Genomic DNA, 576,716 nt, shown 5'->3' on the forward strand with positions numbered 1-576,716 from the left:
CGACACAATCGGTTTCCTGTTGTAACTGTCTTTTGATTTCCATCGGATCATCGGGTTATCACCGAAACACTTACACCGATGTTCGATGGCAGTTTACAACTTACTTACTTTTTTATCGGGTCATCAGAGTAGCCTCAAAACACTTACTCTGATGTCCGATGAGATTTTACACTTTGCGTACTTCCATATTAGTTTCTATCGGGTCATCGGAGTAGCATTAAAACACTCTTACCGATGGTCGATGGTGCACTCCCAACAGAATGCTTCCTTATCGGGTTATCGGTGTAGCCCCAAACATGTTTTGTCGATGGTTGATGATACGCTCCAAACCTTCTACCTTCCCATCGGGTTATCGGTGTAGCTCCAAACATGTGATACCAATAGCTGATGGTGCACTCCAAACTCACTCTGCTCGCTCCAACCGTTGGCGAATTCATCGGGCTATCGAGGTAGGTATAAAACAGTCCCACCGATAGTTGATGGGTCCACTCTAGTCTTACGCATTCTCATCAAGGCATCGGGATAGGATAAAACCAGTTGTTCTGATGGCTGATGGTTGTGCTTCATGTGTTGGGAGTGTCATCGGGGTAAGTCTCGCCGAAAACATACCCTCCAAAAAGAAAACAAAAAAAATGCACTCCAAGCTCCAAACAGACAACCTAATGGACTAGAACCAATCCTTATGCCAAAATTGAAAAGGGTATTTTCTCACCCTTAGGTGCTCCTGCATGATCCACCTCGGTCTGACCTTAAGCATTTAATCTTCAATCATGTCTTTGTCTCAACTTTAGCTTTAAAGGTTTTAAACTTTTCAAATGCTTCAAACTTCTCCTTTAAAAAAGTAACCCACTTCATTCTTAAATAGTCATCAATGATTAGCTTGAAATATCTATCACCCTAAAAAACTTTTGATTCTAGTAGGACCACACAAATCAGTATGAATAAGATCAAGAACATCATTCGATTTGTCTTGTATACTCTTAAAATAAGTTCTTACTTGCTCTCCCATTTGACATTCCTTTCATATCGGATTATAGGGCTTTATAATCTTAGGTATGTCTCTAACTGCCTTAGTAGAGCTAATTTTTACAATGCAATCAAAATTCACATGACACAACCACTTATGCCATAGCCAACTCTCATCAATTTGTGAAATCAAACATGTCTTCTCACCAGAGTTCAAATGAAAGATGTTACCTTTAGTCTATGTACCAGTTGTAATCTTCAATCCAGATCTATTGATAATCTTGCATTTTCCATCCTTGAACTGTAACTGAAATCCCTTATCCACCAACTGTCCTACACTCAAAATATTATGCCTTAAACCTTGAACATAATAAACATTATCAATGTTATGCTTACCATCCAATGATATTGTTCCTCTTCCCTTAATTCTTGCAAAGATAAGAACTTCCTTCTATCTCTAGTCATATGATGTGAACATCCACTGTCAATCACCCATTCATCCTTGTCTTCAATTTTACCAACAAGGGCCTTCTCTTCAGGTACTGAATCATCTTCCTTGATAGCAAAAAATACCCATTCCTTTTCATTGTCGGATCCACTAGCTGAATATTGTGTCGATTCTTCGTCATAATTAGTCACACCTTCCTCATCATCAAAGTAGCATGATTTGTCTTTCTTCCTCTTGTACTTATGCTTATTTTGAAAATCATGGTTAGGCCTAAAAGATCTTCTAGATCTTTCTTCAAATCTTGAATTCCTTTCAAGGCATCTAGATGCAAAATGACCTATCTTATTACATGCAAAGCATTTAAAAGGTGATTTTCCTTCATACTTACTTCCTGTCGGCCCTTTAGATTCTCTTCTAGCAAATAAGGCTTCAAGCTTCTCAAACTCTTCATCTTTTTTCTTCATGTCCTTTAGTTCCTTCACATATAAATCTTTCCAATCACCCTTGTTGGTAGATAATGCATATGCATGAAAAGCAGGTTCAGATTTTACAGCTCCAGAAGGTCCAAATTCCTCAAGTTCAAAAGAAGATAACTTCTCAACCAAGGTATCCCTATTAACATAGATGTTTGCCATAGTTCCCAACTCATTAATTGCAGTATCCTTCATCTTATAAGTCGGTGGCAAATCTCTCAGTACTTTAGAAACTACTTCATCTTCGCTCAGAGATCCACCACAACATTAAATTCCCATAACAATCTCATTAACTTTCTCCATAAAAGCAGTAATCCTTTCATCTAATTCCATCTTTAGGTTCTCATACCTCACCCGGTAACCATCAAGTTTAGCAATTTTAACAGTAGGGTCACCTTCATTCAGAGTCTCCAATTTGTCCCATATAGCCTTTGTAGTTGATTTGTCGGTTAGTCCCTTAATTTCCTAATCAGAAAGTGCACACGAAAGGGCTTCTCTAGCTCTACAATCATTTTCAATGTCCTTATCCAAGCCTTCCGAAGGAGGATTGCCAGATGTCAGATTAGAAGGGGTAACACCTTTCTCAATGTCACCCAAATTTCCTTTCCAAGACATCTCAGATGAGTCTCTATCTGAATCTTCCATACTCTGTAATTTGTTCCATCGAGCCTAGGAATTTCTCTCTAAAAAATAGTTGTAGATGTATTTGATGAACTTGAATTGTTAGATGAAGTTTGGTTTTAGTGAGGGTTGGATTGATTGGGTAAGAAGTTGCATTATCACCCCGAAGTTCTCCATTATAGTAAATGAAAATCCTCAAGATTTATTTTAGACAAATAGAGGATTGAGACAAGGTGATCACCACTCACCGCTATAATTTATTATAATAGCAGAAGTGATGGGAAGACTAATTACGAAGTTGAGGTTAGAGGGAAAATGGCAAGGAATTACAATAGCCCCAAATATGCAAAACACCACGCATCAACAATTTGTTGATGATACAATACGCTTTGAGGAGTCCCCATTATGGAAATCTAGGTGCATTAGGCAAGAATTGGACAAATATTGTCTTGTCTTTGGACAAAAAGTGAATTGGAATAAATAATATATCTTTCTTTTTAACACAAATATTAACAAGCAGATGAAAATTTCAAGAATTTTGCAGATCAAATCAAGGAAGCTTTTGGGAAGATTTTTGGGTACCCCATTGTTTTCAGGAAATAAAAAACAATCTATGTGGAATAGACTAGTAGACAGTTGTCTAAAAAACTTAAGAGGGTTGGAAAATCATACGGTTGACAGCTACTAGAAGAATCTTAATGCTAAAAGCAGTAGTTTCTACAATTTCAATTCATTCAATGATGTGTTTCAGGGATTCAAGTCAAGTGGTAAAACTATAAATCAAAAAATGCAGAAGTTCTTCTGGAATGGCACAAATGAGCAAGAAAAAATTACACTACTAGCATGGGATGCAATTTGTAAATCAAAAGAAGTAGGAGGTGCTAGTCTCAAAAATTAGAGTTTAATGAACGAAGCAATGGGAGCTAAATTAGTTTGGAACATATATTTGAAGCCAAATAAAAAATGGACATAAATTTTGAGGAATAAATGTTTAGATAGTGATAGATATGATCGTGTTCTGACTATTCATAATCCACCAAATGGGTCCGCCATTTGAAAAATTATTATTTCTTGTAGATACCTGATAGTGGATCGCATCTCATGGTAGATAGGAAATGGCGAAAGTGTGGATTTATAGATGGACTCATGGGAAGGACATAAGAAAATGGGTGATGCTCCTAAGTGAGACTCAATTAAGAGTGTAATAGTAGGCAAATGGGGAAGGAAAGTGAGGGATTATGTGGATTTATTTCCTAAGGAAGGAGAAATTAAATGGAAATGGAAATGGAAAGAAATAAGATACCTGAATCTTTCTCTATAGAAGGAGGAATTATTTAAGAAACATCTAGTGAGTAGGAAAATCATTTTTAGTGGGGCTAAAGATAATATTTTTTAGTGTGGGTGAAAAAATAGGAAATATATTCAGTCAAAGTGGGTTATCAATCGCTAGAACAAGAGGTGGGGGAGGCCTCTTGGCCTCACAAGCTCCTCTAAAACAAATGATGTCTTCCAAAAGCAAGATCATTTGCATGGTTAGCAATAAGGGGAAGGATATTAATAGGGCAAAGACTAATAAAATTAGGCTTGAATGGTTCATTTATGTGTTGGATGTGTAAAGAATTTTTCCTACATAATGTTGAAATTTTGTGTTGCAAAGGCTTGGATGGCAAACCCCATGCCCAACAAAATTACTTGAGTGGCTCACTAGTTGGAAACTAGACAGTACAAGATCCAATTATTCATGCATTTGGTATATAGTGCCTTCTTTAGCCATTTGGGAAGTATGGAAAGAGCATAATAGGAGAATTTTTCAAGGGAAGGAGGAACCCATTCAAATATTCCTTATTAGGCCAGAAATTGTTATTTCAAAAATGGTCAATATTGCTATCTCTCAACATAATTTTCAGAAACATCCAATGGATATGGGAGACAAGCTAATTCAAGCTCAGTGGCCCATGTTGAACTTCAAGCCTATTCATGGGCCTCTTTAGGTCGATCCTATCTCATTGTTGATGAGAAAGGTGTTATGGGAGACCACGTAAAGGATGGGTGAAGGTAAATTTTCACGGTGCTTCCAAAGGAAACCCCAAAAGATCCGATGTTGGGTGTGTTGCATGGAATGAATATGGAGTAATCTTAGTGATTAAAGGACAAAGATTAAAGGATGGAATAAATAACCAAGTAGAAACACAAGTACCTCTACTCATGATAAGGCTAGCTATTCAAATTGGTGTCTATAAAATTCACCTTGAGGGTCATTCGCCTATTGCGGTAAATGCAATGGCCAGAGGAGAAGCTCAAAATTGGAAGATTAATAAGTACATCAACTTAATGTTGAATTATTTAAAACATTTCAAGACTTGAAGTGTCCCATATCTTAAGACAAGGAAATATACAAGATGACAAAGCTTCAAACTGGGGGTGTGGATTATACAGCAAAGAGAAGATAAAATGGTGGGATGATTTAAAAAGAGTTTATTTCTCCTTAGGAGAGGACATCAACATTACAAAAGGTATGAATGCAAAGAATTTTTAAGGGGGATAATAACCCTTAAGACTTGGTGGATGGGATAGAAAGGGTTCAAATTCATCAAATTACTCTCTTTGTCAACGGTTAGAGAAGGACGGATTGATTGGAAGGGATAGACATAATGTATGCCAACTTTTTCAGCATTGGTAGAGGCTTGGTTTTTAAGGGAGAGTCTTTTAAGCTATAAAGTGATATCTTTTAACAAATCAAGTAGATAGCAGGTGCAAATCCTGATGATGAACTCATAGGAAGGTGTTTGGTTACAAGGTGAATACAATGTAAGCAAATTTTTCTTTAGGAATTGCAAAGAAATAGAGTGCCTTCAAAGGCATCATTGTTGGATACGGTTGGTCATTACTTCTGCTAGGATATGTTGTTGTCATTGATGTCAACATATGCTTCTGATTTATTTCGGTGTGAATGGGAAGATTTCCTGATCCAATTTTGTAGCTTGGTTTTGCTAATCATTATTTTGCAGAGTCTGATATTTCCTCTGGTATATTCCAGTGTGATCAAATCTGGTGTTAAGACTTTGGGATATTATTTTGGTTGGTCTTGTGTATCTTCATTTCAGATGGTTCATGATTTGGTACTCTGCAAGTAATCTTTCTTCATGACAGTTGTTGATTGGTTGTGTTCTTGAGCTTCTAGACGTTGACAAATAAAGATTTGAAAAGTGGTGTTGGTGCAACTGTTTTGGATGATTCTAACATGTTTGTTGGTATTTCCTAGTCGTATCCTATTTGTTTTGGTGATTTGCATTGATCATTCTATGATTTTTTGGTGGTTTTCATCAATCGGTTGATTTTTGTGTTATGTAGTATTTCTAGTGGTGTAGCATGTTGCGGTTGATCTTGGTGTGATTTCCGGTGGAGTTGATCATTTGGGAATTTGAATTAGGTCCATACTATGCTATGTAAATAATTATATTGGTCTGGTGGTCGATCTTTGTATCATGTAATGTAATTTTGTAATTGAAGGTTGAGGGTTTATTCGACCTTGTTATCAAGGTTGATGAATTGTATATATAGGTGAGTTATTCATGTAGTTTTGGTTTCGATGTTGTGTCTGCATTATCAGAGAGAGATTTGTGTGCGAACAAGTGATTTATCTTTTGGTGTTGAGTTTGAGGTGAGATTGGTGTTGCAGGGCAGATATCTATGCTTAATTGGAACTATAATTAGGCATTTGGAGATGTTATTCATTTAGTTCACTTCTTCTGGATTGTAGTCTGAATCTTATTGTAAGTCAGTGAGACTTCCCTGAGGGTTATAGCCTTCCGGGAAAATATCGTTTGAACAGTGAGCTCTAGGCAGTGTTCCTGAATGCATGTGCATTCTCCATTGTAATATTTTCACATACTCCTGAAGAGTATTATCTTACTATGGGTAGGTTACCACTACAGTTTTTCCCTTAACCGAGTTTTCTATGTCAAAATCTTGGTATTGTGTGTTGTGTTGTTAATTTGCTTATATGTTTATTGTTGCAGTTTGTTAGATCTATTGTTGTGCTTAAACTTATATAATCCAGTCAAGAATGATTCACCCACCACTCCCCCTCTCAGTTTTCCTTCTTGGTTTCTACTAACAATTGGTATCAGAGCTAGATCCTCTGGTAGAAGCTTAATCGATTGAGGAGATCCAGGATGGCAGCTCAAGGTATTCTTTTCAAGAAGGACAGTCCAAGGTTTGATGGAAGCAACTATACTATATGGAAGAACTAGATAGAGGTGCACTTGAAATGTCTTTGAGAAGATTACAAAGAATCCTTATGTTGTTCCTCAGAATGGACCATCTACTTCTAATGAGGTTGAGGAAGAAGAATACAATATTAGAGTGAAGGAAGCATTGCTTAGTGCCCTAACTGATTCAAAGATGACAAATGTTATGGGACTTCAGACCGCACATGAGATCTAGGAGAAGCTTGAGATCTAGTATGAAGGCGATAAATAGGAGAAAGTTGCTAAGTTGCAGAGTTTGAAAGGAAAATATGAGACATTGAATATGGGAGATGATGAGAACATACATTCTTTTATGGCTAAGGTGAATGATCTTGTCCTAGGTATCATATGTGTCGGTGGAAGCATTGAGGAAGATGAAATTGTTGCTAAGGTGATGAGATCTTTTTCTCCTACTTATAAATATAAGGTTGCTACTATTAATGAGATCCAGAGTGTGACTACAATGACAAGAGATGTGTTGGTTGGAAAGATTGTTGCATTTGAGCTGAGTGAGTTTGGAGAATCACATGGAAAGTCTGAGACAACATTATTAGCATCTACATCTATACTCGGTAAGAAGAAGTATGATCCTAATGAGTGCAGAATATCTAGATATGTGTGTGTGTGTGTGTGTGTGTGTGTGTGTGTGTGTGTGTGTGTGTGTGTGAGAGAGAGAGAGAGAGAAGAGATTGAAGAGCAAGAAAGAAAGCTTGATGAGCTTGAAGCACTGATTGATCAGAGATTGCCTAAAGGTGTCAGTAAGTATGATGGAAAGTTTCCTTTGAAATGTTTCTCTTCCAATAAGATAGGACATTTTGCTTCTAGATGCTCAGAGAGAATGGCTAAGTATGACATGCATGATAAGTTTGATAAGCATGATAGGAATGATAGATATGAGAAGCATGAGAATTATGATAAGCCTTATAAGTCTAACCAGAAGTTTAGGAACCAAAAGAAATTTGATTATGCTACAGATGAAGGTGTTACTGATGATGAATCAGAAGGAGATGAAGTTGTGTTTATTGCCATTAAAGAGGATAGACATGTACCTATTGATTCCACTAGCTATTATGTTGACGAAAAAGCTTTGGCTGCTAAGGTAGAAGAAAATGATGAATGGGTGATTGACAGTGGTTGTTCACATCATATGACCGGTGATAAGAGAAAAATTGTGAGCATGGAAAGGTATGATGGTGGAATAGTTATATTTGGAGATGACAAAGCCTATGTAATTCATGGGAGAGGTTCTATTTCTTTTGATGGTAAGAATAACATTGATGATGTCTTGTATGTTGAAGGTTTGAAACATAATCTTTTGAGTGTTGGACAAATGGTTGATAGGGGTTATGATCTACAATTCAAGAATGGGAAATGCAAGATCTTGAATGCCTCCAGTATAGAGATTGTATCTGGGACTAAGACTGAAGGTAACATTTTTCATTTGAATGCTAGTGAGAAAGTTGTTTGATTGATAAAATAAATGAGAGATGATTGTGGCATAGAAGAATGTGTCATGTAAACTTTGATTCAATGATTAAGATCTGTTCTACACAAGTTCTTAGAGATCTTCCTAAGATTCTTAAGCCTGCTGATCCAGTATGTAAGGAATGTCAGTTGGGTAAGCAAACAAGAATTTCTTTCAAGAGCAAATAATATACATTTGATGGACTGCTAGATCTTGTGCATACTGACCTATTTGGCCCTACAAATTTTAGAAGTTTGTAGGGTGATAGATATTTTATGCTACTAATTGATGATTATTCCAGGATAATGTGGGTTGTCTTTTTGAAAGAGAAATCAGAAGCATTTGACAAATTCAAGATATTCAAAGCAAAGGTGGAAACTGAGTCTGGATTGAAGGTGAAATGTCTGAGATCTGATAGAGGTGGATAATTATGTTCCGATGAGTTCAACTCATTATGTGAGATGCATGGAATTAGAAGACAATTATATTCTCCTAGAACCCCTCAGCAAAATGGAGTTGTTGAGAGGAAGAACATAACTGTTTTGGATGTTGCAAGGACTATATTGATTGAAGGAAATATTCCAAAGATCTACAAGAGAGAATCCATTAGCACTATTGTTTACACATTCAACAAAGTTCGCATCAAAGGTGATATCGGTAAAACTCCTTATGGGCTTTGTGTTGGTCATGTTCATGGGTGAACTCACAATATTGGTTCCCACTTTTTGACCAACTTTGACACTTAGATGAACATTTTGAAAAAAAAAATCGCATTCTAACACCTATAACTTTTAAACCATTAAGAATTTGAAGATGATGTAAGCTAGTGATTTGTAACATCTTGTCTGTGTATTCTAAATATATTTTTTTAACTTTCTTTGAATAAAATTTTATTTATTTTTCCATCTCCCTCGAAAAGTAGTTTTTTTATAGCAAACAACATTTTTTAAGAGTGATGTGCATCCTGAAATGCACATCTTTTTTTCCATAAATGATAAAAACTCAATTCTTTTAAATTTTGGTTTGTGATATCAATACCTAGGGCATGTAGTTGGTTTGATAGTGATATGTTGAATATTTTTTATTTTATTAAGTTTTGAAGTCCGATTAATTATAATTTAGATATAGGTGTATGTTTGAACACATAACTTGTTATATATATTAAAATTCAATTTTATTTATTTTTTGTTAAAAAGAAGACGTCAATACCTAGTGCATAGATATTTTTCATAATTTTTTTGAATTAATTTACTAATTTTCCCAATGCGTTGAACAAAGAAGTTCATGTTCGGTGAAAAACTTACATTTATAAGAAATAAAACAAATATACATTAATGAAATTAAATATATTAAAAATTATACTATTTGGAAAGCTTATAATAAGGACTAAATACTTAAAAAAACAAAACTTCTAAATGAATTCATTTGACCCCCCAAAACCTAATGTAAAATTGGTTTTTTATCAGCATTTGATAGATGCAAAGGATACTCCATTGCAAGTATGATTTAGAAGTAGAGAGTTTCTATCCAAGAAATTTTGATCTAAGAGCCTTTGATCTAACTCTCTTCAATTAATTACTTCAAATAGGACCTTTTAAAGCTTAAATCATTATATTTTCTACAAAATGTATGATTTCAGCAAAAATCAAGATGTACTAAAAAGTGGGAACCAGTATTGTGAGTTCACCCTCCTACTATAAGATATTTTTGAGTATTTGGTAGCAAATGTTATATCAAGAGAGATGAGGATATAGGAAAATTTTATGCTAGAAGTGATGAAGGTATCTTCTTGGGATATTCACCTAAGAGCAAAGTCTGTCGGTGCTATAATAAGAGACTGAGAAAGATAGTTGAGAGTGCAAATGTGAAGCTGGATGAGAACCTTGGGAACGAGATCAGAGCATGTGGTTATGATGATGGTCAACATGTTGTTTTGGCTCTTGTTCAGCCTGAAGAACCTAAGTAGAATGATCCAGTAGAGACTGCTAATCTGGATGTTGTTACTATCGGTGATGAAGTACAGGAACCTGAGAATCGGAACAATCAGAAGACTCTGAGGTATGTAAGATTGAATCATTCTAAAAATTAGATTATTGGTGATAAGGATGAGGGTGTGATGACTAGAAGAAGGTTAGTTGTTGAAGAAGTATGTTTGATTTCTAAAGTTGAACCTATAGATGTTGTTGAAGCTTGTAAAGATAAAAGTTGGATGAGAGTTATGGTGATGGACTTGAAAAGCACTAAGAGCGGGGGGTGAATCTATGACTCCAAAACAAACACTACTTTAAACACTGACCGATAGATGAATTTAACCAAGCAGTTAAACAAAATACATGCTATCCAAAATGAAATAACAACATCCGCATAAAGTAGAACATCCACCATAACACAAGTGTTTATACGTGGAAAACCCAAATAGGTAAAAACCATGGTGATATGGAACTCACAAGTTAACTATCTGTAGTAATAGAAAATTGACCGGTTAAGGTCTTACAAAGAGCTCTGCTAGGAGCAAATCTTGTTAGAGATTCCAAGCTTGATTAGAAGCTTATACCATGTTAAGAGTACTACCCTGTTAAGAGTAACCTTACTGAAGAATTTTAGAATCCAAACTAATGGATCACCTTGTTAGAGGATTTGTACAATGAAGCTTGTTAGAGCTTAGCCGGTTAGGGAATTTAGTTATGTTGTAATGATTAGAAAACAACAAGAAAGACTTGATCTATTCTGAGTAGCACAAACTTGCTTGATCAGATCATTCTAAGTACATTCAACGTTGCTCTCCATCTAAACACTTATTGCTCTTCAATAAAAGTATTCGCATAGATTACTTCTACTATATATGTTCTCTCTTTTTCATCTCGCACAAAATGCTTTGCTCAGATGTCTTTAAATAGGCATTTAGACCTTATGTCGGCCATAGGAACACAATTTCCTAGGTGCAGTGTATCTAGACATTTAAGCATAACTCATCACAAAAATGACCGTCAAACAAATGGTGTCGGTAACTCATCACAAAAATGATATACCGGTTAGAGCAGTTGATATCGATTGGAATAAAACTAGTGAATCGTTGTCCAGGAATCTTCCACTTGATCTTCACCTTCAACTTCATCTTTACTTTGATGTCGTCTTAGTGTTACCACATGTTATCTCTTAGGCACATACCGGTTGACACAAAGTACCGGTTAGAGATAGACCTTAAACATACCGGTGGGTAATAAAAACCAATTGAAGTTATACCGGTAGTCAATGTTATCATATGTGTGTGAGAGTGTTTCATCAATGACAACAAGTGATGAATACATTACAATCATCATCAAGTCAACATATGGAAGAAGAACTAGATCATATTGTAAAGAATGATAAATGGGAACTTGTGCCTAGACCTAAGGATAAGAATGTTATTGGTATTAAATGGGTATTCAGAAATAAATTGAATGAAGCCAATGAAGTTGTCAGAAATAAAGCTAGACTGGTTTGCAAAGGGTACTCACAACAAGAAGGAATTGATTATGAGGAGACTTTTGCTCCAGCTGCTAGACTTGAAGTTGTTAGACTGTTCCTTGCTTATGCTGCTTATAAAGATTTCAAGGTATATCAGATGGATGTCAAATCAGCCTTTTTGAATGGTGATCTAGAGGAAGAAGTTTACATTGAACAGCCTAATGGATTTTCACTGTCGAATGATGGAGACATGGTATGTAAGTTGAAGAAATCACTTTATGGATTGAAACAAGCTCCTCGAGCCTGGTATGCTAGACTAGACAAATACTTGTTGAAATTGGGATTTACTAAAGGTACTACTAACATTAATTTATATTTCAAGATTGAAAATGATAACATCCTGATTGTTGAAGTCTTTGTTGATGATATTATCTTGGATGGTGATGATAACTTGAGCATGAAGTTTGTAGGTGATATGCAGAAAGAATTTGAGATGTCTATGATTGGTGAGATGAAATTCTTCTTAGGTTTGCAGATTCTACAGACATGAAAATGAATATTCATATCTCAAACTAAGTATGTGAAGGAATTGTTGAAGAAGTTTGGATTAGATGACTCCAAACCAGTTGGAACTCCTATGGTGACTAGTTGTAAATTCTCTAAAAATAATTAATCTTTGAAAGATAATCAAAGTTTGTATAGATATATGGTTGGTGGACTGCTATATCTTACTCAGACTAGGCCTAGTATTATGCATGTTGTGTGTATGGTTGCTAGATATCAAGCTGATTCGAAGGAGAGTCATATCAATGTTGTTAAGAGGATATTTAGATATCTAAAGGGAACTGTGGACTATGGTTTATGGTATTTGACGAATGATGATTTCATGTTGTTTGCCTACACTGATGTTGACTAGGTTGGTGACGTAGATGACCGGAAGAGCACTACCGATGGAGCATTCTTTTTGGGTAAAAAATTGGTTTCATGGGCTAGCAAGAAACAAGATTCAGTGTCTTTATCTACTGTTGAAGTTGAGTACATTGTTGTTGCTAGTAATTGCACTCAGGTGGTTTGGATGAAGCAAATGTTGAAAGATATCAGAGTTATTCATGATGAGCCTACTATTATATACTGTGATAATTCCAGTGCTATCAACATGTCAAATAATTTGGTTCAACATTCAAAGACTAAGCATGTGTCAATCAAATAACATTACTTGAGAGAGCAAGTCAGTAAAGAAAAGGTGAAGTTGGGGTATGTATCTACAAAGGAACAAATAACTGATATTTTTACTAAGCCTTTGCCTGTGGATACATTTGTCTATTTGAGAGACAAGTTAGGGGTATCCACCCCTACTGATGAGAACTAGATAAATTGAGTTGCATCGATCCGATGGATTTCAGAGCTTTATTTTTTATCCAGGTTGATGAGTTGGTGATGCTCCTCTGCTAGAGTAGTTTGTATTTTGGGGAGAGAGATTTATGTTTCTATTTTGTAGAGAGTTTGGTTAACTATTTTGGAGATCTTTGCCATTGTTGTCAAAGGGGGAGAGAGAACATGTGAAAAACTGTTTTATCTATCGTGATCTTAGGAGGAGTTTGTTGGTGATATCTTCTTTCTTTACACTGTCTGTTTTTCAAATTCATATGTTGTCATCAATGCCAAAGGGGGAGATTGTTGGATATGGTTGGTCATTGTTTCTATTGGGATATGTTGTTGTCATTGATGTCAACATATTCCTATGATTTATTCTGGTGTGATTGGGAATATGTCTTGATCCAGTTTTGTAGTTTGGTTTTGTTGATTGCTATTTTGCAAAGTTCGATATTTCCTCCGCTATATTCCGGTGTGATCAGATCTGGTGTTGAGACTTTGGGATATTGTTTTGGTTGGTCTTGTGTATCTTCATTTCAGATGGTTCATGATTTGGTGCTCCACAAGTTATCTTTTTTATGACATTTGTTGATTGGTTGTGTTCTTGAGCTTCTAGATGTTGACAGATGAAGATTTGAAAAGTGGTGTTGGTGCAACTGTTACGGATGATTTTAGCGTGCTTGTTGGTGTTTCCTAGTCTTGTCCTATTTTTTTTGGTGATCTGCATTGATTTTTGTACAATTTTTTGGTGGTTTTCATCAACCGGTATTGATTTTCGTGTTATGTGGTATTTCTGGTGGTGTAACGTGTTGCGGTTGATCTTGGCATGATTTTCGGTGGAGTTGATCCTTTGGGAATTTGAATTAGGTCCATGCTATGCTATGTAAATCATTATATTGGTCCAGTGGTCGATATTTGTATTATGTAATGTAATTTTGTAATTAAAGGTTGAGGTTTTAGCCGACCTTGCTATCAAGGTTGATGAATTGTATCTATAGGTGAGTTATTCATGTAGTTTTGGTGTCGATGTTGTGTCTGCATTATTAGAGAGAGATTTGTGTGCAAACAAGTGATTTATCTTTTGGTGTTGAGTTTGAGGTGAGATTGGTGTTGCAAGGAAGACATTTGTGCTTAATCGGAACTATAATCAAGCATTTGGAGATGTTATTCTTTCAGTTCACTTCTTCTGGATTGTAGTCTGAATCTTATTGTAAGTCAGTGAGACTTCCCTGAGGGTTGTAGCCTTCCAAGAAAATATCTTTTGAGAAATGAGCTCTAAGTGTGCCTGAATGCATGTGCATTCCCCATTGTACTATGGGTAGGTTCCCACCGTGGTTTTTCCCTTAACCAGGTTTTCCGTGTCAAAATCTTGGTGTTGTGTGTTGTGATGTTAATTCGCTTATCTGTTTATTGTTGCAGTTTGTTAGATCTATTGTTGTGCTTAAAGTTATATAATCCAGTGAAGACTAATTCACCCCCCCCCCCCCCCCCCCTCTCAGTCTTCCTTCTTGGATGTTGCTAACAATCATTATAAAGGAACACATGATGAACATATTCAAAATTCAAGATCCTAAATTGCTTAGCATGGTGGACATGATGTTAGGAGAAATATATCAAATCTTTCTTCAAATTCAGAACAAATGTAGATGTGGCCTTCTTCTTTTGGGCTTGGTGTTTGGTGTTGGGTAAAAAGGAGGATGTGAAGTGGGTGATGAGAGAATGTCTGATTAGAGGAGTGGAAAGAGGGTCTCAATACCTTCTTAGTGATGGCAAAGCGAGGTGAAGTTGTTGTGACCAAGAGTGTTGACTAGGTGCATGTGGCTGAATTTGAGCCACCATTGAGACCATTCTTAGTCAGGGATGTTGATGATAACAGGGAAGTAAGTAGGGTTGAAGTATAAGATGGATGGTGGCATATCAAGGAATATCTCAGAAATAGAGAAGTGGGCTTACAAGACCAAGAAGGAGAAGATGCCAAGAAGAAGAACAAAAAGAAGTCATACTTTAGGAAATAAGACTACTACCTCAACAGAGGTATGAGCGAAGGGGGGCCATCTAAACAGTAAAGATTACGGGTTTCTTTTTATCAAAATGCATGCATCAGCCCTGAGGAAGGTCATTTGTCATCTATTTTTTATATGCACAGATTTTAGAGGATGTGGTTAGAAGATTGTATGTTGGTTTATTAGGTTAGCATCATGACTAGGTGATAGGGGAGGAGGAATGGTGTAATATGTATTGGGCTAGAATTTGTATTTGAACAAAGTTGTAATACTTATATTACTATTTTAATAGAAATATCTAACTTTTATCAATCCAAAAAAAATTCCCTTTTCCCAAATTAAATAAATATTTTATTTTTCTAATTTATGTGCCCCCCTCTATTAATTAAATAAGTTTTTTAATTTATTTAAATAATTCATCTATCTTTTTCCCCTCATTTATCTTTTTTACTCCCTTTATTTTATTATTTCCTCTACCTACCCTTCAATCTAAGTCGACCATCTTTTATCCAAACTCTTAATCATATCCCTCAATTTTTAAGATATTCTCTATATAATAGGGTTCTTCCCCTCTCTTTTCTATATATCATACTTGGAGCATACTTACATTTTGTCAAATTGACTTTAGCCTACACCAAGCTACATCATCACAACCACATCCAGTCACCATTGAGCTCTTGTGCAAGCATAAAATCTGAGAGCAAACATATCAAAGAAAAAACAATGTAGATAGAAGAACAATGAAGATCAAACCCATGTGAATGTGTGAAGGTATCATTTGAGTTATTTTATCATTTTGCATGTTTGATGATTATTCATTAATGTGTTGTTGAATTTTTATTGTAGATCTACGGTTTAGTGGTTTTAACTAGGATTCAAATTCAACATATACATTTTGACACACGTGTTGGGACTTGGATCTCTATTGGATACGTATTTTTGTAGCTTTCCTAACCTTATATTATTATTTTATTCAAAAAAATTAGAGAAAAACCTTTTGCAACTAGGGTTCAAGACACAAGCTTAGGGTTTGGAAAGATTTGATCATATCTCTCAAACAGACGTGAATTTTTGCACAAAAAATTTTCTGCAGGTTGAGGATGGCATAAAGAGATCTTAGTCTGAAAAATCAAATGTTTCTCATCACTTGTGACCAATTTACAGCTTTTCAAGCATTTTCATGAAAAATTGATTTTGGGAGAAAATCAACGTATTTTTCAAATTTTTCTTATATTTCTAGAAATCTCTTAGAATTATAGAGGGGATATGATATTTGTGCTTTTAATTTTGATGAAACATAATTAACAAAAAAAATAGATCATTGAAAATTAGGGTTTTGGAACAATTTGATCATATCTCTCAAATGGCTATGATTTTTTGCACAAAACTTTAATTGCAAGTCAAAGATGGTATCAAGAGCTTGTAGTAAAAAAATTAGAATTTTTTGATCATTTTTTAGTGATTTATAAAAAAATTTATGACTTTTCATTAAAAAAAAAAAAAAAATTGGTAGCAAATCAGCGAATATTTTTAATTTTCTTATATTTCTAGAAATCTTTAAGAATTATAAGGGGGGTTTGTTCTTTAAGTTTTTTATTTTGGCAAAAAATCATTAGCAAATTTAAATCCGATCTTTGAGAATTAGGGTTTTTCAATAAATCTACTCTTTAGGGCTCAAATCAAGGAATGCTTTTAAATATTTTACATTTTTAGCAAGGTTATCTTCTTTGCATTTTAATTTTTGGAGTCAAAATCACTGGAAAAAAAAAACATTTTGTTGACTAGGTCAAAAAGCAAAAAAAATTGTAATTTTTTTTTTTTGCATTTCTAGATTTTTAGCTAACCCTTGCTACTAAAAAAAGTGGTGCATCTTTCTTTCTCTTGTAGAAGGCCCATTAAATCATTAACATTTGTCTTGTAGGAAAGGGGTTATTTTTCCAACTACTAACCTATGATTTTGCAGGGGTAGCTAGTTGAGTGTTTGTGTTTTGTTTTCATAGTGTTGAGCACTATATTTAAAAAATAAAAATATAAAAAAAAAATGTATGTTTCCATAAGCATGAAGACTAATGGATATTTCGACCAGCAAACTGTATCGAGCATTGCAGAGGAAGTTTCATCGAAAGAAGTGTTTTCATCGACACAAGCACTAAGCAAAGGTATTTCGGCAAAAGGTTACCTTCGATGAACGTAGAAAACCACTCATCGATACTCTAAGTTTCATCGAAAAAGTGAAAACAAAAAGGCAAAAAGGTGATTTCGAAGGAATATCATTACCGAAGAAACTCAAAAGGCATTCATCGAAATACAAGTTTTCATCGATGAACATGACGTCGAGCAAAGGCAAAATTGTTTCATCGATAAAAAGGTATCGATGAAAAAGGGATATCGATGAACATACATAGGCCTTCACCGAAGAAAGAAACTCACCGAAAAGAATGATTTCGATGGAAATTACATGTGACTTATCGAAAAAGGGGACTATCGATGAAAGAGTGATTTCGATGAGTCTTAAAAGCGGCTTCTCGACGTAAGCTTTTCACCGAAACAATAATATCGAAGAAAATGAGCTTTCGATGGAAGATTCAAACACTCGGCCGAAGACAAGGGTTTCATCGATAACTTGAGATATGAGCATTTTGAGCGAACTGTACTTCCCGCGAAAGAGTTAAAGGCCCAGTTGAAGAGTGTCACATCTGCAATTAAGTTTAAAACACTTGAGTAGCCGTTATAGATGCAGAACATTAACTGTACACAAGTTGCCCATACGATTACAGTTGAACTGAGTGAATTTTCGTAAGAACCAGATCGATGCTAAAAGATTGAAAATTGCAAAGAACTTGCGGAGACTTGCGAACGATAACCAGAAGAATTGAGCATTCCACCAAGTAAGTGTTGTCTCTCTTATTTACTGTGATTATGGAACCTTCGTCTTCTTCTTCTAAAAAGAGTAGAAAAGGAAAAGAGCTGAACCCTGAAGAGAAGCCCAAGAGACAGAAGAAAGAAGGGAGAGCTCTGACTCAGGATTTGTTAGACCAGTGTCCATCGTCTAGTGTGAGGTCCAAGAAGATTAAAAGTGAAGAAGAAGGATTAGAGGACAGATTTGAAAATCTAGGAGACATTTGGACTGAGATAAGAGGGCATGAATTATTTTTGTTTTGTTACAAAAGAAGGGATGCACCTGAACCCATAAGCAATCTATGGAAGAAGAATTTAGGCAAACTAGTAGTCCCAAATGTGTTTGTAGATGTAGAATTAATGAAAGCTCTGGTAGATTGCTACAACCCAAGAACCAAAACCATATGTGATTACAGAGGGAATACATTAGTAGTAATTAACAAACAGACTATTGATATGGTTTTTGATTTGGACTGGGAAGTAGAGGAGAGTATCGATATGAAGAAACTTTCACAAGAATTCTTTAGTTTGGAAAATATCTACAGGACTTGGAGACTACCTGTTCACAGGCCAAAAGTGGGTGGGTCATTTGTTCAGTTCGGCAAAAATGACAAGGTGTCGTTTGATGTCAACCACTTCCATCCATATTTCAAGTATACATATTATGCTGCAGCCCAAGTACTAGGCCTAGAGGCTCATCCACTCATGGATATTGGGGTTATGGTTCTGTGTGCCGACTTGCAATCAAAAGACCCTAGGTCATTTGATTTTGCCACTTATGTTGCAGATGCCTTGAATCATGGGCTGGAGAAATTGAAAGGAGACCTTGTGAATGTTCATTTTTCATTATACTCCATGTTAATGCATATCCTTTTTTATTGTGGACAAGAAATTAACTTCTGGCCAGATGAGTTCAGCATTAGATCTTATGATAAGAATGGTCTGAAGAAGCCGGTTCAATTATGGGTATCAACATGGGACCAGAGGTTCATGAATAACCAATATTGGCATTTTCAAGAATACTTTGTGAAACCTCTCAGTGCAGCTTTTGGGCAACACAGGGATTACACTTTGTCTCCTGAAATCAAGAGATTTCTCAGACCAAAGGACTTCTCTCCAGAGTCACAGATTGAACATAATTGGGGTGATTGGTATTGCCATGATAATTACACAGAAATAAGGGTATTTGGATATGAAGGGCAACCCCATATGCTTCCAATTACGGTACCAAACAGAGTGGCTAGCTTGGAGATTATAAGGCAATTGTCTATTGCCAGTGCTAAACACTTAACTGATTTCGGTAAACAATCTATTGTTCCAGGTTTATTAGTTTTTTCTGATTTCATTGTCAAAAGTTCAAAAAGTTATCATTTACTTCAGAATAAATTAGACTATTATGGTATGACTCTGGGTGAGCCTAGGGAGAATTTTGATCCTGAAGGATATATAAGAGCCGCCAGAGCCTCACAGAAACTCAAAGCTGGAATACATGTGGCCAAAATGCCAGATGACCTGATCAAGAACCTTGAACGAGAGGAGGCCAAAGCTTTAAAAGGAAAGAGTGAGTTAGTCTGGGAGGCCTACAAATGGAAAAGGGCAAGGGGAATGATAGATGGAGACCTAATTGGAAATCTCCAAGATCCTCTGGAAGTAGCTAAAAGGCTGCTTCAACATGAAGCAGAAATTATGCACAGAGTGCCTTCGCAATTCCTTCATTTTATTAATACTGAGAAGGACAGTCAGCCCCTAGCTCACATGTCACCAAAGTCGACTGCCAGTAGTATCCCACCTGATTCTCCTAGGGAAGATTATCCCCCTGGTTTTGAAGCAGAAATGAATATGGACACTGGCGAGATTAACATCAAGGATGTTGTTGATATCAGAATGACTGAGCATGAAGACTTCGTTGCTGATGATGGATTTGCCTCTTCTAGGGAGTTCCTCTCATTTTTGTACCAATACAAAGGAGCTCATGTAAAACGAAGCATGGCTGGAAGACCAAAGGAGGAACAAATGAAGAGATTACAGGATGAAATTGATGTCCTCATGAAAGACATGACTCCTGAGAAAGGGAGGAAACTATTAAAAGAGGCCGGTGTAATCATCTTCTCCGGTTGGGATATTAACTCAGCACTCTTATTTGATGGTTTCCTGAAGAGACAAGATTTGAATCAACAGGTGTTACCCCAGGAGGTAGATAAATTGTTCCTAGGCTCTGGATATGATCCAGACAAGAAAGCTCTCCTACAGTGGGCACTATATCCAAAGGGGAAGAGGCCTATCATTGTAGACATTGAAGAAACCTTTGGACACCTCATGGTTCATCAGGTTGGGAGAACTGATCCTAGGGTCACTGCAAAGCTCAACTTGGATGTTGCAAGATTGAACCTGGACCAGACAGAGTTTTTGATCAGAGAGAACGTCACATATAAGGGACTGTATGAAAAATCTAAGGAGGAAAATCAGAAGCTGCAGGCAAAAGTATTGCAACTAGAGACGGGGACTCCTATCAGCGAATACACTTCATACCCCGCGGGACGCAGCTTGGACGATGTCTCCGATGCTCTGTACTGGAAGTATCAAGTAGAAAAGGCCAATAAACGCGCAGACAATATCCAACAAAAGATGGACAAATTGGTCAATGACATCATAGGACATCGGTTTAACACCATGCTCTTACAGGTCGAACCATATTGGATAGTATACAACAGAACGATAAAAGCGCTAACAGAGCATGAAAGGTTAAGAGCACGATTGCAGGAAGTACTAAACAATGTCGATACCATGACACCAGAGGAAAAGGCTGAGGGGAATGCGTATATGGAAAATCATGTCAAACTTGAAGATACGCTGAGAAGAGACTTAAAAGAATTAGATGATGAGAAACCTGTTGGAATGCCCTCCGTCTACAAAGAAGGAGAAGTGATATCTTTGGAGGATTTGCGAAAAGAGCTTACCAGCGTCAAGGATTGGGCCTTATCAGAGATAGATCGGAGTAAAGATATGGCCCCTACTGTCAACCAGATAATATTCAAATATTTGTCGCTGGGAGATGAATTGAAAAAACAAACTCCTCGAATCAAAACCTTCAGAGACGACGACTATATTCATCATCTAGGACTTCTAAATCTCTTTTTGCTTAAGTTTAGAAACACTCAAGTTAACGACTAATATTTTGAAAAGTCATGTCTCTTCGTGAAAAGCCTTCATCCTCATATATATATGAGAATGATTTTTGTAATGTAAGGGGAGAGATTAAAAAAAAAGAAAAAAAGGGCGATGTATGACAGCCTGTAAGTTTTACAAATTTCGATGGAATACATGCTATGAACTATTGTTTTTCTTTGCGTATGTGTTGTGGATTATTTCACTTTGTCTTGGCAATCGTCTGTGATATTATCTAAAGTGATAAGGTTATTCATATTCTTGAAATCAAATCTGTGCTTCATGTTATAACGTTGAAATAAAAGTTTTGCTTGCGAATTGTAATTGTTCCTTGCAGTACTTCATTGATTGGTCCCTTAAAGGTAGGGTTAAAATTCATTCAATCAACACATGATATAAGCATTCAAATTGATCTCAAAAGAAATAATAACCGACAGGTCTACAAAAGGGTGGATTAAAAAACTGTCTCACAGGCTCACATAATAAGTCCTGAAGAAAGTGCAATGACTCTGTAGCCCAAACAGCAAAGAAGGCACTGGTCAAAACAGATTACACTCATCATTATATTTCACCATTTGTTATTTTAAAAAGCAAACAGAAGTAGTTAGGAAACATCGATCGAATAGCTTCTACAACAACAATCTTAAACTCATCTGCTATATCTCCATCCAAGGAACTCATGCCATTTCAAAGATCAGGAAACATCAGATTAGGATAATACATCTGCTATAAAAAGCACTGATTATCGGAGACATTCAGTGAATAGGTATACCCGCCTAGGTCCTGCAGAGCCTAAAGTGAGAGAGTTAGCAACCAAACAGGTTCACTCTACATGTTGGCCAAGTCAATTGGAGGGTTTGATCATAGGAGTTGGCATTTCCTTAGAACCTATCCAATCTGTTGATTTGAGACCCAACAGATTGGCGACTCTGCTGGGGAAGAATTATTAGGACTCTGCTGTGGGAGAGAACTCAGAAGAAAAAATAACACATATCCTCTAGGAAAGAGGTGGCGACTCTGAAATAAGAATATCAATGCACAGAACAAGATCGGTTGCAAAAGGACAATCTTTATCCCAATTAGATTTCCCTCAACGAAAGAACAAAAATAAAGAACCCATGAATGATTCCATGAGAGAAAGATACAACTAGTATAAACATGAAAGTAGCCAACATTCGCCCTTAAAAGAACAAGATAGAACAACAACTTCAAGCCCGGTGAATGAAGATTTGGTTGCAGCATATAAAGCTCAAAAGGGGCAATGCCAAATTCCCCCTTGTTTTGAAAATCATGAAGCACGGTCCAGACAATACACACCACCTCCATCAGGATCAAGTATGGCAGACCCTGCAGATAGATTCACAGATTTAACTAGACAAATGATGGAGGCAGCTGCTGAGATGAGAGATTCAGGAAGGACTCAGGAATGTTTGGAGCTGTGTGCCAAGTTGGGCATAAATGTTGGTGAGGATGACTTTAATAAAGATGTAAACAACTACAAGAAAACATATGCTCAGGGAGTGGGTAAAACAAAAGGTAATGATTTCAAAGCTTATGAGAATCCCTTGTTTGGTAGCAAAAGGGATGATCATGTGCAATCAAGTGCACCACCAGTCCAGCAAAATTCACATACTCATAATCAGTACCCACCCCCTGGTCAATTTTATAACCAACATCCACCCCCTAATCAGTTTCAATATCAACACCAGAATCAATACCCTCTTCCTTATCAAAACCAAATACCCTTGTATGGTAATGTGAACCAAAACTTTGGGAATCCTCATGGAGGGCATGGACTGATAAATATGGAGCAAATGAGGCAATTTGATTTTTCAGGAATGATAGTATACCCATATCCTATCCCAAATGAAATCAGGACAGCGATACCAAGGTTCACAGGAAGTAATGCAGTTTCAGGTGAGGCTCACTGTAAAGCCTTTGACGCAGTAATTGAGGATTTTGGGTTACCATATGAAGATGTCAAGATTAGGTTGTTTATGCAATCATTAATAGAGGATGCAAGAGATTGGTTTAGGACGTTGCCTGACGCATCCATTAGAGATCTTGCAGGATTCAAAGATTTGTTCCTTGAGCAGTATGGAGACCATAACAGCCCTGAGTTTGCTTTGCACGAAATCATTAGTATAAAAAAGGAGCAAAATGAATCAGTGATAGATTTTAACAAAAGATTTAACAGGGTTTTAAACAAAATCCCCAATAGGATGAAACCAGTACCTGAGGTGAGCATTCTGTATTATATCAATGCTTATGACAGTAAGACAAACTATGAGCTAAGAACCAGAAATCCTAGAGACCTCCGGGATGTTATGAAAGATGCTATTATTATAGAAAACAACAGGAAGGCTGCTGGTAAAGTGGGAAAGAGAGAGGATGCAAGGTTATACAATCCTAGAGCACCCAAGGCTAATAGAGATGAAGATAAGCTTGACAAAGTTTTAAATGCCCTGAAAGATTTATCTGTAAGAGTAAACAAAACAGAGAAGCAGCAATACTACCGTCCTGAGAGACCTAGACTACATGACATGCCTTATAACACCACATGGAAGGATGGAAAACCAATAGACAGGAACCACAGAGACAATCAACAAATTCCAGATCCTTTAAAAAGAATAGTGAATTATACTCAAGACGATGACATGTGGTGTTATGCTTGCAATATGCCACACGCTTCTTCTTTGTGTGCAGTAGCAAAAGGATTGCAAGAGGAAGAGGATAGCTATGAAGAACATGTGGATGATTCAACTGTTAATATGATATCATTTAGTCAGGAAGGAAGGTCAGATTCTATCAATATTGATCAATGCTCTGTCTTGCCTGTGACCACCAGCAAAAATGAAAGTGTTAAGCTCAGAATCCCTACTGAGGAAGAAAAAAGAAGAATTATAGCTTATGCTGTTGCACAAGCAAAAAGGACTTATGATTTAAGGAATAGGGTAGTGAATCCAGAGCAAGGTAAACCTACTAGTCTTTTTATGAAAGAAACTAATGAGACACTCAAGCGAATAAACAAAGGAGCCATGATTAAGGAGGTTGTACCGAAGAATAACAAGAAGGGTCCTAATGTTCAAAAGGAAGAAACAGTAAAACTCCCTTCATCACAACACTCTACCTCATTTGATATCTCAACTGCATTAACACAATTAAAAGTTTCTGTTCCATTGATGGAAATAATGAGGTTTCCTGAGTATAGAGAAAAAACTTTGGAGATGATTTCAGGTGTCCAAGAAGAAAAGATTAATGAACAGAAACAAGAGGTCCCAACAAGTGACAACAATGAACAAATGGCTTCAGTTATATACTTAGGGTCCACTATAACTAAAAACCCAACACAAGTAGACCCATTTTATCTCACTTTGGTGATAAACAACAAAAGGGTGAAGAATTGTATGATCGATTCAGGAGTAGCCATAAATGTCATGCCTGTTGGGGTGATGAAAGAATTAGGATTGGAAGTTGATACTACCTTTGGGAAGTGCTATGCCATGGACAATAGATCAGTCCCAGTGGTTGGTATCATGAAGGATGTAGAGTTCAGATTAGCAGCCTGTCCAGAAGCATCATATAAAATAGATATCACAGTGGTGGATGTTCCACCAAACTATGGAATGTTGTTGTCTAGACAATGGTCGAATATGATTGGTGGATATGTGCAACTGGATTTGTCCTATGCTACAATTCCAATAAATGGACAGGAAATAAAAATTGACAGGGAACCTCGGTCCACATATATCATAGAAGACATGGAAGAAACAGTGAACCAAGTATGTTTTTTGCAAACTGATATGGACAACTTCCAGGTACAGTTGACAAAACCTAAATTTAAAGAGTGGATCCCCATTGAGTCATGTCTAACTAAAAAGGATGGTCAGATATGGAAAATGTTCTTTGATGGGTCTTGCAGCAAAGAAGGGAGTGGGGCTGGAATCCTTTTTATTTCACCCACAGGGGAAACTTACGAATACTCTTTCAAGTTATTATTTGAATGTACAAATAACATTGCTGAATTTGAAGCTCTACTCACTGGTCTTAACATAGCAGTCAAACATGGAATCAAATTGTTAAGTGTCTTTGGTGATTCAGAACTAATAGTCTCACAAGTAAAGGAAAGATATGCCTCGAAACACTTAAGACTGAAACAATACAGGAATGTTGTATGGGATACCATGGAGCTTTTTGATGCTTTTCAGATAACTTGGATAGATAGATCAAAGAACATCATGGCAGATTTTTTAGCAAATATTGCACTAAAAGGCAATGATATAACGCTAACTGGGATATCTGAAGTAGAGATGAAAGTAAGACCATCTGTTCCTGACAACTTGTATAATTGGGAAGTGTTTCAAGATGATGCAGATCTGCTGAACTTTTTACAGTGTGTTGATCATTATCAGGCTCAAGCTATAAATTTTAATGACTTTGTGGAAAAAACTGAAGGTAAGGAAACTTTATTTGGACATGAAATTATACAACTAAAGTCAAATAAATTACCAAGAGGCCTAGTGGCATTAGAAAGAACTTTTAATGCTCAAGATGTGATTGAAACCAAAGGGTCAGCTGTTAAAGAGAGTGATGTTGAACAAATCAACCTAGGAAATGAAGGAGCCCCCAGAAATGTTTTTATTGGAAAAAAATTAACTCCTGCTATGAGGCAACAACTGATAATGTTGCTAAAAAGATACAAACATGTGTTTGCATGGTCTTATGAAGATCTCAAAGCTTATAGGGAAGATCTCTTTCAACATGAGATACCACTTAAGCCAGAGGCTAAGCCATTTAGGCAAAAGCAGAGACCTATTAATCCTACATTGTTACCAAAAATGAGGGAAGAAATTATAAAGATGAAAGACGCAGGAATAATTGAGCCATGCAGATACTCCACATGGGTTTCTAACTTGGTACCAGTCAGGAAGAAAAATGGGGATATTAGATTATGTGTAGACTTTAGGAATCTAAACGTATCATCTCTAAAAGATAACTATCCATTGCCAAATATGGATAACATGCTGCAGAAGGTAACAGGGTGTGAGTTGTTGTCTATGATGGATGGATTTTCAGGTTACAATCAGGTGAAAGTTAGAGAAACTGAAAAATATAAGACAGCCTTCACAACTCCATGGGGCACTTATGTCTATGCACGAATGCCATTTGGATTGACCAATGCTGGAGCTACTTTTCAAAGGGCAATGGATGTGGCTTTTGCAGAATTGATTGATGTAATCATGGTAGTATACCAAGATGATCTGACTGCGTACTCAAAGAAAGCTGATGATCACTGTGAACACCTTGAAAAGATATTTAAAAGGGCCTTAGAATATGGGATTTCCTTGAATCCTAAAAAATGCCACTTTGGTGTTGAAGAGGGAAAGTTACTTGGACACATAGTATCCAAGGAGGGAGTAAGAATTGACCCTGAAAGGGTAGCAGCTATTAATGAGGTTCCCATCCCCCGAACTATCAAAGCCATTCAATCATTCTTGGGACAAATTAATTTTGTGAGAAGGTTTATTTTGAATTTTGCAGACATAGTGAAACCTATAGTAAGGATGTTAAAAAAAGAGGCCCAGATAGATTGGACTGAAGAAGCAATTGATTCCTTTGTGGCAATCAAAAGGGCAATTACCGAGGCACCAGTACTAATTTCCCCAGATTTTGGTAAACCTTTTATGATATTCTCATTCGCTTCTTGTCACACTATAGCAGCAGTGTTGTTACAGAAAAATTCAGAAGGGTATGAGTAGCCCATTGCATATTTTAGCAAGTCTCTAAGCCCTTCAGAAGTAAAATATGATCTGAATGAAAAGCAGGCCTATGCTTTGGTCAAAGCAGTGAAACAATTTAGACCATACTTAGTAGGGGCTGAAGTCATTGCTTATGTCCCCAATGCAGCAGTAAAAGATATCTTCAGACAAACTGAGGTCACGGGCAAAAGATGCAAATGGATCAATCAGATACAAGAATTTATGTTGAGCTTAAAATTTCATAGGTTATCAAAGGACAAGGGCTGGCCAAACTCATGACAGGAACTGAAATTGAAGAGTCTGGTGTGAATCAGGTTGGATGGGAAGAAGCTAACTTCAGTATTGAGAAAACAGCATGGTACACTGATATCATGTATTACCTTAAGCACTTAAAATGTCCAGATGCTATGACCGATAGTCAGAAGAGAGCTTTGAAGCTAAAATCAGCAAGATATGTGATTATCAATGGGGACTTATATTGGAAAAATAGAGATGGGATATTGTTATTATGTCTAGACAACTACCAGGCAGACAAAGTTCTTCATGAAATGCATGATGGGGTTTGTGGTGGCCATTTCTCAGCTAAGACTACAACACATAAAATATTGAGAGCTGGATATTATTGGCCATGTGTCTTCAATGATTCTTATAGATATGTCAGAAAGTGTGAAGCTTGTCAAAAGTTTTCAAACAAAACAAAGTATCAAGGATCGCTCCCATTGAGACCAATGTTGGCTGAGGAACCATTTCAACAGTGGGGAATAGACTTTATAAGGGAAATATCAGAAAAGTCCAGTGGAGGACACAGGTGGATATTGGTTGCTATAGACTATTTTACCAAATGGGTGGAGGCAATACCTACCAGACAGGCCACTAGCAAGGTGGTGATAAAATTCTTAATGGAGAACATTATTACTAGATTCGGTGTTCCTGCAAGGATCATCTCAGATAATGGCATGTCCTTCAGATCAGAGGAATTCAACACTTTTTGTGAAGAATATGGCATTAAGATATCACATTCTTCTCCTTACCACCCCCAGGGGAATGGGCAAGCTGAATCAAGCAACAAGAATATCCTAAAGATCATTAAAAAGATGTTGGGACAGAACAAAAAAGCATGGGATTCGAAGTTGAATCTTGCACTATGGGCAGACAGGATAACTGTGAAAAAATCCACAGGAAAGTCTCCATTTGAATTGGTTTATGGCAAAAGGGCCAGATTACCTTCGGATAATCTCTTGCCTATACATAGATTTATGATTCAAGAAGAGATAGATGTTGAAGATCCATCACAAGAAAGGATAATGCAGTTAGTGGAACTTGATGAAGTCAGGGCAGAAGCTCAAAGGCAGAATATCAGGATTCAAAATCAAATGAAGAGGTTGTATGACAAGAGGACATCAAACAGAAAATTTTGTGTAGGAGACTGGGTTTTAATATGGAATGCCAGGAGTCAACACAAAGGCAAGCATGGTAAATTTGAAGCCTTGTGGATCGGCCCATATGTGATCATAGACAAAAAGGGGGAGGATTCTTATTTGCTTCAAAACGCGACAGGGGAGGTCCAAGAATTGCCAATACATGGGCAGTTCTTAAAGAACTTCTTCTCCTGAAGCATTCTGTATCACCTGTACAGTAGATTAGGATCCATTTACATTGTAAATACCATCATATCTGCGCTAACCAGAGATTCTGGATTCTTGAAGACATATTCAATATGCCTCCATCCTCAGTCAGAGCCGCTGTTGAGCACTATATTTAAAAAATAAAAATATATAAAAAAAATGTATGTTTCCATAAGCATGAAGACTAATGGATATTTCGACCAGCAAACTGTATCGAGCATTGCAGAGGAAGTTTCATCGAAAGAAGTGTTTTCATCGACACAAGCACTAAGCAAAGGTATTTCGGCAAAAGGTTACCTTCGATGAACGTAGAAAACCACTCATCGATACTCTAAGTTTCATCGAAAAAGTGAAAACAAAAAGGCAAAAAGGTGATTTCGAAGGAATATCATTACCGAAGAAACTCAAAAGGCATTCATCGAAATACAAGTTTTCATCGATGAACATGACGTCGAGCAAAGGCAAAATTGTTTCATCGATAAAAAGGTATCGATGAAAAAGGGATATCGATGAACATACATAGGCCTTCACCGAAGAAAGAAACTCACCGAAAAGAATGATTTCGATGGAAATTACATGTGACTTATCGAAAAAGGGGACTATCGATGAAAGAGTGATTTCGATGAGTCTTAAAAGCGGCTTCTCGACGTAAGCTTTTCACCGAAACAATAATATCGAAGAAAATGAGCTTTCGATGGAAGATTCAAACACTCGGCCAAAGACAAGGGTTTCATCGATAACTTGAGATATGAGCATTTTGAGCGAACTGTACTTCTCGCGAAAGAGTTAAAGGCCCAGTTGAAGAGTGTCACATCTGCAATTAAGTTTAAAACACTTGAGTAGCCGTTATAGATGCAGAACATTAACTGTACACAAGTTGCCCATACGATTACAGTTGAACTGAGTGAATTTTCGTAAGAACCAGATCGATGCTAAAAGATTGAAAATTGCAAAGAACTTGCGGAGACTTGCGAACGATAACCAGAAGAATTGAGCATTCCACCAAGTAAGTGTTGTCTCTCTTATTTACTGTGATTATGGAACCTTCGTCTTCTTCTTCTAAAAAGAGTAGAAAAGGAAAAGAGCTGAACCCTGAAGAGAAGCCCAAGAGACAGAAGAAAGAAGGGAGAGCTCTGACTCAGGATTTGTTAGACCAGTGTCCATCGTCTAGTGTGAGGTCCAAGAAGATTAAAAGTGAAGAAGAAGGATTAGAGGACAGATTTGAAAATCTAGGAGACATTTGGACTGAGATAAGAGGGCATGAATTATTTTTGTTTTGTTACAAAAGAAGGGATGCACCTGAACCCATAAGCAATCTATGGAAGAAGAATTTAGGCAAACTAGTAGTCCCAAATGTGTTTGTAGATGTAGAATTAATGAAAGCTCTGGTAGATTGCTACAACCCAAGAACCAAAACCATATGTGATTACAGAGGGAATACATTAGTAGTAATTAACAAATAGACTATTGATATGGTTTTTGATTTGGACTGGGAAGTAGAGGAGAGTATCGATATGAAGAAACTTTCACAAGAATTCTTTAGTTTGGAAAATATCTACAGGACTTGGAGACTACCTGTTCACAGGCCAAAAGTGGGTGGGTCATTTGTTCAGTTCGGCAAAAATGACAAGGTGTCGTTTGATGTCAACCACTTCCATCCATATTTCAAGTATACATATTATGCTGCAGCCCAAGTACTAGGCCTAGAGGCTCATCCACTCATGGATATTGGGGTTATGGTTCTGTGTGCCGACTTGCAATCAAAAGACCCTAGGTCATTTGATTTTGCCACTTATGTTGCAGATGCCTTGAATCATGGGCTGGAGAAATTGAAAGGAGACCTTGTGAATGTTCATTTTTCATTATACTCCATGTTAATGCATATCCTTCTTTATTGTGGACAAGAAATTAACTTCTGGCCAGATGAGTTCAGCATTAGATCTTATGATAAGAATGGTCTGAAGAAGCCGGTTCAGTTATGGGTATCAGCATGGGACCAGAGGTTCATGAATAACCAATATTGGCATTTTCAAGAATACTTTGTGAAACCTCTCAGTGCAGCTTTTGGGCAACACAGGGATTACACTTTGTCTCCTGAAATCAAGAGATTTCTCAGACCAAAGGACTTCTCTCCAGAGTCACAGATTGAACATAATTGGGGTGATTGGTATTGCCATGATAATTACACAGAAATAAGGGTATTTGGATATGAAGGGCAACCCCATATGCTTCCAATTACGGTACCAAACAGAGTGGCTAGCTTGGAGATTATAAGGCAATTGTCTATTGCCAGTGCTAAACACTTAACTGATTTCGGTAAACAATCTATTGTTCCAGGTTTATTAGTTTTTTCTGATTTCATTGTCAAAAGTTCAAAAAGTTATCATTTACTTCAGAATAAATTAGACTATTATGGTATGACTCTGGGTGAGCCTAGGGAGAATTTTGATCCTGAAGGATATATAAGAGCCGCCAGAGCCTCACAGAAACTCAAAGCTGGAATACATGTGGCCAAAATGCCAGATGACCTGATCAAGAACCTTGAACGAGAGGAGGCCAAAGCTTTAAAAGGAAAGAGTGAGTTAGTCTGGGAGGCCTACAAATGGAAAAGGGCAAGGGGAATGATAGATGGAGACCTAATTGGAAATCTCCAAGATCCTCTGGAAGTAGCTAAAAGGCTGCTTCAACATGAAGCAGAAATTATGCACAGAGTGCCTTCGCAATTCCTTCATTTTATTAATACTGAGAAGGACAGTCAGCCCCTAGCTCACATGTCACCAAAGTCGACTGCCAGTGGTATCCCACCTGATTCTCCTAGGGAAGATTATCCCCCTGGTTTTGAAGCAGAAATGAATATGGACACTGGCGAGATTAACATCAAGGATGTTGTTGATATCAGAATGACTGAGCATGAAGACTTCGTTGCTGATGATGGATTTGCCTCTTCTAGGGAGTTCCTCTCATTTTTGTACCAATACAAAGGAGCTCATGTAAAACGAAGCATGGCTGGAAGACCAAAGGAGGAACAAATGAAGAGATTACAGGATGAAATTGATGTCCTCATGAAAGACATGACTCCTGAGAAAGGGAGGAAACTATTAAAAGAGGCCGGTGTAATCATCTTCTCCGGTTGGGATATTAACTTAGCACTCTTATTTGATGGTTTCCTGAAGAGACAAGATTTGAATCAACAGGTGTTGCCCCAGGAGGTAGATAAATTGTTCCTAGGCTCTGGATATGATCCAGACAAGAAAGCTCTCCTACAGTGGGCACTATATCCAAAGGGGAAGAGGCCTATCATTGTAGACATTGAAGAAACCTTTGGACACCTCATGGTTCATCAGGTTGGGAGAACTGATCCTAGGGTCACTGCAAAGCTCAACTTGGATGTTGCAAGATTGAACCTGGACCAGACAGAGTTTTTGATCAGAGAGAACGTCACATATAAGGGACTGTATGAAAAATCTAAGGAGGAAAATCAGAAGCTGCAGGCAAAAGTATTGCAACTAGAGACGGGGACTCCTATCAGCGAATACACTTCATACCCCGCGGGACGCAGCTTGGACGATGTCTCCGATGCTCTGTACTGGAAGTATCAAGCAGAAAAGGCCAATAAACGCGCAGACAATATCCAGCAAAAGATGGACAAATTGGTCAATGACATCATAGGACATCGGTTTAACACCATGCTCTTACAGGTCGAACCATATTGGATAGTATACAACGGAACGATAAAAGCGCTAACAGAGCATGAAAGGTTAAGAGCACGATTGCAGGAAGTACTAAACAATGTCGATACCATGACACCAGAGGAAAAGGCTGAGGGGAATGCGTATATGGAAAATCATGTCAAACTTTAAGATACGCTGAGAAGAGACTTAAAAGAATTAGATGATGAGAAACCTGTTGGAATGCCCTCCGTCTACAAAGAAGGAGAAGTGATATCTTTGGAGGATTTGCGAAAAGAGCTTACCAGCGTCAAGGATTGGGCCTTATCAGAGATAGATCGGAGTAAAGATATGGCCCCTACTGTCAACCAGATAATATTCAAATATTTGTCGCTGGGAGATGAATTGAAAAAACAAACTCCTCGAATCAAAACCTTCAGAGACGACGACTATATTCATCATCTAGGACTTCTAAATCTCTTTTTGCTTAAGTTTAGAAACACTCAAGTTAACGACTAATATTTTGAAAAGTCGTGTCTCTTCGTGAAAAGCCTTCATCCTCATATATATATGAGAATGATTTTTGTAATGTAAGGGGAGAGATTAAAAAAAAAGAAAAAAAGGGCGATGTATGACAGCCTGTAAGTTTTACAAATTTCGATGGAATACATGCTATGAACTATTATTTTTCTTTGCGTATGTGTTGTGGATTATTTCACTTTGTCTTGGCAATCATCTGTGATATTATCTAAAGTGATAAGGTTATTCATATTCTTGAAATCAAATCTGTGCTTCATGTTATAACGTTGAAACAAAAGTTTTGCTTGCGAATTGTAATTGTTCCTTGCAGTACTTCATTGATTGGTCCCTTAAAGGTAGGGTTAAAATTCATTCAATCAACACATGATATAAGCATTCAAATTGATCTCAAAAGAAATAATAACCGACAGGTCTACAAAAGGGTGGATTAAAAAACTGTCTCACAGGCTCGCATAATAAGTTCTGAAGAAAGTGCAATGACTCTGTAGCCCAAACAGCAAAGAAGGCACTGGTCAAAACAGATTACACTCATCATTATATTTCACCATTTGTTATTTTAAAAAGCAAACAGAAGTAGTTAGGAAACATCGATCGAATAGCTTCTACAACAACAATCTTGAACTCATCTTCTATATCTCCATCCAAGGAACTCATGCCATTTCAAAGATCAGGAAACATCAGATTAGGATAATACATCTGCTATAAAAAGCACTGGTTATCGGAGACATTCAGTGAATAGGTATACCCGCCTAGGTCCTGCAGAGCCTAAAGTGAGAGAGTTAGCAACCAAACAGGTTCACTCTACATGTTGGCCAAGTCAATTGGAGGGTTTGATCATAGGAGTTGGCATTTCCTTAGAACCTATCCAATCTGTTGATTTGAGACCCAACACATAGAATGGCTCACATTTCTTTTGATGCATTAAAATGAACCCTTGTTTCAAGTATCTTTTGTTCTTGGATGATTTATGTTGTAGAACCCTAAGGTGTTTGTGAAAGTAACCTTTCCTCTCACCTTTGCAGATCTTGGATGTAAGAGAAATCAATAAACGTCTTGTTTTTTTTCTTTTTAGAAGGCTTGCCTCTTCAAAGAAGTGATCACTCCAAGTGACCAAAGTGATTTTCCTATTTGAGCCATTATATAAATGTGTAGCAAGCAAAACCTTTTCCAATTTGGTGCATATGGCATGGGTGCAATCTGAATTTGGTAGCCTTTGAAAATCAAGGCCCGATAAGGGTTGTAAAAGCTTTAAGTACCTTGCCCAATTAATCTGTATGTAGCTTTATCCCTTGAAAAATGACTAGAAACCTTATTTTAGAGACCCACCATATTGATCGAGTTGTTGGTGTCTTGCTCAATGCAAGGGTGTAGCATTGCACCCTTAAGTCATTCATCATAAGGCTCTTATGATTTGACACAAAAGTCCTCAGCTTTGCATTAGCTATACATATCTTTTCGGTGGCAGGGTGATTGGGTCATTTTTCTAGTCCTCAAAGCCACTACCTACTCTTTTCATGCAAAGGCAAGAGTGACCAACCCTCCTTAAGGGGATTGATTACTTGAGTTGATGGAGATTCCTAGTTGTGGGGTTGAGAGTAGCTATCATTGGAAATTGACCTTAGGCATAGAAAATGTTTGGTGTGTTTTTTATTGTGATAAGACTCGTGAAAATTGGGGCTAAATTTGGCCTTGAACATGCGCATTCACATAAAATTTGGCAATCACACAAATGGATATTGTGTGTTCTTATTTGCAATGTTTTCTTGTCACATTTATCATCAAAATTTTTAATTTGGTCACATTGATACCCAAAAGAAATATTTATATTTGGGCAGACATTAGGCAAAACACATTTTTTTCACCAAAAAAATGTATTTGGTCATTATTATCACACCTATGACATTTTATGGTGCATATCTGAGACATTCTTGCATGTTTCTAAGACTTATTATCACATATTTGGTTCTATTAAACTACATATTTGATCACTATCAACGCATATTTGGACATTCTTTTCATGTATCTAAAATTTTATAACACATATGTGACATATAATACCGCATATCTGGTATCTTCCTATGTATTTGGTCACAAAGATTAAAAGATATTTTCATTTGATTCCTTAGGATCCTCGATCAATCAACCACTAGATCATCATTATTGCCTTTCCATTTTCAGCCTATTTAGACCTCCATTCATCCAAAAAATATTTTCAAAGTCAAAAGGTTGTCTTTTTGTCCTCATTAGCTTGTAGTCAAAATTTATTATCGCTTGGTGGTCTCCCTCTTAGATCTAACATCCAGGGTGACATTATAGTTTCTTGACTTAGGATACCTTACCTTGGAATTTGTCATCTCTTAGGATTTCATATCTTTCTTGAGCTATCAATTTGTGGCTATCTATCATAGTCCTAATCTTATCATCATTTGAAACTTCACTTTAGGACCTTTTCAAGACAAACTCTCAATCTTTGGTCATTGTTGCATCTTCCCTCCATTAATCTTGGTTATTCACTCATCCACCCAGGTCAAACCTTTATCCTTATATGGTTGAAACTCTACAAAGACTTAGAAGAGAACCTAAGCAAGCTCCAAGATATCAAGACAAGGATACTTACACATATGATGAAGAAGAATTTTACAATACCAGGACTTTTGAAAACTGCAATAGTGTGCAAGATTTGCATAATGATTCAATTCAAGGCTCAACAAGGTACTTGAGATAATTTTACACAAGAATCCGCAACATTATTTCATTTAGCACAAGAGTGTGTCCAGTTACCTTCCAATTTTGATGTATCTCAACTTTTGGGAAAAAATCACAATCAAGAAGATATTAGTGTTAGCAAAGGTAGACATAAAGATATCCCTAAGTTTGAGTCACCTTCATCCCTTTTACAAAAGCTATATACTTATCTGCACACACACTAGACAAACCCATGAGAAAACTCATACCAATGACCATATGGTTGAACACCTACTAATACACATACTAATGACCAACATCAAGATATCAATCAAGGTCATAATCAGGGTTGTGCTTCCATTAGAAAATCATGTACTACCTTTGATGAGCATATCCAAGTTCAAATTCAAAGCCAACATCAAGATACCCACCATAGCCATAATTGTGGTCATGGTTATACTAGGAAACCCCATGTCACATTTGAAGATCAAAACCAAGGACATGATTTTAATGACAATCATACTCATGGCCATGGTTCTCACACTGGTCCAAGGCCTTATAATCAATACTACAATTATAGTCCATGTGGTTACATTCCTCCACCTAGCAATTGATATCCTGGTTACATTCCTCCTCATGGTGGTCCTCATAATTATTTTATTTCTCCTCCTCCTCCACCCAGTCACTTAAGCCAATGGATAGATCAAATAAATACAACACCTCCTAAGGATGATTTGGAACAAGTGAAAAAATTACAAAAACAAATGGCTAGCAGAAATACACATGTCAAGAATTACACACTTCAATACATTTGTCCTTATCCTTTCAATAGGACTATACCCATGCCACACTTTCCTCCTAATTTTGATAAACCTAAATTTGACAAGTACAAAGGAAAGGGTGATCCCAGGAACATATTAGATAATTCTTTGGTGCTTGCATAGAGGTTGCTCACGAGGATTCTTACTTAATGTGCATCTTCCCTTACAGTCTAGGGGGACAAGCTATGGAATGGTTTCCACAATTACCACCCAAGATCCATTCTTGGGGTACTGGCTGAGAAATTTATTCAACACTTCTACAATATTGAGCATCAAATTTCAATGACAACTTTGTGTACCAATAAATAACAAAATGGAGAAACCTTTTCATCATTTTTGCAAAGATGGAGAAGCTTGGCTAGTTGTTTCTCTTGTCATGTGCCACAAAAACAATTGGTTGAATGGTTTACACAGAATATAAATAGAGAAATTGTGTATGAACTTTAAAAACCATTCCTAAGCATATTTCAGGAAGTTGTTGAAAAAGGTCTATCCATTGAGAAGACTCTTCTTGAGAAAGGTCTTATCAAAAATAAAAATAAAGAGATTAGAGATGATCCTAATACAAAGGAGAAACCCCACTTTTGGAACAAGAACAAGAATATCATTGATGATGGGGTTGTGGATGCAAACTTGGTAAACCCTTAAGTTTTCCTGAAATCGGCTTATCAAGCAATCAAGTGAACAACCAAAGGGCAACAAGGCCTATTCCATAAAGGAAATACATACCTTTTGGAAAGCCAATTAAATCAACATTGTAAAAGTTGGTTGCAAATAAGCTTATTACTTTACCAAAGAATAGACCTTTTGAGCCAAAGGTTAAGCCAATATGGTGGAATGACAATGAATTTTGGGAATATCATAGAAACAAAGGGTACAAGACTAGTAACTGTCATAAGCTTAAGAATCTTCTTCAAGATCTCATTGAGAATGGTGCAATTGAGGTTGAGGGTCACTCTTCCAATGAAGAACATGTGATGTTTAAGGATCCTTTTCTAAAATATGATAAAGGAATAGCTTTGAAGAACAATTTTGATACCAATACCAATTATGTCAATGTTTCTTATGAATATATGGTTAACCACATTTCTAATATGGGCTATCATGTGTCTACCATAACTATCAAGGACAAAACCCCTAAATAAAATATAATAAATTGTCGAGGTAAAATCACTCTACAAGGAACCACATCCAAACCCTCTTCAGCCTCAAACTAGTATGACCTCATTGAACAACTTGGAAAAACACCAACCCACGTATCTATCCTTGACTTTTTGTGCATATCTCCTTCACATAAGGCTATCCTAAATAATACATTGCAAGAAACCTTCGTGCATATCGACCTAAATATGGATCAATTTCAAGCCATGATGGGACATTTATCTTCACCTTATCATCATACATTCACCAAGCAAGATGACACATCTCCTAAACAACTTCACAATGCACCTCTCCACATTGAATCTCTTGTCCATAAACATTGAATAAAGTGATTATTGATAGATGGAGGAGCAAGTCTAAACATATGCACTTTGAAAGCTGTTATAACATTGGGATTCTTTGAAGAGGTTATAGGTTCTAAAATAAAGATTACAATAAAAGCCTATGATGATGAAAAACTCTCATCCAAAGGAATAACCACCTTACTAATCAAAATTAGGCTAGTATTATAAGATGTAGTCTGAAAAGTTTTGAACCTTGATCTAACACACGACATCATTTTAGAATGTCCTTAGATCCATGCCATGTGAGTAGTCCCATCTGCATACCATCAATGCATCAAATTTCCACATAATAGAATTTAAGTTACCATTTTCATAGATCTAAATCTATATATGTATTGCAAAAGCATTCATCCTAAGATAGAAGCTACAATACCTATAAATTAAGAAGCTAGTTCATCTTCATCATACATTAATCTAGAGTCATAAAACCTTCTACTTCCAAACAACCCTTGATCAAGGCTAAGGTCAAGAATAATGGAATGAGAGAATCTAATTTGCAGCAATCCATGTATCTTACACAACTTATGGAATCCCCTAAGATTTATGGTAGACTACAGTCTTCACAACCTATGACAGTAATTACTATCAAATGGGATCCCAAAACATTTACTAGATGGGGTGAAATGGAAGGTGAAGACCTTTTTAAGATGCTATTCAAGGACCCATAAGAACAATTAAACATTGGTGATATCAAGATTAATGTTGAGAATTATGGAAAAGGATTCAAATTTCTATAAAAAATGGGATATGATGGTAAAGGTCATCTTGGCTTGCAAAACCAAGGAATCGTGGAACCTATCCAACCAGAACTAATACCTAAGAAACAAAGGACCCAAGGACTAGGATATGAACCCTTGTAGTTGTGTGGTTCTAGACCTCAAGAAACACTACAAATTGATCCTTCAAGTTCCACTAATGATACTAAACCACTTGAAGAACATCGTCCATCTACAAATTCTAATGAATGGGATTGGAGCTCTAATAAGTCATCTAACTTGGCTATGATCTTGAGGAAACTTTTAGAGAGTACAGTGAACCCACCTTTGAAGAAAATTTTAGAGTTAGTCAAATGTCAATAGGTCAAACACTCCAAGATAAGAATGGTAGTGGTGAAGCATGGATAAAAACCTTTTGGGATCCCCATGGATAAAAACCTTTTTAAGATGTTATTGAAGGCCCTCGAAGAACAACCAAGCATTCATGATATCAAGGTACCTGTTGAGAATTATGGCAAAAGCTTAAAATTTCCACATAAAATGGGATATGATGGTAAAGGTCCTCTTGGCTTCCAAAAACAAGGAATCATAGAACATATCCAACCATAATTAATGCCTAAGAAATAAAGGACCAAAGGACTAGGATATTGACCCTTGTGGTTGCATGATTATAGACCTCAAGAAACACTACAAATTTGTCCTTAAAGTTACACTAATGATACTACACCACCTCAAAAAAATTGTCCATTTACAGATTCCAATGATTGGGAATGGGGCTCCAATAAGTCATCTACTGACTATGATCTTGAGAAAACTTTTAGAGAGCCTAGTGAACCCACTTTTGAGGAAAAGTTTAGAGTTGGAAAAACGTCACCAACTCAAACACCCCAAGATAAGAACGCTAGTAGTGAAGCATGGATAAAAACCTGTTGTGATCCCAAATCCTCTACAGTTATACCACAAAAAGTTAGAACTCCCATTGTTGAGTGTCCTTATAGTAGTGTCTATCAAAGATATTTAACAATCAAAACTGATGAGGGGAGTACAAGTGATGACCCTAATGACATCATTGACATACATGAAGACTCGTAAGTCTTTAATCTTGCCACTTCTGATCTCCATCAAACTAATGTCCTTCCACTTGTCCATCACCAACTAAATGATAGACCAACAAGGGTCTCCACAACTTGATACATTCCAAAATGATGAGGCTATCATTGACTACCTTGGACTGCAAGATGATTTTATTGTTAAGGACCATAGAGTAGGATTTTTCATTGAACTCGACAACATGACTTACTTTGCAGAGGGTTTCAAGCCTTTCAGTCATGAAAATATAATAAATAATAAATAATAAATAATAAAAGGTCTTCTACTGAAACCCGTACTGTGATGCTTTTAGACCACAAAAAAAAGTAAAAATAAAGGTCGTACCTAATGGTGAAAACCTCTTCGAGGTGCTAGAGGCTGGAAGGCTTGACACTATCCTCTTAACATCATATCATGAGATATCACTAATCTTGGTGGAATAGACAATATAAAATGATGCTCTGCAAAATACCCAAAGGTTAGACTGGAACCTGTAGTCGTATAACACACAAAAACACACAAGAAATCGTTAGTGTTATTCAACCAAAAACTAATCGAAGCAGGCATATCAAAAGAGATACTAAGATCATGCTAACATATTTAACAAATGACACAAATATAAGAAGGCATCTCCAAATGCCTCTTAACATGTTCTTAGCTCCTTCTCCTTTGTTCCTCTCCTCTCCAAGTTCCAAAATAGTGTAGCTCTCAGCAGCTTTTTGCACTATGGATGCTTATGGAGATTCAAGATTGTAGATGATCTCAAGCTTATGCTATGCAAGTGTAAAACAAACTAATTAAACATATTATGACAAAAGAACTAAGATTTATTTTAGTCCAAGATAACAATAGATTAGTGATTTATGCTAAATGCTCTCTTAAATTCACTATAGATTAAATGCATACAAGTTTTCAGGATTATGACTATGAATGCTAAAGCTTGAGGATTTTTGAGGATTTGAAAATGAGGAATGTGAGCTCTATTTATAGGTAAAATGGAGCAATGGATGGTTGAGATTGAGTAATCTCAACAAGGGTCAGGATTGAATGATTTGAGATCCATGTGAGGGCTTTCAACCCAATCCCTGGTTGACAAGTGTCAATGCGAGATAGGTTGAGAGGGGAGGGAATAAGCATTAAATGTTTGACATGACCTGAGAGTTAACTTAGGGGTTAGGGTCAAGGTTGGGTTGAGTGAATAAATTCTTTATTCAAAGAATAAAGCTTTTATCCAATGGATAAACTCTTGTGCAAAGGCAAAAGGGATAACCATGGTCAAAGCAATAAATGCTTAAGGAGACACATGAGAACAAGTTGAAATAACCATAAATGGTTATGTAAAAGCCATAAATGGTCATGTATGAGCCATTAGTGGTTTTGGAAGACTTTGGAGGTTAAATTGTTGAACACACAAAGCGTTAAATGCTTTTCAAAGACTTTGAAGTCTTTGAGAAGTGACTCCAAGTTGCTTAGGAATGTGACAATAATTAGGGGATGGATTAGGCTAATTAGGAAGGGGTTATAAGAATCTAGAAGGGGGTTTAGGAATGCAAGTGGATTTGGTGGGTGAGGGAAAATAGGATTTTAATTAAAATAAAATTCATTTATTTTAATAAATGTGTGCAAGTTGCATTTGTAGGAAAATGCAAGTTGTGGGGGGAGGGGGCGGGGGGTGTTTATGATTTAAATAAATGTTTTATTTAATTTATTTAAAAGAGGAATAGGGGATTAAATGAAATAAATATGATTTATTCATTTAATTGATTGTGAATTTGGTTTAATAAATTGAATAATTTATTTAATTAATAGGAGAATGTTTTGAAGATGAATTAATTAAATATTAATTTAATTAACTGATGGCTAGAGGATTTTTAATCAAATAAATAGGAAATATTCATTTAATTAAATTGGACAGATTTATGTGATTACACAAACTAATCTTGGGACTGAAGAGAAATTCATATATCATCTATCTTATGATATCATTGACATAACAAGAATGTCTCAAGCTAATCAAATTCTTCAAAGAATGCCAAATAAATTTTGCATGGTCATACACTAATATTCCCAATTTAGATCTTAATTTGGTTATACATCATCTAATGATAGCACCAAGCACAAAATCATTCAAATAGAAATTGAGAAAAATGCATCCACAAGTGGCACTTTTAGTCAAAGTTGAACTTGGCAAATTGTTAGATGTCTATTTCATCAGACCTATTGATTATCTAGAATGCATTTCCAATATTGTATCTATTGGTAAACTAGATGGTCATATCTGAGTGTGTACAAACTTCAAAGACATCAACAAAGTTTATCCTGAAGATGAATTTTCACCACCCAACAAAGACTTAATTGTTGATATTATAGTTGGACACACTATGGTATCACTCATGGATGGATTCTCTAGCTATAATCAGATTAGGATCACACTTGAACCAACATAACACTACTTTTACATGTACTTGGGAAACTTTTTGTTGGAATGTCATGTATTTTGGCTTAAAGAACGTACGTGCTACCTATCAGAGATCTATGACCACAACCTTCCATGACATGTTGCATACTTTGATGGATGACTATGTAGATGAACACTTGGGAAAATTGCTCACCAAGAAAGCCATTTGGATGTTTTAGACAAGATTTTTACACACCTAGAGAAATACAAAGTGTAATTAAATTCTAGGAAATGTGTCTTCACAGTAACCTTTGAGAAGCTCCTTCGATACATAGTGTACCAATGAGGAATTCAAGTTGATCTGGAAAAAGTCAAAGCTATTCTAGATATGGCTCCACCAAAGAATATTAGTCAACTAAGATCATTGCAAGGGAAGCTATAGCTAATCAAAAGATTCATTGCCCAACTTGTAGATAAGTGCCAACCATTCACATATTTGTTACACAAGATCATCAAATTTAGATGGGATGATGAGTTTCAACAAGCTTTTCAAATGCTCAAAGACTACTTCATGAATTCTCCTTTTCTCATGCCGCCAATCAAGGGAAAGCCCTTACTTCTTTAAATATCAGCAACAACAACAACACTGGGGGCTTTTAGCACAATAGGGCTATGAATGAAAAGAAAGACCATTTACTACATTAGTCACATATTTGTAGGATATGAGTTGAATTATGCTCCTATCAAGTGTGCATGTCTTGCCATAGTTTCTGCCTCATAGAAATTGCAATACTACATGCTCACTTGCAAAACAAAGCTCATACAAAAGATTGATACCCTCAAGTACTTGCTCACAAAGCAATTTTTACAGACAAATTGGTGGAAATGGTCATGATCCTTAGTGAATTAGATACTGAATATATCAAGAGAAAATCGATTAAAGGATAAGTCATTGCAGATCAGTAAGCACATACACCTATAGATAGATTTTATGTCAACTTCGGCCCTGAGAAAATTCGGCTTGAGATAGACTAGACTGGTTAAAACCCTACCAAAAACTCCTAATGAAGCACTAAAACCCTAAACCTTAAGGATTATTTGCCGTAAAACCTTCTTTCACCCTTGATTTATATTTTTAATTTCACCAGACAGGGCAGTCAAAGTCACTTAAGTGATTGGTTGGAGGGTCATTAGTTTCATGCCGGGGCCAGTCTCTTTTTCACAGCAACCGACAGTGTATTTTTCCCATCATCGTGTTACCACAACACCCAATGTCCCCTTTTTTAGCTTCCTTATGGTATGGTGATAAGTGTTTTACTCACCGCGCTACCACAGTAGTTGGAGCCCATGGCAGGCCCCTCCCCGCGTGTTTGCGGTGATGACTGCGGTACCACTTGGATGCTTGTCACACTACCACAACGGCTCGATTGGAGGGTTAGGGTACCCCTATGGTATGGTGGTAATGTTGATGAGGCTTGAAAGAAGATCAAGTGCAAAGTGTTTTCATTCCTTGTAGTACCGCGGTAAAGGAGGTGAAGATGATGGGTCCGACTGACCTTTAATGAGTGATCTTAACTATCCATTTTCACTAAAGGGGCCAATCGACGACCATGTTTTAATCTTTTGTTGACCCTTTTTGAGGGTTTTTTGGTGCGATCTAGGACGTCCATCTACACGCAAGGAGAGAGATTGAATGGTTGAAGTTCAAACTTACAGTAAATGTTAGAATTTAAATATTGCCTGGGGGTGGTTGCAGACTTTAATAGTCGACAATCAGTTTTGACCTCGTTGGCAGCCCAAATTTGATCCAATTGCAGCTCAACCACTTTAAGACAACCATGGGACTATCATCATAACTCCAGACATGACTATGCAAGTTCATTTCAAAAGCCACCCATTGGCCATTCAATGTAGAATGGATACTTTCTTGGCCTACAAACGCAATACAGATGCATTGAACGCAAATATTTCCCCTTTTTCTATAGGGATTTTGTTTATTCCCGATGGGGGAGGATATTTTCAAACATTTTATACGTGTAAATCAAATCAATTTTTTTATTTGATCCTCCTGATATTTTGTAACCTAACCCTAAGTAGGGTTAGGGTTTCTTAACTGTAATTCAATCAGAGTTATGCCTGAACTATAAAGGCAATTTTGTAACCCTATTACAAGGATCTTCTTTTCTTTTTCTATTACAGAATACATGTTTTCTTCAATTGTTAAAAATTGTTCATTTTCAATCTAGGTGCAAACCTTTTCCCTTTCAAGCATTCCTTCTTCCTCTTTTCCCTCCCTAAATTAATAGATTAGGATTTATATGTTTTGGGTTAGACCAACACCTGCATCTAAATTGATAAGGAAGTTGGCCTTCTTCGGAGACTCAGACTCAATTATGCAAGGTTCCACACTTGGAGGTTGTTTCAATGTATCGCAAGGTTGATGATCAAGGGTGTTCATCAAGCGGGCAAACTTTTGTGACAACAACACTCATGATAGATGATCATCTATTGATTTTAAAGTATCCTCATGAATTCATCTTAGCAGTCACAACTTCAATTTATGGCAACTCTATTTTGATGGATCATTTACACAACATGGAGTCGGTGTTGGAATCCTTTTTATCACACCATAAGGGTGTTGAACACCTGGTGGGACTGAGAGGGGAGAGAATTTTTCTGAAACTTCAAAATAGATTATTAATAAACAACAATAACTTACTTAGCAATAACACATTAATCACTAGCACATAAGCATCAACCATCAACACATGAACACTAGATTTACGTGGAAAACCCAATCAGGGAAAAACCATGGTTGAAAACTAATTCACAATATGAATAACAATGTTTACAATATTTTAGGCTTACTGTCAAGGAGTACCAACACCTTAAAGGAATTGCAAAGCTAAGACATACAACCTTAAGCAAGATACAAAGAGGACTTGTTCAACTGAAGATCACTTCTTTAGGACAAGATACAAACCGTTGCCAAAGGACTCACTATCAGTTAATAACAAATGAAATAGTTGAACTCAAATTGAGAAGGATTCTCCTGAACATGAAATTGTCCTTGAATAATTGGATCAAGCGACCAATATCATGGAAAACATCTTTGATAATATTCACTAACATAGTATAGTATCTTACAAAATATATCACCTTCAAATCTCTTCTCAAACTATCTTTCACACAACTACAAACTCACATTTACTTGTAAATAATTCTTATACACTTCTCACACAATCCACTTTTCATCACTCAACAAGTCATCCATTATCACATTTTAAATATGAGATACAACATTGAAATCCTAGTTAAGGGTCAACCAAAACAAAATAAGCAGTATTACACAAAATAAGCCACCCAGACCTAAAATAATCAAATCGATCCACTCTAAGAGAAAGAGGGAACAAAAAAATATTACAATACATCCTTCCAAGATTAATCCAATGATTTGCACACATCAATGATAAACTTATAAGGCACTAATAGGGGGGTTGAATCAGTGCAAGCAAAAACAATATGAATCCAATCACCAACTTAAACAACTTAAAACTTAACAAGCATAAGAGGAATGTCACCACATAACCTAACGTCCAATAAAACAAATTCCACATAACACAAGAGATTTATACATGGAAACCCAAAAGGGAAAAACCATGGTGGGAGTTAATACCCACAAGATTCATTATCTACAGAATAGAAATCTTGACCGGTTAAGGTCTTACAAATATGCCCTGTTAGGAGCAGACCCGGTTAGGAGTCACCAGGTTAAGAGATTTAAATGATGAGCCCTGTTAGGAGCTTTGACCTATTAGGATCAACCTTAAAAGAGGATTTAGCACTCTGATATAGAGCTACCTAGTTAAGGGATTTATAATATAAGGCCTGTTAGGACCTACCCAGTTAAGGGATTTTGCTACTATAACTATTAGGATAACAACAGTTCAAATGATCTTCATGTAACACCTCAGTGTCTGATAAGATCCACTTCAGATCCTCAAAACTTCAACAACACATCAATACACAACTTCACTAATCACCGCATAATCAACTTCACCTTATTCACCTTCGATCTCATCAACATACGCATGTCTATCTCATAACTCATCACACTTTTTATCGACATCAACTTAGTCGGCTACAAGCTTGGAACAAACTAACATTGCACGTTGAACTGGCTGACATAACAAACTAAAATCTATGTCATTTTACCGATTTAAGTGACTTTATCACTACCGGTTAAGTGTTCATCAAAATGCCTGCTCTATACATCAAATCTCACTTGTCCGGTTGAATCTGCCAATGCAGTCATGAACATAGCTCTGACTACCTATCTTTGGCATTGCACTAAAACCACATCATTCAACTCTTCATCAATCATCTGTACTGGTTGCATGAATGCAACTCTATCTTTTTTTACCGGTTAAGAACCTATTTCTCGGTTCACTGGTAAACTGTCATCTATGTACCACTTATACCTTATCGGTTGGCTTCCAACACTTAAATGACTACAAAAACATTGTTGCCATCAATGACAACACAAGACTTAGTCATCAAACATGAATCTCAATCTCTTCATCGCATTTACCAATCAATCATCTACCGGTTCCAAATCACCAACAGTCTTTACTGGTTCAGTCAAATGCCAACAACCAACACATTCTCTAAACTATTACCAAACATAACATGTAGATATAACAAAAAGTCAGCCAAATAACCTCTTTCGATGCAAAAATACACAATGTGGATCTCCACATGTCATGGTGAGACCCAAAACAACATCTCAACGCATCTTCTAACACATATCCAGACAAAAATAATATGATCCACTGAATCACAACATATCTGGAGGGCACCAAAAGCTTTTCGGACCATCGTGAATAAAGGATGACACAACCAACACCAAAAACATTAACTACAACATAAACCATTATTTTGCACTAACCAAGAGAGTATTCAGATCAACATCTATCTGGATAACCAAATTTGACATCAATAACAACTATACAAGCTCATGCTTCCAACAATCTCCCCATTTGTCATTAATAGCAACACCAATACAACTCTTGACAACACCAACACATCACTTGATCATAATATTCTCACAACAACTCTCTCCACAATCTCACAAATCTCTCCCCCTTTAACAACAATGACAAAGAGCACTTCAAAAACATACTGACCAACTCACACCATTGCTCCCCTAAGAGCAGTAACAACAATACAAGAGACAAGGATAAGTGTTAAGTATTTCCATGGAAAGATGCACCACTGAAAAATGCATCTAGCTAGAAAAAGGAGGGGAAATAACCCCCAACTTCTGTCTGAGATACTCAAAAGTATCATTTGTCAATGCCTTAGTAAAAATGTCTACTACCTGCTTTGTTATAAAAATGTATTCTAGTATGACTTATTTCTCTGCAACCTTCTCTCTTAAGAAATGATAGCAGATTGAGATATGTTTAGTTCTTGAATGTGTAACCAGAATCTTTGAAATGTTTATGGTACTGAATTATCACACATAATAGGAATTGATTTCATCATATACTACTTTGATATCCTTAACAGTCTACTTCATCCACAAAACTTGAGTACAACGAAATGTTAAAGCAATATATTTAGCTTTTACAATGGATAATGACATTGATGCTTGTTTCTTACATATCTATGAATCCAATCTATCTCCCAAAAATAATTCACCACCACTAGTTTTCTTTATCTCATCAATACTTTCATCCCTATCAGCATTTGTATATGCTTTCAACATTAAATATCTATCCTTCTTGTACCATAAGTCAAAGTCCCGAGTTCCTTTGAAATAACTAAAATCCTCTTCACTGCTTCATCATGAGTTGCTTCAAACTAGCTTGAAATATCACAACCAAACATACAACCTGCATAGTATATGGTCTAGAAGTAGTAAGATATAACAGTCCTTCATTCATAAATGTGCACTTCTTCTGATCAACATCTAAAGATGTAGCATCTTTGCCTAATTTTCATCCAATAGCTAAAGGGGTAGAAACAGGTTTACAATTTTCCATATCAAACTTCTTTAACATCTCTTTGACATACTTGGCTTGAGAAATAAAGATTTCATCATCCAACTAAGAAACTTGAAGATAAAAAAATGGCATTTCTCCAAACATAGACATCTCAAATTCTTTTTGCATCTCTTCTATAAATTCTTTACACAAGCCATCACTTCCTTCAAAGATAATGTCATCAACATAACCAACAACAATCAACAACTTGATGTCATTATTGGCAATTGACACTCATCTAATGACTTTCGATGCTTGATTCATGGTTTAGGGTTTTCATTGATGGGAACTCTTCTTGCTGATTCGATCTGATGGTCATGATTTATTTTATCTGGAAGCAAGAGTTAACTGGTAGCCAATTAACCGGTAAATCGAGATTATTCCAATACAGTTTTGGACCGGTAAGATTTTAGGTGATTACGATAATTTTGGTGACTAAGTTTGAGGTGCAAATGATGAGGCCGACATTGGTAAAGAACTTTGGAAAATTATTTTGATATGGTGCTGTCTTGTTAGAGATTGAAGTTGACTTGAAGGTACACATTACACTTTTGATAGTTGACTTGGAGGAGATTATTTTTTATAAGACCGGATATATAAGATTGAATTGACATTTGGTTTTCGGTGTATTAATAGTGTGGTAAATTATTTTGGTGCGATTGAGCGTAGTTTCATGTGCGCATTTGGTTCATAGATAATCTGATAGCTGACTAAGATAGAACAGAGTATTTGCAGAGCGAGTATAGTCAGAGATCTAGTGCTTAACCGAAACTCATTCATGCATTGTCATATGCTACTTCAGAGTTCATTTCAATGTATTTCATTATTGTAATCAAATTGTAAGTTAGTGAGACTTCCCTGAGGGTTGTAGCCTTCTAGGCAATTATATTTGAGCAGTGAGCTCTAGGCAGTGAGCCTGAATGCAAGTGCATTCCCTATCTATGTAATATTTATGTACTCTTGGTCATAGTATATGAATACTATGGGTTTCAGCCCCACCGTGGTTTTTCCCTTTTCGGGTTTCCATGTGAAAATTTTGGTGTTATGGATATGTGGTTTATTTATTGCTTGTTTATGTTCTTTACTGCTATACATTGCTAACCGGTGGATAAAGAATAAAATTGTGAATTTTATTTCCAACATATTACTGATGCACTCCCCCTCTTAGTGATCCCTGATTCTAACAATTGGTAATTAGAGAAAATAAGGTGAAAAATGTATAGATCGATTGTGTATGGAGTGTATAGTTCGGTGGTGCATATTTCTGGATTGTTGATCTAAGGGAGAGCCTTACAATTCTTTCATTCCTGATTCGGTGTACATGTGTCTCAAGTTTTAACACTTAGCCATTTTTCATGAGTGTTGCCATCAATGCCAAAGGGGGAGATTGTTGGCAATTGACACTCATCTGGTGACTTTTGATGCTTGATTCATGGTTTAGGGTTGTCATTGATGGCAACTCTTGTAGATTCAATACGGTGGTCATGATTTCTCTTATCCGGAAGCATGAGTTAACTGGCTATCGGTTAACTCTTGCTTCCGAATAAGAGAAATCATGACCACCGGATTGAATCTGCAAGAAGAGTTTCCATCAATGACAACCCTAAACCATGAATCAAGCATGAAGTCACCAGGTGAGTGTCAATTACCAAAAATCTCCCCCTTTGGCATTGATGGTAACACTCGTGAAAAATGGCTAAGTGTTGAAACCTGAGACACCTCTACACTGGATCAGGAATGAGATCTATAGTCGATGGATTACAGATGGCAGAAGTTAACCGATAAATCGACATTATTCGAGTACAGTTTTGGTCCGGTAAGATTTCCGGTGATTGCAGTGATTTTGGTGACTAAGTTCAAGGTGCAAATGATGAGGCTAACATTTGTAAAGCACTTTGGAAAATTATTTTGATCTGGTGCTATGTCTTATTAGAGATTAAAGTCGACTTGAAGCTACACATTACACTTTTGATATCCAACTTGGAGGAGATTATTTTTTATAAGACCGGATATATAAGATTGAATTGGTGTTTGGTTTTCAGTGTATTACTGGTGTGGTGATTCGTTTTGGTGCGATTGAGTGCAGTTTCACATGTGCATTTGGTTCATAGATAATCTGGTAGCTAACTAAGACAGAAATAGAGTATTTGCATAGTGAGTACAATTAGAGATCTATTGCTTAACTGGAACTCATTCATGCATTGTCAAATGCTACTTCAAAGTTCATTTCATTGTATTTCATTATTATAATCAAACCGTAAGTCAGTGGGACTTCCCTGAGGGTTGTAGCCTTCTGGGCAATTATATTTGAGCAGTGAGCTCTAAGCAGTAAGCTTGAATGCAAGTGCATTCCCTATCCATGTAATATTTATATACTCCTGGCCATAGCATATGAATATTGTGGGTTTCAGCCCCACCGTGGTTTTTCCCTTTCTGGGTTTCCACGTAAAAAATTTGGTGGTGTGGGTCTTTGGTTTATTTATTGCTTGTTTATGTTCTTTATTGCTATACATTACTAACCGATGGATAAAGAATAAGTTTGTGAATTTTATTTCTGGCAGATCACTAATTCATCTCCCCCTCTCAGTGATCCCCGATTCTAACAAGATTGTCGTATGTAGTTCCTTTCTTGAAGTTTTGTTGTAACAAATATCTGTCCAATCTTGCATACCACACTCTAGGTGTTTTTTTGAGTGCATATTATTGGCAATTGACACTCATCGGATTCATTTTGTTGTCATTGATGGCAACAATATCAAATGGAAGTCATATACTGGCATTAGGAGGCATATACCGACAGACACTGACATTAGAATATCCAATATTATACTGGCACCAACACCGACATCAGTACTTCAAGGAAGCCAACATCAAGAAAGATTTATTTAGAAAATCATTTTGTAATTATTGTCAAGGACAACATTAAATATCTTTTGTAATGTATTGTAAGCTGACATAAGGCATATTGTTTGTAATGGGTATATAGGTCAGTCTGCTAGGTCATTTTGTAAAGTGTGTGACATAGGAGAATATAGCATAGCTATATAATGTGAAGGATATGTATGTAGATCATTTGTATGCAAATATTATATCATGCAATGATTCGTAGATAGTTTGGAAAACATTCTTGGGGGAGAAGAGATATCGGTAGTAGTGTTTAGGGATTATGAACTAGTACAAAGCAGAGCTAGAATAGGAACTCTATTTGTCATAGCAGATGCATTTCTGAGTTCATTTTCAGTGTTTTACTTCAGCAGAAGCTTATAGTCAATGACTCTTTAGTGATGAGCAGTGTGCTCTAGGTAGTGTGCCTTCTTGCATGTGCAGGCCCCCATTATATGTAATAACCTTTCATATGGCTAGTGAACTAATATTGTGGGTCACAAATCCCACTATGGTTTTTCCTCTTTGAGGTTTTCCACATATAAATTCTGTGTGTTATGGTGTTCATTTATGTGGATGGTTTATTTGGTTCAAGTTGTATGTTTATTTGTTTATCGGTTTATATGTATATGGTATAAAAGGATAAAATCTTATCTTACCGAAAGAACACTGATTCACCCCCCCCTGGCCCCCGCCCCCCCCCCTTCTCAATGTTCTTGGATCCCAACAATTGATATCAGAGCCTAGTACCTCCAAAGAAGTTTAAAAACTTGAGGAAGATCCTGAAACTAGAATCTTTGAACATGGCTATGGAGAAGCAACTTGAGATGGCCCTTGAGGATTATGATGCTGAAAGGATGAAGAACTTGAAATTGCAAGATGAATTGAATTTTGCAAATGAATTCATTATTATCCTACAAGAAAGGTTATCATTTGCTCAAGCAAAGAGAAAGGAACTTTTGCAAAACTCGAATGATGAGGAGAAGAATGCACTTAAGGAACAATGTCAGAAACTAAGTAGAGAAAACATGCTCATGAAGAATGAAATGCAAGATCCGACTATGAGGTTATTAAAAGATATTGAGGATAGAAAGAAGAAGGAAGATAATCTTGTTATATCTCTGAACAAATTTGATGAATGTGGTAGATGGACTCATGAGAATAATCTATTGAGAACTGATTTGGCACACTCCTGAAACAATGAACAAGAACTTGAAAGACAAATAACTACTCTAAGAGATGATTTGACTATTGCAACTGAGTATAAAGAAAAATTCAGGATTAGTGTTGCACAATTGGATGACTTATTGAAAATACAAAGGTAGATTGATGATTCTAGAGGACTTGGATTTGTACAAGGTGAAAGCTCTGGTACTGCAAATGAAGATCAGACAACTGGTATGCAGAACTCATTAGAATAGGGGAAACCGATAAGGCAATCTAATGCTTATAAATTCAATGGTAGATGTTTTTTGTTTGCAATAAGTTTGGGCATATGGCTAAACAATGTAGAGATAAATCAAATCAAAACTACAATTCTATTCTCGGTCAATGCACAAATTGCAAGAAATATGGTCATAGATCAAAAGATTGTAGAATGAATGTTAAATATCATGCATGTGGAAATTTTGTACATTTTGCTAATCATTATAGGTCAAGGAATGACACCAGATATGTCAAAGAAATTCAAAAGAATAATGTTACATGTTATGCATGTAACAAAATAGGTCATACTACTAAGTATTGCAGAAGCAAGACTCAACCGATCAGCAATGGTAAAAATAATGAGAAAGGAAAATAGAAGTTAGATGAAATACAACAAGATCACACCAAGAGATGGGTTAGAAAGTTTTACATACCAAGTGGAGCTGGATCTACACCGGTAACTCCATCGGTAGAACAGAGCATTCCTGCACTGGCAGGAAATTCCACCGGTAACTAGGGCATAGGCATTAGGGGTTGGTAAATTCATTGCAAATATTGCTTATTCCCTCTGAGGAGATCATAAGAGATCTGGAGAGTTGATTTCATCATTGTTGAAAGTTCACCTGACATAAGACCGTGAAATCGACATTCGATAGGGTACATCGCGAAGCATTTATGACAGAGAAAGATTAGGGTTTTTTATTCGCTGATAAAAAGGGAAATTGAATTCATTTTCACTCACCCCGCATTCAAGAATTCAAAGTGAAGTGAAGGCAAATTTCAGGTGAATTAAGAGCGAGCAAAGGCATTCTAAAAGGATTTTGAGCAGTTATCTAAGAAGCACTAAATCTTTCACCGGTGTTCACTTTTAGGTATTCTTCAAAAATGGCATCTAGATCTTCAGCTCCTACTTTCATTCCAAATCCAACCATTGTTGAAGTTAAGGATAGGCTAAGGCCCGTATTCAAAGAGGTTCCCCTGATTGCTAAGAAAGAAGACTCTGCAGGAGCATTTTCTAGGGTTCGTGACAGCGTGATGTATGTTGCAGATGTGAGGGAATACATTCACTGCACCTTGGAGGATCTAGGCATAGAGGAAATAAAAAGCATGTATCAATCCATGATATTGGGCAGCTTTGGAACCGTCAAGTCGGAATACAAAGCAATTGACAATCTAGGGTTAACCGTTATTCTATACATATCGGAATTCAAAGATGAGATCATCAGATACGTTCTGAGTAGGGCTCACAATGAGTTCATCTGGCTGGATTGGCCTTACATGATCACCAAGGAGGCTATTCAAGAAGTCATCGGCTTACCCAAAGTCGGACAAGAACCTGGAAAGAAAATTTCCAACACTAAGGTTGAGAAACTCACCGATGCAACTCCTGATAGCAGATCAATGAGGATTAGCACAATCACCAACACTGATGTAAAATTTGCAAGCATGATAATAGGTTATAAGGTAACTCAATCTAATTGATTGAATTCTATTACTAGTTCTTGCATCCATGTTGTATATCAGATGCTAAGGAATAATGCAAAATATGATTTATGTGAATGGTTGAGGAGTGAACTGATGTTGAACCTTGGAAAGATCAAGGGAGTTAAGAAAGGAACTTTAAGATACGAAAATTTGATTGTTTGTTTAATGCTTTACTTCCTGAATGAGCTACCTGGTCTAGGGAAGAAGCGATGGTATCATGACATATGGGTAGGTATGCAGATCAAGGAAGCAATCATTGGTCTTGGTACCGGTAGAGATGAGAAACTTTAGGGTTATTTCAAAACATTCCAAGAAAACATGAGGCAGAGGGAGATGTTATCAAATAACATTGTGGAAAAGTACTCCACTGATATCTGTTTCATGGTGAAGACTGATGAAACCCTCATGGAAGCAGTTGAACCAAGGACCATATGGGTTACAAAACTTGGATATGAGGTAGATGATAACATTATGGACCTCTATGCAAAGATGTTGTTAGGTGCCCCATTGGATGACAAAACAGATCATTTTGGCATGACAGAAGAGAAGGTCTTTGAAGTCAAAATTGGCTTTAACAGGAAGAGAAGAGAGAAGAAAATAGAAAATATGTTTGCATATGTATAGGACGTAATTCATAAGATAGACACTCAATTGGGTTCTGGATCCAAACCGATAGCAGAACTAACAGTGGCTAGTACTGCAAAAGTAAAGAAGCCTAAAGCTTACATTTCTACCATCACTTCTGATTCTGACCCCGAGGACAATGAACCTCTAGCTTTCAGAAGGGTATGGAGGAAGAAAGTAGATAAGCCATTGGTAGAGAGTAAGAAGGTGGAGCCTAGGAGGAGACTTGATAGAAAGGCAACTAAACCTACTGCACCACCACCTCCGGCAAGGAATCTTATACATAAGAGAAAACCAGTTACATCTACTCCAACAACCACAAGCAAAAAGAAGAAGAGTGATGATACTGAATCTATTAAGACCACAAAGACCTGTGCTGAATTAATTGATGAAATTACAAAGGATGGAATGTTGAAAAATGTATCTAAGTATTATGAAGATTTAGAGGATGATGAGCAAAATGCGATTGAAGAGGCAATTTTATTGTACATGGATATATATAAGAAATCCTTAGTAGAAATTTTGAAGGAAATTCCTCTACCACTGTACAATAAATTAGATGCTAGAAGACTTGATGCAATCAAGAGGGATAGAGAAATTAAGGAAGTAAAACTTTTGGAAATGTGTGGTGCTATAAACAATGAGGAAATGAAAAGATGCATAGATGTTGCAAACATAACAGTATTTAGTAGTAAACCCCGACAAATAAGCCTAATGATGGGCAAAGTTAATGAGGTGATAAATGAGACCAGTAAGGGTCGGAATAAATTCTTCTAGAAGAATCCAGATTTTCTTAAGTCTCAAGAAGAATTTGCAAAAGCAACAACTTCCACCATTCTAGATAAATCAAAAGGGAAAGGTATTTTGGGAAGTTCAACTCCAATTTTGATTAAACCAACAGTAAAGGAAAGTGTACAGTTTGTACCGACACAAACTATTTTTGAGCAAGGCAATGTACAAGACATTGTGAATATTATGGATAATACTCCACTGGTAGTAATTGACACTACACCAAGTGGCGAAGCCACCGGTGCTAAAGATGATAAGATAAAGGGAATTGAATCTACACCAGCAGTCCATATTAATTCCCCGACAAAGGTTTTGGCAATTGACACTTCTCAAGTTGAGAAGAAACTAGTCACTGAGATGAGTCCAACTGAGTTAATGATGATGGCTACTCAGAAACTATTAAAGGAGGGATCTGCGGATAAGGGAATAATAGATCAATCAGTTATAGTGTTGAATAAATTAATCCTTGATTGTCAGATTGAGAATGAAGAAAGCCCGTTCGGCAAGCTTAAAGCATTAACTGAGTACATATCTAATAATTTTCAATCACTGCAACAGATATCAGACCGACAGGCATTAGAAAGATTTATTGTGGCTAAGAAAGTCGCCTTTGACAAGATCATTGAAACAGAGAAAAAGAAAATTGAAGCTAAACTCATTCTTATTGAGAACTGTTTGAAACAATGTACAAATATCTACAGGGTTTGTTGTAACATAGGAATTATTACAACAAATGTAAATAGAAGATTAAAGGAATTACATGATAAGGTAGCTAGCATTGCTAATTATTTTGATGGATTAACCACACTGACAACATCTGTTGATGGACAAATTTTGTCTTTAGAGAACCAAATTTTTGCTTTTGATAAAGAGAAAGATAAAATCATTAGGAGAGAAAGGAGTCTTAGAGGATTGGTGAGTCCCATATTGGATTCACTGGGTGTACATAAAAGAGAGTGTATGGATATGATTGCTAAACCCACACCGACAAAATTCAAAGAGAAGGAAACACTGGCACACTTAATAAGTGGACTAGCATCCATATCTGATACCTTCAAAACCGACTGGGACACATACCTGCAGTTGTTGGACAAGGTTTACCCGTAAATTTTGAAGTTAGTCAAGCTCCAATAAAACAAATAGTACTTATTCATTCTTTTGTTCTGAATTATTTCAATTCTTTCACCATTCTTTAGCATTGATGCCAAAAGGGGAGTGTATATATATGAAAAATATCAGAAAAATATCAAACAAGAACATGTGGGAAGGACATCAGAATATTAGAAGGAGTGTATTGCTCGAGGGGAGCATATTTCAATTGAACCAGTAGGGAATCCATTTTTCACATAAGTGTTGACATTAATGCCAAAGGGGGAGGTTGTTGGCAATTAACACTCATCAGATTCATTTTGTTGTCATTGATGGCAACAAGATCATATGGAAGTCATATATCGGCATTAGGAGGCATATACCGGCAGGCACCGACATTAGAGTATCTAGGATTATATTGGCACTGGCATCAGTACTTCAAGGAAACCAACATCAAGGAAGATTTATTTAAAAAATCATTTTGTAATTATTGTCAAGGCTGACATTAAATATCTTTTGTAATGTATTGTAAGCCGACATAAGGCATATTGTTTGTAATGGGTATATAGGTCAGTCTGCTAGGTCATTTTATAAAGTGTGTGACATAAGAGAATATAGTAGAATCGTATAATGTGAAATATATGTATGTAGATCATTTGTATGCAAATGTTATATCATGTAATAATCTGTAGATAGTTTGGAAAGCATTATTGGAGGAGAAGAGATACTGGTAGTAGTGTTTAGGGTTTATGAACCGGTATAGAGCAGAGCTAGAACCAAAACTCTATTTGGCATAGCATATGCATTTCTAAGTTCATTTTCAGTGTTTTACTTCAGCAGAAGCTTGTAGTTAGTGAGACTCTTTAGTGATGAGCAGTGTTCTCTAGGCAGTGTGCCTTCCTGCATGTGCAAGCCCCCATTATATGTAATATCCTTTCATATGGCCAGTGAACTGATATTGTGGGTCACAAATCCCACCATGTTTTTTCCTCTTTCAGGTTTTCCATGTATTAATTCTGTGTGTTATGGCGTTCATTTATGTGGATGGTTTATTTGCTTCAAGTTGTATGTTTATTTGTTTACCGATTTATATATGTATGGTATAAAAGGATAAAATCTTATCTTATCGGCAAAACATTGATTCACCCCCCTTATCAGTGTTCTTGGATCCCAACACATACAATGCCTTCTTTAATCTGCAAACCATGTTCGAATCTTTTGACAATCTAAGTCCACCAAGTTTCTCAATGTATACTTCTTCTTCTAGTTCTCCATTCACAAAATTTGACTTAACATCTGTTTGATATACTTTGAAGTTCTTGAAGACTAAAAAAGTAAGAATTATTCTAATAGATTCCATCCTAGCAATTGGAGCAAAATTTTCCTCAAAATCAATATCTTCTACTTGAGAATAGCCTTTACATACCAATATTTCCTTGTTCCTTATGACTTGTCCTTTTTCATTCAATTTGTTCTAGAACGCCCACTTAGTTCCTATCACATTTTTGTTCACCAGTCTAGGTACTATCTCCCAAGTCTCATTCTTTTGTATCTGATTAGATTAATCTTCCATTTCTTTTACCTAACTTTCTTCTTTGCTCGCTTCTTCATATGATTTGGGTTCAATGAGTGAAATAAAATAGCAATTAGTTTTCTCATTTACCTTTGTACACTTCTTCTTATCTGAACTCCTTTGTTCTTGTCTCCAATTATCTGATCTTTTGAGTGATTCCTCTACACATATTTTGAGGTCTTGATTGCTTGCTCTAGTTCTTTTTTATCTTCTTTAGTTTTATCTAATTTTTCCTCATTATTTCCTTTTGAATATGTCTTTTCTTCTACAACAAGGAATGATCTCAAATTTAATCTTTTGAATAGGTTTAGGGGTAGTTTAATCTCATACCTCACATACTTTCACATTTGTACTCTCCACTATCTTGTTTAATCTCTTATTGTAAAGTAGGTAGGCCTTGCTATTCGTAGCATATCCCAAGAATATTCTTTCATCTACTCTGGTATCAAACTTTATAAGGTCATTATCATCTCTTCTAATATTAGCACTTACTCCCAAAGATTTTTAAATATTTTACAATAGGTGGTCTTCCATTCTGCAACTCATAAGGTATATTAGTATGATGTACTCTTATCTCAACCCTATTAAGAATGTAAACAACAGTATACACAACTTCTTTCTAGTACACAATAGCCAAGTTACCATCCTTCATCATAGTTCTAGCCATCTCAATAACAATCCTATTCTTCATTTCTACCACACCATTCTACTATAGAGTTATCGAAGCAAAAAGATGTCACCTCATACCATATTTATCACAAAAATTGCCAATTTCATTTGAAGTAAATTCTCCACCTCTATTAGATCTCAAGCACTTGATTCTATCATCAACTTTATTTTATACCATTGACTTGAAAACTTTAAATATTTCAAAAGCTTCATATTTTTCTCTAAAAAATGTAACCCATGTCATCCTAGAATAATCAACAATAACTAACATAAAATTCCTTTATCCATTAAGTTTTCTTGTCCTTGTAGGGCCACACAGATCCGCATGAATTATCTCCATTGGATATGACATAGAATTCTCCTTGTTCTTGAAAATTCTCTTTGTCTACTTCCCTAACTGACATTCCTTACACACAATATCAATATGCTTGATAATCTTTGGTAAATATCTCAATGCATTACAATTACTAATCTTCATCATGTTATCAAAGTTAACATGTCCCATCCTCCTATTCCATAACCAACATTCATTGGTCTGACTTAGATAACATCTATTTCCACTTTTGTTCTTTATGTAATAAATATTTTCCCTTGTCCTAATTCTTTCTGCTACCAATTTTCCAATTTTTTCCTTTTTGATCATACATCTGGTATTAGTGAACACAACTTCATAACCTCTCTTGCAAGTCTAACTAATACTCAACAAACTATGTCTCAAACCTTCTACATAAAAAACATCATTAGTTTTATGCTTACCATCAATCAAGATACTTCCTATTCCACAAATTGGCGCAGCTTCCTCTCTTGCAAAGTTCACTAATCCACCATCATACTTCTTGAGATTGATAAACTTATCTTTGTCTCTGATCATGTGATTTGAGTTTCTAGAATCAATGATCCACGATCTTGGTTCAAATTTAGAATGTAGTGTGGTCTTCTCTTCCAGTCTTCCAGACCTATCTTGATTCTTCTCTTCTATAGCTAGGAACAAAGCTTCTTCATTTGAGCCTTCAACATCTTCTACTTTAGATGAATGTGCCTCCATAGAGAAAAAAAAAATCTATTTATCTCTATCATTTGTTATTTTCTTAAAATTGTGTCTTTTATATCTACTTTTCTTTTCATCGTCATTGGATTTTTTGTATTCTTCTTTCTATATACATTTAGAAGCATAATGACCAATTCTTCCACAATTAAAGAATTTCAAGGGAAACTTACCTTTGTAATTTTCGATTCCTCTCTTTATTCTTCTTACAATGTTTGCTTCAATCTCATCCAAGTTCTCACTTGTTTCTGGTTCATCTCCTAATATCCTTGAAACATTAAATGCATCTTCTACCTGATAGGATTTTATATCTTCCATCTGGTAGAAAATGTTTTTGATTAAGGTAAAAATAGGTTTTGAAGGGGCCCCAAAACCCTTTACAAACAGAGCTTAACAGAAAAAGCAACAAGAGACAAAAAGGAACAGGCCAACGAAAAGCCAGCAGAAAACCATAGAAAACCAACTAAAGCCCCACAAAGCCAGCAAAACCAACCAGACCCAAGAAGAGAAACTAATTGATTTTTTTCAGGGCATTAGCCAGGGTGTTGCTAATCCCATGCAGATCTTTGATGTTATCCCTGAGATTTGGGAGATCCTTAGTAGAAGCAGCCACAACTTTCTTGACACTCGCCCTAGTCCTCTTAGCAGCACCACCAACCGGAAAAGCTTCACCACTGCCAATCTGGATAGTCTCATCATCCATGTCAAGTTCCACCACCGGTTTAGGAGAGCTGGTATGATCAAAGACCTTAGCAATATCCTCCAAGTTTTTAGTGACAACTGACAGAATATTCGGGATAATGCCCAACAAAATTTTCATGGCTTCTCTCCCTTCTTCCAGCGATTTAACCTTCTCCTCCATATCCTGCTTCCATTTTATCTGCTCCCTGTCGTCATTCTCCCTCTTCTCATCCATATTTTTCCCCTTTTTTTCCAGGTTCTTCAAGAGTTCATATGTCCATCTGTCATAATCCAGTCTTGCCTCAGTGAGTTTTTTAAGGTTATCCAGGGATAATCCTTTATCCGCACTTTCCTTGTCCTCGCTTAAACTGTCCTTAGTCATATCCTTCTCAAGTTCCTTGTTCCTTTCTCTCTCGGAATTCACATCTATTTCCTCATTATCCTTGTAATCCACATCCTCCATAGGATGGTTGTTGTCCTTGCTAGGGCAGTCACTGTGGATAGGGCTTTCATTGTCAGACTCATTATCACCACTTTCTTCCTCAATACCCACCTCCTCATCTTTCCAGCTATCTTCACCATTGGAATCATCCGTCTCCATTTCACTGCCTTCTTTTTCAATTTCCTCTGTTTCCATCCCAGGGGCACTCTTTCTTTTTTTGCTAGAAGATGCCTTCTCCTTGCCAGAATCACCTCCCTCCATCTTTCTCTTCCTCGGAGAGGTGGATAACCTCTTGTTTTCCAGTAGGGTGAGGGTTTTACAGTGCTCATAAATGAGCAGCAAAAGCCCATAGTGGAGAACCAGACTTGAGGGATTCTTACTGTGTTTATTGAGGGACCTAGAAAGGGACCTGAAAAGGTAGTAGGGCAGGGATACCTTTTTGTCGTGTCTGAAATGGTTTAAAAGAACAAAGTGGTAGGTGTGGGCCCTAGAGAATCGGTCCTAAACCGTGATATATTCCATTATAGCATTCAAAACCCAGCCCCAAATTTTCTTGATATTAGCAGCTTCATAGTAACCCCCTTGTGGCTTTGCCAATTCTATCCCTCTCTTTTTCCTTCAGTGGGAACAAATTAACCGCGTTGTTGGAGACTTTAAGGTCTCTAAAAAAATTAAGCCTAGTATGGGGCATGCTAGTCACAGTAGCTATGAGGCCCGCGTCCAACTTGAACTTAACCCCATAGATTTTAAAGGATCCATTACACCAATTTTCAAAATTTTTGGAAACGGCGAGATTAACCCTACCTTTGTCATAATCTACTAGCTTCTCCATAAAGCTTGTGAGGAACCCTTTTTCCAGTTTTGCCCATACTTTCGGCATCGCTTTCCATGTTGACGTATTATCTGGTTCCTCCCTCCTTAAATCTCCTCCCACCTTCGAATTTGGATTATCAGCTTTGTTCCTCTGCAAACTTAGCACTTCTTTCCTATAGTTACTCGAGATTTTGAATTGGGTGACCCACAAAGTGTGCGGCGTATTATAAGAAATAGTTGGGGATCTGCCGCTTTGCCAAGTAATAATTACCTTTCCATCAAGGCATAAATTATTCATATTCTCTGTCATGATTATGCAGTCCTTCCCTCCCCATATATTTGTCCTTTCTAAGGAACTCTTTAATGTTTATGTTGACATCTTCCCCATGCCAAATCATTTGGGAATCAGAGTTAACACCTAGGTTTGCCAGACAGTCCGCCACCATATTTTTTTTCTCTAAAGGCATGTTGAATTATAATATCTTTAAAACTAGCAATAATTTCCCTAGCTTTCATGATAATATTTTCAATTGACCATGATGGCTCCGACTCCCCCTTCAAACACAATAATATTAAGTGAGTCTCCCTCGAGCCATAATTTATCATGATTAAGCTTCTTGGCTATAATTAAGGTGTTCAGGGTAGCTGAGGGTTCAACAAAATGACTTGTTTGACTCCCTAAAGGACCAACCACCGCCACTAAGAAACTTCCAGCAAAATTCTTGATAATGCCCCCATATCCAGCTTTACCCGGATTCCCCTTAGAAGCCCCATCAAAGTTAGCCTTAATCCACCCCTGAGGAGGAAAACACCAAACGAGACCTTCTCTTCCCTTCTCCTTGCTAGTAGTAGTAGTAGAGAAGTTCCACCTATCTTTGAAGTCTTCTTTAGCAGCTGGTCCATAATCAGTACCATAGATACATTCAAATATACTCCTGTAAATTTTATCCGCCACCACTTCAGGAATAGCACTTTTATCCCTAAAAATCCTATTGTTGCGCTCTTTCCAAATATTCCAGATAACATTCAGAAGAGTAAGTCTCCAAGTCTCCATAATCTTAGGATTAGAATTGGGGCAGTGCCATTGCTGCCAGGATTCCCCTAGGGAGTTCGGAGAAACCTAGCTCAAGTTCCACCTGCTTAAGATGATTTTCCAGATTTCCTGACTAAAAGTATAGTGATTAAGAATATGGTAGGCGGTCTCTTCTTCCCTGCAACAAAGAGAACATCTGTTAGGAAAAACAAAACCTCTCTTTTGAAGGTCGTCCAGGGTTAAAACCTTGTTTTGGATGAAAATCCGAAAAAAGATATTAACCTTAGGAACTAACTTTTTGTTCCAGACTTTAGCCCAAATAGGAATTTCTTCCACATATTCATTATGGATAGCCACAGCTGAGGAAACAGAGTATTTTCCATCTGGGGTTTCCCTCCATATTAATATGTCATCTTTGTTGTCTCTAGGAACTTTAGCAAAGAGAACAATATGAAGGAACTTAAGCCTCAGACACTGCTGGCTAAAATCAATCCAATTCCCATTTCTCCAGTAGTCTCTGACCAGCTCCCCAAACCTGCTTTTGAACCTGTCTTTCCATTCATTAAGGATTGGAACTTCCTCCAGAGGTTTGTCCAATATCCACCTATCTTCCCAAAATCTTATTCTCCTACCATCCCCAAGGTTCCAAATTCGTCCAGCAATAGCCCAACTTTTAGCTGATTAAACAACATTCCATATAGCCGAACCTTCAACAATAAAAGAATCATTTAAGAATTCTTCCTCAGAAGGTTGCATATAAAGATATTTGTTTTTCTAGATAGAGTTCCATTCTCTTTCCTCCCCTTTCATTCTCCAAATTTGTTTTGGCTAATAAAGCCTTATTCATGGAACTAATATTCCTTAAACCCAACCCACCCGAGGCCTTAAGAGAATAGATTTTATTCCAGGCAATAAGGGGAATTTTGTTTTTGACTTCCACCCTCGACCAAATAAACTTTTTTTGGATTATTTCAATAGCTTCCGCAAATTTTCTAGGGATTTTGAACAAACTGAGAGCATAAACAGGTAGGTTTTGGAGAGTGGCTTTAAGCAGAGTAACTTTGCCCACTTGACTAAGGACAACCCCTTTCCAACCAGCAAGTTTTGAGTTAAATCTGTCCACCAGCTTATTCCAGAAAGAATCCTTAGGCTTAATACACAGAGGAAGCCCCAAATAAGAAGAGGGAAGCTCATAAATTTTGCAACCAAGAATTCTTTCAATCCTTAGTTGCCTTTGACAAGGGTGTTGATGAAGAACAAAGAACTTTTATCACAATTATTTTTTTGACCAAAGGCAGATTCATAAGTATTCAACACCTTCTTCATGTTTTTAGCTTCCAAGATGGAAGCTTCCCCCATAATATTAGAATCATCAACAAACTGTTCATGAGAAAAAGTGACATTGGATGAAGATGGTTTCAGACCCCTAAGATTGCCATCTTCCACATTTTTAAGAATAAATCTACCTAGGCATTCAGCTAAAATAGTAAACAAGATAGGGGATATGGGGTCCCCTGTCTAAGGCCTCTAGAGCTTTTGAAGAAACTAGATGGGGAACCATTGACAATAATAGCAGAAGAGGAAGTTTCCATAAGTTGAAAGCAAAGCTGAATAACTTTTTCACCAAAACCAAATGCTTTCATGATCCTTAGGAGAAACTGCTAGTTCACTCTATCAAAAGCTTTAGCCATGTCTAACTTCAGGAAGAAACCCTAATTATTCGCCACTTTCAGGGAGTGGATATTTTCATGAACAGATATGATGGAATCCAGAATCTGTCTACCAGGGACAAAGCCATTCTGCTGGACGGAGATAATTCTTGGAAGAATTTCCAGCAACCTGGAAGTCAGAACCTTGGATAAAATCTTGTACACAAAGTTGCACAGACTGATGGGTCTAAACTTATTGAGAGAGTCAACACTTGGGATCTTCAGAATAAGTACAATGAAGGTAGCATTCAGTTGCTTTAGGAGCCTTCTAGAGCCAAATAATTCTTTAACACCATTGCAGATGTCAGCCTCCACGCCGTGCCAAAATTTTTGGAAGAAAAACATTGGAAAACCGTCCGGTCCAGGGGATTTATCTCCCTGAAAAGAAAACACCGCCTTTTTGATTTCCTGATTAGAGGGAATACAGGATAAAAAGTTATTATCATCAACAGTTAGGGTAGAAAATGTTTCAATAAGCTGATCAATTGAGTAGTTATTCAGGTCATGACATTCTTAAATAGCACATTTCTTTGGTTTGTAGGGTTTGGTCAATATAAACAAGATCTTTATGATAACATCACTTTCTTCTAGCACTCCACCAACAACTCAAATATCCTCCATGATATCATTTACTCTATTAATGCAGCTTAACGAAATCATCAGCCATTTTGAAACCTTCAAATTTCTACTTCAAGTTCAAAAGTCTTTCTTTCTGGGTCTTCGAATCACCTTCATATACATAACATAACTTGTTACGGATTCCCTTAGCTTACTTCAATCCTTTAAATTTGCTAAATACTCCATCACTTAGACAACTAATAAGTATTGTTCTAGCTTTTGCATTTGTCTCCTGAGCCTTAATTTCATCCAGAGTCGATGGTCCATTTTGAAGTTGTTGGTAACATGTCTAAATAATCTCCCAGATTCCATTATGCAATGCTTCCAAGTAAGCTCCATTATTTCCTTCCAAACAGTAAATTTTGTTCCATAAAACATTAGTCCTTTAACATGAAGGTCTTCTGCCATTTCTAGATCTACATCAAGTGGTTAAGATTTTCACAAAGGAACAAATCTCTGATACTAGTTGTTGAACACCTGACAGGACTAAGAGGTGGGAATCATTATAAAACTTCAAAACAGATTATTAATAAACAACATAAACTTAATTATCATAAACACATATAACATATTATACCTCATAGATTCTTCTCATAATATCTTACATAAAGAATTCATCTATTGCATTCTATATAAATAAAATGAAACAAAGTACAAACTGCGATAGCATCCTAACATTATAAAAGAAAAAAATAGAAAAAATAATAAGAAAACTAAAAAAATTGTTAAGCATTACATAGCAATATTTTCTTTTCTTCAAAGCCAACTCAATCAAATGGACGAAATACTAATACTATACACAAATAAATAATGAATTAATTATAAATAATATAACATAAATTATCCTTAATAAACATGTCACTTATATCAAGCAAATTTCTATAAATTTATGTAATCAATTCAATATGAAATTCATGAGATTCCTTAAGGGACAATCACAAATTATTTATCACACGGGGCCACCAAAAGAATGGTTCTCGTTACTTTTAAGTTCAATTATTCAACCAGATTTACAATGCATCAGGTCATGCCATCATTCAAGTTGTTACATGGACACTACGAAATACCTACATTGCAAGCTATGAAATCCAATGTTGACAACTAAAATTCGAACTCTTTTTGATGACACTGAAAATGGACGGTTATTGTTAGTGCATAAATGGTTAATTGATTCAAAAAATATTTAAAAATTTATTTGACAAATAATTTAAATCTATTTACACATTGTAACTATGACTACATTCTATTGACACTATTTTATTAATATTGTATGAGAGTTATTACTATTGACACTATTTTATAAATATTGTATGAGAGTTATTATTACCACATAGATAATTAACTAAGACTAATTAATTTGTTTTCGACGTGTTGGTTGTCTTGGTTCTTATTTTAGATTATATTTCTTATTATTTTTGTCTTTGAGGCTATTGTTAGTTTTTTTTTTTTTAAAACTTTTTTCTTTGTTTTTGGATGACCCTTTTTTAGTTTTTATCTCCTTGCTTTTTTTTTTGTGTGTGTTTATATATAATATATATATATATATGTATGTACCTATGTATATTTTATTTCTTGTTTAATTTATTGGTTTTTATTTATTAGGTTATTTTTTATATATATTTGTTTACCTTTCTTATTTTGTTAAATTTTTGTCTTTTAAGTTAGTTTTTTGACTTCCTTTTTACATTTTTGCTTATTTTATTGTATTCTTTTTGGTCCTCTTTTTTTTTCTTTTTCTTTTTTCTTTCTAAGTATAGCTTGAGTTGGCCTAGTGGTGGAGAACTTTTGCTTCCACCTCTTTAAGCTTCCACATGCTTTTACTTAATCAAAACTAACTACTCTTAACTTTTTTGTACACTTCGTTCCTAGTGCAATTAGGAGGAAGATTTTTTAATTTTTGGTTGTAGTTTATTATTATAATTTATTGTTGTCCTTAGCTTATTTTTGTCTATGTTTCTTCTTTGTCTCCTTGTATTTTTTTTTCTTTTTTGTCTTTCTCTCTCCTTTCCCACCTTTTTAAGCTTCCCCTGATTTGCAACTAGCCTAGTCATCCTTTTTTTGCTTCTTGTGCTATCAATAATCTTAGGATGGATAGGAGTGTGATCCAAAAAATTGATTTAAAAATTCACACACAATTGATTTTTAGAAACCTGCTTACCAAAAATTCTATAGACTACAAAATCTTATTTCCTTAAAGTAAAAATAATTGAAACTTTACAGAATTACACACAAACTCAAATGACTCTTATTTCCTTAAAGTAAAAATAATTGAAACTTTACAGAATTACACACAAACTCAAATAACTCTTACAAACTCAAATAACTCTTGTACGCTTTGATGTACCTTCTGCACTCTAAACTCTGGAGAAGGCAATTCAAGCTGTGAGGAATGCATCTAGACCTTCCACGGTTCAGTTATATTGGCTCCTAGATTACTGCGCTAGACTTCTTTAGTGATGAAGATGGATGATGGAGTAACCCGACCTTCAAAACAACAAACCGGACATGACACAGTTTTATAGGAACTTGATTAACGATGTGAAACTCGATGTTAATGGTACCCTTAAAGCACGCGTGAACAATAAATATCAAACTTATTGGAATGTTTTGGTTAGAAATGTAAGTGTCAGAAGGGGGAAATACTAATCGATTCACATGCCCTTCCTAAAGGTTCCAAGGTTTAACATCAACAGCACATATATATATATATATATATATATACTGCGCATCCTTTAATTAAGTTGAGGATGGGTAAGAATGTACAACTTACACGTGTTAGAAGTTGGAGCAACTTTTAGTGTTGTGTACCTCCCTACTCCGGTTTTTCTGCAAAAGAGCCACCCTATGTCATCGGATTTTTCATATATACGGAAACCTGCTATTTCGAACATTGCATGCGAAACAAGAACTGAGAGTGTGGTATACAGAGAGTAGGGGTCCCGAGACTGACGACTAAGCAACTGTTTTCATCACAATTTTATTACTGCAGTTCCAGCTGACGCAGTCGGAGAATTACATTTAGATATTGCATTGCTTCAGCGGCGTAAATATTCTGGGGTTTTCTTTGCTTTATGGCAGATGGACATTTCTTGTGTTGCTTGAACCCTGGCTTGGCTTGCTAAGCTATTTTAGTGGATTTGTGTAGGGAAGCATTCAAAGATGTCGCAAAGAGCGAAGAGGAAGCGGACGGTCACAGAGGACGCAGAAGCCGTCTTTTCGAGAAGAAAGAAGGAGCCAGAACGACAAAATGTGGAGAAGAAATTCACATACAGGGTCTTGCTTCCTAACAGCTCCAATTTGACTCTTACTTTGGAGAACCCCGACGAAGAGATGAGCGTGGGGAACTTCATCCGTGCGGTGACGAGAAAGTACGAGAATGGGGACACGGATAAGGGATCCAGGCATATCCAGTGGACTCAAGCATACCTGGAAGATACCATGGGGAATAAAATTAAAGACGGAAAGATAATACCCCTCGCTGCCGTTAACAAAGCTGCCACTATAATTCTACAGGTTTGCCAATTACCACGCCATATTCGTTGGCTGCTGTTCCTGTGTTATGCTCTGCGTGTGGTTGTATGATTTTACTTGTTTTTAGTGTCAGAAATAACTCTGTTTTTTTTTTTCATACTTGATATTGGTAAATGGTTGTGTTCCCCTTGTTTAACACACGAAAGCACACTATGGAGCTGAATATATTATCTTTATCTTTCTTTTTTCCATCGTATTTTTTTGGTTCTGATGAATTAGCATTGCTGTCACCTTCTTGTCTTTAATGCAGCAGGACATACGCTATTAAGCTTTTAAACTAGCGGCTAGACTCTGAGATTTGTACTATTTTCTGTAGTGACTAAAGGATGAGATTTGTAATATATTCCCTTTGGCGTGGTACATAATGCACTAAGAAAAACACTAATAGTCCTAGATAAGCGCATTTTATTGGATGCATTACTTTATGCTAAATGCCCTAGTCGGTCTTACTATTATTTCAACTAAGCAGCATGTTATCGAACTTTTTTTTTTCCCTTGTGGTAAAACATTCAATTCTCATGTAAAAAATTGAAGTTGATTATATGCTTTTCATAAGTTATTTCAATTTTTATGTGTTTTTTTAAATAAATGGTCATTTCAAGCTTCGATTAGTAACCGACTTTTTATGGCAAATTTGTAGATGTTGTCACTGGTATTTTTAATCACTTTGATAAATTGATAATGCTTCTACTGGACCTCCATATAGTGCACCAATAAACATATTGACTTTTAGATATTTTGTTGGCTTAGAAGTCATGTTCGAGGGATCTAACATTGTCTGAGGGATCGACCATTCTTTTCGGTTTTATATCGTGAAAGGTCAACCGGGGCATTGTCATGGTCTCGGTGTTCTTTTTGAGAGGTAGCAATAAAGGGGGGATGAGCATGGGCTTGAAACTTGTGCAATCAGCCAGAGGACTAAATGCTCCAAAGGAAGCCGTACGAAATTTACACGCAGATGACTAAATGGACTACTGAAAGCTAAATGCGTTATGTCGGAATTTTCCAGCTGGAATAGAAGTTAACATAGCGTTACTGAAACTCTGCTTAGCTGAAGGATGCACAGAATAGTGTTTACAAGAACGGAAAATATTGTATGAAGCAGGTTTCTTGGCAGGTAATGATGACACGAACACTTGTGCAGTGTGAAGCAACTTTCTTAGCAGTTTACGAGAGATGGACTCAATGCAAGTGATTATGTATTCAAAATTTTGATAAAATAAAAATACACGAAATAGCCAAGATTTGAATTTTTATGTGCACACCTCTGTTTTAATTGTTTCTGGGATACGGCCTTACACTAACTTACACCAGCTATTATTCCATGCAAACCGTGGAGATTAGAGAAATACATAAAACATTTGCATGCTATTTAAGTGGTTACTTCTTACACAAGGGTTGCCTATACTTGTTTGGATGACAAAGAAACAACATATATAGCAACTATATTAGCAAAAACCAGACACTTATAAGTACTTGATGCAAAGAACTTCTAATAATGCCTATTTACAAATAGTAATCACTTGTACAGTGAGGATTAGAATTAAGCACTTGGGTCAATGTTTTCTTAGGCAACATTTTTAAAATCAAATGGGAAGGAAGCCTTTCAGAAACTCCTTCCCCAGATTTGCTATAATTCTAAATATATAAATATCTCATGAAGCAAGCCATGGAGACCTCCATGTTTTTTATCAGCAATCTTCATAACCTCCTTTAGCCATTTGCATTGTTTATTGATTAAATTTGACATTGGACAGGGCTTAGGAATCCTATCACTTAATTATTTTGGTGACTAGTCTCTAGGCAACTTGAGTATTCATTTCCAATGTCTCCTCTTGGAGTTTATCATTTCTATTTTTGATGATACTCTCTCTCTCTCTCTAGTAGCTCACTTATCCAATTTTATTCTCTTCTTCCTACCAATTGCATGGATGACCCTTGAGTGGGAGGTGATAGTTGTCTTCTCATGCTTTCCTTATTCTTCTTCTTAGCCATAGAGAAACAATCCTAGGTGAAGCTCTTTCTTAGGTCGATAAGAGATAGAGATAGCTCACAAAGTCCCAAAGAGAGTTTAGATTCAAGGAGGCTTTGTACTTATATTCCAAACATTTGACTTGAGTGTGACCATTAGGATTTTCATGATTTATAATCTTATTAGGAATGCAATCCACTCCTTTTGCAACAACATTCACCCAAGTGAGAGGCTTTCTTGTTGTTGGTCAAATAAGCATTGAAAATTGAAGTGTTAGTATATACCATAGTAGCAAAAATCATTTGGGGAAAAATTGGCAAACCAAAGTATAAGATTTTTTGAAAAAATCGGGAAATAACTAGCAAAAAATAGGAAAAAATCGTATTTTATAAAAAAAAAAACATAAAAATTTGTAGAAAAAGAGAAACTATTATTTTAAAAAACTTAAGGGCATTTCATAGCATAGAGATATAAAGAGCAAATAAAATATAGTTTAACCCATGAATAGTAGAAAATAATTTTTCGTTGTTTATATTCATATTGCTGATTACATAGAGGCAGTTACCAAATACACCAAATAGTTGTCCAAGTCTGAGATCAAATATTAGCTAAGTCTATGAAGTAACTGAAATCAAAAGTTAATAGACAAATAGTAAAAGTGGAAGCCATTTTGAAGTGATCCAAGAATTTCATTGTGATTCAGGCAAGGAGTTTTGTAGGGTTGATTCAATATTTTAGAAAGCTTATCAAATCATATTCCACAATTGCAATGATTTATATTATAGCAACACAAATCATTTGGGGAAAAAATTGGCAAACCAAAAGTACAAGATTTTTTGAAAAAGTGGGTAAATTGGATTTTAAAAAATCATAAAAAATTGTAGAAAAATAGACACAAACTACTTTTTTAAAAACTTAAGGGCATTTCCATAACATAGAGATATATAGAGTAAATAAAATAGAGTTTAATCCATGATTGTAGAAAATTATTTTTGTTGTTTATATCCATATTGCTGATTACATAGGCAAATATTCATTTGGGCAGTCACCAAATACACCAAATAGTTGTCTAAGTCTGAGATCAAAGATTAGCTAAGTCTATGAAGTAGCCGAGATCCAAATTTATCAGATAGAGATCCAGCCATTGTTAGGAATTTAGTAAAAGTGGAAGCCATTTTGAAGTGATCTGAGACTTTCATTGTGATTGAAGCAAGGAGTTTTCTAAGGATAGTTCTATATTTGAGAAAGCTTATCAAATCATATTCCATAGTTGCAATGCTTTATATTCCCTGATGGCAATTGGTAAGTTGCAATGCTTTATATTCCCTGATGGGAATTGGTAAGTCTTTTATATGGGGTAGAATTCAACAAAAGGCATTTGTTTAGCTGAAGTAAAAGATTAGCAAGCCATTGGTTTTGGCAATACCTAGCTTGCAACTACTATTTTAGGTAGACAAAAATTTTAATGATTGTGTGCTGGATGCTCTTTTATTACAACTATGTAAGCTTGTTTGCTGTCATTCAGATATATTTCGTGGAGCGCTTTGGATATATTGCTCACATAATGAATTGTATGTCTTTGTTTGAGCAAAATTTAACTATATCAATTATAAATTAAATATCATATATCTATATCTATATATATTATATAAGTCTTCAGACGTTTAGTGTTGTGGTAGAAACACTCCATTGGTGAGGTAGCCACCAAGGTTCAAACCCCTACTGGGCCATTGAGCTTGTGGGCTTTCTGCCTTTGTTGGGTCGTTGAGCTCATGGATTTGAACAAGTGAAGTGTGGGGAATGATGAACCCCTCATAAATGGACAAAATAACAAACTTTTTCAACGTTAATTCCACATTGACTTTGATTTCGTCCCGAATCAACCCTATTTCTAAGCAATTCAGTAATTTCACGAGTTTTTCTAGGGTTTTGCAAGTTTTTACAATGGTTTTTTTTTAACTTTTTTTGCCATTTTTTTGGGTTTTTAACATGATTTAAAAGTGATTTAAATGCAAAACATTGTTGAAATTTGGGTCAATGATTTTTTTGTGAATTGGGATGTTTTCAGGGAATAAATCGGTTGGCTCCAGGATTCATGATTAATCAGGTATAATCGTGATTTTTTGCAAACTATTGCCTCTATGGTCTATACATTTGAAAATGACCTTAAATTATTTTGTTTAGTTAGGACTTGGGCAAATTAATGGCCCAAATAGGGGGATTGGGGTAAGCACTTGTTGAGAGGTGTGTTGTTGGTCATTATTATTGCATCTTTCCCATTGGTGCTCTTCTTCATGGCTAACACTTTTCTCTTAGTTTCCCTCATTTTGACTTCATTCTAGTCAATAAGTGTGTTGTGGGTCCTTGTTGTTGCATGTTAGTTGCATTTTAGTTCCCATCATTTTGGCCCAACACTTTTTGCCTAGTTTTCTTTGATTTATCCTCATTCTTGGCTTTTGCTCCCCCAAAATCCCTTTGTTCCTTTGTTCCCTTTCATCTGTATTCATTATTCTTTATTGTCAAACATCACCAACTTGATTAGTGATGTGATTATTCCTCCTTGACCCATCAACATTGAAGGTTGGGTTGATGATTTACAAACCAATTTTATGCCTTAGCTAGGTTGGGGATGTGGGCTGTTTGAAATGTAGATTTTAGCGTATTGATCCCACCTTTTCATAGGTTCCTTGTTTTCATTTCGGAAATTAGAAATGGACTTTTTTGCTTCACTTGCCCTTAGAGGACTCGGGGAAGGAGTACCATATTATAGGAAGGCAAGTTTAAATGCAAATATCTTCAAAGATCAAGGATAAGAGTTCTACCTCAATTGTATTCCAGGTCCTTGATTTCTCAGCAGTGGTCTAATAGGGTTTTTTCAATGTGCCTCAACTTTACCTAGAAAAATCTCTCCACAAGTGCTAAAGCTAAGGGGTTGGTTATTGTACCTACAAATTGGTCTTACGTGAATATCTCTCTACCCTATAGTTTAATTTCCATTATATTTAGTTACTTTATGATTGAACATTATTTATTTTATTGTTTTATTCTACATTTAGCTTGTGTTTAATTGTACTTTACCTTATTGCTGTACATTTGGCCCCTAGCGTAAACATCTTGTATGTTGTTGACCATATTCCGTTTGTACAATACAATGTCTAGCAATTGTCCATCTTTAAATCTTCCATATAAGCTGTCAATTTGTGTCCACTAAGAGAGGCTAACTTTATCCTAGTTAGAGACCTTTATTGCATAGTACTACAAATGACCAACTCTCTTTTATTCTATTGGTAGCTCCAATCCCAAAGTACGAAAATTTTCAGCATGCTCATTTAGATAACTTCAAGGTTCCGTGATATCTTCTTACGGAGTGGTTAAGAGTAATGCTTCTCAAGTATGTACTTGATCCAAAAAGAATTTGAGAGATCAACCATTTCTATAGATTTAAATACTTTCTTCATTTAAAGGAAGATATATGGGCAAGAGCAAGAGATTAAAAAAAGAGAACTGAAATTTGAGACCCATGTTCAAATTTCAAGGAGATTTTTTGTGATAATATGTGTAAACGAGTGTTGTAATTGGGTAGACTACCACATCCAATTTTCAATGTGGTTTATACTCACTTTATACCAATGAATGAGCGGAAGTTCAAGTGTTGGGAGAATTTGATAAATACCTCCAGTTGTGACATCTCAATTTGAGGGACCTAATATTTGGGGTGTTTTTGAAAAGGAAAGGGGATATATGCTCCAAAGAAGTCCATGCTCAACCTTATTATACAAACCTATAAGAAGGTAGAATGTAACACCATAACTAAATGTTGGCAAAATGAATAAAAAGAATTCCTATCAAAAGGATAGGAGCAACACAATAAATGGATGGCACAAAAAAGAAATAAAAATAGATTAAACACGTCCATGACTCCAAAGAGCAAGTGACACATGTTTGATGCAATGCACTTGAGAAATATTTTTATTGCCTTTAGGCTAGGGACTACCTGATAAAAAGGATTGGTAGAGCATGGAGGAGGGTAAAGGTGAAACACCTTGTGCACCTTTTATCATTGCTGCCCCTCAAATCCATTAGGGTCTCCACACCCAAACCCCCGCTAATTATTGAGTATGAATTATGAGATTTCAAATATTGAGTGTTTGAAGATCATATGACTCGTGTAATGTTTGAATTATGACAAATTGATAGTCAAATTAGGCTTTTATGTTCTCTAAATACATTATTTTTTTTTTTTTTTTTGTTGTAAAAAAGTATGGTTTTATTTGCTGAGTCCTAGCCTAGCTTTTTTTGGCATGTCCATGCCGAGTCATGAGTCCGAGTCCGAGTCCTATTTTGGGCTGCCAAGTCCACGCCATCCGAGTCCTAAAACTTTGTTCCTCAGCATCTGTTCAAAAGTTTAATGCTAGTAAATCGAAAATCTATATCTTTAACACCTCTAACCTTCTTAAAGAATAACCAATACTTTGGGGTTTCAAATAGTAGATCTCCTGTCTAAATCTCTGAGAATTGCTTTTTTCATGGGTGCAATGAGAACTGTATATTGGAATAAATTGATCCAAATTATTGAAAATAAGATCTCCTCTTGGAAAGGAAGGTGGTTGTCCCTTCCTGTCTGGTTACAGATGATTAAATCAGTGATTTCAGCCATTCTGAACTACTTTATGGTGGTTCTTCAAGCCCCAAAATCAATAATTTTTGAAATAGAAAAGGTCATCAGACAATTCCCATGGAAGGGAAACATTGATAACAAGAAAAAGATCCCTTGAGTTTCATTGGAAAACATATGTAATGACAAATTGAAAGGTGGAGCAGCAGTACACAACTTAAATGCAAGAAATCTTTCTTTGGGGCTAAGATTGTATGGTTAATGTATACAAAGCTAGAGACAAAGTGGTGTCAAATCATGCAAAGAAAATATCTAGATTCTACATATCGTTCTAGAATTTTCACAATTTCAAACCCTCCCTCAGGTTCAGCTATGTGGAAATTTTTGCTTTCATGTAGAGAGATTTTAACTCCATATTTATCATGGCAGGTCCATAATGGGGAAAAGGCCCTATTTTGGGAGGATTCTTGGAATGATTATCCTCCTGTTCAAAGTTTGCAACAGTTAACCCAAGCAAAAGTTGTTCTTTCCTTATCTTGGGGCTCAAAAGTTAAAGACTAACTGCAGCCAGCTGATCCAAATACTCAAATTTTGACTTGGAAAGATTTTTCTGCTCCTCCCATTCCACAGGACCAAATAGAGGCCTTGCAAGAGCTTCTAAAACATAGAATCATTTTCAAATCAGATGATCCAGATAAAATTATCTAGGCCTCATCCAAATCAGGAGCCTACACAGTAAAACAAGGGCATAAATCCCTAACCAGTCAAGGTGATCATTCCGAGAAGCATAGAGCATATTCCTTTTGTTGGAATGATATAATTCTACCTAAAGTGGGCTGTTTCACATGGCTGGCCTTGAAGCAAATGGTCCTTACTAGCTCAAGATTGGCTAAACTAGGCCTGGCTGAACCTTTCCTTTGTTTCTGTGTTGGGGGGGGCGGGGGGGGGGGGGAATCTCTAGAGGATACTGACCATCCACATCTACAATGCCCCTTTGCTCAAATTTGTTGGGTTTCAATCAAGAAAAAAATAAACTTGTATGGCCCATTTCCCAATACTTTATGGAACTTATTTTCTAGCTGGCCATTGTTGAATAGAGGATCTCTTTATGCTAGCATTTGGAGGATAGCCCCCTTGCTGATAGTATGGAATATCTGGTGGGAAAGAAACTGCAGGATTTTCAGAAATGAAAAAGCAGATGTCATCCAAGTTTCCGTCCAAATAAAACTCATTTCTGAAGTTGTCAATGCTTATGTTAGAAAATTTAAATCAGTAAGCTCCTCTTTCACCATCTGGGATGTGCATTCATCTTGAAGGAGTGGGAAGACATCAAGTTACCTTTTCAAGGCAGCTACTTTCAAAATACTAAATCTAAGTTAGACAGAAGTATAATAGCCTGGATTCCTCCTCCGAAAGGAAAATTAAAGCTAAATTTTGATGGGGCATCTAAAGGTAACCCAGGTAAATCTGGAGGAGGTTGTGTCTTGAGAGATCATTCGGGAAACACCATTAGTGCCATTGCTATTGATCTTCACAACGGAACTAATAACTTGGCAGAGGCCCAAGCTTTGTACCATCAGCTTGTCGAAGTGTCATTTTTACAAATTTTTAATGGCTATCAGATGTAGTACAAGCATGTAGAAAGTGGTCATAAATATATTTTGGAATCACATCATTCAGTATTTTAATATTTTGTGAGCATACTTGGGACTAGTGATGGCAAAGGTCTATGATGCTGCCTTGTTGTAGAAGTATGCTTTCGCATAACATACCAAATCAAAAGCAGTGTCTCTGATACAGATTGCTATGTCTGTACGTGGACTAGAACTTCAATTAGCTAATTATAGAGCAAAATATCAAGGGCTTCCAAAATGAGATTTTGTCAATGTAATTTACTTCAATTTTTATGGATGTCTTTTAAATTTCTATAATACAATTCAATATCTCTCTCTTTCTAGGAAACTTTGACATGATTCTTGTTCTTGTCTATTTGTTGTTATAGGTATCACGTTTGGCTAGACTATAAATTAATGTATTGTGTATTGCATTGTTTGTGGATTACTGGATCTGGTTTTTAAAATAATTTGTGGATATGATTTTAAAAGTTGGGTAGCAATGACCTTTCAAAATGAGATTTTGTGACTGTAATTTAGTGCACTGTTTTTTAGATGAAATTTTTAGAAGAGAATATGTCTCTCTTGCTTGTTAGTTTATTTATTGATGTATGCATTACAATTTGTGAGACGATAGATTAGTGTTTTGTATTGTTGGCGAATATTGTTAGGTCTGGTTTTTAAAATAATTTATGAATATGATTATCATAGCTGAGTATGGAGTTGGATCATTATGCCACTAAGGGGAGGTTGAATATAGGGTGGTTTGACTTATTGCTTGGTTTTTCTTTTGTGATTTTGATGTTGAGGTTTATCATATTACCTGTGGTTTTGGTGTTTATTTTCTCTATAGTTTATTCTTTTTGCTTGAAGAACTTAATAGATTTCGGTCTTTTGAAAATGTTAAAAGTGACATTTTTATGGGCACCATGGTTTTTATCCATTGTGGAAGAATCTTAGTGATGATTATATTCACATTGTAAATTCCAATGGATTAATGTGGATGCAAGTAGAAATGCTCAGCATGTAGTTGAAGAGAGAGTTTGTAATTTGTACACTGTAGGATTGGGATCTACTACTTAGGAGAAAGATTGTCTCTATTATACAGATTTAAATATTATTGCAAATGTAATATTTGCTTTCTAATTTTGAGTATTTTAATTTTATCTTATTCTACATGTTTATTTTTCATTTGCATTTATGACTCTACATTTTTTTCAGGACGGTGGCATCGATACTGTACATACTTATCAGGTACTTTTCTTTCCACTTTACATAATACTATAATAGTATTTAACAAGTTCTTAATTATGATTGTAACAAGTAGCTGATTGAAAGTGCAAGACTTTTGTAAAATTTGGAACATTCACTTGTAACATGTAAATGCTAAAAGGGTTGTTGGTTAAGGGAAAAACTGAAGCTTAGAAATAAAAATTTCCACACCAATGGAATAAATAATAAATAATTGACATTCAGGGAAATCTTTCATTGTCGATTTGCTTGGCAGGACATGTGGGATGTGACTCCAGAACCACATCTTTTGGTGGCTTTGCCTCAGGATTACTCTACAGAGACGGCTTTGGCTGATCTAATTGTATGTCATATTTGAAGGCATATTGAATTTCTTATGTGCCTAGAATTACCAATTTATTTTATGTCCTTTATATTATTGTTATCATTTGCATGCTAAAGTGTACAAACACTTGTTTTTGTTTATGTAGGACAACTCTTTACAAGCTGTTTGGGCTAATGCGTCTGGTGAAAGGTGTTTAATAAGGTAAATCAAGTCTAGCAAATAAAATATTTCAAGGTGATTCCATTTTTTTAATGTTGAATGTAGTTCATGCATTTAAATTCAATTTTTGGAGGTGGTGTTCATCAAGATATTTTTTTCCCCTATGCTTGTTTTATTAGTGTAATTTAAGTTCGTGTTCTGGTATTTTTTCTCATGTCTAACTTTGTGTTTTGTTTTTCTATGGTGAATTTCATTATTCACTAATGTTCTGTTGGTTTGTTCTCTGTCGGTGTTAGTTTCTTTAATTGTGGCACATTTGATTCATGTAGTTTCTTCCTTGTGAAATTTGTTATTTGCTCATGTTGAGGTGGCCCATTCTTTATCGGTGCAAGTTTCTTCAATCGTGCCAAAAGTGTAACTTTATTGTCTGCATAATTCCATAGGTGGTTGTTGGTTTGAAACATCTAGTACTTCTTAATTGCCTTCTTGGTGGGTATTTAATTTTAGATGCCTTGCGTCTTGATGTACATCCTTCAATTGGCTAGTACAAATCTATGTTATTATTAGGCACCTTTTCTTTCCATCAACTTCATTGTTGAGGCCTTAATTAACAAGTTTTTTGTCACTGATTTTTCCTAGGCTTGTTTTTGGTGCAATTCAATTTCTTTTTTCCATGGTACCATCTTTTAAACCGGTCTTGTTTGGAACAGCTTACGTTCTAAAGCACATTCTTTTGGATACATTGCACATGTATTAAAAACCTTAACATTTCAAATCCATCTTTAGGACCCATCATTAGGAGAGAAAAGATCTCAAGTTCGCAAAGAATATTAGGACACTACATAATGATCTTGAACATATTACCCTATTTTATTTCTTGTTTTTCATTAATTGTAATAGGGGATGTAATAACCCCATAGGGCATTAGCCCAAATCCTAATAATTTTCTTGCAGGAAAGGTAAGAGTATATAGAGTAAGAATGAGGACGAGGAAAATTAACTGCAAAGTGTCGACGACAAGCTGCCCAACTTACAATTTAAACAATCATAGAATTTCTCTGGCCAAATTGGCTAATAGTGAGTGCAATTGAAGTTGCACTAATGCCAAAATGGCAGATTAACTCACATGTTCCAATTCATGCCATGTAAGGCAGAGTAGATAGAAAATAAATGGGATCTGGTGATACTACTGTCGAAGGATCTTTGTACTTAAAGGTGAAAGAATCTGAAGGAATCCCTCTCAGATTATTACAATGATTAATTATATTCATTCACAAACATATTTGGATCAAATTCAGATACATCTTTCCAATATCTTGAACATGAGCATTTTGTCGAACTCTTGGCAAACAATCAGCTGTAAATTTAAAGCACCTGGAATCATAATTAGTATGTTTGATGGATGAATATATGCTGAGGTTGAACCAAAGTCACTGAAGTTCTTGGTATGAACATTAAGAAGGAATATAACCAAGCCGGTATACTATGAAGACTTCAACACTGAATTTATTCAATTTGCTGATTATCATCTATAAATATGAAATACAAAAGAATTGGAATAATAGGAATTTGTTTAATAGCTTTTTAAAAAAAAAAATTAAAGCTTGAGCTTGATGAAACACATTATCAGTCTCAACGAGCTTGTTGTTGAGGACTGATTTTCTTTTGTTAGCGGTGTATATTTCTTTTACAGGCATGGTTGCACGACAAAGGTTTCAAGGTGCAAGGCATGAACATAGAAATAGAGAGTGACATAAGTTGTTGTGATGGTTTGATGGATCATGGATGCATAGCTTGGTAGTGGCATGGACCTACAAGCTCCACAAAGTTGTGACTCGCGACCCTCCATTTCTATTTTGAGCTTAGTTTTTCTTTTGTTTTTCTATATTTTATAAAAATTTAAACATGCATTTCGTATTTATATTTTTAAATTAAAATATTGATAGTAATAAAAAATTAAATATTGTTTTATTTATATTAAATTGTGGCAAGGACCTACAAGCTGCACAAAGTTGTGATTCGCGACCCTCCATTTCTATTTTGAGCTTACTTTTTATTTTTTTTTCAAAATTTAAACATGCATTTCATATTTATATTTTTTGATAGTAATAAAAAATTAAATATTGTTTTTTTATATTAAATTTTTATAAAAATTAATATTTAATTTTAACATATTTAAAATTTAGTATTATTTTACTTAATAATTAATATCTTTTCTAAGTAGCCCTTGTTAATGGGGCTAGTGGTGTTGAGGCCTAGAATGTCAAAGAAAATGCAAGGTGGCAATCGTTGCAACATGATTAGTGCAAACTCAACTTTGATGGCGCTTCGAAGGGTAATCCTAGCATATCGGGTGCTAGTTGTTGCATTTGTAATTCGAAAGGTGATGAAATTGCCCACCTTTCCAAGCCTTTGCCAATAGGGATAAACAATCTTGCAGAGTTCCACACACTTTTATGGGGTTTAAAATTGGCACGATAGCTAAAGATTGACAAGCTGGAGATTGAAGGGGACTTAGCGATCATGGTCGATGCTCTTTGAAATTGGTTCACTTTGAGTTGGCTATTCAACACTTTGCTTGAGGTAGTGCTTGAACTTTTAAGCGGGGTTTTCGACTTCGTGGTATGCCACGTATATTGTGAGGCCAATTTGGAGGCAAATTGACTAGCTAATTTGGTTGCGGATGGGATTGATGAAAAGGAGATTTATGGCTTTTCAGACCCTGACGTGACTTGACTTGGCCAATAATTATGGCACACACTGCCTCAATGACGAACATATGATTCCCACCTTAATGGTCAGAACCAGAGCTCGCAGATTTAGCCACCTTAATGTGGCCAGTTGTCAAATATTCACAATGGTGGGTTGATCAGCTAGTCCAAGTGCTAAGGCGAAGAATTTGACCCTCACTTATAACTTGATGGGCGAAATGGAATCATATTCTTCAAATGCAGAAGCGTCCCAAAGTGCCGAGTGAAATGAAAACGCTAATTCCAGGAAAAGGAAGGAAGCGATTGAGAGCTCTTCAAGGTCAAAGGGGAAGACAGTTGTGAACGAGGAACTTGCCCAGAAGAAGCATAGATCAGAGCCATCCCATTCTGCCATGTCCAAAAATGTGAACGATGTATTAACTATTGAGGATGAATCATTGGCTGAAATAAAGATTCCTTCTCCAATCCATGAGGGAAATATGGAGTCAATCTAGCAGGAAGACGAAGAACCCCCATCTCCTATAGGCACGAAGATACTTGAATTAGAAAATGAAATGGATATTCTGGGCGAGGAATTTCAGAAGGGAATAATTTCCGCTCTTTGAGGAGGTTAGGATATTCCATGTGAAGAAAGTAATCAGGAAGAAGGCATTGAACAACCTATATGATTCCTAATAGGTTGAAAATAAAAGTACCTATGGAAGTAGTCCAGGAAGAAGCTGACATGATCGATTTCTTGGCCAGATTAGGGAAGTTTGCTACACCTAAGTCAGCCAAGAGGTTTTCCACAATTTAGAGGGATGAAACTAGCTGCCGTATAGTTCAGATTGTTGTATCGAAAGTGGATAAGGCAAAGGAGGATATTAATCCTCAGGAGTATGAAATCACCACCATCGACTTAGGACCAATTACAAAGGGTCAAGAGGTCGAGGACTTGGATAATTCAGTTACTTCCATGAAAGTGAGATTGGAAAAGGAGATATGAAAGAAAAGAGAATACAAGAGGGAAGTTGAGCGCCTAAAGGAATATATTCAACACTTGACCAAGCCTCTTAATCAAGGTGATGCAGAAGCTCCTCCGCTTTTGAGTTACTCACAGGAAGCAATCAAAGATTTTGAAGAAGAAAAGGTAACAGCCAGAGAGGCTAAGGAGTGGATAGCGAGCAAAAGTGAAGAAGCAACCACATTTGTGGAAAGATTAATGTTGGCATATGGATAGGCTTCCTTTTTGCTCTCCAGGATTGCGAACATGGCAAAAGTGTGGGATGACCTTCATGATGTCAAGGACAGAATTATCCCATGCCTTAGAGTGTTGAAAGGAATTCCTAAGCAAGATTTGATTGATGGAAAAGTAATCGCAGCAGGGGCTGCATATGATTTCAACACATGGTACTGGGCATTGGTTGCACAAAGTGAAGCCCTAGAAAAAGTGAAGGTTGATAGTATTAAGGCTGAGGAGCAGATTAGAGAAATTCAAAACAAGATTTTCCTTGTAGCTGCTGATCAACTTGAGAAGGAGACAATATGAGAAAATGATATGCAAGTGGAAAGTCTAAAACTCAGAACTCAGGAGATTTTCTTCGCCATCACTGGACCAGTCCTGAAGCAGAATTTTACTAAGGCATCGAATTTCTTGTCCATCCGGGATGCCTTCGAGAAGCAAGAGTTGGAACGGGAGATTGCTTTTGCCGCATGTGCAGATGACTTGGACGGATTGGAATTCAAGGTCAATATGCTGCCACATGTCACAATGGAGGTCAATTTGATCATGTCCAGGGTCATTGAACATACTGCCACTCGAGAAGATAAGGATGCAACTTCCTAGGAGATTGCTCCTCGCGCCACTTGTCCTTCATGCATTTGTTCTTGATGTTATTTTGGGAAACCCTAATTGGGGGGTTATGTTTTGATCATAGCTGTTGATCTTAGATTGATCTCGACCTTTCATTTGTTTTCTGAAACTCTAAATAAACTCCCATTCTCTCATTTTGTTGTGTGGAGAGATTTATGAAATTGTTGCTAAGAGCTCCTTTGGTAATATAAGTTCATTTGCAGTTTGCTTTGAAACCTTATTGTTATCACGTGGTTGCATGGTTGCATATTTTCTTCAATAATAGAATAGATTCGGTTAGGGTAAATTTGCTTTTTCAAAGTTGTTAGATGAATGAACGATTTGATAGTATAGATTGGTGAAACAATTGCTCATGCTTTCTTTGAATGAATGATTTTTGTTCAATGTGTAAATTGCTTGAGCTTATCATTGTGGATGCTTTAGCTCTTACTTTGGATAAATATTGTTCGTTGGATGGTATTATTCATAGTATAGATCCTTTAGCACAACCCTAGAAGATTGCACTTGCTTTGTGTAGTTGTCCTTAGAGTGGCGAAGCAAAGTATTGTTATTGGTTTCACCTAATCTTTACCATCTGTTGAGTTATTAGGAGTAGCATAGAACTTCTAAACCCTTGTCCTTTTTATCCTTTTTTGAAGTCTAAATCTGAAAATCCAAAAAAGAAAGAGAGCATTCACTGTCAAATTCGTCTAAGTCCTAACATGTGAATGATATTAGTTGAGCGTAAGGCCCCCTTGTATTTCAGCATACATAACCAAGGAAGCTATCCAACATAAAGTCTCCCGTTCGCACATATAAACCCTGGAGTTGCCGTGTGGTCTTTCTTTGCAATCTTGGCATATGTAGTGATTTTGTTCAAGAGAGGGTAGAGTGTCCTTGACATTTCATTCTAATGTTCGATGAATGATAAAACATATGTAATGTCCCCACTCCTTGAGTAACTTATCAGGAAAGGAAATTCACCTGACACTCATCTCTACAGGTGAATTCTAGTGTTTGGGGATGGTCTACTTGCCAAAGGGAATCTTATACTTAGTCATTTTTATGACTTTGGTAAGTGTTGACGTGTATTTTGTACACAATCATACACAGAATAAAATACCCAAGGGTACCTTATCCTCTCTTGAATAAAGTCTTTGATTGCTGAAGATGTCGCAAAAAGGATCAATCAGGGTGACTCCAATGTTCTTTTATGTAGGGTCTCTACGTGTGGATAAGCACCAGTGGTCGTTGTGATTGCTGTTTCATCAAGGGGACTTACGTATCCGAATTGCAGGAACAAGATTTCCTAATACTAATGAATTCCAAAAAAGATCAAAAGGGTAAGGCTTGCAAGAGATAAACTCTAATCTAATCCTAAGAATGACTCAATGTAGGCTAGACTTGGCAAGATTCTACGAACTTCAGTATTGCCAAGGAATTACAACTTTACTGAAACTGATGCGATCTTCTAAGGTGAATAATGATTTTCAAATCATCAAGAATCATAGGCACTACCATGAAGGTACATGTCAATGACTCAATAATGAATGAAGGTTTATGCAATCCAAATATTTCCAGTCGACCACACAAGGCGTCCTTACAATCAGTAAGAAGCTAGTGGTTTGGAGTATGAATCTCACCAAAGATCAAGCCCAACACTTAGTCCTTCAAATTTAAATACTACTTTGACTGAGAATGATTCAAGAGAATAAACAACCATGAAGATAACCACAAGAATTGCAATAAAACACCATAACTTCAATATTTTATTGATCTCAAAGCCATCATAAACAACAATTGTTTGAAATTCCTTCTTCAAAGCTCAATCTTGCTACAAAATAACTTGCTTCTCAAAAACTCTAACTATTTCTTATTGCTCTCTCTTAATTCTAATTTCTCCTATCTATATCAAAATGAAAATGAATGAGGGTATATATAGCATCCTCAATTACAATGAACGGTCCAGATCAAAAGAAGATCAATGGCCAAGATTATGACACCTAAACCCTAATTAGGGTTTATTACAAATAGCCCCCTTTTTATTGAACAATATTAAATGCATAGCCAAATATTAAATTTGGCACAAAAACCTAGGAGACATAGACCAATGACAATTAAGGTGCCACATCATCTATAACAACCTTTCTTCTAGAATCTTATTCCCTTTCCAATGCTCCTTTTTAGCATATGCAATGAATCTAGACACGATTCCTTCGATCTCAGCAATTGGAATCTCGGGAAGATTCCTCATTCGTTCCTCCAAGTGGATGACCTGATCGAAAGCCTTGAGCAGAGCAGTGTCCCATCCAGGTTCAAGTTCTTTGATTTTCTCAATCAAGAGCATGGTAGCAAACATCTGATCCCGTTGCTCATCTGTAATAACATTCTCATCTTTGCAAAAGATGACCTTGACTCTATCTTCTAATTCTTGCAAATCCACATCTGTCTCAACTGCAATCCTCCTGCCAAGAACAGTACATAATACTTCAAACACCCTGTCCTGGATCGGATGGATAATCTCTTCAACTTGATTGCATTTGTTACTGATGTCCTCAAAAAGAACTTCCTTCATCTGGAGTAAAGTTGACCATTGGAGTAAACTATGAGGTCCTCCATCCATTATCTTTTCTTGTGCTAGGACCTTCCTTGATGTTTGTCTGATTACTTGCAGGACATGAATGATAACATCCTGAGTATGAGCAAAAGCAGCTACAGTTATCATTAGGTTGTGGATGATCTCAAGAACCTGAATAGCTCGGTGAATGGTCTGCATCATCCTTGTTGCAAATTCAATAGCAACTGTATGGGATTTGTCAATCCAAGAGCTCATAAGCTGGACCAAACTCTTGACTCTCTCTGCCTCGCCAACTGATTCAAGGGGAAGTGCCTGTGCAGGAGATACCACTGGATCCTGACGCCTCAAAGGCTGATTGAGATGGCTAAAGTAGCCTCTCCAAGCACTAACCTCTCGCTCAAGCTTCCTATTGTTTTCCATTTCTTCTCTAAGCTTGTCCTTAAGTGCCTCAAATGAATCAGTGGCATCATCCAACGTCTGCTCGGCTGTGAGTGGACCAAGCTCAAATGTCTCTACATCATATTCCTCTGCGAGGATCTCACCTTCATACTTGTCCACTGCTGGTGTAGCTATCTGCAATTTCCTGGATCCTGTCTCATCTCTGATCATCTTGGACATCTTAGTGGCCTTCCTCTTTTCTGTCACTTCCTGAGAATTCCCAACAAGGCTCTCTAAATCAATCACATTATCCTCGTCCTCGATCACAATCACCCTTGTTAGTCTCTCTTTTAACCAATCTGGAATGGCAGATCTTGTTTCTCTAACCTGTATCTCCTTAAGCAATGTTTCTTCTTCTCTGAGAGGAGATGTCACTTCGTCATCGTTCTTGTCTTCATGTAACTCATTAACTCGGAGAGATTGGCTTGATGAACGTTGAGGTGCCTGTCCTTCTTCCTGTTTATCGTTCTGTACCATTGATTCCATAGATTCCTCCATTTCAAGTGTCCTCTTCTCCTGCCGAGAAGATGTGCCGGATGAACGATCTCTGTTGGCTTCTTGCTTCTTCTTGGAGGATTCTCTTTTCTCGGGTCTCTCTTTTCTCTTTGAGCCTCTAGGATGGGGGTTGCCTTCACTTACGCTTCGAAGGTTGCCTTCACTTGTGTTTCTGGGATTAGGATTACCTTCACTTACACTTGCTCCTCCTTCGCCTGGCCTTTCCTCCAAAGTAAAAGTCATAGATATGCCTTGCTCTCTCAACTTTTGATGTTGCACATCAACCCATCTGCGAGTACAAGACAAAACTGGAGCCATCAAGGCATCTAGATCCAAAATTTCAGGTTCATTCCAATCTAGCTTAACTGCTTTTTTCTCTCGGTCATAAGATGATTGGAGATGTCTGCCACTGTCCTGAGCTTGGTTGGCCACTCTGTAAATTTTGCATTTCTTGATAAAGTCTAAAGGCAATCTGGAATGCATCTTTCTTTTCACTTCAAGATCATCTGAGAGATTCATCACAAAGTCCTCTACCTGAGGTTCATGTCTGTATTTCCTTCCGACTGTCTCTTCTATATACCCATAAGGATCAAAACTCTCTCTCATGGCAAAGAATGAAAATGAATATAAATCTAACTCCTTTTCTGCATCATCCATGGCTAGAGCATTAGGACATACCTCAACTGAATTTCCTAGTATGATAGGAACAGGAACTCCATTTCCATGCCTGTGTTTGAATGCCTTTGCATACGCTGCCAATTGTCTAGTTACCTCAAGTAACACTATTTTGTCTGTCGGATATCTCGGCAACATGTAGGGAGGTGAAGGACATCCATGAACTCTAATATATGTAAACTTCTGAAATTGGATGAACCAAGCACCGTACCTCTTTACAAGCTCTTGTGCATCTTGAGATAGCCGATTGTGAATCCCGCCTTGCAATGTCCTGGTGATGTTCATCGTGAAGGTATCATTGACCAACTTGTAGTCACTTCCTGGAGGATGATGCAAATGAACATAGGAATCACAAACTCTGACTTCCCCGTGCCCTCTTCCGATCACTCCTTTGTGAGGTAGTCCTGCATATTCAAAACTCCTTATCAAGGCATATACGATGTATGAACTCATGTGGAAAGACTTGGTAGCCTTCAGTCTTCTTAACTGCACGTCCAAGCAATGGCTAATCATTCTAGCCCAATGAATTGTTCCTTTTCCTTGAACTATCACTTGGATGAAGTAGAACATCCACTTCTCAAAATAGAAGGCTTGAGGAGCCCCTGTAACTCGGTTGAGTAATGTTATCAAATCTCTGTACTCCTCCTGGAAGTCGATCCTATGTGGTGTGTTCGGAATCTTGCTCAGGCGAGGACGACTCTTGAGTAACCAATTCTTGTTGATGATGCTCAAGCAAGTGTCTGGATCATCTTCATACATGGACCTGGCTCCTTCTAAGCTTTTATAAATCATATCTTTATGTTCTGGCAGGCGAAGAGCTTCACTGATAGCCTCCTCTAAAAGATAAGCAAAAGTGTCTCCTTCCTTGGACTCTATCGATCTGGACTGTGGATCATAATGGCGAGCACACTCGATCATCAACTCATGGCACTGGACTGCTGGAGGGAAGCCGACTGCCTTGATAATGCCACTTTCAATTATTCTCCTTGCGACAGGTGATGGCTTGCCAATGTAAGGGACCTCTCGAAACTTCTTCACACTGAAGTTTCCCAAGTTAGTATCTCCAATGTTGCTCCACTTAGACACGATCTTGGTCTCCAATTCTTCGTTCTTTTGATCTTCCTTCATGAGGGCTGGACGACTGGTAGATGCTCCTACCTTCGGGGTCGCCATCGTGACACCTACACAACATTTCATAATGATTAACAGATTTTGCAATATAGAAATATAGATTAAAATTTAAATTTAGGAAACTTCATGATAAATCCTTGAATTATCATTTCCTAAATATAACGATGCAATTTTGGAATTCAAGATTCAAAATTCAAAATTCAAAATTGAGGCTAGGACGATTCAAAATTCAAAATTTGGACAAGGGAGATCTTGCCATACCTTTCTTGAGAACTAACTCTAAAAAGATGCAAAATTAGGAAATTCGCCTAGGCAAAATGAAAATTGGAGTCTTCAACGTGAGCTTCTCCTAGCAAATGCGCCTCTTTTATCAACTTCACCACCTTTGGGGTCTTCAACGTCTTGAAGAGAAAATTCGCTCCAACTCTAACCACAAACAAAGTTCGCACTCCTCCTTGGATAGAAATTTCGCTCCTCTCCTTTGGATCAAAATTCGCATGTAACAATGATTGAATGATGTTTTAAAATGCTTGAAAGTACCCCTCTTATATAGGCGCTCACCTCCTTAATTGCACATAGGCCGACTTTTGGAAATAAGGTAAATAATAAATAAAATTTAAATAAAATGGAGGCCGACTTTCATAAAAATATGGAAATATAACCCCAAGCGCTCTCCCTTTTATTTAATTTAATAATTAATTAATTTAAATGCCTTTGTAATTAATAATTTCGATTTTTTAAAAGGCCCAATCAATTATTAAATGCCTTATGCGCTTATTTTAAATGCCAATTTAATTAAGTAATTCAAAGTTTTTATCGAATTTTAGCATTTAATGCACTTCAAAATTTATTGGCGCCAAAACATAAGAGATATAAGGGATACTAACCACATCGCTCTGGTCCCTGGGAGAGGGACAGGAGCGCCTTAGCCAACTTGGATTGATTTTCACGTTCAAAGTCACTTCTATTACGTCCAAACTGGGATCTTCATTTATAACTTGGAGTTTGATCTATTCAATTTTTTGAAATGAATGCCCCTTAGACCATTTTCGCCCTGGTCCCTTGGTGAGGGACAGGAGCGATTTTTGCTTTTACTCCTTGGTCCTTGTCTTTTGAATCGCCAAATCAACTTGCGAGGTAGGCAACGATCATCTTTGTTTGTTCCACGCATGCCAATCTTGTCCTTTGCAAAGCAAACTTGATTTTTGGAGATTTTCTCGCTGGCCCCTGACTGAGGGACAGGAGTGAACTTTACATTTTAGCCAAAATTTGCCGAGCCTTGGGGTCAATTCCTTGTTTATCATCTCCGAAAGGCACTCCCTACTTTGCACAATTCTTGCACTGGCGTGATTCTGGAGGGAGATGTTTAATTTCATAGAAATCGCTCTGGTCCTAGACTGAAGGACAGGAGTGCCATTTTGTTCTTTGTGTGAACCCTTGATCATATCAACTTCAAATTGTCTTCAAAGCGAAAAACGTTGTTTCTTATTCCTTCTTAAGTCTTGCAAACGATAGTAGTACTCCAAAATTAGGCACACTTGAAGAGTTCGCTCTGGTCCCTTGGAGAGGGACAAGAGCGCCTTAGGCAATTTGAGCAAGTTCTGTGGTGCTTTGCAACTTCGTTCCTCTTAGAGACATCCCAAACATCATTTTGACTCTGTATCTTCTCTTGGACTCGACCAAATTCGGAAGGGAATGCTAGATAATGCATATTTCGCCCTGGTCCCTTGGAGAGGGACAGGAGCGAACTTTCATTTGTAAGCTCATTTGTGTTTTGCCAACCTTCAAGATTATCTTCAACGGATTGGTTGGGTCGCCTTTCCTTCATCTCAAATTTGAAATTCGCTTTTCCTTGGTCCAAAACTTGTCCTTTGAGAAAATCGCTCTGGTCCCTTGGAGAGGGACAGGAGCTATCTTTAAAATTCGCCTTGGTCCCTGACAGAGGGACAGGAGCGAACTTGACTTCTTGGGTAGATTTTCTCCTTAGGGGTCCATTCAAGTTATATTCAATAGGCAAAACGTACCTTCCTTGATCTCTTCCAAATCGCGAAATCATTTAATCCTGCAAAAATAAGGCAAACTTGGTGTTCAAGCTCCGGTCCTTCAGTGAGGGACATGAGCGATTTTGTCATTTTAGCATATTTCCTTGTTTGCAAATTACTTCAAATTATCTTCAATGGATGAAACACGTCCTCCTTGATCTCCTCGAATCAAAAAATTGTCTTGGCCCTGCAAGGACAGTGCAACTTTGAGAAACAAGCTCCGGTCCTTCAGTGAGGGACAGGAGCGATTTTTGTCCTTAAGGTCAAAACTTCAACTTTTCATTGCAAACGACTAAGTCTAAATACTCCATCATGTTGTTTTCACCCCTTATTGCGTCCTTGACACTTCAATTTGATCAAGTAAGGCCAAAAATGCCCTAAGTAAGCTATTTCGCCCTGGTCCCTGGGAGAGGGACAGGAGCGATTTGGCCTTAAAACTTAAAAAAATTTGCCATTTTGAGTCTCAAAAAATCTTCAAAACCTTCAATTTATGCTCGATTGCATCTCCTGGCGACCCTGCACAAGACAAATGAAACAAGTCAATAACCAAGATGCATAAAATACCAATTTCGCCCTGGTCCCTTGGAGAGGGACAGGAGCGATTTTGCCTCTATAGGCCAAAATATCAAGAATTTAGGCTTTCGGTCACTTCACAAGGCATAATTAGATCATCTCCAAGGCCAGGGGTCAATTATCAAACTTTCCAAAATTTGGTCAAAATTCACCTGGACAAAATTGCACAATTCTATCACTAACACTTAGGCAAAATTTGAACTTGCTTTCAAAATTCCTACTGGACCTAGTCAGACACACCTGACACCCTGACAGACTCATCCTATTTCAAAATTGCAATCCATGCGAGAATGCTCAACAAACTTTCAAAATTTGACTGGACTTCGGCTTGAAAATATCAAAAAAGGAAACCCTAAGGCTTAGCCCTAGTCCAGACGACTCACTCACTTACCCAAAACCCTGAAAGCAGAGAGAAGAACAGGCAAACCAAGCAAAAAAAGAGGGGGTCCCCATTTTAATGGGGCGATGTGTGAAATGGTCACAACAGTAAGTTAATAAAGTAACTTTATAAATTAAAGTTATAAAAGCACCTTTTCTAAAAATAGAAACGGTTAAGTTGCAAGTTATTATAAAACGACTTTATGAAATTACCTTGGCACATTTACCTAGGTTGTTTTATAATATTTCCATTGGCCCCTCTTTAATGACAAATAACCCCTCGAGTTGGGCGTACAAGTTTGGAAGATTAAGATTCCATTTGGAATCTTAAAAGATGCTTTTATGGGGTTTGTATTAGGGCAAGAGGATTAAAAGAGATGGTAAAGGATTTTGGAAGGCATTATGCATTTGTTAAATTTCAGCATTGGTAATTTGCGGGTCTGCAACTTTCCTGAGATCTTCAAGTTTGGGACGATACCCTCAAATTTGGCTTCAGAAGGACAAAATCCCTTCTACAGGCACCACGTGGGACACATTAGAAGCTTGTTTCAGGCCATTGAAGGGCCCATTCAGCAAGGAAACCCGGGAATCAGTATTTCTTGAAAACCACGATCAGATCTGGGCAGATAATTGTGAGTTTTCAGTCCATATTTGAAGGCTATGCAAGCCGTACCATTTCCCCATGCTGGCGGTACCATTTCAGCAGCTTGGGGTTTGCAACAAAATAAATTAGAAGGTTTCAGTGGCAGGGTTTGTGTGCAAAATCATTGTCAGGCTATAGGGGAATCAGTTGGTTGATCAGATTGATCATATCTCAGCTTATTTGGGAGCTATCAGTAATTCATTGGGAATTTGGTGCCAATTCCTGGTGGTTCTCCTGGCAAGAATTTGGGAAAAGCTTCATCTCTGCATTCCACTTCCTTAATTGTTTTTGTTATTTATTAGAATGATGAATAAAGCTTATTAAAGCTGTTGATGAGCATTGGAGACTCTTGTAGCAGCAGTTGTAGTCAATAACACAGCCTCCAGGCAGGGCGGGGGACCTCTTGTAGGTCATATTTGACATTAATGTATTGACATCCAATAATCTTGTTGGTTGAAAATTTTGTACACTTGGGGAAATATACAAAATTGTGGTTTCAACCATAGCACACGAGTAAAAACTCTCCTAATTAAGGGAAGGCTCCCCCTATCTAACTACAACTTGGAAAATAAAATGGGATGGGACAACAATCTTTCTTCTTTCTTCAAGAAAGACAATATCCTTTTCTCTTCACAGAAAAGAATAGCGATTGAATATGAACAACAGTAACTATTTTCAAGTGAAATGAGAGAAAGGAAATGAAGTTTCCTGAAAGCGCAAAGACTTCCGTCACTTCCTTCGGGACGGGACAACAATATCAAGCTCAAAGACTTGACTATTGGAAGTCCTATCTACCCTTTGCTATACTAAATTTTACAACGAATAAAAGACAAAATCTCAAAGACTGGAATAATTTATTCTTTTAACACAAAGACAAGAACTAATGCAAGCTCAAAGACTTGCTGCTATTTCTTATCAAACAGTAATTTTCCTCAAGAATAGACGCAAGCTCAAAGACTTGCTGCTCTTTCTAGAGATTTTCCTATTTTAATTAATCTTCTCTACTTGCAGCTCAAAGACTTCAAATCAGATTGGACTAAGCTCCTTTAGAAACACTTTGCATAGAAGATATAAAAAGATTCAAACTCAAACATGTAGCTCAAAGACTCAAAACTTGAGTAATCCTTCTTTATTATCCTTCAAAAACTTTCAATCCACATACATAAGCTCAAAGACTTCTTGCTGTAAATTTGGTAGAGTTTTTGCTTGCCTTCCAAAAGATAAAAATTACAATAGACTCCTCCAGTATTTATAGAAGAGGAGCCTTGAGAAAAAGGTGGGAGGATCCTAACTAACTTGAGAGATTCTCTCAACCACCAAGACTCATTCAATAACTAACTGAGACTTCATTAACTAACTAAGAGTTACTCCAACTAACTAAGACTTATTCCAACTACAGTCCTAATCGGACACAACTTGTAGTTGTCTTACATGTAATTACAAAAGTGCAAGTAATGTGTAACTTGCATTTTACAAAAAAATACTTTTACATGTAACTTGTCAAAACGAAATTACAAATGCATAACTAAAACTATTCCATGTGTCTAAAGACACGACTCTAACTGCATCATCCTTTGTCTGTGATGATCTTCATGTCGCTTCAGGATGCAAGAACTTGAAGTATTATAGATTGGTAAAGACATCTTGAACCGGAACGGGAACTTGCATCCTTGTCTTCTTGCTTGGGGTAATACTAGCTTTTCAAGAGGGAACGGGCTGCCTTCCTCTTTTCATGTCATGACCATCTTTGTCTTGAAAGCATTTTATGCTCTCAACCATGAATTGTTGTTGTATTTCTTCTTTGTATCATCCTTCATTCTTGAAATTTGCTTGCAAAATAAAGCCCATGCCTTAATCCATTGATTTGGTAGATCCTGTGTGCAAACCAGACTGATAAGGGAAGAGAGAAATTGATGCAAAAACGGGCTCACCGGTGAATTTCGGGTTTTGGAAGTTGCATTACATGTGTGGGAAAAACAAGAGCATTAACTTGCAAATGTGGGAACAAACATGCAACTTCATATGTGTAATGGGTAACTACAAGTTTGCACTTGTAATTGGACCTTTAAAACTCATTTTCAAGTGTTTTTTGAGTGCATTTTGGATCAATTTCGGGTTCTGGATGGCTGACTGCAGGTAGACTTTAAATGGGGAAAACGAATAAAAGTGTGAAATGAGTGGATGAAATGGTATGTACGGATGATGGAAATGAATATGAAAATATTTTGGGAAGATCATCTTCAAGAAAATGAGAAGAACTTTCAACGTGTAATCCGGTTCTAAAAACCCGATTATGAAAGGATAGGTATTTCTTATCTTTGCAACTTGGAATTTCAACAAAAGATGGTTAAATCTTTTATCCGTAAGGGAAGAACAATGATTTTCATCCAACTTGTAATCGGGATTTAAAATCCCGAATACAAGTAAAGAGGGAAAATGGGGAAGAACAATGCAATTCTAAAATTGCTATCAAAGGGGAAAATCTCTCTCACAAAAAACCGATTTTTGGGGAAGAACCAACCATTTACAAATTTACAACTAGAAAGGAAAAACAAGAAAACAAGAAAAATGAAACAAGAAGAAAATAAATCTTACCTTTGCTCCAATCTGAAAATGCCTCTCCAAAAGATGATCAATCTTTGAAATAAAGAAGAATATCTCTTAAAAAGAAACTAACCGTATTCCAAAACCCTAGCCACGTTTTTGAAAAAATGCCCAAAACTGAAAAACGTGGCAGCAAATGCATGAGAAATGGCATGGAAAATGGCCAAGACTCTTTCTAACCTCAATACCTTAGCATACCAAGCCAAAACGATTCATAACATTGCTGATTCGTGGCATTTTTAATGAAGAAAAACGTGGTTTTTTGGCAAAAACGTGTTTGCTGTTATAAAGCTAAAATCCAGCAATCTTAACCTCCATGTGGCGTGAAAGGTGTTTGAAAATGCATAAAAATAGTGAGGAATCCAAAACGCCTTCTATCTCCCAAAAAATCTCCACAAAAATTTGCTAAAAATCCTCAAAAAACATGTTTTTCTTTGCAATTCGGGTTTTTTGGAACAAATAGCAAGTTTAAAATGTATGAAACAATGAAAATCGGGTTTTTTGGAGGATATGACAAGTTTAAAATTTCACTTTTTCAACATGTTAGGCAAAATCGGGATTTTTTGGCCAAATAGCAAGTTTAAAATGCACTTTATGAGCAAAATCGGTTTTTTTGGACCAAAGTGCAAGTTTTAAATTGTTAACTTTTTCACTTACAAGGCAAAATCGGGATTTTTAAGACAAATAGCAAGTTTAAAATTCACTTTTTCACTTACCAAGCCAAAATCGGGATTTTTTGGACAAATGACAAGTTTAAAAATTGTCAAAAATGCACTTGCCAGGCAAAATCGGGTTTTTTGGAGCAAACTGCAAGTTTTAAATACTTGTAAATGGGAAATAAAATCCCTACAACAAGTTATACTTGCTTGCACATATGTAATGGGGATTTAAAATCCCTATTACATGCAAAAACCATTAAAGTAGGGGTTTTTTGACCAAACTGCAAGTTTACTTGCACATATGTAATGGGGATTTAAAATCCCTATTACATGTGAAAACCATTAAAGTAGGGGTTTTTTGACCAAACTGCAAGTTTACTTGCACATATGTAATGGGGATTTAAAATCCCTATTACATGTGAAAACCATTAAAGTAGGGGTTTTTTGACCAAACTACAAGTTTATTTGTAGTTGAGCCAAAAAATCTCTATTTTAACTAAAAATGACCAAAAAACAATAAAAAGATAAAAACAACAAAGGGGAAATTTAAAATAAATTACAAGTAACATATTTGAAATAAAAGTGCACATGTAATTGGTCAAAAATTCCCCTACGAAGACCAAAACAATGAATATCATTAAAACTTGCAGTTTGAAGAAAATTCTCCACTTGCAGTCGGAATTTTAAAACCTGAAATTGAAGAAAAAACATAGCAAACGAACCTAGAATTTGACGAAATTCGAAACGTAGTTCGAGGATGGACTGAGGATTAAGTCAGTCTAAGGATTAGTCGAAATTCTGCCTCGGGAAGCGTGCCATAGAGTAAATTTTTTCTTTTTTTTTTTCACAAAAATTTCATGTAATGGTCCTTCATTTTTGAAAACAAAAATGAGGACAACAAATCTCTTGCATTAAGTATTTGGTGTTAATAAAATTAGAAATCTGAAAATTGATTTCAGTCAGTTGTTTCTTTGTGTCACATTGTTATTTCCTTTATGCATTGTCAAAAACCCATGAACAACCAAAAACTGGAAAAGAACTTACAAAAATCCGAAAACACATTCGCTGGTCAAAGTACCAAAATTCCAAACATTCAGTAGTTTGGATCAGAATTATAAGCAGGGATCTTTCAACATACACCAACAGGGTTCCCATGATCACCTAAAAGAAAATAATATATTGGCATCTTAAAAGAATGCAACAATATTTCGGTATCTTCAATGTAGCATTAGCTCTCTTGCAAAGTCAGCTTAGGGTTTAGGGCATGATATTATGTCTTATGGCCAATAATCATGCAAAATGTTCGAAAAAATGATGTCCATGGCTGGATATCACCACGAAAAACACCCGAGAATCGCCTTGACATAGTTAGAGTCATGCATGGATGATTATACATGAGTCTGTTTGTAAAAAAATGTGCCTGGCTAAACCCTTAGGTGAATCAAATCTGATTCCAATTCCAAAATGAGTCGTGCGCAGAAACATTTAGATTTATGGCTGATTTGCTAACACGGTATAAAAGGTATGATAGTCATCCTTACTAAGCATTTAAATATTTACAGGTATGACAGTTATCTGTATAGACACACAAACATATACACATAAATACATATAACCAGATTTTCTTGGCTTTAGGATGGGACCAAGGTGCAATAATCATAAATATGTACTCTTCTCACATGATATGGTCAAATCTTAATTACAAGGCGCTTCCTGAGGCTAGCATATTTATGAAGCCATTGATTGCTCTGCCATTGTTCTATATTTGAGCTTCCCCCATATACTGAAATCATTCAAATATTAAGCACAAGTCATTCATGGCTCTATAATAGGGTTTCTTTTCAAAACCAAAGCAATTTATTAAATATGTAGAGTGACAGCTGAAAGATTCATGCTGAATGCTCTAGCTAACAAGCTGACTTTGATACCCAAGACTCCACACACTATCCACAATCACAAATTTTCCTTTTCCATCCAGTCCTTCATCTCTTCACCTGATTCCCCAAAATTGGAGGATAAAAAGAAAAGCAAGAACCTATTAATCCACTTACACAACACCTGCATGAGCTGCCTTTTCAAAACTTTCTTTCCATGTATTCCTCCAAGCAATAACTTTATAATGATTGGTAATTGCTTCCTTAATGCACTATAAGGTTGGCTGGGTTTTGCCCAATTTCATTTTCACCACTTTAAAAAATAATTCCCCTAAAAAATAAGCTATTTCAAAATGTTTCTGAAACTTTACCTGCTCAAGCAAACTACTGATATTCTCCAGTATGGTATTATAAGCTCTTACAAGAGAACACAAGAAATGTGAAGTTCACAAACATGAGTACAACAAAAAGTCATTACACAAGGTGATACAACTGATAAACAATATAAATCAACGACTGAACAACCATGAACCCGATTAAATGTTGACAGCATATATTTTTCAAGAAGAGACAAGAAGCAACATTCCTTGATGAACTCGTAAAGCAAATGAATAGATGTTACCCTTTAAAATCTGACTATAGATTGCAATCAATACAACAGATCTTGCAAGGATGAACTAGAGAAATTCTTTGCAAAAAGGTCAAGTCTTTTGTCCATGATTGTACACTAATGTGGCAGTGTCCACCCTCATGATGCTCTCCCTTGATAGGGACTGCCTCGTGCACAACCAAAAGAGAAACAGTTCAGTAGTCAACAATTCAACAAGTATAAGTCTACATCATACAAAGCATATACAAATCTGAATCTTAATATTAACACTAATTACATTGCTTAATGGTAAATTGCAAGTGAATAAAGCTGTCACAGAAATCAGATTTGGTAACATTTGACAATAATAATTTCTCTCTAATGAAAGTAATATATGAATATGAATTCATCATATCTTGACAACTGACCATTATTAATTCATAGTTATTACAAGCCAAAATATTAAATGGTCCAAAAATGAGGTGTTAGAGTTAGGCAAAGGCAAGATGGGAGTGCGAAAGCATATCCCATGAGAGAAATAACTTTCCAGTGAGTTATCGATGGCTGACAAGTTTTTCGAGGTGGAGAGGTTGAATGCCAAAAGTGCAGTGAAAATTGAGCAGCCTAACCCAAATAGGAATCAGTCTAAAGGTCTCAGAAATGATGAAAAGCATGCTACAGTGAGGCTGGAGAAGATGAGTAGCAGCATGCTAAGGAAGTGATAACAAGAGACGTTTTTTTCGAAGTGTCTCCCAAGTTTTCTTGATTTTAACAAATTTAATGGATTTGAATTTAATTCTAGGTTGCCAGTTCGGGTTCGGGCACCGGTTTGGGTTCGAAGAACCGGTATGCCGGTACGGCAAAATTTTGAAAAGGGGTTTGGGTTCGTTAGTACAAAAACAATATAAAATTTAAAAATTATATATATATATATATATAATTATATATATAATATATATAATAATATATAATATAATATATATTATTATATATATTATATTATATTATACAGTAATATATAATATAATATTATATATTATATTATATTATATTATATAGTAATTATATATATTATATTATATTAGATAATAATTACAAGTGTTTTCATCGATTACTTTCCGACTCCTTCCTTTCAATAAGAACTGCTGAAAGCCTGTAAGTGGGAAATCCTTCTCTATTGCGGTTTTGGGGATCAGAAGCCAAGGGTAAGCCCCCGAAAGCAGAGATGCAGAAGAAGGACCTGACCCAGACAGATAGATGCTGCGTGCGACTAAGGGACAGATAGATGCTGCGACGGATTGGGGCTACCCAGCCGGGAAGAATAGCTCATTTGTCCACTTACAGCAACTGCAACTGTTTTGACTTTGCTGACTGCTGTTTTGAACCGAACCAGACGCGAACCGAACTCAAACTAGGACCCAACTCGAACCCGGACCAGTATTTGGGTCTGTGAGTGCCGAACCCAGTAACCCAGATTTAATTAGATGTTTGTGATAGTACTATTTAGGTTTAATTTTTTTGTGATAGCTCGATATAGACAGCAGCCTTCAATCCTCTTATGAAGACATCTGACAAACCCATCATGATATGAAATTGAGAGTTGTAAAATTTTATTGTGGTATGAATGATGTTTAATTTCATACTGTAATTGAATTTCATTTGAGCTAGAATTTTTCATATCCATAACGTTTAGCTTGGCTGACAATTTCATGTTTGTTTTTACAGTGTCAAAATAGGCAATCGAGAGATATCAATTTTTGATAGTGGCCAAGGCATGGACGGAAGCAAAGAAAATTCTATTGCAAAATGGTTCATATTCCTCCTCTCGTTTCAGTTGTTTTGATTATGAATTCTGTGGTAAATACAATTGAATTTGTCCATAATCTGTTTTAGTCATGATAATTTGCATTTATAATCAAGTGTCTTACTCTTGACATTTCTTAGGGAAATTGTTACTGTGTATTGCAGGGATAATGTGTTTCTTGTCTTATGTGACCAGGCTTTGACCACGCTTTTTCTCATAGCTAGCTATATAGTCACTTCATTCTTTTTGAATTTGTGGCTGGAATGGTAAAAAAAAGCTATAATATGTGTTGTATAGGAATGCTTACTTTTAAAGTATTTTGATATTTCTTAGGTGAATTGTCAATGATTATTGCACGCAGTTGGACAATATTTTTCTTGTCCAATGTGGTCAGCTCTTTTATCATGCTCTTTCTCATAACGATGTAGCCATTTTATTCTTGATGAATTTGTGGCTTCAAGGGTAAACCAAACTATGGAATGTCGTGTATAAGAATGCTTAATTTGAGGATTTGAATGTGGTGAGGCATGTAATATTGTATTGGAATCCATTATAGGTTTTTTTTGGCATTTAAAGGTTTATGCTTATGTTTCACTAATTGAATTAGGTTTGGTATGTAAACATAACATGATAGAAAGAATTGAAAAATCAAGTTTTAGTGTGAAATAAAGCAGATTAAGGACTGAAGATTCAGAGATCTTTATTTTATTGCTTATTCTAAACATGAATTGTCTTTTTTAAAATTTTAAAAGTTATTTTATTAAAAATATAAGATATTAAACTGTATCATCCATAGTTGAAAAACGACCTGGCAATGACTTGGCTAGTCCAAATCTTTTAAAAAACTTGGGACTCGTCAAAAAACTTGGGAAAAACCAGCACATTTGAAAATATATAATTTCTTAAAAATATTCTTTCAAAACACACATACACTGAATTTGTAGAATTTTTTACTGATTTCCAAATATATAAAAATTTAATTATAAATTAAAAATAAAATATATATCAATATATATATATATATATATACATATATTAATTTTAAATTAATATATATATTAAAAATAAAATATATTACCAAATATTTATTCATTTTTACATACACAAAATAAAAAGAATGATTAAATACATTATAATTTTTTTATTAAATTCTTTATATTTGTTACCAAATACATCATATTCTTTATCGAATACATTATAAATTTACCGAATTCTTTATACTCTTTGCTGAATACAAAATAAGAAATGCACATTTTGCCCAACACAATACTCGATTTATATTATTTGTTTTTGACACATTATTAAAGGCACGGTGAGTGAACAGAATCACATACAACTCGATGAAGAGATTTAGATCACCAACGTTGCCGGCAAATTGCGAGTTTTTAGGCAGATACTATGGTCGTTTTTACACGAGTGTTTCATTTTTAAATAATCCAGAAAGTAAAAAGGCGATTTTCGGCAGTTTTTTGAGCAAAGAATCATAGGGATTTTTATTAAAAATTGTTTGCAAGTGACTTGCTAGGGTTTCCGACCTGTGAGTACTCACGATTTCAGTGTTTGTTGTTGGTCTTCAGTGGCTAGGAGTTGATTATGAATAAATATTTAAATATTAAAGTTAATATAATGTTAACTTAAATGTTTTATATAAATAAATTAAAGTTATTTTATTATAAAGTGACTTTATAAAATAAAGTGATTTTTATAATAAATTATAAAGTGACTTTATAAAATAAAGTGATTTTTATAATAAATTATAAAGTTACTTCATAAAATATCAGTAAAGTGACTTTATTAAGTCACATGAATTTATCAATAAAGTGGACACCCATGTCGATAATTATTTCATTAAATAATAAAGGGCATTTGAAATAAAGTTTTAAAAGCATTGCGAATTCCAAAATGTGCATGGATTTGAAGGAAGGATAAAGGCAATTTGGGTGCCCATTTGGGATTATTATTGGAATTGTGCAAACTTTGGTGCCTTGTCGAGAACAAGGGTTTTAGAAGGAAAATTAGACTTTGAGAACAAAAACTCTCAGAGGATTGAATGCTTGCAGGCAAGAAAGATCATGCAAGGGCATTGTTTACAGGTGCTCCATTCAGAGGTTACAGGTGTGCTTTAATTTTCAGAATTGGGGAAAGAATCCACATGGATTGATAGAGGAATTGTGGGTAGATTGAAAGAAATAAATTGTGCATGAGTATGGCAGATTGTGGACTTCAAGAATTAAGGAGGTTTATCTTCCAGCCTGGCCATACTCTTTCTAGGGCCAGTCGTACATCAACAGGAGGGCTGTGTGGGAGTTTGTGCTACATTTTCAGGGCAGAATTGATGCATCTCTAGGCCATACCAGTCTGTCCTTTCTAGCTGTCCCCTGTCTACATCATTGCAATCACCCTGGAGGCATGTTGGAGTCATTTGGGCCAAGCTTTGTGGAATGTGGGTTTTGGAGCAAGAGATTAGCAAATTTCAGAATTATTAATCTTCCTGTGGAATTGTTTAGAGTTGTATTTATTTCTTGTCAGAATTACCAAGCATTTCCAATTTCTTGCATTTATTTTCCATAGTTTAAAAACAAAGAAAAAAATCAGAAAATTACAAACACAAAAAAACCAGAAATCAGAAAAGAGAACCAAAAATTCAGAAGTCATATCTCTAGATTAGGGTGGGTCATTTCAGTGGTATTAGAGCTTAGATTTTCCTGCCATCTTGTGAAAAAGATGGCTTTTTTTTTATGTGCGACAAAGAGTTCCAGACTTATAGTAGGGAAGAACATCACATCCAGTGGCAGCCACTACAGGTTCCAGAGGGAGAATCAGTTTCTGGAATTTTTGCTATTAATAGGACTCTTTCTAGTGATAGTGAGAGAATCACAAGAGCCATGGCTGAGAAGGGCAAAGGGCAATACTAGGTCCCTTAGTCCAAATTCCCATGTATAGTGTAAATTTGACACCATGATCGACATGATTTTTACAGTTGTTGGAGTAGATGAGGCAGTATATTGTTATGCAACATACCTCTTAGCACAACACACATAATGGTGAGTTCAGTGGGACTCAGTGGTGGTCAGAATACTACCCAATCTACAGGTTCAGTTTTGAGACTGTTACTGTTAGTTTTTTAGTGATCAGATTAGCAGTATAGAACAGAAAATCAGAATGCAAAGTAAATCATACACATAACACACATGTACCCTGGGAAAACCTCCCTCTTGGAGGAAAAACCCAGCAACCAAAGATCTCAGATCTGATTAGATTAGGTATAGCAGCAGATTACAATACTGCCCTTCTAGGGCATACAAAGAACTTATGTGAATCACAGTTCAGGTCACATTTGAACAATCGCCAAGATTGTTGATTGCAGATCATGTGAGGGAGTTCGCTTGCCCTAGAACAGATGTAGCATAGCCTGAAGTAAGTTCAGCAGTGTTGGAGCAGGTTCGACAGCTTGGGGCAGGCTCGACAGACCTAGGAGCATGTTCGGCAGACCTAGGAAGATGTTCGCCCAGCCAGAAGACAATTTCGCTGACTTCAGAATGTAGTTCGTTGATCTTTTGGAGCAGAACAGATCGCATTAAGGGAGATGATATTCGCTTATGTTATATCACTTGTGACCTCAAGTCACTTCCTTTATATACATGCCTAAACCCTTATGCCTAGGTTGACTTTGGCACCAAATTACAAATTCACAAGTTACATTATAGGGTCAGACCCATTTATAACCACAAGTTACATTCGCCATTATAGGGTCAGACCAATATCACAAGTTACATATTAATAGGTCCTGACCTATTGAATTTACAAGTTACACAATATCCCAAATAGGCCCATACACAATAAATTTTAAGGCCGAAGGCCACATTAAAATTTACCAAGCTAGGTCGGCCCAATCAAGGGATACGACCTAGCTACATTTTCAACAGTTACAACCTACCTTTACTCGTAGGGAGACATCACCAATCACACCAGGGCCACATGGATCATTGGCAGATGAGATCAGGCTTCACTATGTAGAGTAAATGACCCTTCCGCTTGAGGTTAGGGACATGTTGCCATTGGATCAGTTCCTAAATTAGAAGTGGAGACTAGGTACAATAGCTAGAACAAAGCATAGAGCACCATAGGGTCAGAGGGACTTACAATAGGTTGTGAGAATGCTTAGCTTGCTACAGTTTGAGGGCAGTGATAGGTGTACTGCAAGATCATTGGTAACTTTAATGTTATCCAATAAAGCACATTTTATGGGTAACTTTATTTAATTAATTCAATAAAGTGGCAAAGTGACTTAAGTGAAAAATTAAAAGGAAATATTAAAGTCAGTTTATTAAGTGGGCATTAATGAATTATTTAAAAGTGGGAAATTGAAAAGGCTTTTGAGAAAGTTCTACGTTTCATTCCTGTAATATCCCTTGGTAAATCTGACCCTGTTGTGATGATATGAGCTCCAAGGGATATTGTCAAACACTTGTCTTGCAAAGTCTGTACTTGCTGTTCTTGTTTCAGTTTGTTTGGTTTTGTTTGGAATGGTGTCACATGTTATTTAAATGCTTTCAAAAGATTACTAAGATGTCTAGGCAAAGAACTAAATTGTAAGTGCAATTCTTTTGTCTTTTTGAATGCATATAGATGACCCACGCTATGTAAATATGCACCTACAGCAACTAGACATTAACTCAAACAGTTGGCATGCAAACTATTATGCTGTCTATGAAGATTATAACCATAGGCACTAAATAACAACTTTTGGGTCCAAAAATCAGAACTGAGAAAAGCATTTATTTGACTGATATAAATGTTCTCAGACTGAAATATACATCAAATCAGCTTCATACATTAATTAGGCGAGTATACACATCAATTTTTACATACCCAGATATGATTACTTGAACTGACCAAAGAATGTAAAGTTTGGAGCTGAATACAATCTGATATAAATTCTGAGAATTCCTGGGACTGATAACAGCCAATTAGAACCCTAGGGAATGTGCCAAACACCTCCAAATGAAGCCGTACAAGCTGATGATGAGAAATATAAGCCCTAGGCTTGATATGGATGTGAAATGAGGACTAATTGATGGCCAAAACCCTCCCAGAATTTTCTGAGTAAGTCTTATCACAAAATGCAACTTAAGTCTTATATCTTCAAACCCTAGTCACCCAAATATAGCAAATTCATATTAAATCATAGGCTGCTTCGAAAATTATAAAACCACCATAAAAAACTTCAATTGCACTCTGGTACCAAAACACCCTAGCTGGAAAAGTTAAATAAATCGCCATGTCTTCCAATTCTGCCTGAGACTTAAACGAGTTCTTACAAATTTAGCACAAATAGAGCCTCTGAATAAAGCTCTCTTGTAAGCCAAATTCAATGGATATTTCAACACCTGAAATATCCCCTTACTTTTTTTTTCAATTTTTTCCAGTTACGGACATTACAAGCATCCGTTAGGATTAGAAAATGATAATCAAAATACAGCTGAAAGGTAACCTTTCCACTTTTTGATCACCACGAACCCAATGTGGGAGGGTGAGAGCATACCGTGATAAGGGGATCGTTAGCTTCAATAATCAACTGGAAATTACAATGCTGGGCGGCAAGCCAGCCCCTTTCGTTTATCCAGCGGTTGAGAGATTTCAACAGCAGTATTGCGGTATGAGAAGCCAATTATAGAATCCAAGAAACTGAAATAAGCAACAATCACTCGATCACTTGTTCAGCGGGAGGACAGAAAATGAAAATTACAATCTACTCAACTGCGTATTTAGCGGGAGGACAGAAAATGAAAATTACAATCTATTCAACTGCTTATTTAGCAGGAGGACAATATTACAATAAGATAAGATAGGTGGCAAAGCCAGCCTCTTCCACTTATTCAGTGGGTAATGAGTTACAATCTAGAAAGAAATAACTGTTAGTACTACTAATCAGCTTTACATTATATAGCATGAGATTTCAGAATAAGAACAACATTGTCCATCGTTGCAATTGATAAGATATGCACTCCAAACCACCAAAGACTAATCACTCCAAAAAAGCACACTTCTCACTAACAACTTCAGATTCTGATATGCAAACAGCAAGCTGGATATATGCAGACCGACAACTACAAAACTGACAAAAAATGCTCACAACTTTGCCCACACTCAACGAAATGACGCCATATCAGATGCAAATGAAATCTTGAAGATAGGCGATGAAGCTAGGACTGATAAAACACATCAAACAGACCCCAAACTATTTTGCGCGCATCCCAAGGCAATTACAATAGGGTACAACTAGGCAGAAAATTCGTTTTGCATTTAAAAATTCAAGACTCAAAGATAGGCACTAAAAACTTATAGATACGATCGCCTATAGCATAGAGAAATAATGAGCCGACACCCAGAATGAATGGACGCACGGGGAGAGATATGAATGAAAATAAGCTACAACCACACCAAAACCAGCAACCTGGAACACACACACAACTCTCCAAAATCAGAAAAACTCGAACACACTTTGCAATGAATCCATCTATTCTTTTGGGTGAAGAACAATCCCAAATCTCAAGTAGTCTCTATCTTTCAAGCGAAAAGCTAAGCATACAGTCTAGGAGGTAAGCATTCTTCGAAGCATTCCAATAGCATCTCGGCAGCACTTCGTTATAATATTCATGGATAGTCTCAAATGAAGGCCAAGGCACTTATTTATAACCTTCTCCCAAATTGAACCTCCTTTTCCCTCTAATGTGGGACTAAACAATGACATTCAAATTCACTTTAATTTGCATTTCATTTCATCCCTTCACCAAGTCGTCCCATTTTGCCTAGACAAGACACTTTATTAAAATGCAAATAACACATAATGTGAGCGCCCAACATATAATTGAGAAAATGACTTTAATATAACTTAAGCAATCCCTTTAATAAATTGTCCATATTACCTTAAGTTATAATCCAACTTTAAACAACATTTTCCAACAAATCGACCCCCTCAAGGTAGCAAATATACTTCATAAAAATATCAATAAAGTGTGTTATGGTGTCCAAGGTAATAAAGTGAATTATTTCATAAAATTAACTTATTTCTTTCTAAGGCGTCCATCATGCCTTATAAATAATTCACTTCGAAAATATTTTTCCTTAAAATTATTTCATAAAATTAACTTATTTATTTCTAAGGCGTCCATCATGCCTTGTAAATAATTCACTTATAAAATATTTTTCCTCAACCATGAAGTTGCGCAACATAAGCTCAGACTTGCCAAAATAGCTCCAAAAATGCTTGAAGACCAATTGCTCAAACTGACCTACCGGAAATAGCCATTTGAATTGACCTACTGAAACCTTGCTAAAAATAGCATACTGCTAAAAATAGTAAGTGTGTCCAAATGCATTTTAACCATAATCTGAGCAATCGTCACAACTTACTAAAAATAGTAAGTCTGGAAAAACCTTCAGATGAGCCCAAACCTCCCCCCCCCCCAAAAAAAAGCTGTCGTGGTCCCCACTTACTAAAAATAGTAAGTTCGGAAAAGTCCTCAGATTCAGTTGCATGTCACACCATTGCGAAGCTCTCTAAAAACCCCGAAGGAATCCAGAACCAGAATTGTAAAATTCCAACATGCAAGCCACCAAAAAATGCAAAAACATCCTCCCAGAAAATAGGAAACCCTAATTCTGCCTCTAATTGACCAATGAGTCTCGGAATTGGCCAACAGTCCCCAAAACAAACTAGAGCGGAAAAGGGGACATTACAATACCTCAAATGGCTGCAACACTGAAGAATCATCGTTCTCCAATGGCTGGTTGAAGATGGAAACCCTTGGCTCCTTGCAGTGAAAACTCATGAAATAGATGCACAAAAGAATTGCACTTACATTTTAGTTCTTTGCCTGGACATCTTAATAATTTTTTGAAAGCATTTAAATAACATGTGACACCATTCCAAACAAAACCAAACAAACTGAAACAAGAACAACAAGTATAGACTTTGCAAGACAAGTGTTTGACAATATTCCTTGGAGCTCATATCATCACAACAGGCTCGGATTTACCAAGGGATATTACAGTGGTATCAGAGCGGTTTCCTGCCGTCCTGTTGGGGTTTGAATTAAATTTTTATTGAGCTCACATAGTTGATATTTAAGTGTCCAACACGCATTCACTTCTTAAACTACATTATTTTTCTAGTCAAGTTTTAAAATGAGTTCAAGTAGTGGAGAAATAATGGAACCAGGTGATGGAAAAAGGTTAGCCAGGATGTTATATGAATAGGGTAAAAAACTTAGCAAATCATCACAATCCAGATTTGATACATTGTGTATTTTGAGTAGTATGGAAGAAATTTTAAGTCTCGTAGAACAGTCACCTTCAACATTGCTTCAGATAGCAATGGGATCTGCAGTGACAGCATAGGTACTTGAGGCATAATGATAGTGAGATCAGGCTTGCTGTTGCCCTATGCTACAGTCAGTTCATGAGGATCATAGTTCCTCTTGTTCCTTATTCTGGTAACACCATGAGAGGTTTTTCAGCTGATCATTGATTGTATGGTTGGGATTGGAGACATTGGGAGTCCTACTTATGCACAGAAGGTTAAGGTCTTAGAGCTAATGGCACAAGATAGATCATGTGTTGCCATGCTTGATTATGATCAGCATGATCTTGTGTTGTAGTTATTCAGGCTCTTAGTAGAGTCCATTAGTTCGGGGCATGATAGGTGTATACAAGACTACATGAGAGATATCATGATCTCCATCGTGGATAACATTGATAGCATATCTCAGCCCATTATGACACTTATTCTAGCAGTACGCAGGCATGAGAAATCAACATCTCCAGCTGCCTGTGTTGGCATGCATTGTCTTTGATCAATGCAAAGACAAGTTGGAACCTTGTTTGGTTGAGGAAAAGCAAGTACACGAAAAGGGGGTGAGATTTGTGGAAAATGTGGTGATTATTGACACTCAAGAAGTTGTTATAAGTCATGATAACAAGTCTGATTTTTCATGACAGCAGCTTTCCACTTGAGAGTAATGATGATTTGAAAGTAATGGTGAGTTCAGGAAGTGTTGTGGGAGTGACCTTGAATATTGGTACTCATAATACAAGTGTCAAGAATGAGGATTGCATGGGAATTTTGACTCATAACAGTTCTGATTTACATGGCAGCAGTGGCAAAACTTTGCATCAGCATGAGACAACAATGACTTCATATGTGCAAGATGCTACTATTGAGTTGTCACATGAAAGTACTCAGGAATTAGGTTCTAATGATGCATTGTATGCTGTGGATTCATGTCATGATGAGTCTGATTTCTCAAATCAGACCTTAGAAAACAAGTTAGAAAATTCATTGGTTGGCATTGAATCCAAGGATTGTGAGTTGGATGCTGATACAGTTGCACTGGAAGTGGAAGTGTGTAAAGATAATGTTAGATCAGCAACTTCTTCCTTATTAGTTGAGCCACCCATTGAGGGTCAAAGCAGCAGTACCTTAGATGTTGAGGTGTGCATGGACTATAGCACACTTGATGCTGTTGATCATGAGGTGAGTGATGTTGATTCAGCCTCATACAATAGTGCAGATTTGGGTGGAAAGAATGAGTCATAGGGGTATCATCATCTGGTTGGGCAGTTGAAGGTTAGTGATGATATGATTGCTACAACTTTGAAGCATTTTGATGTTGCTCGACAGATGTTAGCGATCTATGGTTGGAGTACTCCTGAGACAGATGAGCACGGTGATAGTAGCCTTTCCCTAGCAGAGTTCCACGCTCTTCGAGAAGCCATTGGAATAATGAAACATAGCTATTTACAGTTGCTAGCTGATAGAGACTATCTTCTCGAGTGGGATTGCACTTGCTATGATGCCTTGAGGGGGAAGGAAGAGGAGGTTGATGAGCTCACCCATGAGCTAGAGGTGACTATGGACTCATTGCGGAGTGCCTAGTTGGCCCTTCATGAGTCGTAGTCACGATTGGAGGATCTTATAGTGGAGTTGAGTCGGGCACAGTCTCCACCAGCTGCAGATATAGTACAATCTCCTATAGTGGCGGTTGGTGAGGATTATTTATCCACAAGTTGTAGTGAGGATGTGGTTACATCCATCACGGATTCTAGTGTAGTAGTCTCAAATGGGATGAGTACTTGGATTGAGAGCAGCAGATAACCACATGTTGCATCAGGTTCTCTTGAGGTCAGTACTCTGTCAGATGGTGCAGGTCGGATTGCTAATAGCTCTTTTGTGGCAATGGTGGATTCTCTCGAGAGTTGTGTTATGGTACACAACGCTACTCCATCATCTTCACAGGAGATGCACAGGGGATTCACAGGGTGTCATCTGGTTGGGAGTATGGCTCTCATGTTGATTTGTTTTCCTCTCCTAGAAGCAAATCTATTACTTCATCTCATGCAACTAATGGTGATAGATAACTTGTTGTGTCGCAGAGTCAGAGTCATCAGTTGAAGATTGCTTTAAGGGTTGGCTACATACAGTGGTCATATTTGAGCATATTGGTGAAGAAATACAAAAGATTATTTGAGGGTTTCAAGATTATATGTTTGTAGGTTTGAAGATTGTGGAAGATTAAGAGTTAATCATTTGCAAATCAAAATTTATGTTGGTTGCTACAGTGGCATGAACAGTAAAATGTTACCGTACTTTGGCATCAAGGAGTGCTCATTGCATGAGTTAATGCTGCCACCTCTTCATCGGATATGGGCACTTATTTACACTAGGTTCTTCATGATTTTTAGATGTAGTTTGCATTGTCATATCAGTCATAATAGCTTGCTGTAGATGCACATTAGTTTACATGCCAAGTGTTTGTAAAAATGCTACATGGCTGTAGGTATGCATTTTACCTTGGGAACTCATGTATTTGTATTTGAAAAGAGTAAAAACAAGTGCATTTTATTCTCAGCTCATTATTGGATCTTTTGACATTCATTTCAAAGCATTTGCATCATTTCTACTTGATTTTAAGAGCATACACAGCAAACTGAAATCCCTATCAGCAAGCTACAACTTCGCTTGCAAAGTGTTTGACAATATTCCTTGGGGTTTGTTGACGTGTCTGAAATCGTATTGCTGCAAAATCCATACGGCCAACGCAGAATAGAATAGCCAATTGATTATCCTACTCTCTCTTGAGACTCTAATGCTGTTTTCTAAGTTTGATCAAAGGAGACAACCTCAAGGTTTCTTTTGTCAGGCCTTGACTGCGGGATTTTTCAGTGGCTTGATGTGTTTATGTTGGAAACACAAGGGGGACTTACGTTGAACTGACAATTTATAGATAAGTTCCCTGGAACTTTTACGATCTTTCTATCGGATGATTTCGGTTAATTTGATACTGTTTCAATAAGACTGCAGATTTTCTGAATAAAAAAGGGGGAAAAAGGAGGGAAGGATAGAGAGAGGGAGAGAGAGACATGCAATGTAAATTCTAACTAAGATAGCAAATTCAGTCAAGCAGACAGACACCTCCAGGAAACTAGATTAAACATCACCAGCTACTTAAGCACAATGTTTGCATAAATCCAGTGCAATCTTCAAAGGAGAAACTATATTTTCATATTATCAAGTACGATATTAGAACTTCTACATTCATAGTATGTATTTGATAACCGAACTAAGCATGAAAAGGTCCAGATTAACCATGCGGAAAGAAAGGCAATCAGCCGTTCCCTAATGGTGTGGACTGCAAGGATTCTATTAGATGCTTGATTGAAAAATGCTATGTAAAATAAATAGACATAACTGAAAGATTTCTAAATTAAGTGAGGAAGGAGACCATGCACTCACAAGGAAACTTGAAAACAGTCTTAATTCTTGTAAATTTCTCTAGAGTTTTCGCAACAATCCAAGAACTTCTTACAAAAAGAGGGAAAACCAGTCCCTTAAATAGGCTTCAAAAAGGATGAATGGCCTAGATTTAATCTAAACAAGTGGCCCAGATTCATCCATAAAGCATGGCTGCCCATACCCATAAATGGGAGGCAAATATCAACAACCACCCCAAAATGGGCAATAACTACCCAAAAAGGGATAATTACAACAATTTGAAATAATCCAAAAAGGTGCATCAAATAAAGCTTTACATTTGTTGACCAAAAGTCAACTGTCACCTTTTGTGCAAAAGTGCACTTTTAAGATTTAGAGGGAAAAAAGCACTTTTGAGAAATTACTTTCTCAATTTCGGTCTCACACTCCTTTTCTAGAAATTGATCCTCGCCATGCAGGTATTCTCGCCATAAATCACGACTTGCTGCCCGTTCCTCGCGAACGTATTCCTGGAACTTGATGCACAACTGGAAGAGCAGACTAAATGGGGGCATGGGAGGATGGCAAATTTTGTATTGCATGCCTTCGAGATATTGGTCCACGAGTTTTAAACCGTCCTTCTAGTTGGAGCGATTACGCTCAAAACATAATATGTCAGAATGGAACTGACCAACAAAACGCAAGTCCTTAGTGGAATAGGAAATCTTATCCGTCCCCAATCTTTCTTCCCAGTCTGGTTGGATTGCATCATCGGACAAGTCGTTTATCCATCCTGAAACCATTGATCGGAGGATGGTCTTACCTAGTTCTTGCATGTTTCCTAGAATCACTTCACATGCGTCACTTTCTTTATCAATAATTTCTTTGGTGTCGTTTTTCATGGTGATGGTCCAATACCACTCCTTAAGAACACTGATGCTATGAGGATCTAGGACGGCGGACAATGTGGGAATTTGCGCGTGTCCAGAAAAGGGCTCTCATGAGGGGAAGGATGGTGGCTGCCACTTCGTGCATGTGAAGGGATTCCTTCTTTACCTCCAATAACTTGACTAGAGTGAGCTCTCGATGGAGGGCCATTTCTTTTACTTCCTTAAGGATCTGCTCTCCCTTTTTCTTGATTTCTTGCATCCATTCCTTGACGGCCTTTGCGGTGTCCTATACTCCTTCAAATTCAGTTGTGGTCCTTTGCGCCAATGCTGTCGGGGGAATATGGGATTCAGAGGGATTGTGCAATGGCCTTAGGAGTTGATCGATGTATCCTTCGACTTGCTCAACACGAGCCCGATACATGTCCTTTTCAGCTGTGATCTCTTCGAGCTGCCTGAGTATATTCTGCACTGAATCCTTAAACTCTTTTTTTTCTTGCTCTTTGGTAGCTCGTCCGATGGGGACAGTTGTGATGCTATAATCTGCCAGTGTTATCTGATCTGCTAGCTTGTCTACGGGTGGGGTGGCAATATGAAGAGTGCGGTTCCTATCTTTGGTCACTCTAGAATATGCCCTGGGCTTTTTCTTCTCCTTAGCTTTTGCTTGATCTATACGCGAGAAGATATCCTCTAGATCAATGGGTGGTTTGGTGGCGGCCTTGCGCTGGGCTCTGGCAATCAACCACTCTTGAGGCACTGTTTGGGTTGATGATAAGGTCAAGTCAGCATTCTGTTCTCTGATGTTCTCAACCGATTGGCCACAGATTCGCAGCTGCCCTGCCACTGGAGGAGTGAACGAGGTGTGAAGCCCTTTGCTTCCAGCTGAATTCTCCCCTATTTCGCTGAACAACTGCCTGACATCTTCATGTGAAGGACGTTCTTCAGCTCTTTCGAGCTCATGAGTCTCATCTACCCTTTGTTCTCCTTCGATGGTGGAGTCATCTTTGGCTGTATTGTGGAGCAGCAACTCGTGACGGCTCTGTTGAGTAGGTTCATGCACTTTGACCCCCGGGGTGGATGGGATCTCTCCTCCTTCTATTTGGTTACCCAGTTCGGTCAATTCGAGGGCTCTTAGCTCAGTGTCTAGCACATCAGGCACAGGAGGATCATTGGCTTCAAATGCATCGATGTCGCTTTGGGAAGGCGGAGCAGGTATACAATCCAATTCTACAGCATCGTCGGACGAACTGGGATCTTTTGAAGATGAAGTGACCTCTGGCCTCTTTATAGGAATCTTTTCCCTTCTTGTTCTTTTGGACGTCCGAGTCCCTCTGCAAGCCTTAGCCTTCTTTCTTTTCTCTGGTTTCTCAATTCCTTCTCGGGGTGCACTAGATGTTCCTTCATCTTCTGAAGACTGAGAATCGAGGTTGCCCATTAAATGGTAAGTGAACTGGACTCCCTCATGGATTAGCCTCTCAATCTGCTGATGTAACCACTGATTTGTGTACCTTGCCGGGGCTGCCATGACTGCCTCGAAATCAGTGATTGGGTCCTGGGACCAATCAACGCCTGGCAAGAGATGCCTTACTGCTTCAAATTCTCGGACTTGGAGGCAATTCCCTGAGTCTGTGAGCTGATCTGGGACTCGACGGTATTCAAAGAGTCGCATCTGCTGCACACTCAGTCTAGAATATTCCTGTCGCCTGACCTCGTAGTCATCAAAGCAATTCTTCCAATAGTCTTCAACTGACTCCTTTGCTCTGTACCTTCGACCATAGGCTCTTTTTGCCAGATTATCATGATCGAAGTATTTTCTTGGAAAATGGTCCTGTAGGCCATAAGAGGCCAGCTCTGCAAGGGATTCCTCTGCTAGGGTAGGGGTCTTCAAGTGGACATCATGGTTGCCTATGATCATAGGAAATGTGAATCCAGCCTGCTTACTTTCTCGGAGTAAGATGTTGGCCGGGCGTGACTGCCTTGCAACCTCCATAAGAATTACTTTGTCAGTTGGATACCGTGGAAGTCGGAGGGGAGCACCATCGAAGCTAGCTATTCAGATGTAGGAAAACCTTGGGAACTGAATGAACTAGGCTCCATACCTCTGCACTAAAGTAGTAGCTTGCTCTGAGAGCCTTATGTGTAACCCTCCCTGCATTAGCCTGACCAGGCGCATTGTGAAGGCATCATTGACGCGTTCATACTGACCAACTGCATAAGCTGGGCTGTTCTTTTCCCTTTGAGCTATATTTTGGTAGTGCAGTTGCGGGTAACAGTCATAGACTTTCACCCGACCGGGCCCATTCCCGATTTCACCTTTCATTATCAATCCTGGCAGTGGCTGGTTCTTGGTGAACATATAGACCAAATAAGAGGTCATGGTGAAGTACTTCTTCGTTTCGAGCTCAATCAGCTGAGTGTGGATGTTATCGCTTATGATCTGGGCCCAGTCAAACTTAGACTTTCCGGCGAAGACCTGCTCTGTAAAGTAGAACATCCACTCTTCAAAGTAGCTGGACTTAGGAAGTCCCATGACTCGGCCGAGTAAGGTGACCATATCCCCATGTTCATTATGAAAATCACTCCTGGGGGTCTTTTTCACAATTCTGGCGCTTGAAGGCCTTTTCTCCTTGAACCATTCTTCGTTGATCAGTGCCTTGCATCGGGCCGGATTCATATCATATGCCCCTTGTGCTTCATCTATGGTTGTAGCTGTGGGATTGTTTGGAAAGGTAATGTCAAATGCATCACCAATGGCCTCAGGGGAGAAGTCGGCGATGGTCATATTTTCGAGGAGCACTAGTTTGGAATTCGGTTCATAATGTCGGGCAGCCTCCACTACTAATTCATAGTTCTGTATCGCTGGAGGAAATCCCGCTGCTTGGGCGATGCCACTTTCCACCATCTGCTTAGGCCCGCCATATGTGTTGGGTGAGAAGACTCGATTCCTGAAGTCCTGAATATTGATATGGCCAAGGTCGGTATCGCCAATGTTGTCCCAGACGCTCTGAACCTTCGACTCCCTCAATCCTCCCCTTTGATATTGATACTTCATCCTTTCAACCTGACGCGGGATATCTGATTTGGATGCTCGTGAGGTCTCGGCTGCAGCGAGCGTTTTTGATGATTCCACCGTCAATTTAGGCATTTATCCTGCACAGTCGGACGCGAATTACGAGGTGATACAAGAAAAGTAATGTGGGTTAGATAGCAAAATGCTCTAGCATGCCGAGATTAATTTAAAATTTAGATTGGACATGGGGCGACGTTTCTAGCTAAAAGGGCTTGATCAATTTTAAACACAACATTCATGAAGATTTTTGATTGCGCATTTATACTTAACATTTCCTAGATTTTAGACCAATTTTCAACAAAGACAAAGCATGAAAATTTTCCCAAGTTTGAAAATGCGATTTCTGGCTAAACATTAGGAGTGAATTCTAAATTTCGAGTGCTTTGAACAACGTTTAATGAGCAAAAGAGATGCAGATTTCAAGAATTCAAGCATTTTGATCAAATTTCACGCATTTGTCTATTCGATTTAAGCATTTATAGACGATCATACAAGACAAAGCGTACTTACCTGATGAGAGCGGATGGCGAGAGATTGCCCAACTTTGTTGCGTGAAATGAATGGATGATTCTGCAACGTTTTGAATTTCAACGGTTATCTCTTTGATTTAAATTTTCGCGGTTGTTGGACAAAAGAGAATTTATTATTTTTAAATGGTTTTACCCTGGGTAATTGGCAATCTGAATTTAAATGATTGGGAAGAGTTAATGCAGCGTTTTACCTTCTTATTTTTGGACCTTGGAGAGTTTGGAGACCCCTTTGAAATTTAAATTTTGCCTTCTATTCAATCCCAAGGGCAAACTTTGGAGTATTAACGCTTTCTTCTTTGCAAGTTTCGCAAATTTCGCATTTTACATTTAGCGATTTGCAGGCTTCGCAAATTTCGGAGGTCACCGCCTTGGCAAAAACTTCGGAGCTAACACCTCTTCTTTTGCAATTTGGTAAGTTTGCGATTTTCATCTACTGGGGCTTTGGGTGTTTGGCGGTTTTTGGAGCACCGACACTGTTTGCAAGTAAAACTTCGTACTTAAAAGATGATCCTGCAAATTTCGAGGCTTTGAATGTTTTTAAACTCCCTTTCGCGATTTACAGATAAACTTCGGAGATCAATGCGCTTCTAACATTTCAGAGCTTGGAGCCTGTGGTATACTACGCGATTTTAACCTTCTACAGCTTCGGGCGTTTGGAATGCACTTCGCGATTTTGAGACAAAACTTCGGAGCTCGACGCCTATGGAAAACTTCGGACCCCAAGCACTATGTTGCCGTCCGCACCAACTTTAGACCTCACCGCTATACGCAGCTTTTACGTTAGATGTTTTCGCTATCTAAAAGAAGGGGTTTTTCGGACCTAAATGCCCTTCATGATGACTTCGGACCTCAAACGCGCCTTTCACGTTTCCCACCAACTTCGGACTTAAAAGGCGATTTGGCAAGTTCGACATGTTTGAAATTTCAGGGCTAGGGTTCGAAAATGGGCATCTAAATCGAACTTCGGACTTGGAGGAGGCTTTTACAACTTTCGACGCTTTTTAAAACTTTCAATTTCGCTCCATGGTCCGAAAATGGGCGTATTAAGTGATTTTCGGAGCTGGAAGCACTTTTGGAATATTTTGCGATTTCACCGCTTCACATTTTCGCCCCAGGGTCCGAAAATGGGGACTTAAGTGATTTTCGGGGCTTGAAGCGCTTTTGGAATACTTCGCACTTTATCTCTATTTTTTATATTCGCTCCAAGGTCCGAAAATAGGGATTTCAAGTGATTTCGGACCTGGAGCTATCTTTTGCAACACTTAAAGGCATTTCACATTATTTTCGGACCAAATGGGAAACATCAAATTTTGAAATTTTTGCCCTAGGGTCCGAAATTCGGCCCCCTGGGCGATTTTGGCAAGTTTAACTTAGTGAAATTTTAACCCCTTTGGGCCTCTGGGTCCGAAATTTGCCCCTAAGGCAATTTTGAAAACTTACGTGAAATGTCGGACCTCAGATTAGTTTTTGCCAGATTCCACAAATTTGGATTTTGGAGGCTTCGGAATCCTAAGGCATTCAGGCAGGCTTCGCGACTTCAGCACTTTGGTCAGGGAGTTTGATCCTTCATCAGCGGGTCAAGATCATCTCTCATTTAAATCCTTACAAACATTCGCGGGAATAAACCTTATGCAATCCACTTCGTAGCTCTTGTGCGAAAAACGACGATTTTGGTCTTCATGCGACCTTTAGGCGCACTGCTCTTGCTTGGCGGGCTTCGCCAATTCCTACTACCTTACGCCTACCCAAGGCGATTTTTAAAACTTGGAACAAACTCTCGGCACTCACGCATGAGGGCTAGACTAGCCGAGAGGATTCATCGGCTCATTTCTCTGACATCATCACTTTATGGACTAGTCGCGGACTCGCTCGAAAAGATGCGAGAAACTCTGCGCGAAACTCAGCAAGGCAAAGACGAAAAGCTCAAAAAAAATAGGAAGGGGGACCCTGTTGGTGACAGGGAGTGTGTGCGACGCACAACAGGGTTCAAATATGCAAAACAGGGTCAGACTAGCCAAGGGATACTACAATTCCTCAAAAAGGCACTTGGGCAACATGTTACATCATCACTTGAGCTACCACCATTGGATGAGGGGGGCAGATTGGTTTCAGTTCTTGAAGCTATTTTGGGTGTCAGAGAGAGGAGATTGAGGAGCAGGGTAATTAAGGGGTATATTATTAAGTGGAGAGAGAAATTGAAATGTCTTTTAGGAAAGTTCTACTGGTTTTTATGAAAGGTAATTTTGGAGCTCATTCCTTCATGCTTGGGTTTTTCTCTCCATTTTGGAATTTGGAGAGCTTCTTGTGGAGCAGATTTGCTAGGATGAAAACCCCAAGGGAAATCGGTTTCGGTAGTGAAATATATACCCTTGCTGGTTAATGGTGGAGCCCCTTATGTTTCATAGGATGATTCAATGATTGATGATAATGACTTTTGCAAAGTTTAGTGCCAAAGCAAATTTTCGAGTTTGAAAGATTGAAAGTTGGACTAAAGCTGGACACCATGATAGTTTATTGTTGATGCTGGTTGTTGAGTTGACAAATCTTGGATGCCATTGTTGGTGGGATGTGGGTTATTGGAGATTGAATGTTTATCTACATTCAGTGGTATGCTGGACATTAATCTTATCCTATGAGTGATTGGATTTATGGTGTCTCCTCTCATTCTTGCTGTTGGACGTACGTTTGAAATGAGAGCTGCCCTTGTGACTATGTCATTCATGCTTGGTGGCATGACAGTTATTGGGCAGATCAAGGGGTTTGAACACCTCTTTATTAGTGGAAAGAGTTGTTCTGGCAGCCTTGTGTACCTTAAGGAAGCAATTCGATTCATAGAAGGATAAATAAGCTGCAAATTGCAGAGATATCCGTTATTGCTGGTCTGAAACTAGTAGCGTGAGGTTTCCTTGGATGACTGGGAAACAAATATTCTTTTTCTGTTCAAGATGTCTTGCTGCTGTTCGACCTCAGGACTGAGTATGTATCTGCCTATGAGGTCAGAATATGATTAACTGTATCTCTGTTCTAGATTAAATTGATGAATTTTCTGTTGTAACAACAAAAGGGAATTGACTGAAATATATAGTATTATAGTTAATATCTGGTATTGCAACTATTTATGTTTCTTATATGAATATCTTATACGGTGATAAATGGATAAAGAATCATCATCAAATAAATTACAAACCAGAAAACTCTGCATTCCTACATTCATGCAATCTGTTTGACAAAATGCTCATGTGGAAGAGGGCAAAAAATTGGTGGAATTAGGAAGTTTTTTTACAAGCCCAGCATATCCAATTTAAGAATTCTGGTATTGAACCAAAAAATAAGTGAAAATAAAGAAGAATTCTCAGTTTGGCTTAATTAATGTTTAGTATCTACATATTTGTATTACAGTACAGTCGCAACAAAAAAAATTAAAAATATGATATGCAGCATGGAAAATTAGTTTTGGTTATTTATTGACTTAAACATATTGAATTATTCTAGTTTGTTTTGATTTCTTGCTTAGTCAAGAATCCAATGCCAAAATAGGCCTGCTAGGTCCACATCCCAAACTATGGTTTGTAAATCATGATAAGCATAGATGGACTACTCACCAAGTACTCGGCGAGTAGTGAAAAACCTGCGAGTTTTTGGCCTAGTGGGTGTTTTTGCCATTTACTCACCAGAAAAACTTGCTGACTTTTTGCCAAAAACTTGCCCGCAGCAGCAGTTAAAGGCAGAGATGTCAAAAAGTGCCTTCTCCAACATGATTTGCATCAATTTTAGTCAATTAGAAGTGGATTTGGAGTGGATTTCGAAGCAAAATTGGAATTCCCAGGTAGGTTTTCTGATTTTTTTTCTATTTTTTTTAGAACATTTAATTTCTTTTTTGTTGCATCTAGGTAATAGAAAGTCAACAATGGCCTTTCCTAAATAGTCTAAATTGATTTAGAGTACAATGGACAAGATTTAACACCATTTGTTGACAATTTTTATTGCTTTTTTCACTTTTTTTTCAAGAATCTCTACTTTTCCAAAAAAATTCAAACCCTAACACTTTTTTTTAAACTTTCAATGATGTCTAAAATTATTTAAACTAATTTAGTTTGTTTGCTAATTTTTTTAATTAAAATATTAGCTGTGTGTTTTTCACTTTGTATGTGTAGGTTAACCATTAATTTATAATGGCAAATAGAGAAGGTTCTACAGTTGGTTCAACTTCAGGGTTTGCTCCGTTAGTAGATGATGCCCATCTGGATATGTAGACACTCGTCCTAAAGGTTCTAGAGACAAGGCTTGGAAGTATGCCTTTGAAAGACCAGAACTTGGGTCGGTAATATGCATTAAATGTGAAAAAATATTTCATGGAGGCATAATCCGCGTGAAATACCACCTTGCAAGCATTGGTAATCATGATGCTAGGGGATGTCCTGGGGCCTCAAAGGAAATAAAAACGAGAAATGAATGCCATAGTTGCAGTTGGGGAAGAGAAAAAGTTGCAAAGGGAGAAGGCAAAATTAGCCATGAGAGCATCCATAGTTGAATCTCAAGGTTCTTCAATCGATCTTGAAGAAGCAGCAACACTTCAGGGCATAGTGGGCTCTCTTTGTGCCGCATGTATCCGCAAATCCAACACCACTTCGGCCATCACTTCAGCTACTTCTAGTAGAGCACTAGCTACATCACCATCAGTGTCATAGTCTATTGGTGATTATTTTATGCCCAGGAACACAATTGGAGCACAACCATCATTAGAGGCAATTGGGTCGAATACAGAGGTGCATGAGCAAACAAACATTGCATGTAGCGATTTTTGGTACTTAAACAATATCACATCCAATGTGGTAGACAATCCTTATTGGCTTAATTTGGTTATTGCATTGACAGTTTCAGGAAAAGGATACAATGCCCCTTCTCACAAGGATTTGGGTGGGAGGTTAGTAACTCAGTCTGGTTGTTTTAATTTTTAAATGTTTTTCTTGTTTTTTTATCAAAATTGTGTATTAAGACTTAATTTCACTTTGTACTTGTAGGTTGCTCACAAATGTAGTTGATAGGGCAAGACAAGTGGTGGAAGACCAAAGAAAAGAATCGAAAAAATATGGCTACGATATTCTTTCTGATGGGTCGGCAAATGGCAAAAATTGCACCGTCATTAAGTTTTTGGTTGCTTGCAAGAATAATGTGGTGTTCTTGAAATCGGTGGATGCCTCCAGCAAGGTGAAAAATGTTGAAACTTTGGCTCTAATGTTGGAGCACATTGTCATGGAGGTGGGAGTTGAAAATGTGGTGCAAATAATAACTGATAATGCAGCAACATATGTGGTAGCAGGTAGAATACTCCAAGAGAGACACCCCACTCTTTTTAGGACACCTTGTGCAACACATGTCCTTGACCTTCTTTTGGAGGACATAGGAAAACTTGATTGGGTGACACCAGTTTGAGAAGATGCAAGAAGGATCACAAAATACATCTACAATCACTGTTGGGTTCATCACTTGATGAGAGAACACACCCAAGGGGAAGAGTTGGTAAGAGTGGGTGTCACAAAGTTTGCAACGATTTTCTTAACGTTGCAAAGCATTCTTGGTGCATTGACGGATTTGAAACAAATCTTTGTGAGTCAAGCATGGCTAGACTCACCTTATTCAAAGAAGCTTGAGGGAGAGGCTATTGCATGGATAGTCTTTGACAACCTATTTGCACAAAGAGCTGTAGAGATTGTGAAGTTAACTTCAAAACTTGGAATATTTAATTATTTTCGATTCAAGTCTCTCATTATTAATTTGTAACTTTAATGATTAATCTTTTTGTAATTTGTATTTTTCAATTGTAGGTGTCAGAACCCTTGGTTAGAGTTCTCTGCTTGGTAGATGGGGATCAAACCCCAATGGGGTATGTTTATGAGGCCATGGATAGGGTCAAGGAGTCTATCAAAAATTACTACAAGGGGGATAGAGTCAAATTTGATCCCATCTAGGAAATTATTTATAGGAGGTGGAACAATCACCTCCACCAACCCATATGCAGCATGATATCGACTCAACCATTGTTTTAAGTTCGAGGATACTTACTCAGATCCCAATGGAGAGGTCATGGAGGTCCCTAGGTCATGGAGTTCCTCGCTACATGCATTTAGAGGATGATACTTGAGGTTGAGGTGAGAGACCTTGTTGTGGCCAAATTCCAAAATTACGAGGAAGCAAGCATTAAACTATTCTCTTCAGAGATGGCCAAGAGAGGAAGAACCACTCAAACCCTAGGTATAATATTTGAAGTCTTTCACATGTATATTACAAGTTACAAATTTGAAAAGTTACAAGTTTTCAAGTTACAAGTTGTAACTTACAACTATTGATAATTTGATAAAATATGTTCACTTTGCTTTCTAACTCTACAATATTTTATCTTGCAAATGCTTGGTGGCGAAGTTGGGGTGAAAATGCCCCAAATCTCCAAAAATTTGCCCTTAGAATCTTATGTCAGCCTTGTAGTTCATCTAGTTGTGAGTGCAATTGTAGCTTGTTCAAGGCCATCCACATGAAGAGAGGAAGTTAGCTCAAAAACGCTTCAATGAACTTGTCTTTATGCAGTATTATCTTCGTTTGTGCACAAGGAAGGTAGAGGAAGGACCAGTTGGTCCAGTTGGTTTGGATGATATAGATCCTTACAGTGATTGGACATCGCAGGAGCAACCTCCATGTTTACCGAGGATGACATCTATGATTTGGAGAGGCAGGCTATGGAGGAGAAGGGGGGTAGATTTGGATTCACATTGGATGACATTGAGCAAGATGACGACGATGAGGAGTCATTGCTAGTGCCAGGTGTAGCTAGAGGCAGAGGCAGAGGCAGAGCTACAACTAGGATGGAAGTTGAGCCACAACTAGTCGTGCTGAGTGAGGAGGCACAAGCATATCAGACTCCTAGGAATAGATCCTGTAGTTCTACCTCTCCCCTAGTTTTTACTAGAGTTGGGAAGAGGAAGATGTAATTGTATTGATGTATTTACTTTTAGTTTTACAAAATCTATTTACTATTTTGTTTCTAGCCATCAACATTCCTCACAAGGTTGCAATTCTATACCCATTTTGCATTTAAATCAATTAAATATATCTAGACTTAGCTTGTCTCTTTTGTGTACTCATTTAATGACTCATTGGATGCATCTCCTCATTGAATTTTAAAAAACAAAAACAAAACATTTCTAATTAAATTTAAGCAATTTTCTAAGCTCCCGAGTGAGTTGCCTAGTTTTTGCCAAGTTTTCACCAAGTTAAATTTTTGGGCCTTGGCGAGTGTGTTGGTGTAAAATTAGGGTTAGGGCTAAATTAAGATAATAAAACCACTAAATTACCTAATTAACCAATACATTAAGGAGAGGAATCTAATAGATCTAGCCTTGATAGACCAAGGAATCTCTATCAGATTCTAGGCTCCTTTGATAGGGCTCTATCCTCCTTGAATTGAATTGAATTGAATTGTTGAAGATTAGGGCAAAATAATGAACTATTGAAGCAATCTGATAGAAACAGTGAGCTACAAATGTCGTACGGAGCCACCAACCTGGATTTGAGCAAAATACGATGTTTTGGATCCATTCCTAGAAGTTTGGCCTGATTTTTCGGGACCAGGTAGTATCATTCGCCATGGTCCTCCGAATTTTCTGTTGTCAAAAGCTAAACCTATTAATCTTTGTGAATATTTTCGATCCTCTTGAATGCAGCTCTGTACCTATTCTTGCACAAGTGAGAAGGAGAAATATGTTGGGAATAGGGGTTTTCTTTAAGTCAAACCCTAATTTTGGAATTAACCATGAAATTGAATTGAAAATGTAAATGAAAGACTGCAGTAAAATGCTTTTCTTTTGAGGGAAAGGTTGAGAATGAATGAAACACTAATGATATGCCTTTTATGAAGTTTTTTTTGACTCCACAAAAGGTTGTCTTCATAAAACATAGAACATGAATGCCATCTCCAATGCTTGAATCTTGACTTGACTTCTCCTCCAATGCTTCATAGAAGACTGATTGCTTGCTCACTTGAATTTGCTGGAGTGTAATTGAGATCTTGAATTTATGGATTAGGATTGATTAGGTTTAAAATAAGAGGGGTAGACCTTTTATACTTGCTTGTCAAAAATCCGATTGAATTTCCACAATAAGGCGACACGGGGCTTGATTTCCCTCTCATCAAAGGTGACCATTAGAGGGGGCCAATTTGGGGCCAGATTAGGAAGCCTAAAGCGTATATGCCTTGGCTTGATTTAGGACCAGGATGTGGTACGTCTTGGTCTTGATATGGGAGCAGTATGTGGTACGTCTTGGTCTTGATTTGGGACCAAGGTGTGGTACATCTTGGTCTTGCAAATCAGGACTCCGAATTGGTGAATAAGCTGGAAATTTGAAGAAAATGTGAGGTAAATGAGTGGTGTGAGCAGAATTAGTGTTGCAATTAGGCCTTGAAGGACGGAATGCCAAAGTGACGCCTAAGTGAGGATAAAATTGTAGGTGAGTACAATTTAGGATGCTACATCGAGTTTTGGGTTTTGGTGAGTAGTTCAACTATGATAGTAAGTTCCATAATATTTGTATGCTAATGCCTAAATTATGCCCCTTTGTAGTGACTGTGCAAAGATTCCCTCTTATGCTCTGTGGTCTTGGAGTTTTATGTTCTTTCCCTGCTGATATTGCATGTGTGAAGTTAATGGTTTGCTGCATAAGTTATAATCATTGCCTTTTGAGAAAGTTTTGTAATAAATGATCTATGCAAAGAGGAAAATCTTAGTTTTGTTTTTTGTAAATTAATTATGAAGTTTGCCATGTAGTTTTGTTTCTCATAAGTTAACTATGTAGTCTTGTGCATTCGGCTTAGCCCTATTAAATACACATAAAATGGTTTCCTTGCAAAGGTGTATGATTTTTATGATGTGACAATAGTATGAGGAGGTGCAGTTAGCTGATCGCAGTGTTTTCATATTAAAGTTTTGGGGTATAACAAGGTTTTCTTCATAACCGCTTTAGTGGTTACTGTATTTTTATCAAAATCATTTTCCTTACCTCTATGTAGACAAATTTGAACTTTTCTCTCAATTGTTCCCACTTTTTTGTTCATATGGTATTGAAAAATAAATTGAATGAATGATTCAATAATCGGATAATCTATTCAACAATATACAAGCGTATATAAAGAGATTACAAGGACGACATTTTAAATTAAGAACACTTCGTTTAAAGTGAACTGCTAAAAAGCTAAACGCTAAATAAAGCTTAAAAGCTAATTAACTAAAAAGAAAAAGCTAAACGCTAAATAAAGCTTAAAAGCTAATTAACTAAAGAGAAAAAGCTAAATGCTAAATAAAGCTTAAAAGCTAAATAACTAAAAAGCTAAATGACCATTTAACAAGGAACTAAATATAGGTGGCTAAAATATAATTAAATATTCTAATACCCTCCCTTAATGGTCATTCTATCTACTAACTACCCTACAAAAGACACTGCAGGTCTTTTGATCACAAATGAAAAGAACACTCTGTTGCAGTGGAGACCCTCCCTGGATCTGAAAAGTGTTAATGACCAAGAATACCAGAATCCATCCAACCTAACGTTGGGTAACCAAACTGAAAACTGAAACCATGATTTTGAGGAAAATCGGCAAACCCTTTTGCAGAAGAGTATCAACTCCAAAATTGACTGCAAGATACCACGGTTGCAGATGTTCGCCCTGGCAGGTGTGACCCAAACTAACTGCAACAAAGCACGATTTTGAGGTAAAAACCGTCAAACCCTGAAATAGGAACCCCTCGAAAAGAGAATTTACGATTTTGAGGAGAAAATCGAAAAACCAAGAAATCTGAGGGTTACAAATCATTGTTTTTGTGGAAAAAAAGGGTAAAACCCAAATAACTAAAATCTTACGCGAATATCATGGATTACAGATGAGATAATTTCTAAGGGAAAATTATAAATCCTGCGAACAATTTTTGAGGAAAAAATAGTGAAAACCCTCCCATGATTTTTTGTGGAAAAAATCAGAAAATCGATAGACAATTTTTCAGGAAAAAATCGTGAAAACCCTGGGACCTGTAAGACGAGGTCTGACCTAAATCAATCTGATCAAGGTAATGATATTCAGATATCGTGAACATGCACTGTTTCCAGGTGTTGTGGTTGAGGCCACTGAACTTTTGACTGTGTTCCAACATGATGTTGGTCAAAGATGCCATCACGGAAATCGAGGTTGAATGAGGTCAACCAAGTGAAAGCAAGAGATAGAAGAATCTGATTTAAAAAAAATCAGAATAGAAGTAGCTGCACAAAAAATCTGAAACCCTGAAGAAGAATTCTGGCACGAATTCCAAGGCGCGAATTTCGAGGTTTGGAAGAAACCTAGAAATTAAAATTTTTCTGCAAACTTAAAACCTGAAATTTTTCCTGAAAATAATAAGAAAAAATAATAATTTGCAGAAAATAAAAAAATACCCATGATTTTTTAAGAAAAATATTGATGATTTTTTTTCCCCAAAAAACGCAAAAAAAATAGTGCAGAAACCCTAGGTCGGATGTATAGCATAAACAGTGCCCACAGAATTAGCAGAAATATTGACTGTTTTTAAATTCCAAGGCAAATTCGCTAGCACAAAATTTGAGGCACGGAAAACGAGGCAACCAGAAACATTTGAGAATAACCTAGAAAAGCTCTCAAAAAACCCACCAAGAATCTAAAATCAGAGTACAGATTCGACGGCTCAAAAATTGAGGCATGGAAAACGATGCACCCAGAAAAATCTGACGACAACCCAGTTGAGGTCTCAAAAAACCCACCAAGAATCTGCAAGCAAAATAAAATTTTGACTTGAAGTAAAGGGTCAAAACCCTAGTCGAAAATTGCAGAAACCTTGGGAAAATTTTCAATCTACAAAAAAACTCCAGGTTGTAGGCCCGAAAATCTCCAGAACTCTAAAAAAACATGAACTGCTGCCCAATACAGAGATTCGCCCACGAACCAGAAGCCCTCAAAACCCTCAAAAAGCCTTCAAAAAAGCAAAATCGTTTTTTTAATAAAAAACAATAAAAAAATCTGGCAAATATTCCAGAAAGAAGGCCATGAATTTTTATTAAAAAATTCGCCAAACTTTAAAGAATCCCATCGACCCGCTCTGATACCATGAAAAATAAATTGAATGAATGATTCAATAATCGGATAATCTATTCAACAATATACAAGCGTATATAAAGAGATTGCAAGGACGACGTTCTAAATTAAGAACAAGTTGTTTAAAGTGAACTACTAAAAAGCTAAACGCTAAATAAAGCTTAAAAGCTAATTAACTAAAAAGAAAATGCTAAATGCTAAATAAAGCTTAAAAGCTAAATAACTAAAAAGCTAAATGACCATTAAACAAGGAACTAAATATAGGTGACTAAAATATAATTAAATATTCTAATAGGTATGCCTTTATCTTCAAGCCCATGTTCTCTAGAAGGCCTCATTTTAGATTCATGTGCATCAACAAATTAGATTGTCAAGTGGATCTAACACGGTGATTTCTCATCCATTTTCAATATGGTTTTTATGACAACAATCTGAAAAGATAACTTGTCTTGTTATTGTCATTAGATATTGGCTTCTTGAATGCACTTGTTGCACATTATAGGAATGTGATATACTTAGCATTCAATGCATAGATAAAGTCTGTGATGACTATTTTGTGATGTTAAAATTAAGATTTCTGTTTTGTATAAATACGTCAAATGCTTTGATTACGTAAACAGACATTGTCCTCTTTTACTGTATCACTGACTAAAATACGGCTTTACACAATTATCTAACTTCAATTTTCTATTGCTACATAGTGAAAATCATCTTAATCATCAAATACAAAGACTATTGTTACCTCACAGTAGCATTCCATTTACACAGCTTTGACATGGCATTGTTAATGGAATTCAATTATCTAGATACTTAAAACAGGAAAATATCTGCAAAAACTTGGGAATTAAATAACGATATACTGTTTGTTAAAAGTTAAAACAGAGAAATCTAATTTTGCTATTTCATGTGAAATATAGTGCATATAGATTAAAAAAGACAATACACATTATAAAAATGTAATAATAAAAAATTGTGAATGTTTAGAGAGTCTATCTTACTTTCACCTAAAAGAGTTTATCTAGAAAATTATGTGTTTGCCCTAAATTGGCATATCATGCTGTCATGAAGCATGGCCAACTATTTTAGTGGGTAGCCACGTGCTGCTTGAGGTGTAACTTATAGTAAATTTCTTTAAGGGTTAATATTTAGCATGTAAATTAAATCTATCCGAAGTAAAACATAAAGAGAATTTAAAATAGTTATCCTTAACTCTATATGAAGAATGTTCAATCTGCCTTTTCTTGTAAATATGTATATAAATATTTTGAAACCACTTTTTGAAAAACTTAGGAATATTGATGAAATGGCATGACAAATTTGGTGGGTTTACTATTTAGGATTAATTGAGGGTTTTTTGAGTGTAAGGCTGCAATGATAAAATAGTGATAATCAATATTTGTTAGTCAAAGGCATACTAATCAATACATTCAAAAGGTTTTTGTGAAGGTGGTGAGAAAATATGGCAAGATAAATCTCATGTTTTCTTCCATTAACTTAAATATGCCTTCAAAAGATTCTTTTCTTATTTAAAGTTTTCTTGTAAATTGTGGTTATTTACTGCTAGATGGCAATATTACATAATACTATCATCTGTTAAAAAAAATTATATCTTTTTAGTGAGAGTTAGATGTGTTAGTTTCCTTAATCTAAACACTTGACATTTGTACATTTCAGCATTTGACATGTATCTTTGGGATTTGAACACGAGTCTCTACTATGAAAGCCGCAGTTGTCTTGCCATTTGAGCTCAATTCATTTGACTTCAATTTTCATTTGTAACAAATATTTTTATTTTAATTAAATAAATGGACAATTTTGAATGATTACATTTGAATAATGATTTGTTGATTATTTTATAGGGGGACCATGGGCTCCTCTAACCATAGTTTTAACTAAATAAATGGACAAATTTGAATGATTACATTTGAATAATGATTTGTTGATTATTTTATAGGGGGACCATGGGCTCCTCTAACCATAGAGCTGCTAGATGTGAGGCAGTGGGAGGAAAACCACCGTATTTAAAGGTGAGTATGATAGCGAATTTGAGTTGGTTGTTGTTAAGTTGTTTCTTACATCATAGCTATTAGTTATGTTGCTCTTATATCATAACTATTAGTGTTTCCATTTTGATTTTATGGCTTGTTTAAACCAATTATTGTCTAATTATTCATTCTTTGTTTAAATATTTAGCAAATTTTTAAGCTCTTTAAGTTCTTTTTTTCTTCACCTAGTTTTTAGGTGCTGTTGTAAATTTGCATACATCTAATTTGTCTTTTGTACTATATCGTTTGTGGACATCGACATGATTTCTTTTGTTCCTTTATTATGTTTAAACATCGAAAAATCTTTTTTGTTAGAAGCTAGTCAAAACTTTATATGATTTTATTCTTTGTAAGAATGATGTTATAGTTATAAGTGTTCTAGTGCAACTCTGGTGTAGCACCTTGTAACCAAGTGGAAAAGGTAATGATGGTTTAATGATTTGTTATCAGCTTGATTTAATTTACTTTTCAAAATGGCATATAAACTTTCATGCCATGGATAATAGTACGAGATTGTTGACGCATCTAAAGTCGCATTGCTGCAGACTCCATCCAACCAACGCAGAATAGAATGTACTCGCTGAGTATCCTATCCTCTCTTGAGATAAGGAAATCCCTAATGCTGTTTTTCATTTGATCAAAGGGGACGACCTCAAGGTTTCGATTGTCAGGTCTTGACTGCGGGATTACTCAATGGTTTGATGTGTTCTTGCTGGAAACACAAGGGGGCTTACGGTGATATGAATAATTGTTGGATGAGTTCCCTAAAACTTTGACAGTCTCGTTATCGATTGATTTCAGTGGCATGATACTATTTCAGCAGGACTGCGGATTCCTCTTGGTAAAAAAGGAAAAAAGAGGGATAGGGAAAGAGAGGCACAAAAAGCCTAAATTATTTAACTAGGATAGCATATTCAAAAAACAAACAGACACCTCCAAATAACTAGACTAAACATTACCAGCCATTTAAGCACAATACTTGTATCAATCTAGTGCGATCTTCAATGGAAAATTGAGTTTTCATGCTACTAAATACAACATCAGAACTTTAACATTCATTCAGTGAGTATCCAATAACCGAACTAAGCATATGAAAGGTTCAGATTAACCATACAGAAGGAAAGACAATCAATCATCCCCTAATGGTATGAACAGTGAGGATTCTATCCGATGTTTATCTAGAAAATGCTATAGAGAAATGAAAGAAACATGACTAAAAATTCTAAATTAATGAAGAAGGAGACCATGCACTCACAAGGAAACTTGAAACAGTCTTAACTTTGCATTAAATCCTGTAAATTTTGCCAGAGCTTCAGCAACAATCCATGAACTTCTTACAAAATGAGGGAAAACCAGTCCCCTTAAATAGGCTTCAAAAATGGATGAATGGCCAAGATCTAATCTAAACAAGTGGCCCAGATTCATCCTTTACAAAAGAGTACCCATACCCATAAATGGAGGTTAAATATCAGCAACTTCCCCAAAGGGAGCAATAACTACCCAAAAAGGTAATTAAAATTTATCCAAAATAATCCAAAAAGGTGCACACACATAAAGTTATAATTACAATTGACTTGGAAGTCAAATATGACCCTTTGGCCAAAAAGTGCACTTTTCAAAATTCAAAAGAAAAAAGCACTTTTGGAAAGCACTTTCTCTTTTCCAGCTTCACATCCTTTTTCCAGGAATTCATCCTCACCATGCAAATATTCTTGCCAAAGGTCCCGACCTGCAACACGTTCCTTATGAACATATTCCTCGAACCTGATGCACAATTGGAATAGCAAATTGAATGGAGGCATAGGAGGATGACGAATTTTATACTGCATGCCTTCAAGGTATTGGTCTACGTGCTTCAAACCATCTTTCCATCTGGAATGATTACGCTCGAAGCACAACATGTCTGGATGGAATTGACCAACAAAACTCAAGTCCCTAGCAGAATAGGTGATCCTATCCGTCCCCAGTTATTCCTCCCAGTCCGACTGTATCACATCATTGGATAGGTCATTTCGCCACCCCGAAACCATTGATCGGAGGATCGTCTTGCCGAGTTTTCGCATGCCTTTAAGAATTGCCTCGCATGCATCGCGTTCCTTATCAATGATTTCTCTTGTGTCATTCTTCATGGTGATAGTCCAGTACCACTCTTTGAAAATGCCGATATCATGGGGTTGCAGGATGTCGGAGAGTGTAGGGATTTGTGCTTGGGTCCAAAAGAGAGCTCTTACGAGGGGAAGAGTTGTGGCAGCCACTTCGTGAATTCTGAGGGATTCCCTTTTTACCTCTAATAGCCTAACCAAAGTGGTCTCTCGATGGTGGGCCATTTCTTTTACTTCTTCAAGGATCCGTTCTCCCCTTCCTTTGATGCCTTGTATCCATTCCTCGACGGCCCTTGCAGTATCCCGTACTCCTTCAAATTTTGTCGTGGTTCTTTGTGCCAATGTTGTCGGGGGAATGTGGGATTCGGAAGCATTGTGTAATGGTCTCAGGAGTTGATCAATGTACCCCTCGGTCTGCTCAACACGAGCTTGATACATGTTCTTTTCAACTGTTATCTCTTCGAGTTGCCTGAGTATGTTCTGTACTGAATCCCTGAATTCTTCCTTTTCCTTTTCCTTAGTGGCTCGTCCGATAGGGATAGTTGTGATGCTATAATCTGCCAGTGTAATCTGATCTGTTGGCTTGTCTACAGGCGGGGTGGCGATGTGAAGAGTACGGTTCCTTTGCTCATTCTTGGTTATTCTGGAATATGCCTTGGGCTTTTTCTTCCCCTTGGCTTTAGCTTGGTCTATGCGTGAGAAGATATCCTCCAAATTGATGGGTGGCTTGGTGGCGGCCTTGCGCTGAGCTTGGGCAATTAACCATTCTTGAGGTACAGTCTGGGCTGATGCTATGGTCAAATTTGCACTCTGCTCTTTGATGTTTTTAGCCGTCTCATCACAAATTTGTAGCTGTTCCGTTACAGGAGGAGTAGAGGAGGTGTCAAGTTCTTTGCTCGCAGTCGAGTTTTCTCCCACTTCACTGAATAATTTTCTGGTGCCTTCGTGTGATGGTTGTTCTTCAGTCTTTTCAGGTCCGCGGGTATCATCTGTCTTTTGCTATCCTTCAACAGTGGAGTCGTCCTTGGTAGTATTATGGAGCAGCAATTCATGGCGGCTCTGTTGGGTGGGTTCATGTACTTCGATCCCCTGAGTGGATGGAATCTCTCCTTCCTCTATTTGGTTATCTGGTTCGGTTGATTCAATGACTCTTAGCTCGGATTCCAGCATGTCGGGTGCAGGTGGATCGTCAGCTTCGAATGCGTCAATATCACTCTGAGAAGGCGGAGCAGGTATATAATCTAGTTCTACTACATCATTGGACGAACTAGGGTCCTTTGATGATGAAGTGACCTCTGGTCTCCTAATAGGGATCTTTACCCTTCTTGTCCTTTTGGATGTCCGAGTTCCTCTGCTGGCCTTAGCCTTCTTCCTTTTCTCAGGCTTTTCAATCTCTTCCTTAGGTGCACTGGAAGTTCCCTCATCTTCGGAGGACTGAGAATCAAGGTTACCCATCAAGTGGTAAGTGAACTGGACTCCCTCATGTATCAGTCGCTCAATCTGTTGGTGCATCCATTGGTCAGTATATCTTCCTCGGGCTGCCATAACTGCCTCAAAATCAGTGATCGGGTCTTGCGACCAATCAACACTTGGTAAAAGATGCCTTACTGCCTCAAATTTGCGAACTTGCAGGCAATTTCCTGAATCTGTGAGTTGATCTGGGACCTGATAGTATTCAAAAAGTCGCATTTGCTACACACTCAGCCTTGAATATTCGCGTCTTCGGACTTCATAGTCATCAGAGCAGTTCTTCCACTAATCTTCAACTGATTCTTTTGCTTTGTATTGCCTGCCATATGCTCTCTTTGCCAGATTGTGGTGATCAAAGCATTTCCTTGGAGAATGCTCTTGTAGGCCATAACAGGCCAGCTCTGCAAAGGATTCCTCCACCTGGGATGGGCTCTTTAGATGGACATCCCGGTTGCCTATAATCGTGGGGAATGCGAATCCAGCCTGCTTCCTGTCCCTGAGCAAGCTGCCTGTCGGACGTGACTGCTTTGTGACCTCCATAAGAATTATCTTGTCGGTTGGGTACTGTGGAAGTCGGAGAGGGGCACCCTCAAAGCCAGCTATCCGGATATAGGAGAACCTTGGGAACTGGATGAACTAGGCCCCATACCTCTGCACTAGAATAGTAGCTTTCTTTGAGAGCCTTATGTGTAATCTTCCCTGCGTTAGCCTGACCAGGCGCATTGTGAAGGCGTCATTGACGTGCTCATATTGACCAACTGCATAGGCCGGGCTATTCTTTTCTCTGAGTTATATCCTGATAGTGTAGCTGTGGGTAACAATCGTATGCTTTTACTTGATCAGGTCCATTCCCAATTTCACCTTTCATTATCAAACTTGGCAGTGGCTGGTTTCTGGCGAACAGGTAGACCAAATAGGAGGTCATAGTGAAGTACTTCTTTGTGTCAAGTTCGATTAGCTGAGTGTGGATGTTGTCGCTTATGATCTGGGCCCAATCAAACTTGGATTTCCCAGCGAAGACCTGCTCTGTGAAGTAAAACATCCATTCTTCAAAGTAATTGGATTGGGGAAGTCCCATAATTCTGCAGAGCAATTTGACCATGTCCCCATGTTCGTTGTGAAAGTTGCTTCTAGGGGTCTTTTTCCCAATCCTGATGCTGGAGGTCTTCTCTCCTTGTAGCACTCTTCATTCATCAGTGTTCAGCATCTGGTGGGATTCATATCATATGCCCCCTGCGCTTCATCTATGGTCGTGGCTGTGGGATTGTTTGGGAAGGGAAATATCAAATGCGTCGCCAATGGCTTCAGGAGTGAAGTTAGCGAGGACCATGTCCTCGAGGAGCACCAATCTGGAACCTGGCTGGTAATGTTGGGCAACCTCTACTACTAACTCATAGTTTTGCACTGCCGGGGAAAATCTTGCCTCTTGGGTGATGCCACTTTCCATCATCTGCCTAGGCCTGCCATAGGCATTAGGGGAGAAGACTCGGTTTCTGAAATCTTGGATATCAATATGGCCCAGGTCAGTATCACCGACATTGTCCCAGACACTCTGAACTTTTGATTCCCTCAGTCCCCCTCTTTGATACTGATACTTCATCCTATCGACTCTGCGAGGGATATCTGATTTGGATGCTTGCGATGTCTCGGCTGTAGCAGGCGTCTTTGATGATTCTACCGCCGATTTAGGCATTTATCCTGCACAGTCGGACGCGGATTTATACTTAGGCACTTTAGGATCAATTTTCAAAATGGACAAAGCTTGAGAAATTTTCCTAAGTCTGAAAATGCATTTTCTAGCTGATTCTTAGGAGTAAATTCTGATTTCAATTGCTTTGCATGACGCCTTATAAACGGAAAAAAGATGCGATTTTTAAGACAATCATTTTAAATTTATTTTGCACATACATTTATATGATTTTGCAAATATTTCAAACGATTTTAAAAGAGGTGAAGCACACTTACCTGGCGAAAATGAATGGCGTGAATTCGCACAACTGACCTTGCAAGAATGAATTCCAAATTTCGGATGGGGGAGTCTGTGATTTGAATTTTAACGGTTAATTCCCTATTCAAATTTTCGCGCCCATGGTTTGGAAGGAAAATGCAGATTCAAGCACTCAGACTTAGCAATTTTACCTTGGTAATTCTGACTTTTGTGTTTTCTTCAATGGCCTTGAATCTGGGCATTTTAGAGCTCTTTCTTTAAACTTCCAACCTCTGCGTGATTACTATGGCGCTGAGAACGGTGTTTATGGCGTTTTCACTTCACAAGGTTCATAAAACTTCGCGATTTTACCTTACGTGATCTTTAGCAAACGGAGGGGGTTTTCAAACTATTTATCGTGCGATCTGGGGAGCCTTTTTCGAACTCTAAACCTTCTTCACTTATCCTTCTAGGTCACGATTCTTCGGAAATTTGCTGATTTCGGGAGTTTCATGAAAAACGCGATTTTCTCCTACAATACAAACTTCGGGTTTTCGAGTTGCCCTTTTCGAACTTCTAAAGAAATCGCGATTTTCGGCGATTGGGAGGAGTTTGCAAATTTTACTTTTTATGCACCTTACCCTAACTTCGGGTTCCTAAGGCAGTTTGCAAACTTAGGATTTTTGACGTTTATCCCTTATTATGCGAAAATCGGAGTTTTGGAGGGTTTTGCGAGCTTCATTTTTCACGCACCTCTCTTCACAATGCACCCTCGCCAATTTGAAGAGGTTTTTTAAACTTTTATCTTCCACGCACTTCACCCTTGTATGGCGAATTTCGGACCTTTAAGTGCGTTTGCAAAGTGCGGCACTTTGACCCCTTTTGCCAATTTTCAAACTTTACTTTCCTCGCGCTTTTCGGGGCTATGGAGGCTTTTAAAACTTTCACTTAAAGTGCGAACTTCGGCGATTTGGGTGTGTTTGCCAACTTCGGACCTTTTAGGCATTTTGCAAATTGCGGACTTTTGAGTGCTTTTGAAAACTTCGCTCCTTCACTCACTTTGCAAACTTCGGACTTTTCAGTCATTTTGAAAATTTCGGACCTTTTGGTCACTTTGAAAATTTTGGACCTTTTGACAATTTGAAAATTTCGGACCTTTTGGTCACTTTGAAAATTTTGGACCTTTTGGTCACTTTGAAAATTTCGGACCTTTTGACAATTTGAAAATTTCGGAGCTTTTGGCAATTTTGCCAATTTCGGATCTTTTGGCAATTTTGAAAATTTCGGACCTTTTGGTCACTTTTGCCAATTTCGGAGCTTTTGGCAATTTTGAAAATTTTGGACCTTTTGGTCACTTCGAAAATTTTCAAATTTTACTACGTGTTCACTAAAAAGTGCGAGTTTTGGCACTTGGGTGAGTTTTGTCAATTTTGGCACTTGGGGCACTTTAAGGCTTTCGCTCCCTTTTTACCTTTCAGCTGGTGAAAATTGCCATTCATACAAATCCTGCAAACTTCTAAAACCATCATGTAATCTTTCTCATTTAGTGCGAATTTCAGGATACGGAGGAGGTTTTTTGAAAATTTACACCTCTGCACCCTCTTATCTCTCTTATATCCTTATGCGAAAATCGGCGTCTTTGGGTCCTTGTGCAACTTTCAGACGCTTTATCCTTTACTTGGCGGATTTCGCTAGTCTATATCATCCCACGCCTATCTAAGGCGATTTTACAAGTTTAGATAATCTCTTGGAATTCATGCTCGAGGGCTCAACTGACGTCATGGATTCACAGGCTCCTCTGTTCAACATCATCTTCTTACGGATTGATCGCGGGCTCGCTCAAAAGGACGCGAGACACTCTGTGCGGAACTCAACAGGGCGAAGACAGAAAGTCCCAAAAGGGAAAGGGGACCCTGTCGACGACAGGGAGTGTGTGCAATGCACAAGAAAGATGAACACAAATAATTTTGTAGGAAGTCCATAATTTTTAGGAACACTTGGGTGTGATGTGACATTAATTAATTACTTAAAAACTAAGGTATCAATGTGGTTGCAGGTGCGGGTGCTGGTATTGAAACCCAATACAGCGATACAATATTTTTTTCCTAGGGTATGAGTATGTTAATATGCTCTCAAAATTATAAATTATAAGAACAGCAATACTTATAATTACCAATAAAAAAAATATTTAAATACGTCATATTCATAATTCGCAAAAATAAAAATTTTCAAGTCTCAAAATGTCATTAAAATTCAAATTACAATTGATATTTAATAGTCTTAATATTCTTCTTTATCAATAGCATCAAGGTCAAGATTTTGGTTCAATTTCATTTAAACTGCAATCAACTAGATTGCCACTCCCAGTAGTTGTGTCAAGTGTAAAGTTGCCAGATCTATAGAGACTTTGGCAAGCTATGCAATTGTAGCATCTAAATTAGCACACTCAAGTGTTAGATCCCAATTTTTTGTCACACAATCATTTTTTAGGTTTCTTATGTGACTAGAGACGAAGGTTGGAATGTATATAGACCAAATCCTTTGCTTTCTTTAAATCAAAACTGTTGCACTTGATTGAGTGGATGGAGTATGTACTCCGATTTCGCTTAGTTGCAGAATTTGAAACCTATTGTGTTTGCATACAACATTCTGAAGAGCACATAGAAAATACTGAGAGGGCGAGGGGGGGGGGGGGGGGTGGGGGCGAGGGGGGGGGGGGGGGGGGGGTGGGGGTGGTGTTGCATAAATCAGTATTTTAGAATCTTTAATGCACACAACCACATACAACCTTAAGGAGAAAAAAAACACCAAGATGGCAATACAAGATTTCTCGTGGAAAACCCCTTCGGGTGAAAAACCACGGCATACAATAGCTTTCATTAACTGAATTTGGGCACCAACCTAATGTTTCAAATGTGAGCACCAACCCACAAAGAGCACTAACTCTCAAAGAGCACCAACTCAGATCAATAGAGGCACCAACCTTTATTTGTGCAGCAACATAAATGATATAGAATGAAACTCACAACTTCTATACACACACTCACTCAAAAGAATATGCTTATGTTTTAAAACTTCGTTTCAGATTTTAGACACACTCATGGACTGCAGATTTACTGCTCATATCTGTGCTGACTTTCTTTTTAAAAAGATCTTATTCTGTAACAAGAAAATCTCTTTCATACAAGTGTGGGAAATAATCTAACATCGTTAATCAGCAACCAACTTAAACACTTTTGCTCTCCATAACAGCTTGATTACCTTTTGACTCTATACTCCCCTCATAGTATAAATGTTTATAACATCAAGAGCTTTGAAAAACAGAAACTCTATCCCACTATTTTCATATTATAGAAATTCTTTATAAGATCTCCTCCCCATAAGCTTCGCACATGACCGCAGCCAAAGAGAATGTTTTTGTCGATGATTAATCCTAGATCACATACCTTTGTTCTAAAGTGAAGACTCTAGTTGTTGACATCTCACAAAATAACTCATGCCTGTTGTGACCTAATTCACACATCGCCCCATCGCAGATCGGGACCCCCAATTTTTCGCTTTTTAGGGTTTTGTCCTAGCTCTGTAGTTTCATAAGCCCATTTTTGAGAGAGTTTTTGAGTTTGAGTTTTTGAGGTCATCCCGAGCCAAGTTGAGAAATCATGTTCAGAAGCATGTATGAGTGTGGTCAAAGTGCTTAGAAGGTTTGAAGGATGAGGATCGAAATTGCTTTGGGTCATTTCTGACAACTTTTTATTTTTAGAAATTTCCGCTTTTTTGCTTTTTTCTGCTTTTTTGAAAGTGGAACCTAGGTTTTATTCCTTAGGTCATTCGGTCAGTGCCCATTTTGTCAGAATTTGAAAATCTTGTCTCTAAGTATAAAAAGCAGGGCTTTGAAATTTTTGCTTTTTTGAGATTAGGGTTTTGTTCTTTTGGCCATATTATTAGTGCCCATCTCTTCATATTCGAAATTGTTTGCCTCTAAGTACAAAAAGCAAGGTTTTGATTTTTTTGCCTTTTTTCGGAATTAGGGTTTTGATCCTTGAGTCATATTACTGCTACCCATGTTCTCATAATTTGAAAATTTGGTCTTTGAGGGTAAAAAGCAAAATGCAGACCCTAATTAGGGTTTTGTTCCAGATGAACCAGCATAGCATCAACATGATTTGAACACTGCTGATCAGGTATAAAGGTAACAATGGGAGAGGCACATGGCAATCGAAGTAAAAAAATTCGCCTAAGTTAGAAGCTCAAAGGCATAGCACATGAAGCATGAAATCTGTACAAGTATGTTGATGAAGAATGGCGAAGGCAAGATAAAGAATGTCTAATGAAGTTCAAAGTCCATCTAGGCACAATGAAGCTGTCCAATGAATGCTAAACTCCTACCAATGGTTAAGTAACTCATGGTAGTGGTGAATCAAACTCCTACCCGAGGTTAAGCTGATTCATACACAAGGGTGTTTGACAGTCTTCTAAGTCCGCCTCATGGTCAAGCAAAAATTTCTGACACATGTTAAACTCCTATTGTTAGTTAACAAACTCATGGCAAGAGTCAATTAAACTCCTACTTGAGGTTAGACCAAGATGGATGGAGAGAAATAAACTAAGGCGTGGGAAGTGAAGAAAGAGCAAATTGACAAATCAACATCCAAAGTTTGCCTAGCATAAAGCAGGGTTGGCGAGGCCTTTGCCAAGTCTGCCAAGACATGGCAAGAGTCACTCAAACTCTGCCTTGTCTAGAGGAAAGCAAAGTCCGCCTAAGCAAAGGTTAGCATTAAAGCATGACATAAGGTAAAGATGGCAATTTGGAATAAAGCAAACAAAGCAAATCAAAACTTGTCCAAACTTCTAAGAAGATAAAGAAGAAAGCATGAAAGTAGCCAAGCATACATAAGAACCTTCCAAGTTCGCTCAAGAGATAAAACAAATAAAGCGAACAAAGCAATAAAGCATCATTTCTAGAAGCTTCCAAGTTCATTGAAGGCAAAAGGGATAAAGCATAAAAACAAAGTTCCTTGGCAAAAATTCCTTAAAGGTTGCAAGAAGAAAGTAATCTAAATTCGCTAAGATGGAAGATAAAGAAACATATGCAAGGGTTTGAAAGCCAAAACGGAATTGGCTTAATGTCATCAAAGTTCGCTCAAGGCATGAGGAGGAAGTTAAAGCCAAACAAAAAAGCATGGCACGTAGTCTTCCAAGTCCGCCAAAAGGAAGGATGGTAAACCACATTCGAAGTCCGCCTATGCTAGACCGAAGTAAGCAATCAAACTTCAAACTACGCCCAAGCTATGTCAAAGCTTGTCCAAACACTGATAAACTCCGATCTGTAGTTAATGAAGGTAGCATGGGTTAGTCAAATTCGCACCTAGGGTTTGAGTTAGCAGCAAAGATTAAAGTCAAACTTTCCAAAAAGAGTATAAAGCAATCAACCTCTAAGCACATACGAATTCAATAGGGCATGAAAGTTGCAAGCAAAACCAAAGTTGGCATAGGATTGTCCAAACCCGCCAAGGTTGAAGGAAGGATGGTTAAAGCGAATAAAGCAAAATAAAACAATGTCAAGAGAACTCCAAACTCCTCAAAGAAAGCATGAAAGCAAATTTGCTCAAATACAAGTTGGCAATCAAACATCCAAGAGACATGTTCGCCTAAACAACTTGGCAAAGATACACCCAAGTCTGCCATGATGAAGATAAAACAAAGTAGGCAAGGAAAAGGATTTTGAATTGTAAAAGCCAAAACAAAGTTGGCAAGCATCATGCCAACTCCGCCCTATCCTTGGTCAAGCAAACATGACACAAGATGATCAAAGTCTACCATGAGGAGAGAAATAAAAACTTGTCTTGATCACTTCAAGTTTGCCATATAAGCAAAGAAAACACTTCAAGTCTGCCATGATAGAAGAAAGAAAGGGGTTTGGAATAACAAAAGGGCTTTCCAAGTTCGCCAAAGATGACTGTCCAAACACCTTCAAACTCCGCCCAAGGAAGAAAAGCAAGAGGTTTTGGCAAATAAAGCACAAGCAAAGAATAAAGGAACATCACTGTCCAATTCGATCAAACACAGACATTCCAATTATCCAGGCATAAATGGAATATGTGAAGATGCCTGACAAGGAATCAAATTTCAAGCATGAAAACAATCAACCTGACATACCAAAAGAAGACAAATTTTGACAAAATTCACATGAAATCAGATCAGCAAGTTGGAAAATAAAATTTGACACATGAATATTTTAAATTATTTTCCAACACTGATTTGGCAATAGAGGAAGTGAACACCTAAAACAAACAAGTAAGAACCTCAAGTTGACAGGCAACCAGCTAGGCCACACACACAGATTGCTGAACCAGACAGGTATGTAGCTGAAGTACGCAAGCAAGCAACCAACTCAAGTAAGCAAGTAGGGAGCTCAAGGAGCTCAAGCACTCAACTGAGACTGCAATCCAAAACATTTTCGCGAGGCACAACAATTGACATCAATGACAAAATCTGCAACAAATTCCCCCTTTGTCATTGATGGTAACTCCATTTGCAAAACCCTGAAGCCAAAACAATGCTGCTCCCCCTTTGACATCAATGACTGATTTTTAATCTACAAAACTGAATTTGGTGCATAAAATAGAACAAATAATACTCCCCCTAAGTATGACAGCTCTTCAATGATGGAGTGAAATCACTACTAACTTCTATCTCAATCATTCAAAGGCATCTCTTGCCGAAGGCTTAGTGAACAAAATTGCAATCTGCTCGAGTTGAAACTTGAAACATATTCCAATTTAATCTCCCAAATCTCATAGTAGCTAAAATCGTTTGGGGAAAAAATCGGCAAACCAAAAGTATAAGATTTGTTGAAAAAATCGGCAAAAAAGCAGGTTTAAAAAAACACAGAAAAAATTGTAGAAAAAGAGACAAAAACTATTTATAAAAAAAACTTAAGGACATTTCCATAGCATAGAGATCTAAAGAGCAAATAAAATAGAGTTTAACCCATGAATTGTAGAAAATTATTTTTTGGTTGTTTATATTCATATTGCTGATTACATAGGCAAATATTAAGTTGAACTTTTTAAGAGGGCAGTCACCAAATACACGAAATAGCTGTGTAAGTCTGAGATCAAATATCAGCTACGCCTGTGAAGTAACTGAGATCAAAAGCTAATAGACAAATAGTAAGAGTGGAAGCCATTTTGAGGTGATCCAAGAATTTCATTATTATTGAGGCAAGGAGTTTGGTAGGGTTAATTCAATATTTTAGAAAGCTTGTCAAATCATATTCTACGATTGCAATGCTTTATATCATAGCAACAAAAAATGTTTTGGGAAAAAATCGGCAAACCAAAAGTATAAGATTTTTTGAAAAAATGGGTAAAAAATTGGATTTCAAAAAATTGTAGAAAAATATAAACAAACTACTTTATTTATAAACTTAAGTGCATTTCCATAGCATAGAGATATATAAAGTAAATAAAATAGAGTTTAACCCATGAATTGTACAAAATCGATTTTTGAATTGTAAAAAATGTTTTGGGAAAAAATCGGCAAACCAAAAGTATATGATTTTTTGAAAAAATGGGTAAAAAATTGGATTTCAAAAAATTGTAGAAAAGTATACACAAACTACTTTATTTATAAACTTAAGTGCATTTCCATAGCATAGAGATATAGAAAGTAAATAAAATAGAGTTTAACCCATGAATTGTACAAAATAGATTTTTGTTGTTTATATTCATATTGCTGATTACCAGAGTAGCTGGAAACTCCTTTGTCCCTCCTTGGGCGTGCATATCCCCGTATCCGAAACGGATATGTATCCAATACAGCCCGGATACACATTGGATACTGTAGCCACGCGCACCCAAAAGACCTTGATTTTCCAAATGTGCTAGATACTATGTGATTTGATTTTTTAAAATTTGATGTAAATCTTTCTATATTTAATTTAAAAAATCTTCATTCATGCAAACTCTAAAAAAAAACTTGGTATAAACAAAACCTACACCAAATGAGAAAGACAATTGAAATGTTTTTTCTATTTTAACAACCAATTTTTTTTGGTATCTTCCAATGCAACTCTACTATTTTTGCATATTATTGATTTTTAAATCAACTTATAATTATTTATGTAGCAATTATGTGTCTATGTTGCTTTTGAAGCAATGAAAATCTCCTCTAATAACTTAGAAAATTGTGTTAAATATATGTGTGTGTTTTTAATGAATGTCGTATCCAACCGTATCCATATTGTGGGTCTTAAAAAATGGCCGTATCCGTATCCAATACTGTACCCATAATTGTATCTGTATTCGTATCCGTATCCATGCAACTTTGCTGATTACATATTCAAATATTCATTTAACTTTTTAAAGGGTAGTCACCAAATACATCAAATAGTTGTCAAAGTCTGAGATCAAAGATTAGCTAAGTCTATGAAGTAGCTGAGATCAAAATTTATCTGACAGAGATCCAACTATTGCTAGGAATTTAGTAAAAGTGGAAGCCAATTTGAAGTGATCCAAGACTTTCATTGTGATTGAGGCAAGGAGTTTTCTAAGGGTAGTTCAATATTTGAGAAGCTTATTGAATCTAATTCCACAGTTGTAATGCTTTATATGCCTTGATGGCAATTGGTAAGTCTTTTACATGGGGTAGAATTCAACAAAAGGCATTTGTTTAGCTGCAGTAAAAGACTAGCTAGCCATTGGTTTTGGCAATACCTAGCTTGAAACTACTATTTTAGGTAGAAGTTTTTAATGATTGTGTGTTGGAGACTATTTTACTACAAGTATGTAAGCTTGTTTGTTGTCATTCATATTTATTTCGTGGAGCACTTTGGATATATTGCTCACATAATGAATTGTATATCTTTGTTTGAGCAAAAGTTAACTATATCAATTAAAAATTAAAAATCATATATCTATATGTACATATATATTATATATGTCTTTGGATGTTTAGTGTTGTGGTAGAAACACTCCATTGGTGAGGCAGCCACCAAGGTTCAAACCCTTGCTGGGGCATATTGAGCTCGTGGGTTTTCTGCCTTTGTTGGGTTGTTGAGCTCGTGGGTTTGAACAAGTGAAGTTTGGGGAATGATGACCCTCCAAAAATGGCCTCATGGGAAGAGATCCTCTATAAGTGGTCTCTTTGGGATCTGACCAAGCTCTTCCCTAGTTTCCTCCATCAAAAAATATATATCATATTAAAAATTAAATATGTATATTTTAAATTTTACATTATTTTTTATTTATAGTTTACTATATAACTATTAATATATATTTATAGTCTATAATAGTTTAAATTTTAATACTTTATAGTATTAATTATAAACTATAGGGGTTTGCTCCTTCCTTGTTAGAATGCCATATATAATAGCACATAATAGTATTAATTTTAAAGCTAGTGTACAATATTAATTATATACTTGTTCACATTAGAATCCATGGGCTGGGGTGTGTAGAGAGCTTGAGTCATATAGAAGCTGCAATTTAGAGAAGATTTTCCAATTGCTTCGATGCTATCTCATATGGCCCCCACGATTTAGGATGATTGAGGCCCTTTAAAATTTGGTTGATGACCACCATTGCTCCTCCCACTCCTTTATTTTGGGATTTTTAGAGGTTAGAAAGAAAACTAAGGGACAAAGTAACAAACTTTTTCAACATTAATTCCACATTGACTTTGATTTTGTCTCGGATCAACCCTATTTCTAAGCAATTTAGTAACTTCACGAGTTTTTCTAGGGTTTTGCAAGTTTTTACAATAATTTTTTTCACTTTTTTGTCTATTTTTTTGCATTTTTTAACATGATTTAAATGCAAAAAATCATTGAAATTTGGTCAATGATTTTTTTGTGAATCGGGATTTTTGGTTGGCTCCAGTATTTAGGATTAATCGGTTATAATTATGATTTATGGTAGACTATTGCTTCTATGCTCCCAATTACTCACTTGTTCTCTAAAGAAATGATACTTTATAGGAATATGCTTTTTCCTAGAGTGCATAATTGGATTATTGGAATTATTAATGGCACTCGTGTTGTCACATAAAATAGAGATAGGATGATTAAACTCTACCTTTATGTCCTTGAAAGTCTGCTTCATCCAAAGAACTTGTATGCAACATGGCACTGCTGCAATATACTCCGCTTCAGTTATAGAAAAAAAGAAGAAACTTGTTTTTTACTCAACCAAGAAACAAGACAACCACCAAGGAAGAAAGAACCTTCACTTGTGCTCATTCTATCATCCATTGAGCCACCTTGTCATTTCCCCAATTTTCGCCCTTCCTTAGTGACAACATTTCTAGCAGGGTTGATCTATTACTTGGTCCCAAACAGAGTGTGAAGGGAACCAACTCAGGGGCTTAGAGAGTCATGCATGACCCTTTTAGGCAGTTTGAAGTAGTTGATAGCAGTTTCCTAAAATTTAGGAGGGATCCCTATTTTTTAGGGATTGATTGGGAGTGGTCTAGGGGGCATCCAGAGACATCTGGGAACGTTTTGGAGACTTTGAGTCAGAGTTCCGTGACTTGCCATGTCTCACCAAAACTCGGCGAGTCACGGGCCGAGTGACCCTCGACGAGTCCTGGGTGGCTCGGACTCGGCAAGGCTGACCGACTTGCTCTAGGCAAAAATCACTAGAAATTGGTTTTTTTGCCGAGTTCTACCGAGTTTTTGCCGAGTCCTGTCGATTTTTTGCCGAGTCTCGAGTCGGGTCAGCCTTGCCGAGTCCAAGTCTTGTTTCTTTGCTTTGAGTGCATCTCCTATTTTTTAGGAGGTGCTCCTATTTTTTTAGGAGGAACTCCTAGTTCACTGACAGACCTTCTAGAGGTGCACATAGTAGAGGAGGACCATTGGGGTTCAGTTTCAGGCTGACAGGGTTAGTCTCCTACTTTTTAGGAGCATCCCTAGATTTTAGGGGAAAACTACCAGTTGGCTTATGGTTCAGGCATTATCCACAGGTAGGTGGCTTCAATCAGTTTACAGTTCTGAGTTTATTTGAGCACTTGATGAATAAAATATTTAATATTTCCTAAGTTGATTATATAATAAAAAGGTGATTATATTAATCACCTATCTTATTATATTATTAAATAAAAGCCATAACACCTTTCCTAGGCATGGCAACTTGGAGGAGTTGGTTTAAGTGATTTTTGCCCCATTCAATGAGTAATTGACCCCTCTAGCCAATCGAACTTCTAAATAAAATAAAATAAAGTAGAAGACCCCTCTAGCCAATCGAACAAATGTAGAAGATAAATGAAATTTTTTTAAAAAACAAAAAATATTTAGAATCCAAAATACCTCTTCAAATTTGCTTTAACTTGACGATAAGCTGCTCTATATCAATGGTTGGCTCTTCCAAATGGACCATAGGCTCCTTTAGATGCACCAAGAGTTGCTACAAACCTCCCCATATTGTAGTAAATGGATGTTGTTTCACTTGTTTGATGGTTTTTTCTTCTATGGCATGTAATTTTGGCTCTAATGCTCCTATTTTTTTAGTCCTCGTACTTGCAAATGAGATGATTGTGCTTTTGGATTCTAAGAGGTGATTTTAGGTGATTAGGTTTTACCTTATTTCTTTTTCTTTTTTGCTTGTTGCTGCAGTAAATTCTATCCAATGGAACTCATCAAATCCAACAAGTCATGTAGACTTAGACTTGCTAGTACTTGGGTGATGAGTGCTTTGACCTTGTTTCCCCCTTAGGACTCGCTGATTTTGGGTGAGTCTAGGTCAGTCCTATTTGTATCTATGATATTTTTATGCATGGAAATGTAAAGACCCCTGTCCTTTTTAAACTCAAATTTTCAGTTTATATGATTTGGTTAACAGTTGGCATGTAATCTTTTGAAGTGTGATTTTTTCTGAGTTTCAATGTGATTTTTCTGATTTGCTTGAAATAATAAAGCACAACACAGAATAAAAATAAATGCAGAAATATGTATATGAATGTAACCAAACTACAGCTGGTAATGTTGTCTGAGCACTTGCCTTCCTCTATCAAATATATTTAGTGAACACAAAAGATTAAATACTGCACAGTATGACAGTAATAACTTATTGATTCAGTTCGATTACTTTGAAATTACAAGGTGCTTGCATAAAGTGTTTTTCCAGTTATGGTCTCAGGGCAGCAAGATGTATACAGCAGCGTTTCTTTACCAAGACTCCCATGTCCACTTCCAGTAACTCCCAAATCAGTACAACACCTTCCTCCAGCTAGTACGGCCACCTTAGAATCACTTCCCAGTTCTGTACAGCCTTGTAGATGGAAGTTTCAGCAAGTCGGCCCCCTTTAGTTCCTGCAACAGACTGGTATGTCCCTTCTCTTGTGCAAACACAGGCCTGTACGGCTCTGTCCCTAACTAATACAGCCCAGTCTAGGTAGTACGGCTCACCAAAATAAGTATGGCCAGCAAGAGAGATTCTACAGTGAATAACCCAGCTCTCACCTTATGAAGTTCTTCCAAACCCAAAATATTCATCCATAAATCTGATTTTGAACTAAAATCTGCAAAATCACTGTAGCGAAGTAGTGTAGCAACTTTTTATTCTTTCTTTTTTGGTTGCCACAAATGCCCTCAAATCTGCTCTAACAATCTGTTGTGACGTTTTCACACATCGCCCCATTGCAAATGGGGACCCATGTTTTTTTTTGCTTTTTAGGGTTTGTTTTCTAGGTCTTTTAGGGTTTTGTTAGTTAGCCTTTGCATTTCGAGTGTCGCCCAGGGGATCACATGGATAGCAAGTCCGGCTTGAGTGATGTCCTGATCCTGAAATTTGGCTAAGTCTGGAATGTCTTGATCCTGAATTTGACTAAGTCTGGAAACTGAAAAACCTCAAAAAACTAGATTTTGCAATATAACTCCTGGAGGTTTGAAACCACTCTCAAACATCCTGAAAGTATATATGGAATATAACTTAAAGTATAAGATGTCACTTATACTTAAATGTTATATTCCATGAAAATTATCCTGATAGAGAGTTCGAAAAGTCAAATTTCGCTCCTGTCCTTCACTGAGGATCTAGAGCGAATTTCGCTTCTGTCCCTCCTAGGAGGACCAAGGCGAAGCGCTCTTGCCCCTCACCAAGGGACCAGGGCAATAATACTTATTTGAGCCATTCCTGACCTTGTTTGGACGAATTGAGACATCAAAGGCATGGTGAAGGGCAAAATGAGCATGATGGAGCATCCAGACTTGATCAAAGGCAATGAAATGATGAAGTTTTTGCCTAGAAGGTCAAATTCGCTCCTGTCCCTCACTGAAGGACCAGAGCGATTTTCTTTATATGCACAATTTTAGACTTTTTTTTGGACATTAACTTTTATTCATAGCATGAAGCAGGATGATATCTTCCCTAGCAAAGACATTTCATGGTGAAAAGTGAAGCATTTGGGCCTGGAGGACAAAAATCGCTCCTGTCCCTCACTGAAGGACCGGAGCTTGAAATCCAAAATTGCCTTGTCCTTGAAAGTTTTGAACAATTTCGCGAATTGAGAAGATCAAAGGAGATACATTTTATCCGTTGAATATAACTTGAAAGCGCAATCATGAGGAAAATTGACCCTAGAAGCAAAATCGCTCCTGTCCCTCTGCCAGGGACCAGGGCGAATTTAAGTGATAGCTCCCGTCCCTCTCTCAGGGACCAGAGCGATTTTCCCTATAAGACAGGTTTTGGGCGAAGATCAAGTAAGTGTTAAGTTTGAGGCAAGAAAAGGAGGCGTAACGAACTTGTTGAAGACAAATTGAAGATTACAAGATACCAAAGTGAGGCCCAAATTGGCCTAGGCGCTCCTGTCCCTCAGTCAGGGACCAGAGCGATTTCTCCCTTAGGCCAATTTCTCACCAAGTTAGAACGAACTCCAGGCCAAGGATGAATGAAAGGGGGCACAACGAGTCCATTGAAGATAAATTTGGAAGTTGGCAAAGTGTAATTGAGCTTGCAAATGAAAATTCGCTTCTGTCCCTCAGCCAGGGACCAGGGCAAAATGTTAGTTATCTTGCCTTCCACTCAAGTTTAAATCACTCCAAGTCAGGATACAGGGTGGCAAGGACGTTTTGAGGTGTCTCGACGAAGAACGAAGTTGCAAGGACCACCAAAGATGAAGGATTTACACTAAAATACCCAAATTCGCTCCTGTCCCTCTCCAAGGGACCAGAGCGAAATGTTCGAATGTGTCCAAATTTAAGTTGCCACTAACATTTCAAGTGTTCAAAAGGGAGTAAAGAACATCATTTTGCACCGTGAAGACAGTTGCAAGTTGATATAAATAATGAAGACCCAAGGAAAAAGGCAAGTTCGCTCCTGTCCCTCACCAAGGGACCAGGGCGAAGGTACTTTAAAGCACACTCCTTCCACAAAAGGGACGAATTAAGCTCAAGATTCCCAATTAAAATGCTATTTTGGACGTCTATGACATGACTCTGAATGTGAAAAACAAGAAAAACAAGGCCAAAATGAAGGAGTGCTCCTGTCCCTCTCCCAGGGACCAGAGCGATATGGTTAGTGTCCCTTATTCCTCCCATGCTTAGGCGCCAATATTTTCGAATTACATTAAAATGCCAAATTCGATAAAAATGTGAAAGATTTAATTAAATTGGTATTTAAAAATAGCGCATGGACATTCAATAATTAATTTAAAGCCTTTAAAAAATCGAGGTTTTTAATTACAAAGACATTTAATTAATTATTATTAAATTAAATTTTAAAAAAGGGGAGCGCTTGGGGTATTATTTTGCAAGGTCGGCCCCCTCTTTTATTAAATTTTATTTGTTTTTTGGGCCTATTTTCCAAGTCGGCCTAGGGGCAATTATCAAGATGAGCGCCTATATAGGAGGGGTGTGTTGAGCATGTTAATCCATCATTTAATCATTTGTCCAAGTGCGATTTTGAAGGAGCAATAGAGGTGCGAGTTTTGATTCAAGAGGGAGAGCGAACTTTGTTGAAGGCTAGAGGTGGAGCGAATTTTCCTTAAAGCGTTGAAGACCCCAAAGGGTGGTGAAGTTAAAGAGGAAGCACATTTTGAAGACTTCGATCCACATTTTGCCTAAGCAAATTTGCTTAATTTTGCATCTTTTCTTAGATTTAGTTCTCAAGTGGAGGTATGGCGAGATTCTCCTAGTCTCAATTTTGAATTTTGAATTTTCAATTTCAAGTGGCTTAGTTAAATTTAGGAGATGATAATTCAAAGATTTATCATGAGGTTTCCTAATTTAAAACTTAAATCCTCTTTCTAGTCTATATTTCCACGTTGCAAAATATATTACTAATTTTAAAATGTTGTGTAGGTATCAAGATGGCGACTCCAAGCTCGAAGGATCTGCAAGTCGGAAGGTTCTCCTCAAGGAAAATCAAGCCAGATCAAGGACGGTCTCCTCAAGGACGATCAAGCAAGGACAAGGGCGGCCTCCTCCAATCCAGCGTTTCAAGGCGAGGTACATCATCATCCTGCAAATCAAGGACACAAGAAGTCAAAGCAAAGGGTTCGTTGAAGAAGCAGATAGTTCCAGAAGAATTAATTAAAGCTAGCTTCTCAACAACATCATGTTGAATATTTACCCCAAGTTACAAGTGTCAGACGAGGTGGCATCCTAGTCATCACTTCTCCAGTTAGTGTGGTCCACCTCAGCATGTCCAGATTCAATGTACCTAACTCATGGAAGGTGGCACAAACTCCGATGTACCTACCTCGGCTATCCATTGGTCGATTTTTCTAGAGAGGACATGTGTCCAAGCAATACAATTTTATCATTGGTCAAGCATTAAATGTTATGTAATGGTTGTAACAAACCCTAATTAGGGTTTTCATTGTTGAATCTTGGCCATTGATCTCGAATTGATCTAAGCCATCGAATTGTATTGAGGGCACTATATAAGCCCTGACATTTCATTTTGTAAAGGCATTAGGAATTAGAGAGAATAGGTTAGTTGGAAGAGTTAGAATATAGTTGATAGAATAGCAATTAGAGTAGAGTAGAGAGAGAAGGCAAAGATTGTTGCCAAGATGTTGTTGTAAAAGACTTGTAACTTCATTGAAGAAATGGTGAAATTTATGGGTCGATTCGACAATTTGCATGGTCTTTATACTTCTCATATTTGATTTCATGTTATTAGATGAGTGGAAGAAATATGCTTGATTGATGGTGAAATTCGCATATCCATACTACTAGCAGTTTGTTGATTGCAGACTTGCCTTGTGTAGTCAACTGGAATCGTTCAGCTTAAGCTTAACTTCAATTGTCGCTTCTTCATTGATATGCATCAACCTGATGGTGTCTATGCCTGCAGTGATGATTTGAACATCATAAAGCTTCCCTTCGAAGATCACACTAGCCTTGTGGAGATGGTCCTGCGATGTCAAAACAAGACCTAGTTAGAGTTTCATCAAAGATCAATCATTGCTCCTACATTCTTAGTATTAGGATTAGATCCTCTCTTCGCCCTCATCTTTTTTCCATTTTTCAAATCTAAGGCAGTAAGATCCTGTGTTCCAACAATATTCAAAGGCAAATCAGAAGTTCAATCATCAAATGTAAGTCCCCTTGTGATTCCAGCAAATCACATCATACCACTGGAGCTTATCCACACGTAGAGACCCTACATACAAGAACCTTGAAGTTTCTCCGATTGATCCTTTTCGCGATATCTTCAGCATTCGGAAACTTTATTCAAGAGAGGATAAGGTACCCTTGGGTATTTTATTCTGTGTTAGGCTGTGTACAAAATACACGTCAACACAATCTTTCTCCAAATCTGCCCTTCTCTATTTGAAAATTCTAAGACTTTCTAAGCCCAATGTGTTTCCTGAATGAAAACAGCAATAATCCTCCTCACAGTGTCTTGCAACAGCGAGAAGAATGTCATTCATGAGGGATTTCGTCCTCACAAACCCTTGTGTTGTGCGTATTGCACACCTCGCCCCCTTTCTCTTAAAACGGGGACCCCCGTCTCTGAGATCTTCGCAGTAGAAAGCCTAGGTCAAATGCCGCTAAAGCCAAATTCGGCCTCTGGGGCCAAATTGCGAGCTCCAACCCCGAAATCGTGTTTGGAGCTAATTGTGAGAGAAGCTAAAATCGGGAGGAATCATTTTTCTAGATAAATCACATGAGAAAGCGAAATACAAACTAAGTTTTTCAAAACCCCCGTCTAGGCCAAAAAAGTGAGTGTCAAAACTCTTCAATAGCCCGAAGTCTGTTAAAGATCGCATTTTTAAGGAACGATAAGGACAATCTTGCATTCTCACCTCTTAAGCCGAAAACCCCCCAAAAGCATAAATTCGCGCAAAATAACCAAATAGGCCGAAAATCGCGAAAATGCGAAATGAAGGGAGAACGCTTAAACTTAAAACTTTTCAAAATTCCCTTCCAGGCCAAAATTTCGAAAGGAAAGGCATTTATTTTTAAAAAACTTTTCAAAACGCCTCTTTGGCCCGAAAATGGAGAGTAAGTAAAAAAAACTAATTTCCGCATAAGTTTGCAAAAGGCCTATTTAGGCCGAAATTGCGAAAGGTAAGGCATTTTAAAACTTAAAAAAAAACCTCCTTGAGGCTGAAATTGCGGAAATATTGAAAGAGCGTTTAACTTGAAGACATTTTCGAATGCCTCTCTCAGCCCGAAAATAGGGCCTTGCGTGTTTTAAGAGAAAGGGGCGTTGTTCTTTTAGCATTTAACAAAACCTCCCCCAGCCCAAAAAGGAGAAAACGCGGAGGAAGCGGGAAAGCGTTTAAATTGAAAACTTTTCAAAACCCCCTTCCAGGCCGAATTCGCGTGAAGTAGGGGCGTTTTCAATTTCTAAATTTGCAGAGACCCTCCCAAAACGTGAAATCGCCTGTTAGGGAGTGTGAGACAAGGGCGTTTTAACTTCATAACCTCGCACAAAGGCCCTTGCATTCCGAAGTCGTGAGGAAGGTGTGATTTTGCATTCACCTCCTTTGTGCCGAAATGCAGAATCGCGCGAAGAAAGGAGAGGCGTTTGACGGACAAAGACTTTGCAAAATTGCCCAAGTGTCACAAAGAGCCAGAATCGTGAGTTACATTCTTAAGTGAGACATTTAAAGCTACATCTCACAAAGGGCTTCTTGAGCTAGACGTTTAAAAAATTTAATGTTTGTTAAATTAATTTAATTAATTTTTCAAAATTGATTTATTTAAGTGAAATCAATTGTTTACAGGCTGCAAGACGTCATCGGAAAGAACCAAGAGAAGGCCTGAAACGTGAAGGAGCCAGGCATTGAAGGCTGAAGAAGATTTAGGAACGCGCTACAGGAGCGTGAGATCTGAACTGGGCATTGGGAAGCATGTCGCTGAACAACAAGCTAAAGTCCGTCACCGGGACCAAAGACCAAAGAACACCTCGAATGCAACAATCATGCGTTCTCAAGAAAAGTGCACAACTCGATTTAATTCCAGGAATTCAGTTTTAAGAACTGAAATTGTTTTATTGTGAAACTGCTTGTGGGTCCCGCGCAAGATATTTTAAAACAGAGGGGACACATGTCAGTTATGTCCAACTACCGGATAGACCCAAATTAAAGCCAAATAGTGGTAGGCAGTTGGGATAGTAGTTGAGAGGATAACTGAAAATTGAGTGGGCATGGGTTAAAGCTGCCAACTTCTGGAAGGCAGGTGAATGACCCTTGGATGTAGTCCATCCTAGCCGCTGATTCATATTGTAAAAATTTATAAAAGGCAGAGGCCTTTCTTTTGTAAAGGGTTAGAAGGTTAGATAATTAGAATTTTTTAGTTAGTTTTTAGAAGTTAGAATAGGTTAGATTTTAGCAGTAGCATATAGATGTTGCAGAAATTGTTGTAATGGTAGCTGAAGCAAATATATGAACATTGAAATATGGTGTTTGTTGTCTTTGTTTTAGTCTATTTGCATGTTTTCTTTCAGCTGGTTAAATTTTAGAGTGCATGGATTTTAATGGTGAAGTGTAGAGGGGTATTTGATGCATTTCTAGTTCATACCATTGGGGGTCTGCTGATTGTAGGTCACCGTGCATGGTTAGTCTGAACCCAAACTGTGCTTAGTTCAACTGCAGGTGTTCGTCTTAGGCTGCGCCAGAATTGGGTGCTTAAAACGAGTGTCTCCGGTCTGAAAATCCTTCATCCCCTGGAGCTTGCACCGTTCTTGTCTAGTTGTGAGGGTGTCTCTAGCAAAACAAGAACTGGTTTATCGAAATCTGTCTACCCGCTGCATCAACTGTTATCATCCTTGTCCTTGGGCTCCCTGAACCCTTTCCTTTTGATTTTATTTCGCAGTCCGAAAATCACAACAGACTAGCTTGTTGCAAAATGTAAGACCCCTTGTGCTCCCAACAAATCACATCGACTGTTGAGCTATCCTGCAGTCAAGACCTGACAATCGAAACCTTGAGGTCGTCCCCATTGATCAAATTGAAACAACATTAGGGATTTCCTTATCTCAAGAGAGGATAGGATACTCGGCGAGATCATTCTATTCTGCGTTGGCCAGATGGAGTCGTAGCAATGCGATTTTAGCCATTTCAACACCTTGCAGATGAGCTCTTCAATTAATTCACAAATTATCCATTCAACCCAGCATGCTGAAAGAGCTCTCAAAACTTCTATTTATTCACTTTCCAAGGAAGTCAACTCAACACATAGGCAATGTGGGATAATAGAAATTACTTTTTATTTTAATATTATAATCTCCCCATTAGGGAACCCATGTACCTTTAAAAGAAAGAGGACATTTGATACTTTTAACACTTAACTTTATGGTCCCACTAAAGTTAGTAAATAACGATGAAGTTAAATATTTTAATTTAACTTTATAACTTAAATTTTATCATTAAATAATAAATATCTCCAATTAGAATTAAATTACCCAGTCGGTATTCAACGATCATCACTGACATTGTTGCCATTCATGAATGCATTGAAAATGTCGAGTCACTGCCCTAGCTAGTTGACTTACTAAAAATAGCAAGTTCCACAAAACTGCATCAAATCAACTGGGATTACCCTGAATGTCATGTCCCCATTTTTCGAATGATAGCTCAAGAATCTTAGATTTGCCTGTTAGCCGTTTTCGTAGCCAAATGATGGGGTTAGGAGATGCTTGGTTCACCAAGAGGAGCTATATTTAGCAAGTTTTGGAGCATGGTGAAGAATTATTAAATAAAGTTTATAATAAAAGCTTATAAAAGCTTATAAGAGTTTATAAGTTACTTTTTTCTATTATTAGAAAATTTTAATAAAAGTAACTTTATAATGTTATAAGTTTATTTACCCCTTGGCTCAATTCCCTTGGCAAGTGTTATAACTTAAAAAGTGGTCAATTAATCATGAGAGAGCAATCCTCAAGGTGGGCGAACTCTTATGAGGGGATAAGATTCCAATGGAATTTTAAAAAGATGCCAAGAAGAGTTCGAATTAGGGCAAGGAGCATAAGAGAAGGCATTGGGGGTTCATTTTGCATTATGTGATTGAGAATTTTTGAGAAGAAAACTATTTTGCAGGTCTGCAACGAATTTTGCAGGTGTGCGGATTGGAATTGGGGACGTAGACCTCCATTTTTGAGTGAAAGGATGAAAACCCTTTCATATTTTGTCAATTTGGAATGGTGGGAATGCTTATATCTCTCCAACAAGGGGACTAATTAGAAGAATTTTGACACTTACAGCAGCAATTGAATATGAGAATCAGATCAGAGAAGTTAGAGGGCAGATTTTGGTGAAATAATGCAATTTGTGGCCAGCCATGCCTCTCCCAGCCTAGTCGTACACTTCTAGCTTGCCTGGGAGTTTACAAAAAATAATTTGGGAGGGTTTACATCTGGTTTTTTTGTGCAAATCTCATTGTCAGCATTAGGAATAAAGATTAGAATCATTCTTTTAGGCTTATGAAGTCCTTGGAGAGAGATATGAGCAAATCAGTGTGGAAAATTGACCATTTTCAGTGAAGTCTCCTGGGGGCTTTAGGGAATCAGCAGCAGTTTGGTCTATTTGTGTTAGATTTGTTTTTGGTAATTATTATTTAGAGGAATACAACTCATTGGAGTAGTTAGGACACATTTGTAGCTCTTGTAGCAGCATATGGACTCATTTAAGCTATTAAAGTAGCCCTCGAGGCAAGGCGTTGGACTCTTGGTAGGCCAATTTTGGCATGTCATTGATGAATTCCGTTATTTATTGGCATCTGATAATTGCTGTTAGAAAATCAGTCAATCTGAAATTTAATTTCAGTCATTAGTTTATGTTTTATCATTTTTATTGAATTGCATTGTCTAAATTGCAAGGCATATATATATTGCGAAAACACAAAACAAACATAAAACCACAAAACAAACATATAAAACCAATTCTCTCTATTGCTGGCCAAAGAAATCAGAATCAGAAAACTAAGTCAGATTGCTACATTCAGTAGTCGGCATCTTTCACTGAAATTGGAAATGCCTAGGCATAATAACCTCTGGATCCTTTCAATGTCCAAGTTAGCCCACGAGACCATGGAGAAATAGGCTAACGACAACATCATACAACATGTGCTAGAAAGGGGACATTACAGGAAATGATATTGGAAAAGGACCTTGTGTATATCATTTTGTAATAAGATCTCTGCATAAAACATGTCATTAGGACATGATTTGTATTGTTCTTGAGGCGAATGGTCTATTGGACATTTTTTAACAAAATAATCATTTGCTTTTCTTTTTCAGTAATTTATTGGGGTTATATTGATGTGGGCCCTACCTCAACTACTACTAACACCTTACAACATGTATACTGATACCAGCAACTCCTTAAAACCAACAATTCTACCATAGAATCCAATACATCAGTACTATCTAAATTGTTAAATTTTATTCCATTGATTAACTCAGCAGGCCTTACTGCTTTTACCGTCTTGTCATTTTCTCGCAAGATGTCAATCTACCATTTTCTTTGTTACCATCTGAAGATCTTGAAAAAAATTCTCGTGTTTGGATCTTCATCATTAAAGTTTTAACTTTCTTATGTATAGACGTAATGCCACCCTTGTAACTCCCAATGTTGCTTTACCCTTGTCAGATAAGGGTTGCATATGTTTTCTTCTGCCACAACCTCCTCAAGCACATCCTCCTAGGATAGACTAGTTATTACCTCGTATGGATACTCTCATGTATCTCAATATCTTACATAACTTGCTTAAATTCCATTTAGAATCTTCTGAAATGGAGGTTCTCATTCACACCATACCATTGTCAAGTAGATGCCTTCATATCACCAACATTCTTGCAATTAAGTTATTTTCGTAGCCTATAAATAGTGACTTTACCTTGGGAAAGAGGATCCCAAGAGCTGTTGTCAGCTGCCATTAACACAATATTTCCGACCAAACATAGGAACCACCAATGTTTCTTGTTGTAAACACAACCAAACAAATGACACAAGATATGTACCTCACCACTATACCAAGTCTGCCCATTGTAAATATCTTAGGCACAACACCACCATTCCATGTACTAATGAGATTTCACATTGAAATTGACCTTGACACCATATATTTGCAAATGGACAGCTGCACTGAACACACGATATCTTATAAACTTCAGTTTTTATGACCAACTATGGTGGTATTGTTAGTTAATAATTCAAGGTGGACAATCATATAGGAGGAGGTTGGATAAATTTATTCAATCCTTAACATCTATACTTATAATTTTTCAATCTCTGTCTTATAGATTCACTGCCCAAATAATCTGCAACATAGTACTGCTTCCTGCAGGAATGTATCACGTGGAAGCTTTCAAATGTCTTTTTAATTTAATGCTATTTCAAAACTTGCCCTGAGCTTTCAATTTCCTTATTCACTGCATTCACTATTTGTGAGTCTCTTATCACCAAATTCATATATCCAGACAGATATGCAGCCCAAACTCCTGCAAGAAGGGCCTTACATCTACTTCATTAATGGTTTTAACATCCAAATGTTTTGAGCTCCCAAGTATAAAGTCACCTTTTGAGTCTTTTTGCACAAACCCTGCATGTTCAATACCTGGTTCCCTTTCAAAACCCCATCAAAATTCAATTTTATACCCTCCTTTGGTGCCGACCATTTCTCCAGTCTTATATTACTGTTAGGAACTAACAACCCTTGAACATGAAAGATTTCTTATGTTTTAAGACATTGCTTATATAAATGACTATGTTAAAAACAAAAACAGTAATTTATTTTGCTTATGTTCCAACAAGTTTTCTATTTTTTTAAGTGCGATTGGGAACATCACCTTGCATACAGTGACTTTAGGAGTAACATGCTCTAGTTTTGAATGTGAAAGTACACATACATCTTATCTTTGAAATTATGGGTTGCATTATTACAGTATTTCGATTTGAATGTGTTTCACTTTGTTTACAAATGTACCTTTTTATCAATACACCACAACCCTATGAATGTTCCAAGAGCTTTGGAAAATCTATAAACAAATTGAGGAAGTTCTTCCTTGATATTTGTAAGGCTAGGATAAATAAGAAAAGAATGCTCCTTGTATTCAATTTCTGTGGACTATCATAATTTACAAATTTGCTCTTCCCAAGGTTTTATAGGCTTAATCTCATCATAAATGATACGATAGATATTATGTGAACTGTAAAACCCTAAACACTGAAGGATGACACAATAGATATCATGTGAACTGCAAAACCATAAACACGGAAGGATTTATAATAACGTAACCATTTCAATGGATGAGTTAGAAGATAAATTTTAAGTCATCCTTGTAAGAAATAAGTGACAGAAATATAATGTTTCACATCTTTTCACAATTTTTTGTCTCCTTTTACCACTGGTTTTGAGCAATAAGAAAGGTTTGGTCCACCAAAGCAAATTGGAAGCTAACAGAAAAGTGAGGGGTAGAAATTTGTAGTCAATGAGAAAAGAATGAATTGGCTTCTATTTTTTAGTTGATATGTTGTGGAAGTGCTTAAATAGTTAATTTTGGATTTTTAACTGTTGTTGAGGATGTAGGATTTTGAGGAAGTGCAAGGTTAACAACTAAACTCTGTTGGTCTGTACTAGTCCTATTTGTTTCTTGACTCTCAACTTTAAACAAAATTTTACAATGTACATATTCATTTTTCTGTATCTCTGTATTTATCTGCTAGAGTATACTTTGAAACTATATGTTTATAGGGAATACACAGTAATGAATATTTAACCTCTTAGCTTATATTGAAGTTTGGTACTGTTGCGACGATCTATTATCTTTGATGCAGATTTCAAGGTAGAGATTTTTCCACGTGCAAAACAATAATTCTGTTATGTATTTCTGAATTGAAAGATGACTTTGTGAAGTGTAAAATGTTTAGATACTTATTATTCTTGTACTTGATCATTATAGAATTATTTGGTTTCAGGATTCTATACTTGTTTTAACTATTGATTTACAGAGTTCCTGTAGTACATTTGATTTAAACATAATTGATACTAACAAAATATTTTAGCTGAAATTGAAATCTGTACTCTTGCAACACTTTGTGATCTGTGATGGAGGTTTCATGGTAAAGTTTTTTCTGAGCTTAATAACAAGAATTCCGTTATGCAAAATCAAAATATAACATCGTGAAGTGTATTTTTAATTCTTAGATATTTCTTTTAATACCTGAAGGTAATAAAATTCTCTTGTTTCGGGGAATACCATTCCTTTCAAGTTTCAACTATTGATTTACAAATTTCCTGCAGTATAGTGACAGATGTTATCACATGCCTGTTTTTCTTACAGCCTTTCTTTGGAATGTATGGATTTGGGGGTGTTGCAGCTTCCATGCATCTGGGAAGGTATGGCTTGATATTTATAAATTCTGTGCAAATAAGTATTTTCTTGGTAAAATAATGAAAAAATTGACAACCAGACAATGATTTCCTTTGATGTTTTAAATGTTGACTTTTCCAGTGTAGTTATGGTGTCATCCAAAACAAAAACATCAAAGAAAGTTGTCACCCTAAGGCTGGAAAAGGATTCGTTGGTACAGAGGTCAAAATCAGATCGAATCTGGAGGGTAAGAACCTTCCATCTGGTTCTGTTGCAAGTGAAAGGATAGATTTGTGTGTTTTATTTTCTAGAGGTAAGAACACAAAAGCTTGTTAGCCATTTCTGTCAGCATGAAAGCTGGAATATGAAATTAGTGGTTTCTTGCATAGTTCCTGGAATATGGAATAGATGTATATTCTGGGTTGTTTAGGATAAAAAATTACAGATAATATGTTTATTTTTGCATTGTTATCCATCTTGAATTTTGTATTCAACTATATAGATACGAGTAAGATATGTTAATGGCTTCTAATAAGCAATGTACTTTCAGACACCAGGGGAGATAAGAGAGGTTTCGCAAGAAGAAAGAAAAATGTCTCCCCATGGTAGTTTCACTAAGGTATGTATATTGTAGCAATATGGCAGTTTGATTTGAAAAGTTTTTTCAAGTTAGACAAGACTTACTGTTTATTTTATCAATGTTTTCACACAAAGTTGGTCTATGTGGCTAACTTTTATGTTGAAATGTTTTTATTAGAGCTATATTTGTTACAGTTATATTTGTGTTTTGAATATACATCTTGAGACTGCTCAAAATTGTTTCTCCCAGTATGACTGGCTTAGGCCGTGGCTCGTCCTCCATTCTGGATGTAGCTTTGCCTCTAGCTGCACTTGGCAGTGACAATGACTCCTCATCCTCCTCAATGTCATCCAGTGTGAAACCAAATCCACCCCTCTCCTCCTCCATAGCCCACTTCTCCAAATCATTGTTGTCGTCCTATGTAAACAATGGAGGTTGCTCTTGTGATGTCCAATCACTGTAAGGATCTATATGATTCAAATCAGTTGCACTAGTTGGTGCTTCCTCTACCTTCCTTATGCACAATCGAAGATTATATTTCACAAAGACAAGGTCATTGAGGCGTTTTTGAGCTAACTTGCTCCTCTTGTTTGTGTGGATGGCCTCAAAGAAGCTCTAATTGCGCTCACAATTGGATGAACTACAAGGCTGACATAAGATTTTGATGGCAAATTTTTTGAGATTTGGGGTATTTCCACCCCAACTTTGCCCCCAAGCATCTGCAAAATTAAATTAGGTTGAGGGTAGCACCCCTCGGGGGTTCTGAGGGTGAGAAGTAGAGGCGTAGAGAGATAGGTCTAGATCTTGGGGGAGCGAGGAGAGAGTGAGATGGAGAGTTGTAGAGAGGGGGATAGAGGAAGAGTGATAGGGAGATAGATAGGTCTAAAATTCTGGGCATATAAAGTGAGAGAGATAGAGAGAGCGAGAGAATGCTGAGAGTAGCATACTAATTACCGAAATTTGACCAAGTCTGAAAATTTGAAAGATCTTTTAAAACCTAGAATTTGCATTATAACTCCTAGAGATCTAAAACCACTCTCAAACTTCCTGCCAATATATACATGAAATATAACTTAAAAGTTTAAGAAAGGAAAAAGACTTATACTTAAATGTTATATTTCATGTTTATATTCTGATGAAGAGAATGAGACTGACATGAGAAAAAAAAATAGATAATTTTTTGATATGTTTGGGCCTCTTTTTTTAATGCAGCCAAGTTTTTTCTAGAAACCTGCCAAAAACTGGGTGAGTTTTTCCCAAGAACTCAGCAAGTTTCTTTTGTGAGTCAGTGGTGTTACTACTCGCCGGCCAAAAAAACTCGCGAGTTTTTAGAAACTTGTCGAGTAGTCCAATTATGTTATAGAAGATAGCTTTACTATAGTTTTCCAGTGCAAATAAGCTTTCACTATTTGGTCTTTGTTTATGGGTAACATAATAGGTTGGGATATATAAAGTGTCTTGGTTTGAAGTCATTGCTGGTTATGCTAAAGGTCTGAACAAGAAGTCAAGCTGGGAAAGGTCTTCCCCCCTTGTTGGTACATATTGTGGTATTGACTCATTCCAGCTCAACAGGGTGCAACCAAAGCAAAAAGACAAAGGCAAAGGCAAAGAAAAGCTGAATAATGGAGGACAAAATGATGAGGAAGAGAATGAAGAAGGATAATGATAGTGAATGAACATGCTTTGTAATTCATTTTTCTGAACTCTTATACGTATGCCATGATGTACTGATCGATATATATTTTGTTTGTAACCTGTGTATTGCCTGGTTGGGGATTAGTTGATGTGACCACCCTGGTCACAAAATTGTAACCAAACTTATCTTTTTTGGATATTGATTTTCAATTAAAAAAAATGAGAACTATTCACGGTGTAAGAGCCTTGCATATGTGGGCTAATGCAAGATCTCATTGTTAAGTTCTTAGGAGACACACATATTACAGTTGTTGTTGCAGCTGCATTCCTTTTGTTTCCTAATTCTCAGCTCATATGAAGTAATGAGCACATTAGCCAGTTGTATAACCTCAGACTCTGCTTTATCACATAGGAAATTATCGCTTATAGGAACCGTTGCAACGTTAAATTTGAGGCCAAATAAGCAGTTGTACATGGCCCCTTGAGGTTTTATGCTCACAAGCAGGATTCGTAGCCTAACCACCTACTTTCCGTTTCTTGATTCCAAATCTCAAACAAAATCTGATTTTCAAACCGTATCAAAGACCCCCCAAAAAGAAGGGGAAAACCAAAAAATAAAGATAATACAAAACAAACTCTAGCTATGTTAAGTAACCAAAAAAGTAAAATAATAAAACCCTATAATAAGAGGGAAAAATGAACAAAATTTGTAAAAAGAAAAAAAAGGAAAATAAGAAAAGGGATGAACCTTTTAAATGTTGACAAAAAACTGAAAGGAAATTTACAGCCATGTAGGACTACTTCCACATAATCCAAAGAGAAAAATTCATACAAACAAGTATTTAGAATCCACATGCAAAAGAACATAGACAAACATACCATCAAGATTACACGAGATATACCTTGCGAAAACTATCAAGAGGGAAAATCTCAGCCTCCAAAAGCATTCATCCTCATCTATTATCTCATGAACAATGATTATCATACATTTGTATAGTCATTGTGAATACATTTGAAACATCAAGCTCTCTAAATGCACTCCATGTGAACAAGCAAGTTGCAATCATTACATCCCACAAAACCACCAAGTAGTATGTAATATCCTCAAAACCACCAAGTAGTATGTAATATCCTCTAACAATTTTTTTTGGATTTTTCAATAAGATTAGAAGCACAACAACACTTGTTAGGGTTAGAGGAATGCAATCCAAATCAACTGAAAAGAACCTTACACCTTTTGATCATCGAGAGCCCAAACTGGGAGGGTGAGAGCATATGGTAGGAGGGGATTGTTAGATGCCAACTGCTGAAAGAACTGATTACAATGATGGGTGGTAAGCCAACCCCTTCCACTTTTCAGCGGGATAGAAAACTATAAAGCTTGGTGATAAACCACCCAAGGTGCAACAAGAACAGAGCCAAGCTACGAATCACTCTACCGCGTATCTCAGTGGGAGGATGAACACTTACAATAAAGCTCAACTCAACCGCTTATGCTGTGGGAGGATCATTACAAACAAATATCACTCGATCGCTTATGCAGCGGGAGGACTAAATTACAAATATCAAAAGTAGGCGGCAAGCTAGCCTCTTCCACTTTTTAGTGGGTATGCTTTACAATCTATAAGTGGTTGATAGTACTACTATTCAACCTTACAAAAAGAGAGGAAAGATACAATAGAAGAACAATGCTGATCACAAAAGATAACTACCACCAAAACCAGCTCAAACTACACTCACTCGCAAGAACTCAGTCAAACATCAACTTTCGAAAATCCGATATAGATAACAGCAGGCTGGAAATGCATAATCAGCAACCCCAAACCACACCAAAATGCTCCCAACTCGCTCCAAACTCACCCAAAACACCTCACGACACACCTAAACTGACACTAGGCATAAAGCGACTAAGAACAAATTGGAAATGAGCTTCAATATGCCCCCAAACACATAGCAGACATCCCAATGCACCCACAAAAAGTACGCCTATGCTGGAAATGTACGATTTGTATTATAAAATTAAAGACTCCAAACCAGGGGCTAAAAACTTACAAATCATATTGCCAAATGCACAAAAATATTTCGAGCCAATACCCAGAATGATAGGTCGCACAGGTAGGGGGTAAGATCGAATCTTTGCTTCAACCACACCAAAAACCAGCAACATTGAAATCCACACCACTCACAGGAAATATGAAAAATGTACATTCAAACTACACCACAATCCAACACTCAGCTAGGTACTATGTTTCAAGTACGAAATTGGCTAAACTAGGGAGCCACAACTTCGAAGCTCAAGTTCACTCACAATTCGGACAACATAACAATATGATTTCTTTAAGATGCCAAAAATGAGAGCCCAAGGCTCTTATTTATAACTTTTGTTGAACCAAATTCAAATGCAAATGCACACCAAATACGCCTAAATCACATCTCATTTCATTTCACCCCAAAGGCGCCCAAACCCATCTGAATTTCATTTCATTTTTCCCTTCAAAATGGCGTCCCCTTCCATCTAGGCAAGTTCAAACTTTGCCTTGGAAAAATCTTGCAAATATAAATATAATAAGCTCATGAAATAAGCTTTATTTCTCTTATGCCATTGACTTAGGGAAAATTAATAAAATCATTTAAATAAAATAAGCTTCTATTTCCCAAAGTCACCCAAATAATAATAATTAAATATTAACCTTAGAATGCAGTGTTAATATTTAATAAATCATTCTGCAAGCCAAATACTATTCAATACCAAATGAATTGAGGATTGAAGTGCTGAACCAACAGTTGGACTAAACTGGAGCTCTGAATTGCCCTGCTAAAAATAGAACTACTTGAACTGATACTTACTATAAATAGTAAGTCATGAAATCATCTCCGAAAGACATGCTCCTCGAACCTAGTGAGAGAGCTCAACAACCCTAGAAAACCCTCAAAATCTGGTCAGTTGCCACCAACTTACTAAAAATAGTAAGTTCAGATGTCCTCTCAGAACTGAATGCATGCCATATCATCGAGTAGCTCTCTGAAAACCTAAAAAAACTTCCCTAATAGAAGTTCCAAACTCAAATTGCTTCCCACTCAAAATCCACTCGAAAGTTGGAAACCCTAATTTTGCCAAAAATAGCCTATGTGCTTTCTGAATAGGCTATTCCCCACCAGGAATGATCACTGGCTAGAAGGGGACTTTACATAGTATTACGTAAACCATGTGACTATTACCTTGAGCTTACAAAATCATTTCTTCCTTCATTTAATTTTTGGTACTAAGTTTTCCCAATATTAAATATTTTTTTCGTTATGCAAATCAACATTACATATTTATCCCAATGTTACATACAACATATGATTAGAAGAAAATTTGAAATATTTTTATATATATTTTTTAGTTTTTCTATATGTTAGTAATTGTCAATTTTGAAGGCCTTCGGGGCATTTTCAGCCTTTGAAAGTTTGGCGTGTCGGACTTCGCTCCTAACTCTTGGAGACCTTTCCAATGAGTTAAACGGCTCGTAATTTCGAGTCCTGAGCAGAAAGTTGTGCCTAGTTAAAGTTAGGATAAAATTTCATATAGTTTGTTTGAAATTTTCGTAGTTTTTAGATTTTATTATGTAATAAACAAATGTGACTGTTGGGCTTTGATTCTTAAGGGGTTTGTGTGACCCTTGGAATCTCATGAACTACTATATGTTTGATTTTCGAATGGAATAGATTACTTTTTGGCTTGCTTCAATTCTGTGCTATCTTGTTCATCCACAATACCGCAGGTTCTCACTTAGGTGTTGTCGCCTGAATCCATAATTCGGATCAGTGGTATCAGAGAAAGTTCGCTCCTGTATGTCATATCACACGCGATCAATATATCAAAGATTGGGGTTGGAAACAAGGAATCCTTCTGACTACCTTCCTTTGAGACGCACAAGATCGCAGATGGCTAAGTTGCAGACTGTCGATGACATTAAATCATTGGTTGCAGATGCACCAACAAAACAACGAGAAGAAATGATGGAGTAGTTCAAGCAGATGCTGGAAAGTCGTGGGTCACCTGCAAACCCACCATTCACAGGGTATACAACATTCAAGGTGCAAGTGAATTTTGATATACCCACCTTTCAAGGAAAGATTGATGCAGATGCCGTTGATGACTGGGTTTCAAAACTGGAAAGGTATTTCTTTGTCCACCAGTTCTCAGATGAAGAGAAAATAACTTTGCTCCTCTCAAAGATAAAAATCATGTGAAAGATTCTTGGGAAGCGAAGTTGGCAACCAAGGCAGCAGAAACGGGCACTACGTTCATCTTTGATCAAAAACCCACATGGGGAGTGTTCATGGAGCACATAAAGAAAGAATATTTTCCTTTAGATACATATGAACATAAATATATGCAGTGGCAATTGCTTCGACAGAAAAAAAGAGCAAATTCTTCAAGAATATACTAATCTGTTTCATGCTTTAACAACAAAACTTGGCATCAAAGATTGTGAGAAGCACTGGGTTTTAAAATATCAGAGTGGACTCCATAGGTATAGTCAAACCGAAATGGAATTCCTGAACATAGAGACTTTACCTAGTGCATATAAATTTGCTACAAAATTTGAGGAGAAATTCAAACAGAAAGGAAGAAGGGATAACTTCGCAAATAACAGATGGAAGAGTGAAGGTAGCAAAATTACGTGGAAACAAACCTCCAAGGAATCTTCTCCTAATTCACCAACGAAAAAGGCATGGAGTATGAAGAAGATGCAAGAGAACAATATGTGGTGTGAATTCCACAAGAGTCCCTCTCACAACACAAAAGATTGCAGAACCATAATGTTGTCCTCATTTTTGGACCATTACATAAAAATTTTGTGAAAAAATGAAAAAAATTACTCTATGGCACTCTTCCCGAGGCAGAATTTCGACTAATCCTTGGACTGGCTTAATCCTTAGTCCATCCTCGAACTACGTTTCGAATTTCGTCAAATTCTGGATTCATTTGCTATGTCTTTCCTTCAATTTCGGGTTTTAAAATCCTGCTGCAGGTGGAGAATTTTCTTCAAACTGCAAGTTTTAATGATGTCCATTGTTTTGGTCTTTGTAGGGGAATTTTTAGCTTATTACATGTGCACTTTTATTAAAAAATGAAAACTTGTAATTTGTTTTAAATTTCCCCCTTGTTGTTTTTATTATTTTTATTGTTTTTTGGCTTGTTTAGTTAAAATAGGGATTTTTTGGCTAAATTACAAGTAAACTTGTAGTTCTCTCCAAAAACCCCTACTTTAATGGTTTTTACATGTAATAGGGATTTTAAACCCCTATTACATATGTGCAAGTAAGTTATAACTTGTTGTAGGGGTTTTATTTCCCTTTTACAAGTGCATAAAACTTGCATCTCTCTCTAAAAATCCCGATTTTGCTTATAAAGTGCATTTTTGACAATTTTAAACTTGCTATTTGGCCAAAAAATCCCGATTTTGCCCAACATGTTGAAAAAGTGAAATTTAAACCTGTTATATGCTCCAAAAAACCCGATTTTCATTGTTTCATGCATTTTAAACTTGTTATTGGTTCCAAAAAACCCGAATTGCAAGGGAAAACATTTTTTTTTGAGGATTTTAGGCAAATTTTTGTGTTGATTTTTTGGGAGATAGAAGGCGTTTTGGATTCCTCCCTATTTTTATGCATTTTCAAACACCTTTCACGCCACATGGAGGTTAAGATTGCCGGTTTTTAGCTTTATAACAGCGGCCACGTTTGTTCAAAAAACCACGTTTTTTTGCCATTTGGAATGCCACGAATCAGCAATGTTATGAATCGTTTTGGCTTGGTATGCTAAGGCGTTGAGGTTGGAAAGAGTCTTGGCCATTTTCCAGAGGTTGAAGTGCGAATTGGAGGAGCGAAATCTAGCTAGAGTGGAGCGAATCTCTACTAAGTGTTGAAGATCAAAGAGGGTGGAGTCTATTCTTTTTGAAGCTAGAGGAGGCACAGTTCATCCAAGGGAGAATTTTGATTTAAATTTTGCCTAGCAAAATCCTTTTTTAACATCATTTCTTAGAGTTTAATACTCAAGAGGAGGTATGGCAAAATTATCCTAGCATCCTTGTTCAAAGTTTGATTTTTGGGCATTTGTTTTGGAAAAATCTAAGTATTGCATAGTTAATTAGGAAATGATAACTCAAGATTTATCATGAAGTTTCCTAATTAAAATCTTAAATCTTCCTTTTAAGTTTAATTTCTAGACTTCAAGATATATTACTAATTTTGAAATGTTGTGTAGGTATCAAGATGGCAACTCCAAAGCTCGGAGGATCTACAAGCCGACAGGTTCTCATGAAAGACGATCAAGCAAGGACAAGGGCGACCTCCTCCAGTCTAGCATCAACAAGGATGGCCTTCTCCAATCCAGCATTCCAAGGCGAGGTACATCATCATCCTGCACATCAAAGACAAAGTAAGTCAGAGCAAGGGTTCGTTGAAGAAGCAGATAGTTTCAGAAGAGTTAATTAAAGCTAGCTTCTCAGCAACATCAAATTGGCATCAACCAAGTGTCAGACGAGTTGGCATCCCAGTCATCACTTCTCCAGTCGGTGTGGTTCACCTCAGCATGTCCTGATTCAATGTACCCAACTCATGGGAGGTGGCACAAACTTCGATGTACCTACCCCAGCTATCTATTGGTCGAATTTTCCAGAGAAGACATGTGTCCTTAAAATGTAATTTTATCATTGGTCAAGCATTAAATGTTATGTAATGGTTGTAACAAACCCTAATTAGGGTTTTCATTGTTGAATCTTGGCCATTGATCTCAAATTCATCTGAGCCATCGAATTGTATTAAGGACACTATATAAGCCCCAACTCTTCATTTTCTAAAGGCAGTTGGAAGCAGTTAGAAAGAAGTTAGCGAATAGAGAGTAGTTAGAAGGTGATTAGTCAGTTGATAGAATAGCAATTAGAGTAGAGTAGAGAGAGAAGGCAAAGATTGTTGCCAAGATGTTGTTGTAAAAGACTTGTAAAACTTCATTGAAGAAATGGTGAAATTTATGGGTCGATTCGACAATTTGCATGGTCTCTATACTTCTCATATTTGATTTCATGTTATTAGATGAGTGGAAGAAATGTGCTTGATTGATGGTGAAATTCGTATATCCATACTACTAGCAGTTTGTTGATTGCAGACTTGCCTTGTGTAGTCAACTGGAATCATTCAGCTTAAGCTTAACTTCAATTGTCGCTTCTTCATTGATATGCATCAGCCTGATGGTGTCTATGCCTGTAGTGATGATTTGAACATCATAAAGCTTTCCTTCGAAGATCGCACTAACCTTGTGGAGATGGTCCTGTGATGTCAAAACAAGACTTAGTTAGAATTTCATCAAAGATCATTCATTGCTCCTATATTCTTAGTATCAGAATTAGATCCTTTCCTCACCCTCATCCTTTTTCCTTTTTTCAAATCAAAGCTAGTGAAATCCTGTGTTCTAGCAATATTCAAAGCAAATCAGACGTTCAATCATCAAGTGTAAGTCCCCTTGTGATTCAAGCAAATCACATCATACCATAGAGAGCTTATCCACACGTAGAGATCCTACATACAAGAACCTTGAAGTCATCCTGATTGATCCTTTTCGCGACATCTTCAGCATTCGGAGGCTTTATTCAAGAGAGGATAAGGTACCCTTCAGGTATTTTATTCTGTGTTTGGCTGTGTACAAAATACACGTCAACAGATGGGTAAGTCAAGGGAGAGATATCCAAGTGCACCAGCAATGTCGCATTTCCTTCTCTATAAAGCCTTTTAAAGATGAAGTAATCTGTGTTGTGGCTCCTTTAGACGTTTGTGATGTTTTGTTGGGACAACCATATATGTACCAGCGCCATGGTGTCTATGAATCCAGACTTCGCAGCGTGACAATCAGATTAGGTGAGCAGAAATACCGAATACCAGAGGTAAGCCCTGCATACACTACCTCTTTGATTAGTGCTAAGCAATGTAGGAGGTTGGTTGCCAAATCAGGAACATTCATATTATTAATGATTCGTTCTGAAGAAGAAAGGAAGTCTGTATATAATTCCAATACCATCACAAACACCACAACACAAAAAAAAAAATCAATGGACGAAATTTTGATAAAGTATGGGAATTTGTTTAAGTTGCCAATTGGGGCACCTACACACTGCCAAGTAAGACACACTATTGATTTGATACTAGGAACTCCATTGCCTAATGAACCAGTCTATCGTAGATTAGTATTAGAAAACGATGAAATTAATAGGCAAATACAAGAATTGATTGAGAAAGGACATATTCGTCCAAGTGCATCACCCTGTGGTAGTCCCATTGTTCTGGCAAAGAAAAAGGATGGAACTTGGAGACTTTGTATTGACTATAGGGCCTTGAACAAAATTTCAGTCAAAAATAGGTATCCACTTCCCCGGATAGATGACCTCTTGGACCAGCTTAGAGGGGCCCGATTCTTCACAAAAATTGATTTGAAATCGGGATACCATCAAGTACCAATTGACTCAGCTGATGTGTGGAAGACAACTTTCAAATTTAAAGAGGGACTGTTGGAGTGGCTAGTGATGCCTTTTAATCTAACAAACGTCCCAACATCATTCATGAGAATGATGAATGATGTACTCAGGCCATTCACTGATTTTTTCGTGGTGGTATATGTGGATGACATACTCATTTTCAGCAAAACTTGGGATGAACATTTGCAACATGTGGAAAATATTCTCTCAACTTTACAAGATCATGGGTTTTATGCAAACAAAGAAAAGTGCTCTTTTGGTATGCAGAGTATCAGATACTTGGGATATGCTATTGACAGTGAGGGTGTCCATGTTGACCCGAAGAAGATACAAGTAGTTAAGCACTGGCCATCTCCTAGAAATCTCACAGAGTTACGAAGTTTCCTTGGATTGGCAAACTTTTATCGCAGATTTGTGTTGGGATTTTCCCATTTGTCTTGGCCTCTAAATCAATCATTGCGGGGAGGAGCACAGGCAAAGTTTAAATGGACAAGTGCTCAACAGGAAGCATTCGAGGAGTTAAAAAGAAGATTATGTTCTGCACCAATTTTATCTCTTCTTGACGTGCAACAGTCATTTGAAATACAAACTGATGCATTAGAGTATGCCTTGGAGAGCTGTCCTTATGCAGCATGGTCACCCGGTTGCATATCATAGTCAGACTTTTTCTGATAAAGTGCGTCGATATGCCACTTACGACAAGGAACTGTATGCTATTGTTCAAGCCTGTAAGCAGTGGAAACATTATATTTTGGGTAAGGAGATTGTCATCCACACAGATCACAAACCTCTTCAATTCTTAACAAACACAAGGGAAGTTGCAGAACGATCGACACCAACGATGGTCAGCATACCTGCAACAATTTCATCTCAATATTCACCACAAGAAGGGAAGCACTAACAAAGTAGCAGACTGTTTGAGTAGGCCTCTGATTGCAGCTATCAGTATGGTATTGGACTCGTGTGGTTATCAAACTGAAGCCTGGGCTTGCTTGTATGAGAATGATGTTGAATTTGCAGATGTTTATAATCAATTGTTGAAGGGACATCAAGTGAATGATTTCTATTTGTAGGATGGAATGCTTTGCCACCTTGGCCAAATCTATGTGCCCAATGCAGAACGCAAAAAGTTGATATGGGAGGCTCACTATAGTAAGGTTGCTGGTCACTTTGTTATAGGTAAGACTACTGCTATACTTCAGAGGTATTTTTATTGGCCAAAGTTGAGAAATGATGTCATTTCATATATTCAAGCTTGTACCACATGTGCTATAGCTAACCCTGCCAATCGTAAACTTGGATTGTATTCACCACTTCCTGTTCTTGAAAAACCTTGACATTCCGTTTCTATGGACTTAATGTCTGGTCTTCCTACCACCAAAAGAGGCCACGATTGTGTGTATGTTGTGGTAGATAGGTTCTCAAAAATGGCAGTAATAGTGGCTTGTACAGAAACAATTTTTGCAGAGGATACTGCAAAGCTTTTCTTTGAACACATTTGGGTTTATTTTGGTTTGCCGAATACCATCATTTTAGATAGGGACAACAGGTTTCTTAGTAAGCTTTGGTCCAAATTATGGGAAAAGATGGACACAAAATTAACAAAGTCTACTGCTTTCCATCCTCAAACAGATGGCCAGACAAAGGTAGTGAACCGGATGATCATTCACATCCTATGCATGTATCACTCAAAACATCCCTGCACATGAGATGAAATTCTTCCATACGTTCAACATAGCTACAATAGGGCAATCCACAGTTCCATTGGTCATGGTCCATTTGAGGTTTGTCTTGGTTATCAGCCACTTACACCCATGGATGTTGCCATACCACTTATTCAACCTGATCTGCTTCCACGTGTTGGTAAGGAGGAAGATAAGGCAGCTGAGTTCATTGATAGAATTCATCATCTGCAACAACATGTCCATGAAATCTTGGAGCATACCAATAAGAAATATAAGGAGAGACATGATGAGCATCGTACTCATAATTTTGAAGTCGAGGACAAGGTGTGGCTGCATATTCAGAAGGAACGATTGCAAGGTGCCAATAGGAAGCTTCGTCCTTTGTGTTATGGACCATACACAATCATCAAGCAAGTTGGTGATAATGCTTTTGAGCTTAATTTACCCCCATTTCGGGGTCTTCATCCAGTCTTCAATGTGGAACTTTTGAAGCCATATTTTCCTCCACTATTAGATGTTGCAGAAACAATTTCCACTACAGAATTGAATCCAAGTGCAGCTTCTCCATTCCAATGTAATCAGATTGTGGACACCATGGTGAAAACACTCAAACAACATCAGATCTATCTATACAAAGTGGTTCGAGCAAGGCAGATCGCTCAACAAGTAAAGTGGTTTACCAAGGAGCAACTTCATATTCGTTTCCCTCATCTCATTCAGAGTGTAGATGCAATGGAGCCCATTGCTCTCCAAGGAGGGAGTAATGATCAGAAGAAAATTTGAAATATTTTTATATATTTTTTTTTTAGTTTTTCTATATGTTAGTAATTGTCAATTTTGCAGGCCTTCGGGGCGTTTTCAGCCCTTGAAAGTTTGGCCTGTCCTTTAGAACATTGCCGTAGGCAGGTTCTTGTAGGACTTCGCTCCTAACTCTTGGAGACCTTTCCAACGAGTTAAACGGCAAGTAATTTCGAGCCCCGAGCAGAAAGTTGTGCCTAGTTAAAGTTAGGATAAAATTTCATATAGTTTTTTGAAATTTTCATAGTTTTTAGATTTTATTATGTAATAAACAAATGTGACTGTTGGGCTTCGATTCTCAAGGGGTTTGTGTGACCCTTGGAATCTCATGAACTACTATATGTTCGATTTTCGAATGGAATAGATTACTTTTTGACTTGCTTCAATTCTATGATATCTTGTTCATCCACAATACCGCAGGTTCTCACTTAGGTGGTGTCGTTGGAATCCATAATTCGGATCAACATATAAATCTGCCCCCAAAATGTATAACTCATGGATGCACACATCCTTAGATTCCCTAGGTGCACCACAAATAATATAAATTTTTCATCATAACATTATGCAAAATGTATTACACACTTTTTGCCAACAAAACCTTGTCCAATGAGCTCAAAATCACTAAAAGTCCACTCAAATCATTTGATATTGCAAGGAATGTTGTCAATGTTTCAAGAAGTGAGATCTCAAAGAGTGAACTTGTGAAAAATGAACTGGTTTTTGCATCACCATGGTCTGATGTTTTGTAATTTCCCCTACTAGGGTTTGGTCTATTTAACCTATAATTAATCTATTTCAACGTACTTATGACTTAAACAACTTGATTAAGAGCCAAGTCTATCTTAACATGAATCAAATCTATGATATTCTATTTTTCTTTAGTCTATCAAGTACTTGATAATTTACCATACTAGATAATTAATCTTATTCTGATTCATTTATATATAATTTGCATATTTATTAAATACTAGATACATAAATTATGATGTATTACTGCAGAGCAGTTTCTAAAAGATATTATATTAATTATAATTATTATATTAATATCTATTATTATATTAATATTTATATTTATAACCCTTATATTATTCTTTATTCTGATTTGAGTATATATATATATATATATATATATATATATATGTAAATGAATTAAACCATATTACCAATAATTTATGTGTTAGCTAGTAACCTACTATATAAATTATTAATGCTACCACTGCCTAAAAGCACTAATTATATTTAGTGGCTGTAAGAGCCGACAGATCTGACATGTGTCAGATCTGATCTACCATTTTATACAAAATTAAGAATGACTATCATACATATTGTAGTCTATATTAGTAGTACTATTAAGTTCTGCATAAAAACATTATCAGACTTATATATCAAGGACTCATATTAAGCACATCACCATAAATACCATCAAGAACAAGGATGTTTACTGTCGTTATCCCCTTTTCAATCTGCTCTTGATTCACAATCTTTTTTCATATCTCCCCTCCTGGATTGAGAAAGATTGATTGCCTATTTATATCTTGTAAACGGAATGATAGGTTGCGTCCTAAAGACATATCCAATGTCTATTCATGATCGCCCTTTTAATTATATGGTAATTGCACCTCATAACATATAATCGATTTATCTATAAATTGTACCCTTCAAATCGATGTCCTTTTCTTTTTATACTGATCCCACCTCTTCATTATGGTAATTGCTCCCTTTTGTTATAATTTATGTCTTCTTCATAACCCAACGATAACAATCATAATCGCTGTCCCTGTTCTTATATTCTCTCTTATTAACGTTTAGTGGTTATACGGTATCAGCTTTCTTAACTAATCGTTTTTGTATTAGTTATCAATATTATATGTTGTCTTCTATGAAATGAGTATATTAAATACGTTAAGCTGACTAAGTTCATATCATTGTTCTTTCCTTGCTGACGTTGACTAGATCGCTGCCTTAGCTAAACGCTATCGTGCCTTCTTAATGGTAATATCATAGTCGCTGCCTATATCATTGATGTCTTTTATAATTAAAACGAAGGAGCATCCACCTATACGAAGGGTTTAGAAACTAATTTGCAGCTCCATACCCTATTCTTACACAACCCTTCTTGTTGGTAGGCTACGTTGGAAACTCTATGTTGTTAGGTGTATAGAACTTCTTATTCATATTTCACCTTCCCTTATGCCACGTAACAAACACATTATCTTCTCACAAATCACATGCTTTACCAAATGATTTGTGGTTCATGATATAGTTTATTTTGATCCTTTAGGAGTTTTATTTGAATCGCAGTATATACGTGATGTCTAAATAGGCTGTTACCCAATACCTGCATAGACTATTCTCCTTGATCGCTGTATTAGATTTAGTGATTCTTATTAGTCATTGTCCACTCTTTTGCATTTTGATTGTATTATTAATATATTATTATTTATAATTGAATATATAAATTATATGTTTATTACATAATATTAATTTATTTTTATTTAAATATTTCAAGATATTTCTAGTAATGAACATTAATAATATTAATTAAATAATAATATTTAATAAATAAATAAATATCAAATAATCATTCTTTGGTAATTGTTATATTAATTAATATATATATATATATATATATATATATTATATATATATATATATATATATATATATATATATATATATATATATGACGATCAAGGAGGGGACGTGACATGTTTTGTATTGGTTGGTGAGTTTTGGGGTGGACACTCAATAAATACCGACTTTTAATAAAAAATAGCCCTCGAGTTTTAGTGCAAGCGACTTGGGGGTAATATGCCTAGCAATACTCATGAGTTAGGCAAGATTTTTGTTAGTTTAAAATCAATGAAATTATTAAATAAATGCACAAATAAGCTTAATTAATGCATGCGAAGCGTAAAGAATGATTTTTTTTTTCAATTGAATATCGATTACAAATATCTTGTTCATAGGAGTATCAACATTAGACCAATACAAGATCCTTATGAGAAAACACATTAGAAATCCACTTTTATTTAGAAACCACCTTCTATGGAAGATCAAGAGTCACAACTTCGAATTCCACTTTAGATGTCCAATGAGGAATTCAACTTCGATAGCCACAATGAGAACCCAACACTTTAACCTATTAATCTCAACCCCTTGGACTAAAGAATGAATTTTGAAAACGTGGAAGCCTATTTAGATTATAGTGTCATTACTTGCAGTCAGTATCAATTTGGCAAAACAAAAGTATATAGGAATTTAATTATGCTAGATTTGATTGGGAAAGCTGAAGTATTCATAAGAAGATATTTTTTTTTGTTATTTCAAGCCAAATAAACGGAAGATAATGCTTCTTTTATTGGTGGATCCACGAACTGAATTTGCAATGCCAAACCAGGGTCCAAATGTAATGTCCCGTTCTCAGCAATAATCAACTTAGTTGACCTTTAGCCTATTCCTGAGACCCGTAGGTTAGTCGGAAGCAGAAATTAGGGTTTCCTAACTTTGGGAAGAGGTTTCAGCATTTTCGAAGGTTTGCATGTTTGGGTTCTGGATTCCTTCTGGGTTTTCAAAAAGCTTCGCAATGAGGGTACATGCATAGCAAGCAATGGAGTTTGACCGACTTACTATTTTTAGTAAGTGGAGGCGAAAGAAGCTAATTTCCCTGGGTTTTTCTGGGTTTTCTGAGAGCTCAGCGATGGTATAACATGCAAATCAATTTGAAGACCTTTTCTGGATTTACTATTTTTAGTAAGTTCGGCAACTGCTCAGAATGTGGTAACCACTTTGGAAACACTTACTATTTTTAGCAGTATGCTATTTATGGTAAGTACTATTTTTGGTAGTGCTATTTTTTGGTAGGGGTTCTGTAGCTCAACTCAGATGACTATTTTCTGCAATGCAGTTTGGTACCTTGGTCTCAGCTCAGTTTGGCAGTTTTCAGTATTTGGAAGTGGAAGTATTTTTTAATACTTTATTTTTCTTCATGGCCTAGGCGTAATTTGTTTATGACTTCAAGGGGTCGACATGGTGTTACAATTAAATTATAACTGAAGGCAAGATCGGTGATTTTCTAAGTAAGTTTGCCTAAGTTATATTATTATTTCAAAGTCATTGTTGGGTGCCCACTTTACTCATTATTTTATGAGTTATATTTATCAAAAATGGCGATTTAGTTTGAAATGAAATGGCATTTGGTTTGGGCGCCATTTGGAGAGCATTTGAATATGAATTTGGCTTAGCAAAAGTTATAAATAAGGGCCTTGGGGCTCGCATTTTTGGTATCCATTTGCTATGATAATGGAGTGCTATTGAAATATTGTTAGACTCTTTCTTCGAGGGATGCATACCTCCTAGTCCCTTCAGTTTTGTGCTTGAGAGATAGCACCTAGTTGAACTTGTGACTGTTTCTCAATCACAGGAGCAGATTTTTGTGGTTTTCTAGATTTTTGGAGTGCTATTAGTGTGTTTCCAGGTTGCAGTTTGCCAGTGTACCTGAAGGTGTATGTTGCTCATAAGTTTCTATGTGGTTTCCTGATGGTTCTGGGTATTTTCTTGACCTTTCCCTATGCCTTGGGTGATTCTTTTTGTAAGTTTTTAATGGTTATTTTAGAGTAATGAATTTTATCTTGCAAGTCGAACTTTGTGCTATGTACGCCCTATGCTGGGAGGTGTTTGGGGTTGCGTGTTATGCGATTGTGCATTGTTAGTGCTATTTCTCAGTTCTCTCTTAGTCGCTTTATGCCTTGGGTCTTTTTCAGTGTGTTTTGGAGTTGTTTGGTTGTGATTTGAGTGAGATAAAAGAGTTTTTGTGGGGTTCAGTGCCTGTTCATATATATCAGATTCTGGTTTTCGAGGTTGGAGTTAATTTTCAGGTGTGTTAGTTCATTGGTATGGTGAGAAAGCTCTTGGTAATTAGTTGCAGCTGTTGGTTTGGTTATTAGCACTTGAGTATCCATTTTAATTCATCTTGTAATGCTGGTTAGTAGTACTAACAACAATTCTCTTGATTACTCTTAGGCCCACTGCTTAAGTGGAAGAGGCTGGCTTTGGCTTTGCCGCTTATCTTTGGACAGTGATATCTCATAATTTGAAAATCTATATTGTGCATTGTAAAGCTTATTAGTAGTACTAATAGCTATCTATTTTGGATTGTTGCTCTTAGTCCCACTGCATAAGTGGAAGAGGCTGACTTGCCACCTCCTTTTTTATTGTAACACTGTCCTCTCGTTGAATAAGCGGTCAAGTTGATTGCAATTTCATTTTCAGTCCTCCCACTGTATAAGTGGTTGAATGATTGTTGTTATTTTCAGTTCTAGTAATCTTGTAATTGGCTGGTTGCACTGCCAAACTGCTGTAGAAGTTCTCTCACTTGTTGGATAAGCGAAAGGGGCTGGCTAGCCGCCCAGTTTTGTACTTGCATTGTAATTTCCAGCAGTTTATTATGCTAACGATCCCCTTATCACTGTATGCTCTCAACTTCCCACATTGGGCTCTTGGTGATCAAAAAGTGAAAGTGTTTCTTTCAGCAGTGTTTGATTATCATTATCTAACCGTAACGGGTGTTTGTGTTGATTGTAATTGTGGAAAAATCCAAAAAAATAAAATTAGGGGTATATTTCACCAAACTAGAACCAGTGACATAGGCTATTTGCTATAATGAAACGAAGTTGCATGCTGTTTGCAAAGTCCTGTAAAGTAGGCATTCAATATTCGAAATGCAGATTTCTCCATGTTAATGACTCTCTTCGTAAAACGTACATAAGTGGCAAGTCTGGAAAAATCAATATGAGGATTGGAAAGGACTCTTTTTCTCTGCCTTAACAATGTACAACATGAGCATTGATGATTATAATCAGCCCTATTAATTTGGAAAGTTACCCTACTGTATGACATTAGCAATAGGTCGGATTTTTGCATGTTAATACCTTTTTTCCAAAGTCTTACATAAGGTGTAAGTTTGGAAAAGTTAAGTATATTTGAATTGGAGATAGCTTTCTCTCTTTTTCTCCACCTCATCAATGTACAACAAAAGTTCTGATGACTATGAGCAGCCCTATTAATCTGGAAACTTATCCCACTGTTAGACATCAGCCGCATTTAGTTGATTTCATTTCTCCCAGACATTTGTCTATGTTGAAAAAAATCGTAGATCTTTATCAATTCTCCTCCAATCAATGGATACTATGCAATAAATCTCTTACCTTCACTAGCATGGTGGACTGCAAGATTTGCCTTGCAATAGCCTTTTTGGAACTAAGCTTACATTTTTGTGCATTTACATGCTATTACTATCTCTTTTCAACCATTGCTCTTCCAACTTATGCTATTGCTTTGACTGGTCCTTGTGTTTCTAGTTGTAGGTTTGGGCAATTAGCTTTCTTTGTTTGTGATTTGGTAATTGCCAATTACTCCTTTATAGTCAAATTAATCATATACAATTTTTTTGAAGAGGTTGAATAGTTCTTGTTTTGCTACTGTTTGAAGTAGAGCAGTCACGTTCACCAGTTTTGAGCATGAGGATATCTTGTTCTCACATTGAATATCCATTTCATTGTTATACATATCCTCATAAGATGAAGGTGGGATTACCTTCATCTTCCTTTATAATGAGGGTATCAACTGTTCAATGAACCACCACTTCTTTTGAACATCAACTAGTTCCTTTTGGAGTCTTCTCAATAGTTATTTAAGCATCCTATCACAGGCTTATAGATTTTCATGTTTTCTCTATCGAATATTATAGATCTCTATGGCAATCTTGATGTTGTCTTTGAGGAGTTTGAACTATTTCTTGAATGCATTCCTAAGTTTTTCTAAAGTGACTTTATCAAGGGTTGGGATATTTGTTTATTAATCAATCGCCACATCTTGAAGAGTGGTCAAAGGAAACTCCACTAGCATTGCTTGTGTTTTCACATTGGAAGTCTAAATTATAATACATGTCCTACAATGGTTGACATGATCTTTAAATCGATTGCTAGTAAGTTTTAGCAACTTACATTTTTGGGAGATGGAGTTGGGTCCTTTTTTGGGAGATGAAGTTGATGGGTTAACCTGTAATGCCCCCTTTTGGATATTCCTAAATTTCGCCCTAAAACAACAATTTCAATTAAAAATAGGGAATGTAATGCCTTTTAGAATATAATTTTACCAATTGAAATGTGCTTTATAAGATTTATTGGTTTTGGTCCTACACACAATATTAGTCACTGGAAATTGATAATAAACCATAGGCCAAGATAACATCTATTTTGACTAAGCATTATTATGCATCATGATATCATATAATGTTATAAGCATTATTCAGGTTAAAATCCAATTAAGGTAATAGCCATTCCAATGTGGATTCCTATTATAGTCTCATTAGGAATTTGTTGAAACATTTGCAACAGCAATGTCAAGGTTGGTTGCCCTTGTATTGCAAGAGCATGGAAGGTGGGTTGCCCTTCCATCCCTCAAGTGACCTTAGAGGCTGGTTGTCCACCTTGATGAAGCCCAAGAGCATGGAAGGCCAGTCTTCCATTCCATCTCCTAGCCCATGAGCATGGAAGGCTGGCCATCCATTCCAACTGTGGCTAGTGTAGTTGATTAGAGCTTGTAGGCCGGTCTTGCTTCACCTCTCATGAACTCAGAAAGTTGGACGTTTTTCCTATTTGTAATTGCTTTCTCTAAATTCAAAATGGATTTTCATTTGAATCTATTCTGGTCCTTCCATTTATTGATTCCCTCCTTCAATAAAAACAAAATTATTGAGGGACTAGAAAACGAAATTGAGCAACTAGAAAAAACATTAGTTCAAACAGGACAATTTGATTTCTCTTCAAGATCAGAAGATTCCATAATTTCAGAAAGGGAAGAAAGAGTTGAAGAATTAAAAAAGTGCAGAAAATAAAGGAAATAAGGGAGAAATGTAAGAAAATATTGGAAGAAATGTTCCAAGAAGAAATGGAACAAGAAGAATCAGATCAAACAAGAGAATTTTATTTCTTTTCAGAGTTGGAATTTTTTAAAGGGTTGTTTGATGATTGGTCAATAGATTAATCATCTATAATTATCGATTATACTAAGAAACCCAGTGAAAAATTCAAATAGTTGAAAGGGCGACAAGACCAAGTCTTTGATACATTTATTGCTATTTAAAGAATAATGGTCATATTTGGCATAACAGTTTTGCATTACAATGTAGTGACTAACAAGGAGTCGGAGTAAGTGATCAAGCAATCTATCAACTTTTGTTGTGCCAAATTGTTTTTGATCAAAATCTTGTGGTACTTGATTTCTTTTGGAATCTTCTTTAATGTGTTTATGTACAGAAAAGTCCCATAAATACTTGAAGTCTCTTGTCCAAATGTGTTCCCTTTCTTGGTTGGTTTCAAGTTTCAACTGCTTCTTCAATATGATGGCCCATTTATGTTGCCATCGTTTCAGTATTATCATCAATAGTTGTTGTTTATTGACTTTTCCTTTAAACTAGTTTCATTGATCTATTTTCACAAAGGCAACAATGCCAAAATGTTTGTGAATTAAGTTATATAGTACAAGAGAATATAATTGCAATAGAAGCAGAAGTAATTGCAAAGCACCAGGAATATGGAATAAATTAATAATTAAAGGTTTCATATATAAATAGAGTCTGATACAAATTTCTTGGTACAGGGTGCTGGAATATTTGTCATTGGTGTCAAAGGCTTGATTGAATTTGATTATGAATTTTGGTTGAGCTGTCTACTTGTCTATCTGGTTGAGCAGCTTGAGCTGCTTGCTTACCTGCTTGAGGTGCTTGTATGCTTGCTGGAGCTGCCTGGGTGTCTGGTTGAGAGGGGTTTGTTTCAGCTTCAGCTAGTTGGTTGCCTACTTGTCCTTTTATCAGCTGCTTAGTCACGTTATGCCATGTCATATATTCCATGTCATCAGTTGAACATCACTAGTATTGAATGTCAAAAGAAGTATTTCTTTTTGGAATCGAATTACTTAACCTCTTGTGGTTGTGTCGTGGGCTTTGACTGAATCATGAAGTGCAGTGCATATGTCAGATCGTGGGTGTTTTTAATAGAAGTGCAGCACTGTATGTGAAACGCAAGACTATTTTTATCATCTATTCTTTGCCACCATTAAAAAAAAGAGAAAGGGCTGCGTTTTTCTATTGCATTAAGGGAAATGGCAGGAGACGTGGGCCACAAACTTGAGTGGAGCATTCATGCGTTGGTGAGTAAAAATTGACACCCATAAATAATGTGTTGTTGGATGTAGTGGAGAGTTGAAGTGCTGCAGTGATAAGTGAAAAAAAAAACTGGTTTTTAGTAATGTTGTCGGGTAATTAAGCATTAAGGTAAATTGTGTTAGCGTCGGCAGTTAACCTGTCGGTTGTCGGCAGTTGGCACCAGGTAACTGACCAGACTCCTTTATATTGTATCTGTTTCTAGTCTTTGGACATGCTTAGTCGAACATATTGCTATCATTGTATGTACTGGTTTATTATGAATCAATAGAACACTTGTGAGTTCCATATATTCTATGTACTTCTGTCATTTATGCAATGTCTTAACCTGACACCCCAAGGGGGAAACATTTGGTGCCGTTGCCTAAGTAAAAACCTGGGAGCAACGGGGAAAAGGATGTACTACATGGATAATGGGACAACCATTACCAGAAGGAACGAGTGACCCTGACAGAGAACCCGAAGAATTGTTCGAGGGGGAAAAGACACTCATAAATGATTTCTCCTGCATCCACAGGCGGCAATCGAAACACACGTAAGGAGGGAAGCCACAACCGAAGATGTCCCAGAAGATGCTGTGTGGAATTTGCTCGAAGTAAGCCCCGCTGTGAATCGGTTGATGAGCAAACTGCCTAACCTTTTGGCACAAGGATTTTTGGCTCTCCAGAACCGAAGGGAAGACATCTACCGAGAGAACCGACGGCAGCAAATTCTACGGGAATTTAGGGAGCTCCAAGAAGATGAGCGCAATACATGAACTCTGACGGCCAGGGAGAATAAATAAGAACGCCCCCATTGTAATAAGTATGTCAGTGACATACATTATGTATGAGGGATGAAGTAATAAATTTTGTTTTTTTGTGTTTTGTGTACATGGTGTGTGCGTGCTGTGTACGGAAGTGATTTATGCCCAATATACTAAATAAGGACAAAAATAAAAAATATACAAAGTGACGAATGGGAAGTAGCACAAAGAGCGCTGAGTCTCAGACAACAGATAGAATGAAGGCGTAGGCTAAGGCAGCTTGCCGACGGACGATCGACCGAGGGGTTGCTCGAAGGGAACCTAGGAGGTGTCACGGAGGTTGCGGAGGCAGAGATAGACAAAGAGAATTATGTTATCGGGAAAAAGTGTATAGTTAGTAATGTTAATTATCAATAGTTAGTTAGCCGACGGGTAGGTAGTTGGAGTCGCGACGGTTGGGTCGCACCCCTTCGGCAGTCATATATTGTACCACCTTCGGGTGTTGAGACAGGGAATGTTAGCCGTGTCAGATGTAATGTTGACGATGGATATAATATGAACATCCTTTGACATTAATGGAAAGCTTATTCTGGTACTTCTTTTATATTTGCATTGTACATTGTTGTTCGATTTCTGTATTCTTCCTGTTTACCCAGTGAGGTAAACATTTGGCGCCGTTGCCGACACGAACTCGAAACAGGAGACAAGGAGACACGGATGGCGCACAGACACAAGGGGGTACCACAAGAACTTTGTGTACATCGGATCCCTCTGGTTCCCGGAGCCGTGCCCGTACGGAAGAGGCCATACAGAATGAACAAAAATTATGCGGCCAGGGTAAATAATGAAATTGACCGCATGCTGGAATCAGGGATTATCTTCAAGGTCCAGACGAGTGAATGGGTATCACCCATTGTGATATCTTTGAAAAAGGAGGCCGATCAGATAAGAATCTGTGTAGACTTCAGGTGTTTGAATGCTGTCACAATTAAAGATCCGTTTCCCATACCATTCACAGACACCATTCTCGAGGAAGTCGCGGGTCATGAAATTTATTCGTTTATGGATGGATTCTCCGGATACAATCAAATTTCCATTGCAGAGGAGGACAAATTGAAGACCACCTTTGTCGTAGAAGATGGCGTCTATGCATACAACCGGATGCCATTCGGGTTGTGCAACGCGCCAGCTACCTTTCAACGGATAATCCTCCATATCTTCGATAAAATGTCCGTAGGAAACTTCAAAGCATTCTTGGATGATTGGTCCATTTACAGCACGGAGGAGGCACATCTGGCCGCACTTGGCGAATGCATGGAGAGATGCCGACGAGCCCGCCTCGCCCTAAATCCCAAGAAATGCAGATTCATGGTGCCTCAGGGCAAGTTACTAGGGCACATCGTCTGCAAGGCTGGACTGAAGACGGACCCTGACAAAATACGAGTCATTGTGGAGATGGAGGCGCCCGACGATGTCACCGGCGTTAAGTCATTTCTTGGACACATCGGGTATTATAGGCGGTTTATTAAGAAGTTTGCCCAAATATCATACCCACTTGATAAGCTGACACGAAGGGGGGAGCCGTACGTCTGGGGGACGGCCCAAGAAGAGGCTTTTCAAGAGTTAAAATCACGATTGGTGGGTGCGCCAATCTTGACATACCCAGACTGGGACAAAGAGTTCCATGTACATGTCGACGCATCCAACTTCGCCATAGGGGCCACCCTGGCACAGGTCGGCAGCCACGGGCTGGACCACCCAGTATATTTTGCAAGTCGACTCTTGTCAAACGCGGAGAGGAACTACAGCACGACGGAGAGAGAAGCCCTCGGCATGGTATACTCCGTCCAAAAATTCCGACATTATTTATTGGCGACACCATTCACATTTTATGTGGATCACCAGGCGTTGATGTATTTGGTGAACAAGCCAATCATCCAGGGGCGGATTAGTCGATGGCTGTTGCTGTTACAAGAATTTACGTTCAACATCATTGTCAGACCTGGCAGGAGCCACGTCATAGCCGACCAGCTATCACGGATCAAGTCGGGAGAGCCGGCCGAAGGCATTAGCGAGGATTTTCCGGACACCCATCTTTTCCGCATTGCCATCCTTCCTCATTGGTACACGAGTGTGGGTGAATATCTGTCAACATCAAAATTTCCGAAGGAAATGCCACCAGGTGAAAGACGGAAACTTGTATTAAGAAGCCGAACATTCCAACTTATAAATGGTCTTCTCTACAAAATGGGACCTGACCAGATCCTACGACGATGTGTCTTGGAAGAGGAAATCCCAGGAGTATTGAGAGAAGCCCATGAAGGGGCTGCTGGAGGACACATGGGACCGGATACGACAGCAAGGAAGGTCCTACTAGCTGGCTTGTGGTGGCCGACACTGCATAATGACGCCAGAGAATGGGTGACAAGTTGTGATACATGTCAGCGGGCTGGGCGACCATTAAAAAGAGATTTCATGCCACTTAACCCGGCGCATGCTCAAGAATTGTTCGAAAGATGGGGCTTAGACTTCGTTGGTCCATTGAAACCAAGTCGCGCCCGACGATGTAGATACATTGTCGTGGCGACAGAATATTTGACCAAATGGGTGGAAGCGAGGGCTTTGGCGGACAACTCTGCCGTCAATACGGCGAAATTCATTTATGAACAGATTATCACCCGGTACGGAATACCTATTCAACTGACAAGTGATAGAGGGGGGCACTTTGTAAATCATATTGTTCGACTACTGACAACCGAGTTCAAAATTTTTCATTCTCTATCGAGTCCGTACTATCCCAGGGCAAACGGTCAGGCTGAGGCAACCAACAAAATCATCGTGTCGGTAATTTATAAGTCCCGTGGGGTGGAAAAAGAAGACTGGGAAGAGCGTCTGCCTTCGGTACTTTGGGCGTACCGCACAACTTACAAAGTAACCACCGGGTAGACACCTTTCCAATTAATGTATGGCCAGGAGGCTGTGGTACCGATCGAATTCATGGTGCCAAGTCTCAGAATCGCTATTGACAACAAGCTAGGCGACATGGAAAGCCTTCGAGAGAGACTATACGCCTTAAATAAATTGGATGAAAGACGGACAATGGCACAATGGGTGACAGACGTGGCCCAGCAACGCAGGAAATACTGGCATGACCAACACATTCGGCGGGCGAGGTTCACGCCGGGCCAATTAGTCCTAAAGTATAACGGAAGGAACGAGATTAAGCCCGACAAGTTCAAAGTGAAGTGGCTAGGCCCTTACAGGATCCGAGAGGTCGCAGCCAATGGATCCGTCAAGCTCTCGGCCCTCGACGGACAGGAAATCCCAGAGGGCGTCAATGGGTCGAAACTGAAAGTGTATCACCAGAGGGTGGAAGCGCGCAGGAGCAGCCCGACAGGAGGCGCACAGTCGCAGTCAGGCAATAAATGAAAATGAAAAAAAAAAAAATTTTGAAAAAAAATTGAAAAAAATTGAAAAAAAAAAAATTGAAAAAAATATATAAAGGAAAAATTGAAAAAAATTGAAAAAAAAAAAAAATTGAAAAAAATTGGAAAAAGGGAGAAAAAGGCACCACCGTGCGGTGGCCACGTAGTGGCACCACCGTGCGGTGGCACCACCCACGGTGGGAACCACCGTGCGGTGGACACCACCCACGGTGGACACCACCGTGCGGTGGCACCACCGACGGTGGGACCACCAACGGTGGAAGCCACCGTGCGGTGGCAGCCGCGGGTTGTAAAAGCCGCACAAAGCGCAAAGGATATAAAACGGAGAACACAGCACGCGAAGCACAAAGCGAAAAGGATATAAAACGGAGACACCGCACGAAGCATAGACACCGCACGAAGACAGAGGCACCGCACAACGAAGCAAAGGAAACAAAGGCACCGCACAGCGAAGCACGCGAAGCAAAGGAAACAAAGGCTCCGCACGAGATAGAGGCACCGCACAGCCACGCCTGCACCAGACAAGCTACCGTGCGGTAGAAGGAAGAATTTTGGGCGAAGGAGATAGCTACCGTGCGGTAGAAGGAAGAAGGGGGATTCTGTCGTGAAAAAAAAATACGCACCGCACAGTCTTCGTTCTTCGGTGCTTGGAGGCAGTTAGCCGTTTTTTTACTACAGCTAAAATCAAGAATCAGTTACAGGAAGCTAATGGAGTCGGCGGGAAAAAGAAACTGGAAAAAACAATTGTAGGATAGCAGCCATAGGAAGCCGGATGCACGTATTCTCCCTTCAGGTGTTCGAATAGCAGGCGGCACGATGGAAGCCAGGCAGAAGAAAAAAACACCACAGTAGCCCACTGTACGAGGGAAGAACACCTCCACTTCACAGAATATCACTTTTGAGGGATTGAATGGGGTGGAATGTCGGAAATGGTGGCAAGACACGCCGGATGATAATTTGGTGAAAACAAGTCTTCGCCGAGCAGGGGTAGAATGGGCTATACGGATGCCTGTTTCGCCATTCGCGAGTACGAGGGAGCATTGCGATATATGGTTGATACCTTTGATAGCCGCTCACGGACGAGCACATTTGAGTATTTTGGGAAGGATATCACCATATCCTTCAAACCTGCAGATTTCACCAGAGTATTTGGCATCCCAGGCATACATGGCAAGAAAGTGGACTTGAAGCCGAAGAAGATGACACGGGAAGAAAAGGAACATTGGATTAGGCGAGTGTCCCGAGACTTGACCCCCGCAGAGTTGGCGAGCATCGTAGACGCCACGAAGGGTCGTGGGATGCGCAGGTCCTTTGTCGTAGAGGGTCACTGGCGATGCATTATGGACGTCATCAAAAGCAGGTTGACAGGGTCGGGTAGGGCATCAGACATCGCTCTACCACAGATAGTATTGATGAACGGGTTGATGAACGGAGTCGTCTATGATTGGGCTACCTTGTTATCCGAGCGGATGTGCGCCTTCTTGATGATGGAGCAGCGCACCTTTTACATGCCCCACTATGCCATTGGACTATTCTTGGAGGCTACGTGGGAAGCAGTGCCAGAGGCTGAGTTGGAGGTACGGCCACAGGGACCCTTGGCGGAGGGTGAGCCTCCTATCATGCATTGGCGACATCTGGATATTGGACACTCTTCCGCGAAGCGGAAACGGGTATTAGAGACCACCGCAGCAGAACCAGATAGTGGGCGAGAAACTTCTAGCAGTGCAGAGGATTCCGAGGATTCAGAGGATGAGGACGACAGTAGTAGTCGGGCCACAGACGAGGGGAGGATGGAGCCCGCCGGAGAGCGAGTGTTGTTTGCACCACCCACACTCCCACTTGGCACACTTGTGGGGTCGTCCGCGGGCAGTACTTCGATTCCGGCATTTGGACAGAGCCGCACGCCCGTTACACTCAGGCCCATGCAGTCGGCCGCAGCACCTTCCGTCATACCAGCCGCAGGACCGACTCCCGCAGAGGCATGTACCGACAGCACGGCAGAGTTGTGTGGTCCACCGAAGGGAGGCGTGGCAGAGGAGATGGTTGAGACGGAGCCTCAGGTACGACTGGACGTCGTGGGATCCGATGCAGTAGTGATGGTTGCTGCCTCCTTGTTGGAGGAGCCCATCGCGGGACATGTTTCTGAGGGGGAGAGAGGGTCGGAGGTGTTGAGTGCAGTTCCATCGCTGGCGGCTATGGGGAGTTGGCTGACCCGGAGATTCCAGATGACAGTGACGCCACCCGTAGGAGCAGCTGTACTGTCACCTCGGCGAGAGCCTCCCACTGAGGTGGTGGATCTGGAGGATTCCTCGGCGGAGACGCAGGCACCAGCAGAGGGACAGGTCCTTGGAGAGGGTGTTCCTACCGGCCCAGAGCAGGCGACTGCTACACTTGAGGGGGCGGGGGAGACACCATTGGGCCAGCAGGATGCAGTTGGTGTGGTTGAGGAGACTTTTGAGTTACCCCGTGGGCTTCCTGTACCTACATCGGGGCTAGATGGAGAGGATACTGAGGTTTATCTGGCAGATATGGTGACGAGGGGTCGGCGAGTGGTGGCCACAGCTCAGACACGGGCTCTACAGCAGGTCGTGGAGGAATTAGAGCAGGTCCTCCAGTTTATGCGAGAGGGCTGTCCCGCAGCTTTCACCTCATGTTTTGAGGCATGAGGGTGGCCAGTTACCCAGACGGATGCGATGTTGGAGGCTTGGCGCGTGCCTCAGCCCGTCGTGGAGAGTAGAGTGACGACTCTCGTCCGGGAGATTGAGCAGGTTTACAGGGAGGCCTACTATGCCTTACGCCAGACACAACATGAGTCCGCGGTTCGCGAGGCTGCTCGCGTGGAGTTGGAGCAGGACATGGCCAGGCAACGAGCCTCATGGGCAGCCGAGAGATCAGAGTTGGTCGCACAGCTTGAGGCAGCCCGCGCAGAGAAGGTTGCGGTGGACGCCCGTCTTTCAGAGGAACAGAGTGCGCGGAGTCTAGTCCAGCAGGAGTTAGATGTTGTTCAGGCTCAGTTGGTTCGCATGACGGAGTCCGCCGATACCAAGGAGAGGGAGCTACTGGAAGCTGCGCTTATGGTGAAGACTGCCTTAGAGAAGGTGTTGGTAGCAGAGCGGGATGTGGCAGCGCGCACCCAGCAGGTCTATGAGCTCCGCGCCCGCCTGGCAGCCCAGACACCTGCATCTCACCCTTCGACTTCAGGGACGCTTCCTCAGCCCCCTCCTTGACTTCCACTTGGTTGTATATTTATATTACATTGTCTCCATTTTGTTGTTAGTCGTCGGAGACTTCTTCTTTTTTTGGGGGGGATGATGTTATCGGGAAAAAGTGTATAGTTAGTAATGTTAATTATCAATAGTTAGTTAGCCGACGGGTAGGTAGTTGGAGTCGCGACGGTTGGGTCGCACCCCTTCGGCAGTCATATATTGTACCACCTTCGGGTGTTGAGACAGGGAATGTTAGCTGTGTCAGATGTAATGTTGACGACGGATATAATATGAACATCCTTTGACATTAATGGAAAGCTTATTCTGGTACTTCTTTTATATTTGCATTGTACATTGCTGTTCGATTTCTGTATTCTTCCTGTTTACCCAGTGAGGTAAACAAATTACACTCTCTACACTGTTGTAGGGTTGCCCGAAGGGAACCTAAAAGAAGTCATGGAGGGTGCCGAAGGAGAACTCTACAGTTTGCCAGAATACCACCATAGGATAAGAAATCGCGAAGAGTTGGTGGAACAAACAAGGCGAAATCTAAACCTGATCGACGCTACCAGAGACCTACTAAAGAACTTGTCCATTTCGGAGGACAACCAGAGGGAAACAACCAACCGGAGGGAGACGACCGAAGGTGACGGTACGGCCGAAGGTGCGGGGGAGCACAAGGGTACTGTACGGGAGGCAATTTGTTGGGTTCGGGGTCAACCTTCTCTAGAGGACCCACTAGTGGAGGGTCAGGTGTAGGAGGCGGAGGCGGAGGATTACCAGGTACAAGCACACAAGGCATCAGAGGATCGAGACCCAGCGGTGGGATGGCAAGTAAACAAAAATTGCCAAAGTTCACAGGGGACGGCAAGGAAGACCGTGTACGCCACTGTCGTATATGTGAAACTAATTGGTCCGCCAATGGAGTGACGAACCAGGATGACTGGGTACAACAGTTCCCAGCCACGTTAGGTGGAGTTGCCATAGATTGGTACTCCGATGTTGACAAGCAAAAAGTGGTCCCGTGGGCCAATCTACAGAAGGAATTCAAGGAGTTTCGGTTGCTCCATGATGACAACGAAATCGTAGCCGAGATATACAGTACCAAACAAGGTACCAAGGAGACAGTACGGGCATACAGCAGGAGGTTGAAAGAATTGTTGGGTAAAATGGAAAGCCAACCCGCAGATGGATTGAAGAAACGATGGTTCGTTGAAGGGTTGAAATCCTCCCTACGGAAGAAGATGAAAATTGTACCCCCGATGTCATATGACGACGCCTATAATAGGGCGATGGACCTAGAGAGTGAACACAAAACGTCAAAGAAGAAAAGTAATAAATACTCATCTGACAATGATGAAGACTCTGACAGGGAAAGTAGCAGAGGTGGCGAACCGAGTAAAAAGGTGCACGCGCTCCAAAAGGACATGGAACGAATGCTGAAAGAATTCAAAGCCATGAAGGGGAGTACAAGTAAGACTGAAGAAAACGACGTGTGGTGTACGGACTGTAGGAGTGACGAACACACCAAGGGGTCCTGCCCCAAGAAGGCTTTCTGCGACATTTGTTAGATTGCCGGACATTTGACAAAGGAATGTCCCTACAATATGAAAACCAGGAGCCAACAAGTTCTCTTCACGCAAGAGCAGCCGACCGTCGGAACTTTGCAAACCACCAACAATAATGCATCATCTGGTGGATATCGAAACAACCGACGAGGGGGGAAGGTCAATAATAACAATAATAATAGGAGCCGGATCCAATATGATGTGAAGGGACGACCAATGATCCTGTGCCTAGCCTGCAATCAATGGGGCCACTTTGCCAGGGAATGCACCTCAAAAGAAACTCCACAAAAACTATGCAAATGGTGTGGGCTTGAAGACCACGATGATGGAACTTGCCCAAAGTCTGGAGTGAACCTGCTCAACATTGACAGGACGGAGGAACGGGTATTGGCAATCACACAGTCATAGGCAAAGAAGGCCACATACCTGGACCCTCGCACGGAGAAGCAGCGGGCGTTGGAGGCGAAGGCTGAAGTGGCGAAGGAAATGTTGGCACAAGGGAACACTTAGGAAGCGGCAAGTACTTCCCGCTCTGAGGCTGAGGAAAATATCCTGAAGCAAATGTTGCAGATTGAAGTACCAGTGAAGATGAAGGACCTCCTAGAAACAATGCCGCAATTATGTACGACACTCCTACGTACGGTGCAAGTAACTCCACAGAGTTGGGTGACCTGGAATACGGATGTTCCCGGTGGAACACCAACAGACCCATTGGTCCTAACAATATACAGTGGTCGACACCCGACGGTGGTAGAAATGGGAATACTTGACACCATTTTGATTGACACCATTGTCGACGGCGGGTCGGGAGTGAATGTGCTTCCGGAAGAAACCTGGAAGAAGCTTGGCAAGCCGACACTATGGCCGTCAACCTTCAACTTACTGGGAGCGGATCAACATGGTATCAAATCTCTTGGAACGCTCATGGCGCAACAAGTGACCATCGGGACACAACCATTTGTCCTCGACTTCGTGGTGATTCCGCTCGCCAAGAAAGGATACGATGCCATTCTTGGTAGAGGGTGGTTGGTGGCGGCCAGAGCGAATCACAATTGGAAGCGTAACACGCTGTCCATGGAGAAATCCGGGCGAAAATTTATTATTGACCTGAAAACACAACTCGTAAGTGAAGAACTTGCGTCAGAATTGGAATCAGACGACGAGGGTGGAGTTGACGAAGGAAAGTATGGAAGGGAACCGGATGAGGAAGGCGTCCCGGGAAACCAAGGATGTTCGGAAAATGAGACCGATTCCCTTAGTGGGCTCTTCCACTGGCAAATGGAAGACTACGAGCTGCTGTATGGGTGCAACATGTTGGAGGTTGACGAGGAGCCGAACGAAAATGAATTTCCGCCAGCGTACGGGGAATACACGGAAGGGGATGCTCCTGTCAACGAGACACCAACATATAGGTTTGACATGACGAAACCAATCCGGTACGAAGAGTCCGTAAAACCTATGAACCTCGGCACGGAAGGAGAGCCAAGGAACATCCTGGTTGGCGACAATTGGAATCCAGTCTTGAAAGGCGCCGCGTTTAAAATATTCATGGAATACAAGGATGTATTCTCCTGGATGTACAAGGACCTCAAAGGGGTGCCGCCAGAATTGTGCATACATCAAATTTCACTCGTACCTGGGGCCGTACCTGTACGAAAGAGGCCGTACAGAATGAATTAAAACTATGTTGCGAGAGTGAATGATGAAATCGAGCGTATGCTCGAAGCCGGGATTATTTTCAAAGTGCAGACCAGCGAGTGGGTATCGCCCATAGTGATATCCCTTAAAAAGGAGGCAAACCAGATCCGAATTTGCGTGGATTTCAGATGCCTTAACGCGGTCACCATAAAGGACCCATTTCCAATACCATTTACGGATAGCATCTTGGAGGAAGTGGCCGGTCATGAAATTTATTCATTTATGGATGGATTTTCTGGGTATAACCAGATATCCATTGCTGAAGAGGACAAATTAAAAACGACCTTCATAGTGGAAGATGGCGTGTATGCGTATAACCGAATGCTGTTCGGGTTATGCAATGCGCCAGCGACATTCCAACAGATAATCCTTCACATGTTTGAGAAGATGTCAGTAGGGAACTTCAAGGCATTCCTTGATGACTGGTCCATCTACAGTAATCAGGATGCACATCTGGCCGTACTTGGTGAATGCATGGAGAGATGCAGGCGAGCCCACCTAGCACTCAATCCCAAAAAATGCAGATTCATGGTGCCTCAAGGGAAGTTGTTAGGACACAGTGTGTAAGGCTGGACTCAAGATTGACCCAGACAAGATTCGGGTGATAGTGGAAATGGAGGCACCAGCAGATGTCACGAGAGTCAAATCCTTGCTAGGACACATAGGGTAATATAGGCGGTTTATCAAAAATTTTGCTCAAGTATCTTGCCCTCTGGACAAGCTAACAAGGAGAGGTGAACGATACGCATGGGGGATGGCTCAGGAAGAGGCCTTCCAAGAATTGAAGTCACGGTTGGTGGGTGCGCCAATCCTAACATATCCTGACTGGGACAAAGAGTTCCACGTACACGTTGACGCATCCAATTTCGCCATAGGGGCCACAATGGCGCAGGTTGGCGATCACGGGCTAGATCACCCGGTCTACTTTGCAAGCAGATTCCTGTCGAAGGCAGAGAAAAATTATAGCACCACAGAGAGGGAAGCCCTCGGGATGGTGTACTCCGTCCAGAAATTTCGACATTACTTGCTGGCCACCCCGTTCACATTTTATGTGGACCACCAAGCGTTGATGCACCTGGTAAACAAGCCAAATTATCCAAGGACGAATCAGCCGATGGTTGCTACTGCTTCAAGAGTTTACATTCAACATTATTGTAAGACCTGGGAAGAGCCATGTGATAGCTGACCAGCTATCGAGAATCCAGTCAGGAGAACCAGCCGAAGGAGTGAATGAAGATTTTCTAGACGCTCACTTCGCATCGCCGTTCTCCCTGCCTGGTACACAAGTGTGGGGGAATACTTGTCGACATCACGGTTTCCGAGGGAGATGCCACCAGGAGAAAGAAGGAAACTGGTACTGAGGAGCAGAACATTCCAACTCATTAATGGCCTCTTGTACAAAATGGGACCCAACCAGGTCCTACGGCGATGCGTCCTGGAAGAGGAAATTCAGGGTGTCCTAAGGGAAGCACATGAGGGGCTCGCAGGTGGACACATGGGCCTTGACACCACGGCCAAGAAAGTTCTCTTGGCAAGACTGTGGTGGCCGACACTACATAATGACGCTAGAGAGTAGGTGACGAGCTGTGATACATGCCAACGGGTCGGATGGCCATTAAAGAGGGATTTTATGCCCCTCAACCTATCGAATGCCCATGAACTGTTTGAGATATGGGGGTTGGATTTCATCGGACCATTAAAACCAAGTAGAGCCCGACGATGCAGATACATTGTAGTGGCGACAAAATACTTGACGAAGTGGGTCGAGGCACGGGCTTTGCCGGACAACTCGGCGGTCGATATAGCAAAATTCATCTATGAACAAATCATTATGCGGTAGGGGATTCCAATCCAACTGACGAGTGACAGAGGAGGACATTTTGTAAATCATATAATCCGGTTGCTAACAACGGAGTTCAAAATCTTCCACTCCTTATCAAGCCCCTACTATCCGCGGGCGAACGGGCAAGCCGAGGCGACCAATAATATAATCGTGTCGGTGATTTATAAGTTTTGCGGAGTGGAGAAGGATGATTGGGAGGAGCGCCTATCGTCAGTACTTTGGGCATACCGAATGACTTATAAGGTAACTACAGGACAAACTCCCTTCCAGCTAATGTATGGACAAGAAGCCGTGGTCCCAATTGAATTCATGGTGCCGAGTCTCCGAATCGCCATCGATAATCGACTTGGTGACATGGAAAGCCTGAGAGAGAGACTGTACGCTTTGAATAAATTGGATGAGAGATGAATGATGGCTCAGTGGGCGACAAAGACGACACAACAAAGGTGGAAGAGTACTGTATCCAGAGCTGGGTATGGAAGAAGGCGTAGGTGGTACAGTTGCCCTCGGCCAGATACCGAAGGGGATGTGGGGACTGCCAGGAAGAAGAGTGGTCTGACCTACAGGTGTTCAGACAGGGAGGCTAGTATATGCACCTGCTGTGTCGACTACAGATGGGATCGTGATACCATTACCAGCAGCAGGAGTGACAGTGGGAGCCATATCAGCAATCCCTGTGTCGGGGTTTGGTCAATTGCATCCTCTTCCCTCCCTCGGGCAGATTTCACAGGTCCCTAGCAGTAGTATAGTTTAGCTGAGAGACACAACCCTTATTCGGACAGAGCCAGTGGATGGAGGTGGAGAGATCAGGTTAGACAGGGGTGACGTTGAGGGAGATGATATAGACTCATGGATGGAGCAATACTCAGCGCAACCGAAAGCCCCAGTAGGACCCCCGCCTGCCACACCTCACTGTCAAGAGGTGGTTGATTTAGAGGGCAGTGACTCTACTCATGAGATGCGTGCACATGGGGAACCTACGGACCTAGTCCAGCACATGGGTGGTGCGGAGGATACAGTGCCACAGGTAGACATTCCGATGCCTAGTTCTATAGAGAACAAGCCCACTGCCTTGACTCAATTTTTGGCAGCAATAGAGAGTGAGGCACGTAGACCTTTGGCCTTGACGGAGGAAGGGACCCTAGGGCAGCCAACGTTGGAGGGTCTCCTGGCATTTGCTACCGGAGGAGTTGTTGAGGCGTTTCAGCGGTGCTTTGTTGATAGAGGATGGCCTCACGTGGATCTTCCTGTGATGTTGGAGGAGTGGCAACACCCTGGACAGACTGGAGAGAGTCAGGTGCAGGGCCTACTTAGGAGGATCGAGCAGGCCATACGGGATAGTCATTTGGGGCACATCATCGTGCTCAGCAGGAGGCAGATATCACTAGGGAGACACTGGAGTTGGAGTTGGCTCAGCAGAGAGCCCGGACAGGGAGTATGGAGGAGTTGGCTCGTGTCTGCGCCGAGTTAGCAGCAGCCTCAGCCGCACGGGTGGCAGATAGGGCTTTGTTGGAGGCTAGTCTGAGTAGTATGAGGGTAGAGCTAGATAAGAAGCATACCGAGCTGATGGAGGCCGTATTCAGAGTGCAACGGTCTCGGGAGCGCCAGTTGGTGGCTGAGAGGGATCTTCGCCACCGCACAGAGCAGGTGTTGCAGCTGCGGGAGGAGTTGGCCTCTTCCTCATCCACGGGACCATCAGGGACGCCATCTCTACACCAATCCCAGTAATCTGTTATTTTGGGGTTTCAGTTTTGCTTGTACATCATTCTCATTTTGGTTGTCTGTCGTCCGGAGACGACGTTTCTTTTTGGGGGGGATGATGTTGTCGGGTAATTAAGCATTAAGGTAAATTGTGTTAGCGTCGGCAGTTAACCCGTCGGTTGTCGGCAATTGGCACCGGGTAATTGACCAGACTCCTTTATATTGTATCTGTTTCTAGTCTTTGGACATGCTGTTGTAGTCGAACATATTGCCATCATTGTATGTACTGGCTTATCATGAATCAATAGTACACTTGTGAGTTCCATATATTCTATGTACTTCTGTCGTTTATGCAATGTCTTAACCTGACACTCCAAGGGGGAAACAAGTAACAAGCATCAAGTTTTGTTGAGGAGATAATTTTTGCATTAAAGTGAGCTGGAAAGGTGGTGGTTGAGTGTTACTGGAGCTGGGTGTTAAAGCTGCATCTTTTGTTTCTTTGAAAATAATCGAAGATATTAAGTCATTTTTTTTTTCCGACTGTGACTTCGTGGGCTGATGAAGGTATGACTTGGATGCGAATACCAGATGTATCTGAGCCGTTTTTGAAATCATATTAGAGCCAATATTGCTGACGGAGTGGTACAAGTTAAATGCCGCATTTTTGAAGTAAAGAGCTTGAAGAAGTTATAAATATTTTGCTTTTATGACTTCAATTTTTTGATGTGGTGAATGGTTTTAAAAATTACACGTGATGAATGAACTGAGAAATGGCTGTGTATGCATCGCATGGAATGTATAGAGGTGGATAGAGACATTTTACAAAAAATATATATTTCAGTTCTGCGCGGTTGTATTCTGAGCGCTCTTTTTGGAGTGTGAGGTCTTGAGTTTATTGGTAGAAGACAAGCAAGAGGCAGTTTGGAAGACAGATAAATTTTAATGTGCTGCTGGGACGCTGTTAGTTGTTTTTGTGTGCTTCTATCTCTTGTTTAAGAGAGTTTGAGATGCTACAGAGTGGAGGTTATATTTTCAATATTACAGAGATTGCTGAGTGAATGCAATCTGGGACTCTTTAGTAGTCCTGTGCTGAGCATGTAGTTACAGGGGTATATGTTAAGTTGTGATTTCAAATTTCTGTGGTAAGCAGTTCTGTGTATGGTTTTTTTTGGAGATTGAAAAATAGTTTTTGAAGCTTTGAAACTGAGAGTATTCTGAACTTATATTTGAAAGACATTCATAAAACTTGAGGTTGGTGCCTTCTTGATGGAGTAGGTGCTTCGTCATTGTTGACCAGGTTTTTTGGATAGTTGGTGCTCTCAGAAAACCTTACTGTAATCAGGGTTGGTACCTATTTTAAGTTTATAAAAGCTTTTTGGTGCCATGGTTTTTCACCCGTAAGGGTTTTCCACGAGAAATCTTGTGTCTTTGTTTTGCTGGTTGTTCTCTTTATGTTTCATTATGCAAATTGTTTTAAAAGGTTTTGAAATACTGATTCACCTCCCCTCTCAGTATTTCCTGTGTGCTTCTCATAGGGAGTTCTGCCGATACAACTCGTGTCCTGATATAAGACTCTATTTGAATGAAAAGACTAAAAGTTATTCATACAACTTTTCCTCAAGTCAGTACATCGCTACCTAATTTCGACAAGGATTAAAATAACAAAATATAATCGCATACAAAACACCCATTTATGGTCTGTGAGTGATCCCACTATCCAACGTCAGCAGCAGGAGTTGTTTGAAGTTTCCCTGTCTTTGATACATTTGCTGCTGTTTAAAGAATCAGTGTAATCTCTGTGGAGTGTGCCATATAGGGTTTAAGTTTGTACGTTCTGCTGATTATTTGAAAGGGTCTCAGAATACCTGTACTTACTGTTTTCATTCAGCACAACAACACTCTTTCCTTCGCATGTTCCGAATGTATGCTATCTACCACCAGTATTATCACTGGAACTCCTATTTCCAGGCCATTCTCCAACGAGGCAGTGGTTGACTAAGATGCTAGCAGCACACCCTTTAATACCACCACCATCTTCCAAAACTAAGTGCCAAATTGCTCTAAAACATAGAGGGAGGCCCTCTTTTTATATCGACCTGGCCAATATTAATTACTGCCTGCAAGGGTTATTGGCTTCTCTGGAAGCCAAATAAGTTGCAAACAACATTATTAAAACTGAGTCTCAGTTCATTCTGCAAGAGAGCTTCACCAAAAGATGAATGTTTTGACCTGTTCCAAAGTAGAGTTGAAGGCAAAGAGGAAATTCTCACTGCGGAGAGACAGAGGCACAAAATCATGGATGTAATGCAGCATGTTCGTTAGCAGATGTCTGCTTGCTATGCAACTAATGGGTTGGCTTTTCCTCAAATGCTGAATAATGCTGGCTGACAAATGCTTTTACCATCCTTAGCAACAGGAAACTGTGGCAATAGGATGGACTTGGACACACTATGAACATGATGTGAGTGACATGGTTTCATCACCATGGCATTCTTTAGGAGATAAATTGATCCTATTTCATGTCAATATTTTGCTTATTGCTTCACTGTATCTCAACATATATATCATGTTATATTTACAGCTACTTAATAGAGCTGTTTCATCAGTGGCTGTTAGCTTAGGATATCCATAGTTGTTTTTGCTTGCCTTCTTGTCTGCAATCTTCTGTCTCGTTTTCAATGTTCTTCACTTAATGGTTTTTCCCTCTGCTCCGCTACTGATTGCTTTTGTACTATTTTATAAATAATAATACAATTAGCTTTTATTGGTTAGAATAATGGAAGCTTATGATATTATATTACCACAATAAAATTGGCCGTCTGGAGAATATCAAAGTTGCCAAACGAAAGCTTGGTTATCAAATCTAACAGTGTGAGTGATAACGATTTTGAGCAAAGGTGACGGTGCTTTTTTGATTCATAATAATTTTCAGGTCAATCTCATTATGGCTGACTTGTGGGCAATGCAAGATTTTTCTTTTTGATAACTTATGGCTATATCATTATCAATAATTATTTGCTGAACTTGATGTACAAATTTTTGTTCTTTTAGTTTTTGACAAATTATGATATGTTTTATGAATTAAAAAACAAACAAACTATTTCTTGTAATTATGACAGGTGCATATATCCAGCTTAAAGGCACAGTATTGGAACGGGGATCAACTTAAGTGCATGCTAAAAGACATTTACTTTCCATACATTCAGGCATGGCTTATTTTATCTTTTGCCTTATGTGATTATTTCTCATATAGGAAGATGAATATGTTGTCAATAAGCTTTAGTCTATGCTTACAGTGATGGCAACAGATCTCTTGAAGAACTCTCTAATTGTAGTGTTATCATCACCCTTGAAATTCATATGTGAGTGGTTCATCAGGTCCCATACATGTTTCCCAATCCTTGTTGCCTTGTGATTAATTATTCTGTTTATAATTTTATTCCATAATATAAAAATTTATGATGGTCCACACATCTACTCCCAACTACTGAAATGTAATTTTACTTGTTCAGCCTCTGAATTTATATGTGTAGGTAAATTTTCTTTGATTAAACTATGCAAATTTTCCATAGTTGTCATAAATTGTCACTGTAAGTATATTGTCAACAATAAACCTTTGTCCATTCAAATCTTCCTCATTGTGCAGATCATCCCCGAGGTTGTGCAGGAAATCAACCCCTTTTTGACAATTGGCTGAGTGTGGTAACAGAAATTTTCAACCCTAGTACTGGGTTTGAAATTTGAATCTTGCTCAATGTCCTTTAGTGAGCAAAATTTGGATCCATTCATGTTTAAGATCTAGTGCATGAAGTAACATTGCTTTGCATGCACAATGGGAAGTGCGTTATCAAGATCTTTAAAAGTGTTTGTTGTAATTTGCTACAATTTAAGCTTCAAACTAGTGGTGGAGTTCTCCTCCTGAAGTCTGCTAATCTTGTGTTCCTCATTGCCTGTACCTGGAAGGGTATTCCTGTTATAAGCTTTGAGAGCTAGCTATGAGCACATTTCATAAGTTTTTTACCTTATGATTAATACTCTCAGATTTTTGAATTGTCATCGTCTTTTGCCCGGTTTTTGTGAAAATATCAACTGGTTGCAGCGATAATTGTAACATCTGCAATTCAAGTTTTTAAATCACAATGGCTGTTTGGATTGTCTAGACTCTAGTTAATAGTCTTTATTGGCGTAATCGCTGAGATTTCAATCTCTGCAAGTTTAGGGGTGGATAATCCTGATTTCCATTTCTACATATTTTCCTTGCATATTTACCTCCCTATTTGAAAATGGTACAACAGCTGTCTTTTATCACCATCTTATGAGGGTTGCTTTTGTCATTCTGTTACTGCATGAAATGATGATTTTGAGATGCCATTTCAGTTCGTTGGCTATGCTTTTCAAAATGCATGGGTCTCTAGGAGTGATCCATGGTTAACTATCATGATTAACAATTACTGCATACTAAACCGCTCTCATATCAATTGCACCTTTTAAACTGATTCTAGTATATGCAATAATTAGAAGGCCTGGAAATCGAAATTCCTAATTATGCAAGTTTCAGAGTACTCTTAAAATATTTATATTTTCATTCATCTTTGAATTTTCTTGAATGTGGACCATTTACTAATAAGTTATTTGATTGACCTGTTTTCCTCTATAGAATGATGGATCTGATGAAGCTGTTCGGACAAGTACCCCAGTAGAATTTGAGGTAAACTCTATATAGTATGTGCTTATTTCTAATTTTGACGATTTAGAGTTATTCAATACTGCTGACTTTAGATAGTACATCCATATGGTTGGGGTTAGTATACTAAATGTTTAAGATTTGTTTTATTAAATTATATTGCTGTGACCATGCAGAACATTCTTTAGTTGCACATTGATCAAACAAGTTTATATTGAAGGGAGCAGTGGTTGAATCAGTATACACAATCCTTGTAACTTTTTCAAATCAACCAACCACAATAATAACAGCTTCAAAATATCAGCAATTAGGAACACAAGAAGAACTCACGATTTACGTGGAAACCCTTTTGTGAGAAAACCACAGCAAAAAGATTTGCTTATATATAAGCAGTGGTTATAACACAATCCTTGTAACTTTTTCAAATCAACCAACCACAATAATAACAGGTTCAAAATATCAGCAATTAGGAACACAAGAAGAACTCACGATCTACGTGGAAAACCTTTTGGTGAGAAAACCACAGCAAAAAGATCTGCTTATATATAAAAACCTCACTTTATATTTTGAAAGATCCCCAACCAAATCTGAGCTAACTTTTTCTTATTCTGACGTTTGCTGATTGGAGGTTTTGGAATAGTTTTCAAGTGTTTTTGTTTGCGTTTGGATGCCAATGTTAGAACAAGGTTTTAACATGAAGTATATGCCAATGAAACAACGCCAAAATTAGCCACAAGGTTTGAACAAGGTTTTAACATGAAGTATATGCCAATGAAACTTTGGATTCTAATGCCCTAATTAGCCACTTTTAATTGGGCTTTCAAGTTCAATTGTGGTGCCAATACCTAGGTGGCGTCCAATTTGAGGTAATAAAGTAACTTTAAATAACCTTATAATTTAACTTATTATCTTCTTTTAACTTATAACTTAAAATTATAAAGTTACTTTATGATTTTCATAACTTGCCATAAATAGTCACTTTAATGATATTTTGCTATTTTTAGCAAAAAATGACTTAGCCATAAAATTACATTATTTGCGTATAAATAAAGTCAACCAATTGACAATCTCTAGCGTATAAAGTCCTCTCGTGCTAGGAATAACATCTTCTATCCACTGGATTTGCCTTCAAAACTCTTCACATACTCTTCTTGTATCTTCTCCAAAGAGGGGGACCACATTGAAAGACACATTGATTGTCAAAGGAGACAATCTTTAAATTAATATGCACCTTTTCATGCTAAACATGGGCGCTAGACATGGGTCGGCCTATTCTTTATTTCAAATCTATTTTTTAATTTTTCATTTACATTCACCCAAAGTTGGGCAATTGGCCAAGGAAGGTTGGACCTATAAATAAATATAGATTTATTTATTTTTAATTCAATTTAACCGCTTATTTTGGGCACTAAAATGAGTTGGCCCAAAGTGGGTAAAACTGGCTAATTATAATTCCAACTTGCAAGGTATAGTCAGCCTCCAAATAATATTATTTCTTCCCAACGATAGAGGGTTTGATTACGCTCAGAGGATTCATCACCCTTTCCATTTTCTTCTTGTGATCATTGGTGTATAGACAGGATTCCAATCCTCCATCCTGAATTTCTTCAACATCTCCTTAATATACTTAGTTTGTGAAATAAATATTCCTTTATCTAATTGAAAAATTTGCATCCTAAGGAATAAAGACAACTCACCAAGCATAGACGTTTCAAAGTTCTTTTGCATGTTCATGGAAAACTCTTGACACATCTTATTACTGCTACCTCCAGCAATAATATCATCCATATAGACTACAACAATCAACTGATGATCACCTTTAGTTTTAATATATAGGTTGTTGTTAGCAATACCTCTTTTAAAACCTTCCTGTTGTAGACAATTGTTGAATCTTGAGTACAAGGCTCTTGTTTCAATCCATAAAGTGCATTCTTTGATTTGCATACATAGTTCTTATTCTCTGATAGGGTGAACCTTTTAGGCTGCTCAATGTACACTTCTTCTATGCGACCGTTTAGGAAGGCTGATTTGACATCCATTTGGTAGACTTCGAAATTTTAGAAACTTGCAAATGCTAAAAACATCCTTATAGCCTCTAGAACAGTGTGATGCCCCCTGGCAGCCTGCAAACCAACTTTGTGAAGTCTATAAGAGACAAAATTGCACAATTTGATGGTCCGTATTCTACAGTTAACAGAGTAGTAGAAGACGACCCGATTACACTAATCCTTGCTGTTAAAATGAATTCAGTAAACCACTAATTATAAGGCCGTTATAATACTAAGCCCATTTCTTGACGACTTAAGGCTACATATGGAATGGTGCGATTTTGATTAATTGTGTTAGCAACTAGACATTATTATTACAAACAAACAATTCATAGCATACGTCTTTTAAAGGAAAAGAGGCAAGACTGAGGGGTTCCCACTCCTCTCCCAAGAGGCATGTACATGTATAAAACATGCATCAAGTCTATTTGCAAAGGGGGAGAAAAAGGAAAGAATCAGAAAGACTACCCAAATTGATATAGAAGAACAAGAAGGATATAAATTATACTTTGACTGCCAGTATATATATATATATATATAGACACATACACACACACACACACTCATTCCTCTTTACACACGATATATATCTATTATCAGATCGTATTTGTCTATAGTAAATCCAATTTCATAATTGGACTGTTCTCAAACAGTTCTCTGCAATTTATCAATTCATTGATCTGTCAAGAAAGGAAACTTTTATAGAGGACATCTCGGTGGTATCAGAGCTAAGTATCCTGCCATCTTGTGGGAATTCAGTTAATGCAAACTTATCAACGTAGAAGGGGTCAATCAGCCATGGCAGAACAATTGGCAAATGAACTAAGAACATTAATGGAGCAGACCAATGACAAATTTGAGAAGACAAACTAACTGATGCTCCGAGCTATCCAAAGCATGGACAGCAATAATACAAGGGCTAATCTGAATCATGGAAGAGATACCCACTCCAATTATTCCGAAAACAAACACTCAACTCAAGCTTCTATTCTTAGACCCACCATGCCATCATTCTTGCCTAGAGAAGAACCTATGCCTGATGAAGACGAACCAATGACTGAAAGTCTAGAAGAACTAGCAGAAATCTATGCAAGATTAGATCCGGAAGTACAAGGACGTATTCCCTTTAAGGAGAACCATGAGTTCGAGACACGAGTTAACCCCAATAGCAGAAGAAGACACCTCGACAAAGATCTTAAGGCAAGGATAAGTAAAATGTTCTTGCCTAACATTGATGGTTCAAGAAAATTTACTACCTAGTCTTGTGTCCAAAAACTAGACACATATCTATCACTAAGCCCTATGATGGTGGAAAACGCCATCAAGTTTGCTACTCTTCATCTAGCCGGGACAGCACGATTGGTGGCATCACGGCCTTACCACTCAAGGTAATCAAAACATCACCACCTATAGTGAATTCACTCAAACGCTCATCAAGAGATTCAATCAAAGGCACCTGGAATGGTATTTCAAGGAATTAACTATACTCACTCAACAAGGAATTGTAGAAGATTATGCCAATAAATTTCAAAGGTTAGTAGTTATGGTTCCCAATCTCTCTCAACGAAGGCTTACCTATCTATTCATGGAAGGACTCAAGGAGTCAGTTAAAAATATAGTAAATCCCTTAGATCCCCAAAGCTTGGGTGAATACAAAGGGCCATTAAGGTTGAAGCCAACTACTCCAAGGAAAAACCAAAATATATGGCATCCAAAGCATACCTAGAAAATCCTTGTAGAAAGAAGACTATAAAGAGAAAGAGACACCATGCTATTTTTACAAAGAGTTATGGAAGCTTGGACATAGATGCCAAACAAAAGATTGCCTAGGCCAAAGAGAAGACTTAAGAAGGAAGAATCTATGTTACAAATGCAAAGAACCATACGGACTTGACCATCAATGAAAAAGAGGTCAAATGCATCAAATAGGAGGAGCCGAAGATGAGGGAACTAAAGGAAGTTTGCTCAAAAGGGAAAGGTTCGAAGAGGAAGAGCATGGGACATTAGCATTTATTTCACATGAACATGAACATAGACCTTTAAGACTTAAAGGGACTCAAAAAGGGCAATAAGTGATTTCTTTGGTGGACAGTGGGGCCTCCTACAATTTCATAAATCAGAATTTTGTGGCAAAAAGGAAGCTGAAAACGAAAGAATTTAAAGGGTTCAAGATGGTCTTAGCAAATGGAGCCATAACACAATTTACCACAATGATTCCCCAACTAGAAATTAAGGTGGGAGATCATGCAATACAAGGAAAGTTCTATGTAGTAACATTGGGAAACGATGTAATACTTGGGACACCTTGGATCAACTCCTTGGGGCGTTTCACCATGGATCTCCCAAATCTAGAGATATGCTTCTAACATGATGGATAGGATGTAACATTGAAGGGACTACTGAACGGAGCTCCAAGAGTAGTTTCATGCAAAAGCATGGAAAGAATCATTCGACACAGAAAATGGGAATGGATTGCACAATGTGTGGTCCTAGACAAATCTTCCTCTCTCAAACTAATGATCCATATAGACATCCAACCCATTTTAAGGAAGCCTAAGGTCTTTGAAGATATCCCTCCAGGTGTTCTGCCTAGAAGAGGGTTTGAACACTCCATAGAACTCGAATCACCACTTGCTACAGGCATCCTCGAAGATTCAAGGAAGAGATTGAGAAAACTATGAAAGAGCTACCGGAAATGGGGCACATTCAACCAAGCTACACCCCCTTTGCATCTTTATTTGTTCTAGTTAAGAAGAAGAGCAACACTATAAGAATGTGTATAGATTACTGAGCCCTGAACAAAAGAACAATGAAGAACAGGTACCCTATACCAAGGATAGATGAGTTGATTGATGAGCTTTATGGAGCACGATATTTCTCAAAAATCGATTTACGTTCAGGTTACCATCAAATAAGAATGAGGAAGGAAGATGTACCCAAGACAACCTTCAGGTGCCATTATGGGCACTTTGAATTTTTAGTTATGCCCTTCGACCTTACAAATGCACCAGCTACCTTCCAATCCTGTATGAACCATATTTTCTATCAACAATTGAGGAAATCCTTGTATTTTTTGATGACATTCTCATTTGTAGTAGAACTTGGGAGGAGCATCTCTAACACATTGAAGAGGTCCTGAGCATATGAGAGACTATCCCTATACGCTAAGGTATCAAAATGTGAGTTTGACATGAGGGAAATACTCTACTTAGGCCATAAGATTAATGAAGATGGTGTGAGCGTTGATGAGGAGAAGATCAAAGCTATTAAGGAGTGGTCCATACCCAAAACTTTGACCCAACTTAGGGGGTTTGTTAGATTATGCAGCTATTATAGGTGCTTTGTCAAGGGATTCTCCAAAATTGCAGCCCCTCTCACGGACTCGACTAAGAAAGGAGTGTTCATGTGGAATGATAAAGCACAACGAGCATTTGAATAGTTGAAAGAAACCATGAGTTCATGCCCAGTTCTAGCTATTCCTGATTTCACCCTACCATTCGAATTACAATGTGATGCTTTGGGGGAAGGAATTAGAGTAGTCCTCATGCAAAGGAATCATCCTACAACATTTCAAAGCAAAAAGTTGACGGAATTTGAAAGACACTACGATTTATGATAAAGAGATGCTAGCCATCATGCATGCCTTAGCTAAGTTGACTATATCTAGTATGTGGGAAATTCCATGTCAAGACGAACCACACTAGTTTGCGCTACTTTACAAATCAAAAGGATTTGAATGATCGCCTACAGAAATGGGTAAGGAAGATCCAAGCTTATGATTTTGACATTGAATATGATGAAGGATCCAATAATGTGGTAGCAGATGCATTGTCAAGGCGACCCTGCCTAAACACCATTACTAACATTTTAGAAGGGTGGAGGATTGACATCATCGTAGAGTATGCCAATCCCCAAGCAAATGAAATATTATAAGGAAAGATGCCAGCCAAATACAAGGTATGTGAAGACATTATCCTATACAAGGGAGAGTATACCTTCCATCACATTCAAGGATGAAAAGTAAAGTCTTGAAGGAATACCATGACAATCCCTTGGTAGGGCATCGGGGCTACTACAAGACATACAAACAGATTAGGGAAAGATATTCATGGAATGGATTAAAGAAGGATGTCCTTAAGCATTTGTAAGAATGTATGACGTGCCAAAAAAATAAAACGGAACAAGGCCACCTAGCAGGTCTGCTACATCCACTACCCATTCCAAACTAGAAGTGGGAAAGCATTTCCATGGATTTTATAATCGGATGATTACATTGAACGATATACACACGTATATATAGAGGTTACAAGACGATGTTCTACAATTAGAACATAACGTTAAAGTAAAAGATTAAAGAGCTAAATGCTAAATTAAGCATGAAAGCTAAATTAAGCTTAAAAGCTAAATAAAGCTTAAAAGCTAATTAACTAAAAAGCTAAATGAGTTCACAACTAAAAATAGAAGATGACCACTAAAAATAGAAGACCATTATAGAAGATATTAATATTATTTTAACACCCTCCCTAATGGTCATCGTACTCAATACCCTACAGCAGACACTGCAGGTGTTATGATCACAGATGCAAAGAGCACTTTGCTGCTATGGAGACCCTCCCAGGATCTGCAGAATGTAAATGACCAAGAGTACCAAAAGCCATACAAGCGAATGTAGCCCTCACACGCGAATTAGAGATCTAGCACATGCGAATTACTGAAGCCTAAAACCATGATTTTGAGGAAAAAATCAGCAAACCCTTTTGCAGAAGAGTACCAATGCAAGATACCACAGTTGCAGATGTTCGCCTTGGCAGGTGCGACCCAAACTAACTGCAACAAAGCATGATTTTTGAGGAGAAAAATTGATCAAAACCAGAGAACTTCCGGAATCACAAATCCCACACGAACTTTGCGTATTACAGATAATTTTTTAGGAAAAAATCGTAAAAACCAGCAAACAATTTTTTAAGAAAAAATTGTGAAAACCTAGAAATCCCAAGCAAGCTTTGTGGATGACAGATAACTAAAATCTTACGCGAATATCGCGGATTATAGATGAGATAATTTTTAACGTATCAAAGGATGATTGAGATGGCTAAAGTAGCCTCTCTAAGCACCGACCTCTCGCTCAAGCTTTCTATTCTTTTCCATTTCTTCTCTAAGCTTGTCCTTAAGTGCTTCAAACGAATCGGTTGCCTCATCCAACGTTTGCTCGGTTGTGAGTGGACCAAGCTCAAATGTCTCTACATCATATTCGTCTGCGAGGCTCTCACCTTCATACTTGTCCACTGCTGGTGTAGCTATCTGCAATTTCCTGGATCCTGTCTCATCTCTGATCATCTTGGACATCTTAGTAGCCTTCCTCTTTTCTGTTACTTCCTGAGAATTTCCAACAAGGCTCTCTAAATCAATCACATTATCTTCGTCCTCGATCACAATCACCCTTGTTAGTCTCTCTTTTAACCAATCTGGAATGGCAGATCTTGTTTCTCTAACTTGTATCTCCTTAGGCAATGTTTCTTCTTTTCTGAGAGGAGATGTCACTTCATCATCGTTCTTGTCTTCATGTAGCTCATTGACTTGGAGAGATCGGTTTGATGAACGTTGAGGTGCCTGTCCTTCTTCATGTTTATCGTTCTGTACCATTGATTCCATAGATTCCTCCATTTCAAGTGTCCTCTTCTCCTGTCGAGAAGATGTGCCGGATGAACGATCTCGATTGGCCTCTGGCTTCCTCTTGGAGGATTCTCTTTTCTCGGGTCTCTCTTTTCTCTTTGAGCCTCTAGGATGAGGATTACCCTCACTTACGCTTCGAAGGTTGCCTTCGCTTGTGCTTCTGGGATTAGGATTACCTTCACTTACGCTTGCTCCTCCTTCGCCTGGCCTTTCCTCCAAAGTAAAAGTCATAGATATGCCCTGCTCTCTCAACTTTTGATGTTGCACATCAACCCATCTGCGAGTACAAGACAAAACTGGAGCCATCAAGGCATCTAGATCCAAAATTTCAGGTTCATTCCAATCTAGCTTCACTGCTTTGCTTTCTCGGTCATAAGATGATTGGAGATGTCTGCCACTGTCCTGAGCTTGGTCGGCCACTCTGTAAATTTTGCATTTCCTGATAAAGTCTAAAGGCAATCTGGAATGCATCTTTCTTTTCACTTCAAGATCATCTGAGAGATTCATCACAAAGTCCTCTATCTGAGGTTCATGTCTGTATTTCCTTCCGACTGTCTCTTCTATATACCCATAAGGATCAAAACTCTCTCTCAAGGCAAAGAATGAAAATGAATATAAAGCTAACTCCTTTTTTGCATCATCCATGGCTAGAGCATTAGGACATACCTCAACTGAATTTCCTAGTATGATAGGAACAGGAACTCCATTTCCATGCCTGTGTCTGAATGCCTTTGCATACGCTGCCAACTGTCTAGTTACCTCAAGTAACACTATTCTGTCTGTCGGATATCTCGGCAACAAGAGGGAGGTGAAGGACATCCATGAACTCTAATATATGTAAACTTCTGAAATTGGATGAACCAAGCACCGTACCTTTTTACAAGCTCTTGTGCATCTTGAGATAGCCGATTATGAATCCCGCCTTGCAATGTCCTGGTGATGTTCATCGTGAAGGTATCATTGACTAACTTGTAGTCACTTCCTGGAGGATGATGCAAATGAACATAGGAATCACAAACTCTGACTTCCCCCGGCCCTCTCCCGATCACTCCTCTGTGAGGTAGTCCTGCATATTCAAAACTCCTTATCAAGGCATATATGATGTATGAACTAATGTGGAAAGACTTGGTAGCCTTAAGTCTTCTTAACTGCACGTCCAAGCAATGGCTAATCATTCTAGACCAATGAATTGTTCCTTTTCCTTGAACTATCACTTGGATGAAGTAGAACATCCACTTCTCAAAATAGAAGGCTTGAGGAGCCCCTGTAACTCGGTTGAGTAATGTTATCAAATCTCTGTACTCCTCCTGGAAGTCGATCCTATGTGGTGTGTTCGGAATCTTGCTCAGGCGAGGACGACTCTTGAGTAACCAATTCTTGTTGATGATGCTCAAGCAAGTGTCTGGATCATCTTCGTACATGGACCTGGCTCCTTCTAAGCTTTGATAAATCATATCTTTATGTTCTGGCAGGTGAAGAGCTTCACTGATAGCCTCCTCTGAAAGATAAGCCAAAGTGTTTCCTTCCTTAGACACTATCGATCTGGACTGTGGATCATAATGGCAAGCACACTTGATCATCAACTCATGGCACTGGATTGCTGGAGGGAAGCCGGCCGCCTTGATAATGCCACTTTCAATTATTCTCCTTGCGACAGGTGATGGCTTGCCAATGTAAGGGACGTCTCGAAACTTCTTCACACTGAAGTTTCCCAAGTTGGTATCTCCAATGTTGCTCCACTTAGACACGATCTTGGTCTCCAATTCTTCGTTCTTTTGATCTTCCTTCATGAGGGCTGGACGATTGGTAGATGCTCCTGCCTTCGGGGTCGCCATCGTGACACCTACACAACATTTCATAATGAGTAATGGATTTTGCAATATAGAAATATAGATTAGATTAAAGATTGAATTTTAGGAAACTTCATGATAAATCCTTGAATTATCATTTCCTAAATATAACGATGCAATTTTGGAATTCAAGATTCAAATTTCAAAATTCAAGATTGAGGCTAGGACGATTCAAAATTCAAAATTTGGACAAGGGAGATCTTGCCATACCTTTCTTGAGAACTAACTCTAAAAAAGATGCAAAATTAGGAAATTCGCCTAGGCAAAATGAAAATTGGAGTCTTCAACGTGAGCTTCTCCTAGCAAATGCGCCTCCTCTATCAACTTCACCACCCTTGGGGTCTTCAACACCTTAAGGGAAAATTCGCTCCAACTCTATCCTCCAATAAAGTTCGCACTCTTCCTTGCATGGAAATTTCGCTCCTCTCCTTGGATCAAAATTCGCTCCCTGTATTGCTCTTCCAAATTCGCATGTAACAATGATTGAATGATGTTTTAAAATGCTTCAAAGTACCCTTCTGATATAGGTGCTCATCTCCTTAATTACCCATAGGCCGACTTTTAGAAATAAGGCAAATAATAAATAAAATTTAAATAAAAATGGAGGCCGACTTTTATAAAAAATATGGAAATATAACCCCAAGCGCTCTCCCTTTTTATTTAATTTAACAATTAATTAATTTAAATGCCTTTGTAATTAATAATTTCGATTTTTTAAAAAGGCCAAATTAATTATTAAATGCCTTATGCGCTATTTTAAATGCCAATTTAATTAAATAATTCAAAGTTTTTATCGAATTTTAGCATTTAATGTACTTCAAAATTTATTGGCACCAAAACATGAGAGATATAAGGGATACTGACCACATCGCTCTGGTCCCTGGGAGAGGGCAAGAGCGCCTTAGCCAACTTGGATTGATTTTCACGTCCAAAGTCACTTCCTTTACGTCCAAACTGGGATCTTCATTTGTAACTTGGAGTTTGATCTATTCAATTTTTGAAATGAATGCCTCTTAGACCCTTTTCGCTCTGGTCCCTTGGTGAGGGACAGGAGCGATTTTTGCTTTTACTCCTTGGTCCTTGTCTTTTGAATCGCCAAATCAACTTGCGAGGTAGGCAATGATCATCTTTGTTTGTTCCACGCATGCCAATCTTGTCCTTTGCAAAGCAAACTTGATATTCTGGAGATTTTCGCCCTGGTCCTTGACTGAGGGACAGGAGCGAACTTTACATTTTAGCCAAAATTTGCCGAGCCTTGGGGTCAATTCCTTGTTCATCATCATCGAAAGGCGTTCCTCACTTTGCACAATTCTTGCCTTGGCGTGATTCTGGAGGGAGATGTTTGATTTCATAGAAATCGCCTTGGTCCTTGACTGAAGGACAGGAGCGATTTTGTATTTATGGCACAAAATTGTGGATTTTTGACGTTAACTCCTTGTTCATCATCTTGTTAAAGACATTTGGGATCTTGCGTGACCTTGCCTTGACGTAGTTTTTGAAGGGAACGGTTGACTTTATTGAAATCGCTTTGGTCCTTGACTGAAGGACAGGAGCGCCACTTTGTTCTTTGTGCGAACCCTTGATCATATCGACTTCCAATTGCCTTCAAAGCGAAAAACGTTGTTTCTTATTCCTTCTTGAGTCTTGCAAACGATAGTAATACTCTAAAATTAGGCACACTTGAAGAGTTCGCTCTGGTCCCTGGGAGAGGGACAGGAGCGATTTAGGCAATTCCATCAAGTTCTGTGGTCCTTTGCAACTTCGTTCTCCTTTAAAGCATTCCAAACATCATTTTGACTTCGTGTCTTGACTTGGACCCATTCAAATTCGGAGGGAGAGGCTAGATAACCAAGATTTCGCCCTGGTCCCTTGGAGAGGGACAGGAGCGATTTTGCATTTATAAGCTTATTTGTGTTTCGCCAACTTTCAAAATCATCTTCAACGGGGTGATCACGCCTTCCTTCCTTCATGTCAAACTTGAAACTTGTTTCGCTCTTGCTAAAAACTTGTCTTTTAAGAAAATCGATCTGGTTCGTTGGAGAGGGACAGGAGCTATCTTGAAAATTCGCCCTGGTCCCTGGGAGAGGGACAGGAGCGAACTTGTGTCTTGGGTCAATTTTCTCCTTCGTGGTCCATCCAAGTTATATTCAATGGAAAAAACGTACTTTACTTGATCTCTTCCGAGTCGTGAAATCATTTAATCTTGCAAGAATAAGGCAAACTTGGTGTTCAAGCTCCGGTCCTTCAGTGAGGGACAGGAGCGATTTTGTCATTTTAGCATATTTCCTTGTTTGCAAATTACTTCAAATTATCTTCAATGGATGAAACATGTCCTCCTTGATCTCCTCGAATCAAAAAAATTGTCTTGGCCCTGCAAGGACAGTGCAATTTTGAGAAACAAGCTCCGGTCCTTTAGTGAGGGATAGGAGCGATTTTTGTCCTTAAGGTCAAAACTCAACTTTTCATTGCAAACGACTAAGTCTAGATACTCCATCATGTTGATTTCACCCCTTATTGCGTCCTTGACGCTTCAATTTGATCAAGGCCGGCCAAAAAATGGCCCAAGTAAACCATTTCGCCCTGGTCCCTGGGAGAGGGACAGGAGCGATTTGGCCTTAAACTTTAAAAATTTGCCATTTTGAGTCTCAAAAAATCTTCAAAACCTTCAATTCATGCTCGATTGCATCTCCTGGCGGCCCTGCACAAGACAAATGAAACAAGTCAATAACCAAGATGCATAAAATACCAATTTCGCCTTGGTCCTTGACTGAAGGATAGGAGCGATTTTGCCTCTATAGGCCAAAATATCAAGAATTTAGGCTTTCAGTCACTTCACAAGGCATAATTAGGTCATCTCCAAGGCCAGGGGTCACTTATCAAACTTTCCAAAATTTGGTCAAAATTCACCCGGACAAAATTGCACAATTCCATCATTAACACTTAGGTAAAATTTGATCTTGCTTTCAAAATTCCGACTGGACCTAGACAGACACACCTGACATCCTGACAGACTCATCCTATTTCAAAATTGCAATTCACGCGAGGATGCTCAATAATCTTCAAAATTTGACTGGACTTCGGCTTGAAAATGTCAAAAAAGGAAACCCTAAGGCTTAACCCTAGTCCAGACGACTCACTCACTTACTCAAAACCCTAAAAGCAGAGAGAAGAACAGGCAAACCAAGCAAAAAAGAGGGGGTCCCCATTTCAATGGGGGCGATGTGTGAAATGGTCACAACAAGACTGTGATGGCCCCTAGCAGCTTGCAAACCAACTTTGTGAAGTGTCTAAGAGACAAAATTGCACAACTTATATGGTTAGTATTCAACAGGTAACAGAGTAGCAGAAGAAGACCCAATTACACTAATCCTTGCTATTAAAACGAATTCAGTAAACCACAAATCATAAGGCGTTATAATGCTAACCCGATTTCTTGATTACTTAAAGGCTACATATGGAATGGTGTGATTTTGATTAATATTGTGTTAGTAACTAAACATTATTATTACAAGCAAACAATTCATAACATACGTCTTTTAAAAGAAAAGAGGCACAACTAAGTGAGGGGTTCCCTCGCCTCTCCCAAGAGGCATGTACATGTATAAAACACACATTAGGTCTATTTGCAAAGGGGGAGAAAAAGGAAAGAATCTAAAAGACTACCCAAATCGATACGGAAGGAGGAGGATATAAATCAGACGTTGACTGCCAGCATATAGAATTCAAACTCCGTCGCAGCCCAAGTGTGGAGAAAATCAGAACGCCAAGCCGTGGATAACAAAATCGTGTATGCAGACTAAGACGACCGTGTGCTTACAGATACTTCGGATTGTGTGGATCCATGAAATTGAATATATATTCCCGAGACAACGATTTATTGGCAAAGAGATTTAAGACATTATATATGTATTCTCAGACCTTTTAAAATAAAAAATAAAATAATGCCTGGTAAACTTTTTAACGTGACCGACGACGCTGGCATGACATGCCCTTTGGCTCCACGTGAAACACTTTTGACCTGGAGCTATGAACCGGTGAGGCCACAACCGGGGGACCTCATCCCCAGAGTTCACTTGTTCAAACCCACGAGCACAACGACCCAACGAAGACACAACTCGCACAATGGCCCAACAGGGGTTTGTACCTTGGTGGCCGCTTCACCAATGAAGTGTTTTAATCGCGACACTACATGTCCGAAGACATATATTCTCAGACCTTATTTGTATGTAGTAAATTCATTTTAATTGGACTGTTTTGAAATGGTTCTCTACAATTTATCAATTCATTGATTTGTCAAGAAAGGAAACTTTTATAGGGGACATCTCAAACAATAACAGGGGAAAATGTTTCTTTAAAATCAACACCTTCAACTTGAGCACATCCCTTGCATACTAATCTTGTTGTGTTCCTCACAACTTCACCATCCTCATTTAGTTTGTTTTTGAATAGACACTTAGTGGCAATTTCATATTTATCCTTAGGTCTTGGGACAAGTTCCCAAGTTGCATTCTTTCTGATTTGATCCAATCCCTTTTCTGTAGCTTTATACAGTACTTGTCTTCTTGAGCTTCTATAAAATTCTTGTGCTCCACTTTAGAGAGTAAGCATGGATTTGTATATTTTTATGTATAGGCTAATTTCCCTCGTATTTGAACTTTTGTATCTTTGTCACCGAGAATTATATATTTTGGATGAGCCCTTTGGACAAATCTTGATTGTGTCTTAGACGATGCCTTTGATGGTGTCTTTGTATCTATTTGCTCAACTAACTCATTTTCAATTTCTTCATCTACTTCCTCTTGTTGGTAGGGTTATTCCTTTTGACAATCAACTTCTTCTGCCTTTACTTTGTGAAGGCTTTCCTCATCTCCTCAGACATTTGCACTTTCAATAATTTTGTTCAATCTCTTATAGTAACAATTGTAAGGTTTGCTCTCTGAAGATTAACCAAGAAAAATACCTTTATCAAACCTAGAGTCAATTTTTTTCCAAACTTCCATATCTCTTTTTATATAACATTTACTCCCAAAGACTTTCAAATATTTTATAGTTGCAGGCCTTACCTTTCATAGTTCATATGGTGTTTTATTATGATTGACTGTGATTTGTGCTTGATTCAAAATGTAGAGTGTTGTATGGATTTCTTCACTCAAAAATGTGTTTGATAGCTTGGACTCATTTAATATGATTCTTGCCATTTCTTGGATAGTTTGATTTTTTCTTTACACAACTTATTTAGCTTTGTACACCTTGCATTAGAAAGATGTCTTCTAATATCATGTTGTTCATAGAATTCTTCAAATTCATTGAAGTATACCCACCTCTATCAAATCTTTAGGCATTTGATTTTTATTCCTGTTTCATTTTCAACTAAGGCTATGAATGCCTTCGACATCTCAAAAGATTTAGATTTTTCTTTTAAAAATGTGACTCAAGTCATCCTTGAATAGTCTTCAATTAACAACATGAAGTAGCTCTCACCTTGCATGCATTTTGTTCTAGTTGGCCCAAATAGACTAATATGAATAAGTTCCAAGGGTTTAGGTGTAGAATATTCCTTGGTCTTGAAGCTCAGCCTTGTTTTCTTTCCATATTGGCGTTGCTCAAAAATGGTATTTGAAGTCTTTGAAATCCTTGTCATGTCTTTCATTGCATTCTTAGTTTTCGTTTATCCATTATATAGAGCAAGATTTTCGTTTTTCCATTATGTAGAGCAAGAGTACCTTTTTCTTTTATATTTATTGTAGCACTGATGTCAAATTTCATCATCTCTTCATTCACTTTCTTCAAGTCGAGGAATTTGCTCGTCATCAGTCATGTGGCTTGAGCAACCACTGTCAATATACCATTTGTCTATGTCTTTTCGAGCATGTAGAGCAGTTTGCAGTTGCACAAACATGGATCTCTCCTCCTTTTCTTTCTCGTTCTTTTCTTTGCATATTTTGTTACTTTCCTCCTTTTGCTTAGTCATGGTATCCTTCTTCTTATGCTTGGGAAGTTCTACAAAATCACTAATACAAAAACGTCTAGTGTGCTTAGAATTATTGCATTTATAGCATATAATATTGTTGCCTACTAGAGGGGCAAAAGAGTTATAGTTCCTATTTGTAAAACCATAGGGACTTCTATTCTTATTGCAACGAAAAATTCTTGCTTGATTGCTACAATCTATTGCTTTATGACCAAATTAATTACATAAAAAGCAATATCCAAAGAAAGAGTGTTTGAACTTGGTTATGTGTGCTTTCCTTGGAGGAAAGGATTTTCTGAATTTGTCGTTGTTAGATTTTGAAGGAGTGCCTATTTTTGTGGATCTTGACTCTCTTTCTTTGTGTATTTTCCATTTTTGATGGGACTTTGAGGACATCAACATAGCTTTTTTTTTTTTTTTTTTTTTCATTCACTTTCTTTGGTGACTTAGTGCCTTTATAATTTGAAGCTTCTTCTTTATACCCAATACTTGTCTTAGATGGTGAACTTTGCTCATTTATAATATCATTCAAGACTTAGGTCCTCTTTTTAAACTTGAGGCTCTTGTTCAACCGAGCCGTTGTTTTCTCTAATTCTTTCCTTAAGGAGACAATTTTGGATTCAAGCCTCACAATTTTCTTCTTTTTCCTTTAAATGTATTCTCACTTCTTCCTTGATTCGTTTTGCCTCTTCAATTTGAATTTTCAGATTGATGATCATTTTCTCTGTCTCTAGACTTTGCAACATTTTCTTCTTAGATTTATAGTCCTCTTGAAGGTGTAACTTTTGCTTCAAATTCTTCGTAAGTTTCTCTATTTCATTTGGAGCACAAATAATTTCCTCTTATAAATCTATTTCTCCATTCATTTCATCATTCTCTTCCCTTTCTGTCTCTTTCTCTACCTTTTCTTCACTTTCTAAGACATCATATTTTGTTTCTATCACCATGAAAACGATGTCTTCTCTATTGGAGCAACTTTTATTAAAAGAACTACTTTCTTCTTTGGAATAGAATCTTTTCTTGTTCTTGTAAGATCTCTTTTATTTCTCAGATTTGTAATGTTTGTGGCCTTTTCTATAATTTTTGTCACCTCTCTTTTCGTTATTCTCTTCTTCGTCTTCTTCACTAATTTTTGTTTTTGCATATGGGCATTTGGCTGTAAGTTGTCCTACTTTTCTACAATTAAAGCATTTCAAGGGTAACTTGCTTTTAAACTTCCAGTTCCTTTCTTTAGCTTCCTCACAAAATTAGCTTCCTCTTTGTCTGATTCATTGTTGAAACTATTGATTTGCTTGGGCTCCTCCTTCATCTTTTGCGGTTTGAAGGCTGCCTCTTTCTTATATGCTTTCTCCTTTTCGGTCTTCATTTTGTAGGCTGTGAGAATCTCATGCAACTCATCCATTTTGAGTATATCGAGATCCTTCAGTTCTTCGAAAGCGGAGACTTTGGCATCAAACCTTAAGGGAAGAGATATTAATACTTTTTGCACAATTATTTTATCCTCAACTTTTTCTTCAAGGCGTTTGATAGGATTAACAATTTCATCTACACAAAGTAGATAGGCTGCAATGTCTTCATCATCATTTATTTGTAAGCTTTCAAATTGCCTTCTATGTGTTTGAAGTTTGGCTTTCTTTTCCTTATCATCTCCTTCATAAGTCTTTTGAAGTCTATCACACACTTTTTTACAGACAAATTCTCATTCCGATAGTCCACACAAAATTTCATTTATAGCCTTGGCATTGTCTTCACTAGCCCTCTTTCCATCCTTATTCATTGGCGGAGAACCCAGAGCAATATATCCACTTGCCACATATTGCCAAATATTAAATCCAAGAGCAATTCAGGAGGTGTGCATCCTTATTCTCTAGAAAGCATAGTTTGTATTATCAAATAAAGGAGCCTTGTTTGAGGAGAATCCTTCTAGATAGGCCATGTGTTCTCCTAAGATCTTCCTTCTAGCAGTTAAGCTATGCTGCTATACAATGAAGGACCCTGCTCTTATACCAATTGATGAGCACAGACTGATATTGATAGGTGGGGATTCAGTATAAGACAATCCGTTCAACTTTTTCAAATCAGCCACAATAATAACAATTCAGTATAAGACAATCCTTTCAACTTTTTTAAATCAACTACAATAATAACAACTTCAAAATATCACAATTAGGAACACAAGAAGAACAAATGATTATTTTCTTTAGTTGTCTGGAGATGTCTCTGAATGTCTCAAGGATGTCAAGATGATCCCAAATAGCCCCTCTAGATGTCCCAGGCAAGCCAACAAAATTTCCAAAAAGCAGAGGATCGTAGAGAGCATGGGATCCATACCTGTTAACACAAAAAAATCAAAATAATCCCATGCTTCAAAGAATTTTGTTCTTTTGAGTCTTAGAATCATTTTTATGCCAATATAGGTTTGAATTTCAATTCTTGCAGTAACATTAGTTTTCATTGTTGTTTGGAAAGCATAGATATGAGAGTTTAAATTGAAATTTTCAGGTAAATGGTACTAATCTGACTGAGGTAAAAGGAGGAGAAGTGGTTGCAACAAATTTGGCAGCTTGTAATGCACCACCATTTATCCTTGAGCTTCATTTTAAATGCCACCCAGAGACTGGTAAACCATCTGGCCTTCATTTATTTTTATTAATTTTGGAATAGAATAACAAATTGAAATGATGCTTTTATTTTCTCTTCTATTTTCCATGGGTACTAGCTTGTTTAGAATAAAGTTGGCTGGACTCTGAAGTTTTAATTATGGATGGCATTCTGGTTACATTGGCAGACATGAAAGTGGTTACTGCTGTAGAAGAAGCTAATGCAAAGCTCTCTTGCTTTTATTTTCCAATTATTCAGGTATACATTCATAGATTTAAAGCAACAAGGTGATTTTATTTCTTATCACCAAATATTGATAGTAAATTTTCTTGTTTCAGGGGAAAGAAAGTATTGATGCTATTTTGGAAAATCTTGAATCAGAGAAACGTGGTTTGGGGGAGAACTTTGAGAAATTTTGCCGTGTTTCCATAAGGCGCTTGGGGCGTTTACTTCCTGATGCACGCTGGGTTAGACATTTTTTCCATCTTAAAACATATGTACATTTGTTCGTTTTGAATTCAAGATTTTGATGTTTGAACTTTGAACTGATGTATTGAATTTCTCAAATCAAACCATCAAAATTCAGAGCTGTATTTGAAAGGTTGTTTGACAATGCTACTGGTTGTCTTGAGAGTAAGTTTAGTTGAGTTCTATGAGCACACAGGAACATAAAATTAGTGTTTGTAAATTTTATCTGATGCAGCATGTCAAAATACCTGGTTAGTGTTAACCTTTTCCTTTCTAAACAAGTAAATTTTTTAGAATCACTATAGCTTGAACTTACATTTGGTTTCTAGTCCTTGGAGGATTACCTTGGAAGGAATTTAGCTGTGGTCTACTTTTAATAAGGATTAATGTTTCTATAGATACAGTTTTGACGTCTGAAGAAGATATGGACTTTATTTGAAGGAGTACTGATTTCTTTTCTTATGAATATCTTGGAAAACCTAAAGATAAAGATGTTTTTGGTGGGATGACATTGAGAACCCAAAAAGCACAGAAAAATAAAATATAGCTAATGTTTTTAATATATCAACTTCAAGACATCCTACTTGAATAGGGAGTGAGTGAGTGAAAGTAAAGGAGAGTATACTCCGTAAATTTTGAAATGTTGATTTTGCTCATTAATATTGAGATCACTAATTACAGCACAGACAGTATTAGCCACATAATGTCACTTAAGCTTCCCCAAGGTTATTTGTCATCAATCCAAGTTCCAACTGAATTAAAATGACACCTCTCCAAGGTAGTGGTGCCGTAGGTCTCTAGCTACTGAGAGATTGGAGTTTTCTCTAGGTGCACCATCAAAATTAAATTTTCCCTGAGAATGGAGATCTCCAACATATTCTTGTAGAGTCTATTATAGCAAAGAAGGGAATGACATATTGGAACTATAGTTTTACTTTGGGTCAACGCTACATTTGTACAAGATGGTTTGCCCTAGTTCGGCAGCTACTAAGGGATTGGAGTTTTCTCTAGGTGCACTATCAAAATTTAATTTCACCCAAGAGATTGGAGATCTCCAACATATTTTTGTAGACACTATTTTGGGAACCTTTTCCTTATGGGAATGGCATGTTAGAACAATAGTTTTACTACTTGCGAAGTACTCGCTAGATTTTTTTTAACCAAGTCTTTTTAGAGTAAAGTTGTGACTTACCATCTCTGACTTTAGAAGATTTTCTTCCAAGTTTTTGTGAGTTGCTGCTGAGTACACGGTGAGTTTGTGGGAGATATGTGGAATGTAAAAAAATAAAAAAGGTATGGACATTTAGAAAAAGTGGAAAAAAATGTTATAAAGGATTGTTCACAATTGTAAATTAAATTATGCAAAATAACCAAGTGACTTATTAAAATTGGGCTCACAACTCCGTAGGAATAGTGAAAGCTCCAAAGGAAATAAGAGGATTATTAGAGTATGAATATTCATTTAGATACCCAATTCTGGCTTAGTCTGAAACAAACATTCATAGTTAAACTAAGAGCAATGGTAGGTTCAGACTAACCATGCATAGGGACTTACAATTAGTAAGCCGCGAATGGTATGAACTTGAAATGAAATCAAATACCCTCACACTTCACCATTAAGGTCACTGAAGTCCAACTAACTTGATGAAAAGCAACATGCAGACAGGTTAGAGCAAATGGCAAAACACCACACTTCAATGCTTTATTCATTTGTTCTGACTCTATTACAACCATTTTTGTCCAACAATTCCTACTCTATTCTACTTCTTCTAACTGTCTAACTTTGAAATTCTAACACGTTACAATAACAGGGGCACTGACCTTTTATAGATTTTACATTTTGAATCAATGGCCAGGAGTCCATCCATCCAATGGCTTTGATCTGCCTTCTAAAAGTCATGATAGATTTTTGGTTAATGATCTCAACAACCATCAACCAACTTTTCAGCTACTTTCAACTTTTTTCAATTAATTCCACTAAAAGACAATTTCATGGGGCTTAAGGCACAAAAAGGTAAATTTGGTAGCTGGGAAATAACTAACTTGTGGCCCCCTTTTGGACTGCATTAAATTGATCCAACAAGTAGTTATTTTACAATAAAATAATTGCTATTACAATAAATTTATTTTGTCATCTCCAGTTGTTCTTTTCCTATTTTTGCATGTCTTGTAGTATTCTGTTCCTGTCACTGCCTTCCAAAATTTTGGAAACATCACCAATTGGCTTTGCAACACATTGCTCTGTGATCCTTCTTTCAATCTCATGCCCTGACTTTTAACTTGTTGCCATGCTAATGGTGGTAGTGGCCTTTGCTCATCCAACCCACTCTTACTTTGCCCTTGGCTATGTTCACTAACATCTTTAGGGTGCTAGCATGGAATTCTTCCTTTAGCTCTATCTTGGGAATCCCTTGGAGGGTAGTGTCGCAGAGCCTTCTTTGTCCCAAGCATCTCCACATGGCCTCCGTTGAGTCCTCCATCCTGCATGAACATTATAATGTCCCTACTAGTTAGCAAATCATTGTCCTGCAAAACAGATTTTTAGAACACAACAAAATCTATACATAACTAATCTAATTTGCAATTAAAGTTCAATTACTTAATTAACACTAATTTCAATTCTTAAAAGGATACAAGTGCAGCATTGGGACATGTCCTTAGGCGGTTGTGGAGCTCGCCTTCTTGGAACCCATGTGGTTCCAAGCCATATCAGGAAATCGAAGGTTAATTCGATTCTTGTCTTGGATGCAATTTCTTACATCCAAGCCATTGAAGAAATCAAAGGTTAATATGATTCCTATCTTGGATGTAACTTCTCACACCCAAGCCATCTAGGAAACCGAAGGTTAATTCGATTCCTGTTTCTTACACTCAAGCCATACAAGGAAGACCATATGTCAATTCCTTGCCTTGGATGATGCATCTCATCATCCAAGTCCTCAGAGAGGACCGGCCAGATCCGTCTCTTCTTGGATGAACTTAGTCAACCAAGCCATATATATGCATATAGATATTTAGTATATACTGCTTACCAGGGATTATCATAATCCCTGAATTAGGCTACGGGGGTTTCCTCCCAATAGCCTCCATCATATAATCATATTATTGCCATTCATTGATATATAACATTTCATAACAATTCATTTTATCAATGTCATTATAATTCCTATTATCATTATTACTTAAATTATAATATTGTGACATACAACATTATGCTAAAATTCTGTACATACAACATTGTAATAATGATGACATAATTTTGTACATACATATTATAATAATTATGTCATAACTATTAAAAACACATTATAATAATAATGACATAACTATTAAAAACTACACGTATATTTACATGTGTGTGTGTGGCACACACATCCACACAGATATACGTACCTGTGGCACCTCTGCTGTTTCCTTCTTTTACTCTTTCCTCTGTCTACACAGCAGTAATTCCTATCTTTTCCTATGTTCTCCAATATATTTTCCTATATCTGCATTTTCAACATTTTAATAATTTTCTTTTAATTCTTTAACTGCAGATCTGAATATTTATTTTATCTTCTATTCCTCACGTCTTCACCACATCTACTCTTATACAGCACACTTTTTAATATGGTCTGTACATTAAATATATTATCTGGTTGACTTGATACACACAGCACATATGCACAGGTTGTCCTTTTTTAATCACAATTTCTGCATTACACATTATAAGCTCACCTCACACATACACTTATATATCTCTTCCCTCCCCCTCGGAATAAGAAAAATAAAATATATATATCCCGTAACCTGAATGGTTGCATCCCTTGACCATAAGAGACATGTATTTCCCTAATCGTGACTTTTCACAGTTCACACAGATCGCATCTGATAATGATTATTGTATTCCCTTAATCATGATCGATATCATCATTTAGATGGAAATAGATGATCCATACTTAACGATTATTAATTGAGCCTTGACTTTATACTTATCATTATCGTAGCTGTGTTTAAACACTTCATTATTATAACAATTCAAGTTGCGGATTCGTTGTTTGCCTTTAATCTTTAATAAGTGCTTGGGTATTATGTTCTAGTTCGATTTGGTAGATAATGTTTTGTATTTGCCTTTATCATTAGTATCGTGCCAATTCATTATTATTGATGAATATAGTAACTTTCATTGCTATCAATAAATGCATGAACCGAAAAACGATTATATTCGATTTATGGAAGCATTGTTATCACCGATTCTCCCTAATCATTATTTTGAGTCCTTGTTCCTTTGGGGGGCTCTTTCTTGTATACGATCTCTACATAGCTGATTGTATTGCCAAGTAGGAAGATTATGTGTCAATATGATTAATGACATTAATACCGTATTTGCCCTCACATAATATCAGAATCTCTTAAGAAATTATTGCAGACTATGGTCAACGGAACTGGTCCCCTTAAAACAGTATTTGTGTAGGGTATCTTTTGTATGATGGGTCGTTCATGAGCCTTAGGCATTACACCCCATCTTCCCTCTTTGCTACGTAGTTTCCCTTGTGTGTTTTTGTTGCAAAGGCAGGCAGACAAATCTGACATGTGTCAGATTTGGTCTGCCACTGTGTTTCTTAAATAATTATTTAATAGTAATCAATATTAATTGCAAATTAATATTTTATTTAATAATTTATTATTATAGATATTCATGATTATTCATTATTGATGATAATAAATGGAGGATTAATCAATATTAAATAAGTGTATTGATATTAATTTTTATGTTTATTCTTTTGTATTTCAATTGTATTATTATTTATTATTGAGTATATAAATTATGTTGATAATATATAATATTTAAATCATGTTCATAAATAATATTTAATTAATGAATTTTAAATAATCATTCATTGGTAATTATTATATTAATTAATAATAATAACTTCTTCATTTAGGGTCTCTCTCTTTCTCTCCGTATATATGTAACGATCCAGGAGGGGACATGACAAACATGTAGGTCAAAGATCAATTGTCATTTCGTCTTGTCATTCATTCACTATTCACTCATTCCCTGAAGGTACTCAAATTGATTACTCCCTTTGTGATTTGACATTTGAACATTACTCACAATCGTATCAATGAGGGTCTTTTGGGTTTGAGGAAGTGGTCCGGGAAGTGCTAAGGTTCAAAGTAGGCATAAGGAAGTGCCATTCGATAAGGCCAAACCAAATCCAACACTCTATTCTCAAATTTGGAGAGCTTGTTCAATAGTTCGGCTTGAACATAGGCATTTGCAATGTTGAAAGAAACAAGAGTTGTTTCTGATTTCTGAGAAAGTGATGAACTTTGGCCTAAACCTCGGCTTGGGAAGCACCTTGGGAATGAAAACTTTTCCTAACTTTGAGCTTCATTCAACAATGATTTTGGAATGCTACCTTGTTTGTCTAGGAAAGGTCCTTGATGCCCTAAATCCCACCTCCTTGTGACTAGAAAATCCAAACTTGAGAAGAAAACTTGGGAATGAACCTTGGCATTTGGAGGATTATTAGGAACATCACTGAATTTTGGCACAAAATGAGAAAGTTCGACCTGGACCTCGGCCTTGGAAAGAGTATTGGAAATAAGATTTTATTCGCACCGAAGTTTGGAAAGTCATGCATGAATTTCGGCCTCAACTTCGGCCTTTTCAAGGGGATTGGAATGGCAAAAGTTCAGAAAACAATGATTTTTTTTCAGGTTTTGGTGAACTTTGGCTTGAACTTCAGACTTTTTAGGTATTTTGGAAATAAAGCTTGTCACCTTTTCAGTAGCGTACACTGAAGTTTGATCTGCAATTCAGCTTCGTACTTTGTTTCTATTTCATTTCCTTAGTCCATAGCCTTCTAAACACACTGATTTTTTTATGTAACCCTTTGCTTATGCTCATGAGGAAGCCTTGATGCACAAAAAGACGAAAGCTCATCCCCTTTTCCTATTGCAAACATATGAACTTTGGAGGGAATTACATGATCTTCAGCCTGTTGCCAACACTGAAGTTGTTGAGTTTTGGGAACTTCAACTTGAACTTAGGCCTTTTCAAGCATTTTGGGAAAAAGGCTTATTCCTTGTTTTGTTGCTCACACCAAAGTTTGGAAGCTCAGATGAACTTTGGCCTTTTCTTAGGCATTTGCAAGGGGATTGGGAAAATATTTATTCTGAATCTTGGGCTTATAAAACACTGAATTTGAGTTGCCTTTGGTCTAATTTGGCCTAGGACTGCCTTAGCTTGGGCTCAAGATGTAACTTATTGAATGATTTCAGCAGATAGATTCTCTTTGGCAACAATGCTTATTCCTTTTCACTTGCCTTGTTCTTCTTATGCTTAAGCTCTCAAACTCCTATGTTGCAATACAAATACAGGTCGATGGGCCTGAGTTCATCTTATTTACTCATGCTTGGACTTCACCTTGACTCCATATACCACCAAGGCTCTCTTTCTCTCTCATGGCTAGCAAGGCAAAAAGGAAGGGGGTTCCCTGTCGGAGACGGGGGAGTCTGTGCATACAACACCTTGTACCCTCGTTTCTCCAAGTGTATGCAAGACATGGGGAAGTGCCTTCATCGGAAATCTGTGAAGCAAGGAAGTTGCAAACTCTGTACTAACTTGATCTTCTTGTGTCTCGGGCACACAAATAAGATGTTATGCTTGTCTCCAAAATGAATGCCAAGAACAAAAGAAGACTTCTTACTATCATCTTCATTAATTATTGTTGCCAAATGAAGATTATGCTGAACCCAATGACTGTTGTTCCAAATCAGAAAATCATAAACACTGTCATACCTCTCCATAGTGTCTCCACTCTCCTCAAACATCTTCTTCCTCTTTGTTGCATCAATTGTGAAACTAACATGAGTATCCCAAGGGAAATCACAAGCCTCTAGACTGATTCTCTTGGGTGGTATATCACAATGATACAAAGGTAAGGAACTGCTGTCATACATAAAAAAATTAGCCCTTATCTCATGCCCATGTGTGACAGCTCCAAGTGAAAATCATGTGTATCATGTGTCACAAACTCTGTCCCATAGCTGCAAGCTGACTCGTCATGTGTATGTGTCTCCTCTACCTTCACACCTTCATCAAATGACCCTTCAAGTCCTTCCTCAATGTCTCCACTTTTTGCCCTCTTCATATTGCATTGTTTTTCATTCGGTGTGGCTGACCTAGAAGTCTGAAATTTTGCTATGTATGATGAACAGTGTGCTATGACCAACTTCTCATCAAGCTTACCCATGCCATCTCCTTGTCTTCTCAAGGCATCAAAGTATATCTCACCAAGTGTGAGGAGATGATCTCTATCCACAAGTGTAGGCAGTTTGATTTCACTACTACCAAGGCCTCCTTGAGCTTGTGTAAGTCGGCAAGAGATGGACCTCCCTCCAAACCATCATGATTCCCTAAAGCCTTTCAACACAAACCTGCCATCATCTTATGAAGATGATCAAAATGGTTTAGAGCTGCCACAACCATACCTTCATTTAGCCTTAGTTGACCTTCCAAAGGATGTAACTTATGAGACCCAACTCATCCATGCAAAATTTCTGATTTGTCTTCATAATCATGCACCTTCAAATCAGCTCCCTTCTTGGTCCCTTCTCCAATACGCGCGTGTGTGAAAGTTGGGGTATCATCATGCTCTATTAAAAGGTCACGATCAAAATAATCATGATCTTCCTCAATAGCTGATCTAGGCAGTGTATGGACACCTAAAATCTCTTTTAGGGGTGAAAACGTATGTTAAGTACGAATAATAATTATAAGTGTGTTGTGTGTGTTTATGTTTTGCTATTGCCGAGAGGTTCCTGTCTGGTAGTTGGGAGTTGGTGACGGTTGGCAACTTGGCCAACCGTCGGGTCTATATAGTGGTTGGTTGGAACCTCGGCAGGGGATTATGTATGAACCATTGGAGACATTGGAATAAAGATATAACTTTCTGGTTTGATTATTATCATCTGTCATTCGTGTTATGATGTACAATTATTCTGTTCTATGAATGCTTAGTATATGCAGGTACTGCTGGGTTATTGATTATCCACCACTATACGTTTAGGACTAAACATTTTGGCACTGTTGCCTGAACGAATGTGGAGATAACCATGGCGGCAGGCGGAAGCAATTAATGGGCCAACCATTTAACCAGGAATTAATTGTCGTGGACAACGACATGCACGAAGAGAGTACCGCGGAAGAGGAACGAGAGGATCAGTTGACGGCAGACTTGGTGGAGTTGTGGGACGTGTCGGTCACGCAGTACGTACGGCGAGAGGCTCAGGAGAGAGCCGTCTCGGAAGGTACGGTACGTGGTGAACTCACCGTCAGCACCCTCGTATTTGACCTACTCGGAAGTATTCCAAGGTTACTCACCAGGAATTTGATTGCACTCAAAGACCAAAGGGAGGAAACGGCATAGGAACTTCGACGGCAACAAGTTCTCCGACGGTACGAGGAACGAAGTCGTAGGGAGGAAGAGGAGAGGGAGGCCAGTCAGCGCCGTACCTCTGGCACTTGATGCCCCTACGGCCGAACAAAGACAGACGTACCACTGCTACCGAAGGAGTAAACGAGGGAACTGTACGGCGATCCCTCTGCATAAAAGAACAGGCCAACAGGTGACGACGACTAAGAGAGGTTGCCGATTCAAGGAGTCCGTAGAAACACAACAGAAGTCTGAGTGAGTTGGAGTCGTAGTCAGGAGAGGCAAAAACCGTGTACGTGGAAGGAGTTGGCCGAGGTCGCCAAGAACCTGCCACTTCCAGACGTAGCGGAGGAAGATCTCCCCGACCAGGCCCCACACTCGACGTCAAGTGAAGAAGACTCCGGAACCGAATCACAAAGCACCCAATCGAAATTTTCCGAACAAGGAGAGGAGGCGGTACGAGACTTGCACAAGGAAATCGTCACTATTTTCGAAGCGACATTGTCCGGCATTAAAAACTTGTCATTGTCAGAGGGCATCAAAATAGGAAGATCTGACCCGGAAACCCCGGGAAGGAGGGACTATAGAGGTGAAGGTGACCGAAGCCCGGTTGGCAGGGACCCAACCAGACCATGAGCGTACGGCACCACCCGGACACATAGTACCTTCCTGGCATATAGCCATTTCGAGGCACTACATAAAAAAGCACAGAAAAGAACGATGGCACACACCCCGGAGAAACAAAAACTTCCACAATTCATGGGCGACGGATCAAAGGATCCCGTACGACATTGCAAGACATGCGTTACTATCTGGGAAGCAAATGGCCAGGACGACCGGGACTACTGGGTGAAGGCATTTCCAGCCACCTTACGAGGAATAGCGATTGCCTGGTACACAGACCTTGATGCACAGCATAAAACATCCTGGAGTAATCTGAAGAAGGCCTTCGAGGGAGAATTCAAACTCCTACGGGACGACAACAAGATTGTGGTGGAAATTTACAACACCAAACAAGGAAAAAACGAAAGTGTACGCGCATATAACAGACGACTGAGGGAACTACTGAACAAAATGGAGAACCAGCTGGTGGATGGCCTCAAGAAGCGGTGGTTTGTAGAAGGATTGGTACCATCCCTGAGAAGGACGATGAAAGTAGTACCTCCGCTATCGTACGATGAAGCATAAAATCGTGCCATGGATATTGAAAGTGAAAACAAGACATCCCGAGGGAAGCGACGGAGCAGCGATGGTGACAGCACGGACGATGACAACGACGGAGGATCAAAACCACTGCAAGGACTCCGCAAAGATATGATGAGGATGATGAAGGAGTTAAAAGGTGACAAAGAAAGCGGTAGGGAAGGAAAAGAACTATGGTGTACTGACTGCAAGACTGAAGGGCACACTAAAGGAGGTTGTCCTCGAAAAGTCTTCTGTGACATCTGCCAAATAACGGGACATTCCACCAAGGAATGCTCATACAACTTGAAGGCACAGAGCACACAAGTGCTCTATGCCCAACCTGACCAAACGATAACACCAACAACACCTCCAAGGCCAACAACAAACCCTGATGCCTCACCCGGAGGATACAGAAACAATCGACGGGGGAACAATAGATCCAATAATAACACACCAAGGAGCAGGATTCAATACGACGGGAAGGGGCGACCCATGATTCAGTGCAGGAAGTGCAATGAATGGGGTCACTTTGCTCGAGAATGCCAAAACAGAGGTGATGTAGGAAGTTTGTTGTGCAGATGGTGCGCTCCAGGGAATCATGAGGACATAGATTGCCCAAAACAAAACGGGGTGAACATTCTCGATGTAGAGGGATCAAAGGAAGACGTGTTGGCAATCACAAGGTTGCAAAATAAGAAAGCCATGTAGTCGGACCCTCGCACAGAAAAAGAAAGACTTTAGGAGGCAAGGGCAGATATCCAGTGGGCGATCGCTGGAGAATGGATGGCCTCGCACCTGGCCGCCGATACGTCGGTCCGACCGGAACTAGAAAAAATTATCATCAAGCAGATGTTACAAACCACAATACCTGTACGGGTGTACGACCTTCTGCAGACCATGCCACAGATAAGGATGGCTTTGACAAATATAACCATGGACACTACCCTTGGACAGGAACACCAAACAGTGGCGGACCCATGCAGTACGGACCCAGGAAAGGAACCTGGTACGGATGCCATGAATCCTATGCTACTCGCGGTGGGCATTGGGCGGAAACCAGCAGTAGTAGAGATGTATATAATGGGACAGAAGCTTACTAACACCATTGTTGATGGCGGGTCCGGAGTCAACGTACTATCAGAGGGAATTTGGCAAAGCCTTGGTAAGCCTACCCTCTGGCCACCAACCTTCCACCTGGTCGGTGCTTACCAACACGGTATCAAACCCCTCGGCACCCTCATGGCACAAAAGGTGGTAATTGGGACGCAGCAGTTCATCCTGGATTTTCTAGTCATTTCGATGGAAAGGAAAGCGTACGATGCTCTTCTAGGAAGGGGGTGGCTGATCATGGCCAAAGCTAATCACAACTGGAAAAGGAATACGCTCTCAATCGAGAGTGACGGTCATAAGTATGTAATTGATCTCAGGAACTAGTCCGTCAGCAAAGAGCTCGCATCATCAGACTCCGATTCGGAAGATTCCAATTGATGGGAGTGGGGCTCTGAAGGAGGCAGAGGCGGGAAAGAACCTGACGAAGGAGTACTGGAGTTAGACGGGTGTTCGGAGGATGGAGCTAGCTCGATGGCAGGACTTTTTCATTGGCAAATGGAGGACTATGAGGTCTTCCATCCGGAATGTCACATGCTGCAAATATGTGAGTTAGGAGAAGCAAGCGGGGAGACGGAGGAACAATCCTTTCCCCCAAAGTATGGTAGATATCAAGAAGGAATGGCAAGAGTGGATGGCACGCCAGCACACCAGTTTGACAGGGATAAACCCATCAAGTATGAGGAACGAGATGTGGAGAAGATTAATCTAGGCAACGAAGCAGTACTGCAGATGATACTGGTAGGAGATGATTGGAACCCGGTACTGAAGGCAGCAACCTTCAAGATATTTCTGGAATATAAAGATGTTTTCGCCTGGACCTACAAAGACTTGAAAGGAGTACCGCCAGAGCTGTGCGTACATCGCATAACCCTCGTACCAGGGGCCCAACAGGTACGAAGGAGGCCGTATAGGATGAACAAAAACTACGCAGCCAGAGTCAATGAGGAGATCAACAAAATGCTAGAAGCAGGGATCATATTCAAAGTGGAGACAAGTGACTGGGTTTCCCCAATAGTCATCTCCCTTAAAAAAGAAGCTAATCAGATAAGGATATGTGTGGACTTCAGGTACCTAAATGCAGTAACCATAAAGGATCCATTCCCGATCCCATTCACTGACAGTATTCTGGAAGAAGTCGTCGGGCACGAGAGGTACACATTCCTAGATGGATTCTTTGGGTACAACCAAATAAGTATCGCGGAAGAAGATAAGCTGAAGACCACATTTGTGGTGGAGGAAGGAGTGTACGCCTATAACCGCATGCCCTTCGGTCTATGCAACGCGCCCGCGACCTTCCAGCGAATAATTCTGCACATTTTTGACAAGATGTCAGTAGGAAATTTCAGAGCATTCTTGGATGACTGGTCGATTTTCAGCGATCAGGACACTCATTTGAACGCCTTGGGAGAGTGCATGGAGAGATGTCGGAAGGCTAGGCTAGCTCTGAACCCAAAGAAGTGCAGATTTATGGTACCACAAGGGAAACTCCTGGGCCACATCGTCTCTAAGGAAGGATTGAAGACAGACCCAGACAAGATAGGAGTAATTGTCAACATGGAAAGTCCAACGAACGTAACAGGGGTGAAATCATTCCTTGGCCACGTAGGCTACTACCGGAGGTTCATCAAGGGCTTTGCACAGGTGTCGTGGCCATTAGATAAGTTGACAAGGAAGGGAGAGCCGTTTGTATGGGGTACGGAGCAAGAAGAAGCCTTCACGGAATTAAAAGACCGACTAGTGAGTGCACCGATATTGGTATACCCAGACTGGAACAAAGAATTTCATGTGCACGTGGACGCCTCCAACTTTGCAATTGGTGCTACCCTCGCCCAGGTAGGGACACAAGGACTAGACCATTCCGTCTTCTTCGCAAGTTGACTCTTGTCAAAAGCAGAAAGGAACTATAGCACAATAGAGCGAGAGGCACTAGGGATGGTGTATGCAGTTCAGAAGTTCCGTCACTACTCGTTGGCAACACCGTTCACGTTTTATGTGGACCACCAGGCACTAATGTACCTAGTGAATAAACCAATCATTCAAGGAAGGGTAAGTCGGTGGCTACTGCTTTTACAAGAATTCACCTTCACCATTGTCGTACGGCCAGGGAAGTCCCATGTGATTGTAGATCAGCTATCAAGGATCAGATCAGGAGAACCGACCGAAGGAGTAAACGAAGATTTTCCAGATGCACACTTGTTCCAAATTGCAATACTACCAGCCTGGTATGAAAAGATAGGGCAGTACCTATCTACTTCCACATTTCCAAGTGAGATGCCTCCAGGGGAATGGAGGAAATTAGCACTAAAGAGCAAAACCTTCCAACTAATTAATGGACTTCTATATAAGATGGGCGCCGACCAAATCTTGAGGAAGTGTGTCATGGAGGAGGAAGTTTGCAGTGTACTAAAGGAGGCACACGACGGATTGGCAGGTGGACATATGGGACCAGATGCAACCGCTAGGAAAGTGCTCCTCGCAGGGCTATGGTGGCCAACTCTACACACGGACGTCCGAGAGTGGGTGATCGGATGCGACACTTGTCAATGAGCTGGAAAACCTCTCAAGAGGGACTTCATGCCTCTCTTTCCTTCCCAGCCGCAAGAACTATTCGAACGATGGGGTCTAGACTTTGTGGGACCCTTGAAACCAAGTAGCCTACACCGGTGCAAGTACATTGTGGTAGCCACAGAATACCTCACTAAGTGGGGAGAAGCTAAGGCCTTGCCCGATAACACAGCTTTGAGTACGGCACGGTTCTTGTACAAACAAATTGTCACCAGGTACGGGATACCACTTCGAATCACTAGTGACAGAGGAGTGCACTTCGTCAATCAGGTAATCCGTACCATGACCGTGGAATTTAAAATATTCCATAACCTATCCAGCCCATACTATCCCCGTGCTAATTGACAGGCAGAGGCAACCAACAAAGTATTGGTATCAATAATTTACAAGTCATGTGGGGTGGAACAAGAAGACTGGGAGGAAAGACTACCAGCTGTACTATGGGCTTACTGTACAACATACAAAGTCACTATCGGGCATACACCGTTCCAACTCATGTACGGCCAGGAGGCAGTGGTACCAGCTGAGTACACCGTGCCAAGCCTTCGGGTGGCGGTAGAAAATCGATTAGGGGACACTGAAAGCATGAATGCAAGGCTGGATGGGTTGGTAATGCTGGATGAACGGAGACTGATGGCACAATGGGCGACTGAGGTGGCACAATTTCGGAGGAAGCATTGGCATGACCAGCATCTGTGGAAAGCCAACTTCCGATCGGGACAGTTAGTATTGAAGTATAACGGTCGGAACGAACTTCGACCGGGGAAGTTCAAGGTCCGGTGGCTCGGGCCCTATAAAATCAGAGAGGTCGGCAGTAACGGATCAGTGAAACTGGCAACTCTGGACAACAATCCGATCAGGGACCTTGTGAACGGTTCCAAGTTAAAAATCTATAGGGAAAGAACTAAACCTGTGATTGGGATCAACATGCTAGGATGTGCCACGAGAGGAAATTGGACCATTGGTCAAGACAAGGAGATCCAGGAAGATCCAGTAGTACAAGAGGAACCCTACAGGAGGGATGATGATTGGGCAAAGCCCTTAACGACTATAGAAGAACGACTTGTATCAAAAAGGGTGGAAGGTGTAGTAGTTCCCTGGATTCACAAACATCTCACGAATGCGTATTTCGGAGACCCAGCTGTGTGGGTACGGGTCTCAGGATATTGGAAAAAATGGGCGCCATACGAAGGAGCTCGGGAAGGGTACGTCGCATATGACATCGACGAAGAATTAGAAGCTCGGAGGAAAACTGGGAACCCACTTACAGAAGTGGAGCCGAGAGACCTCGAGGACGAACTCAACCTGGAAGAATGTGGGGCAACCTTGGGACCATGTTTAAAAATGGTACTGAAGGCAGAGGATCTATTTGTCATCGCGTCCAGGGCAGGCGAGATGGAGGCTGGACCTAACTCATTATATCGAGTGATTCCCAACCCAGCTAGACCATCGGAGATCGAAGGAGAGAAAGTAAAATGGTACCACCAATACGGGGCTCGATACATTGACGATCGCTACAGGGGTGTGGGACCCGCCCCACTGGTGGACAAAATATGGGATCTGGAGTACGTAGGGACCTGCTGCGGCCAAGAGTGCTACAGAAGATTACCACATGTGTGTACTTGGTTGCACGACTCATAAATAAAAGTAAGGACACCCAAAAATACACGGAGTGAAAAGGAGCAACGAGGAGAGAGACCCGGAGCCAAATAAGAAATGGAAGGAGGACAAGGGGAGGAATGATGTACTAAGGAAGGAATGGAGGAAAAGGTAGGGTAGAAGGCTGGGGAAAAGAAAACAAAAAAGACAAGGGAATTTCTTGCACGCAATAAACTCGATCAACCAGCCAGGGGTCCACATCAGAAGGCACAAGCAAGCCAAGCAGTACTGAGGTAAACTTAAGGCAAGGAAGCTAATATTGAAAAAACTGTGCCAGACAAAAGAAATAAGACGACTTGTAAAACAAGGGGTCTTAAAAGTTGAAGAGGGAAAATGCAAGGAAAAAGCAAGGAAGGCCAAATCTGTAGGCATTAAAAAATTGGAATGTCAGGCAAGTATAAGTAAATGTAGTAAGGAAAAAGTAAGGTTACTGAAAAAGCAAGTATTTTATGTCAAGTTAATAAAACACATTTACCTAACCCTAACCCTCAAAAAGGAAAGTGCTTATAAAAGTTGCCAGGAGACCCCATTAGGCACAACGCAAGAAAGAGAACCCACGAGCCAGACAGCATTGAGCAGAACTGTTGGTACGGACGCAGAAAGAGGGCCGAAGGGAGTGACCAATCCGTACGGTGTACGGATTACGCAGTCTGGAAGGCAAGAGAGCCAGGGAGCTGGGCCGTACAGTGTACGGATTACCCAATAAGTTATATCGTACGACGTACAGATTCAAGACACAGAGGGTAGGAACCATTGTACGACGTGTGCACAGTCTGGAAGGCAAGTTGAGCCGTACGGCGTACGGCTTGCAGAGGTTCTACCGTACGACGTACGGATTCAAGGCGCCGGCAAGTTAAACAGGAATCACCGTACGAAGTACGACACCCGGAACATAGCAAAAAGGAAGACGTACTTGTACGACGTATGCAGCACGAGGCACAAACTGATATTGTCGTACGACGTACGACCTTCCTCCACTGTACGTGTACGACATTCAGCGCATGGTGTTGGTGTGTACGAAAAATGGAGCAAGAACAAAAGGGACCCATCGTACGACTTATAGCCTAACTGTACGGACATGATACAAGGTAGGGACACACCTTCACTAAATGGTGTACGGACAACACAAACCAATGCATGCAGAAGCAAGGGAAATTCGTACGGTGGCAGACAAGGAAGTAGTACGACGGCAACAACCGGGCCGTACGATAGGCATTTGACCGGGCAATCAAGGCACGAGGGTATAAGAGAGGAAGTGCAGAACACAAGGAAGGGACCGTACAACGGGGAAACTGAAAGTAATACAATGGGCTGTACCAACTGGCGAGATAATCTGGCAGACGGTTATAATAAGGACGCAAGAAGGGGTTTAGTCAGAAGAACGGGGAAAGGCAGTTGCAATACAATCATGGCTGCCACAGAGCCTGCTAGCAACAGGAAAACCAGGAGCAGACCGAAGACAACAAAGGACCCGGAGGAACTCACCGCAGCCAATGTAGCATTCGAAAGTGTGACTCGCAGTGAATGCCGTACCTGGTGGGAGGAAAACCCTCCAGATCATGTGATGAAGGAATCACTTAAAAAAGCATAGGTCGACCACGCTGTGCAGATGCCCATATTTAACATTAAGGAGTTCGAGCCAGTCCTACAGACCATGGTATCCGGTTATAACCCTCATGAGCGTGCTTCGGTCATCCAGTTTCAAGGGCACACAGTGCGGGTTTCATTCAAACCTGAGGATTTCAGGCGCGTTTGGCATACCAGATAAAGGAGCAATTGCTACCAAACCAACCAAAAACCTTACCAAAGAAAAGAAAAAGTGGTTGATAGACATGGTGTGCAGAGACGACCTTACAGAAGAATAGTGGAAGAGCGTCTGGGTCGATAGTAGAGGAATGAAGTGTAGTTTTATCGCACCAGGAGAGTGGAGGATGTTAATGGACCTGGTTAAAAGCTGCCTGACAGGGGCCAGTCGGGCTTCAGATATTGCCATATGGATGATTGGGTTAATGAACGGGGTTAGATGCGGGAAAGTGTACAACTGGGGACAACTCCTGGCAGAACGCATCCATGACTTCCTGAGATTAGAACACAAAGCATTCTACATGTGCCATCATGCCATCAGTTTGTTCTTAGATGCAGTACGCCTACAGGTACTGCCAGAGGGTTGGGGGACGTTCGTACCTCACAGACGGGTGGAACCAAATAAACCCACTATGTACTACTACATTCACCTGGACACCCTTGGCGACACAGCGTAGCCCACACGGAAGAGGAGGAAGCTAGACACATCTGTGGAAGTGGAAGAGGGTAGCAGTACTGAAGGGTCTGAGGAAGCGGAAGAAACAAAAGAACTGGAAAGTGGGGATGAAGGGTTCCATCTATCGGAACACACCACCGTAGAGGAAGATGAGGAAATAGAATCATGCCAGGAGGAAGAAGATGAAGAAGAGGAGCAACAGGGGGGATTGCGGGCACAATGGAAGAGCACGAGGGTAAAGTTTACGCCCTCAAAATTAGCCTCGGCACACCTGGTACCTCAGGAGGCACTTGTAGTCGCCAACCTCGTAGGAGATGTACGACCTGTGGGGGTACTATTCTAGAAGATTAGCGGAGGGGAGCTGCCGGCACAACGACGAGTATCGTTGCCACAGATCAGTTTAGCCGTATTGGCAGCAGAAACTGGTACGACGGAAGTAGGAACTGGTATGATGGCAGCAGAGACCAGCACAGCGGCAGCAGGAACTAGTACGGCGGGAACTGGTACGAGGGCAGTAGAGATTGGTACGACATCAGCTAACTTAGAGGCAGCCCTGGGTACTATGACAGATGAGGATATAGACGTGTCGTTGGACGGGTGGCTAGGACAGTTCGCGCTTGCCCCACACCTGCCCCCCTCCCCCGTACCACATAACATGGCTATCAGGCCTGACGTGACTCCAGATAGCAAGGTCACGATCTCAGATGAGGAGAGGCCCACTGATCAGACGCAGTAGGGAAAGGACGAGCAGAGCAGTGGCCTGGAGGGGATCAAGTATGAACCATTGGAGACATTGGAATAAAGATATAACTTTTTGGTCTGATTATTATCATCTGTCATTCCTGTTATGATGTACAATTATTTTGTTCTATGAATGCTTAGTATATGCAGGTACTGCTGGGTTATTGATTATCCACCACTATACGTTTAGGACTAAACAATCTCCTTATCTTGAAATGGTAGGTTAGATTTATTATCAATGTTCGTAACGATGCCGTCAAAGTTAATGCCATCAAAGCCGTCCCTGATGCTCAACTATGTAGATGAAGTAGGAACCATTGTATGGTCATAAGCAGATTCATCACAAGCAAGATCCACATCATATGTAGGGACCATCACAACTGGATCCCAAGAGCAAAAATGTTGATTCCGATTCAGCTATGGGGCTACTTGAAACATGTGTTTCTCCTTACCCTCTCGTGTGTGGGCCACAACACTATAAGTGGACAAAGGTCATGACATCACTCCTGCTCTCTTTTGGAATGTACGACTAGAAGCATGTGGTTGGCTCTGCTAAACTTGTGTCCTAGGAGACAAAGTGGTATGCATTGCAGCTGCATTGTCATTAGAAATCCCAAAGGTTGTTGATCTCAATTCTATATTTGACGTTTGCAGCTTTTTCCAGAAAAGAACACCCCTCCACACCTTTTCCTCGAATAAAAAGGAAGTGTGCATTTGTAATATCCCCCTTAATTTTTCCCAATTTTTTTCCACAATTACATTCAACACAACACTTGTTATGGTTAGGAAATGAAAACTAAATGCTGCTGAAAGTAACCCTCCACTTTCTGATCACCGAGAGCCCAATTTGGGAGGGTGAGAGCATACAGTGTCGAGGGGATCGTTAGATGCCAATAATTGAAAATGATTACAATCTTCCGGTGGCAAGCCAAGCCCTTCCGCTTATACAGCGGGATAATGAAAACAATGCAATCACTTGGTGGTAAACCAGCCAAGGACAAGCTAAAGAACTGAATAATGCAATCACTCAACCGCTTGTTCAGTGGGAGGACTAGAAATGAAATTACAATCAACTCTACCGCTTATGCAGCGGGAGGACAGTATTACAATATTCAAAATAGGCGGCAAAACCAGCTTCTTCCACTTATGCAGTGGGACTAAGAGCAATAATCCAATTAGATAGCTGTTAGTACTAGTAACCAGCTTTACAATGTTGGATTACAATTTAAGGGAAATCACTATTCCAAATATAGGCGGCAAGGCCAGCCCCTTCCACTTATGCAGTGGGACAAGAAAGAACAATAGAAACTGCTGTTAGTACTACTACCTGTATTACAATATGAATCATAGCATATAAGAGTGATGAACCAAGTGCAATAACTTGACCAACAACTGTAAATGAAACCAAGTCCTTTCTCTTCACACCAATGAACTCACACACCCCAAAACCAACTCCGAACACCCAAAACTCTTAATTCTGATATACTCCCAACACGCTGAAAACACACAGACCAGAAACACCAAATCCCACTAAAACACTCACAACTCACCCAATTCCTAACCAAATTACATGAAACTGAAAGCAAATGATCACAAGGAGGTAGGCGATCATTCCTAGGACAAAAAAAAATGGCAAACCAACCCCAATAATTTATGCATGCATTCCAAAGCGCTCAGCCACATGGTACGGTCAGCTAAGGTACGATTTTGCAAAAATAAAATCCAACACACCATTTTAAGCTCTATAACTTGAAAAATGAATCGCCTAAACCATAAAGAAAGATTGATGAAATACCCAGAACAAGGGGAATGACACACTGAGACCTGCGACCCGGAATCCACTTCAGCACAGTCTGCGACTAGCAACAAGAACACACTACAACACTCCCAAAAATTAGAAATCTAATATATAAATCTGCAACATTATCTTCCATCCACTCCTCTGAATGAAGAGCAGTCTCTAGCTCAATTAGTTGCTATATTGCAAGGAAGAAATCAAGCTATGGCTAGGAGGTAAGCATTCCCCAAAGCTTTCACTCTACATTTCGGCAGCATTTTATTATAAAAATTCTTGGATGCCGAAAACAAGAGCCCAACACTCTTATTTATAGACTTTGTGTCTCCAAGTTCAAATTCACATTCCCTCCAAATGAACGCCAAACCCAAATACACATTCACTTCACATTATTTTGAAATTACATTTCATTTCTCCTTTCTCCAAATCGACCTTTTCATAGGAGCATATATACTTTATAAAAATGACAATAAAATCATAATGTGGCATCCAAGGTAGATAAGTGAACTATATTATAAAATTAAGTTATTTCTCCATAAGGCGTAATATTCCACTTTATAAAGTATTTTTCCTCAACAATAAATCGCCCAATATATAATTAAGGAAATGACTTAGATATCAATATAACTTAAGCAGTCCCTTTAAATTAAATCGTCCAACCTTTGCCTTAAGTTATAATTTAATTTAAAACACCATTTTTCATCAAATACTGAACTTGCCAAAACAAGCTCCAAGGATATGGGGAAACAAGTTGAGAGAATTGCCTTGCCAGAAATAGTCACTGAACTGAGTTGAAGAACCCTTGCCAAGAATAGCACCAAAAAATGCTTGGAAGACCAATAGCTCAAACTAACTTGCCGGAAATAGCCGTCTGAACAGGCCTGCTGACATCTTGCTAAAAATAGTACTTACTAAAAATAGCATACTGCTGAAAATAGTAAGTGTTTCCAAAGTGATTTTAACCACATTCTGAGCAGCCGTTGCACTTACTAAAAATAGTAAGTCTGGAAAAAGTCACCTGATGCAGATGCATGTCGAACCATCTTGAAGCTCTTTGAAAACCCATAAGGAATCTAGAATCCAAACTGTCAAACTCCCACATACACCCCCTGAAAACACCAAAGAATCCTCCTAGAAAATAGGAAACCCTAATTTGTGCTCCTGACTAGCCTATGGGCCTCCGAAATAGGTTAACGGCCAACTGAACTAATCACTACGGAGAAGGGCACATTACAGCATTAACTCTACTAATTCTGCCATACCATTCTATACCACAAAAGTTGCATTTCTACTTCCTTATGCCACCACATGCCCTTGACGGGCATGGTATTTTTGTTGCAAACTATTTGAGAGGATACTTATGATCAAAAGGATCCTCAGCATTCTTTGCGAGTAATTTGGAGGGGCACTCTATGCTAGCTGCTGCATTTGCTATGAAACTAATTTGGGGTTCATGATCAGCCCCGTGGGGTTTATATTCTGATTTATTTTCACTATGAGAATGAATTTCTATCTCATGGGAGCTCATTGTGGCAATGCATTTCACCACATAAATTCATAAGCTGCTAGTTTGAGCCTAGTTTAACAAATTTGAAAATAAAATTTAATATTTGATGTTGAATCCTGATGTCAAAATGGAGAATGAACAATGTTACGTTGAAATGAATGTATGAAATGGTGAAATATTTTATTAATATTGCAGTTTGTGATATCTAATGGCACAACTACAAATGGGAGGTTGTTGGCACATGCATAGAAGGCACAAGTAGTTGCAAATTTGTGGGGAGTCAAGAAGTAGTGCATTTGAGTTGAAGGCAGAGAATGTTTTGCTGTAATATTGCTGCAAATACATTCTATAACTTCACGCCATATAAATAGTATTTAAATAAAATTCAACCAGCGCGTAAAAATAGATGAATGAATTGTTCAAGAAAATTTTCAATGTACACATTGTATAAATCTTTCAATTGAAATTATCAAGGTAAAAAATGTTAAATCTATTTTATTTTGGTTGAGCCTCCATCCAAAGCGATAGTATTTTAATGTTATGACAAGTGAATGGTCTATATTCTGAGGTTATATCTTCACTTGTTGTTCATACTTCATATTTTGTGTCTAGCATGGTTTGATTTTATCTATATTCAGATGATAGGATTTCTATTGATATTGTCAACATGCTGTCAGACATGGTTTACTTTTATTTCTACTTGTCTATGTTTAAATGTTAAATAAAATTTGTAATGTGCACATCACAAGGAAATTCAAATTATCAAGATAAAAGTGTTAAATCTCTTTTATTTTGGTGAGGCTTCCATCCAAAGAGAGTAATCTATTGTTATGGTGGGTGAATGGTCTATATTTTGATGTTATATTTTAGTTCGTTGTGTCTAGTTCATATTTTATGTCTTGTTTATCAGGTTTTATTTTGTGTCTACTTCTTATCTTGATTTTCTGTACAGCTAAATTGTCATTGTGAAGTTTGGTTGGTTATTTGGTCCAAACAACAGTTGATGACCTATCTTTTTTCTATAGTGATAGCCTTGTAAATTAGTCTCATGAAAGAAATAATCCATATTCTTGGCTAAATGGCTTGAATTTAATGCTAATTGAGGCTCTCTATCATATCATTGCTTTGCTTGATGAATATGCAATGCTATAGTTTCACTTTTTTACATAATCTCATTACTAGAAGAGAAGAGGTAATGTTATGTGTAGGTCATCTTTTGTCTTCATAACATTTTATCATTCTCTCAAGTTGTGTATGCTTGGCTGAATAAAACATCAGCTTGATGTTTATATGTAACCTAGTATTGCACCATGATGTCAAATCTTTGTGACATTAAAAGCTTGGCTGAATAAAACATCAGCTTGATGTTTATATGTAACCTAGTATTGCACCATGATGTCAAATCTTTGTGACATTAAAAACTTGGTCATCGTGATTTTGTATGCTTATATTGATATTTTGCATATTTATCCTAAAATGTGTTGTGTCTACCTTCTACTTCTACTTTATATGATTCAGTATTTTGACTTGAAGGTTTGGTTTAATAGCAAAGCTTTTGATTGTGACTGGTTTTTTACTTTGAATCTTTGAAAATGCATAATTCATGCCCATTTGACTCTACTTGTTATAAGAAATGGTTTCACTTTTATCAATTGATTATAGTTTTTTTGGACGATATATTCTTTGAAGTTTCCAACTTGAAAATTTTGCATTGCTAAAATGCTCCTCTTTTATACTACTTAAACACAAACATGTTTATTGTAGTTGTTATGAGGTCTTACTGAGTTTTCAAAGTTTTGAGAGTTTGTTATGATAGTACAGTCTCTATGATTAAACATTCTTTTGATATTAATAATAATTTGAAATGTAATGTTGTAACATTTTATCATCCGCTCACATCATACAACAAGACTAGAGGTGTACTCACATATCATTCAACTGTTTTATTGTTAACTTAGCATTAACTTCATGAAATTCATACACAGCTTACCAAAGAATCACTTAGTAGCAAAGTTTATCTGTTACACCGCATTCTACTAGTTTAGACAAACTTTTCATTTGGACAGTTTTTAATTGTTTTTTAAATCCAAAATTTCCCTGATTTTTCCCAGTTTAAATCCTGATTATTTCAAAAAATCTTGTACTTTTAGTTTACTGACTTTTTCTCCAAAAGATTTTTGCTGCTTTGATTCAAATAATTGTGTTCATGTGAGTCATTATGTTTATAGAAAGTTGAGACAATGTCCAATTGTTCATCTGGCCAAGTCGAGGCACAAGAACTTGCAATTCATTATTTTATCTGAGTTGATTTGTGTGCCTTTACCTGACTTGAAAGATTTGTTTTTTTAACCTGCAATGGCTGATTCTTTTTCAATATCAGTTTTAGTCTGGGAATTGGGAGTTTATTTTTGAAAAAACTAACTTCTATCCTTTATTTCTGCTAACATGCTATATTTCTGACAGAAGGATTTTGTTTCTACTTTGGGGTATAATTTCAAACACATTACAAGTATATGCATTGATATTGATAGTTTTTCAGGTTGAAATTTTTCCTACAAGGAGTTGGGCAACCCTAGCACAAAAGTATAGCTATTTTGTATGTGACATTGAGTGAGTTATCAAATCAATCAATACATAAAGAAGATTAATAAACCAACTCAACGTTGACCACTTTTTCGATTTAAAATATCATTTTTCTTTAGTAGATAGAGAAAGCGTGTCTTGGAGGAAAAAGTGTAGTTTAAAAGTGTTTGTCATTAATCGTTGTTATAGTTTATTCTATGTTTGGTGGACGGCATCTAAGCTACTGCAGTGTGTGTGTGTGTGTATATATATATATATATAGTCATGCGTTTAGTATTTAATTTTGATGCCTGAGGTTTGAAACCATTTGTCTATTTCTGTTTGCATACTAATGGATTTTTCATAACAGGGTCGGCTTCCCTTTATGGAGCCTAAGCGCAGGCGGACAGAGAATGCACTAATTCCACAACAGTGTTATAAAAGGGTCAAATGTTTTGTTGGTATGAAGCATTGTTACTTGAAAATTGAATCTTCTATTGGTGTTTGACAATTGAGTGTCTTCTTGTTTTCTGTTATAAATAACTCCTTTATTTTCTTATTCCTCATCCCATTGGATGAATGCCTCTCCCTCCACCATAAAAAACGTTCAATTATCTTTAGAGATCATCTGAAAATTGTAGCATACAAAACTGCAGTGTAATTGTTGATTATTTGTATGTGAATCTCTGTCATAAATTCCACATTTTATTTTTTAATAACTAATCTAGGGATGACTTAATTTCTTTGGGAATATGAGCTGAGATGCTGATTTAGTGGTGATACTGTTTGGAATGAGTGCAGAGACAGATGCTGGATTTTCACCTACAACTTCTAAAGTGAGTCTAGTAGATATTATTTTGAAGTTTTTTAAAATTGTATTTTAAACAAATCTTTCAGATTTAGGCTCAGAAATTAGATTCTTTTTAATAAATGTTGGTCTTTCTTCTTTGGTGTAGATGGGAATCAATGCTTTATGAAGTCTGTTTGTCTTGATACCGAGTAGTATATAAGAAGACAGTAATTGTAGGAATATTCCTTTTGTCATTTTGAATAGTGGACACAGAATTTCATATTCTAGAAGGCATCCAAGACAACATTGCATCAATAGGGATTTGTCATATAAGATATGTTCCATGGGGAGCTGTTCTCACCCCCTAGCACTATCTCCGTATTGTCACTGGTGTTCTGGGGACAGCATGGGATGTTGCCTGGCCGTTCCCCGTCCAATTGGGGACACACACCCTTTTTAATTTTTTAATTTTTTTTTTCACTAAGAGTCAGTTTAAAGGAGAAAAAACAAAGAAAAAAGTGTGTAGTATTTGTCAGTGTTTTCAATTGTGTTCTAAACTGGGAACATGTTGATCCCACTTTCATCAAAATTACAATTTGGATTGTTGGTAATATTATTGAATTGTTTGGTTTGTTGGAGAAACAGATTGGGTGCATCATATTTTCAATCTTTTTATTTTATCGTGTTCTAAACTTGGAATATGGTGACCCTATGCTCATCAAAAGTACGATTTGGATTGTTAGGTTGTATTCTTAAATTGGTTGGTTTTACAGAGTAACAAATTGAGTGCATTGTATGTTCAATGCTTTTATTTATTTTGTAAAAGTCGGGCCACTGTAATAACAAAGTACACATGTGTTAGTCTTCTTAAATATTCACTGTAAATATACTGAGTTCTTTTGTAGTCTGATATTTTAAATCTTTATGAAATGTAATATTTGAGAAAGGTTAAACCTTATCTATTGAATTTCCAGTATAGATGCATATACTTTCGTTCCCTGCTATCCCCACTAAATGGCCTCCTGGAGTGCTGTCCCCAAAACGTTTTTGCACTGTAGCCTTTCTGGAAATGCTGAGGCACACACACGTGCACTTTCTTCCCCTGCCATATGCTATAAATGGTCTCCTGGACTGCTGTCCCCAAAATGTGTCCCAACGTGCGCATTCTGGAAATGCTGTGGAACATAGTGTATAAGTAATTCATATACTTGGTGGTGGTTTCTTTTTTCACTTGTTTTTCTGATATATGCTCTGTTAAAGTGAAGTAAGATTTTATTTTTTGTTCCCATCTTGTTTCTGTTGGATTCTGGATCTTCACAGATTTAAATTTTGAGGAAGAAAACGGAGGAAATGCTAAGAAAAGTATTTAGTTTACTCTCCACCTCATGACACTGTTGCTTCCTTCACATAAATCTGTAGGTTGTAGTATGATAAACCAACCTAACCAACCTAACCAACCTGATTATCACTAAGAGGCAACCTAGCTATCACTAAAAAGTAACATATCAACAAATATTAGTATTAAATGTTTAACATTATAATGCATGATAATTACTAACATTCAAACAGCTTGTGACAATGGTATTCCTCTGAACTGATCTTTCACTGTGAGTCTGTAGCATATATTTTTTTAAAAATCTGGTAATATTCTTTATGATATGTCAAACAACATATTCAGTTCACTGTTCAAGTGAATATGCTCTTTTTGAATTGAAGCATATGTTTGGTATAACTTTGGTAACATTCTTAAAAATCAGTTATGCATTTCGTATTCATGTTTACTTTGGCATATGCTGTAATTGAACTAACAATTTAGTCAGGGAGCGTTGGGTGAAAAATCAGTCTGTAATTGAACTAACAATATAGTCAGGTCTTGTAAGCTTTTCACTTTGTAGAATGCCCAAATGGGTATCTATGGTTCAGATTTGGAGGATATTGGAACAAAATTGGCCAGGCAAAGGTCTTCCTAGCTCTAGGAACTTCTAGGAACCACTAGAACCATTTGTAGTTCTTAGTTCCTCACTTAGGTCTGATCATTGACAAATGAGCTTGGAAATGAGCTGCAATCTTGGAGAACCCTTTTACAAAATGTCTATTGTAGCTGCATAGTCCCACAAATCCCCTTAATTGTGTTAAGGTTCTAGGGGTGGGCCATTCCTTGATGGCCTTGATCTTTTCTTCATCCACACTTACTCCGGCCTCACTAATTTTGTGTCCCTAGGTAGATGATTTCTTTCATCCCAAATTCGCATTTGGAGACTTCGGCATATAATGATTCAGACTCAAGAATATTTAATACTTCTTCAATGTGCCGAAAATGTTCTTTCCATGTCTTGCTGTAAATAAGTATATCATCAAAAAATATTAGAAGAAGTTTCCTCAATTGTTGCCTGAATGTATGATTCATACATGACTAGAAGGTGGCCGAGGCATTAGTGAGACCAAATGGTAGGACCAAAAACTCAAAATGTCCATAGTGACATCTGAATGCTGTTTTGGGAATATCCTCTTCCCTCATTCTAATCTGATGATATCCTGACCTTAGATCAATTTGAGAAAAATATCTTGCTCCGTGTAGTTCATCCATTAGTTCGTCAATTCTCGGAATAGGGTATCTATTTTTTATAGTCTTTTTATTCAGGGCCCGGTAATCTATGCACATTCTCATTGTCCCGTCTTTCTTTTTGACCAATACCACTGATGAAGCAAAGGGGCTGCTGCTTGGCTGGATGTGTCCCATTTCTAATAATTCTTTCATGGTTTTTTTAATCTCCTCTTTGAATTTGTGGGGGGTGGCAATAAGGAGTGGTAATGACAGGTTTTGCTCCTTCTAATTCAATGGAGTGTTCAAATTCCCTTTTTGGGGGTAAGCCCAAAGGAATGTCTTTGAAGACTTTTTTGTGCCTCCTAAGGATGGGTTGTATATCACTATGAACGATTTGACCTTCGGTCGGAGATTTATCCAAGACCATACATTGGGCGACCCACTCTCCTTGATCATGCCTAAGGATTTTTTCCATTTTATTGCATGATACTATTTTTGGAGAGCCATCGGGGATTCCTTTTAATGTTATCTCTCTCCCTTCATGTTGGAAGCATATCTCCCGATTTGGACTGTCCATTGTGAATCATACCAATGAGTTTATCCATGGCATTCCCAAAATGATGCCGTTCTCTAGGTTCACCACAAAGAAGTCCCTCTTAATTGTATGCCCTCCTAGGGTGACTTCCAATTGAGGTATAATCTTAGTGCACCTGTCTATGACTTCGTTGCCCATGATCACTTCAAATCCTCCAAACTCTTGAGTTTTTAACCTTCTCTTTGCTGCTAAGTGTTTGCTAATGAAGTCATGTGAGGCTCCTATGTCTGCCAAAGCGTTTACTTTCTATCCTTTGATAATCCCTTTGAGTTTGAAGCATCTATTCTCACTTACTTGGGTGATGACTGCCAAGGTACCTGGTTCGTTGCTTTCAAACCTGGCCCTTTTATAGGGTCTTTCCTCATCTAGTATCTCTTCTGTGTTATTTAACTGTCCTGTTTTACATTCATGGCCTTTCCCCCATGGGGCCTTGCATTTGAAACATAACCCTTTCTCCATGAGTTCCTCTCTCTCCTTACATCGGTGATTCAAATCCCAAGGTTTCTTGCAAAAGCGGCAGGGCCTCTCCTGGCGGTCCTTCTGGGGTCCCTCATTCCTATGCGGTGTTTTGGTTGAGATGTTCTTGGGGGCATTAAATTCGACCATCCTAGTGTTCTCAATGGCCTCTACTAAATTCTGTGGTTCCAAGGGTTTTAGAAAATTTTTAATAGTCTTTTAAGCCTTCTAAAAACATGTAAGTAAGCCTTCTCTGGGATAGGTCGGGGACCATTACTGATAGGTTTTGGAATTGGTCTATATAGTCTTCAATGGTTCCTGATTGCTTAAGGTGTGTTAACTCTTGGAAGTACCATTCAGAGTCTTTCTGGTCAAACCGGCTGATGAGCTTTTGTGTTAACTCATTATAGGTGGAAATATTTTTGTGTCCTAGGGTAATGAGTCCATTATGCCACCAATTATGAGCTGCTCCAGTTAAATGGAGTATGGCAAATTTTATAGCATCTCCTTCGGTCATGGGGTTGTATGAAAGGTATGTATCTAGTTTTTGGACCCAAGCTTGGGCGATATCCTTCCCTGACCCATCAAAGCATGGTAGGGACATTTTGTTGACTTTAGCTTTGAGATCTTTACCTATAGGCTTTCTCCTTCTACCTTCATTAGTCTTGGACTCATAGAAGTCCCTGAAGGAGACTACCCTCTGAACTTCTGGCTCTAATCTGGTGTAAATTTGGGCGATTTCTTCCACCCCAAGTGTGGCTTGTTCCTCTTCATCTCCCACAGGTTCTTCTCCAGGAAGAAATTCGGGAATTGTTTGTCTAGAACTTTGAGGAGATCGTTCGTTATTGGTGTGATTAGAGTGTCTCTCTTCTAGGGTTTGAAATATCTCTATTATTGCTGTTTGTACTTTGGAGGATTAATTGGCTCATTCTTTCGAATTTCTCATTGGTTTGCTCCATGAAAGTCTGAAGTTGTTTGGCTAATTGATCGGTCATTGCTTTCGTGCCTTTCTTTCTCTGATATGTGATCATAAACTAAGAATCCTTTCCACGGGTTGGTAGGATTATGCTTTGATACCATTGTAATGTCCGTACTAGTTAGAGACCACTGTCCTACAAAACAAACTGTTAGAATGCAACAAATATATATATGTAACTAATCTAGTTTGCAATTAAACTTCAATTTTTTAAAAACTAATCTCAGTTCTTATTTAATAAAAGGATATGGGTGCAGTACTGGGACATGCCTTTAGGTGGCCGTGAAGCTCGCCTTCTTGGAACCCATCTTGGTTCTAAGCTATACTAGGAAATCGAAGGATAATTCGATTCCTGTCTTGGATGTGACGTCTTACATCCAAGCCTACCAAGGAAGACCATCATATATGCTCAATTCCTTGCCTTGGATGATGCATCTCGTCATCCAAGTCTACCAGAGACGACCGGCCAGATCCGTCTCTTCTTGGATGAGTTTTATCACCCAAGCCATACATATATGCATATAGATACTCAGTATATACTGCCTACCAGGGATTGTCATAATCCCTCCATTAGGCTAAGGGAATTTCCTCCCTATAGCCTCCATCATATAGTTACATTATTCATATTACATTTTACAATTCATTATCATTTTCCATTCCATAATTTACGTCTACATTTACATATTCTTTAATCCTCTTTATTGATCCTAGATAAACATAAATATTCTGCATATACACCTATATTTATTGCCACATACATATAAGTAAACATTCAATAATATATATATTCGTAAATATGCATTAATATATGTGTGTGTGTGGCACACACGTCCACACACATATATACCTTATGACTCGTAACACCTCTTACCTGTATGCAGTTCACAACCTGCTGTTGAAGTTTGTAAACCGTAGTTTCCGTCTGCAGATTGAAGTCCTTCCGTCTTCCTCTTTGCTACCTCCCTTTTGCTCTATGGAGGTCTTTCTTTATACCCTGTGGAGGGGGAGGGTCGCGACCCACCACGGGGTCCCTTCCGCAGGAAGGGGTGTGACGGTGGTCGCAGCTTTCCCGTGGTGGGGGAGGGGGGGGGGGGGCACCGTTGTGGTCTTCCTTATATTATGTCACCGTTTTAACTTTTAACATTTTATTTTCATTGACACCTTAATTTAATAATACTTTTCTATATTATTTTATATATTAAATATATTAACATTTTAATCATTTATTTATATTTAACTTTTATTTAACATAAATAAATGGTTTAACATAATTTAACAATATTTAGTGATTTATTTCTACTTTTAGTATATTAACATTATTTAACAAATTTACATCAGGTGATATATCTGGGTTTATCACAGCATCTTCCACAACTAGAGTCACCCACTCAAGTTTCTCTGTGTCGTCCAAAAGAAGGTCAAGGACATGTGCTTCACAACGTGTCCAAAAAAGAAGGTGCCACCTCCATGACAACGTGCTTCAGTATGGTCAAGGACATTCTCTACTCCCACCTCCATGACAACGTGCTCCAACATTCCAGCCAATGTTTCTGCATTTTTCACCTTATTGGAGGAATCAACCGATTTCAAGAACACTACATTGTCGTTGCAAGCAACCAAAAATTTAATGATGGTGCGTTTCTTGCCATTTGTCCACCCATCAGAAAAAATGGTACAACCATATTTTGTCCATTCATTTTTTTGGTCCTCCACCACTTCTTTTGCCCTAGCAACTGCATTTGTGAGCAACCTACAAGAACAAAGTGAAATTAGGTCTTAGTACACAATTTTGATTTAATAAACAAGAAATCTAAAAAACAATTAAAAATGAAATCAAGTGGACTATTTAGTAATTTTCTAACCTCGAGAAGGGGCCTTGTACCCCTTTCCCGCAACTGTCATTGCGGTCACCAAATTCAGTGAATAAGGATTGTCTGCCACATTGAATGGAATGTTGTTGAAGTACCAAAAATCAGTTGCTGCAATGTCAGTTTTCTCATGTGTCTCCCTATTCCATCCAGTGGCCTCTAATGATGGTTGTGCTCCAGGTGTGTTCTTGCGCACAAAATAATCACCTATGGACCCTGATTGTGATGCACCAGTGCCCCTGCCAGCCCTAGGTACTCTACTAGAAGAAGCAAAAGTGATGGGCAAGGTGGTGGTGGGTTTGTGGATATGTGTGCCACGCTGAGAGCCCACTATGCCCTCAGGTGCTTTTTGTTCTTCTTCAATGTTAATAGAAGCACCTTGAGATTCAGGTATGGCTGATCTCATGGCTAGCTTTGCCCTCTCCCTTTGCAATTTCTTCTCTTCCCCAACTGCAAGTAGGCCATTCATTTGTCTTTTTATTTCAGGATTGGTCCCTTGGCATTCTCTAGCATCATGCCTGTCTATGCCTGCAAGGTGGTATTTGAGGCGGTTGATGCCTCCATGAAGTATTTCTTTACACTTTATGCAAATAACTGACCCAGGATCCACTCCCTCATAGGCATACCTCCGAGCCCTATCTCTTGCACCTTTAGGATTGGTGCCTATATATCCAGATGGGCATGGTTCTAGTGGCCAATCAGAACTTGCCATAATTAATGCTTAGTTAACCTACACATACAAAGCGAAAAAAGAAAGTTAACATTTTAGTTAAACAATTTAGCAAACAATCTAAATTAGTTGAAAAAAAATTAGACATCATTCAAAGTTTAAAAAAAAAAAATATTAGGGTTCAATTTTTTTCGAAAACTAGAGATTCTTCAAAAAAATAGTTAAAATTTAACAAAACTTGTCAAAACTAGTGTTAAATCTTGTTCAAATAACTTAAAAAGATTTTAGACTACTTAGGAATGATTTCAAGTTCATCTAGGTGCAACAAAAAATAACAAAATGTTTTAAAAAAGCATAGAAAAAAAAAAAAAAACCAACCTGGGAATCTGATTTTTCTTTCAAAACCACCTCAAATCCCCTTCAAATCCACTTGGAATTGGCAAGAATAGCTGGAAATCAGCTTGCAAGAGTGTTGGAGTCACTCTTCCCCCTTCTGAGCAAAAACCCCACACTAAAATGATGAAATACAATGTGTTTTTGTCGTTTTTCTCTATTATGCTTTTGCGGCCGAGTCTTTGTCTTGGACTCACCGAGTTTTTGACAAAAACTCTGCGAGTAAAAGTCTTTTTTACTGGTAGAGCTTGAAAACTTGGCGAATTTTTAAAACTCGCCGAGTACTCTGTGAGTGGGCCATCTATGATTGAAATGACTACTCTCAAGGCCTAATAAAATATTTCCTTGATTATACTTTGATTCATGATGTGCATAGAAAACCACTTCTGCTTCTAGACTACTAGTTAAGTATTTGCTCATTTGAGGAGTATGATTGTAATGTCCCTTTTCGACCCATTCTAACATTCTTGGCAAGGTTCTTGGAGAACACCAACTTTATCAGAAATTTAGTATGATAGTGGTTGTGAGTCCAAGAAATCAAGATGAGTTTAATGCCACTTTTCAAATGTGGTTTCGACATTTTGGGAGCTCTCCAAATTTCTTGTAGAAGATTACTAGTTTTGGAAAGCACCAACTTTCATAAAATTTGATATCCGAAGTATTAAAGGTTATTTTGGTTTGGTCACAATTCATATTTGGAACATTTTATTATTTCATGCAACTTGGTGGTTGTGTGGAAATATAATTTTTTCAATTAAAAAGTGACTCATTTGATTTAAAAATAAATTAAAATAAAAAGTCACTATATTATAAGGATCGAAAATATGATTTTTCTAGAAAGTTATTAAATGGTTATAAAATATAACTTGTGGAAACATTCCAAAAGGGGTTTAAAAAACTTAAACTTATCAACCAATTCAAAGGAAACACTATGCACATTAGATATATGTAGTGTTTAGCTATTGGGATTCATTTTGGTGGGGGGGTTGGGGTTATAGTCTTTGAGTGCAACATTCACTAGAAAATATTCATTGCACCTCTCAAGGAAGTCACTTGATAAATGTTAGCATTTTAATTTGTCCTTTGGGGAAGAACAAAAGGCCAAACAATATATAAGGTAAACTGTAAAATCTATCTTCAGAGTATAAGGGAAGCTAGCTAACATCAAAATTGACCCTAAACACTAAGAGATAGAGAAAATACATAGTAGCACTAGCGAATATTTTCTAGGGAGTTTTATAATAATTAATTAACTATTTGGCTATCTTCTTTCCTTAGGTATGAGCACAAGATTAGTAACAACTCTTGTCACGCAAGCTATATTTTTCAGATTAGCAATAAATACTGTCTCACATGCAATAATTTTAAAAAAATTAATTGATATATTTATTAATTAAATATCTTATGGTGCGGTTATACATATGTTATAGTAAAAGGTCTATACATTATATTTAGAGTCTTACAAATGCTATTCAAGACCACTTATAAATGCAGGAGTTAATGGTGGTTTCTCAACACAAAAAAAACTTCTACGAGAGAGAAAATGACAAGAATAGCTTTCTTCATTATGCAAGATTGAATATTGGATGAATATGAAATATACAATGAGATGGCCATGCTTATAAAGACAAGGTTGAGACATAGAATTAAACAAGATTATGATGTCTTAATACTATGTTATTAGACAACTAAAGTGCCAAATATTAAATAGCATATGTAATGAGAATTAAATAAAAGTCATAAAGATAAGATATGATAAGTTCCAATCTCGACAACAAAGACTTCTAGAATGACACTTAGAACCTAAGTAAACTTAATTCGTGTGAATAAATCCCCAACTAGTAACTTGCTAGGTACAAAACCTTTATTCACACCAACAAGAAAAGGGTGGGCCACTGATAAATAGTTTGCTATAATGTTACCCCGTAATGTTTATAGTGGTTGTAAGCTAAATTACTGGTTCAGGTTTGGGAGCGGGTTTGAGGATGCAAACTTGGCTCGTGGGTTCAAGCAATTTTTTTTTGCCTTTAGGGTTTGTGGGTTGGGTTCATTCGTATATATATATATAAAGAAATATTTTAAAAGGATTTTTTTTTAAATTTTTTAATGTTTAAAAGTCATTTTGATGTGACTTAACCTAGCTGGTCGCTTGGGTTAGCGTTTGGGTTCGCCCACGTTCGGCTAGGGTTCACCCTAGGGGCCTTGGGTTCCCTCACCACGAACCCACAAGGAACCCAGGGCCCCTGGGGTGAACCCTGGCCAAACCAAGCACGAACCAGGACCCCACGTGAACCCAGTTCGTGTTAGGTGCCTCAAACAGGTGAACCCGACAACTTAGGTTTTAAGTTGGCGGTTTCTTTTAAAAAGAAAAAAATGAAGTTCCTTAGTAACATAGGACTTCTTTGACAAGCATACCATGAGGATAAAATACATGCAATGATAAAGATCATGTATTTAGATTACATGATAAACTTTTTGTTATAATTTGAATCCTAGTTTTCTCAATGATTCTACAAGGTGGTCTTAGAAAATTTCTTATTGGAGTTGTAGGTCTATAGATAACAACCTCCTGCCCGAGGTCTTTACATAATGTCCATAGGTTCTACACACAATGATTTTTCAAGTAAAAGAATAAATTTAGTGAAAAAATACACAATGCTCATAGATTGTACATGTAGTACAATTGTTAGTCATTGGGATGTCAGTGTCATGTACACTCCCCTTCAACAGCAACTGCTTGAGACTCAATATTGCTCTGGATTTAGAAAGTTTAATAGTTCACAGATGTTTTATAAACATATCTGCCACCTGATAATCAATTTGATAGAATTGGAAAGTAGTTTCATTATCAATAATCTTTTTTCAAAAGAAATGCTTATGGACTTCAACTTGCTTTGTTATTTAATGTTGAATACAATTTTGGCAAGATCAATACTATTTAGGCTCACATAATAAGGTGGTACTTTAGTTATATCCACATGAAGTTCATCTAGTAATCTTTTGAGCTATATTGATTCCTTTGATATTTTATTGCATTTCTATATTCAATCTCAATGGCTGAAAGATCAATAGTAGGTTGATTTTTTGTTGTTTTTAATTCCAACTGATAGTAACTGCATCATATTTAAAAACAACCAGAACTAGATTTCCTATGAACATTATCATCAGTATGGTCAGCATCACACCATATAAATCGACATTTTGGGTGAACAAATAATAAATATAATATTGAAGTGTACCTTTAACATACCTTAATATTCTTTTTGCCATAGTCAATCTTTCTACTAATTTTCTATATAAATTAGGATTGGTCTTTTTTCGTAGAGGTTAGGGATCAACCTTAATACCCAATTTAATAGAAACAGCGACAAGCTTCTGGTTAATCATATTGAAAAAGTAGGATTGGCCTTTTTACTTAGAGGTTTGGGGTCAAGTTTAATACCCCATCTAATAGGAATGTCAGTAGGTTTTTTACGTAGAGGTTTGGAGTCAAGTTTAAAATGCATTCTCAGAGGAATAGATCCAGGTTTAGAGCTTATTATTTTGAATTTTTGAAGCAAATATTGTATCTCGCATGAGATAGCACCATAATTAATGATGGAATATATCCATTCCAAGAAATGATGAGTAAAACCCAACTCAATCATTTCAAATGGTTGATTTAGTGTGTTTTTATACTTGTAGATTAAAAAATTGAGACTTTGTAATAAGTCATCTACATATAACACAAATATAATGATTTGACGATCTTCAATTTTAACAAAGAAACCATTGTAAGAATAGCAAATAGAGGATCCAAAAGATTGAAATATGCAATTAATCTTTGTATACTAAGCTCTTGGAGCTTGTTTGAAATCATGTAGAGATTTTTTGAGTTTACATGCATAGAATGCTTTGTTTGGTTTGTTCAAACCCTTTTGGTTGAGTCAAAATAATTATCTCTTAAAGATGACCATTTGAGAATGCATGTTTCACATTAATTTGATGTATAAACCTACTTTTTTTGGCTGCTAAGGCATAAAGTATGCTAATGATTCTCATTATTGCCATAGGGGTAAAGGTTTCATTGTGATCAAAGACTCTAAACTATGTTGCTAAGGAAACCTCTAGCGACTAGTCTCACATCATATTTGTCTATTTCACCATTCGAGTTCATATTTAACTTTATATAAACAATGGGAATCAATAATGCTTCTTTTTTTAAGGATGTGGGCACAAGATTTTGAAGTTTGCTCTTAATTAGAGTGTTATACTTTCATTACATTGGATCCCTCCATTTTTTAATCTTTGTTAGCTTCATATTTTTGGGGAATACTTCTATAGAAAGTCATTAATACATAATATTTATGTGGACTTTTAGTCATTTTAGGAGATTTCTGTAGGTTAACTTCTCAAATTAGGGTTTGAGTCCATTTGGATCTTTAAGTTTGAGGTTTATTTGATTGCCCATCCCCCTTAAATTTATTATTTTCATTATTAGTTTTAGATGCAAGATAATTTTTTTTAAATAGTATTTATTTAATATGATATTCCTTTTGAAAGATCATATAGCCTTGGGCCTCTTGTTTTTCCTATACAATTAAAGGAAGATAAGTTAAATTCCTTCCTTTTGAATTTGGGAATGAATATAGAAATAGGGCTTTGAAATATTCATAGGTGGGAGAGATTAGGTTGCAAGGGTGTTGTCAAATTCAGTGCCTTTAAAGGCAATCTATTTATAATGCGAATTATTCTATTCATTGCTTCAGCCCATAGAAATTTAGGTGCATTGGTGAAATAGAACAAGGATCTAACCATTTCCATTGTAGTACAATTTTTCCTTTTGGTAACACCATTTTTTGAGAATAGGGACTCGTGAGATCTCTCTGAATCCCCCATATGTACTCTTTTGTGTGTTAGTGGCTCCTGACACTTTTATTTATGTTAAGGTATAGCAATGGGGAATTGGGGGTTTGAAATTCTGAAAGAATGTATGCATTGATTTAAAATGGCCCAGTTCAGTTATTTATGTAAGGCTTAGCCTAGTGGAACTGGATTGCAGTCTCTTTCAAGTAGTCATTAGACTTTTGAAACATGCCTTTCTGTTTAACTATCATTTAAATGATAAATCTGTAAAGTTCAATGGTTGGAAAAATAATTCTTCCTAGAGATGCTCTGAGAATTTCTGAAGTGCTGTCCATTTGTTCATCGTGCAGACTGATCTTGCTCACAAACATCAATTCACTCTTGCATTAAAAAGTCTTGGGCGGAAACCTGATGCTAGCTCTCCAAGTAAGTAGCTAGTTTAGGCAAATATTTCTTTTAATTGCCTTTTGTCTTTGTTATTGTACTAGTAGGTCTAAAGATTTCAATGTTTGATATGGTCTGTTTTCAGCAATACATGTGGATATAGAGAGAGATGGTAAGCCACTGTCACTAAATCAACTGGATAAGGAATATCAAGAGTGGTTAAGGGCAATGCATGAGAGTTTTGATGAAGAGGTGGAGTGTTGTGACAACCAGGCAGTGTTGATTTTAAATCCTAGCAATGGGAGAGATCTTGGGATTTCACATAATGGTAAGGTGAATTTAGGTGTTGATTTTTGGCCAGCTATTTTGTTGTGTGCTATGATATTTGTAATGTCCCCTACCTGATTAACATAATTAATCTATTTCAATATACAAAAATTGATTGAGAGACTAATCATGAAGCTAGTCATTGATATTCTTCAATTTATTAGTTATTAACAAGTGCTTATTTATTTTTCTCATTAGATTATTAATTTCATTATTCGTAATTTCATAGTTCTTAATATTGATTTCAGAACCAGCTACTACTTCAGTTTTAAGTGAGAAGGGTCTATGTATGTTACCAAAGTGCTTAGAGACCAAATACAATAGGTTCCCTCAAAGTTTACAGATCCAAGCCCTTACCTATCTTGGGTCTATACCCTCAAGGCTTATGGGTTGCTGATCCCCACCCTATCTTGGGACTTAAACTATTGCTTGGATTTAGACTGCCCCTCTTTGGAACATCTCATCCCCATCTTCTTAAATACTGGCAGTAATAGCATGATTTGCAAACTATAAGTATACTAACTTCTCATGTATTATGAATATATATGAAATTAAGTATGACTGTCATACATATTGCGGCCTATATTAATATTACTACTACTAAATTCTGCATAACAACATTATCAGGCTTCATGTATTAAGCATACATATTCAGCACATCCCCATGCATACCACCAAGAACAAAGATGTTACTGCTTGTAACTTAATAACAGTTCTGATCTGATCCATTCCATGGCGATGTTGCCGGATGCTTTGATTCCTTTCCTTTATATCTCTCAATGTGAGGGAGAGGTCACACCTCTTCATCATGCATGGCCTGTGGCAAGAGACACACCCTTTCACCATTAGCACCTTTTAAAAGAGTGCAACTCTTCATTATTTCTGCCCTTTGAAAGGGACATAACCTTTCATAATCAGGTCTGCACTTCTTATTTAAATCAGATGTGCACTTCTCATTTCCCCAATACCCCCTCTCAAATGAGGTTCTCTTCTCCCTTTTATATCTCATATTTGGGGAGTCACAACTTATCGCTTCATATCTTTTGACCATTCATTAACTTAATTAAATTTTAATTCATTATATTCAATCATTTTCTTTTATATTTGATTAAATTTTTAATATTTAAATTTTATTATTATTATTTATTATTAAATTCTATTTCAAATTGGGGACATTACAATCCGCCCTTCCTAAATTTGCTTGTCCTCAAGCAATGTCGATTTTAATTTTCTCAAACTGAGTCATCTACCAATATTAATCAAACACGGAGCATACACATGGATATATGCAAACACAGAGCATACACGTATTGTTAGATTTCTTCTTATTGACTAGAATGATTCATTGATTCATCTTTACGTTGCAGTGTGGTAGGATCAAAGCTCTAATACTATTTGTAATGTGCCCTACTCGATTAACATAATTAATCTATTTCAATATACTAAAATTGATTGAGAGACTAATCATGAAACTAGTCATTGATATTCTTCAATTTATTAGTTATTAACAAGTGCTTATTTATTTTCCTCATTAGATGATTAATATCATTATTCATAATTTCATAGTTCTTAATATAGATATCAGAGCCAGCTACTACTTCAGTTTTAAGGGAGAAGGGTCTATGTATGTTACCAAAGTGCTTAGAGACCAAATACAATAGGTTCCCTTAAAGTTTACAGATCCAAGCCCTTACCTATCTTGGGTCTATACCCTCAAGGCTTATGGTCGCTGATCCCCTCCCTATCTTAAACTATTGCTTGGATTTAGACTGCCCCTCTTTGGAACATCTCATCCCTATCTTCTTAAATACTGGCAGTAATAACATGATTTCAAACTATAAGTATACTAACTTCTCATGTATTACGAATATATATGAAATTAAGTATGTCTGTCATACATATTGCGGCCTATATTAATATTACTACTACTAAATTCTGCATAACAACATTATCAGGCTTCATGTATTAAGCATACATATTCAGCACATCCCCATGCATACCACCAACAACAAAGATGTTACTGCCTGTAACTTAATAACAGTTCTGATCTGATCCATTCCATGGCGATGTTGCCGGATGCTTTGATTCCTTTCCTTTATATCTCTCAATGTGAGGGAGAGGTCACACCTCTTCATTATGCATGGCCTGTGGCAAGAGACACACCCTTTCACCATTAGCACCTTTTAAAAGAGTGCAACTCTTCATTATTTCTGCCCTTTGAAAGGGACATAACCTTTCATGATCAGGTCTGCACTTCTTATTTAAATCAGATGTGCACTTCTCATTTCCCCAATACCCCCTCTCAAATGAGGTTCTCTTCTCCCTTTTATATCTCATATTTGGGGGAGTCACAACTTATCGTTTCATGTCTTTTGACCATTCATTAACTTAATTAAATTTTAATTCATTATATTTAATTTAATTTTTAATATTTAAATTTTATTATTATTATTTATTATTAAATTCTATTTCAAAGTGGGGACATTACAATATCACAAGCCTTACCTTGCAATAGTGCTTTCTTTGTAACAAAAAGATGTTCATAGTTGAAAAATTGAAAGAGAAGGCAGGGTGCGATCTAGCTTCTTGGGTTAACGTTGATAATTGCTGGGTTGTATCCCTTTTAAGCAGATTTTTGCCCAAGCAGTCTTATAGATAAAAATGAAGTTCCCATTATGCGATGTGATTATGAACTGTGTTGCTGTAAACTTTGCTGCTGAAGTCTTGCAATAATATTTAGAACATCTATCTTTTGTGTCAAGCATGATGGAGTTTATTTATTTGTTACTCACAGATGATTCACATAAATGTTGTCTATGATCAGTAAACATAGATAAAATGACATCTATGAAATCTTTCAAACAGATCATTCTTATTGCTCAGACATCTCTTATAAGCTGTTTTTTGTCAAACTGATTTTAGAGGAAAAAAATAAAGTTTCCATTCTGATACATAACTCTGGAGGATATCATCTGTAAAGTTTGCTGCTCGGGGCTTGTGATAATAAAATGATGGGGTTCTATTAGTCTTCCTTCGTAGATGGTAAACAACACTACATGGTTGTTTATCACTAAGAACAGTGAAAAACTGAACTGTTTTCATCTTTTCAAGAATCTGGAAGTGAATTGAATCAATTGATAGATGAGACTAGCCTGAAGTATCAAATGTAGATGATTCGAACCTTCTGCTGAATGTCTTAACTGTTTTTCACAACTGTTATTTTTCACTTTATATACATTCTTACCTCATAAATAATAGACAACATTGCATGGTAGTTGGTCAATAAGGGTGGATAAAACAAGCTGATTGGTTTTCTCAGGATTTTGGAAGGGAATTGATTAAAGAGTCTGGTGTGAGATGTCAATACAACTCATTTCGACCTTGTGCTAAGGGCACTTAACCAATTTTCACATTTTGTGTTTCTTACAAGTTGCCATTGTTTTCTTAGTTCGTATAGTGTGATTTAATCGCTTTAAACGGAATATATATAAATGCATCTCATAATGCTTCGGCCCTTGTGCAAGGGAAACAGAAATCATGGAATATTAGTACACAAATACTTTCCCATTTAACATCATAATGCTATTAGTATATTTCCATTCATCGTTGTATCTGCATTGGAATGCATTTGAAATAGTGAACTTGAGGACAATGTTTTCAAATATCTACTATTTTATTCTTTTCAATTGTGGATTTGCATAACCAATAATTTGTTTTAATCAGTCTCCACCATCTAGGAGATTAATCTGTCATCTCCGGTTTAGTTGCAAATGATTATGGAAACATTTTGCTTGGTCTGGGAATTATGAGCGGGGAGTAGAGAGTGTATTTGGGTTGGTGTCCGTTGTGTCTGGCTTTGGTTGAACCCATCCCTGAAATTGTTGGGAGTTCCCCTGTGCCTGCAGTCATCTGGTCTTTTTTTTCTCAGGAGAGTTCTTTTTGTCAATGGATTGGTAGTCAGGCATCGGCTGTGACCTTGAGAGGAATTGTAAATGAGGACCTAAAATTGTGAGATAGAGTTTACTGCAAATCGGTTTACTTGAAGGTACAGTATAACCTTATTCATAAAGAATCCAGTGACAGAGGCTTTGGTGTGTTATAATTCTACATCGGAACTACATTAGCTAGGGTAAAATATCTGTCAAGTCTTGCTGGAAATTTAAGATAGTAAAGAGCACAATTGAGTATTCCTAAAGCTAAAATATCATTAATTAAGAAAAAAAGATGAAACAAGCAGTGGGTTCACAGCCATAATTGTGTCTCTATTTCTATGTTCTGTCTTTGCAGAGTTGAGTACATCTATTCCGAAGGGGATGCTGAAAGCCGTTATGTAATTCGTACCATGGCAGCAAAAATCCTCCAAATTGTGAAAAGAAAACTATATTGATTTTTTTTTCAATATTTTGGTTGTATGTATTTTAACCTGTGTTACATGGCGACATGTCTTAACCTCTCAAACCCCTGTTCCTGTTCCTTGATGTGTTTCTAGGACCAGGGTATGTTAGGGGATGTCCTAGATGTTCTCCCTAATATGAGAAAATCCAGGAATGCCCTGGAATGGGTTTCCAAAACCAGGGACAGCAGATAACATATAGGAGACACCTGGCTGTCCTCAAGACAGTTGGGGATGTGTTAGAGGTCCCTTGTCCGTCCTAGGGATTGCCAGGTGTCCCCTGCAGAAAAGCAATTTATTTGATAATGTTGAAAAATAAAGAGTTCATAACATTAAAAAGGGGGCTGTTAAATTAATAAATACATCATGACAGCATTATAACTCGAGTATAACATGACAGCATTTGTAACAGCAGCAATAAATACATCATGACAGCAATTAACTCTCTCTCTCTCTCTCTCTCTCTCTCTCTCTCTCTCTCTCTCTCTCTCTCTGCCATCCCCCCAAAATAGCCCTCGGACTGCTGTCTCCGATACGCATCTCCTGATGTCTTGCCATCCCTATCCCTGAAATTTAAACATCATATTAAAAATTTATTCTGTCTATTTTCTTCTGATTGTGAACAGAACATTCCATATGAAGATTTACGTTCCGTGGAAGAAAGAATGTTCGTTATCATTTTATTTTATTATTTTCCCAAACTATGATTAATAGCAGATACGTATTGCATTGCAGTAACAAAGTAAAATGCAGACAATTAATTCTGAAAAAAATGATTGAATAACCAAGCTTTTTCTCATATGCTATTACTAGGCATCAGCTAAGAAGAGTTTAAGGCTCAAAATAAAGAAAATAAAAAGAAAACTAGTATTGCTGAAAAGAAATGATGTAATGGTCAATGTTTTTGAAATTTTCTAAAAACAGATTTAAACTAATTGCACCAGTATTTAAAATATCTTTTGTGATGAGAATTAATCACCGAACCCTATGGGGACTGTTATGATTTGATGGAACTTAGATATTGTAATTTTTCATCAATACGACAATGTGGTGTGATAGAAAGGGAAGGGCATCTTTGGATGTGTTTAGGAGAACTCGGTTCAATTTATTTTTTAAAGATGGTAGCTATTTTTGGCAAGTTTGTGAGGAGTAGGGCTTTAACTGATGTGAATTATTTTGATCTTTTAGTGATGCGAGTAATTACTCAGATACGAAGAAAAGGACAATTATGGAAGGCTTGTCAAAGAGTAAAGATTGTTAAAGGAGCTCCTGGTGGGAAGGATCTTTATGCAACTTTGGAGTATATCTTGTGTGGGGGTTTAGAAGGTGATCCAGGTATGATTGATTATTGTAATTACTTTTGTTCTTTCTATACTTTGTATAAGATTATAGGATGATATATCTATATACTAAATATCCAATGTTAATGAGTTTGGATTTGATACTGATATTTTACTGAGATTTATTTTCATTTGCTTGAAATTGTAACATCCACAACCATTTGTTGTATTGCAGGTGAAGCTCGAATGATCTGCAGGTTCTTATCCTTTTCATTAAATCCATTCACCTCACTGTCACATAGTAGCACAGTGATTTAAATGCCATTTTGTAAATGTGATGTATACAACATGCAGGCCAATGGAATGCCCTGAAGAGAGGGGGAGCAAGTTAGGTATCAACAATGGAATTGCAAGCTTTGAACTTGGGATTTCCAAATCTTTTCCCCTGGATTGGACATCATCTGGAAAGGTAAAAGCCTACAATGTTGTTTTCTTGGTTGTACATTTGCCAGAATTCTGTAAAATATTCAGTAATATACTAATATGTCTGAAAAATGATATGCATGGTCTGTATTAGGTGGCAAGATGTTTGTTTCCTAGTTTGCATGTCAACATTATTGGTCTTATTTTGTTTGTCTTCAGTGTCTGGCTGTGGATGATGAAACATGGACAAAACAGCTTGAGAAAAAGAGGCTCAAAGCTCCAGCATTTATTGACATATTAAACACAGAGCATGTACAAAAATTTGATGTTGATAAGGTGAGGGACTTTGGATTCATGTATGATAACAAAAAAGACAAAGTGATTTGGTACAATGTGACTGAACTTTATAAAGTCTTACTCTGTTTGTAGCCAAAGTCGTAGCTGTTTGTTATGGGATACCAGTGATTGTTTGTACAAATTGAATTGGGTATTTCTCTGATAAGTAGGTTCTTTTCAATATTATTACATTTATATTGTTGCAAAGAGCGATGGAATAGAACAGAAATATATATTTGTTTAGATGTTATCAACATTATAAATGTCTCGAGAATATTTCAGGTGTTTTTAATTATAGGTCTGGCCTTTTTTTTGTTTCAGGGATTTCCTAAGGGAGAAACAGTTCAAGCAGGATTTGACTTACCAAAGGAAATTATAGCTGTTGTAAGGCCACATTCCTTTACTGCAGATAAAAGCTTAGATGTTACTGATCAAAAGCATATTGTCAAGGATAACATGGAAATGAGAATGGATATTAGAGATGTCAGAGAAAATGGCTTTGCTCCAGAAAAATCAGCAGGAACTGATGTGAAGTATACAATGCAAACGAGAACTTCCTCTCGGAAAGGAGTCCATGGATTGTATTGCTTCTCGATGGAAGGATCCCGTTTATTGGAGATGTTCACAAAAGCAGGACGATACAGATTTACATTTTCTCTAGTAAGTTTTTAATTCAGATCATTTCATATCTTGACTACAGCATATGGTGAAATATTTTCAATTTAATTTCAAAAATTATGAAGGGGAAAATTACACTTTACGATATTTAGTTACAATTTCAGCTATCGTATATCTATAAGGAGAATATCTTATATTTTTTATGTTCAATGTGTTGTGATTTAATGGTATGTTGTCTGGAGGTAAAGTAAGTAATATAATTTGTCCTTCACAAGTCAACCGAAAATGTGAGGTAAAACCTCTGTTCAACTTGGAAGGGAAAGTTCGCTTGTAACTGAAACTAACTCTAGATGCTAGACTATGGACAGAATCTACAAAGACTCACACTAATCACAATAATTCTTGTGCTTGTGAGGATGAGACATGTTAGTGCCTCTTTTCAATCATCCATTATCATTAATAACTAGTTCAGAATTAAATAAAGTATGTTTGTACCATGCATTAAATTGGATATATCAAGGTTATTTTGTAATTACTATTAAATGTTTCAATTTTAGGTGAACAGTTCAGATGCAAATCCATTGTGTAGAGAAGAATATTTATGTGTTGAGGCATCAGAAAAAATTGAGCATTGGAAACTAAGTAATCAATTGTCAGATTCAGAGGGTGTTGAACTTAAGCGACTTGAAGGAAGGTAAGGAAACCTTGTTTTGAAATTACATTCTGGTATTATTGTAGCTTTACGTGCCCTGATAGGCAACCTTTGAACCTATCATAATTCTCATAACCTTTTCTTTATGGATGATTTCTCAACAAAAATGTAAACCAATTCCTATGTACGCTATATCTTACCTCATTTCGGTTAAATAGGTGTGCTTGCAATTATCACTTGGACGAGAAGGTTAGACATTCATCTTTTATGCTTGTTACTTTGTGATCATGTTGTTTAATTTGTGTGATAATTTTTTCTTTGGATTGCCATGTTTAAATGCCATTTTAAACTCTTGCTAATTAGAAATTGTATGATGGATTCCAATGTGAAATGAACAGTTAATACTTGTAGAATATACATGAGTGGCCATGAAGATACATTCTTCCTAAGTAGGGGAGCATACTTGATTTGTTGATCTATGATTGCTCATTTCCATCAGGTTTATTGAACTGTATTGTGTTGCACATCTTGTTAATAGTATATCACCTTAAATAGATTTACTTAGATTTATTTTACAAAAACGTAAATTAATCATCAATTTTGATGAATGATACTGGCGTCAAGCTTGGAAATATATAGAAAACTGCAAGCAGTTTGTAGACAGTTTCAATGGTCTGCAAAAAAAATAGATGCATTCAAATGTGAAAAATGTGGGTTTTGGGTATGAAAATAGACTATGGTTGTGAAGACAGTTGATCATAAAATTGATAATACTATACGTTGTAATTAATAGTGTTATAATTCATAATCTAACATGATGATTTTTATATAGAAGAATGATTTGTATTTTGAGATAAGATCTAAAAATTGTATTATAATACACAAAGTGAGATAATCTAATATTTTTATATAGAAGAATGATTTTTATATAGAAGAATGATTTGTATTTTGAGATAAGATCTAAAAATTGTCGTATAATACACAAAGTGGTATAAGGACTTTACATCAAACATATAATACGAAGAATGGTGTGTACTTTGATATTATATCATCTTAAGGTTGTTTGACAATGCACAAAGGAGCATGATGAATTTATATTGAACAATGTATAGTACCAAAGGGACAATTGAGACAATATTGTTTGTATATACACAAGATTTTCTTTGACACTAAGCTGGTTGATGCCATAATGCAATATTGAGATGAAAGAAGTCTTACAAAACAAAAACTATACAAAATTAGTAAATGTCCATTCTTCAAAATCAAGTTTGCAGTGGAAAACTTGCATCTCTGTATTCTTTGTGTATGCTTCATAAAAGAACTAGAAAATGTTCCTTTTAATTAATTGTCTTTTGTTAATTCCACACATTTGAAACTACAAAGGCAAGACTTTAGAAACCTACATTTGTTGAAATTATTGAAACATATTGTAATGTTTCTTTTTAGATTTCTAATTAAATATGCAATGTATTATGCTACCAATACATGCAACATAGGGCATAAACACATTATTGAATAACAACAACATGAAATTAAATGATAAAACCCTTAGATCTGATAATATGGCTTGTGGTGAGGCGATATAAATTTGTTGATGGAAATGGCAATAGTGCATATTGTCTAATGAGTTCGGCCAAAAAGCTTGTGAGGTTGTTAATTCATGATACTATGGATTAGCAATGCTTCTTGTATGTATTGGTCATTTCTTGTACTTGTTGTGTTTTGTGTTGTGTGTATCATAGTTGAAAAACTCGAACTTGGCAATGACTTGGCTGACCCATCATATACATCGAATTTGTAGAACATATACTATTTTCCATCATATATAAATCAAAGTTTGAGTTAAATACATAGCATAGACCAAAAAACAAGTGCAGCATCTGAATAAAATTGAGTTCAATACATATCATAGACCATAAAATAACTACAACCTTTGAATACATATTAAGTTTAAGTATTGGTATCAATGAACATTAGAAATCATAAATTGCATTTAGGACTAAAGCTCGAAAAAAATTGTTGCTCCTGAGTGGGTGGTGCTGACAGCAACATGCTCAATAGGTGCCTCATCCATAGTGATAGGTGCCTCAACAGGTGCCTCTGCTGTATGACCAACCTCACATTCCTTCTCACATGCTGCCACTTCCGCATCCCATTCAACTGTCTCCCTTTCCAAATCAGCTAAGTGATCGTCAGTAAAGAGTGGATGCACATCAACATCACCATCATCAGGTGCAACAATCCAAATTGTTGAGTATGGATCAATGTTATCAAGGTTAAGTGCTTCATGTGAACCATGCCCTTGTACCTTATTTTCATGCAATCAGAGGTTTTACCCGGTGATGTGTTTTTTAGGACACCTCGAATACAAAATAAAAGGCCAAGGTATTCTATCCTCTTTTGAACAAAGAAACCTCGCATGCTAAATAATATGATCAAGTGGGACAACTCGAAGGTTTACAATGCAAAGTCTATGCGACTTAAATGCTGTGGATAGACTCAGTGAAATTGATGTGATTTTGCTGGAATCACAAGAGGACTTACGTTTTACTTGAACTCTTCTAGAACGTGTGATCTTACTAACTTCTTGGAAAAAGTAAAGATTAAAGAGACAAGGGTTTAGAGGTCCTATGCTAATCCTAAGAACAATGACAATAAAGGTTGATGCTTTGATAGACAGATTCCTTTTAGAGACAAGTTGAGAATCATCAGTAGAATGTAAAGGACAGATCTTATTTAGCAGATGCTTTGTTATGAATTGAAATTGCTCTGACAAGAAGACACCTAGTGACATTTCTGTAGACAAGAAGGACATGTGCATTGTTTTATGCTAATAAGCAGTATGAGTGAACCTCATGAATTGTTGATCAATCCTTTATGAGATTTATAGAAGAATGGAATGGTAAAAGAGAGAAAGGAATAACATAGAGAAAATGAATGAGATGTAGAAGCTCACAAGATTATGACCTTATCAACTTCATAAATTTGTTTTCTTTAAACTTGTTTAACATTCTTTCAACTACTGTTGTTAAATATACCATCTAAACCAGAAGCACTCAGATTCACTAATTTGCTTAGTTAAACTCAATTTGAGTTGGCCTCACTCCAACATTTTTTGGTCTCTGATCTCTTACCCTGTTGACCTTGATGCAACAAATATTATTGTTGCTCTTTGTTTTCACTGCCAATTGTAAAGATGGGTTGTGAAACAAGAATTGAAATGCCAAAATTTCTAAATCAAAACATTAAGAATCCAGAAAGCATTGTGGAAATAGGAAATAAAATCTTTAGGGACTATTCATAGTTCTGATGCTGTAAGTTTATGTATTTGTGTTGTTACTGTTTTCCTTGTGTGTGAATGTAAATGAAATTGGAAAACATAATTCTAAGAGTCGTAATTTTGTTTAATGAAGTTTATTCTTATCAAAAGTGTAGTCAATATGCTGTATTATTTTCTTTGATTGCAAGCTAATACTACTGTTTTAGGAGATAGAGCTAAAAGGAATGGTCATTTGCTACTAAAAGTTATTGCGAGGATTGAGAACGCCATTATTTTCCTTCCTCTTTTGCAGGCTGGGATCTGAAATTGGACCAATTTATATATCCTGCTTTGATATCTATTATAACTGGATTGCTTTTAAGACCTATCCAAAGATTCAAATACAAGTTCGGAAGATGGGAAAGCCAGTGGGAATTGATATAGAGAATGCATCTGGAAATATAACACACGACAAAATGCATGTGCGAGTGGTATGCTTGGGATGCTTTTATTTAAAGTGAAGAACTTACATCTGTACATCTATTCCTAAAAATATTTATATTAATTTCTCAATTAGAAAATAAATTGTAGGGTTGGTTTGCATGGAAGTTGAATGCAGAATGCATAATATTGGAATGATGTATTCTTGTTGTATCATAGCTTTTATTACATTTATTAAAGAAACATTTACACACTGTGGATGCAACTTTTCTTAGAAAAGCATTATAATTTTTTCCTATTTGGAGATGTATATTTAAATATAGTTCATGATTTGCTGCAGAAAGTTTTGTTAGGAGGCAAGCTGAATTTGTTGCGACCTAGTTTTGAAGCATCTTTATGTGTTGGTATTAAGGAGCCTTGTTATGCTGAAATGCCAATAACAGGTAAAATATTTAACTAATGCTAGACTGAGGATTTATGAAGATATAATTATGATTGCATGTGCTTAACCATTGCTTCATTTATGGTTAATTTCCAAATTTTCCTGTTGTTAACATTATTTCAAAGATAAGTTTGTTGTCTTCATCAGTGTTACCGGGAGATTTGTCTAAAGTGGAGATCTTGAGTAAGCAGGAATTGGACAACTGCTTGCGCCCTGAAGATGTGATTCATGACTTTGAAATGCAGGTAATAACTTATAGGACTTTGTTTAGCATTGACATATTTAAATGCAGCAAAAAACAAATTTCAAATCAATATCAATATCTATAACATTATTTTTCCAGTGTTAATATCAATACTTCTGTCATTTTTTTCCTGGTGTTAAGTATTATTGTGAATAGGAGAGTTGTAGAAGAATGATGTGAAATCAAGCATATATTATAGTAGAAGTGAGAGGTCTACTTTGAGTAATTGTTTGACAAAATCCTTTTTGAATTCATCTTCAAGCTTGATTAACATTCATGAAAAATTACAAATACATATGAGCTTGTTATATGCCAAAATTACAAGATTCAGAAAATATTTCAAAATCTCTTGGTTCTAATAAAAATGCTAGATTGGGAATGAAAAAATGACCAGCTAACTTAGGGTAATAACCTAATAAGTAAGAATTTACCCTGGTTACTTTTAGATGGGTTTAAGTTAAATGTGTACATATTAAAACCTGATAATATAGTATATTCCAACTCTAAAACCTATACTATACCCTACTAAATCCTTGTCACTCTTCCAAACAATAAAGGCATTGGACTCTAATGCGCCTATAAGAAAAGGAAGAAGCATGATTGAAATTTCTTTAGAAATCCATTGGATTGAGTGGAAGCATCACAATAAGGGAGGTTGGAGTAGCAGCAAACAAATTAAACAATGTTTGAATGAAGTGAGGAATGATGGGTTGCATAAGATGTGAAGAGAAGAAATACTGTGGGTGATGAGGTATATTCTAATAGAAAGTATGCTTCCTTCCAAAGAGAACTTTGGAGAAGATGTAATACAATTGACATGACAAGAGTGTAGGAAAACTCTTTCTCTAGATAGAAACCTTGATAGGGTGCCTCATGTGAATAATTTTTTCTTGGTGGAGATTACTGTAGAGTTTTACCAAAGTTTGTATTGACTACATACTATGAAATTCAAGTGTGAAAGGCTAAGAGTGGTTGTGACATTCAAAGAGTGATCCAAGGAAAGGAAGTCTCCAACAGTTTTCAACAATGGTGTGGTCACCTAGTTGTATAGGATGAGCACAAGAAAATGTTGTATATGGTGAATCCTCATTGGATGCCTAACTCTTTCATTTGTTGCTAGATTAAAGAAAATGGAAAGGGAAGTGGTTTTAAGAGCACTTAGTTATACTGAGAGGGGGAAGGAGGGAAGGGTGTTGGATGTTTTGTCATTGATGTCCAAGTGTTGAGCTATTTGATTGTGAGCTTGAGCTACTTCCCTATTTGCTTGAGCTACCTACTTACCTGGTTGAGCTACTTGTCTGTCTACTTGAGGTAATTCGATGTGTGTTTCAGCTACTTGCTTGCTTGGATCAGCAATTTGCCTGTTTGGTTGAGCTGCCTACTTGTCTACTTAAGCTGCTAGCCTCTTTTCTTACTTGCCATGTCACCTGCTCGCTGGCTTGTTTGGCATTGTATCTTTTTGATAATAATCAACGAATTTCATTAAAGGTTTTAGTCTGCTTGTGGTTACCCATTGTGGCACTTAAAAAAATTCAATTACTCTGTTTTATTTTAGATGTGGTGTTTTGTGGCTGCATTGTTTAACTTTATGTGATTTTCCTTTCTTAAATCTGGTGGTCGTATGAGAATCTTTAAACAATTTGTTTGGTAGCCAAGTTCGTGTGTTCCTTCTTTAGTTCACATTTCTTTGTTGACTTTAATTTGTTCCGAGGATGTCGGCTTTAACCCTGTAACAAATCAAACACTCATGATGTGAGAATGACACAGGTCGTTATTTTTTGGAAGATGGCATAAACACGTTTTTTATGATAAGATCTATGTTGGCGTAATTTTTCTGGAGAATGTTATCTACAGGTTGCAAGAGATAATGTGGTGATTACATTTTTTAAGAAAACTGTTTTCGAATGAACTGTTTTTATTGGTGCTCAACACCGTCGGCTCATTTTTTTTCAAGAATTGTGCCTCTTTATGGTTAGTTCATAATGTTCTTCTATTGAAATCGCAAGTAATACGAATCAAGTGAGCCATTTACTACCTTGGTCAGATATTTCATGAGTTGGGTTTTTATTTTCTGTTGATGCTGAGCGTTACATTATTTATCACTTGAAATATGTGCAATACAAAAGATGTGGAACAGGTAGTATCATGTTTTCTTTTTGGGTGGATGAATAGAAGGTTGTCATCATTTTTGATATTGTAAAAAATGCTTATGTATGCTGCGTTTTTTTTGGAAAAGTAAAAAACATATGATTGGGTTGTTGTAAGTATACGCAATGATTGGAGAACAATGACAGTGATGAAAAAGCCGTATTTGGAGAGTTGTTTTTGCTATGTTGGTGATCGCAGGTGATTTGTTTGATTTTTGGAATGAGATACGACTTTGTATATCCAATGTGTAGAATGGTTTTTCAGAGATGAGCTCTGCGAACTCGTGAAAACATAATACTATTCAATATAAGAATAATGAGCCTCATCCCTAAACTTATACTGTGAAAAATGTAGGTTGATTCTTTGGGTAATATGAGTTGTGCCACCAGTTTCATAAAAGGTGTGTATGACAAACGTTTTCATTTTAGTGTGAAAGAAGTCTATTGAGAATCTGTAGACGGTATTGTGAGGGATGTTGTTTTTTGAACAATCTTCGGAGTTTGTCTTTTAAAAGGATGAACTATCGTATTTTAGCAGATTCAATTGTTTTGATTTCCTTGAATAGAGTAATCTGCCTACTTATCACAGCTACCCAAAATAAAGTTGTAGTTCCTTGTGGGTTAGACAGAGACTTGGATAGATTTGGAGTAATTCTTTAGAATTTATAATTTATAATTTCTGGAGTTGATGTTTACTTTTGTGCATCAGAGGTTGGTGCCTCTTTGATAGGAGTCGGTGCTCTTAGTGAGTTGATGCTGACTTATGTAAACTGAGTTGGTGCTCGTTGGGTTGGCGCCCATTTTGTTTTTGAAAGCTTTTGTGTCGTGGTTTTTTTCTTGAAAGGGTTCTCCACGAGAAATCTAGTGTGTACATCTTAATGGCTATTCTTTTTTAAGTTTTTATGTGATTCTATGCTTCTGAAAGTTTAAAAATCTGAAATACTAATGTCACTTGGTTTTGATGTTTGGAATAGTGTTGTATTTGGTTACACAATTCCTTCAGTTCCTCCAATGGATGCTAATGAGAAGGAGGAATTCAAACATAATGCAAAAGCCATGAATGCAATATTATGTTGCTTGTGAGAGATTGAATCTGTAAAAGTCATGCATTGTGAAATTGCTCATGAATTTGGGAGAAACTTCAAAAGGCATATGAAGGAGAAGATAAAGTTAGAAAGGCTAAACTTCAGACTCATAGAATGCAATTTGAAAGTCTTAGATTGTGAGAAGAACAAAACGTTGCTACCTACATTTTGAGAGTTGGAGTTGTAAACTCTTTAAAGGGCTTAGGAGAGAAGATTGAGGACAGTAATATAGTTCTGAAAATTTTAAGGTCTCTACCCTTGAGATTTGGTGCAAAAGTTTCAGCAATAGAGGAGATGGCTGATCTTGACAAAACGACTATTGACAAGCTCCATGGTATTCTAACTGCCTATGAGATGAGAACAAATACTGAGCCCTATTCTGAAAAGGATACAGCCTTTAAAGCTTCAAAGAAAGGAAAAGAAAAAGAATATGCGTGAAGTGTTGATTTTGATAGTGAATCTGATTTTGAAGTGGCTCACTTTGTGAGAAAATTAAAAGGAGGTTCTGGAAAATATAAATGTAAGCTGCCTTTAAAGTGCTTTAATTATGGCAAGATGGGACATTTTGTAGCTTAATTTCCTTATGAGAAGGATGAGGACAACAGTTATGAAAAGAAGCATAAGTCTGGTAAAAAGAAATACTTTGGTAAGGAAAAGAAGACTCATAACTTCAAAAGAAGTTTCTAGTCTAAGGAGGAAAGTTGTTCATCGGATGTGAGTGAAGAGCAGTCCTTAAATGATGAGATTTAGTTCATGGATTTAGAAGAAGCTATTTTTGAAAATCAAGAAGAAGATGACTACTTTGATGAAGAGGAAGAAGTTGATCTTAAGCAAGACTTGATAAGTGCTCTAAATGAAATCAATAAGCTAAGAAAGAAAAATCAGAGCTTAAAGTTGCTCTTTAAAGAAGAAAGTGAAGAAAAATCTATGAAATCTCAAGTCCTAGAGGATGTGGAAAAGTTGATAGTGGATATGAAGGTTCAGGTTGAAGAAGCAAAGAGAATAGAAGAAGAAATCAGAAGTTAACTCAAGGTTAAAGAAGGAAACTGTGAGAATCTTGAAGCTGAAATTGGCTCAGTCAGAAAGTTAGATAACTCTTCTATATTGTTGAATAATGAGAAGATAAATCAGAATGGTTCTATGTCATTGGATGACCTCTTAGGCTTACAAAAACAGCCTACTGATAAAGGTGGAGTTGACCTTGAAGAAGGTCAATATTCTAAATCTATAGAAGAACAACGGACATTCAATTGTGATAGCTCAAAGGATTCTCTTTCAAAATTCAGAAATAATGCTTACAAATGGCCTCCTATTTCAAGACAAGTGCATATGACCAGATCGAACAACTCCTTCTTTAATGGTTATTGTTATACTTGCACTTATTTCAGACATAAAACAATCAATTGTAGAGTGTTTGTAAGAAATTAATTCAGACTCATGAATAGGAATTTTTATGCTCCTTTGAGAAATTACAAAATTATATGTTATAACTTATAAGTGTAATAACTTTGGACAGATTGCTAGATTTCTCTAAGAAGGTTGTGTTGTCATTTTATGACACCCTTTGTCCATCGGTGAGAATCGGTCAGAGATATGTTCTATGGACCAGCGCTGCCCCAGATGATCAAGGAGAAAAGCAATGGAATTATGAAGTGTGAAGTGTTGTCTTGTCTCGAGGAAGTTTCTTCCCTTTGCTGCCTTTTCGCTTCCTTTGCCTTCTCTCCAGTTTCCCGAAACTCCGGAACCCCGAGGTTCCGAAGTTCCCTCCTTGCCTTCTTCCTTTCCCCGGAACTCCGGAATCTCGAGGTTCCGAAGTTCCTTCCTTAGCCTTCCCTTTCTTTTCTTCGAGACTCCGGAACCCTGAGGTTCCGAAGTTCCTCCCTTTCCTTAGCCCCTTTTTCCCTCTTTCCTGGAACTCCGGAACCCTGAGGTTTTGAAGTTCCTTTCCCTTACCCTTTTTTTTTTCCTTGGAACTCCGGAACCCTGAGGTTTCGAAGTTTCTTTGTTAAGTCTCGCCTTTTCCTTGCCTCCTTCTCTGTTCCCCAGAACTCTGGAACCCCGAGGTTCCGAAGTCCCTTCCTTGCTGTCCTTCTCTATTCCCCGGAACTCTGGAACCTCGAGGTTCCGAAGTTCCTTTCCTAGCGTCTCTTTCCTCTTCCCTTGGAACCTCGAAGTTCCTTCCTTGTCTTCCCCACTTCGGGAACCCCAAAGTTAAATGCTCCGACAACTTTGGTGACTTGTACACCTTTTGTGGAGCTACATGGGTGCATTTAATGATTTTGCAAGATTTCCATCAAGAGAGGTACAGGGCCATGCTTATTTGTTGTTACTTATGTCATGCTTGCATGCTTTGACTTTGGAATGTCAGGCAATCCACCTTCTGGAAGTCCCTTTCTTCTTGGGATTGCATTGTCAGGGTATGGCCAGGTTGCTCGCATGTACACAATGTCAGGGGCATGCACTTCCCTGCATTCCTTGACTGACATTTCCCTGCACACACAAGGGTCATGATCTCTCCTATGCAACCGGTTTTCTATATAAAGGTTGTGTATGTTTCCTTACCTTCATCATAGGTGTATGTTTTGTGGCTCTTCTCTCATATATGTCGTGTTAATTTATTTCTGAGTGTGACTTGTGGAAATCTTCTCCCTTTTGACATTTAGCAAATTCTAACCTCCATACATTCATTGGGGTCACTCATGCAACTGAAGTATCCCTTGGGTATTTCAGTTGATTCTTTGTGCCATTTCAGGTGGGGAGAGAAACATCTCTTATCTTGGTGCATCACCTCCTTTCATTTTAAGCATCCCTCTCTTCCCTTTTCCTCTGCAAGCTGTTAGGATAGGCTTAGAAGTAAACTTTGAAGTGTTGAGTTGGTTCAACACCTGCACCTGGATTGAGAAGGAAGTCGGCCTTCTCCGGAGACTCAACACCCTTGCGCAAGGTCCCACACTTCGAGGTTGTTTCCATGTTTCACGAGGTTGCTGAGTTGATAGCTCAGCAAGGGTGCAAGCTTTTGTGATAACAGGTTGATACAAAGCTGAGTACCAAAGTTTGGAGGAAAAAGGAGAAACAAGTCCTAGAGAAATTTTAATTGTGCAAACAGCCTTTCTAGCACAAAATGAGGACATTTGGTATGTTGATAGTGGCTGTTGTAGACATATGATTGGAGATAAAAGTAAATTTCTAACTCTCAAGAAGATGAATGGAGGCAAAGTTAGATTCAATGGTAACTCTTCTGCAAAAGTAGCAGGTAAAGGCACACTTATTCTGAATGATGGTGAGTCTAAAGTAGAAAATGTTTTATATTTAGGTCTCAAACACAATCTGTTGAGTGTAAGTTAGTTGTGTGATTAACGACATAGCTTGGTTTTTAATTCAGATTGTTGTGAAATCAGCAGAGATTGTCAACACATTGTTCTTGCTAGTAGGGCAGCTAACAATTTGTATATTCTTGATGACATTAAGAGTGAAAAGTGTTGTTTAAGTCAGCTAGATGAAGCTTGGCTATGGCGCAAAAGATTTGGACACATGAGTTTTGGTAATCTTATTTAGACCAACAAAAATGAAGCTGTTAGAAATATGCCACATCTTGCTAAACCTTCAGATATTGTGTGTAAAGAGTGTCAACTTGGCAAACAAACAAGGAATAGCTTCAAGCCAAAGGAGTATTCAGGCACGAAACCTCTTGAGCTGATACACACTGATTTGTGTGGACCTACAAGGACTACAAGCTTGCAAGGTGAGAAATTCTTCATGCTTCTAAGTGATGATTATTCACGTATGACTTGGTTTACCCTTTTAAAGGAGAAATTCGAAGCACTTGAAAAGTTTAAGGCTTTTAAAGCTCTAGTTGAAAATGAGAAGGGTTTGAAAATTAAATGTTTACGTTCAGATAATGGAGGTGAATTTATATCCAATGAGTTTATAAATTTTTGTGAGAAAATTGCCATAAAGACACAGTACTCAGTTGCTAGAACACTTCAAAAAAATAGTGTTGTTGAGGGGAAGAACATGTTAGTCCAAGAAATGGCTTGAAGTATGATGAATGAATCTAAGGTGAGTGATTCTTTTCGGAAAGAGGCAATGCATACTGCTCTTTTTATTCAGAATAGAGGGCTAATGAGAGAAAAGAATAACAAAACACCATATGAATTGTGGATGTTGTCGAGTAATTATGTCATATTGTAATTAGAATGTTACGTGTATTAAGGGTCGGTGGTTACGTGACGGTTGTCAGTAGTTGGCACCGGACAACCTGTACCGACACCTATATGTATGTACTTGGTTTCCTATTTCAGTGTGTAGATATTGTGGAAGAAAGTTATGCTTTGAATGTACTGGCATTTGGCATTGATGAATACAGACATATGAGTTCTTTTGTTTACTTGCATTGCTGTATACTGTCACATTTCCTACATTTCTGTACCGTTATGCACTATTAAACACACACACCCCTCGGGGAAAACATCTGGTGCCATTGCCAAATTAAACTTGGAATGATGGGAACATACTACATGGCGCGATGATAATGGGGCAACCAGTGAGCGAGGGGACAAGTAGCAATCCCGAGGAAGAGCCAACGGAGTTGTTCGAAGGAGAGGGAGCTTTGGCAAGGGGTTTCACCTGCATCCTACAGGCATCCATCGAAACTTACGTAAGGAGTGAGGCCACGACTGAGGACGTCCCTCAGATCGCAGTGTGGAGTGCCCTTGGCATAAGTCCAACTGTAAACCGGTTGATGAACAACTTGCCTAGCTTATTAGCATAGGCGTTCCTTGCTCTCCAAAATTGCCGAGAAGAAACCTACCGCGAGACCCGTCGACAACAAATTTTGCAGCAATTTGAAGAAAAGAGTCTACGAGAGGAGGAAAAGCTGTTGACGAACCTTTAACTCCACGGCAAGAAGGAATTGATGCCCGTGACGCTGAACAAGTATAGAAACCATGTGTCAAAGGGACAGGAAGAAGACGCGTATGAGGTAGCTGCGAGGACATTGAGGTTAGAAGAACAAGTAGAACGCCGACGATGACTAAATAAACTTGTTGAAGAAAGCGCAACTGGCAATGATGGCTCGGGTGTTGAGGGCCTAGTTTCTGTACTGATAGAAACCACCAGAAAGCGGTTGGGGGACCTATCCCTGACATTGGAAGAGATTGGTGATGGGAGTATAGTAGAGTCGTACACGCCATACAGAAGTGTCGAGACCAGGAGGGAAGAGGAGACAGAGACCGAGAACAGAGAGGTGGAGGATACCAGTGCGACCGAATGTGTCGGGAGGTCACAATGTCACGGTAGTAGAAGCAATATGTTCGGTTCAGGCTCATCACACCCTAGTAGTCAGAGTAACTTGGTGGGGCCCAACGTACCAAATCTCGGCAGAGTACCTTCTAGAGGACCAGTGTTTAGAGGAGTTCTTGGAGGGTCGAGTTCGAGTTTCAGAGGGCAGACTCGTCCGCCGCCAAGGAGCATGATGGCGAATCGACAAAAATTGCCTAAGTTCAATGGAGATGGGAAAGAAGACCCGGTATGACATTGCCGTACATGCGAAACAATGTGGTCGGCCAATGGCGTGACCGACAGGGCGGAATGGGTGGTGCAATTCCCCGCCACCCTATGAGGGGTAGCCATCGATTGGTACTCTGATGTTGATAAAACGAAGCTGCCAACTTGGGATGAATTACATAAAACCTTCGAAATAGAGTTTCGACTTCTCATAGACAGCAATGAAATTGTGCCGAAAATCCTGAGTACCAAGCAAGGGAAAAGAGAGACCATCTGAGCATATAGTCGGCGCCTGAAGGAATTGCCAGGAAAAATGGACAACCAACCCGGTGATGGATTAAAGAAAAGGTGGTTTGTGGAGGGTTTGAAATCGTCCCTCGGGAGGAAAATGAAAGTTGTACCACCCACCTCCTACGAAGATGCCTATAACTGGGCAATGGACCTGGAAAGTGAAGGCAAGACATCCAGGAAGAAGAAAGACATCCTGTGGGGAGGACGACTCCTCCGAGGGAAGTAGCAGCAATGAGGGTTCGAGCAAGAAGGTGCAAGCTCTCCAGAAGGACATGCATCGCATGATTTAGGAATTCAAAAGTATGAAGTGAAGCACCAGTAAGAATGAGGAAGTGTGGTGCGCGGAGTGTAAGGAGGAAGGTCATACAGAAGGCTCCTATCCTAAAAAGGCCTTCTGCGACATTTGTCAAGTGTTGGGACACAACACCAAAGAATGTCCCTACAACATGAAGACACGAGGGAATCAGGTGCTCTTCACCTAGGAGCAGCGGTCACCCTCCTTTACAACGGGCACATCCCAGCCTTAAGCCAATACCACAACATCATCTAACAGTTACAGAGGTAACCGAAGGGGAGGAAGAGGCAACAATAATAATAACAATAATCGGAGTCGAATGCAATATGATGCCAAAGGACGGCCCATGATTCAATGTTGGGCCTACAACCAGAGGGGACACTTTGCGCGGGATTGCCAGAAAGAGGAAACACCCCAGAACTTGTGTAGATGGTGTGGTCCTGGAGACCACGACGACACAAATTGCCCCAAGCTAGGGGTTAATCTTCTCAACATTGAGAAAACCGGTGATGATAAAGAAGTGCTGGCAATCACCCATGCTAAGGCCAAGAAGGCCACTTATCCCGACCCTCGTACGAAGGAGAGATTACGGGAGGCAAAAGCCAACATTAAGCGGGAGATGACGGCAGAATGATGAAAAAATTTAGAGATGGTTAGTACATCATCCCATACTGAAGCAAAATAGAACATAATTGGGCAAGTCTTGCAGATGGAGGTGCCGATAAGGCTGAAGGACCTTCTGGACACAATGCAACAACTAAGGACTGCCATTCTTAGTATCGTACAAAGCACTGCACACACACCTTCAAGTGTGACTCAAACGGAAGTCCCGGTCAGCCCTTTGGCTGATCCAATGTTGTTGGCCTTAAATAGTGGTCGACAGCCTGCGGTAGTGGAAATGGGTATCCTCGGGGCTAACCTCGAGGATACCATCGTGGACGGAGGTTCTAGGGCGAATGTGCTGTCGGAGGATACATCGAAGAAGCTCGGGAAGCCAACACTATGGCCAGCCACATTCAATTTGGTGGGAGCAAACAAACACGGTATCGAGCCACTCGACATCTTGATGGCCCAGCCCGTGACCATTGGCACACAACCCTTCCTACTGGATTTTGTGGTAATTTTGGGGCGGAAGTACATTATTGATCTGAGGACCTAGGTTGTTAGCGAGGAGCTTGCATCATATGACTCTGATTCGGTAGACTTAAACAGATGGGAGTGGGATTCCTACGAAGGCAGAGACGAGATGGAACCAAATAATGAAGGAGTGCTTGAAGTCAATGGCTGCTCGGAAGATGACATCTGCTCATTGAATGGACTCTTCCATTGGCATATGGAAGATTATGAAGTATTCCATCTTGCGTGCCACATGCTGCAAATTGAAGAAGAGCCAGGCAAGAAAGAGGAGTTACCGCCAGAATACAGGGAGCATAAGGAGGGAGACGCCAAAGTGAAGGATATTCCGGCATATGAGTTTTCAAAGGACAAACCAATGCGGTACGAAGACCCCACCGTGAAGGAGACAAACTTAGGAGACACTGCCACCCCTCGAAATATCTGGGTAGGAGACGATTGGAGCCCGGTGCTGAAGGTTGCAGCATTCAAAATTTTCATGGAATACAAGGTCATTTGGTCTTACAAGGATCTGAAAGGGGTCTTGCCCAAATTATGCGTCCATCGGATACCATTGGTCCCCGGAGCCCAGCCGGTACGAAAGAGGCCGTACCGAATGAATAAGAACTATGCGGCCAAGGTGAATGAAGAGATCGAACAGATGCTAGAGGTCGACATATTTTGGGTGGAGACAAGTGAGTGGGTCTTGCCGATCGCGATCTAGCAGAAGGAGGGCAACCAAATCCACATCTGCTTGGATTTTCGGTGAGTCAAACGCAGTCACCATCAAGGATCCGTTCCCTATACCTTTCACAGACGTCATCCTGGAGGAGATGGCTAGGCATGAAATGTACTCATTTCTGGACGGCTCTTCCAGATACAATCAGATTTCGATAGCTGAGGAGGACAAGTTGAAGACCACCTTTGTGGTGGAGGACTAAGTCTATGCGTACAACTGAATGCCGTTCAGTTTGTGCAATGCTCCGACAACATTTCAGAGGATAGTCCTTCACATCTTCGATAAGATGTCTGTGGGAAATTTTAAGGCCTTTTTGGGTGACTGGTCGATTTTTAGTAGCGAAGCCACTCACTTGGTGGCATTGCGAGAATGCATGGAGAGATGTCGAAGGGCCAGGTTGGCCTTGAATCCGAAGAAATGCAAATTTATGGTACTGCAAGGAAAGTGGCTGGGCCATATTGTTTGTAAAACTGGATTGAAAACTGACCCGGATAAGGTACGGGTAATTGTGGAAATCGAGTCGCCCATTGATGTAACGGGAGTAAAGTCCTTCTTGGGACATATAGGATACTACCGGAAGTTCATCAAGAACTTTGCTCAACTTTCATTCCCACTAGACAAACTGACAAAAAAGGGCAAACCGTACATATGGGGACTGGCGCAGGGGGAAGCATTCGAGGAACTCAATAGGCGACTGGTGGCTGCACCCATTCTGGCCTATCCAAACTGGGACCGAGAATTCCATGTACACATGGATGCCTCAAACTATGCCATTTGGGCTACGCTAGCACAGGAAGGGGGACATGGGTTGCACCATCCCGTCTATTTTTCCAGTCGCTTGATATCGAAAGCCGAGAAGAATTATAGTACCATCGAGAGGGAAACCCTCAGAATGGTCTATGCCGTACAAACATTTCGACACTACTTGCTGGCGACACCTTTCACTTTCTATGCGGACCACCATGCGTTGATGTACCTGGTAAATAAACCTATCATCCAAGGCAGAATAAGTAGGTGGCTACTGCTCCTTTAAGAGTTCACATTAACAATATTTGTACGGCCAGGCAAGAGCGATGTGATCGCTGATTAGTTGTCCCGGATTAGGTCGGGACAGCCGCCAGAGGGAGTTAATGATGATTTCTCTGACGCACATTTGTTCCAAATTGCGGCACTACCGTTGTGGTATGCGAAGATTGGGGAGTACTTGTCTGCCTCTCGGTTCCCAGCCGAAATGCTAGCGAGTGAGAGAAGGAAGTTGGTCTTGAGAAGCAAGACATTTCAACTAATTAATGGGTTCCGGGAGTGCTTCGGGAAGCACACGAAGGGCCCGCAAGAGGCCACATGGGTCCAGACACCACCACACGCAAAGTATTGCTGACCGGACTATCGTGGCCCACCCTGTATAACGATGCACGAGAATGGGTGGTGGGTTGTGATACTTGCTAGAGGGTAGGGAAACCACTAAAGCGGGACTTTATGCCCCTCAATCCATCCCATGCCCAGGAGTTGTTTGAACGTTGGGGTCTGGATTTCATTAGACCTTTGAAGGCCAACAGAACACGCAGATGTCGTTACATTGTGGTGGCGACAAAATACCTTACGAAGTGGGCTGAGGCACGAGCACTGGCGTATAACTCAGCTTTGAGTACAACCCAGTTCATTTATGAACATATTATTACAAGGTACGACATCCCAATCCAATTGACGAGTGATCGCAGTGGGCACTTTGTGAATCATGTTGTCAAGCTGCTCATGACGAAATTCAAGATTTTTCATTCCTTGTCAAGCCCATACTACCCGAGGGCCAACGGGCAGGCTAAGGCCACTAATAAAATATTGGTGTCTGTGATCTACAAGTCTTGCGGAGTTGAATAGGAAGATTGGGAAAGAGAAGCTGCCATCCGTACTATGGGCATATTGGACCACCTACAAGGTCACCACAAGCCAGACACCCTTTCAATTAATGTACGGCCAGGAGGCCATTGTGTCGGCATAATTCATGGTTCTGAGTTTAAGGATTGCAATTGAGAATCGCCTAGGAGATATGGAAAGCCTGCGGGAGTGACTGCACGCGTTAGGCAAGTTGGATGGTTGGGGCCATGTAAAATCTGCGAGGTAGCTACGAATGGAGCAATTAAGCTGTCCACATTGGGTGACCAACCAATAAAGGAAACGGTAAACAGGTTGAAATTGAAAATTTTACCATTACAGGCAGCAGCGGAATGACCCAGTTTTTCTAGACAAATTGAAAAGGTAACTACTTAATTTTTGTCTGGAAAAAAATTTGAAATATTGAAAAAATAAAAGATGTTTTGAAAAAAAAAAATAATAATAAATTAAAATGTAGAACCCACCATACGGCCTCTTCATTAAAACCGTACAAACATCCCATAAGTCGCAGAGCAGATAGCATGACTTCCATTACGAGATTAGAGTCCGTACAATCGAATTTGGGTGGAGTTGAAATCCGTACGGTGGCAGAGAGAGAATCCGTACGGCTAGAAGCAGACCAAAGAAGACTCCATGCAACCACGCAGGCAAGAAGGACATCGTACAGTTGAGGAGGGACGAAGGGTTGTACGACAACCCAAGATAGAATCCGTACGACAGACAAGAAATCTGTACGGCTGAGGGGAGACAGAAGACCATACGACACATCAAACATGATCTGTATGGCCCAAGCAGATTTTCGTACAACCATAGGAGGAGACAACCATATGGCCACGTGAATAGAAGGACGTCATACGGTGAAGAAAAACGGAGGGCCGTATGGCAACATCATATACAATTCGTATGACCGAAGAACATAAGCCAGCGCCATACATGAAACTTGTACGGTCGAGTAGTGATCCTGCGCAATGTAAAAAAAGGCCGATAGAGCGTTGTTCTGTACAAATTCCATAGCAACTGAATAGGTGCAGTCGGTACATCTGTGATAGCTGAATACAGAAGACCGTTCAAGTAGTTCAGGGCATTGAGGAGGCCGTACAACAATCCGTACAACGTGCATAAAAAAAAAGAGAAGCACTGTACAAGGTAAAACCATAACAGAATTTCAAAAGTTTATTAAGTGTTGGCGCTGGCAGTTAAATCATTCAAATGGAATTAGGAAAACTGAGATTAGGAAAGCTGGATTGGAGAAAATGGTTGCAGAAGTTAGACCAACCGTCTAAGTCAAGGAAAATGACAGAAGGAAGCACGACAACCAAGGACAAGGGTAAGTGGGTGTTGCAATCTGGAGTAAAAGTTGCAGGGCCAACATATATAGGAAAGGCCAAAAAGAAGACAATGCCGGAAAAAATCACACCTGACACTTTTACATTTGAAGGATTGAGTGGAAATGTATGCAAGATCTGGTGGCTGGAAAACCCAGATAATTATGTAATTAAGGAATCTCTTAGGAAAGCACGGGTGCATTGGGCAATTCAAATGCCCATTTTTGCCATTAGGGATTTCGAATTATGTCTACGAATGATGGTGGTTACATATGACAGTGCGACGAGGGCATCGACTTTCTCTTACTAGCAGAGCACTGTGACCATCTCCTTTGCACCTGACGATTTTGCTAGGGTATTTGGCATACCAGATGAGGGAAAGAAAATGGTTTAGAGTAGAGTTTTTTGTAGTCCTTGTTACATTAAGAGAGATGAAGACAATCTTGGTAAATTTGATCCTAGGGCTGATGAAGGTATCTTTTTGGGTTACTCTTCTAAAAGTAAAGCATATAGATGCTTTAACAAAAGACTACATAATATTGTTGAGAGTATTAATGTAAATGTTTAGGAGAACTCGAACACATGATAAGCTAGAAAATAGTGATGATAGCTCTTAAAAAGATGAAATAGAAGGTGCTGTCCAACAATCTTCTTCACATGTACAAGCTGGGACAGCGAGTGGAAGTCCTAAAAATATATCATAAAGTGTTCAACATGAGACAAAAGATACTCCAATCGAGAATGTACCTTCTGATATTTAGTTTGGGACAAGAGATGCAACCAGCAAAAATGAACCTGAAATTGGACAAGGTAAGACCGCATCTAGAACGTTTTTGAAAATTCTTAAGTTTGTTCAAAAGAATCATCCTATTGATCAGATTTTGCAAGATGAAAGACCTAGAGCTACAAGAAGAAATGTAAATTATTACGAGGATGAAGATATATCTTTGTTGTACATGATTGAAACTAAGAATTTTGAAGAGGTAGCTGAAGACAAACACTAGGTGGTAGGCATGAAAGAGGAGCTTGATCAAGTTCAGAACAGTGGAACTTGGGAACTTGTTCCTAGGGCCAAAGACAAGAATGTGATTGTCACAGGGAGGGTCTATAGAAATAAATTGAATGAAGATGGCCAAGTGGTAAGAAACAAGGCAAGGCTTGTGAGCAAAGGTTATGATTAAATTCAGTGCTAAGTCTGTTATCCATTTCTGCTCAAAGGCATAATACCAAATTATGATTAAATATGTAGTGCTGCTATTTAGTACTTAATTCTGTAGAAAAGCATACGAGGGAAGACTATTTAGTACTTAATTCTGTAGAAAAACATACTTAATTTTGTATGTTTCCAATCAATTTGAAACTTTTTGAGAAAATAAAAAATCTAGTTTAAGATGGTAAATATTTTATATGAACCCACTGCTTCTGGTTATCACCTAGCTATATTGTTCAGTTTATACACCGAAAATTGCTACTTGATTTGAATGTATTAACTATTCAGGCTCTTCAAAATGTGTGAATTCAACTATAGAAATTTTCAGTGGTTTAGTCTGTAGAAAGTAAGATCATAGACAGTCATTCTTGTTTCAAATTTTTAGATATTCGTATAGAAACATTGTCTAAAAGTTTGAATGTGGAATTTATAATGATGCTATGATAAATCTGAAATATTAGAAGAGTGTTGTGCTTGAATCATGTATAACATATCTTTATCAAATATTATCGAGAGAACATACATGAATAAATTTCTAGTCCTGCTATTTGTTGTATATATTGATGTATTATTTATAAAATTTTATAATATTTATTTATTTTTAACACACGCAACTGTACCAAACTGTACTGAAACCTGGCTGTAAAAGGTTGTTGTACCAGCAACTTTTTAATTTTATTTTCTGCACTCTTTTTAATGATTATGCTACAAATGTAACTTAAATGACTTGTATGTACTAATTTTGATTGCTAATGCTTCGTTTGTTCAATGTTGTGATGCTGTACACAATCTGATACAAGGTTTGTCTCTTGAGTTGTAAAGTTTGGAGTTACAATGGTATGCACAAGGAATTGTAAATTTATTATGTATGTAAAATTCAGCAAGTTAAACTGGTTATAGTAAAAGACCTTAAATGATCTTTGTCCTTTTATGTATTGTATCATAGCTTTGTTGAACTGGGTTATGATTAAGCCACTGTAGTATTTTGAACTACTACACATGGTCCTCTTGCAAACAATATTCTTACATATTCATTAGAAATGATGATAAAATTTTAATCATGTTTTATGTTGTACTGTTTCTTTAAGCCCATTTTCTATTACTGTTATTGTTACCTTGGATGGCATCTAAGTATCAGATGTGGGGACACTTACTTTTCAATCCTTTTATGAGTCTGACGATGATAATTTCTCTGCTCTCTTCTTCACTTTTTGTTTCTTAATAAAGGCAATGGATACTTATGGAAATCCTGTTGAGAAAGGACGAAGAGTAAAGGTGGAATTGGCAGGGCTCAAGTTCCAGGACCAAAGTGATTTGTATCGTAAGGTATGACTGTCTTATTCATTGCTTTTGAATCCTTTATGCAAGTACATTTGTTAAAGTCACCATCACACCCAATTGTAAGTAGGAATGTACATTTTCATGTCTTGAAATAAATTTGAAGGATTTGAAAGCTTTATCTCCATGCATGGGTATGGGTTTGATGGTTTCGAGTCTTGTGCTAGGGTCAGAACTTCTATTAACTCTGTCTGCTGTCTCTCTTGTAGAAAGTCCATTTTATCATAGATAATCTTGTTTGGCCTGTATGTACAATGCTCATCATAGAACTGTGGAAGTGCCTGAAATGTTTCCTTCCAATTCCTCTTGGATTACATAATTAGCCAAAATCAATGGTACTCTTGCTTGGCTTGTTTTTAAATTGGAAGGAAACGGAACATATATTGCATTTTATGGCAATACATTTTCCTTCTTTGCTCACTTTTAATGTAAAAGGACAATCAAATCATGCTACCAAAGAGTGGGAGAAAATAAACGGAGTATATAAATTAGTCAGAATTTAATTATTGACACATGCCTAAGAGGTAGGAGGCCATGGGTGTGATTTTAGTGGAATAAAAGAATAAGAGATGTCTTACCAAAGCACTTTAGCAATAAGATAGGAAAGTACCACTAAAGGACAATAGATGGTCTATCTGAGTCCCATGGAATCAGCAGCTCCAAAACCCTAAATGTAAATGTGGAATTCTGGTCACCTTCCTTCGAAAATCTTCACAAGAGCCCTATAACAAAGGATCATACATACTAAAGGCCCATACAATTGAATTCTCTTTTACATATGCTTGAATTAAAAATTTTATATTATGGTTTTTAGTTATGACTTTGCATATTCTACTTTTTAAAATGGCTTAATAGCTCATCATTGTACACGCTTTTCTTCATATTTCTTTTCTTGAGGCAGTTTTTATGAATTTATGTGTGCTTATGCCTCTTGTTTTTTTCGGGATTTAATAGGGCATTATGCAAATCTTTAATATTGTTTTTTTACTTCAATTTAATGGTACCTTTTATTAAAAAGACCTATGTTCTGGAGCCAAGGATGGAGATGGGGAGACAATAAGGGACGCATTTTGGGATGGTAGTTTGAGGGCCCTTGTTTTGGGGATGGTGAGGAGACACCGATAAATAAATTTTTCAATGTGTGTGTGTGTTTGTGTTTGTGTGTGTATGCATGTGTGAATATATATATATATATATATATACAAAGAGAGAGAGAGAGAGAGAGAGAGAGAGAGAGAGAGAGAGAGAGAGAGAGAGAGAGAGAGAGAGATGTCAATAACATATATATATATATATATATATATATATACAAAGAGAGAGAGAGAGAGAGAGAGAGAGAGAGAGAGAGAGAGAGAGAGAGATGTCAATAACCGATAATAAAAATATCAATATGTAAATAGATCATGAATACAGTAGTATAATGGTAGTATTAATTTCAATTAAGTAGTATAACAACAATATAATAGTAGTAAACTATAAAAAAAACAATAAAATTAATTATGAGATTCATGACAACAGTATTTTTTATTTTTGATCAGTAAGGGGCACTTTTTAAGGTGCCGAACACTATTGCTGTTCAATTCCGTGAGCACACCAGCCCAACAAAAGCACAAACCTTGCGAGCATAGCTCTCCGACGGGGATTTGAACCTTGGTGGTGGTTTCACCAAGCAAGTGTTTTAACTGCTGCATTACATGGGTTACCCATGACAACAGTAGTAACTATTAAGTATTTGCTTGAAATGGATCATCCAAAGGTAGCCCAACCATTCCTGTTTGCATTTCCTCCTTGTCAATCTGCTTAACATCTTTAGGATCGACATTCTAACACCTTGTTGGAGTTTGTTGATACTCATTAGTCTGTCAATCTTGAAGTCTCAAGGCAATATGAATTGCAACTAGTTTTTTCTGCTCATTTTGAGGTACGCCTATTTCTCTTAATGGAGTTGATGAAGCCATAGGTTGACCAGACATCTCAATTCTCTGCTAGAGTTTGTTGATATTGAATTCTCAAGGCACTATGAACTGCAACTAGTTTTTTTGCTTGTTTTGAGGTAAGCACGTTTCTCTTAATGGAGTGGATGAAACCATAGGTGGACCATTTTTATTTTTTTTGCAGAGGAACATAGCAAGCTATTTCAACTTTGGTGTGTCCTTCCCATGAAATTTCTACCCATCCAATGGGGTTTTTTGGTGCAAAAGTGGTCCTATACGTGCTAGCCTCTGATTTGTTAAATATAGGACTCTAAAGATCAAAAAATTGAAGCCACTTTCTCTCGAAGTGTGGTTACCTTCTTGATGCTATACATTTTATGAAAGGCTTCTGTAAGCCCCTCCATCATTTGGCTAGGCCTAGGTGTATACCATTTTGGATTAAAAGCATAGGTAGCCATATGAAGAGGGGTGTTCATTGTCTTTGTGACAATTGGCCTAATATGCTCCTCATATAATTGCAATCCAGGATCCTTGTCAAGAATTGCTTGCTTCATTTGATTAACCATGCTATCAAAAGGCTCATAAATCTCTGGAAGGCTAGGAGAGTCTTTCTCGGAATAACTGATTAGCATCACAATAGGTGATATGTTAGAACAAATATATCTACAAGCAACGTTTTAAATTTTTTAAATTAAAAATTATGAGATTAACACTATTAATAGCTGAATTCAGTAGTATTGATCAGCCTTCATTTAGTTGCATTTTACATTTTGTATTCCCACTGAAAAGTGGAAGAGGATGGCCTAGCCGCCTATTTGTTACTTTCAGAAGTTTTCATAGTCCTCCTACTGAATAAGTGGTTGAGTGATCTATTTCCATGTTTGTAATAACTGTCCTCCTGCTGAATAAGTGTTTGAGTGATCTATTTCCATGTTTGTAATAATTGTCCTCCCGCTAGAAAGTGGTAGAGTGATCTATTTTTCAAAATTATAATGATTGTCCTCTTGCTGAAAAGTGGTTGAATGATTCTTCTTAAGTTGCTCTTGCTCGCTGGACAAGCAGAAGAGGTTGGCTTACCGCCCATCATTGTATTAACAGTTGATTATTGGAGCTAAACGATCCCCTATTCACTGTATGCTCTCACCTTCCCACATTGTGCTTTTGGTGATTAGAATGTGGAAGGATTATCTTTCAACAGTATTGTGATTATCTTTCGTAACCTTAACTGGTGCTTTGTGGTGTTTGGAAATTGGAAAAAACTAAGGGGGACATTTCAAATGCTTCCAAAGTTTCAAAGGGACTGTCAACCCAAACAATGAAACTGTCAACCCAAGGTCCCAAACAATGAGATTGAAACTTCCGTGAACCTCTTCAAATATGATTCCAAACTGTTCTGCAAAGGTTTGCAGCAACAAGACTTCCCTATTATCCTGCTAAGGATGGAATAGGAGCTCCAAATACCACACCTAATAGAGGAAGAGTATCTGCCCATCAAGTACTCTCAAAATCTGAAGATTCGACCTAGCCCTTCCAAAGCTAGCAAGACTCAAGCACTCAAATAGCTATAGTAATCTCATGCTAGCTTACATTTGCCCAGAAATGCTATCCAATTTGCCCAGGGCACAAAAAACCTCCCAGCTATTTGCTCAAAGCTTCAACTTCAACCTTATAAAGCCTATAGAAAATCCTCACGACACCAATTACGATGCCAAAGATAAACAAACATTCTAGCAGCTAGGTAAGATTTAAATCTCCAATGCCCCAAAAGACTCACAACTATAATTGCTTCAAAATACAAAAGGAAAGTTTAGCATAGGCATCCAACCTCGAGGCATTGTAACAACTGTAGAGCTACCTACAAATAAGTCACTGGAAGCAACCATGCATAAATCTCAAACTAAATGAACTGTGAGATACCTTAATGATATCTCCAAGAAATACCAGCTAGAATAATCTTCAATCAAGGAAATTGATTTCCAAAATAGGATTTTCATTCTCTAGAGGTTCCGAATGAGTCTCGTCTCTTGGACTCGGGCAGGCTGAATTTTTTTTTTTAAAATCTCAATATTTAAATGTTTTTTTGGTTTTCTGTCACGCCCCTAGAATATACATGAAATATAACATGATTTATCTTGCCATCTTTGTCTTCGAGTCAGTCTCATTCTCTTCATCAGAATATATACATGAACTATAACATTTAAATATAAGTCAGTAAAAAGACAAAGGGAAATGTGACTTATACTTTTTTATATTTCATGTATACATTGGCAGGGTGTGTGGATTCAGATTTCTAGGAGTTATAAGTAATCAGCAAGCTCCTATCAGCATTCTCTCGCTCTCTCTATCTCACTCACTTTATCTACCTTGAACTCTAGACCTATCTCTCTACCTATCACTCTATCTCCTTTCTATACCTCTCTCTGTCTCATTCTCTTCTCTCTCCCCCAAAATCTAGGCCTATCTCTCTACCTCTCTCTCTCTCACCCTCAGACCCATGTGAGGGGTGCTACCCTCAACCTCATTTTGGTGTTGCCCCCAAACCCTATGAAACTATAAGTCTAAGTGAGTAGTAGGCCAGTCATGAATCATGATCATAAAAATCTACATAATACATATCACTTGTTGTAAATCTTTGCATATTCATATCTAAAAAATATTATGGCCGCTACATCATCTACGACCTACCTTAGATGCATTCGTAGGAGGGATGCAAGCTTCTCTGAGCCATTGACTTCTATTTACTATTTTGATATTTATTTGGAACATTTGATGTCACGTATTTCATATTCTATGAGTTTAGTGTACATTTGACAATATTTATATATCTAAGTGTGTTATTTCCTTCAACTACAATTTGTGTTTATACTTATGTGATCGATGTATACTTGTGTATGTGATCAAAATAGCTTCTATTTGATGATGTTATTGTTTCTTCAAGTTGTATTTAATAAAGGGTGCATGAAACAAGTTTTTAATCCTTAAAAATCTCTAAATTTCTTGGGTTTCTCATTGGCCGAGTCTTTGCTGAGTCTGTGTTGAGTATTTTTGTTGAGTCTTGAGTTTGGAGTTGACTCGCACTCTCCAAGTCCACGTCGAGTTTGAGTCTCGTAACTATGGTTTTGATAGTTTAATGTACCATTGCTTACATTTAAAATACCTCAAGGAGTATACACATGATTGCATAGTATTTGATAATAATAAGAAGCTCAAAAATTCTATGTAATGTTGTCAACATAAATTGATTTTAAATTAATGTGTATGCCTAAAAGGTTTATGATGTTAAAGTAGAAATGCATGGAGTTAATTATTTTCAATTTTGATATTATAGTAGAGATGGATGGTGTTGGTTATTTTGTTGTTATATCATATGGTTATTTGCTTATTTAAAACAGATTTTTTGGGTTGGATTTTCACATCGTTAAAAAAACATAAAATTTCCAATTTGTTTGATTCTTGTGGTTAGTTATTCTTTTTATTATTTCATGACAAATTTTTAGGTTGTACTTTTCATATGGTTATTTGCTTATTTGAAATAAAATTTCCAAGTTGGAGTTTTCACATATTTAGAAAATATAAATTGGAGTTATTAATTTAGTTTTCCAATTACTTATTGTATCAATGAGAAGTTTTCTCCAATGTAGGTTGATGATCAAGGTCGTCTAAATTTTGGAGGATTACTCAAAGTAATAGGGAACTACGGCACAAAAGGTATTTTGAAGGTTTGATTAGGATTCTCAATCTTTAATGGGCCGAAGCTGGTTTGGCATTCTTTTTGTTAATACATGCTAACCTTTTTTGTTAATTATAATATTTGATTATTGCTGGCGTTACATAGGGATGCCATCAAAATTATTCCTCCCCATGGCATGGTGTCCTTGCATTATGAGGATGGTAAGCGATGCTGTTTGGAGTTGCCTTGCCCCATGGATCCTTGAAATATGGTGTGATGGGGCCCTATCTCTCATGGAAGTGAACAAATTTGCTTTTTTCCTTCCTTGGGATAGTAAATAAAAAAGAAAAAAGGAGCTAGGGGACCTTATCAAAATCAATTTGCTCTTATGCAATTGTGATTAAATCAACAAAAGTTAATTTTTTTTGCTGCTATACTTGAATGAATGAACATTGAACCTTGAAACTTTAATTAATTTGATACATTATGTTAGTGTCTAAACTTGTGTACCATTAAATTTATAAATACTTGAATTTACACACACACACACAAATTGTCAACCCTCACAAAATGCATCTTGCAATCACTTTCTATCCCCTACAAAAATATCGTTGTCAATATACATTTTTTATATTCCTTTAATTTTGAATCTTTAGAGTCAAATTATATCTATTTGTCTTCAACCTATTCACCTTGGAAGAATCTTTAGGCAGACTTTATATAGCCATAGATTGAGATCCCTCAGAGTTTCCACTTTATGTTGTGAGAGATACGCATACTTAGCTCTTTCCTCTTTAGAGAGGATTGTATCTCTAGACCCCAGTGGACACTAATATTTTTGGTATTTTTAGATTAGTTTACTCCTTCAGTCTATTGACATCTCGATGGATAGCATGACTACTTCCTTACGTTTACTCCTTGAGTTGCCGTTGTTAACTCCTTTTCTCTGAGGAGGTCATCACTAAAGCATCAAGAGAGGATATATAAAGATAGTATATCCCAGTCATTTGGACCTCTCCATTTGAGTTGCTTAGTGCCAACTTTGCTTTTTATGTAGAACTTATCCTACATGTGGTGGATGGTATCATTCATCATCCTCACTATTTTTTATTGCATTGATGCCATTGGTCCCACGGGTTGAGGTTTCCCCTCTGCCAATTGAGAGTGTGCTCTCACTTGCTTTCAGTTCAGATTGATATTTATATTCTTTGCTAGGACTAGATCCATCATCTTTGCTCTCTTTAGGAGGTATAGATTGAGAACAATTAATTTTTGTATAGGCCATTTTGTATGAGATCTAGGGGGAGATATTATTGCACTCTACAGTGTAATATGCCTTTTTCAATTAATTCCAACATTCTTAAAGGAGTTACTAGAATCTTGGAGAGCACCAATTTGATCAGAAATGAGTTCTGACAATAGCAGGGAGTACTAGTGACCAAGAGGAGTTCAATGGTTCTTTCAAAATGTAGTTTCAACTTTTTGGGAGCATTCCACAGTTCTTGGAGATTTCCAACATCATTGGTGTCTCCAACTTTACCAAAGACTTTCTGATGTGTGGAGAAAAGTAATTAAATATATAATTTGTCCAGGGTAATAATAAAATCTAAAGGGATAACTTATGTTTGTTTATTTATTCAAATTAAAGAAGGGTGGTCACACTATAAAGTGTTTTTAAAATAGGGCCAAAAAGTGTTAGAACAAGGGATGGGGCACAAGTGATTTAAAAGGTTAGTATCTAATCTCATATTACAGTTAGGAACTATGGTGAACATATATCTCTTTTTGATTTTAACATGTTTGCCACCTTTGGAATACATTATACGAGGATTATGCAGCTCTAATTCCATGCTATGCTATTCACTTTTTTGAAAATTTCTCATGGTGCCATTGGCTTCCTGAATAGAACAAACATTTCTTGCATATCTCCTTGACGTATCATATTCTGTAGCCAATAGTTGTGAGAACTTTGAAACGAAAAATATACAATATGAAATGATTCCTTCTAAAGTTTATCACAATCTTTGTGAGTTCTATCCATCCATACAAAAGCCCCTTCATTTCTCATGTTGTCTAGAATCCTAGTGATTAATTTTTTGTCTCAAATCATACTCTTTTACTTTGCTCCACATAATAGAATCATCAAAATATATCAAAAATGAATTGTTCCAACTGATCACTATATACCTGATTCACCAGGGATGGAAAAGTGGCTGATGCATTAATCATATTAGATGGCATGGCCAAGAACTCAATATATCCAATAAGGCACTTGAAAGTTATCGTTTGCCCATAACCCATGCAAACAAATATCTGATGATAACTTGATTTCAAGTTAGGCTTTGAGAAATAAAGAACAAAGTTCACATGCTCACAAACCAATTTCAAATCCTATTGCGTGCTGACATTCCCTACCTGATAGTGATCTTGGGAACATATTATTGAACACCATACTATTCTGAATTGAAAGTTTATGAAAATCAAAATAAAGACCATATCTTACCACAACCTAAAATGGTACGCATATTCTCCAAGACTAAGCAACTTGATGCCCCAACAACTTGTTCCAAGTACGAATCCCCCTTATCCTTGCAATCATCTAGCATCAAACCCCTTGATGTGACTATCTCCCTTTGTCCATCACCCATAATTTTTTCTTGAATTGTGGTACTTGGTTCTGCAAGCTATGAATATTGACTCTTCACAAGGCAATTGGAATGCACAATGAATCCCGTAAGTTTTCTTTCACTCGAAATGTGAGAGATGAAGTACTCAACAATCATATCAAGGCATGTATCCATTTTGAACCTCAAAATATTACTAGGATTCCATATGTAAAAAGGATATTGAATTTGAATCAAAGAATCCACATGTCCTATAGGGAGAATTATAACACTTGTTCCATCACCCTTGTTAGCGTGCTTTCCATGATGACTAGAACTCTGCAATGACATAAGAGGAAGCAATGAATATGAAATTTGATCATTATTTGCATACCTTAGGGCTTAGGCTACCAACAATGAGCTCAACCTCCTTTGATGAGGTAGGAATACCCTCAGTATGTGTATCCTTCTAACTCAAAACATTTTCTTCAAATGCATGTCTATCCATAATGCTACTACGAAAATCAATAAATGGATCCTCCTTTGAGAGTATAGAGGATATGACACATTCCTTCATATTGAACTCCTCAAATCGAACAAGTAAAGCTCTTTCTTACATGACTTTATCACTGTTTTGCTGGCACATGCTATCACCAAATGTTAATAAAATATTTTCTATGACCAAATGATTTTAACCTACTACTTATATGTTGGATTTGCTTGAAAAACTAGGATCCCAGAACATCATTCATGAGATATTTTGAAGTTAAGAGAAGGGTTTTCCTTCAACTTCGCACCCTTCATCTTATTTTCCTTATTAGAATGCTTCCCGTGATGATAAACATGTGCAATGATTTGGAACCAAGTTGATGTAATAACTCTTCTCTACTACTACCTTCTTTATTCCTTGAACTATAATGAAAGAAACAATTGATGCTTTTACCTTCCTTTGCTGATGTGAACGTCCTCAAAATAATAGTAACAACACATTCATCCTTGAAATAAAATTTATTAGTAAATAAAGATTCATCTGTAATGCCCCCATTTTTGCGCCTTCCGAAGCATCAGTTATTTCTAGAGGTTAGCCTATTATCAGTGGTCGTTGTAGGTTAATGTGGTGATTAGGGGGCTCTTAGAGGATAATTTAGGCTTCTTCACCCTAACACTTTTGTGTCTTTTCTGGTGTTATCCAGCTCAGTTCAAGTTCATCAGTTGGTTCATGGATTTGCCTTCTAGGGATCATTTAGAGCTATTTGATAGATAGTTACTATTTTTAGCAAGTCACTTGGATGGTGGGATCCATACTTACAATATATAATAAGTCACCAGGGATGATTAGGAGTACTATGGCTATACCTAGGAAGTTGGTGGAATCAGTTGTTGGTTTGATATTTGGCAATTAATTAAGATTAATAATTCAATTTAATTGATTAAAGTTTAATAAAGCATTGTTCTTAATCAATTAATGAAATTAAGTGACTGTATTTTAAGGGGATATAAGGGATCTTTTTTGCAGTAATTATATTATATTTCTTAATGATATAGTCATTTTTTAAGCCTTTATGAGACTCCAACTTACATTTAATGACATCAAGCAAATGAAATAGAATGTTTTTACTTCCATATGGGTGGAGGGTTTTGGAGAGATATGTATAAAGGCTCATTGAAGGTAAGATCAATGTTTGTAGGTGTGGATGATCACATAAGGTTATTCTTTGATAGACTCATTTAAAGATTATAAGTGTGCATCATTGGATTTAGTTTTATAGAGTTGATAGGGCATCTTGAGGTTAATTGAAGGCAGATTGGGCAAGATTTTATTACAGATTTGGAAGTGAGAATTGCTTCACAGGCTAGCTGTACCAATCAAGGTTGCCAGAGATCCATGTGGGATTTGTTTTACTGATCTGATCATTTTCAGATCAGAATTCTCCAATATTCAGGCCATACTAGGCATGATTATTACCAGTCGTCCCATATTTATTTGTCTTCAACATCCAACTGGGTGATGGATTTTGAGCTTGCTGTAAGACCCTAGGCGTGGGATTTTGGGGTCCTGTATGCACTTTCAGATTTGGAGTTTACTTGTATGCTTTTGTTTAAGATTGTTGATTAGATCATACCGTTATTATTTGCCTAACCTTTCCTACCTGGCTAAGGTGCTGGACTTTGTATGTGCAGCTCATTTTAGAATTAACGAAATGGAGTTAAGGGTTTGTGAAATTAATTGTTTTTAATGATAGAAGTTATTTAATTTAACATTTTCCTACATTTATTTTCCAATATTCCCAATAAACACAAAAAATCAGAAAAACATAGAAAACTAAAAAACAAAACTTAAATATCCAGAATAGGGTGGGATATTTCAATGTTATCAGAGCAGAGTTTTTTGCTAGCCATGGTATTTGATGAGTGATAAAGAGTATCAGACTTACACTAGGGAATGACAACATAATTAGTGGTGGCCACCACAGGTTCTAAAGGTGATTCTATCTTTAGAGATTTTGGGTATAAATAGAAGTTTTTCTAGTGAAAGTGATAGTATTTTAGGACGAATGGTAGAAAGGGTCAAAGGACATGCTGGGTCCGAAATTTCGAATACCAGAGCAAAGAGGAAGTTTGACAATATGATGGACATGATGTTGCAACTATCGTCTAAGCTTAATCAGAATATGACTCTACAATATACAGGTGAGACGAGTGACTCCAATAAAGGAAATGATCAGCATACTACAGAGAATAAGAGGACTGCTATAGGTTCAGTGTCCAAATCTCTACAACCGACTCTTGCTCGTAGGGATGCTCCACAATTTCAGATGCATGAACCGCTGGTTTCCATGATTTGAGGAAATTAGGTTACATTACATGGAGTATATGACCTTGCCACCTGAGATCAGAGATATATTGACTTTGGAGCAGTTTATGAATCAAAAGAGGTAGAGATCAAGTGCAGTTGGTAGGATAGAGTACAGGGTGACTTGGGGATAGAGAGACTTCCAACAAGCAATAAGGAGGATAATGTTGGAACACTTTGATGGTAGTGAAAGATGTACAGCACATGCCTATGTACAAAAACTTGACAATTACCTCTCCTTGAGACCTATGCTTGAGGAAGAGGCCTTCAGATTTGCCACTCTACGCCTTGACAGTTTGGCTCATGAGTGGTGGCATCACGGGCTAGTCACACTTGGGCACAACTTGATCACTACCTATGATGAGTTCACCAATATACTCATGGAACAATTTGATAGGAAGGATCCAAAGATGTATTTTAGGGAGCTTGCTTTAGCTCAAACAGTACGGTTCTTTGGAGTCTTACATTTCAAATTTTCAGAGACTATCCATGATGGTTCCTAGTATCACGGAGAGGAGACTTGTGATCCTATTTAGTGAGGGACTTTTGGAGCCCTTACATGAATGGATCAAGGCATTTGACCCTCCCACTTTGCAGGACGCCATGAGGAAAGCTAGGAGCATGGAACTTGCTGCCCCTAGTAGCAAAGTGTCATCTAATTCCTTTCCCTCTAATAAGGACAAGAAACAGTTACAAGAAGGAACGGATCGGCCTAAGAGACCTCAGAAAATTGATTTTGAGTTTAAATGACTTGAGAAGGAAGAAATTGTGCTTTATATGCAAGGGTCCTTAGGAACCGAGTCATAAGTGCCCTATGAAGGGTAAAGTTAATTGAATGGAATAGTACTAGCTGATGAAACTAGTTAAGAAAATTCTGATCAGCAATCTAACTTGTAGGCAAAAGAGGTAGAAAGTGCATTTGATGAGTCAAATAGAGAACCAGAGGAAGTGGCTCCCATAGCACAACTCTCTAGCATTCAAAAAGAGAGTTCATTAATCATTAGAGGAGTCTTGGGTGGACAGCATGTGATTACTTTGTTGGACATGGGGACCACACATAGCTTCATTAAAGAAGGGTTAGTGGCTAGGAGAGGATTCAAAGTTGAAGAATTTGAAGGATTTAGGGTGAGAGTTGCAGATGGCTTCATTCTCACTTGTAACAGGTTTCCCAACTTGACCATTAAATTGAGTGACTACGAGTTTCAAGCAGATTTCTATGTGGTTAGTTTGGGAGAGATGGATGTTGTGTTGGGCATGACATGTTTTCGGTCTATTCGAGAATTCTACCTCAACTTTTGAATGTTGGAAATGAAGTCTGAGGTTGATGGAAGAAAGCATGTGCTCAAAGGAATGTTTGATGGGAGTGTGTGTAGAGCCTCATTTAGAAGAATGGAGCAACTCATTCAGCATGCGCCAAAGGAGTGGGGCAGCTTTGGAATCAATGATGACATGTGTAAGTTCTGAATTTGGTGTTCATCATAGTGGCAGTTTACTTTCTTTGAATGATCACTATTGGAGAAGCCAATTTCTAGTAATTGTTGGTAACCCTTTATTTGAGATGGGTGCTGACTTGGCTCATAAAAATCATCGTTTCGAGTTGGAATGTGATTTCCAATTTGATGTTGAAGGGTATTGTTGTGACCATTTCACACATCACCCCATCACAATGGGGACCCCTCTTTTGCTTTTAGTTTAGGTTTTAGATTAGATTGCCGGATGTGTTCCTTTGAATAAATGAGTGTGAGGTGAAGCTTACACTTGCATTTTGAGATGTCAACAATTCGCCTTTGATTGCTTAATTTAAATGAGATGAGGCAAATTCAGCTAAGGCAAAAGAATTCAGGGATCCTTGAGCTAAGGATATTTTATCCCTAGGCTAAGAATATCACCCCCTTAAGAATTTCATGCCATCCTTGAGCTAAGGATATCACCCCCTTAAGAATTTCACACATCCTTGAGCTAAGGATATCGTCTTGCAGCGTGACGGTAATGTCACAAGCGCCGGAATGGGGAGGTCTTTGGTTCGACTCACTTTCCTTGCAATCTGCTAAGGCATTAGTGCTCTTCCATGAGTACGAGTGGTGTCGATACCAAGTTAAAGGCTCAGCGGATGATTGATTGGCAGATGTCTGACAGGCTGGACTTACCATGTAGGAACACACGGGAGTAGATGCAGACCGTTGGTGGTAGATTAAGGTTGGCGCCATGCACCAAATGGAGTCAACATTGCCTTGATTGAAGGACAATGGAGTGATAAGGGTTCGTATGGAGAGATAAGGAGTGCCCGTAGATGGAGAGATAAGGGAAGGCTAACGGAGTGATAAGGGGTGCCTCATGGAGCAATAAGGGGTGGTGAAGGAAACATAAGGAGTATGGCAAGCTTGGTGTAGTGGAGAGATAAGGGTGGTGTACGAGCAGGGAGATATAAGGAGATTGGAGGGATAAGGAGTAAGGAGTATGGTTAACTTTGCAAGAGTCAAATCGAGGAGGTGTTAATACCTCGGAAATGTAACCACAAGGATGGGATCCCCCAATGTGATCCCACTAGTTCAAAGCTCCAGTCAAAAGCGTAAGACCCAAATACCGATAAAAAAAAAACCATTAATTCATTAAATAAAATTACCCATAGAATGAGTTTGTTGGATTATATTAAATAATTAAATTATTGAATTCCCTTTTCTGACTATAGCCTATGGAAATTAAATAGGCTAATTAGTACTACTAGATTACTCTGCGGAAAGGAGACATCACAATTTGACACTTTTTTTCCCCAAATTTTCTAATATCTTAAAATATTTCATGTATATATGCATACACAGTCTGACATGGAGGAATACAGATAAAGCTAATATTCTGTTGTCAATTTGGCATATGAGACACACCCTTGTAAATTCAACTTTTGTTAATTGCTTCAAACTTATAGCTCCTTTGATTGTAACTTGTAAGAAAGTTCTGAAATAAACTGAACTTCCCAATTTCCTTACACGCATTCTATGCTTTGTATGCAAGACAAACTTTCTGTTGCTTTATACACACATGTTGTTGGATTATGTTAACCATGTAATCTGGCAATATGGTTGTGTTTGTGTGAATTATAAGCAAAATGATTACATCTTTATTATTTTATTGTCATATGTGGCTCTTTCTGAAATTTTATTTAGTTATTCACCTTGATGCATATCTTATATTTCTGAATGGAAGTGATGTAGTTGCTTTTGGTTAGTAAGGTCTGCATACAGCATACATTTCAATTTATAGTTTAAAGCTTATTTTTGCAGGTTATATTCGTGTTTCTTCAGACTCTCAGATGTTACTAGAGAAACATTTTCAACTTCTAAGTAGGGAACTGAAAGTGATGTCTGGGGTATGAGATGGCCAGAAACAGTTATTCTTATCCATTTCATTATAATAAGTTATTCCTACCATTTCATTATGTTAGTTCCTCTTTATGTTCAGTAGTTGGTATCAAAATGCAGGTGCCAGAGCCAGAGGAATTTTATGCAGGTTCTACCATAGACAATCTTGTCTTTGGAATTTTTGATGAAAAGGGACAAATTGATGAAGAAATGAATGGTCGCCAACATTCATTGATGATCGATCCATCTCCGCAAGATGGAGTTCAATATCCCTTCAGAATGGGAATATGTAAAATTCCCAAATTTACTCTTCCAGCAGAACCTGGGACTCTGGAGTTTAAAGCTTTCCATTCATTCCATCCAGAACTTTATGTGCATTTTAAGGTTTAAAGATCACAGCCAATATAAGTTTTTACTGTCATATTATTAGCACTCGTAGATTAGAGCTCTTTTAACAGTGTAATGCTTTGTCCTTGTAGATTGTACCATTAGCAATGGTCATGTTGCCAGAGAAAGGATTTGACGATGGTGCCGTATATCAGGCTTTAGATGAATCTGTGAAATCGGATCCATGTCCAAGTGATGAAATGACTGCCGATTCAAAGATAAGGTCACATGGGATATCTCTTTTAAATAACTTAAAGGTGAGATATTGTGGGATTCTCCACAGAACTAAACATTTAAAAACAGTTAATTTTGTCTGAAAACCTTGAAGACCAGCAGATTTCATTGCCTTTGACTAGAATTAGATAACACGAGTATCTATATATATGCTCTTGCCTTCTAGTGATGTGTCTATACTCACAATGTATGCATGTATATAGCCTAATTACAGTTTGTAAAAGAATGCATGTACACATCTATGTAGAAGTGAATTATTCAGTACATTTCACTAGATATTGATAGATCTGTTGGTATGGGTTATTTATGCAGGTGTGAATTAATGCAGAATTGGTTGGATATATAATGATCATTTGCTACACTTATTTTATCTTGGAGAGAATTCAGGTTGCAAAGAAATATATAAAATTATCCTAAGAGTTATATTTAAGAAGTGATCAACTGAACCAACAATCATTTTATATTTGAAAAAGTTTTGGTTGCAAAGGGGTTTAGGAGGGTTAGATTTAACAAGTGATCAAATGAATTGAAAATTATAGCCAACAAACTTGGACTTAGCAATTACTTGTGTAATGTCACCATTTTTAGCAAAAGTATTTTCTGCACGATTAGTCTAGTTTTCAAGTTCTTCCAAAGGCTAAGTGGTGAACTTGGGAGAACTCCAAAGTTCTTGGAGTGCACATGTGCAGTATTCCAGGATTTTTTCATTTATGTAAATAAACTTAGTTGGCAATGTGGATTATCACTTTCAGAAGTTATTTTTGACATTTGGTGAGATCTACAAACTTCTTGGAGGAGTAGTCTATGTTTAGTAAGTCACATAGTTGGTTTCAATCATCATTACAACACTTTAGTATCATATTGGTGTGATCAGAGTTTGATTTTGATGTTCTTTAATTGCTTTCTGCAACTCAAGTAGAATAATTTAAATATTCATTTAAGTTCCTAATGTTATATTATTAAACTGGCAACTTAAGTGTAATATCTTTCTAAAAAGGTATAAAGTAACCTCAAAAGTGGATGTCTAGGACATGGGGGGAACTTAAGTGTAATATCTTTTTAAAAAGGTATAAAAGGATAGACATTTTTTTTTAATACCATTGATATTAAATTATTAGTAGATATATGTGAATAACTAATAGATATTAATATTGATATTGATATTAAATATCAATACGTTAGGGATGAAGTGAGGGCTAGTTATACAGAATATGTTACTCTTCCATTGGAGATCCGTGACATTTTGTCACTTGAACAATTCATGAATTAGAAGAAGAAGAGAGATGTTGGAAGAGTAGAGAACAGGACTTGTGGTGCATAAAGACAATTCCACAAGCTTTGGGGAAGGTGGCTCTTGCACATTTTGATGGGATCGATAAGTGCGCTGCTCTGCCTGGATATAGAAATTGGACAACATTTTTGTCTTTAAGACCAATGCCAGAAGAGGATGCAATCAATTTTTCCACTTTGCATTCGGATGGAGCCCCCCATGAATGGTGGTATCATGGCTTGGTGACTCAAGGCCATAACCTTATTAGCACCTACGATGAGTTTACCGATAAGTTTATTGAGAGGTTTGATAAAAATGATCTGTAATTGCAGTTCAAAGAGCCAACACAGTTGAGATAGCATGGGAAGGTGGATGCTTATACTGTTGATTTCCAAAGACTCTCAATAATAGCATGTAACGTCACAGAAAGAAAACATCTAGTCCTTTTTAGTGAAGGGCTGATTGAGCCACGTAAAGGGTAGGTTAAAGCCGTCAACTCGCCAACTCTCCAAGAAGCTGTCAAGAAGGAATGGAGTATGGAGTTTGCTGTCCCAAAGAGAAAATTTCCATTTAAGACCTTTCAACATGAAAAAGACAAGAAAAAATTTAACAAGGAATCAAATCAGTCCAAAGATCTCCCTTCAAAAAAAGATGACGGCATCTGAAATTAATTAAGGAGGCAAAATTTATGCTTCATATGCAAGGAGCTATGGACCCTAGTTCACAAATGTTTTGAGAAAGGTAAAAATCATTAATTGGAGTTCTTTTCAGCCAGTGATTCCAAATCAGAAAATTCAGAACAACAGGCTAATATGGATGAAAATGAGAAAGAATAAGCATCAGAAGAACTTGATGAGGAAAAGGAAAGCGAAGATACTCTTGTTTGGCTCTCAAGTCTACAAAAGAATGATTCTTTTAGGTTTCATGGAATGTTGTATGGGCAAAGAATTGTTGCTCTTATTGATACTAAAGTTGCACGCAACTTTGTTGACAAAGGAGTTGTAGCATAAAGAGGTCTCAAGACGGAAAAATTCAAAGGCTTCAAAGTCATGGTTGGTGATGGATTTACTATTTCTTGCTCAAGGAAAATTCCACGATTGAGTCTATAATTGACGAATTATGAAATTATTGATGACTTCTATATGGTGAGTATTGGAGATACAAATGCGGACCTTCACATCCAATGGCTTTGTTAATTTGGAGAGATCACTTTGAATTCACAATCCGTGGAGCTAAAATTCTAAGATGATGGAAGAAAGATTATGTTGAGTGGTATGTCTAATAGTGGATTCCATGTTGTCACATGCAAGAGAATGGAGAGAATTTTTCGTCATGGGAAATGAACAAAGGCAAGACAATAGTATGGAAATAACTTGCAACTCTTTGATATTCCCTTTTTTGATATGGAAGTAGAGTTAGCATTTCATAATCTGCTTGTTGAGATGCATGTTGATAGTATTTGGTAAGAAGAATTTTCCCATGATGGTGTGCTTCCTACTGTGAATCATAATAATTAAACCCTCATGACATGATAATAGACTTTGTGGGATTTCCACAAGGAGAAGAGTATAATCATGATTTTGAGATTGATTGTTGGTAGAGCAATAATTCTTGTGTTGAACCTTCAAGCATTGCCAAATGCTTTGTAGAGGTCCACATGATGACCATATAGTGCAACATGAGTATGGTGGAGCTACTTTATTGATGAGTAAGTATGAAAGAGATTATCAAAAAGGATTTTTAGCAAGGTTACTAGGAAATGAGTATTAATTCTTGTATGTGAGATTGGTACTGGTATTGGTACCGATACAACTAATTTCTAAAATAGGAGACAAGACTACTTGGAGATTTTTTAATATAATTTAATAATTTCTAGAAAATATCATCACATAGAACTTTTAAAACAAGAGCAGTGGTAAAGTTTTGGATAAAGGCAAAAACAGGTTTTGAAGGGACCCTGAAACCCTTTACAATGAAGATTCTAAAAGATTTAGAATCAACACAACCAAACTGAAACCAAAACCAAACAGGCTGCAGAGGATAAAGGAATACATAAAGCAGCCAAAGAGCCAGCAAAAAAAAAAACTAACTACAAAAAAGAAGCAGAGACCCACAAACCAGCAAAACAAAAAAAACAGAGAATTACATGAGGCTCTTAAGGGTCTCAGCGACCTCAGCCTCCAAAAGACTCATATTGTCAGCAACAGACCTAAGTTCTTTGTAGTCCAAAGTTTGAGCAGCAACTTTCTTCTTCAGGTTCCCTCTAGTCCGCTTGTAAGGACCAGACACTGCCTGTGTATTATCTTTGTCCTCATCCACACTAATCAGCACCTTGTCCTGACCATCAAGACTATTGACCATTATGTGCTTGGAATCTGCAGTTTGCTTGACAATTTTGTGACTATTGGCCATAATGGTCCTGAGAGTAACCTGGTTTCTCTTGTAATTCTCCTTAACAATGGAGAATAGATTCTCAAACCCTTTTTTCATGTGATCAATGCTAGCAACGGCTTTGTTAACACAGTTCACCACAAATTTATTCTCTTCTTCAGTCCACTGACCATCACCATGTTGTTTATCTTACAAGTAGGAATAGGCATATCTTCCAGCTTGCTCCCCAAAGCGCTTTGGTTAAGTTTGACCTCTTTGAGTTCATGGAAGAGCCACTTGGAAAAGGCTAAAAGAGTCAATAGCATGATCTCTAGCCAAGCTGAGGATATTCTCATAGTCCTCCCTCTTATCACTCAGTTCGGGGCTTTTAGGATGAAGGCCCTTCTGAGCAGCATCCCCCATAGTATTAGCCTCCAAATTACAAAACGAGGGGGGAATTTCAAAGTTCTGGCTACCAAGCTCCAGGTTGACTCTTTGTTTGGCATATTATTATCCTCAGAAGTCCCTCTATGACTATTAGAAGCAGAGGCATCATTACCAACAGAGGTAGAGGAGGAGGAAATAACAACCTGCTTCAAACCCTTCTTGCCCTTGCCCAAATAGTGGTAAAGTTTAATATTAACTTTAAAGTTTAAATACACAAATGTCAAAGACTCAAATGTCATTGTGTTCAAAATTCACATTACATATTGAAATTCAAAGATCTTGATAGTTTGATGTTGATACACGAACAAAAAATAAAAATAAGAAATCTATTGTCTAGTCTTTTGTGCTTTGATCATCCATATCAAGGTCCTTAGCTATGATGCTCTCCAAATACTCATCACTCATAGACTCAAGTTCCTCTAATGGTAGTAGAACTGGGGGTAATTTTATTGAGGCCATCTACTTCAACTGTATCATCCACCATTGCTACAACTTCTCTATCGAGTGAAATTTGGTCCCATTTTGCTGAAGGACCCTCCATGTACCCAAAATATATATGAGAGAGAAGACAAAGTGAGCTATGAATGTACACTAGGTTCTTTGCTTTCTTTAACCCTAATCATTCCTATTTAGTGAATGAATAAAACTTTAAGTGCTCCAATTTCTCTTAGAAGACAAAGAGCTAGCTACTTTAAGAGCAATCTTATTGCAAATGATTGTAATCTAGGGGTTTCACCTCCATGGTTCTACCACCACTCTATAAGGTCTTTCTTTTCTCGCATATCATATAAAGCTTCCATTGAAGGGAAATCACCATGCCTATGTGAAAAATTATTCCATTGACTCCTCATAATTGTAGCATCTTCACTTTGACCATAAATTTAGTTTTATTGCAGTCCAAATTCCCTTCATTACCTATCTATGCTCATATGGAGCCCTCTTATTGGTCTGTTGCATATTATACCATTTATGATTTAAGGCATAGGCAACACAATGAAGAGATGTGTTAAGTTTGTTCCATCTTTCTTGTAACATTACTTCTAGTGAAAGATATAGAGAAAGATCTTTTGCATCTATTATTTTATTGACTCTTTCACATGGAATCTTTTTCTTCATAAACTTCTCCCAAACATGGCTTGTTTGATTTTGTAAATTTAATCACATCACACATGGGCCTAATAAAGACCAAAACGGTCATCAAGGGCCATACTTCTGACCTCAATTGCAATATTTGATGTAGATTGTCTCCAAGATGCCCATACATCACTAACTATTGTGGAACACAAAGCTTCTTTGACTTAATGAAGACAGTCAAGAAGAATAAAATAAGATGGAAATAATGTATTAGCAGGTTTCAGAAGTTCAAGCTTGGCAAAATTTAGATAAATGGCTTGTGTATGGTGATGGTTACATATGAACATATGTATTTTTCTGCCATTTTCTATGAGATGTGAAATCCATTGGAACTTGCCAATATTTTTTTAGTGCATAATGTAACAAATGCACACAACATCGTGTCCCCACCTCCTCAATATTGTTACATAGCTGGTTATGAAGAAACTTCGCATTTTTTTCTTGCCTTGAATAGACAGTTGCCTTCAAAAAATAAGGCCCTTTGTTGCATGTTACCATGATATTAAGTAGTGGATGATTTATAGTATATTTTTACCCATCAAGGACCATACCTCTCACCTCAATTGCAGTATTTGATGTAGATTGTCTCCAAGCTGCCCATGCATCACTAACTATTGTGGAACACAAAGCTTCTTTGAATTGCAGACAAGAAGAATAAAAAAAGATGCAAAAACTATGTATCGACAGGTTTCAAAAGTTCCACCTTGGCAAAATTTCGATAAATGGCTTGTGTATGGTGATTGGTACATATTTACATCTGTATTTTTCTGCCATTTTCTATGAGATCTGAAACCCAATAGAACTTGCCAATATTTTTGAGTGCATTATTCAACAAATGCACACAACATGGTGTCCAAAATATATGATTGTACCTTTTTGTACCAACATACCTACTTTACAAACAGGGGCAGCATCAATAACAACTTGGACTATATGCGATGCCCACACCTCCTCAATGTTGTTACATAGCTGGTATGAAGAAACTTTGCATTTTTTTCTTGCCTTGAATGGTCTATTGCCTTCAAAAAGTAAGGCCCTTTGCTAGATGTTGCCATGAGATTAAGTAGTGGATGATTTCTAGTTTCTGTCCACCCATCCATCACAATACTGCATCCTTTTGTAGTTCAAGCTCTTTTCATTGGTATAGTTTATTGTTTTCTTCCTTATCAATTAGAGTAGTGCAAATCTTTTCAAACCCAAGTGGTTTATACCCAACTGGTCCATTATTGATAGCTTGGACCATCTCTCCATAGAAAGGTGAGCAATCAACATTCAATGGTATTCCATTTGCATAAAAGAAGCATGCAATTGTTGCATCAACCGCTTCTCAACCATGCACATCAAATAGTCTTCCAATGGGATTTGAGTTGCTAATGTGTGGTGTCTTGTGAGAATGTTGTGTTCATACATCTATAGAAGACACATCCATTTATGTCTCTCTATTTTGATTTTGACTTGCAGCAGTTTTCCCTATCGTCAAAGTATGAGAGAAGCTCAAATTATAAACTTTCCCATCAGCCCTTTCTTGATCCCTCACAGGATCATATCATTTTACCTCATTTGGACAAGAATCAACATATTTTCCGAGTATGTGAAGGAAATGATCCCTCACTATCATGTTTATACCTTGCCATGCCATTTGACAAAGCTTACATGTGATCGTCGCTATTCCACCTGTACCTTTCAACCCCAAAACACGATCACAATACTTCCACAATGGGTACAAGCCTTGTTTTCCCCCACCTGAAATTCTACACAAAAAAAAATTAAAAAATAATTAGAAGCGTTAGACAAATCATTTATAAATTAATAATATTAAATTATCATATATTTAAAGAAAATCAGAACCATAGTTTCAGGTTTTCATTTTTGTCATTTTTTATTCTTCAGTGTTTCACATAAAACCTGTGGAAGGGGTTACTATCAGATAGTAACTATGGTCGAAAAAAATATCTAGATGAAATTTTCATGTTATAGAATACAAGATATTTACAGTGTACCCCAAAAATATAAGCTTTGCATTGGCATTTTCTTATCATTTTCTTGGAGGTTGGAATACTATTTAGATTCTTAAAACAAACCATATGAACAAGTGATGAAGTGAAATACATCAGAAGCTTGTGAACAGGTTTAGGAATTAGGATTCAATATAGTTAGAAATTTAGAAATTTAGAGTAGACAACTATAAATAAATCCCAAGCATTTGAGATCATTGACAAAAAAATTGAGTTATGAACCTGAGAAAATGAACTTTCTTTTCTTCTGCACTACGTTGATGTCTTCCCTGTCGACGTTGATGGCTGCTTATGGCTGGTGTTATGTGTTTAGGTTTTTATGTTTTACCTTTATAATGCATTTTTGGTCAGTGTTTTCACAGGAGGCGTCAGGTACGCATGGGAGATGCTAGGATTCTTGGGCACATCGTTGCCTACTAATAGGGACGTATCCAAAGGTGTCTTAGGGACCTAAGATACATCTCCACCTTTGAGACCCATGTCAAGAGGTAGGAGACATGTCTTCCGGTTACCTTGATTTTTATAGATTGATGATGATGGTAGGAATGTACCATGAAGGAGCATGGATCTACATTTCAATATTAGAGCTGTTGATATCATTCAAATCAACTATCATATAATTTCATGGGCAAATTTACAGTTGGATTCACAAGTACTTGTCATGGGATAAAGCAATTTTCATTAATGACTATTTGGGAAGCTTTTTTCAGTCTTTGTAAAAGGTGTTTTAGTTATTAACATACTCTCATTCCAGATCTACATTTTAATATTAGAGCTGTCGATATCATTCAAATCAACTATCATATAAAACAATTTTCATTGACGACTATTTTGGGAGTTTTTTTCAGTCTTTGCAAAAGGTGTTCTAGTCATTAACATACTCTCATTCCAGATCGACATTTCAATATTAGAGCTGTCGATGTCATTCAAATCAACTATCGTATAATTTCATTGGCAAATTTACAGTTGGATTCACAAGTACTTGTCATGGGATAAAGCAATTTTCATTGATGACTATTTGGGAAGTTTTTTTCAGTCTTTGTAAAAGGTGTTCTAGTTATTAACATACTCTCATTCCAGATCTACATTTTAATATTAGAGCTGTCGATATCATTCAAATCAACTATCATATAAAACAATTTTCATTGATGACTATTTTGGAAGTTTTTTTTAGTCTTTGCAAAAGGTGTTCTCGTCATTAACATACTCTCATTCCAGATCTACATTTCAATATTAGAGCTGTCGATGTCATTCAAATCAACTATCGTATAATTTCACTGGCAAATTTACAGTTGGATTCACAAGTACTTGTCATGGGATAAAGCAATTTTCATTGGTGACTATTTGGGAAGTTTTTTTCAGTCTTTGCAAAAGGTGTTCTAGTCATTAACATACTCTCATTCTTTGTTCTGGTAAGTGAGTTCCAAATTTGCTGCTATTGTTCCGCTTTCAGGCTGCTGACTTTGATGAAATCAGACCATTATGTGTTTAGTTTCAAACTTGAACAGTAGTAAAACCGGTCGTTTTGAGGTTTCAAGATAATTGAAGAATGTTGGTAAGTGATTCCAGCTGAAGCAAATGGATACTCCAGCCAACATTATACTGATTTGGGTGAAAATTCAGCTGAGTTATGACTCATTAATTTTTTCCAACTTGCACCCTTTGCTATTGTAGATTGATTTTTGGAAGTAAAACCCTTCAACATCTCTATCTAGTGAAGGGCATGTTGCAAAGGAATGTGTTGGAAGTTGCAATAGATCATCTAGGGAGATAATTGATGACAGCAGATTGTTGCATGTTTATGATCATCATTTGAAGTCTCGTGGTGTGAAATAGTGAATGTATTTTCAAAATTTCCAATCAATAATTGAATAGTGCAAGGGAATCGTGATAAAGGAGCAAAATTTGTAAAGAGCTCACTAAAATCTTGCAAAGAATGAAGGTTTATTTTGCAAATTTGATGTAGAAAAGTACATCAAACAAAAGGATTTACAAACCTCCTAGATTTATTTGGGATCCTGGAGCCACATTGATTATTCAGGGTTGAATAGTTGGATGAAATTTGCAATTGCTCAAGAATAAGCTATTCTGGGGAGGAAGGATTGTAATGCCCCATTTTTAGCAAAAGTGTTTTGTGCAAAGTAATTTAACAGGAAAGCAAATAATTTATAGTTAGTTTATAACTTTAGTGTAAATGTTGAAATAATTTTTATCACCTTACAAACCTCACCAAGACACCAGAAATCCAATCATGTCGAAATATAACTAAAGGTGAAAGATGATAATTGATGCCAACATGAGCACATACTATAAATAGCTGTGTTCTCCGAGAACCAAAGAGAACAAACCTAGAAAGATCAATGCCATGCAAGCACTTACCATAAATAGCACTGTTTTTCAAGAACCAAAGACAACAAGCCTAGGAAAACCCAACAAGCACTTACCATAAATAGCACTGTTTTTCAAGAACCAAGGACAACAAGCCTAGGAAAACCCAAAAAGATCAGTATCATGCAAGAACTTACAATAAATAGAAGTGTTCTCCAAGGATTGAGGAGAACAAACCCAAAAAATCCTAGAAAGATTCATGTCAGACAAGCACTTACAATAAATAGCAACTATTTTGGAACCCATTGAAACTGAGAATTGGGCTCACCAAGAACATTAGACTCTCACAGCACATCTGGAAGCCTATGAAAACCCTGAAAACTAGCCAATGCTCATAGAACAAGATGGTGTAAAAATGGGGACATTGTAGTTCTCTCTCCCCAAAGATTGATTGTCCACAAGCAATGGTAACTCATAAATTGATTGATCCCAAATAAAACTCAATAAGACTCAAGAATCCCAAATAAGTGTAGGAGGTATGTAGCTCCAGCTAGTTATTGGGCTCTTGCAAAAGTGATATCCTAAAATCCTCCTATAAGAAGAGCAACTAAACACCTCAAAATCTCAGTCAACTCTTTAGCAAATTGCTCTCCATAATTAAAAATCTGTTGCACCATAGGAAACTCGAGAAAGTTAATGCTAACTTCCTCATTGGCAACACCCTGCACTCTAGCATAATGGTTGTCATTGAAAAGAAATCTGTTGTTCCAACCATAAGTGCAATCTGAAAACAAGAAACGGCCATTAATTGATGCCCAGACTCCCATACTAGACCTGGTTAGCTGCAGCACTTATTCCCTTCATATGAAACCAAAAACTAACCCTGTCAAGAGGCTGAACGGTTTGAAGATGCTTAAATCTGGAGCTATTCAAATCTAATTTTTTAAAATTCAACACCCAGAAAGAACAATCATTGCAATACTGAAAATCCATGGCCAAAATAAGAATTTTGATCAACCCCATCAATGTTTTGTTCAAAACCTCTCTCGAATCCACATGTATGAACACAAATGGACTCATAGGATGACTGTAAAGAGAAGCAACAACAACATTCCTTTCACCTTTTTTGGATCCATAACCTCTCTTTGTAATGCTCCAAAAAGAAGTAGCTAAATTCATCATATTGCATATCATGATTTCGTTTTGTGTCATCTAGTGGTGGTGTCTTCAAGACAATGAAGTCTTCATGCATCATGATATCCCATGTGAAAACTTCATATTCATTCAAAATTAGTGACATGCAGTGTACAGAGGTTATAATTTTTTTGATATGAACATCATTAATGGTAGCTCCAAAATTTTGAAACATGACAAAATATCATCCCTCACAAGCAATTTCAATCATAATGTAACCAAATTTGTTTGAAAAAGCCTCAAGTATAGTTACCTTTTTAACAAACAATGGACTGTTGAAATGAGCCAATCCCTAAAAATTCTCCACAACTAGTCGGAAATATTTCTTCATGATCTTGCTACTACAATGTATTTTTGGAGCTATAATTCTAGTGACTCCACTTATACCAAAAGAAAATCACATATCATGCACGGCTGACCCAAAGTGAACTCAATTCCATAACAAGATCAAAGATTTCTTGTTGGCTAAACTTGCAAACTGCGATTCTTGTATGGTAGACAGCCCTTTTATTCTTGATCCTCAACATCTTAATAGAGCCCCCGGATCCCATACTTTTGTAGACATGTATGGATTCTTTCACCTTTGTCATTGATGCATCCTTTGATGAAATTAACTTTGTAATAGAAATCTGATCACCTTATGAAACTTATCAAGACATTGGAAATATAAATTTGATCATGCTAGAACATAACTAAAGCTGAAAGATGATAATTGATGTTGGCATGAGTACATACTATAAATACCAATGTTTATCGAGAACCAAATAGAACAAACCAAAAGGATCAATGCCATGCAAGCAGTTACCATAAATAGCAATGTTTTCCAAGGACCAAAGAGAACAAACCCATAAAAACTCACAAGGATTGGTGCCATGCAAACACTTACTATAAATAGCACTATCCTCCAAGGACTGAGGAGAACAAACCCATAAAAACTCAGAAAGATTTGTGTCAGACAAGAACTTACTATAAATAGAAACTACTGTCGAAACCCACTAAAATTGAGAATTGATCTCACCAAGAACATTGGAACTCTCACAAGCATTTAGAAACCTTTTGGAAATCCTTGAAAACTAGCTAACGCTTGCAGAACAAGATGGCATAAAAATGGGGACATTACGGTTGCCCCACTATCCACCAATATTGTAACTCACTGCCCTCATAAAACTCCTCTTACTTTGAATGAGTGGTACCTAGGAGTACCAGAGAGAGTAGTGATGGTTCCTCTTTTCATCTCCTTTGATGGGGGCTCATCTACTTTCTCTTGTTCACAATCTAGGTCACCCAACTCGCTATTAGTAGTTCCTTCTATCTTCTCCTCTTCACTACTAAGACCACCTCTATGTTGTCTACCTTCCCTTTGCCCAAATACTTTTGACCTGCTTTTTGGAAAGGCTTTTTATCCTTGTTGGGTGGAGATGTTTTGGGCTGAAATTTATTTCTAGGTGTTGAGCTCTCCATATTTCTAGCTCTCTTGATAACATCTTGTAAGGTACTTGGACAAAATTCTTTGACCCACCTTTGAAGTTGTTCGGTCAAGCCTTCTACAAATAGAACAATCAACTTGTGCTTAAAGGCAACCATGATTAAGAGTTTCTAGAACTAAAATATACAGGAATCAACTGATCCCACCTATTACAACTTTGCCAACTCTCTGAAGTGCAATTCTGGATCCCTTTTATCAAACTTGTCAATCAATCTCTGTGTGAAATCTGCATAAAAGGTGATATTGTCATGTCCCAAAGTCCCCAAACAATGGTATTACCACTCATGAGCCTCCCCATCCAAATGAAGTGTTGTATACTTAATGGCTTTGGTCTCCATCATGGGGTTAAGTTGGAAATATGTGTCTAGTTGGAAAAGGAAACCTTCTGAATGCAAAAGGATTTTTTGTTATCATAAACCTGCACAAATCCCCATTGGCCAGTAGGATACACCACCCTGATACCATTGTAATGATATCACCTATATTATGAACCGAAAATGCCACAAGTTTTACATGTATTGATGTATCAATATTTCATCAAACAATTCATGAGTAATTTTATTAGAGGAATTTTTTTTTGCAATTGTTTATAACAATTTGTCTAATGATTTTGTAGGCAATTTCGTACTAACTCATTACAGCCTTTCAATATGGCATAAGGCATTTCATCAAATGACTCACTTTCAAGCAAAATGGCTGCAAATAATAGACTGAATTTAACACCTTGCTGCTCAGAAATAGAAATATAAATATCATAATTTCTAACCTTTCACAGCATCAAATGGTTAGCTGTCCATGAATCCCCCAAGATCCTAGTAAGTTGAAACCTCTTCTATGTTCAACGCCACATGTTCAGATTTGTTTGAAGACCTCCAAAATAGCTACACCTCTATTCTCTAGGCCCCATGCCCAGCACAAAGGCTGCTGCAACTTGATGCTTTCCAATGCCAATCCTAGACAATGGCATCGACCATCAAAGGGTCTCTAGAACTCCATGAATTCTTTGTAGAAATATGTCACGGCAATACCAATGGAAGAATCGACCAGCTGAAGGAAAGTTTCATGCCTATCAAGAGGATGATAGCATATGCCGAACATAACATAAACCTTCATGCCCAACAAAAGTCTAAAGTCATGTTGACCAATGAATAAATCCAATAGTCCACCATAGGTTATGCTTCACACCTAGTATCAGAACATCATTCTATGGCATATATCTCATTTCTTGGCATTCATTTGATGTATCTTTGAAATGACAAGCCTTTATCCAAAAATCGGAGTAAACCATAATTTTTCATTTGCTTGCAAACCTCCATAAAATTATCAAATCAACCTGCAGAGAGTATCTATCTTTCACACACTCGAAACGTCAAAATCCAATCCAATAGTAAATTCTGTACAAATCCACCAAGGTTGGCTGAAATGCTTTTTCATTCAATCAACCAAGAACCCAAGGGTTTTTGTCTTAGGGTTTTCTTAACAGATTGCACAAGCTCTCAAAGAAACTTTCCAAAAAATAGAGTCATAAATGAATTGCATTTTTGCTCTCAACTCTTTTATATCCCATCTTTGAGAGAATTATTATATTTTATTTCGTACTTTCACTCATAAAGTGAACCACTTCACAAATTTTCCATTGACATAAAATAAAGTCACTTTATTATAATAACCAAAGTTTAGCCTTTAATTAATTAACTATAAACAATCCCAAGTAGCTTGGGACTATTTAAAATTTAATTATTTAATTATTCCCATAAATACCCAACTTAGCCTACGGGAATAAAATATGTTACCACCCTTTGATAGGATTAGTGGATTGAAAAGTAGGTTGAGACAAAGATAGTTTGTGTTGTGGAACTAAGCCTTCCAGGTATATCATTAGTTGTATGCTTAGGATGAAGAGTATGTATGTGTCCGGAGAACTATATCTGATAGACAAATATGACAAAATGAGAGGATGAAGAGTTAGGTTGATATTTTTATTGTCCAAAACATTAAATAAACTATTTTCATTGTGAGACATTGCTAAGGTATAGAATTGACTTTTGACATGGTATGCCCACCTTTACTACACCTACAAATTAAGCTATGTTCTGATAACCTTTTAAGAGGCCATTTGAAAGCATGATCTTTTCTTGTGACCCACTAAATTTTCGTTATCACAAATTTAGGCATGATTTGAATGGAGTTCATCATACATGTCAAACTAAGTTTCTTTGTAGTCAGCGTACAATGTCTATTGTTATGTTCGATAATATTGGTTATCTGACAATGTATTAATTGTTTGTCATTGTCGGGTAGTTATAAGTGTTAGTTGGTTGATGGTTGTGTTCCTCTTAACAACCATAGCGTCCTTTAAATATACTGTGTATCGTCATGGAATGTAGTTCGTTGTAGTGGGATCAACTGTAATCCTTGGCTGACCATCTCTAGTCTTCTTCGTAATAATTTCATGTGCGAATAAAGATATATTTTACTCTTGTATTCGGTATGCGTTGTCATCTTTATTATTACTTCATGTATTTAATTTGTCAGGCATAATAGTAAACATTTGGTGTTGTTTCCTTAAAAGAAATCGGGTTAGATTTGAGAAATTCATGCCCTTAGATCCCAATAAAGGTAGAAAGAGGCCACAAGGTAGTCAAGACCAAGCGAATGAAGAAAAATCCAAAGCGTCAATTGAAGCCGTAGTCAAAAAGAGAGGGAAACCTTCACTAAAGAACGCTTGAAGGGAGAGTGGGAAGAAATTGCTAGACACTTACTGTCCCCTGACGAAGAATACAAAGACCTTGTCAACCAAATAGGAAACTCATCCATGTTGGTGTTGGAAATAAGCCACACTCGAACCGACGATGGACTGGTCCAAGAGGGGCCAGTAGCTCAGTGGTAGAGCACTCCAGCAGCGTATGGAAGGTCCTAGGTTCGAGTCCTAGCTGGTCCATGTCTCAACATGGTATCAGAGTCAGGTACAGGCTAGGAGCCCCAAGCACACGAGAGGTGTGGCTTAAGGGGGGGTGTTGGTGTTGGAAATAAGCCACACCCGGACCAACGATGGACTGGCCCAAGAGGGGCCAGTAGCTCAATGGTAGAGCACTCCAGCAGCGTATGGAAGGTCCTAGGTTCAAGTCCTAGTTGGTCCATGTCTCAACAATCCATACAGTCAATATTGGGCAAAGAGGATGAAGAAATCTTTGAGATCGAGTTTGTTTAGATACTAGAGAGTAACGTACACCACATAGAACAACTATCCATATCGAAGGAACTGAGAATTGGGGGAATTAGGTAGAAGACCCCGGGGAGAAGAGAGTCAAAGAATGAAGAGGAAGGTTACTAAAGTGCAAGGAACGCTAAGGGTTGACGTGTAGAGGACTCGTATGTGGCTATGAGTCCAAGTGAAGAATAGAAATGTCGAGAGCAAAACAATCCAACTACTTCTAAGGCATAGGGTAAATACTGACCAAGAAAGATGGTGACTCCCCCAACGAGGCCACATGTCGACAAGAAGAAACTCCCCAAGTTCACAAGAAATGGGTTGAAGGACCCGATAAGTTACTGCAAGACGTGCAAAACTATTTGGATAGAAAGCGGTCAGAAGGACAAATTATTGGCTCCAATAACGCACTGCAAGACGTGTGAAACTATCTAGATAGAAAGCGATCAAAAGGACAAATTATTGGGTGAGAGATTTTTTAGCAATGCTACAAGGTATAGCCATTGATTGGTTTATAGAGCTTGATGATGAATCTATAGTCTCTTGGGATGCATTAAAGAAGGCATTTGAGGCCAAGTTTAAATTTCTATGGGACGACAATGAGATCGTCACCGAGATTTATAACACCAAACAAGGGAAGCATTGAATGTACGAGCTTACTATTGTAGGCTCAAGGAGTTACTCGTTAAGCTGGAGAATCAGCCAAACAATGAGCTTAAGAAGCGGTGGTTCATTGAGATTGATTCCCTCGTTGCGCAAGAAAATGAAAGTGGTGCCTCCATCCTCATATGTCGATGCCTACAATTAGATGGACATTGAGAGTGAAAACAAAACATCCTCCCGAGGGAAGAGGAAGATGGACAATAATGAGAGCACCAAAGGTAGCAATGATGAAGAATCCAAAACGGTCCAAGCCCTACAACAGGATATGTTGAGAATGATGAAAGAATTGAAGGCAAAGAAAAGAACCAATAAAGAAACTAATGAACTACGATGTACTAAGTGCAAAATTCAGGGGCACACAAAAATTAATTGTCCTAGAAAGATGTTTTTTGAAATTTGAAAAGTGATGGGTCATTCAATAATGGAGTGCACATACAATTTGAAGAGCAAAAGTACACAAGTCCTCTTCACATAGTGAGAGTGCACTCCATCGAAACCACAAAATGCATCTCTATGCGGTTATCAAAATCAATGAGGGTGGAATCAAATACAGTTTGGTCCAAAGGACGTCCTATCATACAGTGTCGATAATGTAGCTAATGGGGACACTTTGCGAGAGACTACCAAAATAAGAAAGACAATGTGCAATTTTTGCGCAAATGGTGTGGACTAGGTGACCATAAAGACATAGATTGCCTCGAATCGAAAGGGTATTAATATATTGGACATGGAGGAACAAGGCGAGGCAGTTTTGGCAATCATGAGAGCACAAACAAAGAAGGTGGTGTACTTGGACCCTCATACAAAGAAAGAACGACTTGAGGAGCCAAAGCAAAAGTAGAACAAGTGACGGTGAAGGAATGAAGAACCTCCAATGAAACTACAAGTATGTCATGGTGATTGGAATCAAAGAAGAACATAGTTTGGTAGGTGCTATAGACAACTGTACCCATCAAGGTGACAAACCATCTTCAAACCATGCCGCAACTAAGAGTGGCAATTACCAACACGGTCAATGACCAAAGTTTGTGACAAGAAGACCTAAGTAAAGATGTGATAGCAAAGTTGTCACCCGAGGGCAAACAAGTCATTGACCTAATGCTGCTGATGATGAACATCATGAAGCAACCAACTATAGTTTAGATGGAAATCATGGGGAAGAACCTCACAAATACAATCGTCGATTGAGGCTCAGGAGTGAACGTACGGTCAAAAGACACCTGGAAGTGCCTCAGGAAACTAACCCCCTGGCCACCAACATTTCACCTGGAAGGTGCCGATCAACATGGAATCAAGTCGTTGGTGACACTGATGGTGTAGAAGGTAACGATTGGGACCCAACAATTCCTCCTTAATTGTGTGGTCATCCCCTTGTAGAGGAAAGTGCACGATGCATTACTTGGGAGAGGATGGTTGGTAGTAGCCAAAGCCTATCACAATTGGAAAAATAATACAATCTCCATCAAAACAAGGGTTGGAAGTATGTAATTGATTAAAGAACCAAGTTGTCAATGAGGAAACAACTTCCTCATATTTGTCAATTTTAGACTCAGAGAAGAATAAGCGGAGTGTCAAGGTAGATGAAGGAATTTTGGAGTTAAGAGTCATGCTTGAAGGATGAAACGAATTCTCCCCATGGACTATTTCACTGCAAATGGAGTACTATGAGGTATTTCCACCAACTTGTAATTCTCTTGTAGCTACAACTCTCAGTGAAGAGAAACCAATGAAAGCATGTAAAATTATGGACGATACATCTAATAATACGAAGAGCAGAATGTGTAATGTGTAGCATAGAAATAATTGCCAAGGGGAAAAGCAAAAGTTTATGAAGGGTTTCTCCACTCTCAACAACATTCCGTACCTCATTTTTCCTTGACACAGACACCCTCTAGTAGCTACATACACATTCTTCATGGCAAGAGTACGGTGGTTGCTTGTTCATTACATGGTATGGTGCCTAAAAAAATCACACAACTTGCATCTTAAATCATACAGCATTCTCAGTTCACAAACTGCGTATAGACTTTGGTATGACCTCTTCAAGTAATTCTCATTGTATAAACTGCTGCAATTTACACAATACAGCATCCAATCTCTGTACGACCAAGTCTTCCAACTGTGCAGCTTCACAAACGTATCGTACAACCTCTAGTTCAGTACACCGTACACCTCACTATTCACAGCGTACAGTTGCACTTTCTCATTGCACAGTCTCACACTCGTATGGAATCACTCCAACATACGGCAACAGCAAAATTACATCAAACTGATATTTTATGCTCGGCATGTGGCCTCCAAAAATTTCTATTGTGCGATATTTAAGCGTCATCCTTGTACAACATCCAAACATTCAACCCATATGGCCTCAACAATAGCAAGTTCACTTTGTACGACATTCCTTCTGGCATAGCATACGACTATGACAAGTAATTCTCTGGAGAGTACAGCTTGACACCCTTGTGTGCATATGGCATTCTCAGCCAAGGTACATTCTTGGTGCATTTTTCAGCGAACGGCCGCATTGGCAAAAGACAAACTCCCTCACCACTTGATAGCATGTTTCCTAACAGTATAGCAAAGAGGATTTTTCACGACATGTTGCCTATGTTGGCATCTTAAAAAATCATGAAAACAATGCATGCAATGGAGTTCTATGTGGTTCTGAAGGTCTTAATTTGGGCTTGGTGTTGCCTCTAGACCCCAATTTGATTTTTCAAGTACACTACAAGTTTGAGTTTGGACAATACAAATCATTGTCTACACTCTTGTCATTAGTCTTCTTGAATATTACTTGATGTTTACTTGTCCTCTGGAAGACAACTTTTTCTTTTGGCGGGGATTATGTAGTCAACATACAATGTCTATTGTTATGCTCGATAATATTGGTTATTCAACAATGTATTAATTGTTTGTATTAAGTTGTTTGTCATTCTCGAGTAATTATAAGCATTAATTGATGTTCCTCTTGGCAACCCTTGGGTCCTTTAAACATATTGTGTATCTTCATGGAATGTTGTATGATGTAGTGGGATGAACTGTAATCCTTGGTCGACCATTTCTGGTCTTCTTCTCTATAATAATTTCATGTGCAAATAAAGATATATTTTACTCCTGCATCTGGTATGCATTGTCATCTTTTTTCTTACTGCATGTATTTAATTTATCAGATATGGTAGTAAACATTCTTCCATCTGCTACTGTTGTTTTTTTCGTATTCCATTGGTACTGTTTTTACAATTTTGAGGATTTGAGGATATTTGTCCCACTATGGTTGCTATAAGCACAGCTGAGGCAAATAATTTTTCTTGTGAAGTGATATGCCCACCTTGCTCCTTTACTAGAAATAAAATTGTGATCCTATAACCCTTTTAGAGGCAATCTGAAAGTATGATCTTTGCTAGTGACCTACTAAATTATCGTTATCAAAACTTTATTCACGAATGTAGCTCATCATAAGTGTCAAACTAATTTTCTTCCATCTGCCACTGTTGTTTGTCTAGTCCAAAAATTTGTTTGTCAGATCTTGTACTGATTTTCCTATTTTGGGCACTTGAGGATCTTTGTTCCACTGGTTGCCATGCAAGCTCCCAGGTGCACCTTTAATCAATATTGGATTCTCAATCTACACAATGAATGTTATTTATGTTTATTGATCAAGTTATTGTGAACACTGTTTGGAGTTATCTATGTTGTATTGTTTCATATCAAGGCCTTACTATTTCAGGTTTGGAATGATCATTTCTGCAGAAATGGGATGAGGATCTGAAACGACGTGGGGCTAAAGTAGGACAGTATGAAGCGAAATTGAGTACACTACAAAATTCTCTGGCTACCTTGGAAGGTTGGTAATCTACCCTTATTTTGATGTCTTCTAAATTATGCTCACAGGAAAAGGGCTACCATGAAATGAATTAGTTTTATTGCTCATTTTTATTCTTGAAATATACAGTTGCTGTCATGTGAACCAGGTGAAATTAAGAAATTGACTAATGGTTCAAAAGGTAATGACAAAACGATGTCAAATCAAGGCTCCCATAGAGTTGAACAAACAATAGAAGAAATCAAAAGACAGGGAAACAGTGCAGGTGCTGCATGGGTTGAACTATTTAGTAGCCAGCAACTTAAGTTCTGTCAACCACCAGTTTTTTCAGATGTGATTGGAGTTGTTGCTCTGTTAGGAAAAGTAGAGAGTGATCTAATAAGTTGGTAAGATTGTGTTTGTGGTTGATAATCAGTTTAATTACATTATATATGCAAGCACTGTCGAAAATGTTAATTGAAACTGTGTATATGATTTATTGATAATTTTGGCTATTTATGGTTTTTGAATTGAAATTACAGGGTAGTATCTGAGTATTTGGGAAAAGAAAATATGCTGGCTATTGTTTGCAAGTCTCGTAAAGGGGTGGAACAGCTTGAAATGCATGATTCTACGGGAAAAATAATACCATTATCTGGCATTCATGGTATAGCAGATACACAACGGAGGTATATTGATGGCAGGTTCCGTGTCATATGCCTTGACGACATAAGGTGAGGAAGTATTCTATTAAAGTGCCTTAAAATGCAACACAAAGCCAGAATATGCCAGAAAGAAAAGGAAGAAACAATTGATAAAAAAGGAAACATAATTTTGAAGGAATTCTACATTTTAAGGATTTTAGAATATGCAAAAAACATTTTGTGAAGGTTTATTTTCTACTTTGCACATTATTGAGCATGGATAAGCTGACGGCTGATTGCAGGTGTTATGATGGGGATTTCAAGTCTGATGATCCACAGAAGGAGTTGATTATAGAGGATCCAAAATTATTGTCTGGCAGTGTCCCTACTGGATTCATTGGTTATGCTGTAAATCTGATCAAATTGGATCCTGAGAACCAATATTCTTTAGCTACCCCAGGGGTTGGTTTGAGGGAAACATTATTTTTTAATCTTCTTTCTTTTGTGCAAGTATATGATACAAGAAATCACATGATGCAAGCCATCTCTTGTATACAAGATGGTGCTATCTCATTAGATGGAGGCATCCTTAGGCAGAAAGGCGTCATTGAGTGTGGAAACAGGTAACTACTTGTTCCGATGTTTATGTTTTAAATGAAGATTTCTTTCGATTCTTTTTTCTCAACTTTAAACAGGGTAGATAAATTTGTCCCACATGAAATTGTTTATCTTAATGATATTTTGGTCTACTGAATGGATTTGTGTGAAGGATGGCTTATCTGATCATGTAATTTGATTTGCTAAAAGAATTTTGTAGCAGATCAGCTTTTGGATAGTATTAACATGGCCTTTTAACTATTGAACAGGGAGGAAGTTGCTGTGAGGTTTCCAACCACTTCATCAGAAGAAATAACCTCACCCAATCAATGTCATATTTTGATTGAGGAAACATTAAACATGAAAATGAAGCAGAAGAAAAAATTGGATGACGAAATCAAACGAACTAAGACAGCTTTAGATAAATCTACTAGAAAAGTTAGTGACAAATATGACGAATTTCTCGAACTCCAGAAAGAATATGCAAGCCTGAGTTCTCTTGTTAAACCAGATATTTTTGAATTAGGATCATCCTGAGATCTGAAATATTCACCTGGCTTTGCAGGCAAACATCTTGATGAATTCTTAAGAGCATTTGAACATGAAATCCTTTTCTTCAAGATTCTAGCTCTTTTTTGGTAATGATGTATGTAGAACAAAATGCAGCTTATTATGATGTCATATCAGGATGCACCTCCCACTTATCAAAATGCAGTTTATCATAAAACTGGATATCTGTGGTATGCAAATGCAATAAGTTTTTGTTGGATGAAAGAAATATCGCATGGTATTCATAATTACATTTTTCAAAATGCTTGACTGTAAGTTTCTCGTGTGTCTAGTGTCTTCAGCTTTTGTATTTATCTTAGATGAAAATTAAAATAAAAAGTAATATCATTGATTCTACCCTTCCTGATGTCTGTATGCATTGAAAGTGTAAATGAACATATTACCATCATTTAATTGGGCGTAAAATATTGAATCTTTGAGATTTGCGGAATAAGCCTACAGAACTATTATTTTTAATGTGAAGTATGTTTCCCTCAGAGATGCATTCCATCAATTTCGAGTGGATAATTTGTTACGATCTCCCTTGGATTGATATATATATAGCATACCACATTGAAAATAATTTAATTTTACGAGTATGTGGGCTCTAGGCGTCTACATATTCAATGCAATTATGTTGCAATTGCGCTGTTCAGAATATAATATTACAATAGGGCTAATCAGATCATAATATTAGAATTGGACTAAAGTATGTGATGGCATAGTCGTATACTAGCTTCAAAATTCTCTCGAATTTCTGTCGAATTTGTTTTCTGATCAGTTATTGAATCACACCCAACTTTAGCAGCTATGTGCTTTGTGATGCTGGGCGTCAACTCAACCAATTGGCTTTTTACAACACACAAGTGTTTAAAATCGGTCAGCTTTTTTTCAATATGCTTGTTAGGCCAGTCAAAAATTAGGTTGAATCCGTAACAACAATCCCAACTGCCTAAATTGCTAGTCAGAACTATCAACTTAAGTAATTAAGTGTATAAATGTTCATTAAGAATGCTTTGTATGCGCAATACTGTCAGGAACGCCTGGCCGGAAAACCAATTCAACAACATAAGTTGATCCTAAAAAATCTTTGTGAGGAATCAAAGATGTTGCTGATACTGCTAATGAGTCGGCCCTATCATTGAACTCACAAGAAACTACAGATATATCAAAAGCATCAAATGTTTCTATTAGATCCCAGACAAGATTGCGGTAATGTCGCAACTTTTCACTCCTTGTTTGATATATGTTTCTGATCTGACAGACTATTAACTCAGCATCCCCTTGAGCATGTAAGTTCTTAATTCCCTTTTGTTGAGCAACCTTCATTCCTAGAAGGAGAGACTCATACTCAGTGGTGTTGTTTGTGTTATTAAACTGCAATTTGAAGGAGAAAAGGAAAAGATTACCCTTGGGAGAAATCAAAACGATACCGGCTCCTGATTCGGTGGAAGAATAGCTGTCGTCAAACTCCAGTGTCCAAACATCATCTGGACTACCAATGCTAACGGTATCAAAATCGAGAATTTCTTGTTGTGAAGTTGAAGCTCCCTCTGATTCAATAACACTACTTTCACAACTACTTTCACAATTAACTAAGAAATTATTGAGTGAAGTATCAATTTCACTCTCAGGAATCATCTTTAGACCATTATCAGCATGCATGAAATAATTACCCATGCCTGATGATTCGAAAAGAATTTGGGCCCGTTGATCGTCATATTTGACAAGGTATATTTTGATTCTTTTTCTGGAAGTAACTTTTGGACAACTCCTTTAACTGGGATACGAGCTTCAGTCATATCCATGTTTAACTCACCCCCAAAATCTCTACAGAAATTTCTTCCCAACAAAAGCCCATAGGAAGCTGGTACGTCAGCTACTAGTATTGTCATCTTGATTTTATTTTCTGGGAATGAAGCAAAGGCAAACTGTGCATCTTTGATTTGACCAATCAAAGGAACTTGTTTGTTATCCATGGAGAAACACCTTCCAAATGTTTTGGTCAAGGTTAAACCAAGGGAATTAGCAACTTTTGAGGGCATAACATTATCAGATGCCCCAAAATCAATTACACAATTGCTAAGCTTGTAACCATTTATAAACAAAGAGATGTAAAATGGTTCTATCTTCTCAACAGGAGAAGGGGAAGAAACTAAATTGTTTTGAAGCAAGTTTGATTTTGGAAGATTACTAGAGGTAATATCTTTTTCTTTAACAAATTTGACCAAACGGTCAAATTGATCGGGGTTAGATCTCAGAAATTCTACTTCAAACATTTGTATCTTGGTTTTTCTAGCATGATCTAGAATATCAAATGACTAATAAGAATTCATTAAAGATGAACTTGCATTCTCATTTTGAGAACTTACAACATAAGGAACACTAGTCTTCGGTGCAGGTGTAGAAGAAATAATAGGTGCAGAAAAATTAATAGCAATTGAAGGAGTACTTACACCTTTATCTTTCGTAACGTCCTTCGAGATAGAAATGTCCTTTGGGGGGTTTGGTATAGGAGTTCCGCGCTTAGCAATAGAAACTGGTAAACGTTGAGAAACCTGGATCTGAGCAGAATCATCATTTTTCACATTGATAGGCGGCAGAGCCGCTTGTGTTTGTGAACGCATGAACACTGCAAAGACATCTCTTTCACGTGCATTTGACACATCATCTTCTTGGTACTGCAAAAACCTAATGTTAGAGTCGCCAGCTAAGTCTGCATCACCTTCTTGATGCGAATTAGCATCTTCTTCAGTAAAGGGAGGAAGATCATTTTGTTTAGCTTCATAGTATCCAGTTGCTGAACTTTGGGGTGGAGCTTCCAATGCAAGCCTCTCTGGAGCAGGAGGTAATTTATTTTGATTACGCATAGCGTAATTAGAAGCATTGTTTGGGTAAGTCCTCCTTGGGACGTCTCGATAAGAAGTATTTCCTTGTGAGGAAATCTACTTCTTAAGCGTCAGCAATTCATTTGCTAGCTTTTGTATCATAGGATCAGCGGAACTAGTTGAAGGAGACGCATCTGAATCTTGATTACTCCTAACCTTGTTAGGATCTCTCCTTATCTTTCCAGCAAGGATAAGGTCATCTTCAACCGATATAGCCATTTGTTGAGCTGCAGCCAAATCTGTAGGATTGTTCCTCCGCAAAAGGAAACTCACCTCTGGCAATTGGGAGTTGATGAAAAAACATTTCAAGTTTCCAGCAATAGGTCTTGAAGTAACTGGAATACAATTATGTAACTTGTCGAATTTGGCTACAAACTCACGCATGGGTTACTGAGGCTCTTTCTTCAATTGAGTTAATTGTGCCAATAAAGCATGATCATCTTCAACAGACTTGAATCTTGCCTCGAACGTCCTGAGAGATGCCCAAGAACTGATACACGCATTGGGTAGATGATAAAACCAATCGCCAGTAGCTCCATGTAAAGTTTCAATGAACAATCTTACTGAAACATCTTCGTGTTCAACACCAAGAACTCCACAAGCGATGTAGAAAGCAGTAATGTGTTCATCTGGATGTTGAGCACCATCTCCAAAAAATTTAGGTAGATTCTTTTGCATACCTTTTGGTAATTCATGCAGAGGCGCGGTCAAGTTCAGAGGACCAAAAGAAGTACCCCAGGGACCAGCAGCAACCACCCTTAACGAATTATAAGGTGGTATTACAAAAAGGTTTGCTAATGGAACAACTACGACTTGCAAACTTTATGCCTCGCTTGGTACGGGAGATCGCCGTGTGGATGGAGGAAAACTTTTTGTCCGTTGCAAAGGAGAAGATGTCCGTGGAGGTGTAACAAAGGGAAAATTGAATTGCTGCAATACTTAAAAGGTAGGATCAACAATTCCTGCTAATCGTTGCCCACGAGTGTAACGTCGATAAGCCAGATTATGATTTGAAGAAAAACAACAATGTGGAAAATACAATGAAAACACACTGCAACCCAAGAGACAAACTGGTTGCACGTCGTCCCCAGCAGAGTCGCCAAAAAGCTGTTGGGTGAATATTTTGTCACCAGCGTACTAATGACAAAACATGAAATTCACACAACGCTATGCTAAGAAATTAATCTCTCCTCTCATCAAGGGGAGGTTCCCTATGAAATTTCTCTTCTAATTAATCAAGAAATTAAAATGGTGGGTTGGCGTTGGGCATATAACTCTTTTTTTTCAGAGTTTATGTATTCTCCTTTCGCCTAGCTACAGTTTCTCTACCTCTTTAGATATTCAAAGAAAAGAACTATTAAACTAATAAACTATACTGAGTTACTTTTAAGTAGCACAAAGTCTCCTTTTATGGTAACACTGATTTACATTGATCGTTACAAATTAAACAAGTAGAAAGTTAGCTTAAAGCTCAAAGTCTTTTAGTGTAAATTTCTAATCAATTAAACTACTAATAACCACAACAATACAAAGCTTACTACAAGTTACTTCCTTTATTAGCAAATTTCTCAGGCATGCTAAGAGCACAAAGTCTATTGGCAAGATTTGAGAGCTCTTTAACCATGTAGCAATACCTTAAGATCAAATACGTAAAGATGATATGTATTCAATGGACATAGGAATATTAAATAATATAAACAAATTTATCGATACAACACAAAGTTTGCAATCAACAAAACCATTTTCTTTATTTGTTTGATTGAATTCTCATCACAAAAGATCAAAGTCTTTATTGGGATAAAAATCCAACAGAGTTTTGCTAAGCATGAAAAAGATAAAAATATTTACAAAAAGGTCCTCCTTATATAAGAAAAGAAGTTGAGAAAAAGGTGGGCACAATTGACTTATTCAACCGCATAGTCCCACTTTACTACAACTACTACATAAAGAAAACATGCAGCTGCACAAAAATTTACAACATCTATTGGTGTAGCTGCATGAAGGAAGAGTGTCAAAAGGGGGAACTTCATTCTTGATTTTTTTCTTCGTTAGATTTCTGAAAACCTTCGAACTTAGCGAGGATAGCTTTGACCTCTTCTTCATTTGGCATCAAGGTAGAACTCGTGATGATTTGAACGCGGGATATCGCATCTTGGATCTTCACTTGCTTCTTCTTAACATCCTTTAGCATGGATTTGAGTACTTCAAAGCTGACTTGAATTTCCAACAATTTGTCAAATGTATCGAGGGAGAAATCTTGTCCCATGCATTGGTCCATCAAGGAAAGAAATTCTTGGGTGATGACCTCAGCAGTGACGAGATTTTGATCACCATCATACAAATAGCAAGGGAGATCGCCTACTTTAGCAAAAATAAGGTCAACCTCATCATCACCTTCTTTCTTTTCACGATCTAGTTCTGTAATCATTAATTTCATCGTCTCTTGTTTATGAGACAGTAAGGATAAGATCTAAATATACTTCTCCCTTGTGGGAATTACCTTGTTTTCAACCAGGACATCTATCCTGAAATCCTCCATTTTGCTCCAAAGGGTAGTGCTTTTCACAACTTCCTCAATTTCCTGGGATAAAGAGGTTTTGAGTCCTTGCATCCAACTCTGGATCACTTCATAATCAGACAATAACTCCACCGTTGAACTCAGGAGATGAGAGCCTTCTGACCTTAGCCGCGAGATCCATTCGTCCATTACTCGACCCTTAGCTCCTACCTGCTCAATCTTTTTGATAGCTTCAGTGTCTATTGATGATCCTATAGGTTCAACCTCTTGAGAAGATTGTGTTACCTTTAGGAGGACGTTGGTCAACTGCTCACACTTCTGCTTCAGGATATTTTTCTCGTCCCTTTCCTGATCCAGTCTTCTTAACAAAGAATTAAGGGCTGTTTGAGAATCTAATTTCACACTTTCATGTGTCTCTACTCCGAGCTCCACAACCTGCATGGTATAATCTTATGATCGTATGCTGCCTTTGTCCTTATCTGACAATGGCACCATAACTTCGGCATATTTTCTTTTGGAAGCCGGGTCTACTACCACCCGAGATACTGTCTTTGGCTTCTTTGTTCCCTTAGGCTTTGGAGGAACCAAAAGTTCAAAGTCAAATTCATCAGGAGATATTACCTGTTTCTTTCTTTTAGGGTCCACTACTTCCATCCAAGGGGGTAGTTTTGGATTGGATGATGGAGTAGTGGCTTCTTGCTGACTTGGGGTCGAAGATTCTGGAATAGGTTGACTAGAACTTGGAGCAGTTGCAAGTGTAACTGATGGTGCTGATATTGAAGCATCTAATGGAACATCTGTTGCTGGTACCTTTTCAATTATTGGTGGAAGGGTTGAGGGTGCCGTCAGTGTAGCTTCAGAGCTCACTAATGAAGGGATGGTTGTGACGGTGGTAGTAATGACTGGTAAATCCACCGACACCTATTCTGCAAGTGCATCTTGCAAAGTTTCATTAAAATCCATCATGGTAGATTCAAAAGTAGATGAAGGGATATCATCTAAAGTAGAGAAGTTGGTTATTGTAAAAAATTGACCAGCAGTCTCTGATTGTGGCATGCCCATACTTAGATCTCCATCTTCATGAACATCTTCGTCTTCTTGATCAGAATCAGAGTCAGAATCAATAGAGTGAACGACTACTTGTGAAGTAGTTGTCGTATCTACCTCAACTGAATGTGGTACTTCTTCTACTTGAACTTCCTCTTGTTGAGGAATTTCGCCTTCTTCGACCTCTTTACCCTTTGCAGCTTCACTGATAGGTGGTTGTTCTGGCTCTTTTGCCATTGCCTCTTGTGATACTGATGATGATTCACCTTGTTTTGACCCTTTAACTGTAAATTTGATTTTAGGCCCTTTACCTTTTGATTGTACCACTAGAGCTGAAGATAGTGCTTGTGAGTCTGCCCTGTTCTTGGTTCTAGTTTCAGCTGTCGATGTCTTGCCCAATGGACCATCACTGTTGTCATCATCTCCCGAACTGGTGGGAAACTGTTTCATCCTGAGATGATTCTTTAGCAACCAAGCATTGGTGTTTGCTATAATAGGAGAGATCCTTTGAGTAATGGACTTGCTTTCCTTCTTTGACCATTGCACAAGTGGAAGTGGGGATTCAACAATCTTCTTCTCATAGTAAATAGGATCTACTATGTCATCTGTGTCTTCCATAGTCATTGGGATTTTAGGAAGATCCAGATTCTCAATTTGTTCCAGAGTAAGGCGGTTGAAGTCCATCCTCCTTATATCCTCCTCATCCTGACAGTCTACCCAAACATCTTCAAACCTATAGACATGAGTGTATGTCCTTTTGAGCTTGCTCTTTATGCCCCGAAATTCAAAATCGGTTCGGGCTTTGAATCTTCGCATGGTATTCCACTGCATCTCCTCCTCCATATTTTTGGCTTTGGGATTAGTTAGCATGGAATACCTACCAATTGACTTTGGGAATTTCAGCCCAGTCTTGTGTGCTTGTGATTGTTTCTCATGCACATTAATCAATTGTCTGCATAGCTCCATAAGGATAATTTTATCTGAAGGAAACCTTGGAAGAATAAAGGGCTCACCTGAGAAGAATCCAATCCGGATATAGGTGAATGTGGGGAATTGAAGGAAGACACAACCAAAGTGGGAAACCCTGCTGTAAGTGGCCTATGATATTCTTCTCTTATACAGGCCTTTATCAAAAATGCACTTCCAAATAGCAAAGAAAGCATCATTAACGCTCCTGTAATGATTACCTTGATTTTTGATAGTGAGTTGATCATAACATTCCCAAACAAGCACTATTCTTCTGTCCCCCTTAGTTGACAAGCCTGGATATTGCCTCATAGAGGCAGCTGCGTAAACCAGGTATGAGGTCATATAAAACTTTAGTGTTACCTTGACCTCTTTCAGTTGGGCGCAAAGCGCATCACTGATTTGTTCTCCCCAATCAATTCTGGCAGCTCCCTTTCTGATTATATTCATATAGTAAATCATCCAGCTTTGGAAATAATGAGAGTCTTTTAATCCCCTCACTCTGGATAACATGGTGACCATGTCATTATATTCTTCATTAAAATCACTCCTGTGAAAAGACTTAGGCCACCGGGAAGTGAGGGAGGATCTAGCAGTTAAAAGATAAACAGTATTGATTACCTTCTTGCATTTATCTTCGTGTTTCTCATAGTACTCTTGAGCACTCTCTTGAGAAATGTCAGCCACTTCTTCTGCCAATGAGCCTTTGAAGATGCTATTGAAAAATACGCTATCTAAAGTCATTATGACCTTCTGATCATCATCCCTTACCTGTCTTGTGCTTGGATCGAAATGATCAGCCACTGCTAATACAAATTCAGGATCATGAGCCGCAACTAGGAAGGATACATACTTATGCAGCTCAGATTTGATCAAACTAGTCAGGTGTCCAGGAGCCTTCTGAACCCGATCAAGAAATTCTTGCATGTCAACGTGGCCAATTTCAGTGTCCTTGATCTCTTTAATGTTAGAATCCACTGAACTTTCAGGGTACATATTCAAGTACCTATCGTACTTGTATTTCATCTTTTTTGATGATGCCTTACTCGGAGAAGGTTGTCCTGAGGAAGACTCGGGCTTGCTATGGGAGAGCTTTGACATTCGTGCACAATGATTGCATTCAACACTGATGATTAGTGATTCATCATTATCGAAAATCAATTTTTTCTCAAATGGATCGAAAAACGAGACTCAAAACAGGCCAAGGAGTAAAAACTGCCAAAACAACAGGTCGAAGAAAAAAGTCCAACCTGCTTCTTTACCAACAAAAATTTGCACATCGGACTTTAAAGTCCGAAGTGCAAATTTGTGAAAGGATATCAACACATCGGACTTTAAAGTTCGAAGTGTTACTTTGGGGAAAGACATTTACATATCGGACTTTAAAGTTCGATATGTTAAGAAAAAAAAACTTCAAACGAGCACATCGGACTTTAAAGTCCGATGTGCTGACTGGAAAAATTTAGGAGCACATCGGACTTTAAAGTCCGATGTGCTTCTAAGGGGAAGGACAGTCGGCTGGCATGTCGGGTTTTAAAACCCGACATGCCAACCTATACCTCTTCGCATATCGGACTTTAAAGTTCGATATGCGAAGGTTAAAAGGTCGCATATCGAACTTTAAAATCCGATATGCGAAGGTTACAACTGTTCAGCTGTATACCGGAGTTTAAACTCCGATATGTAGCTTAGAATAGGAGAGGTTTAGGAGAACGGTCGGGTTTTGAAATCCGATTGTTTCTCCAAAGCTAAGGAGGCAATCGGAGTTCAAAACCCGACCGTTCTCCTTAAATGAAAACCGAAAACAAGAAAGACAAACAAAAAAGGAAAAAACGAAAGTAAAAACATTTAAACAACAAAAACCCAAAAATGAGCACATACCTATTCCGCCGTGGAGAGTTGCGAAATCCAGATATGGGCGATTTGATCAAACAATGAAGAGAAGAAATCTGGGTTGCAACGAGGAAAAATGAGGAAGAGGCGCGCGATAAAAACCAGAAATGGGAATTAAAAAGCAAGATTATCATTAAAAATAACTTTAAACAAAAAACCCTAATTAACAATAAATGCTAATTAATACAACTCGTAGTTGCATGTCGGGTTTTAAAGTCCGACAAGCGACCTAGGAGCACTTGCATGTCAGACTTTAAAACCCGACATGCAACTAACATAAAAATCAAATGCAGTTCGGAGAAAAAAGTCTGAACTGCAATCCAAAACTAACTGCAGTTCGGACTTTAAAGTCCGAACTGCAATCTTGAGCTAACTGCAGTTCGGACTTTAAAGTCTGAACTGTTGTCAAAACTTAAATGCAGTTCGGACTTTTTTCTCCGAACTGCTGACTACAACAAAACTCAAATACACTTCGGACTTTAAAGTCCGAAGTGTAATTATTTACCAGGACCCCTGCAGTTCGGACTTTAAAGTCCGAACTGCAGGTTAAAATGCAAACTTAAAAAGCAAAGAAAAATAACAAAAATGAAAGGCGAAGAACGAAATGAACTAACCGACCAAGTCGATTTAGCTCTCCCGGAGATCATAAGGTACGAAACGGACCAGTTTCGTAGGGTTGCCTCATGATTTTGGCCAAACTGAAATCGAGGACAACACAACCATGCCAAATAGGACTATCAAACTAATGGTTACTAGATGTGTGGGGATCAAAACTCACATTCTAATGCCAAAAAAAGATTTGGGTAAAACAAAGATTGTTGTTTTGAAGTTGTTGCTAGTGTTGGAGAAAGGTAATATAGATTCACTTAGGAGAAATTATTCCTAGAAAACCATACCTTAAATATCTAGTCATAAACTCAAAATAAACCAAATTATTATAAATTATACTCTATTTTTCTTACAAAATCATAAATCAAAAGTCATGTATTTCTTTCAATAAAAATAGGTATAATTTTTTTTTTACAATAAAATATATTTGTATTATTTTATTTAGGTTCAATCTTGAATAATAAGATACAATTGTAACATGTTATTCTTAATTGATATAATTCATGTTTTCAATTTCTAACATTGCATTATCAATATTTAATTAATATATTGGTATTTCCTAGCGTATCTATTATTACATTGTTTTTTTACTATATTTCAACTAATTTCATTTTTCAATTGGTTATAAATTGGTTATTATTTTTGTTAGCAACTAAAATTATAGGCCCAAATCTCTAAGGTCGAATCTCCTCCCAAATGTTAAGGTGTCAAATTTGAAAAGATCACAAACTTATGATCAAGCTTGGACAACTGAGTACTAATTATTAAGATTGTCAAAGATTCCTTCACTTCTAGATTTGGTAAACCAAGGGGGCCTTCGCTAAGGTGTTGAATTAGATGAAATTGCAATGAGAACACTTGCCATAAACTATGCTCACTACAATATGTATCCCTATTTTGGCTGTCATAATGTACTTGTTTATTGGTTTAGTGAACTCATGGTCTTGTAACTTACTAATATAGATATTTTTACCTATGAGTTTCTTAAGTATAGATTTAATAATCCCTATAAATTTTTATACACGTCAAAACATAGTATCTAGAAAATAACTAAAACAATAGAAATTGAAAATGAGTAAAATGTTTAGTTTGTTATTATGTGTTGAGGTGTTAGAAAATAATAAACCAGTGCCTATATCTAGTTAGGAAAAAAAATATTGAGTTTAATTAAAACATGCAACAATGAGAACAATGGTAGAACCTTAATGATAATCTCACAAAAGACTATATCATTCAAAATGCATGAGAAAAATAAGTTCTATAAATACATCCAAAAAGATATCTAGAATTGTAGACTATTAATGAGCATTGCTTAGTAATTATTTAGTAAATAAAAAAACTCGTCTTATCATTTAGAAAAGTACTTCATAAAAGCATTGTGAATATTTTACGATCTTGTGGCGAAAAAGTTAATTAGAAATACATCTATAAATAAACACAATATAGTTAGAGATACTTAATCAAGGTTGAATCTATGATTTATAATTATTCTTTGAAGGTTACAAAGAGTTTGGTACATGTTTTGAGTGAAGCCAACTTAACAATACCAAAATTGTGATACCTAGAATTAAAAATTGAAACCCTAGGGTTTCTTGTGGTAATCCTTCACTATTTGTTTGGTAAATTCTCCTTATTTCAATTTTTCATCCCTTTCAAATGAAGTCTTTTGGGCCCTTTCCACTCTAGAGAAGGTAATAAAAATATTGATCAAATTTCATACACCCATGATTGGTATGCTATAAAGATTGCCCACACTTGTCAAGGTTGCATTGTTTTCCTTTTACTCTTTCCTAAAATCATGTCTAATGTGCTTGGATGTACTAGGAAAGAATGGGGGAATAGTTTCCTATGATTTACAAATCTCCTCTGCATTAATGGTACTACTAGTTGTTGGTATGTAGGCCAAGGAAAAGCCTACAAAATCCATTAGGATGGTAGCTAAAAGATTGTGTGAGGACTATCAAGGTTGAAATTTGAAGTTCATCAATTACATCACGGGTGCTTTCTTTTTTTTTAATCACTAGAAGTACATGTGAATTGGTTCTCATATGACTAATAGTTATTTCTTAGTGATGGAAAATTGACTAGGTCTAGTTTTAGGGTCTTATCAAGTCATTTGTGATGACTTGGGTCATGCAAGGAGATAGGTGGGAGTGAATAGTGTAAAATGTTAGAGTTTGAGTTTTAGGAATTGGGGTATGGAAGATCTCATTTAACCAATACCATTGTTGAGGATTAGAGATCAGCCATATGGCATACCTCATGCTTACAATAAATAGGTATAGAGTACCACATCTCTTAATTTGAAAGGATATGTAAAAGAAATAATTAGGGTTTGGGGATTGAGGATAGCAAGTAATCCATCCCAAATGACATGTAAATAAGGATGTGTTTGAAATTACAATACCAAAATATAATATAATGAAAAGTGTTATGGATCAAAGTTTGGGGTTTCCAGGAAAATGGTACTCTTGTAATGGGAGAGTTGACAATTTGGCACTAGAAGGAACTGGATACAAAAGATTAAGGGTTTGGAGTTTGGATGAAAAGAATCATAGTGTAAATAGAGTCATTGTCAAACTAGCTAGCTAATCACCTTTCTAAGTTAGTGACCTATTTACAATTAGGTTATTTTAAAATTTGGTCTCGCCTCATGTGGTTGGGACATGTAACGCCCGCCAAAATACCCTAAAGAAAATGATTAAACTAACTAACAAATTGAGATAATGTTTTTAGAAAAACATCTACTAATGCAAGATAGTAACTATCATTACTCTTTATCTTTAACTCTTTGATGTAAGGGGTTTCGGGTCCCCTCAAAATTTGTTTTTTATTAATAAAAAACTATCATTACTCCAAAATAAGACATAATGAAGATAACCATAACCTCATACAATACAAGCAGAAAATAGCATTATAACGATCATCATCTCAACGTGCGCCTATAATCAATCATTCATTCATCTATACATTCATTTCCTAGGGTACTTTAACGTCATTACTTACTAGCAATAACACATTACATGTCAATATCATAAAACCATTAACATTTGTTATAACATTTACATTACTATCTCTCTTATCATGACAATCATGAATTTTCAAACACTTATCCTATCATATTCCCATTAGCTCTCTAAGTTGATTATAAAACACCAATTCAAGTGTTCCTAATCTCCCATTTCTTCACTAACCATCTGACTCAATATGAATCCAAATAGAACTATCAACAAATAATCAAATCCAATTCTTTTCCTTTTCTAATTTCGTCATACATCCCATCAAGATAACATATACACAATCATTGACAAGTCTTTACAACAATGCTAGTTACTTTCCCATGAGATTACTTATAACAAGATTATCTAAAAGCACCATATCTACAATAAGGACACACATATCTCAACATTTCAAATCTTACTCCCTACAGATCTCTATCTCTTTTCTACTTGATGAGCATACCTACAACATGAATCATACAATTAATACAACATCTTACTATGTTACAAGATCATAACCTTGACTACCTCATCATCACGTCCTATCACATAAGAATACATAGTACAAGTGCATAATTTCTTTTACATTTTCAATGTCATCATGGTTCAATATACTATCTCTATAGATAGAAATTATCTTCGCATAAAGAAGAATCATAGAGTTCATACAAACATACAACTACTCATTATTTCTCATACTCCAAGGATAACTAACATTAATATCTTTCAAATCAAGGCATACATGATGATTAACATATCCATTACCATCCACAAGATATACACAAGATAATCTAATCGTACCACTTAATCATTTAATTCCTTTCTAATATTGAATTACATACACATTGAATATCCATTTACAGTGACCTTATCCTATACATCTCATTTTGTAATCAACCTACTACACGTCCTAGTACATAGGCTCACAAGGTAATAATTACACAGCTTACTTTACATCTCAAGATACAAAATCACATGATATCAATTCCAATTTCATGAATTTTTCTCCAAAGATCCATCCACATGATGAGATAATATAAATTCATATCCACGCATCCAACGAAGAACATCCCAATGGAATAAGACATCAAACCACCCGACCATGTGGAACCAAATAGGAACCACCCCTTGTGCTAGGAGATGACATGGGGTTCCAACTCACACTCAAGACCTAGGCTGACACCTAACAACCAAGGGATTCAATCATTAATTCCACAAAGACAACAACCATAACAATGAATCACATCACATCACAAGGCTAATCATAAATCAATAAACTCCCAGAGGCATACTCAACACAAAAGGCATAAGGATAATGGACACATGTAGGGAAGAGTGTCATCACATGCTAGCCTCATGTGGAATCCTCCTCTACCTTGGAGCCAAACAAGGGAGGTCAGTCTATCGCACCAACGATCTTCCCAATTCTAGATCCCAAAACCTCCTCCCTGGGATTCATTGGGGCATAAACTCAATTTCCTTATCTTGCTTAAGTGAACCTATTTACCCAAACCCACTAATTAATTATTATGGTTATCACTTGCAATTAATCCTTAACTCATCATATGGTTCCACAAGTCTAGACCCCCTCCTAGAGATCTATTGCTCATGACCTAGGTCCTACACATGCAAGAGCCCACTCTCCCAACTATGGACCATAACCTTAAGTTAAAACATATATCAAGATAACATCACAACAATAATATGAAGGCTCACAAGAGAGATTAGTACAATTACATCACCACTAAGAACAAATATGAAGCATAACATGAAGCATACACTCATAGGAAATAAAGAGCCTTCACAAGAATCAATCCAATAATGCACCAAGAATAAACATGAAATGAAGAAATGATCCAAATAATGTTCAACCCTCAATAGGGTAAATGTGGAACATGCATTCTTGACATCACTCATCATTCCCAGATTTACATCATAATCATAATATATTATCTTTACTTGAAATTTTTTTCCCAAATCAAAATGAAATCTTAAACATCAATCTCCAAGCCCCAAACAATCATTCAACAGTCACAATGTATACAATATATTTCCAAATAGAAATGTAGAGGATGGAGTTTGAAGCTCCAACCTAGAAGGTCATAGTAATGGCAAAGGAAAATTCATGGAAGATCAATGAATCCAACAACCTCAATCCAAATCTTCAAACAAAAATCTCCCAACAATCCAATCCAAAACTCAATCAAAAATCCAAAAGCTCTGATTCAAAATTGAGAGAAGCCAACCCACCAGTGCACAACAAAACTCCCTTAATAAAAATTAAACTTGAAATTATAGAAAATCACCAGCCAATCAGAAAATTCCAATTGACTATAGATTATACCTACCATGCACATTACCAAGGTAAATATTATTTAATTACCCATTCAAAATAAACCAATAGAAATAAGGGGTAGGTAAATATATTATATTTGAATATCTATAGTAACAAGATAATATTAGTAAAATGTAACGATGGCGGAACCGACTTTGCAAAATCCGTTGGACGTTAATGGCAGATCAGGGGAATTTACAGGGAAAACAAAAGGGAGAGTGTATGAAGATAAAGGCGAGATTGTGGTGGATCTCATGGAGGAGATGGAGGAAAACAAACAGTTTTGGGAAGAATAAGCGGTGATCGCAAGGATCATTGGCCTCAACTGGTCAAGGAAAAATATCAGATTGTGGGTTGAAGATAAGTGGGGCGATCAGATTGTCATCAAATTTATTCTGAAAGGATTCTTTGTGGTGCTTTTTGAAAAATGATCAGAAAGAGATCATATCCTTAATTAGGAGAATTGGTTTGCAGACAAGCACGCGGTGTATTTGCAACCCTGGACACAGAATTTTGATCCCATCCCGTTGGCAGTCTATTCATGCCTGATTTGGATATGCCTTTACAATTTGTCGATTGAATATTGGGGAGAGATCTTCTTGGAGAAGATCGACAAAATGCTTGGGATGGTGTTGGAGATAGACGTTGATGATGAAGAGGATTTGTGTAAGTATGTAAGATTGAGGATCGCAACAGTCAGGCGTATCCTGGAGCATATTACATTACATATGTCGAAAGGTATGTGGAGGCAGCAGATAGAAGTTGAAAAAGAAATCCGTCATTGCCCCAGATGCGGTAGTAAGTTTTATGGTGTAGAGGACTGCAGAATGTTCATTAGAAATGCTAGGAATCCTTTCAGGAAACCAATACAAAATTGGAGGCGAAAGTTGGAACAATCGTTGAAAATGGCTTCGGTTTCTATAGAAAAGATTCAAGAGACAAAATCTCCACCGCAGAAACAAAAGAAGGGTTCATTGTCACTGTTAAAATTTAGGGGTGATCTTTATTTGAAGATTATGAACACAACTGTCAACAGGTGTCCTGATGATGGAGGGGAGACTTCTAGGGAGGAAGTATTTGAAACCAAAGAGGGGGGTGAAGATCCTTTAACCCTCGGAATCAATAATTCATGTAAAGGGTTATCTGATACAAAATTTGAATTTGATAAGGACTTTGAGAAGGAAATGTTTCAAGAGGATGCTTTGGAGAATGTAGATCCGATCAGTCAGTCGACTAATGTTTTACTTGGTAAAGCCAAAGGATTCAGAGGTAGGCGGAGCAACCGTCAAAAAAGGGAAGACAGTGTAAAAGAGAAGGGAATTGTTAGTGTATTCGATTTTATGAGGAAAGCTAAGGGAGAAGGTCTCTCCCTTGGCAAGAGATGAAGATTACTACGTGGAATGTCAGGTGTCTCTCGGCCCCTGACAAAAGACGCTTGGCGAAATGAGCGTTTTGTAGATGTAGTTGTGATATCATTGCCATCTAGGAAACTAAGCTTAGTTCAGAGAATGCGAATTGTTTCATTAAGTCTTGTAAAGTTTGGGAGGGTGTTTTTCAAGAAGAAAATGGAGCCGCTGGCAGACTTGGCATTATATGGAATCCTTCTTTGGTCAAAGTCACGTTATTAGAGAAAGTCGAGCACTGGATGATTTGTATTGTCTATAATTTGAAGGAGAATTCGGAATTTCCGTTAATAAATGTTTATGGGCCTACAAAAACTTTAGATAAGTCTCATGTTTGGTATGTTCTTTCAAAATAAAATTACGATCTGAGGAGTGATAGGATAGTTGTGGTAGGTGATTTTAATGCATTGCTTGATTTAGATGAGAAGAAGGGAGGATTGAGAATATCAAATAAGGTCATGGAAGATTTCTGTGATTTTGTTGCACATAATCAGTTGATGGATGTTGTCCTGAAGAATGGTCTATTCACATGGACTAACAGAAGGGCCACATTCACACACATTTTGGAAAGATTGGACAGACATCTCATTGGAGAATTCTGGATGGAGTCATCTTTACAGGTAGAGGCATCCATTCTTCCAATATCTCTATTAGATCATTTTCATGTGGAGCTTAAGTTGAGTGAGGCTCCATATAAAGGAAGTAGCAGTTTCAAATTTTTGAGCATGTGGTGGAGAGATGGTGAGTTCATTTCACATCTTGAGCAATGGTGGAAAGAGAGTAATATATTTAGGGGAACCCTGAGTTACAGCTTTGTGAAAAGACTGAAATTCTTAAAGGAGAATATTAAAGTTTGGAACAAAGATACTTTTAAAAACATATTTACAGAAAGAGATCGAGTTGAGGAAGAACTATCTCTATTAAATTCCATCACTATCACTTCCGAGATGTCTAACGATGCGTATCACAAAGAAATAGCTCTCAAGAAGGAATTGGCAGAGATTCTTCTTAGAGAAGAAATATATTGGCTCGACAAATCTAGAGAACTATGGATTAAAGAAGGTGATGCGAACACTAAATTCTTCCATGCCTCGGTAAAGACTAAAAGGAGTAGGAATAGAATAGACTCGATCTTGGATCAGGAAGGCAAGCGGCATTCTTCTCTTGAAGCTATTGAGGAGGTAGCGGTGAACTTTTTCAAGGATTTGCTTGGGGATGTTAATAGGTGCAAGCCACCTCAACCTCATTTGATGACAAATATTATCTGCAAGGAGATTTCAGACGAAGACAACAAATTATTATGTTGTCCATTCACCATAGAGGAGGTCAAAAAGGTTATTTTTTATTTGCATCCAAACAAAGCTCCTGGCCTAGATGGGTTCACCATGGATTTTTTTCAAAAATGTTGGAGGTTTTTGGGTAATGACATTCTTAGAATCATGGAGGATTTTAGAAAACAAGAGAGATTTGTGAAAGAAATTAATCGTACCAACATTGCTCTGATCCCTAAGAAGTAGGATTGTTCATCTATTGTGGATTTTAGGCCCATTTCTTTATGTAACTCTATTTACAAAATTCTATCCAAGGCTATGGTGAATAGGTTAAAACCTATTCTGATGAAGATCATTTCGCCTGAATAGCATGGATTCACCCTGGGCCGTGAAATAATGGATAGCATAATCATGGCAACAGAAACTATTCCTTCTATGCATACTTCCAAATTCCAAGGTATGATTATTAAATTAGATGTTTCCAAGGCTTATGATCGGTTTACGTGGAGCTTCCTTATTTAGGTACTTAGGAAATTTGGTTTTGATAAAAGATGGTTGAAATGTATTGAACATTGTATTTCATCTGTAAATTTTTCCGTTATTGTTAATGGTTCTATGAGTGGTTTCTTTCAAGATACTAACGGGCTTCGGCAAGGAGACCCTCTATTGCCCTTTTTGTTTGTACTTATGACATAAGTGCTCGGTAGGCACATAAAAAGCAAGTTTGGGTGAGGCCATTGGAAAGGTTTTTCAATTCATGAAAGTTTGGATCCGATTTCTCATTCGCAATTTACGGACGATACTGTTCTGTTTGGCGAAGCTACGGAGAGAGAAGCTCACATTATTAAGAATGTGCTAGAAGATTACAAAAAGGATTCTGGCCAGTGCATGAACAAGCAAAAATTGAGGATATACTTCCTCAACACAAATAAGAGGTTGCAGTCGAAGATAGTGGGATTACTGCAATTTGGTCAAAGTAGTTTTCCTATTAAATATCTTGGGGTTCCTTTGTTCGTAGGAAAATTGGACAACAGAATTTGGGAAGAGGTTGTCAATAAGTGCTAAGCCAAATCTGCATCATGGGAAAATAAATGGCTTTCGCAGGCAAGGTGGATACAAATGATAAAATATGTTTTGTCTGCAGTTCCTGTCTATTACATGTCTTGCTATAGATTGTCTTGCAAGGCTTCATCGACATTATATGGAATTCTCAAAAAGTTTATTTGGGAAGATTCGAAAGAGGAAGAAAAGATCCCTTTAATCAATTGGGAAATTCCCTGCATGCTTAAGGAGGAAGGTGGGGCAGGTCTTAGGAAAATGAATTTCCGGAACCTGGCACTTGGAGCCAAACTTGCTTGGCAAATGTATAATTTACCCTAGAAAGGCTGGTGCAAGTTGATGGCTACCAAATATCTGGACTTGAATGAGCCAGAGAGACTATTTATAGTGGCCAACTCGGTTGGAGGGTCACCGATATAAAAATTCATTTGGGAAAGCAGGAAGATCTTAACAGATCATCTCACATGGAGGATTGGTGATGGGCACAAAGAAAAGTTTTGGAGGGATTTTTGGAATGGAGAGGAAGCGTTGGCAGATGTGTTTGAGGATCAAGATTGGATCAATCAAATTGAGGCAGTTATGGGAGTTTATGTGGTAGATAATGTTGATGTGAATTGATCTCCAAATTTTCCTATCTCGTGGAATCAAGTTGGAGGTTGGCAGAGCGATAATAGCCTGAAGTTGGTTGATATACTTAAAAACAGGAAGACTTTCATTTTGAATGAAAATGATTCTCTTGTTTGGAATGTTGCCAAATCAGGAAAATATAAGGTGAGTTTGGGATATGAACTGCAAGGAAAGAGGAAGAAGGATTGCAAATGGTCTGCCATTCTGTGTTGGGACAAAAGGGTGTTGCCTAAAGCTGGTGCCTTCCTATGGATTGCATTGCATGGAAGGATTCTTACGTGTGATAGACTTAAAACAATAGGTATAGCGGGGCCTAGTAGATGTTTCCTCTGTAAACAAGAGAAATAATCTGCAAAAAATTTATTGTACAGTTGTTTTTATACAAAGCATTGTTGGGATTGGCTATTGTTGAAGGTTCAGAACCAGATGGTGCGCAATAGTACTTTCAAAGACTTTATTTTTGCTTGGTCGATGGGGGGCAAGACCTCAAAATGGGGGAGTCTGTGGATTGTTGGCCCATCTTTGGTCGTTTAGCATGTGTGGAAAGAGAGAAACAAAAGGATTTTTAGGGAGGAAGAGTTGGAGGTTCCTCTTCTTATTAACAAAATCCAAGCGGCAATAGAAGAAACTATTAATGGAAAGATCCACGGGAGAAGATATAAATATTATACTAAATGGGATATGGAGATGGAGCAAGTATGGAATTTGAAACAGAGCAGTAGTCACTATCAAGGCACTAAATCAGTTGAACGGAAGAAAGTCAAGTGGACACCTCCCCCACCCGGATGGAAAAAACTGAATTTCAATGGATCTAGTCGAGATAATCCTGGATTATCTGGGTTTGGTGCGGTAGTTAGAGACGAAAAGGGTAGCCTAGTAGAGGCAATATGTGGACCTATGGGAATTGCTACTAATAATGTAGCAGAAATCACTACTTTAGAGGAAGGTTTGAAATGGGTCTCATCTAATGAAGTTTCGAAGGTGATGATAGAGGGTGATTCTCAAGTCATCCTAAGCGGGATTATAAATAAAGGATTTGTGAATTGGCGGTTAAATGCATGGATCCCGAGGATAAATTGTCTTCTTCAAAAGTTGACGGATTACCATTTTCACCATATTTTTTGCGAGGGCAATGAAGTGGTAGATTTTCTTGCCAACCAAGGCATTGCTGAGACTCTGCCAATAGTCATGTCGACGACAGATGTAGGGAACAAATATTTTTTAGAAAATCCTGAACAATGACAGAGATCATATATCAAGGATGGGTATAGGGTGAAGCATTTCCATAAAATTTATTTTTCGGGATAAGAGAGGTACTCTCTTATCAGTTTTCATTCATGCGGGCTGAACAACTGTTTCTACGACTTCTTTAGATTGGATTGCACCTGGTGTTAAAGGACTCAGTGGGAAGTAGAGAAGGTGGGATTGAAACACTAGAAGGATGACTCTAGATGTTTTTTGTCTATTTAAGCAAGGTTCAGACTAGTCTGAGCAAGCTTTTCTCAAAAGATAAAATGGTGTATCAGTTTGGCCTTAGTTGTCTTTTCCGCGAGGAGAGTTTTGAAAATCAGTGTGAACGACTCTTTGATATTGATACAGAAGGCCGAATTTCCATCCAAGGTTTGCTAGAGGTTGCGTTCAGTGAGGATAAGCACTGGTGTAATGGGTACATTTATGAAATCATTCTGTGCTTAATGGTTGATGTTCTACCACTGAAGGAGGCATGTGTTCAGAAATTGGTAGGATTTGTGAGGGAAGGAGTTGTGGAGGCCGTGGGTGGTGCAGTTTTGGAGGTGGAAGAGGAGTGGGCCAGTATATTGGGTCCCTATTTCAACCCCATTGTTTCCCTGTCATATGTGGAGTACTCGGATGTAGAGGAGGAAGCCCAGTTAGCCGATATTTCTCTTAGGAACAGGAAGGAGGAATTTATGGTAGACATGAGGTCGTTTAGGAGGATGATGCAGAACGATGACGGTTGGCTTTTAGAAGCCTGTATTGATAAGGTGGCGACTATTGGAGTGCAGGTGGCCACCATTTTGAGGCTTTTGTAATTTGGTAGTGCCTTGTTTTGTTTGGTATCGCCTAGTTGGTAGTCAGGTTGAGTGAGTCGAATATATTTTGTAATCCTTTTTTTTTTATTAATATAGGGCGCTATCCCCACCTTGATAGCACTTGATTAAAGAAAACAAAAAAACAAGATAATATTAGTAAAAACACAAATAAGCAATTAATTAATCATACCCAATAACAATTAAATAAATGAGTTAAATGGGTATTTGCCATATAAATAGAAATTCATAATAAAATAAAAGATCAAATCAATAATAAAATATAAACAATAAATAAATAATAAATAATCAAATTATATGATAAATCAATATATAAATATCAAATAATCAATTAATCACTAAATAAACCAAACAAATAAATAGCCAATAAACAATAAGTCAGTTAATTAAATAAATCAAACTAAATTAATCATTAACCAAGCCAATAGAAATAAATATTAAATAAATATTAATAACCAACCAAATAATAATCAAATAATCAAACCATCAAATAAATCAACTTTAGTATTAATACTATACTAAGCAAATATTAATTACATATAAATCACATACTCTCAACACCTCAAGCAACCCAACATGGAGTCGAACATCGACACACGACTCTAACCACCAACTTACGCCACAACACAACTGACAAGGTGAACAACTAAGCCTAGAGTGTAAGAGGGAAACTCATGCCATCTCCAACAACTTGCATTGGGATAGGACATGCTCATACCTATGAGACCAGGTGGAGTTGATGTCTAGTACCTGCAAACTTGCAACCATCACTAAACATGATACAACATATCTACAACACATATACATCATAAATGATCAGGCAAGTGATAGAGAATCGCAACATCATATCATGCTCGCAATGAGTGGTATGCCATTGTCTCTAATCACGAAGACACTAGAAGACAATCATACACATCATAGCATCAATTCAATCATCATAATCATAGAGTAGGGTTAGCGTAATCATAATGTCTTCAAAATATCATAAGCAATATGATCCATCATGAATAATGAACACATATAAATCATCAAATATAGATCCATCTTCATATCCAATTCAATCATGTAATAGGGTTAGTATATAACATGGTACCAACAAATCATCATAAGGTAGACTAAGCTAGATCAATATAATCCTCTGATGTATAGAAATACAAGATGAATCAGGGAGGGGCACTACATATAGAGTACCACATCTCTAAATTTGAAAGGATATGTAAAAGAAATAATTAGGGTTTGGGGATTGAGGATAGCGAGCAATCCATCCCAAATGACATGTAAATAAGGATGTGTTTGAAATTACAATACCAAAATATAATATAATGAAAAGTGTTATGGATCAGAGTTTGGGGTTTCTAGGAAAATGGTACTCTTGTAATGGGAGAGTTGAAAATTTGGCACTTGAAGGAACTAAATACAAAAGATTAAGGGTTTGGGTTTGGATGAAAGGAATCGTAGTGTAAATAGAGTCATTGTCAAACTAGCTATCTAATCACCTTTTTAAGTTAGTGGCCTATTTACACTTAGGCTATTTTAAAATTTGGTCTCACCTCATGTGGTTGAGACATTTGTTCTCACTTTATGAGACACCTAGTGCATTCATACTTATCATGTGGTTACATACTTATTAAGTGAGCTCATGAGTGTTGCATCTTTGAAGGGGTAATTGAAGTTTCATTCATACTTTCTCACCTCGTCATCCTTGCCTATATATGCAAGGTTGATCATTATATTAGACACTCTTCATTGTATGATAGACATACTATTATGCTCATCTTCATCTTTGTTTACTTGTGGAAGGCTACCAAACACATTTTCTATTCTTGGATAATTATAACATGGTACTAGAGCAATGAAAACACATTGCTTCTTGTATTGTGATTTTTTGCACATGGGCTTTGCCTCTCTACCCATTTTGTTATTTGGGTCGATAATTGTTTTGTGCTCGGAGTTTATTGGCCATTTTGGCCTATTTGCAAGTCACATTTGTTGCCATTTGTAATAATATGTAAGTTTATTCTTGGTGTTTCCCTTGAAAATCCTAAGAATTGATTTTTTTTTGTGTTTAGTTGAAAAAAGATCATTTCAAAACTTATTAGTTCATGCCATGCTGACAGGATACTAATGCATCGGTTAGATGTGATGATTATTTTGAGTTGTCCGATGAGAATCATTTATTTTTCAGCTTTTCATTTTTTGCTAAATTTTTTCATTTTAAAGAAATTTAATAATTCATATAAAACTATTTATTCCAATTTTCATTGGAACATGTCGTTAATTACACTGAAAAGTGTATTAATACTCATATAAAGGATTGATAGATATGCGAGATTAAAAACCCCCTATGATTAAAATTGACACCCGTCATATTGTATGACACCCGTCATAATTACGATTACTTAAATAAAAATAATTTAAATAACTTTAAATAACCTAAAATAAAATAAATCCACGAAAAACCAAAAAAAATACTTTATTTATTTTCTCCTCTCAATTACCACTCACTCTGAGTTTAACTATTAATCAATTCTATTTATCTCCATCATACTAATAGTTAATTTCGTCAAAATAATATTATAATAATAATATAAAGATATGATAATACAATAATAATAATAATAATTAGTCTTAATAGATTTTTTTTGCTTTGGTGAAGAGTTTAATAGAAATATTTAAATATTAAAATATAGTAATATCTTAATAATAATATAATATTGATTACAATATCATAATATAATAATAAATTAATATTAATTATAATATAATAATATATTTATTTTTAAGTGGAATAATAAACAAATATGATATTTTTTCGATGTACTTTACCTATATTTCTCTAAAGATAGGTATATTAGTTTTATTTACAAAAAAATTAAATTAAATTGCAACCAGATCTCGAAACTATGAAATATCTTGGATACCATGAAATTATTTTCTTTTTCATCTGCAAACAAAACTCTCCTCCATATGCAACCACAACAACTACCCTCCCTAGTGGCAACTCTGCTCAACGAGCAATAATGTCAGCTACTTCTGAAGCTCATCCTAGTACTTCTTGATGTCTCTGCTTTAGTCGCACAGAGTGTTGCAAACGTCGAGGAGCTTCATGGTATCATCGCGGGGATGAGTCCTTAGGCTAAAAATGTGACCAGAGTTATTATTGTTTTGAATGATCTCATTTCTATATAATCACTAGCAAAAGACTTGTTCCTTTCTGACTATGGCTAAGTTTAGGATTTGTTGTCAATTTTGATTCACCATTGGACATGTTTCTCTAGCTGTGTGCTTCTCAAGAAATAGTGTTCCACTTGGTACCCTGCATGTATTTGCTTCTGCACAAGTTAAACCTTTCTCTTCTCTTGTCCATGTGTTAATTTGACTGACACATTTTATTTTCCAGATGTATTTTTCTTATTTGCCTCAATAGTTTAACCGCAAATTTCCTTTTAATCCTAGGTTTTTAGAAATTATGTTTAAACCATATACGATTGATGAGATTATTTTTAATTACTTCATTTATGCTTCTCATTTACTATTCACTAGGGGAGAGGTGCCAGTACGTGTGCACCCTAACTTCGAGGGTCCCACGAGACCAACTTTGGCCCTCACCCAGCTCAACCGATGAATTGGCAACCTATGAGGTGGAAGGCTAGTCATTTGTTTTTCCATGTGTCCAGTGCGCATTGGTTTGAGATGGCGAAATAGTGTCATTTTGTACCCCCGACCAAAACGTTGGTAGGCCCACCCCATTAGTTGTCCACATCTTCCGCTAGTCTCGAACGTGGTTTACACATGGCAAATTTGTAGACAAAAACCCATTTCACTGATCTTTACCTCCAAAAACATCACCGCCACTTTCAAACTTTCCAACCTGTCGCATTAACTCTGCGTCCACTCACCCTACGTCCAGCTGCGCCATCACGTTTTTCAAGTAGAGAGGCATTCATGGCGTTCGTCTCCTTGCATTTCGCTGTTGCGAAAGGTCATCCATTTTGCGTGCTTTCTCTATTGAATGGTTTCCATCACCTCACCTCATGTTCGTCATGGCATGCAACCAAATCAGCAAGGACCCAAAACGTGCACACTTTCGGCTGGGTAAACGATTTGTTTTTCTCCTTCGAATTCTAGACTTTGCTCGATTTTTTTTCCCTCCTTCGACTGTTTGGCGTTTCCTTTTGTTTTTGCAAGGTTTGGTTGTGATGAGGACACGTTGCGGTGGCTGCGGCAGACCAACGATGGCTCCCCCTTTGACCCAAGTGAGAAAATATCCTCACTAAGGCATGTCGATTCCAGTTTTTTGTTTGAAGGCTACTTCCCTTTTCTATTTCAGTATTTGTTATCTCATTCTCTGTCTTTCCACAAGTCTTTGTGTTTCTGAGCACAACACGATGTGTTCTTGAACACAATTGCATGCCAAAAGGGAATCATAATCCTCTGTTCAAGCTCCGTTGTTCTTTCTATTGCTCACTATTGCAACAAGATGAATTTACATTTCTTGCATCGGTGTTTGTATTGATGGCTTCTAATTGATGTCGAATTGGATTTTATTTGAGGGTTCGAGGGTTTGCATTATTACAATGCTTTGCAGAGTTCAATGGTTTTTTGGTTGGAAGGGTTTCATTGATTGAATGTTCAAGGGTTTCAATTTACTTTTATTGTTCTTCTTTCAATGAACTCATTAATGGTTGTCATGTTTCAATAGTTTCAATGTTGTCAAGTTTCAATAGTTTCAATACTTGTCATGTTTCAATAGTTTCAATAGTTGTTATGTTTGAATAGTTTCAATGTTTTGATGTCCCCAATGCTTTAAATTATTCAATGGTGCAAATAATTGAATTTTTTGAATGTTTCAATGGTGCAAATGTTTGAATTTCTTGAATGTTGGAATTTTTTAGGGTTTCTCGGTTTCTCAATTTCAATGGTTCATGTGAATATTTGAATATTCGAATGTTTGAGTCTTTGTGAGTTTCAGGGTTTGTGGGTTTGAGGGTTTGAATGCTTTCAATGGTTCGAAGGGTTTCACTGTTTCAATGGTTTCATTGTCTCAATTTTTAACAAATTCCAATTCATTGCTTCAATGCTTAAATGTATATTCAATGCTTGAATGGTAACATGTTTGAGGGTTTACACTCAATTAAATAAAGTTTATTTGGTTGATTGCGAGTTAGTTTTGAAGATACTTTTACTGTTTTTCTTTCAATGAACTCATTAATGGTTGTCATGTTTCAATACTTTCAATGTTGTCATGTTTCAATAGTTTCAATAGTTTTAATGTTTTGATGTCCCCAATGCTTTAAATTAAATTTTGAATGTTCACAAATGAAATATTTAATACTTGTCATGCTTCATTTGTAACTAGTATTGTTTCTTTCAAATAATGCATAAACAATAAATTAGAAACCCTCAAACCCTTAGACATGAACAATGGCATGTATGTGAAAATGTGTATGCACATGTGTATGTATTTACACATGTCTATGCACATGTCTATGTATTTACACATGTGTATACACATGTCTATGTACATGTATGAATCTACATGACTTACAACTCAAATTTAAAGACATTCACTATATGGACATGTACATTTATGTATGTATGTACATGTATATGCATATGTGCATGTACATGTATATACGAATGTGCATATACATGTATATACAAATATGCATATACATGTATATACATATGTGCATGAACATGTATATACATTGGTGTGAGGATCTAGTACATGCGCACCCTAACTTTGGGGACAACGTGCCATGCCACGTGGACTAAGAGACCAACTTTGACCTTTGCCCAAGTACTTCGTTGACCTGGCTACAACAAGGTCATTGTGTGCTTTGATCTCCATTCACATGTAATGTGATGATTGGGCCAATATGTCAACAATTACATATCAAACTTCCCTTTCCAACCCGAAACCATTGGACTCTGCAAACCATTCAAGCATTGAATATAAATGTAACATATGAAATCATTTGAGACATTCAAACATTGGAGTGCTTGATGTATGCAAACCAATTAAGCATTGAATGTACATGTAACCATTAAAAGCATTTTAATCATTCATTGAAACCACTAAAACTTTGAAACCCTCAAACAATTGAAACCATTGACACATAATAAAGTATTCAAATTGGCAAAAAAAGTCAATCATCCCATTACTTGTATGTCACCAATCAATATGCCTACCAATGTCTCTATTACATCAATTTCCACATATTGTGTGTAAGTATCAATCAAAATTGAAAATTAACTATTATCCAAATTTTTTTCTTAAACTTCAATTGATAAAACGAGGCAAAAAAATTCTTGGCCCTGAGCCTGATGGCCTTGGTGCTGCAACGAGTGTCATGTTCTCGACAATATCAATTGACTCACTGGTACTCAATTCAAGTGGCATTGGGCTGCAATATTTAGGGCTGACACCATATGGTGGCACCCCTACAATATATTTCAAAGCACCAGGAAAAGTAGACGATGGGGAAGTAGGTGAATAATTCATGCCTGTTTGAAAGTTGGGCAACATTGTGTTAATTAGATCCTGCATAACAGGGTGTCGGTCAGGCAAAAGCATGGATGGACTGGACTCACTATTCAACAACTTCTTTCTTGCCAACTCATGGACCTTCTCTGAGATTGCCCTTTCCTTAGCCTCGTGTTCCTTCCTTGCATTATCTCGCTGCATTTTTTCAACCTTTTCCTTCTTCTCTAATTCCTTCAACCTTTCCTTTTCCTACTGCAAGATCGCTTTCTCCTTTCTCAACCGTGCATTAGTTTCTTTGGCCAACAAACTTGTTTCCTTGTTTTCTTTTATCTGTTCTCTCTTTCTTTGTTTCCCTTCCTCTATTTCTCTACTCCTCGTCTCTACAAACTCGACACCCTCGATGAACCCATCAGAAGTTATCAACTACCCTTCACGCGCCAAACGGATGCCAGTTGAAGCCCCCCTGCAAATTCTCTGGTTCACAATGTGAACGGGCAGCTTTAAGAATCCTGGAAGTGTATTCTTTTGTTGTGATTGAGGCGTCTCACTTACTTGTGACATCAGGCTCTCCTCTTCCACATTACAATCTTGTGTTGCTTCTTTCATCAAACCTGCATCGTTTCCGTTGTCAGAGTCACCAAAATATGCATAGTAATGTACCATTTCTGGAATGACACCTTCTGGTGATGAAGGCAAGCTAGATGTCTCCCATTCGTCTTCACCTTCCACCTCAACACCGAGATTTGTCGCCCCTTCCACCACCCAGGATGGTGCAATTCGCTCGTATGGAAGGCCAAGACTCTCTTCCAAAGTGTCAACTGCAGCTTCATCAATGTTGGTGGATGTCTATTCCATTTCAACTTGTGCATTTGAATCCATTTGACAGATGGCTACAATGTTTAGCGCAACCACTTCTGGGGAGACATGGACTCCCGAAAGGCTGAGCATGTTTTTCACTGCAGATGCATCTTCCCCAACATTAATGTGGAATGTGGTTTTGGGGTGCATGTCTTTGGTGAGGGCATCGGGATTGAGGGGCCATATACCCATCCTTTTGAATCCCGCAACAATGTTTGAAATAGTCAATTCCTTGGCCAAAGACTTGTTGTTCAATTGTGCCAGTTCAACCCTCCTTATTTCTAGATTGGGGAACCTTGCTATCCATGCCGCTCTTTCTGATTTGAAGTATGTTTTTAATGGAGAGAATACACTCACATCGAGTGGCTTCAATTTGTGAGATGTGTGAGCTAGCAATGTCAACGTCTATGCCCAACATCCTTGCCTCCTAGATGGTTGGCAATGCAACATAGTTGTTGTGGCCATCAAATATCAACAAGAACATGTTCGTTGGTAACACACCCCCAGGGAATGAGCACTTGAAGTGGTGCAACCAATTTATGAATAGTTCCTTGATCATCCACACATGTTGTTGCGCTGCCATGCAAGCACCAAGTTCATATTTAACTATGTAATTTTGTAACTGCCTCTTTCCTTTGAACAGGTAGAACCCTGGAATGCTTTGTTTGGAAGCATTAACACAATAAAGAATTATGATGCACTCACAACTCTTCATAAGTATATAAGACACATGTCGACTTCCTTTCCCTGCAAGCACCCTCATTGCCCCATTTGTGTCGACCATAACTCTTGTTTCATCACAATTCCAAATGTGCAAAGGACCATATGGATTAGCAACATATGCTTTTAACAATGTCTCATAAAAAGCAAAAACAACTGTTGGTCTAAGACACAATGCCCGATCTTTGTCGACACCTTTGGTTGTCCGCAAGTTGAGTTCACGAATTTTGTCCTTGAATCTAGACCACCATGAGTTGCAAGGCATTTCATCCTTGAAAAGGGTCGGTCTACCCTCACAATTCTATGAGACAACTACCTTCAATTTTATGATTTCAAGGCCATGACCACAACCAAGCATCTCTTGGCACCACTGCACAGTCTCCTCTTCTTCTTGATACGTGAGGATGGTTGGTGGACCTTTCTTGGATGTGGTGGTTAGACCACCCAACCATTTTGACAGTGTTGCAGTTGGGATGCCCCACTTCCTTGATGCACCCCGTATAGACATGTCATTGTCCTCAACATCTTGGAGTGCACCTTCCATGTATATTGCCGACCATAGCTTCTGTTGCATTGTTACTTTTATTGAAGTTTAAGGTGGACTAGGTTTGTCCACCATGGTCGGGATAGGACGATCATTTGGGTCATCTGCTGCTGGAGGTATAGGGTCTGCTTGGGTCTGAACAGGAGAGGGGGATTTTGCTTCAACATTGAAAGTGACACCCCTTTTTTGTTAACGCACCCTTGTGCATGTTGATCTCTTTGAAGCACGAGGAGGCATCTTGTCTGCACATAACAACATGAACATGAATGTTAGCCATGGAAATAACGTTTAATAAATATAGGCCACCATGACTGATATGAATAAGTTTATGTTAGTCATTCAATCTTTTATAAAGATTAATATCATCTATACTCTTTTGAATCTGAATACTCTGAAATCGAACCAACTAACCATGTCATTATGTACATCAATGAGTGTTGATCAGTGCCAACAATGATGCTTGAGATGGAATGAATGTGCAATTACAGATTGAATGACAACAAGGTGCAACAAGTCGACAAAGCTTGAACAGTAGGATTGTGGTTCCCTTTTACGAAACTCAAAATTTCAGCAATTGTTTGATTTTTTTGTGTATTGAACACCTATTCTGGTATGGATTCATGGTTGAAACTTTCTGGGTCTTCTAGATGTAGGGGTGTAGCTAGACCGTGTTATTTCCAAATAATTACTTGACTATATAGATGAGAAGGGGTTCTTGGCTTACAATTAGGTTGGATGTATATTTTGGTAAAAACCCATGATGGGATTTGTTCATCTACTATACAAAGTAGGCATTGCCAGGACATATTTTGAGAGCATTCTCAGACCCGAGAACCATAATTTTATAAGAAAAACCTATTGATATAGTTGGTTTGCCACGATTGGAGGTTGAGTTTGAATAATTTTGAAAAGAAACAAGACCTTGTGGGGAAGACAAGATCATCACATGGGTATGGACAAAGAAAGAATTGGTCAAAATGATGACCATGCCTGGCTAACCACTCTTGTTGTGCTTGGATTCATGGATATGGGATGTTAACATTGTTAGATAGTTCAATTAACTGGAAGAAAACTGAGAGGGGGGGTGAATCAGTTGTCACTATATTACTGGAACCTTAAACAATTAAAACTTCAATACCAGAACCCAAAAGATCAATACCAGAATGCATAAACCAATTACCAAAATAGCAGATAAACCAATTAAGCATAAGCAACAATTAAAGAATAAATACCATCCACATGACACCAAGATTTGTATGTGGAAAACCCAGTAAAGGGAAATACCACGGTGGGAAGCTTACCCATAGTCATGTAATACTTCTATAGTAAGTATGTGATTACAAATGAGGGGCCCACACTTGCAGGAAGGCCAACAGCCTAGAGAAACTACTCATTACAAAAGAAGTCTCACTGACAACATAAAAATCCAGACTACAATTCGGAAGAGTGAATGAACTGCAATGATAGCATCTCCTATGCCTAAATACAGTTCTGGTTAAGCTCAATACCAGAGGACTAAATCCTCTTACATAAACCCAACTCGATCACCAATGGTCGACCAAATCCTCTGCATGAATGATTATTACATTATTTGCTCCTATACATCCTTATCCCTTACATATATATATTCTGAAATGAGATCTTACATCATATATACAAACCCTCGACCACAAACAATAAGGTCGGCCACCAGACAATAAAGCAATTGCATAATTACAAAGGCCTGAGACCAAACAAATAATATCCAACCCATAAGACATCTCAGAAACACATCGAGAAGTCCAATCAACACATTATATTAAGTCGGTCCATAACTTAGATAATACTAAACCCAATTTAGGTCCACACATGCTAAAGCAATGTCCCAATCCACCAAGTCTCGAATATGATCACCATCAGCATCATGAATCTCCACTAGAAGCCGCACCAACACCACTTATGCATAACATCAAAGATCTTCAACAAAGCTCTGTTGGTGAAACCCTCACTGGATCAACAAACCAAGCTTCCCAACATACATGATAGCATCAGATCACCAAATCAAAACCAACTAACTGAACATGAATTTGAGTAGCATGTATAAGCCAATTCCATAATCCAAAACATACCGGAGCATACTGGATCATCATGATCTAATCCAACCAGAAACCAAACATCTTATTGGGACTAGAAGGATACCGATAAAGCAGCCAAAATAGCTAGTGTTGACATCAATGACAAAACATCAATGCAACACATAATCAATTCCTCCAAATGGCCAACAATCTCCCCCTTTGGCATTGATGACATCCAAGTGCCAAGAAATGCCAAACAAATCTCCCACACAAAGATATAGCAATGAAGTTCTGAAACATACTCCCCCTGATGTATATATCCCTTAACTTTTTCACATGAATATCTCTCCCCCTTTGACACCAATGCCAGAAATTTGACATAAATATCAAAGAAAAAATCATAAACCACTGAATCACAAGGTTAACTACTCCCCCTAAGCAGTACCATCTCCACATCAATCTAGAATGAATAATATCTTTGATAATGCATATCGGACTGATGCCAAATAGCATCAATCAATTTTCTGCTAGAGGGGAAGATGTTCAAATGTGGCGACTGATCAGCAAAGTACTATACACTCAGTACGTATCCTCGCCGGGGTCCGGGGTCGGGTTGGGCCCCGGGCAGGGGTTCGGGGGCGGCAGCCGCCGAGAAAATTTTTTTTGCCATTTTTTTTCGTTGATGAAAATTGACATTGTAATAAAACCCTAAAAAGGCCGACTTTGTTTTTGCCCTAAAAATGCATGTTATAAGCGGCTGGGATGCTTAAGGCATTGTAAGGTTGATGTACTATTTTTGCTGGATAATAAGAAAGATTGGACGACTGTGTATGGTGGACGTAACCCTTTTTGGGTGAACCACGTTAAATCTCTGTGTTATCTGTGTCCTGTTTTATTTCTTTATCTTTTGTATTTAAATCTGCATATAATTGTTAGTTCATATTTGCTTCGGATCTACTTGAAACCCTAACAATTCGTATCAGAGCGAGGTTTTTTGTAAATTGGCAAGACTTTCAGATTTGAGTGGAAGCAATGGAGGATTCCATATTCAAGGTCGAAAAGTTTAACGGCCAGAATTATCAGTTATGGAAAATGCAGATGGAGGATTACCTGTATCAAAAGGATTTGTGGCGGCCATTGGAAGGAAAGGAAAAGAAACCAACCACAATATCAGATGAAGAGTGGGACATTTTATATAGAAAGGCACCAGGATCCATTCGAGTGTGCCTTGCGTCGTCTTTAGCATTCAATATAACAGAAACAAAAATGACTGTAGATTTGATGGCAACATTGGCTAAGTTGTATGAGAAACCCTTGGCTTTGAATAAGGTATTTCTTATGAAGCATTTGTTTAATTTGAAAATGAGTGAGGGAGGATCTGTAGCGGAGCACTTAAATGAATTTAATACAATTACCAGTCAATTGTCTTCGGTAAAAATTACCTTTGCAGAAGAGGTTAGGGCTCTCTTGATTTTATGTTCTTTGCCAGAAAGCTGGAATAGCTTGGTTATGGCTGTAAGTAACTCTGTCTCTGGTAAAAATACTTTGGTATTTGATGATATTGTTGGTGTTATCCTAAGCGAGGAAATGCGAAGGAAAAGCACAGGTGAGACTCCAACATCATCGGGTAGTGTTTTGAATGTGGAGAACAGAGGAAGATCAAAGGAAAGAGGAAAAGGCCCTGGGAATGAGAAGTCACGAGGGAAGTCAAAGAAAGGACGCTCTCAATCTAGAGGAAAGAAAGATTGCTGGTACTGCGGAAAGCCTGGTCATCTAAAGAAAGACTGTTGGTCTCGGAAAAACAAAGAAGGAGACAAAAATGAAAATGACAGTAAGGAAGCTAATATTGCAAGTAATACTCTACAAGATGCTTTAATCTTATGTTTGGATAATGTTAATGATTCCTGGGTAATAGATTCTGGGGCTTCATTTCATGCTACACCCCATAGAAAATATTTTCTAGATTATGTTCAAGGTGATTTTGGACAGGTATATTTGGGTGATGATGAGCCCTGTCAAATTGTTGGAAAAGGAAAGATAAAGATCAAGTTGCAGAATGGTAATGAATGGTTTCTGTAGGAGGTAAGACATGTTCCTAATTTAAGAAGAAATTTAATTTCTGCAGGGCAACTAGGTAGTGAAGGTTGCATAGTTACCTTCTCAGACAGTATGTGGAAGGTCACTAAAGGATCATTAGTAGTAGCTAAAGGTGCGAAGGTAGGCACATTATATTTGTGTACTGGTAACACTTACTCTACCTTAGCTGCTACAGATAAAGTTACTACAGGGACAACAACAATAAATGTTGCAAGAACAGATTCGATAATGTGGCACCATAGGCTTGGGCACATGAGTGAGAAAGGGATGAAAATCCTTCACTCCAAAAATCTATTGCCAGGACTAAAGAAGATTGATTTAGAGTTTTGTGAAAACTGTGTTTATGGTAAATAGAAAAGAGTCAGATTTCTCAAGGTTGGGAAAGAGAAGAAGAGTGAGAAGTTAGAGCTTGTACATTCAGATGTATGGGGACCGGCTCAGGTATCATCTCTTGGTGGCTCTTGTTATTATATTATTTTTATTGATGACTCAACCAGAAAAACATGGGTATATTTCCTAAAACAAAAATAAGATGTTTTTGAAACTTTTAAGAAATGGAAAGCTTTGGTTGAGAATGAGACAAGAAAAAAGTTTAAGTGTCTCAGATGTTGAAATGTGGCGACTGATCAGCAAAGTACTATACACTCAGCACGTATCCTCGCCGGGGTCCGGGGCCGAGTCGGGCCCCGGGCAGGGGTTCGGGGGCGGTAGCCCTCGAGAAAGCGGGAGTTCGGGGGCGGCAGCCCCCGAGAAAATTTTTTTTGCCATTTTTTTGTTGATGAAAACCAACATTGTAATAAAACCCTAAAAAGGCCGACTTTGTTTGTTGCCCTAAAAACGCATGTTATAAGTGGCTGGGATGCTTAAGGCATTGTAAGGTTGATGTACTATTTTTTGCTGGATAATAAGAAAGATTGGACGGCTGTGTATGGTGGACGTAACCCATTCTGGGTGAACCACGTTAAATCTCTGTGTTATCTATGTCCTGTTTTATTTCTTTATCTTTTGTATTTAAATCTGCATATAATTGTTAGTTCATATTTGCTTCGGATCTGCTTGAAACCCTAACAATTGGTATCAGAACGAGGTTTTCTGTAAATTGGCAGGACTTTCAGATTTGAGTGGGAGCAATGGAGGATTCCAAATTCAAGGTCGAAAAGTTTAACGGCCAGAATTATCAGTTATGGAAAATGCAGATGGAGGATTACCTGTATCAAAAGGATTTGTGGCGGCCATTGGAAGGAAAGGCAAAGAAACCGACCACAATATCAGATGAAGAGTGGGACATTTTAGATAGAAAGGCACTGGGATCCATTCGATTGGCCTTGCGGCGTCTGTAGCATTCAATATAACAGAAGCAAAAACGACTGTAGATTTGATGGCAACATTGGCTAAGCTGTATGAGAAACCCTCGGCTTCGAATAAGGTATTTCTTATGAAGCGTTTGTTTAATTTGAAAATGAGTGAGGGAGGATCTGTAGCGGAGCACTTAAATGAATTTAATACAATTACCAGTCAATTGTCTTCGGTAAAAATTACCTTTGCAGAAGAGGTTAGGGCTCTCTTGATTTTATGTTCTTTGCCAGAAAGCTGGAATAGCTTGGTTATGGCTGTAAGTAACTCTGTCTCTGGTAAAAATACTTTGGTATTTGATGATATTGTTGGTGTTATCCTAAGCGAGGAAATGCGAAGGAAAAGCACAGGTGAGACTCCAACATCATCGGGTAGTGTTTTGAATGTGGAGAACAGAGGAAGATCAAAGGAAAGAGGAAAAGGCCCTGGGAATGAGAAGTCACGAGGGAAGTCAAAGAAAGGACGCTCTCAATCTAGAGGAAAGAAAGATTGCTGGTACTGCGGAAAGCCTGGTCATCTAAAGAAAGACTGTTGGTCTCGGAAAAACAAAGAAGGAGACAAAAATGAAAATGACAGTAAGGAAGCTAATATTGCAAGTAATACTCTACAAGATGCTTTAATCTTATGTTTGGATAATGTTAATGATTCCTGGGTAATAGATTCTGGGGCTTCATTTCATGCTACACCCCATAGAAAATATTTTCTAGATTATGTTCAAGGTGATTTTGGACAGGTATATTTGGGTGATGATGAGCCCTGTCAAATTGTTGGAAAAGGAAAGATAAAGATCAAGTTGCAGAATGGTAATGACTGGTTTCTGCAGGAGGTAAGACATGTTCCTAATTTAAGAAGAAATTTAATTTCTGCAGGGCAACTAGGTAGTGAAGGTTGCATAGTTACCTTCTCAGACAGTATGTGGAAGGTCACTAAAGGATCGTTAGTAGTAGCTAAAGGTGCGAAGGTAGGCACATTATATCTGTGTACTGGTAACACTTACTCTACCTTAGCTGCTACAAATAAAGTTACTGCAGGGACAACAACAATAAATGTTGCAAGAACAGATTCGATAATGTGGCACCATAGGCTTGGGCACATGAGTGAGAAAGGGATGAAAATCCTTCACTCCAAAAATCTATTGCCAGGACTAAAGAAGATTGATTTAGAGTTTTGTGAAAACTGTGTTTATGGTAAACAAAAAAGAGTCAGATTTCTCAAGGTTGGGAAAGAGAAGAAGAGTGAGAAGTTAGAGCTTGTACATTCAGATGTATGGGGACCGGCTCAGGTATCATCTCTTGGTGGCTCTTGTTATTATGTTATTTTTATTGATGACTCAACTAGAAAAACATGGGTATATTTCCTAAAACAAAAATCAGATGTTTTTGAAACTTTGAAGAAATGGAAAGCTCTGGTTGAGAATGAGACAGGAAAAATGTTGAAGTGTCTCAGATCGGATAATGGAGGTGAGTATTGCAGCAAAGCATTTGAAGATTACTGTTCCTTAAATGGGATTCGAAAGCAGAAGACAGTTCCAGGAACTCCACAGGAAAATGGTGTGTCAGAGAGAATGAATAGGACCATCATGGAACGTGCGAGGAGCATGAGATTGCTTGCTGGATTGCCCTTACATTTTTGGGCAGATGTTGTACATACTGCTGTCTATTTGATAAATAGAGGACCTTCAACCCCTTTGGATGGTGGTATTCCAGAGGAGGCATGGACTGGTAAAAAGGTAAATTATTCTTTTCTAAAAACTTTTGGTTGCGAAGCTTTTGTCCATGTTGATAAAGAAAACAGAACCAAGCTTGATGCTAAATCTCAGAAATGTACCTTCATTGGATATGGGATAGATGAATATGGCTATCGGTTATGGGATTTTGAAAATAAGAAAATAATTAGAAGTAGAGATGTTATATTCAATGAGAAGGTTATGTATAAAGAACAGATGCAGGAAAAGAAGCATGAACAGGACAAACAAGAATATGTGGTGTTGGATGAGATTCCTGAAAATGAAATGCCACAGGTACCTGATGCTCAGCAACAACAGATTGTCCCACAAACTCCTGCAAGTGTTAGACGTTCTACGAGGACAAGTAGACCCCCTGAAAGATTTTCTCCTTCTTTGTATTCTATTTTATTAACAGATTCTGGTGAACCAGAAGAATATGAAGAAGCAATGCAGGTGGATGCCAAACAACAGTGGCAACTAGGCATGAAAGAGGAGATGGACTCCTTGATGAAAAATAAGACTTGGGACTTAGTCCCTTTACCTGCAGAAAAAAGAGCCTTGCCTAACAAATGGGTTTATCGGCTGAAGGAGGAGGAAGGAGGTCAGAAAAGATATAAGGCCAGACTTGTGGTAAAAGGTTTTGCACAGAAAAAGGGTATAGATTATGATGAAATATTTTCTCCAGTTGTAAAAATGACTTCAATTAGAACTGTACTTAGTCTTGTGGCTGCAGATGATTTACATCTTGAACAATTAGATGTCAAAATAGCCTTTCTCCATGGAGATTTGGAGGAGGAAATTTACATGTTGTAACCACAGGGATATGAGGTCAAAGGTAAGGAGAACTTGGTGTGCAGGTTGAAGAAAAGTCTGTATGGCCTAAAGCAAGCACCCCGACAATGGTATTTAAAATTTGATAGTTTCATGGCTGAACACGGTTATCATAGATGTCATTCTGATCATTGTGTATATTTTAAGAGATTTGATAATGGCAGTTATATTATCCTGTTGCTTTATGTTGATGACATGCTTGTTGCTGGGTCTAACATGCAACATATAAATGATCTTAAACAAAAATTAGCCAGGTCATTTGCTATGAAGGATTTGGGTGCAGCTAAGCAAATTCTCGGTATGAGGATTACACGGGACAGGAAAAATAGAACCTTGAATTTGTCCCAAAGTGAGTATATAAAGAAGGTGTTGAAAAGATTTAACATGCAGGATGCAAAAGCAGTTAGTACACCTTTGGCTAGTCATTTCAAATTGACTAAGGAGATGTGTCCAAAGGCACAGGAAGAGGTTAATAAAATGTCTAACATCCTGTATTCATCAGCTGTTGGCAGTCTGATGTATGCAATGGTATGCACAAGGCCATATATTGCACATGCAGTGGGAGTTGTGAGCAGGTTTATGAGTAATCCGGGTATGGAACATTGGAATGCTGTGAAATGGATTCTTCGGTATTTGAAAGGAACTACTACGAAGGCATTATGTTTCAAAGGATCTAATGCTACTCTAAGTGGATTTGTTGACTCTGATCTGGCAGGTGATATTGATTCACAGAGGAGTACTACAGGGTATGTTTTTACTATAGGGGGAACTGCAGTCAGTTGGATTTCTAAGCTGCAAAAGGTTGTTGCACTTTCAACCACTGAAGCTGAGTATGTTGCTGCTACAGAAGCCAACAAAGAGATGATTTGGTTGCAATGTTTTCTGAAGGAATTGGGTCAGACACAAGAGGATAGCCCATTGTATACTGATAGCCAGAGTGCCATTCATCTTGCGAAGAACTCTGCTTTTCATTCAAGGACAAAGCACATTCAGCTCAGCTACCACTTCATCCAGACTATTTTGGAGGAGGGTCAGTTACGGCTTGAGAAGATTCACACAAGTGAGAATCCTGCCGATATGTTCACAAAGGCAGTTCCACAGGAGAAGCTGATTTCTTCATCAGTTTCTGTTGGTCTTCTTGATTAATAATTGTGGAATTTATACAAGGATTTCCTTAACTTGCAAACCATGTTTTTATCATCTGAAAGTGAAAAACTATCAAGTTGCTCAATATAAACTTCCTCATCTAGATCCCCATTCAGAAAGGCGCACTTAACACCCATCTGATAAACCTTGTAGTTTTTATGTGCAGCATAGGCAAGAAATAATCTTACAACTTCAATCCTAGCTATAGGTGCAGAATTTTCACCATAATCAATTCCTTCCTTTTGAGAATATCCTTTACAAACTAGTCTAGCTTTATTCCTTACAACTTGTCCATCTTCATTTAACTTATTCTTAAAAATCTATTTAGTTCCAATAACATTTACTAGTTCAACTTGAGAAATTAAACATACCTCATTAGCTGTCAATCTCCTTCTTGTCATCACTCCATTGTTCTTATCCCCAATGATATGATCTTATGAATGATTCATTCTTACATACCTAGGAGTCTTCTGATTCTCTGTTCCTCTTCTCGGATCTTCAGTTGCTGTTGAATTTTCTGATACTACCGGAGTAACTAGTTCAAAATTCTGATATGGTAAAGGTGTTACTGGTTCAATTATGATCATTTCCACTGCCGATTCTTGCTCATAAACTCTGATTTGACTTTTATTCAGCTCATCCACCTTGACATTAGCGCTCTCCACAATTCTGTGCAATCTCTTGTTATAACATGTATATGATTTGCTTTCATTGGAATAACCAAGAAATATTCCTTCATCACATCTAGGATCAAATTTGCCAATGATATCATCTCTCCTGATATAACATTAACTACCAAAGATTCTGAAATACTTAACTATAGGTGTATTGCCATACCATAATTCATAAGGTGTCTTACTGGTTTCTCCTTTGATATGTACTCTGTTGAATGTATAGACAGTTATGCTCAATGCTTCTCTCAAGTAGATATGAGGTATATTAGCTTCCATCATCATGTTTCTAGCATCAACCAAGATAGTTATGTTCTTCCTTTCCACAACTCCATTCTATTGAGCTGTCTGGGGAGTAGAAAATTATCTCCTGACTCACAAAAGTTATTAAACTCATTGGATGTGAATTATCCACCATGATATGACCTTAAACACTCAATCTTCAATCCTGTCTCAGTTTCAACTTTAGCTTTAAAGATTTTAAACTTTTCAAAAGCCTCATATTTCTCCCTTAGAAAAGTAACCCACATCATTCTAGAATAATCATCAATCATTAGCATAAAATATCTATCACCTTGAAAACTTTTAATTTTAGCAGGGCCACACAAATCAGTATGACTAAGATCAATAACATCATTAGATTTGTCATGTATACTCTTAAAAGAGGTTTTGACCTGTTTTCCCATTTGACATTCTTTACATACCGGATTATAAGGCTTCATAATCTTAGGTATATCTCTAACTGCCTTAGTTGAACTGATTTTTACCATGCAATCAAATTTCACATGACATAGCCTTTTATGCCATAGCCAACTCTCATCAATTTGTGCAATCAAACATGTCTTCTCACCGGAATTCAAATGAAATATATTATTGTAATGTGGTGAAATGTGAATGAGAGATCAAGAGAAAAACTACCCTTTCTCTCTAAGGAGAGATGATAGTTTCACTAGAATCACTATGGATTTCCCTTCAAACACTTTTCACCTAATTACATTGGAAGAGGAGAGGAGAATTCACTAGATTCAACCTTCAAAGACGAAGATTGAATTCTGAATAAAATGGGAATGATAAGTTGATCCCCTCTTCCTTATTTGAAATGGAAAGGAATTGATTGAATTATGTAGTGCAAAAGTGACAAAGAACTTATTATAACTTGAGATCAGAGTATGGGATGAAGTTGTGCACCTGGATTTGGCAGTAATATGTAGACGAAGTCGCCTTGGGAAATTGAGAAAAATTTGCCTAAACCGTGGTGGGAATGTACACGGTCCTCTGAAAAATCCACGAAACGAAAAGAGTTTTGCCGCCTCTGTAAATGGAGCCTGAATTTGAAAGTACAACTGCACACCTACAACCTACACACAGAAAAGAGAGGAAAATGGTTTGGGATTGGGGTTTGCCTTAAGGTCAAACCCCAGTTTTGGAATTAACCAAGTAATGAAAGAAAGTACTTGCAAGTAGTTGTAAATGAAAGACTGAGTTGCAAATCACCTCAAGGGAGGTTGTGATAGCAATGTTGATAGAAATTATTGCATGGAATTGAATGTTGGAATCAATCTCCTCTTCAATGGTTGAATCCTTTACTTGAATGCAACACCTAGCCTTGAAGGGAGACTTGAGATTGCTCAATGCTGGAAAAGAATGCTTGAATTCTCTTGAATGCTTGATCTCATGTAAACTTCCCACTCATCCAACTTATTCAAATGAGAGGACAAATGCCACTTAAATACATGTTGCTAGATTTGATTTTCATCATAGGCCGACATCAGGGGAGTTTTCCCGCTCACTGTACAAGCTACAATGCAACCCTAGGAAGGGTCCTGCCCCAAAATAGGATAGGGATAGGGGCACCATGCCCCTTTCCTAGGAGGACAGGGGTGCCATACCCCTTTCCTACTCCTTTCTCTAGGATAGAGTGTAGACAAGGTGGTGTGAAGGCCAAGAAAGAAGGTGGTTTTGAGGGTTGAGCAATCTCTGATCTTCGATCAGGTTAGTGGATTCGATCTCGCATGCATGAGGACCCTAATGTAGTCTAAAATTGCTAGGTTCATAATTTTATGACACTACATTTAGCCCCCACTTTAGCGGGAGTATGCGCGTACGCCAATACTGTCAGTAAAGTACAAGGAAACAAGATCAAAAGACTTTTACCACGTCAAGGAGGCAAGATGCGCCAAGCCCCCAGTGGACTTAGGATCTTACGACTTTGATTGACAAAGTAAAAGGGAAGATCGAGAAGGGGAGAACCATGACTGCAAGTAACAAAGTTCCCTTCACTATGAGTCATGAAAGCAAGGATACCAAATATTACAAATCAAAACAAAGTGCACTAAGTAATTCTAAGTATCAAAAAGGAAAATATGAGCGGAGTGTATGCCCCCATGTTAAAGTGATCATGCATGCCTTATCGGGAGCGATTTATTTAAGGTAGGATACACCCAAGACAAAGAGAATGGAGGGAGAGCGTTATCGCAAGGATTTAGCCCCCAATCAAGGAATAAACCCAAGGATAATGAACATAAATCATGAGGTAGTGTCTATTTCCTCGAGGTCAGTAGGCTGTATGATAACTCATGTATATCATGTATGTATATGCATATAATAATCGTCATTCCCCAAAGAAGGACACTACCTTAGAAGAAAGAGAAGAGAGGATGTCTTTTGAGTCAACATGAAAGAGACCAAGAAAATATCTCAATGCTTTGCATCGTCCCCAAGTAGATGGTAAGGGAACAATAGAAGAACAAGGATACACATAGAAGAATGGTCACAAAAGAGAAAGAAATGAGATAGAGAGAAGATATGCAGTGCTAATATTGCTAATCTAGCATGACATCCACCTCCCGATCTTGTTGATCACTATTTTGGGAAGGTGAGAAACATGCTAGAGGAGCGACATCAAGCTTAGCAGATGGAGCTATCACAAGATCCAAACAAGGACTATGCTCATGTTGTAAGTCACTTTGTTCGATTCTAGGAGCTAGGATTAGGGTTTGTGAAAATTCAGTTGATAAATGCTTGTCCACATCAACATATTCATACTCACTATCAGAAGCATTAGGAGTTGTATTGCCATTATGAATTACATTTTCACCCATTTCTTCATCAAAGTTAAGAGAAAGAGGAGCAAGATCATGAATAGGAGTAAAACCATGACATGTTTTGTGCAACTTATGATTTGGAGATGTAGATTGAACATCTTTCTTAGGAGAAAAGGGAATCATGTCAATTGTCAGATTCTAAGGAGATTGAGTATTTTGAGGAATAGATTCACAAGCTTGAGCATGATGTCTTCATCGACATTCTCTTGCACAATGATTCCATTGAGTCTTAGTGGAAGGCTGAGAAGGAGGAGAAACACTTGAAAAAGTAGGAATGTTTTTCTCCTTGATAGTTGAAGGTTTAGGTTGAGGTCTTTTTGGTTGAACAAGAGGAGAAGCAGGCCTCTTCTCTCGATAAGAGGAAGGAGGTGGAACTGCGCCATAGAAAGGAGGAACATTATGTGTAGGAAGGAGACTAGGTCCATCATGATGAGGAGATATAGGTCTAACTTTAGGATGAATATTGTTGTTCTCCTTAGGAGAAGGTATAGTCACATCCATAGGAATAGGTTGACGATCTTCCTTAGGAGGGAGATTAGTTCTATCCATGAGGGGAAGAACCTCATCTTGAAGAATAATAGGAATGTCAAGTGTTGGGGATCCAGGATGACTCAAAGATAAGATCATATCTTTCTTCCATTTTTGATAAGATTGAAAAAGAGCATCGCTTCTTGATGGAAGAGATTGAAATTATTTAAGCCAAAAGAAATCAATAGGAACATCGGGGCTTCTTTCGGATGGACGAAAAAAGCTATGGTTGACGATTATGATTTCTCCATTGGGAGGAAATTTCAGAAAAATGTGTATAAGACAAGCAATAGCCTTCATGGAAGATAGCCAAGGATAGCCCAACTTCACACAAAATTTCTTAGAAGAGGGTATGATAACAAAGTCAACATCCATGGATTTAGTATGAACTTCAACAAGAAGTGTGATAGAACCGATGGTAGGACAAGAGACTCCATGAAATAACTTCACAACCATATTAGAAGCATCATATATTGGTTTATGCAATCGTAAAGTGAAAAGATACTCTTCAGCTATGACATTAACCATGCAAGAGGTATCAATCAGGGCACCATGGCAAGGGATATCCTTAACCTTCACAACTATGTATAAAGGGCCATTAGGTGCTCTAATGGTCTCACTAGTGTCAAATGTAATACAAAGATCCTTAGGCATATCCTATGTTTCTACCATATTAACCAAGTTTGGAGCCATAGAGGTTAATTCCTCAGAAGAGAAAGAATTAGGCACAATCTCAATAACGTTAGAGGTATGAGAAGGCAAGGGATCAGTGAAAATATTAATATTTTGATTAGGAGGAGCTATTGATTTATTCCCTTTATCATTCACACCTGCCATAGATATAGTATTATTATCAATCAAATCTTGAATCTTATTCTTCAATGCAAATTATTTCTCAGTATCATGACTAGGTTGTTGATTATTACTAGGGTCGCAATTTTATGACACTACAATTACCTTTTGTCTGAGTACCTGTTGCAATCTCCAAACTAGATCTATTAATGATTTTGTATTTTCCATCCTTGAATTGTAATTGAAATCCCTTATCCACCAATTGTCGTACACTCAAAAGATTATGCCTTAAACCTTCAACATAATAAACATTATCAATATTGTGCTTACCATCCAATGATATAGTTCCTTTTCCCTTGATCATACATGCTTTGTCATCTCCAAAACTTTAAAATAATGAAAAAATGATCTTTTCGTTTCTGAAAAATGGGGAACTAGCAAATTTGAAATATTTTATTTATTTCTGAGCAAACAAAAATATGAGAGATGACCGCAGAGCATAGAGCTATACGCAGTATGGATAAAAGAGGATTGCAGATCTATGCTGATAATTTGATGGTATAATCCACATTCAAAATGTGAAAAAAAAGAAATAATCAAATCTATTCTAGTCTACTCTCGTTTCCTTTTTTGCTATTGTTTGGGGCAGGGATCACTTAAACAATTGTTCAATTTATTGAATCGGGACTGACAGAGCTCAAACCTACAACTTCCATCTTGACAGGGCGGTACTCTAACCAATTGAACTACAATCCCATTAGGTACAATTTATTTACTAATTAGTCATAGTAATTCAACTGTGCCAAGTCGATAAAACAGTTTGTAAAACTTTTCTATTTCAAATATTCCGAAAGTATCTGTTCGTTCTTATTCTTTCTATATTGAGTATACGAGATTCAAAAACCAATTACCTTTTTTACCAATATCAATAGATTGGTATCAATCTCAATCTATCGATCAAGTTGGTATTGGGCCAAGCTAGATTTGAACCAGTGTAGGCATATTGCTAGTGAATTTACTGTCCATCCCCATTAGCCACTTGGGCATCGACCCAGGAAAAAATGGGAAGTAATTATAATACCTAATTAGGTATTATAATTACTTTCCTAGCCTAGTACCCCTAGGGGAAATCGAATCCGCGTTGCCTCCTTGAAAGAGAGATGTCCTGGGCCACTAGACGATAGGGGCCTACTTATTGTCATAATATTCAAATCCCTAGGAATTTGTCAATAAAAAGAATCTTTCTTCATATTCATTATTGAATATTCTTCTTGCATTGTCAGGATCAGAAATATAACTATATATAGCTATATTTTGCCATCAAATTCTTGCAAAGATAAAAACTTCCTTTTATCTCCAATTATTTGATGTGAACATCCACTATTAATTACCCATTCATCCTTGTCTTCAATTTTAGCAGCAAGTGCCTTCTCTTCAGGTACATTCTCTTCCAGTGTCAGAACATCTTCCTTGATAGCTAGGAACACCCATTCCTTTCCATTTCCATAACCACTAGCAGAGTCTTGTGTCGGTTCATCATCAGAATTAGTCACACCTTCCTCATCCACAATGTAGCATGATTTATCTCTGTTTTTCCTGTACTTATACTTGCTCTGATATCCAGGGTTAGGCTTAAAATATCTTCTATCTCTTTCTTCAAATATTGAATTCCTTTCAGGACATCTAGATGCAAAATGACCTATCTTATTACATGCAAAACATTTAAAAGGTGCTTTCCCATCACACTTACTTCCTATCGGTCCTTTAGGTACTCTTCTAGCAAATAGGGCTTCAAGTTGCTCAAATTCTTCATCTTCTCTCCTCATATCATCCAATTCCTTTGCATACAAATCTTTCTAATCTTGTATGCTGGTTGATGATGTAAATGCATGAAAAGCAAGTTCAAAGTTCATAGCTCCAAAAGGTCCAAATTCTTAAAGCTCAAAAGCAGATAATTTCCTAACCAAGGTATCTCTATTGATAGAAGTATTAGCCATTGTTCTCAATTCATTAATTGCAATAGCCTTCATTTTATAAGTCGGTGGCAAAGCTCTTAGAACTTTTGAAACTATTTCATGTTCACTCAAAGTGCCACCACAACATTGAATTCCCATAACAATTTTATTTACCCTTTCCATGAATGCAGTAATCCTTTCATCTTCTTCCATCTTCAATTTTTCATATCTCACTTGGTAACCATCAAGTTTAGCAATTTTAACAGTAGAGTCACCTTCATTAAGAGTCTCCAACTTGTCCCATATAGCCTTTGCTAATGATTTTTCAGTTAATCCTACTATTTGTTGATCAGAAAGTGCACACAAGAGGACTTCTCTTTCTCTACAATCATTCTCAAGCTCCTTATCCAAGTTTGTTGAAGGAGGATTACCAGATGCCGGATTGTAAGGTGTAACACCATTCTCTTTGATTTCCCAAATTTCCTTACCGAGACATCTCAGATGAGTCTCCATCTGAATCTTCCATACTTTGTAATTTGTTCCATCAAGCCTAGGAATATATCTCTGAAAGATAGCAGCAAATGAACTAGATGAGCTTGAACTGTTAGTCACCATAGGATCTTCACTCAAGTGGTTAAGATTCTACAGAGAGGATGAGAGATTTGATACCAATTGTTAGATAGTTCAAATAATTGAAAAACAACTAAGAGGGGGGGGGGGGTGAATCAGTTGTCACTAGATTACCGAAACCTTAAGCAATTAAAACTTCATACCGAAACCCAAAAGATCAATACCGGAATGCATAAACCAATTACCAAAATAGCAGATAAACCAATTAAGCATAAGAAACAATTAGAGAATAAATACCATCCACAGGACACCAAGATTTGTACGTGGAAAACCCAGTAAAGGGAAAAACCGTGATGGGAAGCCTACCCACAGTCAGATAATACTTTTGTAGTAAGTATGTGATTACAAATGAGGGGCCCACACTAGCAGAAAGGCCAACAGCCTAGAGCACACAACTCATTACAAAAGGAGTCTCACTGACTACATAAAAATCCTGACTATAATCTGGAAGAGTGAATGAACTCCAATGATAGCATCTCCTATGCTTGAATACAGTTCCGATTAAGCTCAATATAGGAGGACTAAATATTCTTACGTAAACCCAATTCGATCACCAATGATTGACCAAATACTCTGCATGAATGATTATTACATTATTCGCTCCTATACATCCTTATCCCTTACATTTATATTCTACAATGAGATCTTACATCATATATATACAAACCCTCGACCACAAACAATAAGATTAGCCACTAGACAATAAATAAATTCCATAATTACAAAACATGTCGGTCTGAGACCAAACAAATAATATCCAACTCATAAGACATCCCGGAAACACATCAAGAAGTCCAATCAACACGTTATATTAAATCGGTCCATAACCTAGATAATACCAGACCCAATTTAGGTCCACACACACAAAAGAAATTATCCCAATCCGCCAAGTCTTGAACACGATCACCATCAGCATCCTCAATCTCCACTAGAAGCCACACAAACACCACTTATGCATAACATCAAAGATCTTCAACAAAGCTCTATCAGTGAAAACCCTCACCGGATCAACAAACCAAGCTTACCAGCATACATGATAGCATCCGATCGCCAAATCAAAACCAACTGACTGAACATGAATCTGAGTAGCATGAATAAGCCAATTCCATTAGCCAAAACATACCGGAGCATACCGGATCATCATGATCTAATTGTAGACACCTAAAATTGTCATGTCTAATTAAATAAATATCTTTATTTATTTAATTATTCTAAGCCTAATTCTTCTATTAATTAAATAAATCTTTATTTATTTAATTAATTCATTTATCCTCTTCTAGCCTTATTTCTCATTTAAATAAATACATTTATTTATTTAAATTATCCTTTTCCTAAATTAAATAAATATCTTATTTATTTAATTAATCTCTATTCTTCTATTAATTAAATAAATCTTTATTTATTTATTTAATTAATTCATTAGCGTTTTCTACTTATGACACATGTCATTCATCTCTTAATTCCTACACTACCTACCCTTTTATTATTTTCTTATTTCCTCTACCTACCCTCTAATCATAGCCAGCCATTTATCTTTTATACCTCTCAATCTTATCCCTCCATTTCATATAGTGTCTTCTATATAAGGAGATGTTTCCTTCATTATTAAACCTGGGATAATTAACTCAATTGCACACTCGACTACACTACGCCTTTTGCACTTTCATATGCGATCCTACTTGCAACCACATATTCGTTCTTTGTTGAGCTCTTGTGCACATAAAATCTGAGAGCAAATATATCAAGTAAGATCAATGGAGATATGAAGAATGAAGATCCAAACCCTATTGGACATGTGATGGTATAATCTTTGTGATTTCATTTGATTTGCATTGTCTTAGGTAATCTTCATATGTTATGGTGGATCTTTGTTGTTGTTAGGCTAGGGTTTTGTGGTTGAATTCATTTAGTCTTTCAATATTGTTGTTATCCATTTTCACCGTATACATTTTGGCACGCCCAGTGGGACTCTTGTCCCTTTTGCATGTAACATCTTTTGTTATAGATTTTGTTTTGAAGTTGCAGATCTGACATTTTTGACAACATTTTGATATTTTCGTGTCTGCACACTTTTGGATCGTGTTTTTGATTTTCTACCGCATTTGTGACATCTGGAATCGCCTCTGCGTCTTCGACAATATTTTATTTTTTGCAAATTTTGAGAAATGCATCTATGTTCCATAGTCGCGTCTATGAAATCTTCAGGTGCGTCTGCATTAGGGAAACACATCTGCATTCGAGAGCCGCGTCTGTGTCAGATCTAGGCGCGTCTGTGTGTTCTCGCAGCGTCTGTGTCCGTGACAACTGCGTTTGTGTTTGGTTGTTGCATTTTTGGTTTCATTGATTCAGTTTTTCATCATTCGGATTTCAGATCTAGTTTATTTTGAGTTAACATTTTTAGATCTAGCTAACGAAATTGGTGCACCTTGTCTTGAAAGAAAAATCGTTTTGTTGAAGGCCCCTATTTCACAAAGTCTTTTGGATTTAAAATTTACCTAACTTGTGTGCTTGCAGGAAGGGGTGATTATTTCAAACAATCCAAACTACTAATAGATCTTTGTTGCAGGACCTTGGCAAGGGTTTTTGATATTTATTGTGTGCCTTGTTTTCATAGATTAGCAAACACTTCAATTGGTGCACTAAAATTGAACCATTGTCTTTTGTGTCTTGAGCAATAGGCTCTTTTTGTTTAATCTTTAGAGGGATTGTCTCCCCATGTGGTCATTAGGACTACTAGTGAGGAGAGAACGACCCAAGTGGTAGCAAAACAAAAGCCATCTTCTTCCAAACCACTATAAATAATTGTATCCATGGTGAAAACTATGGATAATGTGTGCTGATTAGTTCATACCGACACTATGTCTCCCCATAAACCCGTTTGATCAAATTTATTTGATCAGTTGTAGGGCGTAACCCCTACTGGCTAGGAGCCTTCTGTTTTTACAGAGCTGAAAGTGCCGCATGTATGGCCACACGAGCGGATGCCCTTACTAGCACTTTTTTGTTTTAGAAGCCAAAATCCTTCTAGTTGTTGGGGCAGGAGGTCGGACCTCTGGTAGCGGCCCACACACATACAGTTCTTAGTAGAGATACAAAGTTCACCACGGGGAGTTTTCATGGAGACTAATGCTTGGCTGCCCCGAGAAGTGAGTACCGAGGGTGGAGCCAGTGGGGTCAAGCATCTCAGTATCTGCTCTGAATAGCGTAGCCTCAGGGGAAACTCCATGTGGGATCAACAACTATTGTCTTGGCCAACCATAAGAATTGTGCTTGTCTTATTTTGAACAATCAAACATCAAAACATTGTGTCTTCAAGTGTATGCAAAACAATTTTACATCAAACAACATACTTGTATTTGAGTCATTTTGAGTCTAAACACTTGCAAACATTAAGTCCTCATCAACACTATGTTCTCTTGTCATGAAAAACACTCAAACATTCAGATTTGGTCACAACAAAACAACTTCACAGATTGGAAAAATTGCACAAAGTTTGTAGAAACGCATCTGTGTCTGAAAGATCCATGTCTGTGTCATCTAACTGCGTTTGTGAAGGGAAGAAATGCGTCTATGTCTTTTGAGCAACATTGCAACATCTCAGAAATGTGTCTGTGTCTGACAGAATAGCGTATGTGTCCTTTAAGTGTGTCTATGAAGTATACAGGCATGTTTGTGTTCAGGATTGAAAACTTTCATAATTCAGTAAACAAGAATAGTCAGTTTCAGACTTATTGAGCTTCCTAGGCTATCTCTTTAGGTTTTCATCTAGCATTCAACCTGTCTTTGGGTCTCATAAAGTCCATCATTACTTTACATCTTGCATTACATTCACATTTATCTAAACTTGAGTCAAAAGGTCACTTGCTTGTCCTCATCATACTTTGTCAACACATTACATACAACAACAATTTGCTAAGTGGTCCCTCATCAAGGTCTATCACCTTTGGGTCTCATTTGGTCTTACTTAGAGTCAAGGTCAACTTACCTCATCAAGAGAAACTATCATCTCTTTGGAAGTCACACCTACTCTACTACATACATACTTGGTCTTACACTTTGGACATTATAAGTACACTTCAGATTCATTTACATTTCATCCAACTCTTGGTCTTCCATACTCTTTCCATTTTCATCTAGTCTCACACATCTTGGTCAAGACCTAGTTCATGGTTAAAACTCATTCCCAAAAATCTAGGAGAGAAGCTAAAGAGGCTCAATAGTCCGCAAACATGAGTTCCTATGAATATGACAATGATGTCTTTTTCAATTCTGATCATACTACATTACTTGACATGGATGCTTATAGAAACATTCCAAATGTTGAGAACATGGATACTATAAACAACAATGATACACACAATGACAATATGGACAACTTTTCTGTACATTTAGCAGAAGTGGAAGACACCATTATGAATCCCCATTTCAATCGACTGGTTGAGGAAATAATGAGGAGAGATAGATAATACTTTCTACAAGTGATGGCACAAAATGGAACCAAGATCCCTCATGATTTTGATATGTCTCAAATAATGGAAAATCGACCTTTGCAACAACCTCAACTCAACATGGATCAAAGAAGGCCTAATAGTGGAGGCAATAGAGGACCACATATGGTACCTGAATCACCATCATCTTTGTTTCAAAAACTAGAGGTCCCACATACACATGGTCAAGCATATGATACTCACCTTCGCAGACCATTATGGAAGTCTTATGCAGAAAAATATGCTCAATCACATACCAATGCTAAGGATCAACCACCAAAGCAATTGGATATTCAAAGGCATGCTCAAAATTTGGACACAAGGAAACCCCGCGTCAAATTTGGGGGCAACACACTAGAACAAACTCATGACATTCCTATAGAGTATGGTATATATGGACAAAGCAGATATGTCGTTCCTCAACATGACTCTATACCAAGTGGTCTATATACGCAGCATCATTATAGACCTCCTCCATATGAACATTTGTATGATCAATATCATCCATATATGCAACATGCTCCTCCTCCACCTGGTGGTTCAGGCATGGGGTATGGTCCAAGAAGTCGGTCTCCACCAAAGAACAATTTGGAACAACAAATCAGGGACTTACAAAAGAAAATGGAGGACATAAATACATCGAAGCCAACTTACACAATGAGAGACATATGTCCCTATCCATTTGACAAAAGCATTCCAATGCCTCCATTTCCTACACATTTTGTGATGCCTAAGTTCGATAAGTACAGAGGAAAAGGGGATCCTAAGGCACACATAAGACAATTTTTCACAACTTGCATTGAGGTAGCAGTAGAAGAGACATATTTGATGAGATTATTCCCACAGAGCTTAGGTGATCAAGCTATGGAATGGTTCTCCCAACTCCCACCTGGAATTAAGTCATGGGGTGACTTAGCTGAGGCATTTATACAACATTTCTCATACAACATAGAGACAAACATATCAGTCACTAGTTTGTGCAACACCAAGCAAAAGGATGGAGAATCTTTTTCATCATTTTTACAAAGATGGAGGAATCTAGCCAGTAGATGCTCTTGTGAAATTCCACAAAAACAAATGGTAGAAATGTTCACTCAGAACGTTAACAAAGACATTGGTTATGACTTAAGAAAAGCTTGTTTGTCCACCTTCAAGGATGTCATTGAAAAAGGCTTAGCGATAGAAAAGGTCCTAATTGAACAAGGAGTCATTAAGATATTCAAGGAAAATAAAGATGACTTTAAAGGAAAAGATAAGCCAAGATTTTGGAACAAAAACAAGAACATAGTCAATGAGGGTGTTGTTGATGCCAATATAGTGTGACTTAAAATCATTTTTTCGAGATCAAGCTCTACAAATAATCAAGTGAATACTCAAACAACTTCAAAGTCATGAAGGAAGTATACTCCATTGGGAGAACCACTTGAGTCAGTTTTCAAGAAGCTAGTGGCAAACAAAGTAATCACAATTCCAGATTTTCCGCCATATGAGCCAAAGGTTAAATCAGATTGGTGGAATGATGATGAGTATTATGAATTTCATAAGAGAAAGGGTCATAAGACAGGAAATTGCCATCGACTGAAAAATATCATACAAGATCTCATTGATAGAGGTGACATTGAGATTGAAGGACACTCATCCAATCAAGAACATGAGATGTTTAAGGAACCATTCCCAAAGCATGACAAGGGAAAGTCTAAAGCATAGATGACTAGAACAACTACACTAGAGCATCTTACAACTATGATTCAACTATCAATCACATTTCGATGGACAATTAGGTCTCTACCATTATCATCAAGGACAAAACGCTTGAGAATTCTACCCAAAGACCCAAAATCATCCTAAAAGGAATTGGATCTTCTTCCGAATCTACCTCTGAATGTCATGTTACAACTCATCGAGGTAAATTCACTTTGGAAGGTGCTCCAGCTAAAAAACACCGCTTCCTCATCAACCAAGCCTGAGTATGAGCTTGTAGAATAGTTAGGGAAGACACCCGCACTCATCTCCATCCTTGAGCTCTTACGCATATCCCCCACACATAAAGCCATTCTTGACAAAATCTTGAGAGACACTGTTGTTCCTACTGATTTGAACGTGGACCAGTTTCAAGCCATGGTGGGATACCTTTCCGTTTCACACTCCCTTACATTCACAGAAGCTGACGATGCCTCCATAAGTCAGCCATATAATGCACCGTTACACATTGAAGCCTTCATACACAAACATCGAATAAAATGAGTCCTGATAGATGGAGGAGCAGGTCTAAACATTTGTACATTGAGCACTATTAAACAATTGGGATATTCTGATAAAGCTGTGAATTCTACAAAAAAAATACCATCAAGGCATATGATGATGAACAACATTCATCCAAAGGCACAGTCACCTTGCCTCTCAGAGTTGGGCCAATTACAAAGGATGTGGTTTGTCAAGTCCTAGACCTAGATCTCACATACAATATATTACTAGGACGTCCTTGGATTCATGAAATGAGGGCAGGCCCATCTACATACCACCAATGCATTAAGTTTCCTCACAATGAAGTTGAAATAACAGTTAATGGAGATCCTAATCCATTCATATACTGCAATAACTTGAGACCAAAAACTGAGATGATCATTCCCAGTAATCGCGAAGTTGTTCCTTCTTCTGCATACATTGATCCTGAGTCATTAAAACCTTCGACATCAAAACAAGGTGAGCTTAAAGGCAAATTTCAGGACAAGGGCATGGGTGAATACACTTTGAATCAAACCATGTACTTACAACAAGTCATGAGTTCACCAAAAGAATATGGAAGACCACATCCTAATAAGCAGGTATCTATCATTATACTCAAATGGGACCCTACTATCTTTCAAAGATGGGGTGAACTGGAAGAGGAAGACTTATACAAAATGCTTTACAAAGACCTTGAAAATGATACACAAGATCACATCAACATACCATGTGAAAAGTATGGCAAAGGGTTCAAGATTCTACAAAAATTTGGGTATGATGACAAAAGCCCTCTTGGCTTAAGAAAGGAAGGCATCATTGAACCTTTACAACCTGAATTGACATTCAAAAAGGAATGCTCTAAGGGACTTGGTTTCGTGACTTCCAAGGTCCACACTCAAAGGACAGAAGAAGCATTACAAATCAAAACTGCCAAAATTCAACAAGAGAATCGCTATTCCACAGACTCCAATGAATGGGAATGGGGTTCAGAAAAATCCGCCAGTGACTACGAGCTCACCGAGACATTCAGAGAGCCAGATGAACCCACAAAAGAAGAGGAATTTTATGAAAAATTCAAAGTTGGTCAAGAAACAACCCCGGAGGATCCCATACAGTCCTTGCCTCTAGGTCTTAGGTTGAAACCACATAGAATGAGAACACCTGTCCTAGAATTTGCTACTAGTGATGATAATTTAGATTCATTCACGATTGAGACTGATGAGGAGAGTGCCAATGATGACCTTGATAACTACCTCAACATACCTGAATATAACTGCATCTTCACTCTTAGCCCTTCTAACTTCGAAGACATCAAAGGCCTTCCCCTTGTTCACCACCAACTCATTGACTGGGACCATGAAGGACCTGCACAGTTTGATACATTCCAAAATGATGAAGCCTTCATTGATTATCTAGGCATACGAGATGGTCTTCCCCCTGGGGAGCATAAAGCAGGATACACTATAGAACTCAACAACGTGGCATATTTTGGTGAGGGTGTCGGGCCTTCCAGTCGCAAAAATATAAAAATAAAAACAAACCAAGGGTCTTATGGCGAAAACCACATTGTGGTGTTGTCTGACCCCAAAAAAGTAAAAAGAAAGGACATATCTGAGGGCAAAAACCTCTCTGAGGCACCCGAAGATGGAAGGCTCGACATTCTCCCAACATCATATGAGGAAAAGTCATCCATGCTGGTAGAGGAGACTATCAAAACAAACATTGGCACCGAAGCAGTTCCACACAACATATTCCTGGCTCAATCTTTGACAAAGTCAGAAAGGTCAAAATTCATAAGTTTCTTCACAGAACGACAAATCAACTTTGCATGGTCATACACTGATATGCCTAGATTGGATCCGGATTTTGTAATGCATCATTTGACAGTTAAACCAGGGGCAAAACCAGTGAAACAAAAATTAAGGAAGATGCATCCACAAGTCGCATTATTAGTCAAAGCAGAGCTTGAGAAATTATTGGATGTCGGATTCATACGCCCAATTGATTACCCCGAATGGATCTCCAACTTAGTGCCTATCAGTAAACCAGATCATAGTATTAGAATATGTACAGATTTCAGAGACATCAACAAAGCTTGTCCTAAGGATGATTTTCCATTACCAAATATTGACTTGATTGTCGATCTCATAATAGGTCATGCGATGTTATCTATGATGGATGGATTCTCTGGTTACAATCAAATAAAAATCGCATCTGAGGACCAGCACAAAACAACATTCACTTGTCCTTGGGGAACTTTCTGCTAGAATGTTATGCCCTTTGGGCTAAAAAATGCAGGCGCTACATATCAAAGATCCATGACTACTATCTTTCATGATCTCATGCACGTGACTGTGGAAGATTATGTTGATGACCTCTTGGGTAAATCAATAGATAGAGATACACATTTGGACATACTTTCAGTCATCTTTGATTGGCTGGAAAAGTATAAAGTAAGATTAAACCCCAAGAAATGTATCTTTGGAGTAACCTCCGGGAAGCTCCTAGGATTCATTGTATCAAAAAGAGGAATCGAAGCCGATCCAACAAAAGTCAAGGCCATCTTAGAGATGCAACCACCAAGAAATATCAATCAACTTCGATCTTTGCAAGGGAGAGTCCAGTCCATACGAAGATTCATAGCACAACTTGCAGATAAGTGTAATCTTTTTGTAGCACTTGCTACATAAAAACATCAAATTCAAATGAGATGATAATTGTCAACAAGCTTTCCAGGCACTTAAAGATTATCTTCTGAATCCACCAGTTTTGATGCCACTAGTTTCGGACCAACCTCTATTAATATACATATCAGCTACTTCAACAGCACTGGGGGCACTCTTAGCACAACAAGTTGCTAAGGGCAAAGAAAAGGCAGTATACTATATTAGTCGCACTTTGGTGGGATATGAGCTAAACTACACACCAATTAAGCATGCATGTCTCGCTATGGTCTTTGCTTCGCAGAAATTATGACATTACATGCTAACTCATAAGACTAAGTTGGTTGCAAGGATCGATCCATTGAAATACCTTCTCAATAAAGAAACACTTACTGGGCGACTAGCCAAATGGGTGATGCTCCTGAGTGAATTTGAAATTGAATGTGGATAGAAAAGCAATAAAAGGACAAGCTATCATAGATCAGTTAGTAGATGCTCCCATGTTAGATGATGTTCCTCTAATTTGAGAATTTCCAAATGATCCATTTTAACAGTGTCACATGCAAAGCTTTGGCAACTATATTTTGACGGCTCATACACACAGCATGGGGCAGGAGCTGGCATCCTCTTCATAACCCCTCAATGGGATTCTATACCAAAATCATATCGATTATCATTTCCCTGCACTAATAACATAGCGGAATATAGGCATTAACAACTGGATTACAGATTGCAGTTCAGTGGAAGATCTAGGAACTTCATGTTTTTGGGGACTCTCAACTTGTAATTCATCAAGCAACTAATGACTACCAAACAAAGGACGAGAAATTAATGCCCTATAAAAGAATGGTGGATGACTTGAAACAACAGTTCACGAAGATAGACTTTGAGCAGATACCCAGAGAGTAGAATTGAGTTGCGGATGCCATGGCTACAATTGCTTCACTAATTGATCTACCATCGAATGAGACCCGCTATGAGTTCTTGGTGGATAACCTTTTGGTTCCCTCATATGAAATCACTCATACTGAGATGATATGTGTTGTTGGCCCCGAGTCCTAGTTATACGGTTCCATTTGTGCATACCTTCATGAGAATATCCTACCTCCTGACCTATCCAATAACCAACATCACACTTTCATTCGCCAATCTTCTCAATATGTCATTTTAGCCAACATCCTATATCGTCAAGGTCTAGATGACACTCTTCTTAGATGTTTAGAAAGTGATGAAGCTCAGATTGCATTACGTGAAGTACATGAAGGGATATGTGGTCCACATTCTAGTGGTCCTACCTTAGCCAAGAAACTCATCAGGACTAGATATTACTGGTCCAATATGGAAAAATATTCACATCAGTTTGTCAAGAAATGTAAGCAATGTCAACTTCATGGAGACCTCATCCATGCCCCAGCACAAGAACTTCAACCAATTGCGACTCCTTGGCCCTTTTGTTAGTGGGGACTCGATCTCATAGGCAAGGTTCACCCTCCATCTTTCAACGGTCATAAATTCATCATCACTGCCATAGAGTATTTCACAAAATGGATCGAATCCATGCCTCTCACACAAGTCACTGGAAAATAAATTGCTACATTCATTCTCAACTATATCATTTGTCGATACAGTATTCCTGTTTCCATCATCACTGATAATGGGTGTCCCTTCAAAAATTAGGATGTTTGTGAACTCTGTGACCACTTCCATATTACCCATCATTTTTCCACACCTTATTATCCCCAAGGTAACAGTCAAGATGAGGCATCTAATAAAACAATCCTTAAAATCTTGAAAAAGATAGTCGATGATGCTGGCCGTAATTGGCATATCCAACTTAATCCTGCACTTTGGGCTTACCACACAAGTGTCCCCACACCTACAGGAGCTACACCCTATTCACTTGTCTACGACACTAAAGCTATCTTGCCTATTGAGGTTGAGTTACCCTCTTTATGATTCTCTTTGCAAAACATTATCAGTGATGAAGACTATAGGGTCTCTCGCTTGCATGAACTTGAACTATTGGATGAACGAAGACAAACTGCTTTTAATCATCTCAAGGCTTATCAACAATGAATGAGTCGCAGCTACAATCATAAAGTCAAGCCTTGCACATTTGAGGTAGGTGACTTGGTTCTTAGAGAAAATCCTAAAAATCAGCAAGACAGAGAGAAGAAGGGCAAATTCAAACCAAACTGGCTTGGTCCTTACATTATCACAGCAGCATATGGATCCGGTGCATATCAAATCTCAACTACAGAGGGTGAACCCTTGGAGGATCCTATCAATAGCATGCACCTTCCCAAGTTTTACACATAGCTCTTCAGAGTATCCTAATTCAAAAATACAAAAAAAATCAAAAATTCAAAAATACAAAAAAAATCAAATATATCAAAAATACAAAAAAATAAATAAAAAAAAATAAAATAAAATAAAAAGTAAAGAAAAAAAAACATTTCGTCCAACGGTGAAAACCACTTCGATGGCACCTTGGGCAAGTACCATGGTGAAAACTGGGTCACCAGCGCCATGCGTAGAGACATTGCTCCTCCCTCCTTCAGGATTCCATTTCATCCTTTCACTTTGCACACACTCACGACCTATTCATTCATAATAAACTTACCCATTCCCATCATGGCTTCTTATTGATCTACCTAAGATTCGTTAGCCATTCATAATAAACATTCCTTTTCACCCCTTTCCATCCATAATAAATCAGCTCCTATCTATGGCAAAGGCAAATCCTATGTCTAGTGATGGGTGTGGAACTAAGAGCATCACACGTTCTGAGGAGTACAGTTTCTTCCAAATTTTCTTCAGTCTATCCGTGCACAATCTGCAATAAAGCAACATTTGCATCACAATCCACAATAAGGTTTCATCTTCTTCGCAATAAAGTATCAGTTTCATGGATTCAGTCAGATTTAGATGAGACACAACAACAACAATGGGCTTCAACAAATCAAATCTTTCAACAGACTCAGACAACATTATGGTTCAGTTCTATCTATCCTTTTTGTGAAAGTAAACATTGTGACCACAATCAAATAGACTTATACAAGTGACAAGAGACACTAAAACTTGAGGACTATAGTGGATGTTGGTGTCGATTCTTGGTTTTCTTTTGATGTTATCTTTAGGTGACATGTCTTTTAGCTTTTCCGGGATGTCTCTAACTAGAGATTCTATCTCCAGGATGTCTTTGACTAGAAAGGTGAGGATGGGGTATCGTCACCTATTTTATTTTGCTGTCTATGGATTGTCTCTTAATAATGCTATGACTTGTCCAAGGATATGAGGACACTGTGAGTCTAGTGTGAACTGGGGCATTCCTTGTTTGCGACTGTCTGATCTTCATGCAAACAGGTACAATGACTTTCTAGGTTGAACATATGTCTAGATTGTCATAACTTATTTTACCATGTAGCGTCCTAAAATTGCGACACTTGCAATTTCGACTGCATTTCGGTCTTCACGATGGCGACGCAACACGCAACCTGAATGGAGACCCCAAAACTTGCTCACGACACTGAAAACTGCATTTTTCAAGCACCCTGGCCTGAACCCCCTTGCACCCCGCTGTCCTGGAGGTGGGACCAGAGCGCCCAGCGCCCTGGTCCCTCAGGACCAGGGCGCCTAGCGCCCTGGTCCCTGGGTCCTATTTTGGGCCCGGTTTCCTAAGTGATATCGGGTCTTTTTGATTGCAATTTGGAAATATACTTCCCTGGTCAGCCTAAGGTCAGGAAAATCAGTCTATCAGCCCTAATTGACAAGTATATAAACTACATTTTCTTCTCCCATTTGGGTAAGAAGGACACATGTGTACAAGGTGTGGAAACTATACTCAATCATTCAAGCATTCAAGCATTCCTTCAAGCAATTGATCATTCCAAGTCTCCATTCAAGGCTAAGTGTTGCATTCAAGTCAAGGATTCAACCATTGAAGAGGAGATCACTTACTTCATGCTACAATATACAACATACAACATCTAAACCTTCGCACATAAGGATACCAACATCCTTAGAACAAGGTATTAGTACTTGTTTTACATTACAGTCATTTACATTTACAGCTCTTGCTCATTTCTTGGTTAATTCCAAAACCGGGGTTTGACCTAAAGGCAAACCCCTAATCCCTAACCCCCCATCGTCTTCGCTTTTCTATGTGTAGGTTGCAGGTACGCGACTGAGATTGAAGATCTGGAATCCTTGTGCAGAGACGAACCGATCCCACTTCGGTTCGTGGATTTTTCGGAGGACCGTGGCGCCGGGCGCCATCGTCCCGACAACTTTTTCTCAAATTTGCAGGACAGCGCCGTATCGACATTCTACTGCTAATTCCAGGTCCGCAGCTTCATCCTATAACCTAAACTTAGTTTATAAGCGAATCTTTATGACTTTCTATGCATCCTTAGCTTAATTTCCTTAATCAACATTCTTTACAAAAGAGGGTAGCTTTGCTTTCCAAACCCTTGAAATTCATTTAGCATCCAATCTTACATTGTGTGGGATTGGATCTTATGAGTTTCAACCCCTCTTTTGAATGTAAAGTCTCTCTCCTAAGTGAAAACCATCGAATCCTAGCGAACCTCCCTTCTCTCTCCTCAGAGTTGGAAGAGGGGAGAAAAACTAGGGTTCGATCGCGATTTTCCGCTTTACATACCATAATAAGCTCAATGATGATAATGCACAAGAAGCTCCTTTCACTTTCATATCTTCTACCTTTCATCCCCCGTTCTTGATTGACTTCCATCATCCTTCTTGAGTCCGTGTAGCCTGCTATCACATGACTGAGTATAATGACACGCCAAAAACATTTGCATTTCACATAATTTGCTCCTGCATTACCACATATCTCATTTCATACATACATATAGATATCACAATTGCATCACATCCTACACACAACACATATTAGCACATTTTACATTTTCATCATGTAAATAGTCATTTGCATTATCATATTCATCTGCATTTCAGACATTCACATTTGCATTTGCATAGCATATAAAACATAAAAGATCAAAAATATTGCATTTCATTATGTACTTTTGCATCCATATCATAATCGTCATCATTAAACATATCATAATCATCACATAGAAACATACATCATAAAACATCTCATCACATAGGTACACATGCATATAGCTGCCACAAAGATGAATCATCTCATATATATAATCAAAAGTGTCATGATACAATGATGTCAAAATCATATGGCTACAATTACCCAAAGGTGTCTACATCATCATACAAAATAGTACAAAAATGATACATAGGGAGCCCTCTATGGCTATGATGAACTCCCTCCCTCGGAGCCGCTTGGCCTCGACAGAGTCTGAGCCCTAGAAGGACCCGCCCCAGGATCATCTCTCCTACCCCCTCTATCTGGTGGTGGTGGAGGACCCATAACCCCACCGCTGGATGCTTGTCTCCTCTAACTCCCTCCCGTAGCCGTCATTTTCCACGATGGTCTGTGGAAGCTCCTCGCCCGCTGCTCTGGTGGCACTGCCTCATAGTATAGGTCTCACCAATACCCTATCTCCTCCCCTGCTCGTAGAACATAGGCATATCCAGCCCCTGTGTCCTCTGCCACCTGCCTCCCAACCCTCAGTGCTGTCTCAGCCTCAGTATAACGCTAGATATCCTGATCCCGCTCCCACTCAGTATCCCTCAGCTTTCTCCTGAGCCTAGCTGTCTCCCTCTCCAGATCCTGGATCTCATCTTCCTGTCCTTGGCAGATCTCCCTCAGCTCAAACAACTCATCGTCCTCCTCCTCGGCCCCCTATGCCTATGCCTATGGCTCTACCTGTGGCTCCCCCTGTACTAGTGCCTGTGCCTATGCCTGTACCTGTACCTGCCTATGTCCCTATCCCTGCACCTATCTAGGACCCTATGCTGTTGGCACCTGTAGTAGCAATCCACCTCGGCCCCTCACCACCCAAGCCTACCTCTCCTCCCTACCCTCTCTCCATGGAGCCACTCTCCTATCTCCTACTGCACCCCGCCTCCTCTGTCAACCTCTACCCCCACCATCTCCATCATCATCCTCATCCCTGCCACCATCCCCATCAATCAGCTCTCTTGGATCTGTCGGGCATGGGAATGGATGCTCATCCTAATATGCAGTGTACTCTGCATCCATACCTGCATCCTCAATCTCCGGCCACATATCCCATGGCATGGGTACCATCTCTACCAGCTACATCACTGCCTGATCATACGATAACAATGGCCCAAAGTGTGCTTGGTCTTGCACTGTCTACGCATACATACCAGAACCCCGTGGCATCCACTGGATCCTAGCAAACTGCCTGCATACCCTATCCACTAACTGCCTCTCCAATACATAGGGCGTCCACCCAATCAGATATCTGCTCCTGAAGGTATAGGGTAGATCCACTGCATCATCCTCCCACTGCTCACACTCTTGGTATGACCCCCATATCACAGTGTCGATCTCATCCAGGACTCGACACCAGTGCTCCAACCTGCCAATTCGTGGCTGTGATGTAATCATATCGTACAAGTGAACAAAGTTGCATCTATGACCTCAACCTCTGAAATGTATCGGCCGTATGACTGGAAGATGCACATATGTCCAAATCTGCAACAAGGTAACTCCGCAGCCCAATCCTACGGATCCATGATAAACAAACTGATGAAGCTCATAGTACAAGTGTGCCAGCACGCACAGTCCCCAGGCATATCTGGTATGCTGTGTAGCTAGTGTCTCTAAGGTGCTCCCCCAATTCACAGCCAACCCTCGTGTCGCCCTGTCTAGACACAGGAACCCACTGATCACTCCTCCTAACACTACTGGTAGTGCTAGTCCTGTCGTAGTCATCGTGTTCCATGCCACGTGTCTAGCCCTCATCTCTAGTCCTGGATCCCAGAACACTCATCTCAATGCCTCCCTGTCTCCATCTCGATCATAGGGTATCAACTCCCCATCGATCGGTATCCTCAGAATCCTGTACACATCCTCTAAGGTGACTGTCATCTCACCCATAGGCAAATGAAAAGTGCATGTCTCAGAATACCATCTCTCAGCTAAAGCAGTCAGCAAACCCATGTTCGCTCGAAACTCAGGCACATACAGAATGTATCGCAAACCCATAACCTCAATGGCAGCCCTGTCCTTGAATGTCAACTCTGGTCGTAATCTATGAGTCGATGGGAATCTCTCCCATGACTCTAGCATAGGCAAGTACTCCTACAGTCAAGCAAAGCAATCATGTTAGTCAAAGTGACACTCACTATTCATCATAAAGTGTTGCTTCTATCCTAGTGACACTCACTGTTCATCACAAAGTGTTGCTTCTATCCTAGTGACACTCACTGTTCATCACAAAGTGTTGCTTCTATCCTAGTGACACTCACTATTCATCACAAAGTGTTGCTATTTATCCTAATGGTACTCACTGCTCATCACAAAGTACTATGTTTTTTTGCACTCCCTGTTCATCACAAAGTGTTGTTCATATTTGCACTCACTGTTCATCACAAAGTGTTGCTCCTATTGGTACTCCCTGTTCATCACAAAGTACTATGTCTTGGTACTCACTGTTCATCACAAAGTGCCTCGATCTATCCTATCTTAGGGCCTCTACTTGAGTGTATCCTCTTGAGTAGTTTCCTAATTGTCAACGTATGTTCTATCACAGAATTGTCAATCCTAGCCCTATTTGCTATCCTAGTCTTCCCTAGAGGACCTTCTTGAGGGTATCCTCTCCACAGCTTATCCAATCGATAACGTATGTTCATCACAGAACTGCCGATTTGACCTTGAAGACATAAATGTGCCTTCATGACATAAACACACTTACAAACTGCACAAACACGCCTGCTTTGCACAGACGCACCTGAAATACACAAATGTGCCTCTTCTCTACATAGACACGCATGTCCTGCATAGATGTGCCCACATTGCACAGACGCGCCTGCACAACGCAGACGCGCTCGCATTTGACATAGACACTTTTCCTAGCATAGATGCGCCTGGCACAAACGTAGACGCACCTAGCCAACATAGACATGCCTGACACCAACGCAGACGCGCCTACACGTTTTTGACATTTTTTGACATATTCTAAAAAGCATTTATTGTGCTACCTAAGATGCATTAATGACAACATTTATTACAACAAAGTACAAGGAGGTTTTGTGGTACTCACCAGCTCTCCTGCATCTGCTGGCCTCTGATATCGATGAACGCAATCGAATCTGTGAACCAATGCCATCGCTACTGATTGCTGCTGCTCTATTCTCTCTCTGCACTCTGATCTCTTGGATGTGTGGATGACAATGAGGATGTTTTCCCCTCGTGGTCTATCTTATAGACTGCCCTAGCCCTAGCCCTAGCCCTAGCCCTCGTTTCCTGAGTCAGTCTTCATTATCTCGTGACTTTGTCACTCTATCCTATCCGGTCAGTCCATTCTAGCCTTTCTTTCTTATTGAGAGATTGTCTGCGATCTTTCTAGACATTTTCATCCAATCTCTTGAGGGGGCATATCATTCCCATCTTGGGGCAACTTTGTATCAGTTCATCTTATCTTCTTTGAAACAACGCGACAAGCTGCATTGTCTCAAAGAGGGGCAAAATGTAGACACCTAAAATTGTCATGTCTAATTAAATAAATATCTTTATTTATTTAATTATTCTAAGCCTAATTCTTCTATTAATTAAATAAATCTTTATTTATTTAATTAATCTCTATTCTTCTATTAATTAAATAAATCTTTATTTATTTAATTAATCTCTATTCTTCTATTAATTAAATAAATCTTTATTTATTTAATTAATTCATTAGCTTTTTCTACTTATGACACATGTCGTTCATCTCTTAATTCCTACACTACCTACCCTCTTTTTTCTTTTTTTTTCCTCTACCTACCCTCTAATCACAGCCGACCATTTATCTTTTACACCTCTCAATCTTATCCCTCCATTTCATATAGTGTCTTCTATATAAGGAGATGCTTCCTTCATTATTAAACCTGGGCTAATTAACTCAATTGCGCACTTGACTACACTACGCCTTTTGCACTTTCATATGCGATCCTACTTGCAACCACATATCCATTGTTTGTTGAGCTCTTGTGCACATAAAATCTGAGAGCAAATATATCAAGCAAGATCAATGGAGATAGGAAGAATGAAGATCCAAACCCTATTGGACATGTGATGGTATAATCTTTGTGATTTCATTTGATTTGCATTGTCTTAGGTAATCTTCATATGTTATGGTGGATCTTTGTTGTTGTTAGGCTAGGGTTTTGTGGTTGAATTCATTTAGTCTTTCAATATTGTTGTTATCCATTTTCACCATATACACTAATCCAACCAGAAACCAAACATCTTACCGAAACCAGAAGGATACCAGTAAAGCGGCCAAAAAAGCTAGTGTTGACATCAATGACAAAACATCAATGCAACACATAATCAATTCCTCCAAATGGCCAACAAACAAGCCATTCTGTGGGTGGAATAGTAGAGTGTGAGGTGGGAAAAGTTTCACGGAGATAGTTCAGGATTTCATAATCATTATCGTCTGGAGATAGGGTTTCGAGAAGACCTTCACTTGTTAGAATCTTGTAGACCTTGAGATAGTTTTGCCTCTCATATTGATAATTTTTAACAACCTGATAGCGTTGATCTGTGTTTGACATTTCCACGCTCTATTGTATCCATGTGCATTGTCTGGAATGTATCATTGTCAATCTATATCATTCTATATATTACAAACTTTGCATGTGATCTCAAAACATTACTTTAATTTGTATATACATACATGCACATTATCGTATGTATATACATACATGTACAGTAATTGGCATGCATTTCTACATGTTCTTTGAATTCAAAGATTAGATTGGTATGGAATTGCTAGACACTTGTACATGTTTGTGATGCAAGTATTGAATTGGTCTGCAATTGCACAGTAAGTCATATTCCATTCTATAGATTGACAGACATATATATGTATGAATACACACACACACACATAAATACTCACACACACACACATATACTCACAAACACATATATACGCAAATATGTTTCAATATATAAATGTATGCATATATATATTTCACTTTATATATAATCACATGTGTGTATATATAAATATATGTGTATATGTATGTGTGTGAGTGTCTGTGTGTGTGTGTGTTTTTGTGTGTGCGTATATATATATAAATATGTGTGTGTGTTCTTAAAGGTATTAATATATAATTGGAGCCCATATATATGTGGACCCCATAGAAAGGTATTCATACATATACAACCCATATATATGTGGACCCCATCTGTTGATAGGAGGGAGCCAACTCAGCTGTATACATGGTGAAGGGTGAAAGATGGAAGCCACCTCATATACAATTGTGCATGTATTAATTGTATACGCATGGAAATTGCAAAGGGACACAATTATTAATTGCTCAATAAATGAAAAAAGATGGAGGGAGAGAATAAATATGGAGGCAATTATTAAAAAAAACATGTAAGCCAAAGCAATGAAGTTTATATTTAATGTGTTGGTGGGATATAGTTTTAGTTAGTTGAAAAAACATTCACTACATAAATCCAGAAGGTTTCTTCATATGTGCACCCCATGTGTGTAGTGTTTGCAGAAGACATGGAAGCCACCTTCACCCTTTACACAACGAAACAACAACTGGCCTTTAGGGGCAAGATCACCGATAAAAGGTTGTTCAGGTCGTATTCAAGTTCGGGGATAACAGATTTCTTCGGTACTTGAAATTGTTTCTGGATGACTGTTTCATGAACACAAATCACTGATACCAGACGAATGTGGACATTGTGGCCATGGTGGTGGCTTGAGCTTGACCGATTGGGAAAATTTCAGAGAAAGTTAAATGGTTGTTGAAATAAATTGTGGATGATGAATAGCTACTGAATCTCGATCAACTTGGCCTAACGGCTATTCGAGGGCTTGGGTTTGAAGTGCGTAAGTGAGAACTAGGTCGTAGGGGTCCTACTTTTTCCCCTTCCTTTGATGGGAAGTGGAGACAGACCGCAAGGCAAGGTCTGCCGAAACCACACTTGGATGGACGATGCTAGAGATGTGGCTCATTTAGAGGAAGAATGAAGACAAAGGAACGTCAGGTGGTGCAGGTGAGGTGGGAGGTGAGGGAACGTCGGGAGGTGCAGGTAAGGCGGGAGGTGAGGGAACGTTGGGAGGTGCAAGTGAGGCGGCAGGAGAGGGAACGTCAGGAGGTGTAGGTGAGGCAAAAGGAGAGAGAACGTCAGAAGGTGCAGTTGAGGTGGGAAGTGCAGATGACATTGGTTATTGGTATGATGTACTAGAGCTTCCTAAGGAGTCCGACGACGACGAAGAGTACGTCCCCTCACCCAAGAAAAATAAGTGAATGCGAGACTGAATGAATATATGTGTGACACATTTTTGGTAAGCATTATATTTCTCAATGTTTTTAATTTAAAAGTAACAGAATACGTAAATTTTAGTGGGAATGGTTCCCAGGAATGCCTGTCAATACTTGGGAATGGTTTCTGGGAATGCTTGGGAATGGTTTCTGGGAATGCTTGGGAATGGTTTCTAGGAATGCTTGAGAATGCTTCGAAATGTTTCGGATTAAACCTTACAGTTTATATAGTTTGTAAAGGAGAAAATGTGAAATAACAGTGTGATGTAGAAAAATATGTATGGTAACAAGAACAATACCTATGTGCTTTTGTTGAATCTAGTCGACTAGTGTGCGTGTTTACCACTTCTATTTTTACTTTTTGTTTTTCTCTTGCACTGTATTTCTTTCAAATCTAGCTCTTGTAATGAGATGAGAATTTTTGTTTTATACATGGATTGTGTGGTTTCCCCCTTTTTAAAGTGTGGTTTCGAATTTAAAATTTGAATTTACATTGTTTGTCCATTGAATCTACAGAAATAATTCATTTAAGCCTGATTTAATTGTTTTTGGCTGGAATTTGGTGGCCTTAGATGGTTTTTGTCATCGTTGCAAGTGGGAGTTGGCATGAAGAGAAGACTAAACGCGCTGGAAGCGACGTGAAGGAGATGAGATGCGTTGTACACAGACGATGGAGTTTTTGGTACTGTGCAAGGGGAAGGAGATGTCATGGCACCGACGTGGACCCAAACCAGCCAAAATGTGTTGTGTGAAGGGTCGCAGTTGGGTCCACACGTGTTGTGTTGGCAATATTAATGTTTATGTTATGCTTATTTTATTGGTGGCTGAGGCCACATAACAAAAACTTGGTCATGTTTAAAAGTTTTACAATGACTCTTTAATTTTGTTAGAGGGGCCCACTCTTTGGCATGGTGGCACATGAAAATGCCCACGTTGACATATGTTTATTTTGTAAATGCATGTTTTAATATTTCCAGATATTATGCAATGTTTTATGTTTTTTTGGTAATGGAGACATGTATGGCCCGAAAGATGTTATGTTTAATGTGAATATTTATGTGATTTTTTTGTTATAATTTTGGTGTGCGGTTGCACAAGTTTTGTCGGGTAGGGCGGTCATGTGTGGGGCCCATGGTGCACATGTTCTATATCACCTTCTTGACCCTGCAAATGTATTGGCTCCTCTCCCCTAGTAATGACTCCTGCAGTAAAAAGCTTAGGAATTAGAATTAGGCTTACTTTTTATATTTTACTTTTTTTTGTTTAATTCTTGTATAGAATTAGAATCATAATTAATAAAAAAATAATAAATTTTTAAAAATAAAATAAATTAGAATTATGTTTGTTATTATTCTCAACACAAATAATAAATTTAAATATAAGTATAAAAGATTATTATATTTACAAATCTGATTTATGTTTAAGTTTAATTATATATTTACATTAATTAAAAAGGTCAATTATAATTAATAGTATGTAAATATAATTTTAAATTATTAATAAAGAATTAGATTTAAAATTAAGTTTATTATTATATTTTATTACTAAAATTTAAATTATATAGACTAAGTTATAATTATAATTATACAATTTTCAAAGAGATTAGAATATGTTTAATTAATTTAGCCAAGATTTAGTTTCGTACAATCTTTAAAATTATAAAACATAACAAAATGAAATTAATGATCCTCAGATTGGAAACCCTTCAAAATAAGACATACATACATACATACATATATATATATATACATATATATATATATATATATATATATATATATATATATATATACATATATATATATATATATATATATATATATATATATATATATATATATATATATATATATATATATATAATTTGGGGCATTTGATTCCATGCTCTTAGGACTCGATTATAGAAACATCAAATACATAATATGTTAAACTTATTATAAAATAACAAATATATTAAATTCTTTACAAGACATTATCTTTTTTTCTTGATGATTTTTTTGCTTATTTTTTAGTTGGATGTTTGAATAATGTCTAATACATAAAAGAAATATTTATTTTTGATGGATATTTTATAATTTATCTCATTATCCTTAATTTAGTCTATAGATATATTTCAAAGTTAGTTTTTTTCTTAAGGTTGCAAGAAATCCACAATTTCTATAAGTTAAATGTAAATACCTAATTATGATAATATTCATATGCAAATGTCTTCTATTTATATTGTTGAATTAGTTAAATGAAATTTTATTCTTAACAATTGGAGGGACACAAAAAGTCAAATGCATACTTGACCGATGCCCAAATTTACATCTATTGTTAGCTAATAGAAATTAAAATTGAAACTAAGGGTGTCAAGAGTCATACCAATATTTCCTTAAGATCAATTTAAAAATATTTGTTGCAATTTTAGGGTTCCAATACATTTATATTTAAGTGAAAAGTTAGAAATTCAAAGATTTCAATAGAATGATCATACTATTAGAAATAAAAAAACAAACATATATTTAATTATAAATTTCAGACAATATGATATATTGCAAGAAATTGAAAAAAAAATTGATCACTATTGATCATATGAAAGACATTTTGTTACGTATATTAGAAGAACTATTCACAGAACATATAATATAAATCACAATCATTTCTTTATATTTGAAATTTTTGATAATTGACTTAAGATGCAAAGATTTCATCCCAATTTTAAAAAGCATTTCATTCACCTTTCTCTGATTTTCAATTTGGGCATACTTGCATACGTTCATAAATTCTGTGTAACATCCCCAAAATTGAGTACTTATAAACATATAAACTGATTTATACAACTATTATATTCTAACTAATGAAAAAATTTATGAAGTCAAATCTATATAATCAGATTTATAAATTCAAAACTATTTTTGCTACTTTACAAATCATTTTCCTTTTTATCTAAAACCTTCTTTCCCTCTTTCTCTCTTCATTACATTCTCCATTCTAATTGCCTGATTCACATAAACTAAAAGTAAATGTCCATGTGCAACATCCACAAGGCATGCAAACAAAGTAGATGGAAAATGAGGAAATAAACAATACACGTACACTCCTCTACATGTCTTGCAAAAAGTTATTTTCAACATGTGCAGAAACAAGTGGCCCTTTAAACACTAATATCTAGTAAAATGTTAAAATTTCAACTTGCCTCTACTCATCTTGTTTGTTCACCTTCACAATTTTAAATTCATTTCACCATGTTCTCGATACTTGGTTGCGTTTTAAACTCCACATACTTACATCCTGTTCAGTTTCACAAATTAGACGTCTCCAATTATTAATAATTAAATAATATAATAATTTAACATTTATATCTTCATATTATTAAATTAACATTAATAATTCAGAAAGCATTAATGTAACATTGATAACATATATAGTTCAACATTTATAAAATTAATAATTCGATGAATTAAGTTAACAACTAAATTTCTTAAATTAATAACTATAATAATCTAATAATAATAATCTTAATAATTAAATGCTATACGAGATATGTTCTCAATGTTCACTTCCTAAGTACAATATGACAAAAATTAATCATTATTGTACTTCACAATTTTATCTTATCCAATCAAGGATCTTATTCCTTTTGCAATGCTTGCTCAAATATGTATCGCATCAATAGTTACAATTCCATCTTCTACCCTTCCTTGCCCAATCTACTTGTCTCACTACATCTCTACCACTAATTCCACCATTACCGCAGGAACTCAAGCTTTGTGTCTCTTGTTTTGAAAATCAAATCCCCATTTCGTTAATGGGCAAGAAAAGAGAGCAAATTAGCTTTAGTAGCTAGACAATAATATTTTTTCTCATTTTTCCCTTGGATATGATCAGATTTTGATTGCTTAAATAGAAATGTGTGTTTACTGTATAGAGCTTTAAACATTGAAATTATTTTCAAGATTTTTTTGGCTTTCCTAGGCTGGATCTTTTGTGAACATTCCTAATTGTAAATGATAATGGTAAACAACACACTTGAAGCTATACCTGCAACTTCATGACTAGAAGAATGAAAGAGTTGTTGGCATTGATGTCAATCGGTATGGGATGACTACCGGTACGGTAAGGAAGAGAATATCATTCAGAGAAATGATTACTGGAGTCACCGGTACACAAGTTAGTGCCTGCTTGTGTGGATGAGATAGATAGATTACCAATATAGTGTATCACCGATAAGGAAAGGATGACAACTGGTAAGTGATGTGTTTACATGGGGAAGACAATTCAACCAATTGAGTAGATGCCAACTGGTAAAGCTCATGACCAGTGTTCAAGCAGGATGGGAAAGGTGTTTGAGCTATTGTTTGTGATGAAGAGGTGAAGTGCTACCTAAATCACATCAACACAGGAAGAGAAGGATGAACAGGTCATTAGTATACTGTGAGGTTGCAAAACAACAAGACTCGCACTGGATGAAGATGCAGTCATCATGAGAAGCAATGAATGATAGTGAATGTGCCACCGGATGAAGATGCAATCATCATGAGAAGCAATGATTGACAGTGAATGTGCCCACACCGGATTACATGTTCCTATTTGAAGATGCACCGCACAAACAAGGAAGCCACATGAGTGCACTACATGATGTAGATGACAAGGACTCACTCCCACTGGCAAGAAGAACTTATCTCCTATTATGCATAATGTGCATCATAGTTCCATGATATAAGGAAGATGAGGTAAAGGCAGGTGTTTGAAGGCTCACATTGGATCTACCAGTGAAACAAAGGAATGCCTTGTGTGCATGAAATCAGGGTTCTGCACTGAACCAAAATAGAAGGCATGTTGAGATGCCGGTATAGATGAAGAGTGATGAGTTTGTCACTTTGAAAAACTGGTTGAGATGTGGTCTGAGCTGATTAGGGAGAAGGAAAGGCTAAGCAGATGCAGATAGAGGAAAATGGCCTGATTGAAGATAGAGTCTATTGAGGGTTGATGACATTATGTCATCAAGAGGTTTCACCGCTATGAATGTTCATCGGTAATATGGACAAGGTGCAGATGAAGAAGACTCCCCATCTGATGAAGATGTGCATAAGGCAAGTTAGCAAGAGTGCTGACAGATTGAGTAGTCCACCAAAAGAGAAGCAAAGTGCAAGGTTGATGACACACCAGTTTGAGGTTTTAACCGATAGGGTTAGTATACCGGTAGATGAACTCGATAATGGAGTTGGTTGGTGATTCAATCCATACTGACACAGAAAACCTAGCAAAGGTGGATGTTGACATGGATGCCACATGGAGATGAAGTGGCATGCATGCAGAGGTCGATGGAGTGTCGTATATAGATAGGTGTCTCTCCTATTGTGCATTTAATATGGATCTTGTGATTTGTGGATCAGATCAGAAGAGTGCGGCTCAAGGAAGAATGAGTGATAAAGACAAATCAGGGAGTTGTTGGCGCCTGTGTCTAAGCAAGAAGATCGGATTGTGAGAAGACCTCGAGAAGGAAACATCAGAAACATTAATGGTGTTTTGACAGAGGCAGGTCGAGTGATGAGGTTGTGGTTGCTAAGATTAGAAGACATGTATTGGAAGGTGCATTAATGGCGGAGATGTACAGTTGGTTGTTTGGGAGATCAAATTGGACAAGATCTGATTGGATTTGGTTTGCCTCGAGGTTAATGAGGAAACCCTAACCGCTTGAGATTTGAATTATCTTTTGGCGGGAAAACCAAGCTATATATATGCAAGCCAAAGATATTGATAGTGTTGCTCAATAGAAGAAGATAGTGCTGCTGTGATGTGATTAAATGTTACTTTTGCATGTGAGAGCAAATCAGTCAAGTGCTCAACGAGTATCTAAGAAGAGACTATGGGTGAGGGAGAACCGGGTTGAAGTGTTCAACCGGTAGCAGTGCAAAACCGATAGTGTCCATATCGACATAGCATAAGTGAAGGAAGCTACAGAGAAGCCAAACATAGAACCGACAGAGTATAGTATCGGTAAAGAGAAGACCTGTGAGGAAGAGATCCAATGGAGCAAAACAAAAGAGAGGTGAACTAGTAGATTTTACCGGCAAGGAAGCAGTAGATGAGAGCAAAAAAAGAGTGAGTCGGTGTAGTAGGGAAGGTGTCTCGTTGGTAGAGTGAGGTATATGAAATGGTTACAAGGTTCACTTGTAACAGTATGACAAATTTTGTATTTGAAGTTATCTTTGTGATCACCGAGTTGTAGCTCGGTGCAGGGGTTGTAGCTCCTTTGGGTTGTAGCCTATAAATCAGTCAGGGGTTAGTGCTCCTTGGGTTGATGCCCTAAATCAGGGGTTGTAGCTCCTTTGGGTTGTAGCCCATAAACAAGTCAGGGGTTGTAGCTCCTTGGGTTGGTGCTCCTTGGGTTGATGCCCTAAATTAGGGGTTGGTGCTCCTTTGGGTTGTAGCCCATAAACAAGTCAGGGGTTGTAGCTCCTTGGGTTGGTGCCCTAAACATTGTAACAGAGATTTTATTGTGATGCTGGATTGGAGCAGTAGACTCCAGTAGCATTACTCACCGAGGTTTTTCCCATCTTGGGTTTTCCTTGTATATGATGGTGTTATGTGATGTCCCTTTGTGTGTAATTGCATTTACATTGGTCTCCCCACTAACCGGTAAGTCTGCATTAAGTTAGATCTGATAATAGGTATGCTCACATAGGACAATTTAATGAAAAAGTTTGAGAACCACTTATTCACCCCCCTCTCAGTGGCACATTGTGTCTAACAATAATAGTTATTTTATAGACTAGATGATAGAGGCAAATAAATTAAACAATGTAACCAAAATGACAAATGCATCCCGTTAAACTTTACTATTAAGTGGCTCTGTTGCATTTGATCAGATTGACTTTTTGTCCAGAATGGGAAGAGAACCAAATTTCTAATCCATATGGACTTCATGCTCAGGTGAATACCAAAAATTTGTGCCATTCCCTCTTCAAACATGTTCTTGGGTTTCCCTAAATGTTCGATTCAAGTAGTGACTTAAGCCTTTAGTCAGATGCTCTGTTATAACTAAGAGTGATGTTGTTGCTCTGGATGTATTTATATATTAAAGATCTCTTGATGTTAAGCTTAATTTTTGTTTGTGCTTTGTAGCAGTATATAATACAGAAAGTTGGGCACTTTATACTGATGACCCTAGCATGATCTTTTGGTTAAGGATTAGTCTATGTTTGTATGATGTAAGATCTTTCAAAGCTAAATCAAGTGGGATACGACTTCAGATTTGATAAGACACTCATTTATAATTTTAGTTTTGTTTTAATGTAGATTTTTTTTGGACTTGCAAGTAGTTGCAGCTAACAAAATTTAGTAGGAAATTGAGATAAAGTAATATCAGAAGCATAATTGTAATAGATTAGAGACTCTTATTTTTTAGTTTGATTTAAAATATGAACTCTCTTCAACAGCTATCCTAGTCTAATAACTAGATCTCTCCTCCTATCACCAACAAGATAACCTCAAATAAACAAAAATCCCTTATCAAATGGGTGAACCCCTTCTAAACCACTTCAACAGTTACAAATTTTATAAATTTTAGATACAATAAATATATTCTGAAAAGGTTTACATGTCTATATTGGTGGAACCTAAAATTACAGGCAAAAACTTGGTAATTGATAACCGGATTGCTCAGGTTGGACAATCAAAAAATTATTCTACAGGGAGTATATCTGACCCAAGAATATTTTTGCATATAAATGATTTAAAAATAAAATATATTTTTACAAAAGGGCAGGGAGAGGGAGTTGAACAGTCAACCTCTCAACCCGACCTTCCTAACTACCCATACCTACCCTCCCCTTTTACCAATTGCTCTATTGTATTACTTGAAAATGTTTATTAGGGTAAATTACTATGGATAATAATTTGCAAATATTTCCACAAGATTTTAATTTATTAAAGTAATCTTGAAATTTGGAAATACATTTTGAAATATGTGATTTAAATAAATTATTTTTACCCTAAAACATTGGTAAAATATATATTAGGGTAAAATGTTATTTCATATAAATGGATCTTATTTTGAAAAATATGTTAAAAGGTGTGAAATGTACTAATGAAGAAACTGAATTTTGATATTGTTATTACCTTTTTTACTCTCTTGTAAATTATTTTTGCCCTTAATCACTAAATTAAATACTTTAGGGTGAATTTTATTTATTAAGAGATTAATTAAAGGGTAAATATTTATTACAATGTTGTTTTATGTGCAGAAAGCTAAAATTCTTGGGCAAACATTAAAAGGGAGTATTCTTCATCCAAGATTACATTTTGACATTTTTTTGTGATATAATATTTCTAATTATTACTTGCGAAAGACATTTTGATATTTATAGCATCTTGATATACTTATGCAAGTAGTATTTTCTTTTTGCCTTTTAAGAAATTATAATTGTAATATTTTTTATCAAAAGGGAAAATATATGTGGTATTGGATGACCTAAATATGGTTTGATATATTACTATGTCATTTTATATTCTCTTAATATTATTTTCACCCTAGGTAAATAATTTGAACATATTCATTAGGGTGAGTCATTTAATGCTTGATTGCTTTTTGCAAAGGTTATTTCATATGATATAATATTTCCCACCCAAATTAAAGATTACCAAAAGGTGAGAAAGTATTGTAACATTATCGGAAGGGAAGTATTTTCTTTTACTTACTATACAAAATCTTTTACCTTATGTTATTTAATAAAAACTATTATTGGAATAAGTATTTGCAAGTGTTTAATACTTTGATTTAAGTGAATTATTGTAAATAAGTATTTTACATAGGGTAAAATGATTACTGCCTAATCTAAAGTGGAATATATTTAATCTTTAATTAATAAGGGATTTGATTGGTTTATTTTATGTGCAGGAGATATTGAATATTTACGGGAAGTATTATCAAAGCGGAGGATAAAGGATATATTATTAAAGCTTTATTTAGTGTGTATTTTAGGGATTCAAATGTAATTATCTCTGTAAACCAAAGGGTGTGTCCTTTGGAAAAACAACTGTCTGTAACTCCCTCTTGTATGTGAAAGGGTGTGTCCTTTCACATATGTCTTTTGGATCAGGTATTTATAGGAAGTCTTTTTCAATTAAAAAAAAAGGAGAGACAATTCACAATCTGTGATGTTGCTAGTAGGGGCTATGGAATGTTTGTATTGGAGAAGTCTGTAGGAATGGAAGTATCATTTTGAGCAATCACTGTGTAATGGAGTATTTGTAAGTGTAGCTATTGTATGCATTCACTCTCTAGAAATTAATATACAAGATTCGTTGTTTCAATTCCAGAATTCATGTATACTTTTGTGCTGATGAATTTCATTTTGTCCTCTTGATAAATCTGATAAAGGGTTTAATATAGTGTGCCGCCACAAGTTGTTATAATTGAATATAAGATTTGCTTCTTCATGTTCTTATAACACTTAATGGAACCTCTGTATTGATAGTCTTGTGTTACAAGTTGCCTGAAAACTGTCTCAAGAGTTTAATCGAATTATTTGTCCACAAAGTATCGTGCATATTCCTGGATAGAGGCACTGGTCTGTCATTTATTTCTGAGATTTTGATTTGTATGTATAAGGTCCTTACAGAGAAACATTCTTCCATATCCTATTTGAACTAATCCTTGCAGATTTCATTCAAGTCCTGAAAGCATTTCATTTTCAATATACAATATCTTTAACATACACTTTTATTCATATTCAGTTTTAAGTTTTCAAAGTATTCAGCTAAAGCACATGATATAGCATAGTTGCAGAACACTAATTTGCCAGTTGTGTAAACTTGCTTAGAGGCTTAAATCCACATTTAAATAACTCTTTTGTGCTTGAGAGGGAAGGGTACACCCGCCTAGGTCTTGTGGAGCCTGAAGTGCAGAGGGATTTGGTCTTCGACCATCCCTGTTCGTTGGCCAAGGCTGATTGGATTTCCTAAGGAGTTGGCAAGTCTTTGGGTTTTCCAATATGTGGTTTTGGGCACCAACATATACTACGACTCAAATTTTATACATAAAATGCTTAAATGTAGTTTGGTCTAAAGATTTCACAACCTTTGCCAACACCTTCCCTACTTGTGCCAAAATGGGAGCTTTAGAACGGGGTATGGACACCCCTCAAAGAATTAATGATTGAGGAATGTAGCTAATTTGGATCCAAAAACATCATGATTTCTGTATAAGACGAAGGTAAGTCAAAAATTACAAATCTCGGCTGTGTTTAGCAAAACCAGCTACATCTTTCATTTTTCAGCTGTGTATAACACAAAGGTTACTCAATCGTTTTGAAGCCAAATTAGCCACGTCCTTTTGTCTGATGATGTTGTTGTAATTGCAGTCAAGGCCAAATCTGCCATGGAATGAGGATTTTCCCAATGTTGGGAGTAATGGGTTTTTTCTTTGAGGGAGAATCAATGACATACTAGCAAGAAAATGATTATGATGATGATTTTGGTGGAGATTTATAGTGTGACTTGAAGATTATTGTATTAAAAAATGAAACAGTTGAATTAATAGCTGAATAATTTATTCATTGATATATATATATATATATATATATATATATATATATATATATATATATATGGAACTTAACACTATTCTTATAAATCTGTTAGACTCTTTGACAACAAGTTGTTTGATGTTGGACAACAACCTAGTAGAATTTGACAGCTAACTAGATCTAAGAGACAAATCTACAGTTGGTTATTATTTCTAATCCAAATTCTTTGACACATACGCCAATTTAGTTTTGACTTATTCTAACACTCCCACTTAAGGAAAAAGTGAATTTAGACAAATTCCTAGCATATCTCTACATAGTATAAACTTTGTTTTGCCCAATGGTTTTATGAATACATCATCCATGTTATCATTTGTGTTACAATATGGCTTTAGTGTACTGCTTCATTTTTATTGACTTCCTTTCATCATAATCACCTTGGGATTTTGCTCCTTATCCCTAACCAATACAATTCCGAAGTGGTTTTGGCTTACCATGAACCATCACACCAAGTGGTTTCTAGTTGACCACAAACTCTGCACACAAAGTGGTTTTGGTGGACCGCAAACGTCGCATACAAGTAGTTTCTAGCTAACCATAGACTCTACACACAAGTAGTTTTGGCTGACTACAAACCTCACATATAGATGGTTTTGGATGGTCATGAACCATTATGATCGAAAAACTAATTTATGATGTACACACTTTCTGATCATCACTATTTTATTTGATAGACACAAAATATGTACCAAACACAAACAATACCGAAACAACACAGCTAAGATAACGAACCTTGTCATAACTGATTTACAGTACCTTTATCCACTTGAACAACCATAGATCTCTCACTATGGAACAACTTGCATGCCCTTCTCTCCCAAGGAGATGAGACACATCTTATAACATTGCCACTTGCACAAAGGCGCTCCATAGACCATTTATGTATTTCAGCTCTTCTCACAATGACTTTTCATTGTGATTTTCATCTCACGAACAACTTCAGCCTTAGCTACTTTGCACATTAACAACGACCCAACACTTGCAATTTTCTCCTTAAAGCCGACTTCAAAAACAACGATCTCCTACTTTGACCAGGACCTTCAAATTTGGTGGTGAGATTTTCAAATTCTATGAGTAGCTTCTTTCTTATTCTCCTGACTTGTACACACAAGCGCAACCTCTTTTTCTTTAGTCATCTATGAATAACTCCAACAATTCAGACTTGGTGTTACCCTTACATGAAAATCTTGCACAACAATCATCCTTTTGTAGCTAACTGAATCTGAGAGACATATCTACAGTTATTATTATTTCTAATCCAAACTCTTTGATACATAAGTAAATTCAGTTTCGACTTATTCTTACATGTTGTGATGCCAAACATGTGCTACCAAAGATGGATGTTAAAGGCCTTTCAGATTTGCAGATGGGTGTAGTTGCATCTCTTGGAAACCTAACTTGGAAACCATATGGGAGGTGGAAAGACTAAGAGCATAACTCAACCTTTGTATTCAATACATAGATTTCAGGCCACATTTTTTATTTCAGTGATTTCACAAGATAATTAGTATTAGCATTTCATAAACAAAAAAACTTGTTTCATTTTTCTCTCCAAATTCTATATTTTAGTTTGAAAATATATATAATTCAATGACTTTAGAAGCATAGTTAGAATTAGAATTTCACAAATAGAAGAAAATTGTGTAATATATCTTTGTAAAAATTCTATATTTTAGTTTATGAATTTTAGATCATGATCTATATATTTATAATTTTAGTATTAGAAGTAGGGATCAAAATTTTACAAATGATTGTTCACTTTAAGAAATTAAAAAATGTGTTATATTTATCTCATCAAAATTGTTACAAGTATAATTCTCTCACATTTTTAAATTATTACTAATTTTACATTCAGCAAAGCGAAATTCCTAATATATTCTTTATGAATCATTTCAACTTTGTCAAGAAACAAACCCACTTATGAAGGATAAGTAAAACCTAAATCCTACTATACACTTTATGGATCATTTCAACTTTAGCAAGAGACAAAATTCACTTAATCCACTTAACATGTAATAGGAAAAAGTTAATTCTTAATATACTTTTCAATCATTTCAACTTCACCACCAAACAAGATCCACATAAAAATGATAAGCGAAAATAATTTCAACTTCCTCCATAGAAAAAAATGACTTTACATATGATTCATAAAAAGTAGTTGCAAGATGAAACACTATTTTTAACAATGTTTAAGTGTAATGGTAAAAGTAGTTACAAGATGAAACATTATTTTTAACAATATTATTTAAGTGTAATGGTAAAAGTAGCATACATAATGTAATGGTAAGTTGTTGAAAACATATTAAATTATGATCAAATGGTTGTTTTGCCATCATCTTATTTTATCACATAGCTTATTATGGTTTGTCAGAATACATAGATTTAATATATGTTCCATCCTCCAAGGATTAGAGGTGGTTATGTGTATGTATGTGAAGCAAAATAGTTATGTTTCATGAACATAATCCCATTTTAGTGACTATTAAAATTAGGTCCTTTGTGTTCATGGAGGACTTTCACCTAACATGCGAGCAATTCATTGAGTCAGGAGCAATTTTTTTTGACAAGATTTTATGTTTTTAGAATTGGAAGGAAATATTTCAATGTAAGGGTCAGTTTTATGATTGATATATAAATGTGTTCTTATTTTATTTATATTATGCAATCATGGCATTTTTCATGCATTGATGCTATGTCATTAAAAGTAGGTTTGACTCAAATGTTGTGGTGGGAACTTCTCTAATGTACATGCATGCCAAATTTAAAAGTATGGATGTTTTGTGGAGTTTGTTTAATATAATGTCAAAAAGAAATATGGTTCCATGAAATTCTATGATTGTGGCCTATAACCCAAATGGATGTGCTAATGAATCTTTAACATTATTTTATGGTTAAACTATGCAAAGAAACCTTAATCAGGTGGAATTGTATGCAATGCATAGCTTCTCATTTAAGCCAAGTGCAAGAGAATAGGATGCACATGCCAATTGTTTGACAATATGTTAATAAGACTTTCTTTTCATGAAATACAATGTTTGGCAGATGTGCAATTAATGGGGATGGATGTGGGCCTATTAAAAATGGACAATATAAAGTGTGGGTTAGGGACTCATTCCTCTGAGCATCTATTATTCCTCCCATGAATTTTAGTTGGAAAATATATCTTCATATTGAAGATGAAATATGAAAATGTTTGACCTACATAATGTTGTAATTTTAGTACTTTTACCCCTTTAGTATCCAAAACCTCTGGATATGTTAGGGTTATCATTAAACTAGAGTTGTACAATGCTATTAGTTAGGGTTAAACAAGATATTAGGGTTCAATGAGGCTTAGGTTAGCATCCAACTAAGGGTAGAGTTAGGATTCATTAAGGATTAGGGTACAAACAGGATTTGATTAGGCTTGAAGTAGGATTTAATTAAGGTGAGTATTAGGGTTGGGTTAGGGTTAGATTTTAGATACAGTTAGTGTTAAGGTTCAATTATGATTAGGAATTGATTAGTATTAAGGTTAGGCTTAATAATAGGGTTATGTCTAGTCTTAATGTTAAATTAGGGTTATGATTCATTAGTGTTTAAGTAGGGGTGAGTTTAAGACTAGAACTCAATTAAGGAAAGGGTTTGATTAGGCTTACAATTCAATTAAGGTTAGTGTTATATTTAATTTTTTATAGTGCTATAATAATATTAAATATACATGTGTATCTTCAACAATATACCTTTCTTATGATGTATAGAGGGAATGTGGTCATGAGTTTGCATAAGATTTGGGATGGCCTCATCATTTTGGAAAGTGTCCAAGGAAGGGGGATCATGTTGGTCCCATTCAATGAGTTTAGAGTATTGTAGATCAAGATGGATAGTGAGGATGACATTATCATGAAATAAGTTTATGGCAACAAGCTCTTCAAAAATACTAGAAATAACATTTGCTTTTCTATCATCAAGTTCAAAAGAAGTTTGCTTAGCAGTATCAAGAAAATAGACAAGGGCATCATAATACTCATCATAAGCACCATATCCTAACCTAATTTTTCCATCATTGTAATGCCCCGCTAGGAACCCCGAAGGAAAACCCCTAACAAGGGTGAAACAACTTTTTTTTTTTAAAAAGTATAAACATCATAAGTGCACTTACACAACATGCACGACAATACAAGCAGAAGACTTACATCAGAATTCCTTAAGGGTTACCAATGAAGAATTAACTTCAAGAATAATATTCACAACATCATAAATCCACATATGCATCATTAACTTAATGATCACAAGAAGCCATAAGAAATACGGATTCATCATAGAAGATAGAAAGGATACAACATAATTTCCACCTCAATATGCATTTACTAACTTCATCAAGGAACTTGATAAAAACATCCAAACATAGGACTACATTGCTCCTTCAATACATAGCTTCCCAATAAACATATAAGGATAGATCTCATCCAATTACAAGGTTACATAAGATCAATATTACAATGATACAATGACCACATATGTCTACAAATACCAGAATCTCCAAAACATGAGATGAAGCATAAGTCATGAACCACAGGAACACCTGCAAAGCCAATCCTCGCATGAAGGCACAAATCCGAACATTCGATGGGAAGTGGCACTACCACCCGACCATGTAATTCCCAAATGGAATCACCCCACCGTGCTAGGAGATAGCTGAGGACCCACAAACAAGCATAAACATGACATGGTCGACAAAATAGTACGACTCCATGACAACACAATAAGACTCCACAAGAATCCAGGTGACTCAACTTCACAAACACAAGTTAACTGACATCACAAAACATAAGTGAACCAAATGAGAGAGTGTCATCGCATAGCTTAAGATGGTTACCCTGGTACAGTCTCCTTAGGTCCCGACTCACTGTCCTAGTAACCTCTTCCAATCGTCCAGCTCCAACTAAGTCTTATGTGGACCCTTCCAGCCTTTCATGAAGACAAGGTGGTTGGTTTGCCATTCCAGGCCTTCTCGAAACATTATGAGCTCTGTGCTAGCACTCACCTATGCACGAGGTATCATTATATTTATTAATGTTATGATGCTACCCACCTAATCATTTCATTAGATTACCAATTATTATCTGACTTTCATTGGGTCGTGATGCCAACCACTTTGGGTGCAACCCCCAAGCGAAAGCCACTCTCTCAAAGGACACTATCAAAGGACACTACACAATCATGGTCACTCCTTGAGGACCCTATGGCGAAGCAGACAGCCATAACACCACTATCAGAAACAAGTGGTCAAACAAGGACATACTGACTCTTCACTAACCATAAGGCAAAGACACTACATGGTTAAGACAACAGAGCCAACATATATCACTTGGTCAAAGGTACCAATTACACCACCACAGGATGACTGAACCACAAACCAAAATATCATAATACACACTTACAAGGACAGCTAAAAACATCAAATCCTCACTCAGGCAATCTTTGAGAATATCAGCATCATAAGCACTTGCAACATCATTGATTGAAATTAAATATAACACTCTTACAACAGTCACATCATTCAACTTCCAAATCAATATTCCATCAGGAATGAAAATCCACATTTAAACATTCAACCGGTTATAACATGAATTCCAAACAGGCATGTAAATCATTTTCAGAATATATACAAATCTACCAATTTGAATCTCTAATTCATGCCTTGATTTCCATTGATAAAATTATTAACCACATAATAAAAATCACAAGAAAATAACATTACAACCCACAAAACCACTTTAAACATTCCATTTATAAAATTTAAGTTCTCAACACAAACCGGCTTTGGAGACCGGTAAAGACTCCAAACAAAGCAGGGCCAAATAAACTTGTGGGTGTGCTGCTGTCGGGCAACAGACACTGGTTATCGGTTGTGTTGTTGCCACTGGCAACAACCCAACCGGCAAGGGCTGCCGCTACCAATTGGTAACATTGCTCCCAACCGGAAGCGGTGCTGCCGACCGGTAGTGCCGCCACCGTCGGTAGTAGCTGCTACCAACCGGTAACACTGCTCCCAACCGGAAGCGGTGCTGTCGATCGGTAGTGCCGCCACCATCGGTAGCAGTCGCTACCAACCGGTCGCAGTCCTGCCGACCGGTAGTGCTGCTACTACGTAGCGATGCTGCTGACCAGTAGTTCTACCACTTGTGGTAGCAGACACTACCAACTCACGTGATGGGGTAAGCCCATCACGAGAGCGGTAAGGTTCACAATTAGAGACAAAAACACTGCCTCCAAGCATTCAGAAACCATAAAACCTCCAAATCATTTGACACAGGAAACGATTCATCTCCAGAATTATTTCACGGGCACACACATACAGTGCCAAATCCAAAATTCTCAAGGAATATTTACCAACAAGGTAAATGGTGAAATAACTTACTAGAAACATTAGCTAAACAAATCTTGGCAAAAAGATACTAGGATGCACTCAGCAAAACCAATCTAAATCATTCTTTTCCCAAAAGAAGAGGTAAACCCAAGAAATTGATTTCCAAGAACAACACACATAGCCAATAGGGAAATGAACCATTTCCTGTCTAAAAGCTACCACATGATATAGATTTCACAAAACCAACAGTAATAAACTCTAATTCTTCCATTCCAATCATTCCACAAACATCTATAGGAAGATTGAACAAATTTCCATGCACAGGAAGCAAACTGAAAATTTACAAAACAAATTTAAAACAAGAAGGAAACCTCCAACCTTGAAGCAATCAGCAAGAAAAAGGAATGAAGCAAATCCAGTCTTGCAACCAGAACAAATTTCCAGCTCCTCCGGGAAGTTTTCTAGAATTTTTCTCTCCCAAAAATTCTCTTCTTCTCCTGTCGTGAATCCTCTAGAATGGATGCCCACAATTTCTTTTAACCCCAGCCTTTAGGTTAAAGTTTTTCATCCAATCAAATTTAAATATTATAAAACTAAAAGGCAATCAGATTGATTTCTTTTCCAAAATAAAATAATAATCCTTTCCAACAATTAAAATGAAAAGTAAAAGTCAAAAGACAAGCAAAAGGAAAAGCTTTTATAAATTTCTTTTTCCAAATTACTTTCTTCTAACATAAGCATTTACCTTTTAAATGGCTAGGTAATTTATTTATTTCACAAAATATCAATGCAACTTTACACAATAAATTAAGCCATTTTAACCATTTAAATCTAGCAATCATTAATTTAAATAAACCATAATCACAAAGCATATTAATTAAATGATTACACCAACATAAGATAGCATCATCCATTTAATTAAATAACCATTTAAATAACAGAAACATGCAAAACCAAGACAGATCAAATGATGACTCTTAAATGACAAAACCAAGGCACCATGACATGCATAACAGCCAGACGGGGAAACACAACTAACTAACAATACTCACACGAGCATAACTGCGGTCAAGCTAGGGTACAACACTATCTCCTCCACTCCCATCGGATATATAAGGCATGCTCAGACCTGCGAAACTAGGTGGAGTCAATACCCCGTACCTTCCCGGTACTAGTACCTGCAATGTCCTGCACCAAAGAATCACATGTGCCTATAGACCAATATATATACAAACACGGTAAACACACCGATGAAGGAGAATCATGACGTTCCCTATCTCACCAGAGTGAGTGAAGGAAAATCATCCTCTCGCATCCCAATACACTTACAAACATGCAACATATAAATGATGCATTGCGATAGAAGGGAAAAGTGTCAGTCCATGATAATGACCCATAAAATAACATTAATCATAAGCACTGAAATACTTCATAAAATCATACAACATAATTTAGATAAAGCATGAAATAACATCACATAATATCCAAATCAAAATACAATAATGTTCCACAGAACAGTCACCGAAGCAACTCAAAATACAAAAGAGGCTTATCAAGGAGGGGTACTACAATCATTGACTAGTATATCAATAGGATCAAGGAGACCTTGCTCATGTATACCAAGACCTTTACCTTTATAGTTTATTCTAGTACAAATGCGCAAGGGAATGGGATAAATATGTTCTTTGAAGCAAGTGACATATTTCTCATCTTTGTATAACCATGAGGGATCAAAGCCTTAAGTGTCCCCATCAACAAGATAAACACCAAAAAGGAAGGCAATGGGCCTTAATTACATCATGAGAAATGGATCTTGAATTTTTAGGTATGGTCGATCGAAGGATCAAGGTTATAAGGGTAGCTTGGAGATATGAAAGGATTCATGGATTTGATATCTTCCATATCCTTTATCAAGGATTTTGAATGTGGATTTTAAGGATGATTTCTTAGTGTATGAAGCTGAATATATTGAAGGTAAATCAGTAGGGGCAATATATGATGTGAATTTTTATGAAGTTGACTCAAGGATAATGGTTGAAGATGGACAAAGGTTATCATATCTCCATTCTATCATTTGCAAATATTGATAGGATTGGAGATCACCAAGAATAGTAATCTCCACATAATTTAAAGGGAACTTAAGACATTGATGGTACATAGAGGGTATGGCTTACAAAATATGGAGCCATGATTGACTAAGAAAGGTGTTGTATGGAAGGTATAAGTCTAATACATTGCATAAGGTATGTTTCAATTAAGGACCTACTACAATAGGAAGGTAAATGACGCCAGTTGATTCTCTTTTTGCATTATGATTGTTGAACACTACTGCATGCTAAGTGGGATGGTGAATTAGCATACACTAAAACTTAATTATATTTAACCTTTTACTCAACATTCAATCCATATAAAATATGCATGAAAGCAAAAAACTCAAACCAGAAGAACAACAACACATGAACACCAAGATTTTTATGTGGAACATGCAAATTAGGAAAAATCATGATGAGAACTATCTCTCTATATGATAATCAAATTATAATGTTTAAGACAAAGGCCAAGGAGCTCACTACCCTTGAAATGACTTGCAAAGCTAAGGTGCACAACCTTCAGGAAAGATACAACAGGGACTTGCAAAATTTGAGGATCACTTCTTCAGAGAAAGATACGATAATTCTAATAGAAAGACATCAATAGGGTTGTTGCCCCAATTTTTGGATTTTCAAAAAATAGGACAACCCCTATGAAGTTTCCTTTAAAATTAATAGTTTTTGTCTCTAAAGAATATTTTATGAGGTGCAAAACTCATATTGGTTGGTGTCTAATCATTAGGGAGTGTATTTGCCTTCTTATTCCAAGTTTTGGTTAGTTTTGGCCTTCATTTTCCTAGCTTTCGGAGCAATTTTGGGTTTCAGGTCAGTCACTGCAAGTAGGAACTTTTTGTTGCCATTAAAATTCAAGTTACTGCAAGTAGGAACTTTTTGGTGTGATATTGCAACTAAGTTTCTTGTAACTTGCAATGGGGATTCCAAGACTCGAATTATAAGTAGATGCTATTGCAATTAAATGAGTTTTACTTATAATCGGGTCCCAGAGACCCGATTACAAGTATATGTTATGGCATTACAAGTGGGTTCATTGTTATTATAATGTAACAATAGACTTGTAATCGGGGGTTTAAAGACCGATTCCAAGTAAGCTCTCTTTCTTTTTAGTTCATGCACTTGCAAGCAAGAGTTTAGGGCTTGATTGCAAGGATTTGTTGTATCTTAAGGAAGGATGTAAATGTTTCATTTGCACTTGTATTGGGCTTCTTGAGACCCAATTTGTCTTCCCAAAGGCATTTTTTCTCTCAAGTAATATTTTTCCTTTGCATTGCAAGTTTAACCCTTTCAGTTGTAGTTGGTCCACAAAATCTCGATTCCAAGTAAGAGGTTTCAATTAGTTTTTCCATAATCATTGCACTCAGGCTTGTAGAACCCGATTGCAAGCACTTATTTCTATATTTTTCTCTTATCATTCCTCCATATTGTTTGTCAGCTTTCAAGAAAAGTAAAGCAATTTCATGATTGCAAGTAGAGTGTGTCTCATATTAAGTATCATAAGAGGCCTTTCAGATTCCTCAAGAGTGGATACATATTTTCCCCTTTGAAGTTCCAAATACAACTTGGAATTGGATCCTTATGATCCAATTATAATCCTTTGTCGTATCTCTACTTTTCTTATTTGCAAGTGTAAAGATTATCATTTCATTTCAATCTTGCAAGAAATACACACTTGTAGTCCAGTCTTGAAGACCAGGCTACAAGTAAGGTTTTTGATTCCTCTTCACAATTTGTTGCCTATCCCACTTGTGCATCTAAAGTTCATTCTAGTTGTGGTCATATCCCTCCATGCTAAAAGTTATTTCCAAGAGACTCTATCACATATTAGTCACTTGTAATCGGGTCTCCAAGACCCGATTACAAGTATCTATTATCACTTTCTCTCAATCTTCACACTCACTCTTGTAGTCGGGCCTTGAGTACTTGATTACAAGTATTAGTTGTGATGGTTTTCTTTCTTTCTATCAAATCCCCAAGTTTTGATTTCAAAGACAGATTATGAAGGTTTTCCCACAATATTGCAAGCTTATACCCAATCAAAATGCTTACTTGCAATCGAGTCTTAAAGACCCGATTACAAGTGGAAGTGTAAATTTTTTTCACTACTTTGCTTGCAATCAGTCCTCCAAAACCTAAACTTGGTCCAAAATGCACTCAAAAAACACTAAAAAATGAGTCTCTAGGATCCAATTACAAGTGCAAACTTTTATTTTCCCATTACACATATGAAGTTGCATGTTCATTCTCCACAATTCGAAGTCAATGCTCTTATTTTTCCACATATGTAATGCAGTCCTCAAAACCCAAAATTCACTTGTGAGCCCATTTTCACATCGATTTATCCCTTCCCTTGTCATTCTTGTTTGCACACATGATCTATCAAACCAACAAATCAAGGCATGGGCATTGTTTTATAACTTCATCTTGAATAAGGTGTTATGGGTTCTTCATCAGTGAACAAAGGAAGAAGAGATACAACAATAATTCATGAGGTAGCCCAAGGGTCAATAATCCTCATGAAGTCATCTATAAATAGAAGTCATACAGTGACAAAGTGAATCAAGCATGGATAAATAGCACAATGAAGAGAAGAATTTCTCCCTTGAAGAAATGGTACTACCCCAAGCATGTGATAAGGTTGAAGTTTGTTGGTTAAGGATAAAAAGACTATCAAGGGATTTCTTATTTCGGCTCAAGATTCCATTCCCAACCCCAAGTACTTCAGTAATAGAGTGTCTTATAATAGCATGAAGATCAAATAAAGGATGATGTAAATAGAGTCGTATCTCTGGACACTTAGTTTCAATTATGCATTTGTAATTTTATTTTGACAAATTACATGTAATTTCATAAATTGTAATTGTAGGAGATCATATCACTTGCAAAGTTGTAACTTGTAATTACATGTAATCACATTGCAAGTCGAAATGCAATAGGACTGCAATGTTGAGTAAGTCATAGTTAGTTAGTTAGTTGTGGAATAAGTCTCACCTAGTTAGAATTCTCCCACATTTTTCTCTCAGCCTCTCTCCTATATATAGATGAGGGTGTTCTTTGTAAGAGGATCTTTTGGCAATGCAACAAAATTCTGCTAGTTTGTATGTGCACTCTAAGACTTTGAGCTTAGATGTAAATCAAATTGCTTTCAATAAAAGAGGCAAGTTGTGTTGATACTTTGTGCCAATTCAAGTTGTTATGTAACAACATTTTCTGGAATTGATTGTGATTTTTGTTCTATTGTTCAAGAGAGATTTAAATTCAATCTTGCAGACTTTGAGCTGCTAATTGTATTTAGTGTCATAGGTTTGGTTTTCAAACTTGATCTTGTAGACTTTGAACTGCTTATCACATTTGAAGCTAGTGTAGAAAGCTCAAGTAAGGAGATAACTTGTAGACTTTGTGTTGCTTTTATTTTTAAGACTTGTGCATGTAAAGGTGAAGTGCATCATACTCGCAGACTTTGTGCTACCTTATGTTGTTCATTATTCTTATTTCACCATTATAAAAAGGGTAGATAGGATTTTTGAAACTCAAGACTTTGTGCTTCGTTGTTGTTTTCCCACCCTAGAGGAAGTGACAGAAGTCTTTTTTCTTTCAATAAACTTCATTTCCTCTCTTGGTTTTGTTTTAAGTTGTTATAATTCTTTCAAAATTGTTGTTTCTTTTATGCGAAGAGAAAATAACATAATATTTTTTGAAACAAGAGGAAAGGTTGTTGTCCTACCGATATTATATTAAATTAGTTTGAGTTAAGTGTTAGAAAAGAGGGAGCCTTCCCTAAATTAGGAGAGTTTTATACTCACACACTATGGCTGAAACCACAATTTTGCAATCTTCCTAGGTGTACAAAATTTTCAACCAACAGTTTTTGGTGACTCTGCTGGGGATACGATATGCATCCAAAGGTCTCATTCTTTTGGTTGAAGTATAACGATATCCTATTCAATGTAATTTATATTCTTCTAATTTCTCAAGATTTCACCATAGATATGTAAATGGCTACTCAAGGTCCTTGGGGGATTGCCTTTGGTTCATTGAATTTGACTCTACCTTTACATGCTCTTCTAGATGGGTCGAGGAAAAAATTTCCCAAGTTCTTTGGAGATGGAAGACAACATCCAGATGAACACGATGTTGCCTTCTATTTTGCATGTTTTGTGCTTGGTGTGGAACATGAGGATGTTTCAGTGAGACTTTTCATTGAATCTCTCCAAGGTGTTGCTACAGATTGGTTCTACCACCTTGTGCCACAAACCATCACAAATTGGGCTACACTTGGAATCAAGTTTTAAGAGAGGTTCAAGCCTATAGAGGATGTGCATGCTTTGTTATCTCAATTGAATCAAATTAAGAAGGAGCTGAATGAACCCATGCGGAAGTTTGTGGCTAAATTTAACAAGTTGTCTAAAAAAATTATAGTTGTTGCTTAGCCTACCACTACAAATCTGAAGTGGTTCTCCATCAACGCTCAATCGCTTGAGGTGAGTTTCTTATTGAGAAGGGAAGTTCCAAGAGACCGTGTAGCTACACAAACCTTAGTAGTTGAGGTTGAAGATGATCTTATCCTTGTGGGTAAGAAAAATATAGAGCCAAATGGGTCCAAAGAAAATTCTTCTTTGGGATCATGGTCTACCAAGAGAACAAATCCCATGGTGCAGAGTTTAGAGAATGAGTTGCTTTCCCTAAAAAAAAAAATAGCTCAAGGTATATTCTCTTCTCCTTATGAAGACATTCCAAGGAGACTGTATCCAAATACTGCTCCTAGTTATGTAGCTAGAAATTAGGTCAAGCTCCCTTCACCATTAGAAAAGTTTGTACTTGAGGCACCACCAACAAATGTAACAGTGGAGGATTATAAACCTAAACGAAGTGATATTGTTGGTGTCTTCCAAGAGGAGGAAGTAGACATAGTTGGCGACTCTCAAATCTGGTTTATACAGTTCTAGAAAGTTGTTGAACAAAAAGAAAAGACCATATCGAATACCATGAGGAATACACATCAAGAGGTTGAAGGCCACTTTGCTAAGGTGTTGGTAAAGGAAGATCATCACATCATGAGATGTGAAAATATGGGCATGCATGAAGATACCAATCAAGTTGAACAAAATAAAAGGATTGCATCTATATTTCAAGGTCATGAGCTTGAAAATATTGTGCATGAAGATGACAAGGAACTTGATGAAGACCTTTTCACAAGCATAATAGAAGATTTTTGTTCAAGTCTTGATGACAATTCTCCCAAATCTGAAGTTTGTGAACAACATGATGAAGCAAGCTATGTAGTCATATTTTAAATTGGATCACATGAAGAAGCTTATTCTTTTCACCATGAGGTTATGGTCGAAGAAGCATCTAATAAAGGTGTAATCAACAAAAGGAGTTCTAGTTTTGTCCTTTCAAGAGGATGTCCTATAAGACATCTAGCTTGGTTGGAAGCTAAAAAGATGTTAAAAGTCATACTTGCCCCTAAGCATGAAGATGCAATGGAGGAAGGAATAAAGGATGCATCTATGGTTGAGCAAGGGTAGTCCAAATTCATTGATCCACTTTGTAGTAACATGTGTGATTTATTTAAGGAAGCAAGTGAATTTGTTCATCTTCTTCAAGAAGTAGTGCATCGATCTTTGGTACATTTCTCGTGCTTCAATTGGTTGTGGTTGCTTATGATCATGCAAGTTATTGCAAGTTGTTGAGGAAAGGTAGCTACTTTGGTGAGCCTGTGAATGGTTTCATTTAGGAAGGTTTCCATGGTCAAATAGTTTAGATTAGGCTAGATTCCTTTTTCAATAAGTGTGGTTGCACAATTTTATGTCTTGTTTTCAGTTAGTTGCTTTGTGCCAGTCATATCATCCTTCTTGTCAACTATGTCTTTATTGTTTGACTTTGTATCCTAATGCATAGTAAAGACAATTAGAGTTATGGATTCAACTCTCTTCAATCGTTCCTAAATTCAAAGGAAGTTACCGAGTCAGAGTTACTTGTTGTCCCAATTTCTGGATTCTCAAAAAATAGGACAACCCTTATGAATTTTCCTTTAAAAATCAGTTTTTGTCTCTAAAGCACATTTTACGAGGTGCCAAACTCATATTGGTTTGTGTTTAATCATCAAGGGGTGTTTACCTTCTTATTCCAAGTTTTGGTTAGTTTTGGCCTTCATTTTCCTAGCTTTCTGAACAATTATGAGTTTCAGGTCAGTCACTGCAAGTAGGAACTTTTTGCTATCATTACAAATTAAGTTACTAGAAGTAGGAACCTTTTGGTGTGATATTGCAACTAAGTTTCTTGTAACTTGAAATGAGGACTCCAAGACCCGAATTGCAAGTAGATTCTATTGCAAGTAAATAAGTTTTACTTGTAATCTAGTTTTAAATACTCGATTACAAGTATATATTATGGCATTACAAGTGGGATCATTGTTCTTATAATGTAACAATAGACTTGTAATGGGGGGTTTAATGCTTGATTACAAGTAATCTCTCTTTCTTTTAGTTCACGCACTTGCAATCGAGGGCTTAGAGCTTGATTACAAGTATTTGTTGTATCTTAAGGAAGGATGTAAGTGTTGCATTTGCACTTGTATTGGGCTTCTTGAGACCCAATTTGTCTTCCCAAAGGCATTTTTGTTCTCAAGTAATGTTTTTCCTTTGCATTGCAAGTTTAACCCTTTCACTTGTAGTTGGTCCACAAAATATCGATTCCAAGTAAGAGGTTTCAAGGTTTTCCATAACCATTGCTCTCAAGCTTGTAGAACCTGATTGCAAGAACTTATTGCTATATTTTTCTCTTATCATTCCTCCATATTGCTTGTCGAGTTTCAAGAAAAGGAAAGCAAGTTCATGATTTCAAGTAGAGTGTGTCTCATATTAAGCATCATAAGAGGCCTTTCAGATTCCTCAAGAGTGGTTGCATATTTTCCCCTTTGAAGTTCCAAATACAACTTGGAATCTAAACCTCATGATCTAATTATAAGCTTTTGTTGCAAGTGTAAATATTATCATTGCATTTGAAGCTAGTAAGCAATACACACTTGCAATCGGATCTTGAAGAGATGACTACAAGTAAGGTTTTTTATTCCTCTTCACAAGCTATTGCCTATCTATCCCACTTGTGCATCTCAATTTCATTCCATTTGCGGTAATATCCCTCCATGCTCAAAGTGATTTCCAAGAGACTATATCGCATATTAGTCACTTGTAATCGGGTCTCCAAGACTCTATTATAAGTATCCATTATCACTTTCTCTCAATCTTCACACTCATACTTGCAGTCGAGCCTTGAAGACCCGATTACAAGTATGAGTTGTGATGGTTTTCTTTCTTGCTATCAAATCCCCAAGTTTTGAATTCAAAGACAAATTATGAAGGTTTTCCCACAAGATTGCAAGCTTATATCCAATCAAAATGCTTAATTGCAATTGGGTCTTCAATACCTGATTACAAGTGGAAGTGTAAAAAATTTTCCCTACCTTGCTTGCAATCAGTCCTCCAAAACACGAAATTGGTCCAAAATGCACTCAAAAAATGCTTAAAAATGGGTCTCTAGGATCCAATTACAAGTGCAAACTTGTATTTTCCCATTACACATATGAAGTTGCATGTTCATTCTCCACAATTGTAAGTCAATGCTCTTGTTTTTCCACACATGTAATGCTATCCTCAAAACCCCAAATTCACTTGTCAGCCCATTTTTGCATCAATTTATCTTTTCTATTGTTGGTCTTGTTTGCACACACAATCTATCAAACCAACAAATCAAGGCATGCACATTGTTTTATGACAATTTCATCTTGAATAAGGTGTTATGGGTTCTTCATCAATGAACAAAGGAAGAAGAGATACAATAGTAATTCATTGGGCAACCCAAGGGTCAATAATCCTCATGAAGTCATCTGTAAATAGAAGTCATCCAGTGACAAAGTGAATCAAGCATGGAGAAAGTACATAATGAAGAGAAAAATTTCCCCTCTGAAGAGGTGGTACTACCCCATGTTGTATTGATTATTATTCGATTTATGTTTGATATCATTCCAATTCATTGATTTCCAAGTGATTGTGATAACCCTTTATGTATACCTGCCTTGAATGAGGAGAGATGTCTTTTATGTGAAGGTCGACTTATATTGGTTTTTAACAAATATTAATTACCCTTCATATTTAATATATATGATGTGCTCCATCAAGGCCAACTCTATAAATTATTAAAGCCGTAATGCTACTCACTCATTTAATCTTGCTGAGTCAGCCCAGGAGGATACTGAACATAGCTATAACATCAACACCCCAATCATGTGATAAGGTTAAAGTTTGTTGGTTAAGGACACAAAGACTATCAAGGGTGCAAGTTCTTGTTCTGGCTCAAGAATCCATTCCCAAACCTGAGTACTTCAATCACAGAGTGTCTTATAATAGCATGAAGATCAAACAAAGGATGATGTAAATAGAGTCGTGTCTCTTGACACTTAGTTTCAATTATGCATTTGTAATTTTATTTTGACAAATTACATGTAGTGTCAGAAATTGTAATTGCACATCATATCACTTGCAAAGTTATAACTTGTAATTACATGCAATCACATTGCAAGTTCAAATGCAATAGGATGAAAATGTTGAATAAGTCTTAGTTAGTTACTTAGTTGTGGAATAAGTCTCAGTTGGTTAGACTTCTCCCATATTTTTCTCTCAGACTCTTCTTTGTAAGAGTATCTTTTGGCAATGCAACAAAATTCTGCCAGTTTGTATGTGCACTCTAAGACATTGAGCTTAGATGTAAATCAAACTACTTTCAATAAAAGAGGCAAGTTGTGTTGAGACTTTGAGCCAATTCAAGTTGTTATTTGACAAAATTTTCTTGAATTGATTGTGATTTTTGTTCTATTGTTCAAGACAGATATAAATTTAGTCTTGCAGTCTTTGAGTTGCTAATTGTATTTGGAGTCATAGGTTTGTTTTTTAAGACTTGGTCTTGCAGACTTTGAGTTGATTATCATGTTTGAAGCCAGTGTAGAAATCTCAAGTAAGGAGATGACTTGCAGACTTTGTGATGCTTTTATTTTTAAGACTTTTGAATGTAAAGGTGAAGTGAGTCATACTTGCAGACTTTGTGCTACCTTATGGTGTACGTTATTCTTATTTTATCTTTCTGAAAAGGGTAGATAGGATTTTAGAAACTCGATACTTTGTGTTTGGTTGTTGTTTTCTCATCCCGAAGGAAGTGATGGAAGTCTTTGTGCTTTCAGGAAACTTCATTTCCTCTCTTGGTTTTTTTTTAAGTTGTTGTTATAATTATTTCAAAATTGTTGTTTCTTTTCTATGAAGAGAAAAGAACATAATATTTTCTAAAACAAGAGGAAAGGTTGCTATCCTACCCATATTAGATCAAATTAGTTGTAGTTAAGTGTTAGAAAAGGGGTAGCTTTCCCTAAATTAGGAGTCTTTTATACTCACACACTGTGGCTGAAACCACAATTTTGCACATCTTCCTAGGTGTACAAAATTTTCAACCAACAAAGGTTAAACTGTAAAGAACGACATCCACTGAAATGTTGATCATAGTTCACAATTCAAAACACAACAAAAATTATCTTCATCACTACTCTGATACACTGAACTGGATCATTGTACTACTTCAAATTCACTTCATACAACATACACAACTCTTTTACTTGTTCCCAAAATAATTTCGTCCTTTATATACCAATCACAACCTCAATGGCATCAATTAGGTTGGGGAAATTAGATGTAATGGGAAAATACAAAATAGTTTTCCAAAACAAACTCCAATGCAATACAAAAGGAAAAATGAAATGTGTGAGGCATCACACCATGTTGTCACACATTCTTGTCCATCGTAAAACATCGCCCAAAGATCTGCACACCATTAGATGGACCAAAACATTATAGATTAGGTGCAAAAGATAATAATTGTTAATGGGTACTGACACAACTTTCTCAAACTGCAATGTGGACCACCAAGAGTACTTGTAGATCCCAAGGTAACATAAAAAAAAATCCAAAATAATAAATAATCAAGTTGCATTACCACAATACTAGCAGGCATAGGAATACAACACATTCTTGTATAATGACACTGAAACAATCACACTTGACTAAACACCAACTGTGGATCCTAGAAACCAACACCAAAGCACTAAAAGATTCAAGATGTACATCATTATAAACCTTATGAAACAAATACAAATTTATTCCACATATCCCCACATATACATAACTATTCGACTGTAATTGTATTATACCAAACCACATCTGGACCAAGGAATGTAACCAAATTGCACATCTGAATCAACAAGTTTGACATCAATGACAATAAGAAATCATATTTGCAACAATAATAAGCCTTGATGGTAAGAGTTTGTGACCTGAAGGATTCTACAAAATAACCTAAATGTTGAACGATTCTAAATGTACAAATATTGAGGCTTGCACCATTATTAATAAACACATGTTTTAGCTTATGTTTATAAATGATTGTTTCTATATAGAGAAGACAATTATGTGATGGATCAAGTGGATGGAAATCATTTAGAGTGAATGTAAGGAAATGGTCAATGGAAAGGTGGCCAATGAGGGCTTGGAAGTGTGAAGGATCAATGTCATTAGGGACTTGGGATTCTTTTAGAATAAGATTTAAAATATCCCTATGAGTGGGGGATGAATGCAAAAGCTCAAGTATGAAAATGTGGGGTTGTGTTCACTCAAGGTGGTCAAGGAGCTCATTTTTTTTTTGTGAATTTGAAGTAGATAGATTAGGACCTTGGATAGAAACTTTTTTGTGTTAAGTGGTGACAACACAACTAGGTCTTTTTATTTATTGATATGGATTCAATCATCAAAATGATTAATAAGACCAACAAAAAAATCATAGTTGTAAGGAGTCTTATAATAATTGATAGTGTTTGTTTTAGATTATTGGCTTCAAGTGTGTTTCTAATTATACTTAAGAAAAGTATTTTGATATATACTGAAATCTTGGTTATTTTGATATATATTGAAATCTTCAACTTTGTGTTCGCTTCGTTCCATGTCACAATATCAACATTCTCTATATGTGCTTATGCACTAGAAATGGTATTGACAAAAACCCAAGGTGTTGGGTGTTCATTAAAGTTAGTAGATATTGGAGTTGACATAGGAATAGGTTCTGCACAAAACAAAACCTTAGAGTGAAGTGTAGATCTTTTAAATTGGCATACATCAACATTGACGAACCAAACAAGTTATGTTGCATTTGATATCCACTTACCCAGGAGACGTGAATCATTTAATGAGTTGTCAACCATTGTAGCAACCTTCAAAGCATGCTTGCATGTGTTTCCTTGCAAACTCCATGGACAGTCACATACGTACAAGTGATCACCGCATTTCGTTACCACGTACCAATTGCAAGAGGACTGACTTTTCACCCAGTACGAACTAGGACTCGTGTCATTTGGAACAAAATTGGCATCATGAATTCATTTTCCCTCTCCATGATACTTCGCAAATGTGACAACCTATAGTTTCTAATGAATCCATAATGTTGCAACAATCGCTTTTGCTTGTAGTATGATTCCACTTTATAGGCAAGCTTGTGATACAGATTGTCCACCCTCCTTGTGCACATCTTCTTATTGTCTCTTAGGTGCAACACCTTCAATTTTTCGTGGTATGATTCGATGACATTATTTGTGTCTTGGTTAGCATGAGGGAAATTCCTGAATTTTTTTGCCCACATCGCTACTCCAAACAAAAAAATGTATTATGTCAACTAACAAATTAAATGAATGCAACAGTTGTCGCAATGAAAGAGTTAACAAGTCAATGAAGGAAAATCAAAGGTACCGCAAAACTCACCAATACGGCCATCTCGAGACCATGTGTTGTAGAAGTACTATAGAAAATGTTGTTGATCACTAAATTCAACAAAGAAAGTGTACACTTGTTGAATAGTGCACTCTTCACTTTCATGCATTCTCATCATTATCTACCCTAAATGACAAAAAATGTCCATTGCTCTTTCCTTTGTTGCATACTTATAGACATTCTTCAACCATGCTTGACACACGTGCCAAATACAAAGTATTACACGGCATTGAAAAATGGTCTTGTTTTGAAGTCAACGACTAATCATGCCTGATCAATATACAACAAAAGGTAGAGCAACATATCTTACAGTTTGATCTGAAGAAGACTAACAATTGAAACATGCACGTGATAACACAATGATGAACGAATAGTACCAAACTAGTACTGAGAGGGGGGGGTGAATCAGTACAGACAAAAACACAATCTTAAACCGGTTTGTCAACAGACACTATGCATTGATAGACAAATAGTAACACCGATCCTTAATCAGAGTACAATCGGCAAAACCCAGAATAACTGAGACAAGCATAAACCGGTTAACACTTCATTTCCATTTCACCCAAATGCATGAACAAGTAATCTACCATCAAAGATATACATATAAGCAGCTAGATCAACATGATTCACCGCTTGACAGAAAACAACATAGCATCACATGAAGAAGACATCACACATGACACACATATTTTTCACGTGGAAACCCAACTGGGAAAAACCACGGTGGGGATGAATACCCACAAGATTGTTTTTGAACTCTTTAGAAGTTCGCTGTATTAGGAGCCTTGTTTGGTTAAAGACTGATACAATAGGTTCTATTAGGAACCGATCCTGTTAGGGATAACCCGGTTAAGGGATGGCTAGAATACCCAGTTAAGGGTTAAACCCTGTTAAAGGTTACCTTGTTAGAGGATTTCAAGAACTTAATGGTTTTGAGTCACCCTGTTAAAGAATTTACAGCAAGCTGGTTAAAGCTACCCTGTTAAGGTATTTCTCAACTGTTGAAGTGGTTAGAGATCAACAGGTATTACAATGATCTGGTAACAACACTCAATGCCAATGCAGATCCGCTTAAGCTCCTCTTCACCTTCTGCACTCACACTTTGTAGGTATCAGTTCTCTCCTCTGATCTGGTAAGAATCATGTATCTCTTCTCTTGGATACACACACACAACTTTTGCCAACAACCTTAGAAAGAATCACAACATCGACCTTATAGGAGAACAGATAGGTCGGTAGCATAAACCCTAAACCCTAAACTTGTTAGGTTAAGGAATTCAAACGGTTCAATCCTGACCATTGAGCACACTGCATTAAATGCAATTGTCTTGATCCAATCTCAAAACATTCTCCATCGTTCGTTTTCCACCGATTTCATGGTGGCTGATAACCCATCACACGTTATCACCGTTTACAGACTTTGCACATTCCCGAGGTAGATAGGAACAGTCTTCTTCAAGCAAGATCCTTCACGCACACAAGGCTTACGTGGCAACACGATCTGTTCTTCATTATCATGCTAACTCATCACACAAAGTCATCGGTTGAGCCACACAGGCTTGAAGCACTCCAACCGAAAACCCTAAAGTTGAGACTACCAACCGGTAGTCATACAACGCTTTCATGTGTTGGTTCCCATAACCATATGTCAGTTCACCTTGAACAAACACACCGCTTCACTTTGGCACAAATATCGGTTCATAGGGTTATACCGGTTCTCTTCTCTTCATCATATTGACATCAATGACAACACATAATGTCATTATGTCCCCATACCGGTTCACATAATGTCAACAATCTCCCCCTCTGGCATTGATGGCAATATACAAAGATATCTCTCCGCTTCACATCTTCTCCCCCAATTTCTATAGATATCTTCTCCACTTCACATCTTCTCCCCCTTTGACAACAATGCCAAAGTAGAGGCACAAGCTGCCCTATTCCATTATGTTGCTCCCCTTGAGGAGTAGCATCCTTCAACACATCAATCCAAAAAAAAATTGACTATGCAATACCTGACTGATGTGGAGCATATGCCTTTAGTTTACCTCCTGAATGGGCAACACCCCTAGTTCACCTCTTAAGTACATAAATGTAGCCTTTGGGAGAGGCTTGGTGAATATGTCTGCTAACTGCTCCTTACTGGAAACATGTTCCAATGCAATCTCTTTGTTCTGATCCTTTTGCCTCAAGAAATGATACTTAAGATCAAAGTGCTTGGTTCTAGAATGTAAAACTAGATTCTTGGAGATATTAATTGCACTAGTATTGTCACAAAATATACTTACCGATTCAGATACAGAAACTTTGAAGCCATTTAACACATGCTTCATCCAAATTGTCTGAGTACAGTTCATGAAAGCTACAACATACTCTGCTTCCACTATAGATTGAGAGATACAACTCTGCTTCTTTCTCATCCATGAGACCAGTCTACCACCGAGAAAGAATGCACCACCGGTTGTGCTTTTCCGGTCATCTACATTACCTACCCAATTAGCATCTGCGTATACTTTTAAGTTGAAATCCTTGCTATATGGATACCACAATCCATAATCAACAGTTCCCTTCAGATACCTAAGAATCTGCTTGACTGCAACCAAGTAGGATCCTCTTGGGCTTTTCTAGAACCTTGCAATAATGCCAACTGCATGTGCAATATCTAGTCTGCTATGCACTACATAATGCAACTTACCAATCATTGATCGAGATTCCTTCTCATTAACCAATGCTGAGTCATCCTCTTTGGATAGTTTACAACCGGTCACCATCGGAGTACCAACCGGTTTGCTATCTTCCATGCCAAAGGTCTTCAACACCTCTTTGACATACTTGGACTGAGTGATAAAGATTCCATCTTTCATCTGTTGGATCTGTAGTCCAATGAAGAACTTAATCTCCCCTATGAGTGACATCTCAAACTCTTTCTTCATCTCATCTGCAAACTCATGACTCATCTTGTCATCTCCACCAAAGATAATGCCATTAACAAATACCTCACGGATCAGGATCTGATCTCCTTCAAACTTCAAGTAGATATTTCTATCTTCACTTGTTCTCTCAAATCCAATCTTCACAAGATGAGAATGCAGACGTTCATACCAAGCTCTAGGTGCCTGCTTTAGACCATATAAGGCTTTATGTAGCCTACATACCATGTCACTATCTTCAGATAGGGCAAACCCATCTGGTTACTCTATATATACCTCCTCTTCAAGTGCACCATTTAGGAATGCATATTTTACATCCATTTGATATACTTTGAAACCTTTAAAAGCTACATATGCAAGAAGCATACGAACTCCTTCCAATCTAGCTATAGGAGCAAAGGTTTCTCCATAGTCTTCTCCTTCTTCTTGGGCATATCCTTTGCACACCAAATTGGCTTTGTTCCTAATCACTGTGCCATCCTCATTTAGCTTATTTCTGAAGACCCATTTGGTACCAATGACATTTTTATGCTCTGGTCTGGGTACCAAAGACCATGTACCATTTTTCTCTATCTAGTCAAGTTTCGCTTCCATTGCCATGATCCAGTCTTCATCTTTATGTGCCTCTTTGAATGATTTGGGCTCAAATTCAAAGATCATACATGAGTTTTCTCTAACCTTTCTTCTTGTAAGGATTCCTTCATCCTTATCTCCTATGATCTGCTTAGGATCATGATTCATCTTGACATACTGAGGAATGGTCTTGATAGATTCCTCTTGCTTTTCTTCTTCATCCTCATCTCCATCAGTATCAGCATCTACATCTGTCAGTGTAGGAACACTGTTACTGGTACTCAGTTGATTGACAATCAATTCCCAGAAGGTTACAACCGGTTCATTTACCTCTTGCTCACTGTCGGTTTCCTTTGTTTTCTCAGAGGTTTCATCAACTCTTACATTGATGCTTTCCATGATTCTTTGAGTCCAATTATCGAAACACTTGAGAGCTTTGCTCTTGGTGGAATACCCAAGGAATATTCCCTCATCACATTTCACATCAAATTTGCTCTGGTGTTCACTCCTCTTGATGTAACATTTACTACCAAATACTCTAAAGTAGCTAACCACAGGTGTCTTACTGGTCCAATACTCATAAGGAATTTTATCCTTACCTTTCTTGATGAGTACCTGGTTCATTGTATAGACTGCAGTGCTCACCGCTTCTCTCCAAAAGGTGTGGGCTACCTTTCTTTGAATCAACATAGTTCTAGCTACTTCAACCACAGTCCGATTATTCCTCTTAGCTAGGCCATTTTGCTATGGAGTCCGAGGGGCAGACAGTTGTCTCTTGATGCCATGTTCTTCACAGTACTTGTTGAATTCACTGGAAGTGAATTCCCCTCCTTGATCAGTTCTCAGGCACTTGATCCTTTTACCGCTTTCCTTCTTCACTAATGCTCTGAAAGCTTTGAACTTTACAAAAGCTTCAGACTTATCTTTCAAGAATGTGACTCACATCATTCTTGAGCAGTCATCAATGAGAATCATGAAGTACCTATCACCCTGCACACTCCTAGTTTTCATAGGACCACACAAATCAGTGTGCACAAGATCAAGCAAATTGTTAGCAGTGAAAGATTTACCTTTAAAGGTTAAGGAAGATATTTTCCCCAATTGACACTCTCTGCACAAGGTATTATCCGGTTTGCTTAGCACTAACAACCCTCTAATTGCCTTGATCTTACTAGCCTTCACAATGTTATCAAAGTTTACATGGCAGAGTCTCCTATGCCATATCCAGCTATCATCAAATTTAGCCATAAGACATTTACTTATATTTGCATTCAACTAAAATAGGTTACCTTTGGTCTACATGTCGGTGGCCACCAATTCACCATTCTTTCCTTTGATTTTGCACACTCCATTCTTGAATTCCAGAGTGAGACCACTGTCATTTAGTTGGGCAACACTCAGAAGGTTGTGTCTGAGACTATCAACCCAGTACACATTGTTAGCACTACTCTTTCCATTCAGAGAGATGGACCCTCTGCCTTTGACGATGCATGGTACATCATTGCCAAAGCGAACCACACCACCATCATACTCTTCCAAGGATAGAAACTTGCTCTGGTCACCAGTCATATGGTGAGAACAACCACTATCAATAATCCACTCATTGGAATTATCAAATCGGGAAACAAGAGCCTTCTTGTCTGACACATCTTCCTTGACAGCAAAAAACATAATATCTTCATTTTCTTCATCTTTTGATTCCTCATCTGTGACACCTTCATCAACTGCCACAAAACAGTTTCTCTGGTTTCCTCCTTTGAATTTCTTGAACCTTTCCGGTTTGTCCTTGTTGTCGTCATTAGGACAGTTTACAGCAATATGTCCTATCTGGTTACAAGAAAAGCATTTCAAAGGAAGCTTACCTCTATATTTGCCAGTTCCTTTAGGAAGTTTCCTAGCAAGGAGAGCTTCAAATGCCATCAGAATCTCTTCATCATCCATTTCTCTACTCTGTCTTGGTTCACCACTGGTGCTAGCTTCTTTTCCTTTTCTGGATGGTACAACAGAATCTTTAAAAGTTGATTTAGTCTTTTGAACACTGCCATCAAAACTATTTAGCTCATAGGCTGTCAACTTTGCAATGATGGAGTCTAGGGATACCTTAGTCTTGTCTATTGATCTCAGCTCCTGAATAGCAACAACCCTTATTGCATAGACCAATAATAAGGATCTCAAGACTTTTCTTACCATAGTGGAATCTTCCATTTTACCACCTGCACTCTTGATATCTCCAACAACGGTTTTGATTCTTATTCCATACTGTTGAATGGTCTCATCTTCAACCATCCGCGTGTCTTCAAACTTTCCTCTAAGGCTTTCTTCCTTAGCTTGTTTTACATGCTCATCACCGCCATAGATATTTTCAAGAGTATCCCATACCTCTTTGGGATTTACCTTATCTTGGACATCAATAAACTCAATGTCAGATAAACTACTAATTAGGGCTTCCATGACTTGCCCATTCTCTTGCATCTCTCTCTTTTGGTCATCGATGAGAGTACCAGTAGGGGCAACATAGGCATTCTCAACATAGCTCTAGTGTTAAGCACCCATGCTTCTAATGTATATCTTCATTCTGTCTTTCCATATACTGAAATTTTCTCTGTTAAACTTTGGACCTTCCCTCTTCATCATTAGACTGGGATCTTTACCTCAAGCGGTTAAGCTTATGACATAGAGGACTTGGAGGACACTCTAATACCAATTGATAACACAATGATGAATGGATAGTACCAAACCAGTACTGAGAGGGGTGGGGGGTGAATCAGTACAGACAAAAACACAATCTTAAACTAGTTTGTCAACAGACATTGTGCATTGACAAACAAACAGTAACACTGGTCCTTAATTAGAGTACAACCGGCAAAACCCAGAATAACTGAGACAAGCATAAACCGATTAACACTTATCTTCTTGTACAATCTAACACTTTATTTCCATTTCACCCTAATGCATGAATAGGTAATCTACCATCAAAGATATACATATAAGCAACTAGATCAACATGATTCACCGCTTGACAGAAAACAACATAGCATCACATGAAGAAGACATCACACATGACACACATATTTTTCACATGGAAACCCAACTAGGAAAAACCACAGCGGGGATGAATACCCACAAGATTGTTTTTGAACTCTTTAGAAGTTCGCTCTGTTAGGAGCCTTGTCCGATTAAAGACTGATACAATAGGTTCTATTAGGAACCGATCCTGTTAGGGATCACCCGATTAAGGGAAGGCTAGAATACCCGGTTAAGGGTTAAACCCTGTTAAAGGTTACCTTGTTAGAGGATTTCAAGAACTCAATGGTTTTGAGTCACCCTGTTAAAGGATTTACAGCAAGCCGATTAAAGCTACCCTGTTAAGGGATTTCTCAATTGTTCAAGTGGTTAGAGATCAACAGGTATTACAATGATCTAGTAATAGCACTAATGCCAATGCAGATCTGCTTAAGCTCCTCTTCACCTTCTACACTCACACTCTGCAGGTATCACTTCTCTCCTCTGGTCTGGTAAGAATCACGTATCTCTTCTCTTGGATATACACACACAACTTTTTCCAACAACCTCAGAAAGAATCACAACATCGACCTTATAGGAGAATAGATAGGTCGGTAGCATAAACCTTAAACCCTAAACTTGTTAGGTTAAGGAATTCAAACGGTTCAATCCTGACCATTGAGCACACTGCATTAAATGCAACAGTCTTGATCCAATCTCAAGACATTCTCCATCATTTGTTTTCCAACGATTTCATGGCGGCTGATAACCCATCACACGTTATCATCATTTAAAGACTTCGCACATTCCCGAGGTAGATAGGAACAGTCTCCTTCAAGCAAGATCCTTCACGCACACAAGGCTTACGTGGCAACATGATCTGTTCTTCATTATCATGCCAACTCATCACACAAAGTCACTGGTTGAGCCACACAAGCTTGAATCACTCCAATCGGAAACCCTGAAGTTGAGACTACCAACCGGTAGTCATACAATGCTTCCATGTGCTGGTTCCCATAACCATATGTCGGTTCACCTTGAACAGACACACCACTTCACTTTGGCACAAATGTCGGTTCACAATGTTATACTGGTTCTCTTCTCTTCATCATATTGACATCAATGACAACACATAATGTCATTATGTCCTCATACCGGTTCACATAATGCCAACATCACGTATTGTATCACTTGAATCTCTACACTTGCATCATCTATGATAAATGCATTGATCATAGAATTAGGCCTCTTTTCCTTTGCTCATCTCTGTAACTCCACCAACCACACCTCAATGTGCTCAATATTGTTCCTCGATGTCACTACCCATGCAATGAGCTCCCTTGATTGCTACTCGTCAAACACGAGTAACGAATACAATTGGTACTATTTTAAGAAACAACCACGAAAATGATTAGCATCTACAAACACAATGGGCAACTTCAAAATATGAGGAAGACTCATTACAAGAATTTTGAAGAGACTTGCCCCATATCTATTCATTGCAAATGTGGAATCTATCAAGATGATTGAGTCATGCGAGTGTCAAACCATAATGTCGAGGATCCAAGATGTTTGTATTCCCATAATAAAAGGTGTGTTGGGACCTTGTGGCCACTAAAAAAAAAACAAATTACACTCATCTTGATTTTTCCATTTTAAGATGATCCTGTGGCATCATTCGCATGCTTTCATGATTGAATGGAGCGGACCCTTGCCACGGTGTTCATAACATCCTTGCATGTTAGGAATGAATCTCTCTTCCTCAACATACTACAAAAAATGGGATCATCAAGGTATTTGTCCATTATAGCATCAACACTAACATCCATCACCAACAAGCTCTATATATACGCTTGTAAAGCGGAAAAATCAAACCCTAGTTGTTCTCCCCTCCCCAACTCCAAGGAGAGAGAAGGGAGAGTCACTAGGGTTGATGGTTTTCACTTAGGGGAGACTTTACATTCAAAAGAGGGGTTGTAACCCACAAGATCCAATCCCACACAATGCAAGATTGGATTCTAAATGAGTTTCAAGGGTTGTGACATCAAGGATACCCTCTTTTGTAAAGAATGTAGATAGAAAGATTGAACTAGGAATGCATGTAAAGTAGGAAAGATTCACTTATAAACAAAGATAGGGATACGGGATGAAGCTGCGGACCTGGAATTAGCAGTAAAATAACGAGACGATGCTGTTCTACAAATTTGAGCGAAAGTTGATGGGACGATGGTGCCCGGCGTGCACACGGTCCTCCGAAAAATCCGCGAAATGAAGGGGGATCTGTTCGTCTCTGCACAAGGATTCCAGATCTTCAATTACAGCCGCGTACCTGCAACCTACACACAGAAAAGAGAGGACGATTGGGGGGTTAGGGATGAGGGGTTTGCCTTTAGGTCAAACCCCGGTTTTGGAATTAACCAAGAAATGAGAATGTTGTAAATGTAAATGTTTGTAATGTAAACGAGTACTGATACCTTGTTGTAAGAATGTTTGTATTCTTACATGCGAAGGTGTAATGTATGTAGTATGTTGTATGTTGTATGTGATCTCCTCTTCAATGGTTGAATCCTTGTCTTGAATGCAACACTTAGCCTTGAATGGAGACTTAGAATGATCAATTGCTTGAAGAAATGCTTGAATGCTTGAATGCTTGAATGTTTGAATATCGTTTCCGCCCTTTTTTCCATCTACCAAAATGGGAGAGGAAATGTAGTTTATATACTTGTCAATTAGGGCTAATAGACTGATTTTCCCAACCTTAGGCCGACCAGGAAACATTATTTTCCAATTTGCAAACTTAAAGACCCGAAGCCCCAAAAGAGACCGGGCCCAAAATAGGGCTAGGGACCAGGGCGCTGGGCGCCATGGTCCCACCTCCTGGGACAGCAGGGTGCAAGGAGGGATCATGCCAAGGTTCTGAAAAATGCAGTTTTTGATGTCATGAACAAGTTTCGGGGTCTCCATTCAGGTTCCATGTTGCATTGCCATCGTGAAGACCCAAATGCAGTCAAAATTGCAAGTGTCACAATTTTAGGACGCTACATTTAGCCCCCACTTTAGCGGGAGTATAAGCGTACGCTCATACTTTCGGTAAAGTACAAGGAAACAACATTGAAAAACTTTCACCACATCAAGGAGGCAAGATACACCAAGCCCCTAGTGGACTAAGGATCTTACGACTTCGATTGACAAAGTAAAAGGGAAGATCACGAGGGAGAACCATGACTGTCAGTAGTAAGGTTCCCTCACTATGAGTCATGCAAGAAAGATATCAAAAAAATTTCAAGGCAAAGCTAAGTTTGTCAAGAAATTTTCAAGTATCTTGAAAAGATATGAACGGGATGTATGCCCCCCTACATTAAAGCGATCGCACACGCCTCACCGGGGGTGATTGCTTTAAGGTAGTGATACATATAAGAAATGAGAAAGGAGCACGTTATCATAAGGATTTAGCCCCCAAGTGTGAGATAAGCCCAAGGATAATAGACACAAAACACAAAGCACAAGGTGACTTCGCTTTCCTCGGGGTCAGTATGCTGTATGATAATTCATGTATATCATATGTATGTATGCATAATTGTTCTTCATTCCCCAATCAAGGAAGGTCACCTAGAAGAAGGGAACACATGTGTCTTTTGAGTCAACATGAGAGAGACCAAAAGAGATCTCAATGTTTTGCATCGTCCTCAAGTAGGCAACACTAAGGACAACAAATAGAAGAATGAGAATAACACATAGAAGAAGTAACAAAAGTAATTTTGGGAAGGTAGGAAACACGCTAGAGGAGGAACATCCAACATAGCAGATGGAGCTATCACAAGATCCAAACAAGGGCTATGTTCATGTTCCGAGCCACGTTGTTCTTGTCTAGGAGCTAGGATAAGTGCTTTAGAAAATGCGTTAGATAAATGGTTATCAACATCAACATATTCATATTCACTATCAGAATGAACAGGAATAACATTTTCATCATGAATAACATTTTCATCTATATCCTCATCAAGATTTATAAAAATAGGATCTTTAACTCACACATAATCAAGACCATCATGCATCTTATGTTCAGGAGATTTCGGCTCAATCGTCGGCTGAGGAGAAAATGGAATAATACTAGCTGAAGGTGTTTTTGGGGATTGCAAAGTTTGAGAAGCAGCTGCCTGAGCTCTAAGACGACGCTTTCGTCGGCGTTCACGTGTAGAACGATTTCGTCTAGTCTTAGTAGGAAGTTGAGAAGATTGAGGAGCAGGAATGTTCTCATCCTTATCACTTGGGTGTTTAGGTTGTGGTCTCTTAGGTTGAATAATAGGAGAAGAGGAAGGTCTCTTCTCTCCATATGAGGAAGGAGGAGGAACTGCTCCATACAAAGGAGGAATATTTGGTTTAGGAAGGAGACCAAGCCCATCATGATGAGGAGGTATAGGTCTACTTTTAGGAAGTTTATTAGATATAGGCATAGTTACATCCATAGGGATGGATTGGGAATCTTCTTGAGGAAAGACATTAGTTTTATCTTTCAAAGGAAGAACTTCCTTCTCAAGAATGATAGGAATGTCAAGTTTGGGTGTTCTAGGTTCACTTAGAGATAGGATCATATCTTTTTTCCACTTTTGATAAGATTTAAAAAGATGATCACTTCGCGGAGGAAGAGATTGGAATTGTTTAGGCCAAAAGTAATCAATAGGAATGCTAGAAGCTCTTTCAGCTGGTTTAAAGAGACTATGATTGATAGTAACAACTTCACCATTATGGGGAAATTTCAAACACTTGTGAATAGGAGAAGCAATAGCTTTCATGGAAGACAGCCAAGGATAGCCTAGCTTCACACGAAATTGTTCGGATGATGGAATAATAGCAAAGCTCATATCAAGGGATTTGTTATGGACCTCAATAGGTAATGTAATAGAACCAATTGCAGGAGAAGAAAATGCATCAAATAATTTCACAACCACATTTGTTTCATCATAGATCACTTGATTCAATTGCAAAGTAAAAAGAAATTCTTCAGTAATGATATTAACCATACAAGAAGGATCAATAAGCACTCCACGGCAAGGTGTATTCTTGACTTTTGCAACTATATATAAAGGACCATCAGGTACCCTGATAGTTTCACTAGAATCAAAGGTGATGGAAGGTTGTTTAGGGATTTTCTGCTGCTCTACAAAGTTAATCACATTCAGAGTCATAGACACAAGATCATCAGGTGAGACAGAGGAATCAGTAGTATCAATCGCATTAGAGGTATGAGAAGGCAGTGGATCAGTAAAAATCTGAAGATTTTGGTTAGGAGGAGCTACAGATGTGTTGCCTTTATCATTCATACCAGAAACAGAGATAGTATTATTATCAATCAAATCTTGAATTTTACCCTTTAAAGCAAAACAGTTTTCAGTATCATGCCTAGGATGACGATGAAATTGACAAAAAGATTTGTTATCAAAGTAGGGTGAATTAATCTTTGCAGGATCTATTTGCCTTATAGGAGGAAGAGTAAGCACATTTTGTTCCAATAACTTATTCATAATACTATGCAATGATTCATTCAAAGGAGTAAACTTTCTTTCTTTCTTGAAAAACTTAGAAATAGGAGGCACACCTGATGCTGCATTCACATTGTTGTTGATGATGTTTTCATTGAATTTAATTGACTCTCTGTTCGGTTTAAACTTCCCAAATGGTTGTTGACTACTATCACCCTTATCACTCGGAGCCATAGGATTTGCTTGTTCCATTTGACTCACAGTCAGTTGATAATTGTGAAGAGTTGTGCACAACTGTTGGAAAGAAGTAAACTCAGAAAACAGAAGTTTTTCTCTAATGTCTTTTTGTAAATTAGAAATAAAGATTCTTTGAATATCATTGTCAGGTACTGGAAAAGAAATTTGAGCATACAAATGCTTATATCTACCAATGAAATCAGTCACTTTTTCTTTAACACCTTGTTTACAATGCATTAAATCAATCAAAGTAACTTTAGGACTTATATTGTTTTGAAATTGTTGAATAAAAGCATTTGCAAATTGTTCGAAAGAAGAAATAGAATAGGACGGCAACGAGCAATACCATTGTAGGGCTTTATCTCTTAATGTTCTAGTAAACAGCTTTGCAAGTAACCTTTGGTCATAAGCAAAATTGGTACATATTGTTTGAAAAGTCTTAACATGTGTTAGAGGATCACCTTTACCATTGTAAAGCTCCAAATGCGGAATTTCAACATGTTTAGGGGAAATAGCTCGAACAATGTCAAGAGAAAGTGGGCTCGCAACATCAAATGTGGGCACACTAAACTTAGATTGATTCATAGAGGCAATTTGTTGCTGTAAAGAAGAGACAGTTTGTGCAAGATTGTTAATGGTCGCTTCAGTCGAAGAGTTCATATTAGACGTGTTAGATTGTGATGGAGGTGTTATGTTATTGAAAGAAGGTAGAGAGTAAGGTGGTGGGACACTATGATAGTTGGTCATAGGAGATGATTGGAAAGGAGGAACACTACAAGGAGGAATGGAATGATTAAACGAATTGCCCTCTTGCGTCATGTTCATTTGTGGTGATATAATAGGAACACTTATTGAAGGAATGAATGAAGAAGTTGGATTGAATGAAGGAAGAGGGTTGATTGAAGAAGAGGGATTGCCCCCATGACTATCGATCATAGGAGGAATGTCTTGTATCGAAGTAGTCATTATGTTTGATGTAAAAGTAGGTATACTAGAAATAAGAGTTGTCAAAGGAATAGAATGATTAACTTGAGTAGGAGGTTGTGTATAACCTAAGGTTTCGGCACAACTTTTCATCGGCATCACATTCGAATCCACAATGTGTGCAATACCATGCAAAATATCAATTCCATTCTTATCACTTTGAACCATACATTTTAGACCCTCAATTAAGGAAAGAGCTTCACTATTGGGGTATTCTTGAGACATCCATTGTCGAAAATCATCAAATTGGTTATCCAATTTCGAAAGTTGTTCTACAGAAACCTCATGGAGAGCTTCTTCATCATTAAGAGGATTAGAGGAATTACCCATGTCCTCGCTAAAAAGGCCATTCAAATTAGGTTCCATCTCCTCAGTAATTAAACCTTGGAAGGACTTAATTCTAAGGCTTCGTCTAACGGGAATAGTGTAAGTAGGGCTTATTGTTGTAAAACTCATGCACTAAAGAGAGAGAGAAGATTTTGAATTTTATAGGTAGCAAATTTCAATAAAATCAGCCAATCTCCTAGATTTAAGCTGTTAAATACAATCAGGACAATCTCCCGAAATTTCGGAAAAAATGTCCGGGACCGTGGCGAACGGAGTGCACATGGTCCTGGCAACTTTTTTCGAAATTTTCAGGGATGAAAGTTATGATGATTTTAAAGCTAATCTGAAAAAATTGAGTGATTTTACGATCTGTAGATAGACCAAATTAAAGTTGCAATCTCAAAATTGAACCCTACCAAGATTGTTGAAAAATGTAAAATTTGAATTTTGAAAAAGAGAGGGAAACTGAAATTTTGAATTTTATGATTTTAGAGGGAATACTGAAAGCAATGCAGGCTTTGAAATTTAAAAGTTGACTCGATTTCATGCAAAATTTGAATTTTGAAAGTGGAAATCAAAGTTGTTGCAATTAAACACTTAATTTCAAAAGTCACAAACTGCAAAAAATTGAATAAAACACTAAAATTTCGAATGAATGCTAACACACTTTTCAGATTTAGGACTGTAAGAAACACAATTTTGACACAAATTTCAATTTCAACAATTTTTGAATGATTAGAAGCCTCAATCCAAGCAATCGCTAGACCAACTTTGACTTTAATTTTGAAAGTGTTAAAATTGATAAAATCAGCTAAAATTCTGAATTTTAGCAGAAAAATACAGTAAGATCTAGCTCCAGAAATTTCAGAAAAAATGTCGGGGACGATGGTGCTCGGGGTGCACATGGTCCTCGCAACTTTTTTCCAAATTTTCAAGGATGAGAGATATTGTGATTTTATTGCGGAATCCAAAGTTACAGCCGATTTGGAGGTGTTTTGATCAGTGAAATTATCGGTCAAAGGTTGAATCAAGAGGGTTTTAAAAATTAGGGTTTTGACATTTAACCACTTAATTTTCAGAATCAAAGCACAAATATGAATTGATAATTTGCAATAGAAGGGTAGATCTGAAACAAGCATTAACAATTAAACCTTTCACAAGCTCAATTACTAAAAAGAAAATTTTAGGGTTTTTATGCAATTAGCCTCTAAAATTTGCAAAAGATCAAACATGAAAAATGTAATTAAGGAAGCAAATTTTCAGATCTAACCATGAATAATCAGAATGAGGATGTTCACGTCGGGTTCACCAAAATGTAAAGCGGAAAAATCGAACCCTAGTTGTTCTCCCCTCCCCAACTCCAAGGAGAGAGAAGGGAGAGTCACTAGGGTTGATGGTTTTCACTTAGGGGAGACTTTACATTCAAAAGAGGGGTTGAAACCCACAAGATCCAATCCCACACAATGCAAGATTGGATTCTAAATGAGTTTCAAGGGTTGTGACATCAAGGATACCCTCTTTTGTAAATAATGTAGATAGAAAGATTGAACTAGGAATGCATGTAAAGTAGGAAAGATTCGCTTATAAACAGAGATAGGGATACGGGATGAAGCTGCGGACTTGGAATTAGCAGTAAAATGCCGAGACGGTGCTGTTTTGCAAATTTGAGTGAAAGTTGACGGGACGATGGCGCCCGGCGTGCACACGGTCCTCCGAAAAATCCGCGAAATGAAGGGGGATCTGTTCGTCTCTGCACAAGGATTCCAGATCTTCAATTACAGCTGCGTACCTGCAACCTACACACAGAAAAGAGAGGACGATTGGGGGGTTAGGGATGAGGGGTTTGCCTTTAGGTCAAACCCCGGTTTTGGAATTAACCAAGAAATGAGAATGCTATAAATGTAAATGTTTGTAATGTAAACAAGTACTGATACCTTGTTGTAAGAATGTTTGTATTCTTACATGCGAAGGTGTAATGTATGTAGTATGTTGTATGTTGTATGTGATCTCCTCTTCAATGGTTGAATCCTTGTCTTGAATGCAACACTTAGCCTTGAATGGAGACTTAGAATGATCAATTGCTTGAAGAAATGCTTGAATGCTTGAATGCTTGAATGTTTGAATATCGTTTCCGCCCTTTTTTCCATCTACCAAAATGGGAGAGGAAATGTAGTTTATATACTTGTCAATTAGGGCTGATAGACTGATTTTCCCGACCTTAGGCCGACCAGGAAACATTATTTTCCAATTTGCAAACTTAAAGACCCGAAGCCCCAAAAGAGACTGGGCCCAAAATAGGGTCAAGGACCAGGGCGTTGGGCGCCCTAGTCTAGAAGGACCAGGGCGCTGGGCGCCATGGTCCCACCTCCCGGGATAGCAGGGTGCAAGGAGGGATCATGCCAAGGTGCTGAAAAATGCAGTTTTTGATGTCATGAACAAGTTTCAGGGTCTCCATTCAGGTTCCGTGTTGCATCGCCATCGTGAAGACCCAAATGCAGTCGAAATTACAAGTGTCCCAATTTTAGGATGCTACAACGCTTTACATTCGTTGGACAAGTTTGGTGCAAATTGCAAGCGCACCTTGTTCCTAGTATCATGCACACTATGATATAATTCAACATTGTTGTCTACATGGAATGGTTGCTTGCATGACAAGATGGCCATGTTTGGCCTACCCTATAACACATTGACAATGAAGTGGCACATAAAACCTCATTTTTTCTAATACAAACGATCTCGCTTCTGAGGCGACGACTTATTCCTATTGTCTTTTGGTCCATAAGAACACCAATACCTTAAAGATAAAAACTATTATATTATCAGCAAGAGTCGGTATGTCATTAAATGTAGACAAAGCATAGCAAAGAATGTGTCTACTAACTGGTTGTACATCTTTCTTGTATGGTTGTTGTGCACACTACTATTATCATCTTTAGTGTGCCTCTTTTGGACAAATGTGGTTTCAACACCTTCAAGTAATGATTCCCCCTTGATGAATGCATCCAATCTAGCAAGTGGAATCACCACACAAAGATCTTTTATCAAATCATCATCGACGCAAATTGGGGTCCAACAAATATCCCTAGAAGAGAAGTGATGGAGACCTTCACCACCATCTTGCATTTCTTATTCCAACATTTGGTGCTATTTTTGGTGTATTGACATCCTACTGAAGTACATATCAGCCATTATCACTAAATTACACACAATTCCAAAATAATGGCAAGTACACAGAATGTTAGAGTCATAGACATAGTAACAACTGTAAAGAGCCAAATTTGGTTTGGTCCATGGCAACTTACAACAGGGATGCACATACAATCAAAACCAAATCCTCTCAAAATAATATTGAAGTTTGATGTCGACATCATTGTGTTCATGTATATGCCAAACCATTGATACAAAAATAATTCATGCAAAGTGCTTGAGTTGTTGATAAATTTGGGGAGAAAGCACCATGGACAATTTAGTCAAAAAACCACAATTTTTTCCTAGTTTATGCTTCTATGAGCATAACTCTGAATGAGAAAATTGGAATTGAGAATTTTGGTCAATGGAAATGTAAAATTCAGATGATATTGATGGGAAAAACCTATGGAGCAGAGTAGATTCAACACATTACATAGAGAAAGAGCTAAGGAGTTATAACTAGATCTCCTATGACTGTGTACAAAGATAAAGCGTAACTAGGAATGATGGGACACCAGATTTTTGCTTTGTTACCACTGATCCAAAGTCTAACGATATTTTTGCGATAACATATTGTAACAAGGATTTCATTGTGTTGTAAGTGGAAATTGTTTATATGATATCTTGTGAACAATAACAAGAATTACATGATAAAGTGAATGAACACACATACTAATGAAAGAAATTGCTAAGCAATATGAGAATTGTAGTGATGAGTTGTATCAATTCATTTATTCTATAAATTTTTAACAAAAAATAATGGGTAGGATTTATGAACCACTAAGACTGGTGGCTGCATACAAAATTGGTGTCCCAACCTTATTGAAATTGTCATAATATACCTATGTGTTAGCTTGGACATATAAGGATGAGCACCTATTAAACATATAACATGCCATAAAACCATTTGAAATTATGCTTTATGAAAACCTCTTGTATTGTTATGCACATTCAGACATGATAGTAAAACACACAAATTAAAGAAAATGATATATGTTTAAATTGATTGATTTTGATTTTGAGCATTTAATATTAACTTCAATTTCATCCAAAGACATATCTAAATGTAGATATTAACAATCGCTATAATCAAATGTTATATTCATTCTTCAGTTGTTGCTGCTCAAATACCATGAGTATATACATATATATTAAACATGCATAAACATTACAGACAATCGACAACACCATTGATCACAACCATGACTAGTTCTACTGATCACAATAAGCATCTGTACTTTTCTACTAAACTTTGTTTTATTGACTTTTCTCAAAATCATAGATACTTGTTTGTGATGACCAAAACAAACTGCGGCTTTGATTTTTTGGAAAAGCCAATAACACGAGTTTTCTAACCCCTAATTTAGCGGTCACCTACACGGGTGGGCCGCGGCTAAAAAACGGGGTTATAAAACTCGCGTTGTTGACTTTTCCAACAATTACATATCGTTGAGCATGATGAGCATAACAAGCCGTGGCTTTTATTTTTGGGAAAATAAATAACACGACTTTTATAACCCCTTTTTGGGGCTAGTTTTGTCACGTCAATACTCAGAAAGACTCTGTGTTATACACATGACAAGAGTACTCTGCAACTATTTGACTGCAGCTAAACTAGCTCCAAAATGGCACGCCAATAATACGAAAAGTCAATAACACAAAAATTTTCAAAAATTACAGATCGTTGATTGTGATCAGCAGATTTTGTTGCGGATTGGATTTTTCAAAAAAAATTCGGGAAAGTCAATAACACAAGTTTTATAACCCCTTTTTGGAGCCATCTATTCTGGCTCCAAAAACTCACGAATTGCATATAACACAAACGTTATACACATGTTATTGACCATTGGTTTTTTGTATAACAAGAAGGTAGGTATTACAGAAATATGGATCTCTCCATGAACCATCTTCCGTTAGGAGGTAGTAATCTCACATAGAGTGGGCCACAATTGCAAGCGAATTCGACAAAGAAAGCCAAACAGTAACATCTAATTCACCCGATCTTCTATAATAAATAGTGAGCAAGAAAATGTAAACACCAAAATGATACCCAGTTTTGGAACTAGTGTAAACGTGTGCGTAAACGCAAAGATTTGTTTTTTATCGACCCACTTGCCAAACAAATGCATAAAAATACTTTTTTTAACATTTTTCCCTTATGGGATTTTATTGCAAGTTCATAGTGGAGAGTATTCAAGAAAATAAGAGCCAACCATTGAGTTCTGATTTTCACATACCTTTCACAGATCCACAGGCACCTAACCCTCGCCCACACTGCATTGTTGTCACTCGTATAATATGAGGCCTTCTCTGAAGAAGATGACAACTCGCTAAATCATCTACATAACCAGCAATTGAACATTGAAACCATGATCCATAAACACAAATTTAAACGTGTTTTGATAGATGGATGTGCAGGGTTGAATATTTGTACTTACAGTCTCCTTACACAACTAGGATTTTCTGAAAATGTCATTGATTCGGCCAAGAAATGAAAACATCAAAGGAAAAAATCAAAGTTGCTGGACTTCAGAAATGAAAACCCTTTGTAGTTGCTAGACTTCAGAAATGAAAACATCAAAGGAAAAAAATCGTCTCAACAGATCTAATTTTAACATACCTACCAAGTTCCACAGGCACTAAACCCTCGCCCGCCCTGCTACCACCACTCGTATAATGCGCATTTATCCTTCTTCTTCAAACCCTCTGCAACATATGAAAGCTAGTTTCATTCATTTTTTGCTAGACTTCGGAAACGAAAACGGCAAAGGAAAATTATATGAACAGATCTTTTAACATACCTAGAAAGTTTCACATGCACCAAACCCTCGCCCACACTGCTGACATCAGTCCTATAATGCACATTTTACCTTCCCATATATCTCTTAGTTCTTGTTTTTTATGTTTCTTGCCTTCCAAGTTAATATTTGCATATTATTGACCACAACATATGAGTGGATAAACTTAAAACATGGGACACGTAGTTATTGCCCTGACTAAGTTATTGACACCCAACCCTGTGTGTTATTGTACAATAACAATAGTGGGAGACAACTATCTCCCACTACTTTCTTGCCCGCCCAATTAAGCCTTATGTGGTCTGTGGCCTAGTGGTTTGCAAAGGATTGATTGTGTGTTATACACACCCTGAAATCCAACGACATGACGTGCAGTTTGGACGTCCTTTTTGATGAGTCCATGTCGTCAGAGCCCTGGCCTATGCGATGTCCCACCCTATCCACCTTGTCACTGCCCGTGCATGGGACCACCTCCTATAGGTGATGGGTATGCATGTATGTTATGCATGCCTTCGGTATGACACTAACATTTTGGAGCCAGAATATTTGCGTCCTAAACAATCTACTTTTCTATAACCGCCCCATTGGTGGAATTGAAAGTCACCACATGCCACATGCTCCTGTCAGCCTGGACGTGTTCGAAAGAGGTTCGTGTGGCATGAGAGACAACCATGTTATGCAATGTTTCATTGGCGACCTAGAAGAGTAGATCTAAATTCATCATATTGTCTCCATGATGAAACAAATAAACACATGGGGGTTTACAAAGGGTTGTGGGGCCATCAAATTAGGACCTAAGAAACGATGAACTAAAACATGACCATAATGTATGAAAATTACAGTAACTAGTAAACATTATAATTCTTATGCAAGGGGGCTAGTACACACGATGGTATTAACACCCTTAAATATGAATTAGACAACTTGCATCGAGTAACACAAGTCAACATTAAAATAGAACGAGAGAAAGGCTCAAACCTTTTTAGGGTTTAGGGTTTCAAAATAGGCTAAATAAACAAGCATGTTACAAATTTTGCAAGTCCCAACAGAAGGATCAACACATGTTCTTAGTAGGTTTAGAGAAGTAATTATTTCATTTCCATAGATTGTGTATAGAAGTCCAGTTCAACTTGAGTTAGAAGATATTCTACATGCATATGTAATACATAATAGATTTCACCTAGATTTATGAGTAATTAGAGAAGTGTTGTTATTGTTATTATGCATTGATCAATGTGAATAATGTACATGATTGACCATGTGCTAAGTTGAGAACTTTTTTGTGATTCAAGGTTACACCTCCCTTAAGCAAGGGCCACTTGAGGCAGTTTAATCCTCTTAGAGTTTTAATTGTTTAAAGAATTATATGGATTGTTTTTACTTTTATAGATTCATTGTTGATTTAGTTAGTTCATGCAATCTATTGTTGAGGTGATAGTTAGATTATTAGGTTTGCAACCTAGTCATAATGCTATTTACTCACAACCACTACTAAGTCAACTTTTCAGTTGCCTGCATCCACTATTGAGGATATAAATTTCTCATTTTTAGCATTGTTTACTCTTCAGTTAATTTTTATTTCTCTTTATGCAACTGATAGGTGGCTTAAAGAGTCCTTGTCTACACATATAGTGCCAACATCATCAAAGTATATATAGCCGATAAATAAATAAGATTCTACTCTAGGAAAATGGGTTACTCTATGTGGGATTAGTTTCCCAATCAAGAGAGTGCATTGAATATTCTATACTAGTGCTTTGTAACTAGTAGAGACCGATAAGATAACTCCTTGTTTATTAATATATTATCTTTATTAGTATTTGAGTTATCTTCTTCCTCATTATTGGGATGGTATTCTCTAGATATTTCTAAATTTTCCATTCTAAACTCAAAATCCCCACAAATATTCCTTATCATTTAAGTCAAATATTTATTTCTTAATTATTTTCCTTATTTATATTGCATTTTACTTACTCGGTATGGTTTTCAATGGTCATAGAAAAGGTTTAGTGTTCTCCTTCTAGATGTTGGGATTACCAAATCCTCAAACAAATCATTTATTGTAAGCCTAAGTTGTCATTGTTGGTTCCCAAATCAATGGATTGGAAAACCCTAAGAATGTGCTAAGTTCTGTGATCAGGTTTACCAATTGACTTGTCCAATGAACAAGATTCTCCTAATGGGAGATATCTTCTACTCTTCAGGCTTTGCAAAACCTTGGGGGGTATGCCTTGAATATAGCAGATTTATAACCTTGTTTGAATCTGGGTGCCTGCAAGAAGTTGTGTCCACTTTTTGGCCAAAAAGTGGAAGTTTGTTCCCTTTTATTTTTTATTTTTTCATGTTTGACCTAAATATTTGAGGCACTTAAAGAATGAAACTTGAAAAAAATTAGTAATAGAAAATGTAGTGCTCGAAGTCTACTTTCCAAATATGTAACTTATTTTAATACCCAGATCTTAAAAATGAAGTTTGAATAGGCATTACTAAAACCTATAGTTTAAAAGTAACTTTTCATGACCATACCATGCCCATGTATGGCAAGCATAATTTGACCTAAATGAAAGTATTTTTATAAATCCTTTTGGGGAAAGATCTGTAACTCACTCACCTTTGATGGGAATATTTTTTTGTAATTTTGTGCTACATATTTTGATTTTTGTTAATTTTTTATTGGGCATAAACATTGTTTTGAAAATTCTCGTGTACGGCAAGCATAATCTGACCTAAACTTAACATTTTTTTTTAACTGTATAGAATTATCTCTAGTTTGATGCCATATAATTTTTTTTTCCAAAAAACTTAGAGACAAAAAAGTTATTAAAAAATTAAAAAACCTTGTTATTTCAAGCTTATGGACCTCTTTCATTAGTAATTATTTTAAAAATTTAAAATATTGATCCATTTTATAAAAAAAACACATATTTAGAATCTAGACAGTCTTTACTATAATGGGTTTTCATTGTTTAAAAAAATTCTGAAAATTTGGTGTTTAGATATGTTTTTGAAGTCATTATTTTATATGAAGATTGATTTGGCCTTTGAGTTGCAGGTCAAATCGGGTCCAAGCCAAAGGGTCATCTCTCCAAGCCATTTCCCAAGCCAAAACCGAAGGTACAACCGAACCATAGTTTGAAATTTTTAGAAATGGGATCTCGTTTCGTTTTATAAAATAATTGAAAACACATTTAGCAAATGGGATCCCGTTTATCCCATTCCTGTTTTAAAATGGGATCTCATTTCCCTTTTTTAAATTTTTTTTTTTTAAAAAACAAGCTATATATACATGAAATATAACATTTAAGTATAAGTCACATTTCCCTTTGTCTTTTTCCTTTCTTATACGTTAAGTTATATTTTATGTATATATTGGTAGGATGTTTGAGAGTGGTTTCAGATCTCTAGGAGTTATAATGCAAATTCAAGATTTTAGAAGATCTTATAAATTGTGATGTAATAGGACCTATAATGTCATAATACAACCTTTTATGTCATAATAGGTCCCATTGTGACATAATAGGTCCTATTATGTCATAATAGGACCTATTAAGTCATAAAAGGTCCTATTATGTCATAAGACCCCTTAAGAGGACCTATTATGACATTATAAATCTTACTACGACCTATTATGACTTAAGACCCTGTAGTACCCCTACCGTAATCGATCTCTAATCTTGGTTTAATCTTAGTTAGATTATCTTAATATTATGTTATAGTCAAATGTTGATTTTACGCATAGATATTGATGTGGTTTCACACTAGTTGTATGCAGATTTTCAGTGTTCCTATTTCGTGATGTTAGTATCGGACTAATGATTTCATTTAAATTTTATATATGTATGCGTGTATGACTATTGGTTGCAGGAAATTTCAGGTACAACGCCGTGTGAGTGCGAGGTTCTTCTTCACCTGGATTGCAGGTTTGAGTGTACCTTTTTAATCCCTAGAGTCGGATTAGGTGGTCGTAAGACCCTAGTCGACCTTAGTCGTGCTCAAGAGTGAGCATCGCTAGACGTCGTCGGTTATCCCCTTCTTGTTTGGGTTTGCGAGTCGTCTTTTTGGTTGGCCTTCTCGTTTTACGTGCTTGGTGTGCATGATTAAATTGATTATTTAGTCTTTAGTAATTGTCTTGATTAAATATGCGTTTGTGCATTGATGTTTAAAGGATTAGATTATTCTGGTTTCCGTTATGTGATTTTCGTTGTTAATGAATTGCCTATTTTAAATTGGAAGTAAATTTGAATTAATGTCTGTTTTCGAATATTTAATGCATTTTGTTTATGATGTTGAAAAGGAAGTTTTATATTTTATCGCCATAGAGTTAATTGTATTTCGTTGGATTATTAATTTGAAAGGTTAAATTGAACTGATTGAAGAAATCGATTTGGATTGGAAAAGCAAGTCATTTTTCTAAAATAGTTAGAAAGGATTAATTTTGTGAATTATTTGTAAATAAAAGTTTTTATTCCAAAAATAGAAAATTTTGGGTCAACTCTTCCATATAACCCAAATTTGGGGAAAAATGGAAGGATGGACATTTTTGGAGGGGATTTTGGCTGGAAAGATTTTTGGGGGTTTTGGAGAAGAGGCAGTTGGTTGAATCTGGCAGGTGGGCTCTCCCTCAGCTATACCAGGATTGCGAATGAAGGTAGGAATTCCGAATTGTCTTCTTGTTGCCACAAGAATTTACTGTTTTGATTTAAAGAAATGAATTTGTGATTGGAAAATCAACTTGATTGTTCAATATGAGTTTGGCTGGAGTTTTTAATGGAGATGTGTATTTCCTCATTGCTGTTAGAGTGTTTGAAACCCTTTGTTTTGGAAGGGATGGGAAATCCATCAAGAAAATTTGATACCAAACCAGTTCGTTTAAACCGAACTCATAGTAAATTTGAAATTTATATTCGTGATGAAATTTGGGTATGGCGTTTTTAGCCTAGTTCGAACTGTGTTTTTTTTTAGGGGAAAAGAAAATTTTAAATGCTTTGTTATCCCTGAGCGGTTGTGTTTATTTTCGAACTGTATGTGCGAAGAAAAAATATATTTACATGGTTTATTTTGAACTGCGCGTTCATGTTAGTTGGACTGTGCGTTATTGTTTTATTGGAACGAGTTGGGCAGATTTATGTTTAGCGAGGCTCTGTTGTTTGGGGATGGAGGGCGGGGAGCGGAGCTCCACCCGCTCCTCCTCCCCTCTCCCCCGCTCGCCCTTGCTTCCCTTGCTCCCCACGATGCTTGGTTCTCAGTTGGTGGGTGCGGCCGTGGCGGTTGCGGCTCACGGTGGTGGCCGCAGGGCGCCGCGGCACCTGCGGGCACCACCGTGGTGCCGCCCACGAAGCCCCCCAATGCCTGCGGCTAGGGTTAGGGTTAGGGCACGGCCCGCCCTACCCTTTTTGCCTAATGCGGTTTTTTTTTAATTAGTTTTTTTGAAAACGTTTTTTTTTAATGTATTTTTTTATCATTTAAAAAAAAAAAAGAAATGCAAATAACATTGTAAATATCATTTTAATGATAAAGTTTATTTAGTTCTTAATTTCGATTAAGGTGGTATAATAGTTGCAAATGCTAGTTGATTTTGATCAATGTTATAATGGAGTTTATAGGCTAATTGTCATTCATCTTCATTTCGTGACTTTGCCCCTTTTAAATTAAGTTCTACAACTGTGAATTTTCGCAAATGAATTGGGTAGATTATATTCTAATTGATGTGGTTAAATATCATCTTAGAACATATCATTTGGCTAATTGAGAAGTAGTGAAATATTTATCGTTGGGTGTCTGAATTGAATCGATGTGCTTTTGGAATTGATTAGCTTCTTTAGATTCCCTTTCTACTTTTTTATTTCCGTAATCCGTATTATGTAACTGGAATTGAAATTATGAATCTGTAGAGATTGAATTTAGACCAGTATGTTAATGACGTTTTGATTGGAGATTAAATATCTTATTTTAGTTGATTAATGATTGTCTAAGTTTTATTAATATGAATTGGTTAAAACTCATTATGGCTTAATTTGCCTGTTCGATGCTTGAACCTTAGGAGTTAGAAAACCAAGAACAAATTATCCCTTGATGAGGTAGATAACTGTAAGTTGTTTTAGATCTTGTAGAAAAATTGATCGATTTTAATGATTAAATCAATTTGAGGAAATATTGTCTTTTCTGATTATTGCCTTGCGAGTTTAATTTTTGTATTCGCCTTTAATTATGAAACGGCATGGTTTGCTTTGTTTAACTAGGACCCTGTCGTATGGATTGACTTGGTGTACCTGTTTCAGTCCTCGAATTTTGAGTTGACTATGGATTGTGATGTTGTCTTAGTTGGTTATATCCTCTTTGTGTGAGTCGAATGATGATTCATGGTTGACCTTAGTTGTCAGGTCTCTAGTTAGAGTACCGTCAGTAAGTATTCATCCTTGAGTCGTATTTGACCAGATGATTGTTCCTCCTTCTTGAACTCCATTCCTCTGACCATGTGTATTCCTTGGTTTGAGTTCGTCTGAGTTAGTCTAGTGTCGTATGGGAAAGTGGCTTTTGATTGGGGGCCGCGCCCAAAGTGGCTGCTGGGTAACCCGTCGAAAGTGAGTTTAATAAGTGATAACCTAAGTAGATTAGAATGTAATTTATAAGTAAGATAATTGTGCCTCACACATGGGACGAGTGCTATCATAGACTCGACATGCTGTGAGAAGGCCTGAAATGGCAAACCATCTTCCTTGTCTTCACGAGAGGATGTGTGGGTCCACATGAGGCTTGGATGGGCCGGAAGCTCGGATTAGGTTGCCAGGGAGATCCAGTGTATGGGACCGGGACCTATGAAGACTTGCCATGGTATCCATACCAGGTTGTGTGATGACACTTGACCCTACGTTCGCTAGTGTGTTTTCGTTTTGTCCTGTTAGTAGTACCTTTGTGAGTCATCCTTTTTTTCTCTGCCCTTGTGAGTCTCGGTTTCATGTTAGACCTTGGGTGGTGATGGTTCAGTTTTATGGATGCTCTCTTGGACCTCTTGTACTAGCTTGGATTATGTTCAGCTGGATCCTGTTCTTTTTAAGGATCGTTTATGTATTATTGACTGATGTGGTCGTTTGTATATTGCTTATGTATCGCCTGGATGGCTGGATTGTATTGGTGTAACCTCTTGTACTCTTAACTTTATTAATTATCAGAGGGGTCTTGCAGTTGAGCAGACCCAGAGATGTAGCCCTTTAGGGGTGAACTCCGAGATCATTATGGTGTTATGTGATGTATTCTCTTATGTTTCCTTTATTCAACTTTATCATGTATGTTTAGCTTATGTTAAAATGGTTAAGTGGATAAATGGGAATTAACTATAAATGCTTATATTCAGCTCTTTCTTGAATGTCATGTTGATTGATTGCATAAGTGTTTTAGATGTGATTTATCGTAGATGCATGTACGAAATCGTCTTTTGAAATGCAATAAGTTGGAATATGAATGAATGTAACTTAGAGTAATGAATCTTACTCAGTTGTTGTTAGGAATTTAAATATGCTTGGAAAGATCTCTTATGTTTTGATGAAATCCTAGTGTATTAGAATGTTATATGTATGGTTTGTAATTTTAAATGAAAAGCATGAATGAAGGTGATGAATGGATCTTAATGATGAATCTTGCTTGTGATGTATATTTCCATCCTTTGAAAGAAAGTATCCTGATTTAGAATTATCTCGTTGTTAAGGTAATTAGCTTATTGGATTAATCGTGTGAGTTAAGTGAATTGTGATATTTAAGTAATCTCGTTGGGAAACTCTTTAGGAGTTAGTTGAAGTCTTCCGCTTTGTAATCTGAATCTTTGATATCTTGTTGCATCTTATGTGTTGTAACTTTAAAAAAAAAAATTTGCACTCTATTCTTGTAATTTTGGCTTATCCCTTCGGGGTTTCCTGGCGGGGCATTACATTTGGTATCAGAGCCCATGTTGCAAACATTGGGATCTCTGGTGTCGCGTGTGCCCTCTATTTGTGTGAGGAGTATCGACCTTATGTGTATGCTTGTCCTCCTTTTGCATGTGAGTGATTGAGCAGACCTTAGCGTGTGCGTGTTCACACCTTGTTTTCGCCTTCTTGATGTTGGTGTTTGAGTGCTTATTTGTGCATTGTTTGCTTATTGATGTCTTGGTCTACGATTACTCTTGTTCTGAAGAGAGTCGTATGTACCTTCCCTTATTGAGTGTTGTACTCTTTAGACTAATCCATTTGGATTGGTCCGTGCTTGTCGTGAATCTGAAAGTGCGAATTATGTTTGTTTAAAGATTATGATCTAGCTTAGTGTTGTCCACTTGAAGGATTTGTATGACAATTATTGAATGCTTATTTTGTAGAAAATTAAATGATGATCACCATTCCTCTCTCTCTTTCTGGAAATTAAAATGATTAGGATATGAGTAATTATCTTTGATTTGAGTTTTTGGTTTGCAAGAGAAAAGAGTGTGACTTCTTGAACCCTTGCATGGGCTTTATGATGCTTATGTTTTAAGATTATTAAAAGGGTTATGGGTTTAAAAATTTATTGTGGTTATGGGAGAAAACTGCATATGTACGTTTAAAGAATTCTCCATGTGTGTCTTGTAGGAGTAGCATGATTAAATTCTACCTTAGTAAGGTGCATTCTATGCGAATAGATGAATTATGTGAAACTGCTTGGTTGTAGAAGAAGTATTAAAAAGAGCATGTTATTGTAGCTTCGAAAAAGTATTAATGTGTTCCCTGAAAGATTGTTTTATGTGTTTTCCGAAAGATTGTCTTATTTGTCTCATTAGACAAGTTTGATTGAAGATTATTTTAGCAAATGCTCCATTGAACTTGCATTTGGGTATATGTAATTACCTTAATGTGTTTAGAAAGTGCGAATGAAAAGCTTGTTTGATGTGTGTGCATTAATATGTGTTATTGGGTAATAGCTCTTGCTTATCTTTGATCATAATGTGACCTTTTCTAATAAGTTGCAAATTATGACATGTGTCTATATTGTATTATTATAAGTGAGTGTTCTTAAGAGGTCTTGCATTATCGAAAAGATTGCTTCGCTTGATCTCTGATTTGTTTGGAAAACTAGAACCTCCTGTTGCAACCATAAATAATGGAAATGTTTTGTGAGACTGATTGTCATCCTTCTAAATGGAAGCGAAATGGAAACCGTGTAATTTAAATGATAGGCTTATAGTGAGAAAATATATTATGTAGCGTGATCTTGTTTGATCTTGCGTTTCTTTGTAGGAAATAGTTTGGTTATCAAACTCTCTTTCCCTTCTCTTTGCCTAATCATGAGATTTTTAGAAATGATAATAAAGAGTGCATTGATTTAAATAGAATGTTTATAAAACAGGTGAAATTGTATGTTGCTTTTTGGCTTCATAGTGATAGATGAAAGTCTTAAGCTTTAGAAATGAATTTGCTTAGCTAGTAATTTAGTTACGGATGCTTGGTGAAATGTGATAAAGATATAGGAATGATGTTATTTCCTTATAAAATTGTGAATTGTTAATAATTTCAGTACTTGAATCTAGAGTAAACTTGATTCAGTTAATTATATAGAAAGCATAATTGCAATCTTCCTTGTTTAGATGTTAGCGTACTGAAAAGTACTCCCCGTATATGTGACTAAACCAGTGCTGGTGTATTTGTGTGTATTGTGAGAAACCAGTGCTTATTATGTGTGCCCATGGATTGGTGAAGTAATCAACCATGGAGGATATGTTGCTTAAGAGTATGGGAAACCATACTGTTTATGTAATGTTGCTTATTTGTTTCCCTACTGAGTACCCAACCTCGGGTTGTGGATAACTCAGTATGTTAAGGGGTAGTATTCGAAGCGACCGTTCCTTGAATAGATGGATTGGCGTACGAGTAATGTCAGCGCGAAGCAACTTTAGCTTCTCTACTTCGAGGAATGATATAGTTGTACTACTAAACTGTATCAAGGTGTACTCAATACTTTCCCTTGTGATGAACCTATTTACGAGGTTCATGAGTGCCAGCCTTATTCCTATCCTTTATTTTGAGCATATAGATGGCAGTTTTTGAGCATATTGTTGGATTCTATTGGAGCATCTGTTGCCTTGTCTTCATGAGAGGCGTGTTATTGTTCTTACATAAGTTGCCAACTAACTAGTGTTGGTAGACTTGTGGGTAGACCTTAGTCATGTATACCTCTGACTTATGGCGAGTATCCTTCTAGGAACATCGCTATGCGGAGTGTGACCAGCGCGTGCCTTATCCGCGGGGTACACTGCCATGCGGGATACGTCCATTGTGTGCCTTGTCCGCTTGGAGTATTGCCATGCCGTGCTGAGACACGATGCGGGATGTAGTAGACATTTCCATGCGGCCTACCGCTAGGTATTGGGTAGAGCCATGCCACGTGACGACGTGATGCGGGGTGATGTCGAGGTGCACACTGCCATGCCATGTGGATGTGTGACTTGGCCACACCACATGATGAGCTACTAGGATAGCTAGACGATTGTTCCTTCCTTCCTCGTTGGTGGCTAGCTATTAGTCACGTAGTGCTGTAATGTGCAATTATGATTGTCTTTTAATTATTTATTTATTTCTTTGTGGGATCAGCAATTTATTCTACTTTGACTGTGAAGGTTTAGCCACGATATTGTGATCTTTTGCACTTTTGATTTGGTGTTGAGATTCCGGATTATTTTCTTGCCTTACTGTTGGAATTAAGGATTTATTATCTTTATTCTTCTGTACTTTGGTGGCTAAACTGGTTTATCATTATTGTTTTCGGATGCTGGTCTTGTGTTGCAATGTGAATTCCTCTCCAAGAACGTAGGAGACGGGCTTGGATGAGTGTATATGAGGAAGTAGACGCAAGGAACCTTGAGGATGGAGGTATGTGAGGCTGTGATGCAGCTAATACCCACTACCTACCTATGTGTGGTGACTATCTCTTGGAGGCTAACCACCTTGCACAACAAGGGATATTCACAGAGGTCTTGTATGGAAGGTAGCACCGCTATGGTGTGCCTAGCACCATCGAGCCCTTGAGTGAGATATTGGATATTTATGATCATATTGTTGTTCTGGGATCAGGCATAGAGATGCTGATCGTGCATGTTATCCTTGACCGAGCATTAGACATGCTCACATGTGGCCTTTTCTGTTATGCATTCCAGTTATGTGGATGGTTATTATTTGTATCATGGAGTAAATTGTGTTAACTTGTCACTATGTTATGGGACATAGTCTTTGGAAAGGTGTTCTTATGCCTGGCAAGTGTAACCAATTGAGTTATTTATGTTGCTCTTATTTCATGAAAGTTAATATGGTTGTAGAAATTGATGTTTTGAGTTAGTTCTATTTGATAAAATTTTATGATAAAGATGGATTGGTAAAGGAAAATTGATCTTATGGCATGTTTTCCTGTCATGTTTGATCGATGATTATGGTAATTGTTGTTTACCTCCTTGTAATGCTTTAATTTGGTGAAATGAAAGGAAGAAAATTCTTGTTTCCTTGCTATGATTGTGGATAATTCCTAGAATATTGTAAGGAATGTATGGTTTTAAATGTATCTTGCCAATGGATTATGGCGTTTGTAAAGGATTTTGCAATTATATTTCATTATTTATGGAAAGATTTCTATGTGCAATTTGATCTTTATTGAATGAGTTTCAGGGCTGATGCGTACGACATGTTCTCCATCTAGCCTTACGACTTCCAGGAGTAAGTCGGAACCTAGGGGGGGAGAATGTAGCACCCCTACCGTAATCGATCTCTAATCTTGGTTTAATCTTAGTTAGATTATCTTAATATTATGTTATAGTCAGATGTTGATTTTACGCATAGATATTGATGTGGTTTCACACTAGTTGTATGCAGATTTTCAGTGTTCCTATTTCGTGATGTTAGTATCGGACTAATGATTTCATTTAAATTTTATATATGTATGCGTGTATGACTATTGGTTGCAGGAAATTTCAGGTACAACGCCGTGTGAGTGCGAGGTTCTTCTTCACCTGGATTGCAGGTTTGAGTGTACCTTTTTAATCCCTAGAGTCGGATTAGGTGGTCGTAAGACCCTAGTCGACCTTAGTCGTGCTCAAGAGTGAGCATCGCCAGACATCGTCGGTTATCCCATTCTTGTTTGGGTTTGCGAGTCGTCTATTTGGTTGGCCTTCTCGTTTTGCGTGCTTGGTGTGCATGATTAAATAGATTATTTAGTCTTTAGTAATTGTCTTGATTAAATATGCGTTTGTGCATTGATGTTTAAAGGATTAGATTATTCTGGTTTCCGTTATGTGATTTTCGTTGTTAATGAATTGCCTATTTTAAATTGGAAGTAAATTTGAATTAGTGTCTGTTTTCGAATATTTAATGCATTTTGTTTATGATGTTGAAAAGGAAGTTTTATATTTTATCGCCATAGAGTTAATTGTATTTCGTTGGATTATTAATTTGAAAGGTTAAATTGAACTGATTGAAGAAATCGATTTGGATTGGAAAAGCAAGTCATTTTTCTAAAATAGTTAGAAAGGATTAATTTTGTGAATTATTTGTAAATAAAAGTTTTTATTCCAAAAATAGAAAATTTTGGGTCAACTCTTCCATATAACCCAAATTTGGGGAAAAATGGAAGGATGGACATTTTTGGAGGAGATTTTGGCTGGAAAGATTTTTGGGGGTTTTGGAGAAGAGGCAGTTGGTTGAATCTGGCAGGTGGGCTCTCCCTCAGCTATACCAGGATTGCGAATGAAGGTAGGAATTCCGAATTGTCTTCTTGTTGCCACAAGAATTTACTGTTTTGATTTAAAGAAATGAATTTGTGATTGGAAAATCAACTTGATTGTTCAATATGAGTTTGGCTGGAGTTTTTAATGGAGATGTGTATTTCCTCATTGCTGTTAGAGTGTTTGAAACCCTTTGTTTTGGAAGGGATGGGAAATCCATCAAGAAAATTTGATACCAAACCAGTTCGTTTAAACTGAACTCATAGTAAATTTGAAATTTATATTCGTGATGAAATTTGGGTATGGCGTTTTTAGCCTAGTTCGAACTGTGTTTTTTTTTAGGGGAAAAGAAAATTTTAAATGCTTTGTTATCCCTGGGCGGTTGTGTTTATTTTCGAACTGTATGTGTGAAGAAAAAATATATTTACATGGTTTATTTTGAACTGCGCGTTCATGTTAGTCGGACTGTGCGTTATTGTTTTATTGGAACGAGTTGGGCGGATTTATGTTTAGCGAGGCTCTGTTGTTTGGGGATGGAGGGCGGGGAGCGGAGCTCCACTCGCTCCTCCTCCCCTCTCCCCCGCTCGCCCTTGCTTCCCTTGCTCCCCGCGATGCTTGGTTCTTAGTTGGTGGGTGCGGCCGTGGCGGTTGCGGCTCGCGGCGGTGGCCGCAGGGCGCCGCGGCACCTGCGGGCACCACCGTGGCGCCACCCACGAAGCCCCCCAATGCCTGTGGCTAGGGTTAGGGTTAGGGCACGGCCCGCCCTACCCTTTTTGCCTAATGCAGTTTTTTTTTAATTAGTTTTTTTGAAAACGTTTTTTTTTAATGTATTTTTTTATCATTTAAAAAAAAAAAAGAAATGCAAATAACATTGTAAATATCATTTTAATGATAAAGTTTATTTAGTTCTTAATTTCGATTAAGGTGGTATAATAGTTGCAAATGCTAGTTGATTTTGGTCAATGTTATAATGGAGTTTATAGGCTAATTGTCATTCATCTTCATTTCGTGACTTTGCCCCTTTTAAATTAAGTTCTACAACTGTGAATTTTCGCAAATGAATTGGGTAGATTATATTCTAATTGATGTGGTTAAATATCATCTTAGAACATATCATTTGGCTAATTGAGAAGTAGTGAAATATTTATCGTTGGGTGTCTGAATTGAATCGATGTGCTTTTGGAATTGATTAGCTTCTTTAGATTCCCTTTCTACATTTTTATTTCCGTAATCCGTATTATGTAACTGGAATTGAAATTCTGAATCTGTAGAGATTGAATTTAGACCAGTATGTTAATGACGTTTTGATTGGAGATTAAATATCTTATTTTAGTTGATTAATGATTGTCTAAGTTTTATTAATATGAATTGGTTAAAACTCATTATGGCTTAATTTGCCTGTTCGATGCTTGAACCTTAGGAGTTAGAAAACCAAGAACAAATTATCCCTTGATGAGGTAGATAACTGTAAGTTGTTTTAGATCTTGTAGAAAAATTGATCGATTTTAATGATTAAATCAATTTGAGGAAATATTGTCTTTTCTGATTATTGCCTTGCGAGTTTAATTTTTGTATTCGCCTTTAATTATGAAACGACATGTTTTGCTTTGTTTAAATAGGACCCTGTCGTATGGATTGACTTGGTGTACCTGTTTCAGTCCTCGAATTTTGAGTTGACTATGGATTGTGATGTTGTCTTAGTTGGTTATATCCTCTTTATGTGAGTCGAATGATGATTCATGGTTGACCTTAGTTGTCAGGTCTCTAGTTAGAGTACCGTCAGTAAGTGTTCATCCTTGAGTCGTATTTGACCAGATGATTGTTCCTCCTTCTTGAACTCCGTTCCTCTGACCATGTGTATTCCTTGGTTTGAGTTCGTCTGAGTTAGTCTAGTGTCGTATGGGAAAGTGGCTTTCGATTGGGGGCCGCGCCCAAAGTGGCTGCTGGGTAACCCGTCGAAAGTGAGTTTAATAAGTGATAACCTAAGTAGATTAGAATGTAATTTATAAGTAAGATAATTGTGCCTCACACATGGGACGAGTGCTATCATAGACTCGACATGCTGTGAGAAGGCCTGAAATGGCAAACCATCTTCCTTGTCTTCACGAGAGGATGTGTGGGTCCACATGAGGCTTGGATGGGCCGGAAGCTCGGATTAGGTTGCCAGGGAGATCCAGTGTATGGGACCGGGACCTATGAAGACTTGCCATGGTATCCATACCAGGTTGTGTGATGACACTTGACCCTACGTTCGCTAGTGTGTTGTCGTTTTGTCCTGTTAGTAGTACCTTTGTGAGTCGTCCTTTTTGTCTCTGCCCTTGTGAGTCTCGGTTTCATGTTAGACCTTGGGTGGTGATGGTTCAGTTTTATGGATGCTCTCTTGGACCTCTTGTATTAGCTTGGATTATGTTCAGCTGGATCCTGTTCTTTTTAAGGATTGTTTATGTATTATTGACCGATGTGGTCGTTTGTATATTGCTTATGTATCGCCTTGATGGCTGGATTGTATTGGTGTAACCTCTTGTACTCTTAACTTTATTAATTATCAGAGGGGTCTTGCAGTTGAGCAGACCCGGAGATGTAGCCCTCTAGGGGTGAACTCCGAGATCATTATGGTGTTATGTGATGTATTCTCTTATGTTTCCTTTATTCAGCTTTATCATGTATGTTTAGCTTATGTTAAAATGGTTAAGTGGATAAATGGGAATTAACTATAAATGCTTATATTCAGCTCTTTCTTGAATGTCATGTTGATTGATTGCATAAGTGTTTTAGATGTGATTTATCATAGATGCATGTACGAAATCGTCTTTTGAAATGCAATAAGTTGGAATATGAATGAATGTAACTTAGAGTAATGAATCTTACTCAGTTGTTGTTAGGAATTTAAATATGCTTGGAAAGATCTCTTATGTTTTGATGAAATCCTAGTGTATTAGAATGTTATATGTATGGTTTGTAATTTTAAATGAAAAGCATGAATGAAGGTGATGAATGGATCTTAATGATGAATCTTGCTTGTGATGTATATTTCCATCCTTTGAAAGAAAGTATCCTGATTTAGAATTATCTCGTTGTTAAGGTAATTAGCTTATTGGATTAATCGTGTGAGTTAAGTGAATTGTGATATTTAAGTAATCTCATTGGGAAACTCTTTAGGAGTTAGTTGAAGTCTTCCGCTTTGTAATCTGAATCTTTGATATCTTGTTGCATCTTATGTGTTGTAACTTTAAAAAAAAAAAATTGCACTCTATTCTTGTACTTTTGGATTATCCCTTCGGGGTTTCCTGGCGGCGCATTACAGACCCCTTAGTAGGACCTATTATGACATAATAGGATCGATTATGACATAATAGGACCTATTACATCATAATAGGTCCTATAATGTCATAAGACCCCTTAAGAGGACTTGTCATGTCATAATAGGTCCTATTATGTCATAAGATCCCTTAAGAGGGCCTATTAGGACATTATACATCTTAGTAGGACCTGTTGAAGGGTATTATATCATAATAGGACTAATAATAACATACTAGGATCTATGATGATGTAATAGGTCCTATTATGACACCATTGGTCATATTATGTCATAAAACCCCTCAAGATGACCTATTATGAGTTTATACCCCTTAGTAGGACCTGTTAAGGGGTATTATGTCATATCAGGACCTATTGTAACATAATAGGACCTATACTGTCATAATACGACCTATTATGTTCATAATAGGTCCCTTTGTGACATAATAGGTCATTTTGTGTCATAATAGGTCCTATTATGATATAATACGACCTATTATGACATAATACAACCTATTATGTCATAATAGGTCCTATTATGTCATAAGACCCCTTAAGAGGACCTATTATGACATTATACCTCTTACTAGGACCTATTATGACATAAGACCCCTTAGTAGGACCTATTATGAGATGATAGGATGAATTATCACATAATAGGACCTATTATGCCGTAATAGGACCTATTATCACATAATAGGACCTATTATGTCATAATAGGACCTATTATGTCATAATAGGACCTATTATGTCATAATAGGACCTATTATCACATAATAGGACCTATTATGTCATAATAGGTCCTATTATGTCATAATAGGACCTATTATGTCATAATAGGTCCTATTATGTCATAATAGGTCCTATAATGTCATAAGACCCCTTAAGAGGACTTGTCATGTCATAATAGGTCGTATTATATCATAAGACCCCTTAAGAGGACCTATTATGACATTATACCCCTTAGTAGGACCTGTTAAAGGGTATTATGTCATAATAGGACTAATAATGACATAATAGGATCTACGATGATGTATTAGGTCCTATTATGACATCATTGGTCATATTATGTCATAAAACTCCTAAAGAGGACCTATTATGACTTTATACCCCTTACTAGGACCTGTTAAGGGGTATTATGTCATAATAGAACATCTTGTGACATAATAGGACCTATAATGTCATAATACGACCTATTGTGTCATAATAGGTCCCATTGTGACATAATATGACCTATTATGTCATAATAGGTCCCATTGTGACATAATATGACCTATTATGTCATAATAGGTCCCATTGTGACATAATACAACCTATTATGTCATAATACGGCCTATTATGTCATAATATGGCCTATTATGTCATAATATGGCCTATTATGTCATAATACGGCCTATTATGTCATAATATGGCCTATTATGTCATAATATGGCCTATTATGTCATGACCCCTTAAGAGGACCTAATATGACATTATACCTCCTACTAGGACCTATTATGACATATGTAGAGAAAGATGAGTAGGTTGGGAGAGAGAGATGGTACATTTAGAGAGAGATAAAGAGGTATATATAGAGAAATATAGGTAGGTAGGGGGTAAGGGGAGGTGTATAGAGAGAGCGGAGATAAAGAGTAAAGAGTTAAGGACACGAGAGAGAGGTAGAGACATATTTTTATATTTTGGGAGAAAGGGGGAAAAGCGAGATAGAGAGGTAGAGAGGGGATAGAAGGGACATAAAAGTAGAGAAGGAATGAGGGAAGGGTGAAGAGATGGAGGGAGAGATAGATGTTGGTAGGGGGGGAGTGAAAGGTATGTAGAGAGAGATAGATAGTATATGTAGAGAAATAAAGGTAGGTAGGGAGTAAGGGGAAGTGTAGAGAGAGATAAGATAGAGAGTAGAGAGTTAAGTATGTGAGAGAGAGGTAGAGATAAGTATAGATTTTGGGAGAGAAAGGAGAGAATGAGATAGAGAGGTAGAGAGGAGATAGAGGGGAGATAAAATTAGAGAGGGAAGGAGGGAGGGTTAGATAGATAGATAGATAGATAGATAGAGAGAGAGAGAGAGAGAGAGAGAGAGAGAGAGAGAGAGAGAGAGAGAGAGAGAGAGAGAGAGAGAGAGAGAGGGGTATATATGTAGAAAAGTGAGGGGAGGTGTGTAGAGAGTTAGGGATGTGAGAGAAAAAAGTGAGATATAGAGGTAGAGAGGGGATAGAGGAAGAGTGCTATGGAGAGAGATGAGTCTAGAGCTCAAGAAAGATAAAGAGAGATAGAAAATGTTGATAGGAGCCTGTTGATTACTGAAATTTGACTAAGTATAAGAATTTATAAGATCTTCTAAAATATAGAATTTGCAAAAATCACTCCTAGAGATTTTAAACCACTTTCAAACATCTTGCCAATATAGATATAGAGGGAGATGAGTCTAGAGCTCAAGGAATATTAAGAGATTGAGATAAAAAGTGTTAGCAAATATTGATCTGCTGATTACTGAAATTTGACTAAGTCTGAAAATTTATAATATCTTCTAAAATCTAGAATTTGCATTATAACTCCTAGAGATCTTAAACCACTCTCAAACATCCTGCCAATGAATTATACTTAAATGTTATATTTCATGTATATATAGTTTTTTTTTTTTTTATTTTAAAAAAAATTAAAAAAAGGGAAATGCGACCTCGTTTTGTTTTTGAAACGGGATCAAATGGGATCTCATTTTGTTTTTGAAATGGGATCCTGATGCTAAATGGGATCCTGTTTCAAATTTTGGCTCAAGATCCCGACGTGAAATGGGATCTCATTTCGTTTCTCATGCACTCCATGTGATTTGCCATTTTTTTTAAAGTGTAAAACTTTCACACTAAGTGGATACAACTTTGTGCACTTACCCATCTTTGTTTTGAACTCACTTAGTATAGCACAAATACCTAAAGTGAATGATTGATGCCTCACTACTTCCTACTCCTATTTAATCTTCTTGAATAAACAAAGAAAAAACTAAACTTCCAAATGAAAATTATTTTATATGATGATAACTAGCGCCTCTTCCAGGGTTACAGAGTCATTCAATCCAGTTTCTAATTATCATTCAAGTTACTTGGCATAAAAGTGTTTATATCTTACATAAACATGTAAGAATATGATATTGAATGATTCTACTTGTTAATCCAATTACTTCTTCCCAACTGCTATAATTTAATCAAGTGGAATTTAAATTTGCTTGACAGAACCCAATCAACAAAATCACACAAAACAATAAAAGTCGCTTTGATAAATCAAAGTTATCCTTGATACTTTGATTTAAACATGTAAGGAAGAAAAGAAATTGGACACAATCACACAATGCTTTAACTTTCATAAACAACAAATAAATGAGCCCATAAAATGTGGATTTTTGTATTATATTTCACCAATATAATGAGGTACAATTTTTTTTGCAAAATTCTCCTATTATCCTTGTATTTTTCTATATTCTATGTCTCTCTTTTTTCTAAACCAGTCTTGGTTTCTCCCTTTTATAAAAAATGGGGAGAAGCAATAAGCTTCAGATCATTAAACAATGCATCTTTTCATAACTAATTTGTATAATTAAAAAGATTAAGAGAAAGCATATAAAGTCTTTCTTAAGAAAGTGTGATAACATGAATGAAATAAAACATGATGTTAAACATAGTTGGTGAATACAAGTAAGCTCGTTGTCATGATAATACAAGTAGTAACCCGTGACCACTGGGTCTGGCAAGATTCTACTTTTAGTTGGGCAGCCTCCACATTCACCAGTTGGTTCCATATCCTCTTTAATCTTCTACATCCTTTAGGTAGGTGGTCTCTCATTGATAGACTTCATAATCAATCGGCCATTTATAACTCTGCACAGTAGACATGTTGATGAGGTAGTCCTTCCACTTCTTTTCTTTCATAGTCCTGACCTTAGTGATAAACTTTGAATATCCTATGTCCAAAGTGATGATTCTATCTGAGAAAATATTGAACACTTGAACACTTATGTCCTTTTCTTCCTTCATGTAAGAGATGATCTTAGGAACCATTTGGAATAATTCACTTTTCCAATCACTGAAGTCTCTAATATGCTTATCCTTATCCACTATGGCTTGTATGGTCCAATGTTGGAAATTGTGAAAAGAATCTATATTGGCCACCACCTTTCATTCTTCACCTTGAATATATTGAAGCTCCTTAATGATCTATGCTATTAGCTTTTCAGTTCCTTTTAAAGATTGATGGGGGAGTCGTTGGGTCCCTTTGTGTAACTCTGCATAAGGTGACCAAGGTATGATGGGTTGGTTGCCATCTCTTTAATAGAGCCTGTAGTTTGGGATTGTTCTCTATGAATTCTTCTATCATTTTCAAGAAAGATTCATAACTTCTATAAAAATCCTCCAATTTTTCAATCACAAGTCTTTCCCTATGGGCCAATATCTGTTAAAAAATACAATACATTTGTCTAGGTATTTTTTGCAAAATCTCTTCATTGATTACCTTTAGATCTTGAATTTCCTTTTTATATTTTTTCTTTCCTCTTCTCATACCTTGTTGTCCTTAGTGAGATTTATTGGCTTAGGAGAATCATTCTTATGTAAGATAATGGCCTTATTCTGGTTGTCAAATTGTTCTTTTGCCTTTTCTTGCCACATGGTCCTTTCCATATACAATCTATCGATTTCATAATTCTTCTCCTTTTGACCATGTTCAATCTCAATTAGCTTTTTCTACATATGTTTTACAACATCTCTCGTGAACATGGTTGAGTGCATGGTTAATGTGGCAGCATCCAATGGGGAGGTATCCTTTATAGTTTTCAAGATTATTGTTCCTTTTGCTTCTTTCACAAATCTACAAGATTTGGCTTACTGGTCTTCTTGGAACTCACCCATGCGGATAACATTTCAATCTTGGGGTTATAACATGTGCCACTTACCCCTTCATCAGAATCAAATTTTGCAACTAGCATGGGGTCTTCTTGTTGTCTTGCCTGATCTAGTAGGAACATTTGATTCAATATCATCCCTAACACTATCAACATATTGCTCTTCAAGACAATTTATTTGGCTTCCTCTGGAGTAACATTCACATCATCAAATTTCACCTCTTTGAAGGTCTGAGTAATGATTTCCTCATGCTTGGATTCATCCGCACCCATGAGGTTCATTTGCTTTCTTTCCTCAAATTCCTTCATTTTTATTTTCAACCAAAAAATCTTTAAATTTCAAGGTATGGATGAATTCATCATCATCCAAGAATATCATAGATATGACTATCCTCTCATCAATAGTATTTGCATGCTTTATCCCCTCTAGCATTTAGGTTCATAGCCATGTGTCTCTTCCTCATATCTCAATGGATCAACTTGTGATTGCTCTACTGCTTCATCTCCTCTCAAGGCCCTTAGTGCACTAGCAACTTCGTCATTGTCACCTTCTCCTTTGGATTCATCATAAGGTACAAGGGGGTCCGAATCATTTATATTTTGTTTCTTGGTTGGAGGGGAAATAGGATAAACCTCCTATGTAGACTCATCATCTAACACATCATGTATAACAACCCCTTAGGGTTTTTTCAATGGAACTGTGGCCTATTTTGGTGGAGATCCACCGCCTGTTGATTTACCATATATTCTTTCAAAAGTATTCAAACATAATTTAATTCTTTTCAATTCATCTGTTTCTTCAACATAAAATCTAGGTAAAGTGGGGTCTTTTTTCCTTCTTTCTTCCTCTATCCTCATTATGACCTGCCATTTCTTTCTTCTCTCCATAATTTCCCCAAGAGGTGTACAATTTTTGATCAGGTCCTCTTGTATCAACATTTCATGTGAAAATGATTTAACAATAGACCCAATGTGATTCTTAGGATCACACATCCTCTCCTTGCCAGATTTTAATAAACAATTGTCCTTTATATAATTTTATAATTTCTCTAACATATTAGATCCAATGGAAAAACCTGCAAATGTAACATGACGAAGCAAGAATGTCCCCTTTCTCATTTCTATCACCTCCTTTTCCAACCACAACATCTGCCATATGAACTCCAAAAAAACAAGTCTATCTAATACAAACATGGGCAGCAAATGAGGAGTTTGGAGGAATCCATACAACCTAATGATGGTGTTTTCACCCATGTATAACCAATCAACGAAATTATGAGTGTGACCCTTTTCAAGTTCATGGGATAAAGACCTCAATACCCTCCTTATGTTAGATGATAATCTTTCAACTAGATGATTAAAGGCACCAAAGATAGTAATAACAAAGGAGTCACAAAAGACCTTGTAGTCAACATCTTTGCATCTCTTGTCCCATAGGTAACACCAGAAATTTACTGATGACCTATTTCTATTTTCATCCACTACTCCCAATTTTAATCTTTGAGTGAAAGTTTTCTTATTTTGGAACAAGATCAGATAACACAACAAAGAGTAATGGCGGAAGTCGTTACTTTTCTTCTCTTTCCAAGCCACCAATTTCTCATGTATCTTCTTCTCAATTTCAGATGCAAAGTTAAATTTGAGGTTCACCTAAGAATTATGTATTCTCATTGTCATGTACATCAGTGGTATTGGCATTTGGGCCTTGGCATCTTCTCCCAGTATCTAACATAAAGCAAAGTAGGTTATATGAAAATACACAATAAAATCATCAACAAGGAAAGGTTCACTACTTGTTGTCATCAAAGGCTTATTGTTAATGTCCCTTCTCCTATAAAATGGAAGCTCATCCTTCCTGAATGTCTTTTGTAGCATATTATAATCTATCCCAAATTGCTCAAGGTCAACCTTAGTGAGGGCTTTCTTATTGAGCATAAAGCAGTCAATGATAGCATATTTTGTGATGACCAACAAAGGCTTCCTACTTGGCAGATAGTTCTAGTAACAGGGTGGTAATGGTCTACCAGCAGCTGAATTAATTCAATATCCACAATTTAAACATTTGGCACAACTAATTTTACAACATCATAGGTCTAGGGATTCGACACAGGAACCTTTCCCTTTTTGGTCTTATAAAAATACCAAAACAAATACCTTCCTGAAATGGGAATTATAACATCCCTACAACCCTCCATTTTATCTTTAAACATGTTCTTGGCTCTTGTGTTTGTTGAGCCGGGCAATGCATCTAATAGTGATTTTGCAGAGGTCTTTTAATTGGGTTTGTTACCCTAGGTTTCTTCTCTAAACCCTCTTCGCTTTTAGAGATCTCTCCTTCCCCAGTTTCTTCTTTTCTCTTAGGCATATTTGTTTTATGTTCTTTACCAAAAATTCAAATACTTCTGCAAATGTGGTAGCTTGAGGAAGCAGCTGAATAATTACTTGTAGTTGTCGTGCACAATTTTGGCTCATTCTTTTTTGTCACAGAGCTTAACCCGCACAATTCTCTAGCTTGGAATGAAAGTGATGCCCTCCTAAATGGCACAATGTTAGTTTAAGATCAAAGAACACAAAACACACAAGATGTTAGAGTTAATCAATCAAAAACCAAAACATACGAAGGCATTCCAAGAGAGATACTAAAAACACATACTAATGAATCTAACTAAAGAAGTAAGACAATGAGACATCTCCAACTGTCTCTTAGCATGAGATTAGCTCCTTCTCCCTTGTTCCTCTCCTCTCCAAGTTCCAAAATAGTGTAGCTCTCAGCAGCTTTTTGCACTATGGATGCTTATGGAAGATTGAGATTTATAGAATAGCTCTAAACATGAAATGAAAAGCTATTTTTATGCTAAAATGATGTGTTTTAACCAAAAAGACAATATTTAGTTATGCTATTGCTAAATGCTCTCTAAAATGGCTATAGTCTAAATGCTTACAAGTTTTCAGGATCTGGATTATGAAGGAATGGGCTCTATTTATAGGAAAAATGGAGCAATGGATGGCCAGGATTGAAGGTTTAATCAAGGGTCAAGCTTGAAAGTTGGGGATCCATGTGCACAATTGGCACCAATAAAATAGTGACAAGTGTCAACACATGATTGGGTTGAGAGAAGAGGTTGGAGGCATTAAAGGCCTGAGAAGACCTCATGGTTATCTAAAGGCTAAGAGTCAAGCCTAAATTAGGATTACCCACTGGATTAGGAGTTAATCCAAGGATAAACCTTTGTGCAAATGATTAAGAGATAATCATGGTCAAAGCATTGAAGGCTTGATGAGACCCTTGGGTTGGGTAGAGGTTGAGTCAAAACAAATTTTTTAACCATGTGGGAGAGTTGAATTAACCATTAATGGTTATTGGAGACTTTGTGGATTAAGTGGTTGAAAGTTGGAAGCCTTTAATGGTTTTCAAAGACTTTGGGGTTTTTGGTGGTTGAAGGTTGAAAACCTTCAATGGTTATCCAAGACTTTGGGCCATTTGAGAAGTGACTCCATTTTGCTTAGGAATGTGACAATAATTAGGGGATGGATTAGGCTAATTAGGAAGGGGTTAGAAGAATCTAGAAGGGGATTAGATTTTGCAAGTGGATTTGGTGGGTGAGGGAAAATAGGATTTTATTAAAATAAAAATTCATTTATTTCAATAATGTGTGCAAGTTGCATTTGTAGGAAAATGCAAGTGGGGGGGGGGGAAGATAATGATTTAAATAAATGTTAATTTATTTAAAAGAGGAAAAGGGGGATTTTAATTAAATAAATTGATTTATTTATTTAATTAATGGGAATTTGATTTTAATGAATTAATTAAAATAAATTGAATAATTTATTTAATTAATAGAAGAATGTTTGGGGATAAATTAATTAAATATTAATTTAATTAATTGATGGCTAGTGGATTTTTAATCAAATAAATACGAAATATTCATTTAATTAAAATGGACAGATTTATGTGACTACATTTGCCCCTCTTTGAGACGGTGCAGTTTATCGCATCGTTTCAAAGAAAGAAAAACTGGTGTGAAGAAATGCCCCATAAAATGTAAATTTAATGGGTGGTATGCCCCCTCGAGAGATGGGTCGAATTTTTTTGAAAAATCGGGCGATCTCTCGAAAAAGAATGAAAATTGGCAGGGTGGTAGAAGAGAAGAAGTTAGGCATACGAGTGAAAAATAGAAGAAATCGGGGGAAACATGGAGAAATGGGGGGCTCGGGAAGTTCACGGGGACCACGGCGATGAGCGGGGCGGAGTTACGGTGACGGTGGGGGGTATAAATGGGGTGAAAGGGGTGAAAATAGGATCATTTGGGACCGCGACCAGTTGAAAACTATAGCTCTGACAGTGACATTTGGAAGAGCAAGGAGGAGCGACGATGCCGTTTCCGATCACCGAGCACCGATTTGAGCGAGTCCGCCGGTACCAGCGCCCAGCCGACTATGGACCAGTGGTACGCAAATTCGAAAACCCACTTTTTATGCATTTTTGGTATGTTTTTAGCTAAGTCCAAGTCAAGTCGGAGCAAGAGCGCTGGAACTAGGTTTTTAGCGCTTTTGCTCCATGAATTAGCGCTATTGTGCCGCAATAGCGCTTTTGTAAGCTAGTTTTAGCACTTTTACATGTATTTAGCGCTTTTGTAGGCAAGTTTGAGCGCTTTTGATAAATTAGCGCGACTGCATAGTTAATTGAGCGCTATTGAATTTTAATAGCGCTATTGTATAGTGGTTTTAGCGCTTTTGTTTTTGTAGCGCTATTGTATGGCTGTTTGAGCGCTATTGACATTGTTGTAGCGCTATTGTTCAGAATGAGCGCTTTTGTAGGTTAAATAGCGCTTTTGCTTTAGGATACAAGATGCCCCAGTTTTGGACAAAACAAATCTCCTGATGCCTAACGATTGATGGATGACGAGGTGAAGTGGGAGTTGTTTTGAACCATAGCAGCCCGATGAGACTTAGGTCATTTGCTAGGAGAAATGCCTGTTGAAGTCTAGGCGGCCATGATTGCTTACCTGTTGAGACTCGAAGATACTTGATCAAAGTATCCGATGATAGTCTAGGTTTAAACTTAAGAAAGTTTGATAACAAAACAACTGATGGTGGTTTGATGAATGTTTATGTGCAGGAGGACTTACGCGTGTTGCAGTTACGCGAGCGCCACCCCGCGACACAGGGGTTGCGAGATCGTTTGACTCAGATTGAGATTGATTGTATTGCGGCTACTGGGCTCTATGAGGTGATGCATATGCCCGTGATTCGGATGAATCACGGCCTGATTACAGCTTTAGTAGAGCGATGGCACAGTGAGACATGCACGTTCCATCTGGCTCAGGGCGAGATGACGGTGACTTTGGAGGACGTGTGGCGTATCCTTCGGATTCCGATTCGGGGGCAGCTGGTGACGTATGATCGATCTTGGGGGACGGTGTCTTGCCAGAGGATATTTGATGAGGATGTATACATTGATGATGGCTCGATTGCCTGGGAGGATATAGCGGCACTATATGAGCCCCTTCCAGCAGTATTGTCAGGGATCGGGGGAGGACTTCTGTGTCCAGACAGGCGGTCACATGGATTGGCGGTCGGATGGGGACAGGTGATAGAGATGATGGTGACAGAGGGGACCCGATATGCCTGGGGGCCGTGCGTGCTAGCGCACATGTATCAGGAGTTACATGAGGTGGTGTACAGAGGGCGGGGGTCTCTTGCAGTAGGCATGACGCTGCTGCATGTGTGGGCATGGGAGCACTTACCAGTGACTCGACCAGTGAGTCTGAGATTCCGAGCCGTAGACCAGCCCTATATGTTTATGTATAGTGGTATGATGAGCCAGCCCCACTTGGGGAAGGTAGAGTGGTGGCGGCGGGCATTGGATGATTTGGATGCAGTGATCTGGCGGCCATACTTGGAGTGTGAGCCATGGGAGGATGATGCAGAGGCACTGCCGTATTGCTTTATGACCCGATTCCTCATTGGGAGGACCTCTTATCACGTAGAGAGACAGGTGCCAGGACGGGTGATGAGGCAGTTTGGACGGCAGCAGGGACTGCCTACCGGATCAGGGGAGTATGCACGAGTGATCCGAGAGCGGTATGCATGGGGTCCAGTGTTACCGTATGATCAGGCATTAGCAGAGTTCCGGACACTGCAGGCGAGGCCATGGGATCTACGACCGAGGGTCGTTGATGCAGGGGTTACAGCAGAGTATACACAGTATCGGGCGGCGCACCCGATCCTACGGATATCAGACCCAGCTGAGCCGATCCCAGCGTTTGAGGATGAGAGGGGACGGGGACGGAGAGGAGGAGGTGGTGGTGGAGGAGGTGGAGGAGGTGGTGGAGGAGGAGGTGGTGGAGGAGGTGGAGGAGGGATGGGGATGCCGAGACAGCGGAGAGGGAGAGGGGGGTTACCACTACAGATATCACAGGGTCCTTTGATGCAGGGAGGAGTGCAGCTGAGTGGTAGGGGGATGGAGAGAGAGATCCCTATGGATACAGGTGCAGGAGAGGGTGGTGCAGGGGAGTGTGGTGCAGAGGAGGGACCTAGTGGAGGGGGTGATACAGGTGCGGCAGCCATGGCCATGGGGGAGGGAGCTACTGGGGATCTGCGGGAGCACATGATAGGTTATTTGCAGACCCGGGTAGAGAGATTAGAGGCGGAGATAGCAGCTAGAGATGTGCAGCTATTTGCACGTGAGGCAGAGCTGACAGTGGTGCTGCGGGAGAGAGATACTGCGGTGGAGAGGTTAGCGGAGCTGTAGGAGAGAGTCCGGACTGGTGCGCAGGGGCCGTCAGGGGAGATTATGAGAGAGATACGGCGAGCACAGGCGGAGATAGAGTACTGGCGTGGGTTATATGACCAGGTGGTACCGATTAGCCAGCGAGCTCTCAGCTATACCCAGATGCGGCAGGCCAGATCCGAGCGATCACAGAGGATGCAGAGCAGTGGGGGAGTGATGGGTCCTTTACGGCAGGAGAGATCAGGGGATGCAGGAGGGAGTGGGGGTTCGATGAGGCCTCCACGGAGAGATGGATCAGGTGGTGCCGGTACCAGTGGTGGAGTAGGTAGGGGTGGGGCAGGTACAACATCTGGCCAGAGCGGCATTTGAGAGAGCATTTTTGCATCTATGTATTGTATCTTTGTCTATTTTTGGACTGTATCTTGGATGGCTCTTGGTAGCCGATTTTGTAGACTTCATTGTACTCTGATATATGAGATGATATATATGAGGAGGTCCCATATTTGTGATGATTATGCATGTGATTATGTATGGATGTTTATGCTTGTTTGTGATTTTTTGCTTAGATGTATATGTGTATATGTATGCATTTGATGAGATGTTTCTTTTATGCATGTTTTTATGATGAGTTATGATGTGGGATACTGACATATGAATGCAGGTTTATATGTATATGATGTATATGATTGGTGATGTAATGCTTTAAGTATGGAATGCCATGATGAGGATATATGCTTATGCTTGATGCATGAACAGGATTTTTGGTATTTCCTATTTTGTTAATGATGCGATGATTTATATATGTAATATAATGATGCAATGATTTATGTGATGATGTAAATGCAATGGTTGGATGAAATGATTTTATGTATGGATATGCATCTAGATGATATATGCTTATGTTTTTGATGGATGAACAAGATTTTATGATGTTTCCTTTTGCGATGTAATGATGAGACGATTTATGTGACAATGTTAATGCAATGATTTTATGTATAAATATGCAGCTAGATGTGTTTTTTTAGATGAATGTAATATGGATAAACAAAATGTTTAAGTGCAAATGTTTATATGATAAATGTAGATGAATAAACAAATGTAAAGGACAAGTGTTTATATGATGATGCCTAAATGAATGCAGATGAATAAACAAATGTAAAGTACAAGTGTTTATATGATAATGTCTAAATGAATGCAGATGGATAAACAAATGTAAAGTACAAGTGTTTATATGATGATGCCTAAATGAATGATTCTAAATGCGTTTTAAATATATTTGGTAAGTGCAAATGATAATGGGATGATACGATAACTAATGGGGATAATAACTGCACCTTAATGCAATGTGAATGAATCCTAAAAATGAACATTATAAGATACTTAGTAATGAATGAATGCATCTTTTAACTATAAAGAAATGAATGCAAATGATAAATGATGAAAAGTTTAATAAAATGATAATGGATAATTGATATAAGATGAATGCTTATTAAATGATGCAATACAACCAAAGACAATTTGATCCCATGAATGAATCTAATTATTTAAGATTGATGAAAATGATTTTTTAAATGAAAAGTAATGTCAATAATGAACTATATGCAATGTTTTTGAAAAATGACATGAATGGACGTAATGCAAGATGCACCTAAATGCAAGGATGATGTGATCATGAGGAATGCAAGGTTTTTAAGACTTTGCATGATGCATTGATGATGTATCAGAGTACTCGGTCGTGATTGTATCCAAGACCAGCTTAATTTTCTCATTTTTTGCATATAAAACCTCTATATGAATGAATGAGTGGATGGGTGATATGCAACGGAATGCAATATATAAACAGATGAGGTGAAATGACGATCCATAGTGCTCTTTTTTCATCATTGAGCTTTAAAATGTTGGAAGAGAATACAAGCATCTTGACACAATGATTCAAGATGACCTGAGTATTTCTTTCATGGATTTTAATATAGCAAGTTAATACAAACGACTTGATATAAGGGTCAAGTCGACCAGAGTATTGCTTGCGGAATAGATAAGGATTATCTCCTTTCATGCATGACTTGGATCGTCCTCCTTGATCTTAGGCCGATCAGATCCTGAGACAAGTGCATACCGTACTAAGAGAATAAAACCTTTATCCAATTTGGAGGAAGAGGAACCAAAGAATGAGCATTGTACCTGCAACCAAACAGCATATTTACATAAAGAATATTTACATAAAGAATAAAGAATATGGATCCTTGGTAATGGTTCATGCTCATATGGTCGAGGTATACGCTGTAGTCAGCAAGCCGTAGTGATCTATGACTGTATTTGGCATAAGATCACGTAGCTTAGTGAACTTCCCACGTAGACACCATTAGTACATGCCCCAGAACTTCATCGGAAATAATGCACAAACGATACAAAACAATGCTAAAAGATCCCGATACCGATAAACAAACGATTGTACTCTCAAATCAACCAAGTATTTGATAGCTTAACATAATTTTCTTGTCAAAGAAAATGTCATCTTGTCTTTGTTTTGGTAAGGAAGGATGCATCCTTGTTTTAAAGACAGGTTGGATTGTTGAAGTCGATTGTGTTGGTTGGATTGGTAAATGGTCATTTGTGTGAGTAATGTTTGTCAATGTTTATTTTGTATCTGATTGGATAAATATGTACAAGGTGTTGCCATGTTTTTGTGTGATTTTTGATGGGTTTTCCGATGTTTTTTTGGATTTTGTGAAACAATTTTGAATGTTTTTGGGATTTTGAGAGTCATTTTTGAATGTTTTTGGTATTTTGAGAGTCATTTTTGAATGTTTTTGGTATTTGGAGTCATTTTTGAATGTTTTTGGATTTTCTGATGATTGCCTGAATGAAGAGCGTAATGATATATAAGACAATGTAGAATCCACTTCCATCACGAGGGTAAGGGTATTGCCCCCAGTTTGTAGACCTGACTATGAAAAGGTGGGATGCTAGACACATGGAATACTTTCTTAATTGTAGATCAAATAACGAGCCATGGTTGGGATGGATGGATGTGTGTGTGCATGAATGTGATCGCAACGAGCCTGAAAGATACTGGAGTCATTGCCTTTACGAGTGGCGCCTGTTTGCCAGGTTTTTACCATCGTACTTACCCAAGGTGCCACCGGAGTGGTTGTTCACCGTTTTGGATGCATGATTTTTCTTTACTTTTTTGAATGTTTTTGTATTTTCTTCAGGACATTTTCTGAATGTTTTTGATATTTTCTTGATATGCAGGGGAGCCTGATGCTCTGTATACCTTAGGTATAAAACCGTTTGAGGTGCATGCTATTGATTGGATCTGCAAGTGGTTCTCCTTCTGGTGTAGCCAACTGATATGCCCCGGACCCGAACACAGCAGTGACAACATATGGGCCCAGCCAGTTTGATTCGAACTTACCCTGATGTTCTCTGTTTGGTTGGTTGCGAGGATTCTCTCGTAGAACAAGATCACCTACTTCAAATGTACGAGGTCTAACTCGGTGATTGTAGCTTCTACTCATGCGCTGCTGATAGGCTTTGAGGTGATTGTATGCAGCTTGTCGTTTCTCATCAAGTAACTCTAAGTCCTGAAGACGGGATACTCTATATGCTTCATCATCGATGAGATTGTGCAAGGAAACTCGTAATGATGGTATCTCAACCTCAATAGGTAAGATAGCTTCTGCACCATAGACCAATGAATAAGGAGTTGCACCTGTAGGGGTTCGAATGCTAGTTCGATATGCCCATAGTGCTGGATTTAGTTGAACATGCCAATCACGACCGGCATCATTGACTGTCTTCTTTAGGATTCTCAATATGTTTTTATTGGATGCTTCGGCCTGACCATTGCCTTGTGGGTAATAGGGGGTGGAAAAGCGGTGTTGGATATGAAATTTCTCACAAAGCTCACGGACATCCTGATTTTTGAAAGGAAGACCGTTATCCGTGACAATGGACATGGGCACACCATACCGACAGATGATGTAATTGAGGATGAATGAGGCGATCTGCTTGCCGGTGACTTGGGTAAGTGGAACAGCTTCGATCCACTTGGTGAAATATTCGGTGGCGGTAATAATGAATTTATGGCCGTTGGATGAAGATGGATGAATCTTACCCACAAGGTCAAGGCCCCATTGACAGAAAGGCCATGGTGTTGTGATTGGTTGCAGTTCCTGTGCTGGTGCATGTATCAGGTCGCCGTGAACTTGACATTTCTTGCATTTCCTGACAAAGTAGTAGGAATCTTTTTCCATAGATGGCCAATAGTATCCAGCTCGCATGATCTTCTTGGCTAGTGATGGACCACTTGAGTGAGTCCCGCAAATTCCTTCATGTACTTCTTCCAAAGCCTTTGTTATCTCATCTTGTTCCAGACATCGAAGGAGAGTACCATCAAGACTACGTCGGTATAGGGTTTCGGCAATAATGGTATATCGAGCAGTTTGGCGAATGAAGGTTTTACGTTGGTTATTTGATTGGTTGGGAGGAAGGGTATGATCGCGAAGATAGGTGTAGAACTCACCGTACCATGGGGATTCAGAACCAACAAGGCGACATATCATTTCGGATTCGGGGATATCATAAGCGGGAATCCAAAGCTGTTCTACCAAGAACTCGTAGCGTGTTGAATTCTGTGGAAGATCTAGTAGAGATGCGATGGTAGCCATGGCGTCAGCAGCTCGATTCTGATCTCTTGGTATCTGCTCAAAAGTGATAGTAGTAAATGATGTCTTTAGAGTGTCCACCATTTGCTTATATGGCATGAGTTTATCATCTTTGGTCTGATACTCATCTGTTGCTTGTCGAATGACTAGTTGGGAATCGCCATATACTTGCAATTCTTTTAATTTCCATTGTATGGCTAATCTGAGTCCTGTGATCAAGGCCTCATACTCGGCTATATTGTTTGTGCATGGAAATGTGAGCCTGTAAGACTTCGGGATGCTATCACCTTGAGGTGTGATAAATAGAATGCCTGCCCCCGAGCCGTGCCTAGTGTATGAACCATCAAAATATAGTTTCCATGGTTGTGCTTCTGTGATCATGAATATCTCTTCATCTGGAAAATTGGAAATGAGAGGATGATCGCCTATGAGAGGTGCATCGGCCAACTGATCTGCAATGACCTGACCTTTGATAGCTTTACGGTCCACATATTCGATGTCAAATTCACTTAGAATCATTACCCATTTGGCCAAACGACCTGTCAATGCTGCTTTGCTGAGTAAGTACTTGAGTGGATCAATCTTTGCGATGAGTTGTACCTTGTGTGTTAACAGATAGTGCCTCAGTTTAGTGGCTGCCAAGATTACTGCTAGGCAAGCTCGCTCAATAGGTGTATAATTGAGTTCATAGCCAACCAGTGTGCGAGAGATGTAGTAAATAGCACACTCTTTTCCTTCTGCATTATGTTGTGCCAGTAGTACACCCAATGCTGTACTTGTTGCTGAGATATAGAGCAATAATGGTCTACTTGGATCTGGTGGCATCAGCAATGGTGGATTCATGAGATAGTCTTTAAGCGCTTGAAATGCTTGCTGGCATTTGTCATCCCACTGAAAGCGGATGTTCTTGTGTAGCAGGTGTGTGAATGGGTGACACTTATCAGCCAATTGTGCAATGAATCTGCGGATAGATTGAAGCCGTCCTTGTAGTGTTCTTAGTTGACTGATATTCTTTGGAGGTGGCATGTCCATGATTGCTTTAACCTTTGTTGGATCGACCTCAATGCCTTTGCTTGAGACAATGTATCCTAGAAGTTTCCCGGAGGTCACTCCGAAGACACATTTCTTTGGGTTGAGTCGAACATGATATTGTTCCAGTCTATCAAAGATTTTATCTAAGATGTGGAGATGTCCTTCTCTAGTAAGTGATTTTTCTATTAAGTCATCCACATAATCTTCCATCATAGTATGCATCATGTCATGAAAGATGGTGGTCATTGCTCTTTGATAGGTCGCTCCTGCATTCTTTAGACCAAAAGGCATTACATTCCAGCAGTATGTGCCCCATGGACATGTGAAGGCTGTCTTATGTTGATCTTCGGGTGCGATCTTTATTTGATTATATCCTGAAAATCCATCCATGAGTGAAAGCATGGCATGTCCTGCTGTCAGATCCACTATGATGTCGATATTTGGAAGGGGGAAGTCATCCTTAGGACATGCCTTATTCAAATCTCTGAAGTCAGTACAAATGCGGATGCCCCCTTTTGGTTTGCTGACAGGCACAATGTTGGAGATCCATTCTGCATAATCAATTGGCCTAATGAAACCAACATCTAGGAGTTTCTTAAGTTCTGTTTTGACTAGCACGGCAATCTGAGGATGCATCTTACGAAGCTTCTGCTTGACCGGTTTGGCTCCTTCTGCTATGGTGAGGTGATGCATGACTAAATCTGGATCAAGCCCAGGCATGTCTGCATATGACCATGCAAAGTTGATCTGACGCCGCTCGAAGAACTCTATAAATTTAGGCTGTTCCTCTGGAGTGAGAAGAGATGCTAGATGTATGATATGAGGATTTTCAGGAGTCCCCACATTGTATTCTTTGGTCTCCTCAATGAGAATCGTTGATCGTTCCTGTTGTGCATTAGCAGGGAGAATGTCAAACCCTTCATCCTCAGGTGCCTCAGAGAGGTTTTCACCGTTGGATACGCTCTTTCTTTTTACTTTTGTCGGATCAAACAGTGCCACAGTGTGGTTTTCACTGGAAGATCCATGTTTTATTGTTATATTTTTGTAGCTGAAAGGTTTGGCATCCGCCCCGAAGTATGCTGCGCTATTAAGTTCAATGGCGAATCCAGCTTTGTGATCCCCGCTTGGTAGGTTATCCCTTATTTCCAAAAAGTCAATGATAGCCTCATCGTTTTGGAAGAGGTCAAGACATGGGGGATTTGATTGGGTCCATTCGATGAGTTCAGGGTGGATAATGGGCATTACGTCATCGATTAGGTTAAGTTTGTTAGATGTATCAGTAAGGGTTAAAACAGTGTGGCGAAGGTCGTTGATGGTACTCTCCCTGTCAGAATCAGGCGTAGGATGAGACGTAGGGTCTGTGGAAGATGTTTCCAGCTCAGGTACCCAAGTGGTTTTTATCTGTGCTTCTCCATAAACAGGGATGTCTTTGCGGGGCGGAGGTGGTGATGTGTCTTCCTCATCTGAAGTGTTAAGTTGTACAGAATCAAATTCCCACTCATGTGAGTCGGTCTCTGAATCACTTTCCAGCATCCGATTGCTATACCATACTGGGATGTCTTTGGAGTTGAACACGGCAGGCGTGATTGGTTTATGTACCTTTGTAGTGATCGGTGCTGCAGGAATCGTGATGGGGTTTAATGGATTTGTCACTGGAAGTAGCGGCAGTGTTGATTTAGTGACTTCTGTTGGAACTGCTAGTACCATAGATGCTACTGCGGATTCTGATACAGTTGCTGCTGCTAATGGTACTATGGATGTAATGGCTGTTGCGATTGGTGGTATGTTTGGCACTGATGATGGTTGCGGTGGGTTTGTGAGCCTCGATGGGGCAGTGGGGATAGTGTTTGATGGTGCTTTGATTATGAAAGGTGTCCTCTTTGCAGTAGGTGGGCAAAATGGTTTGCTGGGTTTTCCTTTGAATCTGAGTTTAGGAAGGATCTCTTTTTCAAAGCCTAGGCCTGTATTACCTTTGGGCTTGAATTCTGGTAGCAGAGGTTCATGTCGTCCTTGTTTGCAGGATCCCAAAGCACTTTGACCATCATACCCCATTCTTTGCATAATGAGGAGGCCTTTACCATACTGGTTCGTAGGAAGTGTAACTTGCGGTTTGTCAGTGGTGATGGGATCTTTATAGATCCAGTCCGCCAGGTCCTCATCTTGTGTTTCTTCCTCTTGACTCTTTCCAAGGACGAAAGGCGTCAAGGCACATGCTGGCGTGATTAGTGGTTGCTGGAGTAACTGCTGTGGTTTACCATGTGTTCTAGGAGAAGTGGGCATTTGTCCCACACAAAAGAGCTGACTCAAGTTGTATTCTCCAGGACCTTCCTCGGCGACTTTCATCTTAAGCTTTTCTTGCTTGGGTATAGGAGTGTTTGAACTGGCGAGAGAGGTGGGATTTACATATGATGTGGAGGAAATGGCTTCCCTATTATTAGGAACAGTAATCTCTGGTTGATGGCTGATATTATGGCAAAATGCAAAGGGATTTGCATCGCCCAGGATTGTGATCTCTGCACCATTATGTGGGAACTTGATACATTGATGGTAGGTAGATGGAACGGCTTGCATGGCATGTATCCAAGGTCTCCCTAATAATAGATTATATGGCAGAGGAAGGTCCAGAACCTGACAAATGATATGCTTTACCACAGGGCCCACTCGGATTGGTAGTACCATAGCTCCTTTGGATGAACGCTCTGCATCATCATAGGCCTTGATGGTGATCTTCTTACGAGGATCCACTGATTCTATTGCATATCCCAATGCTGTGACCAACTGTAGTGTGCAAATGTTTAGGCCTGCTCCATTATCTATCAAGACTCGCTTGATCCTGTGTTGGTTGACAAAGCCTTCAATGTGGAGCGAAGCATTATGAGGTTGTTGGAAAGAAGAGTTGTCACTTTCGGAAAAAGTGAGACAAGGTGATGACTTTAGGTTTCCAACCATGGCTTGAAATTGGTCCGTATTCAAGTTTGCAGGGACTGACGCCTCTTGGAGTGCTTGATCCAAGATTCTTTTATGAGAGGGTGACAGACGCAAAAGCTCCAAAATAGATATAAGTGCAGGGGTTTTGTCTAATTGTTCCACAAGATTGTACTGCTTTGGGATGGAGGTGGTGCCTTGTGGAGCTGCCTTTATGGTGACCTTGCCACGACGTGTAACAACATTGCAATTTGAGGTGGGATTTTTGAAGGTGATAGTTGCAATTTGTTCACTGGCATCATACAGGTGATTGACAGTGTAATTATACGCAGCCTGCGTATAATCAGTGGTATCAGGACCTCGTCTGGAAGTGGAAGGACCCCTTTGATCTTGCGATGGAAGTGGATCCTTGAACATCTGATGATCATTATTGGTTGTTTTTGGGTCATGTCCTTCAATTCCAATTTCTTGTTGCCTTGACCATGATCGAGTTTGAGCCATTTTGTTTGCAAGTTTTGTGTTGAAGTTGATTGAAGATGATGATGAGTTGTTTGATGAAGGATTGATGATTTTAGTGGATTGGTGGTATGTAGATCTCTAACACTTTTAAAGGTAGTTGTAACCAAAATTCCTTCTTTGAATTGCTTGTTTGTTTGAGGAGTTTGGATGTGATAAGGTGTAGAGAAATCTGAGATGTGTTACAGATTTTGACTACCTAGTAATGAGAGGATTCACTCATGAACTAGTTTTACCTTGCGTAGATGTGTCTCTTAGGATGAGCTTATCCTAGATGTAGAAACAATCTAAAAAGTGATGTGATGTGTTTGATTTCAAGCAATATCTAAAAGAGAACTTGGGGACAAGAACCTCTTAATGTTTTGAGAGTTGGAATGGATTGATGATGAAATGATGATGGATGAGAAAGATGATGGATGTTTTGTTTTGAACTTCAATAAAAACTTTGTGTTACAAATGGAACAAACTCTACCTCTTCCCTTTCAGGCGTTGGTGGCACTTCTCGAGCTGTGTTGTAGGTGATACAGATGTTTGGGAAGAAGTTGGGATTAATCTTTCCTCCTTGATTTTTGTGATAACTTAGAGCTCTATATTGCATAAAAGCTTTGCGGTTCAATGATTCGGAATCAAATTCGTTTGTTTTACCTTGAAGATAGAGACGCATGCGATGTAGAAAGACTCTATGTGAGACAAAGATTTGTCTATTGAGATAGAAGAATTTCCTCCTTTTGATTAAAGCCTTTGAGCTTAGTGGTCTCCTTTTCAAGGTGATATTCTGATGACACTTCTTATTTCGCAAGATGTGAAGAATGGTCATAAATTTTGTCTCTTTGTTGTTTGTACTTTGTTTTTGGTATTTTTGTTTGTTTTTGAGAAATGTTGGATGAATACTTTGTTTTTGGGATTGATTTTTTTTTATTTTTCCTTGACAAGAAAACAAAGCAAGCACACAAACACAAGATTGTAGCCTCAAAGGCACAAATGAGTATGGGTCTAGATTAACCCAATCCTTGGACTTGTTTTTGACCCTTCCTTTAGATGTATTTTAAGGTGTAATTCCAAAGCTTGAAGTCGGCTCAATTTGCTCTAGGTCTGTAAAACGAACACACTTCAAACACTCTTTATCCCTATGGTCAAATGGCCAGTTGTGATAAATTTAGCCCACATCTTGATATTTCTTCGACTTTGGTACTACATACCTTATGAATCCCGCCGTGGCAGGTAAGGATGTGATATACTAAGTCTTGCACGAGCATAACAAATAGATGATCCCTATGATGGGGGAGTCACCACTTTTATCAAGCCACAAGTGACTTTTCAAAAAGCTATGTTTCTACTCAAGGAAATATGTATGGTGAGTATCTTGGGAGCAAAACCATCTATGCTCTTGCACTAAATTATACCTCAAATATCCTCAATCAATAGAACAGGTGGGCTACTACTTAAAGGTGTTTAGTCATGTTTGATGGCTTTGGACATAAGTTCATTCTGCAGTGACTCACTTAAGAGCCTTGTAACTGGTGGTGGGGCCCATTTGTCCTTTCGGCCAGTTACACTATAGGAACAGCTATACCCAAGGCTACAGCTTTCGCTCTCACCTGATTTCTATAGCGGCTCGAAGGATTTACCGCTCGAGGTCGTTCCCAAGAGTATCGATCCCTTGGCAGGCCTCTCTTAAAAAGATAAAATGTGAGTGTTACTAACACTTTTCTCTTGCACCTAGGACCACGAGAGCCAAAGGAGAGGATAGTGTGTGTTAGAGGTAGGACCACTCGACTGACTTTTGTGCACAAGCGTGCCAAACACGAAATTCACTTGTTCTTTTTAATCCAGCATTTGCAAAGATGATTTAACTATTTGGAGATGTTGCTCCAACAGTCATGGTGTTCGTTTTAACTTCAAAGGCAATGTGTTTTGTAATCTAGAATTCGAAAATCTTGGTCAACTTAATGGAAAACACGTTTGCATGAAGTAAAAATCGCTTGCAAAAATCAAAACAAGTGGATTGTGTATTTTATTTGCACCAAAATTTGAAGTGTGGTTTGTAAATTTTAGGTCCGAATTGATGCAAGGAAATCAAATTTGTGTTGTTGATTTTAAGCACCAAAAATAAAGATGAGTCCTAACTAGAAAACAATGAAACTTCTCTTTTTTTTTTTGTTTTGTAGTTTTAAGTTCTTTTTAAGCACTAAATGACAAATTTGTGATTTTTATGGTGAGTTGTTAACCTGTATCAACAAAAACAAATTAGTAAAAAGCGGTGTTCAAGGGGGGCTTCCACAAGCCTAAGATACTCAATTTTTCGGTTACAAATTTTACAAATCCTGATTCTGAAATGCCCTGAAATTTGACTAAGTCTGAAATTTGGAGGATCTTCCAAAAACTAGATTTTGCATTACAACTCCTAGAGGTCTGAAACCCCTCTCAAACATCCTGAAAGTATATATGGAATATAACTTAAAGTATAAGAAAGAGAAAAGAGAAGAGGAAATGTCACTTATACTTAAATGTTATATTCCATATATATTCTGCCTCTCACAAACCTAAGAAAAATAATTTTATCAATTACAAGGCCTTTTTTTTACAACGTTCTGTTACAATAGCGCTAGTCTGTGTGAAAACAGAAGCGCTACTTTAACACAAACGCGCTAGAATATTACAAAAGCGCTAAAATAATAGATTTTTACAACAATACAAAAGCGCTAATTAATGAACAAAAGCGCCAAAACACTGACAAAAGCGCTAGTTCTTTGACAATAGCGCTATTGTAAGAACAAAAGCGCTAAAAGACAAAAAAACAATAGCGCTAAAATGAAACAAAAGCGCTAAAAGACAAAAACAATAGCGCTAAAACGCGACAAAAGCGTCAAAGTGCGACCTGTGTGTCAAGTTCAAAATTCAAACATGTTAGTTGGGTTAAAAAAAATTGTTTTTTTTTAGGTGCTTCGATTCACGTCGGGTTCACCAAATGATGTCCTCCTAAATGGCAGAATGTTAGTTTAAGATCAAAGAACACAAAACACACAAGATGTTAGAGTTAATCAATCAAAAACCAAAACATACGAAGGCATTCTAAGAGAGATACTAAAAACACATACTAATGAATCTAACTAAAGAAGTAAGACAATGAGACATCTCCAACTGTCTCTTAGCATGAGATTATCTCCTTCTCCCTTGTTCCTCTCCTCTCCAAGTTCCAAAATAGTGTAGCTCTCAGCAGCTTTTTGCACTATGGATGCTTATGGAGGATTGAGATTTATAGAATAGCTCTAAACATGAAATGAAAAGCTATTTTTATGCTAAAATGATGTGTTTTAACCAAAAAGACAATATTTAGTTATGCTATTGCTAAATGCTCTCTAAAATGGCTATAGTCTAAATGCTTACAAGTTTTCAGGATCTGGATTATGAAGGAATGGGCTCTATTTATAGGAAAAATGGAGCAATGGATGGCCAGGATTGAAAGGTTTAATCAAGGGTCAAGCTTGAAAGTTGGGGATCCATGTGCACAATTGGCACCAATAAAATAGTGACAAGTGTCAACACAGGATTGGGTTGAGAGAAGAGGTTGGAGGCATTAAAGGCCTGAGAAGACCTCATGGTTATCTAAAGGCTAAGAGTCAAGCCTAAATTAGGATTACCCACTGGATTAGGAGTTAATCCAAGGATAAACCTTTGTGCAAATGATTAAGAGATAATCATGGTCAAAGCATTGAAGGCTTGATGAGACCCTTGGGTTGGGTAGAGGTTGAGTCAAAACAAATGTTTTAACCATGTGGGAGAGTTGAATTAACCATTAATGGTTATTGGAGACTTTGTGGATTAAGTGGTTGAAAGTTGGAAGCCTTTAATGGTTTTCAAAGACTTTGGGGTTTTTGGTGGTTGAAGGTTGAAAACCTTCAATGGTTATCCAAGACTTTGGGCCATTTGAGAAGTGACTCCATTTTGCTTAGGAATGTGACAATAATTAGGGGATGGATTAGGCTAATTAGGAAGGGGTTAGAAGAATCTAGAAGGGGATTAGATTTTGCAAGTGGATTTGGTGGGTGAGGGAAAATAGGATTTTATTAAAATAAAAATTCATTTATTTCAATAATGTGTGCAAGTTGCATTTGTAGGAAAATGCAAGTGGGGGGGGGAAGATAATGATTTAAATAAATGTTAATTTATTTAAAAGAGGAAAAGGGGGATTTTAATTAAATAAATTGATTTATTTATTTAATTAATGGGAATTTGATTTTAATGAATTAATTAAAATAAATTGAATAATTTATTTAATTAATAGAAGAATGTTTGGGGATAAATTAATTAAATATTAATTTAATTAATTGATGGCTAGTGGATTTTTAATCAAATAAATACGAAATATTCATTTAATTAAAATGGACAGATTTATGTGACTACAGAAAGAATTGAGCTAAAATTCGGCTATTAATGGTGACCTTTTGGGTCTTTTATGCATTTAATTCCTTTGTTCCATTAACGGCTCCGCTAGCATTTTCAAAATAATGTTGGTGTCATCATCAACTTGCCTCGACTCACTGCTTTCACAGTATCACCAAATTTCTTTATTAATTCCTTTTTATCAGCATGATATAGCAACACTATTTATCTCTATATTGCCACACCCTTTTCCCTTTTATCTTAGTTGCCCATGATATGGCAAAACCAATTTTGACCATTATCGCTATATCTGTATTGGATCTTCCTTTGCAATATAACAATAGTTTATTAAGTTATCACTAAATCGCATCCTTCTAGACCACTTGGCATCTTTCTCCAACAAAATAATGATAACACTTCATGAGCCCTATCCTTTTTATCACTATTTTGCAGCTTGCTTGATATGATAGAAAACAAGACCTACGAAATAGCAACACCTTTATGAACTATACTCTGTTAGTCATCATTTCGTTGAATGTCTAATTTAATGAAACCCGATCTCCACAAAATAGCGACATCACAATACGTCGTGTAGCCTTAGTCACTATTTCGCAGACTACCTAACATGATGAAACATGGGTCCCATGAAATAGCAAAACCCATATAAGCCTTATTTCTTTCATCACTGTTTCGCGAGATACATAATATAACATGATATTGGCCTTGCAAAATAGCGATAATTATGTAGTCTTGGCTTTCTTTTTTGTTGTTTCATAAGTTGCTTAATATAATAGAGAAGTGGTCCCGTGGAGTGGAGATAACTGATAGTTTTGCTTTATGGTGGTTCTATAAGATGATAAATGGGCGTTTATGGAGCTCATGAATAAGGGATTTTATAAATGGGCATTTATGGAGCTCATTAATAAGGGATTTTTACTGAAGACATGATATTTGTATAAGGTTTGTTTATATTTCAAGGTTGATTTAGGGATTTTTTATATTATGATCTGGGCTTTTAGGCTAGAAAACACATTGAATTATGTCAGACAGGGAACTCATCTTTTACAAGCTTAGTTTATCTAATTTAGTTGTATGGACAATAATGGGAAAATAATTTGGGATATCATAATGTTTTGGAAGACTCATTTATTGTTGTAGGTTCTAACAAGCACCAAATAAAATCTTCATTACAAAAAGAATCTTGGATTATCTTTCTTATAGGTTGAAGACCACTATTTATAAACCTCTCATTTTCTATTGTATTTAGAGTGTCTTTTATCCAACATTACAATTCATTCATAAATGTTGGTGCCTCATATTCTTTTAGCTTCTTCATCATTTTGGTCAAATTTTCCTCTGCAATTTGAGTTAGTGCTATTGACTACTTTGTTTATTCAATGTTTGTGCATTCCATGTACATTAAGCATCCAACTACCTTTGTACTAGGGTTTATTTAGTTGAAACCCTTATAGTGTGCTCTCTAGATGCCTCTCATATATTCATTTTCCTTTTTTTGTATTTTTCCTCTCTTTCTTGGGTCTATTTAGCCCTTCTTTGTTCATGTCCCTTCTTATCAACCACAATATAATATTATGACTCTCTTCCAAACTCATAGTGATTTCAACATACTTTCTTTTTATCTCTTGATATCATCCTTTTTCATAAGAAATTTAATTGATTTTAACCACACAATCCCATTTTATTCATTCCAAGTGTTAGACTAAATTTATGTCAATATTTGTCCCCTTTTGACTCTCCCCTCATTCCATCAGCCTCGATAGGTGTCTAACCCCTCAATAAGGGTTAGCACCTAGTATGTGCTCTGACACTCTTCCATCATTAGCATATCTACCAATAAATATTTTTTCTAGTAGCATTATTTATTGTTATCCTTTATATTTTTATTCAAATGCATCAACAAACATGGGTCCAAGCAATGGAACCGAATGTTGTTGATAAATACAAACCCAAGGTATGGGTAAGATATGTTAAAAATGCAACCTTAGGGAGATGTAATACAAAGGAAACTAGAACATAGTTTGTTATAGATATAAATATAAGAAAAAAAAAAATATAAATATTCACACATATCATAAATCTACACCATTCACATGTTGATCTATCATATTACTTTCATATACATCGTGCATTCATATTGAAATCATAGATACACACATTCATATTATGTGTTAACTATTCTTCTATATTTTCTTCTTTCCTCTCCACTTATATATTTTTGTAAGATATTTAGATGCTATTGTAGCTTGTAGATATGTAGGGTTGTGTTCCTCTATTTATCTTTGTTTCTTATCAACTATCAAGAGGTATCACTCATTTTATAACGTTACTACAATATACTTCATGAATATTGGGGTAAGTATGGTTTGTTATGTTTCACTTTTAATTCCATGTCGACAAATATAGTGACATGACAAAAGTGGAGGATAAATATCAAATTAATGTAGTTGAAAATAATGTAAAATTCATTTGGATTGACAATTAGACTATTGCATCCTACATTGTACTAAAAGGTTTGAATATATACAAGAAAATAAACTTATATTGTATTGATTCCTATCCATCTCTAAAAAGGTACATTTTGATTTTATCATATTGGGGAAACTCTTAGTGTAGCATCATAAATCATAACCCTACACAATTTACACCACATTTTGTGCCCCTAATTTAGTGTGTCCCGCCTTAGGTCCATTTTTGGCCTTTTTAGCTCAAGCCTAATGTCATCTATTTGCATGGATAATTGAATGTGTTCCTTGGGCTATGCACCCTTCTTTCCCACTTTCTTTCCTTATTTTTGGTGGACTAGATCATCCTGGTCCAGGACCAATTCAACTTGTGCATCTCGATCCTCCTTAAATAGGACCTAATTTGAACACGTTGGTGCACTTCCCCTTCCCGATGATTTCGGTTCTGAGTGTCTCAAATTGACCATTGGAGGTTAGCCTAATTGGTAAATTACCTTGGGAACCCTACATAAGAGCATCTTTTTGATCCATTTTCATAACTTCATCTTCACCCATCATTCGTGCATCCACATCAAGCATATTCAAGTATTCAATGTAGTATTACATCCCACTATATTCTTTAAGCATTTCAACATCACGAAGGAACAAATATACATCAATATTCATGCAAACATGTGTGTTTGATTAGTTGATTCATTCTCATGTCATGTCAATGCATGTTATTGTATCAACACTTGTGATTACATTCAAAGATAATTGCATCATCATCCATTATCAATCGCATTAGATCTAAGGTATATCATTCAACATTTACTTCAACAATTCCATTTACAATTCCAATTCCAATTCAATTAAAGGGTTAATTCCAAACTCAAAGTTTGAACTAGGCAAATCCCTATCAATAACACCATTTCCTTTATTTATGTGTGCAGGTGATAGATTCAATAGCTATGGACAAATATTTTGGTAGACAATTTGACAATGATCAAATCTAGATTTTGTAGGAGCGAAAAGAAAAGGACCAATTCGCCCAAAGCCACAAGATCCCACAAATTTTTGACAAAATTTTGGGAGCAAATTTTGAGTGAAATTTTGATTCCAAAAGTTACCTATTTGTCTAAATTTGATGGCTAGATGACCAAGATGCCCAAAACCACCTAGTCTTGTACTTTTGGGCTAAATTTGTTGACACAGATGCCTCTTTGCCCATTTTTCTCATATTTAGCTATGTGACTACATAGTTTGTCTATAGCTTACATTGTTTATGTTATTCTATGTCAAATTCCCATTATTTACCCTAGTTCAAGCATTCAATTTACAATCTTTCAATTGCATTTTTAACTAAATCAAAAGGGGAACATAACTCAATCTACATTCAACACTTTTATTAAGGTTGAATCCATTGACTTCACTCACCCTTTTAATGTTTTGTATGGAAATAAGTAAATTCATACCTAAATTTTTGGATCCTTATTTCCATATATCACATTTTGGTGAACCTGAAGTTCTTACACATTTCTAATTTGGTATTTTTAGATCTGATTGTTAATAATGAAATTCACAAAATCTGATTGGTTTTCTATTTCAGATGTGATTAAATTATAAATGTTAGTTACTGTTATCAAAATCCTAGATTGGATAATAGCTTCTTCCATTTCATGTTGATTGCATTATTTCATAGTACTTTCACATACTGTGCATAATAAGAGTTTCAAAAGTACTTTCTACTTATAAATTTTTTTTCAAGGATTTTATCCATGTTTCATGTTGTTATATTATAAATAACTTTTTTAAGAAAATTAATGGAATATGTAGATTTCATAACAGATTTTGTGGACATACTCTTGATAATCCTAGAGATGATATTGAGAGGAACGACACTTGTACCTCTCCTAGGGTATCTTTTGTTACTAAGGAAAGAATCAATACTATTATTAGTGATCTCTCCAAGGGGGTTCAAGCAACATTGAAGAGTAACATTGAACCATCCTCTTCTTATTAAGATTCTTTGGTGCAAGTGGGGGGATGTAAACATGTTGATAAATCAATCAATCTAGATGCTCCTTATTTTCCTAGAGCTTATCTTAATTATCAACATATTTTGAGGCAAGATGATTTTATTCCTTTTTCTATGACTTATCTCCTAATATAACATTAAGAAAATATGAAGGCTTAGATTATAAGGATCCTCCTTCCCAACCTAATAAAGTGGACTCGAATATTTATAGAAAGGAGAATCTCCCTACAAAGGATATTCCTTCCTCATCTATATATCCCTTTGGCCCTTCAACATGTCCTTATACAACAAATTTCAAACTAATCCTAAATTAAAGTTATTCAAAATTAAAAACATATTATGAGGTTGGCTACATGATATTATTTCAAAACAAGGCTATAGTAGACAAGGACATGGAAAAATAGAACAAGGAATTAATGGCCCTATAGATCCTCCCTCATAATGCACTAGAGAAGGTATAGGATTTCCCCTCCTTCCTTATCAATCCTTTTACCATAAGAATAAAATAATTTCCCTCCTCTACCTCAAGAGAAAATACCTATTCATGATGAAAATCAAGAAAAACGAAAATCAAGAAAAACTAGTCACGAGAATCTTTTGGAGACTCAATGATAAAAACATTACCTTTCCTTTTGTGAGATATATAAATAATTATAAGAACAAAGATGGTACTGTGTATTTCTTCTTTCATTGAATAGATATTCTAATTTCAATCTTCAATGCATATCCTACATATCTACACATTAGGGTTTGAGTCAATGAGATGGATTCAACATTAGAATCTTGGTATCTTGCATCCATTGCAATTCAGAAAAAAAAATGATAGGACCACCTGGGGTGAACCTTTACTACTTGGTCCCACACTTTTTCTCCTAAATTTTGGGAGGATAATTTGGTGGTCTTTTCTAATTCAAATCTCATTTCATCTCAAATTATATCAATTCTAGGTCATCTTTTCATCAAATTTAAACCTAGTGTTTCATATTTAAGGCAAATCCTTTCCTCATTTGGGGATCCTAACTAGCAATTCAAGTAGAGATCCTTGTGAAGTGAAAGTTTTACTTTAGGTGAAATCTCATATCAACAAATTCATTCATCATCAAGTCTTCATCAATCATAGAAGCTTCAAGAGACATTGGAGGATAATAAGGGAATCATCGATTGTTGATTGGCTTGTACCTCTTTCTAAGGATTAGGTATGATTTCATGTTGTTATTATGTCTCTACATTGAGCTTTAGATCTAATTGCATTAATTTCTAGACCTACATTATTTCTTTAGATTTACATCCTAATTGTGATTTAAAGCATTTACATTGCAATCATTTAGGGTTTTCTCTACTATACTTGGGTAGAACTCTAGTTTGCATTTAGCTCGTAGCAATCTTACACACACATAAGATTCAAGAGCACACACACTTTTTCAGTTACAATATTGGCTATTTGTGGAGGTGGAAATCACCAAAACAAGGGGTTTGACTAAGGAAACCCCCTATATAGCCACAACCCTACCATTTTCCATTTGTAGGTATAGTTATAGGTATTCAAAAAAGTAGGAATATTTCAGGAGATCGAGCATAAAGTAGGTGTAGGTCTTCTACCAGAATTCCAACATGGATCCCAAGGACTAGGGTGCCCAGTGCCCCTGTCCAAGGACCATGGCATCCAATGCCTTGCTCCTTGTTCAGCTTCATATTTCAAGGTTTAAACTCAAACATATGGATTATACCCTCCAAATCATATCTCAATAGACCAAGGCACCCAACACCCTAGTCCTATCAATTCTTCTCTAGATTTCATCTACAAGTGCACAACAAAACCCTATTCTCAAATTTGAATTCACTATCTCAGTTCAATTATTTGTTAGTGTGTTATAACACCTAACATTCACTTATTTTTGTACTTTCATCATAGTTTTACATCCTCCTATATTTTTCATATCCATTTCCATAGCAACAAAGGAATAGAACCCTAGAATTATCTGCTAACTCTCTTTCACAAGAGTTAGTCAAGGACAATCACTCCTCTAGGTGCTTTCGTATTCCAATGTTTGTATGGAAGTGATTTTAGGTCCTAATTCCACTTGATTCCATTTGCATCCATTATAGATTTATTTTCCTAACTTCATCTTCACCCATCATTCATGTATCCACACACTAGTACATTTGGGGTTGAATTCTGACGGTAATTCATTGTATGTTCGATTGCATTTCGTCAGACAACTGACAAAAAACATCATCGAAAACTTGTCATCGGATGTTCTGACATTACTCGAGGTCATCAAAATTCTGACGAACACCAAGACACCTCTGACGGTGAACGTGACTACCATTCTGACAAGCCAATGACGTCGGGCATATAGCATGCCTGCCAGATGTGTTAGTCTTTCTCATCGAAATTCCGACAGTATTCTGCCACCCATCTAACGAGCCAATGCTTTCAGGCATATACCATTCCCATTGGACATGTCAGTCTTTACCATCGGAATTCTGAGGGTCTTCTGCCACCCATCTGATGAGCCAATGTCGTTGGGCATATATCATGCCCATCGGACATGTCAATCTTTCCCGTCGGAATTACGACGACGTTCAAATTATTAAAAAAAAAGAATGATGTTGATTTTTAGAGATTGCAACCTATCAATATAATTTACACAGAGATTTTAAGGATGAAGGAGTCATGGTAGAGTACAGAGCAATTGCTAAACAACAAATTCCAATGTCAATACAAATACAAAATTCCCCCTTTGATACATAAATACTGCAATCAACTTGTTTGTAGTCTAGTGAATGGATGTTAAATCTCTATAGTTGTCTATCACAATCTAATTGTTGTCCAAGATTCCAACCACAACTATTTATGAAATTATTAAATATGACTTGCCAATATGGTAAATCAAAAAACTATCATGAACTCCTTAGAGATTGAATTTTGACACCTGAAGAAGCATATAAGTCATCGAGTTTTGTATCTCATAATACACATATTGGACTATATATATCATGGTATGGATATGACAGTATGCTCCATCCCAAGGAAAACATAGTCATCTTATCCTCCATAACTCAAATAGTATGAAAAAGTGTTACTTGAAGGTGTGAGCCTCATCCATCCATTACTATCATGACTGTAGGCAATTATGGTAGGCAATTCTGCTAGCCTATGATATCTCCCAAGGCTTGAAACTTGGGTGGATATTGATGATCATGAATAATGACACTTTTTATGATATATATGATAGATATACCTGGGTGGATATACCTTGTATTAACCATTGTAAATTCATTATCATGTTCAATAACAGTTCTTTCAGGATCATTTTTATTCAGTCGTAGCTTGTACCATTTGATGATGAACAAAACTAATTTGAAGGAATTAAAGTCACACTCAAGTATATCATCCAAAATGTCATAGTATCAATTTTGAGACTCTTGAGGATGTATGTCATTTATCGATGAAATATTTGTCACCTCAAAGACTGCAATTATCCCAGAATCACAAGTTTTCTTCATGTCATCCAACTTTTTGATGCGAAATTTATGACCATTGTCGCACATAGCATTGTGGTGTTTGACCTGCAATATGTCAAACATGTAAAAATTATTGCATCATGAGTTGATAAACATATGGGTGATAAATAAATTTATAAGTACCTGTTTATCTCTTAAACCATATGCTAAATCAATTTCCCTTTGCGTAACATTGGAATCTCCATTACAATGAGCTTCTTTAACCAATGAAGCCACACCTTCCCATGTTAATGTGCGACCAGAATGTTGACAACATTCAATCCATACCATCATCCAATCAAGACTGTTTACAATATACAAATGTAGTGCATCCCACTCTCGACCAACTATACAAAAAATAAATAGACGAAATACAACTGATTTATTTTGAAGATTAAGAATTAATTAACTACAATAACATATTATAATTACCTCTCACTTTCCTCAATCTACCTTTCCTCATCAAGTACTCCCCTTTGAATTTTTTAATGGGGTTGGGATCCCAAATGCTATCCACGTGGATCTTTGCTGCAAACTTAGGAAGATATTCAGAAATGTACACCATAGTCTGGTATACCATATATCCCTCCACCATAGAACCCTCAAGATGTTATCTTTGTCGAACCAAAGCCTTCAAAAATTTCAAGTGCCTCTCAACCATCCACATTGACCTAGTGTGTACAGGTCCAGACAATTCAATCTCCTCAACCTGGTGTATGAGGTAGTGTTCTTGTGCATTGAAAAAAGCTGAAGGTGGACACTTTTGCATTTCACACATTAGATGAAGAATTTTTCTCTTCCAATATTTATATCTTCTTTATGGATTTATTTACATGACAACCACCTACAAGATATTCAAGACGCAAAAATATATATTACATAACAAGTAAAACAAATCGCAAATATAATATATACAATGAATTACACAAATATCACTACTTACCTCGTGTATTTTCCAAGATCATATATGACTTGCTTGACATTATTGTCGAAGTGGTATGGGAGAGATAGAGGTAGAACATATTGCAACAATTATCTTTTCATTTTTTTTGTAACATAATACAATGAAAAGTACATGCACAGTATACAAATATATAGTAAATACACAAGAACATGAATTACCTTAATGAATGTATATCAATCATGAGTTTTCATCCCTAGCCCAAATTCACTTTTTTTATATGAGATTGTTTATGTTCGCAGCAAATCCTGTGGGAAATCAAATTTTTCGTATGACTTCTTTTATAGCATTGCTTTGTTGGTCCATTAATAACCAAGGAAGGGCACTTATATTAATCTGGTCTCCATGGCTATTTGATTGAATGACATTTTTCATTGCATGATTGGATTCCTAAATGTCACTACAAATTTTGACAAGTTTTTCTTTGTCACGCCTTCCATCCAATATTTTCCATAACATCTCTGTTATATTCTTTCCAATATGCATAGTATCAAACAAATGCACAATTTGTAACTGCTCGTAGAAGGGCAACCTACTAAATTGTTGGGGATAACTTTTTAGTCCCTTAGGAAGGTGGTCATTAATGCCTTGACGACCTTCACGATCATCAATCACATCATTAGTAAACAAAACACGATAGAAAAGATGTTTTATGACATAAACCATTAGATGGAATGGCATTACCGTGATGATTAATTCTATTATATTCCAACTTCCACAGGTGGGGTGTCATTCTTCGTGGCTTTGGTGTAGTCTCTTCCTTCCCATTGAAAATATGTTTTTCAGTATTTCAATACATGATTTTTGTGGAGAAAGTGCCTATACTCATCAAACACCTTCTTTCCTAGACTTTTTGAATGACGAGATTTCATCTTTGGACAACAAACTATACATGCAAATTTTTCATTTGTTTGAAGACCTACAAGATAATGTATAATTGGATTAAATATTTTAATTTTTTTAATTATAATTATCATGCGCAACTTGAACACTATAACATACCACAAAAATGTGTTATCCCTGGGGCATCGTGTATTGTCCATATAAGCATCGCATGGAATTGAAATTGTCTTTGTCCTATTGGTCTAGAGAAGTCATACATAGTGAAACCATTTCATAACTCCAACAACACGTCGATAAGAGGCTCAATATATACATTCATATCTTTAACTTGGTACTTACCTAATCGAATGAACAAAAACATTACATAATTATTATGACCATTTTATTGTAATATTTATAATTAAATATAGATGACTATTAAATGATAAAATGCCTGGAACAATCATTGCCAACATTATGTGCTCCCTCTTTATTGACATCCATGGAGGAATGTTATTGTTGATAACAAAAACAGGCCACACTGAGTAAACAGATCTCATCTCTCCAAATGGATTGATATCGTCTGCTGACAATGAAAGCCTAAGATTACGAGGTTCTTCTTTAAAGTGTGGCCACTTTTCCTCTATGTCCATAAATGTTGAACCATCTGCAGGTATTCAAATAATGTCATCTTGAATTCTATTGCGTGTATGGTAATCCATAAATAATTCCAAGCTAGTGCACTTGAATAATCATTGTATATGTGGAATAATTGGAATATAACGAAGAACCTTGCGAGGCACCTTTTTTTTTATTTGATCTATTCGATATTTACCGATATGACATTCAGGGCATTCAGTTTGAAATTCATGTTGTTTGTGATATATAATATGATCATTGGGACAAGCATCTATTGCTTGATACTCCATTCCAATATCTTTCATAATGGCAAATAATTCTCGGTATGAGCGAGGTAGAATATTGGATGGTGGTAACAAAAACTCACCTATCAATCCACAACAAAAAAATGTAATTTGTTAATATAAAGAATATTAATGGTACATGATTCACCATTTATTAACTATAATGACATATATGACATACCTTAACATATGTGAGATTGTTATGTTGGATAAACCATTCATAACCTTCAAATTCACCAACAACAATACAATGGAGAGACGAGTTGTCTGGGAGCCTTCGTAAAGGGCCTCATATGCCTTCTCAAGTAGAGGTAAATCATGAACAATATCAAGGTCATCTTTATCATCATGATCAGCTATGCTACTACTATATGTGTCATGGATCAATGTATTTGTATCATTATCTTCAATTGTGTTTTGTGGCTCATGATCGTCATCTTCTATGGGATCATTATCTTTAGCTTCGATATTCACACCTCCATGTTCCTCCACTTGGAAAACCATATTCTCTGGGTTGTGTTGATCCATATCATGTGCTCTAGGGTGCTTGACCTATATAAAAATGATCAACATAAATAAACCATGATCATGATCTCATCATCAAGTTATTGCTTCTGTATATAAATTGTTAAAACGATATAATGAAAAACTTACCAATGGATGATAATCATGTCCCCCTTCAATGTGACCATGCAACCTACAATGTTTCTCAGTCATTTTGATTAGAAGTCTTCTAGTCTTTAACCCCTTACAAATTTTGTAGGGACAATAACATTTTCCATCACCTTTTCTATTCAAGTTAGACCACAATCTAGCAATTGTCTCCTTATTTTGTTGTTCGTTGATATTATCTGACATGGTATTTCTTCAGAGGCAAAAAAATTGGGCTATAGAACTAGTTATATAGAAGTCGAAATGTTAGTTATGAAATGATGTTTCACTATAATATACCAAATTAAATTACTCGAACATAGAAATAATAAAAATTGAACCAAAACCATTTAACTCTTCTTTTTCATCTCAAAACATATCTAATGGCTTTGTGGTGATTTATAGCAGGTGATATGTTAATGGCTTTGTGGTATGCAATCCTTGTATCATATCTTAAGTTGACTAATGTCTAATTGGGGTAATCCATGAGTGTCTAATGTGAATTCATTATCAATGTTGTGAAGTCATCGAGAGTATGGTGATAGTCATCCTTATAGGATCCTCTCAATACTGTCCAAATCAGTGACAAGTAAGACAAAATTCTCAGTCACACCTTGGGTGCAAGTGAATGATATTACATATACTTTTGGGATGAACACCATTGAGAGTCAAAGACCCAAGTTAGTCTAAAAGGAAAGTAACTATCCATTCCCATGCTCATGCATACTTACATGATTAAGAAAGGATAGTTTATGTCATTCCCTACCAAGTTGAATAACTTCCTAATGTTGCTTGTGTATCCTAAACATTGGAGAGACCTTATTTGACTTCCCTAATCAATGTGGTTGTTGTCCTAATATGAAATACTGAGTTCTACCCTTGCCTCTACATCAAACTTCTCATGTCATGTTTCTTCACCAAAATAGACTATTCCTAATATTCCTCAATACCCTCAATGGTCAAACCTCAAGAATTAGGCCTCAATACACATCGACTTGCTGACTCAACCAACCTTCCAAGAACAATAACTTTTCCTACTCAATCCACTTGAAGTCAAAAAACCAGCCTCACAAATCTTGAACAAACTTGTACTCTTATGACAACAACCTTATACCTTCATTGACAACTCAACAACCCTTACAAAGACAACATGACACTCCCTTAAGCATAGTGTCCTTCACAAAAACATGCAACACAAACATACTAAACAACTATTGCCAATACATTGACAAATTCTTGACAAATTTCTATAATTGAAATTTATCATTTCTTATTTTATCATTTATGTAGAGGAAGGGTGATATAAATGAACCTTTAATATTTATAAGGGAAATACAAGGTTCAAACCCCTAGGCCTACTAGCACCCAAATGGCTCAAATGGGTCAAATGCAAACAAACACTTCTCCAAATGATTCCAAAGGTATGGAATGTTTGTAGTACCTCAAAATAAGGTGTTTCAATTGGTTTTATGTTTCTAAGAACTTGTTTAAGTGCAAAGCCCTCTTTTTGGCCTTCTAGGCCTAGTTGCCCAATTAGCCCTCCAGCGAGGAAAATGAATTGTTTTCCCCCAACTTTTCCAAACAAACAAACAAATAAATTAGATATTCAGACACCCATTTGGCTCTAATTTGACATACCAAAAGATTACATGATTTTTTTTGGAAAGTATATGCTGTCCCGTAACTATGCACTATTTTAAGACCAAAAAAGTGGCAAATTTACAAAGGAAGTTTATAATACTTTAACTCCCTGACTCCCAAAATCTCAAAAGTCATCAAATATGGTTCAAAACCAAGGAAAATGAAATTATTTTTAAGGTTTAACCTTCTTAGATGCAAAATCTCAATTTTAGCCTCCCACAAACCCTTAAAAGTAGGGTTTCTCATATACCTCTCTTCCAAACGCTATATCACCCAAATGATGATAAATTAACATTTAATATGACATGTCTTAACAAAATGTCTATCATAAAATATATCCCTCCTTAAGGAGGATTTTCTATTGCTGCTCTTTAGCAAGCATTTTCAATGCATTTTTACTCATTGGCTCATGGTGATCACCCATTCCTTCAACTTATCTACACATACCCTATTAAATTTATATAATACATGTTAGAAAAATTTCATCCTATAAATATCAGGCGTGGAGAATTCATGGAATGACTTCATTCATTGGAAACTATCACCTATTAAGAAAATGCAAGCAAAACTATGAGGACAGTCACCCCAAACGTGTAAAACTAAAACCAAGAATGAATTTTTAGTGCATTAAACAATGTCTCCATGGTTCCTACAAGCCCTCAAAGAATTGGAGATCAACACCAACAATAAAAACCAAAATTACAATGCACCAAACATCAAAATGGCAAAAAATAAAGTGTTTTACTGAATTTCTTGGTTCACAATCCGTACACCAGCATGATCTATCATACAAAGCATTACATAAACTATTTATAACTTCTCCCTAACTATATCAACCACTTTAGATTGGTTAAATTTCATGGTTAAGGCATTTAACTCCTAAAAAATAATTGTCCCCCAAAGCTACCTAGTCGTTGCATTTTAAATATTCAAATTTGTCAAATATGCAAAATGACATAATTTGATCAAAAACTCCTAATTATTGGCATGAAATGTCTTGAAATGTTTTATTAAACTTGTCTAAAACTTCCTAGACTCTCTAAGACATAAATTCCTATTACATCTTTTTGTTGGTCCTAAGGTCCTTACCAGGCCCTTTAGGGCAAATTACAAACTTATTACATTTCTCATCATTAAAAGCCACAATGGACCTCAAAACATCATAATTGATTGGCTCTTCACTCCTAACAGCTTCAAAAGTCTTTAATGGCTTCATTGAGTCCTTTGGTCTTCCAAATGCACCTGCACCATGCTCCCCAAAAAAGGAAAAACTCTTGTCCCAAGAGTTTGGTTTGAGTTTGTCTCCATCAACTGGCCAATGCCTCCTCATTGGTTGCTCTCCCAATGTGATCTTTTTCCTACCATCACCTGCACTCACTTTGCCAAAAGTATTAGAATGAAAACAAAATGAATTTGACCCTGTTTTTGGATCATACTACTACCTTGCTGCCCCATTTGATTTTGCTACTTCATAGTGGTTTGTTGGTTGTTGCACCACCTGAACCTGTTCTCCCTTCATCTAACCTTGAAATGGACACTTAATAGTGCCTATTTGAACATAGTTGGCTACTCTTTTATGACTGATATGTGGTTTAGTCATAACCAATGTTTTGTTGCCTTGGGTTTGCTACCCCCAACTAGTGTCATACTCATCTCTAACCCACTCATTCAATGGAATGTTGCTTCCAAAATACATCAACATCTTGTCATTACTCCTATAATCCAGAGGTTGTAACTTATATCTTTGTCTACCCTTATGCACAATGTAGGCATTTGAGTAACCATCATGAAGAGTTCTTCTTGCCCATTGCCATGGTCTACCCAAAATTATATGTCCACAACTCATAGGTATGATATCACACATTACCTGATCATGATAAGGACCAAATGAAAAATTAACAAGAGCTCTCTTTCTAACCTCCATATTCAACCCTTGATCAACCCAAGTGGCCTGATAAGGGTTAGGATGATCCACTATTGTCAATCTCAACTTAGTCACCTTATCAAATGAAACCAAATTGTTATGTGAACCAGAATCTATAATCAATTGACATAATTTACCTTTGCTCAAACAATATGTTCTGAAAATGTTCACCTTTGGTTCTTGTATTTGCTCACCTTGTCTCACCATAAGGAATTCTCCCTCTGTCTCTGGATATGCTAGCACTGGTCCACTGTCTTTCTTGTTCTCTTCTTCTTGTGTCAAACCCACTCTTCTCTCTTTTCCTTTATCAGATTCAACCCATTTAGGACACCTAAAGGATTGATGACCTACCTCATTGCAATTAAAACACTTGCCTTGAAAGGTTCCACTTCCTCTTCCTACTCCAAATCTTCTACTTCTATGGTTATATCCTCCTCTTGGCTCTGAATTAGTCCCCTTGTCTTTATCCTTGTCTTCCCAATTTTGATTTGTTCTTCCTCCTCTTCCTCTCATGAATCCACCTCCTCAATTGTTTCCTTGCCTTTCATTCTTCCTCTTCAACTTCTCTTCTGCTCTCATCGCTAACTAAAAGCATTCTCCAAGGGTTCTAGGCATATTCAATCCTATCTCATCCTCAATATTATACTTGAGGCCATTGATGTATCTAGCCACCTTCTCATCTTCATATTTTTATCCTCCCCTAATGCTCAGGGTGTGAAATTGATCAGTATAGGACATTACATCTAAGTCCTTTTGTTTCAAGTTGTTTCTCCTCATCTTTATCTAGATTACCATGTCTGACGATAAAAATTGACTCCTCACCATAGTCTTCATCCTCTCCCAATCTGAGATTTTATTCAATCCCCTATCCTCTCTCTCTCATTTTGAATACTTGTCCACCATGTAAGGGTTGTTCCCCTTAGCCTTGCTTTAGCTATTTTCACCTTCTTGTCTCCAACTATCTCCTCTAGATCAAAATAGTTCTCAAGTGCCTCTATCCAACCAAGCACTTCTTCACTCTCCATCTTGCCTAGGTAGATTGGAAAATCAACTTGTGTCTTCATACCAATACCTTGTACTACCTTAATCAGTCTTATTAATCTCCTCTCCTCAGGGTCTTCTTCATCCCTATGTCTCTCATGTGCTTGCTCTTCCCCTTCATTATTTTCTTCATGATTCTCTTCTCTTATAGGGTCTTTTATTTCTTTCTCTAAGGATTTTATCCTTACTAAAAATTGAAGTCTCTCCCTTCTCATTTGGCTTTCTTCCCTCTCTTTGGTTGCCTCTAACTCTCTATTCTCTCTTTCCTTCCGTTCTAGGGATGCTTTCAATTCCTCGATCTCTCTGGCCATTTGGTTTTTAGGTGCCATGTTCTAGTTTGTTGGTTCTCCTCCTTAAATATCTACTAACTGAAGATGTGATACCACCTGATGCAAAGGAAGGGTGAGATAAATGAACCTTTAATATTTATAAGGGAAATACAAGGTTCAAACCCCTGGGCCTACTAGCACCCAAATGGCTCAAATAGGTCAAATGCAAACAAACACTTATCCAAATTATTCCAAAGGTATGGAATGTTTTTACGACCTCCAAATAAGTTTTTTTGATTGGTTTTATGGTTCTAAGAACTTTCTTAAGTGCAAAGCCCTCTTTTTGGCCTTCTAGGCCTAGTTGCCCAATTAACCCTCCAGCGAGGAAAATGAATTGTTTTCCCCCAAATTTTCCAAACAACTAAAAAAATTAATTAGATATTAAAACACCCATTGGGCTCTACTTTGACATAACAAAATCTTGAATGAGGTTGTTTTGGAAAGTATATACTGTCCTATAACTATGCATTGTTTTTAGACCCAAAAAGTGGCAAATTTACAAAGGAAGTATATAATTCTTTAACTCCCTAACTCCCAAACTCTCAAAAGTGATCCAATATGGTTCTAAAACAAGGAAAATGTAATTATTTTCAAGGTTTAACCTTCTTAGATGCAAAATCTCAATTTTAGCCTCCCACAAACCCTTAAAAGTAGGGTTTCTCACATACCCCTCTTCCAAATGCTATATCACCCAAATTATGATCAATTCACCTTTCATATGAAATTTATTAACACTTTAAATCATAAAATATATCCCTCCTTAAGGCAGATTTGCTATTGTTGCTCCTTAGCAAGCATTTTCAATGCATTTTTACTCATTGGCTCATGGTGATCACCCATTCCTTCAACTTATCTACACATAACTTGTTAAATTTATATAATAAATGTTAGAAACATGTCATCCCATGAATTTTAGGCCTGGAGAATTCATGGAATGACTTCATTCATTGGAAACTATCAACTATTAAGAAAATGCAAGCAAAACTGTGAGGACAGTCAGCCCAAACGTGTAAAACTGAAACCAAGAATGAATTGTCAATGCATTAAACAATGTCTCCATAGTTACTACAAGTCCTCAAATCATTGGAGATCAAAACCACCAATAAAAACCAAAATTACAATGCACCAAACATCAAAATGGCAAAAAATAAAGTGTTTTACTGAATTTCTTGGTTCAAAGTCCGTACACCAGCATGATTTGGCGTACAAAGCATTACATCAACTATTTATAACTTCTCCCTAACTACATCAACCACTTTAGATTGGTTAAATTTCATTGTTAAGACTTTTAACTCCTAAAAACTAATTTCCCCCCAAAACTACCTAGTCGTTGCATTTTAAATATTCAAATTGGTCAAATATGCAAAATGACATAATTTGATCAAAAACTCCTAGCTATTGGCATGAAATGTCTTGAAATGTTTTATTAAACTTGTCTAAACCTTCCTAGTCTCTCTAAGCCATAAATTCCTATTACATCTTTTTGTTGGTCCTAAGGTCCTTACCAGGCCCTTTAGGACAAATTACAAACTTATTACATTTCTCACCATTAAAGGCCATAATGGACCTCGAAACATCATAATTGATTGGCTCTTAACTCCTAACACCTTCAAAAGTCTTTAATAGCTTCATTTATTCCTTTAGTCTTCCAAATGCACCTACACCATGCTCACCCAAAAATAAAAAACTCTTGTCCCAAGAGTTTGGTTTGAGTTTGTTTCCATCAACTAGCCAATGCCTCCTCATTGGTTGGTCTCCCAATGTGATCTTTTTCCTTCCATCACCTGCACTCACTTTGCCAAATGTATTAGAATGAAAACAAAATGTATTTGACCTTGTTTTTGGATCAGACTATTGCCTTGTTGTCCCATTTGATTTTTCTGCTTCATAGTGGTTTGTTGGTTGCTACACCACCTGAACCTATTCTCCCTTCATTTGACCTTGAAATGGACACTTAATAGTGCCTATTTTAACATAGTTTAAGTCTCAATTGGTTGCTATTTTAGCACTGATCTGTTGCTATGTCATAACCAACGTTTTGTTGCCTTGGGTTTACTGCCCCCAACTAGTGTCATACTCATCTCTAACATGCTCATTCAATGGAATGTTCCTTCCAAAACACATCACCATCTTGTCATTACTCCTATAATCTAGAGGTTGTAACTTATATCTTTGTCTACCCTTATGCACAATGTAGGCATTTGAGTAACCATCATGAAGAGTTCTTCTTTCCCATTGCCATGGTCTACCCAAAATTATATGTCCACAACTCATAGGTATGATATCACACATTACCTGATCATGATAAGGACCAATTGAAAAATTAACAAGAGCTCTCTTTCTAACCTCCATATTCAACCCTTGATCTACCCAAGTGGCCTTATAAGGGTCAAGATGATCCACTATTGTCAATCCCAACTTAGTCACCTTATCAAATGAAACCAAATTGTTATGTGATCCAGAATCTATAATCAATTGACATAATTTACCTTTGCTCAAACAATATGTTTTGAAAATGTTCACCTTTGGTTCTTGTATTTGCTCACCTTGTCTCACCATAAGGAATTTTGCCCCTGTCTCTGGATATGCTAGCACTGGTCCACTGTCTTCCTTCTTCTCTTCTTATTGTGTCAAACCCACTCTTCTCTCTTTTCCTTTATCAGATTCAACCCAGTTAGGAAACCTAAAGGATTGATGACCTACCTCATTGCAATTAAAACACTTGCCTTGAAAGGTTCCACTTCCTCTTCCTACTCCATATATTCCACCTGTATGGTTATATCCTCCTCTTGGCTCTGAAGTAGTCCCCTTGTCTTTATCCTTGTCTTCCCAATTCTGATTTGTTCTTCCTCCTCTTCCTCTCATGAATCCACCTCCTCAATTGTTTCCTTGCCTTTCATTCTTCCTCTTCAACTTCTCTTCTGCTCTCACCGCTAACTGAAAGCATTCTCCAAGGGTTCTAGGCATATTCAACCCTATCTCATCTTCAATATTGTACTTGAGGCCATTGATGTATCTAGCCACCTTCTCATCTTCATCTTCTACTCCTCCCCTAATGCTCAGGGTGTGAAATTGTTCAGTATAGGACATTACATCTAAGTCCTTTTGTTTCAAGTTGTTTCTCCTCATCTTTATCTGGATTGCCAAGTCTGATGGCAAAAATTGACTCCTCACCATAGTATTCATCCTCTCCCAATCTGAGATTTTTTTCAATCCCCTGTCCTCTCTCTCATTTTGAATACTTGTCCACCATGTAGGTTTGTTCCCCTTAGCCTTGCTTTAGCTATGTTCACCTTCTTGTCTCCAACTATCTCCTCTAGATCAAAATAGTTCTCAAGTGCCTCTATCCAACCAAGCACTTCTTCACTCTCCATATTGCCTTGGTAGATTGGGAAATCAACTTGTGTCTTCATACCAGTACCTTATACTACCTTAAACATTCTTATGAATCTCCTCTCCTCAGGGTCTTCTTCATCCCTATGTCTCTCATGTGCTTGCTCTTCCCCTTCATTATTTTCTTCATGATTCTCTTCTCTTATAGGGTCTCTTATTTATTTATCTAAGGATTCTATCCTTCCTAAAAATTGAATCCTCTCCCTTCTCATTTTTATTTCTTCCCTCTCTTTGGTTGCCTCTAACTCTCTATTCTCTCTTTCCTTCTGTTCTAGGGCTGCTTTCAATTCCTCAATCTCTCTGGCCATTTGGTTTTTAGGTGCCATGTTCTAGTTTGTTGGTTCTCCTCCTTAAAGATCTAGTAACTAAAGTTTTGATACCACCTGATGCAGAGGAAGGGTGAGATAAATGAACCTTTAATATTTATAAGGGAAATACAAGGTTCAAACCCCTAGGCCTATTAGCACCCAAATAGCTCAAATAGGTCAAATGCAAACCAACACTTCTCCAAATGATTCCAATGGTATGGAATGTTTTTACTACCTAAAAATAAGGTTTTTCAATTGGTTTTATGGTTCTAAGAAATTTTTTAAGTGCAAAGCCCTCTTTTTGGCCTTCTAGGCTTAGTTGCCCAATTAGCCCTCCAACAATGAAAATGAATTGTTTTCCCCCAAATTTTACAAACAACTAAAAGAATAAATTATATATTCAGACACCCATTTGGCGCTACTTTGACATACCAAAATATTGTATGAGGTTTGTTTGGAAAGTATATGTTGTCCTGTAACTATGCACTATTTTTTAGACCCAAAAAGTGGCAAATTTACAAAGTATATAATTATTTAGCTCCCTGACTCCCAAACTCTCAAAATTCATCCAATATGGTTAAAAACCAAGGAAAATTCAATTAATTTAAAGGTTTAACCTTCTTATATGCAAAATCTCAATTTTAGCCTCTCACAAACCCTTAAAAGTAGGGTTTCTCACATACCCCTCTTCCAAACGCTACTTCACCCAAATGATGATGGATTCACATTTCATATGAAATTTATTAACACTGTCAATCATAAAATATAGCCCTCCTTAAGGCGGATTTTCTACTGCTGCTCCTTAGCAAGCATTTTCAATGCATTTTTACTCATTGGCTCATGGTGATCACCCCTTCCTTCAACCTATCTACACATACCCTATTAAATTTATATAATACATGTTAGAAACATGTCATACCATGAATTTCAGGCCTGGATAATTCATGGAATGACTTCATTCATTGGAAACTATCAACTATTAAGAAAATGCAAGCAAAATTTTGAGGACAGTCAGCCCAAACATGTAAAACTGAAACCAAGAATGAATTTTCAATGCATAAAAAAATCTCTCCATAAATCCTACAAGTCCTCAAAGCATTGGAGATCAACACCACCAATAAAAACCAAAATTACAATGCACCAAACATCAAAATGGCAGAAAATAAAGTGTTTTACTGAATTTCTTGGTTAACAGTCTGTACACCAGCATGATCTGTTGTACAAAGAATTACATAAACTATTTATAACTTCTCCCTAACTATATAAACCACTTTATATTGGTTACATTTCATGGTTAAGGCTTTTAACTCCTAAAAACCAATTTCTCCCCCAAAACTACCTAGCCGTTGCATTTTAAATATTCAAATTTGTTAAAAACTCCTAGCTATTGGCATGAAATGTTTTATTAAAATTTTCTAAAACTTCCTAGACTCTCTAAGCCATAAATTCCTATTACATCTTTTTGTTGGTCCTAAGGTCCTTACCAAGCCCTTTAGGACAAATTAAAAACTTATTACATTTCTCATCATTAAAGGCCATAATGGACCTCAAAACATCATAATTGATTGGCTCTTCACTCCTAAGACCTTCAAAAGTGTTTAATGGCTTCATTGAGTCCTTTGGTCTTCCAAATGCACTTGCACCAATCATATTGCATTGTCTCTTCACTTTTGTGGGCCTCTTCAAAAGTTATGATCCTTAATATTTTAATGGTTGCATTATAGATTTGATTCCTACTTGACTTTATACTATTTACGTTTTGTTGTAGGGCCCGTTTTAGCCTGCATAGCTCCAACTAAGGAAAATTTGTCAAAAGTTAAAATTTGGGTTTTTTTTAATCCTAAAGTGTGTTCTAGGTCCTATTTACGTCATTTTCAATAATACTTTTAAGTTTTGGATCATTTAGTCTAAAATTGCAAAAATTGTTAAATTTGCAAAAAAAGTTGTCAAGCAACTTTTTCCAAAAATGTAAAAAATCAAGAAAGGGAAGTTTAAAAGCCATTTGTTTGGCCCATTTCAGTTACTTTCAAGATACTAAGGCTTATTTAGGTCAAATGAAACAATATTGTACAAACTTTTTGGTTGAAGAGAAAGTTTTGCATGAAGAAATTCACTTTTTGCCTTGTTTTCTGACTTTTTAGTTTGAAACACACGTTGATCAAATTTTGTTCATTCTCATGATTAAAAAATGATTGAGAGTTAATGTAAATTTAATCTAGTTCATTTTGGTTTTTTTTTTGTTTTCATTCTGATTTGTGTTAGTTATCTCATTTTTTGTAAAAAAATCAGTTAAAACCCTACCTAGGGTAAACTGAGTGCAACAAAAATGTAAAACTTAAAAATCCCATGGTGGATTGGGATAGGATTTAGATATGTGTTTTTTTTCTATGCCTTCTTTCTCACTCCACAGGTGCATCTTCTTACAAGAAGGTTTGACATGGTTTTGGGGCAGATAAAGGACTGATATCAGCATGTATTAGTCCATGCATGAACTGATTTTGTAATTGCATGGTGTATGGGAGGATGGTGGATGAAGTAAATGGTTGGGAGGTGTCATGGAATACTATTGATACTTAACTCATTGAAACCCCTTTCTATTTCATGGTTATTTAGGCTATTTACACTACTTTACATAGTGAACCTGTGCCATTCTTGACAAAATCTCAGTTATTGATAGCAATAGTCAACTAAACTTTGTGATATTCCTCCAAAGGAAGTGTCTTTTATGATTAAAAAATGTGATGGATATGTTTTTTTCATGCCTAAAAAGTGTTTTTCTCAGTTGAAGAACAAGACTTAGTTCACAGTCTTTATCACACTGATTAAACCCTTGTAAAACCCTCATACTCGGTGTGTTGTTGCATGCCAACATTTTGAGAAGCAACGCTTGAAGGGGGAAGTTGTATCACAACTTCAATCCACTCTAGACACCATCACATACATGAATACAAACCTTTTTTTGACTATCCAACCAGACTATAGACAAAATACAGTGCTTAAGGCTAAGAATTATTGGTTTTGGTGAGGCTTTACCTCAAAGACAAATTTAGCAACTTGTGTGCAGCCTTAAGAAGGAATACAAAGTCTAAATGAAGTTTAGAACCAGCACAAAACACTCCTCAATAGTTAGTACAGATAAGAAGAGAGGGAAAATCTTGTTTCATGTTTGATGCAATCATAAGACAGTCTAAAGGGCAAATTACCCTTGATTGGCCAAAACACCTTGCTAAGTGTAATCTTCTTTTGGGATTGAGTTATCCTTGCATGGGAAGAGAGAGTCAAAGCCTACTTCAACACCTCTTGAAGTAACTTCTCAGTTGGACCATTTATGAAGATCATTTGCTAGGTATCTCAAGCTTATACACAGTTTAAATACAACCTAGCTCAAGTTTCCTATTAAGTATTCCCTCTAGCATTTTGTGTTACTTTGGGAGGATGGTAATGGTGGTCAAATATAGTTAGGCTTTCCTTGAAGCATAGAACCACTTGACACTTTTAAAAGTTACTAGGATTAGAAGGAAATCTTTGTTTTGTTTTTTTGTCTCATTGGCTTTGTAGATTAGAGTTTAAAACCATCCTAATAATGTCCTTTAGGCTACTATTAACTCAAGAGCCAAGCATTCCTTGGGACTTATGGAGTGTACAAAAAGTCTCCAAGTGTCTAAATACCATGTTGGATTGGGTTGAGTCACATAATGAGTCATTCCTTATGAAACTGTTAGTCACTATAATGTTGTTCTCGATGGTATCAAGTAGAGGAAACATCAAAACTACTATGCACTAACCTTATTGTGTTTTTCCCTTAAATGAAGAGCTAAGACTTTGGATTGTTCAGTCACTTTTAAAACAATGAGAAGGTGTTTGTTCACTGTCTTTGCCTTGTATCTAACCTTACGATGACTGTCAAGAAACTTGAATCCTCTATCTAAGTGATTTCATGCTTTCAGTCTCTTTTTTAGTCTCTTATTTGTCATTTTAGCCTTCTTCTCTATCATACTTGGTAGGGTTTCAAGTCGTAGATGATTGTATGTGACTATAGTGTCACATCTTGCATATATAATGATCGAAAGTTAGGAATAACAATGGTTAAAAAAAATTAAAATTAGGGTACGGCCTAATGATCGAAAGTTGGTTGCAAATAATGAGAAAATTCAAAATGGAAAGCATTAGGGGGAAACAAAGCTATATACCCTTAGATTAGAGAGAGTTTCAAAACTTAGAAAATACTAAAATTGTCCTTCTCCATAGAAAGACAAAGAACCCAACTACCGAGGATTGCATTTTTTCCACTGCTAATATTTAAAATGGATGTTTTAGGCCTACATGAGGCTAATTTAGCAAACACAAAGCAATATATAAACACACTATTGTTGAGAAGGTGCCACAAATTTGATAATGTATAGTAGAATAGCTTACAAGGATTATATCATACTTTTAAATAATGATTGGTATAAGGATTATAACATACATCAGTCAAAAAGAGGCCGAGTTAGCATTAGTTATAATTAGTCGGGGTAGAGTTCTGAGTTTGAAATCCAAAGTTTATAAAGTTTGCATAAGAAAATATGAATATGACAAAGATGATAGTGCATAGATCACAACTATAGTATGCATTCAAAAGGTACAGTGAGTTAGCAAATAGAGAAAAAATTCACCATGAATCTCAGTAAGGAGCTAGTAGTTTTGATAGAAAGAATGAAGGTTAGAGACTAAAATAAGAAAGTATCCATCTTATTGAAGGAATTCATTGCAAAATAGTTAAATACATGGACGAGATAGAACCATGCTTAAGAAAAAAAATTTGCATAGAAAGACAATTCCACCAAGATATCATCTCAATGAAGAGAATCATGTTTTCAAAGGGGACACAAAATTCATGGTTGAACATAGTGATTTAATTCCCTATGAAGTCTGGCATTTCCTTCTAAAAATTTAGTTATCTCAACAATAAAATAGGGATTTAACAAAAATATAGTCATGGCAATCATTTTTAGAGATCAAAATCAGTTATCTAGGCACAAAGAACAAAGTCCAATATCCAAAAGATGTAGTGATTTATATTTTTGTCAAATGGGAAATTCTTAGTAGTTTTGCTTGTGAGTTAATGCAAAAGGGAAATTTTTTTCCTATTTTGAGCAACAATACTGGTGAAAACAATCACAAAGGAAGTATTCTATAAGCATTAAATAGTATTGTATTATTATAACAATAAGTTTAAAGTCTATTGTTAGTGGTTTCATACACAACAAAAATAGCCCAAAATAGAAAATTAGGAATTGCAGAAAATTGATGTAAAGAAATGCCCGTCTGGAGAATCTTCGGTTACATTAGCTTAAATTGATAGGCATTTCCAACTATAATATCTAACAAAAATCCCCTTTGATTATGCTGTGATGGATGTCCATACTCGTTAATAGACATGAAACACCACAACTGATAGAAAAGGACACCCACCATAAACTCAAATTTCTCAATTCCTCTTGATTTTTGAGAAGTGGAGCCTAACCTTTTAGTTGTTTTATGTGAAATGCCTAACTCGATGCAAGAGATTGCACACAGGGCTTCTTTGGGTTGATCAGGGCCAGAGATCGACACCAAGCTTGTGCGGGATTGCTTCAGGTTAAAATGAATTGTGGTGGTTTTTTTTTTTAAGTAATGCCCATGTTCGTCGGAATTTTGACGAATGTGGGCACTTTTTTTCAAAAAAAATCAAATTTCATTAGTAATGCCTTCTCCGTCGAAACCAAATGTGAAATTCTCGTCAGAATTCTGACGAATTCAGGCATTTTTTCAAAAAAAAAATCAAATTTGGTCACAATATACCTTCTTCATCAGAAACCTCCGTAGGAATTTTAGGCCAAATGTATTAGTAACATTAAGCACCTTCAATCATTCAAGGGAACATTTCATCCTACCATTTTCTTCAAAAATTTCAACATCATGAAGAAAAAAATCTACATCAATCTTCATGCAAGCATGCATGTTTGATTAGGTCATTTATGTTCATGTCATGTCAACTCATGTTATTGCATCAACACTTGTGATTACATTCAAGAGCATTGCATCATGTCATCCATTATCAATTATTATAGATATAAGGTATATCATTCAACATTTACTTCAATATTTCCAATTGCAATTCAATTCAAGGGTTAACTCCAAACCCATTGTTTGACCTAGGAAAACCCCTATCAACAACACCATTTCCTTTCTTTTGGTGTGCAGATGATAGATTCAGGGGCTACGAATGAAGATTTTGGTAGAGAATTTTAGGATGATCGGATCCAATTTTTGTAGGAGCAAAAAGTGGAGGAATAGGTCACCTAGAGCCACACAAACTTATGAATTTCTAACAAACATTTGGGAATAGATTTTGAGCAACATTCTAATTCTAAAAATTTCCTATTTGTCTGCATTTGATAGCAGGAGGACCAAGACGCGTAGAGCCACCTAGTCATGTACTTTTGGGTTGAATTTCTTGACATAGGTGCCTCTCTATTCTTTTTTCCCATATTAAGCACGTGTCTACATAATGTGTCTATAGCTTGTTATATGTTATTTTATGTCAAATTCCCATCATTTACCCTAGATTTAGCATTCAAGTTGCATCCTTTCAATTGCATTTTCAACTCAATCAAAAGGGGAACAAAACTCAATTTGCAATCAACCCTTTTCTTAATAGTCTTGAGGTTGAATCCATTGAGTTCACTCACCCTTTTAATCTTTTGTTTGGAAATAAGTGAATTCATACTAAATTTGTGGATCTCTATTTCCATACATCAAACTTAGTTATAGGAGACTTCAATACAAGAATATTAAACAAATAGACTCTCTAGCTGGGTAGCAAGAGTGAAGGGAAACACAACCTATATTATAACTAAAGTAAGATGAAGGTTAATTTTAGGAAGGATTGTCACAAGATGGAAATGATCAGCTCAATCAAAAGGGGAACAAAACTCAATTTGCATTCAACTCTTTTCTTAATAGTCTTGAGGTTGAATTCATTGAGTTCACTCGCCCTTTTAATCTTTTGTTTGGAAATAAGTGAATTCATACTACATATGTGGATCTCTATTTCCATACATCAAACTTAGTATTAGGAGACTTCAATACAAGGATATCAAACAAATAGACTCTCTTGTTGGGTAACAAGAGTGAAGGGAAATATAACCTATATTATAACTAATGTAAGATGAAGGTTAATTTTAGGAAAGAATGTCACAAGATGGAAATGATGATGTTTCATACTATGCGGTAGAATTGCTTGGGCAATTTAATTTGTATGGCATGATTATATGTAACGAAATGGGTTTGGTTGAATTCACTTGGAACATCACTTATAAATATTACAATGGTCAAAAGAGTGGTACACTATGCTGATTTCTCATATGGATATATTTTGAGGGTGATAAAAATTAGTTGTTGGTGGTTGTCCTTCAGAGTTAAAATTTTATCACGATCCTATATTTGTAAATCTTGACATTATATACAAACAATCAATATGGTGTTCAAGCCCATCACAATCAAAAGAAGGCTTCACTTTAACATGTGTTGGGTCAAACAAGGGAAGCTCCTATTGAAGCAGTTCCTATGGTGTGCCTCATAAGATATTTAAAAAGAATTGAACAAATGGAAGTAGGTAGACTGCCTAAGGTGTTTACAATGACATCTTATGCAAAAGAAGGATTATTTGGATGAAGAAAAACACCAAATGGATAAGTAATTAGAATATCTACTTGAATGTGTTGTTGGAATACAATGAGTCCAAGAACACTGAGAGGAGGTGGGGGGGGGGGGGGGGGGGGGGGGGGTTAATCAGTGTTCTGCCGGTAAACCAAGATTTCAACTTTTAATATCATACACATATAAACCAGTAAATGAAGAAACATATAACATGAAGTAAATAATCCAGCCATGTGAAAGAACACCATAACACACTGAATTTTATACATGGAAAACTTCAAAGAGGAAAAATCATGGTGGGATTTGTGACCCACAATATCAATTCACTGGCCATATGAAAGATATTACATAGCATGAGCGCATGAACATGTAGGAAGGCACACTGCCTAGAGCACACTGCTCAACACAAAAGAGTCTCATTGACTACAAGCTTCTGCTGAGATAAAACAGTAATGGTGAACTTACAAAATGCATTTGCAATGCCAAAAAGAGTTATGGTTAAAGCTTTGTTATGTACCAGTTCATAAACCCTTAACCCTTCTATCGGTATCTCCTTTCCTCCAAGAATGCTTTACAAACCATTTGTTGATCATTTCATGATATAAATTTCGCATACAAATGACCTACATACATATCCTTCACATCACACTATTCTACTTCCTTGTCATATATCAAAATGACCTAACAGACTGACTTATATACCCTCTACAAACAATATGCCTTATGTTGGCTTACAATACAAAATATATTCAATGTCAGCTCTATACAATAATTACAAAATGATTTTACACATAAAAACTTTCGGATCCCAAACTGATGTTGGCTTCACTAAAGTGCTAGATGCTGGTGTTGGTGTTGGTGATGACCTTGATTACTCCAATGCTGGTATATGTCTGTGTATGCCTCCAATGCCGGTATATATCTTCTAGAGAATCTTGTTGCTATCAATGGAAACATATGAATCCAATGAGTGTCAATTGCCAACAATCTCCCCCTTTGGCATTGATGGCAACACTCATGTGAAAAATGGATTCCCTGTTGGTTCAACTGAAATATGCTCCCCCTGAGCTGATTTACTATGTTTGCAATATACTCTTCTCTGTTTGATATACTCCCCCTAGGATTATATACATATACATATTTTTCACATACATATACTCCCCCTTTGGCTTCAATGCCAAAGACCAGTAAAATAATTGAAAGAATAATTACAGATTACTTTACCCGAGATTGACCAATTTCAAGATTTTCGGGTAATCTTTCTCTAGTAACTGTATATTGGTATCCCAACCGGTTTTGAGTGTTACAGATTTGGATACAAGTCCACTCAGTAAATGTGCTAGCCTTTCTTTCTCAGTGATTTCTATCGGTGTGGGCTTCGCAAGCATATCCATGCATTCCTTCTTATGTACGTACACCAAGTGAATCCAATCTTGGACTCACCAAACCTCTGAGACTCCTTGCTCTCCGAATGATCTTGTCTCTTTCCTTTTCAAAATAAAAAAATTGGTTCTCCAAAGTCAAAATTTGTCCATCAATGGATGTTGTAAGTGAAGTTAGTCCATCAAACGAATTTGCAATATTAGCAATCTTTTCTTGTAACTCCTTTTTCCTCTTATCTACATTTGCTGTAAGAATCTCTATATTACAACAGACTCTATAGATGTTAGTACACTGTTTCAAAGAATTTTGAATAAGTATAAGTTTCTCTTCAACCTTCCTCTTTTCTGTCTCAATAATCTGGTCAAAAGCGGCTTTCTTAGCCAAAGTAAACCTTTCAAGTGCTTGCCGGTCGGAAATCTATTGTAATGATTGAAAGTTTTTAGATATGTGCTCTGTCAATATCTTAAGCTTGCTAGAAGGGCTTACTTCATTTTCAATCACACAATTAGGAATCAATCTGTGCAAAACTGTTATTGATTGATCTATTATTCCTTTGTCTGCAGATCCCTCCTTCATTAGCTTTTGAGTAGCCATCATCATTAGCTCTGTGGGACTCATCTCCATGATTGATTTCTTCTCAACTTGAGAGGTGTCAATTGCCAAAAGTTTTTCTAGGGAATCAACTGTCGGTATGGTATTGAGTGTCTTATCAGTCTCCTTTTCCTTATCCTCTCCCGGTGTATCTTTTATCTCAACCTCTTTTGCGCTAGTGGCTTTTCCACTTGGTGCACTATCTGTTACTGTTGGTGGAGTATTATCCACAATATTATTAGTATCATGTACATTACCTAGTTTACCTTGCTTAGACTGTACAAATGTTGTCTATGTCTGTTTAGTCTGTAAATTTTGTCTATTTTCTTTTCCCTCATTTTCTTGTGGAAACCAATTTTAACTTCAAGAGACTTCTTCGCAGTATGAAAGTGTTCAGCCTTATCATCCAAAGGAGCATCAATCAAGATTTTAGCATATAGTTCCAAGATGATGCCATCAACTTCATATCCCAATTCAGTGACCCATATTGTTCTAGGTTCCACCACTTCCATGAGTGTCTCATCTATTTTTACCATGAAGCAAATATCAGTGGAGTATTTCTCCACAATGTGTTTGGAGATTCTCGCCCTCAGTCTCATGTTCTCTTGAAAAGTTTTAAAGAATCCGCATAACTTCTCATCCCTGTTGCTACCAAGACCAGTGATTGCATCTTTAATCTTCATGCCTACCAGTATGTCATGAGCCCAATGTTTCTTTCCCAAACCCGGTAGCTCATTCATGAAATATAACATCAAGAAGATAATAAGATTGCCAAACCAGAAAGTTCCTTTCTTAACCCCTTTGATTTTGCCAAGATTTAACATTAGTTCACTTCTTAACCATTCACACAAATCATACTTTCCATTATTCTTCATCATTTGATATGCAACATGGATATAGGAATTGGCAACATAGTTCAACCAACTTGATTGTGTTACCTTGTAGTTGATGATCATGCTAGCAAATTTCACATCTGTATCTTTGATGGTGTTGACCCTCATCGACCTTCCATCATGGGTTGCGTCGGTGAGCTTTTCAACCTCAGTGTTGGAGATCTTCTTCCCTAGATCCTATCCAACTTTGGGTAAGTCGGTGACCACCTAAATTGCTTCTTTGGTGATCATGTGAGGCCGGTCCAGCCAAATGAATTCATTATGGACCCTGCTCAGAACCTATCTAATCATTTCATCCTTGAATTCCGGTATATACAGGATTCCGGTTAACCCTACGTCTTCAATGATTTGATATTCCAGCTTGATTGTTTTGGAGTTTCCTAGTATCACAGATTGATACATTCCCTTGATTTCCTCAGTGCCTAAATCCTCCAAGGTGCACTGAATATAAGCTCTGCCATCTTCCACATAAACTACGCCATCGAGAACCCTCAAAAATGTGCCAGTAGAGTCTTCCTTCATTGCAATTTGGGGAACTTCCTTGAAAACAGGTCTAAGCCTATCCTTAACCTCAACAACAGTGAGATTCACAATGAAAGTAGGAGCAGATGATGATCTGAATGCCATTTCAAAGAAATACCTGGATAACAATTGTCGGTTGAAAGAGTTTGATTACTTCTCAGATAACTGTTGGAAATATTTTAGAATGCCTTTGCTTGCTCTTGATCGTCTTTGATTTGCCTTTGCTTCGCTCTGGTTTGCTTGAGTACTGGGTGAGTGAAAATGAATCCATTTTCCCTTTTTATCAGTGAGTAAACCATAATCCTTCACTGTCATAAATTCTTAGCAGTGCGCCCTACCGGATGTCGGTTTCATAGTTTTATGTCAGATAAACCTCCATCAATGATTAATACATCTCTCCAAACCTATTTCCAGATCTCTTCCGGGGAATATGCAAGATTTGCAATGAATTTGACAACCCTTAAGGCATATGCCTCAGTTACTAGTTGAATTTTTGGTCGGTGCAGGAATGCTCTCTTCTACCGGTGGAGTTCCTGGTGCAGTTACTGGTGTCGTTGCATTTCCACTTGGTTCTTTATACTTTCTAACCCATCTCTTGGTGTGATCTTGTTGTATTTCATCTACCTTCTGCTTTCCTTTCTCATTTATTTTGTCATTGCTAACCGATTTAGTCTTGCTTCTGCAGTACTTAGCAATATGACCTATTTTGTTGCATGCATAACATGTAACATTGTTCTTTTGAATTGCTTTGACATATCCGATGTCATTCCTTGACCTACATTGATTAGCCAAATGTCCAAACTTTCCACATTAACATTCATTCTGCAATCTTATGACTTATGACCATATTTCTTGCAATTTGTGCAATGACCGGGAACTGAATTGTAGTTTTGATTTTCTCTATTTCTACATTGTTTAGCAATATGCCCAAATTTATCACAAATAAAGCATCTACCATTGAATTTGTAAGCATTAGATTGCCTTACCGGTTTCCTCTGGTTTGATGAGTTCTACATACCAGTTGTCTGATCTTCATTTGCAGTACCGAAGCTTTCACCTTGTACAAATCCAAGTCCTCTAGAATCTTCACTCTGTCTTTGTCTTTTCAATAAATCATCTAGTCATGCAGCACTAATCCTAAATTTTTGGGTCAGTGCAAGAAGCTGAGTCCACTTTTTGGCCAAAAAGGTGGAAGTGTTTTCCCTGATTTTCAGATTTTGTCTCATTAGAGCTTAAATTTTGAAGCACTTGGAGATTGAATCTTGGAAAAAGTCAGGAATATAAAAGATAGCCCTCTGAGTCTACTTTCCAAATATGTAATTTATTTTAATACCCACATAATAAAAAATAACTTTTGGAATGGAGTTCTAAAAACTATGTTTTAAAAATGCCTGTTTCAGGACCATACCATGCATGTGTACGACCCACACTTTTTGACACAATTAAAATTATTTTCTCAAACCGTTTTGGGAAATTGTTTGTAACTCAATGAAGATTGATGAGCATATTTTTCTGTATTTTTTTTTTAATATTTTTTTTTTAATTAATTTTTTAATGACCGTAATAATGTTTTCAAAATTTTGACGTGTACGACTCACATAATTTGACGTAAACTTAACATTTTTTAATTTTTTTTAAAATAGAAAATAATTTTGTGTAGATTGATGACATATAATTCTTTTTTCAAAATTCATTAAAATAAAAAAGTTATTAAATTAACAAAATTAGTTAATATTTCAAGTTTATGGGCCCGATTTAGTATAGATTAAATGAAAAATAGTTAAAATAATCAATTTTTAAATAAATTTACATATTTAGAATCTAGACTGTATAATCTGAAATGGGTTTTAATTTCGTATAAAAATTCTCTAATTACAGGCACGTAAATTATTTCAGAAGATCGTATTTGTGCTTTCATTCATGGAGATTTGAATTTGCGAGTCCATGTCTTAGGTGTGGCCATCCCAGGCCTATCCTGGGCCTAATCCCGAGCCAAGTGGCGGGTTGTGGAATCAACTTCCACAAAACAGGCCCCCGTTTTCAAACAAGGGCGTCTTGTGAAAAAAAAAGGAAAAATATGATTTAAAAACGAGGGCCCGTTTTTTAAAAACGGGCCCCCATTTTTAGAAACAGGCCCCTGTTTTTAAAAACGGGCCTCCATTTTGTTTAAAAGTGGGCCCCCGTTTTAAAACAAAATGGGGGCTCGTTTATTTTTGCCTCGGGCCCCCGTTACCTTTCAGCTCAGGAGCCCGAAGCATAAACGGGCCCCCGTTTATAAGAGCGTTTTTTCCAACGCGTGGACTTCCACAAATTTGTGACTCATTACCTTGCACTTGCCCTTTTCTTTATACTGACTTGCAGTAGTCAGATCATCTCTCACAGTCATTATTTGTCTCTCTAGCTCTTGTTCATTATTCCAGGATTGTACCAAATTAGTTCTCAATAGATCATTCTTATGAGCCAATCTGGCACATTCTTCTTTCTGTCCTCAATATCTTTTGGCATCCTCATAGTTAGGTCTTCAATTTCATTCTTCATGAGCATGTTTGCTTGACTTAGTTTCTGACATTGTTCCTTAAGTGAAATTTTCTCTTCATTATCCTGGTTTTGCAAAAGTTCCTTCCTCCTAGCTTGTGTTGATGATAACCTTTCTTGTAGAACAAGAATGAATTCATTAGTAGAATTCAATTCATCTTGCAGCTTTAATTTCTTCATCCTTTCAACATCATAATCCTCAAGTGCCATCTCAAGTTGCTTCTCCATAGCCATGTTCAATGATTCCGGTTTCAGGATCTTCCTCAAGCAGTTGAACTTCCTCCAAGGTACCCAACTCTGATACCAATTGTTGAAATACAATGAATCCAAGAACACTGAGAGGGGGGTGAATCATTGTTCTTCCCATAAAACGAGATTTTAACTTTTTATAACGTACACATAAAAACCGGTAAATGAAGAAACATATAACATGAAGTAAATAATCCAGCCACATGAATGAACACCATAACACACTAAACTTTATACGTGAAAAACCTCAAAGAGGAAAAACCACAGTGGGATTTGTGACCCACAATATCAATTCACTAGCCATATGAAAGATATTACATAGCATGGGGGCTTGCACATGCAGAAAGGCACACTGCTCAACACAAAAGAGTCTCACTGACTACAAGCTTCTACTAAGATAAAACAATAATGGTGAACTCACAAAATGCATTTGCAATGCCAAAAAGAGTTACGGTTAAAGCTTTGTTCTGTACCGGTTCATAAACCCTGAACCCTTCTACCAATATCTCCTTTCCTCCAAGAATGCTCTACAAACCATCTGTTGATCATTGCATAATATAACTTTTGCATACAAATGACCTACATACATATCCTTCACATCACACTATTCTACTTCCTGTCATATATCAAAATGACCTAACAAACTGACTTATATACTCTCTACAAAAATAATGCCTTATGTCGGCTTACAATACAAAAGATATTCAATGTCGACTCTATACAATAATTACAAAATGATTTTAAACATAATACCTTTCGGATCCCAAACTGATGTCGGCTTCACTAAAGTGTTGGATGTCGGTGTCGGTGTCGGTGTCGGTGATAACCCTGATTACTCCAATGCCGGTATCTGTCTGTGTATGCCTCCAATGCCGGTATATATCTTCTAGAGAATCTTGTTTCTATCAATGACAATATATGAATCCAATGAGTGTCAATCGCCAACAATCTCCCCCTTTGACATTGATGGAAACACTCATGTGAAAAATGGATTCCCTGTCGGTTCAACTAAAACATGCTCCCCCTAAGCTGATTGACTATGTTTGCAATATACTCGTCTTTGTCTGATATACTCCCCCTAGGATTATATACATATAAATATTTTTCACATACATATACTCCCCCTTTGGCATCAATGCCAAAGACCAGTGAAAGAATTGAAAGAATAATTACAGATTACTTTACCGAAGCCTGACCAATTTTAAAATTTCTGGGTAATAGATTTCTCTAGTAACTGTATATAGGTATCCCAGCCGATTTTGAGTGTTACAGATATGGATACAAGTCCACTCAATAAATGTGCTAGTCTTTCTTTCTCAGTGACTTCTGCCAGTGTGGGCTTCGCAAGCATATCCATGCATTCCTTCTTATGTATGTACACCAAGTGAATCCAATCTTGGACTCACCAAACCTCTGAGACTCCTTGCTCTCCGAATGATCTTGTCTCTTTCCTTTTCAAAAGAAAAAATTTGGTTCTCCAAAGTCAAAATTTGTCCATCAATGGATGTTGTAAGTGAAGTTAGTCCATCAAAAGAATTTGTAATATTAGCAATCTTTTCTTGTAACTCCTTTATCCTCTTATCTACATTCGTTGTAAGAATCTCTATATTACAACAAACCCTGTAGATGTTAGTACACTGTTTCAAATAATTTTCAATAAGTATAAGTTTCTCTTCAACCATCCTCTTTTCTGTCTCAATAATCTGGTCAAAAGCGACTTTCTTAGCCAAAGTAAATCTTTCAAGTGCTTGCCGGTCGGAAATCTGCTGTAATGATTGAAAGTTTTTAGATATGTGCTCTGTCAATACCTTAAGCTTATCGGAAGGGCTTGCTTCATTTTCAATCATACAATCAGGAATCAATCTGTGCAAAACTGTTATTGACTGATCTATTATTCCTTTGTCTGCAGATCCCTCCTTCATTAGCTTTTGAGTAGCCATCATCATCAGCTCTGTGGGACTCATCTTTGTGATTGATTTCTTCTCAACTTGAGAAGTGTCAATTGCCAAAAGTTTTGTTAGGGAATCAACTGTCGGTATAGTACTGGGTGTCTTATCAGTTTCCTTATCCTCTCTCGGTGTATCTCTTATCCCAACCTCTTTTGCATCGGTGGCTTCGCAACTTGGTGCAGTATCCAGCCACATGAATGAACACCATAACACATTGAATTTTATACGTGGAAAACCTCAAAGAGAAAAAACCATGGTGGGATTTGTGACCCACAATATCAATTCACTGGCCATATGAAAGATATTACATAGCATGAGCGCATGCACATGCAGGAAGGCACACTGCCTAGAGCACACTGCTCAACACAAAAGAGTCTCACTGACTACAAGCTTCTGCTGAGATAAAATAGTAATGATGAACTCGCAAAATGCATCTGCAATGCCAAAAAGAGTTACAGTTAAAGCTTTGTTCTGTACCGGTTCATAAACCCTGAACCCTTCTACCAGTATCTAATTTCTTCCAAGAATGCTCTATAAACCATCTGCTGATCATTGCATGATATAACTTTTGCATACAAATGAGCTACATACATATCCTTCACATCACACTATTCTACTTCCTTGTCATATATCACAATGACCTAATAGACTGACTTATATACTCTCTACAAACAATATGCTTATGTCGGCTTACAATACAAAAGATATTCAATGTCGGTTCTATACTATAATTACAAAGTGATTTTACACATAAAACCTTTCGGATCTTAAACTGATGTGGCTTCACTGAAGTGCTGGATGCTGGTGTCGGTGCCGGTGATGAGCCTGATTACTCCAATGCCGGTATCTGTCTGTGTATGCCTCCAATGCCTTCTAGAGAATCTTGTTGCCATCAATGACAACATATGAATCCAATGAGTGTCAATTGCCAACATGTGTGTCCCATGAATAACAAAAAGATAAAAGTTTTTGTTATGGATAAGTTTCATGAGCTTGCATTGGGTAGAGTGTTAGAGAGAAAGAAAGAATATTATATCTAGGAGTTCAATCCCACATTTCGTCATCATCAAAAAGTGTACAAAGCCTACATAGGGACTAATATTCTATGGAGAGCCAAATTCTAATTTCTCAGTTAAAATCTATTTTTCAACAATGTTGCAGTGAAATGGGGTAGTAGAAAGGGTGTGTATTTTTTGCACTTTTGAGGCAATTGTTTGATCAGAGAAATAATACATTTTGGAGTGTGATGCCTTCAAGGACAACAAGGACAAATATGCGAATACCTTGATAATTGATTATTGGTATAATTTAATTAGTGAAGGGACTCTTGAGAAGTTGGAAGAACTTATTATCACCTTGAATAAGAAAATGATTGAAATGAAGAAATCAATATGACTAGACTACCTCACCCGTAAATTATTTTTAACCTTATTACCATTAATTTTTTTCTTCTTCTATTCTATTTTTACAACTCTTAATTTTATAAACTACTTGATCTCATCAAAGTTATTAAACACCATTCATTCTTCTTTCTCTCAATCAAAAGTACATCACTAGACACGTTAAATGCTGTTTATAGAGAGTCATGTCTATCCAACTTGCTCTCGATGGACATTTTGAGAAGATTAATATTTAATTTCCTAAATTGAATGCACGACACGTTTAAATTTATACTAATAACTCATTGGGTAAAAAGTACATAGAGCTTGTTTTCGTGGTTATCCTAATTTAGGTATTGTTGGACCTTGTATTCATGGTTATCTTAATCGAGGTGTTCTTTGAAAGTCCAAATATAAGCCTGAAACATTCAAAATATTTCCGAGATAAAAATGCAGTTCTCGTAATTTGGAAAGGAAATTGTTGGGGCGAACAACAAACGTGCTTTCATCCGTCTATTTCCCCATCCGTATTTTAATGTTCGTGAATTTAGCGTCTACGTGTTGCGCATTCATTAGTGTAATGGAGGCCGCGTACACGCGGTGTCTTAGTCAGATGAGCAGAGAAATTTTAATGGAGGAGTCGGCGAATTCTTTGTCAGAATACGTGGCTGCCATATTCACGATTGAGTGGCGGCGAACACACGGAAGAAAGAAATACGAGAAGAATCGTGTGGAACATGTACGAGTAGAACACAAGTTATAACAGACACAGAGGCGTAGGAAACTGCACTGCCGCAAGTAAAACGTGATTATTAGGCGTAAATAAAGTCGGTCGATCGATTTTCGAAAGCTTCCTGGTCAATATTCCTATTGAATTTTAACATCAGATTACGTAAAGCAATCAATCCCAGAACAAAAGGTTTGTTAGAGAACATCAGATCATCTTCTCCTCCTCACGTGTGATTTATTTATTTTGTATTGTAGCCACTGTCTTATTCTCCGCTACGAGACGCAATGTCGGATGGATGGATTGATGGATGATTTAGGGCAAGTTTAAGGTTTGGGAAGTTTAGTTATAATTCGCGGACTGGCCAGAAATACATTTTCATTTGTCCGAGCAAGGGCCACGAAAATATACGATGCGAAGTTCTTGTAAAGAAAGCGACCGTCTTGTAACCTACGCAGGCTGCGACTTTCCATCAGGAAGGTGAAGAAAAGAAATGTGTTTTATCCTCAAAGCCATCAGGAAGGCCGACCGATCCCTGGCTTCGTCTCAAGGTACTGCAATGGAATTATTTCCCTTTTCTGTCTGATTATGGAGAATTCGATTGGCTATTTTATTAGTTTTTTTTTTCTTTCAATTCAGGTTGATAATTCCAAAATATTGATATGGAAGCTTTCCGGCTAAAATCTTTAAAATTTCATTCAATTTTGATTGCGCTGTTAAAACTTAAGTTAGGAGGTCGCAGAATTCCATAATTTAAAGATTGCAAGTTAGCCTCTGGAAAATGTCAAAATTTGGGAATTCATGTACCTGTGCGTCTGATATTTTGTCTGCGCTCTCCTCTAAAGAAGTATTTGGAGCAAAAATAGCTAACCTCATCACAGAAATATACAACGTTTCGAAGGTTTTCTGCGTGTTTGTAATTTTTAAATTTCAGGCCCTGATTTTGCATCCATTTCTTGCTTTAAATATAAACATTCCTGTCAATGTTAAAATCTATTAATCACCTAATAAATTCGTGTCCTGATCACAATTCTCAACGCAAAACAGCCGAATTTGCTCGAGAATTACATCATTGTCGAGGTTGCTATCTTAATTATCTAAAATTTAAAGAGAGATTCGCTTTGTGTGTCTTCAACTAGTTGCAGAGATGAAATAGTTGATACAAAATTGATTAAATTATTTACTGGCAAATTTAAAACATATCCCTGATTTTGCATCCATTTCTTGCCTTTAAAGACAAACATTCCTGCAATTGTTAAAATCCATTAATCACCTAATAAATAATCCTTGTCGTGATCACCATTCTCAAGCCGAAACCGCCGAATTTGCTCGAAAATCACATCGTTGTCAAAGTTGCTGTCTTAATTATTTAAAATTTAAAGAAAGATTCACTTTGCGCTCTTAAACTAGTATCAGAGACGAAAGAGTTGATACAAATTTCATTAACTTATTTACCAGCAAATTCAAAACATATCCCAGATTTTGCTTCCATTTATTGCTTTAAACATAAACATTTCTGTCAATGTTAAAATCCATTTATCACCTAGTGAATCTGTGTCCTGATCACCATTCTGAAGCCAAAACAGCCGAATTTGCTCGAAAATTGCATCATTGTCGAGGTTGCCATCTGAATTATTTAAAATTTAAACAAACATTTGCTTTGTGTTCTTACACTAGTTGCAGAGATAAAATAGTTGATACAAATTTCATTTAATTATTTAGTGACAACTTTAAAACATATACCTGATACAAAGTATTGTTTTGGCGTCTAACATAGGGAATATTTACTGCGTCCAACTTGCTTGTTTAGATTATCCAGGTTTTCATGCGAATCTATTTTCTTGCTGTGCACGAAGATTGAATGTAGCTTGGAAGGCAAATTTGCTGAATAGCACTGTATTTCTTTTATATAATAGATAATTAAGTTTTTAGATCTGACAAAGGAGATGGCGTGTCGTGCAGCAACACAATCAGGGCAGGTTGTGCAAGCAGTCGGTTTGAACGTGAATGAAGAATATGCCAAAGCTTTCAGGACCCAATCTTATGCCGAGTTCTGGAGCAAGGTGCAGAACGCCACCGCCGACAAAGAAGGACATGAGGAACAAGCCGAACAGAGTTCGTCATCTCCCTTTCACTGTTACGGTGTTCTGGCAGAGCATATTCTGGAACCCGACGAGGAATCCGTTAAAGCGATTCTCCAACGCGGACTCACGCCGGAATTAAACATTTTAGTTGCAGATTATTTCCATAACAGCGCAGAGGCTTCGAAGTTGTGCGGCACGCTTCTGAAAAACATCGAACAGGCCAAAATCAATTACCGCAGCATCAAGAATGTTCTGGATTGCACACCTTCGACAGGTGACTTCACGAACGAGCAGTGGAATTTTTCCATGGAAGAGCTCCAGTTGTTCATGAAAGGAGGAAATCCCTTCGCCGATCCAACAGCGCACAATTTCCAGGATATTCACGACTGCTACGATTCAATGCTCAAACGCCTCCAAATACAGCGGAAAAAGATCCACAGAAAGCTCAAATTACTGAACGGATGTAAAAAAGCTGCCATTGTTTGGGGGATCGCAGCTTCCGCTGCTGTTGTGGTCTGTGCAGTTGTGATCGTCTCACATGCTTTAATTGCCATAGTCGCCTGCCCTGTGGTGTTGAGTTTTCCCTCTTGCTCTTTTTCTTCCTTTCACTGTCCTTTCAGAACGAGGCTTCTTGCACGGCACCGCGCACAGCTTGAGGCCGCAGTCAAAGGAACTTACATTCTTAACAGAGATTTTGACACCATCAGCCGTCTTGTGACGCGTTTGCACGACGAGGTGGAGCATGACAAGGGTATCATCAAGTTTCTGTTGCACAGGAAAGATGACCGCCACCCCCTTCAGGAGGTCATTCGCCAGCTCAGACGAAACGATTCGAATTTCAACCAGCAGCTTGATGAGCTGGAGAAGCACGTCTACCTTTGCTTCATGACCATCAACAGGGCCAGAATGCTTCTTGTGCACGAAATCCAGGCTCCCAGAACCACCTGATTCCCTGTACCGCCATTTTATTTATTCATTCATTAATAACGCTCCCGTTCCAGGAACTTGTTTTCAACATTATAAATGATTATTTATTTATTCATTATTGTTTGCATTTCAGTTTTCGGTCATATTCACGAGTTCAGAAAAACAAAATCATCGAATTTTTAAGTTAATAATAAACTGTAAGCGGTTGGATATTCCAAAAACCTGTATTTACAAGGCTCATATTTTTGTAAGTGAAATCTTGTTTGAAACATTTCAGTGTTTGATATTTATTCGTATTTTTGATTGAATATGCTTCTGCATCATTTTTTAATTTGGTCTTAAGGAATCCATAGAAAAATACATATATTTATTTATAAATATCTAGTTTAGAAATCATATCATATATAAGTGTTCTTTTTATGTTTTCCATCTTTAAAAAAAAAAGTAGCACATTGTATAATAAGTAATTTTGTTCTCAAAGTATAGGAATAGATAATGATCAAGAATCTTACATGTTAAAATTCTACAAAATTTAATTCACATAATTGCTCTCATCATGATATAGCTTTTTGATTTCTCTATATCTCTTTATCTCTATACCAATAATATATTTTTTTATAAAACCTAAATATTTCACTTCAAATCTTGTTGCAAGATAAGATTTTAATTCACAAATACTCTTTTCCCTTTCCAATAAATAATGCATCATCAACATAAAGTGCAATAATTAAGAAATGATCACATTTAAAAATTTATAATAAACACAATGATTTGATTTGGACCATTCAAATCCCAAGCTCAACACAAAAGTATCCAATATTTTGTAATGCATTTTAGAAGATTACTTGAAGTTATACAGAGATTTCTTTAACTTAGATTCTAAATTTTCTTTACCTTTCACCCCAAAGTGCTCTAGCTATGTTATATAGATTTCATCTTCCAAATCACCACGAAGGGAAGTAATTCTCATATGTATTTTTAAAATCTCTAAATAATAACTTGCTACAATTGAAATCAAGAGTCTAAAGGATAACATCTTAAAATTAAGAAAAAAGGCATCTCACCATAATCTAGCCCCTCAACTTGGGAGTAAGATTTTGCAACTTGCCACACCTTATGATTAATCATCAAGCACCCATGTAGGAATCATGAATCTAGATAGGCAATATAAATAAATATACATTAACTAACAATTTTGAATATGGTTGGAAAGGAGAACTTATAAGAAATAAAGCATCTTTTATAGTTTAAAAGAAATTCAAAGATTTTAAATGTGAAGAGTTTCAATAAATAATTTGCTATAATTGTAATTGTGAAAGTTAAGTATCTATGGAATTCTTTATTTAGTTTCATTTGTATTTTGAGGTATTTCAATATATAAATAATGAACAATGACATGATTTCATGTAAAGTTAGATTCATTCTATCAACTTATTCATTCATTTATACATACACATTTTCATAAGCATACAACTCTACTATACCAATTTATGTACACTCTTATATATTTGTCTTATCTACTTGTTTGTCACATTTATCTATGCACCTACCTTCATTTAAATATTTTCCACTTGGATTAAATATTTTTGTCTCATTCCAAGACAAAAATGCAAATTTAGGGGTGACCTCATGGCTACAAACTTCTCCCTTCCAATTTAAAATTCAAATATTGAATTTGATTACCCTTTTATCTTGAGCTAAATAAACATATTTTTTAGTGTGATGTAAAGTTGTGTGCTATTGTTTCAAGGAATTCAAAACACATACTAACCATTATAGAGAAGCAAATGTAGCATAATCAACTTCCATACAAATGGTACTAGAGCCTAATTACCTTTAGTTTTAGTTGTTGTTTTGTAAGCTAATATATTTTTGAGTGAAAGATAGTATAGAAATATTCATTGCAAACTAATGTAGGAAATACAAATGGAAAGTGCATCAAGGAGGATTGAGGTTGGAAAAAAATGGTGCACACTTCAAGCTGTGAAAAATAAAAATAGAGGAACTATTGATAAATTGTGATCTATGGTGTGCCAATGAGACAATTCAAAGACTCATAGATGGAATTGTAGTTGCTCAAGAATGAAATTATAGATAAAAAAGAAAAGGGTCTCATAATATTGTGTCTTAGAGATTTTATTTTGATAAATCTCCATGAAGAATTTACTTAGAAGAAATTTTGTCAAATCTTGGTTGAAATATATCATACTAAATCCATAGTAAACAAGCTTTTGTGGAAGACGTTATAATTTCTTGAGAAAAGAGAAATGTGGAAAAATCATTGTAGAGCCAAAAATTGCATACCCCTTTGCAATTTCACCTACACTTTTGTAGCCACTTTAGTGTCCATTTCCCTAGCATCGGAGTAGGCTCATTCCAAGCCTTGCTTCAACCTTTTACCTCTTAGGATGCTTATGAAATCCTTTTAGCAACTACCTTTCAATAGCAATTTTGCATTAAACACATGTTCCTCTTGCAATGTGTCATTTTTTAGCATGATCTGTCTGGACACTAGCGCACCATGTAGACGTTTGGGCATTGTGGAAATGTCCCATCACATTTTAACATTCAAATGTCAATTATGAGCATTTTGACACTTATCACCTAGCCAGGTCAGTGGAAATGACTCAAATTCTTCCAAAACAGCTCGATGACCCTCTTTTCCCTTCTATTCTCCGTTTTAAATATTTCTCTTTCATTCATGCAATCTCTTTGGGTTCTCTCAAGAAATCTCTCTAGTTCTCTCAGGTTTCTCTTTCTCTCTCTTGCTTGCTACAAAAGTATCTAATTTGCTACATCATTCTCAAGCTCTTACAATAATCTTTCTAGCTCTCATCTTTCTAAAACCTATCCAGTAATATATTTCTCATGTCTTTGAGCATTGTAGGATTTATCACATCCCTTATCTATCAAATTATTTATCTTGTCTATTTAAATTTTTATCTATCTATCTATCTATCTATCTATCTAGTTGTTGTGGAGGTAGAAACACCAAAACGGGGATTTGACTGGGCAAGTCCCCAAATAGCCCCAAATATAATCCTGCTTTTGTATGTTTGTAGTTTAATGGAAGAATTTGAATGCATGAGGACTGTCTATGTTTTATTTATCTAATTTTTATTCATTTCTATTTATATTTATCATCTAGTATTTGTTGCTAAGTTTCTAACTTCTAGGTTTTGCAAGTTAATCAAAATACAAGGTTGGGCTTTTGTTTTTATTATTCTTTTCTATTCATGGTTTATATGAGACTATAGTGTGCCACACGGACATCATTAACAAGGAAGCCTTAAATATTCATGGTAGATAAAAAAAGAGCCAAGAAAATAGAAAGCAATGAGGAAATTCAAAATCCTAATTTAAGGTGAGATCGATGTCTCATGCAAATCCCAAAGAAATATCTTAGAATTGTGGAAAATCTAGTTACTTTCAAAAAGAGTGTAAACAACAAATGAAAATAAAAAAAAAGGTTAATTAAGGTTTTGAATTTGAAGAGAACGATTTTGATGCATTCGTTGTAGCTCCATAAAATCATGCAAGTGAAAACACATTCATAGTTGATTTATGTATGTAAGACCAAAAACTAAATTGTATGAATCTTAAATAGACCAACTTCAATCTAAAGGATTTACACAATGTTCTAATCTCAACAATGGAGCTTGTAAGAAAATGTATGAAATCAAAGAAATAACAATAAACTATACCTTCATACATTCACCTTGATTATCTTCATTACCCTTTGAAGCTTTCTTGCAATGATGACATGTTGCTCTTAGATTTGGTGTAGCACTATATTTGTAGTGCGATCACACAAAATCTCAAAGATTGTGGTTGTTTTGAGTGAGGATTTAAGATGATTTTATAGATTGTTTTGATATCAATCAATAGGGGGGGATGCATGACACAAATTTGAAGATCAATGGATGAGAATGAATGAAAAGAATTGATTTAGATAATTATGGAGTTAAGTAATCTTGCATAGTGAATTGAACTTGTGTCAACTTAAGTTTTCACCTCCAAAATTGACCTGCAACTTGTTATTAGTCCATTATGAAAAATAAAAGCTATAGGAAATCAAGCTTCAACCAATGAAACAACATGAAATAAAGTAAATAAAATAAATTATAACTTCATGGATTATGTCTCATTGTGTCCTAACCCCATTGTTCTTGGTTGCAGATTGATGTTGCTCTCAGACAAGCACTGGTAGCTTCCAAGATGACAAGTGTGGAATGGACTGATAGATAACTAATAGTTGATTTTTGATATGATATGCAAAAGCTATGTGATAATATGCTAAAAGGCTATGAAAAATGATTTATTCTAATTTTCTCAAAAACTCTAAAATGCTTAGACAAATAAACTCACGAATGCAAATATTAAGACTCCTAGTTAACTTAGACTATTGGACATTGGGCTCAAAATGCATTAGAACTCCTCTATTTATAGATTTTTGAGTGCATAAGCTTAGGTGGAAGAGATCAATGGTCATGATTAAATCTTGCTTTTTTGGATGGCTATGAGTAAGATGTTGAAGGTTGAGAGAAAGGGGGAAGGAGAAGACAAGTGTCACTCATCTCACCTTGACTGAGGGGAAGACTGAGAGAATCTAGGATTGGTTGGAGAACATTTCGGGATGGGGGGACAAGTGGAGATGGACTGGGGTTAGGTGGACAAAACCTCCTCCAAGAATATAGGAGTGTTGGATTAAAAAAGGGGAGGTTTCAAAGATTATGTGCACGTACACATTTTATTCATGAATATGGGAGTTGGAGATAAGTGGCTCATAAATGATTTATTTTTATTTGATTTTATTGATTTAAATTAGCCACGTGATGGATGAGTTGGCAAAGGTGGAGATGAAGGGTGAGTTGGAAAGTGGTAATTAAATAATTATGAAATTATTTAATAATGGAATTATAAGATAGTGAATAGTGCACAAATATGATAAGGGATGATAATTAAATATTTATTTGGCTTAGGAGAAAGGGGGTAATGAATTAATTATTTAAATGTTTCAACTCAATTAATTAATAGAAGAATATTAAATACTAATGAATTAAAGAAATCAATCTTTTAAAATTAATTATTTAATAGAAGAATAATCATTAAATAAATATAAAATATTTATTTAATTTCTCATAGCCAATTTTATGTGTATACATTTTGCCCCTCTTTGAAATAATTTTGAAACAACATTGTTTCAAAGATAAATCAAGTCTCTATGATGCACCTGACAATGATGAAAATCCTGATTGTGTGCCCCCTTAGGAGATTGATCGTGAAATTATGAATAATTTGATGGAGCGATTAATCTCATGATAATCGATTGAAAAGATTTGATTAAAAATATGCCCTTCAATTAAATTCACTTTTGAAAAATAAATAAAAGTGCCCCACTTTGAAAAATTAATTACCCCTGCAAAAAATAAAAAAGGTAATAATAAAATTAACCATGGACCCATTTTATCCTCATTTGCAATTTGTCTGCTTTTGGAGAAAAAAGAGGAGTCGTGTTGGAGTGTTGAGCTAGCAAGATGGTGATCTTGTATGAGAACCACATATTTGAGCGTGTTCGTCGATATCAGTGACCTGTCGAGTATGACCCACTGATGAGTAGTCTATCTGACCTTTGTTTTTGATGTCCGTATAAATTTCCATGTTTTCACATGATTTAGGGTCTCGTTGAAATTTTTCCGATTTTCTTGCTTTTGTTTCATGCTTTCGTTTCTTAGGTTAGCGCCTTTTTGTTTTTTGTTAGCGCTTTTGTTCGTTTCACGCATTCACCATATATGTTCACGCATCTGTAATGTTGGTTAGCACTTTTGCTTGTATTGCGCTTTTGCTTGCTATGGTCACACATTTGTGATTTTCATTATCACATTTGCCTAAGTTCACGCTTTCATGGGTTTTGGTCATGCATTTGTAATTTTGGTTAGTGCATTCACTTTGTTTTGCGCCTGTGTACATTTGGTTCATGCATATGTTAAAATGCGCATCTCTTTTGTTAAAAAATGAACTTTTTTTATTGATGCAATGTTTTAGTTCACTCTGATGGATTTGATTGGATGTTTGATGCTCCAATTTGATAGATTGATAGACAATTGACGATGATTGATAACTATGACTGAGGATTTGATTGATTTGATTCGGTAGATAAATTTCTAATTGATAAGTAATTTGATTGCTTGATAGATGTTTTGATAGATAGGATAGCTGTCTATTGTAATCATGATTGATGGTTTGATTAATTTGATAGGAGCTCGAAGAGACCAATTTAGTCTCTGATGAAGAGCTTGATATGTTGATCATCTGATTGATAGCATGATTTGCTTGATAGATAAGATTTGCTTGAAATGTTTGATTGATATGATAGATTATTGATAGACAAACTTGTCTCATTAAACAGGAGAAGCTTGATGTTCTCCAGTGTCGGGAGAAATTCTCGGTGATGCACCACTTGGTTCCAGAGTTGTCTCAGGTTGAGGTTAGACACATTGATGCTTGTGGTCTTTGTCGCCTTTTGTATATGCTTGATATCACGCATAATAGGGGTCTTTTGATCGCATTGGCCAAGAGATGACACAGTGAGCTCAACATTTTTACCTACCCACTGGTGAGATCAGTGTTACACTCGAGGATGTGTATAGGATCTTACATATCCTTGTTACTAGCGAGCTTATCTAGTATGACTACCAAGATTTAGGAGGCACTAAAGCTTGCAAGGTAGTTTTTGGAGATGAGGGCATTGATGGTGGGGATATCAGATGGGAGGATATGATTATGCATTATGAGACTCCCTTAGTTATATTCATAGGTTTGATTGGTGGATTCATTTGCCCAGATAGGACATCATGAGGGTTTATTGTCAGATGGGGTGGCATTCTTCAGAGTATGATGGAGCACCGTACTCGATATGCTTGGGGTATTTGCATGCTCGCGCATCTTTATCATGATTTGCATCAGGTCATTTATGATGGCGGGGCTAGCTTGTCTACTGGGTGTACACTCCAAATTTGGTGTTGGGAGTATATAGTTGTCACACGAATGGTGCATGATAGAGTTCGAGGAGATGGTCAACCATTTTTTTACTTGTACAAAGGTATCATTACTCAGCCTAAGCTGGGTAAGATAGAGTATTGGAGATGGGTTCTTGATTCTATGGATTTTGTTATTTGGTAGCCATACATACATTGTGAGCCTTGGTTAGAGGATACTTGTGAATTACCATTGATCTTGCAGAGAAAATATTTGATCAACCGTACTCCTTTCATCATTAAGAGATAGTTATTTGGTCAGATTTTGAGACAATTCGAGATCATTCAACATATTCCTTCTGGTGTGGCCATGTATGCATGAGCATACAAGGACATGAGAGATTGGGGTCCTTCCTTGTCTTTTGATGTAGCATATGCAGAGTTTTTGGTTGTTCCTCATGTTTCTTATGATTTGAGACCTCATATTTTAGATGCAGGTATCATAGCCGATTATGCTCAGTATCTTCTTACTCATCCATTCCCTCGTATTACTGATCCTGTGAACCCTCCTCCCAGCTCAGGAGGTGAGGAGTCAGATTCTGATGATCCCATTGTGAAGAGATAGAGATGGAGGTGAGAGCTCAAAGATGCATGGGAGGTGGGAGGAGATGATGGGGATGAGGATGGTGATGGTCGTAGAGGGAGGCGAAGATGGAGAGTAGGTAGGGCTAGAGTTTGTGGAGGACATTTTGGACAAATTGGTCAGATTGGAAGGATAGGGGACCACTTCCTATGGTAGGTAGAGATGCAGGCCGATTTGGTGGGAGGGATATAGGTAGAGGCAGTGGTAGGATTGGATCAGCGATGGGACTACCCTCTCCTAGTTTGGGTAGAGGTCATGGATTGGACAAAGGTCAGGGGAGAGGGATTGATTTTCATCATATCCGTCTAGATCCTGGGGTCATAATAGCACAAGGAGGCTTGGATGAGGGGGAAGAGGATTCAGAGGACCATGTGCCACTAATTCATTGGCGGATCATGAGATCCACACAGGGTCAAACTCTAGTTGGTAGAGAGGTAGGAGAGGTGGGTGGTGACAAGGCTATGCAGGATGCACCTCAGCAGGAGACTATGGTTGATCTCAGAGCATAGATTGACCAGTTGAGAGCGCAGGTATAGGCTCTCACCCTTGAGAGAGATAGAGCATTGAGGAGATACCGAGATGCACAGGGTTTACTTGATCATACACAAGAGGTTGGTTCTGGTGCACTCTTAGTCGATATTGTCAGAGAATTATTCTGGGTTGGGAAGGAGACTACGCATTGGTGGAGATTATATGAGCATCTGGTCTTAGAGAGCTAGAGAGAAGGCAGTTATGTGACCACCCAGTTACCAGGCAGGATGGATACCAAGAGTGGTGGGGTTATGGGGCCTCCTTAGAGGGATAGAGATAGGGATCCAAGAGCATGACCATCTGGTGGATCTTCTCCTCCACCTCCACAGAGACAGACAAAATCGGGTGGCAATGGCACTAGACATCCTTGATTTATATATTTTGAGACTTGATTTGTATCATGGGGCATTGTATTTATTGATTATTTCTTTGTGATATCATTGTATACTAGGAATTTTTTTATGTTTATGATGATATGTAGACATGGAATTTATATGATGCTTTGATTCATGATTTATCATGCATGCTACTATGATGATGATGACCTATATGCATTGATTACATGGATGATGCTATGATGATCTTTTCTTTTCTTTATGTTTTATGATGTTATAATGATCTATATGTCTCTATGATATGATGATGATATTTATGAAATGATGTTACCTATGATTATATTATCTATATGATGATGACATTTCTATGAATATATGATCTGTATGCATATGAAAATGATTCTATGATGCTTAAATTAAATGATTAAATGCAATTATCTATATGAAAATGCTTATAATGATAACTTATGCAATGGATGTTTATTTCTATTCCATGATGTACATGCATATGATGATGAAATGATACTAATGAGATGCATTTGAGTTTGATTTTATGATTTGGATGATGTTTATAGATGATAATGTAAATGCATATGATGATTAGATGATGAGATAATAATGATGTAATAATATGGTTAATGAATCTAAATGCAAAAATGGAATTAAATGAGCCTAATGGATAAATGATTGTAAGGGAATGATAACTAGATGCAAAAATGATAATGATAAATGAACCTAATGCAACTAATAATAATATGATCTATGCAAATTGCACTTTATTCAAACTAATGCAATTAAAATGAATGCAACTAATTAATGATGAATGATAACGATATGATGATCATGCAAACCTAATGATTGAAAGATGAAATGAACCAAAATAAATGAATGCAACTTAATATGATTAGTGCAAATTTTTTTTTTGTCCAAATATACTCAATATTTATTTCGACCATTGATCTTGAATTAAATGGGATGAAATGCTTATAATGTAACTGACAATAAATACTTATAATGCAAATGTGAATGACACTAATCTAAAATGATCCAACTTAAATGATACTACCATTCCTCACATGCTTTCTTGTAACAGTACTTGATTTCATCATTAAGCTTTTAAATTATTGTAAGAAAATACAAGAAACTTGACATAATGATTCAAATTGACCTGAGTACTTACATAGATTTTGATATAGCAAGTTAATACAAGAAAACTTGATATGATGAACCAAGTTGACCTAAGTACTTCTTGTAGAACAGACAAGGATTATCCCCTTTCATGCATGACTCGGTACGTCCTCCATGATCTTTTTCCGATCATATCCTTAGACAAGTACCTACAATACTAAGAGATAAACAACAAACAACAAACAAAGAAAATAATCACGCCCCATCATAGCTCCTCTAATCATGGACATCATCGAGTTGCATAGGGTACATGATTAGCAAAAATTGAGATATAAATATTGAATCATGTATGTCGCACATATGTTCTCATAGTCATTAACTGATATAATCATCTGGATGAATGATCATTGATAATCCTTCATTACTTGCTGGTTGAAATCTTTGTATTCTGAGTTTCATGATTCAGTTGTTACAAATGTCTTAATCTTCATTGCCTTATTGCTCGTCATCTATTTCAAAACCCTAGGTGTTTTTGGTTTTTCTAAGTTTTTGAATATTTTTGAATTTTTTGAATCTTTTAAAGATGCAAAGGTTTTAGGATTTTGCCCCCAACAGAAACAAACTTTATGATGAATATATAAAGGATAATCCAAACCATGGTGGGATGCGATGCAGATATGATTGACTCTGATAAAATCCAAGATAGTGACTACGTTAAGTATGCCAAAGATTGACAACTGTTTATAAATTGCAAATTTCTTGCTAATGGTTCAAAGCAATGGATGCGATAGATGAAATGGATATGCTAGGATGGATAGATGCGATAGGATGGATAGATGAGCAAAACAATCTCATTGATGGAAGAACCCACTTTCAGATAGCACCTGTTTACCAAGTTTTCACCATTTAAATTTATTGCATTTTTTCATATATTTGATTTTTTTTTTACTGTTTTTGTATTTTTCTCTTTAGGTTTTTTAGGGATTTTGCCTCTTTTCTAATTTTTAGATTTCTTCTTCTTTTTCATTGTTTTTTGGTATTTTGTATTGATACTTTTAAGCATAAAATTTCTTCTGATGTATAGTATTGATAGGCTCGTCGAACCATTCACCTTTTGGTGTAGATAATATGTATGCTCCTAAACCATATGTTGCTACCACGACAAAGGGACCCAACCAGTTTGGCTCAAATTTGCCTTTCTTTTCTCAATCTTACTAGTTGTGTGGATTTTCTCTTAGGACTAGATCTCCAATTTGAAAAATTGTGGCTTAACCCTATGATTGTAGCTTCTTTCCATCCTTTATTGGTATGATTTTAAGTGATCTGAAGCATTTTGGTGATGTTCCTGAATCAGTTCAAGTTCTTGAAGCCTAGAGATTCATCATTCTTCCTCTAGGATAAGACCTTTCAAGGACACCTGTAGAGAAGGTATCTCTACTTCTACTGGTAATATTGCTTCTAATCCATACATAAGGCAATATGGAGTTTCCCCCGTTGGTGTAAGAATGCTAGTTCGGTATGCCCATAGAGTAGGATTTAGCTGAACATGCTAGTCTCTACTAGCTTCATTGACTATTTTCTTTAGAATCTTTAGGATTGTTTTATTTGATGCCTCAGCTTGACCATTCCCCTATGGGTAATATGGTGTCGAAAACTTGTATTGGATATGGAATCACTCACATAGTTCCTTCACGTCTTGATTCTTAAATGGCCTCCGATTATCAGTGATGATGGTCGTAGGGAAACCATAGCGACAAATTATGTAGTTCAAGATGAATGATGATATTTTCTTTTTTGTCATCGTTGTCAAAGGCATTGCTTCAATCCATTTAGTGAAATAATCAGTAGTAGTCGAAATAAACTTATGTCCATTAGAATATGAAGGATTTATCTTACCCACTAAGTCAAGTCCCCATTGAGAGAACAACCATGATCCTGCCATAGGATGCAATTCTTGTGCTGGTGCATGGATGAGATTCCCATCGATCTAACATTGTTTACATTTCTTGGCATATGTAAATGAATCTCTCTCCATACTAGGCCAATAATAACCCAATTGAATAAGTTTCTTAGCCAGCGTTAGGCCACTTGAGTGCATGCCACAAATACCTTCATGGACTTTGTTGAGAACTTTCTCAGATTCCTCTTGTTTGAGACAACTAAGTAGAGTGCTATCTAGACCTCGTCTATATAAAGTATCAACAATGATAGTATAGCGAGATGACTGACGGATAAAATTTATTTTATGATTGTGGGATAGGTCTGGGGGAAGGATATTCTCCTTCAAGTATCAATAAGTTTGGCTATATAAGGATTGATCAGTTCCAGATTTGTGGCAAATCATGTGGGTGTTCTAGGACTCAACAGTACCTGATGCAAGATATCTTCCACCAAGAATTCGTAATGTTGTTGATTCTCTTGGGTTTGAAAAAGAGATGTTATTGTAGCCGTTGCATCTACTACTTTATTCTCATTCCTTGGGATCTGAGTGAATGATATTTCTTCAAAGTGCTCTTTAAAATCTTCAACCATCTTTTTATAGGGAATCATCTTGTCATCCTTGGTTTGATAATCATTGTTTATCTGGTTAATTGTGAGCTGTGAATCTCCATAAACATATAATTCCTTGATGTTCCATTCAATGGCCATTTTGATCCCAATGACCAATGCCTCATACTCTGCAGTGTTGTTTGTGCATGGGAATCACAATCTATATGATTTTGGAATTGTGCGGCCTTGAGTTTTTATGAACAAGATTCCTGCACCTGATCCATGTTGTGTATAGGATCCATCAAAGTATAAAGTTCCCAAAAATTTGTGCTAACTATCAGAATGTTTGCATCATGAATTTCAATGTGCAATGGTGTGTCATCTTGCAGGGGTACTTCAGCCAATTGATCAGCAATTACTTGCCCTTTGATAGCTTTTCGATCAACATATTCTATGTCAAACTCACTTAGTATCATAACCCATTTGACCAATCTACCTGTCAGTGTTGGCTTGCTTAGCAAATACTTCAATAGATCTATTTTTGCTATCAATTTCACAGAATGAGTCAGCATATAATGTCACAATTTCTGAGTTGCAAATACAACTGCTAGGCATGTCTTCTCAACTGATGTGTAGTTCAATTTATAGCCTACAAGTGTTCTATCGATGTAATATATTGCTCTTTCTTTTCCTTCTTCATCATGTTGTGCTAAGAGAGCTCCTAGTGATACATTTGTCACTAAGATGTAAAGCAACAATGGTTTCCCTTTGATCGGTGATACCGGTACCAGAGGATTCACCAGATATTCCTTGATTTGAATGAAAGCTTCCTCACATTATGATCCCATTTGAATGGAACATTCTTGTGTAATAAGTGAGTGAAGGGATGACATCTATCAGCTATATGAGAAATGAATCTTCTTATTGACTGCAATCTCCCTTGTAGAGAACACAACTGGCTTATGTTCTTAGGTGACTCCATCTCCATGATAGCTTTAACTTTCTCAGGGTCTACTTCGATTCCACGAGCTGATATAATGTATCCAAGACGTTTTCCTAAGGTAACTCTGAATGCACATTTCTCTAGGTTCAATCTTAACTGATATTGCTCAAGCCTGTCAAAGATCTTGCCCAAGGTCTTCAAGTGTTGTTTCCTTGTATGAGATTTTGCAAGTATGTCATCCACATAGTCTTCCTTTAATGTGTGCGCTGTTTCATGGAAAATTGTTGTCATCGCCCTCTGATAAGTTGCACCTACATTTTAAAGCCCAAATGGCATGACATTTTAATAGTAAGCACCCCATGCACAAGTGAATGTTGTCTTCTCTATATCTTCATGGGCAATTTTTATTTGATTGTACCTCGAGAATCCATCCATTAAGGAGAACATTTCATGTCCTACTAATAAATATACATTTATATTGATGTTTGGCAGTGGGAAATCATCTTTGGGACATGCTTTGTTCAAATCTCTAAAGTCGGTGCAGACTCTTATGCTTTTATCTAGTTTTGACACTAGTACAATGCTTGAGACCCACTCTGGATAAGCGACAGGTCTTATGAAACCCACATCTAATAGTTTCTTTATCTCTATTTTGACAAGGAGAGCGATATGTGGATGCATTTTCCTTATCTTTTGCTTAATTGGTTTTGCTTTTGGATCTACATTGAGATGGTACATGATAATATCTGGATCAAGTCTTGGTATGTGTTCATAGGACCAAGCAAAATTTATTTGCCTTTGTTTGAATAACTCTATGTAGTCTTTATTTTCTTCATCTGATAATGATGCAGCAGGATGAAGGACCTTGGGATCCTTTGGTGTGCCAATGTTTATTGCTTCTGTTGGCTCTATCAATATGGCAAATATCTCCCGACAATATGCAGGGAGGGTGTCAAACCTTCCATCTTCTAGTGCCTCAAGGAGGTTTTCACCATCAGATACATCCTTTATTTTTCCTCTTGACTAATCTAGTGTTGCCATAAAATGGTTTTCAACACTAGGTCTTTTTCCTTGTTTTATTTCAATTTTGTGATTGGATAGTTTGGAACCCTCCTGATTGCAAGAAGCATTACTTGATTTGCCAATGGAAGATATCTTAGGTGTGATTGGTTCAATGGTGTTAAGATAGACAGATAAGGCATGATCATTGGAAAAGATATCCAATTCAAGGTTTTCAATGATTTCCCAGTCAATCAGTTATGGATGAAGCATAGGTAGGTCATAGTCTTCGTCATCATTGGGTACTTCAATATTGATAATGTAATAGTCATAATTTGGTGTTGAGTAGTTGATGTCATAGATAGAACTCTCTTGAGGATAATCTCTCCCAAGTGCTCTCCAATTAGCTCTAATGAAGTCGGGATGGGTATTTTGCGATTCGCTCTAAAGTGACTCATCATCTAACATCTATCCCTTAAATGAATGAATTGTATCAACACATACATCTTTGGTACTGCAAGTTCCCTCTGGGTCAATTTCATTAGATTCATTTGTGGCTTGAAGTTGACATACTTGTGCACATGACGTAGAGGATTTGTTATTGTTTTCTTTTCTAGCTTCTGCCTTCTCTCAAACTCATCTTCTTCTAGACTAATAGTCATTCCTACTTGACTTTTTATCAGTTCTTCTAGAGTTCTTCCATATTTTTGTGTTTCTTGCTCAATGTTTGATATAAACCTGATAGTATGTTGATCTTCTGATGATTGGTTAGTGACTGTTTGTGTTCCCTATGTTGTCACTTCTTGATGTTAGGCCCAATATGGAAAGCTAATGTACTGAGAGGGGAGGGGTGAATCAGTACTTCAAATCCTTTTATCAACAATATATTTACTGTTATGCATAAACCAAAAACTATTGTAACATAACATAAAGCTAAAACAAATAAGTAACAATCATACATGATTCACTCCATAACACATATATTTTGGTTGCGCAGAAACTCTTGGTTAGAGAGAAAAACTACGGTGGGGATAGCACCCACAACTTCACTACTGCAATAATAAAGAGTGCTCGGTTAGAGCTACATATTTAGCTATTTTTGATAGCTTACCCTATTAGGAGTAACAAGATCTGTTAGATCTACCTTTCTAAAGGATTTTACAACATTGATCTGAATGCTGCACCTGGTTAGAGGCTTTACAATTTATAGACTTGATTAGAGTCTTTTACCCTGTTAAAGGTTTCTCTTACAACTTCAAAATATTACAATAAGACTTTACATATATCTGCAACTTTACATCTGAAATGTTGTAGCAGATTCTATGTGCTCAAAATAAGATTACCTTGCCTATAGCATACCTTGGTAACTCATAAAGTAACTTGGTAAAGCCTTTTGTTTACTCTGTTCTTTGACTATTCTCTAAAAACCTTCTCAGTGACCTCTGTGTCTCTGTAACAGTCATAATACTCTATGATTTCTCATGTATCACATAAGTCTTGCTTCATACACATATGCACACATATTTCTCTCATTCACATATGTCTCTAACCCTAAATTCATGCTGTATAAATAGATTTCTTATGTCGGTGATTTGATTCATTGCTTCGATCTTACAAACATGATTTCTCGAATGAATAACCATGCAAAATATTTCATTGGTTAGATGACCTCAAAATTATACAAATCTATATGTGCAGTTTCCAATGTGATAACGGTTCTATGTGCCTCGATCTTGTAACACGTTTTCATATGTGTGTCCAGGTTCAATGAATCTGGTAACACATTTCATTCGGTGTATATCAACTCGATGTATTATCTTTACTACTCGATAGACATGAAATAAAACTTGGTAGACAGCTCGGTGTATACTGAGCTTTGTGATTGTTTTCCTTCTGTAACCGACTAGATTGTTCATAACGACTAAATATTTTGGTAGTAGTAACCGACTAGAGTATATGGAATGACTCTGGATATAAAACTAATGGCAATTTGATAAGTAGTAACACTTGATTCTTCTCATTCTCTTTTCTTTGTTGTCTTGCATATGCCTATTTTCTCTGAATCTTGATTTCTTCTTGCCTTCTTTCCAACTTTATTCTCTATTTTATGGAAAGTGTGTCTTCACTTGTAATAGTAGTTTGTTCCTCATCATTCTCTTTACTTGATACATTGGATAATGGGTTTGGACCCCATTCATATTCATTTGAATATGTCTCTGAATAATTGTCTAGAATCACACCACTATATCTTAGAAGAATGTTATACGGTGTGAATATATCTTTAATTTTTGCCATTTGTTCTTTTACTATTTCTGGAATATCTTGATAAGGTTCCATGCTTGCTTGTATTCTTTGGACTTGTTTGTAAGATTCTTCTTCTCTTTTGATAGCAAGCTCTTCCTATTGCCTCTCATATTCTTCTTGTTTCTAATTTCTGTTTACTATTTATTTTGCTTGATATAGCCTTTTCTTGCCATGGTTCTTCTTTAGGAATTGCTTTATTTCTCCATTTTGGGTGTTGATAATTATGTCACTTTTGTTTTGATTGAGGATACCCAAGTCCTAATTTATCTTTCTTAGATTGTGTGTGAGGACAAATGGGTTCTAGAATACCTTCTTGGCCCTTACCAATTGGTCCTTTTCTTTCATATCCCATCCTTTGCATGATTTTATAACCATTGCCATATTGCTCTATGGTAATAATGACTTCTGCAGCTGTTGCTATAGTTTCATTTTCATCTTTGTACAACCAGCTAAAATTGTCCTCATCTTCAGTTTCCTCTAAAAGTATTCCAGCTCTAACAAATGCTCCATTAAACATTTCAATTGATTTATGTTGGATCCGTGGTTGAGCATTTGTAGGATTCCATATGATTTAGGTGAAAGTGGTAAATTATGCAAAGAGTACTTCCCCATTCCTTCATCATTTAGTTTGAGATTTTTCTCAAAGTTTTTCCATAATATTCCTTGAGTTTTTCTGGTGGGATAGACTGCTTCTCTATTATGTGGAACCCTTGCATCTTGTGCTAGTTTTAGATTATTGCAATATTGGCTGGAGTCTGCTAATATAGTGATTTCTTGTCCATTATGAGGAAAGTTAACACACTGATGGTATGTAGAAGGAACTATTTTGTATGCCATGAATCCATGGTCTTCCCAAAAGAATGTTATAAGATAGATTCAAATCTAGAACCTGACATAGTGTATCTCTTTCTACGGGTCCTATTTTGATTGGCAACACCATAGTCCCTTTAGAATAACGCTCTTCCTCATCATAGGCCTTGATTGTTATTTTCTTCTTTGGATCCATTGCATTCTCTCAATATCCCAAAGCCTTTATTAAACTTAATGCACAAATATTCAAGCCAACTCCACCATCTATGAGTATGCGTTTGACACGGGTTGTATGAATGATGACTTCAATATGTAGGGGAGAATTGTGAGGGAGTTGTAAGGATGCGTCATCATTTTCAGCAAAGATAAAAAAAACTTAGGGTCTATGAGGTGTCCCACCATGTTTTTTAATTGATCCACATCTAGGTCTTTTGAGACCGTTGTTTTTGCTAGAGCTCTCTCCAATATTTCCTTATACATAGGTGAAACTTTTAGGAGCTCCAAAATTGATATTTGGGTAGGTATCTTTTGTAATTGTTACACTGAGTTGTATTGTCTTGAAGTGGATGTTGATTCATTTATTGTACCCCAAAAATGTAACCTTTGCTTTGCTTCTAGTAATGGCGTTGATCGGTTCTGAAGGTGTTTTGTCTTTGACAATGATGACATTTACCACATCATCATATGTGTAAGTATATTTTATCTTGGCTTTTCCCTTGTCATCATTTGGGTTGGATTGTTCACCTTTTTCATAATTTGGGAGTGGAGTTTTGAATGCTAGATGCGATTCATTCATTTTATGATCATCCATTGTGATATCTCTATTATCAATTAAGTCTTGAACAAGGTGCTTTAATCTTTGACAATAATTGGTTTGTTGTCCTTTGTTTTGATGATAGTTGCAAAAATGATTGTCATTCCACCAACTCGGTTTGATTTGAGGCTCATAATTTCTTTCTTCTGGTAAGGTAATCAATTTATTCACAAGAAGAATCTTCAAAGCCAATTCCAATGGTTCCCCAAGATTTGTGAATTTCCTGCGAGGATTGGAGAAGAAAGACTTGGGTTTATTGTTCTCTTGATTGTTGTTGTTTGGTGCTTGACTTGATAAGTTAAAGATTGGTTGTTGTTTGGCACCATTGTTACCATCATTTCCTCCATTGGTAACATTTCTATTCATTGACCAGAATTTAGGTTTGTCATTGTTATTGTTACCATTGTTGTTGTTGTTATAGGAACTTTTGTAGAGTTTTAACTCTCCTTTCTTTACCATTGCATCCTCTATCTTTAGACCATTTTCAATCATTTTTGAAAAAGTAGGAGGACATTGCAATTTGAGATGATAACTCATTTCACTGGTAAGATTGTCAATGAATATATCCATTTCCTCTTGACCTAGTACATCTCTTGGATACCTATTAAACAACCGTCTCCATCGCTGTAGAAAAACCATGAAAGGTTCACCGTTCTTTTATTTGATATTGCATAGGTCTAGCATTGTTATCTCATTTCTTATGTTCTAGGAGTATTGTGAGATGAATCTATTCATAAGTTCTTCAAAAGATTTAATCCCAGATGGCAATTTTGAGAACCATTCCATTGATTGCCCGCTTAAACTTCTAGGAAATAAACGCATCAGGTAAGTTTCACTGTGTGAAAACTCCATACTCATCGTGCAAAATTCCCTAATATGATCTTGAGAATCAAATTTCTCATCATATTTATCGTATTTCAGGATTTCACAATGTTGTGGGAATGGTGTCATGTTTAAATTCTTGTCAAAAGGATATGGACAGATGTCCTCCAATGAATATTTCTTGGAACTCGTTCCATTCTGCATATCCTGTATTTGTTGTTGCAAAGTTTGCATTTGTTGAGTGAGAGTTAATATAGGATTATCAACATGGGTTCTCCTTGCATTATCATAAGTTCTTCTATCACTCCGCTCCCTTCTTATTTCATCTTGGTTCCTTGTATCATCGTGGTCTCTTCTTGTTCTATCTCCTCTTGTTTCTTCATGGTTTACTCGGTTTACATCATCATCATTGGGGTCATCAGTGTTTTGATTATGACTTCTTTCCACATCTTGTTTCAAACTTTCCATGTTAAAACCTTGTGGTAATTTTTCTCCCAAATTTGCCAACATTAGGATATACTTATGTTTTTGTTTTTCAATTAGTTTGTCAAATTTGGAATCTTGTTCAAGGTCTCTAATGGTATTATTAACTACTTCTTCATCAACATATGTGTATCCAAATGGTTGAAACATTGAATTTTCTTCTTCCATTTATTCTTGTTGTCTTCTCAATTGCTTGTGTTGAGCTCTGGTCCAAACTGGCATATGATTAATTTGAAAACTGCCCAAGTTTTGATTTTCTAGATGTAACTCAATAGGTGATCACTGGTTTAGGAAGATAAGCTAAGTTGATTTTACCATCCCTATTAGTACATTGAGCTAAGGCATCTCTTTATTGAAAAGAATGTTCTTGTAAGGTTTCTTCATCAAAATCTGTTCCATAACCACATAGATAGTTATGAAAATGGTGTAGGAATGTGCGATGCTTTAACAAAATTTTGTGGTTTATGTATAGAAACCTTCTCTTCTTCAAGATTGCCTTATAACTAGGTTTCCTTTTCTTGTGGCGATATCGAAAAGTCATATAAGCATATAATGATTTTCAAGTTGTTTGATTCCAAAGTGAGTGCAATCTTGATTTTGATATAACCTAGGTCCAAATAGGAATGATATATCCAAGATAATAAACAAAGGTTGATATGATCTAGTTTCATGATAAAAGATTTGATGTATCTTGATAAGAAACTGATGATGATGGCGATTTTGCACTTGAGATGGTTGAATCAATAACTTGCTGAATGTTTATGCTCATGAAAACCTTTGGAAATGACCTATTTGATTGATAAACCTGATTGTTTGACTAGTTTGAAAATCTATGACAGTTGAAAATGAACCTCCTTGAAAAAGGGTATCTGAAATTGATGTTGAAATTTTTCTTTGATATGGGGAAATGCTCGTTGTTACAGATGCACTATCCTATTGAATAGAAATGTTGTCCTGTGCAATAAATGTGTTGTACTGTGATAGTAAAAGCGTTGCTCTATAGTTGTAAAAGCGTGAACCTAGGGTGTAAATGAGTTGTTTATGTTGTAAAAGTGTTGCCTCGTTTAAAACATGTGTGATCCTATTATTCAAATGCATTGTATTGTTGAGTAAAAGTGTTATCCTAATGTGCAAAAGCGTGATTCTCATTGTTTTGATTGAAATTCTCAGTTTTCCAGCAAGTTATCGGATTTTTGACTCACTTCAAGATGATGATTTTTCAAGTTTTTGACCATTTTGAGAACATTTTGCAGACACAAAGGACACAATGTTTGGAAAATCAAAGTGCACAAGAAAGAACAAGTCCTATGGTAGGCTGAGACAATAATTGTCGAGTCTCACATGGGGTTTCCCCCAAGGCTACACTATTCAAAGCAGATATCTAGGTGCTTGACCCCACTGGCTCCACCCTTGGCACTCACTTCTCTAAGGCAGCCAAACACCAGTTTCCATGAAAACTCCCCATGGCAAACTGCATATCTCTACTAGGAATCGTATGTGTGTGAGCCACTTCAGAGGTCCGACCTCTTGCACCAACAATTAGAAGGATTTTGGCAACTAAACAAGATGGTTTTTAGTAAGGAATTCTGGTCATGTGGCCATACATGTGACACTTATTATACTCTGTAAATACAAAAGGTTCCCAGCCTATAGAGGTTGCGCTCTATAGGGTTTATGGGGAAACATAGTGTTGGTATGAACTAATCATCACATGTTGCCCATGACTTTTATCATAGACACAATTTATTTAAAGTGAATTGGAAGGACCTGGTATTAGCCCATTTCCACTTGGGTCGTTCCCCTCTCATTGGCCCCCTCAAGGCAGCTTAGGAAGGAAGGCTCTCTAAAGGTAACACATAAGATAAAAGCAAGTCTATCTTTTTTATCACTGTATTGGGGTGAGAGCATACTCACCTACTACTTTTAAGCAAACATGGTAGACAATGATTCTTTTTAACCTTTAAATCACCTATGTGCAACTACCTTACTGAAAACACACAATGCAATTTTGCATGTTGTTCATTAACCCCTTAGTTAAGCTAAATGAAAGATGTATGATCTTTTACTTACCAAAAGATCTCCTAGTTAGACTAAGTGAAAAAATGTATAAAAATTTCTCAAAATAAAACCATGCATGCACACAAGTCAGTAGTTTGCGAAAATTGAGTCTTGGATAGTCAAACCTACATAGATTTGTTAGCTGACAGATTGTAAAATTTCAAAATTTGCAGATAATCAAGATGAAAGCACTAAAATAGTAAATGCGCTATCTGAGATTATAAAAGCACTACCCTGCAAAACATAAGTGTTAACCTGAGTTATAAAAGTGTTGTCCTGTAAAGTATATGCATGATTTAAGAAACATAAGTGTTGTATTGCAAAGTATATGCATGATTTCACAAACAAAAGTGCTACCATGCGTAATAAATGTGTTAACCTATGCAATAGAAGCACTAACCTATTGAGTAAATGCGTTGCCAAATTGCACACAAGTGTGAAACTGGCCTACAAATACGTTAATTCAATTATTACAAGAATTAGATAGGATATTAGAAGGATGTGTGCGAGGCCTCATCCCCACTGTGGGCACCAAAAATGTGTCGACTTAAGTTTTCACCTCAAAAATTGACCTGCAACTTGTTAGTCCATTATGAAAAATAAAAGCTACAGGAACTCAAGCTTCAACCAATAAAACAACATGAAATAAAGTAAATAAAATAAATTATACCTTCATGGATTATGTCTCATTGTGTCCTAACCCCATTTCTCTTGGTTGCAGATTGATGTTGCTCTCAGAGAAGCACTAGTAACTTCTAAGATGGCAAGTGTGGAATGGACTGATAGATAACTAATAGTTGATTTTTGATATGATATGCAAAATCTATGTGATAATATGCTAAAAGGTTATGGAAAATGATTTATGCTAATTTGTTCAAAAACTCTAAAATGCTTAGACAAATGAACTCATGGATGCAAAGATTAAGACTCCTAGTTAACTTAGACTATTGGACATTGGGCTCAAAATGCACTAGAACTCTTCTATTTAAAGATTTTTGAGTGCATAAGCTTAGGTGGTAGAGATCAATGGTCATGATTAATTCTTTCTTTTTTGGATGGCTATGAGCAAGAGGCTGAAGGTTGAGAGAAAGGGGGAAGGAGAAGACAAGTGTCACTCATATCACCTTGACTGAGGGGAAGATTGAGAGAATATAGGATTGGTTGGAGAATATTTAGGGATGGGAGGACAAGTGGAGATGAACTAGGGTTAGGTGGACAAAACCTCCTCCAAGAATATAGGAGTGTTGGAGAAAAATTAGGGAGGTTTCAAAGATTATGTGCATGTGCATACTTTATTCATGAATATGGGAATTGGAGATAAGTGGCTCATAAATAATTTATTTTTATTTGATTTTATTGATTTAAATTAGCCACATGATGGATGAGTTGGCAAAGGTGGAGATGAAGGGCGAGTTGGAAAGTGGTAATTAAATAATTATGAAAATATTTAATAATGGGACTATATGATAGTGAATAGTGCACAAATATGATAAGGGATGATAATTAAATATTAAATATTTAATTATTTGGCTAAGAAGAAAGGGGGTAATGAATGAATGAATTAAATGTTTCAACTCAATTAATTAATAGAAGAATATTAAATACTAATGAATTAAATAAATTAATCTTTTAAAATTAATTATTTAATAGAAGAATAATCATTAAATAAATATTAAATATTTATTTAATTGCTCATAGCCAATTTTATGTGTATAAGAACTGATTAATAAAAGAACTCAGAGTGAGTGAGTGGCAGATAAGTGAGGAAGTTGGAATACAATTAGCATTAAATAATGAAAAATATACATTTAATCATTGTGGATAAAAGAATAATTTTATTATTTTAGAGGAACTTAATTGAGAAAAGTGAATAATTAAATAAATTCAATAATTTATTTAATTATACAAGATATAGTTAGCTAATTTTTTAATTATAAGAAATTAAAAAAAGTAATTAAATAATAATAGAAGGCATGTATCAGCTTAGTGCATGTTTTCCTAGGGCCGAAAATATCAGTTTTAGGGCCTTATGCTGAAGAACCATGTGTCAAGACTGCACACCTTTAAAGGAAAACAAAAGGATTTTTTTTTTTATTGAGTGTTGCAAGCCCTCAAATCCCATGTGTCAAGCAAGTGCTAGTTAAAAGGGTTATATGCTCTAAATGAGTTAGGAGATGTGCTAAAATGCTACGTGTTGACTTCTCATGAGTTCCAGTAGTAATGCAGATCTATAGCCTTTGTTCACCTAAGTAGTGGAGCAAGACAGGTGGCACACTTTAATAGTTGTAACAGTTGTTGTCAGTCTGATGACAAAAGAATGATGGAATCTTTTCTATAAGAGCAGGGATGTTCTATTTAAGGTATCAGAAGCTTTGTATAGACAGTTCAACATTTTTTTATTGAAAAATACTTTAAAAAGAAATGTTGATTGTTTACTGCAAATTTTCAGACTTTAGCATATAATATATAATTTATCTTATAATATATAATTTTTAGTTCTAATTATATTTGGATTATTAAAATTTATTTTAGTAATTTCTATCTTATAAATAATAAATTTAATCAAGTGCATATATTTTATATAGTTTTTCATGTAATAAAATTTTTTATTATAATAAAAAATCATCTATCTCTAACAAAATTACTGTTATAAAAAGTATCAGCATAATATTAGATTGCCTATTGAATGTATAGATCCAACTGTTAATTTTAATTTCATATAATTGTTTTCAAATAAAACTACAATGAAAACCATATCTTATCAAGGTTTAATTTAAATAGTATATTTTAGTATATTTTAGAATATTTTTGGTAATACAGATTTCTATCATTGCAAGCATGGTGTGTTTTTAATAGTATGAATTAAAAAAAATTATATAGACTAATAGCCAACTTAAGTATGGATATCCTTCATATCCTTCAACTCCTCTGCCATTTGGTGTGGTCGACAAAACAGTTATGTCTAAGAAAGCTCATTTTATGCATTATGTAGGAATAAATGGTATGGTTTTACTAATGTTATTTATTTTTTAATTTGTTTATTTCTTGAAGTGACTAGGTTTGGTATCTGATTAATTGTATCTTAAAAGTTCATATACTTATATCTGTATATGTAGATGCCTATATAAATATAAGGTTAAATTTGTAAGTATTATATGAAAATAAAAAAATCTATAATCTTTAGGACAATACATCATAGTTGACGAAATTGTTAATGCAAGTTCTTTTTAAGAAAACATTGAATAAAGGGGATCTATATTTTGATAGAAATTCATTAGAATTGAATTGTCAATTCTAGATCAAAATAAAAATATATCAATAACAAACATATTTAAAAAATAAATGAATTTACTTAAAAGATAGCTAATCTTACATTAACAAAAACTATTTTTTTAATAATAATTTCAATAAATAATAATGATATTTATCAAACTAGTAGATAATCTAGATAACAATATCAGATAAACTTCAAACATAAAATAAATAAATGAACTCATTATTTTAAACTTTACTTTGAAAGAATATATAATACTAACAAAATTTCAGCATATACTTAAGAGTTACTAAGCTTATGACTATCTATTGAGTTGTCCATTACAAGTTCAACAAATAATAAAAAAATTATATTTATCAAACTAGAAGATAATCAAATTTATATTTCTGAACATTAAGTCTTTCTTGACTCATAAGCTACTTTACATGACGTTTATATGATTTGAACTTTACTGTAAATTGTAATATAACATAATTCATTTTTGAAGCATTTGCAAAAGTCTGTCTACTTTTGTTAAAACAAATTTAGTTATGAGGTATCCAAAGAAGATAAAACTCATTCTAAATTGGGTTTCTTGTGTTGTGTAGAATGCCATAACATTCAGTAACAGATGACAAAACTCATTACTGAAAAAATAAATAAAAAATCATGAAAAAAATGTATTATTGTAGAATCTTATAGTTATACCCTGTGATTTCCTATCTGTGCTGCAATAATAATCTAATGTTAAGCAATTTTGGAGAAGAAAATATTGATCACTATTCAAATGGTGTTTTACACTATTCTCTCGCGTCAAATATTTGGCATATAAATCATATACGCAATATTACAGATGTATTAGGAACAAATTAATGTATGAAAATCTATATTCTAATTGACAGGTGCCATGGTATATCTATATATAAATTTTAGTCCATTTTTTTTTCTTACAATTTAGTCATTATGTGAGAAAAATTATGAAGCTTGTAATTTGGAAAAAAGATGCCATGGTATATGCAGTTAGCATGTATTTATTTGTCTAAATTTAAAATTATTGTGAAATTGAGTGTATAAAAAAAACATTTATTTCAATATTTTGATGAAGATATGTCTTGGTAAGGTTTATATGTTATATAGTGAAATAAGTTAAGTTAAAAGAATTGTAAGGTTCTTAATAATAAAATAATATTATTCGATAATTAAATAATAATATTTTTTATCATTAATATTTAGCTCATTAAATTTCAATAAAATAAATTAATTTAAAATTATAGAGACAATCAAATAAAATAATCTTTTTGTAATTTATATTTTTTTGAATTCTCTTTATATTAACAAATCATGTGTTCATGAGGGCCTTATTCGTCTCATTATAAATTATTCTAAGGCCCATGAAGTCAAGTCATCCCCTATTTTGAATACCCATGTTTCTTCTTCCAAAATAGAGGTCCACGTAGTTTATGATATGAATTCGGAAGGGGAAGATAGTGGGCTTGTCAAGGATTGGCAGGATGAAGACTTGTCTGATGATCCTGAGTATTGTCTGCCTATTGGTGAGGGTCCCATTCTTACCCCTGGGACAAGTAATAGTAGACGCAATAGGCACCCTAGGTGGGCCGCTAGTAAATACACAAATTTGGGGACTAAGCCTGCTGACTTTGTCTCCCCCCGACCTAAGAAGCCCAAATCTGGAAAGGGGGGGAACAACATTGATAATGAAAAGGAGATTAAAATTGAAATCCCCATTAATGTTGATCTTGGGAAACAGGGGAGGGCTGTCATTGACCCTGATCTGGATGATTATTTCCCTTGTGGCCAACAATTAAATGGAGTGCTTCCGGAAAATGGGTATGGAGATCGAAGTCCTTAAAGAGGGTATTAAGAGTATTGTTGATACTTTTACGAACAATCCGAGACCAAATAAATCATAAAAAATCCTCCAACTAACCCAAAAAGTGAGCGAGGACGTGGACAAACTAAAATCGAATCATGAAAGTAGGATATGGAATTTGGAGGTGAGTGTTGTAGAAATCAAAGGCAGTTTGAAAAATCTAGTTGAGATCAGCAAGGCTGCCATGAATAATAGTTCAGAAGGTTTGTTGAGGGTCAACAACACGATTGCGGATTACAGGGTTGAGCCCATTGCTAGTGTGACACCTTTAGACTCTAAGCAGAATAAGATTGTGAAGGGTGCAGGTGGTTAGACGCCTCGATCCCAAACTACAACTAGTCTGTGTACCCATACCAAGAGCAAGAACCAGTTGCAAGGCAGCTCTAGATTTATCATGGACGAGCTAGAGGATATCAATAGGAAAGTGATTCAGAAGAATGCAGATTTGGTGCATTCTTATCCGTAGGTCTTTGTTTGTGTTGGTCTGAATTGTTCATTTTTTGTAGACTATTGTGTGGGCTTGGCCCAATTTCATTTTTCTTCTGCTTCTGGTTTCAAACTATAATGCTTATTTCCAAGATTTTTGTAAAAAATTTGGGTTTCAGGTTCCTGTAAAAACTGTTTACTTTAATAAAAAACAAATCATGTGTTCATCAATATTTAACAAATATTTGTTCTAAGAATCAAACTCGGCTTCAATTATACTAGTTATAGTTGTTTTGTCAATGTAAGTTAACAACTATAATCTTCATTGATCTAATCAAATTGTGATACAAGATTAGCAAGTACTCAAGCACTTGTTTTATCATGTGAAATATAAATAAATAAAATGGTTTTTACCATCATCACCAAACAATGAGTATATCATCCTCTTGCCATATGTTATTTACAAAAGACAAATGTGACTTATTAAAGGCTCAATAACCAAATAATTAAAGTGTAGGTTTGTATCATAACCCTAGAGTTATCTTAAAATCAACATAATTACTGTTAAAATCTAACTCTAAGAAATATTATTTTAAGAATTATTTTATTTTTGAATTTGTTTTATTTTACTTTAGAGCTATAAGAATTATTTTATTTTATTTAAATTGTTTGACTTAAAATATCTTATAGTTATTTATTTATCTATTTTAAGAGTGTTTTCATTTACTTAATAATTAAATTTTAGTTTTTATAGTGTCATTGTGGAGAAATATTAGCTTTTCTATTTATTGACCTAAAAGGTATCTATATGTATATGTATATGTATATGTAATATAAAATTTCAATTCACAATAGCTTATTAATTATTTGTCTATGTAGTTAGCATGTAATTCTCATGAAACATTTATTTACTTACAAATCCAATAATTTATTTCTAATTAATTATTTAAATAAACTTTAAAGAATGAATTGTTCTATAATTGAGATATTTTAACTTTAATAAAATTATTTTAATATATAAATAAAAAATGTAAGTTGAACTTATTAATGAAATTAAAATTGAAATGTAGTCATTATTAAATTGTAATCTTAAAGCTTAAGTGCTAATACAATAGTAGCTATAATCAAATAATAATTGTTACTTGTTTTGAGCACTACCTTAAGTTGAACCATAATCATAGTTGAACCTAGTGATCGGTACGGTTAATTGAAGTCTAACTCAAAGTAAAAAATCTAGTGAAATTAGGGTTGGTTTTTAGTTTGATTATAGTATTCAATTAGGTTTACGGTAAAGGTTTAATTTTATTTAATGTTTAATTAGGTTTAGTTGTACCCCTTAATATGGAATTGGCAAAAGGCTTTGGGATCATGATAAAGTGGCAAAGATTTAGAGGTATCAATTGGTTTTATGGGAAGAAGCTTAAACACATTTTTATTTATCAATAGCGTCATAATGCTATGCAAAGACTCAAAAAGAGGAAAAAATTCTTTTCTAAGTATTTGGATAAAGTGCCCACACCTGATGTCATGGCTGCCACTTGAGTATTAATGTTGTCATTGAACTTGATGTAGATCCCTTGTGGGGTTTAAATTTTGCAAAATATTGTTGAGCACTCTCATTCTTATCAACTGGAGCCATTGAAGGAGACGATTCAAATTGACTCACTTGAAGTTGATAATTATGAAGCACTTCACACAACAACGTAAAGGAAGTAAACTCAGAAAAGAGAAGCTTATCCCTAATGCCTTTTTGTAAATTAGAAATAAAAATTATTTGAATATCTTGGTTAGGCATATGATAAGCAATTTGAGAATAAAAATGTTTATATCTAACAATAAAATCAGTCACTTTTTCTTTAACACCTTGCTTAGAATGAATCAAATCAGTTAAAGCAATTTTAGGACCAATATTATTGTGAAATTGTTGAATAGAATAAGGAGGCAAAGAAAAATACCATTGCAAAACTATATCCCTAAAGGTTTGAGTAAACAATTTAGCCATAAGTTTTTGATCATGAGAAAAGTCACTACACAGAGTTTGAAATGTTTTCACATGAGTTAAGGGATCACTTTTCCATTATAAAGCTCCTATTGAGGGCTTTCTGTATGTTTAGGAGGGAAAGCATAGACAATGTCATTGGTAATGGGCTCGCTATATCAAATGTGGGCACATTAAAATTGGATTGGGTAATGGAAGCTAGTTGTTGTTGATGAAATATTTTGTGCTAGGTTATTGATGGTTGTTTCAGTGGATCAATTGAAATTAGAAATATTGGATTGTGATGGAGGTGTAACAATGTTCTATGTAGGTGGAGGTTGAGAGTAAGGAGATGGAACACTATGATATGTAGACCTATGGGAGATGATTGTGTCACAAATGGAAGATTACAGAAGGAGGTATAAAAGAATTTTGATTAATAGTTACTCCCAAGTGACTAACATGTGTAGTATTAATATTTTGTGTGGAAGTAGTCATGATAGAAGATGTAAAAGTAGGTGCACTAGGAAAAGATATAGGCATAGGAATAGAATGATTGAATTGACTAATACCTTGAGCATAACCAAGGACTTTGACACAAATTTTGATAGGCATGATATTAGTGTCAACAATATGAGCAAGGCCACACAAAAAATCAATATGTCAAGTTGATCACTTTGAACCATTCTTTTTAATCATTCAATCAATGTTATTGCCTCACTTTTCGAGTATTGTTGACTCATACATTGTTGAGGATTTTTAAATTCATTATCAATCTTCTCCAATTGATCAACAGAAACCCTAGTTAGTGATTCATCCACATCATGAGAATTATGAAAAGAATGAGGATAGATGACATCATTTATTAGAATAGAGGAACCACCAACATTCTCATGAAATAAGTTATCCAAATTAGGCTCCATATCCTTAGTAATTAAACCTTGAGAAGCCTTAATTCTATAACTTCTTCTCACAAGAATTAGTGTAGGTAGGACTAATGGTAGTAAAACTCATGCACAAAGGAGGAAAAATTGAATTTGAAATTAAAAATTGTGATTAGACAATGCATTTTTTTGTAGAATTGATTGATTAACCAAGTAATTAAGTAATTTGATTTGTGAATTTGAAATATAAATGCCTCCAAATCATAGCATAACATATCATAAAGATCAGATCTGAAAATAGATATGAAAAATTATGCAACCCACACTAATACATATGGACTAGATTTTCGACTGAGGTTTCCGACGGAGAAGGTATATTGTGGCCAAATTTGATTTTTTTCAGTAAATTTTAGAATTAAAAATTAGGGTTTTTGTGAATTCAACCACTAAATTTATGAAATTCAATTGAAAATTAGATCTATGATTGCAAAATTGAATTTGAAATTGCATAAATAATCATATTTGAAATAATTAATCTAAATTAATAATTTCACAAGTTCAATTTTAGAATTAAAATTAGGGTTTGTGTGAATTTAACCTCTAAATTGATGAAATTCAATTGAAAATTCAATTTGCAAATGTAAATTTGAATTTGAAAATGCATAAACACTTAGTTCTAAGAACATAAATAAAAAATTAAGGTGTAAGACATCGAGTTCACCAAAATGTAGTGTGGTGAAAATATTAGGGTTTCGACCATTTCATGTAAGAAGACCACTAATATTTTTCTTACGGACCAATTACATTAAAGAGGGGTGAATCTAATAGATCTAGCCTCAAATCAACAAGGATAGAGTTGAGAGTTTTGATTAGATTCAATGGTTAGGATTTAATTCCCCCTTTTTAAGTTGAATTGTGAAAATGTTGAAATTAGGGTAAATATGCTGAAATTGAAGTAATTATGCATAAACGATGAGCTACAATCGTCAAATAGAGCCATGAAACTGGATCTAAAAAATATGTGAATGTTCGGATCTGTTTCCAAAAGGCCATCCCAAACTATTGAGACTAGAATGCCCATCACTTTGGTCCTCTGCACTTATCGCCATCTAAAGGGGAACTTGTTCCTCTCTATGAATAATGTCAATCCTAAAAATTGTAGCTTTGTTCCTATTCTTGCACACAATAGAAAAGGGGAAATAGTTGGGAATAGGGGTTTGCATTATGTCAAACCTCAGTTTTGGAATTAACCATGAAATATAATTGAAATGTAAGTAAATTGTTTTTATTAGGGGAAAATAGGTTTCGAAGGGCCCCTAAAACCCTTTACATTAGAGATTCAAAAGATAGTCATCAGAGTCCACTGGAAAAACAAAAGACAACAACCACATAAAGGACAGCTAGCTGAAAACAAAAACCCAGCAGCAGAAAAGACACAACACAAAGAAACTAAACACTAGACAGCAGAGAAAGCAGAGAAAAACAACCAAGCCTAAGTGAAGTTCTTTAGCAATTTGGCAGCTTCCATCTCCAATTGCTCCATTGTCACAACAGTCCCCTTGAGATCTTCAATGTCCCTTCTTTGGTTTTGCTTCTTTCTCGTACTTGCTCTTGTTCTTTTTTGGGGACCAACTTCCTTATCTTCAGGGGTTCCATCATTCTCCTAAGTAGTGTCCTCGGGGACCTTATCCCCCTGAACTTGTTTGAGTTTTCTAATTAGGACCTTGATACTATCAAAAGCTATCTTTAAAATCTTGTAACTCTGGTCCCCAATCTTTTTTAGGGTCTTCTCAATCCCTTCCATCTTATTTTCAATTTCCCCTACCCTATCTTCCAGGGTTTTAAAGCTATTGCGTTGGACATTTATAAATACCTCTGCATTGTTGATAGCTTTAGTCAACTCACTTAAGCAGTCAAGTAGAGAGCTAAATTTGCCAGTGCCAATAGCTTCCATAGCTTCAAGTTTGCTAGCTTCCTAGACTTGTTTATCTTTTATGTTTTTAATTTCCTTTTGTACCCAAGAGAAGACATTATTGAACTAGTCCATTCTAATTTTGATACAGAGGTCGAAATCCTGAGGGGAGCCATCCTAAGCCTCATCTCCCATAGGGTCCAAGTTCACCTCCAGATCCACCTCCTTCCATTTAGTTATCTTAATTTCCTTCTTGGGGGTATTCTCCCCAGCCAAGCCCTTACTCTGATCCTTGGAGCTGGTTGGAAGGGGATATTGGTTCTTGGCCTCCAACTCCTCACCTCTCAGCATCTTCCTCTTTTTCTTTTGGATTGAGATAATTTGAACCTCCTCACTGTCTATCTTCATGTCTTCTTCACTTTCCTCTTCTTCCTCATACTAGTTGTCATCATCCTCCCCCTTCTTTTTTTTACTAATCGACCCTTTACCTTGTTCCTCTTGGCTAGGTTTCCTTTTACGCTTTCTCGACCCGAGGGTATGGGGGTCCTCTTCGACATTCACCTCTGTGTCATACCCTTCATAATCTTCATCATTCGAATCACCCAAATCATCATTTGATTTGGATACCTCAGATATAGCCTATTGAACAGGGGTGTTCTTGATATTATTGTATAGGACCACCATAAGACCCTTGTGTAATGCAGGGTTAGTCATGGGATTAGAGATAGCATCCATAATCCCGATATTTAGGGCACAAAATAGGTAGTAGGGAAGGGAAATTTTCTTCTTGTGCCAAAAATGATTAAGAAGAACAAAATGATAACCATAAACTCTAGTATATCTACCATCTAAAGTTATGAATTCCATGACAACAAACAAAATCCATCGCCAGAGCATCTTGATTACCTTAGGGGAGTACTTCCCTTGACTAGTTTTGCTTTCTCCACCTCGTTCTTGGGGAATTTATTCACAGCTACTTCTGACAGCTTCTGGTCCTTGTAGAATTTGATTCCATCCATTGGCAGACCAATCGCCTCTGCGATCATGGTCTCATTAACCTCAACCTTCCTATTGCCAATGGTCAGGGTACCCTTTTTCCACCCCTTTTTGAATATCCTAGTGATTTCAAGTTCTCTTTCTTTCATTCTTTCCATGTAATCTGACATTTTTTCTACTTGCAACACAACCCAAACCTGGGGACGGTCCCACCATTTATCTATTTTTGTAGCCTCTATGTTCTTACAATTTCCCCCCATCTTCTTATCAGGTTTAATAGAATGTAAATTCCAGATTATACTGCTTTTCTTTGCAAACTTTATTTTTTTAAGAAACAAATAAGAAGGCTCTAGAAGCAAATAGAGATTCCTCTAGCTTTGGCTCCAAATGGAAAGAAGAACCCACAAAGCGTGCGTGATGTTATGGCAATTAATGGTGTACTTCCTTCTCGGTTGATTACGAAACCATTTTATGATGCCACAACCACCCCTACCATATCGAGAAATGATATCAAATCCTACCTTGTTTTCCATTATATCTCTCATAATTTAAAATGTCACGTGCCACTTGAGGGGGCTACCCCTCTCCATACCAAAACATTATTTGTGCACTCTGCATTGCCTCATTAGCAACCCAATCAACACTCTTGTTGGACTCTCTATAAACATGAGAGATGTAATATTGGTCGAATCCCTCAAGTAACTCCCTGACCGTGTCGATAATATTTTAAATCGTCCATGACGGAAGTTGATTACCAAGGAGGCAGTTGATTATATTATTAGAGTCTCCCTCCAGCCATATTTTTTTGGCTCCCAGTTGATGCGCTAATTTAATGGCTTGGAGGGCACCCATAGCTTCATCTAGGTGATTATTTTGATTCCCCAAGGGGAAGGCAACCACTCCCATGCAAAAGCCAGCACTATTCCGGATAACTCCACCACAACTAGCTGGCCCTGGGTTCCCTTTAGCAGCCCCGTCAAAGTTAGTCTTAATCCAGTCATTAGGAGGAGAAGACCAGTAGCACATCCTTCTGTTGAGTTGGTTAGTGTTGTAGTCCATAGAGGCTAGGATATTCTAGCTCCTTAAAACTTCATACTCTTCCTTACTATTGCAAGAATGAGATCTAATAGCACCACATTCTCAACAAGATTGTGTTTTATCTTAGCCAACACCACTTCAGGGGAGTTAATGGCATTCCAAAAAATTATGTTATTCCTTTCTTTCCAAATACCCCATAGGATATATGGAAAAGAAAAATCCCACAGTTTCCTTATAGTCATACTTTTAGTTCTACAAGACCAGCTCCTGAAACAATCTTGAATTGACTCAGGAAACACTTAATTTAAACCCCATAACTGAAAAAGCATCGACTAGATAGGTTGGAGAAAAGGGCAGTGAATAAAAATATGGTTTACAGATTCTTCATCATTAAGGCATAAGTAGCATCTGTTGGGGATGCAGAGTCCCCTCTTTCTTAGGTTATATGTGGTTAGGATTTTATTTTGCAGAAGAATACATAAAAAATATTTATTTTAAGAGTCAAACCTATACACCAAGCTTTGGCCTAGTAGGGGATAGAGTCTTGAGACTGAGCTAGCATAAGGACAATAGAGGCCACCAAATAATTCCCTAAAGGGGTACCTCCCCACACCAGGTGGTCCTAACTTCTTGGATTAATAACAACTTGGTTGAGTTTCAGATTAACATTCTTTAGTTTGGGATCAAAAGTGCTCAGGTCCACCCACTTCTGATCTCTCCTGTAGTCAGCAACTTTGACAACAAACTTGTTCTTGCAGGCTTGGATGATCACCTGAGGAACACAATGATCATTGAGAGGAGCACCTCCAATCCATACATAATCCTATAAATCAACCCTTCTACCATTACCAATGGCCCACACTTTTCCCAAACTCACAATTCCTTTTGCATGAGTAACATTGTTTCATATGGTAGAGCCAATCGGGATTTGATCTGAGGCAAGGAAATCTCCATGGTAGGATTCAGACGTAAATATTTAGCCTTCTAAATTTTATTCCATTCACCTATTCCCTGATATATTCTCCATATTTGTTTGGCCAGGAGGGATTTATTCAGGGTTTTAATGTTTCTCAGGCCAAGCCCCCCCCAACTTCTTCAGTTTGCAAACTTTATCCTAGGCAATGAGGGAAATTCTCTTCTTCTCCTCAACCCCAGACCATAGCAAAGCTTTATGAATTTTCTCAATTGAAGCTGCAATTTTTCTTGGTATTTTGAAGAGACTTAAAACATAAACTGGAAGACTTCGGAGAGAATATTTCAGGAGCTAGATTTTACCTGCTTGGCTAAGAAGGGCCCCTTTCCACCCAGCCAACTTCCTGTCGAATCTATCAACAAGACTATTCCAGAAAAGATCTGTAGGATTCGTACCCAAGGGGAGACACAAGTAAATAGAATGAGGTTGGCCAATTTGGCAACCCTGGATACGGGCCATCCTGGTTTGTTGTTCCTCTGGAGTGTTGAAGAAGAATAAAGAGCTTTTCTCCCAATTAATCAATTGGCCCAAAGTAGCACTATAAGTATTGAGAAGGTTCTTCATGTTATTTGCTTCTCTGGTCGATGAAGTACCCATTAAAATGGTGGCATCCACAAATTGTTGGTGAGAACAGGCCTTAAATCCATTAGAGGGAGAAACTCCCAACAAAACACCCTGAGAAACAAGTTTTCTTATATTTATGCCTAGACATTCAACCAAGATAATAAAGAGAATAGGGGAGATAGGGTCCCCCTACCTGATGCCCCTAAAATATTTAAAGAAAGGGGAGGGCGCTCCATTCACGATGACAAAGAATGAAGGGGTAGAAATGAGTTGGCCAACCAGCTAAATAAAATTTTCACAAAAACCAAAAGCTTTAAGCACCTTGTCTGAAATCCCCTAATCCACCCGATCATAGGCCTTAGACAAATCCAGTTTCATCAACAAGTCTTGTTTCTTTGATTCCTCCAGTGAGTGAATATTTTCATGAATAGTTATGATAGAGTCTAGGATTTGTCTTCTAGGCACAAAGCCACTCTGTTGTGGTGAGATAATGGAAGGAAGAACCATGAGAAATCTTCTAGTAACCACCTTTGAAATAATCTATAGAAGGAATTACACAAACTGATCAGTCTGAATTGATCCATCGAGTCAGCCCCTGGACATTTTGGGATCAAAACCAGAAAAGTGGCATTGAGTTTCTTTAAGATAAGCCTAGCCCCAAAAAATTATTGCACTCCCTTAACCAGATCCTTTTTTATAATACTCCAAAAGGTTTGAAAGAAGAACATCAGGAACCCATCAAGTCCTGGGGATTTATTGCCATCAAAGGAGAACACTGATTTCTTAACTTCCCCTTCAGAAGGAATGGCAACCAGGACATTGTTATGATCTTTATTAATGAGGGAAGGAATGGTCTCCAAGAGGGTCCTCTAGGAATGATCATCCAACCTGTTATCTGTAGAGAGAAGAGAGTTGAAAAAGTTCCTAGCTTCATTCCTAATCTCATCGTCCTTGTTTCAAATCCACCAATCCTCAATTTAGAGATCTTGTTAGCAGCCTTGTGTTTCAGAGCAGTCATCTGGAAGAATCTGGTATTTATGTCCCCAATTTTAAGCCATAGAGACTGGGAACATTGTTTCCAAAATTCTTCTTCCCTTCTGATGATCTCATGATACTTTACAAGCACTTCATTTTCCTCTTTGATAGAAACCTCAGTATATTCATTGGCTTGGATTTTTTCTCGGATTTCCTTTAGCTCAAGCTGGCTTTTTTACTTAGCAGCGAATAAATCCCAAGAGCTTCCTTGTTCCATTTCTTAATATTATCTTTCACATGCCTTAAAATTTTTTCCATTCTATACATAGTGGTTCCTTTGACATCAATCAACCACAGGTCCTCAATGGCCATCTCATGGTTAGGATGATCCAACCACATCCTTTCAAATCTAAAAGGGAAATTTCTTTTTCCGCTTATGTTCTCTGCCACAAAAACTACAGGAAAGTGGTCCGAACCAATCCATGAGATAACTGAAAGAGAGCTCTGATAATGGCTAAACTAGTAATTTGACATAAGGGCCATGTCTAATCTGACTTGAATAAGATCCCCCCCCCCTCCCACCCTTTGGTTAGTCTAGGTAAAATTGGCCCCTTGAATATCAATATCATGCAGACCCTGGTTATTAATAAAGTTCAGCAGGTCCATTCTATTGTCTAATTGAGATGGGATGCCCCCAAATTTCTCATTATCATGGAGAGGGGTATTGAAGTCCCCCATCACCAGCTACCATTCATCCTTAAGAGGAGATCTGATATCTTCCATCTTCCAAAATTTGCATCTACCTAGTCTATTATTAGGAGTATAAATATTAGTCAGGAGCCACGAGGTACCATCCCCTAAATGATGAAACCTTATAAAAGCCACATTATTATCCTTCTTAATAGGCTCCCTTATGATTCGCCTAAGATTCCAAAAAATGACAATACCCCTAGAAGCACCATAAGAGCTACCTCCTTATACCCCACTAGTATCCTTGAAAAGCTTAATCTTCTCAACTTTCTCTTTTGTCATTTTGGTTTCTTGGATAAGAACAATATCCAATTTATGTTCTTTAACAAAATTTCTTAAAACATCTTGTTTATGTTGACTATTCAATCCACGAATATTCCATGAAATAATTTTCATTTTTTGTTTAGGGAACATACCTCAAGGATGGTCATCTGAGTTCCATCCGCTATATTCTTGATGGCCTCTTGATCTCTGAGTTGAATTGTTGATCTTCTTCTAGGAGGTGAGGGGATAAATCCCATGTCGGCCATAGTCTCATTTCTGGTCTTGACAGGGGTAGCCTGGGGGGTTGACTTCGGCCCCTTCTTTCCACCTTTCTTTCATTCTACGGCTTCATTATTCTAGATATCATCCTCTTGGTTGTTTTGGGTGGATGCCTTATGCTTGAAATCTTCTTCCTCAGCCCATTTTGCACTTATATTAAGCAATGAAGTTGTGGGGGACAGCTAGAAAGTAGATTTCACCATCTCAACTGATTGTTGTAATTCTGATGAAGAAACCCTCCAAGAATCAAACAGCTCTGGGCATCCTCATAGTTCAAAGATGCCTCCTCCTTGGTCTGCAAAACCACCTGTATTTCTCCTTCTTTTAGGTTATCAATTTGTTGTTAATCCTAATTGAGGTTTTTCCATTCTCTCTCATCTTTGCCTATTTGATCCTCTTTTCCGCCTTCAGATGCATGGTTTTTTGGGTTTTCCATATTGATGTTCCCCTATTTCTCAAAAGTGTCAGGGATGATGACACTATGGGCTTCTTCTATCATTTTCTTTTCTTCTGCAATAATTGATTGCTTAATAGGATTTTGGCTCTCTATTGCATTGTCTTGACTTTCTTTGCTTTCTCTTTGACAACCTGTATGGGGCATTTTTTAGCAGTATGCCCCAATTTTTCACAATGAAAACATGCAAAAGGGACGCTTTCATATTCCAACGGTTGGACCCACTTCCCCAGTCTAGAGTTAATCTCAATAGATAAAGGCATATACATTCCTTGCATGACTCCCACACAGATCCTTGCAAAGGCGAGTCTTTTTCTAGCCATTGTGATAGGATCCATAGATAAGAGCTTCCCAAAGGAACTAGCGATTCCTTTGAAAACATCTTCAACCTAGAACTCCAGTGGCAGACCCAGGAGTTCGACCCAGATTGGAGCTTGGACAAAAAAGGATTCATTTAGGTCCATCAAAGACGACCATTTTTGCAAAACCAGCGCAGATTTTCCGATCAACCAAGGGCCATCACAGAGCACCCTTGACATGTCTTCTTCACATGGAAAAGGCAGAGACAAAGCACCTCTGGGCATGGTTGTGATCTCCACCTGACCTTTGAGTGCCCATTTACGTTTAGAAAATGCCCTGACAACATCAATATTCAGTCTAAGACCCAGAAATTTGCCTACCAGTTTCAAAGCCATAAGGTTGATGTTGTGCTCAATCACTCGATTTGGAACTTCAATAGCAAATCTGCCCTTTTCAGGTTCTGAGATATTACGCACTATAGGGAGCGAGGATTACCACCGAATCCTTTCCATTCAACTCAGAAGAATCAAGGCAGTCCTGAGGTCCATCCTTTTCGTCCGCTCCCTGGTTCGCCTATCCATTCCAGGGGTTCCCGCCCTATCTTGAGTTCAAATTCAAATTCGCTCTCTTCTCCCGCTTCTCCCTCTCCATCTAATGTTATTTAAATTGAATTTTTGGTCATCATTCTCTTAAATGTAAATGAATTGTTATAATGGAAATTATTTCCTTTTAAGGGAAATGTTGAAAATATTTGAAACTAATGATAGACCTTTTTATGAAGTTTTGTTTGTCTTCATGTAATGCCCAAGATTTTTCTATGAATATTTGACCTAGTTTTTCACCCTTTAGAAGAAAACCCACCTAATTTTTGTATCTTTTTGTTATTATTAGTATCATTATTATTATTTTAACAACATAAAATTATGAATGTAAACTTGACATTAGAAAAACTCAACAATCAATTTTAGGTCTACCAGATTGATCAGACCTAAAGTTTCACACGTGATACAAATTGATGTGGTAAAAAGTATTACTAGTAAGGTCTATAATTATGCCTATCCCAATTCGTTATGAATCATAATAATAACTATGCTACTTTAGTTCACCTGATACCTAATAAATATTTACTAATACTCATTCAATTTAGTGAGCATTAAATTGATAGACAAAATCAATTATTTTGCAATCATTATTTGTTTTTCACTTTAACCTAATTATCATACCTAAAAATTGGAACATAACTTTATGTACAAAATTTAGCAATATTTTTTTTCTGAAACATATGATCATACTAAACTATCTTATTAGGGCCATATATCAACCGGATTGAGTTTTCAAGTAGCATGGATAGTTAAATTAAGCTTTGAGGCTCGACTAACATACACCACTTGTAAAAAATTCATATTGTTTTAATCTTTTTATCTTGAAATCTAATATTGATTTACTTTCATTCAAGGTCATAACACATAAGGACTGAGTTATATTTACATAACCCATCTCATCACCTTAACATATCGACTTGGTATCTACCAATTTTAGAATGAAGATCATTATTTAATTTTTAGAATATGTCCTTGAGAAAAGGGGTTACTTATAGCCATCCAATAAAGAGGTATATCTTGATAACACATCTTGAGATGTAATACCTTATTTTAAATATTCTTTGTACCTTGAGATTATATATATTTCAGGCTTAACCATGCTAAGAGATCTATAAAACCCTTTGTATACACCTAAAAATGGTCTGAAGATAATTAATTAAATAAGCAATTATTTAATTAATCCCCCTTCCTAATTTAATTGAATTCATCAGCAATTTCATTAAATTCCTCCTTTCCACTACTTATTAATAAATCTAAGGATTTATTTAATAAGTTCATTTTCAATAATCCCCTTTAATTAATTAATTCAAATTAATTAATTCCCCCCATCAAATTCATTTCTTCTAAATCCCATAATTAATTAAAACAAAACAATAATGAGTTGTTGAGATTAATTAGCCTTTTCCTATTATTTGAATTTTTAAAATCAAATTCTCCTAACTTCTAACCACCTAACCTAACCCCTTCTAAACCTAACTCATTCCATCTAGCCTCGGGTTTGCCTAACCCCATCCTAGCTTGCACATCCTAACCACCATGTCCCCTTTCCTTGAACACTTTGCCCTCTCATGAGCAAAGCTTTGTGACACTTGTCACTAAGTGGTCCCTTTCATCCAACCTCTTATAGAAGCTTTGTGACACTTGTCACCATGGAGTTGACATTGTCCCCTTTCATCCAACCCCTTCTCCTACCAACCTCCAAATGTTCCCTTTAATCCAACCTCTTTGCCAACCTCCTCCAATTTCACCATTGATATCTTTAGACTTAATCTTAACCGTTGATTCCTGTCACCTCACCCTTGGCCTTGGAAATCCTATAAATAGACCCCATTTTGGAGCAATAATGATCCCATCTCATTTGCATTCAAGAATTGTTACTATAGGCATCTAGCTTCTAGTTTATCATTTTAGCATTGTTATCATGTTCAATTTTACCTTAATTACATCTTCATTCTAGCTTATTTTCTAGAATAATCATGAAATCATGTAGCTTAATCATGCTATCATTGCTAGCTTATGCATCATCATCATCATTTAAATCCTCCATTTAAGTGTAGTCAAGTCATTGTAATTTGCATAACCAGATCTAAGAGAAAAATTCATACTCTCATTTATTAGGAGGAAATAGATCGATTAGCTATGGTTTTATCTTTCGTTGATTAATTTTCTAACCATTGCTTGTAAGGGTTTATTGAGTGTTTTGTGTTGCAGCTACAGGTATAACAGGTACACTTCACAGGCACGACATTTTGGCACCCACCATGGGGCTTGAGATCATCATTTTTGGCCTCTCAAGCTTCATAAACTTTCGTCTCTGCTGGTTCTGGTTCAGAGTGTCGTACGAGCTACTTTTTTGGCTCGTACAAACTCCTTTATGATTTGGGACGATATTATATTTTGACTCGTATTAGCTCAATCTTGTGCTGTATGAGCATCTTTATTCTATCGCACAAGATCTAAATTCATGTCATACGAATTTTTGACTGAACATATTCTAACTCGTATTAGCTTGTTTCGGTGTCGTACGAACTTGTTTTGGCTTGCGTCTGAGATCTAAATTTGTGTCATTTCAGCTCATAAATAATGTCGTATGAGTATCTACCTCTGGGATTTTAAAATAAACTGCATTTTAGAGTTTTCTGTTTTTAATTCGAGCTTTACTAATGCTAACCCTGACTTGTTTGTGAGATTTTTTGCAGCTTAACTCTTTTCTGTAGGATGATTGACGAAGATACGCTTGTCAAGACCAAATTCAAAATGCATCAATGACTACTAATGGATCGATTTTGCAGGTTGTCTATGAATTCAACTAAACATTGTGTATTCATTAAAGTTTTCTAGGCACACTTGTCTTTTTGGATAAAAATGAACAATCATGTATTTTGTGTCTTTGATGATAGGCGAGTATGCTCTCACCTTTTTTAGGTGATCAGAAAGCTAGACTCATCTTTTACTTTCATTAGTGCATTTATTTAGCAGGCCTACTCTCCCGAGGAGTTAATAACTCTTAAAGCCATTACAGCCGATGTGAGGGGAACGACCTAAGTGGGAACGGTGCCAAGTAATCCAACCCACTATAAAATAAATGTGATTTGATGAAAATCAAGTCAACGATAGTGCTTAGGAATAGCTCTCTTCAGGTATATCAAACCTTGGTTTTCAAGGCTAGGAGACCTCTTAATTGAGTTTATACCCCAACGCACCGAACGGATCCCTTACTAGTTCCAGTTAAAATAGAAACTACATGATTCACCTCCAAAAGGGTGATAATCTTTGTGCAAGATAGATGGTAACTCTCCTAAGACACTTTTCATATCATGCCCCCATTAGCGGTTGGAGTCAGATAATACGGCATTGAGAATCCATTGTGTGATGCTTAGCGGCCGTATTCTGATTAGCTATTGGGTGTGTACCTAAGTCAGCAAGCAAAGGTTTTCTCTCCTCAACCAATTTTCTTAGGGTTTAGCATGCTTGGAGTCACTTATCACATCATGTGTTTGCTGTGTATTCATCCTAAATTGAAAAATTAGACATCTAAAACTAGAAAACATAAGCAAAAAACCAAAATTCACTAATCAAATTTGGAAAAAATAAACATATTTTTCATTGTCTTGTTCTCTGTCGTACAAGTTAGGTGATCTATCATAGGAGATATCTGTTTTGTCGTATGGTTCATAAAGTTTTGTCGTATGAGTCTCTGCTCTTTCAAAGGAAATTTCTGATTTTTTGTTTGGTCTTGTATCTTTTGTCATATGGCTCATGAAGTATTGTCATACAAGTCTATGTTTTTATCAGTCTAGAGCTGTTACTTTGCATGACTTTTTCAGGTCTGTCATTTCTGCTTGGTCAATTTGCAGTATTCATAAACATCTGTTATCTATCGCTTTGTGCTTGGATTGTCTCCTTTGTTGGCTTGGTCAAGTTATCATCCATCAAATTCAGACTTTAGAACATAAACACCTTAATATTTTCAAGTTCTCACCCTCAACAAGTTCAAGATCTAAACATCTCAAAGTGCATTATCACCCTCTTTGGTAAATTGATCACTCAAATATAGTTTCTCATTAGGATCTATCATCCTCTATCACGAAACTGAAATGTTTGGTCAAGATAATCTTGTCCCACATCGTAGGATATATCATTCCTACTAGACTTGGTTCTTATCAAATCATCATCATTGCACTCCAAAACTGAAGATCAAAAAACTTGCAAACCTTTAAACACTTGAACCATCTTTTCGTGTCATATCGCGCTATCATATTTACCTTGACAATTAATCACTTATCAAAACAAACTTTTGGACAATCTAATCCTAGCAAAATAACATATGTGTATGCCCGTTCTAACTAGAGCTCAGAGACAAAGGATTGCAGAGACGAAAATCAAAACATTGGAAAAAACTAAAGAGCATATAAATGGAACATGAAGAGGAAATACAAGTTGAAGGAGAAATAACAAAACAAAATATCAGAGACATCAAGAAAGATCCTCAATTTGACAAATTTATGCAGAAATTATTGGAGGGAGAAAAAGAAAAATATTTCCTAATGTTAGCCAAATCTGGTGCTACACTCCCCCAATATTTTGATGTGAACAAATTGACACAAAAGAAAAGTGATCCTCCCCCTAATAATGAACAATACAAAGATATTTTTGGTCTCCACATGAATGACACATCAATTTCCAATAATACCAGAACCAATGAAGAAACTTACATACCCAAAAGAGATGAAGTAGAAATTCTAAATAACATTCAATCCAATGAAGATACAAGAAGGACTAGAGATGACACCAGAAGAGATCCAGATCCTCCTAGAATACAAAATCAGGTTCATATAAGAAAAAATCATGTTGATAATCCTATCACAACTCTCACACAAAAACTACAAACATTGTAAACACAAATTCAAGATATGCAAAGAGGAAATGTTTGACGATACTCACTACAATAGATTTGTCCTTATCCGTTCGACATAAATCTAAACATGATACCATTTCCTATAGGTTTTGAAACTCCTAGATACCAAAAATATGATGGAAGCACTGACCCCCAAGATCATATACAAGAATTTTGCACAATGAGTATGGAATTTGCACATGAGGATACCTACTTAATGAGATTATTTCTGAAAAGCTTAACTGGACTACCTATGGAATGGTTCTCCAAACTTTCACTTGGAATCAGATCATTCTCAAAATTGGTGGATAAGTTTGTTTCACAATACTCTTACAACATACAACATGAAGTAACAATGCTAGACCTATGTAATGCCAAACAAAAGAGTGGAGAACCTTTCATGACATTTTTACAACAATGGAGACAGTTAGCTTCGTGGTATCCTCATACAGTGCCAGAATATGAAAAAATGGACATATTCATCGATAACTTAAATGATCAAATGAGTTATTACTTAAAAATGCAATGAAATCAAAGTTTTGGAAAAATGATTGATAATGGAATCAGAATGGAAGAAGCCATGATAAAGAAAGGTGAATTGAAAATATACAAAGAAGGAGTCCATCCTCCTAACACCAACAATAACAACAATCACAATGATAAGCCAAAGTTTTGAAACAGAAATCGTAATGTTGTCAATGATGGGATAGTGGATAACAACATTGTGAAACCAAAACAACCGGTTTTTAATTTATCTACCCACTTAGCAGCATCACAACAAAACAACAATCACCAAAGAGCAACTATCAAAACTTTCTTTCAAAGACAATTTACAAACATTGGTGAACCCCTGGGGTCAGCATTAAAAATGCTTATCGCGAATAAATTGATTTATTTACCAGAAGAAAGGAACTACAAACCTCAAATAAAACCACCCTAGTGGAATGATAACCATTATTGCGATTTCCATCGAAACAAGGGACATCACATAGATAATTGTCAGAAATTGAAACATGCCATACAAGGTTTGATTGATAATGGAGTAATAACTGTGGATGGACATACAACAAACGAATCTCATACAACTTTTAAAACTCCACTTCCAAACTATAAGAAAGGTGAATCATCAACAACAAACAATGGTAAGGGTAAAGTGAAGGTAAAATATGCTCATACATATGATAATGTGGTAAATGTGATTGTAGTTAAAGAAAAACAAAATCAAGAACACGCTCATGGTATCACAAGAAGCAAAGCCAAATTTGTTTTTCCGAGTGCTACGTCAAACACATCATCTACTACCAAACAATACAACCTAGTGGAGCAATTGCAGAAAACACTCGCACAAATATCCATCTTAGAATTGTTAAAGCTTTCACCTGCACACAAAGAAGTTATTGAATGAGCATTAATCGATATAATGGTTTCCAAAGATCTTGATATTGATCAATTCCAAACCATGGTGGGACACCTCACAACCCCTCACTGCTTATCATTCACTGAAAAAGATGACATGTCCTTACAACATCCCCACAATGCTCCTTTGTATATTTAAGTCCTCATTCACAAAACACATGTTAAATGTGTTCTAATAGATGGTGGAGCTAGCCTAAATATCTATTCAATGAGTCTTGTTCGTGCCTTAGGATATTTAGAAGATGTAGTTGATGTCCAGAAAAGGATCACTATAAATGCCTATGATGAAGAAGATGTGTTCCTCTAAGGGAATTGTGATACTACCCATCAGAGTGGGACCTTTATAGAAAGACACAACATGCCAAGTTCTAGACTTGGACTTATCATATTATGTACTCCTGGGGAGACCATGGATTCATGACTTGCAAGTTGTCCCATCAACATATCATCAGTGTGTCAAATTTCCATACAATGGACAAGAAATCACAATCTCTGCACACTCAAATCCATTTCAATACTGTAGCAATCTAAAAATGGCTCAAGAAGTTATTGTTCCTCATAACAGGGAGGCGTCATCTTCGAACACACAATCCAAAGAACAATCATTTGCCTCTATTTTATCAGGTATGGAAAAACAAATGCAGCTAAGAGATCAAGGGAATGGAGAATATTCAATATCACAATTACCAGTTTCTCCTAAATCCTTTGGAAAACCATCAAACTCTAAACAACAACCAATTGTGAAACATCTTCCGATATTTGATGGAGCATTCATTAGTGCTAGAACCTTATCAGAGGAAATAGAAGACAAAGATGTGCTACAGTGGCTATACAAAGATGAAGAAGTTCAACAAAAGGCCAACAATGTCTGCATACCTACAAAAAAGTATGGAAAAGTATTTAACATTCTCATAAAAATGGGATACAACTGAATGGGTCCTATAGGAAAAAGAAAAGAAGGTATCTCAGAACCTATCCAACCTTACACTCAGTAGACTATAGACAAAACAGGCTTAGGTTATGGATAATTTACTCTACCAGAAGACACATCTCTTAGTCAACAACAAGAGGAATATGAAAACAGACAAGAACAACTGGCAATTGAAAGAGAAGAAACATCAGCTAAGCAACAAACATGAGAAAACATGAAATGGGAAAAGAAACAAGCTTCATATCAACAAGAGAAACAGACTAAAAACATCTCTCAAGCAACATTAAATCTCAATCAAAACAAGAAAGAAGCTAATATAAATCCAGGAGAACTCATAGCAAGGTTGACAAAACTTAATCTTAGTCCTGAAGAAGTGGAATATGAAAGAAGAAAATATATAGCCAGAAAAGAAGAAGAAATGTTATATGACCAAATTTGTAGATTGCAAGCTACAAGTGATACAGATTCTAATGAATGGGAGTGGGATTCCTATCACTCTAAAGAATCAACTAAAGAAAATTGCTTTGAAGGAGACGTAGGAGTCGATGTAGTTCATACATATGTAGGACAAATGTCAGGAACAAGTTCACTTGAATTAGAATCACATTCGGCTGACTTGAACTTAACCAGTTACGATTAGGAATTTCTTGTGCAAGGTCATTCTGATGAGAGTATCATTCTAGACATCGACATACATATTGAAAACTTTGATACATCCATCTTGACCCTTGAAACCCTCGAAACATCCCAACCTGAAGATCCCCTACCTCTAATCCACCCTGAACTTATTGATTGGGAAAATGAAGGACATACCACCATTGATACCTTTCCAAATGACCATGCCATATCTATATATCTTAATGCAATCGAACCCGTAACAACTCTCACCAGGAATTTCACCAACACATCCTTCAGTCAACTGGGTGCCAAATCTCCTAGTCGCAAAAGTGAAAATAACGAAAAGAATATCAAGTCTAATGTTGAAAACCATTTATTGGCAACATTAGATCAGAAAAAAGTAAAAAGAAAGGACGTATCTAATGGTGAAAACCTCCTCGAGGTGCCAGAAGATGGGAGATTTGACACCTTACCTGAGCACTATCAAGAAAGGTCATCCATTTTGATCGAACCAACAGAGGCAATTAACATTGGCACAACGGAGCAACCAAAGATTCTTCATCCAGTGAATTCTCTATCAGAAGAAGAAATGCAACAATATGTGGAATTCTTCAAACGATGGCAAATCAATTTCGCCTGGTCATATGCAAACATGCCAGAGTTAGATCCAGAGCTTATTATGCATCACTTAGATGTTAGTCCAGGAGCCAAACCAGTCAAACAGAAGTTAAGGAAAATGCATCCGCATATCGGTCTCCTAGTCAAAGCAGAACTAAAGAGATTACTGGATGTAGGATTCATCAAACCTATAGCATATCCGCTATAGGTTTGATGATTGCATTTCCCTTATGGCCAACAATCAAATGGAGTGCCTCCGGAAAATGGGTATGGAGATCGAAGTCCTTAAAGAGGGTATTAAGAGTATTGTTGATACTTTTATGGACAATCTGAGACCAAATAAATCAGAAAAAATCGTCCAACTGACCCAGAAAGTGAGCGAGGACGTGGACAAGCTAAAATCAAATCATGAAAGTAGGATATGGAATTTGGAGGTGAGTGTTGTAGAAATCAAAGGCAGACTGAAAAATCTGGTTGAGATTAGCAAGGCCGCCATGAATAATAGTTCTGAAGGTTTTTTGAGGGTCAACAACATGATTGCGGATTACAAGGTTGAGCCCATTGCTAGTGTGACACCTTCAGACTCTAAGCAGAAGAAGATTGTGAAGGGTGTAGGTGGTTAGACACCTCGATCCCAAACTACATCTGGTCTGTGTACCCATACTAGGAGCAAGAACCAGTTGCAAGGTAGCTCTAGATTTATCATGGACGAGCTAGAGGATATCAACTGGAAAGTGATTCAGAAGAATGCAGATTTGGTGCATTCTTATCAGTAGGTCTTTGTTTGTTTTGTTCTGAATTGTTGATTTTGTGTAGATTGTTTTGTGGGTTTGGCCCAATTTTGTTTTTCCTTTGTTTTTGGTTTTGGACTATAATTCTTATTTCCAGGATTTTTGTAAAAATTTTGGGTTTCAGGTTCCTGTAAAACCCGTTTACCTTAATAAAAAAACAAATCATGTGTTCATCAATATTTAAAAAATATTTGTTCTAAGAATCAAACTCGGCTTCAATTATACTAGTTATAGTTGTTTTTTCAATGTAAGTTAACAAATAAAACCTTTATTAACCTAATCAAATTGTGATAGTAGATTAGCAAGTACTCAAGCACTTGTTTTATCATGTGAAATATAAATAAATAAAATATTTTTTACCATCATCACCAAACAATGAGTATACCATCCTCTTGCCACATGTTATTTACAAAAGACAAATATGACTTATTAAAGGCTCAATAACCAAATAATTAAAGTGTAGGTTTGTATCATAACCCTAGAGTTATCTTAAAATCAAAATAATTATTTTTAAAGTCTAACTCTAAGAAATATTATTTTAAGAATTATTTTATTTTTAAATTTGTTTTATTTTACTTTAGAGCTATAAGAATTATTTTATTTATTTAAATTGTTTGACTTAAAATATCTTATAGTTATTTATTTATCTATTTTAAGAGTGTTTTCATTTACTTAATAATTAAATTTCAGTTTTTATAGTGTCATTGTGGAGAAATATTAGCTTTTCTATTTATTGACCTAAAAGGTATCTATATGTATATGTATATGTAATATAAAATTTCAATTCACAATAGCTTATTAATTATTTGTCTATGTAGTTAGCATGTAATTCTCATGAAACATTTATTAACTTATAAGTCCAATAATTTATTTCTAATTAATTATTTAAACAAACTTTAAAGAATGAATTGTTTTATAATTGAGATATTTTAACTTTAATAAAATTATTTTAATATATAAATAAAAAAATTTAGTTGAACTTATTAAATGAAATTAAAATTGAAATGTAGTCATTATTAAATTCTAATCTTAAAACTTTAGTGCTAATACAATAGTAGCTATAATCAAATAATAATTGTAACTTGTTTTGAGCACAACCTTAAGTTGAACCATAATCGTAGTTGAACCTAGTGATCGGTAAGGTTAATTGAAGTCTAACTCAAAGTAAAAAATCTAGTGAAATTAGGGTTGGTTTTTAGTTTGATTATAGTATTCAATTAGGTTTACGGTAAAGGTTGAATTTTATTTAATGTTTAATTAGGTTTAGTTGTACCCCTCAATATGGAATTGGGAAAAGGCTTTGGGATCATGATAAGGTGGCAAAGATTTAGAGGTATCAATTGGTTTTATGGGAAGAAGCTTAAACACATTTTTATTTATCAATTGCGTCATAATGCTATGCAAAGACTCAAAAAGAGGAAAAAATTGTTTTCTAAGTATTTGGATAAAGGGCCCACACCTGATGTCATGGTTGCCACTTGAGTATTAATGTTGTCATTGAACCTGATGTATCCCTTGTTCAGTTTAAATTTTGCAAAAGATTGTTGAGCACTCTCATTCTTATCAATTGGAGCCATTGAAGGAGACGATTCGAATTGACTCACTTCAAGTTGATAATTATGAAGCACTGCACACAACAACGCAAAGGAAGTAAACTCAGAAAAGAGAAGCTTATCCCTAATGTATTTTTGTAAATTAGAAATAAAAATTATTTGAATATCTTGGTTAGGCATAGGATAAGCAATTTGAGAATAAAAATGTTTATATCTACCAATAAAATCAATCACTTTTTCTTTAACACCTTGCTTAGAATGAATCAAATCAGTTAAAGCAATTTTAGGACCAATATTATTGTGTAATTGTTGAATAGAATAAGGAGGCAAAGAACAATACCATTGCAAAGCTTTTGTAATGCCCCGTCGGGAAACCCCGAAGGGATTAAGCTAAAACACTCAAACGGAGTGTAAATATTTTTTTTTTTATAATAATAATAAGAGTGTTAATAATAAGTCACAACATTAAGATACATTGGAGTTATCTAACGCTTAGATAACACAATGAAAGACTGAACGAACCTAAGGAGTTTCCCAACGTGATTACGTAACTTATCACCTAACTCAACTCACGACATTAGATCCAATTAAACTGGATATCTTGATTACATGTTATTACTTGGAACATGGATATAATTTGTTCAGTGAATTAACATTACAGAAATTATGAAGCGTTCATCTATTATGGTCATAGAAGTAGCTAACAAGAGGGATTTTACCCAATGAAGTTAAAATGTAGTTAACTTAAGAATTCACCCATTAAGGTTTAAGTATGGTTAACTTGGCAAGCCCATCCATTTTAGATACAATGAAACTAATATATCAAAGTTCATTCATTTAGGTTTAAAAGTAAACAACCAAATGAGAACACCCTTTATAGTTAAAATATGGCTAGTAAGATGAAATTCATTCATTAGGGATTAAGATGTAAACAATATAATGAGGTTCCTTCATTTGGGTTTAAACATAACCAACTAATAAATCGTAGTTCATTTATAGAGGATAAAATGTAAATAGTCAAATGAAGATCATCCATTAGGGTTAAGATATAGGTAACTTAATGAGTTCACTCATTTTAGTTAAAATAAAGTTAATATGAAGAAATATATTTGCTATGATTAAGATATAAACAACTGAATGAGTTCTCCCGTTTTAGTTCAAATATAGCTATTATGATGATGTTCGTTTATTAAGGTTAAAATGTGGATAACCAATTGAGTTCATCCAATTATAAAACTAATTTGGTGAGGATTATTTGTTTAGAATAAAATGTAAATAACTAAATGAATTCATCCAATTTAGTGAAATATAGCTAACATGACGATGTTCATTTACTAAAAAAAAGGTAAATACCCAAATGAGGTTCTTCCATTAGATTTCAATTTAGGTATTATGACAGTTAATCCAATATTTGTTATCCATTCATTACATTCAAATTACAAGCTTTATGACAAGTTAATCCATTAATTGTAACCTAGCAAGTTTCTTTCCATGCTTACTTCTTTTCATTAACATTAACAAATTACTTTTCATAATCATATTTACAATCCTTTTATGACCCTAATTACTACATTTAACAAGATGACTATATTCATGCATTCAAAAATTAACTTCATTAAATCCCCATTATACACTTACAAAATGCATCCATACATGCTAGCACTAAGTATGAAACATGAGAGACAAAAACATCACATAACACAGGTATGATCTCGGAGTTCACCCCTAGAGGGCTACATCTCCGGGTCTGCTCAACTGCAAGTCCCCTCTGGCAATTATTTAAGTTAAGATTACATAAGGTTCATGTTATTTACATCTCTGCCATTTAGGTGAACACAACCACTATACAACGACCACTTTGGTCAATAATTACATAAATGATCCCTTTTTAGAAGTGGATCCAATTGAACACATCAAAAACAATATAGAGGTCTCTTGACTTTCGGTTCCCTAACTAGGGGCTTGACCCACTATAGCCAACCACAGACCCACAAGACGACAGGGTACTAACAAGCATATCAAGTCTTACCATTACATAACCAAAAGCGAATATAGAAATTTAAATTTGCATAGGCATTTAACCGATAGAGGCATTCATTTACCATATTGATTTAACTATTAAGGTCGATCTAGTTTATGGATTTTCTAAATTAACTTTTGTTTAAAATCCACATTAATCCACAATTAATACTTAATATATGTTAATAATATATATTATCTAGAGTTTGGCACAATCAATATCTATTTAACATGTATTAAAGTATGGATTACCTAAATATCAATTATCTAAAATCCAAATATTATTTAATAAACTATATATAAGAAAAAACTTGCATTTAAATAATTAAATTTCATCCAGAATCACTTAATAATTTAATATTATATTAATATATATTTTTTTTTAACACAAAAAAAATAAAAAAAATACTAATTTAAAAAAAAAAAGGGGGGGGGGGGGGGGGGGGGGCTTGGTAGCGCTGCTACCAAATGGTAGTAGGCCGCTACCTTTGGTAGCGCTGCTACCAAATGGTAGCAGTTCGCTACCAGCTACCAATAGTAGCTAATAATTTTTTTATTTTTATTTTTTTAATTTGCAATTCATTTTTTTTTAAACAATAATAATACAAATAAAACAAATCTGAGAGGAACTTCCCAGTCAATTTTTGGGGAATAGTTTTCATTCTAGAAATTGTCAAAAATAATTATATGCATTGTTTCTTTTGTTTTTTGTTATCAAATTCTTTTTTTTTTAAAACAAATAAAAACTATAACCCCCACAAAATTAATTACTGGTAAAGTAGTATATCATAAAACTCCAATCTGTATATTTTCCAGTCTCACCAAGATGAAATAAAAACAAAAATAAACGCCCATCTGAATACTTTTCAGAGTCTCACCCAGATGAAATAAAATACAAACATAAACGCCCATCCGGATACTTTCCAAAGTCTCACCCAGATGAAATAAAATACAAACATAAACACCCATCTGAATACTTTCTAGAGTCTCACCCAGAGGCTGATATAAAAACCAAAAATAAAACTTTAATCTGTAATTTTCCCACAATCTCAATCAGAGGCTGAAATAATCCCATTTTAATTTTGAATCCCCATGGATTACTAAATTAACAAATCTATTGTAAATAACCATTCAAATAATCAATACTTTTTCCAAGCAAAACACATAGTTTTTAAATCCCCAAATCCAACATAAATCTAGAATTAATTTGTAAGATTTTTCAATAATCAGCACTGTTCTTTCAAAGCCAAATAGTAAGATTCTTTGGGAAGCAAGGAAATAATCAAAACCCTACCTCCATTTGCATTTCCTGGAAGAGTTTTGTTGCAGAGCCCAACCTCCAAGCTCCATATCCTTATTTCCCCAACATGTATAAAAATTTCTTCTTCCCACAGACTGCCGCCTTCTTCCTGTGAACTCCCCCCAAATAAAATAAAATAGAAAAATATATATGAAACCTAAACTTTTTAGGTTTTCCCCCCAAAAATATTTTACAATAATAAAATATTTAATAAAAGGGCATTTTGTTTTATTTTGTTTTATTTTGTTTTATTTTGTTTTATTTTGTTTTAACTGAAAAAAAAACAAATCAAAAATGTTTTTATCTCCCTCATGTAATTTCTAATTTCGAAATTTAAGCACTTTTTAAATAAAAAAAGGAAATAATAATTCTTTTCAACTATTCAATTAATTTAACTTGATTTTCTAATTAAAATGCTTCTCTCTTATTTAATTTTAATTTTCTCGATATTAATTAAGCCAACATATATATTTTGCGATATTGACAAGGGTAAAATATTTAAATTAAATTAATTCCCAAAATCAATCTTTCACACTATATCAAATTTACTTATAAATTAAACTTGCTTTTCTAATAAAAATTGATTTTCTTAAATAAGTAAAATTAACCTTTCTTTTCCAAAATGCAAAAGAGGTTCAATTAATTATATTTCAAATAACTTTAAATATTTCCTTTTTAAAACGCATAAACTAATTAAATTCATTATTTAAAATTAACCATTAAATTAAATTCGCTACAACATAACTAAAGCGATCTTTTTAATTAATGATTAATCACCTAAAAGAAACCTATTTATTTTGATTTCTCAATTACTAATGCGTAAATAAACACATTAAATTAAATTAAA

The 576,716-nt window shown here is 37.1% G+C and overlaps 4 protein-coding genes across 7 annotated transcripts; 3 read left to right on the forward strand and 1 right to left on the reverse strand.

Annotated features, from left to right (window-relative positions):
- Window positions 1-67,583: 67,583 nt before the first annotated feature.
- LOC131035899 (structural maintenance of chromosomes flexible hinge domain-containing protein GMI1) lies at window positions 67,584-322,532 on the forward strand. 4 transcript variants are annotated; one of them, XM_057967665.2, is made up of 39 exons: window positions 67,584-67,884; window positions 67,987-68,354; window positions 72,413-72,451; window positions 77,794-77,826; window positions 78,080-78,166; window positions 78,294-78,349; window positions 99,254-99,337; window positions 128,672-128,744; window positions 158,996-159,051; window positions 159,167-159,272; window positions 159,576-159,644; window positions 198,789-198,875; window positions 200,327-200,377; window positions 218,398-218,515; window positions 218,684-218,754; window positions 218,835-218,963; window positions 243,148-243,238; window positions 243,579-243,613; window positions 256,266-256,341; window positions 256,445-256,627; window positions 262,208-262,354; window positions 262,535-262,556; window positions 262,654-262,768; window positions 262,942-263,058; window positions 263,380-263,718; window positions 264,234-264,370; window positions 267,901-268,078; window positions 268,369-268,471; window positions 268,618-268,715; window positions 285,542-285,640; window positions 291,228-291,294; window positions 299,992-300,077; window positions 300,190-300,453; window positions 300,549-300,713; window positions 320,559-320,652; window positions 320,780-321,017; window positions 321,153-321,344; window positions 321,557-321,877; window positions 322,121-322,532. In XM_057967665.2, exons 2-39 carry the CDS (start codon window positions 68,001-68,003, stop codon window positions 322,386-322,388), a joined length of 4,848 nt encoding a protein of 1,615 aa, XP_057823648.2. In that variant the 5' UTR covers window positions 67,584-67,884; window positions 67,987-68,000; the 3' UTR covers window positions 322,389-322,532. The 4 variants fall into 4 exon arrangements, with proteins under 4 accessions (XP_057823648.2, XP_057823649.2, XP_057823650.2 ...); XM_057967666.2 differs by having other exon boundaries at window positions 67,584-68,354; XM_057967667.2 differs by lacking the exon at window positions 72,413-72,451 and having other exon boundaries at window positions 67,585-67,884.
- Window positions 322,533-323,405: 873 nt separating this feature from the next.
- Window positions 323,406-324,080, reverse strand: LOC131035876 (uncharacterized). The gene has a single exon (XM_057967628.2). The coding sequence runs from the start codon at window positions 324,078-324,080 to the stop codon at window positions 323,406-323,408; it is 675 nt and encodes a 224-aa protein (XP_057823611.2).
- Window positions 324,081-352,769: 28,689 nt separating this feature from the next.
- LOC131857641 (uncharacterized) lies at window positions 352,770-390,628 on the forward strand. The gene is made up of 3 exons (XM_059210336.1): window positions 352,770-352,829; window positions 390,066-390,325; window positions 390,454-390,628. Exons 1-3 carry the CDS (start codon window positions 352,770-352,772, stop codon window positions 390,626-390,628), a joined length of 495 nt encoding a protein of 164 aa, XP_059066319.1.
- Window positions 390,629-519,958: 129,330 nt separating this feature from the next.
- LOC131035862 (UPF0496 protein At3g49070) lies at window positions 519,959-523,090 on the forward strand. The gene is made up of 2 exons (XM_057967608.2): window positions 519,959-520,390; window positions 521,802-523,090. The coding sequence occupies exons 1-2, from the start codon at window positions 520,333-520,335 to the stop codon at window positions 522,869-522,871; spliced, it is 1,128 nt and encodes a 375-aa protein (XP_057823591.1). The 5' UTR covers window positions 519,959-520,332; the 3' UTR covers window positions 522,872-523,090.
- The last annotated feature ends 53,626 nt before the right edge of the window (window positions 523,091-576,716 follow it).

This window comes from Cryptomeria japonica, chromosome 8, assembly GCF_030272615.1.
Source record: "Cryptomeria japonica chromosome 8, Sugi_1.0, whole genome shotgun sequence".
NCBI classification, from domain to species: domain Eukaryota; kingdom Viridiplantae; phylum Streptophyta; class Pinopsida; order Cupressales; family Cupressaceae; genus Cryptomeria; species Cryptomeria japonica.

Coding starts and splice junctions, on each gene's coding strand:
- LOC131035899 (XM_057967666.2), top strand. CDS start 68,001: ATGTCGCAAAGAGCGAAGAGGAAGCGGACGGTCACAGAGGACGCAGAA. Junction 218,516..218,683: donor TAAATGCCACCCAGAGACTG/GTAAACCATCTG, acceptor TTACATTGGCAG/ACATGAAAGTGGTTACTGCT. Junction 262,355..262,534: donor GGGTTTAGAAGGTGATCCAG/GTATGATTGATT, acceptor GTTGTATTGCAG/GTGAAGCTCGAATGATCTGC.
- LOC131035876 (XM_057967628.2), bottom strand. CDS start 324,080: ATGGGTAATTATTTCATGCATGCTGATAATGGTCTAAAGATGATTCCT.
- LOC131857641 (XM_059210336.1), top strand. CDS start 352,770: ATGGTCGGGATAGGACGATCATTTGGGTCATCTGCTGCTGGAGGTATA. Junction 352,830..390,065: donor GAGGTATAGGGTCTGCTTGG/GTCTGAACAGGA, acceptor TGGCTCATTTAG/AGGAAGAATGAAGACAAAGG. Junction 390,326..390,453: donor GAGTCCGACGACGACGAAGA/GTACGTCCCCTC, acceptor CGTAAATTTTAG/TGGGAATGGTTCCCAGGAAT.
- LOC131035862 (XM_057967608.2), top strand. CDS start 520,333: ATGTGTTTTATCCTCAAAGCCATCAGGAAGGCCGACCGATCCCTGGCT. Junction 520,391..521,801: donor ATCCCTGGCTTCGTCTCAAG/GTACTGCAATGG, acceptor CGTGTCGTGCAG/CAACACAATCAGGGCAGGTT.